Source organism: Canis aureus, chromosome 7, assembly GCF_053574225.1.
Source record: "Canis aureus isolate CA01 chromosome 7, VMU_Caureus_v.1.0, whole genome shotgun sequence".
NCBI classification, from domain to species: Eukaryota; Metazoa; Chordata; class Mammalia; order Carnivora; family Canidae; genus Canis; species Canis aureus.
In genome coordinates, this window is record NC_135617.1 from 50,640,067 (window position 1) to 51,117,544 (window position 477,478).

At 36.0% G+C, this 477,478-nt stretch overlaps 2 protein-coding genes and 3 long non-coding RNA genes across 24 annotated transcripts; 3 read left to right on the top strand and 2 right to left on the bottom strand.

The window, feature by feature from the left end:
- Nucleotides 1-85,981: 85,981 nt before the first annotated feature.
- Nucleotides 85,982-178,052, bottom strand: TINAG (tubulointerstitial nephritis antigen). 2 transcript variants are annotated; one of them, XM_077903593.1, is made up of 11 exons: nt 177,581-178,052; nt 170,201-170,264; nt 169,265-169,354; nt 163,759-163,873; nt 151,567-151,690; nt 147,438-147,588; nt 144,957-145,137; nt 143,452-143,497; nt 139,837-139,960; nt 102,601-102,646; nt 85,982-86,623 (listed from the first exon to the last, which is right to left on the bottom strand). In XM_077903593.1, the coding sequence occupies exons 1-11, from the start codon at nt 177,933-177,935 to the stop codon at nt 86,489-86,491; spliced, it is 1,431 nt and encodes a 476-aa protein (XP_077759719.1). In that variant the 5' UTR covers nt 177,936-178,052; the 3' UTR covers nt 85,982-86,488. The 2 variants fall into 2 exon arrangements, with proteins under 2 accessions (XP_077759719.1, XP_077759720.1); XM_077903594.1 differs by lacking the exons at nt 85,982-86,623; nt 102,601-102,646 and adding an exon at nt 130,804-131,597.
- A 29,248-nt stretch (nt 178,053-207,300) lies between these two features.
- MLIP (muscular LMNA interacting protein) lies at nt 207,301-463,311 on the bottom strand. 19 transcript variants are annotated; one of them, XM_077903598.1, is made up of 19 exons: nt 463,166-463,307; nt 462,465-462,623; nt 461,756-461,903; nt 460,287-460,389; nt 459,459-459,554; nt 454,305-454,374; nt 341,252-341,407; nt 338,198-338,590; nt 318,008-319,570; nt 305,496-305,567; nt 292,123-292,188; nt 291,956-292,039; nt 291,780-291,839; nt 280,302-280,346; nt 269,726-269,770; nt 258,553-258,681; nt 242,940-243,146; nt 217,207-217,260; nt 207,301-207,630 (listed from the first exon to the last, which is right to left on the bottom strand). In XM_077903598.1, the coding sequence occupies exons 5-19, from the start codon at nt 459,491-459,493 to the stop codon at nt 207,625-207,627; spliced, it is 2,985 nt and encodes a 994-aa protein (XP_077759724.1). In that variant the 5' UTR covers nt 459,494-459,554; nt 460,287-460,389; nt 461,756-461,903; nt 462,465-462,623; nt 463,166-463,307; the 3' UTR covers nt 207,301-207,624. The 19 variants fall into 19 exon arrangements, with proteins under 19 accessions (XP_077759724.1, XP_077759723.1, XP_077759730.1 ...); XM_077903597.1 differs by having other exon boundaries at nt 462,461-462,623; XM_077903604.1 differs by lacking the exon at nt 459,459-459,554 and having other exon boundaries at nt 462,461-462,623.
- LOC144317346 (uncharacterized) lies at nt 240,129-296,083 on the top strand. The gene is made up of 4 exons (XR_013383308.1): nt 240,129-240,346; nt 243,326-243,505; nt 277,879-277,958; nt 295,963-296,083. It is a non-coding gene; the product is annotated as an uncharacterized LOC144317346 (long non-coding RNA).
- Nucleotides 319,271-338,437, top strand: LOC144317345 (uncharacterized). Its single transcript, XR_013383307.1, has 2 exons — nt 319,271-319,535; nt 337,827-338,437. It is a non-coding gene; the product is annotated as an uncharacterized LOC144317345 (long non-coding RNA).
- On the top strand, nt 386,050-391,486 carry LOC144317347 (uncharacterized). The gene is made up of 2 exons (XR_013383309.1): nt 386,050-386,258; nt 391,209-391,486. It is a non-coding gene; the product is annotated as an uncharacterized LOC144317347 (long non-coding RNA).
- Nucleotides 463,312-477,478: the final 14,167 nt, after the last annotated feature.

The following is a 477,478-nucleotide window of genomic DNA, read 5'->3' on the forward strand; positions in this document are numbered from 1 at the left end:
TTAAAATGGGGGAAGTAGAGCTTCAACATACCAATTTTAGGGAGACAGTATTTAGTCCATAGCAATAGTCTAGTAGTTAAAAGTGGGAGCTCTAGACTTAGTAATCAAATTGAAATGTCTAATCCACCACATCCTAACTGTGTGGCCTTAAACTCTTTAAGATATCCTTTACTTATCTGTAAATTGGATAACAGTAGTAACCTCAGTTTATTGTGATAAATGAATATATGTAATATTTAGAACAGCGCATAGCAAATAGTTATTTTTTCAATTGAGATACAAGAGATATATATACAGTTTTAAGCACACAGCATGATTTGATATATATACATGTTGCAAAATGATTACCACAACTTTAGTTAACATCCATCTTTATGTATTTTTTTCTTGAGACAAGAACTTTTAATATCTACTTTCCTAGCAACTTCCAAATATCCAATAAAATATTGTTAACTACAGTCACCATGCTGTACATTATATCCCCAGGACCTATCTTGTAACAGAAGTTTGTACCTTTTACCTGCCTTTACCCATTTCACCTACCCCCAACCTCTACCCTCTGCCACTGGCAACTACCAATCTCTTCTGAGGTTTTCTTGTTTGTTTTTTTCTAAGATTCTACATGATATTCCATAGTATTTGTATTTCTCTGAGTTATTTAGCATATTTCCTCAAAGTCCTTTTATGTTGTTATAAATGGCAGGATTTCTTCTTTTTTATGGCTGAAAAATATTCCATTGTATGTGTGTAGACACACACACATTATACTTTTACCCTATCCATTCATTCATCAGTGGACACTTAAGTTGTCTCCATGTATTGCCTACTATAAATAATGCTGCAATGAGCATGGTTGGTGCAAATATCTTTAAGATAAATGGTAATTTTATTTTTTGTCCATATTAAAATTTTTAATTGAAGTGTAGTTGACAGGCAATGTTATATTAGTTTCAGGTATACAACATGGTAATTCAAGTTTATACATTATGCTATGCTTACCAAAAAAAATAGCTAAAATAGATGGTAGTTTTAAAATAAATATTAGCTATTATAATTACTAGGTGATATCACAAGAGTAATTCTCTCCCATATTGGATAATCTTCTTGAAAATAGATTTGATTAGTCAATGTACTATTGAGTAGAATTTGTTTTTAAAATATTGCCTTGAAGAAGTACGGGTAAGCTAATATAGCCATGGTTCTCAATTTCATGTCAGACCAGCATGTCAGCATCACCTGAAATTTGTTATAAATGCAAATTCTTGAGCTCCAACCCAGACCAAATGAAGCAGCTCTATATGGATGAGGCTCAGTAATCGGGGTTTTAACAAGCCTTCCAAGTAATTTTTCTATACACTCATGTTTGAGAATCACTATAAAAATATAAAGCAGACCTGTGAAAGAGGCAACCTTCGTAGAAAGGCAATCTCTGGCGAATCCTTGGGATGGAACATTGAAGCCTTCTGCTACTTAGTTACTTAATTTATTATGCAAATCAAATTAAAATGGAGTTTTTACAATAAATACAGGAATGATAACCTCTAAAATAATTGGCATTTAATTTTATGCCAGTGATGAATGGGAGAATCATAGATGTCTATAGGCAAATAAAGTAGCATCGGTTTATTTAGCATAAAGGATTATGTTTAAAGTTAAATCTACTTCAGAGATAATAGTGTGAATTCTGATAATTGCCCTTGAAATCCCTAGGATTTTTTTCTAAAAGAGGGAAGGTTATATGAAGAACTACATTGCTCTAAGATTTATGTAAGCCATTCATATTCTAGGCTAAGCCCTCACTTAAGAACAGCCTCATTTGATAACACAATTGTGAAAAGTACTTGCTTGAGAACTAGAAACTATTTTTGCATAATCTTACTTTATCTCTGCCTTTGGCTGTGCAAATGAGCCTTACTTTCTTTTATTTATTTTTTTTTTTTTTTGTTTTATTTTTTTTTTATTTTTTTTTATTTTTTTTTTTACAGTTTTATTTTTTTTTTATTGGTGTTCAATCTTACTTTCTTTTAAAGTGTCATTATGTCATTTCATTTGGAGAGTTAACATTGATTGACTGCAAGTATTAAATGAGAAAAACCTGGCCAGAGTCCAAACTAGCATCCACACTAACATCTTTAAGGCATTAAAAATGACTTAAAAGGCCAGGAGTTTGTCTCACAGATAAGGAGATGAAATAGAGCAAAGATTTTAGTTGCCTGAGATATGCCACAGCAGAACAAAGAAGTCAAAAAGAAGTGGTCCATTGTACATTAAGTCCCATAGAGTTATTCATCAGAAAGCACTTTCATGGCCACCATATCAAGAGGCCTCCTTGGTGTCCTCAAATGATGTGCTAGAACAAAATCTTCATCATTAACTCAACTTCAGGATTTATTTCCTTATTCACTACTCATACCTAACCTAGGACCATGGTAGCCAAAGAATATTGTTCTAGAAATTAGGGGTAAGGAAGAGCTGAGCAAATGGGCAAAAGGGGGGAAGAAAAGTTGATTGGAGAAAGAGTGAAGATGAGTGGAAATCATTAACAAAACATCAACCATATTTAATATCCTAGAATTCATAAGAATTTCTTCTGTGTATTTGTGATAAATCTTCCTGCTATAAACTAATTGAATTACTAGTTTTTGCAATTTTTACTCATTCCAATGAGGCTGTGCAAAGAGAAGGCAAATATAATGCTATGTAGAGATCAAATAGTTTAAAAAAAAACTTGATTGTTAATTTGATAAACAAGATATCAAGACAAACACTCTTTATCATCAAATTATTTCCCTCCCCTGGTGTCAGAGGGACATCTAATTGTGTTCCTATGGTATGCAGAAAATTGCCCACTTGCTTGATTTACAGTCTTATTATTACAATTCATTTGGGGACTTCTTTATAGTGACTATTTGTTTAAACTAATGAGGAACTCCACAAGTGTTTAGTATTTTATAGCACATGAACAGAGGTTAGTGGCCTAACAAAAGGGTATTAATCAGTAACTAGAGCACAGCTTTAAACACATCTGCCTTCTATTAAAACATTTGTACCTATGTCTTGGAGTTATTTTTTCACACTAATGGGCATACCCAAGCCATCCTAGTGCTCAAGTCCAGTCCTTGAAACATTAGTTATTTTTTTCTCCCCCAAACAGTTTCACTAACCATAATGATCATATATAAATCAAGATGACTTTCCTTAATTAACAGTTTAGCACAAAAACATTTAGATATTAACTCACAAGAAGGCAATTTATAGTTAAAGTAAAATTGCTCATTAGTTTACAATTAACCTATTAGTTTACAATTAACCATTCAATTTTAATTAACTAAGACTTTCAGTAACATACCAAAGGACTTAAAAATAGTTCTTTCAATTGTTCGATATGAAGGAATCTTAAATGTTGAGAACAATCCCTTGTGAAACTCAAGTTCCTTTTGAAAATTTTACTATTGAAAAAACAATCCCCTGTGAAACTCAAGTTCCTTTTGAAAATTTTACTATTGAAAAATACTTCCACTGTAGTTAACTCATTCATTCCCAAAGAAGTCACCTTGCTCAGCATTGCAAATTCTAAATATTTGTTTGGAAAATTCATATTTCTATTTTATTCTAAGATATAATTTTAAGCAAAACTTTTACTTGTATTAAAACCGTTGGATGAGATTTTATATGTAGAAAGCAAAGCATTTGGAGAAAAAAATTAATTTAATTAGCGATTGATGATTTAGTCTCTTCTATTTTTTTTTTTAATTTTTATTTATGATAGTCATACAGAGAGAGAGGCAGAGACACAGGCAGAGGGAGAAGGAGTCTCCATGCACCAGGAGCCCGATGTGAGATTCAATCCCTGGTCTCCAGGATCGTGCCCTGGGCCAAAGGCAGGCACTAAACCGCTGCACCACCCAGGGATCCCTTCTTTTTAAATCACAATGGTCTGTTATCAGAAGAATCTTTACTACTCAAGGCTATTTATGAGAAAATGAGGTCCATTTTTCCTTTTTTTTTTTTTTTAAGGTTTTATTTATTTATTCATGGGGAGACACAGAGAGAGAGGCAGAGACACAGGCAGAAGGAGAAGCAGGCTCCATGCAGGAAGCCCGACATGGGACTTGATCCCAGGGTCTCCAGGATCACACCCTAGGCTGCAGGCAGCACTAAACCGCTGCGTCACCGGGGCTGCCCAGAGTCCATTTTTCCTTAATAATTTGGCTTTGTTGGAAGGCTTTCCTACTTAATATACAGTTTTAAATATGTGCTATACATTCAATTTGTCTATTTCATATTGCTGCTCATGTTGCCTGTGAATTTTCTTATTTATTTATTTATTTATTTAGCCTGTGAGTTTTCAGTCACCTTTTTAAAAATGGTAGCAAAGTGGTTTTCCATGCAGTTCTGAATTCAGGCTGCCTGCGACTGAGTCATGGTTTCCCACTGAACTAGCTACAATGAAGAATAAATTACTCCTTTCATTTCCTTACCTGTAAATTAGGATTATTGGCTTTCTATTGGTATGTAACAAGTTACCATGAACTTAGTAGTGTCAATCAGGTTCCATTCTCCTCTAGAGAAATCATCACAGCTTTATTCAAGTTGTTGGCAGAATTCAGTTTCTTGATGCTCCAAGACCAAAACCCTCAGTTCTTTTTTTCTTCCTTCCTTCCTTCCTTCCTTCCTTCCTTCCTTCCTTCCTTCCTTCCTTCCTTCCTTCCTTCCTTCCTTCCTCCCTCCCTCCCTTCCTTCCTCCCTCCCTTTCTTTTTGTATTTTTTTTATCGGGAGTTCAATTTGCCAACATATAGTATAACACCCAGTGCTCATCCCATCAAGTGCCCCCCTCAGTGCCTGTCACTCAGTCACCCCATCCCTCCCACCTCCCCTTCCACTACCCCTTGTTCAGTTTCCCAGAGTTAGGAGTCTCTCATGTTCTGTCACCTGCAGTGATATTTCCCACTCACTTTCTCTCCTTTCCCCTTTAATCCCTTTCACTATTTTTTATATTCCCCATATGAATGAAACCATATAATAAAACCCTCAGTTCTTAAAACTGCTTCTCTCCACGTGGTACACAGATGGCTGCTTGCTTGAAGCAAGCAGGAATTACTCTCCTTTAGGTCTCCTCTCAGGCATTGAATGGAAACTTTGAAAGGACTCACCTCATATGGTCAGGCCTACCACGCATATTCTTCCTTTTAACCTAATGTTAATTGATTAGGGATCTTAATTTCACCTTCAAAATCCCTTCACCTTACCATCTTCTAAGTTAGAAGCAAGTCACAGATTCCACCTGTACTCAATAAGAGGGGATTATGCACAATTGTGGACACCAGGGAAAGGGAATTACAGGAAACATAACTCTGTCTACTGCATTGGAATAATAAGAGTACATACCTCTTTGGGTTGATTTTTTAAAGTATTTGTATAAAGTACCTCAAATACTGTCTGACACACAATAAATAATATTTATTATATTTTTTTGGTCCAAGAGTCATTTTTGGTAAAGCTTTGAGTGACTAAAATAGTGGTATTTCTGGCAAAGAATATAAGATGACAGGAAAGTGCTATATTGAATATTTTTCTTGCTGGATATTGAGAAAGAGCTGAGGAGAAGTAGATAGATTATTATAAGGGTTATTGTATAGTCTCCACATTTACATTCTCCTCATAGCTATTATGTACACTCCAGAAATTCTTTCTAAGGAAATAACTTAGTACTAATAACTTAGTACTTCACTATCCAAAGAAAGTGTATTTTCAAAAGTATTTCTATAACATCTACTACATTCCACAAAAAAAATCTAATTATCCACAGAAGTGATTAACTTAAGTGACTACAATGAGTAAGCTATGGTACTGTTACTTTTTTTGCTTTGAAATACAGAAAAGCTCTTCTCTTGAAGCCACAGACTCGGATGAGGTGGCGGTAGAGGGAGAGTGGAGAGTGACATCCTGGTGCTACGTGAATGTAGGGTAAATAAAATTGTTATTTTCCTGAACGTGCTTGAAAAGAAAATTCTCAGTTATCTTCTCTCATGTTACTCACCTCGCATTCATTCCCTAGAGAACTCAGAGGGAACCAGTGGTTTACCAAAACACGGTCCCTATTACTTTGTAATAACAGTCACCACGAGAACTTCACAGCTTTTTCTCATTAATTCTCAGAAAACCACAGTGGGAAAAGGCAATTCTTAAAAACAAATTGCAGAGAGTGTAATGATTTTAAATATAATTATATAGAAAACACATTTGTCTTTGTTTTAGTAAGTCATTCACATTTTAACTTAATTTACACACTGTTTATGGGAACTTTAAGAATATTCTCACTTTAATATGCAACACCAGTATATTTCATGTACTTCTTCTGATAGCTAAGGAACTTGTGACCCTTCCCCCCTTACCTCCCTTTCACATTTCCCACAAGGTTTCCTTCCCTAAGATTACTTGAGGAATTATTGTTTGTATATGCTGTCAAAGCAATTGATCAGTTTCATATTCTTGTCAAAAACATTATGATTGAGTTCAGTTTCTAAGTTTCAAACAGACAAATATGTTGATTGAAGGAACAAAGAAAACCTGTTTTGTTGACTGTGGTGTGGTTTTCTCTTTCTTCACTGAATTTTGTGGTATTTCTTAAATCCTAGCTCAGCTTTTTTAATCACTCCAGTTTTTTTCATTACATAATATCCACTGATAGTTTGATTTTATTTTTTGATTGTATAATTTTAATAATCATTTTCTTGATTATTTCTGGATGTAGAGAAGTACTATGAAAGAAAGAATTAATTTATACAAGCATGGATACCCTTCTATACAGAAAGCCACAAAATAATATGTTTACATTTGCAGGATGAATGTATGTGTGTATGTAACCACCCATGTGATATATACTCAGATCTTTTGAAACCACCCTATCTCATACTTACAACTCTCCGTTATTTTATGTGTAAAATTACATAATCAGAATCTCAATTTTTTAGCTTAAAACGTTTCCACTAAAAAGGAAGTCCCAGGTGTAATTTCAATTCGATATTTGTTTGATGGGCAGTTATATACAAATCCTGCAATATTTCCCTGAAATACTTAAGAAGTTACACATGCACACACAATCTGAAAGCTGACCCCTATATTAAGTAGGGCTGATCATCCACTAAATCACAGAATCATGGCAACATTTTTCCCAAAATTTTTTTTTAATGAATTTTTTTTCAGATTTTATTTATTTATTCATGAGAGACAGAAAGTCAGAGACGTAGGCCGAGGGAGAAGCAGGCTTCCTGCAGAGAGCCTGACATGGGACTCAATTCCAGGATTCCTGGATCATGACTCAAACCAAAGGCAGCTAGATGCTTTTGAGCATCTATCTCACTGAGCCACCTAGCTGCCCCAACATTTTTACAAAATTTGAAGTCAATGGAACTAGATTGTAAAGTCCAATAAGTAGAAGAACCTGTGATAGGATGTCAGTCAATCTATTGCTTTAAAATACTTTGAGATACCCTGTCTCTTTCTTCCTTTTTGAACTCTTGTTTAGATAAACCAAAAGAAATGACAGCCATTTTCTCATCTTATGGCTATATGGACTCTTCCCCTTTTATACTTCCATCAGTCTTCTCTTTCTATACCACTTAGAGACAGAAGCTTGAAAACAAAACCAAACAACAACAAAACAAGAAGACTGAACTTGGTGGACAATAGATTGAAATTGGCACATTGCTTCATGGGGGTCACAGTTCCTGTAGCGAAGGGTAGATGTAGCAGGAAGACAAGAAGTTTCTAAATGCAGCAAATTCTGAGATTGAAGTTATTCATATACCTCTTTCTTTTTCTCTAGTTTATCATGGTTTCAGAAAATGAGAATAAATGAAGGCCCCATTTTAATCCAACACAGATGCCCTAGATGATAGTCTTTTGGACGCAGGGAATTGGCTGTCAGCACTTCTCCATGTATAAATGTTCTATGTTACTACCATAGATACTATATACTGCACAAAAGCAAATAAAATATAAGGGCCAGTGCTTGAGTGACTGAAAAAAAAAAAAGGTTAATTTTAACAAGCAGTATTTTAATTCTATCTTTCTCAGAATGTTTATTATGCTAGTGTTCATTGTAATTAGGATCATGGGGGCAACAAGCTGTAAGGTTTGCAGCATCTACAAAAATAAAAAATGAAAAATTGTGCCAGGCACCTGGATTGTTCAGATGGTTAAGTGTCTGCCTTTACCTCAGATCATTATCCCAGGGTCCTGGGATCAGGCCATATCAGGCTCCCTGCTTAGGAGCCTGCTTCTCTCTCTCCTCTGATGTTCCCCCTGCTTGTGGTCTCTAACTCTCTGTCAAATAAATAAATAAATTTTTTTTTTTTTTTTAAGTACCATAAACCATATCCTTCCCACACCAGGACATCTTGTGGGATTAGTATTCCCAAAAGAACACAGAGTATTAGAAACTATATATGTCTACTACCCTTATTCCATAAATACAAGAATCTATACAAGTTAGACTCTAAAAACAAGGATTTGTTGCAAAGATGAAATGCAACAGGCAAGCCTTTGGCAAATGATGCAGACAGGGAACAAACCAGTTTTCATGGCCAGCATAGTATTTCTTTTGGTAACCCACTCTCCTTCTACTGCTAACCAGCTAATTCCATCCCAACAGACTTGTCAGTCCTCTTTATTTCCTGGCCTAAATCTAATAGAAGCTAGTAAGTGTAGCTTGTTTAATTAGCGTACTTCTGTATTGGACTGAGCTCTTTGAACCTTGTCAGTCAACAGTTCTCTGACATCTGTATGGGATCACCTTTTGCACAAGGGCCTACACAATGTGCAGTTAGAATATACTTTATCCTATCATGTTTCCCTCACCTAGGGGCTATTGGAAAAGAAAACCAAGCAGGACCAAAACCCTGAGGGACAATTCCATATTATGGAATGACATTACAGAACTAAGGGGAAAAATAAGTATTTCAGAAAATAGAAGCAAATCTCTGAAAATTATCTTCTGAAAGAAGTATAAGACAAGGTATAGAAAAACATTGGGCACTCTCAGTGGGATTCTAAAAGATATTACTTGTTGGTAAAAGCAGAAATCTTTGGGATACCTCAGTGGCTCAATCAATTAAGTGGCTGCCTGTGGCTCAGGTCATGATCCCAGGGTTGTGGGATAGAGCCCCATGGCTGGCTCCTTGCTCAGGGGGAGCTTCTCCCTCTCCCTTGCTCCTCCCCTTGCTTGTGCTGTCTCTCTCTGTCAAACGAATGGATAAAATCTTAAAAAGAAAAAAAAACAATACAAAAAAACAGAAATCCTTAAGAAGTGAAAATGCCAAAATGTGTGTGTGTGTAGGGGGTAGGGGCGACGGTAGGATGAAATAAAAGGAGGTTTCCAAGGAATAAATAAATAGCATAAGTAAAAAATACAATAGTATAAATCTACACTACAAGGAGTAAAAACATAATTAATGCCATAGAAATTTAAATATTTGATGTGAAAGTCAAAAATATAAAGTAATGAAAACAGTAAAAGATTGTATTTATGAAAGACAGAAAGCACTGACTCAGGGCCAAGCCCTCTCATCTTCCCAGTATGCCCTCTGGGATTCATGGTCAGTCACCAGCATCTTTGGTACATGCAGTACTTGCTGAAGCTTTTCCCCTAAGTGACACCTAACTTATAACTCATCTTGAGGCTGCTTTTTATTTCATATATCATGCACCCCAGAGCAGAGAGATAAACCAAGTTTCTCTTTGTTCCCCATTGCCATTTGCAAACTATTTTTTAAGCCTTTTTATTTGGGATCCCTGGGTGGTGCAGCAGTTTAGCGCCTGTCTTTGGCCCAGGGCGTGATCCTGGAGTCCTGGGATCAAGTCCCACGTCGGGCTCCCGGTGCATGGAGCCTGCTTCCCCCTCTGCCTGTGTCTCTGCCTCTCTCTCTCATTCTGTGTGACTATCATAAATAAGTAAAAAATTAAAAAAAAAAAAAAGGTTTAAGCTTTTTTCTTTCACAAATCTCAACTTTTTTGAAAGTCACATTCTGCAACCCTGGCATTTGCTGTCTTTTCTTAGGTGTCTTCTACATATTTTTTTTTTTTTTTTTTTGTACCAGGCAGTATCTCCCTCTCTACTCTCTACCAGTATTTCTGAAATTATTCTTGATGGTACCAACACTCATTTAGATAATTTATTTTAACCTTTCAATTTCTTTTGACCAAAGATCAAAACTTTGACTTTCCAAGTTCTTGTGCTAATTTTTTCATCCCATAGTGCATGGTCACACCCTTGATTTTATTAAAATCTTCAAAATCACAATTGGTATTCCTTTTTCTGATTACCACCTCCATTCTTTCAGTTCACCCAACCTAGAACTTCCATGTCATCAATCCTTCAAGATGCTTGAGCTCCAATGTATTAACCAACTGCATTTTCCATAATGCTTCTCATGTCATCTTACCCCTCCACTCCACATTCTGCCCAGATTCCAGGACTCTTGATTCTCCATCCACCTAAACTTTCCTCTCCTCTATCTCCACTATCCATCTCTTTGTACAAATAAGCAACCAAGAAACAATTTTTAAAATCTCTTTTCCTCGGGATCCCTGGGTGGCGCCTCGGTTTGGCGCCTGCCTTTGGCCCAGGGCGCGATCCTGGAGACCCGGGATCGAATCCCACATCGGGCTCTCGGTGCATGGAGCCTGCTTCTCCCTCTGCCTATGTCTCTGCCTCTCTCTCTCTGTGACTATCATAAATAAATAAAAATTAAAAAAAAAAATCTCTTTTCCTCAATTGCCATAGTCAATCCACCAGCAAGTCTTGTCAGTTCTACCTCCAAAATAATGTCCCCAAATTCATCCACTTCTCTCTCTTGCCTACCATTACCCTGGTGCTACCCACCACTACTTGTCATCCGAACTGCTGCAGAGACCCCCTAACTGCATTTCCTGCTTCTATTTTTGCCTCTTTATAAACACTCATGACATAAGAACAAGGGTGAATATTTAGAAAGTGTGGCCTGAGTTGCATCTTTCCACTTTGTAAAACTCTGCAGTGGCTTTCCATTTCAAAATCTGTTTCTAAGTCCTGTTAGATCCTTTGTGATCCTACCTCTTAGGCCTCAGCTCCCACCATGTTATACCTTATTTACTGGACCCGAGATAGTCTTTCATTTAGTTGAACAGTCTACCACACCCATGCCTCCATTCAAATGCTACCTTTTTCAGAGAGGCTTTTTCTTATGACTCTATTTAAAACTGACCATTTCCTTCCTCCCCCTTCTTTCATCAACACTTTTAATCAACTTACCCTATTTTTTCTCTTGTTTATTTTCCATCTCCTCCTGATAGAATGAATGTAAGATCTAGTAAAACAAGTATCTTTCCTTCTTGCACAGTCATTTCAAAAAGCTAGAACAGCACCTACTACACAGCGACTGCCAGAAATTGCAAGTAAATAAATTATATAATTAAAAGAAATCTTTTCAGAGCTGAAAAATGATTTGAGTTTCCAGATTTGAAATGTTCAGGTATATTAAGAAAAACCCTCGACATTGTAAGAACAAGCTTTTGTAAAGGTTGCCTATAAAAAAATAAAGACACAATTACTCAGATTTTTCAACTGCAACAATAGGAGCTGACGGACATGGAACTATGGAAAGGGATGGTTGTTATTTCAAGAAATATATAACCAGATTAATTTTTTTTCACATGGAATACTACTAAAAGATATTCTTAGGTTATGGCTTAGGAAGTTTACAATCAACTCTCTTTGGATTAAAATCAAATAATAAAATAACACAAAAACAAAGGATAATTTTAAAAATCAGGAACTAAAAATAAAATCCTTTATTTATTTATTTATTTATTTATTTATTTATTTATTTAGTACTTCAGGAGCTTAGTGGAACTACATGTTGTTGGGTACATTTTATAGACTTGCAAAATTTGGCTCAGAGTTATATTAGCATTTTATCTTTTCCTACAACCTCTTTTGCATGCCAGGGATTATGTTTACATTCCACATGCTTTGTTCAAATGAAATACTTTGTTAATCATGATAACCAATTAAAATAGTAATTGATTGCATTCAGTTCCAAACTTCAAGGATTTTTGCCATTGTAACACTATGCCGAGTGAGTTGTAAAGTAAAATCAATCTCTTTTCCTCTCACCTCTTAAGAAGAGATTCATAGAGCTGTACAAAGGCAATTTTAATTACCTAAAAACTTAAGCAATAATTTTCATTGTCTTTGAATGACCTCAAACAATAAGTTATTTTTATTTTAACTGGGGAAGACTAATAAATCACTCTGTGCCAGATATTGTCATCAACAAGCCTTTCTTCATGTCACTTGCTATGTCATTGACTATCAATGTTCCTTCATTAACAATACTGAATAGAAAATGATCTCAGCTATATTAAATATATGCAAAGATAAAAAGGCTGCAACAAAATTAACCAACATTTTGAGATTACTACTGAATGAGAAGATTATAAATGATTTTCTCTTAAAAATTTTGAGTTTTTATAACATGATGTGAATGCCACCGTGTTTACAATCAGTTGAAAGTTCTTATATATGGTATAATATTACATGTATACTCTTTCATCATAATTAGATAGCAAATGCATAGCAAGAGACTTGAGAGAAAAGAAACCATGTGCTAATGCTAGTCATTTCTGGTTGTATACAAAAGCTGATTTTTTTTTCTTCCTTTTAATCTAATTCTGTTTTACTTTTTCAAAATAAACATGTGTTAACTTTTTAATAGGAATGAATAAACCTTGGTTTTAAAATCCATGTATTCTCTGGAAAAGTTAACATATCAGGGTGCAGTCAGCTGCTTTATATCCCCGTGTGAATAAAGAGATAACTAGGATTGATAAGGGTAGAAGTACTGTAGTAAGGAGGGAGAAGACAGGAAGGGAGTGAGAGGTATTAAAGCACAGAAGATTTCTGTGAAGTAGGGATGGGGGTAGGGAAGGAACTATAATAAATATTTACATATTTACCCTAACCCTTTTGCCCAGAGATACTTTTCTTTGCATATGTTTAAACCCAGTTGAGCTATTTACCTACTTTTCAATTTTGTTTTAGGCTGACTTGACTTTGCCTAAGTCAAAATGGCATAAGCTGCAACATTGTTAGATTGGTATACTTGATATTAGAGATAGATTTGACAACAATCTATTAATTAATTAAATCCCCCAAGTATTTATTTAATATCTACTACTAGATGTTACAATGAAGTACAACACTGAACAAGATAGATGCAGATTTTTTTTTTTAAGATTTTATTTATTTATTCATGAGAGACACAGAGAAAGGTAGATACATAAGCAGAAGGAGAAGCTGGCTCCCCGCAGGGAGTCCAACACACAGGAACTCCAGAACTCCAGGATCATATCAGGAGCCAAAGGCAGATGCTCAACCACTGAGCCACCCAGGCGTCCCAATAGATGCAGATTTTAAACACCAGTGCAAATGTGCAAGTGGGGATGGATAATAAAAGGTAAACACATAATTAAGATAATTTCAGATATTGATTAATGCTATAAAGAAAATAAAATAGGTTAATGTAATAGAGGCAAAATGGAGGAAAGTGGAGTCTGACATGAAGGTAGGGGCTATCTACATAACACCTGAGTCAATGTTTAACAAATATGGGTTAACTGAGAGTTTGTTGTATTCAATAATTGTGTTTGGTGAGATGAAGAATGATACAAAAAAAGAAAAAGAGCTACTACTACTCTTTTGAAGCCCACAATCAAGTGGATTTGCAGATTTTGAATTACTTAAAATGTGGTCTCCAGACCAGCAGCCTCAGAACCACGGAACTTTAACAATTTAACTTTAACCACGGAACTAAAACAATTCCTTGGTTTTACCCTAGACCTGATACGTTTTGGAGGTGCATCAGCTTCCTGTGTTTTAAAAACCCTCATGCTGATTTTGATGCATGCCAAAGTTTGAAAAACACCCCCTTATTTCCTACTCCACTGAATCTGCTAATTAGAACCAATTTTCTAAGCTATCTGGGAATTACCTAAATTCTAAATATGTTCTTTTTTCTTCCTCCTTACCTAGGACTTCTCAGAAAGTCATGGAGACTATATTGGCTGAAAAAGTCTAAAAAAGCATAGTCTCTTCTCAGAAATATAGGAAAGAACACAGACTTCCTTTTACAAATAATTATAAAGTGACTAATTACCATGCTTTAAGGAGAGGTGAGTGATCCTACTTATTTTTAGCACACTGGCTGCTCAAAAAAAAAAAAAAAAAAGGAAAATTTTTTTTTTTTATAAAGCCCCTAACCAAAAGGAGATTTAAATGCTTTCTGTTCCTAAGGAAAAACATGGCTCCTCTGTATGATGTATATGAATTGATCTCATAACAAATAGTTCATCTTATAGTTAGGTTTTCGTGGATAGCTGTGGAAAGGAAAAAAGTAATTGAGAATACAATTTTTATAACCACAAGTAACTATAACAGAAAAATCACTAAAATATTGACCCAGCAAACTCTAATATTCAATATTTTTTAAATAATGAATATACATTGCACTTCCTCTGAAGAGACTTCAACACACTTTATACTGTTATGATTGGAACAGGTGTGAAGCTGCTAGTTTTTCTCAACTGTAGAAATTCTCTTTACAACATTTACTGTGTCAGTAGTGTTTCCATCAATTTTCTATATCACAAATGAAGTTAGGGTGGTATGTCATTTTTCCCAACAATATGTCTTACTATTGTAAGAAAGGAGAGAGAGGAAGAGGGAAGAAAGAGAGAGAACATGAGATCATCCTCACAGGTACAAGACCTAATAAAGCTTACCTTATCTCAAAGCAAAATGAAATTCAAGTTAAATATACTTCTCAGTGAAGAAAATAAGGACCAATCTCAGGAATTTCTTGTCCTAGGTTTTAATATCTGAAAAGATATTTAAACTAAAAAGGCTACAAATAATACAACTCTAGGAAGTTCTATACACCAGATAAAACCCTTTTTGCTAAATTTGTAAACCAGCCATTTGTCCCCCACAGTAATGCTTTAAAATTTGTTTGTAAGTTAAACTTAGCATTATGTTAGATTCTTATTTTGCTATTTTCAACATCCATGTAATTCTGAGATTTCATGTTTCATACTAGTTTTTAATATTATACCCACTGTGATTCCAAGTGTTCTAGAAGAGGGCACTTAGCCAAAATTATCGTTGTCTGCCCAACTGATAGGGCTGTCACGGACTTGTTATTACTCTTGGTGAGTTCTGTTCTTTCATGTCTAAAACGTGTTTGTGATGAAGCTAAACTAATTACACAATTTCAATCCCAAACTGTTTCAAGTTGCTGGTAAATTAAAGTGTAGAGAGTGTACAAGTTTTATTCATTCACTCACAGAGGTAGGTAGGATGTATTGATTATATGACATGAAATATATTTTAATAAAATGTAGTTATTCAATCAATAATATACAGATAAAGTCCTTTGACCTATAAAATATATGTAATATATAAAGCATTTCATTCTTTTTTGGGAAATGTATCTGAAAGAATGCATTAGTATATATAGCAATTTGAGCAAATTAACAATGACTGTAATTTCATATTTTATAACATCTTACTGAACTATCTTGATTCTTTGAGAAAGATACATAAAAATGGAACATAATAAAGAAAACCAAAAAATATGGAAGATGGAATTTCTTTAGTAAATATAATAAAGTATATAAAAATTCTTCATGAAGTCTATAAAGATTATAAAAAGAAGGAAATATAATTAAAGTTTTGGTGTGGAGATAAAAATTTCAATAGGTATCTTGTAAAGAAAGTAAATAGAAAACTGTTATCTTACAACAAAGAGGGATTTAAGAAGACACTACAAAATTGGAAACCCTATGAACTCATGATTTTAAAAGACAAATCTCATATACAGATCTCTCACTAAAGTACCCTGATAAAATATCATATTGGCTTTTTACCAAGGGTACAACTAGGGCAATCCTATGTGCATCCCAAACACCACTAAAAGAGAGAAAACAAGAAAAGATGCTGATTCCATGTCTCACTACAGGAAACACTCAAGGTGGACCAGGACTATCTTGAGAAAAAACAAGACTCTTTTCACAGGTTTTAGAAGTATTGCTGAAAGGCAAAAGGAGTCATATCAAACTTTCAGATGGTGATGCTCAACGAAAAAGTATATATATAATTAAATGGAGCAAATTGAATTTGTGGAAAATCATAAATACAAAGGATACTCAAAATAAGAAAATAAATATCATGTTTTTAAAGCAATTATTTATAATGCAAAAGAATAGCAACTCTAAAAATTGTACTGATTTTAATAAGCGATGGTATTTGAGTATTCTGTTTCTGTACATTTCACTCATAAAGTATAAACCTTTCTCTATCAATTAAATAAAGAAATGAGAAGAGGAAACTCTAAGCTGTTTACCCCTGAAAAGAACAGAGAGGACTGGTCAACAGAGGAATCATATGTAATAACCATGACTGATGAGCCCTACAGGTCACCAATGACCAATAAAAGAGGAGCTAGCAATGTGTCCCCAAATGATGGCTTGGACAAATGTTCTCAAGAGGAGAGGTAATTTTGCACTCAACCTTTTGTCTTCTGGAGGTAAAACCCCTAAATTAATGGTAATGAGATGTCAACTAGTCAAGCATAAGTTTTCAATTCTACTAACAGTCTAGGTCAATAGAAAAAATAAGACAGTGTGTATGTAATACAGACTAAGGACAATTTCTCAGCACATATGTGGGAAAGCACATATGCAGATCCCTTTTGAACAGGATCTGCAAGGCTAAATAAAGCTCAATAGAAATGTTTGGGCTTACAGAGTCCCCAGCTGAACACTGAAGTGAAGTTATAAAAAAAGTGCAAGCGTCCAGCCTGAAGCACTCCAGCTAAGGTTTGGAAAATACAATTAGCTCTATATGCCAACCAGGAATCAATCAATCATCCAAGACTTGCAACCTCAGCTTCAGTGAGACAATAAACTTTTATTTCTTTCTAGTTTAGAAGACGGCTACCTCCTAAGGAAAATACAGAAATGTGTCTGATGGAAGGACTATAACCCAAGCAGGCTGATGAAGCAGTTTAAGAATGATCATATTTCCCAAGAATCAGAATAGGAATAAAAAAGATAATTAGAAATGAGGTCTACAGAGGTGCCTGGGTGGTTCAGTCAGTTAAGCATCTGCCTTTAGGTCAGGTCATGATCCCAGGAATCTGGGATGGATCCCAGCATTAAGCCCACATGGGGTTCCCTGCTAAGCATTAAGGGAGCAGGGAGCCTGTTTCTCTCTCTGCCCCTCCCCTGCTCATGCTTTCTCTCTCTCTCTCTCTCAAATAAATAAATACAATCTTTAAAATTTAAAAAAAAAAATTGAAAATAGAAACCATATCTACAGTGGGTGGAGAACAGGATAAATGAGTGATAGGTATTAAGGAGGGCACTTGTTATAATGAGTGCTGAGCATTGTATGTAAGTGATGAAACAATAAATTCTATTGCTGAAATCAATATTATACTATAAGTTAACTAAAATTTAAACAAAAATTTGAAAAAAAAACAGATCTGCATGTGCTGTATTGATCATATTTAAACTAGGTTAAATATGTTTGTATGTTTAAAATTTTTATTTTAAAAATATAACTTTAAAGCATCTGCTTTTTTAAGTGACTATAATAATTAAATCTGTTATAGTATACTTTAATCTTAATTACATGTTTGGCCAATCTCATTAAAAATGAATCAATATCTAAATAACTGAAAAATTTTGCTTTTTTTCCAACTTATAATAGTTTTTTAAGTATTTAAGCATTCAGAATAATATTATTTAATAGATGTATAATATTAAAAACATTGAACATTAAGAAAATTACAAATAAATAAAAAACTTATTGTGCTGGAATAAAAAGGCATATAGCCATGGGCCAGAATGAATAGCCCAGACATAAACTTGAGGACATATGGTCAACCAATTTTTGACAAGAGCACCAAGATCGCAAAATAATAGTCTGTTCAATAAATGGTGCTAAGGAATTAAATATCCACATCCTAAAAACCTTTTTAGGATGGACCCCTATTTTACACCATTCAAATGATTAAGTCAAAATGAATCAAAGACTTAAATATAAGACCTGAAATCATAATATTCCTAGAATAAAACACAGGATAAAAAATCCTTGACATTGGTCATGGCAATGATTTTTATGATAAGACACCAAAAGTACAGGCAACAAAGTTAAAATTAATAAGTGGAACCATACCAAGCTAAAGAACTTATGCACAACCAAGGAATTATCAACACATTGAATGGGATAGATTTGCAAACCATGTATCTGTTAGGGGGTTAATAAAATATATAAAGAACTCACATAATTCCATGGCAAAAAAGCAAATAATGCAACCTAAAACTGGGAAAGAACCAGAATAGACTTTTTTTTTTTTTTTTTTTTTTTTACTAAGAAGACAAACAGGGCAGCCTGGGTGGCTCAGCGGTTTAGCGCTGCCTTTAGCCCAGGGCGTAATCCTGGAGAGCAGAATCAAGGCCCACATCGGGCTCCCTGCATGGAGCCTGCTTCTCCCTCTGCCTGTGTCTCTGCCTCTCTCTCTCTCTATCATAAATAAATAAATAAATCTTAAAAAAATAAAAAATAAATAAAAAATAAAAAGATATCCAAATAAAAACCACATGTGATACTACCTCATATATGTTAGGTTGGCTATAATCAAAAAGACAAGTGATGGGATGCCTGGGTGGCTCAGCAGCCAAGCGTCTGTTTTCAGCTCAGGACGTGATCCCAGGGTCCAGGATCGAGTACAGCATGGGGCTCCTTACCAGGAGCCTACTTCTCCCTTTGCCTATGTCTCTGCCTCTCTCTCTCTCTCTGTATCTCTCATGAATAAATAAGTAAATAAAATCTTTTAAAAAAAGACAAGTGGTAATAAATGTTTCCAAGGATATGGAGAAAAGTGAACCATTATACACTGATGGTGTGAATATAAATTGATGAAGCCATTATGTAAACTGTACTATGGTTCCCTAAAAAAATAAAAAAAATTGAGCTATCATATAATCTAGTAACCTCACTCCTGGGTATACATTCAAAGGATTTGAAATCAATATCTCAAAGAGGTATCTGCATACCCATGCTCACTATAGTATTCTTCATAGCCACCAGGATATAGAAGCAACCTATGTGTCCTATGACGGATGAATGGATAATGTAAATGTGGTATGGGAAAAGATCCTGTGGTTTCATGGATAAATATAGATGAAATTTGAGGGCATTATGCTAAGGGAAATAAAACAGCGAAAGACAAATATTGTATACAGTATACAGGTAGACTCTAAAAAAATTCTTTAATGATTTCATAGAAACACAGGCTGGAATGATGGTTGCAGGTACTATAGGGAGGGGGGAACTGGGTAATGGAGGTCAGAGGGTACAAAAAATTACAAATAGTTTTAAATATCTCTCATAAGATATTGCATAAGGGCCTATTGGACATCAAGGTTAATAAGAAGAACACCTACTCAGTACTTGTAGGTGCTAGGTACTATTTCCAGTCCCTTATCTTGTCTTCTCTCACCATTGACCCATATCACAGCACTATGAGCTTACAATGTTGTGTTGTGTAGGTAAGGAAACTCTAGCACAAATAAATGAACTCGTTCTGAGTTACACATCATGTAGTCTTGGGCAGGGCAATTTCACTGGTTTGCAATTATAACTGCTATGATGTGATCCTCCCCTGCCCACATCTGCCCAGTCACACCTGCAGGCAATAAATGACACTAAGTCACTGGTACATCTGAGTTGAGTGTGGATTACCTGTGAGCTAAGTTTATATATATCACACGTTGGGTGATCTGCATCAAGGTAAGGCATTTACTCAAGTGACGAATGGATTTTATAGTAAGATGCTCTCTTTGTGCCTCACACCTCTACTCTGTTGACAGCAAGAAAGCAAGGCTTCATTTAAAAATAAAATCTTTGGGAGGAAATCTCTGAAGAAAATGTGTCTGCCCAATCCCATAATTCATATTTTGATTGACAGCAATAATGTGTGCAATAAACTACATTTTGAGTTCAAAATCTTTCTGACATTAAAACATTAAAACATGTTTTTATCTTCATTCAAAAATACCAGGAAATGCAGAAACATAGGTAGTTTTGAATCATTTAATGTTCTTCCCAGAGTTCAACTCCTTCCATTTAATTTGACTTTTACAGTTGCAAACAGAGTGAAAAGGGATACATAATGAGCCATGACCACAATTCTGGAAAGGACCAGTTTCACCCTGCCTCTCAACATCGGCCAAGAGCACAGGTTTCCATCTTACTGTTACAGTCTTGTCGGTGCTCATCAATGATGAGCTGCGGCAAAACTCACTTAAGACTGCATGACAGTGAGAAAACTAGCAAGCGTGTTTAAATATTGTTGCCTAAATATCTGGAAGACTGTATGACAGCTATTTTGTTGTTCTTCTAAGTAGAAATAACCTATTAGATATCAATGCAAAAGCTAAATGACTTTGAAATCTAAGCCAGTCTCCTGGACTAATTATTTCATAAGCTGGTCACTGGTATGTCCACTTTGCCCAGAATGAGCATCTTAACTATAAAATCCTTTTGTCACTTGAGTAAATGCCCTACCTTGATGCAGATCAACATGTGATATGTATAAACTTGGCTCTACAGAGAATCCACATTCGACTCAGGTGTGTCAGTGACTTCGTGCCATTCATTGCGTGCCGGTGTGACTGGGCTGATGGGGGTGGGGAAGCATCACATCATAGTAGTTAAAATTGGAAACCATTGCACTCTAGTCTCAGAGAGAAAAACGTCATCCTTCTTCCCTGTGCTGCTCTCAGTTTCTATTTATGTACCCTGATCTCATCCTGTATCTCTTTTGACCTTCTTTCCTAAATTTCTTCTTCTCTGAATTTTATTAATTTACATATGGGTATATAACCTACTGTTGGCAAATGTTTTTGCACACATTGAGTACTCTTAACAATGCTGAAGGTAGAAATAACACTAGTCTCCTATATTCTAACTCAGGCTTGATTGTACATTTCATAGCACTGAGCTCTGCAGAGACTGGAAGTCAACAACATGGAAATCCATGTCTCTTCTTGCTCTTCCATTTCTAAACTTCTTTAAGGCTCTTGTCAGACAAAATCACTGTTGTTTTCATTTTGTTATTGTTGTCGTCTACCAACTGCACCAGAACACATGGTTTGTACATGGCTGGGGGGTCACCCACTCTTCTTCTGGTCTCACAATGGTCCTGTGTGAGATCAAAGTCCATGGGCAGGACTTCTTTGGCAGTTTACCTCCATTTCCAATGACCTTTACCTCAATCCACTTCCACAGTCATGCCTGGGACCTTATCACAATTCAAATCATCTCTACTTCTAAAATATTTGCCTGTCGCTATCTACAGCCTCTCCTTTCTATATCATTCTCCCAAGAGCCATAGCAGACTCTGCAGTTTCTCAACTATGTCATTTATTATAGATCTATAAGCTCAGTTCTAGACTCACTGCCTTTCCTATTCACTCTTGGACCAACATCCAGATCATTAAGCTCCACAACCCTCTTCTCTGTACTATTTTCTACCTGTCACACACACCTTGTAAAATCTCATCCCCAGAGCAAGCTATGTCCTAGTTATTTATGTTTCTGCTGCAGAAAAGTACTAATAGGGAGGATGTATGCCATGGAAATTCATGGTTTCTACCCCAGCTGGATCTTCAAAGCCTCCTGGGCAACTTTCTAAGTATCACTAAGTAGAACATACTCCATTCTCCTCTGTTGTTAGTCTCAACTTTTGCATTTCTCAGAAAACCATTACTCAGCCACATCCCCCCTCAACCTCCACATCAACTTGCCTTATATTTAACTAAGAACACTGAGCTGAAATAAAAACCATTTTTTCCTTCACAAAATTACCTATGTCTATATTCCTCTTTTTTTATCTAGGTATTTGTCTTAGAAAAATGTACACTGCTCCTGTGTGTGTCTCCTTTATACTCTTTGGACACTTCTGACACCAGATATGAGGTTTTATTATACACCAAGTATTTTTATAACACCAGCTGGGTGCCCTAAAATTCAAGTCAATGTTCACACTCTACCTGGAGATAGCCTAAGATCCCACAGATCAAGGGCTCAGTCCTACAATACTGCCCTCTCTCATTTCGGGTGTCAATAGCAAGTCTAGGTTGTCAACCGGACTTGTGACTGACCCTCTATTGATTCGAATGAAGGTTCAAATGACCTCCTCATATTTGATTAATTTGCTAGAGTTGCTAAAAGAAAGATTTTTCTTACTAGTTTACCAGTTTATTATAAACAGTTATTAACTCAGGAACAGCCAGATGGAAGGGTTGCATAAGGCAAGATAGGGGCAAAGTATGTGGAGCTTCTATACCCTCTCCAGACATCCCACTCTCCCAGCACTGCGAGATGTTGTCTAATCCAGAAACTCTCCAAATCCCACACTTTGGGTTTTTATGGAGGCTTCCTTACTTAGGCTTGCTTGACTGAATCCTTGGGCATTGGTGACAGATTCAACTTCCAGCTCTACCCACTTCACACCAGAGGTTGGGAGAGGGGATGGGACTGAAGGTTCCAGCTCTCTAATAACATAGCTGGGAATCTGGAAAACAACCAGTCGCTATCTTTGGTAGAGTCTGAAAGTCATGTCATTAACATAACAAAAGACATCTCTTTTTAAATATTTTTTTAATTTTTAGATTTAATTTATTTATTCATGAGAGACACACAGAGGTGGAAACACAGGCAGACACAGGCAGAGGAAGAAGTAGGCTTTTTTGCAGGGAGCCCGATGTGGGACTTGCTCCAGGACCACCGGGGCCAAGCCCTGAACCAAAGGCAGACCCTCAACTGCTGAGCCACCTAGGTGTCCCACAAAAAACATATTTATGAGCTCTCACCGCTTAGGGAATTCCAAGGGTTTTAGAACTTCCATGTCAGAAATGGGGACAAAGATAATATATATATATATATATATATATATATATATATATATATCTTTATGCATTTATATGTTTATATAAATTTAATATATATATTAAATCACAATAGTACACTGAGAAAAAGGATTGTGTCCCAGTAGCTTATTGGGAATGTGATTCCAGAGAGAAGGTATGAGGAACAGAGGAATTAAATGGACAATAAAGGAAAATAATTCCAAGGATTAGCTTTCGAGTTGGTCACATGGTCAAGCAATTCTTTTTCACCCGCAATCTTCTCAGAAGCCTTAAGAATTATAATAATTCTCTATTCAGGAGACAAACATCAAAAAATATTCTTGATCAGCTCCCATCACTAGTTGGGCAAGTGTAGTCCCCTGGGCAACAGCTCCCTAATATACATCCCTATATTTTCTCCAGAGTGTCTGAGTGGCCAGTAGTCTACTTAGCATCTCCTCTTATCTACAGATATCTGAAGTCCAACATGCCAAAACCAACCTGTCAGTATGTACTCTCCACTAATAAACACACAGGTACACACAAACATAACACCTGCTCCTGCTGTAGCCTCTCCATTATCACCTACCTACCTGCCAAAGCCATAAAACCTTAAATTGTCCCAGATTCCTACTTCCCCTTTTGATATTTTAATCCTATATTTCACAATTTCCCTTTGAACCTTATCTCCTGAATAGCTTTTTAATCAATGTCTTTCTTTGTATTCCTACTGCCACCCATTGCTTTTCACTCTGAATACTCTAATTCCTGCAAAACCAGTTTCACTGGCATCTGCTTGATGACTCTGCAATTACTTCTAGTATGAGGTTTTCAAAGTCTAAACCTGAGATTCTGTGACAAGTACTCAAATGCATTCAATATATTCAGGATGTTACCCCAAAAGGCACAAATAAGGGAGTAGGAAAAGTGAGGGGGAAGGAATGTCATCCAAGGATCCACACCTCTGTTTTTTTTCTTCTTTTTCTACTTACTGATAAACATTTTAAATGTTGTGGCTTCCATGTTCTCATAACACCCTCTTCAAATCTGTATCGTTAATCGTAACTCTATAATCTAATTGCTAATTTACTCCTTATCTTCCTTAAATTATTAATGCCCTGAAGACCATATCTTGATCCTTAACATTGTGTCGGATATACTGGTTGTTTAATTAACACGTCATGAGTAAATAAATGAACAAATATTTTTATTTTATTTCTATAGATGAGGAAATTAAGACCCCAGAGTAACCAAAGAGGTTGTTCGATACCTCAAAGCTTGTAAATTAGAGAGCCAATTGTCACACAGTTGTTCTTCATTCCCTGTCCAGAGAAGCAGATCTTGCTCTAATTATTTATACCCCTACTACTACTGTTACTGCCGCTGCTGCTGCTGTTATACTTCACCTCCACACACTCTTTCCTCCTATATATACACAAACTAAAATTTCCTGTAATTTGAGAGAGTTGAAGGTGGGAAGAAGGAATTTCATCCAACTTTGATGTTCTTCTAGGTTACATATTCATCTTGTTTTTTTTTTTTATTCCCAAATATCCCTAATTTTAGGATTATCATTTCCTGAAAATTTCCTTTTCATTTCCTATGCTTTATCTTTCATCTTTAACATTTTGCTGACAGCCTCACTAAATTGTCTAGTGGTTTTATGCACATGTGTCATTGTTGTTTGCCTATTTTGTTTACATTTCATTTAACTCTGGTTAGCTCATGCCTTTCCTTCCTAAAATACTGTTTTATGTTGCTGTTAAGGTTTGCAGTCTTAACACCTCTCCAGCCACTACTCTCTTTCTCATTTAACTATATTCCCTTTCCAAAACTCAGTCTTCAAGCTGCTTTCATCTCATTTCATAGAAAAAAATGGATTTCTTAATGGCGATTTTCCCATTTATATTTCCAATCTACCCTTCATTTCAAAATTTTGTCATATATTTACAATTACATAAAGTCCTTTTAACTTGAACATACTATTATTAACTTAAATCCAACTTAATTCTCTCAGTTCTTTCAACTTTTATTTTACCAATAATTCTGTGTCCTATACCAGTCACCTATCTTGGTTCCATTCTGCCTATGACATAAAGCACTTGTTTGTGCCTTAACCAATTTGAATCTGATCTTATTGTATCTTACAACCTTATGTATGCAACCTTTTTAGAAACTTGTGTCAACTCTTCCTAATAACTTATCACTCTTCTGTTCATAACCTTCAATGGCTTATAAGTTTATAAAAGATAACAACCACATTTCTGGAGCTGCCCCTCAAAGTAGGCTTATTAAAGCTTGTGATGATAGGGGCAATACTGTGGTTAGGATATGAAGGCTGACTCCCTGATCTCACATCACAGCAAGAGGTGTAGACTGGACAATGCTGCTTCACTCCTCCACGCCTCAGTGTCCCCATGTGTACAGCAGGGATGATGTACTCCAATTCCTAAAAGGATGGCCAGATCAAGTGAGATAGGTACATATCTGGGACATAGGAACTATAGCAACTGCTCAATAAACATTAGCTGTCACTCCATTTCTAAAATGCAGTTTTGGGGTAGCCCCGATAGCCCAGTGGTTTGGCGCTGCCTTCAGCCCGGGGTATGATCCTGGAGACCTGGGATCGAGTCTCACGTCAGGCTCCCTGCATGGAGCCTGCTTCTCCCTTTGCCTGTGTCTCTGCTTCTCTCATTCTCTCTGTGTCTGTCATGAATAAAATAAAATCTTAAAAAAAAAAAAAAGGAAAAAGAAACCCTGAATTATGGGGTCTCCCTTTAAAAAAAATAAAATGCAGTTTTGGGGTGACCTGGGTGGCCCAGCTGGTTAGGTGTTGGACTCTTGATTTCAGCTCAGGCTGTGATCTCAGGGTTGTGAGATCAAGCCTCACATTGGGCTCTGCCCTCAGTATGGAGTCTGCTTAAGTTTCTCTCTTCCTCTGCTCCCTATCCCCGATGTATTCTCTCTAAAATAAATTTAAAAATAAGTATTTAAAAATAAATAAAAATAATACAATAAAATGCAGTTTTCATTCCTCAGTCAGGTCTACTCACTGTCCTATAAATTTAACTAGCACACTTGGGCCTGTTACTTTTCCTACACTATAACCTATACTATACTTCATTTGACTGCTCATCCCTTTAAATAATTGAATTCTGATCATTCCTCAAAGTAATGATCTCAGTCTAACTTCCTTTAGAATTTTATTTTATTTTATTTTATTTTTTTTTTTTACAATGAAGGTATTCCTCCTCTGATATCATTTAAAAGTAAAGGTATTTTTGTGTCACTCAGTTGACTCTTACCAGATTCTTCACTTTGTGGCTTATGGTTCCAAAATATATAGTTTGCAGTTTGTCTCTATAGCTAAAATCTAAATCTGAGCTTCTTGAGGACTGGAGAAGGTGTGCCTTCTCTTTATTCCTTTCTGCACTTTATACATACTAGTTCCTTAATTCACTGAAGTTCAACAGCAGGCTATAAACACAGAGAAGATGTTTAATTTGTACCCAGGGCACATGTTCATATTTTTTCCAAGACTTATGTTTTTATTTTAGAGAGCAAGAGAGTGCAAGCAGCGGGAGAGACAGAGGGAAAGGGAGAGAGAGAATGTCAAGCAGACTCCCCTCTGATGCCAATGAATATGAAGCCTGATGTGAGGCTTGATTTCACGCCCCTGAGATCATGATATGAGCTGAAATCAAGAGTTGGAAGCTTACCAACTGAGCCACCCAGGTGTTCATATTTCTGATATCATGCTCATGTTCATATTTCTGATATCAATCATATTAATACATTCTTTACATAAATATATGGATATATATGTATGTATTTCCAAATTTCTGTAATTTACTAAGATATCCGGGGACAAATAGTTACTTTTCCTTGTGACATAATGTTCCTTAAAAAAAATTCTTTTTACATAAAACTAGACATGACAATAGGTATAACTGTGACCTTTACTTCCTTATGTCTAGGAAGTATGCAACTGACTCACTTCCTGATTTAAAGCCAGCAAATATTAGTGTAATATATGTTTGCACACATAAACTCACACATATTCCTACATCTGATCACTAATTAGCTTAAAATGAAAGAGCACCTTTTAAATGTAAGGAAAATATAATTGTTGACCATGTGATCATTTTTCTCTCTCACAGTATTATGCTCCAAAACATGGCTTCAATGTATTATTTTGTTTTGTTTTTGTTTTTGTTTTGAGAGAAAAAGAGAGGAGGGGGAGGGGTGGTGGGAGCAGGAGACAGAGAGAGTCTTAAGCAGGCTCCACAACCATTGCAGAGTCTGATGCAGGGCTCAATCTCACCACCCTGAGATCATGACCTGACCCGAAACCAAGAGTCAAGGGCTTAAGCAACTGAGCCACCCGGTATGCCTCAATATTTATTATATGCTCCTTTAGTATACTTCAGGTTTATCTGACCGGGTTATAAAAATGAAAAGATTATCTGAAGCACTGAGGAATGTACTGACAATTGTATACTCTTGAATGTCAAATATTAATATTATGAATAATTATCTTAAAAAAAATTAATTATCTTAGGTTATTTTAGTATATTTTGCCAGGTTGCACTTCTTTGGAGATATTTCTACAGGAATTATTTTAGTTTTAATGTTGAATAGGAACCTCCATAAAGTTCCTAAATCTAGTAAATAACAACAACAAAAAAAGAATTATTTTGCATGGAACTTAAGTCCTTTCATTTAGCTTTTGTCATTTCCTTACAGGTTCTAAAAACTGTCATAAAGTAAGTTGGGTATTAATAAAGTAGTCAGTATTATGAAGAGTCTGCTCAGCAGTAGGCATTGTTTTCCAAAGCCCTTCATGTCTTAGCATAGTTAACAGTCATTATTATATTCCCTGTGTTACAAATGAAAAAAGATTAAATGATATGTCTAATATCATAATGCTATAAATATTACTTCAATGTTATTATTTCATGTAGTTAATAAACATTTAGGAATAGTGGCCATGTATGAGTCACTATCTTCACAGATATTTTTCCTTTGCTCTAATTCTCTCCATTGTTTTTTTTTCTTGTCCATTTTAATTGAATATATATTGAAAGCTCTAAAAATTTGGACTGTAACATACTTATGCACACAAATATATATATTTGGATGTATGCGTACACACACACACACACACATGCATTCACTAAACAAAACATTCCCATTGCTGATTTTGAAATGAGACAATTTATGTGTTTTATTTCCCACTCCTTCCCACCTGCTGCAAATGCTCTGGTCATTGTCATTTCCTCAGTATCACTGCTAGGACATACATAGGTATTTGCTCATGGTGATTCCATAATGCCCTTCCTTCTGTATTCATTTGAAACCTGGTCTTCGCATTCCTGGAAAGCCACAAACTACCAAAACTAGAACAGGAAGAAATAGAAAACCTTGACAGGCCAATAACCAGGGAGGAAATTGAAGCAGTCATCAAAAACCTCCCAAGACACAAAAGTCCAGGGCCAGATGGCTTCCCAGGGGAATTCTATCAAACGTTTAAAGAAGAAACCATACCTATTCTACTAAAGCTGTTTGGAAAGATAGAAAGAGATGGAGTACTTCCAAATTCGTTCTATGAGGCCAGCATCACCTTAATTCCAAAACCAGACAAAGACCCCACCAAAAAGGAGAATTACAGACCAATATCCCTGATGAACATGGATGCAAAGATTCTCAACAAGATACTAGCCAATAGGATCCAACAGTACATTAAGAAAATTATTCACCATGACCAAGTAGGATTTATCCCCGGGACACAAGGCTGGTTCAACACCGTAAAACATCAATGTGATTCATCATATCAGCAAGAGAAAAACCAAGAACCATATGATCCTCTCATTAGATGCAGAGAAAGCATTTGACAAAATACAGCATCCATTCCTGATCAAAACTCTTCAGAGTATAGGGATAGAGGGAACATTCCTCGCCATCTTAAAACCCATCTATGAAAAGCCCACAGCAAATATCATTCTCAATGGGGAAGCACTGGGAGCCTTTCCCCTAAGATCAAGAACAAGACAGGGATGTCCACTCTCACCACTGCTATTCAACATAGTACTGGAAGTCCTAGCCTCAGCAATCAGACAACAAAAAGACATTAAAGGCATTCAAATTGGCAAAGAAGAAGTCAAACTCTCCCTCTTCGCCGATGACATGATACTATACATAGAAAACCCAAAAGCCTCCACCCGAAGATTGCTAGAACTCATACAGCAATTTGGCAGCATGACAGGATACAAAATCAATGCCCAGAAGTCAGTGGCATTTCTATACACTAACAATGAGACTGAAGAAAGAGAAATTAAGGAGTCAATCCCATTTACAATTGCACCCAAAAGCATAAGATACCTAGGAATAAACCTAACCAAAGAGGTAAAGGATCTATACCCTAAAAACTATAGAACACTTCTGAAAGAAATTGAGGAAGACACAAAGAGATGGAAAAATATTCCATGCTCATGGATTGGCAGAATTAATATTGTGAAAATGTCAATGTGACCCAGGGCAATTTACACGTTTAATGCAATCCCTATCAAAATACCATGGACTTTCTTCAGAGAGTTAGAACAAATTATTTTAAGATTTGTGTGGAATCAGAAAAGACCCTGAATAGCCAGGGGAATTTTAAAAAAGAAAACCACATCTGGGGGCATCACAATGCCAGATTCCAGGTTGTACTACAAAGCTGTGGTCATTAAGACAGTGTGGTACTGGCACAAAAACAGACACATAGATCAATGGAACAGAATAGAGAACCCAGAAGTGGACCCTCAATTTTATGGTTAACTAATATTCGATAAAGGAGGAAAGACTATCCATTGGAAGAAAGACAGTCTCTTCAATAAATGGTGCTGGGAAAATTGGACATCCACATGCAGAAGAATGAAACTAGACCACTCTCTTTCACCATACACAAAGATAAACTCAAAATGGATGAAAGATCTAAATGTGACACAAGATTCCATCAAAATCCTAGAGAAGAACACAGGCAACACCCTTTTTGAACTCGGCCATAGCAACTTCTTGCAAGATACATCCACAAAGGCAAAAGAAACAAAAGCAAAAATGAACTATTGGGACTTCATCAAGATAAGAAGCTTTTGGACAGCAAAGGATACAGTCAACAAAACTGAAAGACAACCTACAGAATGGGAGAAGATATTTGCAAATGACATATCAGATAAAGAGCTAGTTTCCAAGATCTATAAAGAACTTCTTAAACTCAACACCAAAGAAACAAACAATCCAATCATGAAATGGGCAAAAGACATGAACAGAAATCTCACAGACGAAGACATAGACATGGCCAACACGCACATGAGAAAATGCTCCACGTCACTTGCCATCAGGGAAATACAAATCAAAACCACAATGAGATACCACTTCACACCAGTGAGAATGGGGAAAATTAACAAGACAGGAAACCACAAACGTTGGAGAGGATGCGGAGAAAAGGGAACCTTCTTACACTGTTGGTGGGAATGTGAACTGGTGCAGCCACTCTGGAAAACTGTGTGGAGGTTCCTCAAAGAGTTAAAAATAGACCTGCCCTACGACCCAGCAATTGTACTGCTGGGGATTTACCCCAAAGATGCAGATGCAATGAAACGCAGGGACACCTGCACCCCGGTGTTTCTAGCAGCAATGTCCACAATAGCCAAACTGTGGAAGAAGCCTTGGTGTCCATTGAAAGATGAATGGATAAAGAAGATGTGCTTTATGTATACAATGGAATATTCCTCAGCCATTAGAAACGACAAATACCCACCATTTGCTTCGACGTGGATGGAACTGGAGGGTATTATTCTGAGTGAAGTAAGTCAATTGGAGAAGGACAAACAGTGTATGTTCTCATTCATTTGGGGAATATAAATAATAGTGAAAGGGAATATAAGGGAAGGGAGAAGAAATGTGTGGGATATATCAGAAAGGGAGACAGAACATAAAGACTCCTAACTCTGGGAAACGAACTAGGGGTGGTGGAAGGGGAGGAGGGCGGGGGGTGGAGGTGAATGGGTGACGGGCACTGAGGGGGGCACTTGACGGGATGAGTACTGGGTGTTATTCTGTATGTTGGTAAATTGAACACCAATAAAAAATAAATTTATTTAAAAAAAAAGAAAAGAAAAAAAAAAAACCTGTCCTTTAAGTACCATTTTCTTCATGAAATCTACTCAAATATTTTCACACTGATATCTTCTTTCCTCTGAAACCCTGTGTGTATTATTCTTATACGTATTATTCTTACATGACTCTTCCAGGGGCCATAATATGTACTTCTAAATCCTATAAAGCACTTAACACTATCTAGGACTTAATAATGAATAATGAGTTGGTTTGTTGATTGATTAATAAGCACAACTGTCCTTTAATTGTCTCATGTTTCCATTTCATAAAAATACAGCTTAAGGACAAGTAAATTATTACCATAAAGAGTAGCTAGACAGAAAAGACCAGGCTCTAGGGCCTGGTAAATAGAGTTAGCATACCATTATTAAACATTAAATTAATTTATAATTATTTGTTAAAAGATATGTTGCCAAAATATATATTAAGTACGTAAAATACTTCACTGATGTTATATAAATTATTTCCTTGACATATACTCAAGACACTTAACAGGTTTTATAAATGTGCATTTTACTTTAAAAAAAAAATGTTTTCCCAAATTGCACCTTTACAGAGAATTTGCTTTCTCCTGGGTGAGTCATCTTTTTGTAATGATTCATAATCTTCTTGTACAGAGTCCCTTAAAATCACAATCTCTTTTATAGAATAATTTTGAGAGGGAAAAAGACTTTAGTGCATTTCCCATCAATTGTAAATAAATTCAAAGTGGTTGTTGAGATATATGGATTTGACCTCATCCATAGAGAAGGAAGAATCCAGTAGAACAAAAAATTTGTGTGCTAATGGTCCTGCATGTACCTATTAGTGCTCTACTGCATTGTCTTAATGTAAGCAGGTTCTGAAGGAGTCCTTCTGTAGGAAGATACTCTAGAACTGTTAGAAAGGAAGAGCTCAAGCTCTTCATATAATGTATCAAGCAAAAGCCAAATACTCCCCTATGACAGTACTGTCCAGAACATCTGCTTCTTTGCTGGTACAATGGCAGGGCTATGTGGCTTCTATTTCCATTCTTGGCTTGGGCTTTGTGCTATAAAGAGGTGGGAAAACTGAAGCCCATGGCCTGAATTCCTTCCTCTCTCACCTGATTTTATAAATACAGTTTTATTTAACACAGGCACATCCATTCATTTCCTTAGTGTCTTGGGCTCCTTTCAAGGTGCAGCAGAGTTGAGTGACTGCAACAGACACCATATGGGCTACATCTAACATTTTTACTATGTTTTTTTACAGAAAAGGTTTCCAAAGTTCTAGTCTAAACTATATGATTTAAAATTCTTAATCTCACATTTATCCAGTAAATACATGCCATCTCTATCTTTAACAATGGATTTGGGGGAAATGGACAAGGGGACTTAAAATGTAATGAGTTCATCAGTGAGTCTTGTCAAGCACACATACTTGCTATTATAATCTCCACTGTGATTATATTATTATGGCGAAAGTTGTTAAGCATTTACGATGTGTCAAGCACTTTACATGTTGTATCTCATTTATCCCACATAAATAACCTTGTGAGACAGGTACTGCTATAATCTCAGGTTTGGAAATAGTGAAACTAAGGAGTGGTGAGTGTCACGTCAGTAACTTGCCCAAAGGAATAGGCAGGAATAAGGACAAGCAGGATGGGAGCTGGAGTCAAATCTATTCAACTCGACAATTTATATTCTCAGCCACTGTGTGGCTGAACAACCTCATGGACTAAGGAGGGAAATAAAAAAAGATAGAAGATCCTGCCCCTGCCTCCCACTCAACAAGCTCCTAAACGATTTGCAGACCAAACACATATATTGTAAACATCTTATACAGTGTTTGTGGTAGGCACTATTCTTAGAACTTTATACTTATCATCCCATTTGATCTCCACAAAAGCTTTTTGGACTCAGCTCTTATATCTACTGCTTTCCAGGTGAAGAGCAGAAAGATTAGGCTACTTGTTCAAGGCCACATGTAAAATAACAGCAGGGTCTCTGCTTACTCAGCCTGCATTGTTCCACCCTATAGGAAACAAACAATACCTACATAATTGAAGGTTTCAAATGTTTTTTAAGTCCCTTACTCTTAAATATGATCAGGTATAGGAAATACTGGACATTTAAGGAAACATTTTAACATGGAAATAAGCAAACATAAAAGAAGTAATTAGAAATTGAAAAAAACTTTAAAAAAAATGCCTAGAAATGCTATATTCAAAACATAAGAAAAGATGTTTTATCTATGAAACACTAACAGAATGCTAATATGTAAAAGGAGGAATACTCAAAGCACAAAAAAATAGGTTTTGGAAACTGAGGGTATGAGGGCACAAGAAAAGTCAGTAGAAGAGCAGAAAATAAATAAAAATAACATTTGGCAATGATAAAAATGGTAATAATATGGGAAGATTTAAGAACTCAACATGTATCAGAAGAGTCAGAATTTTTCAAATGAATAACATTTTTTCAGATCTGAAGGGCATAAGTTTCCAAAATGACAAACCCCACTGTCAAACTTGTTTGACCAGCACATTGAAAAATACTTATATCAATAAAAACATTAAAATTGACGAAACCAGATAAAGATAACTCAAATACTTTCAGAGAAAGAAAAAGAGTAGTTCACATTTAAATATGTTACACCACAACAACTTATGACTTCTTAGCCGCATCAGAAACTTGAAGAAAATGGAGCAAGGCATTCATTTTTCTACATGAATTATAAATTCTGAAGGAAGAGTTCAAGCTTTCCACTAGGATTTTTATACTGTCAGTTTCTCTTTGTGCATCTAACAATTTTGCCGTGGCTGTTTTCTTTGCTGTGTAACATTTTATCTGTGTTTCTTCATGGTTTATTGTACCTTTTTTCCAATATGTACTCTTTCTGGGCCTTTTTAATCACTGTATATTGAATTCTGCTTTAATATTAGTAAGGTCACCTCCAGTCTGTATTTTTGTACATTTATCTTTTAGAGCTTTTGCCACTTCATGAGTTTCAACAGTCTGGTTATTTCATTTCAGAAATGTGTCTTCTAAATAGCCTTGATATTTAAATATATTTGAACATATATTTTTCTATCAATATAAAAAATTAACGTGTCCATGATCTTGCACATGCTCTTCACAACTCTTACCTTGAAAATGACAAGAACTTAAAGTTTAAATTTCATTATAAAGTGTTTCCATTACTTTCTATCAAATAATAAGCATTCTTTGGCAAACAGGAGGGGTATTAAGATGGCCAAGGAACGGGATGACCCTAAGCTTGCCTCCTTCCTTGAACACAGCTAGATAAATATCACATCATTCTGAACACTCAAGAAATCGATCTAAGCACTGAAAGAACAAAGGTGCATGTCTTCAAGCAGAAAAAAAACATCACTTTGTGGAAGGTAGGAATTGCAGAGAGTTGATTTGGGGAAGAAAAGTACTGCAGATATTGTAGAGGGGAGAGATCCCAGACCATGGAGAGGAGAGAGAGAAAATAGAGTGGAAACATACACAGGGGATTGCACAGGAAAAAATCTTCCCCTAAACCACTGACTATGAAAAAGGAGAGGGTTTAAATACTGCAAATATTTTTTTTTTATAAACAGCAGAGCACAGAGTCTGAAGTTTAGGAGGTCAGCCTCATTGGCAGGATCATGCACCTGGCAAGCAGAGCAGTATTCCAGTGGGAAAAGAGGGCAGAGACCAGCAGGCAGTGAGGTTTGAGCATCCCCTGGGTTACACAGAGAGAAGCAGTTCCCCTACTTGGAATATACTTGGTAGAGGTGAAGCAGCCTCCCCAGGGGCAAAAGATCTGGTGGATACCAATGAGCTGCCCTGTTCACCAGCATAGAACAAAGATGCCAGCTGAGGGCAGCAAAACTTGGTGTCAGCTTTGTGTTAAGATTTAGCATAAACTCCAAACCCCTGTGTGGCTGTATGATCATTTTTTGTGACAAGCTGGCACCGGGCACAGCACAGGAAGACCCTTTCTTAGAGAATCAGCACCACCTACCCAGGGAGTCTCTGAGATTTAGAGTTTTGAAACACAGCGATCCCTAAAATAAAACACAGGAGTGCTGGGCTGCTAGGGAGGTGGACAGCTCAGACACAGTGAGTTAAATAGCACCACCAAGTAGAAACTGGAACTGCTACACCAAGCCCCACCCTCTTATGCTATCCAGGCTTATCTCCAATAGGGCAAGTCCACCTGAGAATCGGAGCAGCAGGCCCCTCCCACAGAAGACCAGCACAAACTCTTTGCATGAACCAAGTCTACTGATCATAGAGGGCTGCAAAGCTTCAGCTCTAGGGGAAACAGGATCCAGCTTCCTTTTTATTTTTATTTTTAATTAATTTATTTATATTTATATTTATATTTATATTTATATTTATATTTATATTTTAATTTATGTATTTTTTTTTACTTTTATTTTTTGTCTCTAGCTTCTTTTAACAAGCAAAACAAAACACACCTAGGATCCAGATTGGTGTGTGTGTGTGTGTGTGTGTGTGTGTTTTCTGGACAAAAATGACAAGAGAAAAGAACAGAAAATGGAAATAATCAGTACAGATATAAGTAAAATGTCTGAACTAGAATTTAAAACAATTATAAGAATATGAGATGGGCTTGAAAAAAACATATAAGACACTAGAGAATCCCTTAGGGCAGAGATAAAATAACTAAATCTAATCAGGCTAAAATTAAAAACGCTATAAGTGAGATGAAAACCCAAATAGGTGCCATAACAATGAAGATGGATGAAACAGGGGAATGATGTAGAAGATAAAATTATGGAAAATAATGAAGCTGAAAAGAGGAGGGAAAGTAAGATATTAGATCATGAGGGTAGACTTAGGGAACTCAGTGACTTCTTAAAATGCAGTAACATTTGTATCATAGGACAGGCCCAGAAGATGAAGAAAGAGAAGAGGCAGAAAGTTTCCATGAGCAAATTATAGCTGAAAGCTTCCCTAATGGGGAATATATCCTTCCCTAATCTGGGGGAAGACACAGAGATCAAAATCCAAGAAGCACAGACAACTCCATTAAATTCAACAAAAACCATCCATCACTAAGATATATCATAGTCAAATTCACAAAATACAAGCAAGGAAAGAGTCCTAAAAGTAGCAAGAGGAAAAAAAAAGTTCTTATACTACAAGGAAAGACGGTTATAGTCACAGCAAATCTGTCCGCAGAAACTTGGCAGGCCAGAAGAGAATGGCAGGATACAAAATCAATGCCCAGAAGTCAGTGGCATTTCTATACACTAACAATGAGACTGAAGAAAGAGAAATTAAGGAGTCAATCCCATTTACAATTGCACCCAAAAGCATAAGATACCTAGGAATAAACCTAACCAAAGAGGTAAAGGATCTATACCCTAAAAACTACAGAACACTTCTGAAAGAAATTGAGGAAGACACAAAGAGATGGAAAAATATTCCATGCTCATGGATTGGCAGAATTAATATTGTGAAAATGTCAATGTGACCCAGGGCAATTTACACGTTTAATGCAATCCCTATCAAAATACCATGGACTTTCTTCAGAGAGTTAGAACAAATTATTTTAAGATTTGTGTGGAATCAGAAAAGACCCTGAATAGCCAGGGGAATTAAAAAAGAAAACCACATCTGGGGGCATCACAATGCCAGATTCCAGGTTGTACTACAAAGCTGTGGTCATCAAGACAGTGTGGTACTGGCACAGAAACAGACACATAGATCAATGGAACAGAATAGAGAACCCAGAAGTGCACCCTCAACTTTATGGTCAACTAATATTCGATAAAGGAGGAAGAAAGACAGTCTCTTCAATAAATAGTGCTGAGAAAATTGGACATCCACATGCAGAAGAATGAAACTAGACCACTCTCTTTCACCATACACAAAGATCAACTCAAAACGGATGAAAGATCTAAATGTGAGACAAGATTCCATCAAAATTCTAGAGGAGAACACAGGCAACACCCTTTTTGAACTCGGCCACAAAAACGTCACTAAAAAGGAGAATTACAGCCAAATCCCTGATGAACATGGATACAAAAATTCTCGATAAGATACTAACAAATCAAATCCAGCAGTATATTAAAAGAATGATTCACCACAATCAAGTGGGATTTATTCCTGGGCTTCAGGGATGGTTCAATATTTCTAAATCAATCAATATGATACATCACAATAATAAAAGAAAGGACAAGAACCATATGATACTCTTGGTAGATGCAGAAAAAGCATTTGACACGATACATCATCCATTCTTGATAAAACACCCTCAACAAAGTAGGGATAGCTGGAATATACCTCAACATCATAAAGGTCATATACAAAAGACTCACAGCTAATTTCATCCTCAATGGGGTAAAAACTGAGAGCTTTCCATCTGTGGTCAGGAACAAGACAGGGATGTTTATCTCACCATAACTAATTAACATAATATTGGAAGCCTTGGATTCAGCAATTAGATAACAAAAATAATTAAAAGGCATTCAAACTGGCAAGGAAGAAGTCAAACTTTCACTATTTGCAGACAGCATGATACTCTATGTAGAAAACCCAAATGATTCCACCCCAAAACTGCTAGAACTCATACAAGAATTCATCAAAGTCTCAGGATATAAAATCAATGTACAAAAATCTGTTCCATTTCTATACACCAATAATGAAGCAGCAGAAAAAGAAATCAAAGATTCAATTCCATTTACAATTATACCCAAAACCATAAGATACCTAGGAGTAATCCTATCCAAAGAGGTAAAAAATCTATACTCTGACAACTAGAGAACACCCATTAAAGAAATAGAAGATCACAAAAAGAAATGAAAAAACATTTCATGCTCATGGATTGGAAGAACAAATATTGTTAAAATGTATACACTACCCAAAGCAATCTATACATTTAATGCAATCCCTACCAAAACACCACCAGTATTTTTCACAGAGCTAGAACAAATAATGCTAAATCTGTATGGAAACACAGAAGACCTCAAATAGCCAAATCATCTTGGAAAAAAAAAAAAAGTAAAGCTAGAGGCATCCTGATTCTGGACTTCACAGTATGTTACAAAGTTGTAATCATTAAGACAGCATGATACGAGCACAAAAACAGACACACAGGTAAATGGAAAAAATATAAAACCCGGAGATCGACCCACAACTATATGGTCAACTAATTTTTGACAAAGTAGGAAAGAATATCCAAAGGAAAAAAGACAGTCTCTTCAACAAACAATGTTGGGAAAACTGTACAGCCACATGCAGGAGAATGAAGCTACCACTTTCTTACACCATACACAAAACATAAATTCAAAATGGATGCAAGGCATAAATGTGAGACAGAAACCATCAAAATTCTAGAGGAGAAAACAGGCATCAACCTCTTTGATGTCAGCTGGAACAACTTCTTACTAGATATGTTGCCAGAGCCAAGGAAAACAAAAGCAAAAATAAAATATTGGGACTATATCAGGATAAAAAGCCTATGTGCAGCAAAGAAAACAATCAACAAAACTAAAAGGCAGCCTATGGAATGGGAGGTCATTTGCATATGATATATCTGATAAAGGGTTAGTATCTAAAAATCTATAAAGAACATATCAAACTCAACACCCAAAAAACAAATAATCCAGAAGAGATGGAAGAAATGGGCCTAATATATAAACAGACATTTTTTCCAAAGAAGCTATCCAGATGGCTAAAAGATACATGAACAGATGCTAACATCACTCATTATCAGGAAATACAAATCAAAATCACAATGAGATACCAACTCACACCTATCAGAATGGCTAAAATTAACACAAGAAACAATAGGCATTGGTGAGGATGTGGAGAAAGAGGAACCCTCTTGCACTATTGGTAGGAAAACAAACTTGTCCTGCCATTCTGGAAACAGTATGGAGGTTCCTCAAAAAGTTAAAAATAGAACTATCCTATGATCCCGTATCTACACTACTAGGTATTTACCCAAAGTATACAAAACTACAGATTTGAAGCAGTACATGAACTTTGATGTTTATAGCGGCTTTATCAACAATAGCCAAGAACCCAAATGTCCAAGACTGCTGAATGGTTAAAGATGTGGATAAATACATACAATGGAATATTACTCAGCCACCAAAAAAGAATGAAATCTTGCCATATGCAATGATGTGGATGGAGCTAGAGCAAAATAAGTCAGTCGGAAAAAGACAAATACCATACGATTTCACTCATAGGTGGAATTTAGAAAATAAAACAGGTGAACATATGAGAGGGGGGAAAAGAAAGAAAAAGAGAGAGAGGGAAACAAATCATAAGAGCCTTTTGGACAACAAATTGAGGGTTGATGGGAAGAGATGTTTGGGATGGGGTAAATAGGAGGACACTTATTGTGATGAGCACTGATTGTTATATGCAACTGATGGAATACTGAATTCTACTCCAATATTGCATTGTACTTACTATTGGAATTTAAATAAAAATTTGAAAAAGAGGAAAAAAATAAGCATGCTTTCGAAATTTTTTATCAGGTAAGAAAAAGATCCCATTAATATGTTAGAAAAATGATTCTGAAATTAATGAGGATACATAGTATGTTTGTCAATTGTGTTTAGAAGGTGTGACCATTCTTGTTAAGGAGCTACTATAATAGTTTAAAGGAGAGATGATAATTACTTGATTCAAGGCAGTTAGAGAAGGGAATTGAGAAATGATTAATTGAATGAGAGGCCCAAGGACATAGAAGTTGGCTGTTCAAGATGTTGGGGCTTTGCTTTGGGGCAACTGGAGGATAATAATGATATGAATTATATTGGAAGTGAAAGAGAAAGAGAACATGTGTCTACATATTGATTTGAAGGATCTCAGGAACCAGAACTCTACTGCATAGTTGCAAACTAAGACTAATAATGACTCAGTCTTAAAGTAAAATGTTCTCCTAATCCTGCCTTGCCTTGACCTAATAGTTGGATTCTATATTTAGCCTTTTACCTAACTAATCCTGTTACCAAGTACCCACTTTGTAAAACCAGTTTCTCTCAGGTTTTTCTCCATTTCTAAGGACTGAGATGCTTTCTCTAATGACCACAGTCCACTGAAAAGTGTCTGCTTTCTGTTGCTTCCCTAATCCTAACTCCTCATTTCTATGGATCTCTTATCTCAAAATTCTTGGATGCAAGCAACAGAAACCAACTGTGGCTAACTTATTCAGTAAAATAATAATAGTAGGTCCCACAATGACTGAATAGGAAAGTTAGAAAACCAGATTTAAACAAGTGTCAGACCCAAAGGAAGGATGGACTATGAGAAACACAACCTAAGGCCAAGAAAAAAGAGTTAGTTAAGATACAGCTTCTGGTCTTGCTACCATTATACTGCAGGACTTTCAGGCCACCAAAGCAAATACTTGAAACCAGCTACTCCAGACATTAGATGCCACAACTGCTACTGTGAATAATATCTAGCATCGTTTTCTCCAGGTCCAAACTCCATGTCAGGTGTGTTCTCTGGCTGTGCTTAGAGTAAGCACAAGTACCTGCTCATGTATTCGATGTCAGGCATGGAAACAGAGATTGTCACCCCTCTTTGGGTTCACTAGTGAGGGGAAAACATTGTGTCCTACAAAATTATTCAACAAATATTTATTGAATATGTACTGTGAGCCAATTCTGGGCACCGGGCTACAGTAGTATACAAAACAAACAGATATCTTTGCCCTCATAGACTTGTTAGGGTAAAGATACAAGAAAGTTTCTGGCATGCCTTTGCCTGAAGCTTTTTTCCCCAATCATTATGAACTAGTTTCACAAATATTCAAACTCTAGACAAATGATTGATTGATTTCCTGAAATTTCTGTTTCCTTAGGAATTTAGGTCAGCTGCAGGATTGGAGATACCATCTAATAATAGATATGTCCTAAAAGTTTGAAAAGGCAGCTAAAACTCCATTTCCCTTTACAGCTGTGTGCTTTCAACAAGCTTAGCCTTCTTATCTTCCTACTTCATGTCTCCCTCCAGTCTCATGCTTCTGTTTAACTTGTCTGACACAATGAAAATTTGTACATCCAGGGCTATGCTTCTTGGATCTGTGACAATTTTTTGGTTCTAAATGTACATGTATAGGCACATCCTTAAATGTTATACAAAAAACTAATCCTTATCTATGGAGGTTCAAATCTAGACCTTCCCACAGAAGAAACTCCCACCTGCAGCTATGTCTCACCCATCTCCCAACAGAGGCTGGGGGAGAGAAATGCAGTTGGTTTATTAATTAATTCAGAACACCCAGATATAAGGGATAAAGACCTAAAATGTTTTATGTAAGTATTTCTAATTCCCAGCCTCCTGAAGCCCAAATAAGGGAAGCTGAAGAGGTTAATTCTGAAGTCTGTAATTAGCAATGAATTATCCTACAGAAACAATACTACGTATAGGGTCAAGCATAAATTAAATCATAGCAATGGTATTTCAGGTATGAAGAGTTAGACAGATTCACTGGGCAGGGTGCCTAACCAGCATGTATGTCTTGTCTATGTGGAGGAAAGTATTCCAACTTTGAAACAATTTAATTTACAAATGAATTTTGGAAAGGCAGTATTTTAAAATGCTATCATTTTAAGCCTCCCAGACTTCATAAAAGTTCTTACCCTTATCATAATTCCTTTTAGATTTTAAGATTCATGGGCTTTATGGAGGCAAAGATTAATATATATATATATATATATATATATATATATATATATATAACCAAAACTGTTATATTGTTTTTATTAGTATTAGCACCCCTTAGTTCCTCACAGTGAAAAAGGACTTGACTTCTAAAACCTTCAGAAGGAGAAAACAAACATTTCCCAGGTCTAGATGTCAAAATGACAGCAGAAGCTCAAACTGTGACTCAACCATGTTACTGAGCAAAATATCAGTCTCCTAGGAAACCTACGTAAACCAGAATTGTAGCACTCTTTAAGTGCCGGGATGTTCTCATACAACTCACAAATTATCACCTTGTGGTAAAATTTCACTTTTACCACCTACTAAAAAAGAAGGAAATGTAAACCTAATTCATTGATTTACTCAGCAGATAATCATAGAGAGGCAATTCCAGACCAGAAACTGTTCTGTTAGCAGCCTGGGTGGCTCAGTGGTTTAGCGCTGCCTTTGGCTCAGGGCCTGATCCTGAAGACCCGGATCAAGTCCCACCTCCGGCTCCCTGCATGGAGCCTGGTTCTCCCTCTGCTTGTGCCTCTCTCCCTGTCTCTCTCTGTCTCTCATGAATAAATAAATAAAATCTTTTTTTTTTTTTAAAGAAACTGTTCTGCTAGCTGAGTGTACAGCACTAAAATAATTGACAAAGCCCTTGTTTCTCTAGAGCTGACAGTCTTACATATGAGAGAGTGTTGATTAAAGGAAAAAAATCTATAGATTATAATGTCATATATTTCAGTCTGTGGCAGGGGAGAAATAAAGCAGATTTCAAAGATAAGGAACAATGAGTTGAGGGTGCCACATTAAATAAGATGGACATAGAAGGGGACTTGAAGGAGGCAAAACTAGAGCAGAAACTCATGCAATGAAGGAGGAAGGGAGGAAGCAAACTAAGTACATATGTCAGGGAAACAAGGAATAGGACATGTGAACACTTTCATGGCAGCCACATGTTTGGTGGGTGTGACACTGGGAGGTGTTGAGAGCCAGCTGATATAGCTCTAGCAGAGTGAGAGAGTGAACAGGAGGGAAGTAGAAACTTCAGCTGGAAAAGTAACAAGGCCAGACCATTCAGGGATGTGTTGGCCACAGTAAAGACTTAGGGATATATTCTAAGTGAGATGGGAAAGGAGATAGGGAAATTTTAATAGGTGAGTTAGCAGTCACGTTATTTTAAAATGGACTATTCTGATGAATCTGTGCAGGAATGTGAAAAACCTCTTAAGATATAAGAATATGATACATATTGTATGATATCATCTATAGGTGGAATCCAAAAGAGAAATTAGAAAGTGATTACCGTAAGCTGAAGTTATGAGGGAATTAGGGTAACGTGGGTCAAAGGTACAAATTTGCCATTAAAGATGAGTAAGTTCTGCGGATCTGATGGACAGCATGGAGATTATAGTCAACAAAACTGTATTATATACTTCAGTGTTGCTAAGAGATCATCTTAAATGTTTTCACCACACACACAAACGAAACAATTATATGACATGATGAAAGTGTTAGCTAAGGTTAAGGTGCAAATCATATTATAATATATAAATATATCAAAATCAAGAGTTGGTATACCTTAAATCTACACAACTATATAAGTCAAGTATATGTCAAGTTTTAAAAAAGATGCAAGAATATGCTCATAGAACAATATTAATATTGGCACATTAAGTGCATTATCCTTATTTCTGATTATTTAGTTAATTTTGTTGGTCCCCTTTTTAAAAAATTTTTGTCAGAAGAGATCCTATAGCTTTCATGATAGTCCTATTGATTCCATCAATATTGTTTTATTTTGTTTTTCAAATTGCCATGGATGTAATTATTTTCTACCGTTCCAAAAGTCTTACATTCAAATTCTAGTTCTCATTATATTTTAAGTAAACATAGCAGAAAAAAAATAACCAAAAAATTCTGTTGTGTGAAAGATTTATCTCTAAATATTATATATCTTATAAATCTTGATGATAGCAGGGAGCTTTTTTTGCATTCTAAAAAATGTAGGGACATCAGATATATTCATGACTTGTGGTCTAAGACAGAAAGAAAAAAGGATCAAGAGGTAAAAGGGAGGTTTTAAAACCTTTAGCTGTCCTCTGATTAGTATACAAGGGATACCTCTATATTTTGTGTGGATTCATTCCTCAGCAATCAGTTTGTCAGGTGGTATCACTGGGACTCCTCCTAGCTCAGTAACTAGAGTGGACACTCAGACCTGACTCCTCCGCATTAATGAGCCCTTGGCATTCTGCTGCCCACAGTGGCCATGATGATTGGCAGGGGTGAGCACATGACCCCAGTTAAGTCATTTGGAGCAGATCTCAAGGTCTGTGGAACACTGAGAGAAAGAATACTCTCTCTTTCCCCTGAATGGGGAAGTGTGAGTTTATATGGCTAGACTTGTTACAATAAGTCAGAGCTTCCCTGAGAAAAGAATGAACCAGAAGAAGTGGAACTAAAAAATTCAAGGAGAGAAACTAGAACTTGGTGTTATGACTTGGACTTAAATTTTACCTGAAGCCATTCTTTCTCTTAATTTCACCCTTTATGTGTTCCATAAAATTAATCTTCTTTAAATTAGATTGGGCTTAGTTTTCTATCATTTGAAGCTAAAAATGTGGTAATAGATATATACTGAGTTCAAACAATCTTGAAATGTATATGAATGCTAATTGCAATAATATATACTAGCTATTAGAATTTTATTCTCCTAAACAGTAGGCAACACATCTTCTCTCCAAGCAAATGGAGTTATATGTTAACATGTACAAAATAGAATTAGCAAGGCCTATCAAAGCCCACAGAGAGATAGACACATAAAGACCTTGACTTTGGACAAGGTGCTGGGACCTGAGTTGGACAGGGGGGATTTGGATTAATATGAACCTTAGAGTACAGAGCCAAGGGGAAACCTGAAAGTCAGAGCCCAAGTAGACAGTTCAACAGAAGCATCAAGTCACAGAGAGAGGCCAGTTAGTAAATCAGAATGCAACCAAGAGACAAAGATCACAAGGACACCAAAATATGAAGAAGGTTTGAAGTGGATATTTAAAAGGTCAGACTTGAAGGGGGAGTCTGATAATTCAAGGATTAGCTTCAGTGCTCACCTCTGGAGTCAGCATAGGTAGAGAGAGAATCATTGAAGGCCCTGAATGGACACAAAAATGCTTGACAAAATAAAATATTCAGTTATGTATCCAGGCCAAGTAAAATATTCAGAATTCAGTAGACCTTCAAATCCCCAAGGCAACATTACTTTGAAAGGAGGAATATCTTCATGTAGAAAAACACTTCTATTGATGAAATGGTAATTCTCTATGACCTGCAACTGAATCACTGAAAGCAACCAAAGTACAAGATGAAAGTTGCATTTCTCTGCTTCTCTCCTACCTACCCACTCCCTCCTAACATAAAATGTGTTTGGCATTGATTGCTTCACAATAAAAAAAATAAAGACATGAATTAAATTTATAGTGTGATTAAGGAAAGGGTGAATACTTTATAGGTATTGCTACATAGATAGAACCTGGGGAGTACACTTGCCCCACAGCTACAGGTCAAAGTGAGATCCAGACAAAATTGTGAGATGAAAATCCTTACACAAGCGGTTCTTAGATATATCGCAGACCAGCCGCAGCAGCACCTAGGAACTTGTTAGGCAGCCCTACTGAAACAGAAACTCCAGAGAGGAACCTCAGCACACTGTTGCCTAACAAGACCCCCCGTTGCTTCTGATTTATACTCAAGTGTTTGATCGCTGCCTTAGCCTAACCTCCTCTCAATTGGAGTGATTAAAGCCTTCCCTCTGACGACTCAACCATAATCATTTTCTAAGCACATACTGATCACAGGAGAGAAAACCTTCTTGCTATTATAGCAAATGACCTGAGAAGCATTTGGAAATGAAGAAGGAGAAGGAGAAGGAGAAGGAGAAAAGGAGAAGGAGGAGAAGGAGAATTAACAAACAAAAGAAAGAAAAAGAAAAAGTTGGAAGAAAAAATTAAGTGGTTCTTTTTTTCCTGGGTAATTTCTTTTCCTCCTGAAAAGCAACTGATACTGACACCCAACCACAAAAGTATTGGGCATTGTGGTTGCTACATAGATGACTATGTTATGTGAAGATTCAGATTCAGATTCAGATTGCATTTGTTAACATTTTTTATTTGTTTTTAATTCTAAGCAGAAATCCATTTGAAGTTTGTATTAGCAGTTTACACTAGAAAGTGAATAGTAACTATACTGAACCCACAACCCACAATATACTAATCATAGATTCTTCATAATGGAAGGGATATATTGTTGGTTGTGGATTCTAATCTCATTGCCAAGGCAGAAACCCCTTTTCCAGTATCCAGAGGAAGTGATCCAAAGGGCCTCTTGTTGAATATTTATAGGGAAAAGAGACAGTTTGAGTAAGACTCAGTAAAACTCAATAATGATCAGAAGCTTTTCTAACTTGAACAGATAAAGCTACCTAAATATATTATTTTGTCAACAATCATCCCTATTTTTAGGTACCTCACAATGCCTGGTAGCAAGTGGAATTTCCTACAATCTGATATTAAAAGAAGGGTCCTGTTTGCCTATCTCCCATTGCTTATTCAATTTACTTTCATATGATTTAGCTACAAATGATCACAACTTTTGAGTGTATATGTAGCTGCTTCAGGGTTCCTAGCATTTTGAAAGCTCTAATAAATCTCTTGACATTCTTACTTGAAGCATTATTTTAGTGCAGCAGCCAGATAGCCTCATTAAATATGGGATGTTAGTCATATATGAAATTCCCAGATAAATGCAAATTTCTCTATTATTATTTTTTTAAAATATTTTATTTATTTATTCATGAAAGACACACTCAGAGAGAGACACAGAGACACAGGCAGAGGGAGAAGCAGGCTCCATGCAGGAAGCCTGACGTGGGACTCGATCCCCAGTATCCAGGATCACACCCTGGGCTGAAGGAAGCGCTAAACCCCTGAGCCACCCGGGTTGCCTCTCTATTATTAATAACACTAAAAAAAGGTGCAGTGCAAACTTTTATAGGTGGAAATGAGCAAACCTCTTATTTAAAAAATTTTGGTGTACAGAGCTGATCTTGGAGGAAGAGATGGACGAATTAGCTTAAGGCATTTTTGGATGAGAAAAATTCAAGACCTTGAGCCATGTTCCATAAAGATTCAATATCAGGGAGAGCTGAGTGAATTTATTCATTCATTTATTCATTCATTCATGCATACATTCATTCATTCACACATCTATTAAAAACAAAGCACAGATCTAGGTGCTAGGGAAACAGAAGTAAACAATGTTCCTGCCCTCAGTCCCTGGCCAGGTCTGCTGTCAGAGAAGATCTCCAATAATGTACTTGAATGGCAGCAAGTCTGACACTCTAAAAACCAAAGTGCACAGTAGGAGAGATTATTTTGGCACACAAGCATCCCTGGCATAGTGGCTGTGTTTTGTGGAGCAATAACTGAGCATGGAAGTATGAATAGAAAGTTTTATTTTTGGTACTCATTGTGAAACATCACTATGTTGCTAGCAGGAGCATGGACCAGCAGAAATATCCCTGCTGCTGTGGAGAAACATCATCCCACATCCTATACCATCCATCAGCTTCCACGCTGTTTGAGAGAAACTGATGGCAACAACGGATCAATTATTCTTCTGTCTGCTTAGTGTCTGAAAATAGTGCTAACTTCCTTTTGATGGAATAAGCTCCTGGATTTTTTTAAAAAAAATTTATTTATTTATGATAGTCACACACAAAGAGAGAGAGAGAGAGAGAGAGGCAGAGACATAGGCAGAGGGAGAAGCAGGCTCCATGCACCGGGAGCCTGACGTGGGATTCGATTCCGGGTCTCCAGGATCGCGCCCTGGGCCAAAGGCAGGCGCTAAACCGCTGCACCACCCAGGGATCCCGCTCCTGGATTTTTTTAACAATGAGAATCAATGGACAGATGTTTCAAGAGAGAGATAAAGGATTCACTGCTAATAAATAAGCAAAGTACTGAATGGCTAACTGAAAAAAATGAAGTGGTTATATTCTTGCAAAAACAGATGAATTAGTAAGGTTGATCATGGAAGTTATTACTACATCAATGCCTGCTGTGTATGTCATTTGCTATGTGCTACATATACATTATATCTAACGCTCCCAGAAATTCTGCATGATATATCATACTTCTCTTTAATTAATAATTTATACAACATCACACAACTATCTAATAGAAAATAAATAATATTATAAACTGTTGGTATATATTAACAGCTCAGGGCTTCCTCTTATTAAGCTAAGAGGGTTGTATTACAAATAGTGCTGCCACATTAAATAGAAGCATGCTAAAAGAAATTAAAGTCTTTTTTCAGTGACAGGTCTTCATAATGAAAGCTATTAATATTATAGCAGCATATTACTGTAGTATTCACATGCTTAAAGCAATTTGAAATTCTTTATGTTGATGGACTAAAGATATAAGGCTCTACTCCCAAAAATGTTTCTCCTATTTCTGTGTCTTAACCTGGAATCTGCAAGAAGCTGAATGGACCAAGGTAATCCACTATTTATGTAATGTCTGTCTTCAGTTCCACCACATTCTGCATTTCTTCTCATCTGTAATGTTTACTGCTCCCCGGAGAAATAATTTGATTTTTCCCTAGTATTTTTGATGAATGGCTGGTGGAGTCTGGGAGGATATACTTAAAATTAAAATATAAAGTAGGAGAAGCTTGGAATATTGGAAGATCTGTATAATCCAGAAGACTTCCTTTATATTCTGTCATCCTGAAATGTCAAAAAGAAGGGAGGGCCCAGAAATGACAAGATTAGAAGCTTCCCTTATGACTTTTTGTCTTTGGTGTGTCTACTAAAATCGACAACAACAATAAAACCACATCACCCTCCAACTTTTGTGCTAGATTATTTTTGAATACATTATAACTCTTAGTTTTTCTTTGATATCTCTTTTTGCCAATATGATCAGACATTTCTGCATCTTCTGTATTCTTATCTTGTACAAGTGCCTTCTTGTCTCAATCCATCCTTCACTCCCACCAGATAAATCAATAACTTCATAAAACATAGGATTCTAGCTCAAAACATTTTAGGCAGGATCTGCAAGTAACTTCATGTTTTATCTGAAAAATAAACATTATTGGCCATATGACAGCTATTTCATTAGTTTTTTGTTTACTTTTGAGAATACAAATGGACAGTGGTTGAGAATTTTCTAAATTTCAACCACCAGCTAGATAGTGTGGTAGTAGAGCTGTATCATTACACTTCGCATCAAGAGTTATTCCAGACTGTAAATGAGGGATTACTAAACTAGAGCATTCAAAAATCAAATATAGATATCCTTATAAGTAACTTACAGTTCTATAAATGCCAAAAAGACTGAGGCTAGCTAATCTAATTGAGATATATTACTTTAGGTTTTTAGGAGGCTTTGGCTGAAACTTATAAAAATGTTCTGCAACAATTGTTTATGTATACAATGGAATATTACTCAGCTATTAGAAATGACAAATACCCACCATTTGCTTCAACGTGGATGGAACTGGAGGGTATTATGCTGAGTGAAGTAAGTCAGTCAGAGAAGGACAAACATTATATGTTCTCATTCATATGGGGAATATAAATAATAGTGAAAGGGAAAATAAGGGAAGGGAGAAGAAATGTGTGGGAAATATCAGAAAGGGAGACAGAACATAAAGACTGCTAACTCTGGGAAACGAACTAGGGGTGGTAGAAGGGGAGGAGGGCGGGGGGTGGGAGTGAATGGGTGACGGGCACTGGGTGTTATTCTGTATGTTAGTAAATTGAACACCAATAAAAATAATAATAATAAAAAAAAAACAAAAAAAAATAAAAAAAATAAAGTCACATCACAATAAATAAATAAATAAATAAATAGTCAAAAAAAAAATAAAAAAATAAAATAAAATAACATATATATGTATATACATATATGCAATAACAACTAATTCTACAGTGTACAGGTGGAACAAATATATACATATATGTAATTTATTTCCATAAATGTTGAAAACTGAGTATTATCAGGCATTGTCTGTGGTTTTGAAGGTATTGAATCAACAAGAAAGACAATTTTCTTGATCTCAAGAAACTTACATTCTTGTGGAAAAAAATTCAATAAAAATAAATTAATTTTAAAATTTGGAATATGATGAAGTCTATCAAGAAAATAAAAATGGATATCAGTATAGAAGGGGGACTGGACCTGAGACTAGGAGTCTCCTATGAAGAGAAATGTCAGAGAGGGCCTCTCTCAAGAAGTACACTTTAGCTAAGACCTGATTAAATTTTAAGCTTTAAATATTAAGCTAGCACTTAATGTAAACTAAAAACATTTTTGCATGAAGAAGCTTAGGAAGAAATGAAATACAAATGGGAGCGGTAAAATTCGAAGGAAATAAAGGTAATTTAAAGGATACACTTGTGTTATGTAATAGTGAAAGTTCAGGATTTGTTTTTTAAAGCAAACTTCGTTGTATTGATAAACATTCACTGGGTGTGATTGAAAGCTCTAGTGAGTAAGTTATTACAGGAAGATACACTCTGTGCACATTAAAATGATGGAAGGGAGATAAAAAGCAGGAGTCTTATTAAAAATCACCTATCTATATTTTTGCTCAGGATGGCCCATATTTTCTTTTCAAATCACCTCCACATAGGAAAATAGGATTTGTCATGCTGGATTAGAGCATTGCCCTATTACATGTGCAATGGTGATTCCAGCAAGAGTCAAATAGCTATTGCATCATATTGGAAGAAAAACTTTGAAAATAAGTTGCCATACTTGCTGTGCTTCCAACAGCAGCCAAATTCCATATGGAGCTTATTGGACTTTCATTTTGGATACAAGATATTTTATTCAAAAACTTTTACACACATTATTTTATAGGGATCTGTGTAAATATGAATATGATCACATCTTCCTGCTTCCTTTCTCCCCTTCTCAAATAATTTTTCTTTATTTAACATCTATACTCAAGTTGAATGTAATGGAAGATGGGGGAAACATGAAGGTAAAGAGCTAGAGAGTTCTATGAAGTGTGGTCAAGGCAACAACCATGTTCATCTTTTAGACTGCCCTATAGAGATTTTCTTTCTGCTTCAGAGAAACCTCTTGATGTTTGCTCTATTTTACAGCTATGTATTTTAGTACAAAGAACACATAGTGTGATATTCTATGGTCCATGAGTTCATAGAAGTGGCTTCATGATCATTCTTTAGAACCTACTCTTGCTGAAAAATGCGAAGACACATGGTGGATCCTCCTTATATAAAAAGATGTTTAGGGCAGCCCCGGTGGCTCAGCAGTTTAGTGCTGCCTTCGGCTGAGGGTGTGATCCTGGAGACCCTGGATCGAGTCCCATGTCGGGCTCCCTTCATGGAGCCCGCTTCTCCCTCGGCCTGTGTTTCTGCCTCTGTCTCTGTCTCTCTCTCTCTCTGTCGCTCATGAATAAATAAATAAAATATTAAATAAATAAAAATAAAATATGTTTCATTATGGATAGAATTTGTGAAGCCTCATTTAGGGATTATGTCTTATATCTCTATATATGCCAGCCATGCTTGCTTTACTTCCATATTTTCTTGCACCATTATAGACATTCAGTAAACTTTCTTTATAGCAGCCTGACAAATTTGATTTTTCAATTGAAAACGTAAGGCCATTTAGTAAAAAAAACAATATATTTGATTTGGTTATCTTATACAATACTTTCTATTTTTCTGTTTTTACTATGTCCTTTTCCATTCCTATTTGCCTTTTTCTAGAATTAAGTATCTTTTTCCCAATTTTACAGGTTTGTAAGTTATAAAATATATTTCCATATGTTAATGTTAATTTAGTATTTTTAATATCTGTATTTAAGTTTACAAAAGTTAAAGTCAATCAATATGTTTACACAATCAAAACAATTCATGGGCATTAGAAAGTTTAACTCCAGTCTCTCAAGTATATTCCCCTATATTCTAGTAACTATTATTTTAGGCTTATCTTATCTAAACTTAACTTCAGAAATTAGATATAATTATTAATTTATATATAGTCATTGTTTGTATTTACTCACATAGATACCAGTTGTTGCTCATCATCCCTTCCTGCACTATAGGCCTTCCTTCTGAAATCATTTTTATTTTTTCTGAGGTATATTTCCTTTAATAAGCATATGTGAATAACTAACTCATTTTTGATTTCTGAAAATCTTTATTTTACTCCCATTTTTAACATATGATTTCACTTGTTATAGAACTCTAGGATTTCTAAGTTATAGAGGTTTTCTGTCCGTGTTTTGAAATCATTATTCCATAATTTTTTGGTTTCTATTTTTTTGTTAAAAACTGTATCAGTCTAATTGCTTCTCCTTTGTAGGTAATTTGTTCTTTCTCTCTGGCAGCCTTTAAGGTCTTCTCTTCGTGCGGGGAACCTGGGTGGCTCAGTGGTCAAGAATCTGCCTTTTGCTCAGGTAGTGATCCCGGGGTCCTGGGATTGAGTTCTGCATCAGGCTCCCTGCACGGAGCCTGCTTCTCCCTCTGCCTATGTCTCTGCCTTTCTCTGTGTATCTCTCATGAATAAGTAAAATCCTTTTTTTTTTTTAAAAAAAAAAAAAGTCTTTTCTTTGTGTATGGTATTCTGTAGGATCACTCTGATGTATCTACATTTGAATGTCCTTGTATGTATCTTGCTTGAATTTCTTGGACTGCCTACACCTGAATGAATCTTCAATCAGTTCTGGTATTTTCTGAGCCATTATCAGTCTGGATATTATTTTTTTCCTATATCTGCTTCTTCTGGAATTGAGATCAAATAATTATCAAAACGTTTCATTTTATTATTGATTTAAATTAACCTCTTTTTAATATCCCTTAATATCTCTCAATATCCCTTTTTCTCACTTTTCTGAGTATTTTCTTCAGATCTTTCATCCAACTTATCAAAACTTTCTTCAGTTGTGTCTAACTTGTTGTTTTTTTTAAACTTATCTAATCTTCTTCATTATATCATAATTACATATTTAATTTTTTGGTTATTTTTCAAAACTGTTCGGTCTATATTGATAATATCATACTTGCAGCATATATTTAGTATTTACCTTTATGTCTTTAAAATTGTAAACATACTTATTTTTTTGTGTCTGATTATTTTCTGTCTGATAATTATCTAAGTTATCTGATTATTATAAATTATTTGAACCTTTCTGCTTTAAGTTCTCTAACATACTTGGCTTTGACCTCTTCCACAGTCTTTTATAATATATTCTTAGCAGCTGCTGGCCCTACTTGTTTCATTGATCAATGCAGTCCCACTTAATCTTCTTCTAATTTTTAAAAACCTGTCATTCACTGATGATATTCATCTTATTCTCTTTGCCTTTTTGAGTTTATTTCCTTTTGTACATTTATACATTGTTGATAGGGTTAGGAAGAATGAAAACGCAAATGTTTTTGCTCACACATCTGAGGTGCTCTCATTGCATACTATTTAAATGGTTTTTATAATGGACTAATCTGCCTTATTATGAGAGCTTTATATGTTTATAAATATGCTTAGCTATCAAATATTATTACGTATCTCATGAGTGTTTGTTATGAACTTATAGAGCTTCAAAGAATAAGAAAACATTTTTCCCTAGATTCTTAGAAATAAAGATTATAATTCATTTTTTCTACTGTATAACATAAGTTATTTACTCCTCTGGAATTTTTATTCTTTATCTGTTAAAAGAGTTAATTCATATTCTTTTAACTAAATTTTCTCTTAAAAACTTAAATTTTGTAAATATTTTAAAAGCTTGTATTATAATCTATTGCTGTAAATATATAAGGTCATAGATTATTTTTTTATCGTAGTTTTCTGTTGTCTTTTCATCTTTAGCTTTTTATGCAACATGAGTTTTTTCATAATTTTTTCCTCATTCTAAGACTTATTTGCATGAGGCTGAATGTTTATCTAATGGTGAATATTTGTCAGAGTGGAAGCTAGACTGCAGTAAGTTGAAGACTAAATAGTGGAAACCATGAGAATACATAAATCTTTCATGCAATTTGTTAAGGAAAGGTGAGAAGAAAGATAAATAAGTGGAAGGGGACATAGAATCAAGCAGGGTTACATTTTTAGGATGAAACATACTTGAGCATGTTAAAAAGCATATAGTGATCACTTTTAGAAAGGGTAAGATTGGAGATGCAAAAGAAGCTGTGACAATATCTAGAACAAGGTCCCAGACAAGGTTGAAGAAAATGAGATCTAGAACACTGAAAGAAAGATAAATTTTAGAAGAGGAAATATATTATTTTGATAAAAAATTAACAGTAATAAATGATCAAAAGGTGGGTCATTGATTGATTGATTGAGGTAGCTGGATACTGAAGGAAGCCTATACTATAACTCAGTAGCTAAAATAACTTGTATTTATTTAGTTCATAGATCTGAAAATTAGCTAAGGATTGGGTGGGATTAAGTTTAAAATCAATTACAAAAAAAAAACTGGTAAGTAACAAACATTTGGAAATTGAATAACACTTCTAAGGAAGCCGTTGATCAAAGACAAAAAAGAAAATTAGAAACTATTTCAAATGAAATTAAAAAGAAAACTCTAGACAACACAAGTAATGGGATATATCTAAAACTCTTTAAAAGAAAATATATATCTCTAAATGCTTATATTAGTAAAGAACAAAGTTCTAAAATCATAGATTATGCTTACACTTTAAGAAGCTAGAAATGAAGCACAAATTAAATAAAAATATGGAGAAGGAAAGAAATAAAGATGAGGGAAAATAAACTATATAGAAAATAACAACAGAGAAAAATAAATGAAACATATATATTTTTTAAAAGATTAGTAAAACTTATAAATCTCTGAATAGATTTATCATGAAAAAAGAAAGCATAATATCAAGATATAAATGATACCAATATAAAAAATGAATGAAAAAAATGAATGAATCTCCATGTCCAAAAAGGTCAAAATATTAAAAGAATAACAAGGAGATACTATACTGTAAACAACTTTATACATATAAAATTGATGACTTAAATGAAATAGACAAACTGAAAGCTTTGGACACAAATTTCCAAAATGGATACCAAAAGAAATAGAATATCCCCATGTTACTGAAGAAATTGGGCTATAATTGAAATTCCTGTCAAAAAGAAAACTGCAAGTCTGGATGGACTCACTATTCTATCACAAATCTTAGAAAACTATTACAGTTGAAAAACTCTTTCATAAAATAGAAAAGGAGGGAATGCTTTCCAATCTGTTTTATGAGACCAGCATTATGCCATACCAAAAACCAAATGAAGATATCATAAGACAAAATAATCACAAATCAATACATCTTATTAATCCCTCTTACTGTTATTGTACCATTTTACTGTGAAGTATAGCTTAGGGTAACTTGTCTACAATCATATAGCTGGTAAGTGACAGACTTGGGGCTAGAATTCAGGCTGCCCATGCTTTTAATTACTAAAAATTTTCTACCAAGAGCTATGATTTCCACTTCTTATCAGATTCCAGATCTAACACCCTGTAAAATTAGTTCCCCTACAACTATCTGGTAGCTGATATACTTTGCAAAATAATTGTTTCAATTGGGTTTAGAAGTACCAAGGGTTTTCTAAAAACCAGAAGCCTTACCATAAATGTATGTATAATTTCCACTATAAACACTAGCATTCTTTATTTTGGTACTAGTCTTTAGGTAAGGGAAACAAAAGCAAAAATAAACTATCGTGACTTCATTAAAGTAAAAAGCTTCTGCATAGCAAAGGAAACAATCAATAAAACTAAAAGTCAATCTATAAATGGGAGAAGATATTTGCAAATGGCATATCTGATAAAGGGTTAGTATTCAGAATAAATAAAGAACTTTTAAAAGTCAACACCGAGGGCATCTGGGTGGCACAGTGGATTAAGCATCTCCTTTGGCTCAGATCATGATCTCAGGATCCTGAAGTGGGGAGCCTGCTTTTCCCTCTGCCCTACCCCCATTCCTGTTCATGCTCTCGCTCTTTCATAAATATATAAAATCTTAAAAAAAACCTCAGCATCCAAAAAATGAATAATTCCATTTAAAAAATGGACAGAAGGCATAAATAGTTCTCCAAAGAAGACAACCAGATGGCCAACAGACACATGAAACGATGCTCAACATCACTCATTATCAGGGAATCAGGGAAATACAACTCAAAACTATAATGATATATCACCTTACGCTTGTCAGAATGTCTAAAATCAGCAACACAAGAAACAACAGATGTTGGTGAGGATGTGGAGAAAGTGGAACCCTCTTGCATGGTTGGTGGGAATGCAAACTGGTCATGCCACTCTGGAGCTTCCTCAAAAAGTTAAAAATAGATCCAACAATTATATTACTAGATATTTACCCAAAGAATATAAAATATACTAATTCAGAGGAATACATGCACCCTAATATTTAGAAGAGAATTACCTACAATAGTCAAATTGTGGAAACAGCCCAAGTGTCCATAGACTGATGAATGGATAAAGAAAATGTGATGTATATATATGATGGAATATTACTCAACCATATTTAATATTTCCTTAAAAAACAAAAATCTTGCCATTTGCAATGACATGAGTTGATCCAGAGTGTATGATGCTAAGTGAAATAAGTCAGTCAGAGAAAGACAAATTTGATATAATTTCACTCATATATATGGAATTTAAGAAGCAAAACAAACAAAGGGAGAATAGAGAGATAAGGAGGCAAACCAAGAAAAACACTCTTAACCACAAAGACCAAACTGATGGTTACTACAGGGGAGGTGGGTCGGGGGGAATAGGTGAAATAGGTGATGGAGATTAAGGAGTGCACTTGTGATGAGCACTGTTGTATGGAAGTGCTCAATCATTATATTGTACACCTGAAGCTAATATTACACTGTATGCTAACCAACTGGAATTTAAATAAAAACTTAAAAAAAACAAAGGATTGAAAAATCATGAAGTTTTTTTTTTTTTAAGATTTTATTTATTATTCATGAGAGACACACAGAGAGAGAGAGAGAGAGAGAGAGAGAGACAGGCAGAGGGAGAAGCAGGCTTCATACAGGAAGCCGACGTGGGACTCGATCCGAGGTCTCCAGGATCACGCCCTGGGCTGAAGACAGCGCTAAACTGCTGAGCTACCCGGGCTGCCCGATTATGAAGTTTTAAACGCAAAACCTTTGTCTATTTCTGCAAACTTTTAACAATACTTGGCAAAAAACAATAGAAATCAGAGTTGGAGAAAATTTTAAAGAGCAATTAGCTCATCTACTCCATTCAATAAACCCTTCAGGCAATTCTATAACATCATTGTGACTGATACTTCTTCAGAATCCAGGACATATTTGCAGGTATGGAAAACACCTAAATATTCAGGGAAGTAGTAAATTTTGGGTCACTACTCTTATATTTAGAAAAATTCTGATCTACATAATGCCCGCTTTCCTACTACACTTCTGATTTTTAGATCTAGGAGCCAATTTTTCAGTTTGACTTATGAGTAGTAGGTATATACTTGCTAACTGCCATGAACACTGAAGTACAGATGTCTACTTTTGCTGTGTTTGTAAAGACATCAACAGACACCAGGAGCATACATGCTAGCAAAGAATTCTCTACAGAAGAAGGGGTATAGAATAGAAATATCCCTGTGATACATAGGTGCATACAGAATATATTATTTGTATCTTCCTGAAGTCAAGAGTTTCTGAATAGATCACAAAACATTATTTTATAACATAATTTAACAAAAGCTTGATAGCTGAACATAGTTTTGTTGATACCCAGTCCAGTGGGGGTTTCTGTTTGTTTGTTGCAGTTGTTGCTTGTTGTTGTTTTCTCCTAATATCACTGGAAGCAAACTAAGAGAACCTAGCTAATTGCAACCGAATTTGTGAACCTATTTTCTCAGAAATAATCAGCCAAGCAAATGGAGTCTGTTTTGCAAATACAACCTATTTCAGACACAAACATTGCAAATGTTGTTGCATTCATATTAGTAATTTGAAAACTATAAAGGTTTATTCAATAACTTGATTTAATGTTTTATTGTTTAACTACTAAACAAAAATGTATTCATTTATATAATAAATATTTTTGAGGACAATTATATAGAAGGCACTGTAAAAGAATCAAAGATATATTAGACATTAATGCTGACCCCAAAAGAGTGTGCAGAAGAATAAGGGAGTTGTCACTCTATGTCAATTACCATAACATAAGACAGAATATGATTAGAAGCCATTTACAGCAGGGGGTGGGGGTTGTGAACAATGGTGAGTAGGGAGGCTTTGCTGGGAGAAGTGACATTTATGCTGGGTCTTGTAGGATAAGTAGATTTAACTAGGCAACAATCAAAGAGAATCCAGCAAAACAACAACAAAAACAAACAAACAAACAAACAAAAAACAAAGAGAATCCAGCAAATGGCATAAAAAAAACAAAAGGTGGATACCTTGAAAAACGTGGACAGCATGAGGCATTTTGGGAGAATGGCTAGCATAATAATGCCCAGACTGTTCTTTCTGGCGTAATAAATATACTTGATAATTCATGATGTAAAATTATATAAGATTTATTAAATGTATAATTTACTTTAAAATGTAATAATATTTTGGCAGGTTTTACCAATTTAAACTAATATCCCGACCCAATGTTTTTATGAGCAGGGCAATTAAATCTGTACCTGAAAAATGTAATTATAATTTTAATTACAAAGTTTTACTAAAATATTATGTGGATCATATGTAGAGGTTATGTGTATAAGTAATTAGATACGTCAAATCACTCTTTCTACTAGTGCTGCATTCCTGACAGACCTAAAAAGTCACAGCCTATGAGAGCTTCCAATTTCTTTATAAATATGCTCAAATTAGAAGTACTCCTAAGAAAGCATCAATTTTATCAAGGATAAGTGAAAATGAATCAAGATATATTCTATTTTTAAATTCCACAAAACAAGTATTTATCTTGATTACAAAGAATCAAATGTTTACAGCCATTGTTTATGATAAAAATAAATATTCATATTACACTTTAATATTAAAGGAAAATTTTTTTTAAAGTTATGAGGAATCAACCATTTCGAGTCTTCAAAGGAACGTCAGCTAGTTTAGGTCTGAATCCTCTGTGCCATTCCTTTGGTACCCCCTGACTGTGAGGGCAGCTCTCTCTGCTCAACAGCAGCATGCAGTGTAGGATCCCATCCCTGGCTCTAGGTCCCTTTTCTTACCATCAGGTTTATGAATCTGGGCTTCCCACCTCAAGATTCAATATTTCCCCCTCTCCCCCTCCCTCCCTTTCCCTACTGGAAGAAAATAGTAACAAGGATTATTATAGGACCTTCACTCTCCTGATTTTCTCTGTCTGAAAATGCCTTAGCTCTCAAGTTCAAATCCTGGACATAGACAAGGGGTCTACCAGGATTTCATTATGTGGTCTGATGTAGACCACAATAGCTTTCAGAACTATGCTGGCTACAGTCTAAGGAACATTACTTTCCTTTATGCTTCCTTAAAATATAGAACCTCATTTATCTCTCTCCTTTGGCAGGAGAGAAATATGACTTATGTATCTATTAAGAGGTCACCTTACCTTTTAAAATATAAAGCTGCTGTGTTTCTCCTTCCTCATTCATTGCATAGTCTAATAACGCCACTGTGAAAATTTGCATGTGTTTACCCAGGGGAAGATTCTCTCTTGGGTACCCTGGCCCAGTCTCTGGTTTGGTGAACTTTTAATGCCATGTGTGCATTTTATCCTCTTTCTCTCTTTTCAAATGCTCATCCAAATGGACAATCATTTGGATGATTAAATGATTTGATCATTTGATCATTTTTCCATGATCCCTCATTTTGCTTACCCTCCCCCAAAAAGAGTATCAACAATGTAGACATTGAGTGGGCAGACTTGACTGTTGTAGCTTTAGAGAAATGGAAGTCTCCAGATCTGCATGTTGCTTAGTCCCTTCCCCACAGACCTCTCCTTGCAGCCCGGTTTTGCCAGATACCTCTGCTAAGAAACCCATTCACTTTTCTGTTATTGGGCTCAATAATTTAGCCTTCATTGCCTCATGTGGGCAGAGTTTACTTTTGTAGATCCAAAGACTCATTCATGTCTCCTTTAAAAGCAAATGAGAACTATCAGGGGCATTGCTGATCCCCTTCCTCCACCAGTCTCTGCACAGGAAAGAGCAACAGGAAGATTTATTTTCTCACAGATGCAAATTTTCCCCCACCCCACCCTGTTCTTAAAAGGTAGTAAGAGGTAGGGTAAGGTTTGGTTTTGTTGTTGGTTCTTTTTTCTTTTTTTTAATTTTTTTTTATTTTTATGATAGTCACAGAGAGAGAGAGAGGCGCAGAGACACAGGCAGAGGGAGAAGCAGGCTCCATGCACCGGGAGCCCAACGTGGGATTCGATCCCAGGTCTCCAGGATCGCGCCCTGGGCCAAAGGCAGGCGCTAAACCACTGTGCCACCCAGGGATCTCAGGTTTGGTTTTAAATAGCATTCCTCCCTTGCACTTGTATGCCAGTTACTTGGTGGATTGTCCCTTTTTCTCAGGAAAGTCCTAGCTCCTTAAAAACAGGGTGAGGGACTTTGCAACATGCAAGCACCTCATTATGCAGTGAGGCATTATAATATTTCTTGAGAAAAAAATGGGTGAATGGGTAAATGTATGAGTAAGAACAGAGGATTTTGTAATACTGCATATACTCTGCACATACTTTGATTAGTTTGATTAGTGGTCTGTGTGAACAGTAGTTTGTGGAGTGAATAATGTCAAAGTATGCCAGTAATATGGTCTGCATGAGCTACTCAGTGAGGTCACCCCTTAAATTAACATATTTAAATGCTAAATATTCATAGAGAGCCATTAGGAGAAATAACGAAGAGTAAGATTATACTGAACCCTTGTAATACAAAGGATCTAAATAGAGTTCCCTATTTTCTGAGGTAGTATAGCAAAGTGATTAAATATATGTAAATATATGAGATTGAGAATAAAGCAAGCCTAGGTGCGAATCCTCACCCATCACATGCAATCCATATAATTCTGACAAGTTACTTGGCCACATTTTTCTTACCAGTAAAATAGTTATGATTAAAGAAGAGGTGCTGAGAGAATTAAAAGAGAAATAATATGTATAAAGCCCTAGCTCACTTACTATAATGTTACCTACATGGTCAGCAAATATACTAAGTCACTTATAATTGTTATGACTATCATTATTTAAAAAGACCAACAATAACTGAACCAATTGATGATAAGGAATGTGCTATACACCATCTCAGATTTTTTTCAGCTTCAACTTGCAGAATTTTATTACTTCCTCTGGTAATCTGTGAAGGCAAATGAAGTTTCATAATTGTCTGTCATGGCAATTATTTTCAGCTGTGTTCAAGAGGTACAAACTAGCCTATATGAGATGTGTAGCTCAATGAGATCAAAAGAAATATCAAATTATTTCATTATGGGGATCCCTGGGTGGCACAGCGGTTTGGCGCCTGCCTTTGGCCCAGGGCGTGATCCTGGAGACCCGGGATCGAATCCCACATCGGGCTCCCGGTGCTTGGAGCCTGCTTCTCCCTCTGCCTGTGTCTCTGCCTCTCTCTCTCTCTCCGTGTGACTATCATGAATAAATAAATTTAAAAAGAAAAAATTTCAAAATATTTCATTATGTTATAAGCAAAAAATAAAGTTGACAGATCAGTCCAAGTGTAATCTAGTCCATGGCAGAGTTATACATATTACTCTAAATTGTGAAGAGGAGCTGGTTGTACAGTTCAATGTAGCTATTATTGCCTACCATTGGGAAAATGGATAGACAAATTATTTCAATGATTCATTTAACTATCTTAAAATTATATCAGAAAAATGTGGGGACTTTGTTAAGACTATTATATGAAAAAAAATAATTCAGTGTGTGGGTCATAGTTGGATAATATGCTATCCAAAAACTATCACTGGTTTTCAACATTGCTTCATGAATTTTAACAGACTCAGCCATCTTTTCCCTTTCCATGCTTATGGTTGCCAAAGCCATGGTGATTAGTATTTGTGGGCCTGATTGAGGTTTCTCTGGTCTGCAGGGTGCTAACTGCCTCCACTTTGTCCCTTTGTATTGAAGTCTTTATCAACAACTGTGTGGACCTTTTAGCTCCATATAAATCCTAAGTCTTGTGAGAAATACAACTTCATCAAAGGGCAAACAGGATCCCATGCTGTTCTCTCTCTTCACATTTATGGGTAATCAATGTCCATTTAGTTGTGTTCTCTAATGCATGGTGTCTGCCCCATTACATAAAATGAAGACTGCTTTGTATGAACACTAATAGTATTTATTAAACCGTTTCTGGTATCATAATGCTAGAAAGGCAATTTTTAAACACAGAAAGAGAAGAAATTGGTAATTGCCAATACATACAGTTCCTTTCATATTACAAATATACAAAAAGCCTATTTTCCTAAATAAATACAGTTTTTGAGTTTGTCAGATCCCTAGGAAATCTCCATCAGAGTTGAACTGCAGAGATGAAAGATAGGAAAAAAGCCATATTTGGAAAACAGATGAAAACCTCTGTAAGCAGCCAGCTGCTTCCTATTAACAGCGTATCTGCAGAAAGACTTCTGTTTCTCTTTTCCTTGTAGAAACAACATTGAATTTGATTCTTTTCTAGCCTAATCTATGTCCCTTTATCCCACAAGCACTTGGTGAAAGAGGAAAAAATTTAATAGATCCAGAAAAGGATATGAGGAAGGGACTGACTATAAAGAATGCAGAAAGAAGTCCTCCTAACAACTATAAGTAGAAGAAACTGATCTTCCATCATGGCACATGGACAGATGAGGAAGAAGAGAGTGAGAAGTAATGTGAGTTCACACATCCCTTTACATGCTTTTCCATTAAGTATTCATGTTTCATGCGAACAAACAAGAGATGACAAGTGGGAATAGGTGAAACTCTATAGCCTATACATTAACATAGGTTATCTCAGTAGCCAATAGATTTATATTTGATCATATATAATGTATTCATATACACCACAGTGCCATAGTTTGTCCATAGGTATAACTTTTTTTTTTTTTTTTTGAGAGAGAGAGAGAGAGACAGAGAGAAAAAAGACTGAGCACAAGTGCGGAGAGGGGCAGAGGGAGAGGGAGAATCTGCTTTGTAAGTTGGGGACTGGACTGATGTGGGGCTCAGTCACATGACCCTGAGATCATGACGTGAGTTGAAATCAAGAGTCAGACACTTTAACCAAATGAGCCACCCTATCCCCATTCTGCCTGTCTAAAAAATAGTGTATTTAAAGATTCAAACGAAGTCCTTAGGGGCTAGGGAGTGACCAGAATTAATGCATTGTAGCGAATAGACTCAAATTTGTTTGAAACAGGCTTGATTTCAAATGTTTAATCCTGGAGTTGCCCCATGAATTTCAGTTATATTTGGCAAAATATACACAGTCCCCACCTTACAAAGTTGTATTGACTTTACAATGGTGCTAAAGCAATACCATTTAGTAGAAATGGCACTTCAAATTTTTATTTTTTTCCCTGGCTAAAAATAAAAAGTATAATATTCTCATGATGCTGGGCAATGGCAGCTCCCAATCAGCCACGCAATCATGAAGGTGAACAAAAGACATGCTTATAACCATTCTTTTGTCAAACAACCATTTTGTTTTTCACATTCAGTAATGTATTGGATAAATCTCATGAGATATTTAACACTTTATTATAAAATAGTCTTTGTGTTAGACAATTTCGCTCAACTATAAGTTAATGTAAGTGTTCTGAGAACATTTAAGGTATGTTCTGTAAGTTAGGTGCATTAAATGCATTTTTGACTGATGATATTTTCAACTTACAATGGGTACATTGGGACATAACTTTATCATAAGTTGCGGAAAACCTGTAGTATGAATCAAAATGAATCAAAGACAGAAACGAGCGGAGGTGGGAGTGGATAGAGGCAAGAATAGTTAATCACTCTTTTTTTCTCTTTACCACATTCCTCATTTGCTACTCTTCCTTCATGCACTTCTCAATCTGAGAAACTTCTATTATCAGTGCTTCAGGTACATGTTTCTTCCATAGTGAGTCTGACTTGAAAAAACCTACTGCAAAGGGTAATCTTTTTTTTTTTTTCCTTTGTGGATACAGATAATTTTGTTTCTATACCACGAACATTTACTTTACTGGATCTTGCATATCCAGTACTTAGTATTGAGTAGTCACTCAATAAACATTTGTTAAATAAAATGAAGAAAATTCAGTGTAAGGATTTGCAGCTGAGAGCAGAAAATCTAAAACATTCCCCATTTTTTTTTCCTCCACTTACTATATTTCTTTCCCACTCCATCTTCCCTTGTCTCCTTTTTCTATACTTTTCTTTCTTTCTTCTGGTATCTTTTATCTTTTTTATCTCCTATCATTTTCTTCTTTTGTCTTTTTATCCTGTTGTTATTATTAGAGTTTTTCATTTTTATGAGACCTAAGAAACCTGAGTTTTAAATTTATTATTAATAAAATTTTACTGGGGCACCTTGGTGGTATAGAAAGTGTCCGGCTCTTGGTTTTGGCTAATGCTGTGATCTTGGAGTCATGAGAATAAGCCCCGTATCAGCTCGGCATTCAGAGTTGAGTCAGTTTAAGATTTTCTCTCCCTCTCCCTCTACCCCTCCCTCTGCACTCTCTCTCTTTAAAATAAATAAATCTTTAAAAAAATTACTTTCAATTTTTATTAGTTTTTAAAGATTTTATTTATTCATGAGAGACACAGAAAGAGAGGCAGAGACACAGGCAGAGGGAGAAGCAGGCTTCCTGCAGGTTTGCCTGATCCCTGGACTCCGAGATCATGCCCTGGGCCAAAGGCAGACACTCAACTACTGAGCCGCCCAGGTGTCCCTATGTTCAATTTTTAATTTATATAGTAGAATTTCTCCTTGACATTAAACTTTTAAGAAATATAGATAAATTAATGCTTTTATCTTTTTCTCTTTTTATTTACTTCCACTTTCTCTGATCTACCCATATTCCCAAGATTTACTCACAATAAAGTCTAACTAAAGCTATTTCTATTTGCTTTAAAACATAACCAACTTTTTTGATTCATGGAAGAGGAAGTACCTGTTAAAAGAAAACAGATTTCTTCTGCTTGATGTTCAAGATTGCTTATTGTTGAAATCTGTATATGCTCTGAATTAATCTGGGGAATTTTCATTCTTTGTAGATTCATGGTATTCCTAAGCAGAAGTTACCTTGAGCCAAATATAATCCTGATTTTTTTTCTTTATGGCAGAAGAATAAATAAACACATGAAAGATTATTGATAGGAAGTTTCGATATTTTAGTTCCAGACCTCAAAGCTGAAATCAAATAGGATTATTTAAAGAAGTCCCCAGGTTTTTTTTTTTAACATAGTCTAATTAATTTTGCTCTAATCAGTTCTCACATTCAAGCACATTTCAAAATAATTTCTTTTTTTTCTATTTGAAATAGATCATGTTCTTTGCCTTCAGCTAAATTATTTAATTTCAAAATACAATATAGAATATCTGCCTGCAGTTTTCTTTGTTAACAATCCCTTTTCCTGTTTATTTTTTCCTTGAGAAATAGACTTTTGTTTTAAGAAGGATGCATTACTCAAACAAAAGGTAATTTCCATTACTTTTTGACACCATGTATTCTGAAACCCACCTGTCACCGCAATGTCCCAATATAATAGGGAAAATATGTTATTTTCCTTATTTTTTTTAATTTTTTTAAATTTATTTATGATAGTCACAGAGAGAGAGAGAGAGAGAGGCAGAGACTCAGGCAGAGGGAGAAGCAGGCTCCATGCACCGGGAGCCCGATGTGGGATTTGATCCCGGGTCTCCAGGATCGCGCCCTGGGCCAAAGGCAGGCGCCAAACCGCTGCGCCACCCAGGGATCCCTATTTTCCTTATTTTTAGAAGAACACAGTAACTCTCAGTGAGGTTAAGTAATTTGTCTAACGGCATGTAGCAGAGAGGAGAACATAGAAATTTATCATTCCTTTATGAGATCTCATTTCCTCTTAACTCTTAAAGGCAATATTAAACTTATAGCACTATCATTCTGGGTGTTTTGGTTCTTTTTGGCGTGACTCTTTTTGATCCATACCTATGATAAACGTTAAAGAATATCATACTACACCACTTCAGTAGAAGAGGCAACATTAATATATAATATATGTCCTTGGTAGAGAAGAAGGGAATTCTTCGTAGTAGGATACACTGGAAAACATATAAATCCCCTTGGTATCCCTGTTAACATCAAGCTTGTAAAGCCAATATAATTAATGAAACATATGCATTTACAGAGTATTGGAAGAAGTAAAAATAAATGATCATATTACAATACGGTTAAACATGTAACCATCTTTAAAAATGCCTTGTCTTTGCATTGCTCAGTGTTCTTCATTTCTGGCAATGGAATCCACTGTAACTAGTTTAAGCAGTAAGGTATTAATAGAGCTATATTGTAAGCTCAAAGAATCATTAGGAACATCAACATCTATTACAGAACTAGCCTGAGCAGATCGTTTCAGACCCTAATGACACCACAACTTTGACTCTGATACCATTGAAAATTTTAATTTGAGATGATTGTCACATTACCCATTTCCAGCCTCAAAAACACTATGCTGAACTGGCTCTTTTACTAATTTGTCACCACTGTCAACCCCAGAAACAATCTGATTCTACTACACAAGCCAGTAAAGTGCATTTTCCATGTTGAGCCTATTTGTTCACCCCACTCAATCACAAGCCAAAGTTCAGGGAGATTTTGTCTCACTGGAGTAAACCCCATCATCTGTCTCACCCTAGTGGGAAGGGGAGCTGACAAATTCAAGTTTCTACATTCTATTCTCGGAAGGTGGCATTCAATAAGACTATCAAAATATGAAGAGAATGTTTAAAAGATTTAAAAGAAAAGGACAAATGGTGCTTTACAACTGTACTAAAATATTGCTCTCATTTGTAGACATATATATAACAGGAAGAAAAAATTAAATGCTAACCATCTACTAAGTTTTTTTTTCATGTACATTACCCATAGCTCATTGGCTCTCAGTATCTCCTTTGCAAGATGTTCTGAAGCAAGCACTATTTTAAACTTGTAAAAAGTGTTCATGTATTTTAGTTGTAGTTATTTCAAAGGCTAATCAAAGGAGACTTCTAAAATTATGTTCTTCCAAGTGTCAAAGTATCTCTGGAATTAGTTGAAACAAAACTGTTTGACAGGGATGTGGTTAATGAGGCATATTGCTTTCAATGCTTTTAGAGTTGCACTTTTGTTAGACTCAAGGTACAGTGCTGAACTTGTTTGCTTCCCTTTAATATAGACTTCCAAGCTTGTACATTTTTTTTTTTTTTTTGGTAAAACTTCAACAAACACTGTTATTTCCTGGTAGTTTTAGAAGATACTCTTTATCAATGAAGAGATGCTATTTTGCCTTGCTAATCAATCTAATCTGTGATCTATTCTCTTTTCTCTCTCCTACATATTGGTTTGAGCACATAAAGTTAAATAATCAGGTGAAGGGGACAAGATCATCATCCAGATATTGTCAACCATGAGATAGATCATACCAGCAAAATCTTGCTTTGCTAGGAGGTCTGCCATATATAACTAGCAGAATATGTTTCCTGGCTTGCTCATCTGTAGATTTGGAGTCTCATTTAATTGCATTTTTATTTGAATAACCTTGAACAACTCATTTAAATTTTATGTTACATTTTTCCAGGGCAGTAAAAGCTAAAGCTGATATGTATGATATTTGCTTCCCAAGAATGTTGGTAGGAAAAAATTGATAGCATCTGTACATGTTCTGTGTTTCTTACAAGGAATATATGAGATAAATCGTGACCTGTGGTCACCTTTGAGTTGGAGAAATTCCATTCTTCTGTGTTTCTGTCAACCCTGCATCCTCTCTCCTTCCCTGGTTAACAGCATTCTTCTTATCTTTGAGGATATCATCTTTCACTGCTTCACATTATTTCTGAAGGAGCTACCAAATACAGAATCTCATTACCCTGGCCAGGAGTAGGAATGTATACCTCAGACCAAATTTATTACAGTTTTCTATTTCCATGCCTCTAGTCCTTGGCATCCAAAGGTTTGAGACATAAATGAAGCCAAGTCAGCATGAGCCTCCTCCCGAGATTCATGTATACTACAAGAGACAGTCTTTCTTCCAGGTCAATGGTTCACTCTCAATTTTCGATACTTCAGGATCACCTGGAAGGTATATTAAGATACAGATTAAGTGTAAGGAACCCAGGTCCCAAGTTTCTGAGTCAGTAGGTCTGGGATGTGACCCTAACATTTACATTTCTAACAAGTTTCTAGGTGTTGTTGATGCCACTGGTCCAGGGGAAACACTTTTGAGAACCACTTCCCGGGATGACTAAGATGATACAAGCCTAAAATCACTAGTGACCAATTCCCTTGCTATGTGAATAAAATCTGTTCATTTTTTAAGTAGCATATGATGAGGTCAAAGCTCATAGAAGTGGAAAAAAGAGCAAGGAAGTCATGAGGTACAAAGAGAATGGTGAGGTACCACTCAGGCTCTGGATCCAGTTGGCCCTATGCCTGGCTCTATTTTTATTTTTCCCAGTTATGTGAATAAATAAATGTCCTGTCTAGCTTATTCTAATTTGAGTTGGCTAATTCTTTAATTTTTTAAAAAGATTTTATTTATTTATTCATGAGAGACACACACAGAGAGGCAGAGACAAAGGGAGAGGGAGAAGCAGGCTCCTTGAGACTCAATCCTAGGATTCCAGGAATCATGACCTGAGTTGAAGGCAGATCCTCAACCACTGAGCCAACCAGGGATCCCTCTAATTTTTTTTTAAATAAACAACACTTCATGTTCACTCAGTTTTCCCCCCACCTAAAAAATGGAATTTTATTTTGATAGTATCATTTAATGGGCACAGTTTTATTTAAGAAAGGCTCCAGAAAAATGTGTGATACTGTGGCCATGTTTCAGTATGTAGGAGAAAATGCTCAAGCATCTTTATATATATAGCAACATTTGTACCAAATTTTTTCAAATAGATTTACCATTTTAATGTGTCACACACTGGAATATTTTAGATAGTACAGAGGATCAGTGCATCCCTGATTGGTTTCTTAAGAAACAGGTACACATAATTATTTTGAATTACCATTAAAGATTATATTTAATTTCAGCACAGCTTTTTTTTCTGCTCATCATTCTCAGTTGGATTTTGAAATAGTTCATCAACAGAGTTCAAATTATAATAATATAGGGGCAACATAATATTTCACTTCCTTACAAACATACTTCTAGTGCTCTAGCTTGGAAAATACCCAAAAAGGAGGGGAGACTGTCATTTTTCACATATTTGTCCTATCTGTTTTACTAATTCTTAAGTGACTCCAATCACAAAATCTATTCAGAAGTTTAAATTCCTTTCCAAAAATAAAAGTAGAAGGGCATAAGAAAGTGGTGCAGGGAAGGTGCAGGAGAAGAATTTTGATGATCCAGCTAGGTAATTAACACAATAAGTAATGCCTTCTTTGCATGAGCTCTAAATCCCCCCACAGAGTCAAAATCAAAGTCTTTTCATCTTTTATTTCACCCTCCTTTCTAAGGATCTTTTCTTTACACTTCACTGAAAAGTCCTCCATTTCTCATTAATGCTTTAAGTACAAAGCCAGATCTGGTGATGATATAATTTTTCCCAAGTCTAAATTAGGTTTCATACAGAGCATTACAAAGTCAAAAGGCAGAACTCATGCTGTTCTGCTATTTTACTTAGTGTTTATATGAACCAACAAGCATGGAGTTTCAGAAGTTTGCTTTTTATTTTCTTTTCCTTTTTAAAATCAAATTTTTGTAGTTGACTTAGCATTTATCAGAGAACAAATAGTACAAGTGGTCAGTTTTGACTATTTCTATCATTAGGCTTGTTTTTCCTGCCCAGATTACAGAGAATACAGAGTTTCATTCAACAGAGAACGCGTATGTAGTCAAGGAAAACCATCTAAATTTTAAGAAGAACCTTCTGTGCTTTTGCATTATATGAGACGCTATTAAATTCAACTTCCTGCTGCTATTAAAATCCAATTTTTATTGGTTTCTTGTTCTAAGATTTTGATTAATCAGAACTATCTCATTCTACAGACATTGCTGATGCTAAACTTAGTCATACACTGGAATGCTCACTAAAATTTTGCATCAGTGTTTTATATTGTGCAGTAAAACACTGGCCATTCATTAGCGAATATGTATTAAATACCTTCCTAGAACAAATATTATATTAAAAACAATTGAGGGGCACCTGGGTGGCTCTGGCAGTTGAATGACTGACTCTTAGTTTCAGCTCAGGTCATGAGCTCAGGGTCAGGGGATACATCCCTGAATCTGGCCCCATGCTCAGTGGGGAGTCTGCTTGAGATTCCTGCCTTCTACCCCTCCCTTCACTCACTCTCTCTCAAATAAGTAAATAAAATCTTTTTTAAAAAAATAAAGGAATAAAATGAAGGAATAAAAACAGTCAAGGATATAAGTTTTCTTCAAGAACACTCCATTCAACTATGAAACAATATACATTACACATACAAACCCACACAGACACAACACATTACACACATACACATATATACATGAAGCATATTTTTAATACTTTTATAATACTGTTTAACTTCTATTTAATTGCCTATCCAATATTATGACCAAATAATGTAATATTAATCAATTCTTTGTACACAGTCATTTCTATTCAAAATTACTTAACTAAGGATTTTTTTCTTTCTTGACTATTTCTGTCAAGTAACTAATTCCTAGGACTTATTTGACCTTTATTAGAGCATTGTGTGGGAAGGGAATGGGAAGAGAGGTATTTGGTCTGTCCATACCGGCATACGCTGACAATATGCTTATGCTCTCATCTGATCTTGGGCAGGATCATCTCTTAATCTACTGATATGTCCATCTCATTGTCTCCAGTCTATTCTCATTTTGTCCAATTCATCCAAACTTGCGGGCTTCTCTTGCAATTTCTCTCTCCCTGTAAATCAGACAGAGATTATTTCAGTCTCTCCTATGTCACTCCAAGACTGTGGAAGACTTGTGGTAATATCAAGTTAACAAAACCAAATATGAATTCTTGGCTTTATGTCATTACCTGCTTTTCTTAATTCTTCCACATCTCTGTGAATGACAACACTATCAATCCAATTGGTTAAGGAAAAGATCTAGAAATCTTTCTTAATTTTATACCTAAGTCCTCTTTCTTTCAACTACTCTTTATTTCCTCCTTATTACTTAGTCTTTAGTTACTGTGCTGATCTGAGCCTCTATTACCTCTCACTTGGTCTACTGCTAGTAGTATAGCAGGTATATACTAGCAAAATAGCAGGTGCTATTGCTGGTTTTCTTTCCTTTCTTTTCTCTCCAACCCATTTTTCACAGAGCAGTTAAAGTAAAGTGATAATAGTTGCTCAGGTGCTTCCCACTGCACTGAGAATAATATCCAACTGCCTTACCTTGGCCTTCACAGTCCATCTGAATCTGTCCTCTGTTGCTTTTTCAAACTTATGTTTATCCATCCTTCATCACATCCCACTCCACTCCACTCCACACTCCACTCCCCCTCTAAAAAAGTTTTCCATGCATAGTTTTCCACTCACACTGTCTAGGTGGAACCTCCTTCCTCCACCTCCATACTGTTCCTTACAGAAGCCTATTTTCTTTATGGCCCTTAAATGCTAAGTATATTTGTTTTTGTTGTTGTTGTTGTTGTTGTTGCTATTTTATCTGTTTTCTCACTAGATGTCATTTTTTAGACCTCTGTGTGACTAGGACTGTTGTCAATAATCTGCAACAAAGTAGGTACTCAAAAGTATCTGAAGTAGGTACCAGATGGGCTCATGCAGAAGAATCACACTCAGTAAGTTAACATTCTTCCATCAAAGTGGTATTTCAAGGACAAACTCAAGAAATCCTGAAGATTCACTCTGAAAATTCCTGAGGTTTAATTATGTTTAGGAACTCAAAACCCTGGAGTCATTCTAGAATCTCCTCTCTCCCTCCCTCACCAACTTGGTCCTAAATCAAGATCCTTAAACATCTTGTAGGTCTGGTCATTTCTCTTCTCCATCTCCCTAGTCTAAACCATTGTCAACTCAGGCCCCAACCTTCACAATGGACTGCTGACCAGTAACCTTGTCTCTAGTCTTTTCCTCCTCAAATCTGCCCTCCAAATAGCAGTCATAGTGACTTTTCTAATCCTTCAACATCCCCTACCACACATTGCTTTGGGAGTAAAGACAAAACTCTGTAACAATTTCTACAGCCCTTTACAATATGCTTGTTGTCTACATTTCTGGCATCCTCTCTGCCAATCTCTCTCATTCACTTATAAAGAAACAAAGAAACATTAGTTGCCTTCTTTGAGATGACTCTTTCCTTCAGACCTCCTTACAAAACATGATTATTTGCCGTCTAGGCCTACTTACTCTGGCCTACTCCTACTTTTCCTTCAGGTATCAACCTGAACATTTCTCTTGAAGGCAGCCTCACCAGCAGTCTTAACTATACCAATTTCCCCTGCTATAGTTTGTTGTCATGTGGAATTCTCCATCAAAACATCTGTCAGAATTTATCATAATTATTTATTTGATGTCCATTTCTTTCAGCCCAGACTGAAATCTACATGAAACTATGGCCTATGTCTGACTTTTTCCCCCCAAATATCTCCAGTGTCTGGCGGAGAGTCTAACACAGAGCAGGCCCTTGGTAAATTTCTATATAAATAATAAGCTTCCAAACTTGAACATGAAAGAGACTCTTACCTCTAAAATTCCAAAAAAGACTGTGTATATATGTGTATATATGTGTGGAAATGTGTGTATACTCTCACCAAAGAATACAGCACAATATTAAAACCACTGGCAACAAACAAATGCTGAGGCCATCCTCCCTACAGCAACAAGACCTGAGAATTCTGGAAAATGAATACTTCCATTTCTATATCCTCAAATAAGATTATATGTATTTACTTCCAGACTCTGTCTGGCAATTGGAAAGCTTCCTCCCCTCACCACACACACATATACACCTCCCTCCCCTCAACCCTACCCCTGTCCCTAGTAGCCCTTGGAGGATAACTTGATTAGCAGAGATTTGATTCTGTCTTTTTGGAGGCCTACAGACACACACAGTATCCATGGGTCCTAGATTTTCTGGAGTAGTCATCATGTCTATTAGACTATTTCATTACCTCCCTACATGCACTTGTAGATATCTGATTGGGCCTTCTGATGGTTGGTTCAGAAAATACGGACACTTGACTCATGAAGAACTGCTCTGAGGGCAAGCTGTCTCCTCTTAGCCAGGATTTGATCTTCAGGAGTAAGAAAATAGTATCAAAGATTCAAGAATATCTGCATTCTTTTCCCTCTGCCTTCCCTGCACCAGGCAACATGTTACAATAGAAAGAGGGGCACTCTTCATTATAGGAGCTGTAGCCAATGCCCCCTTTAAATTACGTCTTATTGAGCTACATGGACCACATACTCAATTAAATGAGACTGTATGAACAGCACTTATATCACTCAGTCCATAGCAAAATTTCAAACGAATGTTAGTAGGATTCATATGTTAACTTGGTTGAACATGGATAAATAAAACAATAGAAGTTTATAACTTCCCAAAGGTCTTAAAGCCACTTTACCTGATAATATTGAAAAAGAGGACTGAAGCCTAGTTTTCCTGTATTTCACAGGTGCCTTTCAACACTATATTAAAACAGGAAAAATGCTATTCTTATTATTTCAATTATGACATCATCTTAACCATTCAATAACCCTTTTAAGTACTGTTCATATGCATGTCAATATGGAAAATACTCTGACAAATAATCAAAATGGATTTCTTTTTGACTGTGGAGTTTTTATCAATGTTAAATTAATATTTATTTCCAAGGAAAGCTATCTCATTCCATATTAATTCATGAATCAAAAGCATAATTTAGATAAAGTTGGTTAAATGCTAGAGACTATAAATGGCAATTATCTCTCATAATTTCAGTGATAAGAATAAAGTTTACTGCTTTTGAGCAAATGCTTCTTTCCTTTACTAAGAACTTACCTGGTAATTCAACATACTAAATAAAAAAAAATAACTTAGAGAGATAACACACTACAAAATCTGACACTGATTTTTTAAAAGATTTTATTTATTTATTTGAGAGAAAGAGAGAGAGAACACAAGCTACGGGGGGAGAGACAGAGAGAAAAGACAAGGAGACTCTGTGCTGAGTGGTGAGCCTGATGAGGGGGTTGATCCCAGGGCCCTGTGATCATGACCTGAGACAAAGGCAGACAAATGCTTAACTGACTGAGTCACCCAGGTGCCCTGAAGCTGATTTTTAAATGCCAACATCATTTACATCTTGACTGGCTTTCTTGCTACTTTATTTTATTTGTTACTGTATGAAAATAGTGGGCTAAGGAAGGAATGATCTATAACTTGTACTTGGAAAGAAAAAGTTATATAAAAAAAAGAAAAAGTTATCACCTGAAATTAGATCAGTAAGACATAACAGCCTGACCACAGAGAGTGGTTCTCCCTTGGAGCATACCTTTCATGGGTAAATGCATCTGTGAACTAGCTTATTGTGAATTTTCTAGTTTCAAATACATATTAGAATCCAAATGACTAAAACGTGTTTCTTGAAACACAAAGTACAGTACAGCTAGTTATCAAATCACAGTGTTCGTATTATGCTATTCAGTTGTTTCTGTATTGTATTTGTAAACTCACTGAATAGAGATGATCTAAGATAGTATATCAGAAACAAAATATTAATGGGATTGATGCAATTTTTCTCCAGGTTTGACTATTTATAAAATGTGTTTTATTTTAAAACAGGTAATTATAAAGAGCTAAAGAAAGCAGTGATTAAAAAAAAAAAAAAAAGCAGTGATTATACTGAGAAGCATCATTTAGAAAGCATCATTTAGAAATTAGAACACAAGAAAGGCTAAAATTAATGAACTAAGAGTCCAATTTAAGTAAGAAAAAAGTTATAAATTTTATGAAAAATTCATAAATTTAAATAAATTAGGAAGAAGATAATAAAGATAAGAGTAGTCATTAAACAGAAAACAAAGATACAGAAGAGATACAATTAAACCACAATTTTTCCTTTGAAAAAGAAAATGAAATAGACAAGTCTCATAAACTTGTTTTAAAAAGTAAGAAAAAGAGAGAATGCATAAATCAAAGAATGAATAATATTAGGAAGGAAAAGTAAGAAATAAATGCAGGTCCAGAAAGATATTAATGATATTGATATTAATAATATAAACTAATACATTCCAATAATATCAAAATATGTAAAATGGATATATACATATACAATAAATATGTATATTAAATACACATATATTCAAATCTGTATATACATATGCACATACACATTTATTATAAATATACACATACACATTTATTGCTTATATTTTCTACGAATATTTTGTGTGTATATATATTTATTTTTTATATTTTCAACAAATATTTTTTCCTCATTTGTCTTGTCTGTTCATTTTCCTTATCTTGACTTTTAATGAGCAATGTTCTAAATTTCACTTAGCAAAATGTAACAAACTGGTTCATTTCATGGTTAAGGCTTTGTGTGTCTTACTATCTATTTCTTTTTGAGTCACTTTGCTCTCTATATTATACATGTTTATATATAGCCATAATATTTATATTCATATAGTCATAATATATAACATAATATATATTATTTATGAAAATATATAATAATTATATAAATTACATGATATATAAAATATATAATACATAAATAAGCAGTGACTCAAGAAGAAATAGATAGTAAGACATACAAAGCCTTAACCATGAAATGAACAATCTTACTACATGAAATTTAGAACATTTTTCACCAAAAGGCAGGATAAGGAAAGAGACCAGACAAGGCAAGTAGTAATTCAATAAACTGAGTACATAAGGAACTAAATTTCACTGAATTAAAAATTTTTTCTATGTTTAAGAAGTTTAGCAAATGATTTGTGGTTCACCAAAATAAAGCTATATATACTTTCTAATGAGAAAAATTTTAATAATTTTTCAAAATATTTTTCATAAAAATAAAACTTCCACTCATTTTGTGAGGCTAGCATTATCTTGATCCCAAAACCAAACAAAGAGCTCATCAGAAAGGAGAATTACAGACCAATATCCCTGATGAACATGGAGGTCAAAATTTTCACCAAGATCCTAGCAATAGTATCCAACAGTACCTTAAAAGGATTATTCACCATGACTAAGTGGGATTTATTCTTGAGCTGCAAAGGTGGTTCAACATTCGCAAATCAATCAATATGATAGATCACGTTAATAAGAGAAAAGACAGGAACCGTATGATCTTCTCAATTGATGCAGAAAAAGCATTTGACAAAATACAGCATTCTTTCTTGATTAAAACTCTTCAAAGTGTAGGGATAGAGAGAACATACCTCAATTTCATAAAGGCCATCTAAAAAAGCCCACAATGAATAGCATTCAGGGAATGACACTTTTTTAAAAATTTGTGAAAAAAAGTTTAGTAAAAATATATTGAGAATAAAAGTCAGAAACTGGTAAAGAAAAGCCAAATGAAAAAAATATACAAATTCTTCGAAGCCCCAAATGTTGGTAAGAATCTAGTGCATTCAGAAGTGCATTCATTGCCAGAGCCTGCCTGGTCAAGAGAGACTATGCCTCATGACCTCACACTTAGGAAGCCAACGTGGTGCCACTCAGTCCAGATCCATGACAGAAAAAACCATTGGGGCATCTTACAACAACACTACCATTATCACCACTCCTGAGGCTGGCTTCTCACTAGAATGGAAAAGAAATATTTTGAAGAAAAATTTCACAGTAATACAAAAAAATATCATACAGCTATTTCATAAGCACAAAATAAAGATCAAAATCATGGTTTCCATGGAATCCTGGGAAAAACTGAGAGCTTTTCTCCTAAAGTCAGGAACATGACAGGAATGTCCACTCTCATCACTTGTTCAACATACTACTAGACATCCTAGCCTCAACAATCAGACAACAAAAAAGAAATAAAAGGCATTCAAAATAGCAAAGAAGTCAAACTCTCAGTCTTTGCAGATGACATGACTGTATGTGGAAAACCCAAAACGCTCTACCCCAAAATTGCTAGAACTCATACAGCAATTCAGCAATGTGGCAGGATATAAAATCAATGCACAGAAATCAGTTGCATTTCTATACACTAACAATGAGACAGAAGAAAGAGAAACTAAGGAGTTGATCCCATTTACAATTGCACCAAAAACCATAACACACCTAAGAATAAACTTAACCAAAGAGGTAAAGGATCTGTACTCTGAAAACTATAGAACACTTACAAAAGAAATTATTAAAAACACAAATACATGGAAAAAACATTCCATGCTCATGGATTGGAAGAATACATATTGTTGAAATGTCTGTGCTACCCAGAACAATCTACACATTCAATGCAATCCTTATAAAAATATCATCATTTTTTTTACAGAGATGAAACAAATAATCCTAAGATCTGTATGGAACCAAAAAAGACCCCAAATAGCTAGAGAATGTTGAGAAAGAAAATCAAAGCTGGGGACATCACAATGACTTCAAGCTAGCTGTGATCGTCAAAATGGCATGGTACTGGCACAAAAACACACATATTGATCAACAGAACAGAATAGAGAACCCAGATATGGATCCTCAACTCTATAGGTAAATACTCTTTGACAAAGCTGGAAAGAATATCCAATGGAAAAAAGACAGTCTTTTCAATAAATGGTGCTGGGAAAATTGAACCGCCACATGCAGAAAAATTAAACTAAACCATTCTCTTACACTGTACACAAAGATAAACTCAAAATGGAAGAAAACCTAAATATGAGACAGGAATCCATCAAAATCCTGGAGAACACAGGCAGCAACCTCTTCAACCTTGGCCACAGTAACTTCTTGCAAGACACATCTCTAAAAACAAGGGAAACAAAAGAAAAAATGAACTATTGAACTAGTCTCAATAGTTTCTTTCTTTCATCAAGATAGAAAGGTTCTGCACAGGAAAAGAAATAGTTAACAAAACTAAAAGTCAACCTATAGAATGGGAGAAGATATTTGCAAATCATATATCAGATAAAGGGCTAGCAGCCATGATATATAAAGAACTTATACTCAACACCCAAAAAACAAATAGCCCGGTCAAGAAATAGGCAGAAGACATGAACAGACATTTCTCCAAAGAAGACATACAAATGGCCACCAGACATATTACAAAATGCTCAACACCACTTGTCATCAGGGAAATACAAATCAAAACCACAATGAGATACCACTTTACATTATTTAGAATGGCTAAAATTGGGGCACCAAATTGGGGCACCTCATTGGCTCACGTCATGATCCTGGAGTCCTGGGATTAAGCCTTGCGTGGGCTCCCAGCTCAGCAGGGAGGCTGCTTCTCCTTCTGCCCCTCACCTCACTGTGCTCTCCCTCCCTCTTATTCTCTCTCAAATACATAAATAAAACCTTTTTAAAAATGGCTAAAAGTAACAAGACAGGTAACAACAAATGTTGGTGTAGATGTGGAGAAAGGGGAGCACTCTTACACTGTTAGTGGGAATTCAAACTGGTGCAGCCACTTTGGAAAACGGCGCGGAGCATTCTCAAGAAATTAAAAATAGATCTACCCTATGACCCAGTAATTGCATTGCTGGTTATTTACCCCAAAGACACAAATGTAGTGAAATGAAGGGGTACCTGCACCCCAATGTTTATCAACATCAACATGGATGGAACTGGAGGGTATATGGGTATAAGTAAAATAAGTCAGTTGGAGAAAGACAATTCTCATATGGTTTCACTCATATGTGAAATATAAGAAATAGTGCAGAGGACCATAACGGAAGGCAGGGAAAAATGAATGAGAAAAAAAGAGAGAGAGACAAATCACGAGAGGCTCTTAACTCTGAGAAACAAACTAAAGGTTGCTGAAGAGGAGGTCAGTGGGGGTTGGGGTAACTGGGTGATGGGCATTAGGAGGGGAACATGATATGATGAGCACTGAGTGTTATATTAAACTGATGAATTATTGAAAATTACATCTAAAACTAATGATGTACTATATGTTGGCTAATTGAATTTAAATTAAAAAATAAAATTTAAATAACTTGTATGCAAAACAAAAAATTATTTTTGTGATTAAAAACAAAGCTTCCTCAAAATTTGTCACTAGAAATTATTTATGCCAGATGCCATGCTAGGACTACTAATTACATGAGCATGTTCCATGCCCTCTATGAAATGATATTTTAGTGGGAGATACAAGGAAGTAAAGTAGTAATGATGCAGTACTATGATAAGTCAAAAGCAGATTTGTTCTGAAATGATGTTCTCAATATTCATTCACTTTATAATTCATTTAGTAAATATTTGTTGTATATAAACTGAGTTTGCTACTGCTCATGAGAATATTGAAAAATAAGAAATAGTTTTTACCCTAGAGCAACTTACAGTTTACTGAATATAATCTTACAAAGTCCTTATGATTATCAACTTAGAGTATAGGAAATATGATCTAGAAACTGGAAGATTTAAAATTTATGGTTTTGTTATTCAAAAGAAAGTTGTAGATCAATGGCATGCACAGATTTAATATCCTTGATGTAAGGATTTAAACACTGTAAACTATGGCCCAGTTGTGAGGGTAACTGTAACCTACATATTGAAAGAAAGCAACTCACTAATGCTGACCTATAAAACGGGGGTGGTCAAGAGGAGGGATCTAGCTTTGTAAGATTTGACTGACCTGAAGAAAAAGTGAGCAGTCTAGAAAGATGATGGTTCTTGTTCATTAATCAGAAGTCATATATAACTTACACAGTAGAGTGTTGGAATTATAGGTAGCTTTGATCCAAGATAAGATTTCTTCCACCAAAATGATCATAAAGGTAATGATGAGATTGGTGATGATAGTAGCTGATATCTATTTACAACTTACTCCATGTCAAGAATCATGCAAAATATATTGCATATACTCTAAATTATCTTTCATCATAGCAAAGGTTATAACTATTTATGACTCCACTTTACAGATTCAGAAACTGTAAAGTGACTATAATTTGTTGACATGGGCTTGCAGTATCTAGCTTGCTGTCTGGCAGAGAAAATATACATAGAGAGAAGCCATATGGAGTCTAACAAAGCTGAGACCTTAAGAGAAAGGCAGAGTGTGTATGGAATAATATAAGCACCTGGAATCAACTGTGTGTAAAGCTAGATCCCCCTCTTAATCACCTCTTTTTGAGGTCACTGTCATTCCTTTCTGGTTTAAGCAAGTTTAACTCAGTGTTATGCACCATGCTATCAAATGAAGTCTAGTACAAATAGTTGGATATTCACAATCTTCTTGAGATGTAGCCCTCACTGATGATATTTTTTTTCCTTGACTGGTTAAATTTAGGAAATCTTTGATACAAGGATCACTGGAATCTCGGGCTGCCCTTGAAACACTCTTCAATGAAACACAGTTCTCTCACATACTTTAATGGTACTAATATACCACAGTCTTTGATTTTGCACAGTAGTGCACTGTTATAAGACATTTCAGACTGTCTCAGAGCTAAGGTACATGCGGCCTAAGGCTGCATTCTGAGAGTGGCACCAAAGCTAATTTGTAGGCAAAGGTAAATGCTCCAAATATTAATAACTCAGAGGTAAAGATATACCAACTTCTCAGTAAAATCGGATTATGAAACTTATTATTCAAAACCGTATCTAGGCCAATGTCTGCCAAAGTTCATTTTACAAAATAGTTTGTGAGATAAGACAGGGAAGGGACTGTCTGACCTTATGAGTCCTGCTCTACCTACCTAGTACCTAGCATAGTAACTAACACCTTGCAGCATATAATAAATACTGAATGGATAATGTGTGATTTCACAGGGATTTTTAGGAGAAAAGAGTCTGGGTCAGATATGGAACCACTATAAATAATTGTACTTGTAGGTCATCCCAGAAGAATGCCTGGCCAAGGTGAGTGAGAACTAAATCTACGTAGTGCTTTGTCAGTGGCCTATGAACTGTGAATCTTTAAAATGATGGATATAATACAAGATAGATCTTAAATTCTATGCAACTAGACACTTGCTCCCCTTAAACCTCAGAAGAAACATGGAATTAAACAGCTTGTTTTCAGAGAGGTCATGGTTACAGAGAGGGGACAGATGGTAGAAGAAAGAGTATTGCCAGCCACTCTTTTTTCTAAATAATGAGACTTTTACTGGTGTTGTCTCAGGAGAAATTCTTTTCTATTAGATTTATCTGTCAATGACTTTTTAATTATTTTTATCAGATATGGTAGCAAAATGACATACAATAGTGTTCATGACTGAAGATGGGAGAATTTTTTCCCCATTCATTCAATTACCCATTCTTGACAGTGTTAGACTGATTTTTTTTCTTGTCTGCCTTCATTAACTTTTCTGGGGCAGTGATGACTATGTGTTTTGTAGGAGTCCCTTTTTTCAGACAGTGGCACCTGACAGATTGATGCCTTTCTTCTTGAAACATTTCATAAAACAGCAGTTTGGGAGATAATACTTTTTCCTCCGTCTTCTTTTCCTTTGAAAATGGAATCAACTTCCACCCCCCAAAAAATATGTCTTGAGATCATATTATCATAATATTTTTGATAGACAATGATGTTAAAACAACATAAAACATCCTCCAGAAACTACTGTGAAGAAAATAGGAAAGAATTTTTCCCTACATAGAATATATTCCCTAGAGGTCGAGTTCAAAAACAAGAACAACACAAGACATACAATAGCAAGCATTGTAGTACTTAAGACCCATGCATTAACCAGGTATATGAGTTCATGAGCTAATCAAACACTGAAAAGTTGTTCCTTTACGTAATCTTAATTCTCAGTATCTATATGGGATGAACCCAAAATATATTTTCCATGTTTATCTTCCTATTTATCCCTGGCCCTTACTCTGCTCTCCTCTGCATCTGGTAAAGGGTGAGAACTCAACCTGACAGCTTAATGTCAGAACCTCCCATGTCAATCATCTTTCATCAGGGTCCATCAGTGAGAGGCCCTGATAACAGTTCAGAAGGCATGAAGGAAGGATACACCTCAGTGTTCATGTCTCTTTCTTTCTGCTTCATGAAGCAAAAGAGCAACACCATATCTTTTCATTACTCTTCCTTCCATCACACAGGCCAGTCATGTTTCCAGCGACCACCAGGAAAACACCAGCCCCTAGATTCTAGTAGTGTACCTCTTCATTTTGTTCCTTGAGAGAATGATGGCCACTTCCCACTGTTGCTCATCCTGGACTGCTTCACCATCCTCTGTTGCCTTCTGTGCTCCACCACCACCTATGTAACCAATTCCTTTCACTATATTCCTTCTGTTGGAGACTCTTAAGAGCAGTTTACTTTCTTTTCAGTTGAATAGCAACTAACAAATTTAATTCCATTGTATGCATTTTTTAGATAATTTGTGAACATGCATTTTAGAAACCTAGGGAAGACTTTTTCTTGTTTATAATAGAATAAAACAAGACTCAAACATCATAAAGCAGGAAAAGGCATGAGCTCTATCTTCAGAGTCTTTCCCACTTCTTTCTGAAGTACATTTCCTAATGACACATGAAGAAAGAAGCATTATCCAACTGAGTAGAGTGGATAAGCTTTAATTCAATGTGCTACATTGGGGGTATCTCCTCTTTTCCAAGGAAAACTATACATAGTAACCAGTTTAAACTGGAACCCATGAAAAGTATGTAAATGGCACAAACTTCTGATTGGACAGAAAGAAAACCAAGTCTTGATGCTCACAGTATTATCCAATCCAAGATACATTGTCCTGGATGATTTTTGGACAATGTTTCCGTCATATCTTTGGCATACTCTTTTTTTTTAAGATTTATTTATTTAGTTTTGAGAGGAAGGGTAGGGGCAAAGAGAAGGAGACAGAGAATCTCAAGCAAACTCCACCTGAGCATAGAAACTGACATCTCATGACCCTGAGATTGTGACCTGAGCTGAAACCATGAGTCAGATGCTTAACTGACTGTGCCACCCAGCTGCCTCTTCCCGTGAATACTCTTAAGACAAAGACAAAATAATAAGCCCCCATATATGCAAATAGAGACTGGAACTCTAAAGACATATGCACCAAACATGTGGTTGTTCTCATTGCTCAGTCCAAACTAAGGTTAGTAGGGCATACCTGCAGGCCAAGATAGCCACAATACAGGAGAAACTACCAAGTCCTCAATCAAATCAGTTCTACAAATAGCCTCTAGAGATGGTGAAAGATTATATCAACCACTACTTTCTAAAGGTTGATTCAGGACCTTTGGCTAATAAAGAAAGCCAAATATGTTCTTTAACATAGTAAAAATGAGAAGCAACATCATTCAAATAAATACAACGACTTTTGTATTTCTTAGGAATAGTATTTTTCTTGCCTCGTGGATATATTTCTGTTCCAACTAGCTTTGGTCTCTTCTTTAGGTCTTAGTGTTACTGCTGGACAAACATATCTTGTGTCTTCCTATGGAGTTTACTCTTGTGATATTTTCCTTCAAATATCTGAGGTTAGTTTCCTTACCAGTTAGGATCCTTAGAAAAGTAAGTGAATTTTAAAACAACAAAATCTAGGCCTATAATCTAGACTCACAAACCACAATGTTAAAATCAATTCCAACAAGCTTTAACCATTTACATAATAAGGACAAAATTGTATCAACTCAATCCCGTAAGTGTTTTTCTTTCTTCTTTTTTTAATTTAAATTCAATTTAGTAAACATATATTGTATTATTAGTTTCAGGTGTAGAATTTAGTGATTCACAAGTTGCATATACAACCAGTGCACATTATATCAAGCGCCCTCCTTAATACCCATCACCCATTTATCCTGTCCCCCACCAGTCATCTGTCATTTTAGAGCATTACCACTTATTATTTCCTCAATCCTTAGCATCTAAGGAATGTCTTAAAAATGTTTTAATACCTGTGACAGAGACACATCACCTACCTGTGTCATTTCAGTGGACATCAGCCTGATATGCAACTCCCAGACCTGCTTTTCTTTGCCTGTGTTTTTTAAAAATATTTTATTTATTTATTCATGAGAGACACAGAAAGAGGCAGAGACATAGGCAGAGGGAGAAGCAGACTCCCTGCAGGGAGTCTGATGCAGGACTTGATCCCAGGACCTCAGGATCATGACCTGAGCCAAAGGCAGATGCTCAACTACTGAGCCACACAGGTGCCCTTTGCCTGTGTTTTTTTCTTGACACTACAACTTTCCAGACCAGACCAAACAGGTAATTCATGCCCCTCTGGAGCAGTCTTGAACCGACACACGTCCTTCATGGGTGACATTAATCTGAGGAATATATGAACCATCCCTAGTGAGATAAGAGCACATTGCCTATGGTACCACTTTGCTTGGCAACACAGCCTTTGTTGTCTGCCTTCAATGACCCTACATCACTACTCACTTTCTTCAGTGTTCCCTTCACTGTTCAGACTATGTGCACTCAAACCTTTGTCTCAGGGACTGCTTCTAGAGGAATCCAAATTGGAACAAAACCAGATTATTTCTCAGCCCACTGGGGGAACTTTAGCCAAGGTGAATCAGACTTGTGGGTATAATGTAGGGCAGAACCAAGTGAGTAGATGCTGCTTCTGATGAAACTGCAGTGATTAATGGGGAAAGGAACTGCAGCTACACTCACCTTTCTGTGCTTGGCTTGCTTACATTTTCAACTTGTCTGCTTATCTAATCAGGGCACCTTTAGGCACAAAAGCATAGAAAAGTTCCACAATGAAAATTCAGATGACAGAGTGCACAGAAATTGGAGGCCACGGATATCCTAACATTGTAATTATAATCGGCCATGCTCACTTACTGATCAGCTTTGCTTTTTCATTTGTTAGTTTGCCATTTAAGGCGCCAGTGAATTATTAAAAGATTATATCCTTTTTCAACCATTATGATGATGCTATTTTATTTCTCTGACTATAGAGAACTAAAATAAAAATTAGATGCAAATCAGTGCAAATTTAGCTTACTTTTTGGAATCTCAAGTACTGAACTGTGAAATGGTTGTGATAAAAGTCTATTTATTCTTTCTGACTCATGACATCAGGTTGCTGTTTTCAGGAGTAAATATGTTATCTTTCCAAATACAGCTTTGTAACTGGTTTTATTAGACTTTACATAAAGTGTACTGGCTTCCAAAAATAGGTGTGTGTATGTGTGTGTATGTGTGTGTATGTGTGTGTGTGTGTGTGTGTGAAGACTATACTTCCATTGTTGGCCTCTAAATTTTTCCATTACTTACCAGTGATGGGGTTCGGGTCAAGCTGCCCCAGATTATGCCACTTTGACATATTGACTACTTTGAATTAAAGTTATTTGAGAATAACCAGTACAATGATATTCTGACACTCCTCTCCATCCCCCTGAAAAAAGGAAATAATTCTCCTGTTTGAAAAGTACCTTCCCAGAACCAGAAGATAGAGAGACATTCTTATTACCAGAGAAAGGATAATCAAGGCTGAGAAAGCTATGTAAACAAACTATGCTTAATTTATTCACTAATTAATACCCAAACCTAGGTTTCTTTGTCTGGTCAGTTCTTCACAAACTTATTATTTCTTTGTCAAGGAGGTATTAAAGATGACTACTTCAGTCCCTTGTTTGAGTCTCATATTTTTATGGGGCACTTGTGCATACATAATTAAATATTTGCTTTTCTCCTCTAAATCTGTTAATTTAATTATTAGAAAAGAACCAAAGGAGGTGGTGCAAAATTTTCCCTCCAGACACCATCTTCTTTATAGCACAGGCCAATACACAGTTTAAAGATTAAATTACCATAAAGAATAGTTATTTCCTGTGGAGAGTTACTTCCCTTTTGAATTCAGATTGCAAGTGAGGTTAAGACAAATAAAAAGAAACAAATGTTAGCATATTGAGAGAAACAGTAATCTATTTTCTTGTTTTGGGAAATCATAAGCAAGATACTAATTCAGAAAACATTATTTGCTTGAAAAAGTCATAAAGATGGTAAATTGGTATTTCCATTGTTTTGTTTTGTTTTGTTGCCTGAAATCCTCATTGGTTAAGGATAGAAACTACTTCATTTCTACAAAGGAATGCCATGTACTTTTAAGACAAGTGCTGTCACACTTCTGTGAACTATCAAAGTCAAAAATGGAATTATCATGAGAGAAAAAGAAAAACAACCAGATAACTTTAAAGACATTTAGCTACTCTGCTATCCTCTATTAGTGTTTTTATATGCTCAGTGATATAAAGGAAACGGAAGCATGGAGTCTGGGGTGAAACAAGAAAACAGGCACATTATAATAACAAGGTGAAGAAACAAAGATTCCACTGTCACAGAGAACCTCACATTGCTTAATTTCAATTTAAGGGGTTACTTAAATGCATGGCCTTATGGAAATTTAATGATATGTTATGGTTCATCTGAACTTGTCAGATGGCCCCAAGCTGCGATAATCAACTTTTCAATGTCAGATTCATTTACTCCTCGAAGAATCCTGAAATAGCCATTCTCTCCCCATGAAATTCCCCAGGAATTGGCAGCAATCTGTAGAAAAAAAAAAAAAAAAGAGAAAAGCTGAGTAACATAGTTGGATATTTAATCCTGACTGTAAAAACACAAAGGACTTATATGTAGCTTATTATAGATCATAATTAAGAGACTAAATATTTTCTAAATAATAAAACAGTTATGCTATTTATACATTACATTAATGTGTATGTTTATTCAAGTTCACAGTAACCAGAATTGGTTCAAAACCTCTCGGTTCCCAAGCATATAATGATAACATATAAGAGAGTTTGTGATACCAAATCAAAAGATGACACACAACCTGCAATTATAGTGTCTCCTATGTGACTTGGCTCTGTGTTAGGAACCAGAGGAACAAAGATAAATAATATATTATCCTCTGTTCAGGGAGCTTATGGTCTAATGAAGGACAACAACCGTAAGCCACAGACTAAGGTAGAACAGGGAGCTATTGAAGATAGCTGATGGGCATCTCATTATTTGGGTGGTTCAGGAAAAGTTGTCATGGAAGAAGTGCCACATGAAATGCATATTAAAGTCTGGGAATAAATCAACCAGATTAAAAGAGGAGAAAAGGAGACTCAGGTGAAGAAAAACAGTAAAAGCATACATAGCAAACCATGGAGCAGCACGAAACACTGAAAGGAAGCAATGAAATTAGTATAATTAGATCATAAAACAGAAGCCGGTTGGTAGGTTATGAGGCTGAAAGGGAGTTAAGGAAATACATACTGAGAAAATAATGGTGAAAATGATGAAAAGTTCTTGTTTTGCTTCCAGCAGGAGAGCAGTGTGGACAAATTTAGATTTTGATTACATTACTCCATGTGGAACAAGAAGGATGGATTTAAGAGAGTAAACACAAGAGGCAGGGAGACTAGCTGGTAAACTTGAAATAAGTCAGATGTCTTAACAGGGCAGGGAAACTAAGAAGAGAAATAGGGGAAGTATCTGAGGAATATTCAGAAAGTCAAGTCAATAAGAATAAAATATTGTTTCTACTTTTATTTTTAATTTTAAAATATGAGGATGATTAGAAAGTTAGACTAGGTCCAGAATGTCCACTGAGGTTTAGAGCTTAAGTGAATAAGTCTTTGGAGGGAAGGGTGGCAGAAACATTAATGGAGTATATAAGAATATTATAAAGGCCAGAAGGGAGCTAGTTGGCCACAACTAAATGTAACAGAAACAGCCCTGAAGGATATTATACCCAGACATGAAATTGCTGGATCGCTATAGTTCTATTTTTAATTTTCTGAGGAACCACCATACTATTTTCCACAGTGGCTGTACCAGTTTGTATCCCCATCAGCAGTGCACTAGGGTTCCCTTTTCTCTATATCTTTCTCAACACTTTTTTTTCTCCTGTCTTTTTGATACTAGCTATTCTAACAGGTGTGAAGTAATATTTCATTGCAGTTTTGATATGCATTTCCCTGATGGTTAATGATACTGAGTACATTTTCAAGTAATTATTAGCCATTTGTATAATTTTTTTGGGGGGGTAATGTCTATTCACATCGTTTGGCCATTTTTTAAATTGGATTATGTGTGGTTTTTGCTACTGAGTTGCATGAGTTCCAGTTTGCAAATATCCCCCCCTTCAGCCCCCACCCCCGTGGTTGCCTTTTTATTTTGCTGATTGTTCTGGTAGGCAGAAGTCTTTTAGTGTGGTGCAGTTCCATTTATTGATTTTTGCTTTTGTCTTTGCAACTTTGCTGTCATAGTCAAACAATATCTGCAAAGATCAATGTCAAGGAGATTTTTGTCCTGTTTTCTTCCTCTATCTTTGCAATTTCTGGTCTTACATTTAAGTCTTTAATCCATTTTGAGTTAATTTTTTTGAATGGTGTAGATAGAAATCCAATTCCATTCTCTTGCATGTGGTTAAATAGTTTTCTCAACACCAGTTATTGAAGACTGTCCTTTCTCCATTGCCTCTTCTTGGCTCCTTTGTCAAGTATTAGTTGATTATATATAAGTGGGTTTATTTCTAGGCACTGGATCCTGTTCCATTGGTCTATGTGTCTATTTTTATGTCAGTAACATACTGTTTTGATTATTATAACTTCATAATAAAATTTGAAATCAGGAATTGTAATGCTTCCAGCTTTGTTCTTTTTCAGGATTACTTTAGCTCCTCAGGATATCTTGTGTTTCCATACAAATCTTAGGATATTTTTCATTTTTGTGAAAATTGTCATTGGAATTTTGATAAGGAAGGCATTGAATTTATAGATGGTTTGGGGTAGTATGGACATTTTAACAATATTATTTTTTCTGATCCATGAACATGGGATATCACTCCATTTATGTGTGTCTTCTTCAATTTCTTTTATCAATTTATTATAATTTTTGTTATACAGATCTTTCACATCCTTAGTTAAATTTATGGTAAATATACATATTTTTATTGTATCATAAATGAAATATTTTTTTAAATAGTACACTGTTTGTGTATAGAAATGCAGCTGATTAGGGTGCCTGGGTGGTTCAGTCAGTTAAGTGTTTGACTTTTTTTTTTTAAGATTTTATTTATTCATGAGAGACACACAGATTGAGGCAGAAACACAGGCAGAGGGAGAAGCAGGCTCCCTCTGGGGAGCCTGAGGTGGTGCTCCATCCCAGGACCCCAGGATCATGCCCTGAGCTAAAGGTAGACACTCCACCACTGAGCCACCCAGGGGTCCCAGTGTCTGACTCTTGATTTTGGCTCAGGTCATGATCCCAGAATCATGAGATTGAACCCCATGTGTGGAGCCTGCTTGGGATACCCCCAGTACTCCCCCACCCCCACTCATACAGGCTCACTCTCTCTCAAAAAAGAATGAACGAAAAGAAAGAAAGAAAAAAAAGAGAAAGAAAGAAGAAAGAAAGAAAGAAGAAAGAAAGAAAGAAAGAAAGAAAGAAAGAAAGAAAGAAAGAAAGAAAGAAAGAAAGAAGAAAGAAAGGCAATTAATTTGTGTATGTTGATTTTGTACCCTGCTGCTTTGTTATTAGGTCTAATGGATTTTTGGTGCAGTCTAGGTTTATATATATATAAGATTGTATCATGTACAAACAGAGACAGTTTACTTCTTCCATTCTGATTTGGATTCCTTTTGTTTCTTTCTCTCATCTAAGTACTCTGTCTAGAACATCCAGTACTATGATGAATGGCAGAGCTAAGAGGGGACACCCTTATTTTATTCCTGATTTTAGAGAAAAACTTTTTAATCTTTCACTATTGAATATGATGTCGTATATGTCCATTATTATGCTGAGGTATACTTCTTCTAAGTTTAGTTTTTTAGAGTTTTTAACCACTAAAAGATGTTGAATTTTGTCAAATGCTTTGTCTATATTTATTGAGATGATCTTATAATTTTTTATCTTTCATTTTATTAATAAGGGTATCATATTTACTGGTTTGCCTATGTTGCCAGGCATAAATCCCTATGATCATGATTATGATCATGTTAATGTACTGCTGGATTCAGTTTGCTGGTATTTTTTTTTTTTTAATTTTTGAATCTTTATTAATTAGGGATATTTTCTTTCCTTCTAGCTTCCTTTTCTGGCTTTGGTATCAGGGTAATCCTGGCCTTGTGAAATGAGTTTGGGAGTGTTCCTTCCTCTTCAAATTTTTAAAAAATTTGAGAAGGATTTGGTGTTAATTTTTAAGTGTTTTTATTTAAATTACAGTTAGTTAACATACAGTGTAATATTAGTTTCACTTGTACAATACAGTAATTCAACAATTCCATTGAGCACTTGGTGCTTATCACAGCAAGTATACTCTTTCATATCCATCACCTATTTCATCCATCCACCCACCCACATTCCTTCTGGTAATCATCAGTTTGTCCCGTATAGCTAAGACTCTATAGCTAAGAATCTATTTCTTGGTTAGCTTCCTTCCCTCCTTTTTCCCCCCTTTGCTCGTTTGTTTTGTTTCTTAAATTCCACACATGAATTAAATGATATTTGTTTTTCTCTGACTTCTTTCACTTCACAGAATACTCTCTACCTCTATCCATACCATTGCAAATGGCAAGATTTTTCTTTTTTATAGCTGGGTAATATTCCGTTGCATACACCACACCTTCTTTATCCATTCATCAGTCTAAGGATGCTTGGGTTCTTTATTTGGCAATTGTAGGTAATGCTGCTATAGACATCTGGCTGTAGATATCTCTCTGAATTAGTTTTTTTGTTTTGTTTTGTTTTCTTTGGGTAAATACCTAGTAGTGCAATTGCTAGATCATAGGGTTGTTCTAGTTTTGACTTTTTGAGGAATCTCCATACTGTTTCAAGGGTGGCAGGATAAGTTTGTATTCCAAACAAGACTGCAAGAGTGTTCCCATTTCTCCACAACCTCGCCAACACCTGTTGTTTCTTGTGTTGCTGATTTTAACCATTCTGATGAGTGTAAGGTGATATCTGATTGTAGTTTTGATTTGTATTTCCCTGATGCAGAGTGTGATGTTGAGCATCTTTTCATGTGTCTGTTGGCCATCTGGATGTCTTCTTTGGAAGAATATCTATTCATGTTTTCTGCCCATTTTCAATGGTATTATTCATTTTTTGAGTGTTGCATTTTAAAATTCTTTATATATTTTGGACACTAACCCTTTATCAGATATATCATTTGCAAATATTTTCTCCCAAACCATAGGTTGCCTTTTAGTTTTGTTGACTGTTTCCTTTGCTGCACAGAAGCTTTTTATTTTGATGAAGACCCAATAGCTTATTTTTAGTTTTGTTTCTCTTGCTTCAGGAGACATATCTAGAAAGAAATTGCTATAACTCACGCAAAGAGGTTATTGCCTGTGTTCTCCTCTAGTAGCTTTATGGTTTCAAGTCTCACATTTAGGTCTTTCATATATATTTTATTTGTTTTGTGTATGGTGTAAAAAACTTGTCCAATTTCATTGTTCTGCATGTGCCTGTCCAGTTTTCCCAATACCATTCGTTGAAGAGACTGTCTTTTTCCCACTGGATATTCTTTTCAGCTTGTTTAAGGTTAGTTTATCACATAGTTATGGATTCATTCCTGGGTTTTCTATTTTGTTCCATTGATCTATGTGTCTGTTTTTGTGCCAGATATTTTGTGCCAAATCTATTTTGTTTTGATCACTACCACTTAGTAGTATAACTTGAAGTCCAGAATTGTTATGCCTCTAGCTTTGCTTTTCTTTTTTGAGGTTGCTTTGGCTATTTGGGGTCTTTTGTTATTCCATACAAATTTAGGATTGTTTGTTCTAGCTCTGTGAAAAATACTGGTGGTGTTTTGATAGGAATTACATTAAATGTGTTGACTGTTCTGGGTAGTATAGGAATTTTAATGATATTTATTCCTCCAACCCATGAACATGGAATGTCTTTCCATTTCTTTTTGTGATCTTCAATTTCTTTCATCAATGTTTTAGAGTTTTCAGAATATAGGTCTTTCACCTCTTTGGATAGGTTTCTTCCTAGGTATCTTATTGTTTTTTAGTGCAATTATAAATGGTATTGATTCCTTAATTTCTCTTTCTGCTGCTTTATTATTGGTGTATAAAAATGCAACACATTTAATTTTGTGTCCTGAAACTTACTCAATTTGTTTATTAGTTCTAGAAGTTTTTTGGTGGAATCTTTCATAGAAACCACCAAAACTGAAACCAGAAGAAATAGAAAATTTGAACAGACCAATAATCAGGAAAGAAATTGAATCAGTAATCAAAAACTCCCAACAAACAAAAGTCTAGGGCCAGATAGCCTCACAGAAAAACTCTGCCAAACATTTTTTTAAAGATGTTATTTATTTATTCATGAGAGACACAGAGAGAGGCAAAGACTCAGGCAGAGGGAGAAGCAGGCTCCTGTGAGGAGCCCAAAGCACCACTCGATCCCAGGATCATGCCCGGAGCCAAAGGCAGATTCTCAACCACTGAGCCACCCAGGTGTCCCTCTGCCAAACATTTAAAGAAGATTTAGTACCTATATTCTCAAAACTATTTTAAAAACATAAAAAAGAGGGCAGCCCAGGTGGCTCAGTGGTTTAGCGCCGCCTTCAGCCAGGGCAATCCTAGAGAACCGGGATCGAGTCCCATGTCAGGCTCCCTGCATGAAGCCTGCTTCTCCCTCTGCCTGTTCTCTGCCTCTCTCTCTCTCTGTCTTTCTCTCTCTCTCTCTCTCTCTCCTTCTCTCTCTCTCTCCCTCTCTCTCTTTCTCATGAATAAATAACATCTTTAAAAAAAAACATAAAAAAGAAATGAAAACTTCCAAATTCATTCTATGAAGCCAACATTACCCTGATACCAAAAATAAAGACTCTACTAAAAAAGAACTATAGGCCAATATCCCTTATGAACATGGATGCAAAAATTCTCAATAAAATAGTCCAAAACAAACCCAACAATACATTTAAAAAATCATTCACCATGATCACATAGGATTTACTCCTAGGTCACATAAAAAAGAAATGAAAACTTCCAAATTCATTCTATGAAGCCAACATTACCCTGATACCAAAAATAAAGACTCTACTAAAAAAGAACTATAGGCCAATATCCCTTATGAACATGGATGCAAAAATTCTCAATAAAATAGTCCAAAACAAACCCAACAATACATTTAAAAAATCATTCACCATGATCACATAGGATTTACTCCTAGGTCACCACTCCTAGGGTGGTTCAATATTTACAAATCAATGTGATATACTACATTAATAAAGGATAAGAACCATATGATCCTCTCAATAGAGGCAGAAAAAACCTTTGACAAGTATTTCCATCCATTCTTGATAACAATCCTCAACAAAGTAGGGAGAGAGAGAACATACCTCAACATCACAAAGGCCATATATGAAAAACTTACAACTAATATCTTCAATGAGGAAAACAAGAGCTTTTCCTCTATAATCAGGAACACAACAGAGATGTCCACTCTGACCACTGTCACTTAGTATAGAACTGGAAGTCCTACTTTTAGTAATAAGACAACAAAAAGAAATAAATGACATCCAATCAGCAAGGAAGAAGTCAAACTTTCACTACTTGCAGATGACATGAATACCCAAAAGACTGCACCAAAAAATTGCTAGCATTGATGTTAATTTTTATTTAAATATTAGGTAGAATTTATCAGTAAAACCATCTGGTCCTATGCTTTTCTTTGTCGAGATATTTTTAATTATTGATACAACATTTTCACTCCTTATATATCTATTCAGATTTCCTATTTCTTTTTTTTAAGATTTTGTTTACTTATTCATGAACAGAAAGAAAGGCAGAGACACAGGCAGAGAGAGAAGCAGGCTCTCTGTGGAGAGTCCAATGCAGGACTTGATCCCTGGCCTCTGGGATCATGCCCTGAGCTGAAGGCAGTAAGCCACTGATGTGTCCCAGATTTCCTATTTCTTAATAATTCAGTTTTGTTAGGTTGTATTCTTCCAAGAATTTATCCATTTTTTTCTAGGCTATCCAGTTTGTTGGGATATAGTTTTTCATAGAAGTCTATTATAATCCTTTGTATTCATTGTAATATCTCCTCTTACATTTCTGATTTTTACTTATTTCAGTCTTCTCTCCTTTTTCTTAGCCTAGGTAAGGGTTTGTCAATTCTGTCTGTCTTCAAACAAACAATTATTAGTTTTGTTGATATTTCATATTGATTTTCTGGCCTTTTTTTTTCATTTATTACTACTCTGATATATAGTTATAGTTATTTTCTTCCCTATACTAACTTCATGTTTAGTCTGTACTCCTTTTGCTAGTTGTTGAAGAATGTATAATTATTTGTGATCTCTCTTCTTTATTAATGTAGGCATTTAATCCTATAAAGATTCTTACAATTTCTTCTGCTGAATTCCATAGATTCTAATAGGTTGTTTTTTTCATTTTTATTTATTTCAAGATATTAGTTTCTCTTTTGAGTTCTTCTTTAATCCACTCTTTTTTCGGAAATGTGTTATATAATTTCCATACATCTGTGAATTTTCCAATTTTTTTCTTGTTATTGAATAGTAGTTCCATATAATTTGGTCAGAAATGATACTTGGCATGATTTCAATCTTAGATTTGCTAAAGCTTGTTTTGTTACTTAACATATGATCCACCCTAGAGAATGTTCTGTGGGGGCTTGAGAAGAATATGCTTAATGCTGTTCTTGGGTGGAATGTAAAGTATATGTCTGTTAGGTCTATTTGGTCTAATGTATAGTTAAAATCCAGGGTTTCCTTATTGAGTATCTTTCTGAGTAATCTGTCCATTGCTCATAGTGGAGTATTGAAATCTTCTACTGTTATTGGATTGTCTATTTCTCTTCAGATCTGTCAATATTTGCTTAATTGATTTGGGTCCTCCAATGTTGGGTGCACAGGTTATATCCTCGTGATTAATTGATCCCCTTTTCAGTATAAAGAACTTCTTTTCTCTTGTTACAATTTTTTACTTAAAGTCTGCTTCATCTGATAATGACTATAGATACCCCTGGTCTCTTTTGTTTTCTATTTGTATGGGATATCTTTCTCTATCCCTTCAGCCTATGTGTGCCCTTAAAACTGAAAAGAGTCTCATAGGCAGCTATAATTGGGTCCTGTTTTTTAATCCATTCAGTCACTCTACACCTTTCGATTAGAGAATTTAGTCATTTACATTTAAATTATTGATAAATAAAAACTTACTAATGCTATCTTATTATTTTCTGGTTGTTTTGTAGTTCCCTGTTTCTTTTTTATCTTTTGCTTTTTTTTATGGGTGATGATTGTCCAGAGTGGTATGTTTTAATTCCTTTCTCTTTAACTTTTGTGAATCTACTGTAGGTTTTTGCTTTGTGGTTACCATGACACCAACACAAAACATCTTATATGTATAACAGTCTATTTTATATTGATAACAACTTAACTTTGAGCACATACAAAACTCTATGTTTTTACTCCATACATTATTTATGTATTTGATGTCATAATTTGCTTCTTTTTATATTGACCCTTTGCCTTATTAATCAGTCCTGACATCATAAAGGAGCACTTTCAAAACTGTGTCTAAAATTATGACTTCAATTTACGACTTCAAAGATGGAATGTCCTCAATTTAGCTGGAAGTAAGACAGTAACAAAGTGTGTGAGAGTTTTAGCAACAATGAGCTGTACTGAATTCCCATTTCTAAACTTTGTATTCAGTTCTGATATGTGTATATTCAAAGATGAGAGTCAAAAAAATAGTCACAACCTAAGATAACTGTCAAAAATAATAATATGATTTAAATTCTTATAACTATGATATGTAGCACTGTACCTATTCTCATTTGGATGTCTTAAAATTATTACTACCCACATTTCATCATTAGATATTTGGTAAAATCAGAAGACTATGTGATGTTTTTATAAACAAATGCAAATTTATGTACTAATGAGATCTAGCCTAGGTTTCCATAAAAGGCAAGATTATAAATTATGAAGAATAGTACTTTGTAAATCAGCACTAATAAAAGGCACCTCAGAATATATATTTTGTTTATTAATCTTATTCTTCCTACTGTTATTTCTTCTATTCCCTCACCAATTGTTAGTTTTTCCTTCCAAATGCCTGAATTTAAAAATGTAATTTTAAAGGAATGGGTGAAAATGTAGGAAAGAAATTTTCCAAAGATTTAAATTTCTTTTTTTTTTAAGATTTTTTTATTATTTATTTATTCATAGAGACAGAGAGAGAGAGAGAGAGACAGAGACACAGGCAGAGAGAGAAGCAGGCATCATACAGAGAGCCTGACGTGGGACTTGATCCAGGGTCTCCAGGATCACACCCTGGGCTTCAGGCAGTGCTAAACCGCTGCGCCACCGGGGCTGCCCAAGATTTAAATTTCTAAAGATTTTTAAATCTTTTCTTTTGAGATATATAGTACAATCACATGTATAAAGTGTATTAATAAGAAGTGCAAAGTTTAGTGAGTTTATACACATGTTTATGAGGTTTATGCCTACCGAAACCTCCAGGAAGATCAAGATAAAAACTATTTTTAGAATGCCAGAAGGTCTACCATTTTCTCTCCCTGTCAATATCTACCTTCCTATCTACCATCAGTTCTTCCTGGAATTAATGTTTTTAATAACGCAATAATCCATCCTTTTATCATATATATACATATATATATATATATATATATATATATATATATATATATAACAGCATATATAACTAACTTGTTTTAAATTGTTGAGTATTTTTATTATATAACTATTCCACAATTTGTTTATCCATTCTCTTGTTGATAAACACAATGAACCTAAGTAATTGTACCATTTACACATTTAACAGAAGAAAGTTCCAGTTATTCCATATCCTTGCCCACACTTGGTAATTCCAATTCTTTTAATTTAAGACAATCTAGTAAATGTTGGATACCTTTTCATATGTTGGCTTGCCATTTGGATTTCCTCATTTGTGAAGTAGGTGTACAAATTTGTTGTCCAGTATTGTTATTGAGCTATTGTTATTTTTCTTTCTTCCTGTATATTTGTAAGAATTTTATATATTCTGCATGTGAGTCCTTGCCATATAGATAGATAGATAGATAGATAGATAGATAGATAGATAGATGATAGATAGATGATAGATAGATGATAGATAGATGACCGTAGATAATCTCTCAGTTTATGTTTTACCTTTTCTATCTCATAATGCTGTCTTCTGATAGTTTTTATTTTAATGTAGTCTGGTAATTTTTCCATATAAAGTTTATTCATTTTGTATGCAGTTTAAGAAAGCTTTGCCTAATTGATATTACTAACATATTTGTCCAAGTTTTTTTCTAGAGGTTTTATTATTTTGCAATCACACCTAAGTCTATGTTCCACTTTAAATTAGTTTTTCACGTAGTTTTTGAGTTAGGGGGCCAAGGTTCAGTGTTTTTCCACATGAATATAAAGTTGCTTTAGCTAAGGCATTGACAAACTATGGCTCATGGACAAATCTGGCCAGTAACGTTTTGGTACAGATCATGAGCTGAGTATTTAGTTTTATTTTGATTTTTTTCCTTAAAGAGTTGTGAAACAACTAAAATAGAATATGTGACAGAGACTTCTGTGATCCCCTCACCCCCCATATTTAAACCATTTACTACCTGGCCATTTACAGAAAAGACAAACCAACAAACTGCTAACTCCTGCTCTAGAATTGCTTATTGTAAAGATTCTCCCTTCTTACTTGAAATTCAGAGGTTTCTTTATGGTAAAACAAGTGACTACATCCTGTGCTTTAAATCCAGGTTATTTATTTTGTGATATCAACCTATTCCTCTAGCCTCTTGACTTACATATATTGTAAAATGATTACCACAATAATTTCAGTTAGCGTCCATCACCTGATACAGATGCAAGAAAGAGAAAAAAAAAGACAAAAATTTTCCTAACAAGAATGCTCAGGATTTACTGTCTTAACAACTGTCATACATAACATACATCATTGTTCACTATAGTTATCAGACTGTTTATTACATCCTTAGAACTTATTTATCTTGTAACTGGAACTTTGTACCTTTGACCCCCTTTCTCCTATTCTTATTGCCCTCAACCCCTGCCTCTATTAATCACAAATCTTATCTCTTTTTTCTAAGAATTTGAGGTTTAACTGGTTTGCTTTAGTTACTACATATAGTGAGATTGTGTAGTATTTGTCTTTCTTTGTCTGACTTTATTTCCCAATGCCCTTGAGGTTCATCCATGTTGTGCAAATGGCAGGATTTCTTCCTTCTTTCTGGCTGAATAATATCCTATATCCTTTTAAATACAGTGGCTATTTTTAAATTTTTCACTTTATCTTTTATTTTTTTAACTTTTTTTAAGATTTATTTATTTATTCATTTAGAGAGAGGAGAGAGAGAGAGAGAGAGGCAGAGACACAGGCAGAGGGAGAAGCAGGCTCCATGCAGGGAGCCCACGCGGGACTCGATCTGGGGTCTCCAGGATCACGCCCTGGGCTGCAGGTGGCGCTAAACGGCTGCGCCACCGGAGCTGCCCTCACTTTATCTTTTATTTTCAACTATTTGATTATGAAATGCTTGGATGTGGTTTTCTTGACTTCTCCTTCATGAAGTTTATTGAGCTTTCTAAATCTTTGGGTTGATGTCCTTCAGTTTTGGAAAACTATTGGCCATCATGTTTTTAAAAATTGATTCTGGCTCAGTCTCTCTCTTAATCCTACTGAGAATACAATTAAATATATGTTAAACCATTTGATTTAGAACAATGTAAAAACAATCAATGGTGGTACTACCATTTGATTAGGTACTATCATTGATTGTATTTACATTTTTCTGAATTTGCTTTTGTTTTTTCATTATGTTTTTCTCTGTATACAAGTTGGATATATTTTATTGAATTTTATTTGAGACCACTAACTCTGTCTTCCAGTGGGACTCCTCCTGCAGATTCTTCAAGACTGCAGATTTCACTCTGCCTTTTCATCCCCCTCCTCAGCTACTCACACTATTCATACTCAATAAATATTCCATAAGAAGAGATAGCTGTGTGTTTCTGGTTCCTCTAAATCCAAATCCAGCTGGATTCTCTTTCTCCTAGAGGTCTCCCTCTCTCTGCATATTTCAAATGTAATCTTCAGCTTGTGCCCACACCTACCAAATGCTCACAGGACCGAAAAATCTTCTCCAGATTCAGCTTTCCCATTTCTTTAAAAATATGAGTTTGGGATCCCTGGGTGGCGCAGCGGTTTGGCGCCTGCCTTTGGCCCAGGGCGCGATCCTGGAGACCCGGGATCGAATCCCACATCGCGCTCCCGGTGCATGGAGCCTGCTTCTCCCTCTGCCTGTGTCTCTGCCTCTCTCTCTCTCTCTCTCTCTCTCTCTCTGTGTGACTATCATAAATAAATAAAAATTTTAAAAAAATATGAGTTTGGAGGGGTACCTGGGTGGCTCAGTGGTTGAGTGTCTGCCTTTGGCTCAGGTCATGATCCTGGAGTCCTGGGATTGAGTCTCATATCAGGCTCCCTGCTGAGAGAGTGCTTCTCTCTCTCTGCCTCTCTCTGCCTGTCTCTGCCTCTCTCTCTGTGTCTCTCATGAATAAATAAATAAAATCTTAAAAAATATATATGAGTTTTGAAAATTAATTCTGGTATTTTCAATTTATTTAGTGGAATATATGGCTTTTGTTATGTATTACATTTTATTTAGTAATGGAAGTTATTCTTTTTTATTACAATTTACAATATTGTAGGCCTACTTGTAAATATTTTAAAACATTCATATATAATTGTGGGGAAATAAAACTTCTCTGAACTTCTCAGTGCTCTTGCAAAAAACTAATCTCCCGACACACAAAAAGTGTATATGATAATAGAGATAGAGCATATTTGTTTTCCTTTCTGACAGAAATATTTTATCTTCACATTCAATAAGAATTAGATCTGTAGCCATTTGTCTAGTTAATTGATCGGATCCAAAAGGATAATAAAACTTCTCTTATCTCCCCAAGAGGGTCAAAGAGTCAGGGCCAGACAAGGTCCTAAATTAAGCCCATGGTGCCAGGAGTATTGGAACATTATCTCCTTTGGTATTTATATGTTAGAAAGGATGAAGTTCAGCGTTTGAAGACATTATCTGTGTCATTATCTGAAGGCATTATCTGGCCCTTGGAAAGACATATTTATATTACTAAGCATAAGGATAAGAACACAAGATCCTTTCCACCCCATCTTAATGGAATATTTGTTTTTCTCCTTGAAGGAGGTTTTTTGTCATATACATATATGACATAGATAAATACACACACATATATACATATACATAAAACAATGGAGAAAGTTGGTTGTTCTCTGTGCCTAATTTATGAGGTATCATAAGGTGCTACCTGTATGGAAAAAGATTGTTGCCTCTTATCACTGCAAGACTAAAGTGTGAGGACCCATGCGGTGACATCTGGCTCTTGATCTGGATGTGACCAACAGTTAAGTACTCTTCTTCTGACCCACGTCCTTAATTCAAGTGGGATAACATCAGACCCTCCATAATTCTTGGCAGTACAGTAGTACTATATAAGGACTTCATATTTTAATTAAACCAAATATTAATTTTATGTAAAATGAAAACTATTTTAATGACTTGACTAATTTTTTCCTGAATGCACAGATTAATGTTATTCATTCACTCATTCGAAAGTATTGTGCATATTCCCAATATGTGGCAGTCCTTCTGCTTTGTCCTTTGAATACTGTGACAATTAATGTAGATATGATACTGGCCCAAGATGAAGATACAGTTAACTAGAGAAAAAAAAAAAAAACGGCCAAAATGTGCAACTTAATAAAATATGATAATTTTTCATCTAATTCTTATTCTTACCGCTGACATTAAACAATTTATCTAAAAGAGTCATAGCAGAAATAAATCCTACCTGTATGCCCATGACATACAGTTTTCTCTGATATTTTTGACAAGTAGTAAGTTCAAAATTGATAGTAATTGCAACAAAATAATTTAAAAGGATAGTATGCATATATGTGTTGAATATATGAGAGTGAGTCAGTATATGTGTGGGTGTACATGTGTGTATAACATCCATGAGGCTTTAGGGTGGAAATAATGAAGTCAAAAGTGAGAGGGTCACAGAAAGTTTTCTTGTGCACTTTCATTCATATTCACTCCACAAATAGCTATGAGGCACTACATGTCAAAAACAGTTTAAGTTCAATACATTAATCAAAGACTTTGTTTTAAATAAAACTTTGTTTTGCCTCTAAATATTATATTATTATGATATTGAATAACTGTTTAAACTCATCTAGTAGAAATTCCATACAGAAACTTAACTGTAGGTACTCAAGTAACATATCCTCTTCCACAAATTATGAATTTTAACTATTGAGCATTAATGTTAAATTATTGGCTACTGCAAGGTTCATTCTAATGAAGATAATGATTTTAAGAGAGCTCAGTCTAAATACAAAGAAGCATCATTCTACTTAAAAGCAAAATATTTCCGTGTATCAACAAGATAGATACAAGGGGTGACCACGTACTTGGCTGATTGATTTTTGTGAGTGCCTCGTGAAGAAATCTAATTAACAAGAGTCACCCTTTTGAGTATCACTCCTAATATTTAATGTTTTATAAGTTTTAATATGCCTTCTACTACATATATTCAAATTCAGATTTCATAATGAATACATTACTTATTCATTTATTTCTGTGTTTTTGCAGAAATTAAAATTAAAATATACATAATATAAGGACCTGGAACAATTAACCAAAGTTCATTGTAATTAACAATATTTGAAGTGCTATGTTCCAATCTTCTATAAATTGTTCTTTAACTTTCTCTAATTTTTTAGACTAGACATTGTTTCTTTCTCAGTGGAGAAACATATATATGCCATAATTAGCAAAATCAAAAATAAAACACTTTACCATGAGGAAATACATTCATATATTTACATATATGTTTATTATATATGATATCAATATGTGTAATTGATTATAACATTATAAAGTCATCATCCATAGTAAAAAAAAATGTAAAAACACAAAATTGACATATGAGAGAAGTCTAACCATTAATATAGCTGATAACAAATGTTTTCCTATTGATTTTCACTTAAAAAAAATACCAATTCTGGGGGACCTGGGTGGATTAGTGGCTGAGCATCTGCCTTTGGCTCCGGTCGTGATCCCAGGGTCCTGAGATCGAGTCCCGCATCTGGTTCCCCACAGGAAGCCTGTTTTCCCTCTGCCTGTGTCTCTGCCTCTCTCTCTGTGTTCTCATGAATAAATAAATAAAACATTTTTAAAAAATACCAGTTCTTTATTTATAATTTGAAATAAGAGGAAAGAGAAAAACTATTACTATAATATAAATGATCATAAAATTTTTCTGCTGAAGAAAATACTATTATTACAAACAATATTACAGTGACTTAGGATAGGACTAAATAACACAAACCAGTAAGTAGAGACCCAGATGATTCTAAAATACTCATTTCACGGTAGAAAGTCAATTGGAAAGACTTACATACCCAGAATTTTTCTTTCTGTCCTTGTGCTCCTTTCAGTGTACCCCATCTACAAATAATAATAAAAAATACTGGCATGATTAAAAATGTTTGATTTGCCTCTTGATAAAATATAAATTACTGTCAGATTTTGATCTTTTTTATTTTCCTTATGGCTTCAACCTGGTTTACTATGGAATTGTCATCAAGGCCTTACAAAAATGTGCTTGTGCAGTTTTCTTTTTGACCATAACATTATTTACTTGCTCAGAATATACTTATTTATGCCCAAATGGCTTAAAACAAAATTCATTTATTGAAGAAAATAAATTCTAGGACAACTAGGGTATGGAGGTTTTGAAGTATTTAAAGATGCCTCCCTTCTTTATATGTATCCCTCTGAAACTCTACCCTAAGTGGCATAAACTAAAAGTCTCAGTATAAGACTATACTGATAACCATAGTATAAATATAGTTAACTATTATAGATAAAAGAATTTATGTGAAAATATGTATATGTGTATATTATTTCATAAAATGGCTATGTGCCTAATGTGGGATTTCAATTTACACATGTATGTATGGAAATCAAATCTTTTACTCCTAGAACTGGTCCACTTTCAATGTAGCATGTAACAATCCATAAAGTATCCAAACTTGTAATAGCTCACATTTACTCTTGACTAAATCTAATAAGGGAGATATTAGTAAACATGTTCTATTTATTAATAGAATAACAGGACTTGTCTAAGAACATAGAATGGGAGATGTTGAATCTGGACTCCAAATCCTATGTTTTTCTTCATCTTATATTTCTCTCTTATAAATATCCAGTCCTCAACTGCAGTGTGTTCTGAACAGCAACAGTTTTATGTGGAGAAAGCCTATGATGTACTACCACTTTTGTGTGATGTGATGGACTATGAGAATACAATACTGCCCACATAGTGCCCCACAAATCCATCCCAACAATCTCAAATCTCAACATCAGAACTTCGTAGAGCAAATCCCCATATCCCTTTGTATAATAAACATTCCTGGGGGGAAAAAACATTCCTGGAAGAAACACAAATTTATTAAAATATTTTAAATATGTCCATTTGCTAGAAAGTTGTTCTTAGTAGGGGACAGAATAAAATGATGGTACCATAGCACAGAAGTATTGTCTAAAGAAGGCAGGTTTACAGTAGAGATCTTGGGGAGCATTCAAGAAAATACATTAATGCATATAGATCTTTGAGCACAAAAGAGAGGGAAGAAAAAATGATGTGGAAGATGGGATAACACTGATAAAACTTTCTCTTTTTCCGGGAATTGACTAAGGAGTCATGGTTCCCATCTGTCTCGGTTTTCTGCTACACATAGGAATAGTAGACTGGAATATTTTAAGGTTTCAGATATGCTGGACGGTTTAATCTGTAAGTTCAAGATGGTGTGATTTTGAAAACCACTATGCAGTTTTATAATTATATTTACATCCTTGTAACTTTTCTACCAAAAGCTATTATCACCGTGGAAAAAAAATTACCACTCACAATAAGTGCCCCCAAATCTCCAAAGGTTATTATGCGCTTCAAGCAGTAGGTCATATCTGAAACTGCATTGCTCATTTTCTACTCATTTATCATAACTATCATAACAATTTCAAACAGTCTTTACCTCAATCAAACTCCATTCAGGTGGTCTGGCTACTGGTTACTTTAGCTATTTACATAAAATACAAGAGTAAATCAGAAATATCTAAGGAAACATTCAACTCCAAAATAAAACAGGCAGGAGAGGAATCCCATATCTGAGATTTCACCAAATACATGAGAAGTTCAGGGCAGTTTTGCTTGATGCACTAATGAGCCTCCTAAGAAAGAAAGCCTAATCAAAAAAGAGGTATCCAGACAGGATAAGCTTGATCTAGTAACTAAGTTGCAATCAAAAGGGAGGAGGAGTAACTGAGACAATAATTCTCTGTTGCTCACATCTATCCACACTGGACTCAGCTAAGTTTCAAGCTGGGGAAAGGGTCAGACTTGTCGTAAAAACTGACTATTTCACTAAAAACTATATAGTATATAAAACCCCACGAATGACACCCAAATAGAAGATGATACCAAAAATAGATAAAAGTTCCTTTCCCCTTTGTAAGATCTAACTTCTTGGGTTCCAATGCATCAAAGATGCTGCATGGGAAGAAAAAGGAGTATTCAACAGAGAGAACAGAAAATACATGCAAGAAAAATATACCAGGATCTGAATATTGCATTTAGTATTAAGTCCTTTTCAGATAACCCTAGGCATTCTCAGAAATACTAAGACACCGTTTGAAGATACACAGTTGCATATGGGGTTCAGATTTAGCAAAATAAAAACTACACGTAATTCCATTACCAACAGATAAGAAAGCAGAATATTTTTTTCACAAAGGTGAAGAGACTTCAGAATGTAGTCATTTGTCTTATTCCACTATTACCAGTTAAATTAAAAGTGAAATAAACTAATTTGGAGACATATAAGAAATACAAACTATTATTTTTACCACTGTTCAATCGCCTATTTTTTCATATGTCCTATACATTTTGTTAAGATTATCTAAATAATATTTTCAATATAATATATAATAGATATATTACATATATATAATAGCAATAATTCTTATTTTGTAAGTCTATTAACTTTTTGGAGTTGCTATAAGTTCCAGGAAACACGACTGTTCATTATAACTTAAAGTTGCCTTCATTAAAAGACATTTCTAACCCAGAGAAAATGCCAGTATTCAGATTATTACAGATATTCTCAAAATAGACAGAAAAACAAATCAAGTTTTCAAAATAGAGGTGAGAGTAGAAGAAGAAAGGAAGGCCACTGAGGTTGATAGTCTTAGAGACTAGGATGCTTGTGAAAGAAAATTATAAACAAAGGATACTAACTTTGATAAAAAAAATTCAGATAAAAAGAATATTACACCTCACCATGGAAGCTATTGTGCAGTTCCCTATGTTACAGCCTCTATGTCAGATGACAGCTAAGGTCCATCTATCACAGGATCTAACATTTATACAGCAAATTTCAGTTATCTTTTCTCACCTGTATCATTTTTAGACAGTTTCTAAGAGGGTAATCAGCCCATAGAGTCATGATAGAGTATTGAAAAGAAATATAACTGTGGGTTGTTTTTTAAATATCCAATGCTTTCTGAAATACTGGAAAAAATCACTTTGCCCTAAGTGATTTCCCACTGGTATCATGGCAAATTCACATAACTAAAACCTTTATCCAAACAAAAACAAAGGTTAACTGGTACAAAACAAGAAAGCTATTTATATTGCTCATTTATAGGCAAGAGTTCCTCTTTTCTTGAACTATGAAGGGCATTTTCATATATATATGAATACATGAAATATGAATAATATATATTCAGGAATATATATAGATACCTGAATAGTGGTACTGGACTTTGACTTGTCCTTATACCAATAGCCTGAATATTCTAGAAACAGGTATATATTTTTACAAATGTCCTCTTGTAAGTCAATGGCTGTCTTTGGGGACATAAGGATCTTTATTACATTCATGTATACTCTAAACACAACTATCTACATTCCTCTTTCCCTCATTTATACATCTTAATTTTAAGGACTACTCATAAACATTTTTTCGATAGACCAGGACCATAACCTTACTCTGTTGAGATTGTTTCCTTAACTCTGCTAATTTGAAATAAGTTATACAATCGGGTCACAAGTTTGAAAAATCTTGATAGTGGCTTTTCTCACTTCAAGAAATTCTACATGTGAACTATATTGTTCTTTTGAGTTTTTTGTACTTACTTCATTAAGTTAAATTGTTTCAATTATTTAAGACCCAGTAATACTTCTTTTCTCTCAAAATTCAGTGACACGCAGGAAAATGCTTGTATTGAAAAAATCTGGGAGGGTAGCCCGGGTGGCTCAGCGGTTTAGCGCTGCCTTTGGCCCAGGGCATGATCCTGGAGACCCAGGATCCAGTCCCATGTCGGGCTCCCTGCATGAAGCCTGCTTCTCCCTCTGCCTGTGTCTCTGCCTCCCACCCCCCTCTCTCTCTCTGTCTCTCATGAATAAATAAATAAAATCTTAAAAAAGAGAAAGAAAAAGAAAAAATCTGGGCAGCTATCATATCACATTCCCTGGGGATGCCTGAGAGCTGACAGTTCCATAGTCTGAGTCTAGGGAATCTCCCATTTCAAGCATGTGATCCTTTAAGCTCTTCCTTCTGTATTGGTTTTATTTGCCCACTTTTAGGTAGTTCTGGAAAAACTATTCTTCTGCATAATATCAAGAGTATTTCTGGAGAGACTATAAATTCTGAAGAATAAAGCATTAAAACCCATTAAAGGATGATTTAAGATTTTATATTAAGATTTTGTATTGCTAAGGTTACAAATATCTTTATGCATGTTCTCTTTAAAAAGGATACTGTTTTCAGATAACTGTTCTAATCAATACTAGAATTCTGAAAAGCATAGTTTAAGCTATGTCTAGATATCAAGATTATTGGAAATGAGTAATTACTTTGCATAGGATTTTTTTAAATTTTATTTATTTATTCCTGAGACACAGAGAGAGGCAGAAACATAAGCAAAGGGAGAAGCAAGATCCATGCAGAGAGCCCAACGCGGGACTCTATCCCCAGACTCCAGGATCACGCCCTGGGCCAAACGCAGGCGCCAAACCGCTGAGCCACCCAGGTGCCCCATACATAGGATTTTAAATCATAGTGTCACTCTTGTTGTTTCTCCTTGGTTTCAGTTTATTTTGTCCTTGAGGAGCATATATTCAGTGGTGGTCACATTAAATATGGCAAATAAGAGAGAACTGGAGATATGACTTTCTTAAGGTAATATTTATATTCCCATAAATATCTCCTTCAAAAAAAAAAAAAGCAGAGAATCTCTGTGTACTTCATCAACTTATTTCTGCCTTTATTCAGAAAACTGTTGTTTAGTATAAAGAAGCTATATTTTTTGCCCTCAAGAAGCTGACAGTCTAATGAGTTATTAAATTGTTTTTTAATTATTTAAGATCCATTAATACTTGTTTTCTCTCAAAATTTAGTGTTACCTGGGAAAATGCTGGTATTGAAAAATCTGGACAGCCATTGTACCACATTCCCTGAGGCTGCCTGAGAACTGACAGTTCCCTATAGTGAGTGAGAAATATAACTAATGGGAGTGAAATGAAAAATGAACAAGTATAAAAATAATTTGAATCCCCCAAAATAATTTGAATCCCTAATTGCTACCTTCATAAAAGCATGTTTTAAAATTTTCTATGGCTCAGAGACAAAGAAATAACTGTCTACTGAGGGCAAAGATGACTTCCTTCACAGAACTGAGTAGAAATTCTTCAGGTACAAATGAAGTGTAAGTACAATAACTAAGCACAAATTCATAAGCCAATAAAACTTTATCTTAGCCTAGTCAAAGAGGAGCTCTTGGTCCTCTGAGGCTGGAGAACAGTGAAAAAAACAGCAGGAAATCAAGTTTGAAAAGCATATTTGGCTCAAGCCAAAAAGAGCACCCATAGCCACTAGCCTTGGCACTTACAAAGTTGATGGTAAAGAGTCATTCAAATATGGCAATGATGTGATCCGGATAGTCTTTCAGAGAGATAACTCTGATGCTGGGGTGGGGGAGAGATTCCAGGGGAAGGAAATTGAAAGCATAAGATGAATGTTGGTCCTTAAAGCAAGAAATAATGAAATTCTGAAAAATAATCTAAGATCCATAAATGAAATCTTGTTTATTCTTTTAACGCTTTTATTCCAGTACCTAGAATAGTCACTAAGACATTCATAGTCAACCCTAAATATATATTTGTTGAGAAGTGAATTGAAATACACTGTCAGTAAATGAATTGAATAAACAGGAGGACACTGATTTGAGAGCTATTTTGGAGGTAAACTTAATGGAGAGTATTATGTTAAGCAAAGTCAGTCAGTCAAAGACAAATACCATATGATTTTACTCATGTGTAGAATTTAAGAAACAAAACAAATGATCAAAGGGGGAAAAAAGAGAGGGAAACCAAAAAACACTCTTAACTATGAAGAACAAACTAATGGTCACCAGAGGGGAGGAGGGTGAGGGAATGGGTGAAACAGGGGGATGAAGGACTGTACTTGTTGCTGATGAGCACCAGATGATCTATGGAAGTGCTGAATCATTAAATTGTACACCTGAAACTAATATTACACTGTATGTTAACTAACTGGAATATAAATAAAAACTTTTTAACAAGTGATGGAATTTGTTGGCCAAACGGAAAGGGAGAAGAAAGAGTGAAGGTTAACCCTAGGATTTTAAGGATGAACGAATAGGAGCCCCCAAAGTGGTGTTACTTATAGTGCACTTAATATTACACAGAGATATGCTCCCCAAAATCAGGTTGATGTGTCATTGCCTAAGACTGTAATTACAGAGTGGCTTCATCTGCTTTTGAGTTCTCCCTACTGATAATGGTTCTGCATATTAGCCTTTAAATTCAATACTTTTTAGGGTTTTTGACAGGTAAAATACTGTAAGAACCAAAGAAAACTGATTATTAAGAGAAATTGTAAAAGAGTTTTTCTGTAGATTGAGGGATTCCTCTGTGATGAGAATAATTATTTCCTAACTCAGATGTCAAGATCACATTTGCTTAAGAATCAAGTTCTTTAAAACAGATTCATCTAAGAACCTGGAGTTACAAGGAAAAAAAAAATTTTATATTATATTGATGGTAGGTGTAATATACTGTAGCAGAATCATCTAGACCACAACGATTCAATGTATCTGACAATTTACTACTTCTGGGATCCCAGTGTGTGCCCAATAGACTAACAATAGGAATTCAAACACATGTTTTCTGAGCAGACAAATTTGGTATTAGTGAATATAGATCCACACAGATAAAAAATAAAGTTTCTCAACAGTGGGCATGTAAAGAAATCTTATGCAGTACAGCTACTAGAACAGGAAATTTAGGAGGAAAGGAGAGAACAAATATATAAGAGAGCCTGATATGGAACTCCAACCCTTCTTATTAAGGAAATTAAAGTCAGATAGGATACAAGTATAAAGGAACCACCAGATGAGCCTCAAGCCAATAACAATGATATGACTACTCTGGATATAGGATTTTGCTTTTAAAGGTGAGATTACAGATAGAGAGGCTCTCAGCTCCCTTCACACAAAGATTTGAAAGATTAGTGCAGCAAGAATGAGGCAAAGATAAGCAGGCTTTTGTTGCCTTATGAATGTTCTCTCAGAGACACTCAGAAACTTCATTGAAAAAATGCTCAGCCCAGGCCTAGTGAGTATGGCAGGGCTGAATAGGATAGAGAGCTGTAGAAGGTGCTAATTAATGCTAGACCAAAGATGAAAGAAAATAGACTGCAGGGGAAAGCAAAATAAAATGAGGGCATTCCCCATCTTCCTTCATTTCCTACTGAAGCAAAATGTAAATCAAGCCAGGGTTTATCCAATCTAAGATCAGGCACTTTGATTGCTACGTTCTGTCTTGGGGCTATCAATTTTGTCATACTTTGGGGAAGTAATGGAGATCTGTGAAAGATCAATTTTTAGTATGAAAATATCAGAGACAACTGTATGCTCCTAATATTAATTAATCATCCAATCAACACTACTTACTGAGTTGCTGATATATTGCTTATCCTACACTATCCTAATATTTCAGGAAGCAAAAATATTGTAAGCATAATGCCACAAGTAATTTGACCTATAAAAATGAGTAGGGAAGAAAATGATAACAAAGTTGTGCACAAGTACATTCTGGTCAGAATGTTTCTGCTGTAGAACAGAGAAGGAACCTTCTGCATTTGTTGTATTAATGGAATATATGTTGAGATGTTCACAATCATGTGACATGTACTTGGGAGAAGGAGTACAGGATCAAAAGTTTCCATCATCACCAATGACAAGTAACTAGGGTGGTATCTTACGAAGACATACTGTGAGGAAAGACTGTAGTCCTTTGACATTAGGAGTAGAAATTACTTATCTTCTCATAAAATCTCAGCACTCGAAGGAGACTCAGAAATTACAGTATACTCCAGGTTATGGCTTACAGGCTAAATCTGGCCCACTGTCAGTTTTCACAAATCAAGTTTTATGGAAAAAATAAAACTTATTTATTTAAATATTATCTCAGTCAGCTAATGGCAGAGCTGACTTGTCAAGACCATGTGGCACAAAGACTTAATCTGACTCCATTCCAATTCCTGTGCTTCATAGATAAAGCAACTAAGGCCCAAAGAGGTTAAGTAATGCTTCAAAATTACATGGTAAGTGGCTAAACTGGTATTCACATCTAAGGCACAATTAATAGCACAAGAAATGAAAAGTAGGACTACCAGAAAACAGAACTGTGTGGAATCATTTATGGTTGAGATAATGGAAGGCATTACAGGCCTTGAGTAATTTGTAGAAGCTGTCTAGAAGAAATGAGGGCATACCTGAAGGAAGGATATTCAATGCCAAGAATTACTCTGTGTGCAGTCATAGAGAAACCAAGAAAGTTTTAGGAGGAGGATTGTAGACAGCCATAAAAAGATAGAGCTGGTGATGGTGAGCAAAGACTGAAATGAAAAAGAAGGGGGGTGGAGACAGGAAGAACAGTTCGGTCATTAATTCCAACCAAGGGTACATTAATCACGCCCAACCATCTCACTTATATCCAGAAATTTAATGAATACAATCATTACAATGATGGGGATGTAAAAGAATATTTAATGTATTTATTTATCAAAATAAATCAAAGTTATCACTTAATATCACAAGTAGTACTCATTCATCACCTGCAAACTTTATATTTCTGCAACCTTTTTCCTTTTTATTGTAATATAGACTTGGCCTGACTTTCTCTTTAGTCTTAATAAAGTAGTTAGTAATGTCCTCCAAGTTTCTGCTCAGAGAAGACATCGTAAATTGCCATAGCAGCACATGCCTTTTAACAAAATCTCCCACTTCATTCATTCATCAGAATATCATATTCTTGGAGCACGGGATAGAATTCTGATTCTAGATTCTGGAAAGGTAAGCTTATAACATATGCCTTCTAAAAATGTACAGTGAGAACCGTGAAAGCACTCTCTTTAAAAAACAAAACAAAGCAAAACAAAACAAAACAAAAAAACAGCCAATTCATACTCCAGCTGAAAGAAAGAAGTCAGAAGCTGCTATACTTTCTACTCCTGACGTCCCCTCCCCCCACCACAGCTTTGGAAATTCACAAACATTTACTTTACCTCCATGTAAATTCTATCATATTTGGAATTTTGAAGGCAACACCTATTACAGAAGGCATTAGTTAATAGAAAAAGATCACAAAAAAATAATTTAAGCTAAATTTAGATCGCACTCTACCAGGATCTAATGAAATCCCATCATCACACTGGCCTCCCAAATCTGAACAATCTGCAGACATTAACACTCATTCAACAAGAAGGTAAAGTGTACTTTCCCAATTGCTTAAAGCCTTTCTCAGCCTTGGCATAACCCATTGCTCCTGTTCTTTATGAATTTCAGAAATCGTCTATAATCATCTTTCTCAACTGAAACATTTGTTCAGGTACCACATCTTTCCCTGATGTTTACCAACTAGGAAATTGTTATTTCCAACCATGCTGATTTTACACAATCCAGTACAGCTTCCTTGGTACCAGTAGAATCATAGTATTCAAGGCTATGAAACTTTTAGCACATTTACCGAAGAAATTATTCATTTTCTCTTACAGTCACATTTCTCTTTCCTGTCGCATTGTTATTCATCTACTTGTGTTTCCAGAGTAAGTGGGATCAAAAAAAATTTTTAATAATAATAAATTGCAATAATACATATAAAGTTGTATATCATAGGTAAGTACTCATTGATGCCATCAGTTCCAAATTATAGTTTCTACAAATAATTCTGAAAATAGGTTCAGAGGAATGAAGAAAAGTTAAGGGAAGTATGAACTTTTAAAAATCAAATGAAGTGCAAAGGGAATAGCCTACTAGGTGGAAGGCACACTGTCTCATTTAATCCTCACAATGAGACCGTGAGCATTAAATTATTATCCAATATAGTAGATGAGAGAAATGGAGATAGAGAGATTAAATAACTTGCCTAAGATCACCCAAGGAAAGGGGTCGAACTAGCATTTGAACCTAAACTTGACTCGAAAACCCAGTTCTTTATACCCTACAGCATTGCCTCCATAACCTATTCTGAGGCAATAAAGACCTTAGAGACCTTTATGAGTGTGTGTGTTGGCTGTGTATGTGCGTGTATGTATGTACACCTATACATTGTTTTATAAGTCACATTCTTATGAATGTCAAGAGAGCTTTCTAAGAATTCTTTTTAAAACGATGCTTCTACAATGCCTGCTTCTAAATAAAAATGAAGCTTTTGGGGGGCTATTGTTTTGTTTTGTAAAAGGTCAGTGTGTAGTAACAGCCGTTATAGAGTAGAATGGACCTAGTCAGTGTTTGAGATGACGAATCAATGAGACACCAATGTCAAACAGGAGAAAACAAATGGAGCACGAACTGTTCTGTCAATTTGATTCAGTGCTGACAGACAAAGGCAACATGATTCAATCAACTCTGAAAATAGAAGAAAAATAAGACATTTATCAGTTGTACTGTCACCAGGTCCCTCTCCACTGCCACTCTTCTGTTACTGAGTTCAACTCAAAGAATCTCAAGAATCTGCAGAATTTCCCAGTGGCTTTCTTGAATGATTGATTCATAGCTTTCTATGCCTGCATCACATTAGTAGGTCTGATTTTATTTTACTTATTTAAGATCTTCACATTATTAATCTCATCATCCTCAGCATCTAGCCAGGTGTTTAGTAAATAATCATTGCACAATAAAATTTCTTTAAATTTTCAGTTGAGAATCAATGTGGGGAGGGATCTACCTGAACTAAATAATAGCACTGTTTTACAAAGAAGTTAAAATATTTTGGGAAGTCATTCAATTTTAACAGCCAAAGGACTCTTTTAGCCTTTATATAGTCTTAATTAATTAGGTTCGCTTTCATCAAGTTTAATACACACACAATAGAAAAAATATGTGAATGCTGAGTAAACTCACATAGGAGAAGTCAAATCTGGCAGGACTTAAGATGGATATAAAAATATTGTGGTGTAATTTGCACCTACAATTATAACCACAGATACATATGCAAAGCTTTAGCAAGAAAAACCAACTGCTATTTATGCTTTCTTTTTCTGAAGACTTTGATGGCACCAAGGCCAAAGAGCATTTTTCAGTAACTGTTTTCTGAGACCTCTCAGCAACATTTCACACTACTAACTGTTCTTGCCTCCTTGGCACACATTCTCCTCCAGGTCTGTGTGATACCTACCCTGGTTCTCCCTCTTTGATCTTAGTCTTCTTTACTAGCCTCTTCTTCTCCATTTGACGTTTAAATATTGGGGTTCTTCAGGTTTGAGTCTGGAACTTTCCTTTCCATTCTGATGGCTTCAGCTGTCATCTAAATGTTGATCATTTTCAATAGTTTCTCTTTGGGCTTATAAAAGCTTATAGTGCATTCATGATACCTACCCCTCCAATCACACCTTCCAACAAATTACCGAGTCTTGTCAATTGTACCAAAAAGATAGACCTCACACTCATTTACTCATATTTAGAACTAGCAACCTAGTCAAAGCTACCATCAGTTTCCTGATCAGAGCTTTTGACATTAATTTCCTAAATGTTCTTTCTGTGCCACCTTCAACCCCATAATTTCATTATCTGACATCACATAGAGGGACCTTTTTAAAAAATGCAAATTATGTAATTTTTTCTGTTGAAAACCCTTGGAAATAACTTCCCTAAGCTTGGGACGAGATTCAAAACTCTAATCATAAATAACAAGGCACTACAAGCTTTGTCTTATATCTACTTTATCTCTTGTCTTTTGACCACATTGTCTATGAAATTAATTTGCATTCTCAGGGTAACAAGATAAATAAAATACAAGCATCATAAACAAATTGAAAGGAAAGCAGGTAAGGCAAGGAAACTACAGTTTCAATAGTAGATTTAACACATGAGTCTAAGGTTATTGTGAATCAGAATTAATTCTTTGGGAAACTAAAAGAAAGATATAAAGGGCTCATTTGATAAAACTGCACACAATACTCCATGGAATTCTGAAATGAGGCAACAGAAGTTCAGCGAATTATGTTGTCTTCCTCAGAAGTATTTTATGATAGCTTTTCTGGTATTTATTATGCTCTTTACTTCATATAAATTTGATAGTGGAGGACTGTATTTTTATAAGATTAATATCTTGTTCTGTTAATTAAAAATGTTGTTGACTTTGATTTCATGCTTTCTGAAATTGGGTAACTTTTACTTTATTGTCTTTTTCTTCACACTTGGACAATTCAACATTGTGCATAATTTTAATATTTCCACATAATAACTTTTTAAAAAATAGCACAGACATACTTATGTATAGTATTATACAAGGAGCTATAAACATTAATATAATCCAGTATTTTTGAGCCAAAATATCAGAATCTTATTAAAATGCTTTTTTAGTTATGCATCTTTTGAGAATATTTTTAAGTGCATCATGAGCAGGATTATGGCATCGAGTTCATGTATGTGAAGCATTTAGAACAGTGCCAACAATTTAAACACTACACAAAGGAGTTAGCAGTAACTGTTACTACTTTGTCAGCACATTGTTATTATAACCAACTCACCAAATTTGATGAGTTAATTTTCTGGAAAAATATCTATTCAATCAAAGAGTTGAAAGCCAAATAAATAAATGAAAATAAGTTATGCTAGTAAAGATATAAAATAATTATTACCCCAAAAATAGCTTTAGAGTCAGATAGTTTAATGTAAGTTTAAGGAAAAGTTACATTATATATACCTCCAGAAATTTGAAAATTACCCATTTTATGAGACTATCATATTGTTACCAAAATCTGAAAAGGCAAAACATAAAACAAACTATATTCTAGAGCTTGAAATAAATTGCTAACAAATTACACACATTGGTGTGTATATAGCCTATGAGCCTTCAAAACATACTAAATTCTAGAAGTATAACTATTAAGTATAGAAATTCACTGATAGAATATAACACTAGATCTATTGAAAAACATTCACTCATCTTAACATATATTAAAAATTCCTATTACATTTTTAAAACTCACTATGATCAAAACTCTTTATTTTTTTAAGTAATCTCTTCACCCAACATGGGGCTTAAACTCAAGATCCTGAGATCAAGAGTTACCTCCTCTACCAGCCAAGCCAGCCAGGCCTCCCTGACTAATACTTTTTAAAAACAGATAGAAAGATACTTCCTTTTATTTTTTTAAATTTTCTTGTAATGATTTTATTTATTTATTCATGAGAGACACAGAAAGAGAGGCAGAGACACAGGCAGAGGGAGAAGCAAGCTCCATGCAGGGAGCCCTGGGTCCCCAGGATCCTGGGTCCCCAGGATCACTCCCTGACTTTTAAAAAAGACAATTGATATTCAGTCAAGAACCAGCACATAGTTAAAGATTAAACCTCAGAGGAATTAAGTTTAAAGGAAGAAAATTATGGTGAGGCATCTTTCCAAGCTAGAGAGTTCTTGAAGCTCTAGACAATTTAACATACATAAAATAAGTTTTGTTTTTCTCTGGAGTTATTTTGATGTGTACAATAGAATATTTTCTGTACCTATCAATGCACCACAGCTAATTTCCTTTTCAAAATTCACCAATTTCCTCTATTACCTAATGTCATCTTTTTCACACAAAAATTAAGGTTTTTAAAAAACTTTGTTCAAAATATTTAAATCCATATTCTGTCCAGGTTTCCTCCAAGAAAATCAAGGAACAGTATTTAATTAGATATCTTTGCTAGCAACCCAAGAAACTTCCAATTATACTTTGAACACATAAAAGATATTTTATTTTGCCTAACTTTCCCTAAACTCTGTACTAAATAGGGTTTTGTTCCACTTTTATATGTCTTCGGAAGTGTCAGCAAAGAACCCAAATGGTGCCACTGAGCTAATATTTTCATCTAAATTCATCTAAATTTTGGAAAATATCAAATTACAGAATGTAATTCTGCATTCCATTCCCCAGCAAAATTCATTCTGAAATCAATTACCAAATAACAATTGTGGCTTTGCTTGAGAAATCTTGAAATAAAATTGCACAATGTTGTAACTATCTAATAATGCATACATTTAAAATTTTTGAAAAGTATTAGAAAAGAAATATTGAGTCAGTTTTTAAGAATTTTTAAATGATACCACTTGTTTATTATATACATGATGGTTTCATTTTCCACATAATCAGTTCAAATTTCTCAAATCAGAAGTTCAGCTTTCATTCACAAGGAAGAAATCTTAATAAAATAATTTGAGAATGTCACTTAAAAAGTTTAACCTATTTGAAAATGTTATAGATACAAAGTTTAGCATATTTTAAAAAGTCATTACTATGTATCTAATTACAAATATAGCCCCATTGATTCCCACTTTTAATATATTAACTAACCGTAGTCAATAGCAAGAACATTTATTAAATGCTTTCATATGTCAAACATACAAACCGTGTCTACATCTCATTTATCCCTCACAAACACCCGTTTATCCTCAGCTTACAAAAGGCTAAATATAGCTAAACAAATGGCAGCCATATGATTTAGATGTGCCAGACTTCAACACACATACTTTTACGTTGGGTTGTGTCCCAGTGGTTTATCAAACAAGATTAGTATTGAAGTGGCTTGAACTGAGCATTTGTTCTGAAGCTAACCAGCATGTTATCTCTGGAAAATCTATATCACGATGTCTTCTTTTACATTAGGTTATTTGGTATATAAAATCCATGGTCTTTTACAGATCTTAGATGGATAAAATATTTTAAGTTTAAAAATTAGTAAACTCTTTAGTTTAAGCAAATTGCCAGTTTAATATTTCTTTTGTTTTTAATCTTATTTACCATTGAAATATTTGAACTTGGTAACACAAGTGAAATAAAATAACAGCTTAGCAGCTAGTTAGTTTCATTTTTTGGAAGTTACATTTAAGAAAGATATAAAGATCTCAGAGGGCAGAGGGAAAAAAGTATTACAAAAACAAAATTCTTGAAGAATAGCATTTCTCAAAGAAAACTAAATGCAGCATTCTTAATAATAGTCTTTAAAAAGTAAAATATATATATATAAGCTATTTTCTTTATAAATAAAACAAGTTCTAATTTAAGTTGCTCTGACTTTTTTTAAAATCCGATTGGGAAAGATAAACAGGAAAAATAACTGGATAAATATTGAAAAAATGAGAGCAATGAACAATGCAAATACCATCTGGCATTAAAATAAAGTGGGAGAAGTTGAATAATAGTATTTTGAACAGGACAATCCAGAATCAAACCTTATTAAATTTATGTAAGAATTTAATAAGCAATAAAATTACATTATAAAGAGTAAGGAAGAAGTAGGTTATTCACTTTATGGCCTTGATGCTTTTAGCTCAGAGCTTGGAGAAAAAATTCTATCATCACCACACATTATTTACCCAAATATCTTCCAGGTACATTTTTACTTAATTAATTTAAAAATAAAACTTTAAAAAGGTAGAATAAAAGTTCAAGTATTGTCCAGGTCAAAACCATTAAAAATAAATTTCTAAAAGCCAACAATAAACCAGAGTTTAGTCAATAATATAAAAAGATTAATGTTTTCAATGCATCATGAGCTCATACACATCTAGATTTTAAAAATTAAGACTCTTAGAAAAATGAGTAAAGGGCAAGGATAAAGAGTTCAGAGTAGAGGAAATGCAAAGGAATATTAATATATTTACCTTTATTCTAGGATCATTTCCTACTTTACTCCTCACTTGTGCTATCTCCAATGCACCTGCAAACTCTTGGGTAAGGTCCCCTCCTGTGTTCCCATTCATTTCAGAACCAAGGCACTTACATTATCTGGTTCCGGGGCTGTCTCCACTGCTTGACTGTAAACATTTGAAGACCAGCCAATTATATGTATGTATGTATTTCCTAGAGCACAGTTCTGCCACAAAACATCAGGAAAAGAAAGCTTCCTTTTGTTTTTCAAACTCTGAAATCCCATTTCTTTTCTTTGGTGATAGTTGCTGCTCTCAGATATATCTCATCTCAAGTAGAATGACTCAGCACTAGGATGCTGAACTGAACTGCTCCTAAATGTGAAAGACTTATCTTGGTTTCTTTATTGGGAACATCACTTTACAGGATATGGGGAGAGATATCACCATGTCCAGTGATATGGACACTTTTTGGAACTTTTACCTTAAACCAAACAATGTTGCTGAAAAGACAGGTAAATTAATATAGAGATAATGGAGGAATGTGAGAGCAAACTCAAAGTGAAGCTGCCAGAGCCAGGCTAGGCTTTGCAGGATAAGTAAGAAAATAATGATTAAATAGAATAGACCCCTCTGTCTTGGTTACCTCTTAGTCTCATTTTTTACTAGATTCCTTCTCACTCCACACTTAACACATATTAAATTCCTTCCAGTCCTTAAATACGTCATATTCTTTCTCACTGTGAGTATGCATTTACTGCTCAATTTTACTGAAACGTGTTCTTCTCTTCCCATATACATTTAGTAACTCCCATTTGTCCTACAGCAGGAGCCACCTCTTCCTGGGAGTCTTCTCAGGCCCCTGAAATGGGAGTTATGAGCCTTCTTAAATGATGCATGTCCTCATTACTCAGTATAAATCCCTATCGTATTTCCATCTCCACACTTAAGACTTGGTGTGTTAGCACCTGCTTCCTCCTTTCCCTCTTCCACTTCTCTCCCTCTCCACTCCCACCTCCTTTTTCTCTCTCATGTCACTTGAGGACAGGGATCATATAATTATTGGTATTTGTATTCCTAATACCTAGTGCAGTACTTGATACATAATACAGACTTTAAAAAAGCTTCCTGTTGAAAAATCAAGCAAAAGTCTTTATGTAAAGATTAAAGGTGTATGGTCAAAGTAAGTGAGATTGGAATTGTAGATAGAAAAAAGTATACATCTATTTTTACCCTAAGATAATTTTTAGTAAAAGAGAAAATATAGTGATTGCTTCAGAAAACCTAGGTAGTAAGCAGACATTGACTGAATCTTGCCACTGGACTTTCCTTATAGTAATGGAAGGATATTCTTATTGAAGCCAGAGGGATCCAGTTTTTGGCTTTTGTTGTTGTTGTTGTTGTTGTTGTTAAACATTCTCAGGTCTACGGCCATACCACCCTGAACGTGCCCAATCTCGTCTAAACATTCTCAGTCTCTGATTTCTGGTAAAAGGTAGTAATAATTCTTATCTGATAAATATTTGTAAGTATGAGGATTGTACACTATCACATCAGTGAATGTGGATAAAGTTCGTATCAAATACTTTTAATAATTTATTAAATCTTGTGAAATAGTGATTCTTAAAAATTTTTCAATAAACAGAACATATAATCATAGAGGTCCTGGGAGATATAGACCAAGTACTCCACAAACTTAAAATTTACATTTTTTTTCTTTAGGATTTATGAAAATTTGGAATTCTACCCCAAAATGTAATTCTTTTTTTTTTTCTGACATTAAAAAGTTCTTGTTGAATCTTTTACATTTTTCAGCCACCTTTGCAGTTGGATGGAGTAGTCATGTGAATGAATTCTAGCCAAAGGAATGTGGCTGGCTGATAAAGGTCATTACTGAGTCAAGGCTTTGAATAAGTGAATTTAAGAAGCCCTCCTCATGCTCTTCTTCATTTTCCATGAGCTGAATGAGATCATATGTGGCCCAAAAAGATGGCAGAGCGACAGTGTGTAAAGAACATGGGCCCTGAAACCATATGGTTTCAGGTTATGGTTCATGGTTATGGAGGAGAGCCACCCAAAAACTAGGCCCACCGCTCTTGAACTATTATGTGAACAAGAAATAAAATTCTATTAATATATTTGAACTATTAAATATTTTTAGTCTATTTGTTGCAGCCACTACTGTTATTCAAACCAGTACACCCCCCCCGCCAAAAAACAAAAAGAACATTTTGCAGTTCAAAGATATCCTAACACTGAAATTAAATGTTTTTGTATTGTCTATACCAATTATCACATATTTATTTGCATTTTTGAAATTAGTGTAGTTGAAATGTTCATTCAACTGTCTTTGACTTTACCATGCATTAAAAACCTCTAATTAAAACATCTGCTCAGAATTTGTCAATTTGCCATGGGGTAAGCATAACCTAGCATGAAAATTCAGGCTTCATATTCAGTTGTTATTCAGAAAGTAGGAAGAAAAAAGAAAAAAAAAAGATGAATGGCAACAAACTAGCGGTGCCCCCACTAAAGCTATTGCAAATAATTTATAATAGCACTAAATAATAACAATTGTCCCAGAATCCTTGTTATTTGTGATATGTATAGAAAAATGGAAAAATATGTTAGAAACTTAACTCTGAAACATACCTATACCTTTTTAGACGACAAGTACCTTTGATTGGATGGATGGATAAATATATAGATGGATATCAAAGGTTTATGACTACAAAGTAGACAATCAGTTTTACAACCTAATTTGGCACTAACATAAAAAAATGGCTTTTAGTCACCCTTTAATACTATTCATAATTTGTAAATATTCCAACTCTTCATTGTACCCATCTGGAAAAGAATGAATTCAATGAATTCAACTGCAAACAAACACCTAAGTAGCTGACTACAGCCGCAGAAAGCACACACAAGAGGGCTCAATGATACCATCAGCAATGTGTAGCAATCCCTTCAGGTTCCTCCAGGCAACTCCTTCTCCTAACCATCTAGATGACCATTGACAAGTATCACTGTTGTACACTTCAAATTTCTGATAATGCATTCCTCCTGTCACCCCTTTCCTCTACAGATAACCTTATCTTCTATATCCAGGAGAGTGAGAAAAAAAAAAAAAAAAAAAAAAGGGCCAAAGAGTGCCTGGGTGGCTCAGTTAAATCTGCCTTCAGCTCAGGTCATGATCCCAGCGTCCTGGGATCCATCCCTGTGTTAAGCTCCCTGTTCAGTGGGAAGCCTGCTACTCCCTTAGCCTCTCCCCATGCTTATGTTTTCTCCCTCTTTCTCTCAAATAAATAAAATCCTTGAAAAAGGACAATTTGCTCTGAATTTTCCTCAATTTACCCCTACTTCAATGCTAAAAAAAAGTTTTATCTAACCCCATCCTCTTTGCCTTCTCTCCTGATTCAAGAAAGTTGCTGCTCAGTCTCCTTCTAAGACCAATCTCTTCATTTACTCTGGATCTGCATTCTTACAGCTTTACAGCTTTCTCAGAAATCTTTAAAAAACAAACAAAAAACGCAGAAAACAACTTGCTGGCCTCCTTTCTTTGTACACTCAACATTTTCTAACCAGTCATTAAATATTGAATTTTCCCATAGTGTAACCTCAATCAATCTTTCTTTTTTTCTTATTCTGTTTAGTCCCATCCATCTTCAAACCTTATCTCTCCTTTGACCTTGAGATCCATATATCTGTCTTCTCTGATGCATATCTGCATATTTATGTCTTAAAGTCATTTCAAAATCATCAGGCCCAATAGTGAACTCCTTCCCCATCTCATTGTCCATGTTCTATTACAAAACCACATAGCATCTACCAGCTTTTCTTCTTAAATATTGATCTATTCCTGTCTCTCCAACTTCTCCACCATCTTATCAAGTCCAGACTGCTATCTTTTATTTGGTTTACTATAATTTCCTTTTTTTATGGCATTTTATTTATAGGCAAAACAATCTTTAAAAAAAATACAAAGAACATGCCACTTTCCTATTGAAAACACTTTAGTTGATCTCTCATTGCTCAAGATCCTTGAAATCAAATACTTAATATATTTAACTGCATTTTGTAAAATGGGCTATAAGCCCCTGCCCTCTAAGAGTCAGTAGACACGCACTTCTTTGTGTGTATGTAATGTTTTGTATCCTTCTGACCATAAGGCCTTTATGCAAGTTGCACTTTTGCCTGTGCTTATACAATGTAAAAATCTTAGCTTACACATTTCTGCCTTGGGACATTTTTCAGATCTTTAAGCCTATATCAAGTACTGTAAATTTATTTACCACTTCCTACCCTGTCTTTGTAAAATCTATCATAACTTTACATTTTTATAGATTTTTGTTTAATATCTGATTGTAGTGTGAAGACAAGGAGTGTTTTTATCTTTCTCTACATGCCTACTACTCAGCACAGTATCAGGAACAGCATGGGTTCTCTTTTTAACAATTGTTGAATATATATAAAAGAGAAATCTAGAAACTATTCTATTTGTACCCAATTTAAGTCATATAATGGATTTGCAACAAAGTTTACAGAAATCTTGGATTTGATTCTTTGGTGATTCACTCAGACCAGATGTGTTTACAGTCATATATGGGAAACATGCCCAATATTTATAACTTTACATCATTTTTAAATGTATTTTGGGTGTTCAATTTAATTTTAAAAAACTGGAAATTATCATCGGTAATCTTGCAAAACATCTTTGTTATTCTTCAATCTATTCTTCTTGAACTATTTTAATGTTGCTTTTCTTCCAGCTTCCATCTTACGGTAGTTTATCTCCTTTCTCTCTGGATCATTATCCGATATTTACATGTAAAAAGTTGATACGGATTTTTTTAATTGAAGCATAATTAACAGTGTTATGTTAGTTTCATGTGTACAATATAATGATTCAACAATTCTATACATTATTCAGTATTCATCACCATAAGTGTATTCTTAATCCATTTTATCTATTTCACCTCTCCTACCACCAACCTTCCCCTCTGATAATCACTAGTTCTCTGTATTTCAGAGTTTGCTTTTTGTCTCTTTTTTCTTTGTTTTATTTCTCATGTGAATAAAATCATATGTCATTTTTCTTTCTCTGCCTGCCTGACTTATTTCACTTAGAGTTATACCTTCTAGGTTCATCCAAGTTGTTGCAAATGAAAAGATCTCAAAAGAAAAAAAAAAAAAAGTTGATATTGTTGACCCCAGACACACACACAATATGTTTAGCATCAAAACACAATTTTACTTGCCTAAAAGCTATGTCAATTAGTAGACTATAAGTTTAACAAGGATCAGGATCTGTGTCTACTGAAATATCCCTAGCACCCAAACCAACTGCTAACACATTTAGGTACTCAATAAATATTTGTTGAATAAATGAACTTTCACATAAAACATTGAATAATGGCAAAAAATATGTCCTAAAATTATGTTATCAATCTTTCTTGGTGGCATACAGATTATATCTTCATAAAATTCTGTCTCACAAGCAGAATAACAATACAAGGAAAAGTCAATATTTATCCCAATTATTGCCTTTAATTTTCTAAAATTTTTAACTACTAGATATCTTTAAAATTTGAGTTCTAGTGATGATTTCTGAGATCATACATAAAGTAAGTGTATTTATTACTTTCCTGATATGTATACATGGAATAATAGGACCATCATACAGAGAACATTAGCCAGAATAATAATAAAAAACCCTCAAATATCGTGTGTGTGTACGTGTATACATTTTGCAAGACACACTTTTGCCCCTACATTTTAAGATCTCTAAAATTGAAATACATCTATCCATCAATAGAGTTTCTTAGTTCAAATGGTAATATTTTCTTCTTTTTATTGGTGTATAAAAAATGTAGTATCTTAAAATAAACAGCATTTTTTATTCAACTAAATCCTTTTGTAACATATTATCCATAATGGGATGGACAGAGGTCTAGGAAAGAGAAGAGAGAGGAGGAGTAAAATAAGATTATTAGGAGCAAAAAAAAAAAAAAAAAAGACATTACAAGTGTTTCTCTATCTACTGCAATTCTGTGTTTATATGTATGGAAATACATAACTATTACTACCTTATGATAGAGTCAATTGTGATTATGTCTGCCTTGATCCCTAAACTCCTTAAGAGCAGGACTATGTGTTAATTCTCCTTGTATTCCACAGTGCTGGGCACTTGATAGAAGTTTACATTCATTTGTTCAAGTAAGTTAAGTCTGATAGCTTCGTCTTCTACAGAAAGGCCAGAAAATAGAATTTGTTGTGATAAATTTGTAAGGTACTTCATAGGAGAATATTAAACTCTCTGATAAGGAACATTAACTTACTTGGGCTATTTGATTACCCTCTAATTCACTGATGCATTAATTTTCTGAATGCAGTAATTACCATCAGGAATTACTAATGGAGAAATGAATTAAAATCTACTGCTTCAGGGCACCTAACAATGCCCAGATGACCTAAAATATTTCTGAAAAATAAACATATTCTCCAAAAGTAATTTGCCTACTAGCAGAATGAGACTTGCTAATTGCCACACATGTAAAGTAAATTTATAAAGGTCTCTATTTTCTAGGAGTTTATAAAAGTCAACACATTACTGCACCTGAGACACTGAACATGGAAGATATACAAACAGTATCTATGTAATTAAATATAAACACATTTATATCTTGTTCAATCCCAGCATGAACAAGTTTAGGAGTAAAGAAAATATGACCAGCATGGCTAAATAGATGGGAAAGATGATAAATGATAAGTTTTAATAAATCAAGAAAGACTCCACATGAATGTTGGCATTTTCATAGTTCTCTAAATGAGAAGAAACATCATTTCAATCATCAAGGATGTGGTAAGAAAATGTTTCCAAATCAAGAACATCGCTAGAAAAGACAAAAATGAATAATGAAACATACATAGGAAGAAGAGGTTTAGAAGGAGTATGACTTTCAAAGTGAAGGAAAATGGGACTAAAGCAGAGCTGAATTTCTAGTTTTAGTGGAGGTGAAAAAGTATTTTTATCCTATTTGTCTTTATGAAAAGTCACTCAACAATTAAGAATGGAAAAGCAAAATAAACAAAACAGATTTTAAAATCTCAGTACTTTTATCTTAGTGAACCAAGCAAACAGCTGTAATCTGAAATAACAACTTTGAGTAATAATGAAAAAACACATTTCGTTCTTCACTAAAACAAGAATAAAGGCTGAGTAACAACAATGACCACAAACCTCCTCCTTCCTCTCCAGACCTTAACAGATACATCTTCCCCTTAAAAGTATGCAGAACAGTCCAGAAATACCTCTCAAGATCTTTATAACAAGGGCATAAGCAGGCCATGGCAATCAGATTATGTCAGTCCCTTCCCACTACACCCAAGGGAGCTCAGCTGAAGAAAATATTATACTAGAATCCCACTGGGCTACTGAAGTCCTGGCCAAAGCACCAGAAATAATGGATGAAAGGTGAAGTGAGGGAAAGCAAAAATAAAGGCAAAGAGTAGCATATGACAGCAAAGATACTTGCAAGATATTCTGAGTCCCACCAAATTCTCTAGGCTGTGAACTAAGGGGGCAGAGTTGTTTGATGAACATGGGCCCAAGAATTACAAATTTCAGTTAAAGCTGAGGGTCTCAGCTCTCCTGCAACTGCCCCTCCTCTATTTCTCAACAAAAAGCAGATCCATTTAGAGAAGAGGACTAAACGAGAACTAGCATTGAGCATAAGGCTAAAAAACATTGTTTGAATAACAAAAGTATTAAAGGTATTATGGGTCAGCACTGTATTAAGTGGTTTGGCAAAATTAATGAATATAGAGACCTGCTCTCACAGAGCTTCATTCTACCAGGGAGACAGAAATCACAATCAACAGAAAAAGCTAATTAAATTAAGTTGTATGTTAGAAAGTCATTATTGCTATGAAAATTTTTTTAAAATAAATTAGGTGAGGGGGCTCAAATGCTAGAGCAAAGAGCAGGTAGGAGCACTAAATAGGACAGTCAGGAAGTCACACTGAAAAGATGAGATCCAAGCAGAGTAGACGGGGACACAAAAACTAAGGATTTGAATGTCTGGGGCAGCCCCGATGCCCCAGCGGTATAGTGCTGCCTTCGGCCCAGGGTGTGATCCTGGAGACCCAGGATCGAGTCCCACATCGGGCTCCTTGCATGGAGCCTGCTTCTCCCTCTACCTGTGTCTCTGCCTCTCTGTGTGTGTGTGTGTGTGTGTCTCTCATGAATAAATAAATAAAAATAAAATCTTTAAAAAAGAAAGAATTTGAATGTCTGATAAAAAGCATTTTAGGCAGAGGGAGAGACGTAGGGTGAAGATTCCTCAAACATTAAAGGATATCAGAGCAGGAAGAACAAGATACAGATTAACAAAAATTGAAATCAGAAGGCTGAAGGGGGTTGGCAGGCAGATGGGGGAGTCCTCAGATCATGTAGGCCTTTGTAAAGACCTTGGCTTTTACTCTGTGGGAGATGGGAAAATATTGTAGAGTTCTGAGCAAAGGAGTGACAAGATCTGACTAACGTTCTAAAAGGAACATTTCTCTGTTGAGAATATACTGTTGAGGACAAAGATGGGTTCAGGAAGATCCATGTACAAAATAATAAGTAATAGTGGTTTAAGCTGGGATGGTGGTGGTTCAGACAAGAAAAGTGGCTGGATTCTACATATAACTTGAAAGAGCCAACAGAGTTTCTGACATTGGAAGTGAGTTCCAAGGAAAGGACTAAAAGATAATTCTAAGGACTCTAATGTTTCCAGTTAGAATGTATGGAAAGATGTCATCATCATCAACTAACGTAGAAAAGGTAGTTGCCGTTCAGCAAGCAGAAAGGGGAAAATCAGGGGGTCAATTCTGGAAATGCTGAATTTGAGTCATCTCTTAGGTACCCAGGTAGGGATGTAAAATAGTCTATGGAATATATGATTCTGGAGTTCAGGAGAGAAATATGGGCTGGAGATATCAATTCACCTGGTGATGTGTTTAGATGGTACTCAAAGCCAGGATAAGGTCAGAGACTGTTAAGAAAATGACAGAATAGATGGGAGAAAAGGACCAACAACTGAGTCTGGGGCACTCCAGCAGTAAGAAGTGTAGAAGTACGGGGGAAAAACTAGCTGAAACTGACTGAAAAGTCTTGGTCAGTGAAGAAAAAAGCAGAAGGAAGGGATTGGTGAGTCTGGATTCTGACTGACAGACATAGCAATGAGAAAGCCGTTGATAAACTTAAAATCGGTATTTTTGTGAAAAGGAGAGGAGAAATGAAAAAATGATGGAGAGCTTTAAGAAAACATGGGCAGAGAAGAATTGAAGAAAATGAGTCCAGATAATCTCAAAAGTAATTTTTTCATAACATCTGAGAAATAATGGCATGCTGGTATGGTGGCAGAAATAAATTTTTTGATTACAGAGAAGAAAAGGAAAATTGCTTCTGCATATTCTTGAATAGTGGAGAGGGCCTGGCATTACACTGTAGCAATAGGGATTTAGATAGGAGCATGGATGCTTTATCTATGTCAGAAGTGGGAAGAAAGAGTATGAGGGGGGCGGTGTGTAGGTAGGTCGTTCTCAGACTGCTTTAATCTTGTTGGCTTAATAGAATTCAGGGTTAGGAGCTAAGAACACAAGGGTGTAGATATTGGGAATTCAAGGAAAAAGAAAAAGTTTCGAAATAATCAGCTGAAGGGAGGGGAAATAAGCAGAATATGAGTCCAGAATATGATTGCCTGGTAGTATTAAATAACGACTTGAAATTCATGGTTATAAATTAAAGTGAAATCTTTTGAAAAAGACTTACCAATGGCCAACAGACACATGAAAAGATGCTCAACATCACTCATCACCAGGCGAATACAAATCAAAATCACAAAGAGATATTACCTCACACCTGTCAGAATGGCTAAACTCAACAACACAAGGAACAAGTGTTGGTGAGGATGTGGAGAAATGAGAATCCTCATACACTGTTGGTAGGAATGTAAATCAGTGCAGCCACTGTGGAATACAGCATGGAGATTCCTCAAAAAGTTAAAAATAGAATTATCATATGATACAGTAATTCCACTACTGGGTATATACCCAAAACATACTGAAACATTAATTTGAAAAGATACATGCTCCCCGATGTTTATTGTAGCATTATTTGCAATAGCCAAGATATGGAAACAGTCCAGGTGTTCACTGATAGATGAATAGATAAAGAAGATGTGGTGTGTGTGTGTGTGTGTGTGTGTATACATACATGTATATGCCTACATACATACACATGCACAATGGAATATTTCTCAGCTATAAAAAAATTGAAATCTTGCCATTTGTAATGATATGGATGGACTAGATCATATAATGCTAAGTGAATAAGTCAGAGGAAGACAAAGTATGATTTCATTCATATGAATTTAAAAAGACAACAAATAAAGAAAAAAAAGAGACCAACAAAAAAGCAGATTCTTAAATATAGAGAACTACTGTTGTGAGAGGGAGGTGGGTGAGGGAGTGGGTGAAATAGGTAAAGGGGATTAAGCATACATTTATCTTGATGAACACTGACTAATGTATAGAATTATCAAATCACTGTCATTGTACACCTGAAACTAATATAACACTGTATGTTAACTATGCTGGAATTAAGATAAATAAATAAACACAATTTTAAAAAAATAAGCCAATTAGAATTTAACCAAAGTTGAGATTTTGCTAAGCTAGTATGATGAATGAAACAGAGCAGAGGAGTCCAGGGTGTGTGATTGAGTATAATGAATGGCCATGGCATTTTAACTAAATAAGAAAGGAAGTATAGCATCAAGAAGAGGGACAGTTAAATAGTGGCCAGACGGAATGCCATTATTCACTGATAGTGTGTACAAGGCTGAAGAATTATGGAGGTCAGAGTAGAGAGACTGGACTAGAAAGAGAGGAAGTGATTGAGATTGAAATGCATGGATCAAGATTAAACTTTTAAAAAAGAAAGCAGGGAAATACCATGAAGAATATACAGCTCAAAAGGAATTACTCAAAAAACACTAGAGAAGTCAGATATAGACTCAAAGAAATTACAGACATGAAATCTCTAACCCATGGCTTAAAGACCTTGAAGGACAATCAAAAGAAAAAGAAAAGAAAAAATTTTAAAAAACATTTCAGAGGCAAGAGCCTTTTGGAGAATGAGCACCAAATATAACACATGTTCAAGGATGGGTGAGACAACATAGAAAGAAATCATACACAACAAAATACCAAAAAAAAAAAATTACAATATAAATGTTATTAAAAAGATAATAGGAGATAGAGGGCTGGCAGAGGAGCAGGGGCCTCCCCTCACCCGGCCGCACCACCTCGCTAGGTAACTTCCAAACCGTCCTGCACACCTACGGTTCGACCTGAGATTTAAAGAGAGAAACTGGAACGCTACAGAGAGAAGGGTTTGCGCTTCTAACAAGGTAGGAAAGAGGAAAAATAAAATAAAATAAAATCCAGTGGGTATTCTTTTAAGAAGAATCTTAAGGAAGGCAGAAGCCCCCGGGACAGGAGAGCTCAGCCCCTGAGAAGTGGGATCTTTAAAAATCCACGGATTTCTCCCGGAGGGAAAGGCGCTCAATGGGGAACCCGGGCAGGACCGCAGGAGGGCGGTGGGGCCCCCAGCCTCCCGGGGTCACTAACAGAGGAGGTGCTCCAGGGGGAGCGCCCCACACCCCGGGGCCCAGCGCGGTAAAGGGCTGGAGTGCCCGGGGGGCCTCGGGGAGAAGCCGGGGGTCGGGGGGGGGGCGCTCCGGGTGGAGGGGGCTGCGCCCTGCTGCCTTCGGGAGCCGCGGCCTCAGGTGCGATGTCAGTGGCGCAGGCCCCGAGCCCAGGGCGCGGGGGACACAACGGAGAACCTGCGCTCCCCCACCCCCGGGACGGGAGGAGGCAGGGAGGGCCCAGGACAGCGGGGAGGCTCCTGCCGCCCTACGCTTCGGAGCTGTGCAGGTCAGCACCCCCCGCCCCGCCCTGGGGCGTCCAGGCCCCTGCGGACTGGGTGGGAGCTGCGGTGGATACTGCAGGAGCTGACTCCAGGGCTGGAGGGCTGGCCGCCGCCAGTGGGGTTGTTCCTCCTGGTGTCACCCTGTGCCTGGGAGGGGCGGGGCGCCAGAGGACAGGGTCCTCAGGGGGTAAACAGCTCCCACTGAGCCCGGCACCTGGCAGAGGGCAGGGCAGCTCCCCCAGGTTCACACACCTGAGAGTCAGCACAGCAGCTCCTCCCCCAGAAGACCAGCTGGAAGGACAGGGGAAGAGCAGGTTCTGGACCCAGCTTCACTGGAAAGCTCCAGGGGAAGTGGAGGGATTTACAGTATATACAACTAGAGGGTACCCCTCTTTTTTCCCCTTTTTTCCAGTACTCATTTTTATATCAGACTAAAAACTTCCAATATTTTTTCTCTTTTCCCACCTTAACTACAATATTTTACCACCTCTTCATTTTGAAGTTTCTTCCTTTTTGACTTTCATATTTCTAGAATTACATGTCTTAGATATATTTTCCACTTCTAGATTCCCTTCAACATACTCAACTTAATTTTGGCAGATATACGAGATATGGTTTTTGTTTTGTTTTGTTTTGTGTTTTGTGTTTTCTCTGCCTCATTTTGTTCTACACTGGTGGAAGTTGATCCCTTCTAAAACATGACCAGCATGCACCCAGAACCAAGTGGTATATCATACTGGTTCATTCTGTGAGATTACTCATTCCCATTCTGGCCCCCTCTTTTATGGCATTTATGTTTTGGTGGTCAATGTTGGAGTTTTCTACAAGTATTTCTGGTTTATATAAATTTGGGACTGAGCATCTTCTAACACACAGAACTTAATACACTCAGAACCAATAGGATCACCCTCTAGGACCCCTCAGGTAGAGGACATTCTCCTTCCACTACAACTTCATCACCACCACCAACTCCCAGCCCCCCCCTTTTTACTTCACCTTTTTTTTTTTCTCTTTTTCCTCTTTACTTTTGCTTTTTTCTTTTCTTTTTTTCTTTTTTTCTTCTTCTTTGGGATTCTTGGCCTTTTATTTTTTACTACTTTGCTTTAAAATTTTGTTTTTTGCTTTAGCAGTCCTTTTGTTTTATTTCATTCTGATCTTTGTTTTCATTTTTGGGTCTCTGATCTTGTCAGAATCACCTAGGGTAAAATTTACTTAGGTCATGGTTGATATTCTTGACACGGCCCACTCATACAGCCACTCTGCTCTGAGCAAAATGACTAGAAGGAAGAACTCACCACAAAATAAGGAATCAGAAACAGTACTCTCTGCCACAGAGTTACAGAATATGGATTACAATTCAACATCAGAAAGCCAATTCAGAAGCACAATTAAAAGCTACTGGTGGCTCTGGAAAAAAAAGGCATAAAGGATTCAAGAGACTTCATGACTTCAGAATTTAGATCTAATCAGGCCAAAATTAAAAATCAATTAAATGAGATGGAATCCAAACTGGAGGTCCTAACTACGAGGGTTAATGAGATGGAAGAAAGAGTGATTGACAAAGAAGACAAGTTTATGGAAGGAAGGAAGCTAAGGCAAAACGAGAAAAACAATGAAAAGACCAAGAGGAAAGGTTAAGGGAAATAAATGATAGCCTCAGAAGGAAGAATTTACATATAATTGGGGTTCCAGAAAACGCTGAGAGGGCCAGAGGGCCAGAAAGCACATTTGAACAAATCATAGCTGAGAACTTCCCTAATTTGGGGAGGGAAACAGGCATTCAGATCCAGGAGATAGAGAGGTCCCCCCAACCAAAAATCAATAAAAACATTCCACACCTTGATATTTAATAGTGAATCTCGCAAATTCCAAGGAAAAAGAGAAAATCCTTAAAGCAGAAAGAGAAAAGAGATCCCTAACTTATCTGGGGAGAAATATTAGATTAATAGCAGACCTCTCCACAGAGACCTGGCAGGCCAGAAAGGGCTGGCAGGATATATTCAGGGTCCTAAATGAGAAGAACATGCAGCCAAGAAAACTATATCCAGAAAGGCTCTCATTCAGAAGAGAAGGATAAATAAAGAGCTTCCAAGATAGGTAGAAACTGAAAAAATATGTGACCACCAAACCAGCTCTGCAAGAAATATTAAGGGGGACCCTGTAAAAAAAAAGGAAGCCCAAAGAAATAATCGACAAAACAGGGACTGAATAGGTATTACAATGACACTAAATTCATATCTTTCAATAATTACTCTAAACATGAGTGGGCTAAATGATCCCATCAAAAGATGCAGGGTTTCAGACTGGATAAGAAAGCAAAACCCATCTATTTGCTGTCTACAAAAGACTCATTTTAGACCTAAAGACACCTACAGCCTGAAAATGAAAGGTTGGAGAACCATTTACCTTTCAAATGGTCCTCAAAAGAAAGCTGGGGTAGCAAGCCTTAGATAAATTAAAGTTTATCCCAAAGACTGTAATAAGAAATGAAGAGGGACATTATATAATACTTAAAGGGTCTATCCAACAAGAAGACTTAACAATCATGAATATTTATGCCCCTAATGTGGAAGCTTCCAAGTATATCAATTAATTAATAACCAAAGTAAAGACATACTTAGATAATAATACACTTATACTGGGAGACTTCAACATGGTGCTTTCTGCAAATGACATATCTTATAAGCACAGCAGCACCAAAGAAACAAGGACTTTAAATTATACACTGGACCAGATGGATTTCACAGATATATACAGAACTTTCCATCCAAACACAACTGAATGCACATTCTTCTCAAGTGCACATGGAACTTTCTCCAGAATAGACCACACATACTGGGTCACAAATCAGGTCTCAGCTGATACCAAAAGATTGGGATTGTCCCCTGCATATTCTCAGACCACAATGCTTTGAAACTAGAATTCAATCACAAGAAGAAATTTGGAAGAAACCCAAACACGTGGAAGTTGAAGAGCATCTTACTAAAGGATGGCTGTATTAACCAGGAAATTAGAGAAGAATTAAAAAGATTCATGGAAACTAATGAAAATGAAGATACAACCATTCAGAATCTTGGGGATATAGCAAAAGCAGCCCTGAAAGGGAAATACATCGCAATACAAGCATCCCTCAAAAAATTGGAAGAAACTCAAATACACTAACTTTGCACCTAAAGGAACTGGAGAAAGAACAGCAATTAAAACCTACACCAAGCAAAAGAAGAGAGACAATAAAGATTCGAGCAGAACTCAATGAAATAGAGACCCAAAGAACTGTAGAACAAATCAACAAAACCAGGAGTTGGTTCTTTGAAAGAATTAATAAGATAGATAAACTATTAGCCAGCCTTATTAAAAACAAGAGAGAAAGGATTCAAATTAATAAAGTCATGAATGAAAGAGGATATATCACAAACAATACCATGGAATTACAAACGATTTTTAAAATGTATTATGAGCAGCTATACGCAAATAAATTAGGCAATCTAGAAGAAATGGATGCATTAATGGAAAACCATAAATTACCAAAACTGGAACAGGAAGAAATAGAAAACCTGAACAGGCCAATAACCAGGGAGGAAATTGAAGCAGTCATCAAAAACCTCCCACCAAGACATAAAAGTCCAGGGCCAGATGGCTTCCCAGAGGAATTCTATCAAGCATTTAAAGAAGAAATAATACCTATTCTACTAATGCTGTTCCAAAAGATACAAAGGGATGGAATACTTCCAAACTCATTTTATGAGGCCAGCATCACCTTAATTCTAAAACCAAAGATCCCATCAAAAAGGAGAATTATAGACCAATATCCCTGATGAACACAGATGCAAAAATTCTCAACAAGATACTAGCCAATAGGATCCAACAGTACATTAAAAAAATTATTCACCATGAACAAGTGGGATTTATCCCCAGAATGCAAGGGTGGTTCAACGCTCATAAAATAATCAATGTGATAGATCACATCAACAAGAGAAAAAATAAGAACCATATGATCCTCTCAATAGATGCAGAGAAAGCATTTGACAAAATACAGCATCCATTCCTGATCAAAGCTCTTCAGAGTGTAGGGATAGAAGGAACATTCCTCAATATCTTAAAAGTCATCTATGAAAAGCTCACAGCAAATATCATTCTCAATGGGGAAAAACTGAGAGCCTTTCCCCTAAGATCAGGAACACGACAGGGATGTCCACTCTCACCACTGCTATTCACCATAGTAGAAGTCCTAGCCTCAGCAATCAGACAACAAAAAGACATTAAAGGCATTCAAATTGGCAAAGAAGAAGTCAAACTCTCCCTCTTCACAGATGACATGATACTAATATATCGAAAACTCAAAAGACTCCACCCGAAGATTGCTAGAACTCATACAGCAATTTGGCAATGTGGCAGGATACAAAATCAATGCCCAGAAATCAGTGGCATTACTATGCACTAACAATGAGACTGAAGAAAGAGAAATTAAGGAATCAATTCAATTTACAATTGCACCCAAAAGCATAAAATACCTAGGAATAAACCTAACCAAAGAGGTAAAGGATCTATACCCTAAAATCTACAGAACACTTCTGAAAGAAATTGAGGAAGACACAAAGAGATGGAAAAATATTCCATGCTCAGGGATTGGAACAATTAATATTGTGAAAATGTCAATGCTACCCAGGGCAATTTACACATTTAATGCAATCCCTATCAAAATACCATGCACTTTCTTCAGAGAATTGGAACAAATAATCTTAAAATTTGTGTGGAATCAGAAAAGATCCCAAATAGCTAGGGGAATATTGAAGAAAAAAAAAAAACAGAGCAGGGCCATCACAATGCTGGATTTCAAGTTGTACTACAAAGCTGTGATCATCAAGACAGTGTGGTACTGGCACAAAAAGAGACACATAGATCAATGAAACAGAATAGAGAACCCAGAAATGGTCCCTCAACTCTATGGTCAACTAATATGTGACAAAGCAGGAAAGACAATCCACTGGAAAAAGGAGAGTCTCTTCAATAAATGGTGCTGGGAAAATTGGACAGCCATGTGCAGAAGAATGAAACTCGACCATTCTCTTACACCAGACACAAAGATAAACTCAAAGTGTATGAAAGATCTAAGTGTGAGACAAGAATCCATCAAAATCCTAGAGGAGAACACAGGCAACACCCTTTTTGAACTTGACCACAGCAACTTCTTGCAAGATACATCTATGAAGGCAAGGGAAGCAAAAGCAAAAATGAACTATTGGGACTTAATCAAGATAAAGAGCTTCTGCACAGCAAAAGAAACAGTCTACAAAACTAAAAGACAACCTACAGAATGGGAGAAGATATTTGCAAATGACATATCAGATAAAGGGCTTGTATCCAAGATCTATAAAGAACTTATTAAACTCAACAGCAAAGAAACAAACAATCCAATCATGAAATGAGCAAAAGACATGAACAGAAATTCCACCAAAGACCCACACATGGCCAACATGCATATGAGAAAATGCTCTGCATCACTTGCCATCAGGGAGATACAAATCAAAACCACAATGAGATACCACCTCACACCAGTGAGAATGGTGAAAATTAACAAGACAGGAAACAACAAATGTCAGAGAGGATGTGGAGAAAAGGGAACCCTCTTACACTGTTGGTGGGAATGTGAACTGGTGTAGCCACTCTGGAAAACTGTGTGGAGTTTCCTCGAAGGGTTAAAAATAGATCTGCCCTACGACCCAGCAATTGCACTGCTGGGGATTTACCCCAAAGATACAGATGCAGTGAAAAACTGAGACACCTGCACCCTAATGTTTATAGCAGTGATGTCCACAATAGCCACACTATGGAAGGAGCCTAGGTGTCCATCAAAAGATGAATAGAGGGCAGCCCAGGTGGCTCAGTGGTTTCACACCTTCAGGCCAGGGTGTGATCCTGGAGACCTGGGATTGAGTCCCGCGTCGGGCTCCCTGCATGGATCCTGCTTCTCCCTCTGCCTGTGTCTCTGCCTCTCTCTCTCTCTGTGTCTCTCATGAATAAATAAATAAAATCTTTAAAAAGAAAAAAGATGAATGGATAAAGAAGCTGTGGTCTATGTATACAATAGAATATTAGTCATTAGAAATGATGAATACCCACCATTTGCTTCAATGTGGATAGAACTGGAGGGTATTATGCTGAGTGAAGTAAGTCAATCAGAGAAGGACAAACATTATATGGTTTCATTCATCCAGGGAATATAAAAAATAGTGAAAGGGATTAAAGGGGAAATAGAGAAAATGAGTGGGAAATATCAGAGACAGAGAATATAAGAGACTCATTATTCTGGGAAACTAACAAGGGGTAGTGGAAGGGGAGGTGGGTGGAGGGATGCGGTAACTGGGTGATGAGCACTGTGGGGAGCACTTGATGGGATAAGCACTGTGTGTTATATGTTGGCAAATCAAACTTCAATAACAAAAATATACAAAAATAAGCTAACCTAAAAAAAAGATAATAGGAGATATAGAAGATACAATATGTAATAGTATGTTCTTTAAAAAGTGAATATATTTAATTCAAGGATGGAAGAAACAAGATTAGTATGAGTATATCAATTGAAAAAGTTATATCATGTCTAAGGAAATAAAAACATTTGCTTAGCTAGAGATTTTTCTGCAGGAAAACTCAATGCCAGAAACACTAGAGCAACATCCTCAAAGCTCTGAAGTTTCTGTAGTACCAGAATTTTATAGCTAATGTTATTCTTGAATTAAAGGAAAACAGACACTTTCTCAAACATGTAAGAAATTAAGGACCACAGGCATTAAGAGTCCTTTTTGATTAAAAAAAAAAAAAAAAGAGTTGCTGGAAAACAATTCAACAAAATAAGTGTTAAAAATTAAACTCAAGGACAGAAAAGCCATCACAAAAATATTTGCTTATCATTGACTCTACAATAAACAACTATTAATATTATGGCTTCAGAGCAGAATGCAAATTCTATAATCCTATAATATATAAAAATCATAATATTCTAATAAATATAAGGTATGAAAGGAGGAGATGTGAGGAGAAGTATAAAAATGATAAATTTCTTCAGTTTGTTAAGAAATCAATAGATATAGGAGCTCCAGGGTGGCTCAGTCTATTGGGTGTCTGCCTTTAGCTCAGATCATGATTTCAGGGTCCTGAGATTAAACCCCCTCCCTGCTCAGGCTTCCTGCCCAGTGGGGAGTCTGGATCTCCCTTTGCACTTCCCACACACATACTTGTGCTCTCCCTCTCTGTCTCAAATAAATAAATAAAATCTTTTTTAAAATGAGTCAATAGATATAATCTTAAATGGAAATACACAGTTAAAAATGATTTATTGCTCCCACCTATAGTTCTCTTAAAGTATTTTTTTTTTCTGAAGTGTGGAGGGTTCTTTCAGGAACTAGCATTCCTTTTGTTAAAGAACCAAATATATCTCATTTAATTAAATTCAACTAAAAATAACCTGAACATTAGCATTTTAAAATATCATTATCTATTGTCTTTCTATTTTCATTTGTCTCTCTTTTCATCAACAGAGAAACAGACTTACTTGCTTTGACATGCTTTTCACTAAATATTAATAATGATTGTGTGAGCTTAATATAATTTGGGATGATTTTTTTAACTATCTTCTTTCTAGGTAATATATTCTTATGAGCATATATGGACTGTATATGAATTTAGTGAGTATATATAGATTTTTATTTTTTAAGTGATACTTTTTAAAAATTTAAGGCAAACATATTGTTCCATATAACCTAAAATGTAGGGTAATGGGAAACTATCTTAGGCCCCAGAAGAGTGATACTGAGTGACCAAAGCAGTACAGAATTAACCATTAAAATGGAAAAACAAACAGCCAGTGTTTAGAGGAATATTGAGAACTGTCATTCTTATATACTGCTAATGAATACTTTAGCAAAATTTTCTTTGTTATAAAATTGTAGGTACTTCCATATCTCGTTTTTTTGAAATATATTTAATTATCTAGCCATCTCTCTCTCTCTCTCTCTCTATCTCTCTCTCTCTCTCTCCAGCTATACACCTAGGAGAAATGAAAAATACTTCAAACTCTCAAGAAAGGTTCTTTCTGGATAGTGAAATTGTCTTTACACTTTTTCCTCATCTGTAGTTTCTCAGTATCCTACATTAACTTGAAATGCCATGTATTTCCATTCTAAGATACACATATTTTCACATGCCTAAAATCAAGACAAGTCATAAAATGAGTATCTTAGATTCAATGAAATGTGGTAATTTTGTAATTGAAATATAAGAGTAATGGGATGTCTGGGTGGCTCAGCGGTTGAGCGTCTGCCTTTGGCCCAGGGCATGACTCCAGGATCAGGGATCGAGTCCCACATGGGGCTCCTTGCAGGGAGCCTGCTTCTCCCTCTGCCTGTGTCTCTGCCTCTTTCTTTCTCTGTGTGTGTCTCTCATGAATAATAAATATAATACTTTTTTTAAAAAAAAGAAATATAAGATTATTTAAAATAAAGGTGGGATGACTACTGAAGAGATATCACAGAAGATAACTATCTACATACCCTAGAACTGACTCAGAATGTCTCAAAGATCAATAAGAAGAAAGCAGAGATTTGGTTGGAGTTGAGATTACTTTTGTACAAGCTCAACCAAATTTAAACAGGAAAGACTTGTTCAATGAGACAAAGTCATTTACCATGATGGCAAAGTGAGAAAAGTGAGGGTTTAAAATGATGGAAATTTAAGAAAAAGACCCAGAAAACTTTCCTGTAGCATTTCATTTGAATTGGACTGAGACATTAGGAGAAAGAGCCTAAAGGTGGAGCAGAGTTAGAATGAGTTGGAGAAGACACTAGGGAAAGTAGTTTCAGGTGACCACACTCTTCTTGTGAGCATGATCTTATTTGTGAAACTACTTATTTACTTTTGAAATGCAACCCAATTTTGAACTATTTCCTGCCCTGGTAGAGATGAATGTATTTTACTCACAATTTGAAAAGTGTAATTTCTATAAGATGTGCAGAAATAAAAAAAAATTCTTGTGCTGAAATAAAGGTGACCCTATTCCTTTTTCCTGATTAATCACTACCAGTCATAATTCCATCTAAAATCTTCCTCCCAAATCCTTACATACTTGAATTTGTACCCTTCCCCTGCTTATGCCACATACAGAACTTATTCCAATAATATATTTCCCTTCCCCTTAAAATAGATTTCTAGGACACACTCAAGTGAGAGATAGGAAATGGTCATCTTTTCCAGAATACTGAGTTACCCTTTAACCAGACTTTAAAATAATGACTATATAGTGCCAAAGTTTGGATAATCTTTAATTTGTATGGAATTCTCTCCTACCAAGGAGAATTCTGGCACCTGCATGCACTCTATACATGTATGTTCAGTTTCATTTTCCAAAAGCATTAAATGAAGATTTTAAAGAAATTGCCTTACCCAGTGAGTTTGACAGCATGTGTCTGAAGCTTTTGATATTTTCTTGATTCTTCATTTGTTCTGGTAATGTGTCTATATATCCCTGTCTTATAATGGAAGAAATCTTCATGGACTTGCATTATGGCTAAAATAAAACCCAACATAATAAAACAGTTTTAAACAAATCTCTTTAAAAATCTTTATTTAAAAAAATCTCTATAAATTCTCACAGAACAATCAGTGGTTAAATTGCCAGGAGGAGAATCTAAGAAGGGACTTTGCAATTCAACTTAATTTTCTTTCCTACTTGATTTAATTGCTGCAATACTTGTTTGTTGTTTTTCTCTTATAAAAACAGCTTTTAGCCACTTAGAATATTACTTAAGTATACATTATATCTTTAAAACACCATCTATTCTTAATTGACAGAAGCACTATTACCAGAAATTGAGACCCTTGCAGAGAAGCCCCACTGCACTTGGCTACTGATTGCTGTTTATCTATTAACCTTGGACTTCACCATGAGCCTCTTAAAACTACAATTAAGCTAACAGTGAAGGGTGAACCTGGCAAACAGGGCTTAATGCAATTGTCCTTAATCCTTGGAAGTAAATACAAACCTTTCCTTGGTGAGTTTGAATAAAAAGCAAACCTTTGGCAAAAGAATACTCTGACAAAATTCCATTCTCCTGGCTCTCAAGAAGTAAGCCACTGTTGCATTCTTTTTTTCTTTTTTCTTTTTTTTTTTTTTTGAATATTTTTTGTTGGAGTTCGATTTGACAACATATAGTATAACACCCAGTGCTCATTCTGTCAAGTGCCCCCCTCAGTGCCTGTCACCCAGTCACTCCAACCCCCCCACCCACCTCCCCTTCCACTACCCCTTGTTCCTTTCCCAGAGTTAGGAGTCTCTCATGTTCTGTCACCTGCTCTGATTTTTCCCACTCATTTTCTCTCCTTTCCCCTATAATCTCTTTCACTATTTTTTATATTCCCCGTATGAGTGAAACCAAGAGCTTATACATCATAAAGCTCTCCTTCATTCCCTTATCTTGATTACTTCTTTTCTGTATCATGTGCTGCTCTATTGAAGGGCTTAGACAATTCAGGGTGAAGACTTTAAACTTGTAGAAGACATAAATTTAAAATATTTCTAGGTGGGACTAGATAAGTATACCTTGATAGGTACACAATGCTTGTCTGTATAAGTTTGACATGCTTTTTAAATAAAATAAAAACTAAGGTCATAAGCATTTGATAGATCCTAAAATTAAGCTTCTATTCCCAAGTCAAATACAACTTTTTCATGTCCCACCTTTTATTTTCTTTTTTAATGTTTCATGCTTTTTCTGATGCCATTTAAATATTCTCGAAAGAGGTCAAATCTTCTTTATCTACTTCAAAATATATTCCTTCCAAAATAAATAAATAAAATGAAGTAAAATAAAATACATTCCCATAGGATTTTAAGAATTTATGTAACTGTAATTTATGCAGATCTTACTTTGCTCTCATTTCAGCACCTAAACTTATTTTTAATTCTACAGATTTTAGAAGAATGCACACAGTGCTATTTATCCAGCATTCTATAGCCTTTTACACTCTTTTGTACTGAAAGAGGAGAAAATGCTCTATGTTTGCCCAGGCAATGCTGTGCAGACAAACACATTGCATCTACAGCAGGATGAGTCAAAGTCAACCAGCTCTTACATAAGTGTGAAGATACTGCTAGTGGTTTTTCTCCTCTATAGAACCATTGACCCCCTCAGCTCTTCTCAACTCTCCCTAAGAACCATGAATGCGTCATTGCTGAGAAACACTGACAACTGAAGAAGTGTGGGACAGAGACCATAATAATTAACTTGAAGGGGGCTCCTTCCTTCAGTTTCTGACACCAAAACAGACTTGATGAGTTTATAAAGCTATAACTACATAAGTAACTGTAGTGCAACTTTACTTTTGGAAAACTGCAGCAAACTTACTAAACAGAATTGTAACAAGGCTGAGGGCAGAATGGAGCCCATCTTGATTACAGCTCTATCTCCTGCTCCTGGTTCAGGCTGGCAGGGGGTATATTCTTGACACCCATGTTGAATAATTTGAATTTCAACTTTCCTATTTTAAAATGTTTATTTTTGATTCTTACCATGATTTCCCATTTTGATTATTTTTTATTCATTATGTGAAATTCATAAGCATTTAAGTACTTGACCATAAAATAAACCTAAGGAGCTCTCAATTTAAAGAATTATGATCCAAATTTCTTCTGAGTGATTAAGAGAGAAAGACATTTCAAACAGTACCACAATGACTTGAAGATTCAGAGAGCTTAAGTAATTCACTCAGTCATTTAAGTAGCAAATGTCAAAGATGGAATTTTAAATTCAGCCTTGACTTCCAATGCCTGTGTTCCTTTAAATTTGTCGCACGAACTTAACTTACTGAAGCATGCATGTAAATTACACATGAATCCCTCAGTCTTATAAGAGCCAATTAAAATTACATAATTATAAGGGGAAAAGATTCTCATTTGTTCATTTTTTTTAAGATTCCAGGATTTCTAGAATTAAATTCAGAACATGTTTAGTGTAAGCTTTGGTTTCTCAATAAATGTTAAGTGGTGATAATGATCAATAAAAATTCTCCCAATACAACTTTACAATCCATGGTTCCTGCTAGATGTTGAACCAATACTAATTAGGACAGCATTCAGAAAAGCAAAAGTAGATGTTGACTAATAATTCCTTAGGTATATATCAAATGTTTTAAATTTAATTTTGGTTAATTTAAATTTATTTGGTTCATCTCACTGCACAGATTTTGGATCTTTCAAGTGTTTGTACCCTGAATTTCCATTTTAGACCTTGCTGAGCTTGTTTTTCCATGTTCTTCAAGGCAGTGTTTAGTACAGGGAATACACTCTGTGAATTTTTCTCCATCCATTGCAGTGGTGAAAAATGAAATATTCAATAGATAAACAGAGGACCTATATATCATAGCTGATATCTTAAAAATCAAAGTCAATGTCAAGTTGGTATATTATTTTCTTATTTACTGTTAATTTACTATCCACAACACATTTACAAAGTTGATCAAAATAGAAGGCATTTTATAAAACACAAAGATTACCCTGGCTTACTTACTTATTTTGAGTTTATGGAAAAAGGAAAATATTTAGATTTTTTCTTTCTTTTTTTTTTTTTTAGATTTTTTTCTATAGCTAAAGTTTGATTTTTTTTGATCCATTACCTATTCTCTTTAAAATGAAAGTGAGAAAACTTCTAATACTATGCATGATTCTTAAATACAACTGAAAAAATAAATGAGCTTCACCACTTACCATGTCATATTTGACTGTCTGTTTGGTCCATGATCACTTTCAGAAGGACTTAGCAGACTTCATCAAATGTGCCATTAATATTTAGGAATTCAATTTATGAATGTGTCTATCTACTTAAAATGGCGGATAATGAAGTTACTAGGTAAGCACATATCCTATAATTACACTGATCTTAGAACTGTTGAAACTTTATGAACACTTAAAACAAAGTTTTTCTTAAGCTCCTCTTGCATGAATTAAAATGTAATGTTGTTTATTAATGAAATAAAACACAACTATATTTCACCCAAGCTTACCTTGAACTGGTCCGTTTTGCATGATTTCTTTCATTATCTCAGTTTCCTAGAAGGAAAAATATCAATGAACATCATTATTGTTATCAGAACATACTAAAAATATTGTGTGGTGTATAATGTTAGGTGCTATATAATCTATTTAAGAATTATACAATCCAATGTGCCTTGAATGACCATTTATAATTTACTTTTAATCATGTCTTGAAATACTCACATGTAAAATACCACATTGATCAAGTTACTAGAGACAGGATGCACCCATTTGTTTTATTGACTTCTACCACTGCTGGTAATTTTGGAATAAAGAGGAAATAAAGTAATAACTTTTTATGGTCACGAAGAAAAAATAATTAATTAAAACCATGTTTTAACAGTGGAGATTTGTGTCGTTTCCATTCTTTTGATCCCAAGAACAACCCCAGATGATGGTTTAGTGAGCTTCCTCAGTGTAGCTATACTATATAAGGATTTCTATGTTGTCGCCCACTGTGTGACACAACCCTCAGCAAAAAGGCAGATCATTCCCTTATTCATTCATTCATATATATGCATTGATCACAGAGTATATACGAAAAACTAGGACAGAAACAAATATTAACCCCGTAACTGTCCTCAAAGGATTTACATTTTGGTGGAGTAGACAGCACAACTAATTGCATTATGATATAATAAGTTCTACTATAGAGACAAGCACAAAGTTCCTAGGGATGGAACAAAAAAGGAAAATTAATACTATGTAGGAGTCAAGAAAAGTTCACAGACAAGATGAAGTTTTTACTGGGGCCGTGACCCATGTATGGGATTTTGCCAGATGGAAATAGGTGGGATAAGCACTTGGGTCAGAGGAATCATCACCTGGCTAAGTAGAGAAGCATTGAGAGCATGATGTATCTAGGGAGCAGACAGTAGTCCTATTTATCAAGTGCATTAGGAGCAGGTGGAGGGGTAGATGCAGGCAGGACAAGAGTCTGTAGAGGTAGTAGGTCAGAACCAAATCAAGCAAGACCTATATGCCATGGTAAGAATATTAAACCATAATATAAACCGTATAAGTAACTGGAAGTCACTGAAGGTTCAGATATTCTGAAAGTGAGGTCTGGGTAACACTGATATGATGCAGTAAAATTTGCCCAGGCTTTCAAAATGAAAATCTAGAATCTAAGAAGTCATTTTCCCATCAGGACTATATTTACTTCAATTATTTTGTGGAGTAAGACAAAGGATTGACACAATGAGCTACTACCACCAAAAAGTCAGGGAAAAAAGGTTTGATTTAGCTTTTATCTGTCAAGTATGTAAATATGTACCATAAAATCATTCATTCTGCTAATATTACAAAGATCAGAAATTGAGAGTCTTTAATGGACACTTTAAGATCATGAAAAAAATATATCTGAAACTAGAATTATTTTAGGATATAATAGTTTTTTAATAGTTTTAAGAACAGTAGAGCTATATCTTTTTGAGAAAGTTAACCATTGTTAATACTTGCCATTTAGACTTACATTGGAGGAGACTCTGTATGGAGGAGAACATTGGTAGATCCTGTTCGATTTCTCAATGTTGTTGGGACATGGCTTTGTGGCATGCCGTTTTCCCCTCCCATCAGATCTACTTGCCATAGCACAGCCATAATTGGTAGCATTTTGGTCCTTGAAAAGTGGATAGCATGCATGGGATACCAGTCTATGAGGAATAAGCAAAGAGGTAATACTTAGGAAGATGCCATAATATATCCTATGTGCCATTTTACTGAATTAAACATTTATAAATTTTCTCAACTCTTTACATGTGTACCTTTCAAAATGCAGATTAATTCCAACACACCAGTTCAATATATTATACTCTACTCTGACCCCTCATTTATATTATCATTTTAAAAAATCTTGTTTCAATCCATTTTAATAAATAATTTATCTACAGTATAGAATTTCCTAAAGATTAATTTTCTACAGTGACTGTCAATAAAATCTGTAGTAATATTAATAGGGGAAGGACTTCATTCTGCATTTATAACTATAATATAGAAAAGCTACATTTAATGTGAAAGAGAGGATTTTATTATTAGATGTGGTATTTTGCATAATTCTGTAAGTTTTATAATTAAAGCTGTTTTGTTTTGCCTTTATATTTTTATTGAGTTATAAGTACCTTCTCATAAGATTTCACTTATTATGTTTCTGTAGTTCATGATATTTCAGGAGAGATACTATACACTAATATAATATTAAAAGTTAATAGAGTAGAAAGATATGAGACACATACATTGCACAAAACAAACAGAATCATTTTCAGTTTCTGATTTTGAAACTGAACATAGACAAGTACAAATTATTTGGTACCAAAATTAACATCATTTATTTAATATAGAAGATCATAAGGAAAATAAACAATAAAAATTGATTTTATATATATTCAATTTGAATTAGCCATAGAAGTATCCAATAGGTTTGCTTCAGAAAAATTCAAGTGTTCAACCAAGTAAGAGAATCTGAGCAAGAAACATGATGAAAGCAAAGCCATTAAAGATTATACTCACTTCAAAAAATTCTTGCATTAAACGTATTACTTTGGGATAATGAGTGCTATATATTGAATTGTGCCACCCCAAATTCATATGTTGAAGCCCTACCCCTTAACATGATGGTATTAGAAGGGGGCGTTTGAGAGATAATTAGCTTTAAATGAGGTGATGCAGGTGACATCCCACCTGGAATTAGTGCCTTTATAAGAAGGGGAAGAGATACTAGTACTCTCTGCCATGTAAGGACACAAGAAGAAGACAAGTGAGAAAAGGGCTTTCACCAGAACTAAATCAGCTACTATCTTGATCTTTGATTTCTCAGCCTCCAGAACTGTGGAATAAAGGCCTGGTGTTTAAGCTTTCCATCTATGGTATTTTGTTATGGTTACCTAAGCAAACCAATATAGTAAGATTTAGTTGAGTCTCAGTGTTAATTTATACTTCTAAGCTTTTAAAGAGTATTAATTTTTGTCATAGTACAAAACAGAAGCCAACCAAGCACTACTATACCAGAGAGGTATCAGCCTGAGTTGTTCATTCTAAGCACCATATTATTAAGCAAAATGTATGAACATTTATTTAAATAAATTTATTGCCACCCATTAATATCTGACATCCATGCTCTCATAGCACCTGACTGTTCTCTAGCAAACCTAGAGTACTCAGTGGATGATAAATGGATAGGTGAGCAGTATATATGTATATTACTGGTAATCAGCTGCAACTTCCTTACCCAAATAACCTAGCTTTTAAGTAGATTAGCTCTTAGAGTAGATATGAGAATGCAGTAGGTATCAGACTACATGAGAGTATGAAAATATAGCCTGCCTTTTCCCATCAAATGGGTTGGTGACACTTAATGATGTTGATAAGCTGAGGCAAGTATAAATTATTTATTTATTTATTTATTTTTAGATTCTATTTATTCATTCATGAGAGACACAGAAAGAGAGACAGAGACACAGGCAGAGGGAGGAGAAGCAGGCTCCATGCAAGGAGCCTCATGTGGGACTTGATCCCAGGACTCCGGGATCACGCCCTGAGCCAAAGGCAAGTGCTCAAATGCTGAGCCACCCAGGCATCCCTATTCATCTCAGTCTTAATCTAATTTTTACCTGGAATTATCCATCTACCTGAGTAACTGAAAGGCTCAGCAGAGATATCAGCCTATCTATTCCCATTGGGACTCAGTAGAGTCGTTTGACTCAGAGCAACAAGACAATGCTTACTTAAGCCTTTCTATTAATTTAGTGAGGAATGTATACATGTTTCAAATAATTGCTTCCAATAGTTTATAATCTTAGTAGATAACAAGTATAGTGTATATTTAAATGTAATATACACATTTATCTAGGTGTAGCTTGTACATTTTTTAGTAAAAATCTTGCAATTTATTTTTTCTTTATTCTAACCCCGAACAGAACTCAAGAATCCTAGAAACGTATGTTGGGCAGCTATTTACCCACGTTTTCTCAGGAACCACCAAGCCCTATCAATGCTTCCACTATTGCATCCATGTCGGTTCTTGGCACAGCAAGAGATCAAATTCTGAGGGGACAGATTGGCTGTGTATCGACCGTTGGACTGAATTGCTATTCGGTCAGCTGCCACACCTGTTTCAAATAGAATATTGATTAATATTCAAATGGTACATGTCATTTTTAATAATTTACATAGCTCTTTTTTGAATCCTAGTCTTTAGAACTTTATGTAATTTAAAATTAAAACCAATGTCATTAATGTATCTATATATTCCAGCAAAGTCAACTGGGTCATAATTTCATTCATAATTTTTATCCAATTTTGGTATTGCTCAATTGTCTTATCAACTTCAAAGACTTTTCTAGTCCATAGTTCCTTTCATGTTCTATACAATTATGAATTTTTCATTAAGAAGTCTGTCAAATGAAATTCTTTGAGGGCAAAAATCATATCTCATTTACATTTGTAACTCCTGTACCTCATGAATAGTCACAGATAAATATATAACTTTTGAAATGAATGCAACTAAATGGAGGAAATTAGAAAAACTTATCATAGAAATACTAACTGGAAATTCATCATGTTAATCTGATATATTAGAATAAATTGAATCTTAGGTTTTTAAACTGGTATTTAGGTTGACCACTCAGAAAACCATTCAAAAGCTAATCTATTCTAATATGAATCTTATATCTAAAAACTACACAGCACACTTTTATCCTTACAATACTTTCGAAAATCATGATCCTAATCTTACTACATAGACATGGAATTCACCTTGTTTAGACTTGATATAAATTTATAACAATATACAATTTCCATGGTTGTTGGGACGCCTGAGTGGCTCGGCAGTTGAGCATCTGCCTTTGGCTCCAGGCATGATCCCAGAGCCCCGGGATCGCGTCCCACATCGGGCTTCCTGCTTGGAACCTGCTTCTCCCTCTGCCTGGATCTCTGCCTCTCTGTGTGTGTGTGTGTCTCTCATGATTAAATAAATAAAATCTTTAAAAAAAGTTCCATGGTTTATCAGTTCATTCCTTTTCCTAACACATATTATTGACTGCCTACTAAGTGACAGGCACTGTACTAAGCACTAGAAATTACAATGATGAACAAGAATCACAATGCTATCCTCACAGAATAATAAAAAAGGGAAATCAATCTATCAGTAGCAGAAAACTATTTATCTTTTTGATTATGCTACCATCATAAACATAAATGATAATATCATGAGAAAATTTTGGTACAAATATTGTTTTGTGTTGTTCAATGGCTGGTATAGTTTGTTCTTGATATTTAAACATAGTTACTTTTACAAGATTTTTTAAAAGATTTTATTTATTTATTTATTTATTTATTTATTTATTTATTTATTTAAGAGAGAGAGAGCATTAGCAGGAGAAAGGACAGAGGGAGAGGAGAAGCAAACTCCCCACTGAGCAGGGAGCCCAATGAGGGGCTCCATCCCAGGACCCTGGGATCATGACCTGAGCTGAAGGTAGATGCTTAACCGACTGAGTCATCTGGATGCCTCTAAAGGTAACAAAGTCATACACTTTCTTTTATCCATCCAATTTTCTCGAAAGAAGTTGTAGTTTTTGCTCATTAAAATTGTCTATATACTAGAACTTCTCAAGGTGTTAATTTAGAATTATTCTAAAATAATTCATTTTTAAATAATTCATTTACATATGTATTTCTGTATGTACAGAGTTTTTTGTAACTACAGGATATGTACAATTCTACAGTGCAATTTTGGCACATTTTAAATGCTCAATATCTGTTCAATCTATAACCTCCTACTTCCCTGTTTCCCATCTCTTACTGTGCTGGGATATATTTCATAAGAGCAAATGACATTCTCCTATCACCTCCGCTATTCTCAAGAAAATAATTCCCTATTTCATAAAATACAAAATTTTTGATGCTTTGACTTCTAGTACAAGGGTTCAGAACCCAAATGTAAATTTGAAAATGTGAGTGTAACTATTCTCCTGTTCAAAAAAATACTTTGACAACAGTAGTCAAGGAATCAGTAACCTGGCTTCCGGGACCATTTCTTTTTTCTTTTTTCTTTTTTTTTTTTTTTTTCCCGGGACCATTTCTGAGTTAGGGTCAGTCAGTTCATCGATCTGTGACTCTTTTATAAAACCAAAGGCTTGAAAAATGTGACTTCCCTCCCAGCCCCATGAATCTGTAGATTCCAACTCAAGGGTAAATATTTTAAATTCCAACAGGACACAATATGTTGCTCTTCTACAGACATTTCTGAATCTCAGTGAATGCTTAACCCAAATTGACTTGAAATACTTAAGAATGACGCAGTTTAGCAGATTGTTTTCCACCCTTCTTTTGAAAACTTTTATTGGCCTTTACCTCTGAGACACACTCTATCATTTTCCTTGCTTATTTACTCTATTTATACATTTACTCTGTGACGTGCATCACTCCTGACATTTCAAACTCTTTTACCTATTCAGCTTCTGACATCTTGCTTGAATTTTATTTGGCCACATAACTATTGTTTTATATATGTATATTTTTAAATGTCCTATTTATTTAATAGCTTTCGACTTCTTTGAAAAACATTTTTTCTTATTTTAACTATTACTTTCTAACACAATTTTCTAGATCCTTAAAAGAACCTAGTTTATTCTTTTGTTTAAACACACTCAGAAAAAAATAGCATGAGCCTAATTTGTCATACTGAATACACACAATATAAAACCATCTCATCTGAAACCACAAAAGTGTTGAAAACCCTCTTTCTGATGTTTTGGTGAATTAGGTAGGGGGACAAATCCAGAGGCCATCTGTGGGACTGGGTCCTGAGGACACCAAAACATGCCATCTAAACCAGGCTAACAAGTTAATCTTCAGTATTTAACCAGCAACATCTTTCCTAAAACATGTTCAGAAATACTAGCTTTAACTGAAAGCAAAATTCTTATGATACCATCTAAAAGGTGTAACACATTAACTACATGAACATAAAATGACAAATGATTTATCTGATTAAATATCTTTCCATCAATATGAAACAAGGCTCAAACAGGTTCCCCATTTGGATCCCTAATATGTGAGGACAAATACCAGATATCCAGAGAACATTTATTTCAGAGGGATAGGAAGTAGCATAAACTTAACAGATGAAGCTACTCCAGTGGCAAAATTGGCCAAAGGCATCATTTCTAGAACTAGCTGATACTATGAGCAATGATATTTGGAAAATATATCAGTACTTTTCTGTCCAAAATAATATCACCCTTCAGAGCTGGTTTCTCTAAGAACCAAAGTCCCTATTTTATTATGCTTTCTGTGCTAAGACTATTTCTGAGCACTCATGGAATTACCTTCAAAGCCTAGAACATAGTTTTATGAAGGCCTTTGATTGTAGCCAATCAACATCATGTTAGGGTTAAGTTATTTGCTGGAGTATGGTTAATACTCCTTTGAGGATAACATAGAGACCAAATCTTAAGATTAACCTGAGTATTGATTTATTGGACTTGTGAACTTATATGAAAGTAACTATAAACGTAGTATTCCTTACACTTTTGAAGTAACAGCAGTACTAATTTGGAAGCTACTCATCACTTTAGAGTCAAGGCTATAAATTTGTTTTTAACTGAAATGATAAAACCCATTGAATCCATTATTATCTTGTTCTGAAGTGTTTCTTTACATCAGAGTAGTTTAATAATGAGGCATATTTTTGCAAATTTATAGAGAAAAGAATATAAGAATTATATAGTTATGTGTAAGTTCATATTAATATTACTGATAATATTATGATTAAAAGGTATCTTATATTCTTCTTATCATCTGACCTTAACTCTCAAAGGACAAACAAATTTTGGGAAATTTGTTGCTCTTTTGATTTATTCTCCATTTAAAATTACACCCTAGAAATCAAAACCAATTTTCAGAGTAAAAATGGTTTTTTATATAATGGTCAGGCTGCTTTCTCTGGTCTGAATATGATTTTATTTTAATTGATTAAACATTAACATTTAAATATTCTAAACTTTAAAACCTTTTAATTACTGTACAAAAATCTTGAGTTAAAAGGAGAATTATAAGGAAGTAATTAAAATGACTTTTATTACTTGCAGTAGAAAATGCCCATGATGCAGCACAATTTTTTTGATCCAATGGGCCATGAGTCCATCCAGGCCATTTATAAGAAGCAATAAAAAACTCTGGAAGATCAGTTGTTGCAGGTAAAGAAGCCTATAGAAGAGAGGCAGACATGTCAGATTTCTTCAAATGTATTCCAATAACCATTATAAGAAAATGCCGTGACCTTTTATAACACTTATCATTATTTTTTTTATTTTGTACACTCATGTTTTCTGAATGACATCCCTGGAAGTATTAGTAGTGTAGAATTTCAATTTCATATATATTTAAAAATAATTTAATGCAGGGAATCTTAACATACAGCAAAATCAGAAGAACAAGATGCAGAATTTTTTCTGGGTTACCATATAGTGCAATAGTTTCTATCACCTTGAATCAGAGTTTGGGTCACCCATATGAAAGACTACATGGTGTTATTTAAACTTGACCTCATAAATAACATTTATGTTTATGTCCCTTCTTATATTAGAGAGTGTGATTCTGTCTGAAATTAATTTTGAAATAATGCATCTGTGGCAACTATGCATTACTACACTAGAAGGTCCAAGGAGCACCAATTTTACACCAGCCATTGGGAAACCAAACTGGGATGAATTGGTTGATATTCAGAAAATCCTTGAAGATTAAAAAGGGCTTCAGAAAATGTGGAAGTCCTAATATACAATACCATTATATCTTCAGAGCCCCCATCCAGGTTCTGACACAGTTTCAGCTGTTGTCTTTCCAAGAATGTAAATTAAAAGTTATGCTCCATTCAAGTCACTCAAAGAAAATCTCAAACAAATACCCTGGTTTTGTCCCCAAACTTTTCTAAAAAGTGACAATTTTTACTTCCATAAATAATAAGGACTCGAACTAAATAAGAATTTGTTTATATTTTTATTACTTAAGCATACACACACATTCACACACATCATTTCTAAGAGTGCTTTAGAATTTTCAAAGGGTTCTAATACTCAATATTTTATTTTAACTTCTCAATAGTTCTATGTTTTATAATCATGGCAAAAAATTATTCACTGTATTTTATAAATGAGGCTACAAACTTCTAAAAGTTAAATGACAAGCTAAGGTTAAATAAGAAATACCTCTGAAATCAGATCCAGGTTTTAGAACTTTTAACACTAAGTTCCATTTATCATTTACTTACTTTATCAGAAATATGTTAATATTTTGCAACAGAAGCAAAATGTCTATAAAAGCTAAAATTTTACCTACTTAAAAGTTTTATGATTGTGCACCGCCTTAAACAAGTCAGGCTACTGATCTGATGATGTCTTGAAAGCAAAATTACTTCTGACAAGTATACAATTGCTTCAAAGACTAAAGGAAGATTCGGAATTTACATGTCAGCTTGAAAAAGTATCCATCGAAAATATCTATAAATTTGAATTTTAATGAGAGTTCAGTTTTGATTTAAGGAAACTATTACCATCTGATAAGAAAGTTATTAAATCCTGAGTTCCATTACTAAAAACACTCCTATTCAGATGATGGAAGAAAAGAATAGAAAAATGTCAAGCGGATCACAGTAGAGGGCCTACATTATACCTTTAAGAGCAGTATCATGGGGCAGCCTGGGTAGCTCAGCGGTTTAGCGCTGCCTTCAGCCCAGGGTGTGATCCTGGAGATCTGAGATCGAGTCCCACGTTGGCTCCCTGCATGGAGCCTGCTTCTCCCTCTACCTGTGTCTGTGCCTCTCTCTCCTCTGTGTCTCTCATGAATAAATAAATAAAGTCTTTTTTTTTTTTTTTTTTAAAGAGCAGTATCATGGAAATCCAAGTTAGATCCTTATGCCATTAGACTGAGCAGACTGCAGAAACCTAGAGTTTGAGCAGGATAAATTTACTGCTCTGAATAGATAGTTCCAGAGAGATAGATTCACTCTCCAAGGGAGTCTTTCTAAATTTGATAGGTATATACCCATCTTATTAGTAACTTTTTTAATAAATTTTTATTTATTTATGATAGTCACACAGAAAGAGAGAGAGAGAGGCAGAGACACAGGCAGAGGGAGAAGCAGGCTCCAAGCACCGGGAGCCCGACCTGGGATTCGATCCCAGGTCTCCAGGATCGCGCCCTGGGCCAAAGGCAGGCGCCAAACCGCTGCGCCACCCAGGGATCCCCATCTTATTAGTTATTAATATCTTCAATTTTATTATTATTGGCATATCAGTATGCTTTTAAAAATTGATAGTACTAAGTTGTCTCAAGTTTCCAGAAAAACAGGTACAGTGTTGGTTGTTATTTAATACTTTATAATTTAATAAAATAGCTAGGGTATTTTCCTTCTGCTCTGTTGAGGTAATAAAAATACAACTATTACTTCACACACATTTCAGTCTGGTTGAGTTATTTAGAATTTGACTTCCATAAGCCAAAGCCAATCAGAATGGTTTGCACATAGGAAGTATGCAATAAATGTCTCATGATAATGAGGAAATATAGATCAAACTGGTAGATTTAAATTCTTAAAAAAAAAGTTTCTTCCCCCTAAACACATTGAGTTGGATTATAAATACCAGTCTGCTTTTGTTGCTTTTCTGATTTATTGCTTAAAAAAATACAAATGGTTAATCTTTCTCAATAAGATAAGGCAATATAGAAATAACAAGCAAAATGACATTTTTATTGAAAACATATTTACCAACCCACTAAGCCAGATCCAATTCATAAAGCTCACCTATTGGATCTTTCAGAATTTTTATCACTTATTTAATATTGCTTTTCCTAAAAATAAGCTCATAGGATTTGAAGATCAACAGGCACACACTATCTTGCAATTTTATTTGCCTTATGATATCAGATAATCTGATGTAATAAGCAAAGAGAAAATTTTATATCCCATTATTCCTTAATTATTGCATGCCTCTCTAAAGTAAGAGTGTTTTATGGGCTTACAAATAAAGGTAAATATCACAGAATAATAGCTTTTAGGAATAGGTAACAGACGTCTGGCTTCAACAAACACTGTGTGTGTGTGTGTGTGTGTGTCAAAAGATAGCTTAATAAAGCAAAAGTATCTGAGAGTGACAGAAATTTCAAAGTGACAGTGACTTAAATAAAATAGAAATTTATTTTTAAAAAGATTTACACTGTGGCATATGGGCATTTTTAATTCTTTTAATTCTAATGTTTAGAATGTTTATGACGGAAAAAGTTTCCGTCATAATCTAGCATTCCCAAATTAACATTAGTCAAATTTGAGATTAAATTTTAACAGTCTCCTCTATTTGATATTTCTATTTAAAATTAGAGATTAAAAATATTGCGAACAAATATAAAAATTAAAGGCAACGGTGAATACTGGAGAATTTTTTACAGTACTTCCTACATTTAATCGAATCAAAATCTCTGAAGGAGTAATGCAAACATAATCACAGAGCAGTTTGAGAACACTCCAGTCGAATTCTGGACATTCTGAACATTCTTACTATGAGCCCATATCTCCACAATATCTACTATGTGAGTGACCACTTCTATCTCTGATTGCACTTGCCTCCAACTTAAATTTGGATAATCAGAGTGACCTGAGAATCAAAAGAAAGCAACAGAGAATATCATTCTGTTCTGCCCTTTACAATCCCAGGCATGAATACCAAACAATGTCTTCTAAACTATTTGATATTAGAGAGGATAGGGCTAATTTTCTAGATGCTAATGGCAAAATGAATTTTTCATCTTCAACAATATTTGTCTTCATGCTTCCACCTCTGGAAGGATTAGCTTCCAGGATATTTCTCTAGTTTCTACTTCTAGGGTAATTTTTTTAATGATCCACTTCTATAAATATCAATATTTCATGATCACACTATGGCAGGTAGTACTAATTCTTCTCCAATCCTTCCCTTTTTCATAGAATTTCCCTTTATTCACATAAGTAGCAATTTTAGCTCGTCATTTGTAACTCAGAAAAGTGACTGCATTCCATACTCCCCCTTGGGTACTATGTGTGACCACCTTACTAAGCACTGGTCTATGAGATATAAGCAAAAGTACCATTGGCAGTTTCTGAGACTTTTTTTTAAAGAGACGAATAGTACTTTACTTTTATTCTTTTTTATTGATTTTTAATTTTTTTTTCCTGCTAGCAGAAATTAGGGTATAGATAGACATGGAATAGCTCTCTTGAATCACTTTATGACCTTGGATAGAAAGACTCTAGAAAACAGAACAAGGAAGAAAGAGCCTGAGTATCCAATTCCATGGAGTTGGATACTTCTAATGGAAGACAACCCATCTCCAGATTTGTTGGTGGTAGATCAATTCCTATGTTATTGAAGCCACTCATTTGGAATGTTTAGCTCTCTCAGATGAGCCCAATCATAACTAAAAGAGTACATATAACTGCATGAAAGTTGCTACGACCGTGTCATATTTCACTGAAGCCAGGACATAATCAAATGTAAGAAGCACCCCAATTTTAGAGGTATAAAAAAAGTGAATAAAATAAGCATCTAGAAATTGATGAGCTATGATATTTCCTCAAATGAGTTTCTTAGAATACTAGTTCTGAGGAATTATAATAGATAATTACAAAACAAGGAATTGATTAGTCTAACAGTTCTGAGAAACACTGGTTTTGAAAATCTATTCATCCTCACTGCAGTATATTTTATAAGCTACTTAAGTGTTCTAAGACTCTAGGAAGTGGGAATAATATTCATGGTTTTATATGTTCATGACCCAATGAAAAGTATCTTATTTTAGCTTATTTCATTTCATTTCACATCATTTTGGTTGTGAAGCAGATCAAAGGACTAGTGTTTAGTAGAACAGCCTCTGGGAAGAACCATAGTATGGATTAGAAAACCCAGGTTTGAGAATAATCCAGAGAACAGGTGCTTGTTCCATCAACACACCAAATCACCTCAGGAATCTACTTTTTAACAGGCCCAAGTATTTATTCATAGAAAGGGAAAAAATAAAATTTTACATTTCTTTTTGGAGATTTGCCTTGCAGTGATTAATTCAGCCCCATGGTGTTGTTCAAGTCATGTTCAATTATATCACAGTGTTATGCACTAGATTGCAACTAGTACAGAAAAATAAAACTGAGAACTAAACACTCAAGAACTGACTTGAGATAAGACACCGCCATGAGCTCATTCTGCCACAAGTTCAGCTGAATAAGGAGTAAGGCCGGGTGTATATTTTCTAAAGTTTCTTGAGGGATGTGAAGTTCCATCCTGGGAAGAAGGGAAAGGAGGCATAAGCACATGCTTTAATGCTCTATGAATTTAAAGCTCTTAATTTAGAGATGGCAAAAACTGGCATCTTAATCTGTCCCTAGCTCTTTACCTACATAGATGAGAAGATTCTGAGATGAACTGAGGAAAATATATGCTTAAACAGTCTCCACCATGAACATCTGGCTGTACCCCTCTTCTGCAGCATCACAGGCACCTGCATTTTATAAAGTTGTTTTTTTTTTAAGATTTTATTTATTTATTCATGAGAGACACACACACACAGAGAGAGAGAGAGAGAGAGAGGCAGAGACACAGGCAGAGGGAGAAGCAGGCCCCATTCACGGAGCCCGATGTGGGACTTGATCCCAGGACTCCAGGATCACGCCCTGGGCAGAAAGCAGGCGCTAAACCACTGAGCCACGCAGGGATCCCCTAAAGTTATTATTCAAGCTTGATACCATTGCCTATATTCATGTATGTGGGGAGCTAAGCATCATTTTTATGGGGAAAATGGTCATTTTTCTTTCACTTTATATAAGGAACCAAACCATATAACTGTTATTCACTTTTCTAGTTACTGTTTCATTTTCTACATAGGCTTCTGTTTATACAGATGACAAACATATTTGGAATCAAGTAGATTATTTTTAATCAAATAAAAAATTTCTTCTTTTTTAAGATTTTATTTATTTATTTATTTATTTATTTATTTATTTATTTATGGAAAGAGAGAACAAGCAGCGAGGAGAGGCAGGGGAAAGAGAAAGAAAGAGAAGCAGACTCCCCGCTAAGCAGGGAGCTGGATGCAGTGCTACATGCCAGGACCCTGGGACCATGACCTGAGCTGGAAGCAGATGCTTAACCCATTGAGCTAGCCAGGTGCCCCTCAAATAAAAAATGTCAATAGCCTATGGTAGGTTACAAAGTATATTGGTAAGATTCCCTTTGATTTTTTTCCAAAGATATGTCTTATCCTTCAGTATTTGCTATCACTGAAATATACCTTAAAAAGGAAAACACAAATTCCTCCTGTTATAACTAATGACAATAAAAATAAATCCAGGGGTGTGTGGGTGGCTCAATCCATTAAGTGTTCACCTTCAGCACAGGTCATGATCCCAGGGTCTTGGAATGGAGTCCTTCATGGGATTCCCTTCTCAGCAGGGAGCCTGCTTCTCCCTCTCTCTCTGCTCCTTCCCTTCTACTTGTGTGCATTCTCTCTCTCTCTCTCTCAAATAAATAAATAAATAAATAAATAAATTTTTTTAAAAGAAAATTCCAGTCAGTCGATACTGAGTATTATCTAGCCAATGATCAAGTATCTAGACAATTAAATAAATTTTTATTTCTCATCTCAATGATTGGTGGATTTAAAAGTTATCATATAGGACCATTTAGAACAGAACTGTCCAATCAAGACATTGCTTTGAATAATCTCAGACTAAGAACACCTTCAAATGGGGAAGGCGACAGGGAACAAGAAGGAGGCAAAACATAAGAGACTCTTATAGAGAACAAACTGCAGGTTGATGGAGGGGAGATGGGCAGGGGATGGGCTAAATGGGTGATAGGCATTAAGGAGGGCACTTGTTCTGATGAGCACTGAGTGTTATATGTAAGTGTTGAATCACTAAACTTTACCCTTGAAACCACTATTACACTATATGTTAACTAACTGGAATTTAAACAAAAATGTGAAACAAACGAAAACTTTCAAGAAAAAAATAGGCATGCATCTACCAGCCAGCTTTTATTGCCCTGACACCAGATATAATTAATTTTTAAAAGTTATCATATAGGGGATCATAACGTTGAGCTCAGTGGTTTAGCGCCTGCTTTCAGCCCAGGGCGTGATCCTGGAGTCCCAGAATTGAGTCCCACATCAGGCTCCCTGCACGGAGGCTGCTTCTCCCTCTGCCTGTGTCTCTGCCTCTCTCTCTTTCTCTCTCTCTCTCTGTGTGTCTCTCATGAATAAATAAATAAAATCTTTTTTAAAAAGTTATTATATAATACATAAATATTTTACTTCAACTTCCAGCAAACCATAAAAACATTTCTTTTTCCTGTGTTAGTAATACCAACTAAAACACAACAAAATCATTTATACTGGGTGACTGAGAAAAGATGTTACACTAGTAAGCTATAAGGTGGACAGAAAATTTTTAAAACATCTGTAACAACTTTGTTCACATCTTTGTTCTCCCTGGGGAATCAACAACAACACAGCTATTTAATTTTTTTAACTGAGTCAAGTATAGAAGCAAACTCTTAATTTCCCCATTTATGTTTGAAAATAGCATTTTTCATTCAAAATATCTGCAATATTTATAATAGGATATAATATAGTGAAGCTTTTTAAAGTTACTTCCCAAATTCAAAAGCACTTGAATATTATGTCTGAAAAAAAAATCAGGTACAAAGATGCTGATTTGATTAGATTTTATTTGATATGATTTAATTTGATTTAGAAGCATAGTAGAACTTTCAGGTTCACCAGAAATATGTAAATACCATCAGGGCCAATATATCCAGAGCTATACCTTTCTTTAGGAGATAAAAATCTCCAAGTATTGAAGCTTTTGATAATCTAAATTAGTAGTAAGAAATAGCAGGGAACTGACCCTACTATTCTCCCAAAGTTAATCCAAGAGAGAAAAAACAGTTTTATACGGTATATAACAGCATTTCTGTTTTGGATATATTTAAATTTTTTTTAATTTTTTATTTATTTATGATAGTCACACAGAGAGAGAGAGGCAGAGACATAGGCAGAGGGAGAAGCAGGCTCCATGCACCGGGAGCCCGACGTGGGATTCGATCCCGGGTCTCCAGGATCGTGCCCTGGGCCAAAGGCAGGAGCCAAACCGCTGCGCCACCCAGGGATCCTGGATATATTTAATTTAGTATATAATAAGCACTTCTCTTTTAGCATTTCATGGACTTCTTACAACCCTACACCATTTCACAGAGGAGGAAATGAAGGCAATAAGTGAAAGAGCCAGACTGAGTCCAGAGCACTGGGTCCAGAGCTCATGTTCATTATGGTATATGGAATGGTGCCCTCATGAATAAACACAGTGGCTGACACATGCCTATTAACAGACTTCAACTGTGATGTTTCTGCTGGCTCAATAGGACCTCAGTCAATGCTAGTTTTGCATACTGTCACAATAATTGGTTGTCTCCCTTGTTTTCTTTCTGAGACACTGAGAAAGTTCTTGATTTGTCCCTAAATACACTTCTACTCTAGTGTGAATTTTCAGTAGGAAGATAAAAAGCACCATTTCACAAATTTATTTGACCACAGATGGGACACCTTCATTCCTAATCTTGAAAGATTGGTGGTCCATGGGACGAACGTTGAGAAATATTGAAATAATGGTCAAAGCATGGCATAACCTACTTTGCACTTTAAGGTGACAAAAAGTTCAATGGCAGAGTTTGAATTTCTTGTGGGGAGCTGCAGTTCTTCTGATGGCCAGCTCCTAATCAGTCTCATTGTAAATCTATCCATACAACATACAAAGTTTCAATGGAGTGCCAGAGAATGGTTAATTCATTCAATAGTTCCTAACACTTTTAGTGTAGAACCATTTAGAACAGAACTGTCCAATCAAGACATTGCTTTGAATAATCTCAAACTAAGAACACCTTCAAATGGGGGAAGGGGACAGAGAACAAGAAGGAGGCAAACCATAAGAGACTCTTACTTATAGAGAACAAACTGCAGGTTGATGGAGGGGAGATGGGCAGGGGATGGGCTAAATGGGTGATAGGCATTAAGGAGAGCACTTGTTCTGATGAGCACTGAGCGTTATATGTAAGTGTTGAATCACTAAATTTTACCCTTGAAACCACTATTACACTATATGTTAACTAACTAGAATTTAAACAAAAATGTGAAACAAACAAGAAAACTTTCAAGAAAAAAAAAATAGGCATACATTTACCAGCCAGCTTGTATTTCCCTGACACCAGATACAATTAATTCCAATGTGGGTGAAGTGAGTCTTCATATACAGCAAAGAGTTACCTGGTCTCAGCCTTCTCTCTTTTTTCACTTCCTCTCAAGCACTCTGCTTGGACCCAGAGAAAATAGTAAGTTTATATTTCTCTTTTGTCTGTCCTCACTCAGGATTATCATCCAGGAAGGGGTCCCCAACACCCTAAAGATAAATTTTTTCCATCCTCTGCTATCAGCATCTTTCTATTCATCAGTGTTACTAACCACACTCTACACATATTCATTTGAACTGAATGAATTCATATAGATTAAACAAATCTTTCATATCTATATGATCATCCAACTCTTTGCACAATGCCTACTGGTATTTCTCTAACTCATGTCCAGCAGATACATCATGAAAATAGTGACTTAAACCAAGGAATGAAACTAAGAAAACAAGCCAGGGACGTGAAAAGCTTTCCCAGAAACAAGAAATGGCTCATGGCTCATCCTCCTCTGGATAAAGAATTATATGAACCCCAGTTCTCATCCAGTTAATATGGTCAAGGATAGGAAGACGTTTTGGGTGTGAGGATGCAGTGGAGTTCCTCAGCAAAATCATCACCACTGTTGGCAGCTGCCTACCCTTGATCTTACACATAGACCATCTTATGTTGAAAATGGTATTAAAAAAAAAAAAAAAGATCATTGGGAAAAAGCAAGCAGAAAAGAGTTATCCAGAAGCATATCTACAAAGAAAATAACTCATTTTCACTGTACTCTGAGGCAAGTTAGTATACTGAGGTAGTTTCCACATAGTCACCAGGCTAAGAATTAACATATTTTTTTACCTCTTTCTGTAGAAACCAGTTCAACTTGGTTCATTTCCTGGAAGTGAACTTGTTATATTTCTGATTTTCTCATATCTCCAGATATTAGGACAACTCTAACACTTAAAAACTTTTTGAAAGGTCCTCAGTCCTCAAGCTACTATGCCCTACAAATAAGTAGCTATTTCCTTGCCTTAGATTATAAGTGGGTAATGGAACTCTTACAGACCAGCCAAATTTTCCTTATTGCTTTCCGGGAATAAGCTGGCAACTATATTACACTAATTCATAGCACTCATCAATTTTAATTCTCCCAAAGTATTAATCATTAGTATTTTTCATTTGAATATCACCACAACAACTTTTCAAGCAGACAAATCCCTAGCAGCCAATCAATGATGAATTAAGATTCGACTTCCTTTTCTATACTATGGTAAGTGACAACTTGAAAAAGAAATGCACCTCGTATTCTCCAGAATATAAAATATCCCAAGCTGCAAAAAAAATAAAGCTTAAAAAGGAAGGTTAGAAATAATCCACAGAAAATGTATGTAGACACCCAAATGAGCATTTGACTGACTGGGCCCCTTAATAAAAGCAAGGGAAAGAGCAATCCTTATAAAAGGAGTGGATTTATTCTTTTCTTAAATAATTCTGCCTCTTTTTTTTCCCCTAGATGGAAATAAAAATGAAAAAGAAAGCAGCCAGAAAAAAAATAACTCTTCCAATTGATCACATAATTAGGTCACTAAAAACCATGAATCTGAGCCACATCTATAAAGATTTTATATCTTACTGGTTCTAGGAAAGATCCAAAAGTATATCTAAGCTGATCATTTCATTAAGTTAGCTCTACTTTTTGCTATTTTGAACCTGCATTGGCCAAAGCTAACTGATTTTACTGGAATTCTAGGGACTATTTTGGGGGTCAGATGTTTTAAGATGTCCTAGCTCTGCAATTTAAGTAATTCTACAGTGGCTTTTCACTTTTCCCAATCTCAGTGTGACTTAGCCTCTCTCAATCTCAATTTTCTTGTCTTTAAAATGTGGATAATTATAGTACCCACTACATCAAGCTGCTGTGAGAATTAGATGAGATAATGTATGAAAGTGCTTATAAGAGTGCTTAACACACAGCTCCTCAATATGTGGCAGCTATTATGATCTTTTCTGATACTGGTTATAATTTAGCAGGCCCTGCTACTGCAATTTGAATTGATATAATAACTCGGGGGATTACATCTCTTGAGAGCAAAGTACAGTAAATGCTTCATGGAAAACCTGTGGATTCACAACTCATCCAAAGGCAAACAACAACCCTGCTTGCTCCTGAGACACTGGGAGCTTCCAGGCAGCCAGGACCCAAAGCCTTCATTACAGAGAGAAGTGGCTGCACTCCCGACACCCAGGAGCAGTGCTCAGCCTTGAGCATTTGTACGAGGACTTGAATACAGTTAACATTTTTCCTGGGAAGTATGTGTGCCTAAGACGCCACACATTTGGTGGTCAAACTGCAGCTCTATGAGTTAGAGGTCTGTGATACTGGAGAGATAGAAGACTCTTTATACAAGATATCTATTATGGGATGATAACGTCTCTTAAAAATGAAAGGGAAAGCCAATACAATAGTACAAAGCATGAGTGTAGGAAATGCAGCAATTTCATGAAGGGGTTTGGGAGGTCACCTGACAAAATTTGAAGGTGTTCTTGTAATAGAAATTTTGAGAATAAACCTTTATGAATCATCATGGCATAGTGTCTGTAGTTACTAGCATTTCTCTTAGCCTTATGTGATAATGGATAGCCAAATGACAGTACAACTCTATTTGGATGAATACAAAAATTGACTGTGTTTAGTTGAAAAAGAAAAATGAGGACAACTGTGACTTGCTTGAGCATCAGGTCACTGAACAACCAATAATCAGAAATATGAATTTTTATGAAATCATGAGCAATGTAAATGAACACACAGTCATTCTTTATCTAATTGACATTGGTGAACTTCCAAAGTTCATGTGAAATTTCTAAGGAAGGTAACAACCATTTTAGTAAAGATTTTTTATTTATATGACATAATTATAACTTTGAAAGCTCAAAACTCACTATTTTAGTTACTGAAAATTTCTTTAAATGCACATACAAACATATCTATACAAATATACATGTATTTGAGTCAGAGAGGACACTTACTGTCATCTCATTCATACTCAGAAGCATGGGGCTAGGTGGCAGGGTACCAAGACGGTACTTGAAACCTTCTTCTAGAGTCATTCCCCAGAATTGGCTGTAGTTCTGGGCTGTCCATCTGCCTTGCAAATGAAACAGAAAAATTGGTATAGGTCATATAATATCACTTTTATAAATAATGTTTATTTATATTTCTGAAATTATACACAATTAGAACTATTACTGCAAGCTAGATATTCTTTATATAAAGAATGCATGCTTGCTTACCATAACAGGAGAGCCTATGAGACACTCTTCCTAAATTAGATCTATTTCAATTATTTTAATGATTTATATGAGAAATCTAAGGCTACATCATTTTATACTAAATTTAAGAATATGGAATCTTTACATACTATAAGGGATTAAGTGGCAAAAGGCCAATATACGCAGTTTCTTTTGAATGTCATTAAATGCATTTTAGAAAGAAGCTTGAATGTACAGAAATGTGCTTATGGATTAAATAGAGTAATTGTTTTATATATAATGTCGATTTGAAAAGAATTTGACCATGTCAAAGGAATCCATGAAAAACTGAGGATAAAATAGTTATACCTAAAAAGATTACATCAGTGCTCTTAATTATATTGAAATATTTTATATAAATACTGAAATATTCTATCATGTATTAAAAGGGTTAATTTGTGTTAAGTGCCCAGTAATCTTTGTTATTATTAGTTATAATACAAATTCAATTATGTGAGATTAGATAGTAAAAAGTATATACTTTTTTAGACAGGGTTTTTGCCCTTATATAGGAAAAGAAGCTTTGTTTTCAAAATCTGACATTGACATTTAAATCCAATGAAAATTTTCTGAAGAGATGAGAGGAGATGAGAAACAAAAGTAATTTAATCATTGCTTGAAATTGAATTATTTACAACTTGAGGACATTTCAGTACTCAAGTCAAATCTAAACTTAATCCTGTTGTGTTAATTACCTCAATTGCTTATAATGTGATAGATTCTCACAAATGAGTGAAGATACAACTCGATTTTCAATAATATGCCTAGAAAGTTAATGTCTTTCTTTTTTTAAAAATCTGTTAGTTTGTAAAACCTTAAGCAATTTGAATCCACAATTTTGGAGTGCAATCTCCATCAACCAAGGGAAACTCTGACTACACTAGATATTGCAGCATACAGACCATTAGGGCCAGCCTTAGGCAAAACTATGACTTCAGTAAAGTATGTTTTTGGTGCTCTACACTAGTAGTTTTCAAATTTTCAGATACATTTTTGGTCATTTAATTAATCACTCCACTTAGTCATCAGGGATTGGTATTTCAAAAAATAGAATATAGGATAAATGATAATAGGAAATATTAGAACTTATTGCACATAGTGAGGATAAGTCCTGGTTTTATATATGTAATTATGTGTGTGTGTGCAGCATGTATTTGTATGGGTATAGATGTGCATGTGTGTGTATATACTAAGTCACAAATCTGTGTTTTACTGTGACTTATGTTCAAAAATGTGTGAAAGGACTAAACCCTATACCATCCTCTTTTATCTAGACTCATAACTTTCCCTTTAACTCAATGTAGCATTTACTGAACATTCTTAATTTGTCATATTCTCTCTTAAAACATTATAATAAGTAAATTTCTCTACCCTCAAGGAGCTCATACCCTAAAAAGACTGCAAAGATAGAAATGCCATCAGTGTGCGTAATTTATTAGCAGTAGGTCAGGGTACGATCAGAGTAAAGGATTCAAATATAACTCTGCCCGAAGAAGTTGGCATAATATTTTTTATAGAAAGTGACTTTAGTGTTCAGTCTGGAAGGATGAGAATGAGTTTGGTTGGCAGATGTGAAAAAAGAGAACATTTATTCTTTAAGAAAATTGGTAATTCAACGCTGCCCATGTGGCTCAGTCAGTTAAGCATCTGACTCTTGGATTCCACTCAGATCCTGATCTCATGGCTTGTGAGATCAAACCTTGCCTTGGGCTCCACACTCAGTGGGAGTCTGCTTAGATACTCTCTCCTCTGCCCCTTCCCCTGCTTGCAGTCTCTCTCTCTCTCTCTCTCTCTCTCTCACACACACACACACTCTCTCTCTCTCTCTCTCTCTCTCAAATAAAGAAATCGATCTTAAAAAAAAAAAAGATGGCAATTCAGGAGCAAAGCATACAGGTTTGAAACTGGGTAGCACATTGAAGGAAGAACAGGTAAGTTCAATGCTGAACCATGAGAGGGCCTAGGGAGACAGAAGCTGAACAAAGCATAAAAAATGAAGTAGCAAAGAAGCATTTGGGCCAGATTGTTACTTATGCTAAGGAGTATAATGATATTCTACAAGCAATGGAGTATCACTGAGGATTTTTAAGAGTATGAACAGCAGAATCAAAGCTTTGATTTAGAGGGATCACCATGAAAGTAGAAGGGATTAGTTGCCAGACTGGAAACGGAAAAATCAGGCCATCTCAAATGAGGCTTGGTAAAGAAATGCACTAGAATATACAGAGAGGTAGAAAAAATAATATCTGGAAGAAACTGTGACTATGGTGGTGCCTGGGTGGCTCAGTTGGTTAAACATCTGCCTTTGGCTCAGGTCATGATCCCAGAATACTGAGATTGAGCCCTTCATTGGGCTCCATGCTCAGCTCGGAGCCTGCTTCTCCCTCTCCCTCTGCTTGCTGCTCTCTCTGCCATGTGCTCGCTCTCTCTCTCTCTTTCTCTCTGTCAAATAAATAAATAAAATAAAATAAAAACTGTGACTGTAGGAATTATAAGAGACTAGTGACTGAGAGTGAAGAAAAGAATCAAACTAATTTCCAATTTTCTGGCTTGGCTGACAAGGCAGAGGGGGAAAGCCAGTCACCAAGGGCAGGTCAAAGAGGTCAACCCTTTTGATTTAGGATATATTGATTTGAGAAACTGGTGAAAAAAAAATCAAGTCTAACTTATCCAATTGACTAGGTTTTGAATTCATTTAAAAAAATAATAAAGTTTAGAGATGTGACAGATTAAAAATGGTCACAAATTATTCATGGCTTTTGGCACCAAGAAGTGGAATCTATTCCCCCAACCTTTGAAGGTGGGCAGGGCTAGTGTCTTGCTTCACCCAAGCAAAGGCAGGAGAATTGATGCTGTGCAACTTTTAAGCTAAGCCCTACAGGGAGGCCCTTTGAAGCTTTCTCTCATGCCCTCTTAGAACACTGGCACCATCTGAAGATGCTAGGTTAGCTGGCTGGAGACAGATGGGCCCACCAACAACCAGCACCAACCAGTCACCCCAAAGAGAGATCAAGAAAAGAACGTCAGGTAAGCCCATCCCAAGTTACTGAGTGAACCAATGAAACACTTCTGTTTCAAGCTGTGAAATTCTGGAGTCGTTTGCTGCACCACAGCAGATAACTGAAACCGTTATCTATCTCTCTTTGTTCCACTAACTTGCTGATTATTACTTGTGCTACTAATTTGGCACTTCCATACTGCTCTATCATCAGAAATGCTTTCACAGAGCGATGACATGTTGACTCCTCAGCTAGACTGTAAATTCGGGCAAGACAGAAATTATTTATTTCTACCCTCAGCAGTGCCACAAGAGAAGCACATGTTTTGTTAATATTAATTGTTAACCGCTGAGCCACCGGGGCTACCCGAAAATAAATATTTTAAAGCAAAGATTGTGTATATTTAGCTGATAAGGCCAGGAGGAAGCTGGAGACCAGGCAGAGGCTACTGCACCAGTCCAGGCAAAGGAGGCCACCGTTTTGGGCCTGAGTAGCTGTGGGGAATCCAAGGCAAATGGAAAAAAACTTGCTGATACAAACAGATCCCTGTAACTCATCAGACTAGGGTTACCTTAAAAAGCACTTCATAAGTATTGAAGGATATGCTTCTATTATCTATGAAAATAATTTGAACATCAGGACCAGAAAGTATCTGAGAGAACTTTCTCCTAAATCCAAGGACTCCCTCTGCCTTTTTGTCCTCTGGTAAATAATTTTAGTTTTACTCCACTTCTTTATAGCTTCTCTCTTTTACTTAACTTTTTTTTTCCCTTTGGGCAATGGATATTTTCTTTCGCTCCAATTATACCTTTTTGTCCTTTTAAGGTCATCAATGTTTGCTACAAAAGGCAAAGCCCATGTCTAACTTGTCCCAGAGTTATCTCATAGTGAACAAATAATGGCAAGAATTTTTTTCCTTCCAAGAAAGACGGCATTCCTACCAGCTTCTGTATTCTTATGTGTACTTTCCATGTCACCTTCAACTATGGTTTCCCATGGGTTCTGTGACAATGGAAACACAAGCTGCTCAGGGTTTCTTGGAAGTATGTGTTCGGTAGGTCAAGCATTTGAATTGTTTTAGGCACTTCATTCAGATAATTTCTTATGATGACACATACTCTTATGTTCTTTTAATGATTTAAGTATCACTTAGCCACTGAATACTATAATGTATTTTCCCTAGAAATACTTACAATATCATTTTATCACCTAAAATATTGGTTAAACATGTATACACACGCAGGAATTCAACATGGTTTAAGAATATTAATGTTAAAAAATGTAACTTTCTAAATTTCATGTCTTCCAAGAAAATACTTTGGATACACTGAAATTCAGTGTCCCCACTGTGATGGGAAACACCTGTCTTATGGTCTTATATGTGGAAGCAAGTGATACTTTTAACTTTTAAAAATACATTTCATGATTACATCACTTTTATAGCTACTTGATAATAGTTCTTCTTACATGAAATCTCTTCCCAAACATGGAAAATGTTACCAAGAGTATATAGAGATTTGATCAGTAACAACAGAGAGGCAGATAACCAGGCAGGCTATTCCTCTTCCTTTTAGTTCAGTGAAGAAAACCGTTTTAACACTGACATCATAATTCCCTCTATGCAAATGAAGAAGCCACCTAATTTGTTAACCTGTCAGAAAGCATCAAACCATTATTTCCTATGTTTAAGTGTCAATCAGCCCTATATTTAGTTTATTAGCAAAGTAAAATGGCTCAGCCTGTCTTTTGATTCAACTGTAAGTGAAATTGGCTACATAGGTCATGTCAGTGAAATTGGCTAGATGAACTGGTTGTTTGGGGAATCATCAAGATTAAATACTGACCTCTAAGGGTCTGGTTCTCCCAGGATAGCTGATTGGCTGGGTCAGGGCAGCAGCAGAGGTGGAAAAATGGTTTATATGAAAAAATAAATTTTGCCTATTTATCCAAACTAAACCTCCCTTTACTCCCCTCACTTACACCATGACAGTGCTCCTTCCTAGACAATTTAAGACTCTGTCGATATTTCTTTGTGCAATATTTAATTATTTATCTTTGCGCATTCCTATTTTAGCTGTCTTCCTACTTCTCTTCCCATTTCTCTCCCACTCTTTCTTTTGAAATAATGACCATTTTTAGAAATAAATAATAGGAAATACATTGTCTGAAACCTGAAAAGTAACTGGGACTGCCAAAAAAAAAAAAAATGCAAGATTTTTTCTCACCCATAGTCTCCTTTATTGACATGTTCAATTAGTTCTGGTTGAACAAGGCAGACAAGCTGGGAGCATTTCCATTGCTGTCCTGAGCATGTGCTGCAAAGACATAAAAATTACAAAAGTGGCCTAGCCTTTATGAAGTACATTTATAAAATTAGTAATCAGAATTGCACACTCTTAAGGCATAAAACATAGTTTTGATTAATGATAGCCATGTGTCTACTTGATTCTCAGCAAAAATAAAATAATATATGCATTAGCTACCCCTCAATAAGCTCTTAACTCTACTCTAGGCAATTCATAAATGAAATGACCATACAATCCCCCAAGTTTGAAACCATAAGAAAATTTAGACAGTAGATTCAGTCTATTTGCACTTGGAAACTTCCTGCAGGATAATCATTTGAAGGCAGCCTATTCTTATATATAGCTACTGTGATCAAAGAAACATAATATGCCTATAGTATATCTTGCCTATAGAATGATTATAATTAAGAGGTATATTTAATGCAGGCCTGCTGTATGATGAAGGTCACAATCATGAACAACTAGCTATAGCATTAAAAGATATATCCAGGATTAGATTTGTCAACATTCATTAAATATACTTATATAAAACTACAGATATGTGATATCCTATAACTTATTATTCTACCTGCATTTATTTTTTAAAGATTCTATTTTTATTTGAGAAAGAGCAAGAGAGGGAGAGAGAGCATAGAGGGAGAGAAAAGCACATTCCTCGCTGAGCAGGGAGCCCAACGCGGGGCTCCATCCCAGGACCACAGGATCATGACCTTAGCAGAAGGCAGACACTTAACTGAGCCACCCAGGCACTCCTTTATCTGTATTTAAATATGTTTTATTTCACAATACTACTTTTATTTGAAGAAAACATACACGCACAATAGAATTCAGTTCTGTGTCACTTAAATTCATTACCAGGAGTTGCAGTTTTCTTTAATTACTGATCCTTCTTCATAAAGTTGACCATCTCTGAAGCAACCTACCAACATAACATATGAACAAATTAAAATTCTAAATCGAAAACTAAAGTGCATTAACATCACAAGTAACTTAAAATTCTGTTTTCAGAATTTCTCAAATATGCAAAAATATTTGGTGCCAATTGATGAAAATCCACATCTGGTTTGAGTCAAGGTTTATGTATGGATTTTTCTAAGCTCATTCCAACAGCTTTTATCTTTAAAACTGTGTATTATGTTCCAAGAAAGGATATGTAAAGCATGAAAACTTGATTACCACAGAATTAATCACTAATAACACTGAAAAAATAATTTATATGTTTAAATAGGTGAGCAATAAGACAGTGTTTGAATAAATTTATGGCTTTTCTCATTTAAAAAAATCAAGTCAAAGCTCATAAAAGAATATGACTAATTATATCTCAAAGTTTTGTACCAAAATGTGATGCTATTTCATTGAATTCACCTTTTAAAGACAAATTCTATTTTTTCTTCAGAATTTGGATCAAGAGAAAAATTCATGAAACCAATAAGATTGTAGCCATATGTGCTCCAAATCTAAATGTTTCTCAATTAACTGAAACTAGCTGTTAACTACTTTACCAGATTATACGAACTACTCAAAAGAGATCAATGGTATAGTATCATTATTGAAAACAATCGATAAGATATGGTGAAAATAGTACCCTGGTTACAAAGCAAATCCTTTTCAAAAATATAATTCACACAAACTTAAAAATTCACTCTGACTTAGCAAAGGAAATTTACTATTTTGTCATGTGAAAACTTCTTTGACAGAAACATGTAATTGATAGATCACATTAATGATCTATAATTAAACAAAATGAATCCTCACTTTTTATTCATTCAATTATAGGGGCAAATCTGCATGTTTAGAAATCAATCCAAGGGACTTGGTTTAACTCCTAGCCCCAATGTCACAAAAGCTACTTAAGGAATTCACTCTCCTCTGATTTTTCAAATGACAGTTTCATAGAAAAAACTTCACGACTACCACTTTTCTGCATGTATTGTTTTTACAGTTAAATATTCTGCTTGAAGAATCTAAAATCTCAACATATTTACATCTATTTACCTCTTTCCCATGGATTTTTAACATTCCACAAGCACAGGAAGAGAAACAAAAACTTCCTCTCTCTTGGACCACAGGCTTCTAGATTGTAGCAAACTAAGATTTAACTTTAAATCAAGTCCAGGTTTTTAATTACTGCTCAGTACTAGAGACTTAAAATAAATGAACTTACACTGTATAATTTAAAGAGACCCTCAAATTTTTTATTACACAGGGGCAATAGAAAATTCATACAACAATTTAAGTTCAAAGTCAAGGAAAGTACTTTTCTGACTAGTTTTAAAGGGAAAGGGAGAGGCCAAAACAGAAGCTGATTTTTTTTAAAGACTTTATTTATTTATTCATGAGAGACACAGAAAGAAAGAGAGGCAGAGACACAGGCAGAGGGAGAAGCAGGCTCTAAGCAGGGAGCCCAACTTGGGACTCTATCCCAGGTCTCCAGGATTATGCCCTGGGCTGAAGACAGCGCTAAACCATTGAGTCACCTGGGCTGCCCCCGAAGCTGATTTTTAATCAAACCTCATAAAAACTCCTTGTCCAACATATCAGTTACATAGATAAAAGGAAACAGAAATCACAAGTCTTTAGGGAAAACAAAAGCCCCTTCTCTGACCTGTACTCTAATAATTTTGAAGTCAAGAGAATGTTATCACCAGGCCTACCTCAATTAACCAGTACTAAATCTAGTGTTAGTTAAATTCCCTTTCTGGTCATCCTTCCTTAATATCAAGTCAGAGTTTATTCTATAAGAAACTACATTTATTATAATCTCAGTTGAGAGTTGCCCTCTTAAATGAAAATCATAATCCATTTATCTGAGCCTGCTCAAAGGGCTGACAAAGTGGAGCATCAGCTTCTACATTATACGGATAGTACAATCCTTTCTATACTCCTCCCTGGTTCCAATGTATCCCTCATTTCTCTACCCAGCATTTAAAGGGGACTTTATTATTATTATTATTATTTTTTATTTATGATAGTCACACAGAGAGAGAGAGAGAGGCAGAGACACAGGCAGAGGGAGGAGCAGGCTCCATGCACCGGGAGCCCGACATGGGATTCGATCCCGGGTCTCCAGGATCGCGCCCTGGGCCAAAGACAGGCGCCAAACCGCTGCGCCACCCCGGGATCCCTAAAGGGGACTTTAAAATCTCTGTTGTGTCACTTCCTGTTCAAAATCCTCAAGTTATTTCCCATCAAATTTAGAATAAAACCTAATTTCATAGGATAACCTACAAGACCTTACCAAAAATGTCTCTGCCCTCATCACTTTCATAGCGCTGGATGAGGTGGGGCTTCCAGTGGAGTGAAGATTTGCATAATAGTAGTAAGGAGGGAGGGCAGCCCCCGTGGCGCAGTGGTTTAGCGCCGCCTGCAGCCCAGGGCGTGATCCTGGAGACCCTGGATCGAGTCCCACGTCAGGCAGAAGATGCCTGCTTCTCCCTCTGCCTGTGTCTCTGCCTCTCTCTCTCTCTCTCTCTCTCTGTCTCTATGAATAAATAAATAAAATCTTTAAAAAAAAAAAGTAAGGAGGGAGAGCAGTGGATGGCTGTAACTTGGTGGTAAAGCAGCGGAACTTGCTCATGGTCTGAGTTTGGAGAATGAGAAAAAAGAAGAATTAAGCATGTCTCACTAGGATTTGGGCTTAAGTCATAGAAGGGCAGCAAAGCTATCACTGAAATATGGAATAGGCTTGTGGCAAGAAATTAAGAAGTCAGCTCTGGATATTTTAGATATCGATTAAATCTGGGTGAGACATCCTAATGAAGAATGTCAAGCAGAGTAGTTTATGGAAGTCTGGAGTTAACTCAAGGCTGGAACACAAATTTGAAAGAAAAAAATATACATTTTTTTTAAAAAGCCTTGAGACTAAATGAAAATCTATTTGAAAGAGTGTATAGAGGTGAGAGAAAGAGGGGCAAGACTGAGCTTAAAACATTCCAGCCAGTAGACATTCAGAAGAAGAAAGGGAAGAGTGGACTGTGAGGAAGTAGGGAATTCAGGAGAGAGTAGAGTCTTGGAAGCAAGAAAACAAAGTATTTAATAAGCAGAGGTGGTCAACTATGTAGAGTGCCATTGAGAACAGACATCTCAATGTTGCATATAGTGATAGCATAGTCACTGACCCTGCTAAGAATGATTTTGGTGATGTAGCAAGGAATGACATCCTGTAGGAATAGGTTGATGAGAGACTTGGAAGTCAAGAAGCAAATGTTTCTGTCAAGAAGCTATATGGGTAACCAATTTGGTTAATTCACTCTGAGGTGCTTCATACACATTTCATTGAGAAAATAAAGCCACTAGGAATTCTCTCATCTCCATCATCATAATTTTCAACCTCCTTCCCTTTGGGTTACTGCATGCCCTGTTGAGCTCTGAATCTATTCCCTTCTTGTCTTTTTAAGATCTTCACCATTACAGCTGTCTCTCTCTTTTTTATCTCCCTTCCTTTCTTTCCCTCTCTTTCTCTCCTAAAGCATTATCACCCCCCCCCCCTCTTTTCTGGATTAATGCTCAATTTATAAAATGTGTTTTTCTAGCTCCCAAGTTTGAAAAAGCCCTCTCTTGGCTTCAAGTCCTTAACCAGCATCTGTCTCATTTCCTTTTTTTTCTTTGGTAGTAAAATAGCTAAAAGAGACAAAAGAAAAAAAGATAATGACTGTTGAAATTAATAGAGTTTTACAACTTAACAGACATTAACACAAGATAAGGCAAATCAGGTATTTGGAGAGTCAAACAGTTGGCCCATTGATTTTTTTTTTGTAAAGATGATAATATGTTATATGTAATTTATTTTAATATTTCATCATAATACATTATAATATCTGTGCTGGTCTAAACTTCATTTTAGGGGAGACAGTTACTTTCTCTGATCAGGAATCCATATCCCAGGGGTGGTCAGTAGCATTCATTCTGAAAGGCCAGACTCCAGGGCAGCTGCGATAAATGCTTCCATTATCCATCTTTGGATGAACACCAAGAGTACCACTATAATAGACATAAGAAGTGGGCTTTCATTGGTGAAGTTAGTGGCTTGTTAATCAACATAATGGATATAAGTAATCAGCTCTTACTGGTTCAATTAATAGTATCCAGTTTATATATATTAGCTAAAATATTTAAAAAGTCATGCCCCATTATCCCACTCTTATAGCCAACAGGTTATATGTTTCTCTTAAGGTCAAAAGACTTTACTCATAGACCTGGTACCCTAGGATTGATCTCTAAAATGTTCTGTGTCCAGCCACTGAGTAGGAAACATTCTCATTCCCTGATGCCCACTACAAGGATGACAGAATCCTACCCCTTTTTTATGTTGCATGTTACACATGCCTCCAATAAATTACTCAAGCAAGGTAGATGTGGGAACCTCTAAAGGACAGAGACTTGAGACTTCATGAAGTTTACCCAGGTTGTATGAGTTGGTCTATGACTCCTTACCAATATATATATTTGTAACTATCAATGTATATGAAGAATTTGGACTATGACTTATCTTCATTATAATGTGGTAAGGAGGTTATGAAGGAGTAAATAATCTTTATCCAATTCAAATGTGTCAGTAACTTACACACATTTTTTTACCAATGTGAACATAAAAGTTCTGCATAATCAAGTTAACTTAGGTCTGTTCACAACAGATGCTAAACTAGACTCTGCCCTTAAAATCTGCTACACCAAAAGATTTGTCAGGAAAATCCATTCTGGTTCTCTTTCAAACTGTATCACTTACTTAGGGTATCTGACATTGAAATCCTTCAATTGCTAGAAGTTATCATCAGAGATGGTGGAAAACACACACACACACACACACACACACACACAGAAGGAAGATATGTCCTACTTCCAGTTTATACAAAAGGGACATAATTACTTTTATAACACTTAAGATGGTGTACATAGTTTTAAGTCACTGGTTTAAAAAGAGCTCTTGACACAGTTGCAGGATAAAGAACCAGAGAATACTATGTAATTAGATAACGGAAAAATAATATTTAGTAGATCAGTGAATGAACAACTTAGCATCTCAAAGGGAAGTCAGATTCTACATACAAAAATTGGTTTAAATAATATTCCATTGTGTTTTTACTTTAATTTTGCACAATTTTTAATGTTGTGTGGTGCTATTTTCTTTTGACTAGCTACTTTCACAAGATAAAACAAAAGAAAACAAATTACCTTCATAAGAGCAATTATAGTCTAATGTGAACTTTTTGCTACTAAGTAAAATGATTAATTGCTTCCCTTCATAATGAATGAAATAAAAACTATACCTGGAACATAAGTTCTACCTAAAACATTACCCTAAATTAAAGTCATAGCAAAATTCTAGCTCTCAAACAAAAATGGACATTGAAGAAGTAGCAATTACTTTTCTAAATGAGCTGTATGTCTCAAAAAAGAAAAACTTAAATACATTGTAGCAAATCAAAAGCACTACAGCTTCCATGTGATACTGAGACTCAACAGCCTTGAAGCCAACACTATTCCTACTTGACATCTTTCAATGAGTCCTCATTACAGACTAAAATCTCAAATCTTAAGCACAGCCTGTACATCCTGGCATAATCCGATCTCTACTGACCTCTCAAATCTCATCTCAAGTCACCCTCCGACCCTCTGTTAAACATTACTCTCCTGAAATGTTGACCACATTCCAACCCCTGGATCAAGCTAAGCTCCTCGCCCCCAGATCTACAACACCTTTCTGCCAATTCTCCTTCAAATTAGCTCACTTCTCTGCACTCCTGGAGTACTCTGTGAAATATCTTCCCTCACTGACACTCCCCTCAGGCTGATGTTATATTTTATATGTTAATGTTACATTCTGATATACTCTCACAGCACCCTAAATATTTCCTTCAGAGAATTTATCATGATTTGCAACTGCACGATGAATTTGTTAATATCTTACCCTCACCCTGGCAACTTTACCATCCCTTCAAAGAGAATAAGATCTTCTCTTTTTCTTCCCCATTAGTGTCCCAGCACTAAGTACAATGCCTGGCATAGTGAAGATATTCAATGAATAATTTTTGATGTATGACTAGATTCCCCATTCTTAGTAAAGGATCTGCCACTTTTCAGGAGAAAATAGATGTTTAATGTGTTCTGGGCTATATATTGGTAGAGGCAAAGGTCTGGGATAAATGACAGTTCTGTGGAAATTTTAACATAATACATACACGTTTTAGGAAGCATTTCCTCAGTTTTACAAGCAAGATGACATTATTGTGAATGAAGGCGGTGGATCTGGATTTTGAAGATGCCAAATCCTAGCTAATCCTAAATTGTCTTCAACTGAAATTTCTGGTCACCATCACTCATTTACATTAGTGTGACAGAGCTCTGATTATACCTACATTTCTGCTGAAGAAATTTGATGTGATGGGCAATAAAAAAAAAAAATAGTGCTTTAGTTAAGTATAGCAAAAGAGTGTTGCTTTGTGTTTTGTTGCGAATCTTGGATGCATTGATTGCTCAGAATCCAGAACCATTCTCCTATAATTAGACCAATATAGTAAATACCAACATTCTCCCTATGAATTATTTGTATTTATCCACTCAGTCTTTGACTTTTACAATTACTCTTTAGGAGGCTTTCCTTTGTTTCAATAGTTTAAAAAATCCCAGATTAGCAAAATGAAATGAAACAAAAATATACATGAAAAATCTATTTGGTATTTCTTAGGCAGGTTGCTAGCTGACTTTGTTTTGCTTTTGCACTGGCATTAATGGCATTGATATACCACAGGTTCTAATGCCAGGAGGTCCACTAGTCATAAGACGTAATAAGCAAAATGTTAGACTAATCTGCAGATGATCAGGCCTGTGACTGATGAGATTCCCTAAAAGGTTACACTCAAAAGAGCTTAAGAGTCCTGTTGTCAAAACATTTTACAAAGGAAGGAAGGAAGGAAGGAAGGAAGGAAGGAAGGAAGGAAGGAAGGAAGGAAGGGTTTTAAGTAACCCTATATACATTAAGACAGTATTCACAACAGGATCCAGACCAGCATCCACAGCCATCACATTGGAACTTTGTTAAAGGTACTAGTGGGATGCAGATATGTTGCATCTAAAGCAAAGCACGTTAATAGTCCAAGAAAATTTACTTAATCATAATATTCATTTTTCACCTCCTCTTAAGATAGAAAAGAAAGTATGAAGGAAGGAGAGGGAAAGACAGTTTGACAGATCTTGTAATGAACCAGGAAATCATTTAAGCACATTCCCAAAGCCTACCTTCTGGATCCCAAGGCTTTATGTGAGGAGGCCATTCTTTCTCTTCATGGCAAAATGACTTGTAATCAGGACAGCAATCGGAATTTTCCCTTTCACAGAAGTTATCACAGTAACATAGTGCATTTGCCTCATAGAAATGAGTGACACAGTCATCATCTCTGTCTTCACAACAACCAAAACTTCTGCAGTATTGCCCTTTGAAAATGGCTCTCTTGAATCGAGTACCTTCCAAAATCGTATGATTCCTAGTGAAAGCAGTTCCTGGGTTCACTTCTCTTTGAGATACATACCGTTTCTCCATCCAAATTTCTGTGGTAAGATAGGAAAAGATTAAGATCTTATATCCAGTCCACATTCTCTAGATGCCAGGTAAGGCTCCACTTTCTGTTATAGAACCCTTGGTTTTGGGGCTTCTCCTTGGAGTCTGAATTCAAATTTTCAAGACAACTCAGCCTGAATCCTGAAATGGATTCTTGAGTATACTTCTTATAGTTAAACATTAATCAAGAATTTTAATGTTTGCCCAAGATAATGTAAGTGTTAAAAATAGACCCTTGTCATTCCTTCAAAGTTAAAAATGTCTAACGTTTTATATCATGCCAAAAATATCGATCACCATAAAAATAAATACATAAAATCTTATGCATAGATGAAATACATTGAATATTGCTTGCCTCCCAAAAAAAAAAAAAACACTCTAGATTCTTAAATCAGAAACCTCTGTGGAATACACATGGCCCAAATTATGTCTGCAATAACCACTGGCAAGGTGTAGGAAATTGGAAAGTCAAAAACACAATTACTCATTTCACCTACTTGCACTGCAACTAAAATCCAGGCTTTCATGAGGTTGCCTGCTAAGATCTGTCATATCAATAACAATTGCTCTAAATCATGCCCAGTCACACACTGGCTTGATTTCCCATCTGTACCCCATTTCCCTACCAGAAGAATTTTTATTTCAAGGCTTAGTGGAGCCTAATTCAGCTAGAAATTCCCTGAGGGTGACCTTAGTTCCTTTCACTGGAGTCCCTACTTGGCATCAGTGTAGGAACCTGCAGTATCTGAAAGCCATTTTATAGTCAAGAAAAGTCCATCTTTGTGCTACAAAATTGCAGGGGGAAGGAGTGAGTCATGAGGAAACCCAAAGGTCATGATGTCTTTAGTGTTTCTATAGAACTGTACATTTACAGTGGTTTTTGTACTGTGTTTATTCATTAACTACAATAACTCCCTTGGACTGGGGATAAGTAACCAGTGAATGATGATTCAGCAAGAGTGGCTGGGTGGCCTAATGGAAAGAACTTCTCTTGACAATCAGAAAAGCTGGACTCTGGTCCCTGGCTACTATTTAATTGGTTTTATGATTTGGGTTCACAATTTGCTTCTCTGGTCCTCAGTTATTTTCCTGTAAAACAAGTGTCTTCTCTAGGTCTAATTCATAACTCCAACCCCTCAGACTTGTTGCCTGACTTTGCCCCATAAATTATCTGACTCACACATCATTGTTTCACTTTCTTGCCCTTTTCTTTCTGGCTATAAACTAGCATAAATCCCTTTATCTTTTCTGTTTCAAATTTATACATCTTGGCATCATTCTCCATAATCACCCTGACTGTCCAATCCCAAAATATCAAGTAAAGACTTCCCTGTCATTCACACTAAACCACAACAAAGTCCTGTCAACATTCTCACTACCTATGACCAATGACCTCCTGACATCCAATTCCCATATACCTGTGTCCATCATTATCATACAAGAATCTTCTGTGGCATTTAGCACTATTACTAACTGGAGTCAGGCTAATGGAGCTCAAAACCTTGTTTCACCATTGACTAGCAATGTGTCTTTGGCTTAATCTCTCAATTTCCTCATCTGTCCTCCTAAAAACTCTTTTCTCGGGATCCCTGGGTGGCGCAGCGGTTTGGCGCCTGCCTTTGGCCCAGGGCGCGATCCTGGAGACCCGGGATCGAATCCCACGTCGGGCTCCCGGTGCATGGAGCCTGCTTCTCCCTCTGCCTGTGTCTCTGCCTCATTCTCTCTCTCTCTCTGTGACTATCACAAATAAATAAAAATTAAAAAAAAAAAAAAAAAAAACTCTTTTCTCCTTTAACTTCATTTTTTCTTGATTCTCTTCTCTTCTCTTATATCTCCTTACTCTTAGACTTCCTTTCCTTTTCAGTGATGATTTAAAGTATGCTTTTACCAAAATTATTAATTCTTTTCTTCCTTAGTCCTCATACCTCATCTTCCCTCAAAAACTTCCAGCACTCAATCAGCCTAAAAGCCATGAATTATAAGACTTTATAGAAGGTGGACCGCAAAATCTGTTCTCTCTCTGACCTCAATTTAAACCATTTTAGCCCTTGTTCATCCTGGCCCAATCATCACATAACCTTGCCATTCCTCAACATGCTACCCATACTCCTATCTTAGGATTTTCGCACTTGCTCTTCCTTCTACCTGAAATGTGCTTCACAGATATCCATATGGCTCAATTGCTCACCTCTTTCAATTACTTTTTCTTTCAAATGACACCTTCTCAGAGATGTCTTGCCCACACTATCTAAAATGATACTTTCTCTAAAGCCCAGCACTCAAGATCCTCATTCTCTGTGATTATCACTAGTGTACTATACCTTAATTTGCTGATCTTATTTATTTTCTGTATTTTCTCTCCAGAATGTAAGCTCTACAAAATTATATAATTGTGTTTATTTGTAATTTGTCTGTTAACTGTTTTATCTCTAGCAATGAGTGCTTACTGCATATTATGCACTCAGTAAACATTTATTCAATAAGTGAATAAATCTTACAGTTTGCATTTTCTGCCCCTGTATCATATCTACTGAGTACTGTTGGAAATGATCCAAGAGTCCATAACATTGGTGCCACCACAAATTTTTGGATTTTTGTCTCAGCTAAGCTCTTAAATGCTGCTCATCTTTCTTCAACTTATCTCCCATTTCCCCTAGTGGCCATTACAAACCTTGTTTTCCTAACTTACTGGAGATCATCATGTTCTATGGATAACCCTATCTCAGAGAAAAAAGAAAAGAGCAAATACCATTCCTATACCTTCCTATCATCAAACCCATAAGTCTATATTTTCAGTCATCTTTTCCATCTTCCTTCCAGAGTCCTAACATAAAGTGTCATCCTGTTCTCAGGCAATTGTTTCACCTATGGTTTTTAGTTAGCTTTCCATTTATCTTATTCTTTCACTTATTTTTTGGTTCTTATACATGGACCTTTCTCTCATCCAATTCCTTCAATCTGTTAGTAGGATTATAGCAGACACTGTTTTCACTCTGCCCATATTCCTACCATCCTTACCTTCTAGGACAAGCAAGCTGCAACTCTCACCATATGAGTTAATGGCCAGAGCCCACTCTTCTCCTGCCCCACTGCATAATGAACCAGAAGTTAACACCCTCCCTGTGACCCAGAAGCAATCTTTAAATAATGCCTAGAGAAGTTGGTGTGTAAGCACCCTACTCTCCTTACTCTTGGGTAGTTATCTCTGGTATTTCCATATACTTAGCCCTCTTCCTAAGGTAAAAATGGGAATACCATAGTCAGAAGAGATTGACAGTGGCTCCTTAACTTTTTCTTTACACCATGTGATTAAATACTGCAGTTTACCATTGTCTGGTGAATGTATCTACCAGGATTAAAATATCTTCTTTTACCAATCTAACTTCTCTAAGTTGATAAAAGCTTTAAAATATCTCTACAAAGAAATTTCACTTTGAAAGAACCTATTTCACGCAAGTTCTAATGAATTCCTTTAGGCCACTGGTCTCAACAGGGGTGACTTTCCTTCCCAGAAAAGTTTAACAATACATGAAGATAGTTTTTACTGACCTAACTGGGGAGGTGCCACAAGTATCCAGCAGATAGAGGCTAGGGATGCTGCTAAACATCCCAGAAGGCATAGGACAGAACCCACAACAAAGAATTATCTGACCAAAAGTGTCAATAATGACACCACTTATAAAGACTGATGTGCACACATTACAAATTTTTTTAAAATAATGAGAAATCAGAAAAAAATAAAATTATCATGATCATTTGCAATTAGGATTTACATAAATGTTGATCATATGGACCTCCCAAAAATGGTTGCTTTGAGATAACAGCTAATGACATCAATACGTATATACCAGAACTTTTTCTAAATTTGGGGTTCGTTGTACCATGCTCTTTTCCAACTTGACCATTCTCTTAGATGAGCTAAATTTTAGGTAAGAGAAGTTCCACATTCCTTCTTGTGATTTTTACAGCCTCCATTGCGCAAAGAACAACAATGGAGGAATTCAGTACCTTCTGATTTTTCCTTGGGAGGAATGAAGTCAACAAATAACTTTTTTGACACAGATCTTAGATGCTGTGAAAATGGACTGGACATTGGAAATGTTAGTGATTTTTATAATTGGAAGTTTTCAGGTATATTTAAATAGGTGAAATATAAACTTGAATGGGAGAGTAGAAGAGGGGAAGGAAGAGAGAGCAGAGAGAGGGGGCTTGCTGAAAACACTTTATATTATTGGCTTAAATTCTATCATTAGAGATTTATCTCTTTGAATTATGGAGGCTGTAAAAACACCCTGTGGTAGTAAGTTGCTCTTTGGTGAAGTAACTTAAGTAACATCAACTAACCTTTGAAGGTTTGGGCTTGATCTGACTCTTGATTGCAGCTCAAGTTATGATCTTAGAGTCCTGAGATTGAACTCTGCACTCAGCAAGGAGTCTGCTTCTTTCTCTCTTTCTCTCCCTCTTCCTCTGCCCCTACCTCTGCTCATACACATGCTCTCTAAAATAAAGAAATCTTTTTTTAAAAGAAAAAAAGAGAGAGAGAGCTCTAGTATGGTCTTATGAGGGACTAGTAAGGATGATAAGAAATGGTAGATAGAAGACTTGCTAAAAATGAAGTGCTCTTTCTTCACATATTGGGCCATTAGTTAATTATGTAAAGCTATATTCTTCTTATTTCTACTCCATTGAGTTATTTTAGACTTTAGAATAAAGATTTCAAAGAGATATAAAGAAAAATTCTGACTACAAGGTGTTGCTGTTTTTGGATTAGGCTGTGAGGGAGACTGGAAGGTTTGACACATTGTAATTACCATACACGTCTTTAATTTATACATATATGTGTCTGTATAATACACAATACATATTATGTTAGTGTTTTCACAATCTCTTCAATCTTTGAAACCATCCATGATGGCAGTAATTATAATTATTATTCCTAGGGCACTTGGGTGGCTCAATCAGATAAAATTGTCTGTCTTCAGCTCAAGTCATGATCTTGGGGTCTTGGGATTAAGCCTGACATCTGTCATGTCATCTGTCATGTGAGCGGTCTCCCTGCTGCGGGGACCCTGCTTCTCCCTCTCCTTCTGCACCTCCCCCCACTGGTGCTCTCTCTGTCACTCTCAAATAAATAAATAAAATATTTTTTTTAATTATTGTCCCTACATTAGTTTTTACACATGAAGAGCTGAGTCTCATGTGACTATAACTGAGCTTGGGGTCAAACACTCTAGTGACAGAGTGTTTGACCCCAAGCTCAGTGCATATTTCCCTATCCTATCCAGCATTTCTGTTTAAATGTTCATCAGGTCATATTGCCTAAAGCCTGGCCTTAGCCATGACGTGTGTCATATTTCTAGATCCTTTCTAACCAAGTGATTCCTAAGGTAGACAGAGTATGGGAGGGAGTAAAGATCTAGGAAAGGATCATAGAATTTTTCACTGATTAGTTGTACATTATAAAAACACTCAAGTGAAACTCCACTCTTCTGTGAAATTTACCAGTTAATGCAGATTTGGTCTCTAATTACACATTACTGAGAACACTGAAAACAATTAAAAACTTAGCAGATCCATGAAATGGAAAAGAGGATTTTGAAATAGCCTCCCCACTGACAATGGTTCAGTACACTGGGCCCAGGTCCAGGCATTAGAAATTTCACTCAGAATCTTCTAATCTTTTACAATAACTAAACATTTCTCTTGCTTTTTGTTTTTTGAAAAATAGCAATTTCAACATCCTTTCTTTTTTTAAATTTATTTTTCTAACATAAAATTTCATTTGCAGATTAAGACAGCTGGGGAGGATATATCCCCTTAGACATCAGGCACCAAAGAAAACCTCTAATGCTCCAGGAGGATGTGTCTACTTGGGCCTACAAGCAAGACAGAGAGAAGCTCTGATAAAAGTCCCATTTTACCTTCCAACAGATCTCCACTTTAGTTCAAGGGCCTCCTACAGAGGTCATATTGCCAATTCTTTGCCTTGATGTGGATAAGAGAGAAGCCATTCAAACCTCAGAATGACCAGAATCAAAAATAAAACAGAAAAAAGAAAAGAAAAAAATGAAAGGAAATGCGTGAAAGCAAAGGGGATAGTAAAAGACTACCAGGGGGAGAAAGCTAACAGAGAAAAAAGTTACTAGATTTAAGAAGTTGTGCATATTAGTAAAACCAAATTTTCTTTCACTTCAAATTCTAATTTCAGTATACTTAAACAAGAAATAATGGAGAATGTAAAAAGTTGTTAGAGCTAATAAAAAACATTAATGTTTTATTTCCCAAGAAGCAATTAAAAATAAGAAACAGGCCTGCTATCTTTTGTCTTAGCACACTTCTACCTGTATAGCTTTGAGGAAAAACTGTTGTAGTCACCCATTCTCTTACTCAAAAAAATATATGTTGTACTCCAAATGTATTCTGCAGATGCATGGATTAATAAAACATAATCCTAATACTTAAAGAACAACTAGAATAGGCAGACAACTTCTTAAAACAACAACAAAACACACATTATTGCAATGAGCCTTGATAAGTGCTATTGCAGGGACATGTAGAGGACTTACACAAAAGAGGTAGTGGTCAATCCTTCCTGGTAGAATTAGGAAAGATAATACTAAGGAAATGATATTTCATGTGAGTCTTAATGAGAAAATAGGGATATTTGTCAAATAGATAAAATTCTAGACCCAGAAACAGAAAACATATGATGTACTTGAAAAACTGGTAGGGACCAGATCATTTTAGACCTTGAATGACAAAGATATACTAAGCAGAGATTTCCTTTAAAATGAAAAACGATAGGAGTCAGTTGTTTTTGCTAGTCCAATAATTGATTAACCACATGAGCTTTCCTTTGGGGATCTGCTCTTCCCCCCATGTAGCCCTGGTGAAACCATCAGTCACAGCTCTTTACATTCACCACCTCTCAGGGGTCTCCTATGACTTAAGATGAGCCAGTCACTCTCTCCTAAGAGAGTGAATCTTGAGTGGAGTGCCTAGTATATAGACCACATAGAGTGGAGTCAGTCAGATACTGACTCTCCCCAAACTGTCCATGAGTTACTAACCAAGATCTCTGATCAGTTTTTCCTTAATTTCTAGGAATATCAATATCAACCAGAGTCAGTGTCTGTCATGTGTGAGTAAAGAATTTGTGAGACAGGAAGTTATTCTATGGTTCATAACAAGACAAGATTATAGTCAGGAGAGCATTTTTGCTAGATCATGTTAGGATAGACAATGGATTGGATGAGGGTTTGATTGAAGGCTGTGAAAGCAGTCTGGAAACTACACTAGTAATTGCCCTTGAGAAGTAGTTCTGAAATAGAAAGTGATAAGAGACATATAAAGGAGTAAATTTGTAAATTATCTAATTGGATGTGGGAATAAAGTAATGGGGGTTTCTTAGCATAAGTTCCAGATTTCTGGTGTAAATGACCATATGGAAACATTAGCTATAAAAGAAGCAGTAGGGCAAAGTTTAGCTCAGTTTGCAATTTATTGTTTTATTTTCTGGTGAATTATCCAGATGAAGATGCCTAATGAGGAACTGGCTTCCATCTTTTCTAAGCATAGATTTGGAAGTCATCAACATACAGTCAATGTAAAAGCAATGAAAGTGAGTGACATTACCCATCTTCAGGCAGGGCTGAAGCATGACTCTAAGATATTTGAATAGTCTAAATGTGGTTGTAAGAATTTTATTTTAGAACTTCATGAACCCTACTAAAAGTTTTTTTAATCACTTTTTTCCCCATGAACTATAAGACATTCCCAATGTCCTTGGTATATTTTTATGAAAGACATCACAGTATATCAGAATGATTCTTAGCCTTAGATTCAAATCAAAATCAAATTGAAATTCTTTACCAGCCATTGATCAAGTTAATTATCTTCATATAAATTTGGTTAATTCATATATCAAAATAGGAATCTTATAGAGTTGCTTTGAAGATTAAATAAACCAATCTATAAGAGAGTATTGGAACCATGCAGAAGCTCCTTTATTTGCAAAAAATTAGTTTGCCTAAGGCTGATCTTAAATGCACTGAAGTCAGTGCATTTAAAATTCAAAGAAACACCAAGGTTTTAGTTTGTGGCCCTAGATACATTTCCCTAAAAGGATTTAAAACTAAACATTGTCTTATCCTCTGCTGATATATATATTCAATTAGGAATCTTTTTTCAAAATATTACTGTTGCATCTCTATGAAAATATGTGAATAAGATCAGCCACTTTCATTATGATCTGTACGTAAGTAAAAGGAACTGGTTAGCATACAGCAATAATATTTACTGGCTCATCACTAGTTTTATTGTGTGAAATCTGAAGGAGCTCTAAGCCTGTGCAATCTCCACCAACCTGAGGTAATCATCCTAACTTTACAACAGAGCACACTCAATGCTTACAAGCTCTTTCATTTACAAACCGACAGCCTCGCTTCTGAACTCCTAACCCAATAGTTGGCAGATTGGCTGCAGATTAGAATCACCTGGGAAGTAAAAATTGTAAAGAATAAAAGCAAGCCAGTCTCCAAGTCTTATCCTGAGAAATTATGATTTTACTGGTATGATAGGAGATGGGGTCAGACTTAAAACCAACTGCTGAAGCCACATGCTCAAATACTGCTCCATTTTTTTTCAATCACTTTTCCTCATCTCCTGCCTATTAATTTTAATGGTACAGACACAGGGCCTTCGAGTATTTTATGATTTGTGATATGTCCTTTGGATTTGTTCTTCCTGAAAAATGAGTCATTTCATATACTTATGCAATCCACATCTATTTCTTTATCACTTTTAATTTATAAAAATTACCTCTACTTTCCATCCCATCATGTATTTTCTTTTTGGCATTTATTTTGCATTTATCTGCTGTGATGGGGTTAACCATGATCATAAATTACCTCAAAACTAACACATGTGTTGCAGACTTCCTGTCTAAGACTCAAGAAATACAATGACTAACAAAACCTAACATTACTACCTACCCCATCTATTGGTGATGGGTGCTTTTAATTGAATAATTTCATTCATATAGTGAGAGCCCACAAACTGAAAATTTATAAGTAGAAAAGCTTCTTTACCAGATATAAATAGACACTTAGTATATATGTTTCCCCTCTGAATTATTTTCTTGCTCTGCCCCTCTCTATCCCATCGTTCACCTTTGGATAATAAATGCATTAGGCAAATCTTGTCTAATCCTGAATTCTAATCTCTAGTACGCTGTTAATATTCAGCAATTGTGTTTTTCTTCCCTTTGCAGAATGGGAGAGAGTTTGCATTCATAAGTGGGGAGCCTCAGGGTATTCACATCCCATTTACTCACAGGGATCCTGATAATGACCCATTCAAAAAGGGTGATGTTTAATCAGAACAGAATGAGGAAAGGAAGATGAAACACTGAGTGAGATAGGTGTGTGGGGGTTGAGAAAAGGATAATGGTTCCAGACAAGGACAAGGCTCCTTTCTTTCATTAGAAAGAGGCAACTTTTGATGTGTTATTATAGGGATGGTCCCTTTCCTCCACACCATGAAGCAGGCACCCCATCTGACTAGAAAAGCTGAGTCATTCTGAGCAGCTACTCTAGTGAACACTAGAATACAGCCAAGGGAAGTGTTTCCATGTTCACAAACAAGATGGGGAATGGAAACGAACACCTCTTTCTAAATTTAGTTTCAAAGCTTCAAGGACAGGAAGAAGGAAGGAAGGAAGGAAGGAAGGAAGGAAGGAAGGAAGGAAGGAAGGAAGGAAGGAAGGAAGGAAGGAAGGAAGGAAACATAGGAAGGAGAGGAACACAACTCTTAGACAATATAGAGTGATATAAATAATGCATCTGAAATGACTTCATTTAAAACAGCGTGGTCAAGAAAAGAAAGTATAAGATTTGGAATCAAAGGGAACCAAACCTGATCTCGAGCTCTGGCCCTTATATTTTGCTGCCTTCCTTTTACATTCTGTGACTTGGTTTATGAGTCACAGAATTAATATGAAATGATAATATAAAATATAAATATAAAAAAGGTAGGTTATCTGTGTGAAGGACATTAACAGTTTAGTCCACATTTAGGGTGAGCCAAGCAGAAACAACTTTATTTGTTCCCTACTTGCAACATGGTACAAATCTCATGCCCCTACAGTTTTGCTGCTGTACTCAGAGTTGGGTTTGATATCTAATGGCTAATGTTAAGCAAGAATGAAAACATGTATCTAAACAATAGTAGGCAAGGGTTCAACAACAGTGCAGGCTGAATTTATAGCAGATCCCATCTCACATTTCTATCCCCCAAAAGGAAGAAAATCTGTAGCATTATGAAGCCTATTTCAATCATATAAAACTTACATTACCAAATAGCTCTCATCGCTTCTGTGTCTAAAATAGCAACATTCAGATTATTTTATAGTTGTCAACAGCAATGTATTGGTACTTATTTTACATTTGTGTAACCAAAGGATCCCTTTAGATAATTTTTCAAAACAACTTCTATTTTTAGTTTGAGACATCACCTCAAGGAAGATGGAAACTGATTGCAGGTTTTTAATGATAATTGTTTGGCTTGCCTGCTCTGCTATGAAGTTGAAGTTAAAGTTGGCTCTTCTACTTACTTACATTCAAGCAGGGCACCCTGACGCCTACAGTACTATGAAGTAGGAAAAAAAAGGACAAAAAGAAAATAGCTTTATAATGTATGATGATACTGAGATTGACTAATATAGTAAGTGCAATTTTAAAAGTAAAGGGTAAAGTTTTATCAAATTCTGTTGCTTTCTAAAAGGGACTAGAAAAGACTAGGAACAGGAAAATAATACACTCAGTTAATTTTAACTTGGAGTGTTTAATAATCTCATCCCTCACATGACTTCATTTATTGGCTATTATGCCTTTCAAAATCTGTATCTCTAACCTAGATTTTGCTTCAAATGCCTTGCCCAATTTTAACTGCATATTGGACATGTTCTCTTATGTATTTCTGTTATCTTGAACTGAACATTTCTAAAACTCAATTCAAAAAAAAATAAAATAAAAAAATAAAACTCAATTCACATTCTGCCTTTTCCACTCCCATCTCTCTGTGCCTCCAGAAACACACACAAACACACCCCATGACACAGAAAAACTCTGTGTTCCAGTATTTGTCAGGACAGCCTAGCCTTATTCTGTGAGCACAAACAGCCCCCAAATCTCAAAAGCATAACTATTATAAGTTTGTCTCCAGCTCACACAAGGTCCTTCTCTCTTGACCGGGCAACAATCCAAAGCAGCTGTCCTTGATGGTGTGATTCAGGAGTCTCAGCTGCTTTGATTCTGTGGTTCAACCATATCAACATATGGCCCTCCTGCTTCTCACCAAAGAGGAATTAAAAGATGGTTAATGGCTCAGGGGTTTCCATACTTTGCCCCCAAAATAACATATATATAGCTTCTTTCAACATTTCATTAGCCAGACATAGTAATATGGTCCCTTCTAACTGCAAGGATGTTGCCAAGTATATTTGTAGGTGCATCAGAAAGAAGGAATAGGAAATGCACACCACATGGCATTGTCTTGGGCCAAATTTCCTAGTTCAGATTCCCTGGCTTCATCCATCTTTTTCCATCACCTACACAGGCCCATTAATTTCTGCTTCCTCTTATATCTCTTGAATCAGTTCACTTTTCTTTCTTTCTTTTTTTTTTTTTTTTTTTGATATATCACTTTTATTTTTTCCCCACCTTCACTTTATAAATCCAAACTCTCATCACACCTATCTCTGATGGCCACAACTTCCTCACAGGTCTCCTTGTCTTTAGGATGCTCTCTCAAATCAATTCTCTATATGGCAGCCATAGTGATCTTTTTAAAATGCAGACATGATTGTATTGACTTAAGCTCCTGCTTAAACCTTTCTATAGCTCCCTGTTTCTTAAAAAAAAAAAAAAAAAAAAAAAAAAGGCCAAATCTGTAAACATGATTCATAAAGCCCTGCATTACCTGGTCAGAGCTTACTCCTCTAAATTCATCTTTTGCAAACATAGACCTTGTAGTAGCTGCAGAGATGTGCTGCCCAGGTTCTCCTTCAATTCTGATGCACTCATTTCTCCAGCCCCTGAAATGTTGCCAACTGATAACTCACAGCTTAAATGCTTTTCCAGAAATTGCCTTCAACCAAAGGAAGTTGCCTCACCCAAGGTTACTCCCTCATCCTTGTGGCACCCTTTGTCCAAGGTCAATGGAGAATACAAAGGCCCTCTCTTTGTTTCAGTCTGTGACAAATTTAAGGAGTCATCCCATTTCCACAGCTCACTAGGGAATCTCACTAAGATCTCTGTCATAACTCCTCCTGATTCAGCTTCCCCACTTCTGCCCAGTTCTGCCCCCCTGACTCTCTGACAGGTGTCATCAATTGAGAACATTCCCCTCAGAAAACCTCCTACACTGATGTCTCTGTCCTACCGTCTGTTCCCTGCCTCAAACTCTGTACTTAAACCATTTGAAATACAGTACCCAGAATATATTGTTCCTTCTGGACCCTTGCTCATATGGTGTCTCAAACCTGGAATGCCAATCCTACCTTCCTAATTTTACCTGAGTCATCCCTACTTATCCTTAAGGACTTGAAGGTCACATCATACCAACAAAGAACATTACACCTACAAAGAAGTTCTCTCCGTATTGGGTATTGCATATACATCCTCCCTGCCTCAAACTCTACTCTCAGACATGCAATGACAATGCATTTTAGGTGACATGTTGGACCTACCATAAAAATTTGTGATCCTAGTTATTTGGCTCAGGGCTTGAAGCCCAGAAAACATACATTGTTTGTTTGTTTGTTGTATTCTGAATGTACCCCTTACTAGCTCTCTGGACTCCCAGAGGTTAATCTGGGAATCTGAATCCCCTGAACTCTGCAGCTGGACCTTGGGGAGACAGAGAGCTACCTGGAATCCTTCTGTTGCCACCTCCACCCAATCACTTACAGACCAAGCTGAAGGCTAGTATTCTTTCAGGCATCTTCTGCCCCCTGTGTTACATCTTTCCCTTCACTTTTCTCACCAACCTCAAGGTCATGGGCTGACTCTCTACATCCTCCTTCAAAGTCCTCAGATTTCTCTACCCCTGGCATAGAGAATCTACCTCTTCAATCCAATCTTCACTTATCTTTCATTATGCTAAGGGAGGATTAAATAATTTAGAAAATTATTTCCTCTTTTACAATTTGTTGCAGAGCTACTAACTTCCTAAAAGGGTCAAGAAAGTCAATTCCAAATTTAAGACTAATCAGTGGCCTCTTTTCTAAGCAATACCCTCCTTTACCTTCCCTGGAGCAGGAAGCCTGGCAGCTCAGACTGAGCTGGGTGGAGGCTGCAGGAAAAAACACATTTAGGAAGAATATGAGAATGTGTGGCTTTAATATTTGCCAAGAATCATCCCCCATTACATCTATTCATGTGTCTGCCACTCTAGAGTGTTTCCTGTCAGCTGTAAGTATTTTTATTTGTCTTTGCAAATTCAGTGACTAATATAGCACATAGTACATGGCAGGTGCTCAAACAATCTTGAAAGACATTCAGAGTATCTCTACCTCCAAGTTCAGGTCTATTATGATGCTTCTCTTGTCCCAAGGAGCTTCATCTGTTTACCTCTTTAAACTCTTGCCTCTACTCTCTTTTAATTTAGGTAAAGTTCATCCTCTGAGAAACAAGTCTCCTACATTTTCACCAGTAATCCATACATTTGAGTATATAGTAAAAGAAAAATAAGCTAGATCTTTGTACCTACAGTAAACATGCTATTATTTTTAGTACAGGTTTGCACTTGTGGGATATATTTTATATTATTTTTTCATCTTATTCAACTATTGCCCCAGACCTCCCATTAGACTCTAAACTGCTAAAGATGGAAAATTATTTTTTATTAATTTTTCTGCATACAGTTTAAAAGCTAATGTTAACCAGCACACAGAAATACATAAGTAAAGTAATTAGACTCCAAAATTATAAATAAATTCCAGATATTTATTTCAGTTAGGTACTGAGGTACACAAGAATTTCTAAACTTGGTGAAGTCAACCTAGTTGTGATGATAAAAATAATAGCTAACATTTATTGAGCTATGATTACTATGACCCTGTCTACTTATTAAGAATACTATCTCGGCGGGGGCAGCCCAGGTGGCTCAGCGTTTTAGCGCCACCTTCAGCCCAGGGCATGATCCTGGAATCCCTGCATGGAGCCTGCTCCTCCCTCTGCCTGTGTCTCTGCCTCTCTCTCTCTCTCTCTCTCTCTCTCTCTGTCTCTTGTGAATAAATAAATAAAATCTTAAAAAAAAAAACACACACACACTACCTCGGGGTGCCTGGGTGGCTCAGTTGGTTGAGCATTTGACTATGGATTTGGGCATGGAGCCTGCTTGAGATTCTCTCGCTCCCTCTCTGTCCTTCCCTCCTCCACGTCTTTCTCTCTCTCCCTTTGTCTAATTTTTTTTTAAAAGTATTACTTCACAGCATTTTAGAAGGTTACTACTGTAGATGTTCTTATTTTACAAGTGAGTTTAAATAACTTGTCCAAAGACACATAATTGGTGTCAAGATCATGGTTCAAACTAAGACAGGGTAGTTCAGAATTCATAATTTTAATGTTGTACAATACCAGCTACTTTCTTCATATCCAAGTGACCTGCTATTACTATGAAACACTCTACTATACCCACTAGTTTTCTAACATGATGGAAGGGTTATGGTTGTCACACACTATAGTTGCTTAAATGGATCCTAAGTGAATAGTACTTGACCTCCTTTTAGAGTCTTCTGCCTTAAACCCAGTCAAACTCTGGGCACCTGGGTTGCTGAGATGGTTAATCATCTGCCTTCAGCTCAGTTCACAATCTCTGGGTCCTGGGATCGAGCTCCACGTTGGGTTCCCTGCTCAGCAAGGAGTCTGCTTCTCCCTCTCCCTCTGCTCATGCTCTCTCTCTCTGCTCTCTCTCTCCCTGTCTCTCTGTCTCAAATGAATAAATAAAATCTAAAACAAACAAACAAACAAAAAGATAAAACCAGACTCTCCTTTGGGTCTACTTTAACAGAACTCTCCACAAAAAAATCCCAATGGATTCTAGTGAACCACACTCCTTAATAAGTCTAAACTAAGCTAAAGTGCATTGGAAAACCTAATCTGAACATCATTAGAACACATATTTAAGAGGAGTAAAGAATACTGCTGGAAACAATACATGATGCAATCTACAAAAAAGAGGTCATTTGTCTCTAAGTGCTCCACGGCCACCCAGATAAGCAGGCTGTATTTTAATATCATATCATTCAGTTACACTTCTTTTAGTTACTAGTAACAGAATTCAACTCAAACTAGTTTAAGCAAAAACAAGGACATTCAATAAAAGGGTGCATGAAGATCTTATGTAGGCAGGGAACCAGGCAGCCCTTTGGAAATCCATGGAACCAGTGGCTGTGAGATCAGAAGAAATTCAGATTAACCACTCTCATCTCTATTTCCTTCCATGTATTTCCTTCTTTTGTCACTTAGTGCAAATAACATTTTTTTATTTGCCTATATCCACTGTGGAAAATAGCTCAGAAAGTTTCTGAAATTGTCCAATATCTTGCCACCTATATAAAAGATAGAATGAATTCTCTCAAGTCAAACTCCAAATCTCTGGAGAAGAAATCAATTGATCTAGTCTGAGATATGTACTACTCATTGTGACCAATTTAATATGGACTGAGCTAAGTTCTTGAGCCAGGGTTTCATTTCTGTACAATTGAACGATACATCATCATATCAGTTGTATGTACACCACAGCTCCCACAGTGACTATGTAGTCGGTTGGTGTACAGGTAGAAGGGCTGGAGAATTCCTAGAGGAATTGAGGGGGTATGAGATAGATAAATTAATAGGTGTTCAGCTCAAACAGGGAAGAAAGAAAGCATAGCTATAATTTTCAAACGTGCCTAGTATGTCATAGATATTGAAGGATAAAAGAAAAATGGTATTCTAAAGCACAACCCCAAACACCATTTTCCTGAGCATGAATGAGCCTATACATAGTGTTTCTCTTCGTTCACTTGGACTCCTCTAAATGCAGAGTTTGGCTAAATATGAGTAAGGCTAAACTAAAGGCAAAGGATAAAGACCCCCTACTGGGGCTTATTCTTAGTAATGTTCTCAGTAATATGAAAAACTGCACAGAAAACTAATCTTTACTGAATCCTCAAACAGCACTATATATAAAGTGTTCTATAGTATCTCCATTCAGCAGATGTGGAAACAGACTCAGAGAGACAATAACTTTCCCCAAGTCTAGTAAGTACAAAAGGAGAATTTAAACCCAGTCCAGACTTAGCCCGAAGACTGTTCATTTTGGTTTGTTTTTATCATAGAAATGCATTTCAGAATATAAAAGGAAAAGAAAACCTCAAGCTCTGAAAAATTTTGGTGAGAAAATATAAAATACAAAAAATATCATAAATCATATAGGGGAAGAAATATAAGCATCAGAGCAAAGAAGGAAAGGAGGAAGCCCTAGGTAATAAAGCTTGTGAAGTAGAAGTACAAAAGCAGGAGGGACCACATAGGCAGTGATGGAATCTGTAAGACATACTTGTTCAGAAATTCCATTGAACATTTCCTAGGAAAATAACATCATACAACTCAAGACTCGGACAGCTTGGTTAATGACTAGTTTCTAATGAACTTTGAAGCTCTGACCACAGTTCCCTGGGCCAAATGGCCAGGGTTAATGACTTCATACAATCATTTACATTTGCTGAAACATGGGTTGGTACATACTAATCAGAGAATCTCAGAGTATAAATTCCAGGAAGGTTCTGAGATGTCACTTGATAAGGGAGGCAGTGGAATACTTACTTCACAGATAAGGAAACTGAGGCCCAGGCAGAGTCATTGACGTGGCCACATTCATACCAAGAATCAGAGGAAGAGTTAGTGTCCTAACTTCTACTCAGTCCACCGAGAACAGGTCTCTGTGAGAGAACAGAGCCAAGCTGTCATGTGTTGGAAGATGAGCCATAGTCAGGGCCATGCCTAAGGCAGGGTGAGAGTGTCCCTAAATAGGAGAAAAGTCTGTATTGGCAGGGGAGGGGGCCCTGGACCTATGGGTCTTCATGTGGTCTGAGGCGACTTTCTCCAAAGTAGCTGTTCCAAGTTTAAACAAGTTAAAATACAACCCCGAGCCTCTAGATGTACTCAGACTCCCTAAAATAGTTGTATTCGACTTTTGTTTAGTTATGAGAATAGTCTAATATTCTTATATTGGGAAAACAATTGGATAGAAGCTTTCAATTTACCAAAGCCAATCTCTTCCCTAACACAGATTGTTGCCATGTGCTGATCTAGTCTCTCCAGTTCCTCCCTTGGTAGGAACTAGGAACCTGCTACCCCTCTCTTCTGAAGTGTTTAACAATACAATAAAACACGATTACATTAACTCCCTCACTCTGGCACTAATCCAACTCTCTCGTTCCACACTGAACAAGTCTAGATATATAGGTACACCTCAGAGATACTGTGGATTCAGTCCCATACCACTGCAATAAAGCAAATATCACAATAAAGTGAGTCAAATGAATTTTTTATTTCCCAGTGCATTTAAAAGTTATATTTGCAGACACCATAGTCTATTAAGTGTCTGAAAAAGCAATGTACATACCTTCTTTTAAAAATACTTTATTGCTAGAGTGCTAACCATCATCTGAACTTTCAGCAAGTCATGATCTTATTGCTGATGGAGAGTCTCACCTCCATGTTGATGACTGCTGACTGAGGAGGGTGGTGGTTGCTGAAGGTGGGGGTGGCTGTGGCAATTTCTTAAAATAAAACAACAGTAAAAGTTGCCTCATCAATTCTTTCTACCTTTCACTAACAATTTCTCTGTAGCATCTGATGCTATTTGATAGAATTTTACCCACAGTAGAAATTCTTTTAAAATCAGAATCCCTCCTGTCAAACCCTGCTGCTGCTTAATCAACTAAGTTTATTTACTATTCTAAATCCTTGGTTGTCACTTCAACAATTTTCATAGCCTTCACCAGGAATACATTCCATCTCAAGCAATCACTTTCTTTGCTCATCCATAGAAAGCAACTCCTTACCCATTCAAGTTTTATCATGAGCTTACAGAAACTCAGGCACATCTTCAGACGCCACTTCTAATTTCAGTTCTCTTGCTATTTCCAGTCTTTCCACAGTTAATTACTCCACGGAAGTCTTGAACCCCTCAAAGTCATCCGTGAGGTTTGGAATCTACTTCTTCCAGATGCCCCTGAGTGTTGATATTTTGACCTCTGTCCAGGAATCACAAATGTTCGTAATGGCATCAAGAATGGCAAATCCTGGAGCAGCTCAGGTGGCTCAATAGTTTAGCGCCACCTTTAGCCCAGGGCCTGATCCTGGAGACCTGGGATCAAGTCCCATGTCAGGCTCTCTGCATGGAGCCTGCTTCTTCCTCTGCCTGTGTCTCTGCCTCTCTCTCTCTCTCTCTCTCATAAATAAATAAATAAATAAATAAATAAATAAATAAATAAATAAATAAATAAAATCTTTAAAAAAAAACAAAAAAGAATGGCAAATCCTTTCCAGAAGGTTTTTGACTTAGTCTGCCCAGAGCCATAGGAAAAATCACCATCTAGGACACCTACATTCTTACAAAATGGATTTCTTTTTTTTTCTTTTTTTTTCAAAATGTATTTCTTAATAAGACTTGAAAGTTGAAATTATTCTTTGATCTTTGGGCTGCAAAATGTTGTGTTAGCAGACATGAAAATAATATTAGTCTCATTGTACATCTTCATCAGAGCTTTTGGATGACCAAGTGCATTGTCAATGAGCAGTGATATTTTGAAAGGAATATTTTTTTTTCTGAGTAGTAGGTCTCAATAGTATAATTATAATATGTAGTAAACCATATCATAAATAGAGCACTGTCATCTAGGCTTTGTTGATCCATTTATAGAGCACAGGCAAAGTAGATCTAGCATAATTCTTAAGGGCCCTAGGATTTTTGCAAATGGTGAATGGGCACTGGCTTCAACCTAAAGTCACCAGCTACATTAGCCCTTAACAAGAAAGTCAGCCTGTCCTTTAAGCTTTGAAGCCAGGCATTGACTTTTCTTCTCTAGCTATGAAAGTCCTAGATGGCATCTCCTTTCAATATAAGGCCAAAATAAGGCTGTTTCATTGAAAATCTGCTGTTTAGTGTAGCCACCTTCATAAATTAGCTAGATCTTCTGAAAAATTCACTGCATCTTCTATATCAGCACTTCCTGCTTCACCTTGTACATTGATGTAGAATTGGCTTCTTTCCTTAAACTTCATGAACCAACCTCTGCTAGCTTCAGACTTCTTTTCTGAAGAATCCTCGCTTCTCTCAGCATTAGGAGAACCAAAGAGAGTTAGGGTCTTGCTCTGGATTAGGCTTTTGGCTTAAGGGAATGTTGTGACTGGCTTGATTTTCTAGGCCACAAAATCTTTCTCTATAACTCAATAAGGTTGCTTTGTTTTCTTATCATAAGTGTATTCACTGAATTAGCACTTTTAATTTCCTTCAAGAACTTTTCCTTTGCCTTCAATTACAACCTATTTGGTGCAAGAGACTTTTCAGCCTACCTTGGCTTTTGACGTGCCTTCCTTATTAGGCTTCATTATTTCTAGCTTTGGTTTAAAGTGAGAGATGTGCAACTCTTCCTTTCACTTGAATACCTAGAGGCCAGTGGTGCAGTCATATCACATACAACATTTATTGATTAAGTTCACCATCTTATTTTAGTATGGTTTGTGGTGTCCCAAAACAATTACAAAAATAACATCAAAGGTCACTGATCATATAGATAATTATAGTAAATATAATAATAATAATGAAAGAATTTGAAAAAATATTGTGAGAATTATCAAAATGTTACACAAACACACAGAGTGTACAAATACTATTGGAAAAATGATACAGTACACTTGCTCAATGCGTGGTGGCCACAAGCCTATAGTTTGTAAAAAACACAATATCTATGAAGCACAATAAAATGCAATTAAATGAGGTATGCCTATAGCCATCAACCATTCTGCTTTTCACTTTTAGTATAGCATTCAATAAATTATGAGATATTCAATACTTTATTATAAAATACACTTTGTGTTAGATGATTTTTCCCAATTGTAGGCTACTGTAAGTGTTCTAAGCACATTTAAGACGGGCTAGGCTAAGCTTTGATGTTTGCTAGATTAGATATATCAAATACAATTTTGAATTAGGGTATTTTCAACTAATGATTGAAGTTGTAAGTTGTTTCCCTTCTTAAGAGCTAAGAAATCCTTACTAGAAGTCTCCAAGAAGACCTCCTCTTAAATCCCATTGACCTTAATTACTTCCATGCCCCTTCTTAATAAATCAATGACAGTAGGTTCCAATAACACTAGGAACCAGGATGCATAAGTTTTAATTTTGAAAGCAAAATTTTGGGTATTTCTTTTCTTTGGTAAAAACAAAACATAAAACACTAAGGGGCGGGGCTAGACGTTAGTAGGAAGGAAACATGCGTCAGATCACAAATGGTGTTAACATTGCAGGAAGACTGTGTTGGGGAAACCTCCATCTAAATGAGCATTTGGAGTTGCAAAAACCAGCATGTCAGCACCATATAGAAGCCCAATCTTGCATGATTCTGTGAAAGAAATAACACAGGTAGCTAGAGTAATCATCTCACCAGATCACATTCCTAGAACTGGGGCGCCTGACCATGGGACCATGGGACAACCCAGAGAACCTCGTTGACCCAAAAATAAGATAGGGAGTCAAGATATTCTGAATAAGAGAAAGATAGGATGAGATGAAGGGGATGAAGTTCGTTCTACAAACTTAAGAGGCCTGGTTTGAGTGATACTGTCAATCCTCATTACTCATTTCAGCAGCCAAAGAGGAGTTCAGACATTTTTGAGGAAAGCACCCCAATCTCAGTATTTCCTACAGTGCAGAGCTCAAGGCATAGACCCCACTTGCTCAAGGATAAGGAGAGTACTATGGATCTGAGTTGGTTCAGACAGCGAGAGAGAATGGTTCTAGTCAAAAGGCTAACTTGCAACAGTTCAGGGAAGAGGCCATGAGATTTCATTATGAATATAAACTACCGTCTAATCATAGCTACGTAGAACTCTGAATGGCAGCTTCTAAAGCCAAACCTAAACTCCATAGCTCAAGACCATGATTTGGAGTGTTTTTTTCCATGAGTACAGGATGGGAGGTAGGGGAGACTATGTCAGAGGTTTACCATTCTGGCAGGAAAAGAGTTATCTGAAGCCTTTATTTCTTGCATCTGTACAAAGACTTACATATATCATCTCACTGGTGTTCACTGGTCTACCCTGAAATATTTCATAGGAGGCTTAGATTATTCTACAGACATCAAAATGAAAAGAAAAAAAAGAGTGCTTATAATTCAGCTGCTAGTGATGAAGTATAGGAGTATATCTGTGTGTGTGTGTGTGTGTGTGTGTGTATACATGTGAGGAAAAGAAAGTGTGTGTGTGTGTGTGTGTGTGTGTGTGTGTATGTGTGTACTGAGAAGTAAGTTTAGAAGCACTTAGAGATGGGGGAATATGACTGGATTAAATATTACTCATTTGACAGCTCATCTGCCTTTGTTCCCTTGCCCAGGCTACTCCTTTCCCTGAATCTGGTGAAGGTGCTAACAGGTCATGACACTGCCAGAGCCCCAGTCATGAGATGACTGCCTAACCAGCTCTCATACCCTAAGAGATGGCTGGAAAGTGTTTGCCAGGAATATCTTCAATGAGCTTGTGTCTGGCTGGCCTTGAAGAGAAGAAAAGCTCTCCTTGTAGGAAATATCTGAAACTCATTCTCCGAGGCAGTTCAACAAAGCAGAAGCTTATCAAGTGAACAAAACACATTTTCTTAGTAAAGTTCTGGCTCCAAGCATAAATGGAAGTAGGACGCAAACTGAAAGGACCCGTTTAGTCAGCTACAGGTTTCCATTTATATTTTTTTTATTAATTGTAGAGATAAAGCATTTACTGAAGAAATGGTCTGACATGTAATATTTTTAATAAGCCTAAAAATGTGTCTTGTGAAACAAAAATGACTTTGGGTTTCAGAGTTGATATGCAAACCTTAATTTCACATATTCTTTTCCATTTAAATCCTCTAAAGCAAGTACAACTCTCATGTAGCCAGTCAATAGAAACTGAAAAGTTTTCTGGGCATTTTTCCAGAAATTCAAGTGTATTTTCAATCAACAGCACTTTTCACTGTTTCTCCCAATATTACTACCTACTTCTAAGATAGAGTGGAAAGCACAGGTCACCTTCAACATAGCTTATTATTCAATATGTAATCAGAGTTACATATTGTATGTAGTTAAGACTCCCAAATGGTTCAAGTCTAATGACCCCCCACCCCATTCCTGTATGGGTTGGTGCTGGGCCTTAAAGTCTCCATAGCTGCACCAGAGACAGAATATAGCAAATTTTCTAAATTATAGGTCCACAGCATTAAGGGATGAGCACCTGAGGGAAATATCAGATTAGAGTCCAGGATGTGATTCACACCCAAATTGCTAATCTAAAGGGGGTCTGACAATGAGAGTCTGCACATGTCGGTGACTAAGAGGATTAAGAAGGTGGAAGGTTTGAGGGAAAAGGGGCTGAAGAGCAACTTGTCATGGAAGCCCTGTATCCTTAGATAGAGGATGCCTGAACAGACAACTTCAGAGTAGAAGAACACAATAGTTTTTGGTTCCATTATTATTTTATTTTATTTTTTACTATGGATGGTTCCAATTTGCTTATATTTTGTAATATTTCCACTTGTTTTAAAGGAAGAAAAAGAGAAAAAATTACAGTAGATTTTTAGCTGAATGTTTTGGATGATATATATAATTATTTTACCTCTTGGGAAAGGCTCTGAGGAAAGAAACCACTTTTATAGGGGAAAATAAATAAGCTTGGTGGGGAGAAGATCCAAAAAAGAGATATTAAAATAAGAGGAGAAAAACGAATAAGCAGTCTGAGCATGGAATGGAGCTAAGGAGTCAGAAAACAGGAGAAGGCCCCAAGCTCAAGATAGAAACTGAAGACACCAATTTGGCATTAGTAGTTCATTCCCTTGTAAGAACAAGAAAGTCTAAAATCCAAATTAAATAGCCTGTCATTTGATACCATGTTAAGTGTCCTTGTCTCCCCCATCCCTCAACATCACCCACAAATCTCCAGTAAATGATTTTTGTATACCTTGTTGGAGGAGATTTTAGGTGGACATTATAAAGGAAACTGATTGTAACCCACACTGAAGACACTCTGAGAGTATAGCAGCAAGATAAATAGTAGAGCATAAATATTCCATAGGAGCTGGGAATTTATTCTATAGGAGGTTAGGAAAGAAGTCCCAGAGAATTCACGGGAATCTTGGAGATGGCACTGGATTTCTTTTTGCACATAGGTATGTGTTCAAGCCAGCCTTAACTAGAGGTGGCATTCTATATATAATATTGAGATTGATTTAGCAAATGTGCTCTGAAGTGGTGAATGAATCACACTAGACTTTCTTGACTCTTCAGGGAACTGTGTGGCATAACAGCAGTTTTCAACATCAGAGTGGTAAAGCACTCTAAGAAAAAGGAGTGAAAGACAGCTGGCACACCAGTGAAATACATATAATCTCTAAATCAATCCTATTCTATCATGATGGAGTGCCAAGTGAGGCAGAATTTCTTTAAAAAGAAAAAAAAATACATTAGTTCTCCATAGTTTAAGAAACAAGTCACCTCCAGGCAGATTTTGTTCATTGAAGAATTGCTTGACCATCAAGACTGGCTGAGCTAAGTGGAAGCTAGGTTCCCAAAGGGGGTTCATCATGCATGAAGAAGTCTTTGGGCAAAGGGAACCAGAGCACAATGTCAAGACATGGGCATTCAGATTTCGTACACATAAGACAAGGGCAGACATGAGCTATCAATCTCAAAAATAAAAGCCTCGAAACTATTTGCAGCCCAAGCTGGTGGAGAGGTTTCCCACCTGTTGTGATCTCTATTCAGCAGCTCCTGGTGATGTGCCCTTAAAGAAGGGGATGTGTTTTCTAAGGGAGCATTCTCTAGCATGTAGCAGGAGAAAAATGGAAAAACACTTATACAATATAAAGAAATTTGGAACAAAAAAAGACCAAAATTCAAGTCCAATCCTGCTATATCCTCTCTAGCCTTAAGATTTCATCTCCCTTAGCTTCAACTTACTTCTCAGTATTACTGAGGCAACAATGTTCACCTTGTATGACTTTGGGAATGATTAAATTAAAATGAGGTAAAGTATATACATGAGTCTATCTCTGGTCTTGAGCTTTGCAGGGGCCCATAACAGATGCTAATTCCTTCATTCCTTAGTCTCAATTGGCATGTGGAAGAAAAATTAAAAATGTAAACTATTCCTTTAATCATTCCAATTTCCCATTCTGTATATTTGACTTAGGATCCACTCTAAATTGTTAATATTTATAACCAAAATAATGGCAAATCCTTTTCTCTTCTGCAAAATTCAGTAGTATATTGCCAGTTCTAGATCATTTCTTAGATCTATCATGTACTTAGCATAACTATATTCAGTTAAATTATAATATCATTCACTCTTACTCAATTGATGTAAAAAAAAAACACTTAATATAAGTTCTCTCTTTTTCTCTCCTACCACCAGTAAAGCAAACAATTTTATAACATGCTTATCTTAGCCATAGAGAACATACTCTATTCTTCCTTCTTACCTATTATACTGATCTAAGAATCTACAATTATCCAAAGTTCACCTGCATAGTAGTAACACATAGATTTTATTTAAAAAAACAGATTTATGGGCCCCACTTCACATATTCTAATTCAATAGGTATGGAAAAGGAATAGAAAATGACTTTTTAAAAAACTACCCTCATTCATTCTGATACAAACGGTCGTGGTAACTCTGGAAGAATAAGCTAGGACCGTCAGAGACCCAGGGAGCTGAAATATGCCATGTTTCCCAAATTATTCTGTTCCTCAATTCCAGAGTGTAGAGTTGAATTTCCTAAAACTGCATAATAAATTCACATAATTATTTTAGTTGGAAGGAAACCAAGAGAAGAAAAATGTAGTCTGGCACATATTTTACAAATGAAAAAGCTGAGCCTTATAAAGGTAGACTGATAGGTACCCAAGAAGTCACAGCTAGTTTATCTGCGAAGTTTTTACCTAAGACTGTTCTGTTTTCCTTCCTACATGAGCACAGCAACTCAACATCCACATTTGCAATAAATATAATGTTAAGAATAATTATATATGTGTGTCTTTGTCAAAGATGAAGTCTTCTCTAGACAAGCTTAAGACATTAAAAGCAATTAAATATTATCCATTTAAAATGCACTCTAATACTACAAATAGTGGCTGCTGGAGGTAAATGTAACTTTCAAATAACTTATTTCACATGCTTTTTCATTGTTTTATCAACATGATGAAGTTATTTTTTTTTCCTTTTCCTTCCTGAGGAAAATATAAAACCAACTGGAACTGTAATTTTCAACTTTTATTTTTTGAAACGCTAAAATGTCATACTCTAAAACTCCTATTTATCCCAGGTTAGGGTCTGTCCTTCAACAAAAATTATTGTAGCGGTTCAATACATTTCTGTTTAGAGATTCAGCTCTTTTTCTGCAAGTAAAATCTGTGCTTAGTGGTAGGACTGGAAACTTGGAGGAAAAAGTACATATTTAAGTTTTCTCCCCCTTAGGAAAATCTGGACTTTTAAGTAATACTGTTACTTAAGTAATACTTAAATACAGTTTAAGTAATACTGAACAATTCCAAATAAATCCATTAGAAAATGTTTATAAGAAATTAAGGTGTATTCATTAAAGCATAAAATAAAGTATAAAGAAGAAAAATGGATTTCTGGTCAAATAAATTGAGAATAACATTCTAAAACGTGAGGGGGAAAATAATGTTTAATTTTACAACATACCACAAAAACATAGAAAGCCTCCAACATGTAATATATATTTTAAATACATTCATGGGGTGCTTGGGTGGCTCAGTCAGTTAAGTGTCTGCCTTTGGTTAAGGCCATGATCCCAGAATCCTGGAATTGAACTCTGCATCAAACTCTCTGCTCAGTGGAGAGTTTCCTTCTCTCTGCCCTTCTGCCTCTCTCCTTTTGCCCCCATCACTGCTTGTGCTCTCTTTTTCAAATAAATAAATATATTTTTAAAAATTCAGTAATATTTCCTAATTATTATTCAGTTATTCCAAGGACTCTAGACTTGCTGTAAGCAAAACAATCTCTTCTTCTTACAAATGAAGTTATCCTCTCACACAGTTGATTTAATTTCCTGGAGATAAAGATTCTTTCAAACATGAAAATTGATGGCCTTCCAGTTAAAGAAGGATTTTTATTCTCAGTCCTAACTGCAGAATTTTCTGTTTGTCCAATAAATAAAATTCTGAAAATGTTCCCAAATTACTTAAGCTTTAATTCTTCTTTCTTATACATAACTTCAGAGACCATAAGGAACAATATTCAATAGACTTTCTATTTGTTCCAAACTGAAATATCACAAGAAAATAATAAGTCCTATTAGGTTTACACAATGAAAAGTTAAAAAAAAAAGTTCTATAAAGAAAGATGTCATAACTTTGTAAAGGCTAATGGTCAAACTTTCCAAGAACTACCTGTTTCCTTTCCTCGAGTTGAATTAACTGTGAGACGTGTTCAACCTTGTACTCTTGAACTCCTCATGTAAATGAGCTCCAGCTGCTCATTGCAGTACCAACCAAACTAAAAAGAATCCAACGTTCATCCATGTTCTCCCCACAACCAACATTTAACCTTCCTGAACCCATGCTCTTAAGACTGATTTTTGCTAAGAAACTGAATCAATGAGTTAGACTATCATGTTCAGATGCAGCTTGTTTTGGTAGAAACAACACAGTAGGAAAATTAGAAGACTCTGTTCTTGGTTTATCATTCACTACCTTGGTGACCTCAGTCAAATTACTTATGTGGTTCAAGTTTTTCATCAATGAAATGAAGCCAATTTCTGACAAGTGCATTGAGTTGGAGTATAAAAGTCTCTGAGAATTGGGAAAGTTAAGATGAATAGGACACCATTTCAAAGAAAACTCCCATCTTAGAAGTTGCCTTTAATGATGGTAGGGCCTGTTTCAAAGTTCAGACCTTCAAACGTAGAGAAGAACCCAGGGATATAAGAACCCTAATGTGTTCCTGGTGAGAATAAAAAATGGGTATATCCACTCAAAAGAGCAGTGTTCTGAAAGGATTTAGTCAAATTAAGTACATGTACTCATGAGTAAACAATTCAAATCCTGGGTATATATTCTCCACAGAAATTCTCACAAAGATCAATAAGGGAGCATAGGTAAGGTTGTGCATCACGACTATACCTGTTATAAGAAAACAACTTGAAAGACCACCAATGGACAGGTGCGAAGGTGATATTGATGAAAGCATACCATGTAGCTATAAAGAAATAATCCATTTGACACCTACAGAGCATTGTGAATAGAACTTAAAAACCTGGGTCCCTGGGTGGCTCAGTAGGTTAAGCATCTGACTCTTGATTTTGGCTCAGGTCAGGATCTCAGGGTCATGGGATTGAGCCCCAAGTCGAGCTCCACATCAGCGAGGAGTCTGCTTCAGGTTCTCTCCCTCTCCTCTGCCCCTCCCCCTCCTCACTCTGTCTAAAATAAATAAATCTTTTTTGAAAAACTTAAAAACCATAGTGCTGGGTGAAAAAAAACCAATATCCTTTACATGTCATATATATGCAGACAAAAATAATGCACATCTTCAAAACATAAGTAGAGAATATGCATTAGACACATAGGAATGTGTGCCCAGAGCATGGGAAGGAAAGACAGATATTGTTATAAAAGATAATCAATCATCTAATCAACTTATACATAGAAGGACTTACCCAAACTTATAATGGCAGTCTGCCATGAACTGGGGAGTGTAATTAACTCAACTTTTCATACCCAAGGTCAAAAAAATGAATGAATGAAATGAATGAATGGTTCAATAAATGGCTGGTCTTTGAGTCAGAGTATCTAGATTTGAATTCTGCCTCTACCACTTACTAGCTCGATTTAATCTTTTGGAATCTGTTTTCACAAATATAAAGTAATAAGTATAAGTAATACTTATACTTAATACTTAAGTATAATAATATAATAATATAATACTTAATATAATATAATAATATAATACTTAATATAATAATATAATATTAAGTATAAGTAATACTTATACTTAATACATAAGTATAAGTAATCCCATTACCTACCTTCCAAGCTCATTGTGAGGGTTAGATTCAATTCACAGGAAGGACTTGGTATGAGGCCTGGCATGTGATAACTAATAATCTAAAGTGATGCTTCACACAATTTAGCAGGTTGATAGAGAAATATTTTTTGTCTGGGGGACAGAGATGAGCAGGAGCTTTAATGAGGCTCTGCTTGCTGCTCCTCACACACTAATGGAGAAGATAGGAGAGCTTTATACTTCCAGGTGCTGATCGACGACTGACAATACATCATTCCAAAAATGACATGTGGAGAATGAGAAAAACCAGTTGCTCTTCTGTAGACCACTTTCCCTGCTTTGCTTTGGGCAGGATAATGGGGTGATGAAGCAGTGGTCTGAGAAAGATGTGGCTCAATCAGAGCTAGCTCCAAGGGAGCAAGGATTATGTGCAAGAAGTAAGTAAAGGAGCCATTACCAAGGCTCACCTGCTATCAGGAGCTCACTGTGTAGAATTGCCATGGTTTCCTGATTAGTGTGTATTACCCTAGGCTTCCCAGCTGGACAGAAGGCTATAAAAAGGAAACCCTGTAGACGAGGCTAGGACAGACTACTTGAGATGAAAGAAATAGAACATGGCCAATAGGGTGAGCATTGGTATGCTGGAGGGTGGGCTCTCAGGATTATGATACCAGTGTGGATTTGCTCTGTTGTCTTTACTGCTCATAAGATTATAAGTATGAACTGACTCTGAAGTAGCCTTCACAAGAATCATGTGACAACAAGATGTGAAAAACATCCCAACACCACTATGTTCAATATCACTGGGCTGCCCCCTAGTAAAGTCCTGGTAGTATAGAACCCAAACTGAACAAGAAAACTGTGTGAGTTATGTGAAACACCAACTTTCTCATGTTCAAGATTACCCCAGTGGACCCCTGAATATTAGCATCCCTGAAAGCAGGCAGGGGGCCCATTTTTTTAAAGTTGTTCATTTTCTTTACATGTAAAAAAATAAATACATCAAAGGGGAACTAAAACCTGATTCGGTAATAATGTATGCATTAAATAAAACTGGTGTTGAAAAATAGTCACAATCATTCTTCTATTTACCCATGATTCTTCTTTATTTGGCTGCTAAATTTAGGGACATGTTAGTATTGCTGTCAGCTTAATAGAAGGCATTACAGGCTCTAACAGTGGTGCGAGAAGCTGTAGATAAATCTTTCCTACACTGGGTGTTAGTAGAGTACTGCGGTGTTATATGCCTGCAGGATACTTTTTTTTTCCTTCCATTTCTGCACTGCAGTTGACAAAGGGAACACTCATACTGAAAAAAATCAAACATCCAATCTAGCAAGTGATTAGCACCAGCATTCCAGAAAACTTCAGCGCAGCCTGTGTTTTCAGCTTCTGCTCCAACTTCATTGCTACAAAAAAAATAAATAAATAAATAAATAGATAGATAAATAAATAAATAAATAAATAAATAAATAAATGAAAGAAAATAGTAGTCAGGTCAATGAGATAATTAAAATTTCAGAAATACACCAAAAAATTTATACATTAGCATTCGGGCATAGTCTCATATAAAAAAGTATTTATAGTAGGACATATCTGTTTATTTTTCCCCTCAGGAGCTGTTTTCTTGTTACATAATAGCATAATAAAGACATGCAGCTATATCTTCACATCAGACTCTGATCTCTTGAGAGCTCAGCAGAGCAGCTTTGGCCTCATGCAAGTCGTTATGATGGCTTAGAGGGGCTCATGCCACCTTAAGTAGGTGCAGCATTGCCACATCCCACACATAAGCCCTCATCCGGTTAATCACTTGACTGCTTGTCCCACCCCTTCCTTGTAACACTGATGACTGCGTCATTCCCTAGAATGTAACTTCGCAAACAAGGAGGTAAAGTGGAATGGGACTGGAACATGTTCCAGCTTTTGCAAAATGCAACATTACAAAAGACAGAGACAGCAAATGGACATCCTATTGTTTTTGTCCTTGTTTCATATATTGATTAAATGGCTTTATAATGCTACTGTGTGGCACAGGAATGATTATCATAATTTCTTTATCCATCAATCTCTGCGTGTTCCTATTTGACGGGGTTAGACTCTCTGCAACAGAAGACATCAGCTTAACTGAGTGGATGGGCATTGGTAGGTTATACAAGTCAAGAAAGGAAGTTTAAAAGAAAGTATCGGAGATGAGTGCAGAAAAGAAATTTAGTTCTAAAACATCACTGTGATCAAACAATGTGATGGAATAGCAACAATGGAAGGAAATGACCATAACTTTATACTTCCAGGTGCCAATGGAGCATTCCAATATGGCAGGTGGAGAAGAAAAGAGGTCCGTTGCTCTTCTGTAAGCAAAACTCTCCCATTTTGCCCTGGGATGGATCAGAGGATGATGAAGCAAAGGGTAACTAACGCAGACAGGAAACCTGAGTATGCCATGGCCAAGCAGCTAAGCAGAATTGTGAGACATGGATACATTCTGTATCATTTAAGAGAAACTACATTTGTTAGATGAGAAGGAGGAAGTAAGGGAAAAGCTACTAAAACAAGAGGGTAGCTCCACCATTGCACTGATATGTTCTGGCCACAGAAAACCAGCAGTCATGAAATAAGTAAGCTGTAGCCTGCATCATCTGGGATTCTCTGAAGCTTTAAAATAAAATAAAAAGAGGAAATGACTACATCGCATCTCCTCCTTTTCCTTCTAACAAATGAAAACTACCGTCTGTTTGATTTTCCTGAAAGTACCAACATTTGGTAGCTAATACTATAAGAGATTTAAAGCAATCATCATCCTTTAGCTAATGCTTATGAAGTGTTATGTATTTTATATGCTAAGCACTTGGTATGCATAAATGCAGATCTTCACCATTATCCCTTGATCTCATTTTACAGAGAATGAAATTGAGGCTCAAAAAGATTAAATATCATGCCCAAGGCCACAGCATTTGAAATTAAACCCTAGTCTGTCCAGTGTTGTCTATTTGTTTTTGTTGGTGTAGTCATTAGTTCGTCGTAGCCATATACGAAAACCCAGATTGTGTCTGGCTTGTAAATGATCAATTTTCTGTCATCAGAAGTATTTAAACAGAAGATGTGTAAAGATATAAGTGCAGACAGGATCATACATTCAGTAAAATACTGGACTAAATGTCCTCTGAATCCTTTTTCATATGTAAGATTTATAATTATATAAGTAATTAAGTCAGATTGAGGAGGAATAGGTAGTTCATCCTCTGTTGCCATGCTGGCAGTTCATCCTGAACCCACTGGCAGATCAAAGTAATGTCTGGCATCACAATTCAGCAGCTAGTTTGAAATGACACAGTATGCTGTGACAGGTAGAATCAGGATTTTCAACATTTTATGAAGTTTTTAGTTTCCTTTGCCAATCTCAGTACATAAGCCATTAAATAATGGAAAAAACAAAGGTCTAACATTTCAGAAAGATGAAGTTCATTAAAAAATACATAAATTCTTATGTTTCAGATTAGCCTGCCCCCCACCCCCAGTAGCTAAGGCTCAGGATTTTATCACACTGCCAGTTGAACAACATAATTATTTTGGATATGAGAAAATACCAATAAGAAAGAACATAAGACATTTTTAAAAATCTTAATTTTGAAGGGACTCAAATTCCAATTTTTTTTTTATTTTGGTGAAGTTTGGATAATAAGTAATGTAGTGTTGTGAAACTTTAAGCCAATGTTACAGAAAGCATTTCTTAAAAGAATGTGCTATGTAAAATTTTATTTCCTTTTTATACAAAACCATTCATGTATACTTTTCTCTGCCAAATAAAAGCAAAATGGTCTACATATGTGCCTTATAAGTATGAAACCAGACTTCTTGTATCCTGCAAAAAAGCCATTTCCAGGAAATGTATTCAATATTATTGCTGCATACTTATTGTTTTCTGAAAGATTTCATATATATTTGGGACATTTACATAACTACTAACTTTGGTGTGAAAACACAAGATCTAGCAGCAGAACTCATTTTCCAGAAACCAGAAGATATAAAATGTTCAGTAATAAAGGATCCTATACAGGTAGACCAATAGAGAGAGAATATAGGTATAATGGATACTAGAGAGCAAAATTGAACCTGGGTTCAAAACATTTAACATCTTGATGATCTGAGCTCCAAATAATTATTAGCCCTGATCTTCTTTGGTTTCTCTTGAAAAATTAGCACAAGGAGGAATGTAAGTCCATCTAGTTCCTGACTTTTGCTCAGCTTTACCATGACTCACAATATAAAACCCAACAATAAACTATTGGGATGACTTTAAAGGAGAGAACTCAAACTTGTTGAACCTCCACATCTCCTATAGTCAATTCAAATGTGTCCCTAGAAAAGAAAAATAAATCATATTTGTGCCTTTTTATTGACAACTCAGAGTAAAACTTTCATATTGCAGTTCTGTCCATTGCCAACCAGGTGAAAGAACAAATGGAAATTAAAAAGAAGCTTCATTCTCCTTGTTGAAATAAGGGAAGTTGGGCACCTGTATGGTTCAGTCAGTTAAACATCCACTCTTGGTTTCCACTCAGGTCATGATCTCATGGGTCATGAGATTGAGCCTTGCATTGGCTCCATGCTCAGCAGAGAGTCTACTTGAAGATTCTCTCCTTCTGCTCCTTCCCCTTACCCACCCCCTCTAAAATAAATAAATAAATCTTTTAAAAAATATTTTTATTTATTTATTTGCGAGGGAGTGTGCACAAGAGACAAAGAATACAAATGGGGGGAGGAGCAGAGAGAGAAGAGGCTCTTCACTGGACAAGGAGCTCTATGTGGGGTTTGATTCCAGGACCCCAAGATCATGACCTGAGCCAAAGGCAGATGCTTAACCAACTGAGCCACCCAGGTGCCCCTAAATAAATCTTGAAAAAGAGGAAAGAAAGAAAGAAAGAAAGAAAGAAAGAAAGAAAGAAAGAAAGAAAGAAAGAAAGAAAGAAAGAAAGAAAGAAAGAAAGAAAGAAAGAAAGAAAGAAAGAAAGAAAGAAAGAAAGAAAGAAAGAAAGAAAGAAAGAAAGAAGGAAAGAAAGAAGAAAGAAAAGAAGGGAAGCAATTTCCCTCCCTCCTTTGTATTTACTTTTAAACACTTGTCATTGTAAATACTTTCTCCTCCCTTGGTAATGTGTATGTTCTTCTGATTATTAGACATTTTGTCAGCTTTGAGACTCAGGAATTTCTTAAGGACTTTGAGAACCATTCCTTTGAATGTAAATGTCCAAGTGAGATAGCACCCCTATTTCCTAATTTCTGAAAGAGGGTAAGAGCCTAACTTTAACTGATACTTGGCTCCAAGTTGTAAAACTAACTCCTATCATTATGATATGAAAAGTGTACTTTTGCTTTGTGTAAAGCTGATTAACACAGTTGCCCCAATTGCCAGTGAACTATGTATAATAAAGACTACTGCCAAATCTTCTTACATGTGGATGAATTGAATTATTGCTTATCTTGAGAAACCTCTATATAATGGGTTATATCTGCTTGCTGTATGAAGAATGAGATTTCTTCCTGTCTGTGCAAACTTTGTGTGTTTGTGATGCATATCCTATTCTGGTTTAATGCTTATTTAATAACAAGGTTACAAAGTTGTTTCCTTTCTCTACTATCTTTAAGAAGATGATTTCTGGATTGGCAGAATTTTTTAATTTTTTTAAAAATTTCTCCAAAGCAGGCAAGGGGCTTACAAGCCAAGAAAGTTATCTTGATGGGGTCCAGTGCTACCAAATCTATGGTAGGAATGTCCTTCTCTTTCTCATTGCCTTGTCTACCCGAATGCCTGGGCAGGGTGGCTATCTTCCAGGTGTTCATATTATATGTGTTTATAAGACAAATTTCCTCTGGCTCTCTAGCCAGTTGTCTATGAAAGCATATGAAATTTATTTTAATCAGCAGTTAATAATATCCAGATTCTAAGTTCTTGACTGAGATTACCCTGAACTCAGCAATCCAAGATTTATCAAAGCTTGATTTTGAGAAATAATATTTATGGGAAATTTCCTCAAGGGAACAGAGTGGGCTCATTTCTCTTGATAATTTCATTTTTACCCTTTAATCAAACCAGAAAATGAGAGTGCCTTCCAGGGACAAGACACTTATATTCTCTTCCCTATGTTCTCATCTGGAGAATAAAGATAAAGGAACAAGATGTGTGTCCCCTAAGATTAGAACTTTAAACATCAATCGAGGTTCTGGAATTCAAAATAAAATGAACACAAAATGCTTACATGCACCACGGCAGCAAATCAGTCGTAGTCACCTTGCTAGCACTATTGTTATCTGGCCAACTCAAATATTTATCAAAAATCTCTAAAGAGAAGGAATGAGAAAACAGGAGAAGAATTTGCCTAGTATGTGTTTATGGGCAGCTGGTGAATCATTAGCTCTCAAGTTGTGTTAATAGCAAGTGGATCCCAAAGGTCAGAATCAACTGCATCTAATCATGTTTTTGGAAATCAATTGACCCTCAAGTTAAAATAGGGCTAGAGCTGCATGTAGCAGGCGATGTGAAGAGCAGTAGGCCTGATTCTATCTCATTCCCCAGTATGACTTTCACAATTAAGCCTGTGGAAAGAGAAGTGGGTTATAGAGTGGTTGTGGATCAAAGAGTTGCTACATTCACAAGACATGATGAATACAATCAGAAATAATTATTGCTACTAGAATTTAATTTCTTCTAAGTAATTCTACTCAGAAATCATTACTTCAGGCAGGGAGTTTGCTATAAATTAGATGGCGTTATACATACACCTACTTTGGAAATTACTGCATTGCTCTGAACCATTGACATATATGAAAGTGACCTTCTTTGAAAATTGATGAGGTCAAATAAATTATTAGGGATTTCATCTGCCTATATGAGGGTTTATCATTGAGCAAGTATTTTTTAAAGGGCTATACAAAATGCTAAATAAAATATCCTTTGGAATATAAGCCCTCCATCCAACCCCCTACACTCAGCTTGTACCAAATGCTATCCCCAGCCCAGCCTAAAGATTTTCCAAATTTGTGTGAATATCAAAGAAAACAGAAAGAAATATTAGGTTTTACTAAGAAAATGCAGTGACTCTTACATAGAACAGAGCTCTCAAAATTAACATACCAGGTTAAAGCACGTGTTAACTCTTTATGATGCTAGACAGAAATATGTGACCAATTTTTCTTAATTCAAAGTATTCCCTGAAACAAACTTCTCTATGGGTATCCTGATTTTACTTTCAATTTTTTTTTCTGAGATTGAATAACTCATTTGCTTTCCTGGACCATCAAAAAAGGAGCTAGAATTTGAGGAGCTCAACTCTTATTGCCCATTTGCATCACCTGGAAAGGTTTTCAAACAACCAATGCCTTTACCCGCCTCCAGAGATCTTTGATTTAATTTGCCTGGAGTGGAACCCTGCTACTGGAGCTTTTTAAAAGTCCCAGTGGATTCTAATGCTCAGCTAGAGTTCAGAGCCACTGAACTAGATTATAACTGGAAATGTTGTTTTGAGTTAGTTCTTTGAAAGTGTGAATCATATGATTTACAAAAACAAGGGACAAATCAAATTAGATAAATCTGAAGTCTGTTTGTTTTTAAAGGAATTACAGAGCAAATTTTAAAAACTAATATCTACAAATAACATGTTTGAAAATAAGAGATAGAACTCTGGTAGTAAGAAAGACAAACCACTATCTTCAGGAAATGAAAGAAAACCAAGAATGGAATTCTGAAATCCAGACAAGATTCCTCCATAATTCTTTATTTGCAGTAGATATATAACCAGAGTGGGTTATTCCTCAGGCCATAGAATCACAAGAATAGAATTGTTTGGGAGCGCCTGATTATGGGTCTGCCTTAGCTCAGGTCATGATCCTAGAGTCCTGGGATCCAGCCCCGCTGAGCAGGGAGCCTGCTTCTGCCTCTCCCTCTCTCTCTGCATCCCCCTTGTGCTCTCTTTTTCTCTCTCAAATGAATAAATAAAATCTTTAAAAAAAAAAAAAAAAGAATAGAAATATTTTATAAAAATAGATCTTTTTCTTGGTTGGTGCTTTGTAGGTAAATAAAAACAGAGGGTTTGGGGACAATATACTGGTCAATATTGCAGTGTGACCACATATCATAAGGAGTTGTAAAAAGTTGTGCCAGTATTACTTACAAGAAAAATATAGCACAATGGAAGCATAAAATGGCCTTTGGCTTAATTTTTTACATATCTTCTAATACCAGCAGTAATTCACTATCTCTCACAAATATTAAACTTCAGACTTTAGGGTTTTTTAATGTTATTTCTCACATATTCCAAACCTGAGGTTGAAATGATTTTTTGTTAATCTTATCCAGTAGCTTAATTTTAAGTTCTGTCTCTAGAATTATGATAATTGGTGCAAAAAAATGCAGCTATGACATCCAAGCTATTCTTTTTTGCAACACACTCAAAAGTTCTTAATTCAGCACTTATTATCTGAACTGGAAGGCTTTGTTATTTAAATAACCAATTGATTTTCTATTATTGTGTAGAAACACTCTTATTATTGTAGAAATAGCGTATGTGAGTTTGAGCCAAAATTATTATGTTTGAAAGAGAACATCTGATTGTTATTTCTTTTTACATTCATCTGAATTGTGTAAAATTTGGGGGCGCCTGACTGCTTTAGTGGGTAGAGTATAGGACTCGATCTCAGGGTTGTGAGTTCGAGCCCCCTGTTGGGTATAGAGATTACTTTAAAAATAAATAAAAGAGCTCAGATGACAGAAGGAATGTTTAAAACTTAGAGAGAAAATTAGCCTCTGTAGGTTACTAAAGCCAAGAAACTAATTAATCAGTGACAAGATATGCAGAGCAAGGTGTTAAGTCAATGGCTGAATAGGAAAATTACGAAAACACTCACTGAAATGTGTTAAATTTATTTAGTCATTCTATTTTTGGACATGATTGTCCAATTTTCTTTCTTTTTTTTTTTTTTTTTACTATTACACAGTTTGCCACCATCACACTGGAAGGCCTAGCACATTTGATAGAGAATTAATGTCTTTAATATATAAAGGGAGTTTACAATTCAATAAGAAAAATATTACCATACCAGTAGATAAATGCATGATATATTGCATAAGCAAAATAGACGAAAATAATAGAAAAATACAGAATTTTTAAAAATGCAAATAAATATGAAAAACAATTTCCCCTTTTAAATTGTCAATATTTTAAAATATGATTTTAAAAGGAAGAAAGATTTAGGGTGCCTGAGTGGCTCAGTCCCTTAAGTATCTGCCTTTGGCTCAGGTCATGATCCCAGGGTCCAAGGATCCACCATAGTATTGGGGGGTCCCCACTCAGTCCCCACTGAAGCAGAAGAGTCTGCTTCTCTCTCTTCTTCTGACCATCCCCTGCTTGTGCTCTCTTGTTCATGCTCTCTCTCTCTTTCAAATAAATAAATAAAATCTTTAAAAAAAAAAGGAAGAAAGATTTAAATAGTACAACTAGAGATTTGGATAGAGAGCTGGACAGAGTATGGTAGAGTTCTTAAGAGCATAGGCTCTAGGCAGTCAGATATGGATTCAGTTCCAGATGGAGCAGACTTCCCAGCTATTTCACTTTAGGCAGTATACTGACTTCCCTTAGACTCAGTTTCCTCATCTGTAAAATGGGAATAATAGTACTTAACTTTATTTTGTGAATATGAGTAAAATAAAGCATATAAAATGCATAAAACTTCTTAACATATAGTAAGCTCTCAATAAATTGACAATTATGATAATTCTCAACACTGGCAAGAGTACATGGGGACAGCTGTAAAAACACTCCTAGTGTGAACTGCTATATTTTTTTAGGAATTCAATTCAGCTATATGTATTAAAATTTTTCCATATGTCCTTATTCATTGAACCAATAATCCTATTTAAAAATAATCAAAGATGTGCTCAGGGATATAAATCCATACCAATTCATAACACACTTTTATAATTTAGTGACTAATGTTATAGCAGAGAGCCACATGGTCTCATATAATAAAGGTTTTAAAATTTGTAGCAATAGGAACATTAGTTTATGAAAAGTGGATATATGCTCTAAATTGTAGAAAAGATGCTTTGGAAAATGTTACATCCTATTTGGAATTTTATCATTCCTACTTCTCTTTTGTATTATGCTTGTTTTTCCTAAACTTGGAGGCTGCAAAATTGACCACGCCTTTTTGCAAGGGTATCTGAAATTAAAGCATGAGCTCTCTTGCTCCCTTCTGAAAGATAAGCTCTTTAAAAATAACTTTTTTTTCCTCACATTTGCCACTTTGAGAGGATGTAGAAGAAGAAAACATTGTTCAATTATGCTTGCTCTTGATTAACAGAAAATTAAAAATTCCTGTATAGATTTTTTCTTTGCCTCTTTGGTATAGCATTTATAAAAACATGAAAAAGTTTTTAAATTTATTTTTTGTCAGCTCCAGTGTGAAAGTGGCTACACATTTGTATGAAAATCAGAGGCTATGCTTCAGCTGGTATGGTTTTGCCTAAATGCCACCTGATGTAAGCAGAATTTACCAGGAGATTGGGGAACTAAGCAGACATTCTCCAGTGAGCTGAAACTGGGCCACCAGGAGATAGATACTGGGGTCTGACTCACAAGACCCACCATAAGTATTATGGGACACCCTTTGACTTTGAAGAGAACTCAACAGGGTTTCGCATATGAATACAAGGTGGAAATCGCACATGGGGTAGAAAGAGCTGGTTTGTGATCAAGTTGCTACCCACATGAGGACCTTTAGAGCCACCTTCCACATTGAGAGGCAAGAATTAACTTACTCAACCATCAGGGCTTCTGAACAACACAAAGTGAGACAGTGAGTTTTATTTTTTTTAAAAAAAGAAGATAAAAAGCATGATCTTATTAATATTTTTCTCAAAATAAGATTTATTTCTACAATCTAATAGCACATGGAAATGGATAACTATATCTCTAATTGTATCTTACATTTACCTCTTTGGAATCAAGAGTCTCATGTTCAGGGATAGCCACCATTGGATGACTCAGCTTCATAGAAAAGATGTCCAGGACATGATCAGGGGTAGAAGTGAGGAAAATAAATGTTTAGATTTTATTTCAATAAATAAACAATGGCATACGTATATTATTGCTGATCATAATAGATTCTTCCAAGTATAAATATTTGATTTGAACTGACTTGTTATTAAAAACAAGGGAAGCTATTCTTGACACAGAAAAAAAATTGGCAGTGGTGAATACTTTGAGCATAAGACCACATCTTATTTATCTTTGTGTCCCACATAAACTCTAACAGTGTTTGGCATATAGTATAGACAGTTATTGTTAATTGAATGAATGAACTGTTAAAACACACTGACAGATTTCAGAGAGAGGAGACAAAGCTATATTTAAGTCTCAAACCTCATAATAGGCCTCAAACTGAAAAGCTCCAAAGCAAAAGAAACAAATCTTGCTCAGGCCCACAGTAAATACAGATGCTCCTATAGATGGTAAATGCTTACTTGGAAAAGCATTGTGCATTATTGCAAACGTTCATAATCTTGATGTACAAGGACTTCATAAACATTGTAATCTTATAGGATATGTTGTTATAATGTAACTTACCACACAGGGACATTTTCACAGAAGAGAGATTTTTTGCTTCTCTCAGAATTTGATTATCACATGGGTCATCTGAGCATTATACATACACTTAAACTTATTAAGATAGAAGAAATATATAGATAATGCAAGAAAAAGAGAGAGGCAGCATAAGGGACCCAAGTACATGAAGAGCAAGGTAGAGCTATCATTTGTAATAAATCTGTTTGTCCCCAACCCACCCTTCACCATCTCTCCTTGTCTCTCTGTCATTGTTCTGGGCAAATCAGAAGTATGAAAATAAATGCCCAGCTTTCACTCTCAGGAGGGTCCTGATTCGATAAGTAAATCAGTAGAAGAGCACCTACTTCCTAATCCTCCAGTAAAATTCAGCAATCGGGCCTTGGCCCCAGGACCATGCCAGCACTGGCTGCTGGGAAGACCATGGAGGTCCTGCTTCACATTTCTTCAGGCTTCCCTCCCTCTGTGCCAGCAGATTTTCAAGAATGAAGCCTGCTTTTATCTAAAGTTATAGCTTCACTAAATCCCAAACATTACACTCTGTTCCCAATTATGAAATCCTCTGGGTATCATAACATCAGGACTTGTAGCTGCCTGAGACCATTGCTTTAAATAGAAGCATGATCTGGCTCCAGAGCCAGCTAGAGATCTAAATAGCATTCCAGAAATCAGCTGCAAGTTCTTACTTTTTCTTGTTCATCAGGGTCTCCTGAGATCCCAAGCATGGCCCAGGACTGGACCCTATGTACTATTTCAAACCTTAGACCCAGGTAATTGTCCAGGAGGCAGCAAACTCTTTAGCATAAATAGGCTAAGTAGTAGGGTAATTATATAAATCATCAGAATTTGCACAATGTCAAATTATCATTCTCCTAGTCTCCTAAAATAGAATAGGATAAATATCGTAAAATTTTAAAATGTTGGAACCCTTCCAATAAAATGTTCAGCTAAGATTGGAAAAGTAATTGAGCAATTATGTAATACCTATTTTTACAACCCTCCTTCTTTCAAATATAGGTAATCTTTCATTTAAATCCACTTCATTTTAATCTTGAATTTCAAAAATTGTGTGTTATTTACCCTAATCCACAAAAGAGAACAGAAAATGACTAATCCTAATTAATTGGTAACCCCCAAATCATTTACATTTGGCTTTGGAATGCTTTCTTCTCTTTATAATTTTTTTCATAGTAGGTTTGCCTTTGTATTATCCTCAAACTTACTAAAAATGTAAAATAAAATGTGATCTTAATACCTTTGAAAGTTAATAGATTTATCCATAATAATTATATCCTCATGCGACAAATTCATCACATGCATTTGTTTAGTTTTCACAACAATCTGGTGAAGTGAGCACTAGTATTACCCTGTTTCACAAATGAGGAAACCAAAGCACAGAAAGGCAGAATGACTTATTTCAAGTCCAGGACTAGAGGCAGAGCCATGATTAGAATCTAGGATGAAAGTTCCAGGCACTGTGCTTCCAAAGCAAGGGTGAAGTAGTAATATGTCAAGAAATTACTCAGGAGACAGGATGGGGTGCAGGAGAAGGGAATGGTGTGTGCCATTTCACAAAAGAAATAGCCACATATTAAAGGCATGAGTGGCCCCATTTAGAGGTCGGAAGTATCATGAGTGCCTGGTGTAGCTATGAAAGGCCACACTGGAGACGTTTACAATGAAGCTTTTGTGTCAGATGAGGAGTCTGGCTTCACTCTCCAGGCATTGAAACCACCAAAGTACTTTAAGCAAGAAAAGGGGAATGTGTGATGAGATTTTCATTTCCAAAAAAAAGTCTATTTGTCTGATTTGCAAAATATGGAAGGTGGAGTTGGGGGAGCTTGGAAGATTTAAGTAATTTGAGAGAAAGAATAAAGAAGATTGGGACACCTGGGTGGCTCAGTGGTTGAGTGGTTGAGCTCAGCTCAGGGTGTGATCCCAGAATCCCAGGATAGAATCCCACATTGGGCACCTGCTTCTCCCTCTGCCTGTGTCTCTGCCTCTCTCTCTGTATCTCTCATGAATTAATAGATAAAATCTTTAAAAAATAAAATAAAAAGAAGGTTTAGATTAAAGCATTGCCTTAGAGTATGGAATTGACTCAAGATTTTCCTGGTGGACACTAGAGGCCCTACTCTCTAGGATGAGCGAAGCAGCATCAGGTAGACATTTCAATATGTTACTGATTAAGGAAGACACACTGAAGCACTGGAATAAATAATGCTGATATCTCTCCTGAATGGGGAGATTTTATAGTGCATGAGGGTTAGAAATGCTTGTTGGGGGATGAGGACAATAAAACATGGTATGAAAATCTTCTCACAACCAGAATGAAGACAATGAAACTAAAACATTAAAATAAATTCTATAGGGGTGCCTGGCTGGCTCAGTGAGTAGAGCAAGCAACTCTTGATCTCAGGGTCGTGAGTTCAAGCCCTATGTTGGGCATAGAGCCTACTTTTAAAAATAAGATAAAATAAGTAAATTCTAATTAGGGGAGTGGCATGCTATCCAGAGAGTAGGTGTATACTGAAGGACAGAGTTATCCAAGCCTGTTTATTCGGTAGTAAGTGTTCTTGAAAGGGAATAACTATTATTCCTCAAAAACAAAACAAAACAAAACAAAAAAACATGGAAAGTTACTAATTTTATCATCAGAACATCATTCAGCATAGGAGAATCAGCAAAATAGAAAGCTCAGGTGAAATGAAACAAAACATACTTTTCCCTGAATGAAAACTCATGTCCCAGATATTGTATAACAGATTAATTGGACCTTCGTTCACTCACTACTGTTGGATAATCAACAAGTGATAATTTGAATAAAATGTTCAGTTGATTTTTATTATGCTCTTGATCACAGCTGCCACCAAACTAATATAAAGCCTTGTGAAGTGCTTGTTACCAGTATGGGGCTTTCTCATAAATATCTCTGCTTCTCCCAAGGTAACTCAAACTTCTTTAACAAAGACATATAAATGCCCTCAAACCAGCTGGGAAAATGAGAACCCCGATGACTAGAAAATAAGAAAATATGCAAAATGGTTAAATCATTTCAGTAAGTCTTGACTCTACATAAGAAATGGAACTCAAAGCTCTAGCTTTGGTGAAGGAGCTCTCCCTCTTCCGTGAAGATGAAGCACACTTTCTTGTCTGCCAGAAATTATGAAGCTGAGGAAGTGTTGCAAGAAACGTTAACATTTTAAAATTGACAAGAGTGCTACAAATGCCTTCAGAATTCAGCCCTTTGGAGGGTGTGTAGGTGGCTCAGTTGTTTAAGCATCAGCCTTAGCTTAGGTCATAATCCTAGGGTTCTGGGATCAAGCCCCACTTGGGGCTCCCCTGCTCAGTGGGGAGTCTACTTCTGCCTCTGCTCCTTGCACTATCGCCCCCCCCCCAGCTCATGTTCTCTCTCTTTCAAATAAATAAATAAGATCTTTTTTTTTTTTTTTAATAATTCAGTCCTTTGGGATTGCTTTTTGCTGAACCACATCTTCTCGTAAATCTTCACTCCATTTGTCTTTGGTAAACTATACCTTCTACATCTGTTTCTCCATCTAGGCTTGTGAGTCATTCAAACTACAGTACAACCTTCCTAAGAACATCTCTCAAAAATAAACGTGACAAACTGTTGTAGCACTACTGACATAAAATCATGTATTTCATAAGTGTAACATTGCCATTAGGAGAGTATAAGCCTTTGGAAGTTGGGCAGCCCTGGTGGCTCAGCAGTTTAGTGCCACCTTCAGCCCAGGGTGTGATCCTGGAGACCCTGGATCAAGTCCCACTTTGGGGTCCCTGCATGGAGCCTGCTTCTCCTTCTGCCTGTGTCTCTGCATCTTTCATGAATAAATAAATGAAATCTTAAAAAAAAAAAAAAGCCTTTGGAAGTCAAGTGGATTATATTTTATTCATTTTTTAGGCCTTCAGCACCTGGCATGGAACTCATTCAGCATAAAATACAACTAAATGATTACTGGGTAAATAAATGAATGAAAGAAAGAGTGAATGAGATGGCTAGAGAAAAGATTTTTTGACTTGCAAAATTAAAGTATTCTGAATTAGTGAAAAATTAGGATGTGTCATTGCATACCTAAAAATCTCCTCATTTATATGAAATTTTGCAAATGAGGGACTTTGGAACTAGAACTATTGCATACATGTGTTCTCTTTGACCCTTGCAATTCTTTTGCTGAAAAGGTATTGAATTGAGCTATCAGTGTTTGAGACTAATAACGCTCCATGCAGGTTTGTGTTCCTGGTTTCTCTTGAACTACTTAAATATCTTGCAAAACCTGGCCTGCCAACATCTAGATTTGTAGAGCATCCTGACTGTATTAGATAGAGCTGAAGGTCTTCACGTCAACACTGCTAAGAGGAGACCAAAAGTCAGAAGTCACCTGTTACCATGCTTATCCTTATATAACTGGCTCACTTCACTTGTTATGGGGATCTGCCTGGCCAAAGAAAGAATTTTAGTTTTAATCTCTCATTTACAACATATCTCAGTGCACAGGAAACACCTACAGAGTCATTATTTTTATATTCTGACACCGTTGGTCTAGAGAGGGGCCTAAGACCTGCATTTATAAGTGGCTTTCAGCTGATGCCAATGCTACCACAGGTTGAGTAGTGAGGCCACAGCCACATTTTTTTACAGATTGATGGAATTGATGATTTTCAAATATTTATCTACTCATGACTGAAATTAAGTACATTCAAAATGTCCTAATTAACCAAGTTGTATTGCAGTCATATAATTATATAACTTACCACAGTCTTTTTTTTTTTTTTTACCACAGTCTTTTTAATTAAGAACCTGCTAGTGTGCCAGACATGTTGCTAGATTTTAGGGATATAAAGGTGAACAAGAAGACATTGCCCCTGCCCTTGGAGAGCACAGAGTAGTGGGTGAGACAGATATTTATTACTTCATCAGGAATATATAGAAACAAACACAAAACAATGTTTTTAGGAAGTAAAGATCAGAGGTCTGTGAGGATTCAAAACATAAATCTGACCTGGTCTAGGAAGAAATCTCTTTCCAAGAGACTGAATCTAAAGGATCAGTGTCCTAGTAAGGAGAAGGGGTAGGGGAGTGAATATGGGGTTAATAGCTGAAAAGAAATTACTCACAGGCTGATGGGAAGATATGGAGAAAATTCAGAGTGCATGGGCACAGAGAGTCTGAAGAACATCAGGAATGAGGCTGAGCAGGGATTTTGCATGCCCCGACTCCACTTATGATGTAAAAGAGGAAGCCCTTCCAAATGCTTAAATGAATGAAGACTATTCAATACTGGTTTGTCTCATTTCCTGTAAAGACTTCAAACTGCTGGAGGCTAGGGCTCATCACACTCTAACACTTGTGCACCAAACACTAGCTGATCAACTTCATTGCTCAAGAGTCTATGCCTTGCACAAAACATGGCAGTGCTCCAAGTTTTCCCTTACTGAGGGCAGTTGTGCTATGAGGAAAAACCTGCTCTCAGTGGCAGGCTAAAACATGGCACTCCTACCCATGTGCCATAAAGAGTTCATCTGCATTAGCTTAAAATATTTTTTTAAATTGTAGAACATCAGTAGTTTAAATATCTATTATTAGAATTTAAGGTGCAGAATCTATTTTTGGTGATGCCCAAAAGTTTTAAAAATTTGCCCATGCCAGGAGTGGAGCGCCTGGGTGACTCAGTCACCTGAGCATCTAACTCTTGGCTTCGGCTCAGGTCCTGCTCTCCAGGGTCTTGGGATCAAGCCCTGCCTTGGGCTACACACTCAGCATGGAGTCTGCATTGAAATTCTTTCTTCCTCCCTCTTCTTTACCCTCTCCTCCTCCTCTGCTCATGCTGGCATTCTCTCTCTCTCTCTCTCTCTCTCTCTCTCTCTGAAATAGAGAGATAGATGATAGATAGATAGATGATAGGTAGAATCTTAAAATAAAATTAAAATAAAATAAAATAAAATAAAATAAAATAAAATAAAATAAAATCTTAAAAGAATTTGCCCATGCCAGGGATGCCTGGCTGGCTCATTCAATAGAGTGTAGTAACTTTTGATCTGGGGGTTATAAGTTCAAGCTCTGAGTGTAGATATTAATTAAAGTCTTTTTGTTTGCTTATTTTCTATACCATTAACTCCCCGTGTGTGGACTTAGGGAACATCACTTTGTCTCTGGGCTTTGGTTTCCTCATATTAAAATCTGGGGCCTAACTAGATGAGTTCTAGTACCTCCTCTACTTGGATAACTTGGTAGGTCTGTGTAAGCACAACTCTGGTAACAAAAAAAAGCTCTTTGTTTTTAGAATCTTTGTTTTAGAGCCACAGTTGAGATAGAAGTTGTTGCCTCTAGCAATGATAAAAATGAACTATCCATAGAATCTTACCTGAAATCCTTAATATCACTTCTTAGCTGTGACACTTGCTTCTTGTATGAACTTCTATAAATACTATTAAGTTTCACAATATCCCTTTGTGTATCCCCTCAGTATTATATACTCAGTTGGAATTTGGCACATGTTCATTGTTTTATAAACCCAGAGAAAACTTGCTATTAAGTGCTGATCATTAATATCCTTATATTGGAGTCTAAGTACCAGTAAGTCTGATACCACTGTAATACCAGTAAGAAAACAGAAATTTTCTGCTCTGATCTTTGTAATGAGTCTTTCAAGATCTGGCTGAAAATTTCCAAAGTATACTGTTTTTTTCTTGGTCTTTTCTCTTTCATCCCAGGAGGCATGGATTTGGGACAGTTAGAATTCCTTCCTTTAAAGACCACTTTCTAAAGAGCAGCTTAATGGATTTTTTTTTCTCATCTACTCTGGGTTCAGCCTGTTTCAAAAACAAGTACCACATTCTTGTGTTTATCCACATTTTTCATCTAGAGTTGCTTCTTTCTCAACTAGAAAACCACTTCTCTGAGGGGATTAACTACACCATTCACTTTTTTGCATTGCACAGCTCCCAGGTTGTAATGAAAATGGAACAAGGTCTATATTCCAATACAATTTTTGGACTCAAGTTCCAGAAAGTGAAATTGGAATTGACAAGGAAGCATATTTGTTCTATGTCCTTCCTCTATCCTTCAAGTGCACAATTAGTTGCCTGGTACCACAGGCAAAAAACATCGCTTTCAATTTTGGTCAATATCGTACTAACACTAATACAATCATAAACTAAATGTCTCTTTCTCCACAAGAGATAATGTTGGTGGAATATTTTTCTCCCTCTCCCCCTGTTCTTTCTTTTCTATAGAATATAAAGGCTATTAGCTATTTTATCCCAATGGGACATACAATAGAAAATAAACAGCTCGGTATTAAAACAGCCTCTTAAACACTTTTTTCAATTCCTGCCCTGATTTAGTCTCATCCCAGCTGTTCCTAATTTGCAGCCAGTTATCCCAACTTGCAAAAAACCTATCCCAGAACCCAGGAGCATGTCAACAGATGTCAAGTGATGTATTACAAAATTTGGAAAAGTGTTTTTTAAAAAGAGGAACAGGCACAACTGTGATGGGGCCAATCTGTGCTGCTCCTGATCTCCAGAGACCCCCTACCAGACCCCAGTCTTCTCTCCCCTAACACTACACTGGAGCCCCATCTTTGAGAATGTAAGTGGGAGGGTTGAAGGGGGACAGGGTGTGTGAATGATTAGGAGGCAGATAAGTTGAGGACTGTCTGACTATAAGACTCAGGAAAGTAAGAATCCCTGTCAGAATCTCTCAGAAATGGCTGGAATCTAAGACCAAGCTGCAGTAGGCACTGAAGGAGCAAAGACCTGGAGCAAGATGGTGGGTAGAAAGCGGATGTGCTGACAGTTTCAAGGTGTTAGACATGATGAGAGTGGTAGGAAGAGCTCACATCATTCACAAAATGTATGAAACAATATATGGAAAGATGGAGGAATGGGGTCCAACTACAAGGAGGTGGGGCAGACAGGCTACATACAGGACTAGCCCTCCACTTACAAAAACCTCATCTCTAGTGAATTTATCTTCCTTTACTCCTTACTAAAGTTCCCCACAGAACCACATCCTAACAACCATGGTTGGTTTTTTTGTTTTTAAGATTTTATTTATTTATTTAAAGGGTGAGGGAAGAACATAGAGGGAGAGGGAGAAGCAAACTCCCTGCTGAGCACAGAGTCCAATGTGGGGCTTGACTCTAGGATCCCAAAATCATGACCTGAGTTGAAGGCAGATGCTTAACTGACTGAGCCACCCAGGTGCCCCAGCTATGGTAATTTTATGTAAACTTCAAACTATAATAGGTATAGTATTTACTAGATATAGAAGCCTGAAGAAAACCCCTATGCTATGTTATATTTGTTATGTTATGTTTTGTTAGTAGGTTTCAGTCATTCCAAAGACTGAGATTTCTTTTTAAATTAGTATAAAAATGCTTATAATACTACCAAATTTGTCTAGGACTTCTATCACCTAGAACTTGATAAACTGTTAAAATGTCATTGAAACATTGAAGTGTAAAATATATTCTCAGGCCTACAAGGCTTCAAAATATTTACCAAATACAGACTGCCTTAAGAAACCTTCTTGGTTCAGGACTCAAATAAGGAGAGAAATAAATGCAAGAAGATACAGCAAGAAATACAGGAAGGTAGGATACTAAAACACTTTTGAGTAAGTATGGTATCACAGTGAAAAAAAGCAAAAAGCCAAGAGAGATCACAGAAAAGAAAGAAAGGAATTATAACCATAAAATGCCAGAAATGAAAATCTAGAATGGAATACATCAATGTGATGAGAGGTCATGGAGGAGCCAAATGGACTTGTCTTACTTGAAAATTTAGATACTGATAGGGGTGTATGAACATGAATGTGGATCCCAAGTTAAGGGCAATCATAACTACCGAATAGGATAAATCACTTTTAAACTAATGAACTAAGACCATATTTCTTGTATGGAAAACTAGAAAGAAAATATGAGAAATTAGAGTAATGGAAAATGTAAAATAACTTGACAATATCAAGGTCATATAATGAGATAATCTCATACATTAAGAGAAGTCTCTTAGGTACCAATACAAATCAAGATCAGAGAATAGATAGTCAACAAAAGATACATATACAAGAAGACATAAAAATTGAAAATAGAAAGAGGGAAAGATTTATCTATACAATATAAGCCAATATGAAACTGGAATAGCAATGTTATTATCTTTAAAAATGGGCCTTAATAAAAAAAATTATAAGGGACAAGAAAAGACATTAAATACTCGTAAAAAAAAGTCAAGAAGATATGACCATAAACATATTATCTTTTTTTAAAGATTTATTATTTTTTTGAGAGAGGGGTGAGGAACAGAGGGAGATGGAGAGAGAGAATCTGAAGGAGATTCCCCACTGAGCTTCCGACATGGGGCTCAATCCCACAACCCCAAGATCATGACCTGAGCTAAAATCAAAAGCCAGATGCTTAACCAAATGAACCATCCAGGTGCCCCAAACGTATATTCTTAATAATACAAAGTATTGAGAATTAGTGATTGACCTCTAATTCTTTGAGACTAAAGTAGAGACCTTATACTTCATCTTAATACCTCAGTAGAACTAAGATATCGTTTCAGTGTCCAGTGGAAACTAAATAAAAATTTTTAAACAACCTGAGGAAGGATCCAACCCCACAATCATGTCTTCCACAAAATATTTCTATTTGGTTCACACAACATATGGAGCATATGGCTTATTAAGGGTAAATGGGTATTACTATTTCATGGCTGTAAATGAAATGTCTGAGTTGTATCAAATCAGTCACACATGGGTGAACTTCAACAAATCTAAAAATCTGGAAAAATGTTATGCTCATATTTTAGTGATAGGAGTAAAACAGTGGTTATATTAAGCAAGATGAAGCCACATATGAACATTATGCCCTGATGTTTCAAAATAAGAGACTCCTTCACTATGTAAATACCACATGGTATATATGGTTTTTGTTACACAGAATAAGTAAAAGGATAGCAAAAAAAAAAAAAAAAAAAAAAAAGCAATGAGACAAACAAGTAGGTTGTACCATATAAAATTGAAAATTGATAAAGTTGATGTTGTTGTAGGTAAAAAACCATTGAATAATAACTGTTGAATAATGGTGATTTCATGTGGATCAACCTCATACAAAAGATGTTTTAAAAAAATAAGCCATAGCATTAAAGGAAGTTTAGATAAACAACTGTGCTCAAAGTTAACATAGATCTGTATGTGTATATATAGGTGTTTATGTGCATATGTACACATATAAATGTATATATATAAAAAATCAATTTACAAAGATTCAATTTGCAAAGATGAATGTTTCCAACAGAGTTATTATATTTCTAGGCTAAGGGCCACCTCCTTCTACAGACCACTGCCCTCAGCTGAGGAGAGTATCTTGATGCTGAGTTTCTTCATACTCTCCAACATCATGGCCACCCACAACCAGAGACTAACTGAAGTGAGTATCAGATGTCAGCACCTCTTCCTCCAGGGTGGATAACTTTGCAACTTATGCTCCCCTCTCCCTGTGAATTAGAAAAAGGTTGACCACTACCTGGGAACACATATGCTTTGTTCTTTGCCCTCCTCAATTAGGGTTCACTACCTCTCTTATAGGAAGTTTTTCTGAAGAGCACACCCTCAATAAACAACAAAGACCTGAACCCTTGTTTCAGGCTCTGTTTCTCTCTTTTTTTTTTTTTTTTTTAAGATTTTATTTATTTACTCACAAGGGACAGAGAGAGAGAGAGAGAGAGAGGCAGAGACACAGGCAGAGGGAGAAGCAGGCTCCATGCAGGGAGCCCGATGTGGGACTCAATCCCGGGTCTCCAGGATCAGGCCCTGGGCTGAAGGCAGCGCTAAACTGCTGAGCCACCTGGGCTGCCCTCTGCTTCTCTTTAGAAGAGATCTAGACACCATGCACTAGGGAAGGGGCAGGGAGTGGCTCCGTGCTATGAAATACATGCTCATTTTTCTTCGTCTCTCCATCTGAACAAGATGCAAACTGATGGCAGTTTATTTTCGTTATGCCTATTAAACACAAGCGTGGGCAATAAATTCTAAGGGGCCAGTGTCTTACTTTACAAGAACTTTAAAAATCATCTTTCTTGAAATATAATTTTCTTCACTAAAAATGCCATCCAGCTGTCCTCCTACTGCACATCTCTTTTGAATTAGCAAATTCTTAATTTTTAAGATGATTTTATTAAAAGTGTTATAATGAAAAATTTCAGCTAGATGGTAACAAATGAGCTCAGGGACAGAGATACAAAAATTGATTGTTCTCGGTTTCCTGGAAGAAATTTAAAAGTCAACTGTTTGTGATTACATTAAGTACATTTTAAGAATGATGACTGGCAATTAGATAACCTGAAACATGCCTGGTTTCAAATGCCAGCCTGTCATTAAGACATCTATTGTGTTGAAATGTTCTTTTTGCCCTCTAGTGGAGAACCTAACTAAATAAGATTGATACTTCAGTTTTCAGAACTGCTTCTCTTAAAATATCATCTACTCACTGGCATTCATTTTTTTTTTAATGTTAAAAGCCCAATTAATTTACATTTACTCATTTTGAACAGAATGTTCTCTATGAACATATTATACAAATCCATCCATTCTGAAAACAATTTGGCATAGGGAAACAGTGCCCCTGCTTTGGTTTCCTGAAAAATCTAAAAACATTAAAAACCAATTTGGAGTTGGCTTTTTCTCCTATTCCACCCATCTCAAAGGTTTTCTATTCTTCAGTATCTGAACAGTTATCTGATTCCCATGAACTCTCAAAGTTGTCAGAAAATTTTTGGAATTGAGAGCAAGGTGGTTTATCTCTGTGATGATAGGAAATAAATTGCCAGACTTATTCACACAGAAGGATTTCTAGTTATGTAGACAGAACAAAAACAGATATCATTATTATTGTTTTAAGATTTTATTTATTCATGAGAGACAGAAAGAGAATGGCAGAAACATAGGCAGAAGGAGAAGCCTGATGCGGGACTCGATCCCAGGACCCCAGGATCATGACCTGAGTCAAAGGCAGATGCTCAACCACTGAGCCACCCAGGAGTCCCCCAAAACAGATACTATTAATAAAGAGGAGAAAGGAAATTTTGACTCCAAAATTCAAGATGACCTCTTTCAGTAAATGTGGCCACCTCAGTCTGTCAAATTATTAGATACACAATGGTTCTCTTAGCCACTAACCTTTGCAACTGTCACTGTCACAGATGGTTGCAACCTGGGGGTCACGAGATGAAAAGCACTGTGGACTTCATGATAAACCCAGGCACTTCCTATAACTCATACCATGCCCTTGGGTGTGTCACTTCTCATCCTTACTCTCCAGTCTCCTCATCTGTAGACTGAAGGAAGTCAGACGACCTCAGTGGTTAGTTACAGTCCTGAGGTATATGGCATTGTTCTTTGAGCACACAGAAGTCTGTGATTCCAGGGTGGTGGTGGTTGGTGAAGGCCGTGATGTTATCTCCTTGATTTTAACTACCAACTTTTAGCTAGTTTGCTGGAATCTCATACAAATTATTTACTCTCTGAGCTTCAGTCTTTGCATGTGAAATAAAGGGAATAAAACCAATTTTCAGACTGTTTTGAAATTTAAATAAAATGCTATCTGTAAAGTGGCAACTGTTACTTGTGACAACATGGGTGGATCTAGAGGGTATAACGCTAAGTGAAATAGAGAAAGACAAATACCATATGACTTCACTCATATGTGGAATTTAAGAAAGACGATAAAGGAATAAAGAGACAAACAAAAAAACAGACCCTAAATATTAGAGAACTGGTAGTTGCCAGCAGGGAGGTAGGTGGGGAATGGGTGAAATATGTGAAGACGATTAAAAGCACACATCATGATGAGCATGGAGTGATGTAGAGAATTGCTGAATCACTATATCGTACACCTGAAGCTAATATAACACTGTGTTAACTATACTGGAATTTTAAAAAATAAATTTAAAAAATTAAATTAAAACAATAAAATTAAATAAAGTGAAATGTTGGCTTACTTTTTCCAAATATGAATTTCTTTCTTCAACTCACACCCTGCTTTCTTCTCACAAATTCTGCTAACCCAGAGCCCCCAGGGACGCAGAAGCTATCTGGCAGTCTTACTTCTTGCTAATTTCAGTGGCTCCTGGTTCCACTTGCTTCCTTCACTGTCTGCTTTCATTGTCTTGAGCTTAACCTGTTCCTTTCCTTCCCTGCCTGGCAAACTTCCTGCTTCTGTTCCCTCTCACTGGACTGCCAGCAGGCCCACAAACGGCTTCTTCTCAGACCTCGGTTCAGGCACAGTGGCCTCATGAACACTTTCTGACTCATCAGACTAGATCAGGACTCCTATAACAGATACTCACAACTTCTCAATTGCCTTCTATGTGGCAGTTGCCACAATCATCATTAAGTAGTGGATTTTTTGCATATGTAATTTCTGTTCTTCGTAAGTAGAGAAGAATATACCTGGCCAAGACCCCTCACGTTTCTGTGTTCTTGACATTGGGGTAGGACCAGCAGAGACACCTAAGGGATACTTAGTAAATCTTGGTGAAATCAATAAATAATGTATCTACTTCCAGACTTCAGGTTTCCAAGACTCCTTGTTGGAATAAAAAGTTGCAAAGTCTATGTTCCTTGTTACTGGTAGGGAATTGGGCTATTAGTTAGACAAGGTTTTTCTAACCTTGAACCAAACCACTTAACTTCCTGTTCATTTTGAAACTATGTGCAACTGTAAATAGCTTATCTCAAAGGAGTGTTATTTTATTCTTAAAATACATCTGTAAAAGATTTTTCACATCTTTAGATCTAAATATTTACAGCTTACATTAGAAAAACATGGTTTTTCTTTTAATTTCAAAGCCCCCTCAACCTTTGAACCAATAGGTGAAGGTTAGAATTACTTTAGCCCTTTCCTAGCTAAATCACAATCTGCCATAACTTCTGTTGATTAATCTCTGTTAAAATAGCAGAAGAAATCTAAAACAAAACAAAACAAAAAAACCCTCCTTTCTGATGAGCTACTAAAAAATGTAACCCATGTTGGAAACACCCCTATCATATTAAAAGTTAAATTCATTTATTGCATTTCTGTAGATTCAGAGAGTCAATTTTCTAAGTAGCCATGCAATGTTACTACCAGTTAAGATATTTTCAATAATGGAAATAATATACACTTTACACATGAACTTAATTTGAAAATAGATAAGTAGGAGAACAAACGGAGGGGGGGAAATGAGAAAAGCCAACATTAATAGGGTGAGCTATCCAAAAGGTTTAAAGGAAGCATCCTTAAGATCTTGGACCAGGCTAAAGCCAGTTTATAGTAGAAACTTTCCTACCTACCGATCCTGGATGTAAAAGTTTCCTTCCTTTCTTCTGTCTTCCTAGCTCATTCACACAGGACTGGACCACCAGGAAACCTCATCAGAGGTTCCAGAGTCCATTGCCAACTTCTAATTCCCCATGATGTGAAAAGAAAAGACAGTAGAACTCAAATCTCCCAATAAGTTCTCTATTACATTTGGGTGTTTTCCCCGTCTTAGTCCCTAAACTGTGTATTTCTTATTCATCATACACATGGTTAAAAAGGTTCCCTCACTATTCTAACAGATGTCTTGCCCTTGGCTTATTATAAGTGGAGTGATCCTTTACCTAGAAAAGACAAATAATGGATGGAATTGGACTGAAAATATCTCCACTGTGTTCACTTTCCTCTCACTTTGTCATTGCAGACAAGTTATATTTCCTCTTTATTCTTAATCTATAATCTCAAGAGCAGCTGCTTGGAAAGTGGCTAATAAAAAGCCATCAGTAAATACTCTGTTGACATATCATAAAGATAAGATACATTTCAAGTTAAATGTTTCAGCTTTCTTAGCAAAAACATAATTCTAAAGGATTGGTATATTCTAAAATCTCATTTTATGAAAAAGGCACTTTAATTTCTTAAAAAGTAAATCATAAGAAAGTACATGTTGGCAGCTTTGGTACTTTTTCAAAGAGAAATGACTTTTAATAATTGAAATAGTGTACTGGAAAAAAATGTACATTCTGATTCAATAAGTCCATGAATACTGGATATATAAACAGCCCAACTATAAATGTTGCAAGCACATGGGAGTAATTTTGATTAAGAATGGAACCTAATATTTTATGACTTTCTTTAATTAAGGAAAAACAAAACAAAATGAAACCCTATGACCTAAGGTAGTATATATACCATTTAATACTTGTGTTTCTTTTGCTTGATAAAAGTTTTATATGAGAAATCATCAATTATAATCAAGCACTTTTTAACATGTTGGATAGTTTTTCTTTGTAAATTTATATTTTATAATGAAGTTTATCTTCTTGCTGAATCATTACAGAGTTTAAAAGACAAAAGGGGAAAAATCTGCTGCCAATGGGAAAACTTAGAATGTTCAAGGAGATAAAAACTTTTTTTAAGATTTAATTTATTTATTTGAGAGAGAGAGAAAGAGTGCACAAGTGGGCAGAGGGGAAAGGCAGAGGGAGAGACAGACTCCTCGCTGAACAGGGAGCCTGATGCCAACTTGGAGCTCAATCCCAGGACTCTGGGGTTCATGACCTGAGCCAAAGGCAGATGCTTAACTAACTGAGCCACCCATGGCCCCCAAGAAAGTGAAAACCTTTAAGATCATCTAGTCCAGTGGAAGTTATACGTTTAGGAGTTTGAAATAAGTCTCAGTAATCTGCATTTTCAAAAGCTCCCCATGTAATTCTCATGAAATGAGCCCAGTTTTGATCCTAAAGTAAAAGTTTTAGAACCAAGCACAATATCCTACTATTCCAAAGGGAAGAGAAATCCATGGAAAAAGAGTGAAGTGTGTGTCAACAATATCATTTCTATAAATTATATGTATGCAAAATAATAATGCAACATTTGGAAAAAATAAACAAATGAAACAATAGTATAGTGATTATGGGGAGGAAGGAGGGGGAGTAAGAAATCAGAGGTAAAACGAATACATATGTGAATAAATTTGAAAGTATGAAAGAAATGAATAGGTTGTAACAAAAGGAAAAAAGGCATTTTAGATGACAGAAAGGTTCTCCTAGTTATTTCAATGGACTGCTTCTTTACTCCAGCACCAAAATTCTATAAACAATGGGTAGCATGCTGAAAAATATATAAAAGTGAGTACTCAAGTTGGAATATGAAAGGATTACTTCCATGTATTACATGATCTTGGTAAAAATCCTATGCTAGAGATTCCATTTTTTTAACCTTTTTTTTTAATTTCATTAAGTAATTTCTGCACCCAAGGTGGGGCTTGAACTCAAGACCCAGAGATCAATGGTTTCATGCTCTACCAACTAAGCCAGCCAGGCACACCTAGAAATTCTATTTTTATTGCTATTTTATAAGTAAGTAGACTAAAGCAAGAGTTGGATTACTTTTCTTAATATGGACATAAAACAATTTATTCAACAAAATTAATTTAGCAATTTTATGCTACAGATGAACTTTTGTTGCATTTCACTGGGTAAAGTAGCTATAAGTGTACTTACTGATCAAACTGGACACTTTAATAACAAGGGGCACAGAAATAATTGAAATCATATAATATTAAAAATATGTATTAAATTGTTACATTGGTAGATCTATAAAATATGTGTTTTCAAAAAACTATTTTTAAAAGTAAAATTCTTTTTCCACAAAACAGTGGAAAAACACATATTGATACACTTTTAGAAAAATGTCCAGGACACTAGTCATCTTACCTAGGGAATATATGTTTCCCTCTCTACAGGAAAGACCTTAAAGTCCTGTCCTGACCTCGAGCAGTCATGATCACAGCCTGGGATCTGCAAATAGGAGTGATCAGGGCTGGAGGGGTTCCGGGCAGGAAGAATGGAGGTGAGATAAATACCTAGCTCTCTCCTGCTCAGAGCTGAAAGTTATTTTTCAAGGGTCTACTCCAGAGATCACTTAAATGGAACATGTTAGGAAAAGCTTGCTAGACCCAATGCTTGCATAGAAAACATACAATAGAATTTAATAGCAGTGGAGCCAATGGGAGGATACCTACGTAAAGAAATACCTGGCCACGCTTATCTCTTTGATGAGACAGAAGCAGACTAGAAATAAAAGAAAATGGTAAATGGCTGCAAACAAGGCACAAGGATAATGCATTTTAGAAACCGAAAGTGAAATAAAAATGGCTGCACAGTCACAAACAAGGTCTCTGAAGAATGTAATTTTTTGAAAAGTGAAAGAGAAGATGTCCTCAGAATGGCTGTCAATGTTCTCCTGGGGCTTCAAAGCTGTTTCTCAGTCTATAAAGATGCTATTCTTACACATAAAACCTTGCAAGCTTTCACTGTAAATAGAGCCTTCCTAAGTAGGAAATCCCAGCCTTGCTTCTGCCAGCACCTCAGAAGTTAGCCCAACTGGGAAGGCTTAGTTCTCCCTCCTCTAGATCCTATTCATAGGTGCTCCATGGGTTTTTTTGTTTGTTGCTGGTGCAAATTGGGCAGAATAGAGACTCAGGGGAAACAGCAGTTAAGGGAGAACTTCCCATCCACCTGGCCTGTGATTGTGCTAAATACAAGGTAGAAAATGTAGCTGTGATAAGAAAAGAGGAAAAAGTACAGAAAGCTGAATGCTTTCATGGGAAAGGGAAAGTAAGCCAGAAAACTTGGGATTTGAGTTTGACTTAAAAAGATAGCTGTGGCTCAGAGATGATGGGCATACAAGACAGAGAAATGAGGCTGAGGACACAGAAAAGAAAAAAGTATGAAGGGTGATCAACTTTCATTTCCGCACATTGCATGCAGATTAGCTTCCACACCTGATGGCCAAGACAGTAAGTAGTTGAGGCAGACTCCCATGGTAACATCTCAGTCATACTTAGGAAAAGGAATCTTTCCAAATGAACTGAATTCTCAAAAATAGAGAGTGGGTCCACTAGGCTTTGACCTAGAACTGACAGGTATGTGGTACATGGTACTTTTATTAGCTTTGAAGATAAACGTTTTTGTATGGATTACAAAATGGGGGGAAAATTGGTAAAATTGATGTGGGAAACAAGGGCAGAAGAAAAATTCTTAAATTTCTTTACTACTTACAGCCCACTGACAAGTCCTTGAAACAGGCAGAGTGACCTTCCTCTAGGGACTCAACTGCCTCAATGTTAAAACTTTGCTAAGGGCAAAAGGCAATTTTAGCCCAACTCCTAGGATCCAATAAGTCTACTTTAACATATAAAAATTCCTTTGGAAGCTTCCTTTTATCTCTAAACCCCCCAGATAAATGCTGGCAATCATCTTCCAAGCATATGGCCCACTCATATATGTCTGAAGGGTCCCATGACTAAAGTCTTATTAGACAGTAATAAATGACCTTTTCCTAAAAATAGCTAGCCCTCCCCCCCCACCCAAGGTCCTGGAAACTTGTTTCTAAAATTCTTTAGAGACTTAAACTATCCTTAACCACCTCCCAAGTTGATAGTATATAATGGGCCACTACTCATGAACCCAGTGCTCCTCTTTCTACCCACGCGTCCTATCCCTGTGCTTTAATAAAACCACCCTTTGCACCAAAGATGTCTCAAGAATTTTTTCTTGGCCATTGGCTTCAAACCCTAACATCTTTCTTACATCAAAATGACTCTGAATGAGATACAGTTTTAAGATAGTATCCCCACCCTCTCCAGCCCTATAATTCTCCCAACCTGCACCTATAATTCCTCTGTATCCTTTATTGTTTCAGCCATTTTACATATTCAGGGCATAATATGTTCAAAATAAAGTGTTCTTCTAGCCAAAGTTTTGATTTGCAGGATCCTGAACCTCAAAGTTAGATCAAACACATAAAAGTCGTGAGTATATGTGATACAAATTACTCTATGTCATCTCAGGCCTTGACATTTTACTAGCAGCCTGTGAATTTCACAAGGCTTATCTTTGTCTGAGGGCTCTTTCTGTTTATGCTCCTCTCCCCCAAGCACAGACCTTAAACAAAAACTAGCAGGAGTCCCACCCCCCATCCCCAATCCCCACTTCAGATTGCCCACCTCTGACTTTTCTGCATTCACTCCTGGAATTCCTCAGTAAACTCAAACCCTAATTTGCCACATGGTAACTCACTTGATGATACACCCTTTATTAGACATCTTCTCCAGTTCCCCACTTCCTTCAATGGTGTGTCCTGGAACCACCTCCCAATTAACTACTTGTATACGAATCCTCTTTCCAGTAAAATCAAAACAAAGGTATAATTGATTCTCATTATTCACTGTTCATTATGTTCTATAAAGTCACTGCAAACATGGAGTCAGCCAGTCCTGAACCATTGCTCCAAGATGAAAAATAGAAGATTAAGTTCCTGTGAGTCCAGAACTTAATCATCTTACATAGTTTTGTTTAATGTGTCTTTCTTTTTAAAGACACCTTAATATATATTATTGGTCCATTAAAATTGAACCTATGTCCAACAGCACTGTTAACTCAGCACTGTTAGCTCATGCCTAAAGGAAGCCTACTGGACATGTATCTTTTTTGTGAGGTACACTGCAGCCCTCTTGTGTTTAGAGCACCAGACAGAACTTCAGCACTCTGCCTAAGAGGCCATTTGAAATAGTGAAATCACAAACAAAAAGCACAGAAAGTTAAAACATGTGGTACTAGACAGACAATGAAAAGAATGAATGCTTGCAGCATGAGTGCTCAAAGAGAAAGCAGAACATCACCTTGATCATCTCAGCTGGGAACATGTACATAGGCCAATCACACTTTCCACTCTTTTTCCCATGTCTGCAAATGACCATAAAACTGCAGTGATTTCAGGGCTACAAATAAATTTTATCAGGTAGGCAAATTCATAAGGTTAGACTCCTAGAGTTTCCTACAAGTAAGGGGGCAGGAAAAGAAGAGTGATGAAGGACATGTAGAGTATCTCAGTTGATGGTCCTGAGAGGACCTCACAGAATTGACCTGCTCCCAACATGTAGGTAACTATGTTCTCCCACGTGTGCTCAAGGGGCTCAGAAGTAGCCAACCTAGAGCCAATCAGGGCATGCCATGTAGGGGAAGAAAGTAGAATGTAGCAGTGTATTGTCTGATTGATGGTCATATACCCGATAGGACTGAGGACACCATGGTGGATAGCAGAGCCCACATATAGCAAAGATTAGTGCCTCCTGCCTCCCCATCCCCACCCTACCTATGCTCCTATGCTCAATCAAGCACTCCATAAGCTCACGGGAAATTTCATGCAATGCAAGAAAAAGTGAGCTTCTCCAAATGACTAAAACTGTATCAAATGTACTGATAAAACTATAAATTGACTCTATTTAGCTCCTACATAAGGTAGAAATAATCCTAGTCAAGCATGGGCTCTTGGTGAATAACCTGGGTCATTTTAGGATTTGTTCATCACAAACACAGATTTATTGCTATACCTACAATGTGAAAAATATCATATTAAGCATGTCACTCCCTAGATAGACACTAGGATAATCTCACCAAATACATAACCAGAGAACTTGTAATATGCATGAAATACTGAAAGGGGAAATTTCGCAGAGGAACAGGGATAATTTGAGTAGGTCTGAAAGGATGAGAATGGTTTGCTTTGCATAAGTAAGGTGAAAAGCAGGAAGATATTTTATATGAGGAGAATGCATGAGCAAGTTAAACAGTAAGAAATTCTCAAGGCATGCCTGGAGGAAAAATAAGTGGATTGGTTTAAGTAAAGTAGAATAATAATAAAGAGTAGTGAGAGATAACAACATGACAGGCATAACAAAAGAAGAATCCATTCAACCTGATGAATAACTATTGAGGAAAAAACAGAAAAAGCATAATAGCTGCACCAAGTGTGAGTTTGAGGACTGAGAACTATGTTATTAATGACAGGAGTACAGGATCCAGAACAGAACTAGTTGGAGGGAAAATGAATGGCAAGTTTGAGGTGACAACGTGACATCCTAGGGGAACTGAGAAGTGAGCAGCTAAAGTTATAAAACTAGGTCTCAGAGGAGAAACAGAGTTGGAGCTGTGGATTTGAGAATGATCAGTACTAAGATCATCACAGAAGTCTGTGAGGGAGTGAGTACCTGCTGGGAGGCAATTAGAAAGAAGAGGTAGAGGAAGAAATGTCTACCCCTTCCCCCCCCCAAAAAAGAAGGAGCAGTCAGGGAGTCAGAGCAGGGCAAAAAGGAAGACCCAAGAGTGTATGATCAACTGTGCCAATTGCTGCAAGGGATAAAAGACACATTGGACTGAGAGCATTCAGCTGAGTTCTCTGACAAGCATTTTACCTCAAGAGAGCAATCTCAATAGAGTGGTTGAAGCAAAAAGACAGAATGCTTTCAAGAATGGGTTAAAGCCTGAGTATAGAGGGAGAATGGAGATAATGGCTATTGATCACTTTGAGAGCAAGAAAGTCTCGGAATTACTAGGCTTGTGGCACTATCAAGCAAAAAGATGGAGATGAGTTCATTTTATCTTGTTTTTATGTGATTTTTTTTCTTTTTGAGGTTTCTGAAAAGAGGAGGGGTTCAACATTAAAAAGGACAAATGAAGACTCAAAACTGTGCTGGGGGGAAACCTGGGTGGCTCAGCAGTTGAGTGTCTGCCTTTGGCTCAGGTCATGATCCCAGGGTCCTGGGATGGAGTCCTGCCTTGGGCTCACTGCAGGGAGCCTGCTACTCCCTCTGCCTATGTCTCTGCCTCTCTGTGTCTCTCAAGAATAAATAAATAAAATTTAAAAATAAAAAAAATTAAATCTAACTCTTATATTGTTCTTATTATGTTCCAGGCACTATTCTAAGTGCTTTGTACATATTAATACTTCTTAATGTCATAATACTCTAGTAAATTGGGTGCTCTTATCACCCTCATTTTTAAAGGTGAATAAATGGAGGCATGCAAAGCCTAAATGTCTTACCCAACATCACCATCTGGAAGGAGTGGGGGATCAAGAAATGAATTTAGACCGACTGTCTAGAGACATCGTGCTCTTAACCAAGAGGCTATATTACTTTGAAGGATTAAAGAAAGAGACCTGGAGAAAAAGAGGATCTCATGATTTTTTACAAGATGAAAAGGAAAGTACCTGTGCATCATCATGTATGATATGACATTATAAGATAGAGCTCTATCTTGAAAGTAAGAGAAAAAAGTAGAGATTAAGGTAAAGGTATAGGAAACTCAGAGTCTGATGAAGATTCAGAAAAAAATGAGCACACACTACAGATTCAACAGAAGAATTATAAAACCTGTTAAACACATTCTGTAGCCCCAGGTGATGAGGGACTGTTAAAGACAGTTAAGTCAAGTTCAGTGTGGCTCTCCAGAGGGAATTATGGGAAGATTTGAATTTGGAAATGAGCCTAGTAGGTAAAGCTGTAAACCAGGTCTGGCAATGACATTAGGGTACTGGAGAGAAGTTAATTTAGAGAGCAGATTATGGTTTACAATTCCAGACAAGAAGCTATTTCAAGTGAAAAAGACAAGTCTTGAAATCCGGTATGCTACTGGTCCTATATTTATAATATAAGATTTGTAGATGTAGATATCAAATTGAGTAATCTGTATATTTTCATGGTAGCAATTTAAGTTCAAAACTATTGAATTTTCTGATTCTTCCATTAAGAAATATTGTCTTACATTACTATTATTATTATTTCTGATGTGAATGTTTCTTTATTCAGTATCAATAAATCTCTGACCATGCAAGACAAAATCTAATATGAAGATTGTATAAACTGAAAATAATTGTCCCACCTCAAATCACTTGTTCTTCACAGCCTGACCAAGTACAGATTAAAATATGAATGAAAGGGGGATCCCTAGGTGGCTCAGCAGTTTGGTGCCTGCCTTCGGCCCCGGGCATGATCCTGGAGTCCAGGGATCTAGTCCCACATCAGGCTCCCTGCATGGAGCCTGCTCCTCCTCTGCCTGTGTCTCTGCCTCTCTCTCTCTGTCTCTGTCTCTCAAAAATAAATAAATAAAATCTTAAAAAAAAAAAAAAAAGTGGATGAAATACTAACTCTGTCCTTGAACCTCTGTGAATGCTGGCTGGTTCTAGAAAACACCACAAAAATATTAAAAGAAAGAACTACTTAATGAAATTGATATTTATGAAACACAATTATAATCCTATCATAGATGGTAATTTATAAGAATATGTGTATGTTATTTTCAGAATCATCAATTTAGGAACTAAATGGATTTTATATATTTTGGCAAAGGTTAAATCAGGAAGAATTTCAAATAATATAAAATCCCCTAAAATATTATACTTTCCCTGAAATGCTTTTTTTCTAAACCAAGAGTAAGAAACAAAGGTCATAAGAATGTCATCCTGAACTTTGCCCAAAAACATTGTTTGCAGAAAATGGATATTTTATTATTTTTTTTATTTTTATTTATTTTTTTAAATATTTATTTATTTATTTATTTATTTATTTATTTATTTATTTATTTTTATTAGACACAGAGAGAAAGAGGCAGAGACACAGGAGGAGAGAGAAGCAGGCTCCATGCCGGGAGCCTGACGTGGGACTCAATCCTAGCCACCCAGGGATCCCCTCAATGGATATTTTATTTTATTTTATTTGTTTTAATTTTTATTTATTTATGATAGTCACAGAGAGAGAGAGGGAGAGAGAGAGAGAGAGAGAGAGGCAGAGACACAGGCAGAGGGAGAAGCAGGCTCCATGAACCGGGAGCCCGACGTGGGATTCGATTCCGGGTCTCCAAGATCGCGCCCTGGGCCAAAGGCAGGCGCCAAACCTCTGCGCCACCCAGGGATCCCCTCAATGGATATTTTAAAGGCTTAATTCAGAGTTGGTCATTCAGTCATGATAGATGCTATTAAATTGAAAAGTAAAATATTCTTCATGTAATAATGTTCACTTTTTAGATTACTGTCTTTAGACTGAGTTCATGAGCATCTCCTCAAAAAAAACATTTTAGGGCTCAACCGACGTTGTACAACTACATTCTGGAGCATATTGATTCGGGCCTTTATTGGTTTCCAAGTACAGAAGTGTATTCCATTAGATACAGAGGATTTGCAAAATAAATATTTTTAAACAAGATTTTGAGTTTTACCAAAAAAAAATGTTAATGGTAGGTTGAGCTTAACTAATCAATTCTTTTGTGAAATTTTCTGAACCTGAGTCCATAATAGCCAAGTTGTCCTTACAGTAATGCTCAGAAGAACAAGGGGCACTCTTACATAAGTCTTATGTGGTATTATTGATTGCTTGCTTCTGATAGAACATGTATAATTGCATTCCAAAGCCAAATATAAATATAATTTAAATTATATTATATTATTATAATATAAATATGATTTTCACTTAAAATATACATCATGTTTATATTAGAGTAAAAATCTATAATATATTAAACATTTAAATTATATTATAAATGTAAAAATATAATAAAAATATTAAAACAATATATATTAAAATATGTAATACATATAATATATGTTTTCTTTAGGGTAATGAACACTTCATTTTACATATCCCATCATTATACATTATGAGGCAGATAGACACATTTTAAAATAAAATGTTAATAGCATAAGGTATAAACTTTACTGAATCACTGACTTGTACACCTAATGTAACATTGTGCCAACAATACTCAAATAAAAAATAAAATAAAATAAAATGAGATGTTAACACTATTTTATAGATACTTGTAGCAATTCTAAGTATTTCTTTGCTCGTTGCCTGCAGCAGCAAGTGCCTCCTTAATAAGGCACTATAATTTAAAGAAGCTTTTTAAGGAATGCTGAACTGAGACTAGCAGATAAATTAATAATGATATCTTGTAAGGTTTTGGAAAATTTCTCGGGTTTTCCACCTTAGGATTAGAACATGAAACAATGAGGAATACAAATCAGGAAATGACTTTGAAAGCAAAAATATGTATTTAATAACTTCTCAAGGTTAATTAACTATCTTTTTGTAAGTTTGTGGGATTTAACACAAATATTTAATATTCTTAATATATATGTTTCCTCAATGCTTAAGTTTCAAAAATTAGGCATAAAGACAGTTCACAGCACAGAACAATTCCCACCTCCTCAGGGAATTCTCACCTTATTATACGTGTTGCCACTAAACAGGGTGTGAGAATTCCCCTGTTCATCACTCAGTGAGAAGGAGGACAAATGGCTGAAGGGTCCTGGGGTAAGACAGTCAGCCTGTGAGAGGGTCTGTGGAGGCAGCAGGGACTTAGCAGGAGGACAGAGTCTAGTCTGATATAATGGGTGGAGAGAAAGAGGCTTGGGAGGAACTGTTACATCCTGGGAAGAAGAAAGGTATAAAGAGCATTTTAGTAGACAAAAGTCAAGCTCACTTGGAATTAAATTAAATATTATAGATGTTATGTCAGAATCTCTTAGAAATAAGAAGGAAACCTTTCCTCATACTTGGGCCCCTTACAAGACACCTGCTTTCATGGTGTATTGTTTATTTCTTTCAGTAATTCCCATCAGTCTCCCTCTTCCAGCCTCTTCTGCAGTATGAATCAAGCACCTGCAGTGTCTCCTAAAGTGTGTCAAGGTTGTTATTTTTGAACGTATTGAGAGGAGAAATGTTTAAGGGAGGAGAGAGCTCATCCCAAAGGTAATAGGACGACATTAGAAAAGTCTTCATTGAAGAGGTAAGTGACAGTGGAAATTAAGAGTGCTTGAGATTTGGTGCAGAAGAAACAGGGGAGACAGGTGGCCATTGTAGTGAGATCAGTGTCCAAGCAGCAGGGGCAAAAGCATTGGTTTAATCCACAGTACAGTAAGTTGTCAAGTTGGGCTGAGTATGGGCAAGGGATGAGGGAGAGGTGAGTCTGGAAAGAATGGAAGAGGTCTTCAGTTCCAGGCAGTGTGTTGGAGAGAAACTGGATACAGTGCCCAGATAAGTTCATGTGTAGAGAGGAGAGGGAATGAGGCCTTTAGGGTGGGTCTTTCACCTGGAAGGTGGATGAAGGCGAAAGACTTAGAGGAAGTAAGACCCACAGGATGAGGCCAGGAATTGGGGCAAGAAAGGCACAAGAGTGGAAAACATCAAGCCTACAAAGAAAGTCTGCAGAAAGGGCCTGTATATGTACATATCTATGAAAGATAGGTCTACTTTTTTGCAGATACACCACTTCTCATATTTCTGAAATTCTTATTGTAAGGAAATAGATCGACAGTGATTATCTGTAAGACCCCCTCAGGGCATGAATCTTATAAAATGAAACCTGCTTTATTCACCTTTGTGACCTCAGAGTTATGTACAATGCCACTATAGTACATCCTTAATACATTATTGAAATCTCAGAGGAATATAATATTTTCTGTGAGTTAAATACTGTATTCTATTCTTTCTCTGCTCCATAAGCATTGAATTAATATATTTGGTTTTGTGTGAAATGGAAATTTAATTCAAAATAGTACACATTGCTCAAAATTATATTTAGCAAGCAAGTAAATTCAACTTTAAAACTGTATGCTTAATATTGTTTATTGTAAGTTTAATTCATTTTACCAATACCATGTATTTTTAAGCCACTGATTGGTTTTCTAACGTGTACATTGAATGTGTTTGCTGTATCAGTAGATATCTTTTCCTTTTTAAAAAAGTATTAAGATTTAAAACTCAGAAAATTTAAGCAGGCTAGAAAATTATAATTCTAGGTCTTTGGAGTTAGTCAACATGAGGTTACAAGCCTCGGTACCTTGAAATAGTAACTAATTAATTTCTTGTTTGCTGCAAGTGTTGATTTTACATATCAAGCAAATACAGATAACTTTACACATGCACACTGCAAGTACACACTATTATAAAAAAAAGAAGATACCATCCTATTTACAACATTCTGCATCTTATTTGTATTTTTCCCCCACTTAACAACAGCTTTGGAAGGAATATCTCTATGTCAGTATCTGAAAGTTTTGGATTTCCTGCCAATACATATTACTGAATTATCTCACAGATGTAATTGCCATTCAGTTAATTTTCTTAGAAGCTCCAGGTGTATCACCCAAAATATCAAATTCCTAGTGGTATGATAAATTTACCTCCTCTTTGTCAGTTCTCATACTTTTTATTCCTTTCTTTTGTCTAATTTGGTTAGCCAATACCACTAACATTATTAAATGATAGTCACGTTATTATGCAACTTTAAGGGAACACTTGTACTATTTGCCCATTAAAGGTGGCTTTTAGATTGAAATGTATTCTAACTTTGTTTTATTTTTCAATCAACTATTTCATTTTTTTTTTTTATCAGCAACTCATCACATTTCTTAATCAGCGTGGGAAGCAATTATCTGAAAACCGAGTAGCAAACACAACTACCTGTGTAAGAAAAAGGCAGCGTTATTATTGAGAGTTGAGAGTGCTTAGGAAAAGGTGAGAGAAAATGGCAAGAAGAACAGTCCTTGGTTAGTGATCCAGTTCCAGCTTTTTTTGGAGGGTTCAAGAACCCATTGTGAAGATGTCAGAAGCCAGACCTATAGTGATCCAGGGAAGTAACAGGTTCCCTAGATGGGAGAATCCAGCAGAGCTAAATCCTAATGGATTAGACAGGAAATGTCTTATGTTTCTATGCTCACTGTAGCCAACCTCCATCTCTCAAGAGTTGGTCAAGTCTGAACACTTCTGTAGGGTCAGATGATACCAGCTATTCCAGGAGCTCAGCCGGGAGGGGCACTTGGACAGGTCATAGAGAGCTAAGAATCCTGGCCAGGATCACATTGGTTGATAATCACATTGGTTGATAGTACAGTGCAAAGGTGAAAGAATTCTTGGTGGTGGCAGCCTTAACATATACGTCATCTGAGGCTCCTGTTCCAATCTATGCTATTTGTCTTCTATGTTTCATGTAAGTCATTAGGCTGTGATTCTCTTTACCATCATCTTGGAAATTTTCTTTGCCTATCTCTTATGTTCTATCTCCTGTTTCCAATATGCCACATCTTTCTTGATTCTCTCTCATATCTTACCAGAACCTAAAGGAGTTTCTTCGGGGGAAATGAAGTATTGGAAGAAAACTTTTGACCTTTGCATGTTGAAAATTTTGTTCTGCCCTCACATTTAATTTTTTTAGACATAGGATTCTAAGTTGCAGAATAATTTCATTCAGAATTTTGAAAGTATTTTACACTGTAACAGTGTGATTACACTGCTACTATTTTATACGTATTTTTCAAAACATTTAATATTTATGATTTCTACAGCTTTTCTGTTTTCCAGTTTTCTTTTGTCAATTCTTATGAATTCATTTCCCTTGCTTTCCTTATGTGCAGGATATTTTATCATTCTTAAATTTTCCAAATCAAATACTTAATTCACTTATTTTTATTCTCTTACTTATTCATTAACCATATTTAGAGTCATAAGTTTTTCTTCCAAGAACTATTTTGACTGTATTCTAATAAAAAATAGTTTTTTTTTCTTTTTTTTTCTTCCAGGTAGAAATTTTATTTTGAATTTACTTTTTAATCAAAAATTTGTTGAAGAGCACATTTTTCAATATATAGGTGGCAAGGAAAGCCAAATTAGTCATAATGCGTCCAGCAGTTTGTCACTTTAAAATACCTTGCCAGAAGATGACTTGAAAACTTCCAAATGATTCCAAAGATATTCTTGGTCCTTCTCTATCTCATTTTTATAAAGATACACACAAACATAGCGTTATCCCTATGTTTCTATCACGGTATGAAGTAATCTTGACTATATTTAAATGTAATATATGTAACAGGCCTTCTCTCTGTATAGTGTGTGCAGGTATGCACACATCTACATCTTCTTTATTATCAGAGTTTATCTAAGGATGTTGATGTAATTTCAATCTCACACCCACAAATTTTTTATATATTCTACTGCTGATTTTACCTTCACAATTTTCCCATAGAACTGTAATTTTATTATAAAGAAGTTGCTTACTTTAGAGACTAAGTTTTCTCTGACTTATTTCTCCTTTAAGTCCTCAAATGTCACTTTTTGTATATTTCATATTTAGAACACAAATGCCATATACTAAGACTATCTTTAAATCTGTATTTTGATCTAACTGCAAAATGAAACTGCAGTATAGTGTAATTTGCTCACTACTTTTGTGTTTAAAATATCCAGATTTTTTCAATGCACTTTGTAATAGTATCTAATACAAAGGGTTGAAATTCAGTTCATCATTCTATTGTTTTCTATATATTACTTTATAGTGTACAGCAGGAAGAACATATTTATTTCCAATTAAATTGGGTATTTAATTTTTACTTTATGAATATTCCTCAAAGAGACATTTATCATTTACTTCAGCAAAACTTTAAACAGTATAATTTTGAGTACTTTATATCTTTATTTTATTTTTTTATATCTTTAAACATTGCTGAAATTGCACAGCATCTGCAAGTTCTGGATGCCTACTTTGTAAATATATCTTAAGATACCATAATACAATTACTAAGACTCAAGGTAAAATGATAAATTAGGGATAGATATATTAATATTAATAATGAATTAACAATATGACAGTTAACAAGCTTATATTAGGTATAGGCATTACATCATTACTGACATTTCTTGCTATTTATCCTGATATTAGTAGTGGTATATTCAATCCAGATTATTTTGCAGGAGATTTTTTGAAACAAAGTCACTTATTTTATGAGGATTATTTTCATTTAATTAAAAATAGTTAATGTGATAAATCATATGTCTGACTGGGCCAAGCCAACTGAGGGCTCTCTGAACCAAACTAGAGAGCTGACACTTTCCCAAGAAATCTCACTTGAAATATATATGAGTTATGACTGTCTAGCACTGATACTTACAAAGACAACAATGTAAACCCATATAAATCAGCAAAGCTTAAAACATCTCTTATAATTTTAAGTCAGGAGGTGGCCAACTTCTCCTGTGAAGGTCCATTTAGTATATATAATAGGTGTTATAAATCATATGTCTGTCACAATTACTTTGGTAGCATGAAAACAGCCTTAGACAATACATAATGAATGGGCATAGTTGTGTGCCAATAAAACATTTTTTATATGTGGATCAGATCTGGCCCACAGATAACAGTTTGTGAACCCTATTTTGGATTTAAAAAAAAATAAAATCTTTATGTCTGACCTGCACCCCACCACCACCCCCATGAATTATCTTGAGGTTGGTAGATACTACTTTGGAGATCACTATGCTAAGTGACTCCTGGAAATAAGCATTGTATACCCTGCTTTTGCATCCAATGGATAAATCTTCTAATGTTCTAGTTTTTGAGGGAAGGACAGGGGTCATAAAATTGTCTCATACATGTTTCTATCAGTAAGAAGTGTTAACATAGTTATTTCTAAGAAAATGCTTTTAGTGCTTTTTACTTACTTGAGAATTGTCTTTTTCAATATAAAAATACTTAGGACAAATTTTTCAAAATAAAATAAGCTTTACTTAGGATCTTGATTTTTAAAAAGGGATTATTTCAGTTAATTATAATATCCTATCCTGAAAAACTTAAAAAACACCAGAATTTATGATGCAAATAATACCTTTGTTCATTAGAGAAAATTTAGCAGACAGTATGCAGAGAATAAATTAATTTATCTCTGTTCATTAAGAGAGCTGGAGATACTGCAAAATTAAGTATTAACAGAGACATCAGAAAATTAATGCTATAGTCCTTTTGGCTGCATTCACCACTCTAGAAAAAGCCAACTTTCTGCTCAGCCATCAAGTCAAACTATTTAACTTCAAAAGCTGTTTTCACTGCAACACCAAAGGGCATTTTAAGGTACTGTGGGCTCTTTTCATTAAAGCCTGCACATCTGAGACTCTTTTGTTCCATCCTGGCATTTTAAAGTTAGCCCCTTCCCGTGGTTTGGAAGTAAAGGGTGAAAATCCACTTTCTCTTTGCTCCCACTGTCCCCACTTCATACCATGCAGTGATTTGTGCCTCTGGAAACTCAGAGCACCACCAGGTGAAATTACTGGAGCTTTAACCCCATCCTCTCTCCCTTCTTCTACCTCTTTGGTAGAACAACACTTACTTTCAAAATGCAGCACTTCTTTTCAACTTCCTTTCCTGTCTGGAGCTTACAGCAATTTAAAATCAGAATTACAGCATTTGTGCTACAGTTTCAGGTTGAAAACAAAACTCTGTTCATGAAGTCAAGAACCGTTACTGGGTATTTCATACCCAGTGACTCCTTCAGCCAAAGGCATATCAACATTTTACAGATACCATCACAGAAAACCCAAATTACCAAGAAGAGATTGTAATCATCTACTCTCTACAAAGATCAAGCCAAGATAAAGTAGGTCTCTTAATTTTGAGCATATGGCATAACTTTTTGTTTATCAGCCCTAATTCTGAAGAATCCATATGCATTTTAGAAAGAGACATACTTAAAGCCACACTTAACCTATTTCAAATCCTTGTTTGAATCAAAAAATGCAAACATCTGAAGTATGAAAAGAGATAGCATATGCTTAGCTTTTTCAAATCCCTTTAACCCGAAAAAGTTTTTAAATGATTAAAATACAATTTTCAAGATAGGCTTTGGGTTATTTAATGTTTGTGATGGTCTAACAGCAAACCTCACAGAGCAGATGACACTGTGAAGATATAGTGATGGCGATGTGCTCAAGGGAGAAGAAAGAGAAAATATTTCATAATCAATCACAGTGGGTACTAGAGAGTTAAAATGCTGTTTTATGTTTTTCTATACACATAGTTTAATTTTTTTCTTAGGTTGCCAACCAACATATATTTGGTAGAGAGGAGCAACTTATACTGAAAAAGTCAAAAAAGCAACATAGAAAAGAGATTTCTGTGTCTTCTAACAGTGGGGAGGAGAACATATTTGGTTACCCTTTAGCAAGGAGTAAACTTCTTGCTTCCAAAATTATAGTGATTTTAAAGGACATAATAACAACAAACATTTCAAATGTGTATTCCCTATAAAGTTTCCAATGTTCCTCTGCAATGACTGTTTTGTGTAACCATGAATGAGTATTAATATGAGTACTATTAGAAATAGGATTAGTAGCCCCATTTTTTTTCTAGGGTGAAATTGAAGTTCAGAGTTCCTAGGCTCACAGAGAATCCACGTTCTTTCTATCGCATTCCATCAGAAGGTTTCTCTCCTTTGTGGGAAGCAGAAGAATCAAAGACTCCAGGAACCAGTAATCACAGTAGATCCCTTAGTGGATCAGAGGACAGGCGGACCAGGCCATGGTGTGTGCCTGAGTGTGTAGTGAACAGTTTCACATGACGAAGTACGGATTACAAAGAAGGTTAAGAGTAACAGAAAGTTACTCTTTCTGGTCCAAAATAGGTAGAACTCACTAGTAGCTAAGTTTCACGAGGGCAAGGATAATGTCTGCTCCATTTCCAGTAGAGTTACCCATGTGTGTTGCAGAGCCTGGCACGAATGTTAAAGGGATGAATGCTAGGAATAGAGAGAAAGGTGTGAGCATGGAGGGAAGCAGCAACACCATCCATCAGGAACATCAGGAAACCATAGCACCGCTAGGATGGGGCCACATGCCACAACTATTTGTTATGATTTTGACCTACACGGTAGGTTACAAAACTTTGTCTCTCCAAACATATGACCTGAGTAATAATACTTGCTCTTTTTTTTTCCTTTTGTGAATCATCTAAGGATGATAAATATCATCCAGTAATATTTAAATATTTAATAATAATATTTATTATTATATTCTGATGGTATTTAAAAACATAAACACAGAATTTCAGGGTAAGAGGGCACCATCAAAAGTATTTTGTACAATACCCTCATTTTGCAGATATGCTATAAGTCCCAGTATCAGGAATGACTTCATCCAACAGCATGCATTTTTCAGACAGACTGCCTGATATTAAAAAAATTTTCTCTTTAAAATGTTTTTTTAGTTGATTCTCTTGAAACCTAACAATTAGGGAAATACAAGAATGAGGGTGAAATGTACAAGACGATAGGGAAGCCATAACTTTGCTGAAATATCTAGAGCCAATGAAAACACATGCCCTTTAATAAACAGGGGTATAGGTAGAGGCTACATGGTACATGGGAAACCTCATAAATGGAGGCTTACTTACCTCCTTTGTATAAATCAAATAGGGAAAAGAAGATACCTAGTCATTGTTGGTTGAATTGCAATGCCCTTGGTAAGGGTAGCATTGAGCATCATTAGTCATAGTATTCTTGGAGCTGGAAGAGAGCCAAGAAATGGTCTAGTCCAGGATATCTCAGCTCCAGCACTACTGGCATTTCAGGCTAGATAATTCTTTGTTGTGGGAGACTGTCTTGTATATTGTAGGATGTTTAGTAGCATTCAAGCCTCTACCCACTAGATGCCAGTGGCATTCCCAGTTATGACAACCAATAACGTTTGGGCCAACTTCACCCCAGTTGAGAACCACTGGGCTAGCCCAATTCCCACGCTTCATGGATGAGGTTCACAATTCACAAATGCACAGGGTAGAGCTAGTTAATCACACTTGCATGATATGATCCAGACTTCAGAGTTGTTTCCACAAAACCAAGCCGCTCTAGTTTTCCTTTGGTTCAATTACACCTCAGCGTAGATGAAGTCATTAGATCCTGCCTGGATAAGGGTTCTAAAATTGGAAGGTGAGAATAGCCTGACCCTACAATACCCTGCAGAAGGCCAGTCTTTCCACCAAATGCAATTCATGATTGCCTAACATTTCCTGGAAATGGATTAGTCAAAGATTGAAAAAAAAAAAAAAACCCTCTATTTTTCTGAATTTACCCAATTGTATGACTATCATACAGGCTTGCTTTTATTTGAACAGGTAAAATATGTTAAGCCTCTCAACTCTACCAGATAAAGTTAACTGACAATTCAGTCCCTGGTGAGTTGTTTATTTCCATGCCAAATGCAATTTTCTATTTTCAAGGAAAAGCAAAGGCAAAAAACATATTAAACACCTAAAGGTCCATAAGACAAATTGATATTTGGATGGCCTGGCTGCAAGAGATTAAATTTCTCTTAGGATTGTCCATATTTGGAGATTAGAATATTAGTTCAAAAGAGTCTAAAAACCTGCCAGCTCTCCAGCCTCTAAGGAATCACTGATTTTGAATTTACAAATTTACAGACCTTCCTTTCCATGCAGCCTTTGAAATGAAGATAACTACACTTTTGCACATGTGTAATGTATTCCATACATCATTTTCTTTTTCCCATATATTTACTGTAAATGACCTGCTTCACCAGTAGGTTGAGTTTTCCAAGAGCTGGACTTCTCAGGCTGTCTTTGGCTCTGTATTGGAATTCAAAAACCAGTTTCTTTACCAGTTTTATCTCTCTGCTTCATTCCCTCCTATGCATTCTTTTGGTTGCTTTTTTCATTTGGATTTGTTGTTTTCTCTGCCTAAATTTCCGACCTTAAGTTATTTTATACAGGATCACAGAAAAGAGGTTTCCAACTCTCTCCACATAACTCATCTTCGGGTTTCTATATCTTGCTGTGACCTTTATATTTGTCATCAAAGTCTGTCTAATCTCACCCACGCTGTAAAATAAGTAACAATCTCCCCAATGCTTAGAGAATATAACATGGTTCAAACACATCGGTCTTAGCATTTATGTTCAAATAATACATTCAACTTTTATTGTGTCCTCCTCTATACATTCTACCTTGATTGCTCTTCTCATGGATCAAACAAAATTTTTCAGTAGAGAAAAATCACAAGCCTCTCTGCATTTCCTAAGAATATGTATTTGTTAAATAACAAAATTCAATCAAGTAAATTTAAAGATTTAGTCGGCTTTATTAAATGATTCATGAACCAGGCAGCACCTCACCTAGTAAGTAGAAGAAAGCTCCAAGGAGTTAGACAAAATAGAAGGTTTTATAGAAGGGTGGAGCAAGAACATTATTAGAAAAAAAAAAAAAGGATTATTCCAGGGCAGGTGGCCTTTGAGAGGGAAAAGCCAAGTTTCTTATAATGCAGATTATTATTACCTCTTCCTTCTTTGGTGGGTAGAGAAGACCCAGGAGGCCCTCATTGACACATATAGAAAAATTCTTGACTGACAAGATAAGACTACATTTCTGGGGAAGGTTGAAAGTTCAAATCAATTATGTATTAAGCACAGGTTTGAGAACTCTAAATGACACCATTTTGAGTCCACGGTTTTTAATTTTTTTCAGTTTTTTTCCATAAACATTATTAATAATTATAAATCATTTTAAGGCAGTTGTAGAATTGAAACTGTATAAAGAGGGAGAAAGGGGAGTACTGTAGACAATGTCCTGGGACAGGAACACTAGTTTTACCAAAACTCTCTTACATGCCATATGACAAAACCATGCCAAAGACATGTGATTGTTACTATCTACAGTTCTATTTACAGGCTGACCTTGACTCAGAGTTCAAAAAGAAGTATGGGATAAAGACTTCTGTGAAGTAAAAATATAAGAATGTATCTTTTTTCCTTGCCAACACATAAAACTTTCTAATCTCTAAATAACATTTACTCTGGATATTACTTAAAGAATTTTTACACAGCTACCTTCTCCCTTTTGACATTCTGTTTAATACTTTTCAGAAGAAATTAATATAGAATATTTGATTTTAGCAAGACCTTATCTTAAAACTCGAGCATAATTTACATGAGAGCTTCTAAATATGGCAGTGCCATTCCTCTTAAACAGAGATAAGAACATCATGAGCTAACAAAGCATTGAAGAAGAACATATTTGCATAAAATGTTCAGATCATCATTGTTGCCTCATAGATTAGGGTAGGGTTGGATGTTGGATACCACAGATCTACCAAATATTTGTTAAGTAACTAATGCCTCAGAGCTTAGCTAATTATTAGAATTCAGTTGTTTAACTAATTTTTAGAATTATTAGAATAATTCAATCTAATATAATGCAAGTGGCAATGGGTCTTCTTAAGATTTTGATATTTTAGACCAAGTAAGAATCTGTTCAGTACTTTAACCCTATGTAAGTCAAGGGAAGGGGGACAGGAAAGTAAGTTTCCCATAGCATGAAGATAACTGCAACAGAAAATTGCAAGTTCCAATCAACCTCAATAATTACACAAAATCAAGAGAAAGCTTATGCAAAAAAAAAGAAAAGAAAAAGAAAGAAAGAAAGAAGAAAAGAAAAAACAGAAAAAAGGAAAAAAGGAGACATGAAATCTTAACTTTGAAAAGGTTAATACCATTTGATTATACTCTAGAGAAAAAGCAAATTTTGCCTCTATATGACAATTGAAAAAACAGTTTATTATGTTGATGATAAACTATCTATTACATGTGATATATTTCCTGTTTATGATCAATTATTACCTATTACATATAGAGGGAAGAAGGGAAGGAGGGAGGAAGAAAAGAAAAGGGAGGAAGGGAGGGATGAAGACAAAAGGAAAGAAGAAAAAACTCACAAAGATTTCATTACTTGAATAAACAAAAAACAACCTGGTAAAATGTAGAGAAACCAAATCTTTGGGCTTAACCCTTTCAAAAGAAATGTAACACAAGGCATTTCAGTTTTCTCTCCTTAAAACAATTTGGCAACCCACTTAATTAACTCTAGACCTAAAAAGGCTAAACATTTTAAGTTGAAAAATATTTCTTAATAAATGGTTAGCAATGATAAAAGATAATTTTATGACAAAAGAGAATGAACCATCTTGACTGAGAAACAATTGTTGAAACAGCAGCAATTTATGGCAAAGCCAGAAGTCATTCAGAATAGAAGGCAGTATTGTCAGTTTCACCTATGACAAAGGTGAGTACTTGCTCTGTAATATTAACATGTGCGTGACACAAGGAAGAAAAGGTGAAGGTCACAGTAGAAATCTAACGAGGAATAATGAGATAGAAATCTGAAAGTCACCCATATAATCATCAAAGTTGAACGTCAAACAGAGAATTTGGTAGAAAAGTCAGATGTCTACGGAAAATCAAAAGAAAAGAAAGACTGAAAATACTACAAAAAAGAAAATTCCCCATAATTATCTTTTTATGCTCTCTGTGAAATGGTGTGAAGGAAATTCACTAAATGGTCATTTTCACAAAAAACATGTTCTTTTGCTTACTGAAGCAAGTTAAAAGGAAAATAAAATTCAGGAGGCATAAATGCTAGGAAGTGTTATTTCTCAAAAGAAAGAAGAAAGAAAGAAAGAAAGAAAGAAAGAAAGAAAGAAAGAAAGAAAGAAAGAAAGAAAGAAAGAAAGAAAGAAAGAAAGAAAGAAAGAAAGAAAGAAAGAAAGAAAGAAAGAAAGAAAAGAAAGAAGAAAGAAAGAAAGAAAGAAAGAAAGAAAGAAAGAAAGAAAGAAAGAAAGGAAAGAAAGAAAGAAAGAGAGAGAAAGAGAAAGGAAAAAATGATTCCAGGAAAATCAGATGAAATTACAATATTTCCTCTTTAATTCTGTCTAAATACTTTCTTTTTATACATTTCATTAAGATTTTCAGAAGAAAATGACATTTAATATTATGGGTTTGATTACAAATTTATAAAGAATGAGAGAGAATATTTTATGTAACATTTTATATACTTGAGATTAATAATCGCTTCTTATATTAAATCGAGGATCTTAAATGAAGAAATCACCTTTATCTAATTAAATACACTAAATGAGCACAAAACAATCAATATATTTTGCCAACTCACAAGTAGTCAGGCAAACCAAAAATCAGTGGGCTCTTAAAGTATCTTCACTCTCATCAGTGAATTGATTTTCTAAGCCTCAATGTCTTCTGGATGCCCATTTGTCCAATCAATTCTGTTAATTACTTTCCAACTCTGACCTTGATCATCAATAGAGAATGCTTCAAAGTACATCACAATAGTTTTAAATCCAAATGTGGAGAGTGAGGATATTTTCCAGTAAGTCAAAAGGACCACAAATTGATACAATAATGGTTTTAAAGGTAATTTCAAAACAGCATAAACTTCATTCTGAGGAGTCTTTGTTACAAAATCCATCTAATATAGACAGATGCTTCTTGGCCTATGCCATTTTGATGCAAAAGCTGCTGATTAATAAGTCTCAATTACTTGATTATATATTTGGTTTCAAACTTTGCTTTTAGTACTCAGAGGCTGTCTCCAGGCAGATTTTCAGTTCATTATCAGTTCAAAAGGCTGCCTGCTTGTACCTTCTTAAGCTACAGTAAATACATTTCCGTCTGGTCTCATCATCTTTAATGTCTGACATTTTGTAACAGAGAGTTTTGAAATCATATTTTATGGCAGTGAAGCTGTTAGGAGAAATTTATTGACTTAACAATTCCATCCAACATCTCCTGTCATGTGGAACTGTCCCCAGTACAAGGCAGATTTGTGAATGTGAGCTGCTTCAATTTGGCCCAAGTGTCTGGCTAAAGAATTTTCCATTACATGGGTGGGTGAGATCAACTGAGTTTGGAACCATTCAATTTATTCTGTGGCAGCAGCAGAGGAGAATACAATAGCGACTAGTGAATTTGAGTATACTCTCTTCTATTCAAGTTCTGATGAGGTAGCAGCACTGAGATTATCAACTGTTATTACTCAATTTATATTTTAAGTAGATCTAAGCCTCTACACTTGCGAAGTGTCTTTGAAGTCTTTCTCTCTTGTAGATTCTGGACACACTAAGATGGTAGTTAGAACTCAATATAAAGAGACCAGTTGATAGTACATGTACTTGCCCAGTGTGCAGTGATCCTCAAGTTTCTATTATATTTTCCCTCTCATGCAAGGTTAATGAGTAAGACCAAGAAATGTTTCGAATTCACTTTTAAGTAGTATGCTAGACTTCTTTCAATCCTGACAGTCTGCAGACTCCTTTTACTTCCTGTGTTCCACATAAAAGGTGAAATATAAACAAGAATAAATTGATTGACAAAATATATAAATACAATATGGCATCTCCATATTTACAAAAGAGTTCAAATTTTCCACAAATACAGGTCTGTATTATATATAAACAGAGCTTTAAACTTGCTGTCTAGTCAGGAAAAGCAGTGCAAAGAAGTGGCAATTCCTTTTAATGACAAGAATTTTTTATACTTGAAAATGGAATTTATCATTTTGGAGGACAGTAAATTGGGATAAATATATAACTTGATATTTTACAATGAATTCTGTTTAAAGTAAAATGCATACATTTGAAATTGTATTAATATCAGAGAACAAAATTGTTATTTTACAGCATGAAAGCATATTTTGAAGAATATAAATTACATGGATAGTACATAAAGTTTATTTTAGCTGTTTGCATTTTGTCATTTAACTACATTATTTTTATAATGATCCCATACATTCTAAAATGTCATATAAAGCCTCTAAAGTATCTGTGTCACAAAGCAGTAGATACTTAATAAGTGTTTTTTTGTTGATGATGAAAATATGTTTTCCTAACAGAAATTTTTTTATTTCTGTTACATGTGGAATTAGTGAATACAGTTTTATAAATCAGTAGAATTTCTCTATTTGATTTAAATTGGGGACTACATTTTATTCTATAAAATGGAATTAATTCAATGATATTAGTGCCTTCTAAAAATGTTTAACTTATCAAAATCATATCATCTCCATTATATAGATAAAAACTATAGCAAATCATGAGAAAGTATTTGTGATGAACATTTACAAGGCTACACAGTGACTTCTGACCTAGTCACAGTTAATCTTTTATTTTAAGGAACCCAGATTTTTTAAATGGAAGAATCCTCAGAAAGTACCCGATCCGAATGCCTCATTTTATACACGAAGAAAATGAAGAGAGATGTTATAGAGTTAATATGTGGCAGATAAGATATTCCCTATGATTCACAAATGCAAATGTAATTTTTAAAAGAATATCCTTGGTTATCATTTTCAAAGTAAAATTTAAAAGCAGTATATCATCTTATATTCTTTCTTAAGTTTATTTTATTAATGATTACCAAGGGTGGTGATTTTACATGCTTTGGTTGTATCATAAAGGTTTCTGGATTGCTTATATTGTTTATCCATGTAATAGTATTTGAGATATAAAATACATAATCCGTGCCTATTTGCTGCATCTCAGTAGGACAAATAGAGATGCAAAGTTTCTCTCTGAAATAATATGGACTTTTATATAACATAAATGTGTATTTTCATATGTTTCCCAAATAGCTTATAAAGCACCATCAACAACCTCCCATTATACCTCCTCCAATGTATAGGGTATATAAAAGGAAGACAGTACACCTTTTTTATGTATAAACTAAATGATCAACAAAGTCTTAAAATATCTTAAACCCCATCCCCAAAATATTACTGCTCAATCCAGGGGTTCATATCATCTCTACCATGTTGCAATGCATCCATACAATAGATCTTTTGCTAAATGTACTAATACCGAATCTAAAATATTGCATCTCTTCAAATTAAAGCAGGACTTTAGAAATAAGAAGGCAACACCTATATGAACCATCCAACCAAGAAAACAAAGTCTTTCTTTATGGAGAGTAGTGTCTTGGTTCCCTAAACAATACCAGCATTAGGTAGATTTTTTTTTATTTGAAATACTTCAAACAAAATATCATCCTGGGAATATGTGAATCTCTTTTTATTATGCAAAAATTGATCTTTTTTATTACTAAGGATATTCCAATTAAATGAACGTTTTCTTATACATACTATATTCATAGAGGCATCTCCATATTTTATACAGTTATTTATCAAAATATTGAAGATTTTCTTTTATGTATGCTCACCTGCTCAGAAAAGAAGTCACTATTATCTTCCAGGTATTTACTGAAAGGGTTGGGCTCATAGACTTCCTCCTCTTTTTTCAGTAATATTTTGGATTTTACAGGTACTGGGCGAATCACTCCAGGCTTAGTCTTCATGAACATTAGATAAAAATTTTAAAATAAAGAAATAAATACCATTAAAATGAATGAATATGGTATTATTGTCATTTAAACGTTCTCACAAAAATGTATAATTTTTTAAATTTTAAAATGATTTTACCAATACATAAAAGCAGCCTAGAAATCAAATGATTTTAACTAATATAATTTTAAAGTTAACTATTATAACAATTAACTCAGAAAGATCTACTATCACAATGTTCAAAATTCAAACACCTTCCTCACTTATCGAGCCAAATGTGTTCCTAAATCTTTACCAGTGCATTCACTCAATAACTACTTCATTTGACAAATATTTATAGAGAGTGTCCTTAGTGCCAGGCAGCATTCTCATTCTGGGCATGATAGGAGAGATGAATTCGGCACAACCCAGCAAGTTTTTAACAATTTATTTTTCTGGAAATCACTCCCCAAACCCCAACATCCGCAGAGCTGGGCCCCAGAAACCATGTTCACATTATGTATGATGAAACCAGGAATGGCCTTCTGACCTAAGAGGGTGGGGAGGTGGAACCACATTTTCTCTTCCAAGAAAATGGAATAGAAATCCAGATCACTCTGGAATTACTTGGGAGGATTGAACCTATGTCAATTTGTGAGCTATGGGAAAGCCTTAATCCTCCATTAAAAAAAAAAAAAAAAAAAAAAAAAAAAACAGATGAGATCAAGGAAGAAAGCAAAGTGTACGGGGAGCCTAGGGAGGAGAGGCTCTTGGGGGCTTTCCAGAACTAAATTCTAAAACATTCCTGGGGCCCAGCTGAAATTCTTGTCCTGCAGCTCCTTAAGACTTTCCTTTCCTCCTACTTTTTAAAACTCAAAACTTGTGTAACTTACAATTGAAAGAGTTTTAGCTAATAGACTAGTCATTCAAGACTCATAAAGTTGTACCCAATGTCAGTTTGATGGGAGAGAGAGAAAGAGAAATCTACTTTGGGGGCAATTTCAGAATGATGTTTCACAAACACCAGAATCTTGTTACACTGTAAAATGTCACAAAATGATTGATAAGTTTACAAAAACATCCCAAATAAGAATTCAATAAAAAAAAAAAAAGTTGTGACACTTTTCCTGGTTAAGCATTTTGCCATAATCATTCTTCTCAACCCCATTGCCTTTCAGAAAACTGTAAATTAGCCCGCTTCAGTCAATGCTGATGCTCACAACTCAAGCCTTCAGGGACTACATCTATCTCTCTGCTCTATAAACCACCTGATATATTTTGAGGCTTGAATAAATGCCACTTTTTTCAATCGATATTTTCCCAGTTGTCTTTATATTTATGCCAACTGGGAAAGTACAGAGGGAGAAAACCCTCTATCTTCCCCAGGCTAAGAAATATCTCCCACTTAAGAAACTCTGATTTCTCTCAGGAGGGAAAAATGAGCAATTATGTATGAAGTTGCAGTTGAGTATACATACGAGAGCAGTAAGCTCAACACAAGAACAAAGCCTGGGAAACTACTGATTTCTACAACCACCTATAATAACAGAGATGCCTAATATTCAGGTCATGATCCTAAGTTGTCCAGATTTCCTGTCTGTCTTTTCCACTTGACTTCCTGTTTCATTTCCCCTTCCTTCTCCTATTCCTGTACCTTCTCCTTCTCTCCTGCTCCTTTGTGAGGCAGGAAATCAGGGCCTACCAGGTTCTAAAACATGGAGCTTTAGGAGGTAAATTTGGTCAGTATGCAAAAAGATGAATGCAGAGGGGAGAAAGCTGACTAGAGCCCTTGATATACTAAGAGAACCCCTCTGCCAGAGCAACATGACTACCTGACCCTTGTATTGCTAGCAAGATGATGATCTGGGTTATCCTCACCTGGATACTTTCACTCAGATCTTTTCTCTTGGGGTCATCATCTTCTAGGGTGAAACCAGCAAAGAGACTCTTCTGGATATTCAGTATCAGAATCAGTTACTGATATTTCATATTCATTTTTGTTCCAGTTTTTATGCTCCTTAGTTCCTGTGAATTTCCTAAAGTTGATGGTTGTCTGATAATTTGACAATAATTCTTTCCCTATTTCCTCTACTCTACTGCATTTCCCACAGGCTCATTTCTTGGACTCTATGTCCCTATGCTGGATCTATCTGAAGTCTCTGAGTCTTCCTCATTCTAGTTTGCCTAGTTGACCTTGGTACACTTGCCCTGATTCTTACACTGTATTTATCACCTCTTCTTTCAGTCCTATTTTTCCTCCTGCACCTTCACTTGTTGTCACTCAGTAACACTTTATAGACATAGAAGCAAAAGAAGCACATAGTTTGCCTTTGACATTCTTCACATTTCCCATTCTATAAACTTTAACCATATCCTCCACAACTAACCATCTCTCAGTATTTAGCCAGTATGGGCAAAATGGAAATCGAACAACTGATGGTCCAATTCTGAACCTCCTGTACTCTCCATAAACCATAGTACATGGACAAATCATGTTTGTGACAGCCTCTGTACCTTACCCATACCATTTCACATGCTTTGAAATCAACTTCAAAATCCTTGAAGACTCACTGCAGATAATGACACCACCATCATTCTCCCATAGATGCAAGCTCTCTGTTCTATCTATATGTGAGCAGGCTCTATATTCAATATTTTTGATACAATATCTCTTCGATTCCGAATAAACAACCCTAGGAGAGACTTAGAGAGAATAAGCCACATGCCAAAGCCATGCAGTTTACATGGGAAGAAGTCAACATTTAAATTCAGGACTGATCTAATCATTAAGCCCATGATTTTAATTATTCCTATGCCTACTGCAAAGAGACAGCCAGAGAAACAACATAGACACTTATAATTGTTTTTAAATACCAACCTCTATAATTTCCTCTGCCCAAGCAATAATAAAGTCCTAGTATTTCTATATTTTTTATTTTTTTTTAAATTCATTGCTTCTGTTTTATTTTCACTGCTCATTGCCAAAACCTGATGTCAGCCATTATTACTTCATTCGATATCATTTTACCTTTCTTTTCACTACTCTTACTAAATCCAGTTTTTCTTTCCTTAAGCATGGAATAAATGTTCCTGCCAGAATTAGCACTCCAAAAACAGTGTAGGACGTGATGTTTTCCTATTCGACATACACATCCATACATCTTCCCTTCACCTACACACATACATTTATGTCTCCCATACCACATTCTACCTTGTAAAGGACTCTCTAGTTTGCATGGCCAAGACATCAAAATTTGTACCAATGTCCCTCCCTGGACTTGTTAAAAATACATTTTCAAAAAACATCATGATGTTGCTTGGAGGAGAGTATGAAGGATACAGATTTTAATTTTTGCAGTAGTATTAATAGACTGTATGGCCTTGAAAAAGCTATTCAACCTGTCTGGACATTCTGCTAAGGGGTTACAACTGTCCATGATTAGGTCCCTCAATAATGAGTAAAGGTAAAGGTACATTTTATTATTTACATTCCTGTCCTCTCAGATATTATACCACGTAGAGTTTTTACATAAGCCATGTTTCTGCATATTCAAATCCATCACCCAAACAAGGGTTCCATGGTGCCTTTTAGAACATTATAAATAACCTAAGTGAAGCAAGGTGCTATTTCTGGTACACCCAAGGCTCTCCTGGAATATTAGTTAACTTTCTCTCTGCTCTTCCTAATGCCCATTACTCAATGTCAAATGGTTATGTAATCTACATTTATTTGTTGAAGACTAAATTGCAACACAGAGTAAACTAGTGGATCTATCCAAATAAGATATATGTTAGCACCTTGCCACTCAGAGTGAGGTACGTAAACCAACACCATCAGCGTCACTTGAGAACCTGTTAGAAGTACCAAATCTCAGCCCCACCCCAGACCTACTGAATCAGAATCCAAATTTTGACAAAATCCCTAGGTGATTCATGTGCACTCAACTAGAACTCATTCCATTAAAATGCTGTCCTGCTCACCGAAAGATAGATCTTCCTTGGTCTGCCAACCCAAGATATCTGCTTAACCTTGAGCTTCTGCCTCCAGACTAAAAGAGAGGCTTTAGAAGAAACCATCTTTTATTGATTTCTAATCTATATTGCATCCTTGCACATAGCTACATGGTATCTTCAGACTTCAAGTAGACTTTTGTTCTCTAATTCTGGCAAATCTAATTCGCTAAGTTTGTGTCCAAATAAAAGCAAAGGAAATTAGATTAATCAACTTAGAAGTCTGTTAAGGTGAGCTCCTATAAGATCAAAATTGCCAGCAACCAAACTAGTCTAAACTGGCCCTTCTTTCATTTTTGTCTGTTATAGAATCCATAGATCCAGCTAGATTCATGAGTAATACAACACAAATGCTATTCTTATGATGCCAGGAAAAGTAACTCCATAATTTTCTTACCAGTCTAAATGAAGAAATAAAAACAGGCAATGACTCCCACAGTTAACACAAAAAAGCACAGAAAGAATAACAAGAAGTTTCTCTAAATGGCAAGTTTCAATTCATTTTGATGAACCTACTGAGAACTGATCTACAGTGGATGTAAGACATCTCTGAAGTGCCTCAGAAAAAACCACCATTGTACTGACACATCTATCAGAAGCTCTCTGGAGCCATTTTCCCAATTGGACCTAGTCTATGTCAGGAACTGTAGTATCTATAACCTTTGTTCTAAGAAGGCTGGCTACTCAGTTAAGTAAATGACAGAAAAATCACACTGAGCCATTACGTCACTTGACTCCTCTCAGAGCTCTCTAATAACTCACTCTCTCACTTGCCATGCTTGTAAGGTAATGCCTATCTACCAAGTGTTATCTGACCTAATCTTTCCAATGCCCAACTCACCTCCCCTGATTTTCCAATTTTATCTGCTGCTACTGTCCCTCTCACCCCTTCACTCTCTCAACCCTAGCACAGACACTATGATGCTCTCTCCCCTGGGAGTTTGTACTTGGGCTCTTTGCTGTTTCCAGAATTATTTTCGCCCTGGAATGCTGGCATCCAGCACTTATCACAATCTGACATTTGTTTATTGTTTTGCTTTCTCCACTAGAATGTAAGCTTTGTGAGGCCAGAGATCATTGCTTCAGTCACTATTGCATCTCCCACACCTAGAACTGTACCTGGAATCTAGAAGGTGCTAACTAAATATTTGAAAAATGAATAAATTAATTGACAGGCAGAAGAAGCCTAGGATGCTGGCTACGATCCAAGATGAAAACCCCAAGGGATGGTGATTGTCAGCTAGGGGTCTCCCATTATTTTTTCAGTAACATTTTTTTTTATGTAACCCAGGAAGAGAGAACTCCTCAGGATAGAAGATCCATATGGAGGGATCCCTGGGTGGCGCAGGGGTTTGGCACCTGCCTTTGCCCCGGGGCTCGATCCTGGAGACCCGGGATCGAGTCCCACATAGGGCTCCCGGTGCATGGAGCCTGCTTCTCCCTCTGCCTGTGTCTCTGCCTCTCTCTCTCTCTCTCTCTCTCTGCCTCTCTCTCTCTCTCTCTCTCTCTCTGTGTGACTATCATAAATAAATAAAAAAAAAAAAGAAGAAGATCCATATGGTCTTTTACTAATAAAGGGCCAGAAGAAGGAAAGTGGGTTGGTGAGTTCCACTCTTATGGTAAGAGTAGAGGCTGAAGTTCCCATCTCTGATGGATGCAAGAAGTCAAAGGCCGAGATCAGTTCTTTACAGACACTAAAATATTTCAAACTTCCCCATTTAAAAGAAAATTATTGTTGTTCCCTTTATTTGTTTATGGTGATAAGCAATAAAATTTTTAATACGAAAAGACAACAATGGCATCTTTTTTGGAGATTTTGAGAGTGGGGTGGAACTAAGGAGATCATATTTAAACATACTGCTAATCTTGAGGGAGAAAAAGTCGAAGAGTATGTAGAGTCCCTGGAGCCTGGTGGCAGGTTTAATCAGCCTGCATGGAGCACTGATCCGAGCCTGCTATTAATTTGTGTTTTTAACTCAACAAGTATACACTTATGCTTGAACATTGCTACTTGGGGGCACTGTGAAAATAAACATTGTTTCTGTTCTTTGGACCTGCAATCATAATTCTATGACAATAAATTGGTACTGCCTCTGGCTGGAGACCAAAGTTGAAAATTAACTGCCAGCACTAACCTAGAGCATCCATTATTAATATTTTAAAATAAGGGCTTCTTAAAGCAACCTCATTCTCGAATTAGTAACTGCAGCTCATGGGCTGATTTTTTTTTAAGATTTTATTTATTTATTCATGAGAGACACAGAGAGAGGCAGAGACAGGCAGAGGGAGAAGCAGGCTCCCTGCAGGGAGCCTGATGTGGGACTCAGTCCCAGGACCCCAGAATCATGACCTGAGCCAAAAGCAGAGGCCCAATCATTGAACCACCCAAGTGCCCCTAGTAGACTGTTTTTAATTGCCCTTGATGACAGTAGTAAGCTCTGCAGTGGTGTGATGAGAGAAGAAAAGAAAGAACAGAGTCTCAGTTTTCATGAATTTATTTTTATCTTTTTGAAGAAATAAAATGTATACTAAAAAAATAAAGTAATAAAACATAGCATATAGAAAACTCTGTGAGCTAGGCTAGGAGTTCTACTAATTTGATGGATCCAATGGGCTTGTGAAAGTACCACTGTGTTTCTTTTACCCATTTGCTTCAGTCTCATCTTTAGTCCCCAATGTTTTATGTATACACATATATATATTTTAGAATTTCTGTGACAACAAGCTCATTGAAACTCAAAAACATTTTACTAGTCAAGATTGTTGACAAAAGCAGTGTGCTCTAGATTATTTAGCTGACTCACTCATTCAATTAATAAACCTTTATTAGCTTTTATTCTTTTTCAACAAACAATATTACATGCCTGAAGCAAATATGTAAGCATTTTTCCCCTCAAAGAAATACCTCAGATTTTAGAACACTATAGTACAGAGCAAAGTTGCCAAGATTGAGGGGGGAAAGCATGTTTTTATACCACCCATTAGCTCTGGGACTGCTGACATGCCATTATGCCATTACAGATATTTGGACTTCAGTTTTTTTCATCAGTATAATGGAAATAACAGTTCGTGCCATGCTAGCTCACAAGATTGTGAGACTCTAATGAGATATTATGCATGACAGAACTTTGTGAAGAAAAAAAAAAAACAACATAAAATGAATGTGAAAGGGAAAAACACTTTCCTTTCCCTATTTTTGCATTTATAATATAAAGTATTGATACTAAATGATCTACACTATCCAGGAAAGTACCTATCTGATGTGCTTTCTTAAAAAAAAATTACAATTGCTACTGTAGTTGTACAAAAATAAACATACGTAGGATTTCAATTATCATAAGCCACATCCCATAGCTCAAGAGACATTTGGTTGTCTGTGTACAAAACAGATGGGCTCAATTGAAATATTTTAATGGTTGAAGAGAAGACAATAGCATGACTCAAATCTTAAGAGGCGTATAAGATAAATGCTGTAGCACTTAAAGTATGTTGTGTCAAGGAAAACTGGTCAAGGACAAACCACCTTCAAGCCTGAAGAAGACATCAGTTCTACACAAAAGCTTTCAGGCAGGGCTGCATTTGTTCAGCAAATGACCTCAAGGGCCCTCAGAAAGATGATTCATGCCCCACTAAAGCAGGACACAAAAGCTGGCATTCAGAACTAGGAACAAAGTATTTGAAAGCTTACCCACTCTTCTTTATCATGTTCCAGTAAGCTGCACTTTGCTTTTACCCGTATATAGCCATATAGCTTATTTTTTTAATCTATTGTACACTCCAGCTTCAATATTCCATCTCAGGCAACAACGAGCATTTTGTAATGGCAGTAAATACCAAGTGCAAAAGCCAAATGTTTTCTAAACAAGGCTCCCCTACCTACCACCAAGAAAGACCAGTGCTTACCCATCTTGTGGAACCTAACCTGTTTTCTTGTCCAGAGAAGAGGCCCCACCAGCCTCTGTTAACATTGAGATGACTCAGCTCAGGAATTAGGAAAGCTTCGTGGAGGTACAAGCTCTAGCCTAGATCCCTCCTTTCCTCTTGCTCCACTTGTTGTGCTATTAATACTATTCACAGGTGTGAAATCTCCATACCCAAATTCACCCTACCAAGTCTCCTCCTCTTTCATAAGTGATCATACCTTTGCAGGCTCTCATATGTACAATCTATATTGGCAACTTCACATCCTATGATATATGAGCTTTGTAATACCCTCTATAGGTTGACAGAGTAGTTATTCCAACCTCCCATTTTATAGATGAGCATTTTCCATACCCTCACCTCCAAGTTCCTTTCCAGTTTTCACCTACTGTGGTGTAACAGAACAAGAGAAGCTGAAGCACAGATTGGTGAACTGGTTTCATATGGACACCCAAATTATTCTATTATCCTGAGCCCAGTACTAGAGTTTGGCTTCCAAAATAAACAATGGAAGTATCTTAAGAATAAGGGACACAGTCACATTTCTTTTTTTCTTTCAAATGTTGAATTGGAACAGTTGCAATGTTAACAAGCAAATAGGTTAGCCAAGTTAAAAAGAAAAAAGTCTGAAAAAATTATATATCCTTAAAAGCAAAATGGTTTCTATATAAAGCTTGTGCTACCACAGTGATTTATCATGTTTTCACTTCTACTAATTTATTATATTTCTCCCCTAAAACAAGACTACAGTAATTTTACTAATTACTTATTTTACACAAAACAGAATATTTACTTATATAATTTGACTATAATTTTTCATATGTTCCCAATAATTTTTATGTGTTACAGATATATATACCTAACAAAAAGCAACATATAATATCAAAATTTCCTATTATTTGACATCTATATGTGTGTATGCTATAGACATGTTTACATACATGTGTGTATATGTGTATATATATATATATATATACATAGTTCCATTTTTCAAAGGCATTCTCACTCAAATTATTCAGAATTTAATTCTGAAGAGAGTTTGAGATGACAAATTTTGAAAATTCATTCATAGAAATGAAAGTTTTAAATTTCATTCATATATTACTTAAGAGCAAAAATATCATAAATCTTCAAAGAAGCAAATGTCATATATCATTCCTTGCTTGCAATTATTTCTATTCTATTCCATTCCCCAGTAATGAAATCAGGGTTAATGCCATGAAATAGAAGTCAAAGTGATTAAGCTGAGTAATTATATCAGTCCAGATGTTCTTTTTTTGTGTGATAAGCCTGCTTGATAATAATCCCTTCACAAACCAACCTATGTCTCAAGGGAATTTGGGAATTAAAACTTAATTTAAAACTTGGTTAAGATATTCCTTGAACTCTTTAGAGAAAAAGTCTAAAGCAAATGCAGAGAAATTATCATTAAAGTCAGTCAAAGCAATGCTTTGCATTTTTATCCCTAAGGAACACAAACCTAGAATTCACAGAAATATTGTATTAGACGGGGAAAGGTTTATTTATTGCATTTACAATGAGTTGTTTTTAATATGTCTCTTTTTATGAAATCATCATATATATTTGCCATATATATATATATATGTCACTCATTGCTCTCAAGAAACAAGTATACCATTATTTTAAATATTAAAATAGTTGTAATATTTCCATATCTAAACGGGGAAACTATTCAACTTTATTATGTTATTGCAATGCTTGTTTCCATGGCAACTTCTTCATATCACTCTGCTAGTAATCATAGACTCACAGTGCTAGAAGGGTTTGGAAAGTATGTAATAGAATGCTCTCATTGTTCATTTAGGAAACTGAGGATCAAACTTTCAGATTTGTGACTTCTCCACTGTCAGCCTAACAGCAGGTGTCAGAGCAGAAACAAAAGATGGCTCTTCTGACCCCCATTCTAGGATTCTTTCACCTATACCATACTGCTAGCCACTATTCTAAACTAACGAACGCTAAAATCACGTGCACACACACACACATGCAAACACAAATGAACATAGTTTGGCATGATAATGACAACATGACTTATTGTCTATGGATATAGGACACCAAAAGAATTGCTTAAATAGGGAAAAATAACAGTACTAAACAGTGATTTTGTCTTCTTAACATCTCAAACTGCTTTACTACAAATTTTTCTAATTATACCAAAGATGCTTATTGTTCAGGAGTTTACAATTATAAACAATAAAAATTAAAAGATATATAGAAAATCTTTAGTATTATCTAGGCAACTTATTTCATAGTTTCAATTTGCCAACCACTGTAAGAATAGAAAACACAAAACACTATAAGGAAAAATAATTCTATGTAATCAAATTTTCATCTATAAGTAACAGATTTCTAGAATCCAGATATGCGCTAATACAGTAGCCAGTAGCCCCTTGTCAAGCTGATGAAATGTGGTAATTCTGAATCGAGATGTGTTACAGTTGTAAAATATACAGCATAGTTGAAAGACTTAGCCACAAAAACGGAATGTAAAATATCTCAAGTTTATGCTGCTTATATGTTTGAAGTAGTATTTACATATCATTAAATAAAATATATCTTTGAAATGTGGCCTGTGTTTGTCTTTTTGTTTTTTGTTTTTAGTTTTTTTCTAACTTTTTAATGTGGCTCCTAGAAAATTTTAAATTACATATGTGACTTCCATTTATGGTTCACATATTTCTACTACTTATTACTGATCTAGACCATTCACATCCTAACCTTCCTACCTGAAATAGCCCATTGTTCATTTCTTAAAGTTCGGAACTTGTCCAACATGATCAATGTGACCTGTCCTTGAATGTTTTTGCATCTGTCCCATCAGGAACTGAGTATCTCTTTCTCTAAATTGCAATAGCATTTTGCTTCTGACCCCACCCACATCATGCTAGTCCCACTAATAAGATGCAAGTTCCTAGCAAACAGGGTCTGTGTATGGTTTTATGTATGTTTATAAGCAGCAAAACAACCAGCATGCAGCTTCAGTAAAGCATCAGTAAACGTTTGTCAGACAAGTAAGCAAATATATGTAGTACATTGATTCTCATTCACTTTCTCTCAAAGCTGTCTTGAGAGGTCAGAATTTTCTAAAGTAGGTCCATGACTTAATGAGAGGATACATACCAGTTGACTCTCAGATACTGTAGAGGATGGTGAGGACAGGTTTGCCTGCAAAATTAGAAATATGGTGTTTATTTAGTGAAATTTATAATTTAATAAAGTATCTATATTTTTAAGTTTCTTAAGTTCTTTTCTTATTAAAGAATACATGTCCATTATAGAATTTTGAAAAGTATAAGGTGAAAAAAAATACTGTACCACCAAAAAATGATTTGAATATGTTTGGTATATTGCCCTACAATATGTGAATTTTTGTAAATAAACAAAATTTGAGGTGTATATTTTTATACACCTCATCTAATGATGAATATGATGTTTTATGTATTGCTTTTCCTTTTTTTTTTTTTTTTTTTTTATTCATAGACACAGAGAGAGAGGGGCAGAGACACAGACAGAGGGAGAAGCAGGCTCCACGCAGGGAGCCCGATGTGGGACTCGATCCCGGGTCTGCAGGATCACACCCCAGGCTGCAGGCGGCGCCAAACCGCTGCGCCACCCGGGGCTACCCTAGCTTTTCCTTAATATCTTAACATAAGCACTATCACAAGACAGCAATAATTCTTCAAGATTACATAGTATTTCAGTCTCTGTATATACTCCACATTTTACCTAAATGTACTAGCATTGTTGGATATTTAAATTTGTTCACAGCAAATTGACACAAAAACAGATTTTTCCTTAATGTATTTCTATATACAAAGGAAAGCATAACGAAATTTTCATGATTTTGGAGAGATAACAATTTAGATTTAAAAACTGTTTTGGGGGTGTCTGGGTGGCACATTTGGTTATTAAGTGTCTGCCTTTGGCTCAGGTCATGATCCCAGCATCCTGGGATCCAGGCTCATGTCAGGCTCCCTGTTCAGTGGGGAGTCTGCTTCTCCCTCTCTCTCAGTGTGCTTGCACCTTCTTTTTCTCTCTTTCTCTCTTTCAAATCAATCAATCAATCAATCTTTTTTTTTTAATTGTTTTCAATTCAAGGTGAGGCTAATATCATTTCTTCCTCCTTGGTTCCTGAACTTCACCCCTTCCATCTGGATTTAGTTTCCTTCTTACTGAAGTATATGCTGTGCTGTTTCTTTCAGACCTTACCGTCTTGGACTTTGCTTGAAAATGTTTTTATTTTGTTCTCATTCTTGAGAGTTCAACTTGACATAGAATTCTACGTTAATAGTTATGATCTCTGAGCATTTTGAAGACACTATCCCACTGGCTCTGGCTTCTGTCAGTCTAAATGTCATAACTTGGTGGATCATATGTCTACATATTTGGTTAGCACTTAAAACTTTAGTCTATGGGATGCCTGGGTGGCTCAGTCAGTTAAGCATCTGACTCTTGACTTTGGCTCAGGTCATCATCTGAGAGTCATGATCTCAGAGTCCTGAGATTGAGCCCTGAGTCAGGCTTTGCACTCAGTGCAGATTTTGCTTTTCCCTGTCCTTTGCATTCCTCCCCCCACTCATGCACTCGGGGTTCAATCTTAGGACTCTGAGATCATGACTCTTAAAAAAAAAAAGCCCAAAACTTTCCTCTGTAATATCCTGTAATTTCACTGTGATATATCTGAGGGTTGATTTCTTTTTATGTATCTTTTTTGAGATTTGGTGTGGTCCTTCATTCTGAATATGCATATCTTTCTTCAATTCTGGAAAATCTTCCATGAATACCTCTTCAAATATTGCCTTTTTCACATTATGTCTCATCTCTTCTTAGGAAGCTTCTATTAAATATATATTTAGTCTTCTCAATCTATCCCCAGTTTCTATTAATTTCCTTTCATGTTTTTTATCCCTTTAGGCTGCATGTTTTATGCGTTGAATGGTTTCCACCTATAAACATTTAAAAATATATATTTTGTTTATTTATTCATGAGAGATACAGAGAGAGAGGCAGAGAAATAGGCAGAGGGAGAAGCAGGCTCCCCATGGGGAGCCTGATAGGGGACTCATCCAGGATCATGACCTCAGCCAAAGGCAGACGCTCAACCACTGAGCCATTCAGGTGCCCCCCTACTTCCACATATAAACTTGATAACTAATTTTTCTGCAATTTTATATTAATGCATTCAACATGACAAGTGAATTTTATGTTTTAAGGACTTTATTTTAACTTCTAGAAGTTCTACTTTGTTCTTTTTCAAAGATTTCTTATGGTATCTGTAACTCCTTTTAACTATTTTAACATTTTTAGTGTATCTACACATTCATTTCAGATTTTCCTTTAATTCCTTATTGCTAAATCTCCCATTTCCTGTATCAACTAACTCTCCTTCATGTCTCTCCTCCACGATGTTCTTTAGTCATTTTACAGTTATTGATTTTTTATTTTGAGTTCATCTTCAGTCAGGGTAACCTTGCTGGTGATTTGTATATGTGTCTAAGAAGCCTTGGCCTGGGAAAACATGCCTCCAGTACGTTTGACAGTACAGTGCTTGTGGGAATCCTAGGACTTTCACTGGCTTCCATTTTATTTCATCACCCTAACTTGAAGGGTGGTAGATCCCCACATCTTCAAGTTCCAGAGGTTTAGAAGCCATTTTCTCATGGATGGCTCTTTCACCAACCTAAAGTGTAGGGTGAGATGGTAGAAGGATTTTATCCTTTCTCTATTCCATGCTTCATGGCCAGTGCGGCCTTCTGGGATCCTGGATGTACACAAAGGATTCATATACAAGTTTCAGACTTACTAAACAGTGAAAGTTAAAATCTGAGCTCCTGGGTCCTAGCACATAGGTTCTGACGTACCTATGTTCCACCAAAGCTTTAGCTTTTCCTTAATGCTCCCACTTGGAACTCCCATTTCATTTTTGGCATTCAGAAGTTTCTCCTTATTTACTCTAGATTGGGTTACTTAAATATTTTTAATAACTGTGTTTTATCAGCATTTCTGCATTTAAATGGGAGGCTGAGCTTCTACATCAACTCAGCCTTCAACTTTGATGGAAGTGGCCAACACACAAATGTTAATTATAAATAAACTTGGCTGAAATATGATAAAGTTGTGTTCTTAAACATTTCCATTCTTTTTGAGATTGTAAATGTTTTCAAGGTTTATTATAGGTGTGTCAATATTCTTTTTTACTTTCTGAGATATGAATGATAACTGGAAACTAAGAGCTTAGTGGTTCTTATGGTATTGCCAAGTGTATAGAAGTATGAATCACCAAACATACTGACAAGGCACCCTCAGTCCTTCTCACACTGTGACCAATATTGTTTGTTTTCTGCTTTTCGACTCATACCTTTATTCACAAGACTACTGCTGCTTGCTGCCATTCATGGTTGTTCTATGGCAGCAGGGTGTATTGGCTAAATGCTCCCCATCTCTAATCGCTGGGACCAGGTTAGTGGGCACTAAGGTTTATGGCTATCCAGTTCAAAAATTACCTTTTAGAATGTCCATTACATTCAGTCCACCTAGGGTTTTGTTTTTAAGCTCATAATGTAATAAATACAAGTAATACTGATTTCCTTAAAGTTTTCATTTTTTCCCTTTAATTTTCCTTTATTGCAATAGTGAGAGAATTCTCTATGAACTCCCTAAGTTAAATTAATAGTTTCTATGATATACACTGAATTAAATGTATCTTGACTAAAACATAACCTAGATAAACTTTCATCTCAATAATTATAGGAAATTGGGATACACATTAAAAACAAAGTACCTGTACAATTTAACTACACTACTAGTGTTTATAAGTGTGTTGTGCTAAATAATACCAAACTATTAGAGGGGGAAAAAAGATAAAATGTTCAAGAAAAGTAATGATTAAATGAGGGAAAAACCCAAAGATCTTTGTACCAGTCTCCATAAATCCCCAAAATTCCTTCACTGGGAATTTTAACATTATAATAAAAATACTTTAGACATCACCATTCCGTTTTTATTTTACCCTATACAATGGATTTCATATCAGTTTTATGAGAAACTATTCACAGAGAAAGGATAGAATCAAATGTGAACCTCAGGGGGGTGTAAATATTTATAAAGCCACTGCAGCTCCTGTACCAAAGAAAAAGAATATTGACTTATGTGTCTTATGAATATAACCAGATTCTTTCAACCAACCCAGTCATGTCAGGCTCTTTGAGAAGCCTCACATTGCTTGCCTAATACAGGTTAGCAGGGTTTATTAAATGCTATAGCTATAATCATGTTATTAAGTTTGTAGCAATTATTTTCTAAAAAGTGAGGAAAGATTTTTTTGGTAAGCTAAGATTGGATCAGTGTGAGGTGGAAGAAAGCTACTCTATATGAACCACTGCTCATCAGTTAGCTGAAGGAAGGGAGAGAAGCAACTTGACGTCCCTAAAACAAAACTTGAAATTAGATTTGAACAACATTAAAGATTATATTCATTCACGTCTATCCACCTTAATATTAACTGTGAGGAGCAACAGTACAGAGGAGTTTAGAAAGGCTGGTTTGTGAAACAAAATCCTATAATCTACTCTAAGGCCTTTAACTTCATTTTAATCATAAAAGAAAGGAAAGGAAAGTGTAAGAAAAGAGGGTCCATATTAACCATTATTATCATCATTTAAAAAGTTTAGAAACCAACAGAGCTGTCAAAAAAAATGTGAAATTCAAAATTCCTTACCTCAAAGAAAGTCTATTAAAGAGCTAGATTATATGGAAAACCAATAAGTTAAAGACAAAGGAAAGAAAGGAAAATTTTAAATCCACTTAAAAATAAATTGCTATACAGGGCCACCACTGTGCCAAGCCAGCTTGGAGAGAAACTATGTTCCTTTTCCAAAGACTTGTTGTCAGAGGCACAGGAAATACAATGAAGCTCCTTAGGCATTGTCTAGATTGCTTTTCCTTATAATGTGCAGCTTTCCCCCATTCTTGACACATGTCCTTTTTGGCTAACATCACACCAGCAGACATCCTGTTGGGGGACTGGAACAAAATCCAGTTATTCCAATTGTCTCTGCCTCCTGCACTCGATACTTCCACTTTCAGCTTTTTCCCCCCTTTCACCAGTTACATCTCTCCCACCTTTCAATATCATGAAAGTGTTTTTCTTCCACCTTTTCTCTGTTGATTCATTGTCCTGAATTTCCTTTTCTCACGACTCAAAGAGCTCTAATTAGTGATAATATGTTAACTGAATTATGTTACTACTACTCCCAGGCAGAAAGAAAATGCTTAAAATATTGGCTGAGCACCTAATAATCATTGAGTGCTGAGCCTGGTGTTGAGGAAACATAAAATGATAAAACACCATCTTTCCCTTAGCCTAGCAAGTGTTCCTGTTATTAATTTATACATAAGTTACTATGTATGCAAAAGAATGAATCCAATAGTAAGAATGTTAGGCACCAAGCACATAGTGATATATTATGAGGCATCATATCTTCCCTTGCTTCACATTGTTTATTCTATCTACAGGCATTACTCTATCTCACTAAAAAAAATTTTATAAATTAGTAATATATCCCCCCAAAACCTAAATATAACATGTAGATTTGAAAGTATTTAAAAAGTTTGAGTCTTTATGCTAAGGACTGAGGATTCCACCTTTCATGAACATAACAGGGAGGCAGAACCAGTGACAGCCATTGTTTACATATGCAAATGAGGAGATAAAAGATCTGATCAAGGGGAAGTTCGGCTAAAATATGGTGCCTTCATATTTGGTAAAGTCTAAAATGATGATGAGAAGGATGCAAGGCATAAGGAGTGTCTCATTACACCTTTTCTCTCCCTCTTCATTTAGCAGAACCCGGATAATTACCATCAGTTCCTTCCTCATCCCCTTTTACATATGCATGCCTTAGAAGTATTTCTGAACAATGAGTAAGAGAAATAAATGAGAATAATCAGAAGAGTGGAATTTCTTGTTTAAACTCTTTCTGTGACTCAACAAATCTCTGGTTGAATCCTATGGAAGCAGATCTGGACCAAGGTCTGGATTGAATAGACTGGATTCAAGTCTCATCTTACCTTCAGATCCAGGACTACCTTACATTAGTAGGCAGCACCTCTGAAGCACTCCAGCATAGCAACATTGCCAAGCATAGCAACAAGGGAGTGCATAAGCTGCCTAAATTGGAGACAGTGACCTTTATTTGAATATCTGTATATATGGATAGTGGGGAATATTCTTAATAAAGTTTGACACATTTTTAATATATTGTGATATTTTGAAAGCAATATGCATCCATTGTTATGACATTTTCTGTCCCTCAAGCTCATTAAGATGGGATCTTATCTGTTTGCCATATAATATTCAATAGGCCTGTCTGTTACTTCTCTGACACTTAAAAGTAACTCATACAACGCTGAGAGTTTATAAAATTAGTTGTTATCTATAGACTGTAATTCCAACTAAGGATTTTTTTGATAAATTAGTAGTAGGTCTAATATTTGCCTGATTTTCTGAGGTTGCTCTTTATTAAGAAAGCATACTATGGGGCAGCCCCGGTGGCGCAGCGGTTTAGCGCCGCCTGCAGCCCGGGGTGTGATCCTGAAGACCCGGGATCGAGTCCCACGTCGGGCTCCCTGCATGGAGCCTGCTTCTCCCTCTGCCTGTGTCTCTGCCTCTCTCTCTCTGTCTCTCTCATAAATAAATAAATAAAATCTTTAAAAAAAAAAAAAAAAAAAAAAAAAGAAAGCATACTATGGTTTTGGATTACATGAATGAAATAATTTATGCTGGTGGTAGTTAATGAAAGATAAATATTTACAAAGACAAGTATAATGCAAAGGAAAAAATGACATTCCCCTCCAAATATGATAGAGTGAAAACAGAATGAAATAGAAATTCAAATAGCAAATTCATTCCTTTACATAGGGGGAAAGAAGTTCTTTAAAAATAAGTAATTATGAGAAACTCACTCATACATCATCTGAGAAATTATGAGTTAATTTCTATGAGAGTGATTTAAGATGTTAAAAATATAATAGACATTTTAGATATTGCCACCAAATATGAAATTACTTTTGAATAATTTAGACTAAAGGTCTAAGAAACCACTAAAGGTGAAGAAATCATTTAGACCCAGAATAACACTAATGGATAAAATATTTAAGGAAAACAAACCATTCCCATATCTTCTATAGTTCTCATACAACTATTAATGCCACAGACTGATGTGAGGGAGACCTGGGCTGGATTTTGCCTACTCTGACTTCAAAGACTTGGTTTCCTTCTTTGTCATATGAAGATCTTGAAATAATAATAATACACACCTCATAAGACTGATGTACGGTTAAATTAAATATTTAAACCTCATTTGCAAGGTAAGAACTCAAAATAATCGAGTGGAAAATTGATAATAAATTAATATAATCAATCTTGCAAGTGACCTGTGGAGATCACCACTACTCAACATGTTGTTAGTCTCACCTAAATTCTATTACACTTAAGAAGACTTCAATTAAATTACTTTTAAATAACTTGCAATTCAAGTACACCATGAATTGAAGAAAACTTTGACTAATTAGACTGAACTGATGGTACTTTTCCTGCATCTGGCTCATACAAAAAAAAAAAAAAAAGACTATGTGAAATGTAACAATATGTGCAATAAAGAGTAAGAATGGGAAACTAATCTTTTTGCTTTTTCTTTTCTTTTTTTTTCATGGAAAAAAGTCAGTGTTTTACCAAAGGCTCCAGAAAGAGGAATTAGTCACACAATTTTTCGTTATTTAATAACGAAACTTATAATCATCCTAGGAACACTGGAAATCCAATAGATAATACAGATACATTGAAAACTAGCAGCTTTGTACATCTGTTTTCACATCAACCAGTTCTATAGCTAGCTTTTCTCTAATTTCTAAAAGAAAATGTCTTATTCATTTACTATTGTAATTGTTTATAGTCTCCCCCATTATAAACTGCAGAAATGGGACCTTTTTAGGTTCATACCTCACCCCAGTGACTCTTCAGTAAGCCGTCACAGTAGACATTCAGTAAATATTTGTTGAATCAATGAACAAAAATGGAACAAAAATTGAATAATAAACCTAGCTAGAAAATTCTGACTATATTTTCTACAAGTTGTGGTTTATAGTTTATGTACTGTACTTTGAGAGAGCCCCCAGAGATAAGGATATTGAGTGGTCCATGCTAATCTCAAATATCACAAAACTTTTTTTCTTGGCTCTTATTTAAGTCTTCTCTTTTTTCCCTGTTGGTGTAGGAATTGGTAAACTGCAGATCCCTGTTTCTGGACCGAATCTAAGAATTTCTACAAAGTCAATGACACACCAAGTCCAGCAGGTATATATATACTGTGAAGATGCCTACTTCCTTCCAAGTTTGAAAAGAGGTAGTGAAATACTTAAAAAACTTCTCAGATTTGCTTTTGAGTTTCCATGGGAGAGAAAGGCAGAAAAATATAGTGAAAGATTAATTAATCATGTAAAAGCTATTCAAATCACACTTAAGGTATCTTGTAGTTCAGCCAACATGAATATTAGAATTCTAGAAGAAAATATTACTATGTCATTCTTTTAAAATCAGAACATACCGTATTTAAAATAGATTTTCACATAAGACCAAAGCTTATGGCTGAAGTGGACTTATGTTCTAAAATCTCATTTTTTTTCCATCTCAAAATAAATGTATCAGATATCACTTAGGAAATATAATGACTGCAGCCAAATATTTACAAGTGTGGCTTCCCTGTGATTTGGCACCAAAGAACCGGGTTTTACATTCCACCACAAAATTACCCTTTATAGTCTTCCAAAAGACATGGACATATTTAAGGTATCACAAACAACAATTCAAATGTCATGTTGTAAGAGAAAGTAAAAGGCAAAGCTTCTCACTCAAGAAACCAAATTTAATCAAAGTCAAGAATCTTATCTGAATCAGAGTTCATATTTGTACTAGTCTATACTAAATCTATTTGATGATTCAGTGTTAACTTTGCATGACTCAAATGCTCTCACAAAGTTTGGGGCAAATGTTAACCTACTTTAGTTAAGTCTGATAATTTATTGAAGAAGAATTTGAAATAAACTCTAACTATGGAGATTGAAGCAGTCCCTCCAGAATTATTGCAGTTGCTGTCAAATTGGCCACTCCCAGGGAGGGGTGAGAGGAAGTATCAGCCTCTCCCCACCTTCTTTGTAAATGAGTCTCCATCAGAGGTATTTTGGTGACAGGTAGGTGTAGGTGAGAAAGGAATATGAGAGAGCAAAACTTGCAGCTGTTTTCTTGTGTGTCTGGCTCTTGTAGCATGTATTAGTCACAAAAAGTATTGAAACATCTTTAGGGAATTTTCTTCTCTAGTATTCAACTTTAGAATCAAGGAACTCCACTAAATCATGGCAATTTTACTCCTCTAAAAAAGGGAAGAAATAAGAAGGGGGGGGAGCATAGATGAAGGGAAAAGCAAAGGAAAATAAGAGGAAGAAAGGGAAGAACTACTACTTATTCCGGTATGTCAGGTCTACACCAAGGGCTTTTTATACATTAACCAATAGGAATCTTATACATCAGGAAATTATTAGTTTCCCAATTTTATAGATGAAAAACCAAAGGCATGGGGTGGGGGGTTAAGTGACTTTCCAGGATCAGACAACAAACAGCCATGCTATGATTTAAACTTGGGAACAGCCTACTAAATGTCTCTATTCTTCTAAGAATTACTCCTAATGGCTTTCAATAAAAACAAAAGAGTGAAAGCTTCTAGGAAAATAGTCTAAGTATTCCTATCCATACCCTCTAAACATCATTTCCCAAATGTGATAAAATTCAGTGATTTCATTCAGCTTATTATTTGCCTTAGGGACATCCAAATAAAGACAGAAATACATAAAGTAGAAAAAAAGATATGTCACAAAATACATAATTAATTACTATGTATTCTTGATGATGATGAAAAGAGTACATTAGAAAGTATAAGGTATAACCTAAAATAAATAATTTAGTGTTTTATTTTGAACTAAAAACTAAACATTTGCTTAGAGCAAAATATTGTTTCTATTGAAGATATTCAATCAGAAGCAGAAGTTGGCCACATGATGGATTATGAGGTGAATAAAAAGTGGAAACAGGGTGAGGCTATGTGTGTGTGCCTAGGGCATTCAGAGCCAGCTCCACATAATTAATTGAATCAAGCCTGTGAGTCTGTATCTACACATCTATTAATCTATTTTTGCTTAAGTGGAAACTGGTTTATTTGACAATAATTTAAATGAAAGAAAGCAACAAACTAGTCAAAGCCAACTAAACTGGCCATCCTGTTGGAAATTGACAAGTCTTATGTTTTAAGTATATGAGTTGGCTCTTTTATAATAAGCACAGTAAACCATTACAAAAATGAAAATGTCCTAGACACTTTGATAATTAGACAGAAAGCAGGTGTTGAAGTTCCATTTTATTTAGCCAAACTAATCAAACTAGACCTCACTTAACAAGGAATTTATTCAATAAACTTACCTGACATAACCTGATTTTCCACATCTGGGCAAATTGCACCATCCTACCCCTTTCCATTTACGAAAAAAAAATCAACGGATTCAATTTTAATGGCTGTATAATTGAGTTTCCTCCAAAGCATACACATGCACCCATTTAAAAAGCAGTATGTATTATTATGGAGGGACTTACATATTTGGTTTCTCGACCAGCTGCTCTTGGAAGAGTTGTAGGCATCTGTATAAAAATGAAACTAATTTTACTACTGAAGTAACCACAAAAGTACTAAAAGACTCGACTTCTGGGATAAGTGTTCACCTTTTTTTTTTTTGTTATTAAGACTTTCTAACCATCTTGCTCTCTTTTCTATACAAAGCCCTGTCCCTTTAAAAATTATTTCATTAAGCTATATCACTTCATTACTCCTCTCATTGTTATTATCTCTCAGCTTTCTGGGAAATTTTCTCGTATTTACTGATGACATTCATTCATGGATCATAATGGTCCCTTGTGTGATTTTTGCCATTTTCAAAATTCACATGGAAGCCTCTATCCTCTCACTTCCTCAAATCTCTCAACTCCAAAGGTATTCTCGTCTACTTCATTTCACTCATCCACTCTTAGGATCATTTCTAGACTTTTCCTTCGCAAATAAAATGGAAAATCTGTGAAGTTTCGATTTTGAGCATCCTCCACTGAGAATTCTATCTTCCATTCACTTCTCAAATGTCCCCAATGTGACATTCCTTCAGCCTCATTGAGACTTCAAAATCAATGAGTTTTACCACTTCCATTGTGGTGTTATTACCTCTTGGTTTACATATACTTATTTTTAGTTGTTTAAACACCTTAATTTCTCTTGCCTCCCTCTCCTTATGACAAATCAATCTTATAAAAAAAAAAAAGAAGAAGAAGAGAAAAGAAAACAACAAACCTGGATAGACCTTATCATCTATTTTCTCTAGACTTGAAAAGCAAAATATTGTGGGGAAACTCTTTCATTATAAATTAATGGTCATTAACTTCAAATGAGCATTCAATACTGTTTGGTAAGCCCCTAATTTTTCTCTTGTAGGCCCACTTTCTGAAGTGAGATGGTCTATTTGATCCATTCATCTCTCAGAAATACTCATTGTATATCTACTGTGTGCCAGGAACTTTATACACTTCAGCTTATCAGTAAACAAAACACACAAAGATGCTCTGTCCTTTGGGGAGCTTACATTCTAGCAGGAGAGAAAATAAACAATAAAATAACAAATAAGTAAATTATACTGTATGTTGGAAGTAAATCATACCATATATTACACCATATGTTATACAACAAAAAAGAGTAGAAATAATTTGAAGGCTAGGGTAATATATTCTTCCAGAGAAAATCTTTGCTTCTGCCAAACACCTCATTTCTTTTAGACAACCCAGATGTTAAGAAGGTCAAGAGTGTTGTGAGCTTACAATTTCAGAGAGGAGGTCAATCTAGAGAGGTAACATTTGGGCTAGGATTTGAAGGAAGTGAGGGAGCTGGACATGTACATAACTAAACAAAGAGCATTTCAACAAGATGGTACAAATGAAAAGTTCTCAAAGTGGATTTCCACTTCTGAGAATGATACCCCAAGGACTGAAAGTGATTCTTCCAAAATAAACAACAAAAAGTTGGGTAAGATATTTAAAGCAATATTGGCATATTATTTATTAAAGACATCAATGAGCTAATAAGAGAAAAAAGAATTTGAGAGCAAGATCAGGAGAAGATGGGAATCCAAAGAGAGGAGTCACCACCTGAGACCAGCTTTTATCCTACAGATACTTGCAACCAATGATGAGTTGCTTGAGAATCTGATTCAAACTTATGACCATCTCACAGGTGTAGGGAGATAAAAGTCAGAATCTGTGACCCACCAAGAATAGACTGAGCCCCAGGTCTAAGACTGATCTAGAAGACCTCACATAGTCTTCAGGCTTGCCTCAAATAATTGAAAACAATGTTTAGGAAAAAAAAATCCCAAAACCTTAAATTAAATTAAGTAATCCTTCTTTACTAATGTTCTTGGTATCTGACAGAAGCAAAGAAAGTCTCTCTATAGTAAAATAATATCATCTGAGCCCTCAAATAATTTCTATAAATAAACTTTTGAGTAGAATATCAACACACTATCAGATTCAGATACACAAAGAGGTAAGACAATGTGAGTGAAAATGAACATAAATAATGAACAACCAAAACACATGCACAGAGAATCCAGAAATTTGTTTTCTTAGATCCGGACTGAAAACAACCATACTTATCCGTGCTTTTTCTGAGATAAAAGCTAAGCTTGCAAGTTTTCTACAAGGAACTAGAAACTATAAAAAGTTATATAAGTGATTTGAAAACAGAACAAAACGTACTAAGGTAAGAGTATGCATGGCACATTCGAGGCACAGCAAGGAAGCAGGCAGAGCTGGCATGGTGTGAGCAGAGTAGGAAAGCAGGAGAGCAGGGGAGCAGTGATGGAAGGGCTGGGAGACCAGATCATAGAGGCCCTTCCAGGAGCTCATAAGGATTCTGGTTTATATCTAAAGGAAATGTGTAGGCACTGCTGGTTTTCAGCAGAGGGGGGCCATAATTTGACTTATGCTTGAAAAGTGTCTCTCTCGTTGATGTGTTAAAAATGAAAGATAGGCAAGGTTATAAGGAAAAAAATACTGCACTATCTAGCAAAACATGATGATGGCTCAGCAGTACAAAAAGCATGAAATAATCATATTCTACATATATCTTAAATCTACAGCAATAGACTTTCTAATAAAGATGTGGAATATGAGAGAAATTAAAGAATAAAACTTGACACCAAAGTTTCCAGCCTTGTGAAAATGAAAGATTAGAATTCTATAGATGGAGATGGGAAGGTAGGATATGGAATAGTTTTTGTGGGAAGAAATCTAGACTTCAATTTTTCAGATATTTATTAAAAATCTAAATGGAAAAGGAGAGTAGAGGGCAGTGAGAGAATTTGGGATATTGGAGTTGGGGGATCATTCTGGAGTAGAGATATAAACTTGAGAGTTGACAGTATATACTTGCTTTTCAAAACACCAAAGGAATGAATATAAAGAGAAATGAGAAGTCTAAGGATTGAATCCTGCAGCACTCCAGCATTGATAATTTGGGAAGAAGAGGATAAACCAGCAAATGAACTTAAGAAATAATGATGGCAAATGATGTATGACAAAAGCTGAGAGAGAATATAATGTCCTGGAAGGCACTAGAGGAATGTGTGCCAGATAGGAGGGAGTGGCAGCTATCTCCAGTTCTGCAGATATGTCAGCTCTGACCAGCGCTGAGTTGATAGCAGTGGGAACCTGAAGAAAGTGGTTTGGACAACACAGTGTAGGCAAAGCTTGAGTGGAAGGGATTTATGAGGGAAAAAGAGAATAATTGAAAGCAGAACACATAATGGCTTTCAACTTTTTCTTTTCCAAACTCTTCCCTATAATATAATATGGTTCCCTTCCCTATAATATGGTTGCTTTTTTTTAAAGACTTTATTTATTTATTCTATATATATTTATTCTCTCTCTATATATATATAATATAATATATTATATTATATATTCTATATATATTTATTCTCTCTCTCTCTATATATATATATAGAGAGAGAGAGAGAGAGAGAGAGAATGAGAGAGAGAAGCAGGCTCCATGCCGGGAGCCTGACACAGGACTTGATCCCGGGACTCCAGGATTGCGCCCTGGACCAAAGGCAGGTGCCAAACCACTGAGCCACCCTGGAATCCTCAATATGGTTGCTTTTGAACCTCAGTTAGTAATCTTAAACCTTCCTTCACTGAAAGATGTTAGTTATTGAACGACTAAAAATATGAGTTATAATTTTTTTCCTTTTCTCTCCCTCCACCTACAAACACACTCGCATCTGTACCTAACATTTCCTCTGTTTTCTGTCTTCTTAAAATGGCAGGCATTTCCAGCTTTTAATAAAAGGACACTTATTTGAATGAGGCTGTAAGTTCTATCTTCTGAGGGATTTTCATCCTGCAGGATTTCTTTTGTATAATTCCTCTAGTGAATCTATCCTACTAACGTGCCAACTTCTCTTGTCATTTTCAGCTTTTAAAAGCAAATCAGAAGTAAATTCTTCCTTGACCCTACTCCAGACCCAATTTCCTTCTCCCTTTCATAGCCCAACATTTCAAAGTAGTTGTTTTTGTCTGTTTGTTTGTTTTACATCCTCTGTCTCTGCTTTCTCACTGCACACCACTTTTCAACATCAGAGATAAAGACAGCAGTGGGGTAATGTGAGGAAGCAAAATTTGAGGATGTTGAAAAGATACATCTCTGAGGATAATATCAAGGTGGTCCTTCAGTCTGGCTGGCAAGAAGGGGACAGTTAAGCATAGGTTTGGACAACTGGACAGTTCCTGATGCCTTCCTTAGGGATAACAATGGAAACAGCTATTTGAAGAGGAGTATGGAGTGCCCATAAGCAAAGATGCAGGGAGGCAAAGATGAGGAACACACTGTCACCAGGGTGGGAAAAGAGTGGCAAGGGGGGAATACTTAACATTACAGAGTTCTACAGCCTGAGACACATGCTCCTTCTGTTTTTCATAAAACAAGAACAAAAGACAAAATGCAGCAGAATTGGTAAATCCTAGGCACTAGGCTTAAGTGTCTGCCACTTCAGGCATCAGGTACACATATAGCCAAGCTAGCCAATATGCTCTGAGAACTTTGAGTTTCCATGGAAAAATAGTAAGACATCTGAAAAATGTAAATACTGTAGGAGAAAAAACGGTACAGTTATTCCTCTACTAGGATTTTACACAAGAGAAATGAAAGCACATGTCCATACAAAATCTTGTTCTTAGCAGCTCTATTAATAATAGCACTTAAGTAGGAATAACCCAATTGTCCATCATCAGCAGGTGAATAGATATAGTACAACCATATGATGGAATACTACTCAGCAATGAAAACAAATGAACTATTGATGCATGCAAAAACATGGATGAATCTCAATTGCCTTCTAAGAATACTAGAATTAAAATAAAAAACTAAATAAAGAGGTAAGAACTGGACAGTCAAAAAAATTCTAAAACAAAAAATTTCTAAAAGATTACAGACCCACTCTGTAAATGATCACTCTGTAGCAGAGGAGTAAATATCATGCTGGCAAAATACTTCACAAGTATGTTGTTGAAGAAAAAGAACCTGGGGGGGGGGGAGCATTGAAGAGATAGGACCTATAATTTTCTGTTCAACAAAACTATAATTTAAATGAAAGGGCAAAATAAAGATATTCTCAAAAACATAGGCCACAAAATCAATACAAAAACACCTTGTTGTATATAATTTTCAGCAAGATTGCACCCAGGAAAAATAAATAAATCCAGGAGAAAGCTACCAATGTGTGAGAAATCAGGATCTAAATAAAGAAGACATCGAGAAAAATATAACCATAAAAATTCAGATACAAAAATCAAAACAATACTAACAAATTATGTCTGTGTGTATGTATTTTGATTAAAAACATTGGAAAGTAAAAGTGCTATAGTATTTATCTAATTGCTTTTTTTTTCAAGATTTTATTTATTTTTTTTTAATGAGAGACACAGAGAGAGGCAGAGACACAGGCAGCAGGCTCCATGCAGAAAGCCTGATGTAGGACTCGATCCCAGGAGTCCAAGAACATGTCCTGAGTCAAACACAGATGCTCAACGGCTGAGCCACCCAGGTGTCCAGTATTTGCCTAATTTTGAACAAAGATATTGCAAAGTTTAAGATGGATAGGAAAATAAACATAGTTATTATCTTTAACAATTTATGTGTAACTAAGAAAAGTAACAAAAATGTAAAATATTCAAAAATTTTCAAATTTACAACCAATAAATGTCAAAATACTGAAAGGTAAGCAGGAAATTAAAAAAAAAATTACTTAAGCTCCCAGATAAACAGCTTCTCAGATTTAATATAAAAGTGATGATATCCACAAATCTATTGTCCCAAAAATAATTAGACCAGATGATGCAAAAAAAAAAAAATTGTTTTAAACCCTAAGAGAAAATTGCAAAAAAGTAGTAAGGAAAGAAAGTATTAGAAAGTAGTAACAAAAGTTGTATCTGGGACACCTGGGTGGTTCAGCGGTTGAGCGCCTGCCTTCTGCTCAGGTCTTGATCCCAGGATCCCGGATCGAGTCCCACCTCAGGCTCCCTGCAAGGAGCCTGCTTCTCCCTCTCCTATGTCTCTGCATCTCTCTCTCAGTCTGTGTCTCTCATGAATAAATAAATAAATCTTTTTAAAAAAGAAGATATATCTAAGAAAACATGAATTTAAAGTTACATATTATATATATAACAGTAACCCTAGGTAGGAGATATATATATATATATATATATATATATATATATATATATATATAGTTTTTATACTAGATTAAGAACAACCTCAGGTTCAAAAGGATTATATATACTAGCAAAGGTTAAAAAAAAAAAGATGAGAATGAAAACCAACACATAAGCAATAGCAACACAGGTTCAAAATATACAAGTCACACCTAATTAACACTACTCTAGCTTTATTTCTGTCTTCCTCTTGGCAGCAATTACCATGATTATATTCTCTTAAATACTCTCTTCTTGTAGCTTCCATGTTACCACACTGTTCTGATTTTCTTCTTAAAACAATGAACATTTCATGTCCTCTGCTGGCTTCTCCTCTACCTCCTTTATTGGACCCACAATATTTTTTCTATTTTTTCCTTGGAGCTCTCTGTAGAAAGAGCTTGTAGCTCTTGTAGCTCTCTGATATGCACTCACACCATTGATGTGCATATCATCCCTAGATCTCTCCTACTAGCTCCAGACACATAGTTTAAGGCCCCCTGATACACATTTCAAACTCATCCTGTCAAAATGAACATAATCCTCTTCCCTCCTCCACACTCTGCGTTCTACGTGGTTATCTATGCTCAAGGCAGAAACACGGAGCTCATCCATGATTCTTCTTTCCTTGACTACTCACATCCAACCTCGCAGCAAGCCTAAAACACTTCTTACAAACCCGCATGCTTCTCTCTTACTCCCCTGAGCCCATCCCGTCTAGGCCATCAGCACTGACTGCTCCTCTGGCCTCAAGGGCCCCCTCACAGCAGCCATCATGATCATTTCAATGGTTTCATATTAATCTGCCCATATTTTATATTTTCCTATTTTCCATACAATCCAAACTTTACACTATGACAAATATAACCACACCTTGTTTTATTGTGCTTCACACTTTATTATACTTTGTATATAGTGTATTTTTCACAAACTGAAGTTTTGTGGCAACCCTGTGACAAGCAAGTCTATTAGCACCATTTTCAGCATTTGTTACTTTGTGTCTCTGACCCACATACTGACAATTCTTGCAATATTTCAAATTTTTTCATTATTATTATATTTGTTATGGCAATCTGTGGTCAGTAATCTTTGATGTTATGATTGTGATTGTTTTGGGGTCCCACAAATCATGCCCATATAAGATAGCAAGCTTAATCTATAAACCATAAATGTTGTTTGTTCTATCTGCCCCACCAACAACCATTCCTTGATCTCTCTCCCTCACTTTGGGCTTCTCTATTCCCTGAGACATAACAAAATTGAAATCAGACCAATTTAGAACCCTACAATGGCCTCTAGGTGTTTATGTAAAAGGAAGAGTCCCACATCTCTCTTTAAATCAAAAGCTAGAAATGATTAAGCTTAAAGAGGAAGGCATGTTGTAAGCAAGGACAGGCCAAAAGCTAAGCCTCTTGTGCCAAACAGCCAAGTTGTGAATGCACAGGAGGAGTTGTTTCAGGAAATTAAAAGTGCTACTCCAGTGATAAGAAAGAGAAACAGCCTTATAGTTGATACTGAGAAAGATTTTGTGATCTGGAAGAAAGATCACAACAGCCACTAATATTCCCTTAAGCCAAAACCTAATCCACAGCAAGGCCCTAACTCTCAATTCTAGGAAGGCTGAGAGAAGTGAAGAAACTGCAGAAAAATTTTGATGCTAGCAGAGGTTGGTTCACTAGGTTTAAGGAAAGAAGCTGTCTTAACAACACTATAGTGCAAGGTGAGAATCAAATGCTGGAAGCTACAAGTTATCCAGAAGTTCTAGCTAAGAAAATTCATGAAGGTGACCATGCCTAACAACAGACTTTCAAATGTAGATGAAACAGCCTTATATTGGAAGAAGGTGCCATCTAGAACTTTTATAGCTAGAGAGGAGAAGTCAGTGCCTAGCTGACTGTCTTGTTAGGAGCTAATGCAGCTGGTGATTTTAAATTGAAGCCGGTGTTTATTGATGATTCTGAAAATGATAGGGATAATCCCTGAGAATGATGCTAAATCCACTTTGCCTATGCTCTATAAATGAAACAAAGCCTAGATGAGAGCACATCTGTTTATAACATGGTTTATTGCATATTTTAAGCCCACTGTTGAGACCAACTACTCACAAAGAAAGATTCCTTTCAAAATATCCCAGCTCATTGACAAAACAACTGGTAACCTGAGAGCTCTGATGGAGATGTAAAGCAAGATGACTGTTGTCATGACTGCTGTTACAACATCCATTCTTCAGCTCACGGATCAATAAGTAATATTGACTTTCAAGTAATATTATGTCATTTACAATGACAGGGAAAGACTTTGAGGATATTATGCTAAGTGAAATAAGCCAAACAAAGACAAATGCCATATGATTTCACTTATAAGCAGAGTCTAAAAAACAAAACAAAGGAGCAAACAAATAAAGGCAGAAGAAAATTCATAAACACAGAGAACAAACTGGTGGTTGCCAGAGGGAAAGAAGTAAGGAGATGGTCAAATGTGAGAGAGAAAATGGGAGATAAAGGCTTCCAGTTATGGCATGAATAACTCACTGGAATAAAAGATACAGCACAGGGAATAGAGTCAATAGCATTATAATAGCATTGTATGATGACAGATGGGAGTTACACTCATGGTAACATAGTACAAGATATAGAATTGTTAAACCATGATATTATTACACCTGAAACTAATGTAATATTATGTATCAAGTATACTTCAACTTTTTATTTTATTTATTTCTTTTTGAGAGAGAAAGAGACTAAGCACAAGTGAGGTGGGGGAGCTGAGATAGAGGAAGAAAGACTCCAAATTTTGAAAAAAAGAAAAAAAAGAAAACTTTCCGGAAAGGATTCACCATTCTTGATGCCATTGAGAATATCCTTAACTCATGGCAAGAGATCAGAATATCAACATTAACAAGAGTTTGGAAGGAGTTGATTCCAACCATCATGGAGGACTTTATGGAGTTCAAGAGTTCAGTGGGGGAAGTGCAGATAGGGTAGAAATAGCAAAAGAAAAAAAAAGAATTAAAAGTGAAACCTTAAAGATATGCCTGAGCTGCTGCGATCTCATGATAAAATTTGAACAGATAAGGAGTTGCTTCTTATGGACGAGCATTACAAAAGTGGTTTCTTGAGGTGAACTGTACTCCTGGTAAAGATAGTGTGAAGATTGTTGAAATGATAACAAAGGACTTAGAAAATGACATAAATTTAGTTGATAAAGCTGTAGCAGGATTTGAAATGACTGACTTTCATTTTGAAAGAAGTTCTACTGCGTAAAATGCTATCAAACAGCATTGCATGCTACAGAGAAATCGTTCATGAAAGGAAGAGTCACTCAATGTAGCCAACTTCATTTTTGTCCTATTTTAAGAAATTGCCACAGCCACTCTAGCCTTCAGTGACAACCACCCTGATCAGTCAGCCAGCAACACTGAGCCAAGGCCCTTCACCAGCAAAAAGGTTACTGAAAGTTCAGAGGATGGCTAGCATTTTTTTAGCAATAAAGTATTTTTACTTAAGATAGGCACTTTGCTTTTTAGATATAATGTTATTTCACACTTATAGATGATAATATAGTGTGAACATAAATTTTATATGTATTGGGAAATGAAAAATGCATTTGATTCACTTAATTGCAATATTCACTTTATTGCTATGGTCTGGAACTGAACCTTCAATATCTCCATGGTATTCCATAAGCATTTAAATCACTATCCCTGGGCCGCCTTCTCATTTTATGCGCTTTACCCCTGGCTCACTGTACTGCAGCCATACTGCCCTTCATCTTCACATACACTAAGTTCTTTCCTGTACATATGCTTACTCCTCTGCCTGAAAGCTAATCTCCCCAATCTTTCTACAATTTGGACTATTTCCATCTTTGTTCTCAGCTTGAATTCTGCTTTCTGATCACTAAGACCAAAGTATTCCCCTTAGGTTACTTGGCCTTGCTCGCCGTTATGCCCTTAATGCCTCACACCCCAGGCGCACAGTAGACACTTAATAAATACTTGTTGAATGAAACAGTTGTCTTAAAGTTAGTGACCTAGAATAATATATTTTTAATACTATAAGCATTAAATATTTGTTAAATCAGTAACATATATTATTATTCACATATTACTATTTAAGTCCTAGTCCTATTATAAAATATAACATAAAGTACTTTTTATATGTTCAACAAATGAAATAAAAATATATTTTAAATGTATATAGTCTCAGGCAAATCAAACACGGTTTCATATTTTTAGATCAAAAGACTTAAAGAATATGCAACAAAATAGATAAACACAAAAGCTATAATTATCTACTTGTAGGTCCTCTCTACTAAAGTATAATCTTAGTATTGATAATTATTGGTTACTGAGTTCCTATGTCATTGTTAACAGATAGTTGTAGTTTTGATAATCCAATCAAAAATTGATATTACTCTTCTCGTTATAAGCAATTCTGTACATTTAAAACCTGCTTTGTATGCACAATGTACAACTTTTAGAAGGAACATGAAAGAAGTATTTATACTCATTCCAAGAGTGAAAATAAGACTGACCAAAACACCCTAATGATTATAAAGAAAAAGCCGCAACCATTTTGAAAATTCGGTGAGTAGGTCTGTATTAAGCATTCAAAAAATAATTTGGAGAAATGTAGTATTTTATTTTACCAAATGAAACTACTACAGTATAAGAAGGAAATTATTAAAAACTAGATTAAAATTAATGACTTAGTAGTATACTAATGATCTAAAATATCCCAGTTTCTGTCTCTCTGAGTCAAAGAACAATGAAATAAGCTTAGTTGACCAAAAGGAAAAAAGTTCCAGAAATAATACCTGTGTGGAAGCTCTTAGCCTAATAGAACTTCAGTCTACTTCCTTTTCCACTTGTAAGATACTGTGAATTACATAAGTACCAAAGCTATAAGAGGGATAAGCCACAAATTCTATAAGTGATTCTTAAAAATGCTTCCTAAAATGCCAACATATAAGTACATGGTCTAATACTTTGGCTTTCAAATTATTTTGAACTTAACCCATAGTTAGAAATAAATTTTACTTTGTAACCCTGTACACACATACTCGTATACACATGTAAACAAATTGAAAACTATGTCAGCAATACCTACCCACCACTAGTAATACAGTCAGATATTTTACATTTCTACTATTCTATTTCTAAGATGCTAGATGCTATTTAGCTAAATTAACTTCCCAATTCACTATGGGGCCTTAAGCTGCAGTTTAAAACCATTGATCGAGTTACTCTTACAGTTCAGTAAATTATATTAAATACATACATACTTTAATCATGTCAGAACCCAACAACGTCTGTGCGGAACTTGAAGAAGAATCAGAAGAATGCTGGAAAATAGAAAAATAAAAAAAGGACAAGCCTAAGATGCATCATACTCAAACAGAGGAAAATGAAGAGAAGCGAAGCAAATATTTGAATTGCACATTCTAGTCTAAGGCATTACCATAGACAAGGAATCCTGTAAGACCTTATCAATGGTAGCACAGAGCTCTTCAGTTTGCTGCCTGAGCTGTGCAGGGAAACACAACTGGAAGAATTGAAATCAGGTACCAAGTTAGCAATGAGGTTTGGGATTTTGTCTCAAAACCATGGGTAATCTGAAGTCATTACCTCCAGAGGTAGGTCCAAAGCATTGTCCTTGAAGACACCTTCAGTCTTAGCTGGTTCATCGAGAGCCTAGTGATAAATGAAATAGTTCTCATGTGAGGCCTTTAGTCAAATATAAATGTAGTAGAAAAGTCTCTTCAAAGAAAGCCCTGTAGGGATCCCTGGGTGGCTCAGCGGTTTAGCACCTGCCTTCGGCCCAGTGCGTGATCCTAGAGACCTGGAGTCAAGTCCTACATCGGGCTCCCTGCATGGAGCCTGCTTCTCCCTCTGCCTATGTCTCTGCCTCTCTCTCTGTTTGTGTCTCTCATGAATAAATAAATAAAATCTTTAAAAAAAAGGAAAAAAAAAAAAGAAAGAAAGCCCTGTATATCTCAAATTTCAAAAAGGAGAAAAAAAAACTTTGAATCATCTGATGATGAGCTATTATTTGGCATGGAGGCATTTCTCACATTAGTCTAGTTTGTCCAACATAATGAGTATCTCTGATAGAAGGTGTTGAAATGAAGAACGAAGACTGAGTTTTTAAACACACAAACTAGAACCTGGACATGTTATCCATCCTTGTCCCCTTCAAAGAAGTCTTGTCCCCTTCAAAGAAGTCACTTTGGGAAGCTACACACAGAAATAATGATGAAGCCATGTCTCAAAATACTACAAAAACTATTTCTGAGGAAATGCTTCAGGGCCAGTTAAAAAAAAACAAAACATGCATACACAAGAAAAAAATCTTGCCTCATTTTTAATCATTTATATCCAAAAAGTTTTGGTAACTTTATTTATCAGACTTGACCTCAAATGATATCCAACTCTTTGGAAACATACTTTTTATTTATTGTGTTATAGTTCAGATATATAGTTTGGATGTGGAGAAAGTAAGATGGCACTCTGTAGAGTGTATGTACTCCATTGAGAGTAAGTAAGGCATTACACAATAATAGAAGCCAGTGTATATTCATCCCTGCTTACTTTTTCATCTTCTACATGCACATGAGAAGTAATCATTCATTGATTTTGTGTTTATCATCATGTCTATGTCTTTAATTTTTAAAACGTATCAATATATTTATATATCACTAAACAATATATAAGGTTGTTTTGTGTAATTCTTTTGAAACTAACTTTTTTATTTTTGTTTGATTTAAACCACTTTATTGAGGTATGGTTGACATACAAAAACCTGTACCTATTTAATGTATACAACTGATGTATTTGAAAACAAGTATATATCCATGAAACCATGTCAACAGTCTATTGCCATAAACACAATCATCACCTCCGAAAGTTTCCTCTGCCCTTATTATTATTATTATTTTCCATATAGCCATTCATTTAGTTGTTTTACTTCTACATTATAGCACATTGTATGCATATTCCACAAAAAAATGGATACTTTCTTCTAGTGCTGAATATTTAGGGTGTTCCAAATTTTTCCTATTACAACCTGTAACAGCTACCACCCATGTATGTGTTTCTTTATACACATATTTGTAGTTTGAGACTAAAGTAGCTGCATAATAGCAGAGTACAGGATAGTCAACTTTATCAGATATTGTCAAATTGTTATTTAAAACAATTGTATAGTTTTACATTCATAACTGCAAAAAATGAGAGTTCCTGTTTTCAGACCTTGAAAAATGTTTGGTTTTACATTGAATTTGCCTAAAAATTTTTGAGGTTGAGCACCTCCTATGTGTTTATTGGTTATTCATGTTTCCTTCTATATATTTACTCATTGTTCTATTGGGTAGTCTGTTTTTTATTCATCTGTTGGAAAGTTTTATATAATCTGGATGCAAAGTATTTGTCAATTAGACATGGTACAAATGTCCTCTCCCAGTCTTGCCTTTCCTTTCCATGATTGCCATGATGCCTTTTGATAACACACACAAGTTTTCATTGCAATGTAGTCAATGTTTTCATCATTTTCCTTTGTGATTGGTGTTTCCTTTCAGAAACTATTTCCTAACCTAGTAAGTCACTCCCTTGGGTGGGACTCTTAAAAGCCGGGGTGCTAGATATATGTTCTAAATCTTTCATGCCTAGGGAGAAGCTGGGAGTTGGGGATTCTCTCCCAACTGCATGGAGCTGTGCCAGTATTAGAGTTTATAAGGACAGTGTGTCTCAGCCTTTTTTTTTTTTTTTTCCTGATTTGATATTCTCTTTCACCCAGTGTGTAACAGTCACTCACAGAGTTTCTGGATTTCTTTCAGAGGGAATTATTCTGTGTATAGCTGTATATTTGGTGTGTCCATGGGAAAAGGGAAGTTCAAAAACCTCCTATGTTGCCATTTTGGTCACACTCCTTTATTATTTCTAATATTTACTTGTGTCTACATATGTTTTTAAAAAATCAATTTCTCCAGAGACTTATCAATTTCTCATCTCTTAATTAGACTACATTTTGGCTTTGATCTTCTTTGGAATACTCATATTCCATTTCAATAATATCTGTTCATATCTTTACTATTTATTTCCGTTCTCATTTTTTGGATTTATCCTGGTTTTCTTCAATGTATTCCTTTTGTTAAATTTACAAGTCATGATCATTGTCATTCAGTTTTCACTATATCTTTAAACATATCCGTTAATATTTCTTAGACTCATGGGTTATTTAAAAGTAGTTTTCCCCTTTTAATTTTTAAAAATATGAGGATTTTCCCAATTTTAAAATTATCTATTTTGGTTATATTATTGCAAGAGAATTTCTTCTTCATAATAGTGACTTCTTATGAATTTATGAGATATGACATGACAGTTTTATAAATGTTCCAATGATGCTTAAGAAAATATCTATCTTCTAAAATTGTCTGCAGGCTTCTGTGTGTGTATGTGTGTGTATCTGATCAAAATTATTCATTGTTTTGTTCAAGTTGTCTCTAGTTTACTGAGTTTCCTGCATACTTATTCTATCAATAATTGAAAACGGTATCATCAAATCTCAGGGAATCATAGTAGGTCTGTTCATTTCTCCCTGTGATACCAGCAATTTTTGCTCAACATAGTTTGAAGCCATTTTATTAGCTACATTCATAATTAGAAGTATTCCTCCCTCATGAATTAAATATTCATCATTATGAAGTGACCCTCTATTTCCTCAGTAATGCTTTATGTCTTAATATCTATTTTACCTGATATAATGAAATGTTTTGATTAGCATTTTACTAGTACATCATTGTTTGCCTCTTTCTTTTCAACTTTCTGTGTTCAAACATTAAAAATAAGTGGTTTATAAGCAGCAGATGTCTAGAGTTCATCTCCATTGTCTTTTATTTTTTTTAATTTTATTTATTTATTCATGAGAGAAAACACACACAGAGAGAGAGAGAGAGAGAGAGAGAGAGGCAGAGACACAGGCAGAGAGAAAAGCAGGCTCCACGCAGGGAGCCTGACTCAGGACTTGATCCCGGGTCTCCAGGATCGCTGCCTGGGCTGAAGGCAGCGCTAAACTGCTGAGCCATGGGGACTGCCCTCCATTGTCTTTTAATTAGAAAAGTTAACATTTCTTTTATTACAATTACTTATATATTTAAATATTTCCAAATGTTTGTTTTATTTTTGTTTCACTTTTTCTATTTCATTTTAATTCAATTTTTGAATCCTGTAATTGATTTTTTTTCTCATTTTCCTTCCACTAATTTGGATATTGTGACAAAGAAAATGCTAGGTGTTCATTAGAGACTTTCATTTTCTCAGACACATATACATTTCCTTGGTCTCAGGAATTTTGGTATGAGCTTGTGACATTTTTATGAAATAAATGTGCGCTGAAGTCATATATAACCTTTGGCACAAGGCAGGTAAGAGTAGATATGACTTTTCCTCATTCTCTTTCCTCTTCTTCAGGTTACTAAGGTGCAAGATGGAAGCAGACTACATTCCTAAATCACTGAAATACTGAGAACTTATGTGGGAGAACCAAAATGAACTCTACTAAACTATGATATGGGAAGGAAATAAACAATGATGGTGTTAAGCCACCAAAATATCAAGGTTTGTCCATTGTGGCTATGAGTGTGGCTTACATTAAAACTAATAGAAATATCATAGACTACTTTTTTTTTACAAATTACCCTTGAACAGCTTTCCATTCATATCAAGGTCTAAACCAAGCAATACAAAATCTAGAAGCATAATGAGACAAACTAATTTTAACTTTTCAGTATAAAGTTTCCTTATCACAAATTCAAATCTCAAATCCACTAAAGGATAGGCTTACAGGGATCCCTGGGTGGCGCAGCGGTTTGGCGCCTGCCTTTGGCCCAGGGCGTGATCCTGGAGACCCGGGATCTAATCCCACATCGGGCATCCCGGTGCATGGAGCCTGCTTATCCCTCTGCCTATGTCTCTGCCTCTCTCTCTCTCTCTCTCTCTATCATAAATAAATGAAAATTGAAAAAAAAAATTAAAAAAAAAAAAAGGATAGGCTTACAGTTAAAGATTCTCTTTTTTCCTACCCTGAGCCTAAGCTGATATAAGAAATTTTGCCTGTAATTTCCCTTTGCAAATTTTTTTCCTTATCCATCTTGTAATTGAGAGTGTAACCTTTCAAAGATCTTGGCTTTATGATAGGGAGGCAATTCCAATCCTCATTTCATTCAGCCCCAAATCTTTCTCTCCCTTCACCAAGCTGATAATAAATCCCAATCCCTATGGTTAGGGAGCATAGTATCTTCAGAATAACTAAACATTATGAATTTCTGCTTGCTTTTGTTATTTGAGCCTCAGGGATTTCCCCTACTTTTTTATGAGCTCAGCTTCATATTTTGGGATGAATCACAAGCAACTGCTGTATTCAACTGAAAATTACAGCTGTCCTGTCCTGTTACTTAGATTTACCTTCTCTTTCTCCCTTCTTCATTATCAGTCTAATATACCTATATTCTGACCAAAAATTGTCACACCAGCTGTGGAACCATGTGATCTAAGGCTCAACAGAATCAATTTTTGCCCCTCTAACAGAGCCAGTAATATAACAGATCCAGAACTATTAGTCTTCACCAAGAGGAACCATGTCCTGATGCTAGTTATCATTTTGGCCTAGGATATTTGCCTAATAATTCAAAAAAGTTACATCTAAAAATAAAAATTTACCATCTCCTCATTTCAATAACTCACAAAGGAAAATACTGTCTGGAAAATTTTTGTGCAAAATATACTATTCTGCATTAATTAACAAAATATATGACATTATCTATGATAGCATAATAGAAATGTGTGAGATTGCCTCTTTGTTACCATAATGTTTTCTCTTTTGCCTTTCTCCTTTGTTCTCTAAACTTACTAGTCATGAGTAATGGATAGCAGGAACAGAAAATTTCAAAAAGATAACTCCTAGTTGGTGTTCATAGTTTAATTTTTCTCTGACATAGTGTCTTAATCACCTATTTACCTTGTTGGTAAGTAAGGGGTGGGGTCCTAACCTTGCTGTTAGAGGCATGGCCAAATACATGATCTCTATCATTGGGTAGATGGAACCAACAACAGTACAGTTTGTTACTCAGTTATATTCACAGCCTAGAGGAAAGGAATGCTTCACACCACCCAGGGCCAGACAAGGGTTGTGCTCAGGTACAAAGTAGGGGTGGTGGAAGGCAGGCTTTATAGATCAAAAGGGTGACATATGTGTTCCCTGGTTTGAGAAGGTTGTGATTGGCTTGTTCAATTCAGTAAGAACTGCACTTGGTTTGATAAGGAAGGTTAGGGGATCTTATCTGGGGGTGAACAGGGAGGAGGGAAAGTTGCAGTTAGGCTTTGAGGCCCCTCCAAGTTCACTATATGTCAAGGTGGCACATAATATGGGGCCTTAATTTTAGACTTTATGCCACACATGGCTTCTTCTTCTTCTTCTTCTTTTTTTTTTTTTTAAGATTCTATTTATTATTCATGAAAGAGAGAGAGAGGCAGAGATAGGCAGAGGGAGAAGCAGGCCCTATGCAGGGAGCCCGATGTGGGACTCCATCCGGGACTCCAGGGCCACGCCCTGGGCGGGAAGGGAGGCACTAAATCTCTGAACCACACAGGCATCCCACACACACGGCTTCTAATCACAATGATAATTATGAAGAAAAAAGTCAGAAATTAATGACAAGAACTAAGAACAAATTCCTTAGGGGAGAAGTTTGATCTAGACCTTCTTCATCTTTCCAACAATACCTTCTAACTACTCTTCACTTGCAAGCTGCTCTTCAGCCTCAAAGAACCACTTTAATTCTTTGACCTTGTGGTTACCTTTAACTACATGTTATTAACTCTGCCTGGATTGAGCTCACTTCAAGAATTCCTATTTATCCTTAGGATTCTAATCAAATTCCTTTATGATGTAGTTTTGGCCTTCATATCGGGAAGTCTTCATTCCCTCCTTGGGTACCATATCACTTTGTACATACTTTAAGTATATGATATCATAATTATTTTTAAAAATAATAATAATAATAATAATTTTTCAACAGTATCTCTACCAAACTGGACCATTTGTCCCTATCACAATAAAAAATTTGCTATTTATCTTTATAGCCCCAGGATAGAGCCAGTGATATGTGATCAATAAACATTTTTAGGATGAATTGAAAGGATAAAGTAATGACTAAACGTGGTTAAGTGAATAAATAAATTGTATAAATAATATGATTTTAATTGTCCTTGGTAAAATGTTCTAGAGAGGGGGTTTAAACTCTTTGAATATTTTAAATAACAAATACTTTATCTCTGCATTTCAATTACATGTGTTTCCTTCAAAGATCTGAGCATATGACCAGTGTTAATGTAATGAGCAGATATTTTTTCAGCCAAAATCAAATAAGGTTAATATCTTGGTTACTCTGTGGGAACGTACTGTAGGAAAATAAAACTTTTGATAGACCATTTGAAATGTTGAAATTTACTCAAAGAATGAAAAAACTACTCAGAACCCTTGGAAAATTAAGGAAGATAACCGGTATTAGGTGAATAATGCTGAAACTTTGAAATAGGGCAATATTCAGACTGTATTTAAATTTGGAGCACGGTTATTTTGAATTTCAATAGCTTGGAAGTTTACTAGAATTGATTTTGTTTTAATTGATGAGTAGTTCTTTGTCAAATGTATCATCTTGAATTATTCCTTCTGGCAGCCATAAAGAGTAGGTTTTTTTTTTTTTTTTCTCAGTAGTACAAAGTTATATTTAAATAAAAATATATTAAATCACCATTAAAAAGAACTCTGACCATAGATTGCTTTTTGACACCTTAGCCAGCAGGAGAGTATTGATTTTTTTTGGGGGGGGGATTTATTAATTTTGAGTGAAGTTGTCTCGGAATATTCTCCAATAAAATATTTTTATTAAAAATATATTTTTTTCTACTATATTGGATGATAGCCAAGTGAGGCATAAATGGTGAATACTTTGAATTCTATTTTTAAAGATTCTTAACTAATGTAAGTTATCAGGAATATGGTCATTAAAAGTAGTTATCTTTTGCTCAGAACAGCCAACTGTGTGGTCCAGTTTTTAAAAAGAGACCTAGTAAATCAAATTTTTCACAGAAAATAGTTTCTGAGCTCAGCACCGCATTATAATCAAGAGCCAAGGACTATGAACTAGCACTGTAAATCAAAGTTCTTATGGGACCATATGCCAGTAAACTATAATAGGTGTTTCTCACCTGAAAGGAGATCTCTGATGGAACTGCAAGCACTTTTAAGTCAGATATATTAAATCAGTCTAACCTGCTCTCTGGCAATAGGATTAAGTTCTAAAAATCTGAAGACAGCATGAATCAGTTGTATTTTAAATGCAACTAGAAAGTAAGCTATTTTCAAAGGAAGAATAATCAAAAAGGTCTTGTAAACTTTTTGTGATGCCTAGACTATCTAATTAGATTGGATTTCAAAAATTTTATGGGCCAGTAACTCTATCAAATTAACCCCCCTCAAAATGATTCATGCTAAACCTAAGTGCTCCTATACTTTGTTAATCTGACCAGCTAAGTATTTGGTAGAATAAATCCTCTGAAGCCCATAAAAGCCTTATTTGCTTTTCTGTCATTAATACAAAACCATTTGTAGGATTAGAGATATCCTCAGCAAAATAAATCTCACTTTGATTATATAGTTGGAGATTCAGTTCTGAATAGCACTCAGATCTGAAGAAAAAGGGAAAATATACACTGTAAGCTAAAGGGTTCCCAGATACAGCTTCTTTAAAGATACAGAAATATTTATCATTACATTATTTTTATGATTGGTTTAAAATGTTCAATAATTGAGGAAATCTACTTGGTGCTTATAATCCTAAGATCTTTGAAGTGTTGAACATCTGTTTCTACCACACAGAAGAAAGAGTTTGTGCAACCATTGCAGCCTATTTCAAACCCATTCATTAAGGCTCAATAGCAGGAAAATTCATTTTTTTCCTTCATTTAATCAAGGACATCAGAAAAGTGTGCCTTGTTTTCAACCCAAACCTCCTTCACTGTAATGTGTCTCTGTCTTTTAATAACTCAAGGAATCAGAGTGGCTTTGTAAACTTCAATCACTCATGTCTCAGAACTAAATCATTTCCAATTCTCTTTGTTACTCAATAAAAAAAATTAAAAAAACAACTTTTGTTGCTCTAATTTGATGAGGATTTAAATACATTTTGTCAAGTAATAAAAAAAAAAGTATTGCAGACAGAAATAAAAACTCGTCATTTCTTGCTCAATATTTCACTTTAGCTAGTTGATGTCACTATTGTATGGTGAACAGAAAAAGGCTGGGAGATAATCCTGTAAGGTTCAATTCAGCAACATACTAGCCCTGCTGCTTTGGGGCATTTACTTGGCATCTTTGAATGTCAAAATAGTCACAGAGTTGTGAGGACAATAAAACATTTAGTTCAGTGTCTGATTCACTACAATACTCAATATGGTGGCCATTGTGATTGCATTTTCTAGTTGTTAAAATGTATCAAGTCTAAAATCAACTTAGTTCCCTTATAGTGGAAGGTCCTTTATAGCTTTTCCATGGAAATAGAATTGATGAAGTTTATTCTACCCTAAAGAACAATTCTTAATTATCATTGCCCCAATTATAATACATTAGGGTCCTTAATTTTTATGATTTTATGAGCGAAAATTTGCTTTAAAATCCTATGAAATAAAATTGGACATTTTAGAGACCTATCCAGCTGCAAAGTAAATTAATTCATTCAATGAACATTTAACAAAAGTTACTATATTTCCTCAAATAGTTCATAGTAGGAAAAAAAAAAAAACACTACCAACATGCATAATTAAGTATGGTTTGGTAAGTGCTTTAAAAGAGACTTGTGTATAAGAGACAATTGCCTGAGAACAAACTGGAATAGATTTGGGTCCTGGGCACTTTTCCATTGCCAGAAAAATCGACACACAGTCACTTGTACTAATCAATTAAGAGATGTCTCTCTAGGATAAGCCATATGCTAAGCTAGCAACCAGATTTTGTTAAATTTTTGAGAGATCTTAAAATATTCTCACCAAAATACATATGTCTAATTAGATTAAAGTTTACCAACTCATGGTTTAAAATTTTAAGCTGGCAATTTAGGATAAATTGATTTGAAAACTGATGAGATAGCACAAATCTTTACCTTCCCATTTTTATAGCACAATTTTTACAATTATCCTCAGAATAGCTATTCTTTAACTTCCTTTTACTGGGAAAAATAAAATAATTTTTATACCTTACCTTTCATTTAAATAATTAATGCTATAATTTAAATGTTATATTTATTAAATTGAGCTACTCTATTATTATTCTTTCAAATCACATAGCTTATAAAGTAAATGTGTCTTGAAAATGGCAGCCAGAAATGCCATTTGTTGAAAAATGGTACCATTCTAGCCTTGATTTTATCCTGAGGAATACTTGTAAGGAAGGGAGTAGAGAACTTAAATTGCTTTATAAAAAAAAAAAAAAAATGCTTTCATGGAAAAATATGAATCACTTGTTAAATAATAATGATGCATGATGTTTTATTTCATGAAAATATTTCTTTCTTCATCCTTTATTTCCTTAATTTCACAATGAAAATAAAAAGACATTTATGTGGAATGTTAACATGAGTCCTTCAATTTAATTTTAACTTTCTACCTATTGCTATCTGACTCAGATAATAAAAAGGAAAATTAGTCAATAAGAGAGAGAAAGATTTTTGACATTCTCTGAGAAGAACATAGCAAGACTGAAAGGAATGTCAATTTCAAAATTATTTCCTCAACAATATGGGTGAATATATTGTAATAAGGTTTGTGGACAGTCACAAATGCAAGCTGATCCATTACTTTGTTCCTGCTTTATAATCACGTGTATTTTATTCTCATCTCAATCTTGGAGAAGATGACTATTGGCAGGAGATGAAGCCAAAGACTCTGAAACTAACATATTAAAATATGCCTTATATTTATCTCTTCCTATAAAGCCTTCGTTAAGACTTAAGCTAAAAAATGCATCTTTCTAAACATTCATTGGGGGGGGGATTACAGAAAACAGAATAAACTATGAATTTAAGTTTTGATGTAGACAATAAATTACAGAACAGAAGTACCAGAAACCTCATGTCCCCTGCCAACAAAATGTACTCTTTTGAAAATGATGGGCTTCATCTAGGGGTGATTAAAGCTGAAACCAATCCAGTGATTCAATAATAGCTTACTATGTGATTGAAATGGATGCCTCTACTTTAACTGGGAGAAAATTTTGCTTTTAAAAAATAGCATTATTTTTAAAAGTGATTCCAGTTCCTCATTAATTATACCATATACAAAATAAAATGTGATATAAAACATCAACCGTGAGTTTAATGTGGTTGTTGAACTGTCTGAATTAAATTTGTTAGTTCTATCTTTAAGACATTCCACAGCATAGACCCTAACAGAATATTGTAATTGGACTGCAGCATCACCCTTTGCTTTAGTTGTGGTGTTCTGTGTGATATTAAAGGGATTTCCAAAAATATTCCAAAGTGTTGATTCTTCCCCAAACAGATGAATTTCTGATGATTATACTCTTAATTTTCCTACTCAAATCAGAAATACGTCCTTCTGATTTTAATGGCATAGGATGAGCTCTATTATATAAACAGATGGATAAAAAGACCTAAGTTACCAGATTTAATTTTTTAAAAACTACAACCATGAAAGAAATATCATTCAATGTTAGTGAATAAGGAAATAAATGCTGAAAAAAATCTTGAGATAAGACTTTTGTTATTTAAAAATTCTTATGGATTAAGGTTTCTCATTGAGCAACACACAATGTGGGAAAACCAGCAAATAATAAATAAGTAAATTGAAATTATACAAAGGCACTAAAGAAAAAACAAACATATGTCATATCTTGTGACCTTTGAACAATTCAAATATTTATGGTCCAAAACCAATTTCTCTTAGCCAAGAGATAATTACCCACACTAGTGTTTATACAATAGTCAGTTCTCTCTAGAAAAACACTATTTTAGGTTAGACACCATGATATTTATGTTTTGCTATACTATAAATATTAAAATTTTCCTAAAGAGTTTGTCTTATTCAAAATTTAAAACACTAAAATCTCTCTTATATGAACTTGCATTAGGTTCAATACATAGTAATATTACCACATACATTTATGAAATGGGTTTGTGATGAAACTGGAAATTAAAGTAATAATTCTTCATTTTCAATGACCAACTAATAGATTATCATCTCTAAAATCCATTTACTTGGAAGAAAAGAGAGCTGGTAGACAGAGATTCTGGAACCAATGATGATATCCAGCCTTATTTTATAAGAGTCTTTCAAGAAGAAGTAACTATTATTTTTCTAAAGAGAAAATTAATATAGTGGTAGCCCACAGGTACAGGAGAATGTATTAAGTTAGGTGAGACAAGAATGATGGAGGGACACCAATAAGCCTGTATTCTCTGTGCCTGGCTGCTGAGAAGGAAGTTTCTCCACTTCTGTAGAATCACACACTGTAACCATATTTCAGAAATATCCATCTGAAATGGGCAAAGGGTCTGCACTGAGAAAACATTGCACTACGGCTCAACATAACAATCCTAAACAATAGGATAAGGGGAAACTGGTGAAAATGTCACTTCTTGCATTCTCCTGAGCGTCCTGAAATCAGTGATTAGGCCCATCTCATCTTTTCATGGCTATAAAAGGTAGAAATTCAGAAGAGAAGCTAGAGAAAAAGTCGCAGATCTCTCTGCAATCTAGTGACGCCTCAACCCTTCAGTTGAAAGCATTCAGACATGGACTGAGCATAGACTCTGGACCACATGTGCATAAATTGAAATCAGTTTTCAGAGATTATGGTAGAAGAGATGTGGCCCACTAATACCCACTTGTATGCTACTGAGCATCTCCCACTGATTCTTATATTTTAGACAAGAGATCATGCAAAAATTTTATTTCCCAGATCATACTAAAATAAAAGAAAGTAAATTCATAAATCAGTGTTCAAAATACCACCTGGTTGGCAAACACTAACATTTTAACAAATTATGATAACAGTATTTGAAACACTATAATTATACCGAAAAAAAATAGGCTTAATGCACTGAGATAAATTACCTAAATAAATATCATAAAAATAACATGAAATGAATAATTTCATAGGCTTGGTAGTTGATTTCATTTCGATTCTGATATAATCCTCCATTTGGCCTTCATTTGAGCATATGTAATGTGCTTATTAAACAAGAGGCTTTAATTTAATTTACCTACTGAAGCAGAATCCTGTAATTTTGTAATTAATGACTCTTAGTAGCAAATCAAAAATGCCCTAGAGGCATATGAAAGCAGCTGGGTCACTGGAAGTGATCTCAATCCTCCCTCTCATTCATGAAGGTATCATCAGTGGCTGGTGAGAATGGACAGAGTTTTAGCCCATGTTAGGATCTAAGGGGCAAAGCTAAGTTGGATACTCAGCTAACATGTTTCTACCCTGTAGAAGCCGCTACTAGTCACCAAGTCTTGACCAAACTGGCCAGATGTCCTCATGCAACCCCATTTCCCCTCTACTCTTTTGATCAATGTGAAAAGAAGTGGAAGCTCTTGAATATAACAACCACTTAAAATTCCAAAGAACAGAGATCTATCCAAATCTGAATTAAATTTCCCAGGCCTGCTTTACATTGGACTGGACAATTCTAAGCTCATATTTAGCCTCTGGTGATAAATCAGTGATGTCTCAAATTCTATTCACCAAGATGCTTTCATCATGTCATTCTAAACTAAGAACAAAAATAAATAATAAAATAAAATAATAAAATAAAATAAGAACAACATTTTAGTAAAAGCAGAACTTCAAAACAGACATTTCAGAACATATAATAAAAATGACACTAAAAACATAAAATTCCCTCTGCTTTTGAGCCAACACTGACCTTCTGTTCCAAAAGCAATGTGTTTGTAGGGATTGCTGCAAAAGCCTTGTAGCTTGACTTGGTCTTGTATTGCTAGAATGAGTAACCAGAAAGCAAGAGTGGAGATGAAAAAGGAGAAGAATAGAACATAATTTTAGACTAGTTTTGCCAAGTTAAATGACATGTTATCAAATGAAGAAAACAATAACTACAACTTGTTTTTGACAGAAAAAATTAGCTTACCATGTTAATATTTTATTAGAATGAGAAACAAAGAAATATCACAGTAAAATATCAGCCTAGGGATTATAGACAATTATGTGCTATATAGTCTCAGAACTTAACAACATCCATTTCTACAAAGTTACATATAAATTTCTCATGAGTAGTATGTTGCTTATAAGAGTACTAGCCTATAAACATGGGTGGGATGTTTTTGGTTTTTTGCTTAATTCTCAGAGGAAAAGGATTATGGGATGCCTGGGTGGCTCAGTGGCTGAGCATCTGTCTTTGGCTCAGGGAGTGATCCCAGAGTCCCGGGATTGAGTCCCACATCAGGCTCCCTGCATGGAGCCTGCTTCTCTCTCTGTCTGTGTCTCTGTTTCTCTCTCTGCCTCTCTCATGAATAAATCAATAAAATATTTTTAAATGAAAGGGATTCTTTTTTATAGTACCATAATCAACTAACATTTTGCGTATAAATTTTATTGAACCCTTGGTATATTTTCTTGCATCATTCATAAAAGCAAGAGTCAGAATACCTAAAATTTAGCAGCAATGTTTAATAAGTAGCATATTTTGAATAGAACTAATTATCAGCAATTTAACTCCATAATGAAAAAGCTAGAAAGCCAAACTTTTGATCTTAAACACTTTTTTAAATTTCATCATTTCTTGCTCTTCTTAATGCAGTGATATTAATGAATCAAATGATAAAACATCCTGACTTTTAAATAAAACTCAGAGTAATATAGGTCAGTTTTGTGGATTATTTGAAAGAGAGGGTTGAGCATGAGGAAGTTGTATAAATCATAATACTATCATAATCAAAAGCCCCAGTTTTGATATTGCTCTGGGTCCCAAGCTGCTTAATCAAGGTCAAGGCTGCCATCTCTTCAAAAGTCCCTGTCTCAGACAGTTTCCCCAGGGGCCCAGAGCCAGCTAGAAATTGGCACATGGTTCCAAGCTGTCCTAGCCCCCTGGGCAGACCACAGGATCTATAGAAGAAGACATGATAGTCAAATAAAACAAAGCCTTGAGTTTTATGAATATAATTGAAGTAATATTCTATTGAAATGATGTGAGGAAAGTAAGATAACACACTCATTTTCCTTAGAAAGGAAGGGTGAGGTAGAGAAAAATCATAATGCCCACCCTGGAGGAAAAGTCTCAGGTCCCTTCAAGCCCTCGTGTCTATATTAACCCTATACTGCTATAGTCCCCATATGACATATTTTGGGTAATGACTGAAAATGAAATGCATTCTCTTTGTGAAGAATAATGTCTGGCACTCATTAATAAGCAAATTATATACATTGCCTCATTTAGTTTTACAGAAGCCCTATAGCTAAAGAACCGTTAGGGAAAGGAGGCATGGTATGGTCAGGCGACTTGTCTAAGATACACAGCCTGTAAAGAACAGAAATAGGTTTGGAACCCAGGCCTGTTTGGATCCAATATCCATACTTTCTCTAGAAGATAATATTTTTTTCTCAAAGAAAATCTAAACAGACAAAGAATGCATAACAGTATATCAATACTCCATGATGGTTTTATGAATACTTAATTGCAATGATAGTTTGAATAATAATAATAGCTAACAATTACTATGAGCCAGGAACTACTCTGAAAGCTTTATGTGTATTATCTCATTTAATCACCACAACTAACCTATTAGGTAGATTCTATATCATATCCAGTTTATATATGGAAACTAAAATACACAGATGTTAAGTAACTTATCTAAAGCCACAAGGTACTAAGTCATAGCTGGGATTTGGATCTAGACATGCCAATCAACAACTGTGCACTTATGCACCATAGGCCCTTGCCTCTCATGTCAGTATATACAACCATTTACATAGTTTGTTCTTCTATCCCCAACTGCCTTAAAGCATATAGTTGGACAAGTCTATACAAAGAGATATATTGTTATTGCACACATAATGCCATAGAATCTTAGACTTAGATGTGATATTGAAGGCCATTGGTTCAACCCCCTCATCCAAGATATGAATCTCTCTGATCAGTCTGTTCAGCCACCACGTGAATACTTGCTTACCTCCTAAGACAGCATTTGTAGGTCTAATTGTTAAAAGTGGTACAAAATTCTCCCTTACATTGAGCCAAAATATGCTTCCTGCTAACTTACTCCATCGGTCCCTCGTCCCCACCTTGGAATGATGATACATGTAAAGAGTTCGATTCTATATGAGAGTTGCACTGCTATTTCCACAACCCCCCCCCTTACTGATCCTCAATTAAAGAATGTCACTATCCTCATCACTTTCTTCTGTCAATATTCCTTTAAATTTTGACAAGGTGCATATTGGGGTACCTGGCTCTGTCAATTAAGCATCTGACTCCTGACTTTGGCTTGGGTCATGATCTCAAGGTCATGAGATTAGGCCATGCTTAGTGCGGAGCCTACTTAGGAGTAGGAGCTTCTCTCTCTACCCCTCCCCCACTCACCCGCACAAATGCACACTCTCTAAATAAATAAAATCTTTTTTAAAAAGTGTATGTTTAACTAGATGTAGTTTTAACACAAAGTATAATATAGTCACCTTCATGATATCAACAACAACCCAATTAATACAATGAAGATGATAATATTTGGAACTTTCTCCTTGTTTTTTTTTTTTTTTTTGTGGTGAGTTTAGAATATACAGGAGAGTGAAGTTGGAGTCATTTCATATTTTTGGACCACACTGAGTGTACTACCACCTTAAATCCCTAATGCTTTCATCTCTCTCTCTCTTTTTTTTAACATTTGTTGAAATTAAACTCCATCCTGTAATGATGTTTGTTTGTTTGTTTGTTTCTCTAAATCCCAAAATAGTACTTTAGTCACCGTCTCTACCCAGTTTCACCTGATTAGTTTTGGTTTGTTATTATAAACTATGAAGATAAGAATTTTTATATTATTTCATGTGCCATTTTGTTAGGCAAGTCATTTTTATCTTCATTCAAGTCATATACCAAGGATAGGGAGCTCTTGCCTCCTGGATTCTACCAATCTGGTGAACATCAATATATCCTGTAAGTCTATTTGTATATGACAGTTCAACTAATGGATTCATTCAACAAAATATTATTGAGTATCTATTTTGTGACCTACATTGCTCTAAATATTAGAGATTCAGCAGTGAACAAAACATCCAAAGCCATTACTCTCTAGAGCTTACACCCTAATAAACAGAGACAAACTACAAGAAAAAAATAAGAAAGCAGAAGTCATAGTGAGATAAATAATTCACAGAAAATTAAAACAGAGTGCTGGAATAGAAAGTGGCCTCAAGGATGCTTTAGATTAGGCACTCAGAATACATGTGAGTTCACAGAAATATGTCATTACACATCCCATATCTCTCCTTATTCATGATATCATGAAAAAAAATCACAAAAGCTGAACTTGAGAGGCAATTCAATAAACATTCATAGCTTGAAGAAAATGTCTGGCTTTCAGTCATAACTGCTTTTGGAAACAATCACAAAGAATATAGGCAATGATTTTCAGAATTTACCTTCCTTTTTTTGTGAAAAATAAAAAATATGGCTCAACTTCTTTTTCCAGCAAATCTCCTAGTTCCCATCATTTACAATAGAAGTAGAAATTTCATCTGTTTGAGATACAATTAGTAGACCAGAAGATATGAATTTAGAACATATAGATGTTTCCTTCCTATTCCTCATCTATTGGACTTTATGTGTCTTTAAGACATATGTAGTCTTTCTTTTTCAACAAGAATGTGAAAATCATTCTTGTTGACACTAGAGATATTTTTGGGGTTCACTATATTTCTTCAGGTTTCTCTTAACAATATTCTAATTTAGAACATATTTCTTCTCTAGCATTGCAAGTCTTCCAGGTGTTAAATTTATTGGTTTTCCTTCCTTGGTTTAAAATTACAAATCACAGGGATCCCTGGGTGGCTCAGCAGTTTAGCCGAAGACAGGCCCAGGGCGTGATCCTGGAGTCCTGGGATCGAGTCCCATATCAGGGTCCCTGCCTGGAGCCTGCTTCTCCCTCTGCCTATATCTCTGCCTCTCTCTCTCTCTCTCTCTCTCTCTCTCTCTGTCTGTCTCTCATGAATAAATAAATAAAATCTTTTAAAAAAATTAAAAAATAAAATTGCAAATCACTCTAGTCAAGGTAAATATAACTTGAATAGTAAGTTGTAGTGTTACAGGATGAAATCACTATCAGTTGATCAAAGAAGGTAGAACTGACTAGCCTGACCCCAAATCCAGCAAAAACTTTTATCTATTCAATTTATAATCTATGCTTTGGTCAACATTCAAAAAATATTTATTTCCTTTTTTACTTTTTATTTTTTTAAAAGATTTTATTTCTTTATTTAGTTGAGAGACAGCAAGAGCAAGCAAGAGAGAGCACAAGCAGGGGGAGGGGCAGAGAGAGAAGCAGACTCCCTGCTGAGCTTGGAACTCAAAGCACAGCTGGATCCCAAGACCCTGAAATCATGACCAGAGTTGAAGGCAGATGCTTAACCTACTGAGCCACTCAGGGGCCCCTCCCCCCTTTTTTAAGAGAGACAGAGTGTATTCATTTGGCAAGGAGGGGCAGAGGGAGAGGGAGAGAGAGAATCTTAAGCAGACTCCACCCTCGGTGTAGAGCTCAATTTCATGAGCCTAAAATCATAATCTGAGGTGAAATCAAGAGTCAGATACTTAACCAACCAAGCCACCTAGGTAGCCACATAAATATCCACTATATGACAAATCCAGGGTAAAATTTAGGTTTAGAAAAGGAAATGATATTTTACTACATAAGTTTATCAGAGCTAATGCTATTCATAAATTCTATTTATCCTAGATAATTGCAACATAAATACTGTCCCCTAGGGGGACAGCAAGAACATATCTTTCCCTTTCAGAAAATATTTCTCATCACTATCCTATCTGCTGCTGATGCCTAAAATTCCACCACAGGATCCAGTAATAAAGGCCCAGGAGATCTCAAAGCAAACTACACTAGTTGTCTAGTAGAAATTTGAACTCATGGTGGTACTCTAAGTATTAGTGAAGGGCAGAACCTCAGATTACATGAACAACAAGAGAGAACCCTGGCAGAAAGCCTTCCTACCACCATGGCCAACTTCTTTTTCCTGATATATCCATGAGTAGAAATGAGAGCATTGCTCAAATGTACACTTCCTGCTCATCAATGACCATGCTCTGCCTGAGTCAGAATTTCCCTGAGACAAAAGCTCAGCCCACGCCCTGATCCAACTCACAGAAGGAAATTGCCCAGATATCTCCCTTACACTTGGATTACTGGGAGAGCATAATCTTTATAATGATCCTGAGGACTGAATCAGTGGGGAAGTGGTGGGGGATAGAGGAAAGGGAGAAATTTCCCTGAACAACTCTCTTCCCAGGACCCTACTCCATGGGTGATTTACTTTTTGTGTTTCTAGTACTCTAAACATACAATATGTTATTGTATTACAATATTTCGGCATCCCTATTAGCCTGATAGAAAATATCTTCTCTAAAAGACCTATTATTTCTAATATACCATCCTGATAAAGAACAGTTTTTGGTAAATATTTGTTGATTTAAAATGAGGTATTTTATTGAAAGCTACAGTAAGATTTAGAGGACATGAAGAACAAAATTTTAGTTCTTATCTACTATTCATGTCTTAGACACAGTTGGCTGATTAGAGACCCTCTTCTCCCTTCCAAGTACACCCTAAAGGCATTTCATGTTTACTTTTCAAAGTCTTTCAGTGATGTGAACTTCCACAATTAGAACTCATAACCTTGAATCCCTATTGTTTTTTTTTTTTTTTTTTTTTGTAAATCCCCTTTTGGGGTTAAACTGCACAAGCCCCTCCCTGAATTAAAATGAAAATACTCCTCAAGGAGTAAAAAAAGAAGATTTTGTCAATCACTGACACTTGAGTGTGAATCACTGCCAAACTCAATTCAGAAAGGCTAGCTGGAGAGAAACAAAGGGAATGAGACACTGAATTAGTTGGTACATAGATTTAAGTGGTAACAGGAAAGGGAGAATCTTGGAAAATCTAGAATCTCCACAAAGGCATCAAAAATTGTGTACAAAACAGTGGGACAAAAAGAAAAAGAAAACAAGAAAATACATATATCTAGTTTAAATTATTTTATCATTTCACAAAGGATTGTGAATGTTGGGCAGCCCGGGTGGCTCAGCAGTTTAGAGCCACCTTCAGCCCAGGGCCTGATCCTGGAGATCCAGGATGGAGTCCCATGTCAGGCTCTCTGCGTGGAGCCTGCTTCTCCCTCTGCCTGTGTCTCTACCTCTCTCTATCTGTGTGTCTCTCAGGAATAAATAAAAAAAAATCTTTAAAAAGAAAAAGGATTGTGAATGTTTGTTACCCTACCTACAAAATATGTACAGATATATGATCTTCATCTTCACCACTAGAACCACACCAAAGCCATCATCATCACTTGCTTGGATTATTCCAACAGATTCCTAAGGTAATTTCCACTTTCACCTTCTTACAGTCTTTTCTTAACATGGCAGCCACATAGACATGATTGTGCCAATTATCTATTCAAAACTCTCCAATGGCTTCTTACTCAAATTAAAAAGCAAAGACTAAGTGGCCCACAAGATCTCACAGGCCCCAGCTTGCAGTTACATGTGTCTCTGATAACCTCAACTTCCTCATACAAATCTACTCTTGCCACACTGGCTCCTCTATCTTTGCTGAGCACTCTCTGTCATCAGCTATTTTTCCTGACTATATTCTTTTAAGGCACATCACCTCTTTGGATGTCACCTTCCCAAAGAAATCTATCTTTACTACCCAATATTAATTTGTGACACTATTCCTTACCCTGCTATACTTTTCTCCATACCATGTATGACCTGCTAACTCACAAGGAAATTTACTTATGGCAGTGGGGAGGTGGTAGCGGTAATTACTGATTATTTCTTTATCCACCAAGAATATAAACTTTCTGTGAGCAAGCATTTTTGCAAATTTATTTGCTGCAACATCCTGACTTTGAAACGTGCCTTGTACATAATAAGCACCTGATGAATGTGTCTCTGAATGTGTCTCTTGAACGAATGATTTCCTTGAACCAGATCAACTATTTTAGCCCATTGAGGTACATTCCATATTACTAATTTCCCTAATTACATGTGGATCAGCAGAAATGGAGAGAATCACATAGAGACTGCCATCACCAATTTTTCAATGTGATGTATTTGGAAATGTTTTGATGCCTTCAAGGAATGAGAGTTTATAAATAAAAAACCAACTATAAACGTTCATGAAATATTAAAATGCTCCCAATTGACTCCCAAGCCATGCATCCAAATAGCTTTATGGTCGGGGCAAGCATGCCACTGGAGCCCTCACAGTTAAAAAGAGCTTCAAACCGGGATCCCTGGGTGGCGCAGCGGTTTGGCACCTGCCTTTGGCCCAGGGCGCGATCCTGGAGACCCGGGATCGAATCCCACATTGGGCTCCCGGTTCATGGAGCCTGCTTCTCCCTCTGCCTATGTCTCTGCCTCTCTCTCTTTCTCTCTCTGTGACTATCATAAATAAATAAAAATCTAAAAAAAAAAAAAAAAAAAGAGCTTCAAACCATCTTCAGTTAATGGCAAATGTTTGAAGTTTTGAGGTAATAGCCTCCAATCTCTGTATGGAATACCATGGTAATTCCCTAGGAGAAAAATTTTAACTATTTTATAAATGAAGACCAAATATATTAGGAACTCAAATACAGCTCCAGGAATTAGTTTTAATGATATTCAGGCTTTCCTATGGAACAGAAATATCTCAACAATGTAGATGTTAATCAGAGTAGACTGAGCATCATTGATGGAGATTCTCATTCTGTTTAGGGCCATGATTATACTGTAAAATAATACTTTAACACTATATCTGAAATTAAAATATATCAATTATATCATACTAATACAGATTCAAAACCTTAAGATTCTACCTATGAAAAAGAAATATCAAATATGCTTCATATCTGAATTTAGCTCACTATACTCTAGCTGTTCCATTTTATTTCAATATCAAAGGACAGTAGGGCCCACACTTTGAACTAATACCCTTCATGCATTCATGTTTTAATTTGATGGCCATTTGTATTCTAGGACCTCTTTTCTTTTGGGATCTGGCACCGAGTGAAGCTGATCTAAATCTGAAGCTCTTGACTTCAAAGAGAGCACTGTGCTTGGATTAGCACCACAGTGGAAGAAGCAAGACAAGAAACAACCCATAGACGCATATGAATTCTTTGATATCCCAAAGCTTTTGTCTATTTCCTCTTATGAATCTATGAAATAATCTGAGCAATTCAAACAAAACTAGTCAAACATCAAAGGAAACTAGGATAAAATTTATCTATTCCAGTATGCATTTTAATGAATTTTTATACTTAAGTTACAATTCCTGCAAATAATAGTTTGCAATAAAAAAAAATGTAGGTGGATTTTTACCTGGAAAGATAATAGCAAGAAGCTAGGAAAAAATAAATATAACTAAGAACAGCATGTCTCAGAAAGCAACTATTTTTGCAGAAGTGATAAATTCTGCCCATTATAAGAAACATTTTTTTCAAAAAGTAAGTAAAATAGATATAATTATTCTTCATATTTTCATGTTCATCAAATTTATCATGCACTTCTATAAACTGAATTTTTAACTTGAAAATTTTAAAAAGTAAACAAAAAATAAAGCAAATGCTGAAAAGTCTTCAATATTGGGAACAGTAAATGAGCTGGGAGAGAACAGATCTTCAACACACTTGATTTTAGGACAAAAAAGACCTTTACTTGATCAAAAGCCCTCTGGGCTTACTATCTTCCAACTCTCCAAAAATAGGACAAAACATGAACAAAGCAGAGTGAACCACAAACAGAAACACTTTGAAAAAGCCTCTGGAGTAAAATCACTTTTCACAAAGATAATAATTTAATTATATGGTACTATGGTTCAAGAAATAATTGTTAATAAATTCAGGAGACAGTAATGTTTATATCATAGGTTGTTTTTAATATATAACAAATTAATTCCATAACCACACATATGTATTGAAAAGGTAATCACCAGGTCATTATAAATAAGATTCTTAAATTTAGAATTATAGAAAAATGTTAGATTTTCTCTATCCCATTTGCTTTGAAAGTTTAAAATACAAGGACTTAATAATCTCTAAAAATACATTTTTAAATGACCTAAACATTATAGAAATTGATAATCCTGATTATTCCATAATGATGATTTCCTTCATAAGAATTACAAGACTAAGATGATAATTAATATGAGTTATTGCTTCTGTGTTTTGGTATATAATATGGAAAAAATAATATTACTAACTTTATAAGATCATAAAAAGTATAACTGACAGTCTCTTTTAATTTTTAATTTGTATGTTTTGTATAGTTCTTATATCACAGATGGCATATGTTATCTGTTAAGATAATTATGACTACAATTATCATTATTTGATGATAAGACCAATCATCTTATGTCTCTACACATACTCCTCTGGGTTCATCTTCTGTATATTTGGTCAGGTTATTTACTGTTTCTGAAATGCTAGCTCCTTCCCTCTTCATTAACTAAATCCTAAACATTTCCAGCAGGCCTGACATTTATTATAACTTCTCTCACTAGCCATACCCCATAATTTTACTTCTATAATATTGAATTCAGTGAACAATTATATATTATCTGTATTACACTATGTTAATATTGCCTTATACTTGTTTTCAAGTTTTACTGTAAATTTAATAACCCCATATAGCTTTTCCACATTATGTATATATATTTTTTCTTCTGCTGAAAAATACTTTTTTTTTAAAGACAAAGAATTATCACTTACTTTCCTTAAAACATACATACACACAAACACTTATCCCCCAAAAAGCTGGTATAGTGATGGGCATTCAGCAGGTGTTTTCTACATGCTTGTTAAGTTGAATTGTATTGAAACATCATTAACAAGATTATGTGGGTTGTTTATCTTTCCTGTTTTAACTTCATCATTCAAACAGTGACAGAGTTGAACACAATTTCCATGGAATTTGGAAGCTCTCAAACTGTTATTTCAATGCATTGAACTAAATAAAAGTCGCAATCCCTTCCCAGTACAGGCACTTTCATAATCTTATTGTATTTATACAACAATAATATAGGAACTTTCATAAGTTTATTTTATTTATACAACAATAACTAAATTCTGTTTCTATAAGATTTACATCCTAATTACTTGAGAATAGCTGGGAAGCTGGTATGCTCTAGAGCAGAGTTGCCCTTCTACCAGGAAAAGTGAACTCTATGGATCACACCTTCAAATATTTCCCTTCTCATATTAAAATAAATGGCAGTCTCTCAAGTGTTGGGGTTTTTAAGTGTTTTCATTTGAAATATAGTTGACACACAATGTTACATTAGTTTCAGGTGTACAACATGATGCTTCAAATCTCTGTTATGCTATGCCTACCACAAGTATAGCTACCATCTGTCACCAAAAGACACTATTATAATACTATTGACTATATACCTTATGATGTACCTTTTATTCTCATTATTTAATCATTCCATAATTGGAAACCTATGTCTCCCACTCCCCTTCATCCATTTTTCCCATCCTCCTCCTCTCTTCCCTCTGGCAACCATCAATTTGTCCTCTGTATTTACAGGTCTGATTCTGCTTCTGGTTTCTCTTATAATTTCTTTTGCTTTTTAGATTTTACATATTAGTGAAACCATATGGTAATGTGTCTTTCTCAGTCTGGCTTATTTCACTTAGCATAGTATAAATCTATCCATGTTGTTGCAAATGGCAAGATCTCATCCTTTGTGTGGCTACATAATATTCCTCTGTGTGTGTGTGTGTTTGTGGTATTACATCTTCTTTATACATTCATCTGTTGATAGACACTTAGGTTGCTTTCATATCTTGGTTACCATAAATAATGCTGCAATAAACATAGGGTGCCTATATCTTTCCAAAGTAGCTTTTTCCCTCCATTGGGTAAATATCCAGTAGTTGAATTATTGAATTATATGGTATTTCTATTTTTAATTTTTTGAGGAACCTCATACTACTTTCAACAGTGGTTGTAATAATTTATATTTCCACCAACAGTGCATGCTACCATACTGTTTCACCTACATGTGGAATCTCAAAACAAAGCAAAAAAAAAAAAAAAAAAAAAACACAAAAAAACAGATTCTTAAATACAGAGCAGAAACTAGTGGTTGTCAGAGGAGAGGTGAAGTACAAACTTCTAGTTATAAAATATGTAAGCCACAGAGATGAAAATACAGTATAGAAAATAATGCTGTGGGGGCTGTTCTCTTGGATCTCTTTATTTTAATAATATTGTATGGTAACTACACTTATCACAGTGACCACTGAGCAATGTAGAAAATCGTTAAATCAATTTGTTGTACAGCTGAAGCTAATGTAACATTGTATGTTGATTATACTTCAGTAATAAAAAGAAAAAAATAAAATAAATAAAAATGATCAATCAATCAATCCCAGTGTTACACTCTTGCTGAATGGGCTGCTTCAGAGCATTTAGAAGCCAGTATTTCTCTTCTCTTAATTCAATTTCCTCATACTCAGCCTACTCATCCTTTCTGTTTTTTCATAATTCCTAAGTATTTAGTGTTCAAAATAAATAAAATATAATATTCATATATTAAAAAAAATTCTATTCCCTTTTATCCTCTATGTATATAGCTAAATCCATATTGGTATGGATTTGAGGAGGTATGAGGAACAACAAAGAAATCAACCTGATAAAAAGGGAAAATCTATAATAAATGAAATAGAAAGGAAATAGAAAGTTTTCAATTTGCCTTGGTAAGAATATGGACCTAGATCTAGGGTCATATTCCAGTTTACACTGATCCTGTCTACTATTCTATCAGTATAGAATATTTCTATGGACAATTGGGTCCATGTAATTAAACAATCAGAAATGTATCATATTCTCAAGTCTGAACCAGCTACCTTAAATCCCATCTTTGCAATCAATAACTCATATTATGCCTAAAAAAAATATGCCCTTGGAGCCATGGATATAAGAAGATACCATAATAGGAGGAATTGAAATATCAGAGTTTTACCAAAACATGCACATTTTAAAATAGATTATAATTCACCTCCACATTTATATATACCAAATCCTAGCCCCAATTATACTTTCTATAGCTCCAGTAGGAAGAGCATGAATATCATAATTACCTTTCCCCTGGAAAAAAAGATTCTCCCACATTTCAAAATAAGCATGCACCATGCAACGTGCAAAAAAAATACCTTGGGTTTCTTATTTTCAGGGCCTGTTGACATGGGCAATGCACAAGGTGAAATCAGCTCCTTGGTTCTTGTTAGAGAGATGGGAGGTGATGGGGTTGAAACAGATGACCTGTGGTTTGATATGGAGCTTTCAGATTTTCCAAGTCTTGAAGGTAAGGTACCACTGCTACAATTTGGGTACAGTGTTGAGGGCCTGAGTTGGAGTGGCTGAATGGGCAGATTAGCATGAGGGAGAGGGGAAGACCCCAATTTGGAAAGAGAAGCAGAGCTAGCACTGGAGACAGGGGGTGAAGGAGCAGTTAAAGGATTCTGCCCCTGGCCAGTTAGCTGTGAGGCTGTTCTCTTGGATCTGTTTATCAGGTTTGAAAGAGCTGGAGAAGGATAGAAACATTTCTCTGGAGAGGAGAGCATGGCCCTTTGGTTAGTGGGAGGAGATAGAGAAGATAATGCAGAGGAGGCTGATGTAGAATGTATGTGAATATTCCTGGGCTTTTCTGGACCCCTGAGGTCAGCATCCTGTTTGCCCTTCAAAGAAAGAGAGGGAACACCTGGAGGAACAGGAGGAAGACCCGTAGAACTTGATGTATCAGTCTGTAGCAGAGAGAGTGTTGGGTTACTTTTTAAAGAAGTGGGTGATGTTTTCTCTACATTCAAAGAAGCAAGACTACTACTTTCATGTTTTGTGGGAGAAAGGGAACATGCCTGAGAAAGGGGAGCAGATTTGGCCAAAAGGGGTAAGTGAAAGGATTGCTGGCTAAGTTCAGAAGCCTGTTGCTCTGGAGACTCTGCTCTCAGGGAGCAACTAGAGAGAGATTTCTTAGGTGTGGGTGAGGTTTGTTTTACTTTTTGATCCAGTGTGAGTGTGGAAGAAGCCAAGGAGTTGAGAGAGAAAGTGGGACAGGACGCAGGAGAAAACGGTCTTTGGTGAGAAGGGTTTGACTTGAGGATGGCCGTGAGCAGGGAAAGCCGGGAGGGCACTGGGGATTTCACCCCTGACTTCGAGAGATTTCCACTAGATGACACTTGGCTACAGATAGTGGAAGAAGAGCCATGGAAAGAGGTGGTAAATGGTTTGGGACTTGGAGAGAGTGAATGTGTGACAATACGGACTGGTATGTATGAGCCCGAATTAGACTTCAGAGAAGCACTGGAGGATGCTGAAGCAGAAGTGGTTCTCGGGCTTTCTCTGGGGCTAAGGACATGCGAGGTGAAAGCTGTTGTCTTCTTCAGAACTTCAGATGCCCGTCCGAGTTTCTGATCTGCTGCTCTTGGACTGGATAAATTAGAACCTGATAACTGAGTGGAATGAGGAAACTGTGACGTCGAGGAGGTGCCCTTCGATGCAATAAAGGGTGAGGAGTGAGCAGAAGTTTGGAAATACGTAGTTGTTTCTTCCACCAAGGCCCCACTGACATCCAGCCTCCTAGTGTGGAACTCCTCTAGCACAGAGGCTCCGTCGAGGTTAACTGGGTCAGGTGGCGTTTTCTGATTAGTTGGAGAAACAAAGGAGAAAGCAGGTGGTTTACAGGTAAGATGCTCAGAGGTAGTGGGAGAAGAAGTTAACTAGAGGAAAAAGAAATAGACAGATTGTAATAGGACATTATTTGTGAAACTATCAAAATATTCTTGTTGTTTGTGTGTTTATGCAAACAGTCCTTCTATTAGTTTATACAAAACAGGTACCTAAGCCTCCATAAAAATGGAGGAAATTCTGTTGCACTAATGAGGCATTGCTTTAAATTTGAAATGAAATATAAAAAACTATGAAGTCTTATATTTTATGCCTCATTTATTCCTTGGAAGAACATCGATATAGAATTGTATATCCATGTTTCCATTTGGAAACTAATTCACTGACAACATCTAAAGCAGTTATTTTAATTTGGAATTGTGTGACTTGAAAAGACTTAAATTACCAATATAAGTTTCAAAATTCACATTGGAAAATGAAATAGATTTTCTTCCATTGTAAAAATATAATAGTATAATAATATAATGACTACAATAATATGACTATAATCCTTAAAAAATCTAACACATTTCAAGTATTTAAAATTCTAAAAACTTAAAGTACTCCTACATATTATGCAACTACAAAAAATGACCAGAATTCAAAAGATGCAGCACCCAACACCAACATGATTGACATCAACAATGAGAAATTAAGAGAGTTAGTTTGAAATACAGAGCAAATTTTAACTTATGAAAAAATGTTCCCCAGTTATTTGCCGGAATGAACGATTTGGATTATGCTGGGAAAGGTAGGTATGCTTTCATAAAAAAAAAAAAAAAAAAAAAAAGACAGAGTGCTTTACAAATGTAGTCTGCCTGAAACAATGTAACCCCCACCAATCCCTAAACAAATTGGAAGAAAGAAAGAAGAAAGAAAGAAGAAGAAAGAAAGAAAGAAAGAAAGAAAGAGAGAGAGAGAGAGAGAAAGAAAGAAAGAAAGAAAGAAAGAAAGAAAGAAAGAAAGAAAAGAGAGAGAGAGAAAGAGAAAGAAAGAAGAAAGAGAAAGAGAAAGAAAGAAAAGAAAGAAAGAAAGAAAGAAAGAAAGAAAGAAAGAAAGAAAGAAAGAAAGAAAGAAAAAGAGAAAGAAAAGATATCTGGTGGTATGTATTCTTGTGCTACTTTAAAAACCATCCAGTACTTTAAGACAAATACTAAAATTAAAAATGATTCAAAAAACAAATCTTGTAAAATTATTGATTTGATTCTATTGACTCATAAGACAATTTAGGGAATATCAGTTACTCAAATATTAATATTTATTAAGTGATATTATATTACTATCTTTTTTTTTTTATTACTATCTTAATAGTAATAAGGCCTTACATAGTAGGAAAATGTGTGACTAACAAACTTAGCAAAAGCTTGGTTTACAAACTCAGTAAATGATATTTCTTGATTTTGCTTTGTAAGATGGTGCCCATCAGACTTATTGGAAAGATTTTTCAATAAAAATAAATAAATAAATAAATAAATAAATAAATAAATAAATAAGATTTTCATAGAATTTTGAGTTCTGAAAACATCTAAAACTGATAAATGCAAACAATTCACCCTAAGCTTCTAAGTCTCAAGTAAACATACCAAAATAGTTTTCTTTTTATGTGTAAATGAATATATATATTTGCAACACAGAATTCTTGCTACACAATTAATATTTGTGTATTTGTTTCCAATTTGCAAATACATCTGTTTGCTATCCTAATTTATACTAATAACAAAATGTGGCACCATACTTTTAAAAAATTCCCAGGAGCAAAGAATACTTTTTTAATGAAAAAGATTCATTTTCAGGATGCCTGAGGGGCTCAGTGATTAGGTATCTATCTGCCCTCAGCTCAGGGCGTGATCCTGGGGTCCTGGGATCGAGTCCCATATTGGGCTCCCTGCATGGAGCCTGCTTCTGCCTTTGTCTATGTCTCTGCCTCTCTGTGTGTGTGTCTCTCATGAATAAATAAATAAAACATTTTTAAAAAAGATTCATTTTCCTAACTTTAAAAATGGGTTAAAAAAAAGTTGAAATGAGGTACAGACATGAATAACTTTGTGCAGAAAGAAAGAATGGATACCTGTCAAATGCTCAGTTAGCTCAGAATAGATCCTTCATGCACCTCTACACTATAAATCCCTTACCAGTGATAATAAACTACTCTATTGCAATCTACTTCCCCTTCATCTTCTCCCATTAATAACCTCTTGTTCTGTTCTCTAGGTTTGTTAATGATGCTCTAATTCCTATTCCTCAAGGTCATTCTCTGTTCCTCCGTCATTTATTTCTAACATGATCTCTGTTGACTTCTTTGCTTTCAACACCTCTTTAGAGCTACTCCCGGCTGTGTTCTCCAATCCTCAGTTTTTTTCTGATTCCTTGAGTCCCCTTACCATACACGTCCTCCAAAGCTATTTTCAAAACTCTCTTCTCCTAGAAAGACTATCCTGAACTCTGGAATACATTCATAATAATCTCAGTAAGAAAAAAAAAATAATAATAATCTCAGTAAGAGAGGATGCTTGCAGTGTTCTGCCGTCATCAAGTGGACAATCTCAATCCTAAACCCACACTTAGGTCCTAGAGAATAGAAACCATCAATTATTCTAACAACCAATCTCTGTTATGGAGATGCCTTGTAATTTAATCAACCTAAAATTAACTATTCTTGTGTATATTCAATTTTTCCTAATTAGTATTAGATTCTAAGGCACCTGAATAAAAGCCAAAGTGATTGACCTGCTATCTGAAGAGTTACCAAGATTAGGACAGCACAAGATATTGATCAATATAGTTGAGCTCTTCCTCCTGAATTTGTACAGCCATGCAAGGCAGAAACTCTAGATTCCTTTTTGTCTTCGAATGCAATCATTATATTATGACATTTTGGCCTCCTAAACTTACCTATTTATGGGTCTTCTCACTGATGAACACTTGTAATGTCCCTAGACAGATATATTCTCAGCCTTCAGACTGAGAAACATTATATAATGTTTCTGGTATTCTTACCTCTACTTGCACCCCATCTAACCTATCATTGGAGTTACTTCTAAAAATCTAATCAAAATACAGCTATGCTTAAGATGTCATCAATACTTTCTCCATGTATAATGTGAACTAAAGATCGTTCATTCATGACAGAGCCCCTCTCGGGGGCTTTTTTTTTTTTTTTTAATTTATTTATGATAGGCACACAGTGAGAGAGAGAGGGGGGCAGAGACATAGGCAGAGGGAGAAGCAGGCTCCATGCCCCGGGAGCCCGACGTGGGATTCGAGCCCGACGTGGGATTCGATCCCGGGTCTCCAGGATCGCGCCCTGGGCCAAAGGCAGGCGTTAAACCACTGCGCCACCCAGGGATCCCCTGGGGCTTTGTTTACTCTCAACCTTCTTGTCAGTATTGTCAACATTCTAGCAATCTTGATCTTTTTCCAACCCACCTGACAAATCTTCATTCTTAAATCAACCTCACCAACTGCCATTATGCTCTGGGACTAAAAGCTGATAAAAAAAAAAAGTAGTAACAGGACTTCCTGGAAAGATGGTGGAGTAGGAGGCTCCTAGGCCCACTTCATTCCATGGATACATCTAGATAATACCCACAAACGTGTAAATAACCCAGAAAAAGACCCAAAGATGAGCAGAACAGACTCTTTTTTTTTTTTTAAAGATTCTCTTTTATTCATTTATGATAGTCACAGAGAGAGAGAGAGAGAGGCAGAGACAGAAGCAGGCTCCATGCACCGGGAGCCCGACGTGGGATTCAATCCCAGGTCTCCAGGATCGCGCCCTGGGCCAAAGGCAGGCGTCAAACCGCTGCGCCACCCAAGGATCCCCAGAACAGACTTCATAGCTAAATGTGGAGAAGTGGTCACACCAAAAAGGGTAGAAAGGGTGGAGACACAAGGAACTAAAATGACCCAAGGAACTGTCCTTAGGAGGGAGGGACACCCCAGGTGCTAAAAGAGGAGAGGAGCAGACCCCATACCAGGTGTCCCAGGCCTAGAGGACTTGCACTGGGAAGACAAATTCCCATAACATCTGGCTTTGAAAATCAGAGGAATCTAACTTCAAGAGTTCTTATAATCAGTGGAGCTTAACACCTAGAACATTAAAAATCAGCAGGCTCAGCTCTGGAAGAGTTGGAGAGCAATAGGAAACTGAGTTCCCACCCTTTGGAGACAGCATAACAAATCACCCTGCTGAGACACAGAATAAAACCAGGATTTTGAAAAATGCCTGAGGTATATGGGAGAGAGATTTATTTATTAATCTCAGAGAGTGTGCTGGAGGGGAAGGGATCTTTAGGTGATATCTCCAAGAACAAAAGAGCTGGTGGATACAATACCCCTCACCCTCACCATGAGTCTCCATATATGGACATCTGTGGAACCATCATAGCACCAACACTATCCACCTAGCTTCCTAACAGCATGCCCCACCCTCAGGCTCTTTTGCAAGCTCACCCGATCCAACATGCCCTTGGCAGGAGTCCATCCAAAGCCAGAGCACAAGTGTTACAGTATGCAAGCAGCCCTGAAATGGGCCAGCACCACTTCAAACTGTCTTCTGCCCCAGGAAGAGGGGAAGAAACATCATACAGACCAGTTAAACTGTGGCTACAGCAGTGAGCTGGGAGCAGATATCTTTTCTGACTGCAGGCCTCACCCACCAACAAAACATTCCCAGGGCACAACACAAGGACAGCACTCTTCTGTTCAGTGGCACTATAGCTCTGACATATGCCTAGTCTGACTCAAATCAAGCTCAAAGCAGCCCCAGACTGATCCAGCAACAACACAACACAACACAGACAAAACAAGGAGACAGAGGAATATATCCCAAATGAAAGAATAGGACAAAATCACAGCAAGAGAGCTAAACAAAACAGAGAAAATAAAATGCCTGACAGAGAATTTAAAATAATGGTCATGAAAATATTCACTGAACTTGAAGAGAGTGGAAGATCTCAGTGAGACCCTCAACAAAGATTACAGAAAACATAAACAATAACCAATCAGAGATGAAGAACTCAATACTGCAATTAAAAATACACTAGAGGGAATAAAGAGTAGACAAGAAGAAGCAGAAGAGTAGATCAGCAACCTGGAGGAAAGAGTAATGGAAAGCAATCAAGCTGAACAAAAGACAAAAATAATAATAATAAATGAAAATAGATTAAGGGAACTCAACAATACCATCAAGCATAATGACATTCACATTATAGGGATCCCAGAAGGAGAAGGGAGGGAAAAGGGGAAGAAAATTAACTTGAAGAAATAATAGTTTAAAACTTTTTGAATCTGGAGAAGGAAACAAAAATCCAGATCCAGGCGACACAGAGAACCCACCAAAAAGTCAACCCAAGGAGGTCTAAACCAAGACATATAGTAATTAAAATGGCAAAAAGTAGTGATAAAGAGAGAAATTTAAAAGGAGCAAGAGAAAACAGCTAAATATGAAGGAAATCCCTAAAACTATCAGCTTATTTTTCAGCAGATACCTTTCAAGCCAGAAGACAATAGCATGATATATTCCAAGTACTGAAAGAAAAAAAAAAAAAACTACAATCAAGAATACCCTATCCAGCAAGGCTATCATTCAAAATAGATAGAAAAAAAGTTTCCTGGACAAACAAAAGTTAAGGAATTCATCACGACTAAACCAGTTTAGAAGAAATGATTGAGAGGCCTCTGGGTAAAAAGAAAAGACTATAAACAGGAGTAAGAAAAGTTGGGAGCACAAAAGCGCTAAAATGAAATTTATCTATAAAAACCAGTCAAGGGATTCACAGAATAAAAGAATGTAAAGTATGATGCCATATACCTAAAATGGGAAAGGGGAGATGAGGAGCAAATATTTAGTGCTTTTAGAATGGGTGCAAACTTAAGCTACTGTCTAATTAATATAGACTGCTTATGTATAAAATGTTATATAGATCCTAATGGAAACCACAAATCAAAAACTGGTAAAAGATATGCAAAAAATCAATAGAAAGGAATCTATGTATATCACTAAAGAAAACCAACAAACTATGAGAGAAGAGAGCCAGGGAAGAAAGGAACAGAGAAGAAATACAAAAAAAAAAAAACAAAAAAAAACCATAAAATAAGTAACAAATAGCAATGAGTACACACCTATCAATAATTATTTTGAATGTAAATGGACTTAACACTCTAACCAAAAGACATATGATGGAATGGGTTAAAAAGCAAGACCCATCAATATGCTTCCTACAAGAGACTCATTTCATACCTAAAGATATATGGAGATTGAAAGCAAAGAGATGGAAAAGTATTTATCATGCAAATGGAAATGAAGAAAGCTGGAGTAGCAATATTTATATCAGACAAAATAAACATTAAAACAAAGACTGTAACAAGATTAAAAGAAGGACACTATATAGCCATAAAAGGAACAAAGAAGGGATCCCTGGGTGGCTCAGCAGTTTAGCGCCTGCCTTTGGCCCAGGGCGCGATCCTGGAGTCCTGGGATCCAGTCCCACATCGGGCTCCCGGCATGGAGCCTGCCTCTCCCTCCTCCTGTGTCTCTGCCTCTCTCTCTCTCTCTATGTCTATCATAAGTAAATAAATCTTTAAAAAATAAAAAGGAACAAAGAAGACACAATTGTAAATATTTATGCATCCAACATGGGAGTACCCAAATACATAAAGCAGCTAATAGCAAACATAAAGGAAATAAATAGTAGTAGTACAGTAATAGTAGGGGACTTTAACATCCCATGTTCATCAATGAACAGATCATTCAAACAGAAAAACAAAAAACAGTGGCTTCATATGATACATTGGACCAGATGGATCTAACAGATAAATTCAAAACACTCCATTCTAAAACAGTGCACATGGAACATAATCCAGAGCAGATTGTTAATGGCACAAAACCAGTCCCCCCAAATTGAAAAAGATCTAAGACACATCATGCATCTTTTCTGACCATAGCACTATGATATGAGAAATCAACCAAAAGAAAAAGTCTGGAAAGACGATAAATACATGGAGATTAAATAACCTGTTACTAAATAATGAAAGGGTCAACCAAGAAATCAAAGAGAAAATTAAAAAAAAAATAATGGAAACAACTGAAAATGAGACTGCAATTATTCAAAATAGGTGGGCTGCAGCAAAAGCTGTTCTAAGAGGGAAGCTTATAGCAATATAAGCTGACTTCAAAAAGCAAGAAAAATCTCAAATAGACAACCTAACCTTACACATAAACGAGTTAGAAAAATAAGAACTAAACCTAAAAGCAGTAAAAGGAAAGAGATAATAAAGATTAGAGCAGAAATCAAAGAAATAGAAACTAATAAATGAAATAGATCAATGAAATCAGGAGTGGTTCTTTTAAAATATAAACAAAATTGATAAACCTTTAGCTGGACACATAAAAAAAGTGAGAACACAAAATCACAAGTGAAAAGAGAAGAAATAACAAACACCACAGAAATACAAACAATTTTAAAAAATAGTATGAGAAATTATTTGCCAACAAATTGGACAACCTACAAGGAATGGATAAAATTCTTAGAAGCGTATAAAATCCCAAAACAAAATTAGGAAGAAATAGAAAGTTTGAACAGACCAATTACTGGCAATGAAATTGAATCAGTAACTTAAAAACTCCCACAACCAAAACTGTAGGATCAGATGGCTTCACAGGTGAATTTTACCAAACTTTAGAATAGGTAATACCTATTCTTCTCAGGACATCTGGCTGACTCAGTCCTAGAGTGTGTGACTCTTGATCTCAGGGCTGTCAGTTCATGTCCATGTTGGATGTGGAGCTTACTTAAAAAAAAAATTCTATTTTTCTCAAACTAGTAAAAGAAAAAACAAAAAAAAAACAAATATATATATATATATATATTTCCATATATATTTGTTTTTACATACAAAAACAACCATAAGTATATATTTATAATATAGATTATATATATACATATATATAAGTATATATATTTCCATATATATAAGTATATATATTTCCATATATATATAGAAAGAAAGCTTCCAAATTCATTCCCTGGGACCAGCATTACTCTGATACCAAAATCAGATAAAGACACTGCTAGAAAAGAGAACTATAAGCCAATATCTCTGATGAACATGGATATAAGAATCCTCAACAAAATATTAGCAAGCAAAATCCACCAATACATTTTAATAAATCATTCACTATTATCAAGTGGAATTTATCCCTTTGATGCAAGAGTGACTCAATATTCACAAATCAATCAACATGATATATCACATCAACAAGGAAAGGATAAAAACTATATTATCATGTCAATAGACGCAGAAAAGCATCTGACAAAGTACATCTCCATCCATTCATGATAAAAATTCCAAAAAAAGTAGGTTTAGAGAGAATATACCTCAACATCAGAAAGGCCATATATGAAAAACCCACAGCCAACATCATATGTGATGGTGAAACTGATAACTTTTCCCCTAATATCAGGAACAAGAAAAAGATGTCCACTGATAGTACTTTTATTCAACATAGCACTAGAAGTCCTAGCAATCAGACAACAAAAAGAAAGAAAAAGGCATCCAAATTGGTAAGGAAGAAGTAAAACTTTCACTACATGCAGATCACATGTTACTCCATATAGAAAACCCTAACAATTCCAGCAAAAAAAAAAAAAAAAAAAACTACTAAACCTAATAAATGAATTCAGTAAGGTTGCAGGATACAAAATCAATATACAGAAATAAGTTGCATTTCTATACAATAATAATGAAGAAGTGGAAAGAGAAATCAAGAAAACAGCTTCATTTAAAATTGTAATAAAAAATAACAAAATATCTAGAAATAAACTTAACCAAAGAGGTGAAAATACTTCATGTTAAAAACTATAAAAAACTGATGCAAGAAATTGAGACTACCCAAAGAAATGGAAAGACACTCTACGCTTATGAATTGGAAGAAGAAATATTGTTAAAATGTCTGTATAACCCAAAGAAATCTACAGACTTAATGCGATCTTTATCAAAACATCAAGGGCATTTTTCACAGAACTAAAGAGAATAATCTTCAAATTTTTGTGGAACCACAAAAGACGCTGAACAGCCAAAGCAATATTGGAAAAGAAAAGAAAACTGTAAGTATCAGATATCAAGATATATTATAAAGCTGTAGTAATAAAAAATAGTGTGGTGCTAGCACACACACACACACACACACACAAAAATGGACACATGGATCAATGGAACAGGATTAGAGAGTCCAGAAATAAACTCATGATTATATGGTCAATTACTCTTCAACAAAGGAGGCAAGGATATGCAATAGGAGAAAGACAATCTTTTCAATAAACAGTGTCTGTGAAACAGGACAGCTACAAGCAAAAGAAGGAAACTGGACATTTTCTCATACCTACAAAAAATTAACTCAAAGTGTATTACTGATCTAAATGTGAGACCCGAAACCATAAAATTCCTATGAGAGAGCAGGCAGTCATTTCTCTGATATCAGTCATAGCAACTTTTTTCTAGAAATATCTCCTGAATCAAGGGAAACAAATGCAAAAATGAACTATTGGGTCAACATCAAAATAAAAAACTTCTATGCAGCAAAAGAAATGATCAACAAAACTGAAGACAACCTGTGGGATAGGAGAAGATACTTGAAATTGACATATCTGATAGGGGATGAAGATCCAAAATATATGAAGAACTTGTATAACTCAACACCAAAATAATAATAATAATAATAATAATACAATTAAAAATGGGCAGAAGACATACACAGACATTTCTCTGAAGAAGACATCCAGATGGCCAACAGCCACATGAAAAAATACTCAACATCACTCATTATCAGAGGAGTGCAAATCAAAACCATGAGATAGTACCTTGTACCTATCAGAATGGCTACAATCAAAACCACAAGAAACAAATGCTGGAGAGGATGTGGAGAAAAGGGAACCCTTGTGCAATGCTGGTGGGAATGCAAAGTGGTACAGCCACTGTGGAAAATAGTATGGAGGTTCCTCAAAAAAAATAAAAATAAATTGTCATATGATCTTGTAATTTCGCTAGTGGGTATTTACCCAGAGAAAATGAAGACACTAAATGGAAAAGATAAGTACACTCCTATGTTTATTGCAGCATTATTTATAATAGCTGAATTATGGAAGCAGCCCAAATGTCCACTGATAGATGGATAAAGAGGTAATACATAGATACATATGCACACACACACAAAATAGTACTCAGCCATAAAAAGAATGAAATCTTGCCATGTGCAACAATATGGATGGATCTAGAGGGTATAATGATTACCAGAGGGGAGGTAGGTGAGGAGATGGGTGAAATAGGTGAAGGGGATTAGAGTATACTTATCATATGAGCTCTGAGTAATATATAGAATTGTAAAATTACTATATTGATCACCCAAAATTAATATAACACTGCACATTAATTATACTGAAATTTAAAAAAGAATGGGAATGGAGAGAAAAAGAAACAAAAAATAATACAGTCCTCTTGATTAGCTAGTATAATCCAAAAGGTATAGTCCTTTTGACACTGGAACGTGTCCTGTATATAGGCACTAGCTGAGAGTGGATCTGAAATTATTGTACTTGTGGGTACAGAGAAACAGTGGCCATCTTTCTCTAACTCACATGTGGTCTGGGAAGGCACTATAGATTGATGTCATCATAAAGTTAATGTCTCAGCTGGGCTCATACCTCTCAGCTTTTTGCTGGTTGGTTTTTGTTGTTTTTTCATTTGCTTTGGCCTCAGCTTCCTATTCTGCTCTGAATAACAGCTCTTCGAAAAAGTTAACACCCTCCATGAACCCTGCTCTTACCACTTCCTTCATTGTACTCAATAGGTGACCTAGTTTCACTTTCTCCAAGGAAAAGTGGAGATTACCAGGAAAATCTATTATTTTCTAGATCTATTCTTGTTCCTTTTCCTCCCTTCTAAGGAAAAATAATGACTTTTCATCTTTTATTTTATTTATTTATTCATGAGAGACACAGAGAAAAAGAGAGGCAGAGACACAGGCAGAGGGAGAAGCAGGCTCCTAGCAGGGAGCCCGATGTGGGACTCAATCCCTGGTCTCCAGGGTCAGGCCCTGAAACTGCTGAGCTACCCGGGCTGCCCGAATTTTCATCTTTTATGAGGTAAATTTTCCCTATATACTCTGAATCACAGTAGCTCTTGCATTCTTGGGAATTTTATTCCATCAGTTATCCCCCACGTGCTATGTATCCATCCGTTTTCTTTTTTATTAGCTGTCTCATTTGTCCCATAAATATAAACCAAAATCCTTCCAATCTTTAAAAACATAGTAATAAATGTTATGCAGTGGATCATAAAAATGCCCCAAATACTCTTTTCCTAAAAAAAAAAAGTAAAGTCCTTTTCCTCACCACTCCATCTCAACTGTCTTATGACTTGGTCCGTCCACTGGGACATTAGCAAAAATGATCCAAGAAGCGATGACTTGGAAGCCAGGAGTGCCTTAGAGTTTACCAGCTTGCTGAATACAGAATATCACCCTGATGTGAATGCACCCAGGCTAGTCCACTGGAGGATACAAGACGACATCTCAGCTAATGAGCTACCAGCCAACCCAGCAACTGCTTACAGACAAATAAGTGAACCACAGCAAAGATTGGCTGACCTTGCCCCAGATATGCAGAACCACCCAAATGAACACAGCCAAATTGCTGGCCTGTGGATACTTGAGCTAAATAAATGCTCACTCTTCAAAAACACTACATTTTGGCATGGTTTGTTATGCAGCAAAAGCTGACTGATAAAAACACATGCACACACATACACCGAGATTTTTGTGGATCCTGTATATCCCTTAATTTCAGACCCATGTTGTTGTTTTTGTTGTTGTTGTTTGTTTGTTTTTTTTAGTGACTCTCTTCAACTACCCAGTGGTCTTGGCTGTTTGACCATACTTTCACCAGAGGGATTAGCTCAGTTTGCTGTTCAGATATTTGGATTAAACAACCATTTGGTATGGGCTAAACTTCGAGCAAGTATATTGAACACATGGATTTCCTTGAAACAGGCTGACAAGAAAATCTGAAAGGGCAATTTATAAAACATCATTGCTTTTTTTTAAGAAAAACTATACATTTCTTGTTTAGTTTCAGAAAGAAATCAAGATGAAAAGTTTTTAAATCAATCAAAATAATAAAATTTACTAGTGAAAAAAATCAATATTGTGCACCACACAATCATGATATTGATTTCCTTACTTTTGTAGCCAAAACACCTTAAAGAGACTTCCCAAGGAGTCCCACCCTTTCGTAATCCCTGCCTTTTGGGTACAGGTGGAATCCAGGACATGGTTCAAATAGAACCTGGCAAAGCTGAAGGTGTTTTGCAGATATAATTCAAGTCCCTGGTCAGGTGATTTTGAGTTAGTCAACAGATTATCCTGTGTAGGTATGACCTAGTTAAGTGAGCTCTTTAAAAGAGGGTCAAAGTTTAGAGATTTCAGCAGCGGAGATTTTCTTTCTCTGCTGCCAGCTTTAAGAAGCAAGCTGCCATGAAATGTACAGCCTCAAGGAAACAAATTCTGCCGAGAACATGAGGGAGCTTGGAGGCAAATCCTTCCCCTTGGGGGCCTCCAGATGAGGGTGCAAAGTGACACCTAAACTTCTAAGCCAGGAGGCCCTGAGTAAAGAACTGGTTCAGGTGGGCACAGACTTCTGATCTATGGAAACCTAGAGAAAATAAATAGGTGTTTTTTAAAGTCATTAAATTTATGGTCATCTGTTATGCAGCAATAGAAAACTAATATACTTCCCACTGACTTCATAACAGGTCTTACTTCCTACTCTTCCACAGAAACTGTTATTGCCAATGTCTACAGTGATTCATATTTCCCAAGCCTTATCTTTTCTGACTTCTCCATATTATCTGACTTCCAAACTCTCCCTCCTTTTAAAAACTGTTTTATCTGTGGCTTCTCTTTTATCACTGTCTCCTACTTTATTTCCTATCGTTTGATAAGTCCTTTTCATATCCCTTGTCTTTTTCCATCTTCTTCTTACATGTTGGTACTTTCCTGGCCATTCACATTGTCTGAAATGCCCAGGCCCTAGTTATCTGCCAAGAAAACTTGTGTACTCATTGTTCACATTTCAGCTACCTACAGTGTGACCCTTCCTGATCATCTGGGCTGATCTAGGTGTCCTCCCCCTGAACTTCCCCTTCTTCCTAGAACATGCTCCCTTCCATTGCCACTGTTTTCAGGTGCATCTTTTTCAAGTTCCTTAAAGATAGGTACTATGCCTTTTACAGTTTAATTCCCTTACTCTCTAATGCCTGTCATATTACCGTCATGCAGGAATGAAGAAACAGTGTCTAGTGGATTCAGGAACAGAAGGACGGAGTGCAGGGACATAGTGTCTCCTTGAAGAAAGCCTCATCACCTCCCTCAGTGACTATCCCCTCTTGTTCTTCTCTAGACTCTGGATAGTGAAGATGAGCAGGGGAAGGGGACAATGACTATGACACCAAATTCAGTCTTTACCTCATCAGCAAGAAAAAAACTGGGTTCTGACATCAACAAGTCAGGAGACCCTCCTGTTAAAAGGTTCCATCACCTTTCTGCTGGAATTGTTAAAATAACTTGATTTTCCATAAATGTACTTCCTCTGCCCCTTGGGCTAATGGCAAAATTTGTTCATCATCCAGAGGAAATAACATGCTACCATTGAGGGATCTCAGGGATGCATCAGAGCAGATTGAAGCCTGGGGGTATTAGGAAGGTTTCTATGTCTAACCCCCCACCCAAATAATTTGTTGTAATTTTTTTCCATGGATCCATAACATTTAGGTACTTAATAAATATGCATGCCAGTGTCCTAATTTCCCAGACTTTTATGTAAAAGCATACTTTATTTAATCCCAGCCAGTTTTTCTGACCTCATTTTTCATATCTTCCCCTCTGTTCTTATACCTAAGCTACATTTGAACCAATATAAAACCTCTCCCTTGGGTTCCTGGGTGGCTCATTCAGTTAAGTATCTTGCCTTCAGTTCAGGTCATCATTTCAAGGTCCTGGTATCAAGCCCTGTATCAGGCTCCCCACTCAGAGGGAAGTCTGTGCATCTCCCTCTCCCCACTGCTCATGCTCCCTTTCTCTCTCTCTCTCTTAGATAAATAAATAAAATCTTGAAAAAAAAATTTTTAAACAAGACCTCTCCCACCTCACAAATTCTTTACCCTGTACCCTAAAACATGCTGCCATCTCAAACTTAAATATGGTAAATCATCTGTTGAAAACCTACCATGAGCCAGGCACTGTTCTAGGCACATTACATACGTTATCTCATTTAATCTTCACAAGGAAGGTTGATATCATTATCCCACTTTACAAATGAGGAAACTAAGGTTTATTATTTCAAAAAACTACCCAGAGAAACATGGTCACTATGTTGCCAGTGTCATTCCTGCTTTCCCAAAGCATCCCTCTAGTGCATTGGCTCCTTTCCTTACCCCCCATCCATTTCTCAACTTCATTTCTGTCCCTATCACCCAACTCACACTGTTCCCATTTAGGTCATTTGATGACCTTCTAATTCCCAGATTTAATGGGCTCTGAAGGTCCTACTTTATTTGACCTTGTTTTGTATTTGATTTTTCTTTGTATTAATAAGATTTTATTTATTTGACCTTGTTGTAGACTATGCTTTTTGTTAAACATCCCACCAACTTTCATTGCATGAAATCCCTCTTTTCAACTTCCTTGGACGTGGCCCAAAGGACGTCCTTCCAAAGGACATGGCCCTTTCATAGGCCCTTTACAGTCTCTGTCATTGGCTTCTATTCTGACTTGAACCTTATGTCTTTTTGTTCCAAATTATTTCCATGAGTAAATATCTCCACTTTCATCAACTTATGTAGCAAATATCTCCAGTCTCCTATCCCTCTCCTATGTTCCAGATTCATACTTCTGGCTCCCTAGTAGAGGGGGCACATGATGATGTGCCATCAAGGCAACCCAAACTCCACATTAAATGTCTTATCTCTTCCTATCACTTCCCAAAACCTCAATTAATATCAACATTCATCCAATTTCCCTGGTTAGAAATTTCATCCATCCTTGACTTTTCCCATATATGTCAATGAACAAATCCAGTTAATTCTACCCTGTAAGTTCTTTTTAGCCCTACTGTCACTGCTTGTTGCCATAGGCTTTATCATAGGTCTTTCAGCCAAATCACTCTGTGTTTGTATGTGTATATTCACCTGTCTTTTAACTCTAATATTATCCCTAGTTAAGACAGTTTAGACTTTTACATCAACACTCAAGATGCCAACACTCAAAAACATTACTCTTTCTTTCTGAATTTTATTTGAGAGGATTTTGACCCAATTGCTTATTTTACATATCATTTTTATTTTTGACCTACACTTTAAATTTTTTAACGATTTTGTGATTTTTTAACATAGTGCACTTTTATTTAAACATGTTACTTCAATGGAAGTATTTGGAACATCAATATATTCAACTCAATATTAATATGGACTATGTTTATTATAAAATAGTAACCACTGTAGGGAACAAAATGTTTAATAAAATGGATTTAACATGGATTTTACCTCTAAAGACTTTACTATCTGCTAGGGGAGATAAGGCATGCACCTAAATAGTTATAATACATGCTGAAATAGGATAAGTATTATAAAAGATGTACAGAGAAAAAGCTATCAGAATCATATTGAGGGATAGTTTATTTTGACTCAGAGAACCAAAGCTGACTTCATAAAGGAGTCAATATCTGTGTAAAGACTTCAAAGATGTGAACTCTTAAATATTTATTCAGTTTACATACTTTATTAAACCTCATCTACATGCAAGACACTGTACTAAGTGCTGGAGACACAGAAATAAATTAGACAAACCTTGACTTATATTGCTCTCTGTTTCATGAGGAAGAAAGATAATCCATTATTACAGTAGGGTGAAAGGAGTTATAATGGAGATTTCCTAAAATGGCTAAAAAACTATATGGAAAATGGTAAAGATGGAGGAGAAGCCTTAACTTCATAGGGAATGTCTCTAGGAAGAGGCACTACTTGAGCTGAGTTTATTTTCAAAGATTTTATTTATTTATTCATAAGACAAACACACACACAGAGTGAGAGAGAGAGAGAGACACAGGTAGAGGGAGAAGCAGGCTCCATGCGGGGAGCCCGATGTGGGACTCGATCTCAGGTCTCCAGGATCACACCCTGGGCCAAAGGCAGGCGCTAAACCACTGAGCCACCTGGGCTGCCCTTGAACTGAGTTTAGAGTATCGAGTAACCTAGCCCAAAATGGAATGTGCCCAGGAAAGAAAAAAGCTTTATACTTGGAGGAATCAGGGGCTTAGGGATGGAAAAGTATGAAGTATGCACTTTTGTGATAGTTCAGAAGAACTGAAGAAGAGAAGTAGAAGATCTGGATAGAAAATGACATCTAGGCTAGTTTATGGAAAGATTAAAAGCCAGAGCAGGAACTGAAGGCATCTTGTTGAATAGCTTAATAAATTATTGCTGATTAATAGTGCTAGTTTATGGACAGTTCTATACACAGATTCGTTTTTACCAGGTAGACCAGAAATTCACTTATATGACTACATTTCTGATTGAAAAGTTGATGTTGTTGGCATCAAGTAATCCAATCAGGAATATGCTTTAAACTTGTTGCTTCTGCTACTGACTACACTAAAATTCTCAGAATGCCTTCTTCGGTTCTCTGGTCATTTCTCTGTGATTGACATTTGTGGTTAACAGTTATCTTATTCTTATTTTATCTTATTTTTATTTGATGATGGTCTACTATTCATCACTCAAATGGATTATTTTTTTAAGATTTTTTTATTTATTTATTCATGAGAGAGAGAAAGAGAAAGGCAGAGACATAGGCAGAGGGAAAAGCAGGCTCCCTGTGGGGAGCCCGATGTGGGACTCAAGCCTGGGACTCCGGGATCACACCCTAAGCCAAAGGCAGACACTCAACTGCTGAGCCACCCAGGTGACCCTCAAACAGATTATTATAGGAAAGTGAAACAGGAACAATGGCTACTCCCAAACATTTCAAAAACCACTATTCCCCCATTAGTGGTAACCATCATTTTCAGCCACCGCCAATGAATTAGGTTAAACTTTGCCTTTTCATTAAGAGCTTTGATTACATCAACTATGATCTACTGCCATATGATCATTTTGGACAAAAGATCCCAAAGTATGTTCAGTCTCTAGTTTGACTTCTGTGTACTTGGTCATATAAAAACAAATGACCAACTCAGGGAAAGAAATCTAACAATTGAGGGTAAAAGTAAAGCAAAAATCCAAAAATTGCTTCATTAAGAATATTTTCTTTGTTTACTTATACTTGGTATCATCAAATTATTCTTCCCTGACTTTGGAAACCCCCATGTCTCCAACTTGGCTATTCTATCATCTTTCCCGAGGCAAGAAAGAAATGTTTAAGTCTATCACTGCTTACTGAGAATATGTTTAATTATATGATTAGAACATTTCCAATGTTCCAACTGTCTAAGAATAAATTTTGAGAAGAAATAAATGTTTTAGTTCAGTAGACTGAGGTGGGGTATCCCAGTGAGAGTCTTCTATCACTAAAATATAGCTTAAGGACACTGGATGCTTATAGGTGGCATAAATTCAGCGTCAGGAAGTCCGTGAAAGCTGTACAAATGAAAATAAGGTGGCACCCAAAATAAGATATCCAAGCATAGGTCCTAGCAGCACCAAAAGGCCAACTCACCAATAAAAATGTTCTCCCCACTACTTTGTGATGTTGCAAGTGCCTGGTTTAGCAGATCCTAAACAGGAAATCCTGGGTACTGACTCGTGCTTTCTCAAGGACAACTTTGCATCCACTGTCTACTCCCAAAGCCAGCCGCTGCATACCTGACATTCTACCTATGCCTTCTCAGAGTCATTTTATAATTTCATCACAACAAATAGCCAGCCAATGGCAAATTCTTCCATTTTTCTCTTCAGATTCCCTCCCTATCTACCCCCTTTCTTTCCTCCCATCACAGAAATGGGTCTTAAATAGGTTCTCCAACTTAAAGGGACTATTCAATTTTGCTGCTAAGTTTTGGGGTAGTATCTTCTTCCCATTTCACTGAGGCAAGACCTGTGTTAGTGGCTTCCAGGACCACAACAGATATTCTCCTTAAGAAACACAGGTGAGATTTTTGTTTTCTTACACACTCTTACTTCCTAGCATATCTTTCTACTACTCTTTCAGTAGTTTAAAAATAATGTGCCTATGTCTAACATCCAACTGATGTCTCCCCACAGGATCTTTCTCATATCTGCAGTATGCTTGTGGATGCATTCAGCTAACCAGGCACTCTCTCCTAAGAAACTCCCAGAGTCAACCTTTTCCAAGAATTGTTCAAAAGTAAGAGATAACATTCCCCCAGATCCACTTCAGCTGAACATTTTACATTTTCTCTTCAGCCAATTCACAGTACAATTATATAATCTTTTTTGTCTTATGAATGTATTATCTATATTTACTCTGTGTTGATTTATGATCTTGGGATTTTGGTTTTTCAACATCTTTTTCTTTGAGAGTTTTGTATGCCTCAAACAGGAAGGCCTTTGCAGACAAAGGATAAAGAGTATATAAACATTCATTTTTTCTTATGAGAAGAAGAAAAACCTACCTGCCCGTGCTTTTGCTGAGGGGCAATCCCATGAGGCATTTCAGAATGTGATGGGGCCTGGAGGTCTGTCCCCCGTGTTTTGGGACGTACCACGTCAGAGACCAGACTGGAGGAAATTGCTAGAGACTTGGGCCGAGAAGCTGTGGTGCCCAACCCCCCAGGGGGGCCTTGTTCATCTTTTCCACTTGTAGCTTCATCCTCCCCTTCCGAGTCCACAATAAAGACATATTCAGCTTTGAAGAGGTCACTTTGCTGCATTCCTTGAAGTTCTTTTGCTTTAAATCCCCTTTCTTGTGAAATCTTTTCACTGACCTCTGAAGGATAAATCAATGTCCCTTGGTTTCTCTCTGGTTGGCTCCCAGCATTCAACGTCAAGTACTCATTGGACTCAGACTGCAATTAATGTAGAGGCATAAAAGTATTAACATTGGTCTGACAATGGCTTCCTTTTTGCATGTACACTTAAAAGTTTAATCTGCTTATAATCTCCAAGGACAAGATTTTTTTTTAATATATTTAAAAATTAGGTTGGTTTAGGAGAGATTGTGTTGAAGTTAATGGAAACATTCATGAAACAAATGGGGTTTGGTCAAGCAAAACCTGTATATCCTATATAAGCCAGGAGAGAAAGGAAACCCCATTGAAAGTTTCTAAAATAATACAAATATCTCCAAAAGCCTGAAAGGAAAAATAAAATTGCAATAAACTACATAGACATTCAGACAAAACAATCTGAACTAATTGAAAAGAACTCAAGAATAAGACACCAAAGAAACAAGTAGATATTTTTAGTACAAAGTATTTTCCACTGCTATTTTATTTTGTAATTCTAAATCTTTTCCCATCCAATTTTCTATGAGTGCATAGAGGGTTTACAAGACCAGAGTAAGATAGCTTTATCGAGCTATCAAACATCTTCTGAAACAATGGCAGCAGTGAACACTAAGATTGTGTTTAAAAGACCAATGTTTATTTTTCTGGTTTTGATAACCATGCTGTGGTTACGATCCTTTTCTTTGTAACATTTCTTTAGGCCTAAAATTACTTAGGAATAAAACATTAAAAAAGACACTAAGTAAACTAAAATAAATGAAATTTCAAACATGATGATAAATTTAGCATATGCTATTATGTGCATATATGTTGTATGTGTGAAAATAGAAGTCAAACTACTAATCATATATAACTAAAATAAGGAGGTGATTTTATATATCCATTGCACATTTTTTCAGCTGATGATAATTTAGTTGAAGCAAAACACAAATTCCCTCCAATTAGGATTTCTTGAACAATGGTCATTTCGCATTTTAAATTAAAATACTGTACAATCACAAAAACCCAAAAATAAGTTTAAATTAAAAATAACAGGATTCAAAGACAAATTGCTTATTACAAAAAATAGCAATAACTAAAAAGATGGCAATAATTGAACTAGTTTTTGAAAACATTATTAATGATCTAAAATAATTCCCTTCCTATAGTCCATGATTCTCTGTCCTCTGATATATTTTTACAGCTTTATCACTGTCTGAAATTTTATTATATACACTTCACATTTTTTATTGCATGCCTTCCCAATAATGACTTATGTGAGTTGATTTTACTCATTCAGAACACAGCACCAAGCATATAGTGTATTCAGTAAACAGTGGATAAATATATAAATGATCAAGGGATGATTTACCCTATTCTAATATTAAACTATTTTTAAAAATAGGAGGAAAAATCTTGAATATTTTAAATATGTAGTTGTGTGTTTTTCATTTCAATCAGCAAATATCAACATCTTAGGATGCTCTGGAGGTTTGCAACCAAGATGAATTCATATATCTGCAGTCTCATGTGCTCATAGCACCTGTAACAAAGGATCTCATAAATATATTATGTGTAATCAAGTACTATAAGAGAGAAACTTCCCAGAAATTCCTATTGTAGCATTCAAGATCTCCTTGAAATAATTTGACCTCAAGAGTCTTTGAAATAAGGTAGTAGCATTGAAAATCTCGGATCACAGATATATTATAACTTTCTGGATGTTTTCATACAGACAAGGTGAATCAGATTATTTTATCACCTTTTAGTGGTTCAAGAATGCCCCAAAGTCCCCCAGTCATATTTTGCTCATAAGGAGATGGTACTGAAATACATTTTAAAGAGAAAGTTTTTTTCACCCAAAATGTCATTAGTCTAACAAAAGTCATTTTCAGGATTCTTTAAAGTTTGTTTTAATTTTATTTCCAGTCTTGGTCTTCATTTTAGATAAGCATTAACAGCATATAAATAGAATTTGATAATCTATCTTGTCTCTTACTGTTTTATAACAGTAACTTTTGCCATAAAATTACATAATTGCCATGATTATAACTTTCTGAAAGTGATGTATTATCACATTCTTAACTTTTTTTCTGATTATTAGCTATTAAACTATTTTTATTTTTTCCTGTTTTCCTACACAACATTTTTCTGCTTCTTTACTATTTCCTTGGAAAACATTTCCAAGAGTTAGATCACTGAAAGGTTATACACATTTTTATGACTGTGGATAAGGGTTTTCCACCAAACTTACACAAATTCACAAAGCTAGTAGCAAAGTGTGAGCATGTCAATATCTTCACAACTGACCCAGCCCAGGATATTGCACATTTTAAATTTTGCTTATTTATTGCATGTAAAACAATAATACATCACTGTTTTATCTTGTATTTTCTGTCAAGAAATTGACATAAATTCAAACTTTTCAAGAAATTTTGTTTTTACTATTTTAAGACATATTTGGGAGAAGAGGAAGTGCCAGGAGGCAGAATGTGCATGTGAAGAGCAAGGAATAGGACATCAACTGAGAAAAGTTGAGAATAGTGTATTAGAGAGAAAGAGAGTATGATAAAGTTTGGGTTTCTATTACACATTATATTTTTAGTCAACCTTACATTTCACAGACATCTCACTTTGTGCAAAGGAAATAAACATTCATACAAATTTCCAAGTTATTCTTATGGACAATTAATGTTTAATATACAATTGCTTAATACAAAAAAAGAACAAAAGTAATCCTACCCTATTTACAGTTTCTGGATTCTTATCACTGGGTTCCTCAGGAATTTTAACAAGAAATTTAGAGGTGTCAGCCAACTTAGAGTGGGTTGGTAGTCTTCTGACAGTGGGGACAAATGTGAAGATCAGAGGTTTGGCTTCAGAATCACCAGAAGAGACCTATGAGACATGTAATAAATTAGACTTTCAGTCCTGTCAAAGGTTTATCTTGACTTTATTTTCTATATACCATGATAGTTACCTCATTTATTTTGATAAGTTGCCTATTATCCTGTGATTGTGTGTATGGTTGCCAAAGAAAACAGCTATAAAAATAGTGATAATTGATCAGATCCCTTTCCTTAATTACTCCATTTATCAGAGAAAGTAATACAACCCCAGAAAGATCCTGTTATAGGGGATGGCAACAAAACAGTGGATTGGCTAGTTGATCTCTTGGAATATTACAGGGCACATCTACCTCAGTAAGGTCATCACAAATACAGCATCTAGTCTGTTTCAAAATTTACCATTATTCATTTAACCCTCGGTTTGCCTGTTCAGTTTGTCTCATAATTACCAAGCCTACAAGAAATTTCCAATATGTACCCTTAATGGGAGTACTAAGAAATGGATTTAAAATTGAAAGTATGCTTTTTTTGGCTACTAGAATGCCAATGCCTATCCTCAAGGATATACTTTCTCTTTTATTCATACTTTATTCATTCAAGAATAATTGTGTTTAGTGTTTGTTGTGTGGGAGGCACTCAGGAGCCAGGGATGCCATAGTGAATAAGCAATGGTCAACAGACCATGCACAAGAAGAAAAAAGGGTATGCAGACAATACTAAGGGAAAAGTAATGAGGGGTACCTACCTATCCACCCTGGGAAGCTCTGTAAAAGGCAATATCTGAAATGTACTCCCAGTGAAGAGGAAGATAAGGCTATCCTGGGCTAAGAAAATCAGATGAATGGAAACATGGAAGGGCAGCAACAGTGCGGTGTGGATCAAGCTTAGATTCTGTCCTATTGGCAACAGACAACCATTATAGGACCATAGATTGGGAAATGATGAAGTCACATTAGAGTTTTAGATAGATAATTCTGGTTTTAAAAGACGCATGGCTAGTAACAAGCACAGAAAGCCAAGAGCAATAGAATGAGGACTAAATGAAAGGGAAAAAGAGAAGATGGTGCCATAAATTTTTCTTTCAAGAAGTTTGGATGAGGAATAAGGAGGGATGTTGGAAGTAATTAGCAAGAGAAAGAGAGTCAAAGAGGTGCCTGTACTGGCATGTAATTGAATAGACTTGAACATATCTGTAGCCTGGCAGGAGGAACCAGGAGAGAAGGTAAGCAAAACAAGGTCCTGGAAGAAGCAGGCAAAATAAGCTAAGGGAACAGGAGAAAGAACATGGCCTCCTTTGAGTCCAGAGATAATGAACTAAGATACAGAAAAGCTCATGAATATGGTGCATTGGGGAAACAGAAAAGTGGCATAATCGACATTCAATTATAATCAATAGCTATATAGCTATAATCGATAGCTATAATACTATCAGCCCCGTGTAGTTGGAGTAACACTTATTCTCAGCCACCTCCATGCCTCATCAGAAGAAATACGATACACACTGGTAAGACCCTAACTCACCTCTCTCTTTAAGTCATGCCCCCTTTTAAGGCCTTGGACCCCTCAGGCTTAATCTTGGCATTCCTTTTAACTCCAGCCATGTCAGCCCCTGTGAGAAACCTGGGCCTCAGAGTCACCCCACAACCCCTGTGTGCTATGCACACCCCCTCATTCTTTTCCCATCTGTGCCCTGCTCCAACTCTTGAAGACTTTCAACCCTACACTTTCTGGTATTCAGTCAGCCATCACAAAATCCTCCATGTCCTTAACCTCTAACTATCCTAGCTTTAGCCAAACCATGGCTTCTTCTGAAAGGCTCTGTCTCTAAGATGCAACCTTAATGGTAGCTATTTTCTCTCACTCTGGCCCTGGAAGTACAAGAATGTCTGCCTCACTCCCCTGTACTGCTTCCAGACCATTCTACATTCCTCTTACCTAGGAACTGCCAGATTTGAATCTCTTGTTATTAGTGTATACCACTCATAACCTCTCCTCTTCACTGTCATCTGCCCGCACCCAAATTAAGCCCTCCCTTTTTGAAGATTTAGTTCCTGGCTCAATTCCACTCTCTTTAACACTATGCTTTGTGTGATACGAACATCATTGCTCAGAGTGTGTTGCCCTGGCCTCTATTCCTTCCTGCTTCTCAAATACCTAGCCTCAACCAATAGCCACAACACCTCTATAATGTCACATTTTCTATTCTCTGCCCTCTGATTGCCACTTCTTTTCCTTCCATACCCCCCTCTCATACTCCAACTCCAACATTTCTCAGACCCCACCAGAATGAAAATCTACTGATCCCTCCAAAATTATATGGTCCCATATTTTTTTTTTTTCTTTTTAACCAGCCTCAGTGACTCTATTCCTCACAGTTCCTCTCATGCATATTCTTCAAGTGTCCTTCCCTCTCACATCATCCCTTCCCATTTGGGTAAATTGACATCCTCACAAAATCTAACCTCCTACCTACTCTACTCCTGCACCAAAAAGGTATGTGATTGGAGGAAATCACACAACTATGCTTACTGGTTTCATTTCGAATTTATGACTCTCAGCCCAAGCAGACCCTTCAATGCTGCTCTATAAACACACTATAGCTTGATAGCCCATGCACTCTCCCACTTTCCTAGAAAACTCGCATCCTCTCCTCTTTCTTCAAACCCCCTACAGCTTCTTCAATGGTCTTACTCTGAGCTGATGACTTTGTTTCTTATTTCACTGAGATAACTGAAGCAATCAGAAAAGAATTTCCAAGGTTCCCATCACATCTACTTATCTACCTGTGTCTTTGTTCTTTTATGTGGCCTTAAGTCCCGCCACTATGTGCCTACTAAAATCAACACTCACTTGAATATTTTACCTTCTACTTACTTTCATTTATTCAACAAGGTCTCATTACTGAATGCTAAGACACCTCTCTAAGTGGTGGTGATATAATGGTGAGCAAAAATCTTTACACTAATGGAATTTACATTCTAGTGGAAGAAGTAGTAAACAAAAATAAATATGTAAAATATATGGTACTTATATAGTTATAAGCTATGAAGACTGGTTATAAGGCCATTGCAATGGCCCATGGGAGAGAAAATGGTAGATTGAACTTGGGTTGCTATGGTAACCATGATAAGAATAGTTAAGATTCTGGCTATATTTTAAAGGAAAACTTAGAATCTGCTTAAAAATTAGATGTGGGATATAGGAGAGAGTTAAGAATCAAGGGCAGCCCAGGTGGCTAAGCAGTTTAGCACCACCTTCAGCCCAGGGCGTGATCCTGGAGACCCAGGATCGAGTCCCGCATCGAGCTCCCTGCATGGAGCCTGCTTCTCCCTCTGCCTGTGTCTCTGCCTCTCTCTCTCTCTCCTCTCTGTGTATTCTCATGAATAAATAAATTAAATCTTTAAAAAAAAAGAGGAGTACATAATTATTGACCTGAATGACTACAAGAAATGAGATTTTATTCACTAAAATGGGGAAAACAACAGGTGAAGCTAGCCCAAGAATAAAGATCAAATTTGCTATGTCAGATACACATCCCAGTGGAAATGCAGGCATGAGTCAAGTTTAGAGGGAAGTCTGTGCTAAAGATAAAATTATTAGGGTTGTTAACTGATACATAGTATCTAAAACCACAAGACCAGATGAGATCACCAAGGGAGTAGGCAAAAATAGGAGAAGAAGAGGTCCAAGATTGAACCCTCTAGACTCGGAACACTAAGTGATCCAGTAGCTAAAGAAGAACCAGCAAAGGTGACATGGGATTTTAAGGAAAATAGAAAAGACTGGAATATCATTGACATCAATAGGAAAGATGCCTGACTATAAACAAAAGGACTGATAGGCTATACTAAGGGTCCATGAATTTGTTGTGGTAAAGCAAATTTGCTTGGTGGTTTGATATTCCCTGCAGGCATATTCAAATGACCTCTCACAAGAACAGGGAAAGTCAACTGTAGCACTTACAGAGCTGTTGTTTGGAAGTAGTTTTAGCAGAAGGAAATTGAGGACCCTTGAGAGGAAAGCAAATGACCACCATGGAGTGGAGTTTGGATGGGTCCAGAAGAGAGACCCTCAGATTCCAGGATTCAGATTCCAGACCCTCAGATTCCAGTGTTCTCTGAGGCTCAGAGTACAGATTCAGTAGCACAGTGAGTGTCTGGGAGAATGGGTTGGGTTTACAGTATGGTATGTGAGAGTTTAGGATTTAGAGGTATGGTAATTCTATGTGGTCTAGGCTTTGGCCTTGAGACTGAATATCTGAGAAGAAAAAACAGAAAAGTCACTGAGCTTGTGAAGCTCAAGCAACTATGAGACAAGAGGGCTGGCAAGGTCAGCCTGGCAAAAATGGAAGTCACACTGGGTGACAGCAAGACTGGAGAGCATGAGGGTACAATGTGACCCTGGGGTCAGGTGGTACCTGGAGCAGGCTGCCTAGGACACTAGATTAGTAATTGTATATTTTCTTTTTGAGCATGTAATCAAACAAAGAGAATTGGGTCTCCTATAAGAGATTTCACCCAAGTTATAGGACGAATGAACTAACCATAGGCCATCTATTATACAGTAAAACTTTCTGGTAACTAAACAATGAAAATAGCTATGCCTTCTAGAAATGATGCATATTCCTCAAGGAATATCATACATACAGACAAACCCTTCTGATCCAACTCTCATGTTTTAATATTCTTTTTTTTATACAAGATTTTATTTATTTATGAAAGAAAGAGAGTTCAGGGGGAGGAGTAGAGGGAGAGGGACAAGCAGACCCTGTGCTGAGTGCAGAACCCGATGCAGGGCTTGATCTCAGTAGCCTGAGATCATGACCTGAGCTGAAACCAAGGGTCGGATGCCTAACCGGCTGCACCACCCAGGTGCCCCTAATGTTCTTTTATGCCTTTAAAGATAGTTGTCATTATTGCCTCATTGCAGTCATGTCAAAATTCCCAGGTTGCAGCTAATCATCAGAAAATAATAAATCAATGCTCTCCATTGTGGTAAAGAACATTAGATCCTTTGTGAGATTTGGGAAGCCCATTAGTCTTATCAGCAATAACAATACAACACACTTACTGGATAGATTATTTTCTAGGAAGGCTTTTTCACATGACTAATCTCATCAATATCATGATAGATGGAGAGTGATTTTAGCAACAAAATCACTAGAGGTAGTTCAGATAATTCATCACAGAATTTCATGTGGGTAAGAGATAAAAACAGTCTTTTAGGAGTCAAAAAAGAGGTGAAATTGTGACTTTATCCCCAGGTTCCATAGGCTTGCCCCATCTGCCCCCATGATGACTACAAGTCTATCTTAGGTTCTATCCCAGTAAAAGTTAAAAACTGATGTATGAAAGGCTTCAGTATAAGTGCTCCATGAGTATGAAATACATATAACATTACTAACAGGAAGTGGCTTTGCCTTTAAAATGCACACAATCCCAGAAATTTACTTCTTCGATGGTCTTGCATAAATTTGTATAATACATGCCACTTAAATCTCTAAAATACAAATAGATCTCCACTATTGACAACCCCATAAACTATAGACTTTTTAAAGGGTAATAGCTGGGGTGCCTGGGTGGCTCAGTTGGTTAAGCGTCTGCCTTCGGCTTAGGTCATGATCTCGGGGTCCTGGGATCTCCCTGCTCAGCAGGGAGTCTGCTTCTTCCTCTCCCTGCTGTCCCCCCATGCTTTCTCTCACTATCTCTGTCTCTGTCTCTCTCAAATATATAAAAATCTTTTTTTAAAAAATAAAACAAAGGGTAATAGCTATAATTTTAGTGAATATAATGGAAACACAATATGAATGAAAACTGATGCTTCGGTACATAAGGTGCACTTTTAACACAACGCCCTCAAGGGAATTTCTAAGCATAACCACATGTTGACAACAAAAGCAAAAGAAAAGTAAAATTATTTCTTTTTACATTATTGTCATATTTTTCTACAGACACATCCATATCCTACATAAACTGTCTTCCCCTTTGTAGGAGAACATTATTTTTTAAATTTTAGTTGAAACAATACATGATGTCATTCAAATATAACATAAAAGGGAAAATCTAATACGACTAACGATGTATTCATCTTCCTAGGTTACTGTTGGAGAAAAAGATCAGGGATAAATTCCTATCTGCACACATATCCTCAGAAGCACAACCACAAAAAGGGCAATGGCTTGGTATCTGCTTTTAAGCTGGGAATACAGTGTTAGCACGGGGCTCTTTTCATCACTCTTACCTAGCATCCTGTTTTCTAACCAAGGAGGTACAGATTTTTTATTTTTGCACAGAATTTAGGTTGGAAAAGGATTTGAAATTACACTAGCTACACGATGTAACATTTAGATGAAGAGCCACGTGTTAGCCGGTAGACTGCTGAATCCCCTGCTCAGAAAAGAAGAAAAAAATTTTGTCTCCTTACTGCATACGGTGGCCAAGTTCCTGTGGAGCCCAGGAATGAATCGCTATGGTGATGAAAAATCATTTTCCACACAAAGCAGAAACAGATGCATGTTAATATCATTGCACTTGTTAACTGCCAGTTAACACTTTCAGTTGTCACTGCCATTTAAAAACACATCTTAGTTCCTATCCATGGGAAACTATTTTAATAATAGAAATTAGCCCTAAAGGATTAAAATCCTACCCTAAATATGGTTTCAAGCACTCAAAACTCTATGAGACGGTCCCCCTTTCACCGGACAGCCAAATAATAACTTAAGAAACTAGGTTTCCCCATGCCATGCAGGTCAAGTGCTCCATTGCTCAGTTTGAGGCTGCAATGCCTTCCTGTCTTCTAGTCCCCTAAAAGTTCTCTTCCTTCCCATGTTGACACCCACACTCGCAGATGGCCACTAGCCTCCCTCCCGTTAAGAAGAGACATCACAGGATGTCAGCTTCAACACTACACCAAGGGCAGTCCTGAGCATTTTCTTTGGTTGGCCAGTAAGCAGTTTGCTTTTATCTGCTCACCCCTTCCACTAACTGTAGATAACATTTCATTTTGATATACAGTCAAATTTATCTATACCCAGGCAGCTCTCCCGCAAGCCCTCTTGCAGCAAACACCGGAGTGCACAGCCTTTAAAAGTTCTTGAAAGCATTAAGGAAAGACTTCCTTTTACCTGGGCTGTGGTCTGAATGCTCCCTGCTAAGACGCACGAGTTCATTTGGAAGTAATGTTCCCGCAGACACTCGGAAGCCCCTGTTCTGGAAGCATTGATTCATCACATAAGGGAGTGAGCAAACCGATGACTGAGGTGGGAAGGGAGCCTCTCACTAAAACAACATACACTCACACAGAAAAAAAGAATTCTAAAAAGAGGTAAAGTGGAATCCTCCCTGAATTGAAGAATTCTGTAGTCTCCAGAGTAGATTTATGTTTAGATAATTTTTAGATGTGGAACTTCACGAGAGGTCACACTGACTGCTGAAATGAAGCCAAGAGAAGTAAAAAAAAAAAAAAAAAAGAAAGAAAGAAAGGAAAAAAAAGCCACCTATATGTGTTTGCCCTCTTTTCTTGTCAAGCATGTATTCCAATTACATATTCTCCGAAAAGAGAGAAGCCAGATTGTGCAGGGACGAGAAGCTGATTGAAGGGCCCGAGCATCTGCCAATCTCAGCAACCAGTTGGTCACACTCACTGAGAACATTCAGAGGTAGAAATACATGCAAACACTGTGTCTAAATAAAGCACTAGAAAACACACAGTGATCATTTCAAAAAATCAATAGCATTATCATTCTTTGGCATGTAAATGCAAGCAGCAAGAGCATCTGTAGTGACTGAAATTTTGCTATTAATCAAATTAGCTCTAGAATGAAGCTTGGAATCAATATTTGTTGAAACAAAATTCCCTTCCGAGCTTCCTGGAAGACAGTGAGTGTCCTGACTGCAGACGAACAAACCTCAAGACTTCACACATGAAATTGATTGGAGTCTTCAGCTTTCCGTATTTCTATTTTTTTAAGTATTGATTTTTCTCCAAATCTGAAATATCTATATTTGTGCTTTGGCAATGAAAGATGTTGCAGCCCCAGGGCTGGTTACAGACCGAAGGCTATGAGAAGGAGTGAAGATTTTATTTTAGGACCTGGATTATATACCTCTTAACGTTTTCAACTTTATCAAAAGCCTGAATTTGTGGAAACATTACAAGTAAAATAACTGCCAAAAGTGATTCTACTAGCACACTGGCAAAAATTCTTCCAAATAACACAGCACTTTTTGACCTGGAAAATTGTCTAAATTTCTGAACAGAAGTGCTGTTACATCATTAGACAAATTATATGCCTTTCTCTAGGATACGTATATTTATGGACACTCAAAAGAAAATATAACACCCTCCCCACCCTCAAAGAGTTTACAATCCAACTGAGAATCGAAAACATATGCAAATAATAGAAATACAAAGCAAAAAAAAGAAAAGGAAAGAAAGTTCCACACTGAAGTTCTCCAACGTTATGCATAAACCACCTGGAGAGCTTGAGGAGTTCTGGGATGGGCCCTCAGAGTCTGTGTTTCCAGCAAGCTCCCAGTTGATGCCCGACTTGAGTGAAGGTACCTATCAGAACAGCAGTACGCAGCAAGTAGAGTCATAAAGGACGAAACCCTAGAGTTGATCATTCACTGGCTGCAGGACCGACCCAAAGGCAGTCCTTTCACCTATGAAATGTGGATAAGAATAGTACTTATCTCACAGGGATCTTGCAAGGATTACGGTGAAATCATGCAAGCCCTGGAGATCACATAGTTCATCTCACACAGTTCTAATCAGTTGCTCCCTGGGGCAGCAGCAATTCAGTCCATTGTCAATAGTTCTATCTGTTCATTCCAAGTAGATTCAAACAATCGCCAAGCTCTTCCCCAATACCTTATTCTGTCTTCCCTCTGGTCTTTTCTCTCTTATTCCTTCCCCCAAAGCAATATTTATTGCTTTTAGAAATATTTGCTATCTCAGCCCCTATCTTTTGCCCTATTTGAATTCTTCCTTGAATCATTTTATAACATGAGAACCAATTAAATTAATCCATTATTTTGCTATTTGGCTCTGTGTCTTATTGGCAACCTTAGTCATTTTCTTTCCTTGGTTTTATTAATAATTGTTGGTGTTGCAACTATTTGTTATATTGATAGAAGTATTAATTGTTAGTTTAAAAAAAACATAATGGTCATGCATTATAACAGCATGCTTCAGCCATCTGGTTAGTAACTACATATAGCCTCAAAGAGCACATGCATTCAGGACAATTTCTATAGAAACCATCCTCATTTGAATAGAAAATGATGGCACCTGTTCAAAAACAGGCCCCAGTCCTGGATGATGAAAAACAAGTGAGTTACTTACACAGGATGGAGGGGTGGGAAGGAGGAGAGCATCTATCCTCCAATTACAATGACTTTTCCTATTGGTAAGAACATTGCCTAGGGTCTACCCAAGACCCTGAAACATTTATAAACACAAACCTTTCTTTTCACAGTGTAATGTAGACATTTATTCAATTAGGTTAAGTCAATCATGCATCACATAAACATACACTTTTATTTCTCCATCTTTTTGTATAAAAACAAACTTTTCAATCATCTCTCTCCCACTAAACAATACAAAACAATCTCTTGAATAATCTTTTTTCCAAGAGAAAATAAAATTTGTCAAAGTTTGCGACAAATATAATTCAAATTTTCTTTAAATTTTGGCATCATTGATGGCCAAAGTAGGATGTCTTTCACCTTCTTACTAAGTATATATTACTGCTGTAACTTCTGGCCAAAAGACTCTTCAGATATTGCTTTTAAAATAAACAGTATAAAACAAATAGTCTCTCTTCCTGACATGGGAAACAAATTTGAGAAAAAAAATAGATTAGCACACAAAAGTTTGCCAAGAAACATGTGATTGAACAGATCCAGCTGCCCAAGCTATTCAGACATCCATTTGTCTGTTCCTATACCCGTGTTTGATGAAAGAAGGTACTAGAAATCCCGTTTATCTTCATAAACATCTGTTGAGTACCAGGCACTATTCTAAGCTCTGAGAGACATGAAGACAAAGAAGATTTGGAACTTATTCTCAACATGCATTACAGTCTCATGAAAGAGACAGAAGTTACGGTGGTCGCCAGTGAAGTCAGAGGATAGTGCAAGGTGATATGCTGAATACAGACCGCATGGGGAAGTAGTCTCATCTTCCTGGTAAGATTTCACTCCTATAGCTTCTGAGTTCTCAGTTCCTGTTTCCAGTGATCAACATTGGCACATTTCTCATTCTGTTTTAGCTCTAGGTGGTATATTTTCTCTGAAAATGGGAATTACCAAGAGTTTGGTTCCCTGTATCTAGGACAATAGGTGATTCTAGGGATCCTAACCAGGACCATATCAATTCACAGACTCAGAATTGACTGTATTATAAAGTGAATTCTGACCTCTCATCAAAAATATGTGAGATTCTATCACAGCCTAAGTTTGGCCTCATCTTTATCAGGCATCTTTATTGGCTTCATCTGGGTTGCTTCTACTCCTGGTACTACTGTACTCATAGATTCTTTCTTCTTTGGGGTTTATACTCCTAGTTAATAGAATACTGGTAACTCTCCTTAATTCAAATACACTAGAAGCTTCAAAGTATTGAGGAAACCTAGCACCTAAGTGAAACTGTGACATAGTCAGATATTCAGAAAAGAGTAACAGGCCTTATACATGGTAGAATTTGAAGGGAAAAGAGACAATGGTAAGAAACATTTATCCATCAAAATAAGTTTTTGGTAATCACCCTCCCCTTGTTGAATTCACTTTCTCAGCTTGGCTTCTAGCAAACTATTTCCTTTTCGTTCTGTTGCTATCCCCTAAACACTCCTGCTCAGTTTGCGTTGTGCCATCCTACCCTTTAGGTTTGAAGTAGCCCAGAAGTCACTCCTTGGATAGTCGCATCTGGTTCTATAACTTTAAAGAACATTTATAAGCCAATGACTTGCAAATTTATTTCCCCAGCCTGAATGGCCTCCCTGGATAATCCACTCATGTATCCAACTGATATCTTCACTTGGATATCTCATTAACATCTGAAACTGAATTATTTATCTTTCTCCTGAAACTGTTGCCCACTACATGCCCCTAACCTCCCCCCACCTCAACATATAATTGTATAATTATTTCTCAGTGGTTAGGCTAAAAATGATGGGGTCACATCAACTTTTTTTTGTTTCCATAATCCTCCATCAATATATCAGTATTAGCAAATATGCCAATAATTTAACTTTATCATAATGCCCCACACTAATTTATCAGTATATCTTCCTTCAAAATAAGTCCAGAAAATGTTTATACCTTACTACTTCTACTCTAACATCCTAGAGCAGAACCTACAATCATCTTGCAAAATCACTTCCTTCTAATGAATCCCCCTGCTTCCTCTTCGCCTCCTATATCAGCTATGCTGATAAACAACCCATACCTCCCTTCAAGCCAAACGACTATTCCCCTGCTGCTGGAGGTACTGTAACAGTGCTCAGCTCTCTGTCCTCTCCAAAAGTTCTCTCAGCTGAATAAACCTCCTTGCCCAAAGCCATTCCCCCTCCTCAGAGGTAGCTCTCATCTAATGGCTACTTGATACACTCATATAAAGAACTGGCACTCTCCTTCCAATTTAGGGTAACTCTAAAAAGTGATCCCAAATTCAGTGCTCCTCATGAGGTCAGTTAAGCTTTTGCTGGGTCTGCATTGCAGTCCAGTTCTCTCTCTGCTTTATGTTTCTTCCTTCCCATTCCCACAGGTGTTCCTTAGAGCATATCCATGAGGGTAAACTTCCAGCATGCTAACTCCACCTTAGAATCTGCTTCCTGGGAACCAGATCTGTTGTCACCTTTCCCTATGGTTATTTGCCACACAGTAGCAAGATTGAACCCTTAAAACAGAAGTCAGACAATGCCATTTTTCCATGCAATACTCTCCAATGATTTCCTTTGTCACCCAGAGGATAAGCCAATATCTTTACAATAGCCCACAGCCAACATGATCTGGCCCCTCCTACTCACTCCTCCTTGCTCCCCTCAGCTCTATCTGCAGCGATTTCTCTGCATTCCTAGAGCAGTCCCACTCCCTAGAATGTTTTTCCTAGACTCATGAGTTCCTTCACTTCCTCATATCTCTGCTCAAATGTCACTTCAACTGTAAAACATTCCTCACTACTTTACATAAAATCATTACCCCAATTCTAACCTCTTGCTAGCACTCCCTGTCCCCCTTAGCCCATGTTATTTGTTTCCAGAGCACTAACCAGCCCCTAATGCTTGTTTATTATCTGATTTTGTCATTGGATTTTAAGCTTCATGAGAGCAAGGACTTTGTTTGGATTGTTATTATTTCCCTAGCAGCTAGAATAGTATGTGGAATATATGAACTACTCAGTAAATATTTGTCCAATAAACTTATTGACCGTGATCTCTTTGTGGATATTTATGTTCAGTTATATTTTTGTGTGAAGAGTGCCCTTAAAAGCCATCATCAAAAAAAAAAAAAAAAAAAAAAATCATCATAAGCTATGGATAAAAATTTTATCTGTATTACTCAGTTTAGAGGATGATGAAAACTGTGTCCAAAATGGCTCAAACATAAAATAATATAATTGATTACTTTTAATACTCTAAACTATTTACACCTGGACTCTGCCCACCAGGGCAAGTCATGGACTTCCCCTCCCACAGGGGATCTTGTTGAAGAAAAGACCAAGTACCAATGTTTTGTCACTAGACTCACATCTTGACTTTCCAAATCAATCACATTTTTTTTTTATGATAGTCACACACAGAGAGAGAGAGAGAGGCAGAGACATAGGAAGAGGGAGAAGCAGGCTCCATGCACCGGGAGCCCGACGTGGGACTCGATCCCGGGTCTCCAGGATCACGCCCTGGGCCAAAGGCAGGCGCCAAACTGCTGTGCCACCCAGGGATCCCCCAAATCAATCACATTTTAAATTAGCTTCCTCATACTTGGGCAACATAAAGAATAGACTAAATATAAGTAAAAAGACATGCATATCAAGAAAGTAACTACAACTTACTACACATAGTTTCTATTTTATCTTAACCCATGTAATTTATAGAAATACATGACCCTTAGCAGAGTAACTGAACAAAGACATCAGAAAGCCAGTTTTTGTTAGTTTCATCTTGGGCTACCTAACTTTGATTGGAAGAATAAAATAGAGAGTAGTATAAGAGTAGAATAACTAATTGTGTTTCCATGTAATAGTAATGAGAACATGGGCTATAGGTCAGAGAGTACTGGTGTGATATCCCCCACCACTTATTAGCTGTGTGACCCAAGGCAGATCCTTGATCTCTTTGACTTTCTTATTTATGACCATAGAACTTATCACACAAACTGGAACTCTCTTAAGTCTGAAAGGTAGGGGTGGGGGAAAGCATTATCCTCCCTAGTTAGCTCCTCTTCACCCTGCTGAGTCCTAGGAAACTCAGATTCCATGATGAATCAATTTAATTTGCATCATGAGGGTAACACAATTTCTGAAATGCAATATACTTCATAAAATCACTACTTAACAACTCGTTCCCTGATTCCATAGGTTAGATACAACCTCCTTCTGTACACTCCATTAGCACCTTCTACTTTTTCATAGCATTTGCTGCTATTAAAATTACATGATTATATAGTGAATTCCTTAGTATCTGGCTCCCCAATTGAAACATAAGCACTAGGACAATGGGAAATTTCTATTTTGTTCTATTCTGTACCCAAAGTACCTAATATAGTGCCTATCACATAATAGGGGATCAATAAATGTCCATACAATAAATGAATGATTATGTGCATTCATGATAAATGTATGGAAGACCTAGGGAAGGCAAAAGATAGTTCTCTCTTCAAGGAACATACAGCATCAAGACTCATAGAGAAATATGCGTAATTTAATCATTGTATACTTTTATTTCTTTGCAGATAGAGCACATATAAAAATAGCAACCCATACTGGACGTCAAAGCTGTGACTCTTAAGAGTGTATGGAAGGAATCAGCATAGAAGGGTGTGCCAGGATCCAGGCTGCATGAAGAAAATCGAATAAAGCATCTCTGGTTGAGATCTCCCCTCTCACTTCTCACAGTCATAGACTGTCACCCTGGCTACTTCACACACTTAACCCACTCATCCTGAGAACATATCTTATCCTACATATGACACATGTAACACCACTGAACAAGTTTGATGTGATGCAGCTCTTGGTACTTAACATACATTATTTCTTGTATTTCCTACAAAACCAGCAAGTGAATCATTATGTCCATTAGACAAGAAAAATAAGACTTAGTTAAATTACTTGCTCAACCAGCAGATGATGCAATTGGATTTGAACTTGGGTCTGCCTGGCTAGAACCCAGGGTAATGTTGACTCTTATTTGCTGACTGCTTCTGCCAGCCTTACCTTAGAGATAGACACTCATTCATAGAAAAGTGGTAAGAAAGGCAGTAGGACAGGACATTGTTTCTACCCAGAAGAACTGGGCAATAATGAACATTTCCTCCAAGCCTCCAGTATTCATTCTCAAAATGTGGCTACATATCCTGACTTTTCTGCCTTTTAGAGCTGTTATTCTCTTACTGTCTCTATGTCAGCTCTAAATATAAAAGCAATGCATACTTATTTTGCAACATAACTTTAAAATGGAAATGAGTTATCACCAGAAAATACATTATATTGTCACTGTGTATTAAGTGTTAAAGCTACATAAATTTCAATATGGATAATACAATGTAGACACAGAAAAATATTGTTGAATATTTAAATATGACTAAATATGTTTGTGACAAGTATTTCAATACATTTAATGGACAATATCTTCAAAAATATCTCAAACAACATATGAGCTCTAACTTATGTTTTACTCCATCAATTACCTAATTCTATTAATGGAAACCATAGAATTTGGAGTCAGAATCAGGTTCAAATAATAAATCTACTATAATTAACTGATGATATTATGTAAGTTACTTAAATTCCATGAGCTTCAGCTTTTTCATTTATAAAATAGACATGATAAAAGGATCCAAATCTCATGAGGTAAATGTGAAAATTAAATGAGATGACATGTAAGACCCTAGAGTATTACTCAACACACAGAAGGCACACAATATATATAATTTCTCTCTTTCTTTTTAGGATGGATAAAACAAATGAAGTTTAACACAAAATTTCTAAGTTACACAAGTATCAAAATACTGTCATGTTTACTTGCCCAATTTCCTCCCCTTTCTCCCCTCAACTCCAAAACAAAACAGAAAGCTGAATTTTAACCATCTTGGCCTGCATCTACTATCATCCAAAAGATATTTTACAAACCCTGTGGCTTGCCCCAATGCTCAAAACCAGCTTCATCAGAAGTTACATGACAGTCATATGGTCAGTTAATAGATCCCACATTTGCTCCATATCCTCCAGAAGTCATCACCACTTAAACTGAGGATTATCTTTTTCTTTAAGATTTATATATTTATTTGAGCTGGAGAGGGCAGGGGGAGAAGAGGAAAGAGAATTCTTAAGCAGACTCCCCACTGAGAATCCCATATGGGACTCAATCCCAGGACCCTGAGATCATGTTTAACCAACTGAGCCACCCAGGTGCTCCTGAAAGGTCACCTACAATGAAAGTGCATATGCATTGTAAATGATCAGTTGAGTGTGTAAAGAATTGCACATGAATCAGATTATATTAAGATGGTGTTTCCTTTTGATTTTAGGTTTGACACTTAGTAATTTTCACCCAAAGGAAACCCAGTTGATGGCAAGGACAATATATTCCCATAAGATGAGAGGTGTACTGAGACCCAGGCTCCTGTACAGTCTTCCATGAAGACAGGAATTAATGATGCCTTGGATCACCATGGCATCCTTGGCATTTAACATTTGGTAGATACTAATATGTGACTGTTAAAAGAATTGATAGTATATGCCTACCCTTCAAAAAATAAGAGGTAAGAAATAAAGGTGCTAGGGGTCAAGCATAAAGAAATAGAAGGCAAAACACAGAGCATTTCTCCCCACAACTCACATTACCTAGTAGTAATGCAACTGTAATCCAACCTTCTCCTGGCACTTCTCTGACTACATTACATTAGATGATAGAAGGCTTTCTAGGTCAGAAATGGCTAGTCTTTCACAGGTGAGAAATTAAGAAGCAGTAGAGGAACTGATATGAAGAAAAGATTTTTATTTACTTCTCCCAGTATGTGATGAAGTAATATGCAAGATATAAGAAGCAAACATTTCAAGTCAATAAAATAGATCATTTAAAGGTATTTTGTACATCACAAAAGATAAATTGAAATAGCAACCTTCTTACCTGAAAAAAAGCACTTGGCCTATTTATCAAATTTGCCAATAGATTAAAATAAAGAGACTATTAAAAGAAATTGCAATGAAAAATAGCTCCCTAATTTCCATAAAAGAACTAGATTATCTCACCCATAGAGATTTTGTGATAATTAAGTAAAATTATACATGGAACGTTCCCAACATGATGTCTACCATCTGACAAAATCTCAATAATGATTAGCTATTGCTTTAGTTGTATGACATAATATTGAGTTGCCCAAAGTGACTAGCAATCTTACATTAATTATATATTTAAACCAATAAATGCCAGTTACATAACCATCATTTTAAAATTTCACAAAAATATTCTTGCTGAATATTTCTCCAAAGTATTTTTCTTTAAAATCAGTATTTTTATTTTTTCTGATCAATTTTATTGTTTTTGCCTTTATAATTTACATCTCTGAATATAAGGAAGCTATTTTCACTTATGATTTTGTTAATTGATAAGTCTATATAGAAAGGCAAACCCATTCCCTTCAAATCTGCCTATTCTAATTATCAGCACATTCTACACAGAATCCCTTTCCAAGAGTCTTTATTTTTTTAATATCACAATACTATTTTATTCAAAAATATAACTATAGTGTTTCTAGTAAAAAATATTTTCAGAATCACTTCTCAATCTTTTGAAAGCATGTATTGACATTAATAAGCCAGGTTACCTGAAAAGAGTTAGGGACGCTGAGCAGGCAGGCAATCTGTAAGTCTTAGATTCCAATATGCTGCCCATACTGTATCATGTACCGCTATATATATATATATATATATATATATATACATACTTGTTTTCTTCAAATCAACATGTGACTGTGTGGGAGATGGGGAAGGCTTCAAACTATGCAAAAATAATAAGTTCTAGAGGTTCTAATGACATTCCATCCAGCAGTCTGTAGGCAAAAGGAATTTGAGACACACAAAAACATCATTGTCCCAGTACAGAGTTACTAAAATGTTTTCTTGTAAAGATAAAATGCCCTCTTTCTTTCTGAAGACATTTACCAAGGTCCATAATGTATCACTTCAATTCTCTCAATAAGCTTACTAGTAAAAATACAATACACTTTCCCTCAGGATTTCAAATTTAACTCCGATTATTTTTTAAAAATATTTTCCTTTAAAAACTGACATAAGAAAAAATAAAACTATTTCTTTTTCAAACAGTTTTTTGTAGTAAAGAAAAATAAATAATCAAGTACATTTAACATTTCCTTTGAAGATATACATGAGATTTTTATCTCGGAAAAAAAAAAATCTCTGGCCTTGTGCTAATTCATTACTTTCTAAAGAAACCTTTGACTTTTCTAGAGTACTAACCATGAACTCAGCAGCCAGAAAGAGTACCTAACTTCTCACTGCCTCTATTTTCTCACCTGTAAAATAGGAATAATGAGAGTAGCTACGTCACAGGGATGTGGTTATATAAATTAGCACACATAAGTCCTAGGAACAGGAGCTAGCATAGAGTAAGCTTTCAATAAATATTAACTGTTATTATCAGCTATTACTAGCCATAGGGTGACCATATATGTTTAAGTAGTTCATTCATTATTTCCAACCTTCCTCCACCCATTCTCATATCCCACTTCCAACAATCTTAAGGATAATCAATGAATGATCTCTTACTGCTCAAATCACTGACTTTTTTCTGAATTTCTATGTTGTAAACATTGTTGGCTCTTTTCATCATCAAAAGAGCTTTTCTCTTGGCCCTCTCGGGAGGCTCCTTGTCCTGGTTCTGCCTCCAGGAGATTCAGCACTTAATGCCTCTTTTCTTTGCCCTGAGTTTCCTCCTCCCTGATGGTGGTCCTATACTCTGTCATTTCAACACTCCAGAAGGCTGGCTGGCTCTCCAAGTATGTCTCCACTGCTCCCTCTCTCCCCTCTTCAATGTTCTAAGTGCTGGTTCTAATACAAGCACCACCATACAGGTGGTTGGATTGCGGAGTTTGACAAGCATGGTTTTGAGGCCTGGTTTGACATTTATAAGCTGCATGACCTTAATCTATTTTCATAATTTCTCGAAATCTTCGTTTCCTCATTTGTAATAGATCATCTAGAAAACCTACCTGATAGTCTCCACTGAGTAATACAACAGGTGTAAAGCATTTGACATACTTACTGGCACAGAAAAAACACTCAACATATGTTAGATGATTATTAATATTAACGTCCAATTGAATATGTCCAAAACATTTTGACATTCCACACACATATATAAAACAACTCCTCTGTAAGTTCTAGAAATGTTTGATTGCCACCATCACTTTCAAGACAACATACTTTAGCCTTCTTATTATACTGTCTCACTTGTTTCCATCATCTGAAGTAAAATATGGTAACGTCTTCCTCAACTGTAACAAAAAAAACTTTTGAGCCACCTACCTGGCTTCTTAGTTTAAAGATTATATACTGCAGCTTCCCTTAATGGTAGGTTTGGCCATGTGATTAAGCTGTGGTCAATGAGATACAATTAGAAGTAAATCTCCTTAAAAAGATGTGGCATGTCCTTCTTGATTTCAGCTTCCATCCTGCTGTCTGTAATTTGTTTTTTGTTTTTTAAGATTTTACTTATTTTTTCATGAGAGACACAGAGAGACAGAGAGAGAAGCAAACACACAGGCAGAGGGAGAAGCAGGCTCCATGCAGGGAGCCTGACATGGGACTCGATCCTGGGTCTCCAGGATCAGGCCCTGGCCTGAAGGCAGCGCTAAACCACTGCACCACCGGTGCTGCCCTGCTGTCTGTAATTTGGATGTGATAGCTGGATCTCTAGCAGCCATATTAGACCCTCATGATAAAAGCTTTACACTGGAGATGATAGAATGACACATGAATTAGCAGAATAAGTCCCAAATCAACATAAGAACTGATACGCTTCGAATTTTTTTTTTTTTTTTTTTTTGTCATGTGAGAGAGAAGTAAATATCCATCATGAAGTTTCTTTCTTGTCTACAGCCAGGTCTAACCTAAGTGAATTAACGTTTCAATGTCTCTCACTTCATGTGCAACCTTCATTCTAGCCAGGCCAGTTCCCTCACAGTGTCCCAAGCTGCTTTGGCTCAGACTGCTTCATTTACATGGCTCTCTCCTCACCCCCCAAGTATCTCGGTTTGCGGAACCAAAAAGGTTCCAACCTACCATGAACCTAGATCTAATTTTTAAGCACTTAACCCTCTCCCTTCCATAGAAGGTTGTAGCATTTATATTCTGCTCCATATTATCATTTATGCCCATAAGAGAATCTTATGTTTTGAATTTTTTGTAAGATCACTAATAATCAGGTGTTGCAAGCTGGGGTGCCAGAAGCAGATCCTAAGACAAAGTTCAGGGTACCAGTTATTTATGAGAGATGAACATTGGTGAGGGACATGGGCAAAAGCAGGACCGGGCAGAGGAAGAAGCTGAACCATGATACAAACTTGACAGAGTTTGGGCTATTCTTGACAGGAGCTGAGGAATCAATATTATTATGAAAGCATCCCATATCCAGCCAAAGAGGTCAGCCTTTCACCCCACAGAAAGCCACGCTGGAAAGGTATGACCTCAGTGAAGCATCTCTCCAGGACGAGGTGGACCTGGGAGGAGGTCAGAGCTGCAGGCTGTCTGCCAGCCACACTTCCTACAGCTTGGCAGCAAGACCTGCCTCGAAGAGGAAGCTGGATACCACGTCTCTGTGACCACCACCCTGGGTCTGGATTTTATGCTTCTCTTCCCTAAAATAGGTATGTGATAAATATTTACAGGATACTTTATGAAAACATAGTCTTTGCCTAACCTAAAAAATATAATCTGTATGAAGTTCCTAAGATGAACCCACTCATGCCCTATGACAGGCATTTAAAAGTTTCCTTCATAAGAAAAATGTCTTTTCAAAACATTTCTCTTCTGCTTCCTGGAATAAGCACTGACTTTGCAAAAGGTAGAGTCCCTTGTGTTGCAGAACACGCCTTTTTCACTGAACTGCATGTAACACCTCCCTCCATGCTAGATGCATGCGCCAGGGCCTCAGACACACTCTGTCTGAAGCACGAGCCAGTGGGAGAGAGCTGCTCATGGACTCGCTTCCTGGGAGGCACACTGTGATCTTGGGGACAATCTTCCAAGGAAGAAAACCTGCCAGTCATCTTGAGATCAGGAAAGCAAATTGACTATGAGGGGACAAAGCTTCCTCTGTTGTTTCCATCCTCCTCTCCTACATCCCAATTCTCTTTCCCTCCAAGCTCCCCTGGGCGTCTCTAGGAGTCTCATACATTGCTAAATGTCTCATAAGTTTCTCTCATCCCTTTGCAAAGGGGTCAGTAGAAAATGACACAAGAAAGCAGTTAACTTTTTGTTTACCCATTCATCTTTCCTGCCCCAAACCCGGTCCACCCCCAGTGCACTCTAGTTAACATCAGATGCAGGAGCTGGAAGAGGATTCTTCAGGTAAAGGAAACCCAGAATTGCATGAGGTTCTGACTCTGGTCAGTGGCAAACAGGTCAGGGGGAAAACGTACCAGGGCTCAATATTAAAAGTAATAAATGAAGAGCCAGTCGAGACTTAGCCAAGACCCACCATCCTCTCACGTTATCCTGGCCCTTTATGAGCAGAAGGTGCAAAAGTCTGTGTTCCAACCATGCAGCTGAGTTGTGACCGCTACTTTTATCTTAGCCTACAGATAAGCGGGACTGAACAATCACAAGGTGAGTTCACGTTGTGTGGCTGCCTGCTGCAAATCTGCCCCTATCTTTGTCTACCCGCTGCTTCCCAGAATATATCTTTATGGTAATTTAGCCACTTTAAGACTCACTCCCATCTGTTTCTCTGTTACAAAGATAGCTACTTCAAGAGATCGCTATCTTCACCAGTGCGTAGGGAGGGTGGCAGTGATAGGGACTGACACACAATCTACAGAAAAGTCACCTAAATGTTGTTGCCATTTGTAATTCACCACGTGAGTGTTTTTGAAATGTTTGTGTTTGGATGTTGTTTTCTTCATCACCCTAAGCCAGAAGGCCTTGACAGAAAGTCAAACTTCAAAAGTGACAAACGGCTCTGATCATATAAGAGTGGTTTAGTTGCTAGGGAAACTGCTTTAAAGGGAGATACAGATCCTATTTCTGAATTTATAACTGGGAGAAGAAACAGATGCTGAATTTCTGAGTGAGTCTAATTTACTTTGAGATATAGCTGGGCTCCATGGGTGGTAAGAATGGGTTACAATTTTTAGGCCAAAGGGATAGCAAAATTACCTGCTTTATAGGAAACCTTACTGTAGCACAGGAGTTAGGAATACAAACACAAACATGAAATTATTTCTTCTCCTTTTCTTACCTTTGTAAATCTAAAAACAACAACAACAAAAACCTTCAGACAAGGCAAACATATTTTTCCAAGAAACCTAAAAGAAAAAGAAAATGACCAGGACTCATCACAGAGACTCATCCCAGTGAAGGTGTCTGGCACACCGCTGATAGTGTGTTCTTAGGAAAAAACAAAAATCCTTCATGAAAACTCCATAAACAATTTCAAAGGAGTTGTCAGGAATGAAATAATGAAGTGTGATAGATCAGTGATCATTTCTGCAGAAATGGACAAAGAACAAGTCTGATTTCCCCTGTAAATACCTCCCCATAGCTGCTGATTAAGCCTAGAACATCTAGAGCTTCTTTCTTTTACCTTAGAGCAAGTTTCAGATACTTTCCTGAAAATTAATTTTGATACTAGGGGAAAAGAAAAAGAAAATTTAGGCCATAGATACAGCAAAATTATCCTGGCACATTTGCCATGTAGCAGAAACAGTAAGTGCTTTACATTCTTCATCAGATAACTCTCAGGAGTTGGCAAACTTTTTCTGTAAGGGGCCAGACAGCAAATATTTTAGGCTTTTTGGATCATACCATCTCTGTTACAACCACTCACGACTGCCATTGTAGGGTAAAAGTAGCCATAAAAAGTATGCAAATCAATGGACTTGCTTGTGTTCTCATTCAGCTTTATTTATAAAATCAGATGGTGGGCCAGGGGTGGCAAATTAGCACTAGTCTACCAACCCCTACATTACTTTGTAAATATCCTTCCAGTGCTGTGAGGTTGGCAGGAGCATCCTCATTTCTCCAATGAGGAAACCAAGCCTGTTTGAGGTTGAGTATACGGTCCATGGTCACACAGGGAGCAGATGGAGGGCAGGGTTAGATCCTAGGTCTACCCATCTGCTCTTCATCACCATGACCCTGAGTGTGATAAGTGTACCCCTGGCTATTATTCAAAATGATTTTAGAAGATGCACATATAAACATGTTAATAGCCCCATTTATTTTAATGTGTATGAAAAAAATATAACCAGCAAATATAATCTTTGCTCTTACTAATGTTATCTCTTCAGATATAATACAAGAACAAGCACAAATAATCATTTTCATGTCTTCCTATATTTTAAAAAATAAAGGAAAAACTATATCAGATGGACAAATAGGGAGATTTTTTAAACAATCTTTTTGCATGTATCATTTTGATCTTTCAAGAAGCTTTCACTATTTTCTTTCATTTGGGCCTCAAAATAAAAACTGGGGAGGAAGGTTGATATGATATTATCCCCATACTGCAGATGAGGAAAACTAAGGTACAAAAAGTTAAATGACTTGCTCAAAGTCATTCCTTGTGGCGGTGGCCTGGAGTGCAGCAGGCAGTTCACCTGGAACAACTATTCTTGAAATTTTTCTGGCCATGGAGTCCACGTAGGTTCCCCAAGTCTCAGAGTTATAAATAGCCAAATGCAGGAAATTTCTTGTTTCTCCCACAACTGTACCAAAGATATGAAGGTAACCAAAAGCCAACATTGTAAATCGAGGTACTTGGGCCTGGTGTGCCACAGGGCCAGCAACAGAGATTTGGGAGCATGTGAGTGCATGCACAGTGGTACTGGGTAATGCTGCCTCCTGATTTCTAGCACTGCAATTCGAAAGTACTTTCTGGATTAGCCATAAATCACTGCGTAAGCACCAAATGCTGAATGATTTGAATCTGAAATTCCACATGTATTTTTAAAAGAACATTCACTCAAGTTGCTAATGAGCTGTTTGACTTAGACAAGTCACTTCATGTTTGAGGACCCCAGATTCCTCATCTGTAAAACACAGCCACTGGAGGAAATCAGTGTTTTTCAAACTGCATGTTATGACTCTGAATTGATTCTGTTCAGCATTTTTTAAATGAAGTAGAAAAGAGAAGAATAGAATGGAACAGAATCAAATTTAATAGAAAATATCCCTGTAAGCACTATTTCGAGACTGCTTCAGATTTATATGAACACATACACATATGCATGCACGCACATCACATACACAGTGGATTTGTGGTTCACAAATTCAAAAATCATTAGACCAGATGATCTGAGAGCTTCTCACAGCTTTAAGATTTCAATAATCCTATAACCTATTCTTCAGTAAAACTGTTCAAACCATACACCAAAGCAATGTGAAGTCAATAGAATTGTGACCCTTACAAACCCTCTCATTACCTAAATTTTTGCAATTGTTAAGAAACTGTTTATGACCATTCTATCATTACATCACATATTCAATTCTATGATATTATGAATTCATTATAATGCTATTTATGTCATTATTATAACACTATTAGTTTGTTAATTAATAGTAATGATACCTTATGTATATTTTGATTGGTAAAATATGATAAATAAGTTCTGAAAAACATGCCTGGTTTTCATAGTATTATTTGCCTACATATAAATAAAATAAGGCCAAAAAAGCTCTTTCATAGCTGTCAAATATGAGACCTTTTTGAAATGAATCAAACCTGTACCAAGATACATAAAAAGGGTAAAACTTTCCAGTTCTTGTTTCTATTTGAAGAGTCCAGTATATGCTAGGCCAATATATTATGAACTGCATGGAAATGGCAACTCACCAGTCTGCAGAAAAAAATCCAGCCAAAAGAATTCAGCCTTTTTGGTTCCATTTCAATCTGGAAACCCCAGAGGAAACACTCCTTCATTTGCAGAAATAGTAGTGCCAGGGTGTGTGATAAATTGAATGAAAAGGATAGGAAAGACACTTCAAGAATTCACTTTCTGAAACCGAATCCATTCTATTTTTAATCCTCTCTCTCAGGTATTTAATTCCAGATCTTAGTCAAGTCATGTTGTAAAAAGTATCCCAGTTGACAAATTATCAGTGCTTCACTTAGCGGCAATTTCCCTTCTGAAAACTATCTCCATGGATTAGTATTCAGAAACGTAATTTTTGTTTAGTGCTGATTTTGCTGAATAGAGAAATGACTCTGAAAACAAGATTTAAAAGTAGAAGTCATGAAATTAGTTAAGTATGAAGAAGTGAGAGAATAAATAAGAATTTTCAAGTGTGCTCAATATTTACAAGTTCTCAAATAACTCAGTATAATTAAAAGAGATCTGTAACTGGAGACCTTGGGTCTAGAAGGATTGCAAGGGTTGATCTGAAGAGGGAAAGTTGAGCTCATGATGGGCTGTTCCCAGTACCAAATCAATGCTTGCCTCCTGCCACAATGGGAGGATGGTTAGATTTCATTGACAGTAATAAATGGTAATAAAAATTACCATTTGTGTGAAACTCACTGATTTTCCTGCCAAGATCTTGAAAACATACCCTTACTCTGATCTTATAGACAAGGCTAATTCAGTGTCCTGGCCAGATTCCTTGAATAAAATATTAACCTCTGCTCAGTTGATAAATTATTTTTCTCAAATACTTTCAAAGATAAAATGCCTATATTAGAAACAGTGATATTCAATAGAAAAAGAAGGTAGTATTTAGTTCAAACCTCACTGAATAAGACTTCAAGAGGCCTTAGCTATCAGACATCTTCCTCCAAAGGAATACAGACTTTATAGTATTTAGTTTTCCATATTTAATAATATTAGTGTCTTTAAGAAACAAAAAATATAAATCAATTTTGTAATTTTATGAATGGAGTGTGTTCTCAGGATTTAAACTCCAATGGCTCAACTTTTACTCATCAACCCAGAAGTGGTTCTCAACACAGGGTTATTTTGCCTTCCACAGAGCATGGCTGGAGACATTTTTTTATTTGTCACAAAAAAAGGGGAGAAGTATGCTACTGGTTTCCAGAGGGTAGAGGCTAGGAGTGTTTCGAAATGCCCCCACAACAAAGATCAATTTGACCCAAAATGCCAACAGTGCTGAGGTTGAGAAATCTGTTCTTTAGTATTTCCCAGATAAAAAACATGAAAAAAATAATTGAAACAATGCTGTGATTTGGTCTGTATCATTGACTTAATCATTATCCAAGTGACTTGTTCCCCTACATTAACCTCAAACAGATGGGATTCAAATTCATGATTAGCAAACTGCAGATCACTTCATGACTTCATGAATGGGCATTTTGGGATTACTTGAGAATTTTAAAGTCATGCGTGTCAAAATCTGCATGTAGTGTGCATGCCACCTGTGCATGTAGTGTGTGTGATCGTCCCTCCCTCCTCTCTCTCTCTCTCTTTCTGTCTCTCTCTCTCTCTCTCTCTCTCTCTCACACACACACACACACACACACAACACTTAACACAGAGAAGAGTGCCCTGTACAACTGATACTTGTTACATTATGAAGACTAATTCCCATTCCAGCCAGTTGCTCAGATAGAGAGGGTTAAAATGACTGACTTGGAGTCAGAAGTAAGTATTTTAATGGTCAAAGAAAGTTGCTCTGGAGAGAAAGTGAATATAAAAACAAATTAAAGTGAAAAACAGAATAAGGCTGTTAAATATGCTGAGAATGAAGGTAGGAGTATCTTCCTGGAAGGGACTGGGTTATTTTTTTAAGACTAGTAGATTCCAAAAGAGAATAGACATCTTCAATGTAACTATTGTGCATAACTTCTGTATCTCAACATGTCTTTCTGAGCTGGTTGGTACACTTTATACAGTCGTCTGAGCACTTCCTGCCAGAAGAGACGACTAGAGGGCTTATTACTGATGGAATAGTTGAGAAAGATCCCTCAAGGATCTGATTCCCTCTGATGATGGGAAGGCAAAATGTGAGCCCTGCTTTCATATTTCTTCACACGTTCAGTATGCAAGAGCACCAGGAAAGAATGATCAGGAAACAAAACACGGATAGATTATTCAACTCACTTGCATCTCTCTACAAATGATGCTTCTAAAATCCCTATTTTAAGAGGCTATTTAAAATGGTTACTTAAAGTGGGGAGAGGTATTATCAGTAAAACTTTAATGAGAAAATTGAATTTGGTGGTATGGGCTCCATGAAGACCCTACTGCTGTTCAATTCAGAGACTAAAAACAAATGGACTGGGTCAAATCCAATTACATTCAGAGAATATACTGATGGCCTGATTCTGTTACAGACAGGCCCATAGGCTTTTTTTTTTTTTTTTTTTTTTTTTTTTGGTGGGGAATTGTGTTTTTTTCTACAAGAAAGTTCTCAGTTTATTGTATTCCCATAGTTTTTTTTTAAATGTTTGATTTTGGCAGCAATACAAACTAAATGCTTTTTAAAAATAGCTTTGTTCAATAGAAAATTGAGTTTAAAAAATAAACTCAACATATGGATTTTATTTAGGCTTTTAGCAAATTCTTCAAGTATATTTGGTATTATAAGACAGGTTTTGCTTTGTTTTTTGAGATGCTATTTCAAGGGGATTCTGATTCTAGTTCCTGAAAGATTCAGATGGTCAGGGATAAACATTCTAGAAGGGACAGTCTCCAAATTAGAGCTATGCTACATGCACTGTCCATAAGAGGTAGTAAGTCCTGAAACTCACGTGCTTGAGCTAACCTGTAACTGCTTGAAACTGAAATACATATTCAGTCACATTCTGGACTCCATTAAGAGAAAAAGTACTGAGGTGTCTGGGGGGCTCAGTCAGTTAAGCGTCTGCCTTTGGCTCAGGTCATGATCCTGGGGTCCTGGGATGAACCCTGCCTCAGGCTCCCTGCTCAGCAGGGAGTCTTCTTCTCCCTCCCCCTCTGCTCTTCCCTCCATTCATGATCTCTCTTTCTTTCTTTCAAATACATAAATTAATTTTTTTAAAAAGAGAGAAAAAGTAAGGCTTCAAAAGCTGAGAGTAAAATTACCTTGTGGACTTGAGAAATAAAAATAACTGGGTAATTTAAAATTTAAGCTCACCTAAGGTAAATCCCCATAGTATTTATGTCTGAAAATAGGTATTTTTGCCATGTTGAAAATTTATTGTTAAAGGACTTCTCTGTTTAATAATTGAACTTCTATTAACTCAGCATCGCTAAGGTGTAGAGAATCTCTGCAAATTCACACATGCCTCTTCAATCCTGAATCAATTTATTATTAATTAAAACCATTAGAGAATCTTAGATGTCTTTGAAAAGAAAGGTGCCCATGTTATCCTTTTGAATATACTTTTGCTATGGGAACAATTGTTTTCTTCAAAAACACCATAGTTTTTTCTAAATATTTTCTTTTTTCCCTTTTTTTTTTTAAGATTTTATTTATTTATTCATGAGAGAGAGAGAGAGGCAGAGACACAGGCAGAGGGAGAAGCAGGCTCCATGAAGGGAGCCCAACACAGGGCTCAATCCCGGGACTCCAGGATCATGCCCTGAGCCAGAGGCAGGCGCTAAACCTCTGAGCCATCCAGGGATCCCCCTTTTTTCCTTTTTTGATTCCATTAAAACATTTCAAATTTTTCACTCTTGGCCTCAAAATATATGTCTTATTTGGGGGAAAGGGAGAACTCTTAACTAAAATATTATAAGGAAATGTACTGAATTACCACCCATAACTTAAGAATGAACATGCCCATTAAAAAAAATCGCTCCTAGTAAGTCAGTGTTGCCTATCTTGTTGAGGATACAAAAAGCACTTAAGTGTTTGTTAAACATTTATTGAAGGGAAAGTCTCAGTCTCAAGGTGTTAGTCTATCTCAATTTAAATAATCTTTATGTACTATCATAGGGCATACTGGGACAGTGGTCTCCAAGGTTTTTTAAGTATGCACCTATTAAAAAAATAATTTGGGTACATATTTCCACTACACACATATTTATTTGTTTATTTGTTGGTTATCTTGTGCAAGTACTCCTGCAAAAATGTGTCATATAAAATATGCACCTAAATGGATACTGAAATGGTGAAAATAAAAGTTATTACAGATTAATAATTTATTCTGATGCCCTAATGATTAACCAGACACCACCACTGAGCTGTACTTACCCATTTTGAAACAACTGCAATGGGTAAAATTTCAGCTATTCGACATGATAGCTGACTTTTGATATAATGTTTTTTGAGCTTAACATGGACAGGTAAACAACACCCAAATTGAGAAGTCATCTTGCCCGAACATGAGAGAGACAGATGTGCTTCAGGAGACATTCTTTGATGCCCCTGTAATTTAAAAAATAGGCTAGAGAGGAAGTGGGGATAGATGGATGGCATTTATCTCCATGTATAAGGTTAAATAATGACACAGTCTTTATGGCTGGTCACGCTTTTTGGCCTCTTTCAATTCTGGCTTCAAGATTGTCTCATCTGCCACAAAACCCCAGGGAAAGCAAAGAAGGGTAAAACAAATCAATACTTTGCCAGTCCTATATGTATGCCCCTTGCCCTGTCCCTCAGATCTCTCACTTAGGCCATATCCTTACCTCTTTAACTGAACCTCCAGCAACTGAGCAACTGACCTTTGACATATTCAGCACGTTTGGTATTTCAAAGACCTCACAGAAGTTTCTTTCTTTTCCTCGGACTTTTTCAGAAAAGATAAACTATTTTACCTCCATTCTAAACCACCTGGCTTAAACTAAATGAGTGAAGTCTGGGAAACACATTAGCATGAACATATGAACATTTCCTCTTTGGAACAAGAGCTAAAGTGAAATAATACCCTGGTTCTTTCTGACGACTCCCAAAGAGAGCTGCTCAGCTCAAGAAGTTGAGTTCAATAAAGAGTAAGTTCAGCCCACCCAGGTGTTTTCCCTGTAGACACATTCCCCAAGTAGAGCTTTAGGCTCTACAGAAAGTCTGGTTGCCGTCTGGCAGATGGGCCTTCTGGCAAAGGGCAAGGATCTTACACTGCAGAGGAGTCCAAAAAAAGAATTTCCGTCATAAGCATCTGAATATATCTTGTGCTTTTTAAAATTTTCCTAATCAGTTCAGTAAATAACAGCATCACCCAGGCCAAATCTGCTTTCTTTTATTTAGGCAAAGTAATATTCTTCCAACAAATGTCCCCATGTGAGTTGAGAGCTTGGGTTCTCTTCCTTCTCACTGTCACACACTTCTGAGAGCAGTGGCCTCATGTTGAAGAAGCAGGTGCACTCAGGAAAAGCCACTAAGAACTTTCAAGGGTGTCCATACTTAGCTGAAACTTCTTGGCTCCTTTCAGTGCATTATTCCCTTTTGCCCTTATTTTTCCTTCCTGATTTCCTTTCTATTTCTTTTTTTCTTCAAACAGCACTTTCCTTTTATTTATTTATTTGAAAGAGACAGAGAGAGAGAAACCATGAGCAGGAGGGGCACAGGGAGAGAGAATCTCAAGCAGACTTCACGGTGAGCATAGAGCCCAACACGGGGCTCGATTTCATGACCTGAGATCATGACCTGAGCTGAAACCAAGAGTCAATGATTAACCAAGTGCCCCAACACTTCCTTTTCTTGAAACAATAAATAAAACAAATAAGTTATGTATTAGAATGTGATAGCACTGACAAAAAATAGCATGAAAATGCTTAGGGAGTGTGCCAGGAAGTAGAGATAGGAGCAAAACAGAATTAAATAAATTGGACAGGAAAGTCACCCAGGTGACTTTTAAGAAGAAACTTGAAGGAAGTAAGGAAATAAGCCATGCTGGTATCTTGGGGGAAATACTCCAAGAAGAGAGATTAGCAAAAGCCAAGACCCAAGTTTGGGAGAAAATCTGTTTGAAGAATAGAGTTTGGTGTGGCTGAGGATGAGTGGTGCCAGGGAAGAGCCATAGAAAGATAATACAAGAGTATTTAAGAAAAGGGGCTAGACTGCTGGGGCCATTTTAGCCATTATAAAGACTTCCATTTTTATTCTGAATGATATGGAAACTACTGGAATATTTGGAACAAAGCAGTAACATGATTTCATTGTGCTTTGAAAAGATCATTCTGGCTGCTATATTAGGAACAGAAAACAGGAAATGATGAAACACAAATGAATAAATTGATTACTTACAATGGGGAGAGGAAGGAAAAGCCGGAGGGATACTGGAAGAAGTGTACTTCTCCAAGTACACATTTTTTGTATAGTTTTGACTTTTGAAATCATACTAATGTTTTATGTATTTGAAAAACTACATAATTATACAAAATTAACAACAATGGGAAGGTATCCTAAAAGTGAATATAAACAGCAACAACAACAACAAAAAATTTAACCTAATCAGATAGAGAATTGACAACATAATCACCCAAAGGAAAACAAAAGAAATTAATCCAAGTAATGTTTTAAGTTTAATTTAGATATCAAAAAAAATGCAGGAAGTATCAGCATACAATTCAAGAATTTATAAAATTAAATATAGCCTTATAGTCATCTCCAGCTCAAGAAACAGCCTCACCAGTATCCTAGAACCCTCTCATCCTCCCCTTTTAGTCACCATCCCTCCACCAAGGCTAATTGCTATTCTGACTTCTAACAGCATAGATTCATGTCACATGTGTTTTTTCTTAACTATAAATGAACTCAGCACAAACTTTTTAAGCATTATATTCACAAAATTAATCCACAGGGTTGTGTGCAGTTGTAAATCCTTCACTGTGGAAGGAAGCAGATAAAAATATGAAGAGGGACAATAAGGAAGAACCCTAATCTTTTGGATATTAGAGATAACAATAAAAACATTTGTTTTTTATAGTTTTGTCTGCTGAAAGCACCTAGAGGCAATGATACCCCAGAAGCAATAAACACATAAGGTACCCAAATCATGATTTCTGTTTGTCATGTGTCCCTAAAACTAACAAAGGATGGGGAAATGACCAATTCCAAAGTTGAGTCAAGAGAAATGCAAGATGATATTAAAAATTACACATACATCCATAACTAGATGGGGTAGGGAGTACTTCTGTATATGCTGGCAGCAGAGTGCCAACTAAAAATAGAAGCAATATTAGAGTTAAAAAATCATAACTTTGGAACTCTTGCTATATAATGAGTGATTCAGGGAAGAATCCTCAATGAATTCCAAAGCCATCAAGTAAGCGTTTGTTTAGGAACAGGATATATGCAGTCTCAAAGTATTTCCTCATAGATCAGTAATTAATTGCAAAAAAGAACACAATACCTTTACAATAGATAAATTGTATCAACACCACCTTAATCAAGTGGCCAATGTTAACATCAACAATAAATGAACGAACTAAAATCATGTGTCTTCCAATGTGATATGATAAGAACAATATATTACTTATATTTCATTCTGTTCAAAAATAATCACCTGAATCTAATCATGAGGAAACAATCCAAAAAACAAATTCAAGGGCTACAAAAAAACTATTCTGTACTCTTCAAAATATCAATGTCAGAAAAGACAAAGAAAAGCTAAGAAAATGTCCTTTATAAAGGAAACAAAAAAGACATCTAACTATAACATAGGAACCTGGATTGCATTCTGGATTGAAAAGAAACAATGCTATAAAGGACAATGTTATAAAGGACAGTGCACTAATTTTGCACTAATCCAGGCAAGAAAGGATGAGTTTGGGACTAGGGTACTAGATGTGGAGGAAGTTAATATAGAATATATGTTGGAAAACAGTACTGTACCTGTGGTAGATTTCCTAAATTTGTTAACTATAACTGGTTATATAAGAAAATATTCTTATACTTAGAAGATTCATGCTGAAGTATTCAGGGATAAAATACCATGATGTTCACAGCTTATTCTCAGTTGGTTCCAAAAAAAAAACAAAAATGAAGAAGATGATGGTAGGTAGGTAGGTAGGTTGGTAGGTACAGAGAGAGAGCTATATATATATATAAAGCAAATGTGGCAAAAAGTTAAATAATTGGTAAATCTAGATGAAGGTATTTAGTGTTCATTATACTTTTCTTGGAACTTCAGCTTTGATTTTTTTAATAAAAATATAGAAATATGAAAAGAATATGTACAAAAATTTAGTACAAAATATACCTATATTGAATCCAACAAATCACAAATATCACCTTTCAATGTGCTGTAATGAATTCTTTGTTAGCCTGAAACAAAAATACACCTGAATTATCACTACTTTCTTATCTTAAATGTACAGTTATTTAACAATAGATACTCACATAGGCTAATTTTAATTAATTTATTATGACATCGGGGCACCTGGGTGGCTGTCAGTTAAACATCTCCCTTGATTCAGGTCATGATTCTAGGGTCCTGGGATCATCAGCCCTAAATAAGGCTCCCTGCTCAGTGGAGAGCCTGCTTTTCCCTCTCCCTCTGCTGCTCTGTCTGCTTGTGTTCTCTCTCACTGTCAAATACGTAAATAAAATATTTTTTAAAAATAAAAAATGATGGATTTGTTATGACACAATATTCTAGAAAAGAACAGGGGTGGAGAAATAAGATGCTTTGCAAGACAATAAAAGTTTGCACTTAAATAAAGAAGAAAATATTCTATAGGGAGACAAAAAGGGAAGCAAGAAGAGTAGGCACAGATTTCGCACTAAGCCAAGCAAGAAAGCATGAGTTTGGGACCAGGATAGTTGCTACTGAAGAAGTGAGAATTGGGAAAACTGGATATATTCTGAGACTAGACCCATGATGAGGCTAATAAACTGCATGTGGAGTATGAGAGAGAGAGGAGTCAATAGTTGTTCCACAGTTTTAAACTTGAATAAGAAAACAGATTCTTGGGGATCCCTGGGTGGCGCAGCGGTTTGGCGCCTGCCTTTGGCCCAGGGCGCAATCCTGGAGACCCGGGATCGAATCCCACGTCGGGCTCCCGGTGCATGGAGCCTGCTTCTCCCTCTGCCTGTGTCTCTGCCTCTGTGTGTGTGTGTGTGTGTGTGTGTGTGACTATCATAAATAAAACAAAACAAAAAAAATAGATTCTTGTGTAAGAACAACCACTGGTAGACAGCTCCATACACAGTGACCACTTCAGAGGAAAAGAAAATGAGGCCTTCTGGGGTATTGGTGAGGTTCTATTTCTTGATCTGGGACATAGCTATATGGTGATATCACTACAGATCCTGTGGACATTAGAAGAATAATAAAGGAATATTGTGAATAACTATATACCCACAGATTTGATAGTCTAGATTAATGGACTAATTCCTGGAAAGACAATTTTCCAAAATTTACATAAAAAGAAATAGACAATCTGAATAGGCCTATATCTATCTATTAAATGAATTTAATCATTAATAACCTTCCAAAACAGAAAGCACCAGGCCCAGGTATGTTCACTAATGAATTCTATGAAACATGTAAAGAAGATATTATACCAATTCTTTGCAATCTCTTTCAGAAGATAGAAGCAGAGAGAGCTGCCTGTGTCTCTGCCTCTCTCTGTGTCTCTCACGAATAAACAAAATCTTAAAAAAAGAAGAAGAAGAAGAAGAAGAAGAAGAAGAAGAAGAAGAAGAAGAAAAAGAAGAAGAAGAAGAAGGAGAGAATACTCAGTCTATGAGGTCAAAATTACATTAATACCAAAACTAGATAAAGACATTATTGACAGAAAGAAAGAAAGAAAGAAAGAAAAAAAGAAAGAAAGAAAGAAAACCACAGACCAATATTTCTCTTGAATATGAATGTGAGAATCCTCAATGAAATATTAGCAAATTGAATCTAACAATGTATAAGAAGAACTATACACCATGACTAAGTGAGATTTATCCCAGGTATGCAAGGCTAGTTCAACAACCAAAAATCAATAAGTGTAATCCATCATATCAATAGACTAAAAAAGAAAAATCACATGATCAATAGATGCAGAAAAAGCATTTGACAAAATTCAACATATATTCATGATTTAAAAAAAAACTCTCAGTAAGCTAGGAATAGAGGAGAATTTCTTCAACTTGATAAAGAATATCTACAAAAAATCCTACAGCTAATATCATACTTAATGGTGAGAAACTCAGTTTTTCCACTAAGTACAAGGTATGAGGTAAGGATGTCCTCTTTCTTACCATGCCTTTTCAACATTGTACTAAAGTTTCTAGTTAATACAATTAGAGAAGAAAAGGAAATAAAAGCTACACAGATTGGGAAGGAAAAACTAAAACTCTTTTTGTTCACAGGTGCCATGATTGTCTATATAGAAAATCAGAAAGAATCAACCAAAAAACAAAAAATCCTGGCACTAATAAGCAGTTATAGCAAGGTGGTAGGATACAAGATTAAAATACAAAAGTCAATTGCTTTCTTATATACCAGCACTAAACATGTAGAATTTGGAATTAAAAACACAATACCATTTACATTAGCCACCCCCACCTATAAGATACATATATATAAATATAACAAAGTATGCATAAGATCTATACGAGAAAAACTACAAATTCTGATGAACAAAATCAAGAAACTAAATAAGTGGGGAGATACTCTATGTTCCTAGAAGGAAGATTCAACATTGTCAAGAGGTCAGTTCTTGTAAATTTGATCTATAGATTCAATACAATCTCAAGCAAAATCCAAGAAAGTTATTTTGTAGACATGAACAAATTCCAAAGTTCATATGGAGAGGTAAAGACCCAGAATAGCCACCAAAATATTGAAGAGGAAGAAAGTTGGAGGACTGACACTACCTGACCTCAAGACTGACTATAAAGCTGTTGTAACCAATCAGTATGGTATTGGTGAAAGACTTGACAAAGAGTTCAATATAACAGGATATAAGAGCCCAGAAAGACCAATAAATACAGTCAACTGATCTTTAACAAAGGAGCAAAGGCAATAGAGCAAATCTCAACAAATGGTGTTAGAACAACTGAGTATCTCCATGAAAAAAAATAATAATAAATCCAACACAGACTTGCACTCTTCACAAAAATGAACTCAAAATGAATCATAGCGGATCCCTGGGTGGCGCAGCGGTTTGGCGCCTGCCTTTGGCCCAGGGCGCGATCCTGGAGACCCGGGATCGAATCCCACATCGGGCTCCCAGTGCATGAAGCCTGCTTCTCCCTCTGCCTGTGTCTCTGCCTCTCTCTCTCTCTCTCTGTGACTGTCATAAAAAAAAAAAAAAAAATGAATCATAGGCCTAAATGTAGAACTCAAAACTACAAAACTCCTAGACAATAACATAGGAGAAAATCTATATGACCTCAAGTATGGCGATGACTTTTTAGATACAACACCAAAGACATGATCCATGAAAGAAATAATTGCTAAGCCTGGCAATTAAAAAGTAAACTTCTGATCTGAAAAAGACAACATCAAAAAGATGAGATGACAGGCCATAGACTGAAAGAAAATATTTGCAGAAGACACATATTATAAAGTACTACTATTCAAAACATACAGAGAACACTTAAAACTCAACAATAAGAAAACAAACAACCTGATTTTTTAAATGGACCAAATACCTTAACAAACGCCGCAGCCAAATAAGCCAAATAAGCAAATGAAAAGATAACTTCACATCATATGTCGTCAGGGAAAGACAATGAGACACCTCTACATATTTATTACAATGGCCCAAATACAAAAAACAAAAACAAAAACAAAATTGACAACACCAAATGCTAGCAAGGATGTAGAGCAACAAGACTCTCATTTATCACTGATGTGAATGCAAATGGTATAGCTCCTTCAGATGGCAGTCTGGTAGTTTCTTACAAAAGTAAACATAACTCTGCTATGATCTAGCAATCATAGTCCTGGGTATTTCCTCAAAGGAATTAAAAACTTATGATTAATAGCAAGATGTCATTCTTTTTTGTGGCTGAGCAATATATATAAATCTTTATACCATCTCTTCTTTATCCATTCATCTAATGATGGAAACTGGGGTTGCTTCCATATTTTGGCTATTGAAAATAGTGCTGCAATAAACATAGCAATGCATATATTTTTTTGAATTCATATTTTCATTTTCTTTGGGTAAACACCCAAAAGTAGAATTACTGAATCATATGGCATTTCTATTTTTAATATTTTGAGGAACATCCATACTGCTTTCCACAGTGGTTACACCAGTTTACATTACCAACAGTGCACAAGTGTTCCTTTTTCCCCACACCCTCAGCAACACTTGTTATTTCTTGTCTTTTTGATTGTAGCCATTCTGAGTGTAAGGTAATATCCCATTGTGATTTTGAGTTACATTTGTGAAATAAGCCAGGCAGAGAAAAACAAATACTAAATGATTTCATGTCTATGTGCAATCTGAAAAACAAAACAAATAAACAAACATAAAACAGAAACAGACCCACAAATATAGAGAACAAACTGGTGGTGGCCAGAAAGGAGGGTGTTAGGGGGATGGGCAGAATGGGTGAAGGTGAATGGGAGAAAAAGGCTCCCAGTTAAGGAATGAGTAAGTTACAGGGAGAAAAGCACAGCATGGGGAATATAGTCAATGATATTATAATAGTATTGTATGGTAACAGATGGTAGCTACACTTGTGGTGAGCATAGCATAGCATATAAACATGTTGTACACCTGAAACTAATATCATTGTGGATCAACTATATATCAATTAAAAAGTCTACACAAGAAACTGCATAGAGATGTTTATAGCAGCATTATTCATTATTGCCAAAACTTGAAAGCAACAAAGATGTCCTTCAGTAGGTGAATAAACTGTGGTACACCCAGAAAATGGAGTATTATTCAGTGCTAAAAAGGAATGAACTATCAAGCCATGAAGAAACATAGAGAAAACTTAAATGTATTTTACAAAGTGAAAGAAGCCAATCTGAAAAGGCTATACACTATAGGATTTCAACTATATGACATTCTGGAAAATGCAAAACTATGGAGATAGTAAAAAGATCTATTGTTGCTAGGGGTTGATAGAAGAAGAGATGAGTAGATAGAACAAAGAGGCTTATAAGGACAGTGAAAATACACTGTATGACACAGTAATGACTGATACATTCATTATATATTTGTCCAAACCCCAAGAACATGCACCACCAAGAGTTAACCCCTAGTAACCTATAGACTCTGTGTGATTATAATGTATCCATTAGATTTATCAATTAAAACAAATGTACCACTCTGGTGAGGGATGTTAATAATGGGAGAAGCTATGGATGTGTAAGGGCAGTGGGTATGTGAGAAATCTCTGTATCTTTCCCTTCAATTTTGCTATGAGCCTTAAATTTCTCTAAAAAAATAAGTCTTCAATATTTTGAGAAATGGTTAAATAACTTCTCATAGGGTCATACACCAAGCAAATGACAGATCTAGAACTCAAATCCAGGTCTTTCTGGCACTGTGATCTTAACCATTAACCTACAATGCTTCTCAGAGTTATGCCTCTCAGAGATGTCATTGGGACAGTAGTCAGGAGAACCTCTGAGGCTAGAATCTGGAGAGAGGAGAGAATGGAGATGAAATTCTCAGTTTACCTGGCCATGTCCTATAGCTATCCATTTAAGGAACTCCCATGTAGAGCTTGGGATTTACTAATAGTGAAAAGTCTCACTAGGATGCAATTCCTAGTCAATAGTTATCTACAGCATAAGTACAATGGATTTAAAATCAGACTCATCCATGCTACTGTACCTTCAAGAAGTAGGTGTTTGCTACAAAGTCTGAACACATTTCTAGAGTAACTTCTGGCATCATCTTAAAGAAGCTTCAAGTCTTAGCACATAACATTTATACAGACAATAAGTACGGCAAAGTCAAAATTGTACAGAAATTCACAATGGCTGAACTTCTGAAATAAAAATTCACTAGTCAACTGTCCCCTTGACTCTGAGATAAAAAGCCTTTTTCAATAATCAGGATATATTGGGAACAGTTATAGCTGTGCTATGCTGGGAGAATAAACTGAAAAATTAATGAAAATGGACTAAGCTTCCCAATTTGAGAAATCCTAGAAGAAAAAAATACTTGAATTTACAAGGCAAAGAGTACTTTTCTCTCCTTCTTAACCAAATAGAAAAGTTCTCAGATATTGTACATGTACAATATCCACCTGCTAGAAGGTATAGAAAAATAATCAAGTCACTCAGGAATGCATTCATGGTAGATTAGATAAATCTTCTCCCTATCTTATTTCACTTGCATCTAGGTAATGTGACCCTGATTGCATGAGCAATGCCTTGCAAATAAAAGCTACAGGAACATTCAGTACCCATTTATTATTCCATCATCATAGGTTTGACACACCCAACAGTAAACGTAATTAGGTACACCACCATAAACAACAATGCTATTTCCAGTTAGTGCTGTGGATCACTTTTGCTTTCAAAGGAGACTATTGGGGGGAAAAACAGGTAATAAAACTTTATTATTAGCGTGCTAAGTTTCACCTGAGGAATGTAGGCATGTTTGGATGCCAGGTTAAGAAAAAGGGAAGGGAAGGGAGAGGGGGCAGAAAAAGAGAGAAAGTTCAAGGAAGGACAAAGGGGGGAAATGAGAACTGAGACTTCTGTATTTTGTAATCCCAATGCATAACTAAGAACAGGTTAAGAAGTTAGAATCGCATTTTCAAATGTATTTCAAAATCAAATCATTCAAATCATGATACCTTTTTACATTCTCCAGTTCTTCCTACTTAAAAGTCTCAAAATTTTTAAGTTTATAACCTCATTTAGTCTTAAGAAATAGCTACTGCTTAAATGAAACAATTCTTCAAATTCATAGCATTCACTCTAACCTACAATTTACGTTAATTATTTTTTATTATATAAAGTCATAGTAAAAGCAATTTTTCCTGGAGCAAATCCAAATTTGAGCATGCATCAGTCCACAGCTAATTTAACATCTGCTGTCTGCTACCATTAAAAACAATCATGTCAACTAAGACATAGCTACTGCGATATAAAACAAGAAACACAAAGACGGTACCCAGCTATTGTTGATGTCAAAGGTATGACATGGTGACAAAAACAAGGAATTTCAGTAACAATGCCAGAGAACTCACAGCACATTCAAGTCCAATGTACCAGCTGCACACAGAGTCTGGTGCCACGTGTCAAACTAGCAGATGTCAAGGAAGCAGTGGTTGTAACGACAAGGTCAGTGTCAGCCAATAGAACTCATTGACAAACACTTGCCTGTGTCAGCTGCTGATATTGATGAAGTGCAGAGATGACAAGGCATTGTGCAATTATGCCCTCCTTACTCCCTGCTTTCCCAACAACACTGGACTAGAAATAGCAATGCATCTGTTATTTCAACCCCATCTGAATATATTTACCTATTTCAACCTTAGCAGTATTCTAAGAGATATTTGCCTAGAAATTGAGGGAAGCCCTATTTTTAAGGTCAATAAAAGGGTCTAATCTGAAGTGGTTGTAAAAATGTCACTCTTTCAAGTGATATGAATATAAATATGTTTGTGTGTATGTATGTATATGTGCATATGTATATGAACAAGTATATGTACATGCCACAAGCCAAGATTGACAGAAACACCTTCAAATTGAAAGTCTTAAGGAAAAAAACTCAAATCTACAATAGCATCTACATTAAATTAAATGGCACTCACAAGTCAATTCAAGCAATTTTACTGGGTGTTACCTATGCTGGGGACTAAGGAAATAAAAATGAAAAAGTCTGTTCCTGTTTTCACTTGAATTCATAGCATTATGAGAGAAAGAGATAGACAAACACAAAATATTACACAAGAATTAGCTGCTATGTTAATCAGTAGATGGAAAAAATGCTATGCTAATCCATAGATGGGAAGAAGATATTTGCAATACCTAAAATCAAAAAAGCTTTTGTAAGTCAAAGATATATTTTAAGTGCTCTGTAAAGCAGCTTTAAAAAATGGAATAATTAGTAAATTATAGGAGTAGGAAACTCATAGAACAAGGAATATGAATGCCAAAAACAAAACACAAAAAGGCATTCATTCTTCCTAGGAATCAGGGAAAAGCAAACTAAAACCATAATGAAATATCATTTCCTACCCACTAAATTAGCAATACTAATTGTTGGCAGGATCTGGAGCAACAGGTAATGTTACATATAGCTAAAAGGAGAGTAAATTGGTAAATCCACTTTGAAGAGCAACCTGGCAATATCCCAGAAAAGAGAATATAGGCTACTCTAAAACCTAGCAATCTCATCCCTAGGCATATACTCTAGAGAAACTCCTGCACCTGGCCCAATAAATCATGTATGTAAATATTTTCCTGATGCTTTACATGAGAGGAAAAGAAGAAAACAATCTAGGTGCCCATCACTTTAAGAATAAATAGATGAGCTATCTCTCCAGTGAAATAGTACAAAGCAACAAATTATCCAAATTATACACATCAACATAGCTATAGCTTAGAAACATAATATTGTGAAAATAAATTATAAAAAAGGCTACTATGATATAATTCATGTAATATTTTTAATGCAAAAAATATATATAATTATATAGATTATATGCAATATTAATATAAAATGCTCATGAGAATTACAAACACTAAATCCAGGAGAATATATTATGGGCAAGATTGAGAAGAATAAGGTAGAATGGGGTAGACAAGAAGTTTCCATTAATCTGGAAAGTTCATTATTTCTCTTTGTTACATGTCGGAACTATATTAACATACTAATAAGCTCAAAAACACAGCTGAAGGAGCAATCAGTTCTGCTTCAAGATAAATAATACTGAAATCAAAATGAATACAATTATTGTGGATCAATATGAGCATCAAAAAATCTGTCATGGAGAAGTCAAGTGTCTTAAAATTTCTTACAAAAATATTTTGACCCGAACGCTCATGTAGTGTTCCCACTGCTTTCTACTCATTTGTTTGCAATTGAAAGTCTGAACATAGATACTAATATCAAATACTCTGTGTAATTTTCACAAACATGGAAGATTCTCTTTCCACTGCTACCAGTGAAGATCTGGGAATGTTTAAGAATTATGAAGATAGCACCTTCCCCAGGATCCTCCTCCTTAAAATTAAACTGCTGGACAGCAACTCACTTTCAGGACAAAATCTTTTCTATGATATAAGTAATGCTTGATCACACCAGTGGGTGGTCGAGGAGAGAGACTTAAAGAGAGAGAGATTTTATCTGTCCATTGACTCCTCTATGCATTGGTTCATCAATGCAGTTAACAAATATTTATTGAGCACGTACTGTATTCTAGGCACTGTGTTGAGCAAATGAAGAGAGATGAATTAGACATAATCCTTGCTTGCAGGAAGCTCCCACAGAGACTAGTGAATATAAGAGGCCACCACAGAGTGACAGACACATCAGTGCCAGAGGAGACCAAGGGTGTTGGGGAGGCTGATGCCAAAAATAAAATAAGATTAAGCAGCCCTTCACTTGAGTCTTGGAGGGCACTTCAGACAGAATCATAAAATTATAAATCTTACAGTTGGAATATAGCTCATTTGCAACAGATTCTGTGAGCCTGGGTTAAGGAAGATCAGGGAAAGCAGGGCATAAAAGGAGGAGAATAAATGTTCTTTCATCCACAGGGATGACTGGTGCGAAGGAAGCCATCAAGAATAATTGGTCTGGCACAAGTTAAAAAGTAGATTTTCGAAGTTTTTTCTGGTTCTTTGGGTAGCTGACATATGCATATACACGTGTGTGTGTGTATTTATGCATAATTTTTTCTCAGATAAAAATTTATACATCTATCTATAGAGATAGATAAGTAGAATTTAAAAGTTAATAAAAGGGGCTAATCTGATGTGGCTGTAAAAGTCTAATATAAGAATATTAGATATATAAATTTAAATATAAATATAAAATATAATTTTTTTTTCTGACAAAGTCTAAGCCCTGAGAAAGGCCAGGGCAGGAATAAGGTTAAACAAAGAATGTACTAGGTGCTCTGCATAATAAAGTAAGGACAATTTTCAGGCTTCCAATATAAAGAAGGTAAAGGAAGCAGACGATCTGAGGAAAGATATGTCAGGGCTCTAGAATGAGAATGACCAAGGAGAAGGGGGGCAGCTTTGGGAAGGGGCACTGGAATTCTAGGGGTTAGGAATTATAATAAGGTAGGTGGCCAGAGCCCACGTGAAAAAAAGCCCCACAGCTGGTGATGGCAGAGATACTTCTAAGAACAGGATATCTAGTACTCAGTATTAAGTTACCTGCCACCCTGTGCTATGCTATATAATCCACCTCCACTAACTTTCTAACCTCCTGTAACAGTCAATTGCATATGACAGCTCTGTGTTAGCATTATTTGGAGGAATGCAGTCAGAGGGATCATTTCTAATGACTAAACAACGTGAAAAGAGATGTGACAACTAGAGGCATGGTTGAGGGTCCGTGCAAGGAGAAATGGGGAACAAGAGGTTCTATGAAGCAGCTTACATGCTTTTGGTGAATCTTTTCAAAGATCCTGATTGCTCAAGATTTCCCACAATATGGGAGAAGGAGAATCAAGCCTACTTATTTGGAAGTTAAAGGTAAAGTTGATATTTCAGAGCTGAAGTATTTTTGAAATCCAAGATATATCAGCTACTCTACTTATTTTATATATATATATATATATATATATATATATATATATATATATATATGCAAAAGGCTATACTGATAAATTCAAAAATGGAATTTACAGTGGTTTACAGTGGTTTTCTCTGGATAATAACGGCATGAGTAGGTATAAGTATTTTCTTTCTTCCTTTTGTTGGTTTGTTCTTTCTTTTTGTTTTCTTATATCTAGTCCCAAAAAATATACCAAAAGCTTAGGATGAAACGACAGAAAGAAAACCTATCACTAAAATACAGAATAACCCCAAGCATGTTAAACTTTTCCTATCATGATTTGAAGAAAACATACACCCACAATAAAAGTATTCTTCCCATGCTTGCATTAAAAAGGTGTTTTAAGGGTAGACATTCGACCAAGATTCACCAATAAGTTACTGAGAATTACCTGCTAGAAGTGTTTGCATTTTTACATTCTAGCAGTATCCAGTATAAAACATAGTATGAGCTAAAACTCCATTTACTAGAATATGCTTCAGTGTGTTAGTATGCCTACTTAAATTTGAATTTCAGATAAATACCAAATAAGTTCTTAGTATAATTATATCCCAACAAACATTTAGTATGAATAATATTTTTAGTATAGGTATGGTCCAACTCTTTCATTTGCCATGTTTATATATACTAAAAAAATTATTTGTCATTTATTTGAAATTCAAAGCCAACTGGGCCTCTTGTACTTCTATTTCCTAAATCTGGCCACACTATTTCTATGCCTTGTGCCAAGACTATAACAAGTGCTAGAGCACTACTTCCACTACTTACCACCTGTGTAGTATTTTATAAGCACAAATTTTTAGAGAGAAAATGACTTGATTACAATCCATTTTCAAGCACTGTTCACTGAATCTGTGAAAGTCAGAGGGAGTAGGAGTCTCAAGGCCACAGCTTTGATACAACAAAGAACCCCCTGCCTGTCAGGAGCCATAAATGGAACCAGTTGAAACATTTCTGCCAAAATGACAGTAGGTCATGTGGGCATACAACCTATTCAGGTCATGATTGCATTTTTCTGTTAAACTGTTGAGTGAAAATGAGAAGGACCTAAGACCAGAGCCATTGGATTCCGAATAGAGAAAACTGTTCCTTTTGACCCACATGAAAAGCTATTTTCTCATTAATGAAAAATGCTCCGTAACCTTCAATAATAGTTTAAATAATCCAACTATCTGTCTGGCAGGAAAACATATGTCCCAAGCCGTGTATTTTGAAGACAAATTCTCTTGATTGAGCTTTATCCATCTGCTCCTTAAAGCATTTGCTTGCTTGCAAACTTTATAAATACTGTGCCAAGATCTGCTGGTGTCGAAGTCAAGGCGGCAGACCCGCCTCACTTTTTCATCAGTGTGCGTTGATGTATGGCATTTGCCTTTCCCTAACATTAATAAGACTCTGGCTGCTGTATACGGTGTGGTTTTAAAAGCTTCTTGCACTTTTTAATTTTTTTAAGGAAAAGTTGAGCTTGCGATGTTTTTCAAGCACGATTACCCCTAATAATTATTTTGAAGATTGAAACTTTTAACACAGTCCATTTTTTATAAATTCACCAGCAATGGTATAAATCAGGGATCGATGACTAAGAACCACAGACCAATTCTGGCCTGCCATCTATTTTGGAAAATGAGATTTTATTGAAATGCAGTCACACTTATTCATTTACATATTGTCTTTGACTGTAACCAACAGGGTTGAGCGCTTTTCTAGCCTCCAAGAGGACTGATCATTCTCCTGGGGCTGATTCAGATATGTTCAGGATAGTATCACAGCCTTAATAATTCAGGCTTTATATAACGAAGAGACGAAGTCTGAAAAATGGGCAGTGTAAAAGAGCCTGGCAAAGCAACATGAAGAATAAGTCCAATGAAAAGGGCCCTCACCCCGCTCAGGGTAATGCAAAAGGTAATGCAAAAGGCATTCTCAGTAGATCATAAACTTCTGTCCTTTGCTGTTGGTAGATATAAGAGCTAGGAAACAGTAATCCAGTTGCTACAAGAATCAGATTAATGATTCAGTTTGATTTTCTTTCTCCTTTTATCTTTGTAAAAATAAAAATCCGTTAAAGTTCCAGCCTCTGACAAATCCTACCCTTACCCCCAGAAAACAGCAGGCTAAATCAAGCCTAGAAATAATACCAACTAGTCTCAATGATCAGTAGTTTTACCCCATTTGGGGAATATAGAAGATGCACATTTTTCATGCAGGGCTATATTAGATGAAATTGTATTCAGGCTTCGATCTTGGCAATACCTCCAGGACGCTATGCAAAATGTATTCTTTGAAGCTTGGAAAAGACCACCTAGAGACAATCTATTGGGCTGTTCTTCATTTCCAGCAGGAAATCTTACAAACATCAGCTACAGACATGCCTTATTTCAGAAAATGTATGTGTTGCATTGCATTTCTATTAATTAAATACCACTTGCAGTGCCCTAGAAATGCTTTCCTCCAAAAACCTGGCCTTTCCAAATTATAGATCCAAAAATCTCTCCATTGCATTTGCAGAGGGAGGAGCAGTGAAGGTACCAAATGCTGTTCTGTTTCGACAAAGCCCAGAGACATCAACCTGACTTAAACCGAGTAGAAAAACACATTGTCCACACATTGCAGATAGCTGCACATTCAGCACATGATTTTCAATGAAATTTCTGATTATTTGGGGGGTGTCTTTGAGCAGGTGAATAGAGATTATAGGGATGGGTCTTGGGTTTCTCCACCCAAATCAGCCCTTGGTACATCTACTCATTGTAAGCTTGTGGAGGAAGGAGGAACTGGGTGGTTGCTGGAGGTAAGTGCTTCTTTTGAGAGGTCAGAAATATATCATTCTGATGCTCCCCAGAGCAAGAGTCTTTAGTAGGCTAAAAATCAGTGAAATAATTTACCTCATTGTTGCACAACGTTCTTTATTTATTTATTTAGTTAGTTAGTTAGTTAGTTAAAGTAAGCTCCATACCCAGCATGGAGTCCAGTGTGGAGCTTGAACTCACAACCCTGAGATCTAGATCTGAGCTGAGATTAAGAGTCGGAGGAAGCTCAACTGACTGAGTCACCCAGACACCCCATAAACAACGTTCTTAACTGGGATCCAAATTAATTTCTTCCTTCCCTTTGCACCCTTGGCCAGCCATAAAAAATAATCATAAAATGGTTCTGTATGATGAAATATATATATTCAAACTTCCTCTTTTAAGTGTAGTGAAATTTGAGGGGCCAATGCAAGTCTTGGTTGGGCTTTGTGGATGGACCTCTGGGGTTATTACCTTGCAGACTCCAGAGAAGTACCTACCTGTGAGGCAGCAGTTTTTGGTGCTGGGCTCCCAGGGTCACTGGAAAACTGCCTTAATAGCAGAGGAGACCAGGAAGCCATAAGTAATAAAAGAGGAAACTGCTCTTTATGAGATCTCTCTGCAGTGATATCTTACCTTGCATCCTGACTATGGACCTATCTAAGAAGTGGTGAGGGAAAATAGTGCTCTAACTTTTTTAAAAAATTACAGTCTAGAAGCACTTATAATGAAATCTCTAAATATTACAGCTATTAATAATGATCACTAATATTTATTGAGTAATTGGTATGTGCTAAGCAACATGGTAGGGATTTTCAACATTTACCAGATTCCTAACAGCAATTCTATTTCTAACTGTCTCGTAATTAAAAGTTGCTTTAAAGAATTCAAATTGGTAAAAGTTCTGATGTGCTTAATAAAATTCCACAAGCCAATCACAAATCCATCTGCACATAGTAGACAAAAAAGTAAGGACAAATAAGCATAAATCACCTTGAAAAAATTCAGTAAGAGGCACATAGGCATTTCTCTGATTATTATTCAGGGGCTTAGGAATTTTTTTTCTCAAGTTAATATAGCAGCTGTGCTTTTGCCAATGAAGAAGTCAGAAAAATTTAAATTTATGAGCAAATTTAAGAATTTCTGTCTATAATAATAAGTTCCATTTATTGGCTGTTTTACTGTGCACCGGGTGTTTTACATCATGAGTGTCTAATCCCTCACAGCCCTGCAGGCTTTATTTTATTTGACAGACAAGGAAACTGACTACTAGCCCAAGGTAGCATTACTAACAAATGACAGTGTTGGCCTTTGAACTTGAGATTAATGTCCTCAGCCTCGGGGCTCATGCATTGATGCTACTCTGCTTCATCAGCCCTGTGAATGCTTTACACTATGTAAAAGTTTCCAGTATGAACACTGGAAAAAAAGACACACTGATTAATTTTCTTGAATTAAGCCTAACGCAGTCTACTTTCACTTATGTGCAAACGTCCACCCAAAATATCAAAGTATTCATCTTTCAAGACTAAGATAACTGCACATTGATCAAAAGGGATATGTCTTTTAAAGTGAGAACATGAGAGCCAACAGGAAAAAAAAAACAAACAAAACAAAAAAACATGTTATGGCTTTGATTTCATTTTTGCTCAAGAAAGGAAAGCAATCCCATGCCCATTCACCTCCCAAACCAAGTCCGGAGGCTTGCGGTGATTAGCAACAGAATTCTCCCATTCTGATTCAATTCACACATCTGCAAAGTGTAAGCAGGTCCCAGAGCTGAGCACTCAGCACTACTACACTACTATAAAATCAATTAGGTTTTCCACCCATCACAGCAGGCACATCGTGGGAGCCATTTATCAATAGCGCTTCAAAAAAAAAAAAAAAAAAATGATCAACTTCAAACTAACAAGATTGCAAAGTTCGTGGAAATTTAGATTTTAAAACTGCTGAAAACATTACCTAAGAAAGTTTGTTGCCTCAAAAGCCAAAAGAATGTCTGTGAGGAGGTAAACTGCTGTTGGTTTAGCACAGATTAAAAATGTGAATTCATGAATACTAGCCCATTTATTGCCAGCTTGTAAAAATATTTCATTATAAGTTGTGGAATGAATATCTGATAGCAAGCCTGAAAATAAGTAATTAAATATAAGTTGTACGTGAACCAGATGCATCTACATTTATTTGCGTCTCTGCTGGAAGAATTTAAAATTCACACTCTCATGAAAATCTCAGATTCAAATTATATTATGAATAACAAAGATTAACATTAATTTCAGATCTGTGGCCTAGCCTCTAAGCCAGTGGTTCTCAAAGTCTGCTCTGGACCAGCAGCATGGCATCATGCAAATTCTCAGGCACCACCACAGACTTGCTAAATCAAAAACTCTTAGGAGTGCGGCCCAGCAATCTACGTTTTAATAAATTTTTAGGAAATTCTAAAATTAGAGAATCACTCTTCTAGGGCCCATATGGTTTACAAGAATTGGTTAGAATATGTGCTTTTAGGAATAACCAAAGAAAAAGTAAACTACAGCAATTCTCAATTTACAGAAACTAAAAGTTTACATGTGGGGCACCTGGGTGGCTCAGTCGGTTAAATGTTTGCTTTCAGGTCTGGTCATGATCTAGGGGTCCCAGGATAAAGTCCCACTTTGGGGCTCCCTGCTAAGAAGGGAGTCTGCTCCTCCCTCTTCCTCTGCTGCTCTCCCTGCTTATGGTTTCTCATTCTCTCTTTCTCTCAAATAAATACAATCTCTAAAACATTTAAAAAAAAATTACTTGCAAGCTACTTTGCTGTTGTTTCTCCATAACAATGTACTAAAATTCTCAGTCAAATCCACAAAGCCAATTTAGCTTCTAAAATTAGAGCTATCAGATTGAAAATTCAATTTAATAAGTACTTGCAATAGAACATCCTTCTAGAAGTAATAAGGCAAAGCAGAAAGCTGACACATGAGGGTCAATTTACTACTCAAAAAAGGCATTCTAAATCCACTCCCACAGCCCTCCTACCCCTCCTTCTCAGCTAACTACCCTGGAAGAAGAAGACAGATCAGAAATTAGGCAAGGTTGCAGAGCAGAAGTTACAGAGACTGAGTTCCCTCTGGCAGAAGGAGGGGGTGGGTGATGACCACTGCCATTGGAGCTCTGATAATGTGTGGCACCCTTGAGGGAGGGAGGAAGGGAAGGAGGGAGGCCAAAAGTCTCCAGGGATTTCAAGGCTAGAAGCTGACAAATCAACAGCAGCCCCAGAGGCAGAAGAAAACAGAATGTTCGGAAAGCATCTGTTTGCATCTATGGGCTGTTTGTTACTCAGGCATTTGTACGCAGAGAGGAATAAAATCCATCACTCAGTACACTTACACAAAATATTCACAGAGGGATGGAGAGCATGATTAATTCTGATGAACAATTTAGACAAGACTTTGTTTCTGCTCTGCTTAAGGCTTCTCAAACAATATCATAGTGGCATCCCAATGTAATCCACCCGTACACTTCAAGCGGCAGAATCCTAGAAAACTCTGAAACACAGTTATTAACAAATGGACATGACCATAAACAGTGACTCATTTCATTTGAGATTTGGCAGAATTTAGGTAACCAGGACTAGTTTAATGCTTAAGCAGAAAAGACAGATGCCTAAATCATGGGATTTAACTTCAATGGAAGGGTCTCTGTGCCCCCAAATTATAACATATGGCTCATGAGGTCAGATGAATGTTATCTACAAAGAAGGTACCTTGGGGAGTCTATATGTTTATTTAATGTTTCTGCCAGTCTTCAAACTATTTTTGAAATCTCTTTTAGGGCAACCTGGGTGGCTCAACGGTTTAGTGCCACCTTCAGTCCAGGGCCTGATCCTGGAGACCCGGGATCAAGTCCCACATCAGGCTCCCTGCATGGAGCCTCTCTTTCTGTGTGTCTCTCATGAACAAATAAAATTTTTTAAAAAATGAAATCTCTTTTAGAATTAACTTAAAAATTAATTTATAAAACATCAAAAACTGGTTTTACAGCCTTAAAGTTGCACCCTCTTTTTTTTTTTTTTAATTCTAAACAGGTTGCTTCATCATGACTTTGACTCTTCTAAAAATAAAATCTGCTATTGAAAGAATAATTTATCATGGACTCAAAAGATTAAGAATCTGTCTACAAAGAAAATGGAGGAAGAATTTTTCCCAAGGAAGTTTCTGGAATTAGAAATATTATGCAAATGTGATTATACCCATGGAGATGATAACTTTGATAGAAACAGCATTCATGCATGTTTAAATTTGTCATATTTATTAAAACATATACTACTATTACAGCAACAATAAAAAAGTCCTGCCCATAAAAGTGCTTGAAAGTCTTTTATTATAAATTATTTTTTGTAAATAATTTCTTCTTCCTGGTCTTATTTTGAGACGCAAATGCCTAAGAGATAAGTAATATACTAAGCCACCTACAATTTGTAGCAGTGGTTCTTAATTCTATCCAAAATGTTCATCTTAATTCCATTCACGAGATCCACTAATAGAATTCAAGGTATCCATTATGGGAAAAAAATATTACATTTTATTTTCATTAATCTCTAAATGCAATTCCTTCTTTTATAAATGCAATTGATCAATCACTGTAGAATTAGCACTACCTGTGATTTGAATACCTATAAAAATTGTAGGTATTTTTATATCACAAGTATTACAGATATAGCAAAATATCACTGATCACTACTTTTAAATTACAATGGTTATTAGATCTATCTCCAAATCTTGTTATTTAATGAATGAAGAAGCACGTATTACTGTGTCTCAGTCTTTAAAAATGTTTGATGTCTGTATTTCAATACAAATGGTGTCCTTTATTGTATGTATTTTATAATATGCATGTAAAAACAATATGCTAAGAAGGGGACTCAGCTTCCTCAAACTGACAAACAGGTACAGGGCTCCAAAAAGATTAGGAATCCCTATCCTATACATTGAGTTCATTTATTGTATTTATTTTCCCTTAGACCAGGGCAGCAAAAGGTTACAAGATACTATAGTAACTATTGAAAAGGATCCTCAAAGTTAGAAGGCAGGTTTTACATGTAATAAACTTAAACCACCCTGCCTTTTCCAGAAACAAAAGAAGCACCATGGTCCTAGAAGCACATTACATAACCTGTCAGCTTGGAAATCATTAGCTGGCTATACCTACTATGTCTCTGTGACTAAAATGTTAGCAGAGCATCTCTGCTTAAAGTAATATAATTAGCATTATTTAGGATATCAACCATGGTTGATACTCTTTTCCCATAGTGGGAAAAGAATGAAATGGAAATCTGACATTATACCAAACTGAGTCTCAACATGATACTAAGTAAATGAGAAAACTGAAAAAGAAACAACAGACAACCTACTGAAGGGGAGAAGATATTTGCAAACAATATATCTAATAAGGGGTTAGGATCCAAACTATACAAAGAACTTACACAACTTAACATCAAAAACAAATAATCCAATCAAAAATAGACATTTCTCCGAAGAAGACATGCAGATGGCCAACAGACACACAAAAAGATGCTCAACATCTCTCCTCATCAGGGAAATGTAAATCAAAACTACATGAGATATCACCTCACATGTGTCAGAATGGCTTAAATAAAAAACACAAGAAACAACAAGTGTTGGTGAGGATATGGAGAAAAAGGCATTCTCATGCACTGTTGGTAGAAATTCAAACTGGTACAGCCACTATGGAAAACTGCTTGGAGGTTCTCAAAATATTAAAAATAGAATTACCATATGATCCAGTAATCACACTACTGGGTATTTACCCAAAGAATATGAAAACACTAATTTAAAAAGATATATGCACCCCTCTGTTTATTGCAGCCTTATTTACAACAACCAAATTATGGAAGTACCCAAGTGTCCTTTGATAGATGAGTGGATAAAAATGTGGTAAACATATACAATAGAACATTACTCAGCCATAGAAAAGAATGAAATCTTGCCATTTGCAACAACATGGATGGATCTAGAGGGTATAACGCTAAGTAAAATATGTCAGAGAAGGACAATTTCACTAACACGTGGAATTTAAGAAACAAAAGACACATGAACAGGAAAAAGAAGAGACAAACAGAAAAACAGATGCTTAAATACAGAGAACAAACTGGTAGTTACCAGAGGGCAGGTCAGTGGGGAAATGGGTGAAATAGGTGAAGGGTATTAAGTGTACACTTCATCATGATGAGAAATGAATAGTGTATAGAATTATTGAATCACTATATTGTACATCTGAAACTAATATAACACTGTATGTTAACTACACTGGGATTAAAAATCAACCAGTCAATAAATAAATAAGAAGAACCAACAGAAATAATGAGGCAGGACAATTGACTTGGGATGAGTTGGGTAGCTGTCTCTCGCAATATAGTAAAGCAGTTGTACAAAAGTGTCAGGAATAGTCCATCTCTAAATGCTTAACATTAAAGAGTGAAAATAATCACTTGGTGTGGTTTACCTCCAAAATGTACAGAGAGGGTAAAAAATGGAACAAAATGAGGGACTGTATTAGTGGTGGACATATTACATTGCCTCAAAGATTTAAAAAATAGGAAAGCAGAGTGCTGAGTAAACCAAAACTTGAACTCAACCACTCCACATTTTGCCAGTGTTTTTTTCATGATAGTTTTCCAAAGAATAATATTGATGAGACATGGTATCAAAGAGAAATAAGATGTAGTTTAAGCTCCCTTTGTACTTCAGTTCTACTATACCTGAAACATAAATACAGCTGTTTTGAGGGGTGTCCGGGTGGCTCAGTCTGTTAGCAACCCACTTTTGATTTCAGCTCTGGTCATAATCTCAGGGTCATGGGATCTAGCCCTTCCTTGGGCACTGTGCTGGGCATAGGGCATGCTTAAGGTTCTCTCTCCTTCTCCCTTCTCCCTCTGTCCTTCCCCTCTGGCTTGCATGCATGCACTCTCTCTGTCTAAAATACATACATACATACAAATGATTTGAGTCTTTTTTAAAAAGACATATTTTCTGAAAATTTTTTAGTATTTTAATTAATTTTGAAATAAAAAGCATTATACTTATCACCAAGCAATTATATAGGCCTCTGCCTGGACATATATATGTAAATATATTTGGGTTATTTATCTGTAGTCATCCCAAAGAGAAAGATTAATTCACTTAATTGGGAAGGAAAGGGTAACATTCACTCAGCAATCTTGAGATTATCTCAAGAAGAAACAAATAAATATATCTCCTAGTTCTAATAAGAAAATAAATAAAATGGTAGAAAAAATTAGCCTTTGCTGAAATTGTGATCTCTGGGCTGCAGACCTGGAGACACTGTGAAGATTCTTAGGTTACTTGGAACACTGTTAAATATAAAGTGTCTCATCAAGTATGTTCCTGTATTAATCATAACAATCAACACTAGCCAGATGACAAACACCACCTAAATCTTTATAGGTAATGGTAGGAATGCAGAGGACATCTATAATATTGTCTCTTCTCTACATTGTTTCTCCACCTCTAGCCCCCTTCCACCCTGTCTACTCTGAGAGTTGACATGTTCTTTCATTATTTCTCCACCAGGCAATGGACTAGGAGTAGCACACCTTGTCTAGAGGAGGTTAATCACAGAGACAGAAAAGGGAGGACAGTTTGGGCTTTGGATAAAGACCCAGAAGCAAATCCTGAAACTAAATCCTGGCTGTGAAATTTAGGCAAGTCACTTAACCCTTTTAACCTCAATTATATCATGTATCAAATAAAAATTATAATAATTCCTGACACATAGATTTGTTGTGAGAAACAAAGTTAAAAATTCATTTAAAGTGTTTGAGATTGCTTCTGACAGATAGTGTTCCATGAATTATTTCATGGGACCATGTTCAGTATTGCCATATGACCTAAGCTAATCATAACAAGAACTTCTTTATGGATTTTTAATTTTTTTTAAGATTTTAATTCTTTATTTTAGAGTAAGAGATACCGATAGTGACAGAGATAGTGAGATACCCAGGTACCCCTCTTCTAGATTTTTTTAACTGGGGGATGGATTGTTGAAACCCATCCCCACCTTGGAAGGCAGAGCTTTCAGATAAAATTCAGGAACCACTGGTGACCTGTTTTTATCCACAAGGCAACCCCAGTCTGTGGTGGGAAAGAAAGAAGCTGACAGGAAGAAAGAACCAGAGATGAGTGCCCAGGGAATAACCTGGCTGCCCTTAAGCCCAGCTTCAAGTGGCCATGGGGGATGGCTGTACATCCCAATCTCAGGGGAGATCTAAGTTTTCAACGTTGGCTTGAATGCATGAGTCAACACATACTGTTTTGATCCAAACTGTATGAAGTTTTTGTTTGTTTGTTTGTTTGTTTTGTTTTTTCCCAGCACCCACACCAGTCCTGCTTACTACAATGAAAATAAGAGGTCTGGTGGCATCCTAGAATCCCTTAGTCTCTGCCTACAACGTTAAGGTATATGCTATGTGCAGGATGGCTTCTAGCTCTGTGACTTGACTATGAAAATACAGAATTCACTTAAGAGAATTGCCCTTCAACCGAGAGAATACCAAAATGCTGATTACCCATTTAGAACCTAAAAGTTAGGGCAGCCCGGGTGGCTCAGCGGTTTAGCGCCGCCTCCAGCCCAGGGCCTGATCCTGGAGACCCAGGACTGAGTCCCATGTCAGGGTTTCTGCGTGGAGCCTGCTTCTCCCTCTGCCTGTGTCTCTGCCTCTCTCTCTCTCTCGAATAAATAAATAAAATCTTAAAAAAAAAAAAAGAACCTAAAAGCCTGGAACTTAGGAAAGTGATCAAATTCTAGGAAATGAATTGGAATGAGCCAGTGATTTTAAAGAAAATCACTGGAAAATGTTTATGTCTATTTCTAACCAATCTGCTACCATAAGGATTCTGCAGTAGCTAAAAGGTTAATTCAGTACGGTTCTAAGAGTGTCAATTTCACATTTTCCCCTTTGCTTTATTCCTGAAACCAACTGGATTTGCTCCACACTTAATGTAATGACAACTATCAAACGGGATGTCAAAGTTAATTTCCTTCTCCTTATTACCAATTTCAGCATATTAGATTAACTCATCTACAAATACATACTATATACTGAATTAATCTTAGTGTCATGCTAAAGATCAAATGTATTTTAAAATTCATGAGTGGTTCTCCCATTAATCTCAGCTTTCCTCTTCCCCCAGAAGAGATTATGCCTTGATAAATAAGTGTCTTTGGTAAATCATAGTGTGTTAGCTTTCCACAAGAATGTTGGAATTTCATAAAGTCTCCCAAATATTTTCATGTGCCAATGCCACTGACAAGGGCAGAAAAACTTACATAATTAGTTTTGAAAATAAATCTCATTGGCCTTAAAGTGGAAATGAAAACGGAAATTTGTTTCTCTGGATATTACCCACATAAAATAGTTAGGTTTAAGATGAATTATCATTTCATCAAAGTAATCTCCACTTAACTCTTACATTATTTTTTGGATGAGATGTCATTTTATAAGTACTACATTGATTTGTGGTCATGTGTTAGATCCTTTTTTTTTTTTTTTTTTTTTTTTTTTACTAGAAAGTCATCAAGGGCTGCCAGTATGGTTTTTATATCTTTGTAGCTATCACAATACCTGACTCAGTGCTATGGACATAGAATAATCTCCACAAGTGTTGGCAAGTAACAAATCACCTGCAAAATCAGTGTATTTCTCATTAAATTATAATATAATCCTGGAAGAAATATCTGTTGCCTTCCCTTTGTAAGCATCTACCTAAATTCTGCTTAAACAGGATTCCCTAAGTAAGCAAATTTGGCACTCTGTTATGCAGTGTGATCTAAGTACCAAGGAAAGTTTTCTTACTTCTTTTTTTTTTTTAATTTTTATTTATTTATGATAGTCACACAGAAAGAGAGAGAGAGAGGCAGTTTTTTTTTTAATTTTTATTTATTTATGATAGTCACACAGAAAGAGAGAGAGAGAGGCAGAGACACAGGCAGAAGGAGAAGCAAGCTCCAAGCACTGGGAGCCTGACGTGGGACTCGATCCCGGGTCTCCAGGATCACGCCCTGGGCCAAAGGCAGGCGCTAAACCACTGCGCCACCCAGGGATCCCAAGTTTTCTTACTTCTAAATATTCAGAGGGTTGTACATATGTGCACACACCTACTGCTTGGAATTTTTTTCTAAAATGAGGGAAGGAAAGGCCATTAGTCATTCGTATATTAACTTGAGTTAGTCAAATTGTTTTTTAAAACCCCAGGTATTAGGATAATGGGGGTTTATGAGACAAATATATTACATATGCTTAATGCTAATAAATAGAAATGTACTTATTATTTCTAGAGGGATACCTGGCTATGAGTGTGTCTGTGCATGGTAATATAAGTGTTTATCCCTTTGACCTGATACATAAAAATGTTTATATCTTTAACCTAATAATCCAACTTTTGGAATCCGTTCTAAGAAAATAAATGGAAAATGAAAAAAAAAATGAGCAAAGACATTTGTAAGAGCATTTTAAGAGAAAAATATAAAGATAACCCAAATAATCAATAATAAAAAATTGTTTAAGATACATATGGAAATTTGATGAGTGATTCTACAGTTAAATGTAGAAAGGACATAAAAAATGGTATTGAATGGACAAAATAAAATACAAAATTATACATATCTTTTGATTATAACTATATATGACATAGTATATATGGAAACTGAAAGAGATCATCAAAAATAATCACATATAAAGTTATCAGAGTCAGAAATCAATTTTGCTATTGAAAAGATTGTTTGAATAGATAAAAACATTAAATCCACCAAAAGTGTGACATGAGGAAAAGGAGGGGTGAAAAAATTATATTGACTAGGTAAATCACAGGTTGCCTGGACTGGATGTTCTAGAAGAGATTTGGGCGACCCGTCTGAAGAACAGCTAGAAACTCAGGAGAATGGAGGGCACCCAAGTACAACCCAGCTATTTCAAATGCTATCTAAGACTGACCTGCCTGGAGCATCCCCCATTTATAACCTCATGCAAAATTAATATAAATCTCACTAGTACATTCTTCCTTATAGTTTCTCTGATGCCTTCATGCTATAGTTTAGGATTTTTGTGATTACTTTTCTCTGGGAAGAAATAATGACTTAGCATCCACCATTGGTGCAATTCCTTTTATATATTCAGTAGTTATCTTTGAATATGCATCTATATCTTCTTTAAAAGGATAGGGGAACTCTATCCTTGATTCTTTTTAACTAGAGGCAACTTTAATGTAAAAAAGATGCTTTTTTTTATAATTTAATCCTAATAACAACAGCACACACACGATGAGTACTGGATACAAGCTGACATTGAGTCAACACAAGAGATCTGTACATCTTACAGTTACCAAAGTTTGAGAGACTTTTAAAGAAACTTGGAGTCCCAACATTCTTGTAGCACACACCCTTCCTTATCATCCAGATAAATTAAATACCCTAATCCTATCAGGCATGGATGATAGGCAAACAAGTGGAAGGACAAAACTGCAGGCTGTTATAATATAGTCATCAGCAGTCAGTTACCTGACACTATGAAAATCTTCAAACTTCTAATGCTCCTTTCTCCAGAATTGAATAAATATAATCACATGCTCTGGGCTCCATATAAATGTGTACCTTGTCAACTTTGACCCTGGGAATTCAGTGGAGCTAGTCTCTTAAGTCAAAATTATAGGGCAGCCCAGGTGGCTCAGCAGTTAGCACCACCTTCAGCCCAGGGCCTGATCCTGGAGACACGGGATCGAGTCCCACGTCAGGCTCCCTGCATGGAGCCTGTCTCTCCCTCTGTCTGTGTCTCTGCCTCTCTCTCTCTCTTTCTCTCTCTCTCTCTCTCTGTGTCTCTCATGAATAAATAAATAAAATCTTTAAAAAAAATTACCCCCACACATCTGAGTTATTTCCAATCTAAGACCAAAAGGTTTTAGTTATTGGAAAGCAAAAGTTATTAATACTGTAACTTCCAGCAAGCAACATCCAAACAAGGAAAATTTCTAAAGTAGGCTTAATCTGTTTCCAGTAAAACTCTAATTAAAAGTTCTGATAAAACAAATTATTTAATTTAAACCCATGAATGTCTTTTCTAATTCTTTGTGCTAATTAAGTTCAGTGTGGAATTCTAAAAGTGGACTCTCTAAGTGCAAGTATCTGCCTTGGACAATAAAATCTGGACTAAGATTTTTATTCTCTGTACTGAGAAAGCTCACACACACACACACACACACACACACACACACACACAGTCACACATCCCTGTTCTAGCTCTGCCTCCCCCGCTCATCTGATCATGTCTATTTTTAAAAAGTTTTGACTTTAAGGGTAAATATATATTGAGAATTTTTTTTACTATAATGATATCTGCTTACATGAATCCAAGTGACTTAACTTGCTTAACACCTATTTATAGTACATTTACACTGAAATGATAAGCAAGAAAATTAACCATATGTACAAAGTCAACACATCATTGTTAAATATGCCAAGTCATATCTTTATCTTATGCAAAATATTTCCCATAAATATTACCAAATATGTATGCTTCAAATGTAATTTTCTTCTGTGATTTTTTAAAGTACACATACCCATACACAAGTACATATATACTGATGCAGAAAGCATTAGGAGTTCTTTAGTTAAAAGAGAAACAAGGTGATGGGAAAAAGGTAGAGGAACTGAGTGATCAGAAAAGCCTCACAATTTCACTCATTTTAATTATGGTTCTGAACATTCATTTATTTATTCCACAAATATTTATTGAACACCCACTAGGCAGCAGGTACAAGATCTGATAAATATATGAAAATGCTACTTTAAACATGACTTTTTCTCTACTTTCATTTATTTTTTAATAACCATGGATAATTTCCTTAATTGTTTTTTTCTGCTGTAAAAAAACTGAGAAATAGATATTAAAGTTAAGGCAGGAATAACAGTGGCTTGGAGCAGAATTCTGTTGAGGGATGGTAAGTAGCACCTCAGTTCTTCTTCCTCACCTCTCAAGTCTCATCTGATGACACTCCAGGGCCCAGAACAAGAAAAGGTATCTGTCTGCCTTTCAGGGAAAATTTCTAAATCAGATTACATGAGAGGCTTCAGAAAGGTGAGCAGCTGGTGACTAGCCTACCATAGATCATCTTAAAGTCTAGAGTTGTTTTGACTTAAACATGGAGGAGAACTATAAAGTTTTTAAATAAAGAAATCATCTGATTTATTGACCTGGCTGTGGTAGACAGGATGGAATGGAGAGATTTTTCAAAAGTTCCTTAAAATATCCCCCAAATAGGAGCTATTAAGAATAGGTGGATTGAATTCAAAAAACATTTTAAACAAAGCTTTGTCAGAACTTGACAACAGAAGGGAGTAAGAGTTGGAAAAAAGTAAGTGAAAATTGTGATTGGAATAATAAGAGTATCATTAACAGAAAAAGAGAATCAGAAGAAACAGCCTGTTGGAGAGAATTAATACATTAGGATAGCATTTGGGTTGGAAGTAAGGAACATTACAAAAAGTCCACATGGTTCTAATATTAAAAGCAATTTGTTCTCTGCTTTGGTTCATTTGCCCCGGTTACTCAGATAGGGAAGGATTGGAATTTATGTCTCTGTATGCTATTACTGTTTTGATCACAAAGGTGTCTAATGTAAAATTAGGTCAGCTGGAAAAAATTTCAGAAATCTTTTAAAATGAAATGTTTAAAATGTTGTAGAGCAAAAATAAGGACGTTTCAAAGGAAAGATTTTTAAAAGGCAGTGGTTTAAAAAATAGAACCAAGTTGATAAAGTAATAGAATTGTCACAAATCCCTAGGCAATCCTTGTGCTATAACCTAACTAGGGCTTCTAAACTGACTTTTGCTTGATCTTCCACCTCTCTTCTAAGATTTTCCTTCTTAACCCCATAACATTCTGATCACTTCTCTTTCGTCTTTCACATCCACATTAATATCATTATAATAGGACTTGGATTTATTTTTTACACAATTTCCCCAATGTAAACTCCCTGAACACAGGGATTATGTCTTATTTATTTCTGTGTCCTGATACAAGCACAATGTTTAATACATGAAGGTCTCACTTATTCAATGCCATTTAAATTCAATTTGTAGGTTTTGTCTCTGGAATTACATATATTTTTCAAGAGTTGGAATCTGGTGCCTGGCATAAAATCCTAGGCCCCATGGAATAATAGTGTCAGTGGTTACTTTCTTAAGTTGTCCACCTTACTATTAGGAAAAAAATATACTGCTACATTTGATTTTCAAGGCAATGCCGCAAAGTTTTACTCCCAATTATGGATAAGGAAATAAACTCATCTTTTAAGTGATCAACTCAGAACTACATAGATGGCAGGTACAGTCTAGAACTCAGCCCTCCTGATACAGTTTTGTCCACTGCTTATCTGGTCCTTGTTCTTAAGACAGGTCATCCAGTTAACTGAAGCCATTTCCATGTTCTCGCCTCCATCTTCTTCCTCAGTCAGCCATTTTTCTACTAATATGGTAAGATATTTGCAAAACAAAGCCAGGTTGGGAAAACTGCTTAGATGAGTGAAATTAACAAAGTGAAATTGTTTGCTTCTTGTGGCCCAGATGCTTCTCCCAGAGATTTCAATTTTGCTCAATTCCTTTATAAACTTTCCACCACTGTCACCATTGTCCACTGCAGCTACAATTGTGAAACACAACACAGACTTAAAATTTTTTACTCAAAGAATTGATAAAAGTTTAAACCTCAGTCCATGTCCCTAGTGAACATCCCAAGGTCTCTCTCCTGTTCACCCATCTGCTTTCCTTCTCAGAGCATCATTGTCAAATATGCATTAGCTGTGTCTTCTTTCTCCATTAAACACATGTATTTTTTTTCTCTATGTATCTGTTTTCTATCCTTGTACTTTTTTCCTCTCCTTTTATCCTTACTTTTTTTTTTTCTTCTCCTCTTTTCATTTTTTTTTTCTTCTTCTCCTCTTTTCTAACTCCTTTCTGGCTACTTTATTGCCCTTTCTAAATAACTGCTGTTCTTTATTCTCTTTGGCAGCTACCTAATTCCAAAAATAAAAAATTGAAACAATTGTTACTCATACAGCCCTTGATTAATATATTGCCCTTGATAGTAAAAATAGATCCCACCTGTATCCCATAGATTTCATTTTCATCTAAAGACATCTACATGGTATTAAAATATGTATTAGCTAATGGCTAGAGGCAGAATAAATGAGGTAATAGGACTCAGGTCAGAAATCAAAGTGGGAGTGACATTTGACAACTTTGACCTCCACACATAATCACTAATATGTAGCCAATGAACATTCTCATTCAGCTGAGATTTGCTTCCTGTTTTCTCTGACCTGGCCCTTTGTAGTCATTTATGAATATTGGTTTTAACAGTGAAAGGTCAAATTACAATTAGGTAAATAGATTCTCTCCTAAGACTTCATATATCTCAGTTGAACTTGTTAAGAAGATAGAGTTGCTAAAATAACAGTGACTGAGGAAAATGTCAGTTAAGCATGAAACACTTTATAATTTTGGTAATAAAGCCATATACTTAAGATATAATATTGCCATCTTTAAAAAGTGAAGTAGATAACTATAGCTTTCAGGGTTTCTGGAGGTATCTAGGAATTTCTGGGAGAATACTTGAAACTATACATTTCTCCAGACACATAGTAATTTAATATGTCATTTAAATTTTTCCACTACTCTAATTCCCTACATTTATAAAGTGAATTTAAAATTTTCAGAAAAGAACATTAAAAACACTATCTGAGAAACCTTTCAATAGAAGTCTACTTTTTCAACAGAACTTTTAGGGAAATCAATGCATACCATTATAAATGAAATAGATCTCACTTTTTATTGTTTCCAAATATTTTGAGAACTAAACAAGGAAACACATATTGGAGAAAAGAAACTAAATTTGCCCAGTTTAATGGAATGATCACTCCATTCATAATGCAAAGTAATAGATGACAAAGTTAGACACATGTTACCGCTCTCTAAACAACCATTAACTGAATATCCAATCATTATAAATAAATGCTAGCCTTTAAACATGCCAATAATACTAAAAATAAATATGACCATAGTTATTTATGGTCAGCAGGGTATTGCAAACTATATTCACTGGTGAATCCAGGGTAATTTACTCACTAATTATATAACTTTTTTTTAAGATTTTATTTATTTATTCATGAGAGACACAGAGAGAGAGGCAGAGACATAGGCAGAGGGAGAAGCAGGCTCCATGCAGGGAGCCCGACATGGGACTCGATCCTGGCATTCCAGGTTTACACTCTGAGCTAAAGGCAGATGCTCAATTGCTGAGCCACCCAAGTATCCCTAATTATATAACTTTGCACCTTCATATCTCTATCATTTACAGAAAATATAAAATTTGCAGATTATGATTGCCCTTTGACAATCACATTCCAAAATTTTAATAATTGCCTTCAAATTTTAATCCATATCCTATTTACTCAAGTATTTTTCTTCTTTGTATATTAGTCTCAATTTTGAGAATAAAGGGGAGGCATTAACAGGAGTTAGTATTTTAATAGTATTACAGCAAGACAACTAGAAATGCCTAAGTTTTCCAGTCATTTCAACTCTAAGGAATTCCTAGGGAACCTCATATACAAAGATAAATCAACTAACATTTTATTAATAACTCTGCAAATACCAGATTCCCCAGTGAAATGTTTCAATTAAAAGTCTGACCTTATTTGAGGCCTAAGCACAACCTTTCACTCTATCCAAAAAGGTAGAAGCAGCAATTTTGGCTGAAAAGAATAGAAGAAAGGAAGCAGAGGAAGCAAGCTAAGCCCCTAGGAAAGGTGTCCGAATACAGTGCTTCAGATCTTTGAAGTAGTAAACATATTTCTCTCTCTGTCTTTCCTCCCTGCCTTAAAAAGTATACCCAGCCAACACATCAGTTTCTAAATTATAATTATCATTATTTTTATGAACTGGTAGGACTTTCCCTGTTTGTTGTTGTTGCTGAAACCAGCCAGGTTCAACCACAGAGTTTTAAACTCCAATTGGGGCAGCCCCAGTGGTGCAGAAGTTTGGCACTGCCTGCAGCCCGGGGTGTGATCCTGGAGACCTGGGATCGAGTCCCACATTGGGCTCCCTGTATGGAGCCCGCTTCTCCTTCTGCCTGTGTCTTTGCCTCTCTCTCTCTCTCTCTCTCTCTCTCTCTGTGTGTGTGTGTATGTGTGTATGTGTGTGTCTCTATGAATAAATAAATAAAATCTTTAAAAAAATAAAAATGAAAGATAAACTCCAATTGACTTCAGTGAAAGAAGTCAGTAAGTTAACGTCCATGTAACTTTCTCTGTATCCCTTCTTTTTTGTCCTTCTATCTCTCAGTCCTCCCCCTTTGATTCCATGTTCCTACCCCAACTCACTGTGAATTACAATTGTCTTTATTTTTTTTAAGATTTTATTTAGTTATTCATGAGAGACACAGAGAGAGTGGCAGAGATATAGGCAGAGGGAGAAGCAGACTCCCTGCAGGAATATGGGACTGGATCCCAGGACTCTGGGATCACGATCTGAGCCAAAGGCAGATGCTCAACCACTGAGCCACCCAGGTGCCCACAACAATTGTCTTTAAGGAAATATTTGATATTTACTTGAGGAGCCAATGTCATCAACAATTTCTTGTATGAGGTATGGACAAGGGACCTAGTTCTTTTCACCTAAATCAATATGGCACCGATTCCTGGTCATATTCTTTAGTGCTTATCTTAAAGATCACCTGAAGGAGGCTTTTCCTGGCCTTTAGACCTAAGCTAAATAGTTGTGTCTTCTGCTTCTCTTTTGTAACTAATCACACAGTTGTTTAAAGACTGCCTTTCTTCTTAGAATATAAGCCCTATAAAGACAGGCAGATGGTCATGAGCTGATACAGCACATCTGTGCTGGTTAGATAAAGATCTCCTTTTCCCAAAGCAGATGCAGCCCCACATTAAGGCACAGGCTTATCACGTGGAATGTCACCTGCACTTCAGTCCCACTAATGCCCTTGGCAGCAACACATGCAGGCACACAATGCCCTAAAGGCAGAGAACATATTTATGTTTTTACCACTGTATTCCCAGTACCCAACACAAAGTCTGACATTCAGAAGGTGCTTGATAGTTACTTATCAAACTAAATTTTAATGCTTGAAATGTTGACATTTGAAAGGAAAGACTTAGTTAAAATACAGCCTTTCAATTAATTTGCCCAATTAATGTACCTATACCTTTCTTTTTCCATTCCCCTTCACACACACACACACACACACACACACACACATTTTTACACACAGTGCAAATTTCTTTTTGTTCCAAGCCTGTAAGCCAAAATTACTGCTTATTTTAGTCTGACTCCTATAACCTAGCTTTCCAGTGAAAGTTTCAGAGATAAAATGGAAGTAACTATGAAAGTTAACACAGTGTATTACTACAGGTCAGATTTTTCTCTTTTGTTAATACTTATTAATATATTTGTTGATCATTTAGTCTCTTTTTTTACCACTCTGTCTCAAACAGTTTATAAAGATCTTCTAAAGCCTCTCAATAAAACTGGAGCAACTAGAGCTCTATTTAATTGCAGAGATTATATATTGTATCTTGGAATCCTTAAGCAAAACATTTTACTACATTCAGGACATAAATTTTGATCCATTTATATACATGTCCATATATATGTTGGGAGATATATGATATTCCTAACAATTAGTTGTCCCTAAATAGAACAAACTGCCTCAAAAAAGTAAATGACTTGCCATGACTGATCAAGCAGAAATAGGTTATCTGTCATGGCTGTCATAAAGCAATTACTCAGGAAGGAGGAAATTTTGAGGAAATCTGCACCCTCAACATTTCCTGAGAATACAGATCCTGCTACCAAAAAACAGCTACTATTCCCATGAATGCAAATTTATAGGTATTTTACTAATTTATTATCCTTTATAAATAATAGAATATAATAGAATTACTAGGAATACATTTTGTGCTGAGTTTACTGTAACAGTTATAAAAATACCAAAATTAATTTGTCTTCCTTCTGCATCCCAAGGCAGTACTCACACCAGAGTAACAACTCCAGAACTTAGAAACTTTCCAGGACTCATGATCATAGCCCCAGCGTCCCATGACCCCTGTGGAGCAGCCATACCTAATAGTTTTCCGTGTTCTGGGTTAGAACCAAGGGTCAACACCATCTCTGCCACTAACTAGTTGTGCATGTCCTGGATCATTTCTCAATGCCTCATTTCCTGATCTGTAAAATGAGGATGGGAATAAGAGAGAAGAAAAGAAAGAAAAGAAGAAAGAAGAAAAGAGAAAGAAAGAAAGAAGAAAGAAAGAAAGAAAGAAAGAAAGAAAGAAAGAAAGAAAGAAAGAAAGAAAGAAAGAAAGAAAGAAAGAAAGAAAGAAAGAAAGAAAGAAAGAAAGAAAGAAAGAAAGAAAGAAAGAAAGAAAGAAAGAAAGAAAGAAAGAAAGAAAGAAAGAAAGAAAGAAAGAAAGAAAGAAAGAAAGAAAGAAAGAAAGAAAGAAAGAAAGAAAGAAAGAAAGAAGAAAGAAAGAAAGAAAAAAGAGAGAGAGAGAAAGAAAGAAAGAAAGAGAAAGAAAGAAAGAAAGAAAGAAAGAAAGAAAGAAAGAAAGAAAGAAAGAAAGAAAGAAAGAAAGAAAGAAAGAAAGAAAGAAAACCAAATCATCTGGGTTACTGTGAGAGGTAAAGGAGTAAATACACATGAAATACTGAGAATCCTAGCTGACTCAGGAAAGTACTCAATAAATGTCAACCTTATGCCCTTGGGCAATTTTCTTATCTTTTCTGTGTCTTGGTTTTCTCATTTATAAAGCATATACAAAAATAACATTCCTACCTTAGACCATTGTGAAAATCACAAGAGAGATGGAAAATTGCTTTGGAATATATCAGCTTCTATGCAAATGCCAGGAGTGAATAAAACTAATACATATTATGAATGGATAAGCAAATTCTTTCTTCTTTCCCTAAAAATACTTTTTTAAACTTTCTTCTCCACTTTGTAAGAGAAACATTTCACTAAAAAGAACTAGGAATTATATATCAAAGTAGACAATAGCTGTGGAAATAAAGGCATTCTTGCTGGGAAGCTTCCAGAGATGGGTTTTAGCATTATTTTACATGTAGATGATTTGGGCTTTTTCAGTATCACAGAGTGAACCAAAATCACACTACACAGAAACATAAAAGCATTCTCTCAGAAGCAGACGAGGTCTCTCACTCCTGGGTCTCCCACTGTTTCCTTCTGCAGGTATTCCCTAGTGCATCAATTCCTAGAGCAGTCTGTCAAAGATGCAGGGAGCAGAATGACTTCCAACAATGGGAGAGAGCAACATCTTCCCAGAGTGGGGAGAGAAGATAGAAGAGACCAGCAAAAGCCTCTGTGATTACTCCCAAAGATCTCCTTGACCTTCCACATTCAAGCTGCGGTACAGTGAGTCCTATTTTAGTTTTTTAATGAAATCGTACAATTTCCTAAACTTGGTCAACCGAGGGCCAAACTTAAAGATGCAAATGCAAAGTCTTACACTTAGAGCAAAGAAAGGTTTGCCTCTGTGCATAATGGTTGAGACTTAGTTCAATAGCAGTTCAAGTGATTTAGGTTCAGAGAGTAGGTGGCTTCCAATCCTGGCATGTGTCCACAGTGTGACATGCTAACAAAATAATTCAAGCAAGCGGTTTTTTAAGATATCATTTTTCTTATTATAAAAGTGGCATATGGTTATTGTGGAACATTTTTTAAATATTTATATATTTATATTAATATACACACATGCAATACAAAAATTGTCCTAAGTCTCAAAACTTGGAAATAAGCCAAATAAAATGAGATCTTAGATTCAAAGCTTCATGAAGGCAGAGATTTCCATGTAAAGACAAGCAAAGACACTGATCTCTGCCCTTAAGTAACTTAGCAGGTGCTTCTCTCCTTCAAGTGTTACCTTTTCAGGCAGTCTCTGAACACTGTTTTAAATTTCTCGTCAACACACTCCCTGTTTAACTTTCTCCATAATACTAATCATGTTTTGAACATTTCTGGATGTTTAATAATTATATTTACTCATGTGTCATACTAAGAAAACTAGCAGATTATAAGTGATTCACTTGCTTCCATATTATATCTTTTTTAATTTATTTTCTTTATTATCCCCCTATTTTCACCAAGATGCTAGTTTGCTAGGATATTTCCAGAGTTAAACAGTGCCTGGAACATAGAAGGCAACCAGTAAATGTTTCTGACTGAATTAAAGGGTAAAGAAGACTCCATTCTTTTCTAATAATCATAAACCCCTTGTCCAATAAGAAAGGACTGGGTAGATAAATGATTATTCTTCTATGAAGTGAAATATACTAAAACTATGTATCTCTATAATTAATAGCATGTAAAATTTCCATGCTGTTATTAGATTTTTGAAAGTCAGGTTATAAAAGAACATATGTAATAGGAACCCATTTTCAATCTAGTTGAATATTCATAGTGATTTATTTGAATTTATTTGCATATTCACAGTGATACATAGTACCTGCTATATGTCTGGCATATGTTGTAAGGTCATATGGATGAAAAAAAATGTCCTCAAGAAACAGACATAAAAAGATAAGGATGGTATAACTTGATAAGCACTGTGATGAATAAATGTGTGTTCCTCCTGCCTTGGGAGAGGTCTGACTTCTTGGAAAAATGGGTAGGGAATAGATACCTCATTAGAGAAAACGCAGTTTATATGTGCACGTTGACTTTAATGGCAAAGCTGCCAGGAGAAATATTATCTTGTTGATGTATGTGATGATGCAATCTTCTACTTACCATTCAAAAGCACAGCCACTATTTTCATCTAAATTATTCCTGATCACAATGAGATCTTGCAAAGAAATATAGATTATAACTGTCTTGATATCTTTGATTTAGTGCTGATTACAGGTGGGGAATGGCATGGAAATCCAGAGGATTGCAAAGAAGTATGTTTTTGCTTTGAGTGCGCATTCCATTACATGGCGATACAGTACTGGAATTGCAAGCAGATTTTTTTTTTCTTTTTTCCCCCCACCCTCCTTAATAATAACAAGGAAAACGGAGACTTGGTAACTCAATCTGATACAATCCACCCTGTTTGTCTTCAGTACAATGTGTCATTTGCGAGTTCATCCAGTATCTTCCATTACAGGGTGGGGAGCAGCTAAGAATAGCTCGCAAAACTTGACTCTTCTCCTTGCCGGGAAGTGCTGAACTAACAGCGTGACTCACTGTGGATGTAAATTCTTGTGAGAGCGCTGATAAAGAAGGAGCCTTTCAGCAAGGGAAGGAGAGAGAGCCTTTTAACTTTTAAAGTTGCCATGCCTGCTATGAACTCCACATCTTTGGTCTTTTTGTGAGAAAGAGCAAACTTGCAGATAGACAACACTCTAGAGCATCAGTCATGGCACGTGGCTAAATTTCTCACATGCAGCTCAGGTAACAAAGTTGGATGCTTTCCATTAAATAAAATTTAAACTCTGAAATAAGCTTTGGTCATAAGCAGCACCACAGGCTTAGGTAGCTGAGCTAAGCTTCAACAGCCTGGGAGTGCTTACACAGTCTGCATTTCCTCATTCCTGTGTTGTTTATTGTATTAGTTCCCTCGGATCAGCAAACCATCTCAGAATATGCCAAATAGATACAATTCCCAAATACGCACTTCAAAATCTAGAAATAAAATGAAAATAATAATAATAATAGGGAAAATTAATGCAGCTACTGTGCTAAGCCCTTTACTTCAATTTTCTAATTTAATTTTCACAATAACTCTATAAAGTATATTAAATTACTGTGACTGAATTAAGTTCAGTTACTTGCCCACAGTCACAAAACGAGTAATCATGATAGCATTCTACAATTTGGCATTACTTTGTTCCATTTTAATTTCACAATCACCTGCTATGGTAAATCAAGAAATTAATATAATGTCACTTGAACTTTATAATGAGATTTTTGCACCATTCCCTGCTTATGATAAGTAAGACTATTAATTCAAACTTTATATTGCATTTCACGTGGAATGAGAATTAGGAGAAAAGAAAGATATTTTTTCTCTAAACTGTGAAATAACAGCCATCCTGAATGTTTAACATTCTTACATGAGGTTTTAAAGGGAGAAAATATAAAGATCATCTCTTTAACATTCAAAAATTCCAGTGCCATGCACATCCTTTCATCTTATGAAATAATTAATGCATGACTATTTTGAAACACACAAAAAAATGGAAATTATGCATGGTTCAACCCAGAGATAACATGGTGATGCTTACATATATGGGCTCAGGGCCAGACAGACAGAGGTTCAAGTCCTGGTATTGCCACTTTCTAGTTCTGTGATGTATTATCATTGCTCTGAGTCATAGGTCCTTTCATTGGAAAACAGGGAAATCAAAATGCTTGCCTTTGCAAGAAGTTGATGTGTACAGAGCACCCATCCTATAGCCAACAGTCAATGATGTCCTGGAGTGACCATTCAATGTATACGGCATTCATTTACTTTCTACCTAAGCCTACTAGCCCCCAATCTATGGACCTTCCTCTTACAATACCTCTTGGATCAAAATAAGCTGGCATATTATTGAGCCCACATTTACAACTTTAACCCTTTTTCTATAAAATACATGTGAAATTCATTTTAGAGCCCAATAAAAATTCAGCTCTGCACTCTATTCTCTCATTCTAGAATTATATACTTAAAATTTGTCACAATGTTTCTTCATATTTCTATCTTGAATCACCATTCTCTCCTTTTCAAGAAGAATAATATTTTTCTTTTAATTTCTTTGTAAAGAAGCACCAAGAGAAGAGCATTCTTGAATATGTGGTAAGACTAGAGATTACAATTCAAGGGATTTTTTTTAATTTTTATTTATTTATGATAGTCACAGAGAGAGAGAGAGAGAGAGAGAGAGAGGCAGAGACACAGGCAGAGGGAGAAGCAGGCTCCATGCACCGGGAGCCCGATGTGGGATTCCATCCCGGGTCTACAAGGATCGTGCCCTGGGCCAAAGGCAGGCGCCAAACCGCTGCACCACCCAGGGAACCCTCAAGGGATTTTTTTTTTAAGACATTATATAAACATTCCTGACACTGTTGTTAACACTGTTAATCCATTTTTATTTAGATAATTATTTACTGTTTCAGTTATCTTGTGTAAAATAAATATTTGTGCCTTTCAAAGACAAAAATGCTAATTAATTTTCTAAAATCAATGTTATTGAACATAGCCTTTTTTTTTTTTTTTTTGCCAGATTTGCAGAAAGAATATAGATGTTCTCAGTTGGTTAAACTGAGAAACACTTTAAGTTTTCTTCTACCACAGGACTGTCATTATTTTGATAGATTAATATTATATCCTGACTCTATTGTTCCTTTACCTCTTTTTCTATCTCATGGGTATTTATCACAGTTGTCCTATGACCACCCAGTTTGACATGCTTCCCAGCCTAAGATGATCATATATTTCTTTCCCAGGATCCAGTGATCGGGCACAGGGTTATGCCTATGATCTAAACTTGGTAATTCAGAATCCTTACTCATAATTTTCTAGCTTAAGACTTTCACTATCCATCTTTCCTACCATATCCCATGAGCCCATCTAAGACTGAAGCCACCCCAGAGAAGCCAGGAGATAAAGAGAGAAAAAAGGCGAACAGCAATGAGATGAGAAAGTCAGAACACTGAACACATCATTTGGACTCCTGAATTCAGCTGTGCCTGAAGCCCATGTACTTGTGGTCTTCCTGGTTATACTAACCAATGAATTCTTTTTTATTATAAGTAAGTTCAACTGGGTTTCTGTTACCAACAATCAAAAAAAAAAATGCTTGCATAATGCCTAGTCCATATTAAGTACTCATTAAATTTTAGCTGCATATAGGTACATAAAGAAATATAAATGTAGATATCAACAATCACATTAAAAATTATAGGCTTTTATAGTTAGATCAGACCATAAAGATCTATTCTTGTTCCCTTACTTTCAGGAGAAACTGAGATCTATGGCTGTTAAAAGTGTCTTTCACAATTAAACTGTTCTTCATTTGTGCACCTGAGATCAGAATTCGGATTTTTCTCCCCCACCCCCAAATTTTCTACAATACAAGTGACGCTATCAAGAATAATTAAGGCCTAATAGGAGCATTACCTCAGGAACAGGTAAAGAGAAACAAAAATGAACAGTCTGCTTTCAAGGTGAGTTTGAGGCCTTTGTATATTTTGGGTTTTGTACTTTTTTCAAACAAGTAGGATTTTTCCATTTCTGTTATTGCCATCCATTCCCTTTTTTTTTTGGATTGCGAGGAACAAAGAAGAAAAATATTAATATTTGTGGGACTTCTTTTTTTTTTTTTAACTTTTATTTATTTATGATAGTCACAGAGAGAGAGAGAGAGGCAGAGACACAGGCAGAGGGAGAAGCAGGCTCCATGCACGGGGAGCCCGATGTGGGTTAACTTCAAGTGTTAACCAGTTATAACTTCAAATGTTAATACTATGTATAAATACTGGACTGTGCTAGGTCCAGTGAAGAGTCTGGGTGTGGGTATAAGGGGATGGGAGTAGAGCCAGGAACACAAAGGAGATGAAGAAATTCCTCCTGAAGGACTTGGGAAGACTTTCCTGAAAAAGTGACCTTTGAGCTGACTTTACTGACAGGTTGAAATTCAAAAGCCTGAGTTGGAAATATGGTGGAATAAAAGCTTCCAGGTGTAGTCAACAGCATGAGTACAGAAACAGGAAAGTTCAGAGTGTATTTGTAAACACAGCAGTCACAGATCCATAAGCATTCATAGGAAAGGTAAGTGTAAAAAATAGTGTGAGGTAAAGAATCTTGCTGTCTTCAATAGGCTTTCAGAATTCTTAAAAATCTCAGAATGCAGGGGACTGATAACATGATGCTCATGCAACCTGTCAGAATAGAATAAATGTACTCCACTGCCTACTGTAACCATTAGGGACAAAAGATAAATTCCTCTTCCACCGTTTTAGGTTCTGGCATCAAAAACTTTGACCATAAAGATATTCCATCCAGCACTGTTTATATTGGCAAAACTTAAAAAAACCTGCAAAGTTGTAAACAATCTAAATGTCAAGTAGCAGACTATAAATAAATTATAACATCCAAACCATGGAAAACTAGACAAACAAATTCACAGTACAGAATACTTGATACAATAAGAGTGTTCCAATATGTTAAGTGGGAAAAAAAACAGGCTATCAAACACTGCATATAGAATTAATACATATATATATATGTGTGTGTATGTGTGTATAAAGCAAGATTATACTCAAGGCACTAGCAGCAGCTATTGCCATAGTGAAGAAAATAAATTTCCTGTGTTTTTATTTTCTTTCTTTTGCTTATTTGTGCTTCAAATCTTTACTACAGAGAACATGCATTACTTTTATAAAGTAAAAATATATGCATGTATTTAATGTATGTACAAGGTTTAATTCTCAATTGTTTACCTGGAGAAAGTGAATTTAAAGGAGACACCAGGATTCAGATGTTTACTCAGAACAAAAATGAGTAAATGAATGAATAAATGTCCTCTTGTTCTGAAGCTAAAACTCTCATTGTGAAAAACTCTAGCTACCAGATAATTCAGCCAAACCCTCCTGAAACCAATAGTCAAATGTAAATTCATTTAATTCTGAGATAATTCTTATGCTTTCTTTATGCTTTTTAATTCTGAGATAATTCTTATGCTTTTAATTCTGAGATATTCTTATGCTTTCAGTGAGAATACATGCAGTGTTGAACTTTAGCACAATAAAATTTCATACAATATATATTTTAAATAACTGGAGGAAAGAGAGTAAACTTTTCATTTCTTTTGGACATTACCTCACAAGGACACTTCAGAACGAATGATTACTTCATTGAAGCCATAACTAATTTATATTAGGTTATTAGTTGTATATAAGATGTAACTCCTATGAGAGCTGACTTTATATTATTTTGAATAATACATTAAAGACAGCTGGCAGGTAGGCTTGGGGGTGGGTGGTGGTATGTAGCTGAGCACCATAGAACCTGTCTCATAGTGTAAGGAAGCTCCTCTCCATGCCGGGCCTGTATGTTGATCATGCTTTATCCTCTCCCCACAAGTAAATAGGGTGTTGCCCAATTTGTTTCCCTTCATATAACATTTATCTCTGTGGGAAATGAGGGTAAGGTAATATTGATTATAAAAACAAATACCATCAGCATCAATCCAGAAGAAATGTGTGTCAACATTTCTGCAATTTAATAACGAACCGGTGATACCGGTCAACAAGCTCATGATACCAGGGCTTATTGACAGTAGATCTCTGATTCAGCAGAACTGTGAACACACATATGGATTCATATTTACAAAAGGTGTGTTCAGTTATGCTCCTGGTTTTCTGCTCGTTCTCTAAAGCAGATGCTTTCAGCCTTCATAGCACATTATAACCACCTGAGGAGAATTGTTAAAATACCAATACCAGAGCCCTATCTACAGAGATTCACTTTCCACTGGTGTTCGGTGGTGCCAGGTATTTTCTGAAATCCCCAGAGGATTATAACTTTTAGCCAAGGTTGAGAAACCTGATTCAATGTTAGGACCATGTCTATTCATATTTAAGCCATTAATGTCTAATTCTTTTTAAATGCATTTTGTAGTTTGATTCCATAGATCTTCAAGGAAAGTCTAAAATTATCCAGACAACCCAGGGTAACAACAGCATTTCCTTCTCAGTATGACGCTCTAGCCTTCCTTACTGTCCCTGACTTTTTCTAGGAGTAGTTCTGAATAGTGAGCCTTGGCCTTTGAAAAGCAAGTTGCAAACACCAAAACTCAGAGATTTCAGAGGGAAAAATTTCATCTAAAACTCAGACAATTCAGGACTCCTCCCCCATCCTGCTCTTTTCCCATAACTAACAGACACCGTAGTTCCTCCTACCCCACAGAGGACACATTCCAAGACCCCCAGTGGATGCCTGAAATCACAGAGAGTACCTAACCTAGTATATACTGTTTTTCCCCTCCTATACATGCATATCTATGATAAAGTTTAATTTATAAATTAGGCACAGTAAGAGATTAGGATGAACTGATAATACAATAGAACAATTACAACAATATACTGTAATAAAAATATGTGAATGGGATCTCTCTTTCAAAATATCTTATTGTGCTATACTCACCCTTTTCCTTGTTCTGATGTGAGATGATAAAATGCCTATGTGATGAGATGAAGTGAAGTGAATGATGTAGGCATTGTAACACAGCATTAAGCTACTTTTAACCTTCTGACAATACATCAGAAGGAGGATCGTCTACTTCTAGACCACAACTGACCTCAAGTAACTGAAACTATGGGAAGCGAAACCATGAATGAGGGGGAACTACTGTATTACCAGTCTACACTTGACGCCTACCAATGTTGCTGGAGGCTCAGCCCGGTGCCTTCATTTCTGCCCTGAGGAAACCCTCTCCGCCTGAGGGACCTGTATATTTATCTTGTACCTTGATCAATCCTTTTACCTCCTCTGCATTGACTAAAACCTGTCATTCTTCCCTCATCGCCCCTTTCTCTAATAGAGTGATGGAACACAGTGGCTCTTTTACTTTGCCATCACCCTTTTTCATTAGCACACCCCTACTGGAAACTGAAGGCACCTCAAGGCATCCCTCAAGTTCTGATTTGCAATCATTGCTCTCTGCTGTCTCTTCAAAACCTCTGTCTTCTCAATATCTACATTCATCACAAGCACCACCTCTTCCCGGCCCATGACAGATGGTACAATCTGTCATATTCTGGCTACAGGACCATCACCCACCATCCTTGATGATTTTAGCATCTTTAATCCAGTCTCTACTATGTCCTAAAGGGAACACAGATAATATAACCTTTTCAGAACTCTAACCTCAGCGTAGAAACTGACCTTTTCAGTCAAGATCACTTTTATTCCCAGTATAATTCAACCACCTACCAACAGATATCACCACATCTTGGGCTCTCACTGGGAACAACACCTCTTTCAGTGGCTAACTCTTGGAAGAACCTCTTTTTTACATTACAACCTTCCTTCTTCTTGCAGTTTTTTTTTTCAATTTTTTTTCGATTTTGAAATTTTTTCAATAATGAACTAATTTTTTTTTCAATAATGAGCTAAATCTCTGCAAAAGGAGTCCAATCATCTACCCCTACTTGCTCACCAACCATCTTTTATATAATCCTTGTAGGCTAAATAGATATAGTCACTAGAGAAGTTAGGAACGCAGTCCTGATTCTGTGTCCTATGTGTGGCACATGGTATGACCTTGGGAAAAAAATTTCTCTCTATAGACTGGTATCCCTCCATAAAAGGGGAACAATGAAAATCTCTACTTCACAACTATTGTTGAGAGGATTAGTGATCTATTGCAATTGACATGTTTAGCACAGTAGTTGTCACACAGTAAACTCTTAACACATGCTCTATTTTCCTCTTGTTGTTGGTATTATTTTTCCATTATTCTTTGTTTCTATACCCACATTCCCTTGAAATGCCCCTATTGGAGTTCAGTAGTGACACCAAGTCAATGTGCCAATAGGTTTTAATCCACACCTTTTCCAGGATTCTATTCTTCTTGAGCTCCTCTCTTATTTCCTCCCTGCTGTCTGCCATCATATTTTTTACTTCACCCATCCAATGTAGGCATTTGTTCTCTATAGAAGTATTTATTCCTTCTCTTCATTAAAATTATTATTCATAAAAAAATTTTAAAAATTATTATTCATATGCACTTATTATTCTAGCTCCAATTTTGTATTTCCTACTCCCTGCTGGGATATCTTCACAGGGCTAATTTTGCAGAAGCTTGGGTTAAATGCCTGCAACAGAATTTGTATCATATCCACACAACTTGCTCTTCCTCAATGAATAAAAGAACTATCCTCCTGCCTCCAGGCTCATATCATCCATCCTCTATCTTCTTCTCTCCTAGTGGCCAATGATGTGTCAAATCCCACAAGTTTTGCCTCTGTAACACCCATCTCCTTTCTAGTCACAGACCATTTCTTTTGTTCAGTTCCCTAGCTCCTGTCTCAAGCAAAGTTTCTGATCCACCTGCTGTATAATTTTGATACCGACCATGAATTACAGTTTCAAAGAAACTACTCTAGAAACATGAAATTTCAGCCATGAGTAGCTTTCATATGAAAGACTCTATATCTAATTCCATATTCCATAAACTCATTTTTATTGTCTTATTTCCAAACATCATAGTTATTTGGATTGAATATGGGTCAGATAATTGACTTTTTTTTCCCAATCTGATATAAAGCACTTCCAAACATTCAACTATTTACTATTGCCGTTCTCCCTCAGTAAGTACCAAGTTAGCTCAATTTTAGTTAATTTTCAAGAACAGACAAATGCTATCCTCAGAAACAAGCAGATATAATTTCATAGGTCAAAAAATTTCTCTATGCCTGGCTTACTGGCAAGGAGGTATCATATCTAAGGTCTTCCCTCATATAATCATTTGAAAAAATAGGCAGAAGAATGTTAATTTTGACAACATATAATAGTGAAATAATAGCTACAACCTTAATGTGAAATAATAGATTGTTTAAATAACTTAGGATACAGTTGTGCCATACAAAACTATGAAAATATTAAATTTAGCTTATCAAAATGTTTAAAAATATAGAAAATATAACAATATAAAAGGAAACTATAGTTTAAAACTTTCACACAAGATGATTACATTTTTTTTATATGAAGAATATGTATCAAGGTTAGCAGAGGTAATCTAATAGATGAGGTCATGGGAATTTTTCTTTTTGTTTGGCCATATTTTCCTTGTGCTATACAATGAAAATTATTAAATTATAGGAAGGAAAAAAAGGTAATTTCTTTTTTTTTTTTAATTTTTATTTATTTATGATAGTCACCGAGAGAGAGAGAGAGGCAGAGACACAGGCAGAGGAAGAAGCAGGCTCCATGCACCGGGAGCCCGATGTGGGATTCTATCCCGGGTCTCCAGGATCACGCCCTGGGCCAAAGGCAGGCGCCAAACAGCTGCGCCACCCAGGATCCCAAAAAAAGGTAATTTCATCTTAGAAATACTAACCCCCCTCTTCCAAAAAAGTAATGCCTTAAGAATAGCTTTCTACTGGTTTATATTTAAAGTTAATATAAATTAGGTTATCCAACATTTGTGAAAAGCATATTTTGATGGACTCTTGGGGAAACAGAGGATATGAGTTTCTGAAGACACTGGAAATAAAGGAAATATAGCCACCAATGATGGGCTGCTCAAAGAAAGGATAAAAATGCCAGCTTCCCCACTTAGTAATCTTGCCTAGAGAGAGCCTGCCACCCATTACAGCTGACCTTAAAAAAAATTCGAAATTAGAGGTCTCTGCCAAATAGGCTGTTACTCTCTCAATATCTGTGGCAACTCTACCTGCATAATAAAATAGGTCACGATGATTCACAGGAAAATCAAATTTATATTTTTGCCACTAACATATTTCTTGAGAAATTTAAAGCTCTCAAAATTTGGTCATGGATACTGTGCTACCATGCCTCATGAATTTCTAACGAGGGAAGTATAATTCAACAATTTGAAGCTAAGTTTAAAATAACTGTTTAAAATAAATATAAGATTTTTAAATAACAAACTAGCATTTCCTACATGTCAAATTTTGTGTATAATCCCACAAACCATTTCCTGTTCTATAACCTTAACATGAAATTTTATTCTACTCTTGCCCATCACAGATCAGAATAAAATTGATACACCTAAGCAGAACTAGAGAAAAACATTTAAAGGAATTTTTAAATAGAAATGCTTGGTTCCCTGAGTCCTTTCCACTGATCAGCTCTTATGATTTCTTTCTAATCCATGTGGCATTAATTTCACTGGCTTCATACCCCCTAAAGGAATTATAAATTAAGTAATGGTTTTAGAATAAATCTTAGAGTCTTCTTTTGAAATAATATTCTATTTAAAAAAAAAAAAAAAGCCTACCACTAATGAAAGAGATTGCTCTCAAACACCCAAAAATTAGCTGGCAAAAGCAGCCATGCATTTAACTTATATATTCGAACAACAACCAGCAAGGGGCCACTTGCTTGAAATACTTCATAAACATTGCCATTTTTCAAAAAAAACAAGAAACAAAAAACCTGAGGAGTATACTTTAAACAATATTGAGAGATCCTAGGACACACAATGTCCCATTTGGGCCAGAGCGATCCCACTCAATTAAAAAGAGATACAGTTCCACATCACACCAATAATACATTTCATGTTTACAGACAACAACTCAAGGCAAGGCGGTGAAGGATGGCTGCTTGGCATTCTGTTTTCATTCACTCCTAAAGAATTGTAGCAGCTTTTAAAATTGATTGTGGCTTTTAATTCTTGAACCAGGAGCCAATTGGCACATATGTCAAATTTAAGGACTAAATAAATATTTAAAATGATCAGACTGTTTACTATGTTTGCTGTGAATTGCTGGGTCTCTACTAGCAACACAATGATAATGTAAGTGCTCTTTTTTGAAAGTCCAAGAAATTTGGCTTGTATTGTATTTGCAAAGGAAGAAAGAAGCATATAGTCATCATCACTTTGGAAATTCTTCAAGTTAAAGAAGCAAAACAAATCCCTTCTCCTAGAACTGAATCTCCTTGATTCCACAGCCACTCCCCCATTCTAGTCCACTTTGACTTTACAGTTTTGGGCTAAGTGATATTCCATCTTGCTCCTTGCTTCCGGTTTGTCTTTATGCTCATCCATTCCATATACTGTTTCCATACTAAGTTTTCTATGACACTTTTGCATTTTGATCATTTGACTTTCCCTTAAATTAGGTAAGACTGGATTTCTACTGCTTACTCAAGGTTTGCTTTCTCATATAATTCCCTCACTTCTTTCTTCAAGGTAGCTTATTACCAACTGGCATCCCATTCCCTAAGACTAAGAGTGGACCCAGCCCATCTCTGTGCCAGATACCCTCCTCTGTGCTGACTCACCTAGCTGGGTTCCCCAGCTCAGTTTGCTTTACCTACAAGTGGGTGGAGAATATACTTGGCACAATACATTAAAGCCATAGAGCTGTGAGTAGAGCAGCTTTCCTTACAGAATGTTGAGGATGAGCAAGAATAAAAACATCTGGAATAAACCCAAATACCAGGAAGAGAAATTCTATAGACACTGGTCCTGAGTGCTGAGCTGCTTCAATTCAACTCAATTTTTCAAAATTGATCTTTTTGATTCATTACAGTTTAACTAACCAGAGGGAGATAGGTAAAAACTCTTCTTATTAATTCAAAACGTAACTTTTACTTTAAAACTAATACAAACGTGTCATGTAGCAAAATGAAAAATGTACATTCCTTTTTAATTTTTTTTGTACATTCCTTTTTAAAAATAAAATAAAGATATTTCCTAAAGAAGTCTATCTTGGAGGAGATAGCACTGGGCTATACAAAGTCTTGGAGGATACGTGTTCCCACTCCTCTGATTGAGAGTACCTCAAAGGAAGCAGTCCTGGGTCTAAAGAAAGTTTAGGAGAATTGCAGGAAAAGTGGTGTGGTGAGGTGCTACAACGGCAGAAATCTCAGAGCACACTAGTAGAAAATCTCTCAGTATCTTGAAACTTTTGCCTACAGTGTACACCAAACATACCATAACCAGCTCTAAATCTTTCTGAATGATACCTTATCCCCTGTTTTATTCCATGTCTGGTTATCCAGCCTGCACACATCGTATTGTGGCATATCTCAGCCTCCAAAATCACGTGAGCCAATCCCCATAATACGTCTCTGCTTCTGAAGACAGGCAAATAGGTAGATTAAACAGACTAGAGAGATAATAAGTAGCTGATAGCTTGATAGATATCCTATCAATCCGACTTATCTGAAGAACACTAACTAATAAAATTATAATGATAATAATAATGCTGGCAATGGATAGCTTCCTACTTTTCCAGCTTTCAAGACATTGTGATATATATTACCAATTTATATATAGGTTTATAAATATATGCATACACATACCTGTATTCATATATACCATTATATAGTATATAGATATAACCTATATTCTATCTATATACATATTACATCTAGATATTACATGGCATCTTAGCAGTTATCATGTCAGGTTTATGGAGGAGGAACTTCATTCCTAACTTACAAATGAAGAAATGAAGGGAGAGAGGTTTAGTAAGCTGGTCCTGGTCAGGACAGAGCCCGTGACTGTAGGTCTGCTGCCCTTGTTGCTTGTCTACAATTCCACAGTTCTTGGTTTCCTCAACATGTTCAGTTTTTATCATGAAATTCTACTGTGCAGACATTTTGTAAATGTTCCCATGTGATTTCACATTTATCCCCAAGTAGACTATAGTTTTCTGATGATAAACTGTTATTATTCTTTTTCAATTTTCTGCCTACGGTTGTCATAAGAGTCATGACTTAAAAAAAATAATAATGTTTGGGTTCCTAAAATCAGTTGCTAAGGAAATAAGCTGAAAATGCAGCCATAAATAAGTAAATATATTTATTGAAAGCAAAAAAGAAGAAGAAACAGAAGAAAGAAGGAGGAAGATAAGAGAAGAAAGAAGGCAAGGGCTGGTCCACCATTCTCATAGTTCTCCTAGCTAGAAAATCAGACACACACACAACACAACGCACACAAAAAATGCCTTAGGTAATGGAAGGAACTTGGTCCAGACAATGTTTGGATCAATTAGGGAGGTTATTGTCAGTTGTTTATTCACAAAAAGGCTGTGAGTAAAAACCAAGGACACAGAAAACATTGAGATAGAAGTTAAGTCCCAGGGGACACTGCTGGTTGTCTGATCAGCATTCATTCCCTTTTTTCCTTGAAGAACCCTGATAACATTAAGGTACCCACTCTTCTTATATAAACCCCATGCGAATTGGAGAAAATTGACCCAATTCCAGGAACAGTGTAAAAAAATCCTAATTTCTATGCTAGTGGTTTTTACCAAATGTCATCATTTTCCTACTGGAGTTTTGGAAATGTGTGAGAGCATCTTTTTGGTTATCACAATAGCATGAGCTTTGAGCATTTTGTGCCCCAAATCCAGGGAATCTCAATGAGCTGCAATGAATAGGATAGCCTATAAAACCAGGAATTAGCCACTCAAAATGCCAATAGTGAGCCTTTGAAAAACATTAGTCTAAACTAATCAATGGCCAAATATTTAAGTGTCTACTTGAATAGACACTTAACCAATGATATGCAAATGTCAAATCTGCACATGAAAAGATAGTTAGCATCACTAGTTATTAGGAACAAAAGTTAGAACCATGATGAGATACCAGCACACACTTCCTAGAATGGCTATAACAAAAAAATTCTGAAATATCAAGTGCAGGTAAGGATAAAGAGCCACTAGAATTCTCACACATTGCTGGTGGGGGAATGCCAAATGGTTTTTCCACTATTAGAAAACAGTTTGGTAATTTCTTATAAAGATAAATATATACTTCTCTGACCCAGAAAGTCCTCTCCTAATTATTGACCCCAGAGAAATAGAGGCTTACATGAAAATCTGTACTATTGTTTGTAACAGCTCTATTCATAATAGCCCCAAACTGGAAACAACCCAAATGCCTTTCAGGTAGATGAATGGTTAAGCAAACTGAAACATCTGTACAGTGTAATCTTACATAACAATAAAGGAAGTATTGGGATCCCTGGGTGGCTCAGCATTTTTGCCCCTGCCTTTGGCCCAGGGCATGATCCTGGAATCCTGGGATCCAGTCCCACATCAGGCTCCCTGCATGGAGCCTGCTTCTCCCTCTGCCTGTGTCTCTGCCTCTCTCTCTCTCTCTCTCTCTCTCTCTCTCAATCTGTGTGTGTGTGTGTGTCTCATGAATAAATAAATAAAATCTCAAAAAAAAAAAAAAAAAAGGAAGTATTGATCTACTGACCCATGTAACCATTTGGATAGATCTCCAAAGTTTTTATGTTGAGTGAAAAAAGCCAGTCTCAAAAGGAGATAGATATGCTATACCATTCTATTGATATGACATTCTCAAAACGACTCACTATAGTTTCAGAGAAGAAACCAGGGGATCTATTCCACTTCCAGGAGTTAAGAAGAAGTGGAAGATGTAACTACAAAAAGGCAATGCTGAAATTGCATTCTGTATCCCCACAGAGAGTTTTTGAAAGTGATTGAACTGTTCTGTATCCGATGGCAGTGTATACAAATCTATAGATGTGTTAAAATTGATAGAGCTGTTTACAAAAAAGTCAATTATGCTGTATGCTAATTTAAAACAAAATTAAGAGTGGGGTGCCTGGATGGCTCAGTCGGTTAAACGACCAACTCCTGATTTTGGCTCAGGTAATGATCTTAGGGTCATGAGATGGAGCCCTGCATCAGGCTCTGCACTGTGCATGGAGCTTGTGTAAGATTCTCTTTCTCTCCCTCTGTTCCTCCTGGCACCACTCACATCTCTTTCTCTCTAAAAAAAATAAAGTACTATTAGAAGTAAGAAAAATAATTACCAGATATATTTGTTCAATAACTTTTCACTCTGCAGGATTCTCACAAAAAAATTAAGGTTACTTAGCAAAGGATAAATGCATACATTAGAAAGGAATAGCACAAAAGAGAGACAGAAAAATTCCCTGGGAGATTTGAGTGGTGAGAAATCATTTCTGGATAAGAATAAGGACACATTTAAAAGCAGTCTGGATCTTGGAAGATGGGTAGATTTTTTAAATTTTTAAATTTTTAATATATTAGTACTACAGAAGTAATATTTGCCATGTGACACAGTCCAACAATACAGAAGTATATAACCTAAGTGGTGAAAGCCACACAAACACACACATACATCCCTATCACTGCTAATTCACTCCCCATGGTAACCATTGTTGACTTGGACATAGCTTGATTTATATCCTCCCAAACATGTTTCGGTGTATATATAAAGAATAAGGTAGTTTATTGACCAGACTGAGCTCAGTAAAAATGATTTTACAGGCATGAAATTATTTTATTTCTCTCCAATGTCTGTAACCATACTCTCTCAGATTTTCCTAGATCACCCTTAAAAAACAGCTTGAGAATATTCCATAATTTGGGATGCCTTTCAGCCATATAACTAACTCACTAAGTTTATTTAGAGAGCAATTTTTGGGGGGAAAGCCTGATATCTCAAGTAATTCCTAACATGTCAAAAATAATATACACTTTTAAAAAAAATAATATACACTTTAAGTCAATATAACAGCATATGTTAATTATATTTCAATAACAATTAAAATTTTAAAAACAAAATAAAAATCACAAAAAAATGCAAGAGTAGAAAAAACAAGTTTGTCTAGGTTACATCTTATGTATGTGCTGTCAAATATGCATGTTTAGTTAAATTGGTGATGTATACATAAACTTTTTATTGTTTCATCTATATCCCTAAAGATTTACATATTCAGATTAACCCCCAAACCTTTATGGTGCCCCTATCAGAAAAATGAGGAATCACCTCACATTCAGGGCCACTTTATGCCATATATATATATACACATAATGCTTTGGTTTTATGCTTTAACAAAAATGGAATATACATAAGATCTGTTATTTTCATATCGCTTTTTCCTTGCTTAACAGTTATTGATGAGTTGTTAACATTAACTAGATCTTATTTATTTAGTGACCTATAGTTAACCTTACACACAATAATAAGCAATTAGATTGCGTCCAGTTTCTGCCATTACAAAAATATCATTACATGAAAGGTTTATATACTGTGTGTATTATTTTTCTAGGGCCACCTTAACAAATAAGTGGAAACTTGTTGTCTTAAAACAACAGGTGTATATATTCCCTCACAGTTCTGGAGGCCAGAATATAGTTAGAATACTATATTCTAATTGATAGGCAGGGCCACGCTGTCCCTAAAACCTCTGGGGGGACAAGCCTCACCTCCTCCAGCTCCTGGTGGCTCCAGGTGGTGCTCGGTTTGTGGTAATAGAACCCCAATGTCTGCCTCCATCTTCAGATGGCTTTCTCCCATGTCTGTCTTCTCCACTTCTCTTAGGACACTTGTCTTTGGATTCAGACCCTAATCCAGAATGAGCTCATCTTAAATTCCCTAACTTAATTATACCCACAAAGACCTTTGTTTCAAGTAAGATCAAATTTGTAGGTTCTGGCTGGTCATATGTTTTGGGAGCACAAGGCACCATTTAACTCACTAGATGTTAGAACATATGAGCAGGGAACCTGTAAGATCTTGTTCAAAGTGCCTAACTAGAAAAGAAAGTACTTCCATGCAGATTGCGATGGATACTTCACCAACTTTGGATATTATCGGTCTCTTTCACACATCCTAATAAAAATGGTTAAAATGGCGCCTTGTTTTAATTTGTGCTTCTTTGATAATTAATGAGAATAAACTCCTTTTTGCATCCTCATTGGCATTTTCTATTTCTTCTGGCTCATGTCCTTTGTTTATTTCTTTAGTGTGTGTGTGTGGTTGTTTTAAATTTTATTTTACTCATTGAGTTGTAATTGCTCTTGATTGATAGGACTTGGATATATGAAAGAAAACATATTTTGAAAGCTGACCTCTCCTTTCTTCTTGGGGTTCTGGGTATGATGAACAACTCTGGTTTGAATTTGGGTGAGGAGCTAGGGCTTTCTACTGTAGAAAACTATGCAGGCCTCTGGTCACAAGAATTAAGGTTGTTTTGTTGGTTGTTTGGTTGGTTTTATTGTCCAGATCAAGGAGGGCTCTAATCAGTGGCCCCTGTCCACTAAGCAGTACGTTATAGCTAAAATCATAGTCTCTTGAGTCAAACATGCCTTCAAGAATAGACTATGCCAGTTCCTCACTGTGCTCCTGGGACAAGCCAACCTTGCACAATTTATTTCCTCATGTGCAAAATGGGAAATATATAAAAATAAAATACTGAAAACCCCTTGCCCATTTTTCAGTAGAGAATGCTCTCTCATTTCCTCCTCCTCAAGTGTCAAAACTGAAAAAGAATCCTTCCTGAAGATTCTTGAGTAGCCACCATCTGTTCTGTCACCTCTAACAATCTATTTCTTCATTCTGTTTTATTTTCTTTCCCCATTCTCATTACTTGAAATTACCTTGTCTATTTATTTATTTAACAGATTACAGTCAGCCCCCTCATCACCCTCCTCTGTAATGCTAGTTTCCTGAAGGCTGTGACCTAGTTGATCACATCCCCTCTACATTCTCAAGACCTAAAGCCTTGCCTAATACACAGTAGATGCTCAAAAGATATTTTTAAGCAGATGAATGAATCATTAATGAGTGAAAGTAAGTAGCCTTATACCTGGTAAGTGTTCAAAAATGATAGTGAGAATCAGTGTCTAAATCTCTGATTCTTCTTGTTCAATTCATTAACAAGAAGCTCATACAGCTGAGGTTGCTTCAGTGCATTAGTAGCCTATATCATTAGAGCCACTAATGATAGTGGCTCTAAGTAGCCAACCAAAACCTAAGCCTGTAATGCCAAGAGGTTAAGAAATCGAAAGCTAAGGACAATCACACAGAGACAACCAGAGTTTTTCATATAAGGTAACTGTTTAACCTTTAACCAGACAAATAATGTCCTTGCTTTGCTTCTGTGTCATCCTAGAAAAGTCTTTCCCTAGCTCCTCTGGGTGGAATACCACTCTTTACTTCCAATTTGGTACTACCCAATTCAAATCCAGTTTTGCTCAAATTCTTAATATTTTTAATATGCCTTAGTTTATCTTCTGGAATACTATATTCTAATTTATAGATATATTTTATGTGTATATATATATATATATATATATATATATAAAATGATGTAACTTGTTAACCAGTGTCTGTACTGTCAAATCCTCCTTCAGGTCAAATGTATACAGTGTTTACATTATCATAGTCACTATCAACAGAGTAGGTACTTTCTTATATTTCAATGTTTGAGCTCTCTTAAAGTGAAGAAGCCTATAGTACTATAATAATTGTTCAGTTTTGGTCTAAGGATGGTTAGCATTTTACCATGGCTGACCAGTTCAACATATAACTCCCTGTGACACAGAACACATGCTGCATGTACTACGTTCCCTGTATTCTTTTCAACTGCATTTAATAGTTCCCTTTATAGGGTGTAGGCTGGAGGAGATGAGTGAAGGTGGTCAAAAGGTACAAACTTCCAGGTATAAGATTAATAAACCCTCAGGGTGTTATGTACAGCATGGGGACCATAAAAGAAATCAAAAGAGATTGGGAAAATTTAAGGGCAGAATTAAAATATTAGTGCTCTTAATGATCATATCTTGCCTCTTTAGGTCACTGAGGAAACTCAGTCTCCAATATGGGGCTGACATCCATTCCCTCTTATGAAACCAAATTCACAGTTCAGCACCATGCCAAAGAATATTTTCTAATTTGTTTTTTGTTACCAATATTCATTTCTTTCCATCTTTAAGTCTGAGAGACACAATTGCCTCCACTTGCACCATGCCAGAGGACTTTTCATTTGGAAAGACAGGTGAGCTCTCGCTTTAAGATCAGTCTGGGCCATTAACACAATTCAATAACATTCACTCATTTTAAATCCAACATATTTATTCCTCTTGAGCTATTTTATTTGTGTTTGTTTGTTTTTAAATGGCAGCTCCCAGCATGATTTTCAGAGGAGAATGATTTAAAGTTCATAAAATGTCATCACACAGTACCACTTTCTCTAACAAATTGCCCAGGAAACAAAGATGAAAGTCAAACATAAACCACTTAAACTTTTTTATGTAACATGATCTAAAATTACTAGAAACATCAATTTTCAAAGATCTCATACAATTTTATTCACATCCTTGATTAGTGAAATTTTTATTGCTCAAAGATGCAAAGCATTTCAATCTTTAAAAAAAAACTATTCAAATTGGTTTTATAGATATTTGTGGTTATTATGCATCTTACATTCCAACCAGAGGCAAATTTTTCAAACGTAACTCTACTTTTATTAACTTACACGACAGGACTGTGGTCTTTTTGAGATTCTCTCTGAGTTGGGTTCTGATAAAACACATAGGTTAAATCTAATCAGAAGTTTCATTAATAAGAATTCTTCCAAAAGAACATCCTGAACACCTAATATATTACAATTTCTCGGCTACCACTTACAACACATCCAGTTCCTTAAGAGAAAAAGAAATTTCAGATTCTTAGGGAACATGAAGCAAGGCTATGATGAGGTAAAAATTAAACAATGCATAAACAAATCCCAAGGACTGTGCCTATCTGCATAATGTGTCTTCAAACCTTTGTTAGTTTTAAGTCTAATTTCCTAATGTGAAAAGTAAATGTGCCTACTTAAACATGTGACAAGAATTATAAAATAGAATAGAAAATTTAACTTTAATGTTTGGATATAACAAGGATCAGTTGGTTTGCTAGATGGGAAAATTAGGACTCTGAAAAAAGCAAAAGAAAATGGGATACAATCCATGATAAGAAGTTACAGTTTGAGGGGTGCCTGGGTGGCACAGTTGGGTAAACATTCAACTCTTGGTTTTGGCTCAGGTCATGATCTTGGGTTTGTGAGAGTGAGCCTCCTGTCAAGCTCCAGCCCTAGCATGGAGTCTGCTTCAGACTCCCTAACCTTCTGCCCCTCCCTGCTGCATGTTCTCTCTCTCAAATAAATAAATCGAAAGGAAAGAGGAAAGAAAGAGAGAGAGAGAGAGAGAAAGAGAGAGAGAGAGAGAAAGAAAGAAAGAAAGAAAGAAAGAAAGAAAGAAAGAAAGAAAGAGAAAGAAAGAAAGAAAGAAAGAAAGAAAGAAGGAAGGAAGGAAGGAAGGAAGGAAGGAAGGAAGGAAGGAAGGAAGGAAGGAAGGAAGGAAGGAAGGAGAGAAAGAAATTACAGTTTGGTAATGACCGGAAAAAAAAAAATCCAGTATGCCTTTCTAAAGACATCTGAAAGCAGAGACCAAAATGTCAGAAAAAGTGGTTTTCCAGACTTTTAGAATTCATGGATTAGTAATTGTTTTTTAATGATTTGTCATCATTCATAAATATAAAAACTTTAAAAGCAAAACAGTGAGGAAGAATACAATCTCCAAAAAAAGGATAATCCATTAAATATACTTAACAAACATAAATTATTTTATGGAGATTACATTGTTTATGGAGATTACATTGTTCTTATTACTCTACTAAGTAAAACCTTGTCACAGGGAAGCAGTAATCCACGAGGCATTTTTGGCATTCAGTCTTCTAGAGCATCATGAAGGAATGAGGTGCTACAGAGGCACATACTCCCTGACTCAAAGGATCTTCTCTTTTTAAAGAGCCCTTTGACCATACGTAAGAGAAAACCTCACTATGAAGCCAATAACCTTAACTCAGACTGGAGCCATATCAGAGAACAAATGTGTACTGATGAATGATCAGAGGGCATATTCAATAGTCTAGTATGTTATGTTACTCTGGCTCATTTTACTGGGACTCATGCCACATGCTAGGACCACAGCTGACGTTGGCAGAATTCTGAGGCATTAGGGAAGCATGGGGAGGTGTCAACAAGCATTTTCTAAACACCATATGCATTGATCTAGGTGGTATAATTATTTAACATCACACTAAATCATAAAAATATTATCAGATATTAGTATCGACATAGAAAGAACAAAGATTCACTGAAAAGAAGTTGCCAAAGACAACTCCACAGCTGGCATTAGAATCACGATTCTCTCCCTGAATCTAACATGACATTTTAAACTCTCCACACTGGCAGCTTTGTTTTGACCATTACCCACAATTCTCCCCTATGATATCCATCAATCTCTTTTTCAGAATAATCTTTCCCCTTTCAAAATGTATCCTCAGGCTGCTGACCTTTGCTTCCTCAACAAATCTGATGAACTTCTGCAAGGCCTCCCAAAGACTAACAGACTATCCTTCCCCTTTTATTAACCATTTCCACTTTACAACATCATCTTTATCCAAAGTCATGACGGAGAACAATATTATTGTTTAGAAGCACCAATAAATCTCTCTCTCTCTCTCTCTCTCTCACACACACACACACACACATGCACACACATAAAAGCATTTCCTCAGTTTTAGTGGTTTATAATATCCTTTGAGAAGAAATCCTCTACATGAACCCACTTAATCATGTTGGGTTACAGAGTTAATCCAGGAAAGACATGGAAGGGTGGCAAGATTCCAGACACCAAACATGTGGGATTGATGCTGGTGGAACTACAGCTATAGTACATGCTCCTGGCTCTTAGGATCATAAAAACATCATGAATGTTATCACCAATCCTTTGCAGAGTACACACTGAATTATCAATCAGATAAAAACAAAGGCAGAACCTAATATGGGAAAAAATAATACAACCTATTAGAGATCCCCTTTGACCACCCAAATCTTTTGATTACTCAGTCTCATGTGTCAACCAAAGACAGATCAATTAATACTACAAGCACTTACTATGCCCCTGGGGCTCTCAAAGGTTATTACTAAAGAAACATTTTTTCCTATTTTGTGGTATAATTGATCAGTAAAATTATATTTTTAAAGTCTACATATCAGGCCTATGATTTGATATACATACACATTCTGAAAGGATTCTCCCCATCATGTAAATTCGTACATCCATCGCTTCTCATATTTAGCTTTTCTGTGTGTGTGAGAACATTTAAGTTCAATTCTTTTAGCAAATTTCAGTAATACAACATAGTGTTAACTATAGTCCCCATTTTATACATTAGATCCCCAGAACTTATTCATCCTGTAACTGAAAGTTTGTATCCTTTACCAACTTCTCCCTATTTCCCCCACCCTCCCTACCCATCCCTTGGCAATCAGTTTTCTACTCTGTTGAAAGAACAATTTTTTTAAGTCCTGACATTGTCCACAAGTTCTCAAGAATATATATGTGCTCCTCCCCCACTTCTCACACCCAAGTAGCAAGGTATAGATTTCTACTCTGTAGTTACTGAATGTATTTGAGCCCTCTCTTCCCTCATGCCTCCATCCAGGGCTGGCCTAGAACCTCCCAGAGCTGTTGTATGAGAATAAAATAATTTTTACTATCTTAAGTCAATATATTTGGGTTTATTTGTAATAGCTCTACAAATCCAAGTGAATGAGGCTAATAATTTTCCCATTAAAACTTTGGTGACTGGCTGGAATTATAAGGAAATAAATTGTCAAAATTATTACACGTGTTTTTTCTCACAGTAACTCTTTGATTCGGGCACTACTGTTATCTTCAATTTACAGTAAAAAATTTCTGATATTTAGAGGAGTGAGTCAACTTGCCAAGATTACAGAGCTAGTAAGTGGTGGGAGCCAGGAATTGTGCACAGCATGATTTCCAAGCTATTGTTCTCCACCACTTTATAACTCCTTTGTCCCTAAATATGCTGGGCTAAACCAACTCAAATATTTTGAGACAGATGCTGGCATTTTTTAAATTAACAAACTGTTCCTTTTTAATTTTTTTTATCTTTGCTCAATATTTATCTATATTGTCCATTCTAATAAACTTCAATTTTGGGGCCCCCATAATACAATTGTCTTACTATATACAGAGCTATACTTTTAAAGGTACAACTCCAGGGATGCCTAGGTGGCTCAGGGCATGATCCCAGAGTCCTGGGATCGAGTTCTGCATAGGGCTCCCTGCATGGAGCCTGCTTCTCCCTCTGCCTGTGTCTCTGCCTCTCTCTCTCTCTCTCTGTCTCTCATGAATAAATTAATTTTTTTTAAAAAGGTACAACTCCAATAATTAAATACACTTATATAAGGGTAATTCCCCATGGTAAAAATTCCAGAAGTGTTCTGGATTTGCCTCTTTCTCTAGGTGAAGCAGAACTTTCAAGAATCTATGCCCCAGGAGATTATAGAATTATATAAATTAAAACTGGAAGAAATCTCAGATAATCCGGTTTAATATTTTCTTTTTTGCAGGGGGTTAAAGAGGATATTGAGACCCAGGGAGGTAGGCATCTTCTCTCATCTATACTTAAACTGAAGGCCAAGCTACCCTCAATATATTCCACAGGACCATGTTGTTCTACTCCAAGAATGACAATGAGAGACCCAAGATAAGAACAACATTTAATGTTCCCTAATAATCTCATGACAATGGGCGCTTGGGTGGCTCAATCAGTTAAGCATCTGCCTTCTACTCAGATCATGATCCCAGGCTCCTGAGATCAAGCCCCACTTTGGGCGCCCTGCTCAGCGGGCACCCTGCTTCTCCCTCTCCCACTCCCTCTGCTTGTGCTTTCTCTCTCTTTCCTCTCTCTCTCTCTGTCAAATAAATAAATAAAAATCTTTAAGACAAAAATAACCTCATGACTAGATTTATGATGTTAAGAAAAAGAAGAAGAGGAAAAAGGAGGAGGAGGTGGAGGAGAAAAGCTACAAACAGGCAAAAAAGATTTGTAAACCACATAGTCAAAAACACAAAAAACAGACATGCATTTCAACATATTAAAAAAAAAAAAAAAACTCCCCCAAATCAGTAATAAGAACACAAACAACCTAATTAAAACATGGGTAAAAAAAATCTGAACAGACACGTCACCCAAAAAGATACAGATATGGCAAATAAGTCCATGAAAAGACATTCAACACTACTAGCTATCAAGAAAATGCAAATTAAAAACCCAGTGGGATACTACGATACCTGCATTAGAATAACTAAAATAAAAAATAATGACAACATCAAATGCTGGCAACAGTGTGGTAAAAATGGAACTATCATACATTACTGATGAGAATGTAAAATGATATATAGCTACTTCAGAAAGTTTGGTATTTCCTTTTAAAACAAAAAATTGACTTACCATATGACCTAGCAATTGAATTCTTAGGGACTTATCCCAGAGAAATTAAAACCTATTTTCACATAGAAATGTGTACACAAATGTTCACAGCAACTTTATCTACAATAGCTAAAAACTGGAAGCCACACAAGTGTCCCTCACTACGTGAATGGTTAAACAAAATGTGGTATATTCATACCATGAAATACTGCTAAACAACAAAAGAACAAATTGTGGATATGCAACTTGAATGAACCTCAAGGAAGTTATGCTGACTGGAAAAAAAAAAAGTCAAAAGGTTACATACTGCAAAATTCCATTTATTTCACAGTAGTGAAATAACATAATTATGGTCAACCTTTAAACAACAGGGGTTTGAATTTTTTACAGTGCGGTACTGTAAATGTATTTTTCTTATGATCTTCTTAATAACACTTTCTTTTCTTAGCTTACTTTATTGTAAGAATACAGTATATAATACATGTAACATATAAAATGTATGTTAACTTTATGTTATGGGTAGGCTTCCAATCGACAGTAAACTATTAGTAATTATATTTTTGAGAAGTCAAAGGTTATATGCGGATTTTCAACTGCATGGGAGTTGGCACCCCAAATCCTGAAACGTTCAAAGGTCAACTGTATAGAGATGAAGAATAGACTAGAGATTTCCAGGGATTTCATGTTTTTTTGTTTTTTTTTTTTTAATTTTTTTATTTATTTATGATAGTCACAGAGAGAGAGAGAGGCAGAGACACAGGCAGAGGGAGAAGCAGGCTCCATGCACCGGGAGCCCGATGTGGGATTCGATCCCGGGTCTCCAGGATCGCGCCCTGGGCCAAAGGCAGGCGCCAAACCGCTGCGCCATCCAGGGATCCCGGGATTTCATGTTTTAAAGAAACTTCAATATAATTCTCTTACACACTAATAGAAATATAAAGGAATAATTTTACTTTAGTTGAAGAAAAATTGTATTAGATACTCTCTTTCTTTTGTTTTGATTTACATTGTGATATTATGATTTATAATAAGAAATAAATATTTCGTCTTTACCCCACTTCTGGCGTGGTTTTAGAAGTCCTAAAACCATTGGAATTTTCTAAGTGATAAGAGTGATAAAGGTGTCTTTTGTCATGTTAATGAGGTGACTTTGGGAAAGCCCCAGGTAACCTAAGGGTGGAGGCCGGTTGTAAGGAGAGAGGATCTTGTAACTGGAAGTAGTACTTTCAGACCCCTCCCAAGACCTCCAGGGACAGGAGTGGGGTGGGATATTGGGTTCAATAGCCAATGGTCAATGATTAAATCAAACATGTCTATATAATGAAGCATCCATAAAACCCAGAAGGATGAGGTTCGGAGTTTCAGGGTTGATGAATGGGTGGAGCTGTGAGGAAAGTGATGCTCTGGGAGAGGGCATGAAAGCTCCATGCCCTTCCCCATACCTTGCTTTATGCAGCTCTTCTTCTGGCTGTTGATTCATATCCCTTAGTATCCTTTTGTAATAAGCTGGTAATCTAGTTAGTAAATGGGTTTTTTGGGTTCTCTGAGCCACTTTAATGAATTAACTGAACCCAAGGAGGGGGTTATGGGAACCTCCGGTTTTTAACCAGTTGGTCAAAATGGTAACAACTTGAGTTTGCAGTTAACATCTGAAGTGGAGGGCATTCTTGGAAGATTGAGTACTTAGCCTCTGAAATCTGATGCTGTAGATGGTGTCAGAATTTAGTTGGATTTTCTTTTTGTCATGAGCATGCTATGAAGGCTCACACATGAGTTGTGTCCACAATGTCAGCTCTATTCAATCGTAAAGCAAAGTTAATCACAATTATAAAGCAGGTTCAGGATTCCAAATTCGATGACAATTCACCACGTGCTTAAATGTGGCTTTTTACACAGCTTAAAGGGCAGGACAGAAGACAAACCACACAACAAACAGGATAACAGAAGGGTGTGGGAAGTTAATGAACCAAACACAGTCTGTGGGAAAGGAGTTGCGATAAGGCTTTGGTCCTCACCGGGGCAGCTCTTGGCACTTACTGCTTCTGATGTTCAAGCAGGGAAGGATCTTGGCTCTGTTCAGGGATCAGTCAGGCAGAGCCTTGTCAGCAGCATTGCCACTTGTAAATGGTCAGACACAGAGGGGTCATTTCTGAAGAGTCTGACACTTTGCTGCCAAAATCCTCTCCTTTTAGAGGGATTTAATCAGTCTTGGGCCCTTGCAGACCTCCTCTGGTCCCTCTTATCAGTTCTGGGGTGTGAGTTGATGCTGGTCCCAGAGATACCTCGTAGGTGCATATCTTTAACTACTTCCATCACTGCCTGACACAGGCTCCTGCTTGATATGAGACACTCCATATTGCTCTCTACACTTTTTGTTGTTTGATTGCTGAGGCTAAGACATCCCATACTATGTGAAATAGTAATGGTGAGAGTGGTCATCCCTGTCTTGTTCCTGACCATAGAGGAAAAGCTCTCAGTTTTTCCCCATTGAGGATGATATTAGCTGTGGGTCTTTGGTATATGGCTTTTTTGATATTGAGGTATATTCTATCTATACCTACTCTGTTGAAATTTTTTATCAAGAATGGATGTTATATTTTGTCAAATGCTTTTTCTGCATCTGTTAAGAGGATCATATGGTTCTTATCCTTTTATTAATGTGGTGTATCACATTGATTAGTGCATATTGAACCATGCGGGCAGCCCAGAAATGAATCCCACTTCATTGTGGAGAATAATTCTTTGAATGCACTGTTTGATTCATTTTACTAGTATCTTGTTGAGAATTTTTACATCCAGATGTGTTCATCAGGGTTACTGGCCTGTTAATTCTCCTTTTTAGTAGGGTCTTTGTCTGGTTTTGGAATCAAGGTAATGCTGCCCTTGTAGAAAGAATTTGGAAGTTTTTCTTCCATTTCAATTTTTTTGGAAGAGTTTGAGAAAAATAGGTATTAACTCTTTTTTGAATGACTAGTAGAATTCTGGGAAGCCATCTGGCTCTGGACTTTTTGTTTGTTGGGATATTTTTCATTACTGACTCAGTTTCTTTGCTGGTTATGAAACTGTTCAAATTTTCCATTTCTTCCTATTTCAGCTTTGGTAGTTTATATGTTTCAAGGAATTTGTTCACTTCTTCCAGATTGCCCAATTCATTGGCATATACTTTTCTAATATTCTCTAATTATATTTCTGTAGTGTTGGTTGTGATCTCTCCTCTTTCATTCATGATATTATTTATTTGAGTCCTTTCTCTTTTCTTTTTTCATAACTCTGGCTAAGGGGTTTATCTATTTTATCAATTCTTTCAAAGAACCAGCTCTTAGTTTCATTAAAAGGCATCCATATTGGCAACAAAGAAATCATACTTTGCAGACAACATGGTAGTCTATGTAGAAAACCCAAAAGACTCCACCTGAAAGTTGCTAGAATTGATACAGGAATTCAGCAAAATTACAGGATATAAAATCAACACACGGAAGTCTGTTACAATTCTACACACCAAAAATGAAGCAGCAGAAAGAGAAATCAAGGAATCGATCCCATTTACAATTGCATCAAAACCCAAAAAACGTTGGAATAAACCTAACCAAGGAGGTAAAGGATCTGTACTCTGAAAACTACAGAACACTTATGAAAAAAATTGAAGATCACACAAAGAAATGGAAAAGCATTCCATGCTCATGGACTAGAAAAACAAACATTGTTAAAATGTCTATACTTCCCAAAGAAATCTACACACTCAATGCAATCCCTATCAAAATACCACCAGCACTTTTCACACAGGTAGGACAAACTATCCTAAAATTCATAAGGAACCAGAAAAGACTCCGAACAGCCAAAGCAACCCTGAAAAAGATAAGCAAAGCTGGAGGCATCACAATTCTGGACTTCAAGCTCTATTACAAAGCTGGAATCGTCAAAACAGTGTGGTACTGGCACAAAAACAGACACATAGATCAATGGAAAAGAACAGAGAATCCTGAAATGGACCCTCAACTCTATGGTTAACTAATCTTTGACAAAGCAGGAAGGAATATCCGACTGGAAAAAGACAGTCTCTTTAACAAATAATGCTGGGAAAATTGGACAGCCACATGCAGAAGAATGAAACTGGACCACTCTCTTACACCATACACAAAGATAAGTTCAACTTGGATGAAAGGCCTAAATGTGAGATAGGAACCCATCAAAATCCTAGAGGAGAACACAAGCAGCAACCTCTTTGACCTAAGCCACAGCAACTTCTTACTAGACACAACACTGGAGGCAAGGGAAACAAAAGCAAAAATGCAATATTGGGATTTTGTCAAGATAAAAAGCTTCTGCACAGTGAAGGAAACAATCAACAAAACTAAAAGGACCTACAGAATGGAAGAAGATATTTGCAAACAGCAAACCTGATAAAGGGTTAGTATCCAAAATCCGTAAAGAACTTATCAAACTCAACACTCAAAAAACAAATAATCCAGTTAAGAAATTGGCAGAAGACATGAATAGACAATTTTCCAAAGAAGACATCCAGATGGCCAACAAACACATGAAAAGACACTCAACATCACTCATCATCAGGTAAATACAAATCAAAACTACTATGAGATGCCACTTCACACCTGTCAGAATGGCTAAAATTAACAACACAATAAACAAGAGGTGTTGAAAGGATGCAGAGAAAGGGGAACCTTGCACTGTTGGTAGGAATGCAAATTGGTGCAACCAATTGGAAAACAGAGGTTCCTCAAAATGTTAAAAATAGAACTAGGATCCAGCTGCTACTGGATTTCTACTGGATAGCTACTACTGTTTTACTAGTAGGTGTTTACCCAAAGAATACAAAAATAGTGATTCAAAGGGGCACATGCACCCCAATGTTTGTTTATACCAGCATTATCAGTAGCCAAACTATGAAAAGAACTCAAATGTCCATTGACTGATGAATGGATAAATATGTGGTATAGGGATAGGGACACCTGGGTGGCTCAGTGGTTGAGAATTTCCTCTGGCTCAGGGCATGATCCCAGGGTCCTCGGACAATGTCCTACACCAGGCTCCTCGCAGGAACCTACTTCTCTCTCTGCCTATGTCTCTGCCTCTCTCTGTCTCTCATGAATAAAATAAATAAAATCTTAAAAAAAAAAAAAGATGCAGTATATATACACAATGGAATACTACTCAGCCATCAAAAAGAATGAAATCTTCATTTGCAGTGCCATGGATAGAGCTACAGTGTATTATGCTAAGCAAAATAAGTCAGTTAGAGAAAGACAAATCCATATGATTTCATTCGTGTGGAATTTACGAAACAAAACAAATGAACATATGGGAAGGCGGAGAAAAGAGAGAGGAGGTTGAGGGAAACAAACCATAAAAGACTCTTAATAATAGAGAACAAACTGTGGGTTGATGGAGATAGCTGAGTGGGGGATGGGCTAGATGGATGATGAGCTTTATGCAGGGCACTTGTTATGATGAGCACTGGGTATTGTAGGTAAGTGATGAACCACTGAATTCTGTTCTTGAAACCAGTATTACACCATATGTTTACTTACTAGAATTAAACATTTGCAGAAAAAAATATATATTAAATTTAGTTGGATTATAGAACAACCATCTGTGTCTGAGAACTGCTTAGTAGTGTGGGGAAACTGCCCCATGTTCATTGCAATTGGAATCAGAATCTTTAGCATCTAGGACCCAAGAATATAGCTGACTGAGAAGTTAGATACCAAAATAGTTATCAAGATTTTGAAAGACTACTCCTGATATTATATTTCTAGTGAAAATTCAATGTTATCAAAATGTATTTCCCTATTTAAAGGGAAATTGTTTTAATAGGTGTTAAGTGAATTTAGCAGGAGAATGCTGAAGTACTATTACTCACATACAATCCCTAATCATAACATTTACCCCATTCCACGATGGCTAAATGGTAGTCTAATCTTTCAACAAAGAATAATAAAGTTCCCTTGAAGTAAGTATCAGTTTTTATTATTTTATTGTTGTGCGTTGAGGTAAACACCATGTATGTGTTTTCTCTGAGGAAAACAGGAAATCACCATAGGGTAGGAGCTGGGGTTCTGGATCCATCAATGGGAGAGGTCCAGGTGTGGTAAGAAGAGCAGCCTCTGGACACAGCTTGTTTTGAGGTCAAAGTCTTCTACTGGCTTGCTAAGTGTCCTAGGCAACTGACTTGACAGTTATTTCAACTATAAGATGGAAATAATAGCATTTACCTTCTAGAACTGTGGTGATGCTAGCAAGGTAAGTGCTTTGTCTATTTCTTGGAATGTGAAACATGCTCCAGGTATTATCAAAATCATCACCTAGGCAGAATTATGCAGTTTATCTTAAACTATCAGTCAATAGATATTTGGTTTTCAAGTTTGGCGTTGCATTAAAAATTCAATTAAAAATGCTTTGTAAGAATAATATCTTAAAATATTTAGAATACTGGATTGAAACACCAATAGCTATCTCATTATTAATGATAAAATGTCAACAAAAAAAAGTAATCGGAAAAATGTCAGCATGCTTACTGCCTTTAGAACGACAATAAACTCATTCCTTCCTACAATTATTGTTAAGTATCAACCTAAAATTTTACCTGGGGAATTTAAATACATGGGGAAGCAAAATATAATCCCCTTTATATCTCAAGTATTATAAAAACAAACCAAAACCAAATGCACTAAAATTCCCGATATCTAGAAGTACTCCACTCTAGCTCGCCCATACTCTTCTGCTGTTATTGCAGAGTATGATTGAGGAGAACCTACCTCTCAGAACTGGAATTTCGTAGAATAAGAAAAAGAGTCTAAGAAAAATAAAAACTCATCAAAAATAAACACAAAAATCCTCAAAGGGTAATGCAGATTCTATTTATTTCCTAAGTATCTTATTAATCATAACTGCCAATGGTAAAGAATTTTAGAAAATTCCTCATACTAAATAAACGCCATTTTTTTGGTAGCACTTAATTTTCATAAGAGAATTGTATGTATATCCTGTTCTTAGGGCTAAAATTAGGTCAAGTTAATCATTAAATATGGTGTTTAAAAATAGTATCTCTATGACTGTACTTCAACACACTGAGAAATTTCCACAACCTCCATGAATTAGTGCTTTGGCTAACATATGGAGTCTGCCATTTTCTTCCTATCACATTCTGGCTGTCACAATGTGGCAGTGCTATTACCAATGCCCAAATCTGCAATTCTGCCCCCAATGTCATGGTCACCTGGCTATGTCCACACCAAGGTCCTGGGCTCTGAGTGGAGGGTGCTGATGTCTCTGCCTAACTGCCAATATCAAACATACTGGTATTTAGTGTTCTTCACATTGCACAGAGATTTCATGGAAGACAATACTTTCCATTCCTACTCACAAGTAAAACTGATAAGGTTAAAAGTTCACTGAAGTGATTGACTTGATTGATCAGTTTGGAATCCCTGTCACTTATCAAATCAGATAAAGTGCATGATACATGCACTCACAGAGACTTGTAAAAGCCATGACTATGCAGTTCATCCATGACTACCATTTCCCATGTATCAGACACAGCCTTAGGTGCCAGGAAAATAATGCTCTTGACCTAGAGGAGTTTGCAGTCTGCTGGTAGTGCTGTTAAAGCAAAAGGATGAAAGCACTCAAGGTTTCTATAAATCTCCTCTCAAATGAAGAAGACTTACCTTGAATTTTCTGATACAATCTCATCAATTCAGCAGAGTCATAAATATGCGTGTTTATTATGAAAAAAATCACTGAGCTATTCAAAATTTCAGTAAAACTGAAAAATACAATTCAGCCCCTGATACTGTTGCCTTTATTGGATGATTAAGATTCTACGGTTCAGCTCAAAGAGATGTACTGCAGAAACATATTTACCGATTGCATGTTAGCGGTCTGCCAATAGGGAGGGTCCATAAAAGAATCATTGATAATATCTGTATCTTTGTTGAAAAAAAGGTGATATATATTCCACTACCCTCCTCTCCTTAAATTTCTTCGTATTTTATAGTAGATTAGTATTTAATTCCCCTACTATATCCATTATTCTTACTTTTGTAAATCCTGTTGTAATAAACATCATTATAACTAAATATTTGTATATTTCTTTATTTCAAACAGATTCCAAGAGTAAAATTGTCTGGCCAGTGTGTATGTAAATATTTAACACAGTAGTATTATGTTCTAGAAAAGTGGTACCAATTTACAGTGTTACTTGTAGTATATGAAACTGTATGCTTTATAGAAAAATTCTTAGGTAAAAAAAAAAAAATAATTAACTGTTGGAAGTGTTGCTTTCTTGGGAAAATATCTTATGTGCAGGGAAGAAAAAATGCCAGATGAAGGTAAGAGACATAAATCATGATATCCTGACAAAACAGTTTCTTGATTTAAAACTTTTCTGAATCAGACAGTGTCATCAACCATATTTATGTTCTTCTTTTGAATATTTTACACACATGCTCCAGTACCACAATGCCTTCCTTAACTCTCCTTCTACTTACGTATATTCTTCCCCTCCTATAAATATCCTGCTTTGGTAAGCTTAGCTGTTACTGGTATAATTTTGTTAACTATATGAGCCACATAATAGGTCTGGTCCTAATTATTTACACCTCACAATGTAGCCATTTATTCCTATATGTATATAGTACTTGAATGCGTGTAACATAATTATTCTCCCCGGAGACTGGGCCATAATGTTTTTCAGAAATAGGCACCATGTTTTAAGACTCGTTTTTGAATCTTTGTGAGTCTTCACAGGACTGACATAAAATTAAAACTTAAATGTTAAGGGCACTTAGGTGGCTCAGTCAGTTAAGTGTCTGCCTTTGGCTCAGGTCATGATCTCAGGGTCCTGGGATTGAGTCCCACATTGAGATTTCTGCTCAGAAGGGAGTCTGTTTCTCCCTCTGCCGCTTCCCCCTGTTTATGCTCACTTGCTCTGGCTCTCTTTCTCTCTCTCATTTTATTTAACAAAATCCTAAAAAGAAAAAAAAATTAAAGGTTGGTTGATGGCACTGTTCCTAAAGGGAAAGCAAACTTGGCCTTTGGCCTAGCAGTCAAGTTTGAAATGACACATAGTCTGGCTGAAGAGACAAACAGCCTTGAGTTTCCCCAGACACAAGAAGTTAACTTGTACACCACTATGATTCTCATATCTCTAATGACTACTAGTTTCCAAGGGCTTCTTGATGCACCATGCTTTTCAAATAGTTCCTCACTTTTTGTACTTATAAAAGCCCAGGGAGGTAAGTCACATCTCATTTTACAGATGAGGAAACTATAGGTCATATAGGTTGAACACACAAAAGCCCAGATTTGAACCCTCACTCTATTTAATCACCAAAATCACTGTCACAAAAAAGAAGGGTAAAAACTAAACCCTTCTTTATTGTCAACATTTAATCTTTTAGAAATGGTATCAAATATTTTTTTTAGTTAGGTGCTCAGAATATCGTTTGGCATGCCATTTAACTTAGCCTCTGCAACAGTTCCACATCGAGCCATTTAGCTGTCAATGAAGAAGAATAAAGATGTTCCATGACACTCAACACCTGCTGAAAGCACAAAGCTTTGAGGATGAGCTTTAAAAATAAATCAAGGGGCTTCTGGTTCAAGATGGCTGATGGAATACAGAAGTTTCTCTCACATCCTTTTCTTGACCCCATTACAATGAAAGTAAAAGAATTGAAAAGAATAAACCCACGACAATGAGAGATTTGGAAGGGGAGAGCAGTCAGCATGAAAAAGTATATTGTAAATTTCTGGAAGATGAAAAGGAGATGAAGGTGTATGGCTATGCTCCAAAGCGGAGCTGCAGTCAAGAAGGAATGCTAATAAATATCTTTGCAAACCCTGAGGGTGCTCCAGACTCAACGCAGGCAAATTCTACAAAGGTCTTGATGGTAATTGGGTTGCAAAGAAGAGAATTCGTTGCAAATCTCTAAGACCAACTCCCTCATCTCCTTCCATATCCCATATGAAGAGGTCCAGGCAGCTAGGAGGTCAGGAGGCTGTAAGCAGAGAGCTCCCAGGATGGATGGATGGATGGATGGATGGATGGATGGATGGATAGATGGATGGATAAGCAGAAGCAGATAAAACAACAAACATACAGGAATCTCCAGATTGAAAGCTGAGCTCAACGGGAAAAAAAAACAAAAAACAAAATAGGAACAAAAATATTATATTTCCCATGTTTCCTTCACACATTCTAAAAGAACTCCCCACTGTCTGTGATAAGCTTATTAATTCATGCTGACATTTTCCTCCTTCAGGCTCCCACTATGGCATGATATCCCAGAGAAATTATTACAGGTTTAGGAAAGCAATCTTCTGGGCTCTCTCATCTGCTCCCAAAATGAATGTCATCAAAGTCAGTGTTTAAAAGCATGAGGTGGTCTCTGAATTGCTATATTCTGACATCCACAAGGGCAGGAGGCCTATTTTGAAGAACAAACTTGGGGTGACGTCTTCCCCAGAAGCTACATACGCAAGGAAACGCCCATTAACTGAGAAGAGAATTGATGAAAGTACCCTTGAGAAATTTTTAGGTTACAAATGGAAGAGAAAACCGGCAATTAAACCACAGACATCTTCTCACCATTTAAAAAAAAAAAAAAAAAATCACCTCCTTATTTTTATGAAGATCGTGTAGCAAAATAAAGCCCATGACTCTGTAATGTAATTACATCACTAATACAACAGTCTATTTGTCATTCCCTGAGGGGAGCCGGAGTTGGAGCAGAACAACTAGATATGTAAGTAATTGTAATTCCCACAAGGAGAACCCAGAAAATATTTCGCCGCACGTACAGTGTGTTATGAATGTCAGTGTGAAAGCACAGTTCGCCTAAAGCCTGCAATCCATCTCCCTTCAGTTATTCACCAACACCCAGAGCTGTATCAAAAGATCCATTCAAACAGTGCATCCCAGACTTACATTATCAGCAGACACTGCTTTAATTAGCAGTGGTTTTCAAAGGACTGGATGGCTTCAAGAACTTCATTTGAACCAGAAAGTAGAAATCTGGATCCTTATCAGTTTCACTTTACTCTTCCCTCCCGTCCCTGAGTGCTAACAGACACAGCCCTCATCTTTCTTGAAGGAAAAAAGAAAAATGGAAATGGTAGCTAGGACTCTGCCATTCGGGTGCAGTCCACTTTTTCCTCAACCTTCAGCGATGCAAAGGGACTAAAATTAGAATTGCACAGGGACCGAGATATCTGTGTCAGGCACGGGGAGTGGTAAGAACTACAAAGGGGGATGAGAAAGAGCTTAAGAAATCACCTTAAAAATAACACTTAAAATGCAGACCTTCTGCATCCTAAATTTTTATTCCTGATGCAAACTCAGCATCTACTTTATTTTCTGTAGTGTTATGAAAGAATAGAATGCTTGATTTTGGCAATATTTTGACATTAATATTAAGGCACTTATATATTATTTTCTTTATCTAGTCTGTAATGTTCACCCATGATTCCATTATTAAATCTTTGTGACTTCTCAGTGAAAACATAAAAAAAAAAAGTGCAATTCAATTCATGAGTACTGAGCTGTGAAATTTTATACTAAAAGAAATCTAATAATCTAGTAATAAGGACTTTGACTTTACACTTGGTCAGTGGTGACACAAAAAATAGAATCTATTTCAGTTTCTAATGTTTGTATAAGTAGGCATTGTTTGGTATGGAAAGGATTTAATAACCACACAGCCCAAAGACACTTTTTACAGACTTCTCAAATGCTAGCGAGCACAGCAATCCTTGCAACTCCAAACCAACCTCTCAGCCTGTAAAGAAGGAGACCAAAGATTACGTGATTTGTCTAAGGTCACACAAACAGAACCTTAACACCAAAATGGTCTCCTAGACTCAGATACAACATGCTTTTTACCACACTCCACAGCACTTAAAAAGAGACGGAAGACCTATTCCTAGGAATCAGAAGAACGCACACACACCCAAAGGCACAGGTTCTTTATTTTGGTTTTCGTAGATGTTAAAATGGCACTCAGAACACTTGCGTGCACACCTACGCTAACTCATCATTTTTGTTGTCTTACCTCATTCTGCAATTATGCCCATTAAGATTTCAATTCCTATCGCTTAGTAATATTCTATAGGTCTCAATCATCCATGGCATCTTATCTCCTCCCTCCCCTTTTTTTTAAATTTTTATTTATTTATGATAGTCACAGAGAGAGAGAGAGAGAGAGAGAGGCAGAGACATAGGCAGAGGGAGAAGCAGAGGGAGAAGCAGGCTCCATGCACCGGGAGCCCGACGTGAGATTCGATCCTGGATCTCCAGGATCGCTCCCTGGGCCAAAGGCAGGCGAAGCAGGCTCCATGCACCGGGAGCCCGACGTGGGATTCCATGCCGGGTCTCCAGGATCGCGCCCTGGGCCAAAGGCAGGAGCCAAAACGCTGCGCCACCCAGGGATCCCCCTCCTTTTTTTTTTTTAATTTCAAGGTACAGATTCTTCAAGTATTTAAAAATTGTTACTGGCTCTATTAAAAGGAGGCAAGAGAGAAGTTAAAGTGGAATTATTTCTTATGCAAAAGAGACTTAAGAGCAATTATTTAGTTTTTCACTTTGATCTGCCAAATGATTACATTTCATGGTTATTCTTTGCAACTATACTTCACCTGGGGTAAAACCAGAATCTTCTTATTACTCATAATGCTGGAGGGATGGGTCAGTTCTCTGAAGAACATTATCTTAACCAGTGAACTCTACAATACCTGGTGTTGACTGATCAATCCTACAACCCCTTTATTGATTTCTCAGAGAGTTCTTATCTCCCTAAGAAATGGGACTAAATTAATCTTACTAAAAATTCAGAACTGACACTGAGTTCAGAAATTCACAGAATCCTAATTTGGAATGTCCTGCATTTGCCTTTCAGTTGAAGGATACTTACTGAGGCACTTACCATAAAATATTTTTATTATTGCCCATCTGGGATTTTTTTTGAAAATAACTATTTCCCCAGAGTATTTTGGATGTCAACTTATTACAGAACTCTAGCCCTCTCTGGATAAAAGGGATTAATACATTCAAAATTTACTAGTGATGAATGGGCCATCCTGAGAGAGTTATCAAATAGACACACAGAATGCACCATATGTACCACAAACATGTTAAGAAGACCAGCAGCCTTCTTTTTTTTGTTTGTTTTTGTTTTTGCTTTTAAGATTTTTATTTATTTTTTATTTGCAAGAAACAGAGAGAGAGAGAGCACAGCAGAGACATAGGCAGAAGAAGAAACAGGCTCCATGCAAGGAGCCTGACATGGGACTTGATCCTGGTACTCCAGGATCACACCCTGGACCAAAGGTAAGTGCTCAACCGCTGATCCACCCAGGCTTCCTTGACCAGCAGCCTTCTTAAAGATGCCCAAATGCCTACCATTCTGCATGATGATGTCACACATAAAAACAAACATGAGGCAGCATCATAGAGGAATTAAAGTCTGGGGACAAATTAACTCACATCCTCTACCATCAAAATGATCCTTCCCACAAAATGGACACCCAAGGCAATTTTATTAGTAAAATCCAGAATATAGCAGAAGTCATTGATCCACTCTCACAAATGGCAGAGAAATATAAGGAGTTTTCTAAAATAAAAATTCAAATGCCAAAGGAAAGGAGATGTCATCGTTCATTTGTTTGTTTTCATATTTCCTTCCTTGGTCATTACCAAAATTAGTATAAAAGGATCCAGGGCAATCAATTATGATAAAGATACATAGATCCAGTGCCTGACCACCAGAGATTTATGAACTTAAATTTACCATTTATTTTATTATATGATGTTGTCTTATTAGGAATTATGTATGGATCAGAATCAACATTCAAGGCATACTGAAAATCATCTCTAGATAACACATCAGAAGCATCAGCAGTCCAAACTTTTTTTCAAGTATGTCAGTATCTACTGTGTACCTGTTACCAATGACGATAGTTAGGCACAATTAGAAAAACAGATTATTTAGTTGTTGATTCAAAACCTTGGGAGCTTCCCAGGTGAAATTTGATATTGCTCCCCACACATGGAGGGCTGGGAGAGACCAAATAGGTAGACCACTCTAGATTGGTAGGTGGTGGGTTTAATAAGCAAGGAACTTACTAATAAGCTTATCTTAGGTGTCACAAGATGAGTAGATCTCCACACCCAACAGCCAGAATCTTAAAAGTCTATATAGAGGCCTTAACTGGATTCAGACACTATGCCATTCAGATGGTCTCAACAACACCTTATTCTCTCTCTCAAGGCAACTTCTTTGAAAACAGCTCCCGCAGGCATATTAGGCAGAATGTATATTCCAAGGAAAGAGTGGCTGGAGGCAGAAGGTCCTCCAACTACTGGAATTCAGCTCATCATGGGTCAACCAGCAGTCGTGTCCTTTCAGTGACCTCCAACAGTCAATATTATGACAGAATGTAATATGTTACAATGTAAAATACTTTACAATTGTTCCATTGTTAAGACATTTCTGATGAATAATTATAGACTTGCTCTCTCAAGTTTAGGTGAGAAAAAAGAATCAGGGATGTTTATCTTTTCTACACTTAAGATTTACCATTATTACCTCATAACCTATGAAAAATTATAAAATACAATAATAGCCTTGGCCAAGGCTTTCTCTATCATGTATGCTTCCACTATAGTCCATAGGACCCTGTCTTGTTCAAAAGTCATTCAGAAATGTCCACTGATTTGAAAGGCTCTTTCTGCTTTTTTCTGAGGACATTTCTACCTAACAGATGCTAGATTACATCGGCAAAAGTGCTCTCCCCAACAAAAGTCAGACTTGTTATCAGATAATAACATTGGGAACTATAACCAATGTTAGTCCCATGTTTTTTTTTTGTTTGCTAACAAGTTTCTTCTTAGAAAATAATTAATTTTATTTGTATTAATGAAGCTATGAATAACTAATTGAACCTTATTTTAAAAGTGTGCTTCACTGAATCATCACAGAATTCTAAAATGCCTAGTTTTCTGCATTTGTGTATTTTAACTACATTTTTCTTCAATTTTCTCTTTCACTCTATCAAAAAGAATTGGTACAATCTCTTTTTTCTGAAACCGAGAATAATGTTTTTTGCGAGATTATAGGTAAATTTGCAAATCATTGGATAAAATTGTCACCCAAAATTCAAAACAAGTTGAAAAATTTTAAACATAAAGAGTAAAATTTCAGTTATCTAATATTTAAGCTTTCATCTCCTTGTATGAAATAGATCCTGTTAAAAATCTGTCAAAGGACATAATTTCTCAATCTCAGAAATTTCTCTTACTCAAAAAAGCAATATTTATGACATTCAGAAATTGACTATGTTAGTTTGCTTCTACCAAGCTTCAATATAAAGTGAATTGGAAGATTTACCCTTCTCATTATTACTACTGTTGTGATATTTATTGAACATTTATTACTTGAGAAGATAGAATTGTCTCTTGAGACATATTATTTTAATGTAATAGAAGTTACTAGATTTATGCATAAAATCTGTTTTTATCATCTCTTAAAGAAAGAAAATATTATTATCTCAATATCCTGAGGTGCATGACCATTTTTACTATGCTAATACATGAATTTTTCCTTTTCATTAAGAAATTTTAGTTGAAGATAAACATAAGTGAAATTCTTTGTTGATGTATTTAATAATCTAAAGGAAAAGATTTTGGAAAATAGTGGGGATGTCCTGCCTTAATTTTACTTAGCTATTAAAACATACTAAATAGAAATATACTTACTTTCAACATTATTCCAGAAATAACTTCATGTTACAGAGATAAGTGTTACCCAGGTTAAATTTATTATTCTGTGTATCATTATTCTGAAAATGAACCTCATAAATAAAATCAGACAAGTAACATACTGACACACCACTTCCTAAAATGAATTCCAGAGAACACTAGCTAGAATATTCACTATCATTGTGTGCACACATCTAAATGCATTACATTGGTAGAGAGTACAAGAAATACAAGATTAACCTCCAAAATGTCTTATGGCCTTCACTGTGTTTAAATACAATATGAGTCTCCAAAAGAAATAAGGCTGTGTAGTTCATTCTGTACATAGTGTTTCATGAATACTATTGAGCATAGATCAGAACCTATTTTCATGGAGCAGTTTAGAAAATCAGAATTCTAAGGAATGTACTTTGGGGAACACATGATACAATGGTTACTCAAGTCTCAAGAAAAAGAAAAGATCCATTCAGCTCCAACACGGTTTATTGTGGAACCAAACAGAACTGTATTGTTACAAAATAGTTTCCTTTCTCCCTGCAACCCCACAAAATCACCTTTAGTGTAATCTGACTTTGCAGGATCAGAGAGGACTAAAATATCCAGCATGGCTCAATATGTTGGTTTTTCAAGGGATGAGAATGTCCTTTTCAATCCATGCTAATTGAGTTTTCTTTTTCATGTTTAAGAAATTGGGAAAATATCAACCAATTGGTGAAAAATTTAGATGGGATTGATAAATTTAGGACATTTTGAAGGATTTGAGTATAATATTTCTTATCTGTTACCTACTGATGCAACTTTAATTGTCAAGCTCCCAGGAATCTTTATTTTAATCTCCAAAGAGCAACAAATTCAGAGGGGGAAAAAAGTAGATAGCTAATGGTAGCAGTTCTCTTACCCCTATTAAGTGTACATATTAGATATATAGTAACCCTACTGAGGCATCCAAATTAGCAAGGAAGAAGTCATACTTTGCAGACAACATGGTAGTCTATGTAGAAAACCCAAAAGACTCCACCTGAAAGTTGCTAGAATTGATAAAGGAATTCAGCAAAATTGCAGGATATAAAATCAACGCACAGAAGTCTGTTGCATTTCTACACACCAAAAATGAAGCAGCAGAAAGAGAAATCAAGGAATCGATCCCATTTACAATTGCATAAAAACCTAAAAAACCTTGGAATAAACCTAACCAAGGAAGTTTATTAACTACAGAACACTTATGAAAAAAATTGAAGATCACACAAAGAAATGGAAAAGCATTCCATGCTCATGGACTAGAAAAACAAACATTGTTAAAATGTCTATACTTAAAAAAAAAAAAAAAAGTCTATACTTCCCAAAGAAATCTACACAATGCAATCCCTATCAAAATACCACCAGCACTTTTCACACAGGTAGGACAAACTATCCTAAAATTCATAAGGAACCAGAAAAGACTCCAAACAGCCAAAGCAACCCTGAAAAAGATAAGCAAAGCTGGAGGCATCACAATTCTGGACTTCAAGCTCTATTACAAAGCTGGAATCATCAAAACAGTGTGGTACTGGCACAAAAACAGACACATAGATCAGTGGAAAAGAACAGAGAATCCTGAAATGGACCCTCAACTCTATGGTTAACTAATCTTTGACAAAGCAGGAAGGAATATCCGACTGGAAAAAGACAGTCTCTTTAACAAATAATGCTGGGAAAATTGGACAGCCACATGCAGAAGAATGAAACTGGACCACTCTCTTACACCATACCCAAAGATAAGTTCAACTTGGATGAAAGGCCTAAATGTGAGATAGGAACCCATCAAAATCCTAGAGGAGAACACAAGCAGCAACCTCTTTGACCTAAGCCACAGCAACTTCTTACTAGACACAATACTGGAGGCAAGGGAAACAAAAGCAAAAATGCAATATTGGGATTTTGTCAAGATAAAAAGCTTCTGCACAGTGAAGGAAACAATCAATAAAACTAGAAGGCAACCTACAGAATGGAAGAAGATATTTGCAAACAGCAAACCTGATAAAGGGTTAGTATCCAAAATCCATAAAGAACTTATCAAACTCAACACCCAAAAAACAAATAATCCAGCTAAGAAATGGGCAGAAGACATGAACATTTCTCAGAAGGAGACATACAAAATAGCTAACAGACACATGAAAAGATACTCAACATCACTCATCATCAGGTAAATACAAATCAAAACTACTATGAGATACCACCTCACACCTGTCAGAATGGCTAAAATTAACAACACAGGAAAAAACAGGTGTTGGCAAGGATACAGAGAAAGGGAAACCCTCCTGCACTGTTGGTGGGAATGCAAACTGGTGCAAGTCTGGAAAACAGTATGGAAGGTCTTCAGAAAGTTAAAAATATAACTTCCTACCACCCAGCATTTGTACTACTAGGTATTTTATACAAAGACTGCAAGAAGAGTGATTCAAAGGTGCACACTCACCCCAATGTTTATAGCAGCAATGTCTACAGTAACCAAAACATGGAAAGAACCCAAATATCTATCAACTGAGGAATGGATAAGAAGATGTGGTATATATACACAATGAAATATTAGCCACCAAAAAAGAATGAAATCTTATTATTTGCAACAACGTGTCTAGAAGTAGAGTATATTATGCTAAGCAAAATATGTCAATCAGAAAAAGACAAATACCGTATGATTTCACTCATAGCTGGAATTTAAGAAACAAAACAGATGAACACAGGGGAAGAGAAGTAAAAATAAAATAAGACAAAAGCAGAGAGGGAGGCAAACTATAGAGACACTTAACTATAAGGAGCAAACTGAGGGTTGCTGGAGGGAGTGTTGGGGGTATGGGGTAACTGGGTGATTGGCATTAAGGAGGTCACCTGATGTAATGAGCATTGGATGTTGTATGCAACTGATGAATCACTGAATTCTACCCCTGAAACTTATACTATATGTGAACTGACATGAATTTAAATAAAATCTTGAAGGAAAAAAAATCCTATTTACTTTTGTCTATTTCTTTGGATAGAATAAACTGACATTTTAAAAATCTGCAGACTGTTGATTTTCTTATTTGCTGTAGACCTCACCTTGGAATTTTTTTCAAATAAAGCCAATCACATAAATTTCTTAACTGTGTGATATATTCCATAACATTGTTCATAATAATCTTTATGAGCATACTTTTAATTTTAAAAAAGATATATATTATAATTCAGCAATATTATAATGTATACATATTTAAATATTTTAATAGAAAAGTATTTTCTCCTTTTAAAAACCATTTTTATAAACTTTATTATTTGTAATAAATTTAGTAATTTTCAGAACCTCATGAACTCTACAAAAATGTGTTTTAACTATTTACAGCAGCCTAGCCAGTCATACTATATTACATTGATAGTACTAAGGAACACAACACACATTGAAGTTTTTAGATGTTTATCCACATGAACAGCCAAAGTGTTAACCACAATAATTTCTACTATAAACATTCTAAGATATATATTTCCCAGCTCTCTTAGAGATGTCAAATATAAGTTGACCTTTTCTTGATAACAGTATTACCAGAATTCCTTTATCCGAAAGATATCTGAGTCACATCTATAGCTCTGTTTGCCTGTAGAGGCAATTGCCCACACCACTTAACTTTAATGTGTTCCTTCCCTCCCTGAGAACCTTCTCTTCTCAGTACAGATTAGATGTTTGTTCCTATAACTTCTGAACTGTCCCACATTTACCTCCACTCCTCTGAAACTTAATCGGAGATGAGCCCTGGATCTCTCCTCCAAAGTAATGATCATGAATTTTGTGACAGCTGCTTCCTCTGAGGAGAGGTTTTTGCTCGCTTCTAGAGTCACACCTGTGTTTAAGGTGAGTCCAGAATGCAGAATGTCTGACCCTCCAGGAAGTGAAATGTGTGTACATCAAATCACCCCAATTGATAAGAGACTACTTCCACTTCTGTTTACTTGCCCCATGTGCACTATATTTATTTGCAAAACTTCCCGTAAAAGATTGTCAGAGACCCGTGGATCAAATTTTATACTAATTTCATAGCAACTCTTTATTTATGTATTTATTTACTCTCTATCTAGTTCCATAATGGTTTTATAATCACTAAGCCTTTACAGTAAGCATATCCAAGTTTTCCTTTTATTTTGAAATGCATTTCGGATTTCTCTTTCTATATTAATAAACTTTGAGTGTACACTGTCCAAGTAAGTCAAGCCAAAAATAGTTGGAAAATAATGGGTGCAACCCAGGGAATCTTCAAACATTATAGTTTTTAATCTTCATGACATCCTTCAAATTAGTATTACTACTCCTCATCTTACAAGTGAATTAACTAAGACTCTGAAGGCTTAAACAAAATCCCATACTCGTAATCTGAAGTAGTGGAGTGAGCACTGTCACCCAGAACATTTTAACTCAAAACCCCTAGTTAGTTCTATAATAATGCATAGCTTTTCAAAATAGTCAAAAAACCAAAGAGTCCGTGGCCAATATATGTTTAGACAACCACCTAGAACAGAGATCCACAGCTAATATTCAAAATGATGATCTGAATTCTTTAAGAAAAAGTTACATTTAATTCAATATATTTCTTCAAGGCTTTGAAATTATAATACATTTCAGGATTTTTCATCTTTCAAGTTTCAGTACCATTAAGAGTACATAAATATTAAGAGTACATAAATCTGGGTATTTCAAACACCCAGAGCAATGCATTCTCATGATTTTAAGAAGTAACAAAGTTTATGTAGTTTTACTTTCAGCCACTTGTACTGTTGTTAAAATTAGCCATGCCCTGTTCTAACATTAACTCTGTAGCCACAGTACACTTACAAACATAACTAGCCTTCTAAACCCATAGGGTGAACCACGAGCAACACATTCTACCACTATACCAGTCTATGGTATATTTTACGTTGGTGCAAATATAGGTGACCACTACAGTGCATTGACATGTAATTCCTCAGCATCAAGGCAAATTTACTTTCAGAACTTTCATAGCAAAATAATAAAACCTTTCTGAAGAGTAAACTTTATCCTTATGCTAGATGTCCTTTAAATGATTTGATAAAACATTAAAATAGTCTATAATACTTAATATATTTTTCTTGACACATATTCCTAGTACCTCTGAAGGAAACTAGAATTTGCTAAGCTTTAGCTCAATAAATGGAATAATCTTTTGTTATTGAAGCAATAAACAAGGGCTCAAAATAAATGGATACTGATTTTAAAAATGGAGCCAAACGACATCATTTAAAATAAAATTCGTCCACATTCTAGTATTGAAATTTTATTAATAATTTTATTACACTGTGTTCAGCAAAGTCCATGGAACTCGTTAATTTTCAGGCTGCTAACCAGAAAAAAATATGGAAATACAAGCTAGTTAGTACAACTTTTCCAATCTGTGACAGCTGCTTTTTTTTACTATGTCAATTACATTACAAATCTGTGTACACTAAATCTCACACATCTTACCGTCAGTTTCTCCTCTAAATTCTTATTTAATAAGCTTCCTTTTTCATGCTTTTCAAATTCCATGTTGAAACTGAATGAGAGAGAGAAAGAAACAGAGGGAGAGAGAGAGAAACAGAAAAAGATTCAGATTCTGTCTAGAAAATGATTTGACGTGCTTACATGTTAGATATTGCAGGACATTCCAAGTTGTGAGAGCTCAGGACACTATCAGAAAGCCCTGGCGATAATTTCTGGTTAGCTAGTGTTTCCATTTATAGATGTTCAAACCCCATAAACAGAGCCCTGAAGAGAAGTCAGGCAGCTGGCCTTAGATAATGATAAATGTCACTAGATATAAAAGCAAACTCTTCAACAGGAGAATATTCCAACAGGTTAGGTGCCCTGAACCATGAAAGATGCATGTGACAAAAAGCCACCATCAAAGAATTCATTCATAGCCACTGGAGCAGAATAAAACATACTCTAGAATACAGACCTAATAAATCAGCTTACAAAGGACAAATGTAATGGTCATATAACCAATATGAATCAGCCAGCCCTGTTCCTCCAAATTCCAATTTGGGTCCTGGTAGTCCCAACAGTTATGTGTTGTTTTATAGCTCAGAAGTTTAAAAACTCACTTACAGGAAAAGAGCAAAGGATAACTAGTGAAAACCGTTAAGACACAACACATATATTCAAGGGGTAGTGGCAATTTTAACCCACAAAAAGTTGGCAAATGATATTTAGAAACACCATGAGATAAAAGTGGTATTTCCCTTCATTTAAAAAGCAAAAAAGATTTTGTTCTTCATTATCCTGGTTTTTCTACTGGGAACAAAGTCAGGACATAGAAGATGAGATTCATTTCTCCAAAAAAACAATGTTTTCAGAATTCTTTGAAAATTGTTACATGTCTTAAAGAAAATTAATTGTGTAACTTGGTGGTAATTAACCCTCCTCTATTTTTTTCAGCAAACCAGATATGTGGATAGAAATAAAGAGTAAATATGGCTTTCAGAGTGAGCCAAGACTGGTCTCTATGGTGGTCTAATCCCTTGGCCTGTATGAAACACTTTAACGCCAGTTTCTGACATTAACTCAAGTTTCCTTCACTTTTTAAGGAAACATTTTAAGAAATGTATTGTAAGGCTCCATCCTTTAGAGTAATGATAGCTGCTTCTCTGTCGCCAGGCAGAGCTGCTCCAGAGCTTATTCTGCACCATGACGGAAGGGCTGAGGATTTCATAAGTGAAATACTTAGTAAGAAGGAAACCCTGCTTCAGAACAATGAATTCAGGAACACTGTATCAGGCTCTTCGGCAAAAGGGACTTTCTTCTCTGGCTCACCTCTGCATTCCAGAAAAGGAATCATGCATGCTTGTTGCCCTAACAAGTTTGAAAATTGATGTCTTATAGGTTTACTAGCATGCAGGATTGGTACGTGTCAAAAGCAAGGCAATAGTTAACATTTTATGTAAATGGAATTTCCAAATCTCTCTAGGGGGTAAAAAAAAAAAAAAAAAAAAAAGCATGCTATGGCTGTAAAAGAAACTTGGTTATTGCTAGTTTAATGCCTGAAGGTGAAATTTAGAATCTAGTTAAGAAGCAGAGGAATGGTGGGATGCAAAGCTAGTTGGGGAAGAAGAAAAGAGTGATAATGAGAGATATGTGCCAGTGGTGTTCCTCCCACCAGGGATGAAAAGTTTAACTTCAGCAAATGTGTCCTGAGAAGCTAAAATGGTGAAGATTATTCTAGGCGCTGGCAGATTTTTTTCAAAATAATAGATAAAAATAATAAAATTAAAAGATACAATCTCTACATTTCTTCCCTCAACAAACTCACCATGTAGGCATGACTAGATCAAAATAGGATAATAATACTCTTACTTAGCTCACTTGAACAGCACTCACCTTGTGCCAGGAGCTCCTTTAAGGCTTTCCATATATTATCTCAATTAATTATCAGAACAACTCTAGATAGTAGAGACTATTATTTTCATCGATGTTATGGGCTAAATTGTGCCCCTCACCCCCCAAAATCATGTTGAAGTCCTAGCCTTTCAGAATAAGACTATAGTCAAAAATAGGATATTTCAAGAGATAACTAAGGTAAAATGAGGTTATTAGGGTAGAGTAACCCATATGACTGGTGTCCTTATTAGAAGAAAAGATTAGGGGGAAGCCTGGGTGGCTCAGCGGTTTAGCGCCACCTTCAGCGTAGGGTGTGATCCTGGAGACTTCCTGTATGGAGCCTGCTTCTCCCTCTGCCTGTGTCTCTGCCTCTCTCTCTCTGTATCTCTCATGAATAAATAAGTGAAATCTTAAAAAAAAAAAAAAAAAAGAAGAAGAAGAAGAAGAAAAGATTAGGACAAAAGCAAAAAAATTAGAGAAGGCCACTTGAAGACACAGAGAGAAGGCAGCCATCTACAAGCCAAGGAGAGAGACCTTCCAAAGAAACCAATGCTGCCAACACCTTGACCTTGGATGTTCAGCTTCTAGAGCTGGGAGGAAAGATATTTCTATTAAGTCATGAAGTCTATGGTATTTGTACCACAGTCTTAGCAAACGAATGCACCCATTTAAGAATTAAAAAAAAAAAAAAAAAAAAGAATAAGACAGTTACACAACTAACTGGGGGCACTCAAGTTCCCTAGCCCAAGCTCCTAAACACTGTGCACTTAGCACCTTGGAACAAGTTAAGTTCATCACAGGCATAACAGGGAGAGTGGGTAAACAGCACCAGCATTCTGTGGTAAATATTAGCTCCCCTATCCATTTACAGAGGTATGCTTAAAGATATTTTAACTATGTTTTAGGGACAAAGGCTTTTTTTTAGGTAAAAGTATGCCTGTGCCAAAGCTAGCACTTGTCCATTTACTGGTCAAAGACAGAGCCACACTGGTCTCCTCTCTGCATGTCTGTCATCACAAGTATTTTCCTCCCTCTGCCAGGAAGAGAGGCTCTCCTCAGAATCATGTGACTCCCTTCTCACTTCATCCAGACCTTCCCCGAGGATCCATCTAAAATAGCAAACCCTCTGTCATTCATTTGCTGTGTTCTTCGTAACTCTTATCACCGCTGGCATTATATTATTTCACGTGGTATTTTAAGTGAATCCTTATCTATTCATTTGAGGTTTGTCTCTTCTGCTAGAGTATCAGCACCAGAGGGTGCCTTATGCAACACTTTAGGCACTTAGAACATAGTAAGGACCAAATGAATAAGCTTATAAAGGAAAGAGGAAGGAGGGAGAGGAAGGAAAGGAAAAAAGCAAATGAGGAAAGAGAAAAAAAGGGGATAAGGGTGGGAGGGAAGGGAAATGTATCAAACAGATGTGACTTAAGACATGTAATACACTGTTATTCACATGACTTTGGGTAGAAAACAGGAATGAAATGCATTTATCCAACACAAATCATATTAGAGATGAACACAATATTGAGTGTTCACTTATCTACTCAAACAGCTAACTATTGGTGTAAAGGAGAAAACAGACTAAGCAGCAAGAATAATGGAACTCATTTGCAGATTCTATCACCTTCTAGTTGGGTCGCTTTGAGCAAATTAATTCTCAGAGTTTCAGTTCCCTTTCCCTTAAAATAAAAGGATAATACCAACCCCTTAATGTTATTATAAAAATTAAATGTGGTAATGTGTGCCAAGAACCTGACACAGTGTCTGGCATCAAGCAGGTTGTTGCTGAAAGTGTGTGCCATTTTTAACTTGGACTATGTGAGGTTTACCTAGAAAAAAGTTAGTTCAAATATAGTATCAAATTCTGGACAAATGTGGCACAAAAATTAACATAGAGAGTGGGAGAAAATATTTGTGAATCATGGATCTGATAAGGAACTTCTATCCAAAATGCATAAAGAACTTTTACAACTCAACAGTATAGAGTACAAACAGCCCAGTTTAAAAATGGCCAAAGAATTTTGAATAGAGATTTCTCCCAAAGACAAACAAATGGCCAACAAGCTTATGAAAAGATGTTGTGATTAACGGAATGCAAATCAAAGCCACAATGAGATAACACTTCACACCCACTAGGATGACTAAAATCAAATAACAGCACTGGCAACAAGTGGATAAACTGGAACCCTCCTACATGGCTGGTGGGACTATAAAGTGGAACAGCCACTTTAGGAAACAGTGTGGTAGGGTACTTGGGTGGCTCAGTAGGTTGAGCATCTGACTCTTGATTCCCGCTCAGGTCATGATCCCAGGTGCGAGATCCAGCCCCCGTAGGGCTCTGCGCTCAGCTGGGAGTCTGCTTCGGGATTCTCTCTCCCTCTGCACGCTCCTCACTCCAATTCACGCCCTCTCATGTGCTCTATCTCAGCTCTAAAATAAATAAATACATCTTTAAAAAAAAAAAAAGAAAGAAGAAAATAGTACGGCAGTTCCTCAACATTTTATATAGAGAGTTACATGATCTAGCAATTCCATTTCTAGGTATATACACAAAAGAAGTAAAAGCATGTATTCACACAAAAACTTTGTACACAAATGTTCATGATATAGCATTATTCATAACATCCAGAGAACAGAAACCACACAAATGTCTACCAACATGTGAAGGGTGAAGCAATGTGGAATATCATACAGTGGCATGTTATTGGTCAATAAAAAGGAGTGAAGCACTGATACCACATGAACCATCCAGAATAATTGGCAATTCCAGAGAACTGGAAAGATAATGGGTAGTTGCCAGGTGGTGAGAGGGAAGCAGAATGACGAATGACTGCTAACAGACATGGGGCTTCTTTTTGAGCTGGTGAAAATATTCGGAGTTAGATAGTCATGATGATGGCATAACTCCAAATATACTAAAAACCATTGAATTGTATGTATTCTTGAAAAGAATGCATTTTATGGTATGTGAATTTTATCTCAATAAAGCTATTATTGAAAAGAAAAGAAAAGAAAAGAAAAGAAAAGAAAGAAAAGAAAAGAAAAGAAAAGAAAAGAAAAGAAAAGAAAAGAAAAGAAAAGAAAAGAAAAGAAAAGATCTGTAATTCCTTTCTAACCTGGAAATTTGCGATTTCTTTCCCAGGAACATAATGTGAGTAACAGGTCACTCCAAACAGGAAATTAAAATCTACACCACCATAGGCCAGCAAGAATTCCATTAAAAAGTCGAACAAATGACCCTCAGCAAATGATATTTACTTCAAGAGACTAGCACCTCTTCCATTTCTTCGCATCCTCGTTCTGTGCCTCTTATAGAGGGTGAAATCTCAGCTACTCAGATTTGTGATGTGGTGCCTATATTCAAAAATGGGGAAAGGAGAGATTGCAGCTATTAAGATGACTTGTTCATCTACAGGGTGAGAAAGTTAAATATAGTTTGTTTGGTTCTTAATGGTGATTTCTCCACACCTGCCATTTAAAGAACTTTCATCTCCACAGCCACAGCACATATAGATGCTGTATTTCTGAAACCTCACAAGGTAGACAGACACCCCCAAGCATGAAAAACAAATGCTGTTTTCTTTTGAAAAAATAAACTGTAAAGCATGGTGTAGACAACTGAGAATCTTCCTCATTGTGTGCTCTAGGAATAAATACCTTTTATTAAGATAAGGTCCTCTTCTGAGACAATGGATGCCTTTTATACAGGTTTATCATTCCACATGGCACCTGCAGGCATGGGTAGGTCTTGTATGCTCTCCACAGATCAGAAGCCCATGTAAGCCCCACAACCAGGTACTGATAGACCAGTACACGCCTTCAGGTGCCATAGTATGTTCCCAAAACCACACTGGAAATGTGTACCCAAGAGCCAGATGCAAATCTAGCTTAGACCTAGCACTGAGAACTGATCTCACACAGCTAACTATTGACCGACTAGTATTGCTCCTAGTTGAAAATTTACACCCATGCCTCTAGAAAGCTCTGTTTGATGGTCAAATGAGATACACGGGTGGCAGTGGCAGTGAAAAACAAAATGCAGAGACTGGTCCCCCAGAATTTTCTGAGTCTTCTCAGAACCCCTACCTAAGTCTATTTATCAGGTTTGGTGATTGTAAACTCTCAAGCAGCAACTGCAGACTCTTCTGGAAAGTTCCTCTGACTCTTATCTTCTCATCTGTCTGTGCACCTGGAAGACACAAACAGAGGAAGACTTTAGTGTCCCACCATCCCCATATGTAAGCATCCCTTCCAGCTTCTGCAGGCCAGAGGTACAGGATGCTCAGGGTTATAGTATGTGCCTACAGTTGTGAAAAGATAGTGTCTACAGAGGAATTTTTTAAAGTTGAGTTTGTCACTATATAATAAACATTTTTGTAAGTTGAATCTGCCAAGTGGACACAATAGCAAACCCTAAAATATCAGTATACGATAATTACGATAATAACAGCTTAACAAATTTGTACCTTTGTAATTACCACTCTTCAGTGAAACATAAACCTTTTCTACTAGAATATGATTTTTCTACTTCTTCTGATCCTATTTGTGCCCTTATTTTGGTTCTGGGCCATATTTTTAAAATGTCTGTAGAAAAGATTTTTATTCAGTGTCTGAAAAGAGACATTTTCTTTATAAAATCATTTCTTGATGATAGAGCATCCTTTGGAGCACTAGAAAATAGTTCAATCAAATGAGAGCTGAGAACTTTGAAAAGTGGTAGGTTTTTTAATGTGTCCATCTGAAAAATGCAAATCTTTTACTAAAACTTATTGAAAAATAAAATGTGAGGTAAAAAAAATAATACAACACTGATGGTAATTTATAAATACAGTAATTCTGCTATAACACTAAATCCATACCTCAAGAGTCTATAACACACAAGCTGATTAAAACCACTTGGGGATCTAATTCCAGGATGTTCCATTTTCTTCACTATTTTATACTCAACATTTACAATTTTTGAGGGATTTAGGATACATTTTCTCTTGTTCATGGTGACATCCATGATGTGTGGGTTGAACAAGTTTTTGCTCTTGCATTTGGGAACACTCACTATATTTCCAGATCCTTTGAATAGTAGATATACTTCCTAGTAGTATCTGTCTCTCTGTCTCTCCGTGTCTCTCTCTCTCACACACACATACACACTCACTCTCTCACTCACACCATTGCTATTTCAGTCAAGACAATAGCCAACTTAAATTGATCAATATTTAAATTTCCTTCAGGAAAAAGGATTCAGAAATGGAAGGCTTTACTTCTTGAATATTAGAATTACAGTGTGTGTTTTTAACTTGAGAAACAAGTTCTGGATGGAAGTTTTCCTGTGTCTTTAGGGCTTAATCAAAGCAACCAGATGCAGCCCTGTGGCTCACTCCTCCCCTAAACCCAGCAGCTTAGCATTGTGGTTGTGTTGACATGACAAATCACTTTGCCCCCAAAGTAACAGCTCCATGCCCTCTGAAACAGCGTACCCAGGATGTACTTTCAGATTTATCAGTCGAAATTGAAACATGTTCCAAAGCAGTGTGCACTTATACAGAAAGAATGCTTACCTTTCAACTGACTTGGAAGCAGCGTGCAGAACGATAATCCAGCAGGGAGGTCACCGGCCACATTCCCAGAGCAGCTGACCCTGTCAGTCTTTGGAAAGTACTGTTTACTCTGTAACTAATGTTGGATACCAGGCACAAGATACAGAAGCTAAATTAAAAAAAAAAAAGTTAGGCATAAACCTCAGCCCCACAGGGACCATTTCACAAAAACAGTAGTTGCTAAGTTTCCCCAGATGATTTCTTTATAAGAATGTCTTGGCAGTAACAGGGATTTGGAGTCAAGTGTTGAAAAGTTTTGCTGTATATCCAACTATCTACTTTTTAGCGTACTGATGAAAATTCTTTAAGCTTCCCTATGGACATGAGTGGTAGGCGAGTTAACGGTTACTTAAAATGGAGTTTCTTTTCTATTTGTATTGATTGGATTTTTAAAATACAATGGAAAGTCCTCCTGAAACGAATTGCCAATTGCCCCAGGGAAGGAAAGTCAGAATTAAGTAGTAGTAGGTGCCCATACAGGACTGAACCAACTCCACAGTCAGAAAGGACAATTGCTCCGCTATCCAGCTGCCAGCAAATATCCACAGAGGGTAGATTGTTGGTTCACAAACTGGCCCCCATACGTGGAGAGCAAAGAGAGCCTGAGGGAGGAGGCAGGCTACTCCAGATCAGTAGGTGGAAGGCTTAATGAGGAAGGAGACTTACATACAGGCTTGTCTTGGGCATCCGCAGGACAAGTAGATCTCTACACCTGCGCACCAGGATCTTAAAAGCTTGTATAGAAGTCTTAACAGGATTCAGTCACATGTACTCTCCAGCTGATCTCCTCAACACATTCCTCTCTCAAGCTGTGCCCTTGAAATGGCTCCTACCAGGGGAACAATAGGCAGAACAAATATTTGAAGGACAGGAGAGATGATGAGAAGCCTCTGATTGCCCGGGTCCATAGCCCAAGGGTCAAGCAGAGGTCATGTCCTCTTGACAACCTCCTCCAACAGAGACCTCCACTGCACTTTCTTCATTTCCCACAAATTCTTTTCCCTAATTACTCTCAACAGAATGAGTCCGTGTTACCCCAATGACCAATAATTAATGTCCAGTGTTATCCAACTTCGGCTTCTGGTTGACTTAGAGGCTTTTTTAAAACCATGACCCAAGAAACTCAGTGTTTGAAAAACAAATTAGTACCCATTCATTTGATGTTCTGTAGAAAATATATCATCCCAGATTGGCTTTGTCATCCTACCCAAAATATCACCCCACCCTGAATCCTATAATGCATAATGTATTTTTAAGAAAAAGAAAAGATCACAATCACATATTCGCTATTTGAAATTATTCACAACACTACTCTCATTATTTCCACTCATTAAATTGATTTAGGTTGACAATCTCTAAGTGAATACTCACGTAAAACACAATGTTATTTTAAGGTATTATTTCATTCTTTTTCATGCAGTTCCGTAATTTGACAATTATTGGTTGAACACCGTATCTGTACCATTTTGCCGGTGCTGACAGCATTCAGGGGTTGAACCACAAAGTCTCCCATCAGGAGCTTAGTTGGGAATGAACAGAATCACATACAGCAGTGCACCAAAGCAGGCTGAATGTGGCAAGTGCTAAATTGAGAGTACAAATGACGTGCTTTGAAAGTGAAAGAAGAAGAGGACATTCTGGCTAGAGACACTGAAGATGATTTTACACAGATGTTGGATTTCAGCTGGACCTTCTTAGTCCTTTCTACTAAGAGTGGTCTTCGGACAGCAACATTGACCTCACGTGGGAGCTCATTAGAAATTCAAAATCCTGGACGCCAACTGAGACCTATTAAGTCAGAATCTACAGTTTAACAAGACCCACAGGTGATTCCTCTAGGCATAAAAGTTTGAGAAGCACTGATTTAACTACTTCTAGAATTGGTAGAATTATAGGAAGCAGAACATGTCAGGTGTAAACTAAAATAATGAAGGCCAGAATATGGACATGTGTTTGAGGAATGGCAGGTAGACATGGAGGATTTATGGAGTACACATGCACGATTTACATCTGATAAATTGCAGGAATAATAGGAAATACCATGGCTACTTACTATGAACCTGTGACTCTGTTAAGTGACTGACATGACACTACTTGTCTTAGGCCCTCAACGACCCCATGAAGGAGCTGTATCATTGTACAGAAAGGGAAGCTAAGCCAGGAGCTCAGCACCTTTGCGAGTCCACACACAGAAAGAGCAGGGCCAGGCTGACTCCTAAGCCAGAGCTCCCTGCCACCACCTGCTGTACACCTGGGGTTCTCCGGACTGGGCACATAGCCCTGTCTACTTTCTCCCTTAGAGAGCGACTCCAGAGGTCCAATCCCATGAGCAGAGTATCCAAGGCAGCCCAACCTCTCTCTCCCTCCTTTCTTCCTTCTTTTCTAAACTCTTGCACCTGACAAACAGAAGACTGACAAGATTGTTTGGGTGCCTAAGGCAATTCTTTTTTTCGTTAAAAGTTTGACTTTTAAAAATTTTATTACTGAACTCATATGACACTGTAGAGAACTTGAAAGTTATGAAAAAATACAAAAAGGTAATTTTTAATTCTCTGTAAAGCCACACTTCAAATATACCATGGTTAACATTAAGGTATATTTCTTTCCAAGTTTTTTCATATATTTATAATTTTAGTATATTTTTAGGATTATAATTTTTTATTGAAAAACACATTATGAGCAATGTGTATTTTTTACTGAATAACACATTATAAACAATGCATCCTGTCATCACTGCTTTTATCCACAAGCTTTTCTAATAGTGTGCTGGTAGCAAACATAATTTTTGTCTAACCTGGTCAAAAGTCAGGGACAGAGGTCAGATAATGGCATAGGTGAGGTGAACTGGCTGATGTAACCCTCCTTAATGAATGGTTCTCTCCTTTATCATCCTCAAATTGAAATTTGTCATATTGGGTTTTCTTAAAATAACAAATTAGTGTATGTTAGAGTCAAATGAAATTATCAAACTTCCCCCAAAAGAGGACCAGAAAACAGGACCAGAATTCTATGTAATTCTATGTACAGGCCCTGTAATTCTATGGCCACAAATGACCTATGTTTCTCACTTTTACAAACAATATATCACAGGAGTGCTTGATAAAATATCTATTTTTCAAAAACAATAAAAATTATTGTGCTTATCATAATACTTTAATAGCAGTGTATACTCATTTTGCATATTTTTAAATGTCTAAAAAGTAAAGGCATCTTATTTACTTGTACTTGGTTACAGGTAACAGAAACTGATGAGGAAAAAAATTTTTAAATGGTAATAAAAATAGTAATAAATTATAAGGACACAAGAATGTCTTATGGCACACAGCCAGGCCTCCTGAGGGCTAGAACTAAAACCAGTCATCAGAAACCAGTTTCTCCTCTAGGATCCTATGATCTCTTATCTTTTTCTTTCTTTGTCCATCTGCTTTCTTCTTAGTTTTCTGAAAATTTGCTCTCTTTCTGTAACTCGGAAAAGGTGCCCAAACCTCCCAGTCCAAAATTCACATGTCTCTCAATCCAAGGCATGCATACAAACCAACTTGCTTTCTCTGAAGCCTCAATTTTAAATTCCCAGGAGAATCCGATTTGCCCAACTTGAGTCAGATGGCCATCCTGATCCAATCTACCACCAAAGTGGAATGTGGAGAGGGCAGCAGAGCAAGGTCACAAGTTCTCAACACAAAAGAGGAAAGGAGACAGAACTGCGGGGGTCTACAAAAAATTGGGAAAACAAAACAAATAAAAATTAAGGCCAGTGTTTAGTATTTTGGTGGATTTTCTTCCAGTCTTATTTCTATTCTTAGATTTAATAATATTCTCTCTCAGGCTTTCTCTATGGTATATGGTATATTTTAGTTGTCACAATGATATATAAATTTTAGATCTTAATTAAAGAATTATATTACTATAAAATTTTGAAAAACATTTTATATCAGCAAATAGAGCTCCAGCTAATGAATATGTCACATTTCACTAACCATCACCATGTTGTTGGGAACTTAGGTTGTTTCAAACAAATCTAAGAAAAGCATCTTGGTACACAGAAAACTATCTCTCTATTTTGAATTATTTTATTCAAACTGGCTTCCAGATTATAGACTTTTCCAGACTAAGAAAAAAGTAAATACAAAACACTACAAATTCTTGACAGATAGTGGTAAATTTCTTTCCTAAAAGGTTATAGAAGTATGCCTGTCACATATCCTCACCAGCACAAAGTATATTTTAAAATTTGCCACACTGGGCACTTGATACAGATCTAACATTTATTATTCTTTTTTTAAAAATATGTTTTTTTGTTTGTCTTTGAAACAGAGAGAGTGCACAGGGTGCACATGGTGGCAGAGAAGGAGAGAGAAGTAGAGGGAAAGGGAGAGAATCTCAAGCAGACTCTACACTGAGCCCAGAGCCCAGAAACAGGGCTCAACCTCAGGACCCCAAGATCATGACCTGAGTCTAAACCGAATTGGGCATTAACTAACTGAGCCATCCAGGTGTGCCACATTTATTGTTATTCTTAAGGCAATGTGAGTGCTAATATGATTTCTTCTATATGATTATTGATACACAATCACCACACATTGACCAATTAGCTAGCCTCAAGCCTCCTTTGGTAGCAAGGATCAAAAATGCATTTTTTTCCTTTATACCATCCTCCATCCATCCAGCAAACATTGACTGAGCACCTATTACCTTCTAAGCATTATACAAAACTTGGGAGATAAAAAAGATGGTGATATATAGTCCCTGTCTCTAAGGGGATTGTTAGGCAAAGGATGAGAGCAGGTATTTGACACAGACAGGTACCACCACATTCCACTCAGAATGGAGTGCCCTGCTTAGCTCTGGAACTTGTTCAGTGATACCACACCTAATAGGTCCTCTGGCCAGCTCAGGTCCAAACCTCCTTTCCAGAAAAGCCCAAGGGATGGGAGTGAGTGGCTCTGAACACATTCCAGCTCCAAAGCCTCTAGCACATTCTGGCTTAACTGAAAGAATGCTCAAATATGAGTGCATGAGATGTCCCTGTGGCCCTTATCAAGACACATCAAAGTTGCAAGCCCAAGTATAACATGTGAAGCAGACAAAATCTACACCCGATAGTAGATGCTCATGGTAGCATTCTCTCTCTCTCACTGACAATTTACTAATGTAAATATTGCTCCCAGTGTAAGAAGCTCATCAAGTCATCATTTAGAATTAAGAAACTGAGGCAACAGTACACAGTTAATGCACTTCCCAAGTTAGGATGTTAATATCACCACATAAAATCCAGTCTTTGTGATTATCTGAGTACCAGCTGTGCACTGATCAGAAACAGGAGAGGAATTTTGTTAATTATCATTACCCAGAGGAAAATAATTAGTTGCTTTGTAGGGAGAACAAAAAACAAATGTTGCTATTTCCATTTTAATTTCAACCATTGAGGTTGATAAAACTCAAAATTGTTCTATGTATTTTATGAAAATCATAAACTCGTTAATGCAGCATTAGCAGATTGCATGTTAATCTTCATGTCCATAAATTAATTGGCACACTATTCATTGGATGATTGATACATTGTTTTTAGGGGGCATGAGATAACTAACAAACCAGGAAGTGAAAAGAGTAAATCAAACCCCCTTGAAGAAGATAATGCAATCCAGCTTTCTCAAGATTTCAAAACATGTCTCTTTTATCCCATTTCTCTTTCTTCAAACATGATAAGTCGACTCTCATTCTCCTCCACACCTTGCAAATGAATTTCAAAACCATCACATCAGACTGCCATGGAGTATTTATTAGTCTAACTTAAGAATTCAAATCAATCATAACCTCCTCTTTTCAAGAGCCATCAAGCATAGGGACCTACCTTTCCACCTGGGAATCATACTATGATAGGGATCCCTATTGTTTGGAACAGATTATAGTATCTGTGAAAAATTAAAGACAGACGGAGACTATTTGAGTAGCTCAAAGATGCTAGAACTTATGAGGGAGACCAAGAAATTATTTTAAAACATTTTAAGAAGTCTATAGATTTCAAAGTGCAAGAAGACATAAATGACAAAAAAAAAAAAAAAAAAAAAAAATCATCTGAGGAACTTGGACCCTGAGGGGCAAATAAGCAGTAATGCCCTTGCCCCAGGATCTAGAACTCAGGCCTAGACTCGTAAATCCTGAATGATGCAAATCCATCTCTCTTCACATTTTCCTGCCACTAATTAAGATATTCATGTATGTCACCAAATGTCTCCCAACATATCACCTTTGCCACGTATGTCAAATAAGAGCTTGGAACAGAGTATTATTTGAGTCCAATTTATGTCTTTACAGCTTTAGTCATTTATTCATAATCCCAAACCTTAGTTTCTTATCAGAAAAATGGGAATAGCAACTCTCCCATAGTACTCTCTGAGGGATAAAATGTAAAAAAAGGGGGGGGATCACTACATATTAGTATTATCTTTGTGGAAACCGCTTTTCCCCTAATTGTTCTAGGTTGTTAAAATATGAACATGCTACCTGAATAATTAATTTTAATGGGCAAGCATCCATGGATAGAACTTATTGCAAATGGATGACATATGTTTGTGGTGTAATATATTTAATGACTTGTGCCAGTGCTATTGTGCTACATTCTAATTATTAGGCATAAATAAGCTATTGATATAAGCATAATTAGTATTGCTTTTATAGTCAATCCCCTTTTTAAAATTTGTCTCCCCATTTTGTCTATTCTTCTATTTGAAACCAGCCTCAATGTCAACAATTTGTTTTAAGGTGGTTTCACTACCATCACTCACAAGAACAACCATCCATATTGAAAAACAGAGTGTTCCCAGGATGCTTGGGTGGCTCAGTCCATTGAACATCTGACTCTTGATTTCAGCTCAGGTCATGATCTCAGGGTTGTGAGATCAAGACCCACATCAAGCTTATGTGCTTATGTGGAGCCTGCTTAGGATTGTCTCTCTTCCTCTCCCTCTGCACCCTAACCTTAAAAAAAAAAAAAAAAAGGAGTGTTCCCTTATCCCTGAATCAGGTTGTCCCTACCCTAGTGCTCAGTGCTTCAATCCACACACTGGCCTTTCTGCTAATGTCATAGAGTTAGAGGCAGTGAAATACCTGGACAAGGAGGCCATCCCTTTCTTTTCCCGGAGGGCAGTAGAGGGCAGGTGGCAGAATGAAGAAGAAAGTCAATATTTGTGGACAACTTTGTGTTGACATCTCACGCCAATTCCATAAGGCAGCTCTGACTATTATCTCCCTTATATGAATTAGGAGGTTTTAGCTAATAAATGTCAAATAACTTGCCCAGAGCCTCAGCTCAAAAGGGGCAAGACAAGATATTGAATCAAGATCTGTTCCACCCTGCCCCTAGCATTCTGTGTTAGAGTGGGTCAGAGCAGAGGCCTCACACTGTGAAATATGCAGCTATGGATGGAGTATGCCCAGGATAGAAGGACCCAGAGGGATGAAGTTCTAAAATCCAAGAAGTGGGAGTTTTAAAAGAGAGAGGATGAGAATCAGGATTAATGAAGAAAGGGAGGGCTAGGTCAGTACATGATCATTTTCACTATAACAATTTTGTTGTGGGAAAGACAGCAGATGAGCCGAGGAATGTATCAGTCCAGCTTTAGTTGAAGAAGTAGAGCCACTGTGAGGGTTACAGGGATAAGGAATTTACTATAAGAATTATAACTTACACAACTGTCAAAGGGGCAGAAAAAAAGGTCTAGAAGAGAGAGTTTGAAGACAGAAGAGTCATTAACCATCTCTCAGGCAGCACCGACCCTGGGAACAAGACAAAGCTCGCAGGAAGATCTGAGAAGCCAAGCTGTGCTAGCCTCTCAAGTAGGGCTGTGGAAAGACCTCATGGGGGTGTCAAAAGCAGTGTCCTGTGGGAATCATGGCCCCCATTGGTCCAGAGTCAGGCCTCTAATGGTAGGCCTGAGGCCATAGTTTGTCAGCAAACACAGTAGTCAGGAAGTAAGAGGGCCACCAAGTGAAGTACTGTGAGGACAATCTGGGACAGCCAGGCACTTCTTTATCTATTTATCTCTGAATCTGGTGGACTTCCGTTTCTATATTTCCCCTCAAGTTTCTCTCTTGGTCAACCCTAAGGGAAACACAAGCAGAAGAAGATTCAGGAAATTTAGTTCCAAGCTTAACCAAGTTGCCAATTGGCAAAATCCAACACAAAGAGCAAATGCAGGAAAAGCAGGAAACTATATTATAGAAGTCCATGGACGATATGACCACTGGAGGCAGAAAAAAAAAAAAATGATTGCAAAGACAGAAAATAAAATGAAGAGGACTTAACGATTCATTAAACAAATATAAAGAATTCATTTTTAGGAGTACCTGGGTGGCTCAGTTGGTTAAGTGTCAGCCTTGACCTCAGGTCATGATCCCAGAGTTCTGGGTTGGAGCTCCATGTCGGGCTCCCTGCTAAGTGCAGAGTCTGCTTCTTTCTCACCCTCTGCCTGCTGCTCCTCCTGCTTGTACTCTCTCTCTGTGTCAAATACATAACTAAAATCTTTGAAAAAAAGAATTCATTTTTAGAGTTAGCATTAGCTAATATTAAAATATAATCACTTATAAATATGTCATAATTTACAATAATAATCTATAAAAGCATAATTATAGTTTACTTCTAGCATTACCAAAGCCTACATATTGAGGGAGCCCTTTATCACTTATAGCAAAGTTTACTGTTTCTAACAAGAATACATTAAACTAACAATGTCACGTTGAATTATTTTAAAATTTTCAAATATGAAAATATTTTTCATTTGAAATGCTCCCACAACTTTTTAAAAGGAAAACAATACTTAGAGGGGATATACATCTTGAGCACTTCTAATAGGTTTCCTTGTCAGTGTGAAAATCATGTCAGATTTTTAATTATAAAGATTATTTTTGTATTTGGAGGATGGAAGACCTATTACTTCCGCAGCCAGAAGTAAGACCTACCTGGAATTTTTGCTTTCCAGAAAATGTAAGGCAATTGAAAAATCCTCCCCCTCTTTCCTCCAAACACTGAAAATCAAATCTCATCAGAATTCCTACTGATCCCCTAGTGCATCCAAGATGCACAACAACTTATTGAGGTTTCTCTATTTGACTCACAAGATAAATGAGCCATAAAGGGCACAGAAAAGAAGGATCTACCTAGCTTCATCTAAAAATAGCAAAACCAACAGCTTTAAAGGGAAGCCCATGTAAGCATCAAGCACTTTCTCTTAAATGATACCTCAGACCTAATGGAGGTGTCACTGGATTTGAGAGTGTAGGTGTCCAAAGCTTTTTGTCCTGTTTTGATACTAGTTACTTTATCCCGCTGAAAACCAACTTGTTCACTAATAAAAGGAGGGAACTAGGCCAGATAATCTCCATCTTTTCTTTTTGTTGGGGAAGTCTAACACTGCCCACTGATAATAGGATCAATAAGTTCCATCTGCCCTCTGAGAAAAATATAATGCACAAAGTCTCCAAACCTTTGTTTACTGCCTATCTTCTATGGCCACAGCCCCCAAAGTCTCCATACATATAGAGTCTTACACTGTGGCATCCTGTTTTTCTTATTAGAAGTCACAGAGGTGGGGATCCCGGGATGGCTCAGTGGTTTAATGCCTGCCTTTGGCCCAAGGCCTGATCCTGGAGACCCAAGATCAAGTCCCATGTCGGGCTCCCGAATGGAGCCTGCTTCTCCCTCTGCCTGTGTCTCTGTCTGTGCCTCTGCCTCTCTCTCTCCCTCTCTCTCTCTCTCTCTCTGTCTGTCTTTCATAAATGAATAAAAGAAAAAGTCACAGAGGTTTAAAGTTTGTTTCTGATAAGATATTTTCTCAAGACCCCAAGACTAAAAATGATGATAAACAATAGCCCCTTTCATGCAGGTCCTCAGTAGTTACCGACAATGTCCATGACATTGACACAGACTGTTTCACTTGAATATAGTGGTAACCTGTAGGTAATCAGCAGACAGAGCTGGTGGCATTATAGATATTTTCTAAAAGAAAATACTACAGGCCAAGGAGATGAAATAGGTTAGCAAAAGCCAACTAGACATCATGCCTCAAGACTCATGGCTTGGGATGCCCGGGTGGCTCAGTGGTTGAGCGTCTGCCTTCGGCTCAGGGCTTGATTCCGGGGTCCGGGATCAAGTCCTATCCCGCTCCCTGCATGGAGCCTGCTTCTCCCTCTGCGTATGTCTCTGCCTCTCTTTCTTTGTATCTCTCATGAATAAATAAATAAAATCTTTTTTAAAAAAAGACTCATGGCTTTATTATATTCCTCCATAATACTTGTTGAGGATTTTTTTTTTTTTGGATTTTAATGTCTATCAGCAATAATTTTGCAAGGCAAAAAAAATTGCATAGGATAATTAGAAACAAGATTAGTAATACCAAGATGTTTCATTGTTGTTCATTCAAGCAGGCCGGTGGCCAATGTAATCTCATTGACCAAGATGTCAGTGTCAGTGGAAACAGAATTACGTCCCTGTACCATGATAAGAATTGCTAGTGTACAAGTTTACCAATACATGATATATGCACTATACTAGAGGTAGCAAAAATAAATGCCTTCAGGAACCAACCAACCTTAAATTACCCAAGTGGACATGTTGTAAAACAACAGGGAATGAGGACTCTGGTGAACTAGATGCTGCCAAACCTTACTTGGCTGCAGGCTATTGTTGCTGTATGAGAACATAGATCCACCATTTCCAGATCTTCTGAGTTTCCAGGGGAACTAGATTCCTCTGTGAAATCTCCTGACTTTCAAATGTTGGGAACTAATTCAATTTTTTACACCGTACAGGAAAAGAAAAAAACATACAAACACACCACTAACCACATGTATACATCAGATTAAGCCAGCAGATCACCAATATGCAGGCTCTGTTGAATAGCAGTGTTAATATAAGAAAATATTTGACTTGCTGGCCCATAGGTGTCAGGATAGTAGAACCAAAACTGAGTTCTGTCAAAGCAAAGGACTATCACATAATTACCAAGCATAGGATGAAGACTGAAGTCCTGATGGAAGCATTTGCCTAAATTTCCATCCCTCATGCCTATGACTCACCCACAGAGAATTACTTGTAGTTCTTGAGTAACAGATGTGCTCTGTCACTTCCAGGATTTTGCCCATGCTGGTCCTGATGCCTGCATACCCTCCATATGGTCCCCTCACTTTTATTGATTTCTTATCTTCACGCTCCATATCTCAAGCCAAATCCATCTGTTCCAGGTATCAGTAACTCCACACCAATCTAAGACTTTGCAGTGTTCCGCTCTATGGTTTGTACTGTATGGTTGTTTTCTTGCATTTCTTATGCAAGGTACTCAAAGGCAAAAATCGTTTTATTAGAGTTTGTGGTCTCAACTTAAAAATACTATCTGGTTCATAGCTGGTGCATAGTATTTCTTAAATGAATTTATGCTAAATATAATAAAGATATATTTTATAGACTTTCAGATAACCAGTTTGAAAGATAAAATATTATCCAAATAGAAAAGTTACATTTCTAATTTTAGGTTACAGGTCCTTCTGAGAATAGTTTTACATCTATTCTTTAAATTACAAGCTAAAGGCACTACTTTCCTTTTCTTCCTACCTTGAAGGTAGATATGATGGCTGGATTGATGGCAGTCATCTTCTGACTGTGACGATAAGGCTAAGAGAATTGCAGAAGTGTCAGACCTGACATCATTGAGTCATTGAACCAACTCTGCCATCCAATAATGGCTGGACTTCTTATCTGAAAAAAAAAATGCAGTTTTGTTTTGTTTTGTTTTGTTTTAATTCTAAGCTAACACACTTTAAAGAATGGCAGCATTCACTGAAGGAAAGAGCATTATTCTAAGAGAAGAGGTCTATTTGGTCAAGGTGAATAAATGATTCCATATATGAATTCATAAATAACCTTAGAGGGGAAAACTACACATGATGAATTAAATTATTTTTACTTGTTTTCCTAATAAATGCATATTCACCCAAAGTTAGTCAATAAATTGAAAAGGTATTTTATTCCAGGAGTATCTGAACAGACTTTAAGAAGCAGGCATTTGTATATAAAGCAAAGAATTAGCTAAATGGGACAAAAAATGAATAAATGATAAATCAAAAAAAAAACAATGGGGCAAAAGAGTAAAGTAAAAATCCATACAATAACTTTAACCACCTTTTTTCCAGTAGAACATAATGAATGAAAACACCTCCATTGTTAGCTTTAGAGTCACTGAACATGAGTTTTTATAAAAGATACTTTCACTTGAATAAAATATACTCAAAAAGCAGGAAATTTTTATTATGCCAACTTTTTTATTTTATCAAGACTTTCTAAGTTATACAATTTTTAACTCAAATTTCAAATAATATTTGCAAAAGAAAGCTAATCCAAATGGAGTTGGATTTTCTTTGTTTTGTTTAAGACAGTTTCCAACAACTTGTTAAACTATGACTAAGGCAGTGTGACTCATGGATAAGATTAGAAAAATATAAGTGGCAAAAATATTAAATAGTTTTTCTAGGAGAGTAAAAAGCATTATATAAGCAGTGTGAAATGGGGAGGGCATCACCACTGTCTCCATCTTCCGTCTTGAAGTCACCTGCATCTTGAAATAACAGGATCCTCATCTGAAGTCAGAAGATGAGTCAAGATGGAATGGCTGGGTGGCTCAGTGGTTGAGCGTCTGCCTTCTGCTTAGGTCATGATCCCGGGGTGACAGGATCGAATCCACATTGGGCTCCCTACATGGAGCCTGCTTCTCCCTCTGCCTGTATCTCTGCCTCCCCACCCCCTTCTTTCTCTCTGTGTCTCTCATGAATATTTAAATAAAATCTTTAAAAAAAAAAAGAAAGAAAGATGAGTCAAGATAATCTGAGGTACCTCTGAGATAATCAGAAGTTGTTAATAAATGAAATGCAGAGATTTCAAAAGTAAGGAGGCTAAATGAAGAAAAATGAATCAAATGCCAGGAATCCCCATAGAAGATGAGTAATCAAATAAATGTAATCATCAATAGGATATGACTAAAGCATGAATAAAACAATGGGGCAAATATCTTAAGCAATGGAATTGAGAAAAAGGAGACAATGTATCCAACTAGGGCTAAAAACCCAATAAAAGGGTAGACTTCAAGATTGTCAGCCTAATTTTGAGATCTTATTAGTAATGTTTGACATGTGCCTTATTTTGTGTATCCTATGGTAGTAAGTGCTGATATCAAAAGGGTTCATTTGTGCATTAAAAGGCCACATTACAATTTGCATAAATTCTGATAAATTTAAGAGGGACCTCAAAATACTCAATGCCAAAACATATTTTCCCTTTCAAAATATATTCTTTAACAGCCACTAACGTGGAATCACTTGCAAAGTGGCTTAATCAAAATCCCAAATGCAAAAAAAAAAAAAAAAATCCCACATGCTAATTGATAAATGTGTTATCTGCAAGCATCATTTAGAAGGTATATTTTGCTTTGGTGAAATTAGTTTTTTGTTACAAAATACAGATGAGGATCAGGAAAGACCAGAGGGCAGATATTCACATCTTTGCCAACAAGCTTATCTAATTTAGAGATCCTATGTCTGTTATATACTGTTATGACTCATAATAAAGAAGAAAACTCCCCATTCAGAATGCCACATTAACACAAAATTTTAAAACAGCATAGAATGAGGACCATAGCATCATATTGGGAATGAGGTCCCTGCACACTGAGATTTCACAATCTCACAGTAAAACATGCACATGTATACTCTGGTGCCTGAAATTTTATTCATAAAGAACATGCGTGACAGAGATTAGAACCACAACGGACTCTATTCTGTAAGACAAAGGAATGGAGGGATGAAAACAAATCTGGATGAGGAGATTCAGTGAACCAGCCTCAGAAAATGGGAAGCAAGTGTTTCTTATACTTTCTAACAGGCAAATGGACAAACACACAAAATCAAAGCTTAGTAGAAAATTGTATCAATTATCATTTCCAGGCTCAACCATTTAGGTCCCTTGAAAGAATTGCTAATTTTCCAGATGGTAGGAAGCAGTATATGAAGCAATGTTAATGTTTCCATCATAGATACATAATGTTAAACTATAACAAGTTTACTCATTTATTTAATCTAATTTCTAACCTCACAAAATCAGAGCAACCTTCCTATCATTGTAGCCCAAATAAAGCTTCACAAAAACAAGTCATGTGGAGAGTTCTGATCTTCCTAAATAATATGTATAACTAAAAAGGTCTGAGAATCATAGACCAAAGCTCATGGTTAGGCAAATGGGAATAAAACCTAAAGGATGGGAAGGTCATAAAACATAGATTTACTTCACATTTACCACATTTACAACCTCAGTGGTAAACTTCTAGCTTTTTGAACAGCTCTCATGTAGTATGTAGTGGAAAGCCTGCATATCCTTTTGTCATTATCAGAATAATTTCATTATCACCTTCCACACACGTAACTACATTGGATACATGTCCCATGTAGGCTGCCCCTTTCCTCACAGCCCGTGCTTTTGAATGAAAGTGATTCAATGACCTCCTACCCTATCCACCCATGTATTAGGCAGTTACTATATCAAGGCCCTAACCTCAACTTGCATATAAGAATATTAAGAGAAGAGCTCAGAAATGTGCATCTTAAAAAAGTTTGAGAACTGATGGTCAGAACAAATAACCACTCTACTGTTTTAATTGTGACACCTAATTCACTCTCCTAAGGGTAATATCAAAATCTTTAAGTTGCCATTTTAATTTTAAAACTCCTCCTTACAGAGCATCCACTAACCTAATTCTGAGGGCTTACTTAACCCAAATTGTTTTTGCCATAGATATATAGAGCCTTTAAAAAAACAAAAGGATAGGGTTTAACCACACATAGAAGCTAGTGCATGATACAGGCGGTATTGCAAATTATTGGAGCAGAGATGGCCTTTTTATAAATGATGCTGGACAACTGATTAGCCATTTGGAAAAAGAGAAAATTACATCCATTTCTCACACCATACACAAGAATAAACCCCAACTGAATCAGTGAATAGGAAAAAATGCCTCTTACTTACTGCCATCTACTCTCACACAACTACCACACTCACATCACTTCTGACACCAGATGTATGGGTTTTCCACACCAAGCAATTCTGACTCTAACTGCCTGGAGTTAATGCAGACTCCAGGGGTTAAGGACTCAGTCACACAGGACTGCCATCTGCTACTTCAGCTGCCAGCTATAAGCTATAAGTAGTGGGTTGTCAGGTTACCCACAACTTCTGTCCGATTTGGCTGCAAATTAAGAGGTTCCCACACTCCCTCCTCAAGGCTCAGTCATTTGTTAGGGTGGCTCACAAAACTCAAGAAACAGTTTACTTACTGTTGTTGATTTTATCACAAAGGATATTTTAAAAGATACAGAAGAGCAACCAGATGAAGAGACACATAGAGCAAAGTGTGGGAGAGTCCTGAGCACAGGAGCTTCTGTTCCTGTGGAACTGGCAACACCTTCCCAAAATGTAGATGTGCTCACCAACTCAGAAGCTCTCCAAACCCAGTACTTTAGGGATTCTTCTGGTGGCCTCATCATAGAGGCATGATCATTTATTAATTCATTTTCCAGCCCTTTCTGGAGAATGGAGGTGTGGTGGGTTGAAAGCTCCAGGTTTCTAACCACGGCTTTGTCTTTCTAGTG

Coding starts and splice junctions, on each gene's coding strand:
- TINAG (XM_077903593.1), bottom strand. CDS start 177,935: ATGTGGACTGGATATAAGATCTTAATCTTTTCCTATCTTACCACAGAA. Junction 163,874..169,264: donor GTCAATAAAGGAGACTATGG/GTGAGAAAAAAT, acceptor TTTGCAAGGCAG/ATGGACAGCCCAGAACTACA. Junction 86,624..102,600: donor GACAGAAAGAAAAATTCTGG/GTATGTAAGTCT, acceptor TTTTTTCTACAG/ATTGCTGCCAATTCCTGGGG.
- MLIP (XM_077903595.1), bottom strand. CDS start 454,555: ATGGAAACACTAGCTAACCAGAAATTATCGCCAGGGCTTTCTGATAGT. Junction 338,591..341,251: donor ATCCAGAAACTGTAAATAGG/GTAGGATTACTT, acceptor CATTAATTGCAG/TCTGAGTCCAATGAGTACTT. Junction 269,771..280,301: donor CTGGTCGAGAAACCAAATAT/GTAAGTCCCTCC, acceptor CTAATTTTGCAG/GCAAACCTGTCCTCACCATC.